Source organism: Dermacentor variabilis, chromosome 5 (genome assembly GCF_050947875.1).
Source record: "Dermacentor variabilis isolate Ectoservices chromosome 5, ASM5094787v1, whole genome shotgun sequence".
In the NCBI taxonomy this organism is placed as follows: Eukaryota; Metazoa; Arthropoda; class Arachnida; order Ixodida; family Ixodidae; genus Dermacentor; species Dermacentor variabilis.
The window spans coordinates 144,398,003-144,878,322 of NC_134572.1; the positions used below are offsets into that span (position 1 = coordinate 144,398,003).

Here is a 480,320-nt window from a genome sequence, read left to right on the forward strand (position 1 = left end):
ATACTTCCCAATCACCACTTTCGCACGTTTCGCCTCTACACCAGCTTTTATTTTTTCCTATAAGTACTGTTATTTTTTTTGACACCGAAATGACACATGTTTGTAGTTTACTGTTTTCAGCTGACGCCGTCCGGTGCAGCTTCGTACAGGAGCTACTGTTGCTTACCTGGTGCCACGTTGGAAAAAATGCACAAAAAGCGCGGAATGAGCAATTATATAGAGCAAAATAAACATTTTCTCATTTGACACGGCGTCTTGCGTCTACGTTATGAAATTGCACGTCGTACAGGTTCGACGGAGGATTGTAAAGATCGTTCGCAGTCATCTTTGCTTAATAAAACGGTTCCGCACCAAGACCACGCCCGGTTAAACACCAGAAGCAAAAAAAGAAAATGAAGGGGAAATGCCGCGCCAATCAGAGCAGCCGTCGTAACGCGTTCTAATGCGTTCAAAACACGCGCGCCAAAAACCGAAACCGGAAGTGTGGTTCGGGTATTAATGGCGGCGGCTTGAAGCGCTCCAGTTGATTCGGCCACTGGATCTGCTCACTATGGGATTGTCCGCGTAGGTACAGTGTACTAGATAGCGTAGGGTATCCGCTCTTGTTGAATTTCTTTCCCTATGTTGTGTTTCTGTACTCTAGACCTGTGCTAAAAAGAGCGAGTTTCTTCATTCTATGGAGCTCCTTCAGAACATAAACGCCACGCGGACAAGCATAGACGTTGCAGCATGATTGCAACCGCAGTATGCAATTGCAAATAACGCGTCGCATCCTTGTAGAAGCGAGCCTTCACGTTTACGAATATCCGCCGCGCATCTAGTTTGGCTGTTCACCTGGAGTTGAGCTGTGGAACGTCGTTCGTACCGTTTCACATCATGGACAGTACCATTGACAGTACGAAGCACGTCACGATCAACGTATTTATCTTAGAACCACTTCGTCGCGATCAGCTCCCAACTCTACGGAAAACCATCAAAGTGGTCAATAAGGCCGTCGAAGAGGACGAGAAGCGCAACTACCCGGCAGCCCTCCGCCTCTACGAGCAAGCCATCCAAGACTTTAATCGTGCCGTCAAAAAAGGCGAAGCACGGACTGATCGATCGAAACAGGTAATCCGAGACATGTGCGCCACGTACTTGGACAGGGTAGGATTGATCAGAGTGTCCCTGTATGGAAACAGCGACAAGGAAGGACTCATCGACAGCGATGATGAGCGCCGGAAGAAGAGAAGATTTTGGCTCTGTTGTTAAACTTTGTGTTGGTTTATGGAAAATGTTCCCCGCGCATTTAGTGTGGGGTGTGCTGCACGGAATTTTCGCATGTCGCGAATAGCCGGTGCGACGTTTCCATTCCTATGAAAGCTGTAACTCTTTCATGTTATACAGGTGTGACACGTAAACTTCTGATCGCGATCGGGACCGATCCGGATCGAAATTCTCGACTGCGATTGGCTCTCTCGCGCATTTTGTGCAAAGGAGCCAATCACGATCGAGAAATTCGATCCGGATCGGGCTTGATCGCGATCAAAAGTGCGCCGTGTGACATCCGTACTAGCCAGTGGCATAGCCAAGGGGTGGCACACCGGGCACGCAACTCCCCCGAAATTTATGCGGCTTTTCCAATCCCCTCTCCCCCTGAAAAAGTTTCCGGCCACGCCACTGTTACCAGCCGCTTGTCTTTTGTGAGTGCTCTTTTATATTATGAAACAAAAAAAGTCCGCAAAATATAAACTTCTTTATTAACTTATAATGCTCTGCGCATTCACTGTAAGGGTAGATGCTTAGCCATTTCGGTATTTCATAGCTACAGTAAATGCTGCAGAAGACAAGGACATCGTTGTTGTCATTCATATGTGCACTGTGATCGCTTTTACCATGACCATTTACACGCAGTGAATTGTACAAAATGAATATTTAGTCTCGCCAATGAAACACTAGGACTGTTTCACAGCTGTATGCAAGCACGTAAGGGTATCTTGCTCCCTGAAATTGCCATACGTCTCTAGAGCAGGCATCCAGATTTCCTGAACAGTTTTTCATTAGAACCACAGCTAGGCCATGTAGCTGCTTACATTTTTATAGGTGCACTTCTTTTTCAGAGAAAGCTTAGCGGAATGAATTCTGGGGTGTTGCATGCTAAAACCATGATTTGATTGTGAGGCACGCCGTAGTCGCAGACTACTGACTGATTTTGACCGCCAGGAGATCTTTAGCATGTCCCCAATGCAAAGGACACGAGAATTGTTGCACTTCACCCCCATCGAAATGCAGCCACCACGGCCGAAGTTTGATATCGCGACCTTGTGTTTAGCAGCGCAACACCATAGCAACTAAGCCGCCGCAGCAGGCAGAAAATCTAGTTCTTTCAGCTGGTAGGCAAGTCGCATTAAGTCATAGTGGCAGCCATTAGAATGAAAATGCTCAACACTTCCTTCTATTGATCTCTCATGCTACCTCTCAAAGTGTCTGTAAAAGAAAATATTACTTCTTTTTAATAATGTCACACCATCAGATTCAATGAACTACTTTTGTTGATATGGACTGCTTTTAACTATAAGTACTGCTGTAACACTCAAAGCAAACAGCACAAGATTTTTAAATAACTGGGGATGCAGGTTCACCGAGGGGCCCGATTTTTATTAGTCATATCACAAGAAGCCAGCAAATATTGACACCAACAAATACTGATTGGGATGCAGGTGATGCTTATGGTTACAAGCAATAGGAGTGGACTGCTGGCTCCACCATCCAAGTTTTGTTGATTCTATGACAATCTAGAAAGTGCATACACTAGGGAACAAAATGTATATTCCCAGTTCCCACATTAATTTTCTGTATGGAAACAAACCTTAAGCAGGCAGAAATATATTGTAACAAAACACCCATTATTCTAAACAAAGTACTTCTGGTTTAGTGCCTAATTTACAAGAGAGAAGAAACTTTTTGTTGATTTTTGAGATTGGCCAAATTATTTGTTTGAGAAAGCAGAAATGTAATATTGCGCATTAATGCAGACTGGGAAATTGTTTACTATACAGGCTGCAGATGATTTAGTAGACACAAATGTTCACCACATAACTTTGTGTGAAAGTCCTAGCTCGTGTAATGTCAAATGGAACTTTAGCTTGCAATGACTAGCAAAGTTATTCTTGTCTCTGAGAACACTTTAGACTTAGATTATAATAATTAAATTTGGTGCTACTGTAACAAACAAGTGCCGGTCGGCCAGGCGCATCACATTGTTTTCTACAGAGCCAGTTTGTGCTCTAGCAGGGTTAGACTACCGCAATGCATTTGACCCTTCCTGCCTTCCCTTACGCTCGAAGTAAACGCCTTAACGCTAGTCATCCAACGGTGCATTTGGAATTGTGGTTAGTACGTAGACCTTCAGACGCAAACAGCAGTCCCGAGAAAGGAGATGGACCAATCACGTTCATTAGTTCATCGCGCTTTGTCTATGGTACGGTACACTGCAACATTTTCGAGCAGCTATATCTGATATTTCCAACGAGAACACCATCACCATAATACCATCTGGACTTGGCAACCTGTGCGGCCCCCTCTCCGAAGCAGCGCAGACGCATGCAGCACATGCTCGTTGTACCCCAGTACAGCAGTCTAGGTACAAGGTGTCCTCGCCCTTGCTGGTAAGGTCCATACCTGGGATCACGCCAACAATCTTGTAGGTTGAAGCGCACTATTGTAACCACTACTCCACGGCTGCTTTGAGCTCGCAAGCGTGTTTACTACTTGCACTGGGTGCTGAAAAACATAGACGGTTTGCAATCAGGCTCATCTGTTGTACCATATTGCATTGTTGACCATTATGCAATTTCTGCAGCTACTGGTCTAATTGTGCTGAAACGTAATCTTCCTTTAATGCACCAATGTTTGCCTGTGCTGCACATATACTGTTTGTTGTTCACAGTGCAGCAAATGCACAAGAAATGTACGAGTTGTAGATGCAAGCATGGTCGAAGGAGAGTACCGACGTGCAGTTTGTAACGTCATTTCTTTTTTGCATTAAATGAAGGTTCAAGCCCTCTAAACACTACAAAATATCCTGGCAAGCATAAGAGCGCCCTACGTAATTTACCATACTCGTTCCTACAAGCCAGTTTCGGTTCTGGTACCCGGTTGTTGGACATGTCATGACATTGTGACAAACTGGGTTGCTCTGTTTGCGTTTGCTGTGGCTGCTACAGATGAATGCAGCCAGAAGAAATGCACACACCACTCTTGGAATGCAATCTACAGTTCGGAAAGCAGACCGTTTGCTTGGCCTGGCATGACTGGAGAAAATTGTGCTTTCGTTATTGAAAGCACTATTTCGACCAATCACGTGAGGCCAAGTGAACAGCTTACTTTCCAAACCGGTGTAAGGTGACACTGCGGTTTGATTTTTCGTTAGCAATATCACCATATGTGGCCTTAATGCTATGGGGCATCAGTAAATCTTGTTCTGGGTCATGACGACGTTGTCTGTGTGCAACATTTATACAGTCCCCTGGAAATTGGTACAAGGACTACAGTAACTACATCTTTGACACCTTGAACTTTACAGGTGACACTTTTTGTTCTGAGGAAATGACAACATATTCTTCCATAAATATGTACTCACATAGACCAGAGATGAACAGAGACATCAAAATTTCAACATGCAGAAGTGCATCTTACATTTTTTACGAACATGTACTTTTCCGGATAAATGAAATGGGAACAAGTCAAAGGTAAGTAGAATGCATTATTTTCTTTGTGTTTTTTCTAATTGACTCGTTCAGATTCAGATTCAGATTTATTCGTTCCAAAAAAAAGGAGTAATTACATGAGAAATATACAGACGAGGGTCCCAAAGTGAAAGAACTGTAGTGGGACCCTCGGTTAATAATAACAACATTGATGGTGATATCAATAGTCAGCAAATTAGCGTATTATAAACAACATCTACAGATCAAATACATCATCATACATGTCATTTACAATCAAACACTAAAAAGCATGTTATAACAGAAATTCGGAAAAAAGCATGGATGAAATACAACAAATGACATGTGAGATAAATGTCAGAGGTACACCGCTAGATCGTAGTTAAGTTATCGCAGTAAATGATGCTTAAGGTGATTTTTAGAAATTGCAAGAGAAGTACAGGATTTTATGGTTGATGGTAATTCATTCCAAAGAGAAATTGCAGCGAAGGAAGATGTTTTTTTGCCGTAATTGGTATGAACCATGGGTAACAAGAAATTGTTGTTAGCCGCAAATCTGGTCATATTTTTATTCTGCAAAAGGTCAGTTGCAATGAACTGATACATAAAGTTATTATGAAGCAACTTGTGGAGTAAGACGAGTATGTTAAACTGGAACAAATTATTAATAGACAAGATATTATACGCGCGAAGTAACAAAGAGGCATTGGATTGCATGGAGCTAGAAGTGATAATGCGTATTGACTGATTTTGGATATGCTGAATTGATGATAAGTCACAAGCGTACGTGTTGCCCCATGAAACAATGCCGTAATTAATTTGACTATGAATGAACGCATAATACAACGCTAGCAGAGCCTCACGAGATATCAGTTATGAGCACCATTTCAACCTACTATACGCTTAATTTAAGATTTCATTATTTTGGCAACAGCATATCTACAATTACAAATCACTCATGGTATGTGACACATGTCCTACTTTATAATTTCATGACCGTGTTTCACTTGTCTACTATTGTACACAGTTGTGCGCATACAGCATAACAATGGTCAAAACCTCTTGAATAAATCAATGAAGCAGTTAATTGAATATCTGTGTTCTGCATGTCGCATTGTAAATCTGAACACATCTTATTATGCCAGTTCTACCAGCAGGGCCACCTCAAGATATCCTGAAAAACAACTAATTTGTCCAAGCATTCCGGGGCTTGCTTTAACTATATGATATTCATTAAACCAAAAAGGATGGCTGCTTGGGCTGGTTAGTGACACATTACTTCAGACAATGAAAAACCCTTCTTAGTGCGCAAAGCATTGAAGGAAAGGTTCCTTCAGCTTTTCGCTCAATAAAAACGTTTCTTTCTGAAGTAATGGTTCATTAAACCGCAAAAGATGGCACTAAACTGGCAGAAGTCGCACAAAGGTAGTGAAATGAACCAAGTGCTATGAACAATAGAGGCATGCTTCCTATTAGTGTAAAATGGGCAAATGTACAATGCTAATATAATTCTCTACGATGTGCTTTGGTCTTTTTAAGGTTTTTGTCCGCAGCCATGTACCCTGACCATTTTTCTTTTTTAAAACGATAAGAACAACACTTCTGATAGTTGATGGCATTCAAACTTTGTGTTCCCACACAAAGTTCTTTCGCCAGTGCAACGATGAGTGCTGTCAATTATTTACATTTTAATGGCAACAACATCGTTAGAACAAGCCACAGTAGCACAAGGAACATAGCTTGGACCAGTGAGCTTTCTTTTTACTGTTGCTGGAATTTTTATAGAGGCTTGTATTGCACAGTGCAAGCATAATATAAATGATGTTTTCTCGTTTCTGTTGTATTGAGTACATAAAAAACAGCTTTGAAGCTACTCCCCACAGGCCAGTTAAACCTATTGCAGTGCCATGTTTGCATCTGCAGATGCATACCGATAGAATGAAGCTTTACTGTTTGGCATTTGATAATAATGTTTCATATTTCATACGTATGTTTAGTTTAGCCCTAGGTGAGCGCATTTTCACAGAAGGATATAGTTTTCTTTTTATCTCCTCTCTCTCTAAAGCAAGGAGCGGTATTGCAAGGCACGAAGGGTGCCTCTTGGGAGTCGCATGAGAAAGGGGTGGTCGAACGTGCTCGACAATGCACTTCCAAGTCAATAGTCACCATGACCTCAGATAGCCATAGATGAAAGCTGGATCAAGTGCATATCTGAACTTGTTAGTTCGGGAGGCTGAAATGAGGTTGGAAGCGCTTGCCTCACGACTTGCCAAAGTGATCCTGGTCTGTGCAGCGAGGCCACCGCCTCTGGTCATTTAGACCCACCCGAGCGTGTAGACACACCTGAATAGGTGTCTAGCTCTCAACTGTAATTGGTAAAGGACAGTGGGCTTTAGATTAGGGGCATCTGTCCAGAGGCATAATTTAACCTATAACGACTAGGAATATGTATTTTATTATTTTATGGGCAGGAGCCTTTATTTGCTGTTAACTGTTATGTGATGAAAGTTACAAGCTGACATGAGCTGGTCAAAATATAGTTCAACACGGTTAAAAAAAAAGGACACTGCAGTTCTTCTTGGAATGTAAGCGTGGTTATAAACAATGGTTATGCCAGCAACCACAATGTAACAGTGTTTAAGTGCATAATGTGCTACTGCCCACATACTTTTATGTCACTCGCTCAATGGAAAAATGAGTGATCTTGAGCACTCTGGTATATACTGCAATGTCTGCAACTTGTAATTAAACGAAGCATACAACCCATAATTATGTTGTACTAATTGACAGACAAAAAGGAGCATAGGTCGGCACCCTCACTCATGAGTGCACGCACTCGCACTGACTTCAAAGCCATGAGTGGGAGTGAGTGCCTGTGAGTGTGAGTGTAGGTGAGCGCGTGGGAGTGAGTGGAGGTGAGTGTGAACATGAGTGAGTGCTTGTGAATGCGAGTGCAGCTGAATGTGAATGCGAGCGAGCGCTTGTGAGTGTGAATGGAAATGAATGTGAACATGGTGTTCGTGAGGGAGTGGAGGTGAGTGTGAACATGGTGTTCGTGAGGGAGTGGAGGTGAGTGTGAACGTGAGTTTGAGCACAGGTGAGTGTGAACGTGGGTGGGTGGAAGTGAGCGTGAACGTGAGTTATTGAGTGCAGATGAGCGTGAATGTGAGTGGGTGCTTGTGAGTTGAGGTGACTCGGAATATGAGTGTGAACGACGGTATGAATGTAAGGGCTCGTGAGTGTTAGTAGACATGAGCACGAAGGTCAGTGAGCGAGCGTGAGTAGATGAGAGTGGTGCAAGCGCACCATCGAACACGAAGAAGACGTCCAGAGCGCCACAACTAACTGGTTTGGAAACAGAGTACGCATCTCATTTCCCGCGTTTCACACCGATAAACGAAGTTATTGAGCCAACGCAAACGGTCACAGCGGCTGAGAAACCTGTTCGAAAAGAGTCCGAAAAGCGCACCTATGCGGCCGCAGTAAACCGACCTCAAGTACCACTTGGCAACAGTCAGCAGGAAAACTTTCAGCATGTGATACGCGCTTTGTTCACGGCACTACGTTCCCACGTCGCGAAGATGCCTGCTAGTTCAACGAAGGATATGCTGGAAGCAGTGCTGGCTCTTGAGTCAGTAATACTCTGCTCTACTTCCACATACACTCAGTAGCATAATGGCAATGTCTCGCCCACTTGGTCCATTCCGTCGTCCAAAAGTGCCCTTAATAATGCAATGGAACTGCGCCGGTATTCTACAGCGTCTTTCTGAACTCAGCCTTTTCCTTCGAGACATACCTATACCAATTCTAGCCCTCTCGGAGGCCGGTCTCCCAAATGGAAGGACGATCCCAGGGTACATCAGACATGGAAATCCGAGTATACCATCATTTGCAAATGGAAGTGCGATGATATACATCAGGCGAGAAATACCTCACGTCACCTTACCAGTGCAAGACCTTTGTTCTACCTTCTTGGAAGTCGCCGCTGTGCAAGTGTGCCTAGGAAAACGAAAACTCAGTGTGGTGTCGGTGTATATAAGTCCGCGCAGGAAGGTCTCCATGGCGGCGTTCATAAAGGACCTTTGCATTCGTTGCCCCTCTCCTATAATAATCTGTGGGGACTTTAATGCACATCATTCGCTTTGGGGAGATAAGACTGCAGATTCCCGAGGCAAGGAACTAGTCACAGCCGCGGAAGCTGCTGACTTGTGTATCGCGAACGATGGCAAACCGACTTTCTTCAGACCACCAGATTCATGGAGTGCCATATAGACCTCGTGATCCATTCTATAGACCTTGTCGTATCGTCAACAACGGCCCCAGACAGGATGGGCAGTGACCACTTTCCCATCTTCACCAACATCACCGGATTTCACACTGCTGGGCGACAATTCTGTGCTGTGACCCGCTGGGACACATACAGAGAAGCGTTGGACGAATCCCCTGGTGAGCTGTTCGCAGATATGCTGCGGAGCAAAAGAGTGGCTACCTCAATGTTGAAACTGCCAGATCATTTCCCTACTCCTGATTTGAAACTAAAGAACCTCTGCGCAGCGCGTAGGAGAGCGGAGCGAAAACTAATGAGAAAAACGGGAAACCCATCTGCGAAAACTGAATACAACAGGATAAACGCTGTCATCCGTCGTCACACAAAAAGATTAAGACGAGTTCAATGGGCTGCTTTCTGTGAGAGTTTATCGGCGTTTACTCCCATGACAAGGATATGGGGAGTAATGAATAGCCTATCCGGAAAGATTCGCCTACACAGGCCATTCGAAGCACTTGCTTTAAAGCAAGGAAAAGATTTGCAAACCCTTGCAGAAGATTTTGCAGACGTATACACATCTGGCAGATCAGCAGGAGTATCGAACCCTCTGTTGTCTGAAGCATTCCATACTATGGATACGCCGTTCACCTTTCGTGAGTTGGATTTGGCGCTTAGCAAATTAAGAAGACGCTGTGCTGTGGGTCCCGATTCGATAAGCAATCAGATGCTGACAAATCTGCCATATGAACGAAAACGAGCACTTCTGGACATATTTAATCACGTCTGGAGCACAGGAGAGATCCCAGAAGCGTGGAAGACAGCATGGGTGGTGCCAGTGCTCAAGTCCGGAAAGGATCCTGCAAACCTCACCTCATATATCGGCCAGTATCGCTAACATCATGCGTATCAAAGTTGATGGAAAGACTAATATGTACGAGGTTAACATGGTATCTTGAGCAAGGAAATAGACTGCCATCATGTATGACCGGATTTCGTCCACGGTTGAGTGCCCAGGACAGTGTCTTGGATCTACTGAGCCATATCGAGCACCATCGCGTAGACGACCTTTCCACACTCGCCATCTTTATGGACGTTGCCAAGGCATACGACTGTGTGCTTCATACAGGCATCATCAACGGACTCCGAGCCATGGGCGTCTCGGGAAATGCTCTTCGATTCGTCCATGAATTTCTCAGTGATCGATGTGTACAAGTTAAGCTGGGAAGTATAATGAGTGTCAAGCGACGCATTTCCCTCGGCGTCCCACAAGGAAGTGTCCTATCCCCCTTGCTTTTTAACGTTGCCATGGCCAGCCTTCCAGATGCCCTGAAAGTAGGTCGGACGGCAGTTAAAATGTCCATCTCCGCAGATGACATCTGCATTTGGATGTCGGGGTACCAACACAAACGTTTGGCCCGGATAGCCCAGGCCGCAATCTCCACTATCGATCGCCACTTATCGACGCTTGGCCTATCCTTATCAGCAGAAAAATCAGCCTTCATGCTTTTCCCGGGAGTGAGACGCAAGTCAACACGTCTGACGCTGAATATCAGAGGGCATTCAATTCTTCGTGCAACTCATGTTCGATTCCTGGGCGTCACCATCGACAACAAGCTACTATGGCGTGGTGCGGTCGAAAGTGTTGTGGCTGCATCGGTGCAAAGAATCAACGCACTTCGTCGATTAGCAGGTGTACGTTGGGGAAACAATCCTATATCCATGCTTAAACTGAACGCTGCACTGATAACAAGCCGCATTCTCTGTCAGCTCCCTCTGATATCACCATCATCGAGTCAATTCGAGCGCTTGCAGGCAGTGCACAGAAAGGGACTTCGCTTGGCGATGGGAGTTCCAACGGCGGCTTCAAACAAGAAAGTCACTAATGAGGCAGAGTCTCTTCCACTCCGCCTCTTGGCATCTCAGGCCTTGCTGACGCAGCTATTAAGGCTGGGCGAGTCACGCGCAGGCACGGCGCTTCTCCGGCGGCTAAGATCAAGAACTCGCTCACATTTCCATGCGGCGCTGAACACCTTCCGATTTTTAGGATTGGAATGGCCTAAATGAAGTCGCCTTGGCCCGCCATGGTCTTTTCCGGACGTTACCTGCAGCCTCAATGTACCCCACCTACCGACGAAACGCACCATTTCAACTGCCGAAGCCAAGTTTATTGTGTTGGACCACTTGAGCACTTTGTTTCAAAGCCATCTACAAGTGTACACAGACGGTTCGGTGTGTGCACAAACAGATAGCTGTGCAGCGGCATTCTGCATACCATCCCTTGATGTGTCATGGTCTGGCCGACTGGATCGCGTAGTTTCCTCTACAACAGTAGAAAGCGCCGCAATCACCGCGGCTTTGCGGAAACTACGTGCCTTTTCTGCACGAGATGTCGTGGTGCTGACGGATTCCAAGTCAGCATTACAAAGATTACATCGGGGCCTACCTCTAGAGAAATTTACAAGGCAGTCTCTGGCACTGATTGACGACCTCACGAGCAAAGGATTTAACATAACGTTTCAGTGGATTCCATCACACGTAGGAATTGATGGAAACGAGGAAGCTGACGCCCTTGCACGCCTAGCGCTGACATGTGTCCCAAAAGTGAAAGCTCCAAAAGCTTTTCAAAACCCTAAGGATGCAATCCGCCTTCACTTTAGACAGATGCACAAGAATCCACACGAATCCTGTGTGACTCATGGATTTACACGCGAACAAGCGACGCTTTTATACCGCATCAGGACCGACTCCGCATACACCCCAGCTTGGTTATTCAAGACTGGGCTTCGCGCTTCCCCACTCTGTGTTTTCTGTGGTGACATTGGTGACATCGAACATTTCATTTGGCTATGCCCACAGTTTGACACAGAAAGAAAAGCGTTGGTCGACAACCTGCAAAAAAGCGGTCTCACGCACAGGACCTTTGAAGACGTTGTTTTGCCCGGAGGGCCCGCGGCATTCAGGAAGAGAGCGCAACGCCTGCTGATAGCCTTCCTGCGAGACACGGGGCTCATCGACACCTGGTGACACATCCCTGATCTCAACTTGAAGGAGGATCAGGCGGAACAATTGCCGGCTATGTATGCCAGGCTACCCCGCCTGCTTCAACATCACCACCACCACCACCACCACCTATAGATGAGAGTATTAATGTGGACGAGTATATCACAGCTAGCACAACAATTGAAGACGTTTCAAGTTGCTGTTAAAAGTGGAGCGCAATAGCGTAAACGTGCTACGTTCGCATCGGAAACTATGGGAGCCTGTTGATGGCGGGACCCTATCGAAGAGGAAGTGGACGCAGCATCGAAGGCACGCATGTGTGCCGCGTCCGAACTTCTTCTTCATATAGTACCCCGTTTAAGAGCCTGCACACCATCGACCGACAGTGGCTGAATGAGTTAACGTGCTGGTCTCGTAATCCACAGTTCCTCGGGCCGAATTCCCGGCCCGCAATTTTGTTTTCAGGTTATCATCTGTTTATTTATTGCCTTTATCAGAAATTTTCGTTCATGGCCAACAGACGCCGACAACGCCGGCACCAGATTTTCTGTGGCCCAGCGAGAAACAAAAATAAGTAGCCATCTTCACGACTCAGGCTGACTAGCACGCCACTAAAACTCGACCAAGTATTTTTCCGGAGATCGTTGGCATAGCAAGAAAGTGGGCTAGCTGTGTGTGTGGGTGGGAGTGGGGGGGGGGGGGGGGGTGGCGTATTTTAAAGTTTTGCTTTTATGGTGCATGCATTACGCGTGATTCAGCGAATTTCTCAGGTAATAATTTCCAGGCTTTTACTTTCCAAAACTACGATATGATTAACAGGTATGCCGCAGTGGCAGACTCCAGATTAATGTTAAACACCTGAGGTTCTGGCGTTCTGCCCCCATCGAAATGAGAGCGTCTGCGAACGTGTGTTGTGGGCACCTCTTTGTATGTAGCGTACCAGCGCGTCCGCTGAGGCCAATTTGTTTTGGAAACGCGCAGTCACCCGTGTATTTGTGCTCTTAAAGTGCAGGAAATAAGGCCCAGGAATGGGGGAATGCTTGGAAATCGTATGGTTTCGTCATATTTTTTGTGTGGTATTGTTTGTGACGAATCTGCTATTTTCTACGCCATGTATGCAAATTCGGCATACAGGTTCTCTTTTCGGCACCTTGTAAGCTGTCCAGTCTGTGCAATTTAGCTAAGATCTGATAGGAAAAAGAAAATCGAGTGCAGCACTAACAACAGGAACAAGTTTGTGCCTTGTAGAGCGAATGTCATCTATGAGATTCCGCTGAGTTGTGGCAACGTGTACGTTGGACGAACAGGCCGCTGCATTAATATTAGATTATTAGAACATGCCAATTCACTAGATGATTCTAGAGGACAGCATCTTCCTAAGCATTGCAAGACCTGCAGGCATGACGGCAATGTTTGTACCCCACTTTTCGGTAGGACTAAGATTGTCGGACGCGCAAGTGAAAAGAAAGAGCGTGAAGTAATTGAAGCTTTAGAAATCGCGAGATTAGGGCCGGATAAATGTGTTAGTGAGGCTTCCGTACATTTGTACCGCAAGGAGTTGGTGTTTCTAGGCTTGACTACATGATAGCGGCATTGGTCTTTGCGGGTGGTGCGCATGCGTTCTGTTGTTGGTAGGAAAGTGGCGTTGGAGCACTAAACCAGTTGTTAGTCTGGGCCTGTGTCCTGTGGTTCTTTCTCTGTGTTGTTCTTTATTGCGCAGTTTTTCTTTGTTCTGATTATGTATGTAAATAGCGAATTGCTTTTGTTTGTGATACCTCCCACTCACCACTTTCCCACGTTTCGCATCTAAACCTTTCTTTTTTTTTTTTCCTATACGCCTCGTTCACCGCCTTTAAGGTGTTAACACCAAAATGACACATGTTTGTAATTTACTGTTTTCAGCTGACGCAATCCGGTGGAGCTTCGTTCAGGAACTACTGTTGCTTACCTGGTGCCACGTTGGATAAAATGCACAAAAAGCGCGGAATGAGCACTTCTATAGAGCAAAATCAACATTTTCTCATTTGAGAAGGCGTCTTGCGTCTAATTTATGAAATTGCACGTCGTACAGATTCGACCGAGGATTGTAAAGATCGTTCGCAGTCATCTTTGCTTAATAAAACGGTTCCGCACCAAGACCACGCCCGGTTAAACACCAGAAGCAAAAAAAGAAAATAAAGGGGAAATGCCGCGCCAAAGCAGCCGTTGTAACGCATTTAAATGCGTTCAAAACACGCGCGCCAAAAACCGAAACCGGTAGTGTGGTTCGGGTATTAATGGCGGCTGCTTGGAGCGCTCCAGTTGATTCGGCCGCTAGACCTGCTCTCTATGGGATCGTGCGCGTAGGTCTCCGCTCTTGTTGAATTTCTTTCCCTTTGTTGTGTCTCTGTACTCTAGACCTGTGCTAAAAAGAGGAGCTTCTTTATTCTATGCAGCTGCTTCATAACATAGTGAAACGTTGCAGCATGATTGCAACCGTAGTGTGCAATTGCAAATAACCCGTCGCTTTCTTGTAGAAGCGAGCCTTCCCGTTTCCGAATATCCGCCGCGCATCTAGTTTGGCTGTTCACCTGGAGTTGAGCTGTGGAACGTCGTACGTACCGCTTCACATCATGGACGGCATGGAGCACCTCACGATCAACGTACTTATCATAGAACCACTGCGTGGGTCACCAACTGTACGGAAAGCCATCAAAGTGGTCACAAAGGCCGTCGAAGAGGACGAGAAGCGCAACTACCCCGCAGCCCTCCGCCTCTACGAGCAAGGCATCCAAGACTTTAATCGTGCCGTCAAAAAAGGCGAACTACGGACTGATCGATCGAAACAGTTAGTCCGAGACAAGTGCGTCGCGTACTCGGACAGGGCCGGATTGATCCGAGAGTACTTGTATGGAAACAGCGACAAGGAAGGACTCATCGACAGCGATGATGAGCGCCGGAAGAAGAGAAGATTTTGGCTGTGTTGTTAAAATTTGTGTTGGTTTATGGAAAATGTTCCGCGCGCATTTAGTGTGGGGTATGGTGCACGGAATTTTCGCCATGTCGCGGATAGCCGGTGCGATGTTTCCATTCCTATGAAAGCTGCAACTCTTTCATGTTATACAGGTGTGACACGTCCACTTCTGATCGCGATCGGGACCGATCCGGATCGAAATTCTCGACTGCGATTGGCTCTCTCGCGCATTTTGTGCAAAGGAGCCAATCACGACCGAGAAATTCGATCCGGATCGGGCTTGATCGCGATAAAAAAAGGTGCACCGTGTGACATCCGTACTAGCCAGTGGCATAGCCAAGGGGTGGCACACTGGGCACGCAACTCCTCCGAAATTTATGCGGCTTTTGCAACCCCCTCTCCCCCTGAAAAAGTTTCTGGCCATGCCACTGTTGCCAGCCGCTCATCTTTTGTGAGTGCTCTTTTATATTTATGAAACAAAAAAGGTCCGCAAAATAAAAAGTTTTTTATTAACTTATAATTCTCTGCACATTCACTGTAAGGGTAGATGCTTAGCCGTTTCGGTAATTCATAGCTACAGTAAATGCTGCAGAAGACAAGGACATCGTTGTCATTCATATGTGCACTGTGATCACTTTTACCATGACCATTTGCACGCAGTGAATTGTACAAAATGAATATTTAGTCTTGCCAATGAAACACTAGGACTGTTTCACAGCTGTATGCAAGCACATAAGGGTGTCTTGCTCCCTCAAATTTCCGTACAGCTCTAGAGCAGGCATCCAGATTTCCTGAACAGCTTTTCATTAGAACCACAGCTAGGCCATGTAGCTGCTTACATTTTCATAGGTGCACTTCTTTTTCAGAGAAAGCTTAGCGGGATGAATTCTGGGGTGTCGCATGCTAAAACCATGATTTGATAGTGAGGCACGCCGTAGTGGCAGACTACGGACTGATTTTGACTGCCAGGCAATCTTTAGCGTGTCCCCAATGCAAAGGACACGAGAATTGTTGCATTTCGCCCCCATCGAAATGCAGCTACCACGGCCGAAGTTTGATACCGCGACCTTGTGTTCAGCAGCGCAACACGATAGCCACTAAGCTGCCGCAGCAGGCAGAAAATCTAGTTCTTTCAGCTGGTAGGCAAGTCACATTAAGTCATAGTGGCAGCCATTAGAATGAAAAGGCTCAACACTTCCTTCTATTGATCTCTCATGCTACCTCTCAAAGTGTCTGTAAAAGAAAATATTACTGCTTTTTAATAATGTCACACCATCAGATTCGATGAACTACTTTTGTTGATATGCTTTTAACTATAAGTACTGCTGTAACACTCAAAGCAAACCGCACAAAATTTTTAAATAACTTGGGATGCAGGTTGACCGAGGGGCCCGATTTTTATTAGTCATATCACAAGAAGCCAGCAAATACTGACACCAACAAATACTGATTGGGATGCAGGTGATGCTTATGCTTACAAGCAATAGGAGTGGAGTGCTGGCTCCACCATCCGAGTTTTGTTGATTCTATGACAATCTAGAAAGTGCATCCACTAGGGAACAAAATGTATATTCCCAGTTCCCACATTAATTTTCTGTATGGAAACAAATTTTAAGCAGGCAGAAATATATTGTAACAAAACACCCATTACTGTAAACAAAGTGCTTTTGGTTTAGTGCCTAATTTATAAGAGAAGAAAATTTTTGTTTATTTTTGAGATTGGCCAAATTATTTGTTTGAGAAAGCAGAAATATAATATTGCGCATTAATGCAGACTGGGAAATTGTTTACTATACAGGCTGCAGATGATTTAGTAGACACAAATGTTCACCACATAACTTTGTGTGAAAGTCCTAGCTCGTGTAATGTCAAATGGAACTTTAGCTTGCAATGACTAGCAAAGTTATTCTTGTCTCTGAGAACACTTTAGACTTAGATTATAATAATTAAATTTGGTGCTACTGTAACAAACAAGTGCCGGTCGGCCAGGCGCATCACATTGTTTTCTACAGAGCCAGTTTGTGCTCTAGCAGGGTTAGACTACCGCAATGCATTTGACCCTTCCTGCCTTCCCTTAAGCTCTAAGTAAACACCTTTACGCTAGTCATCCAACCGTGCATTTGGAATTGTGGTTAGTATGTAGAACTTCAGATGCAAACAGCAGTCCCGAAAAAGTAAGCGGACCAATCACGTTCATTAGTTCATTGCGCTTTGTTTATGGCACGCTACACTGCAACATATTCAAGCAGCTATATCTGATATTTCCAACGAGAACACCATCACCATAATACCATCTGGACTTGGCAACCTGTGCGGCCCCCTCTCCAAAGCAGCGCAGACGCATGCAGCACATGCTCTTTGTACCCCAGTACAGCAGTCTAGGTACAAGGTGTCCTCGCCCTTGCTGGTAAGGTCCATACCTGGGATCACGCCAACAATCTTGTGGGTTGAAGCGCACTATTGCAACCACTACTCCACGGCTGCTTTGAGCTTGCATGCGTGTTTGCTACTTGCACTGGGTGCTGAGAAACATAGACGGTTTGCAATCAGGCTCATCTGTTGTACCATATTGCATTGTTGACCATTGTTTATTTTATTTTGATCTATACAAGTACCTGCAGCCCCGCAAGGGCATTATTGCAGGGGGGGACAAATTGAAGGAAAATGAACATGTGACAAAAACTTAACACAGCTAAGCACAGATGCCTGCAGCTGCTGGTGTAATTGTGCTGAAACATAATTTTCCGTTGATGCACCAATGTTCGCCTGTGCTGCACATATACTGTTTGTTGTTCACAGTGCAGCAAATGAACAAGAAATGTACCAGTTGTAGAGGCAAACATGGTCAAAGGGGAGTACTGACGTGCAGTTTGTAACATCATTTCTTTTTTGCATTAAATGAAGGTTCAAGCCCTCTAAACACTACAAAATATCCTGGCAAGCATAAGAGCGCCCTACGTAATTTACCATACTCGTTCCTACAAGCCAGTTTCGGTTCTGGTACCCGGTTGTGGGACATGTCATGACATTGTGACAGACTGGCTTGCTCCATTTGTTTTTGCTGTGCTGCTGCAGATGAATGCAGCCAGAAGAAATGCACACACCACTCTTGGAATGCAATCTACAACAGTTCGGAAAGCAGACAGTTTGCTCGGCCTGGCATGACTGGAGAAAATTGTGCTTTCGTTATTGAAAGCACTATTTCGACCAATCACGTGAGGCCAAGTGAACAGCTTACTCTCCGAACCGGTATAAGGTGACACCGCGGTTTGATTTTTCGTTAGAGGTATCACCATATGTGGCCTTAATGCTATGGGGCATCAGTAAATCTTGTTCTGGGTCATGACGATGTTGTCTGTGTGCAACATTTATACAGTCACCTGGAAATTGGTACAAGGACTACAGTAACTACATTTTTGACACCTTTAACTTTACAGGTGACACTTTTTGTTCTGAGGAAATGACAACATATTCTTCCATAAATATGTACTCACATAGACCAGAGATGAACAGAAACATCAAAATTTCAACATGCAGAAGTGCATCTTACATTTTTTACGAACATGTAATTTTACGGATAAATGAAATGGGAACAAGTCAAAGGTAAGTAGAATGCATTATTTTCTTTGTGTTTTTTCTAATTGACTCGTTATCAGCACCATTTCAACCTACTATACGCTTAATTTAAGATTTCATTATTTTGGCAACAGCATATTTACAATTACGAATCACTCATGGTATGTGACACATGTTCTACTTTATAATTTCATGTCCGTGTTTCACTCGTCTTCTATTGTACACAGTTGTGCGCATACAGCATAACAATGGTCAAAACCTCTTGAATAAATCAATGAAGCAGTTAATTGAATATCTTTGTGTTCTGCATGTCGCATTGTAAATCTGAACACATTTTATTATGCCAGTTCTAGCAGCAGGGCCACCTAAAAATATCCTGAAAAACAACTAATTTGTCCAAGCATTCCGGGGCTTGCTTTAACTATATGATATTCATTAAACCAAAAAGGATGGCTGCTTGGGCTGGTTAGTGACACATTACTTCAGACAATGAAAAACCCTTCTTAGTGTGCGAAGCATTGAAGGAAAGGTCCCTTCAGCGTTTCGCTCACTAAAAAGGTTTCTTTCTGAAGTAATGGTTCATTAAACCGCAAAAGATGGCACTAAACTGGCAGAAGTCGCACAAAGGTAGTAAAATGAACCAACTGCTATGAACAATAGAGCCGTGCTTCCTATTAGTGTAAAATGGGCAAATGTACAATGCTAATATAATTCTCTACGATGTACTTTGGTCTTTTTAATGTTTTTGTCCGCAGCCATGTACCCTGACCATTTTTCTTTTTCTTTTTTGATGGCGTTCAAACTTTGTGTTCCCACACAAAGTTTGAACGCCATCAGTTGTCAGTTCTTTCGCCAGTGCAACGATGAGTGCTGTCAATTATTTACATTTTAATGGCAACAACATCATTAGAACAAGCCACAGTAGCACAAGGAACATAGCTTGGACCAGTGAGCTTTCTTTTTACTGTTGCTGGAATTTTTATAGAGGCTTGTATCGCACAGTGCAAGCATAATATAAATGATGTTTTCTCGTTTCTGTTGTACTGAGTACATAAAAAACAGCTTTGAAGCTACTCCCCACAGGCCAAGTTAAACCTATTGCAGTGCCATGTTTGCATCTGCACATGCATAACGATAGAATGAAGCTTTACTGTTTGGCATTTGATAATAATGTTTCATATTTTATACGTATGTTTAGTTTAGCCCTAGGTGAGCGCATTTTCGCAGAAGGATATAGTTTTCTTTTTAACTCCTCTCTCTCTAAAGCAAGGAGCGGTACTGCAAGGCACGAAGGGTGCCTCTTGGGAGTCCCATGAGAAAGGGGTGGTCGAACGTGCTCGACAATACACTTCCAAGTCAATAGTCACCATGACCTCAGATAGCCATAGATGAAAGCTGGATCAAGTGCATATCTGAACTTGTTAGTTCGGGAGGCTGAAATGAGGTTGGAAGCGCTTTCCTCACGATTTGCCAAAGTGATCCTGGTCTGTGTAGCGAAGCCACCGCCTCTGGTCATTTAGACCCACCCGAGCGTGTAGACACACCTGAATAGGTGTCTAGCTCTCAACTGTAATTGGTAAAGGACAGTGGGCTTTAGATTAGCGGCATCTGTCCAGAGGCATAATTTAACCTATAACGACTAGGATTATGTATTTTATTATTTTATGGGCAGGAGACTTTATTTGCTGTTAACTGTTATGTGATGAAAGTTACAAGCTGACATGAGCTGGTCAAAATATAGTTCAACACGGTTAAAAAAAAAGGACACTGCAGTTCTTCTTGGAATGTAAGCGAGGTTATAAACAATGGTTATGCCAGCAACCACAATGTAACAGTGTTTAAGTGCATAATGTGCTACTGCCCACATACTCTTATGTCACTCGCTCAATGGAAAAATGAGTGATCTTGAGCATTCTGGTATATGCTGCAATGTCTGCAACTTGTAATTAAACAAAGCATACGACCCATAATTATGTTGTACTAATTGATAGACAAAAAGGAGCATAGGTCGGCGCCCTCACTCATGAGTGCACGCACTCGCACTGACTTCAAAGGCATGAGTGGGAGTGAGTGCCAGTGGGTGTGAGTGTAGGTGAGCGCGTGGGAGTGAGTGGAGGTGACTGTGAACATGAGTGAGTGCTTGTGAAGGCGAGTGCAGGTGAATGTGAATGCGAGCGAGCGCTTGTGAGTGTGAATGGAAATGAATGTGAACATGGTGTTCGTGAGTGAGTGGAGGTGAGTGTGAACGTGAGTTTGAGCACAGGTGACTGTGAACGTGGGTGGGTGGAAGTGAGCGTGAACGTGAGTAATTGAGTGCGGATGAGCGTGAATGTGAGTGGGTGCTTGTGAGTTGAGGTGACTCAGAATATGAGTGTGAATGACGGTATGAATGTAAGTGCTCGTGAGTGTTAGTAGACATGAGCACGAAGGTCAGTGAGCGAGCGTGAGTAGATGAGAGTATTAATGTGGACGAGTATATCACAGCTGGCACAACAATTGAAGATGCTTAATGTTGCTGTTAAAAGTGGAGCGTAATAGCGTAAACGTGCTACGTTCGCATCGGAAACCATGGGAGCCTGTTGATGGCGGGACCCTATCGAAGAGGAAGTGGACGCAGCATCGAAGGCACGCATGTGTGCCGCGTCCGAACTTCTTCTTCATATAGTACCCCATTTAAGAGCCTGCACACCATCGACCGACAGTGGCTGAATGAGTTAACGTGTTGGTCTCGCAACCCACAGTTCCTGGGGCCGAATTCCCGGCCCCCAATTTGGTTTTCAGGTTATCATCTGTTTATTTATTGCCTTTATCATAAATTTTCGTTCATGGCCAACAGACGCCGACAACGCCGGCACCAGATTTTCTGTGGCCCAGCGAGAAACAAAAATAAGTAGCCATCTTCACAACTCAGGCTGACTAGCACGCCACTAAAACTCGACCAAGTATTTTTCCGGAGATCGTTGGCATAGGAAGAGAGTGGGCTAGCTTTGGGGGGGGGGGGAGGGTCGTATTTTAAAATTTTGCTTTTATGGTGCATGCATTACGCGTGATTCAGCGAACTTCTCAGGTAATAATTTCCAGGCTTTTACTTTGCAAAACTACGATATGATTAAGAGGTATGCCGCAGCGGTGGACTCCAGATTAACGTTAAACACCTGAGGTTCTGGCGTTCTGCCCCCATCGAAATGAGAGCGTCTGCGAACGTGTGTTGTGGGCACCTCTTTGCATGTAGCGAACCAGCGCGTCCGCTGAGGCCAATTTGTTTTGGAAACGCGCAGTCGCCCGTGTATTTGTGCTCTTAAAGTGCAGGAAATAAGGCCCAGGAATGGGGGAATGCTTGGAAATCGTATGGTTTCGTCATATTTTGTGTGTGGTATTGTTTGTGACGAATCTGCTATTTTCTACGCCATGTATGTAAATTCGGCATACAGGTTCTCTTTTCGGCACCTTGTAAGCTGTCCAGTCTGTGCAATTTAGCTATGATCTGATAGGAAAAAGAAAATCGAGTGCAGCACTAACCACAGGAACAAGTTTGTGCCTTGTAGAGCGAATGTCATCTATGAGATTCCGCTGAGTTGTGGCAACGTGTACGTTGGACAAACAGGCCGCTGCATTAATATTAGATTATTAGAACATACCAATTCACTAGATGATTCTAGAGGACAGCATCTTCCTAAGCATTGCAAGACCTGCAGGCATGACGGCAATGTTTGTACCCCACTTTTCGGCAGGACTAAGATTGTCGGACGCGCAAGTGATAAGAAAGAGCGTGAAGTAATTGAAGCTTTAGAAATCCCGAGATTAGGGCCGGATAAATGTGTTAGTGAGGCTTCCGTACATTTGTACCGCAAGGAGTTGGCGTTTCTAGGCTTGACTACATGAATGCGGCATTGGTGTTTGCGGGTGGTACGCATGCGTTCTGTTGTTGGTAGGAAAGTGACGTTGGAGCATTAAACCAGTTGTTAGTCTGCGCCTTTGTCCTGTGGTTCTTTCTCTGTCTTGTTCTTTTTTGCGCAATTTTTCTTTGTTCTCATTATGTATGTAAATAGCGAATTGGTTTTGTTTGTGATACCTCCCACTCACCACTTTCGCACGTTTCGCCTCTACACCAGTTTTTTTTTTTTTTTTTCCTATACGCCTCATTCACCGCCTATACTTAAGGTGTTAACACCAAATTGACACATGTTTGTAATTTACTGTTTTCAGCTGACGCCGTCCGGTGGAGCTTCGTACAGGAACTACTGCTGCTTACCTGGTGCCACGTTGGATAAAATGCACAAAAAGCGCGGAATGAGCACTTATATAGAGCAAAATAAACATTTTCTCATTTGAGAAGGCGTCTTGCGTCTAATTTATGAAATTGCACGTCGTACAGATTCGACGGAGGGTTGTAAAGATCGTTCGCAGTCATCTTTGCTTAATAAAACGGTTCCGCACCAAGACCACGCCCGGTAAAATACCAGAAGCAAAAAAAGAAAATAAAGGGGAAATGCCGCGCCAAACCAGCCGTTGTAACGCATTTAAATGCGTTCAAAACACGCGCGCCAAAAACCGAAACCGGTAGTGTGGTTCGGGTATTAATGGCGGCTGCTTGGAGCGCTCTAGTTGATTCGGCCGCTGGACCTGCTCTCTATGGGATCGTGCGCGTAGGTCTCCGCTCTTGTTGAATTTCTTTCCCTTTGTTGTGTCTCTGTACTCTAGACCTGCGCTAAAAAGAGGAGCTTCTTTATTCTATGCAGCTGCTTCATAACATAGTGAAACGTTGCAGCATGATTGCAACCGTAGTGTGCAATTGCAAATAACCCGTCGCTTCCTTGTAGAAGCGGGCCTTCCCGTTTGCGAATATCCGCCGCGCTTCTAGTTTGGCTGTTCACCTGGAGTTAAGCTGTGGAACGTCGTTCGTACCGTTCCACATCATCATGGACAGTACGAAGCAGGTCACGATCAACGTATTTATCATAGAACCACTTCGTCTGCTCCCAACTCTACGGAAAGCCATCAAAGTGGTCAATAAGGCCGTCAAAGAGGACGAGAAGCGCAACTACCCGGCAGCCCTCCGCCTCTACGAGCAAGCCATCCAATACTTTAATCGTGCCGTCAAAAAAGGCGAAGCACAGACTGATCGATCGAAACAGGTAATCCAAGACATGTGCACCACGTACTCGGACAGGGCCGGATTGATCAGAGTGTCCCTGTATGGAAACAGCGACAAGGAAGGACTGATCGACAGCGATGATGAGCGCCGGAAGAAGAGAAGATTTTGGCTGTGTTGTTAAACTTTGTGTTGGTTTATGGAAAATGTTCCCCGCGCATTTAGTGTGGGGTATGGTGCACGGAATTTTCGCATGTCGCGGATAGCCGGTGCGATGTTTCCATTCCTATGAAAGCTGTAACTCTTTCATGTTATACAGGTGTGACACGTCCACTTCTGATCGCGATCGGGACCGATCCGGATCGAAATCCTCGACTGCGATTGGCTCTCTCGCGCATTTTGTGCAAAGGAGCCAATCACGACCGATAAATTCGATTCGGATCGGGCTTGATCGCGATCAAAAAAAGTGCACCGTGTGACATCCGTACTAGCCAGTGGCATAGCCAAGGGGTGGCACACTGGGCACGCAACTCCTCCGAAATTTATGCGGCTTTTGCAACCCCCTCTCCCCCTGAAAAAGTTTCTGGCCACGCCACTGTTACCAGCCGCATGTCTTTTGTGAGTGCTCTTTTATATTTATGAAACAAAAAAGCTCCGCAAAATAAAAACTTTTTTATTAACTTGTAATTCTCTGCACATTCACTGTAAAGGTAGATGCTTAGCCGTTTGGGTAATTCATAGCTACAGTAAATGCTGCAGAAGACAAGGACATCGTTGTTGTCATTCATATGTGCAGTGTGATCACTTTTGCCATGACCATTTGCACGCAGTGAATTGTACAAAATGAATATTTAGTCTCGCCAATCAAACACTATGACTGTTTCACAGCTGTATGCAAGCACATAAGGGTGACTTGCTCCCTCAAATTTCCGTACACCTCTAGAGCAGGCATCCAGATTTCCTGAACAGCTTTTCATTAGAACCACAGCTAGGCCATGTAGCTGCTAACATTTTCATAGGTGCACTTCTTTTTCAGAGAAAGCTTAGCGGGATGAATTCTGGGCTGTTGCATGCTAAAACCATGATTTGATAGTGAGGCACGCCGTAGTTGCAGACTACGGACTGATTTTGAACGCCAGGAGATCTTTAGCGTGTCCCCAATGCAAAGGACACGAGAATTGTTGCATTTCGCCCCCATCGAAATGCAGCTACCACGGCCGAAGTTTGATACCGCAACCTTGTGTTCAGCAGCGCAACACCATAGCCACTAAGCTGCCGCAGCAGGCAGAAAATCTAGTTCTTTCAGCTGGTAGGCAAGTCACATTAGGTCATAGTGGCAGCCATTAGAATGAAAAGGCTGAACACTCCCTTCTATTGATCTCTCATGCTACCTCTCAAAGTGTCTGTAAAAGAAATTATTACTGCTGTTTAATAATGTCACACCATCAGACACTCAAAGCAACACTCAAAGCAAACAGCACAAAATTTTTAAATAACTTGGAATGCAGGCTGACCGAGGGGCCCGATTTTTATTAGTCATATCACAAGAAGCCAGGAAATACTGACACCAACAAATACTGATTGGGATGCAGGTGATGCTTATGCTTACAAGCAATAGGAGTGGAGTGCTGGTTCCACCATCAGAGCTTTGTTGATTCTATGACAATCTCGAAAGTGCATCCACTAGGGAACAAAATGTATATTCCCAGTTTCCACATTAATTTCCTGTATGGAAACAAATTTTAAGCAGGCAGAAATATATAATATATATGTCCTCGCCCTTGCTGGTAAGGTCCATACCTGGGATCACGCCAACAATCTTGTGGGTTGAAGCGCACTATTGTAACCACTACTCCACGGCTGCTTTGAGCTCGCAAGCGTGTTTGCTACTTGCACTGGGTGCTGAGGAACATAAACGGTTTACAATCAGGCTCATCTGTTGTACCATATTGCATTGTTGACCATTATGCAATTTCTGCAGCTGCTGGTCTAATTGTGCTGAAACGTAATCTTCCTTTAATGCACCAATGTTTGCCTGTGCTGCACATATACTGTTTGTTGTTCACAGTGCAGCAAATGCACAAGAAATGTACCAATTTAGAGGCAAGCATGGTCGAAGGAGAGTACTGACGTGCAGTTTGTAACGTCTTTTTATTTTTTTTCGTTAAATGAAGGTCCAAGCCCTCTAAACACTGCAAGATATCCTGGCAAGCATAAGAGCGCCCTACATAATTTACCATACTCGTTCCTACGAGCCAGTTTCAATTCTGGTTCCCAGTTGTTGGACATGTCATGACGTTGTGACAGACTGGCTTGCTCTGTTTGCGTTTGCTGTGGCTGCTGCAGACGAATGCAGCCAGAAGAAATGCACACACCACTCTTGGAATGCAATCTACAACAGTTCGGAAAGCAGACCGTTTGCTTGGCCTGGCATGACTGGCAGAAATTGTGCTTTCATTATTGAAAGCGCTCTTTTCAGCAATAACGTGAGACCAAGTGAACAGTGTACTTTCCAAGCCGGTATAAGGTGACACCGCGGTTTGATTTTTCGTTAGCAATATCATCATATGTGGCCTTAATGCTATGTGGCATCAGTAAATCTTACTCTGTGTCATGACGATGTTGACTGTATGCAACATTTAGACAGTCGCCTGGAAATTGGTACAAGGACTACAGTAACTACATTTTTGACACCTTGAACTTTACAGGTGACACTTTTTGTTCTGAGGAAATGACAACATATTCTTCCATAAATATGTACTCACATAGACCAGAGATGAACAGAGACATCAAAATTTCAACATGCAGAAGTGCATCTTACATTTTTTACGAACATGTACTTTTCCGGATAAATGAAATGGGAACAAGTCAAAGGTAAGTAGAATGCATTCTTTTCTTTGTGTTTTCGCTAATTGACTCGATAGCAGCACCATTTCAAACTACTATAAGCTTAATTTAAGATTTCATTATTTTGGCAACAGCATAATTACAATTCCAAATCACTCATGGTACGTGACACGTGTTCTGCTTTATAATTTCATGTCCGTGTTTCAGTTGTCTACTACTATTGTACACAGTTGTGCACATACAGTATAACAATGGTCAAAACCTCTTGAATAAATCAATGAAGCTGTTAATTGAATATCTTTGTGTTCTACGTGTCACATTGTAAATCTGAACACATTTTATTATGCCAGTTCTAGCAGCAGGGCCACCTAAAAATATCCTGAAAAACAACTCATTTGTCCAAGCATTCTGGGGCTTGCTTTAACTATATGATATTCATTAAACCAAAAAGGATGGCTGCTTGGGCTGGTTAGTGACACATTACTTCAGACAATGAAAAACCCTTCTTAGTGCGCAAAGCATAGAAGGAGAGGTTCCTTCAGCGTTTCGCTCACTAAAAAGGTTTCTTTCTGAAGTAATGGTTCATTAAACCGTAAAAGATGGCACTAAACTTGCAGAAGTCGCACAAAGGTAGTGAAATGAACTAAGTGCTATTAACAATAGAGGCGTGCTTCCTATTAGTGTAAAATGGGCAAATGTACAATGCTAACATAATTCTCTATGATGTGCTTTGGTCTTTTTATGGTCTTTGTCCGCAGCCATGTACCCTGACCATTTTTCTTTTTTTAAACGATAAGAACCACACTTCTGATAGTTGATGGCATTCAAACTTTGTGTTTGAACACAAAGTTTGAACGCCATCAGTTGTCAGTTCTTTCGCCAGTGCAACCATGAGTGCTGTCAATTATTTACATTTTAATGGCAACAACATCGTTAGAACAAGCCACAGTAGCACAAGGAACATAGCTTGGACCAGTGAGCTTTCTTTTTACTGTTGCTGGAATTTTTATAGAGGCTTGTATCGCACAGTGAAAGCATAATATAAATGATGTTTTCTCGTTTCTGTTGTACTGAGTGCATAATAAACGGCGTTGAAGCTACTCCCCACAGGTCAAGTTAAACCTATTGCAGTGCCATGTTCACATCTGCACATGCATACCGATAGAATGAAGCTTTACTGTTTGACATTTGATAATAATGTTTCATATTTCGTACCTATGTTCAGTTTAGCCCTTGGTGAGCGCATTTTCGCAGAAGAATATAGTTTTCTTTTTATCTCCTCTCTCTCTAAAGCAAGGAGCGGTACTGCAAGGCACGAAGGGTGCCTCTTGGGAGTCCCATGAGAAAGGGGTGGTCGAACGTGCTCGACAATACACTTCCAAGTCAATAGTCACCATGACCTCAGATAGCCATCGATGAAAGCTGGATCAAGTGCATATCTGAACTTGTTAGTTCGGGAGGCTGAAATGAGGTTGGAAGCGCTTGCCTCACGACTTGCCAAAGTGATCCTGGTCTGTGCAGCGAGGCCACCGCCTCTGGTCATTTAGACCCACCCGAGTGTGTAGACACACCTGAATAGGTGTCTAGCTCTCAACAGTAATTGGCAAAGGGCAGTGGGGTTTAGATTAGCGACATCTGTCCAGAGGCATAATTGAACCTAGAACCACTAGGATTATGTATTTTATTTTTTTCTAGCTAAGACTGCAGGAGCCTTTATTTATTGTTAACTGTTATGTGATGAAAGTTACAAGCTGACATGAGCTGGTCAAAATATGGACAATGCAATTCTTCTTGGAATGTAAGCGTGGTTATAAACAATGGTTACATCAGCAACCACAATGTAACAGGGTTCAAGTGCATAACGTGCTACTACCCGCATACTTCTATGTCACTCGCTCAATGGAAATATAAGTGATCTTGAGCATTCTGGTATATGCTGCAATGTCTGCAACTTGTAATTAAAGAAAGCATCCCACCCATAATTATGTTGTACTAATTGATAGACAAAAAGGAGCATAGGACGGCGCCCTCACTCATGAGTGCACTCACTCGCACTGACTTCAAAGGCATGAGTGGGAGTGAGTGCCAGTGAGTGTGAGTGGAGCTGAGTGCAAGTGTGAGCGAGTTTAAAACCTTGCCTTTATGGTGCATGCATTACGCATGATTCAGCGAACCTCTCAGGTAATAATTTCCAGGGTTTTACTTTCCAAAACTACCATATGATTAAAAGGCATGCCGCAGTGGCAGACTCCAGATTAACATTAAACACCTGAGGTTCTGGCGTTCTGCCCCCATCGGAATGTGGTTGCCACGGCCGGGGATCGAACCCGTGTCCTCGAGCTTAGCAGTGCTACTTTTCAAATATAATGGCGCTTGGCAGAACCACAAGAATGGTCTCAAATGGTAGCAAAAACACAAAAGCCAACGGATTCTGTTATGCTCAGTTCGATGTGCCTACTAGTGTAAATGCTAGAACTACATATTCTGGGCTGTCCACCATGTTTGTGATATTTCCATCCAAAACTGCTATGGTAACAAAGTGAAATAAAATCTGCAATATGTTCCAATCAATTAGTTTCTTCAGGACTGAAAAAAACGTAAGTGTAGAGACATATCTCCTCATCCCAAACGCCTTGCAGGCTCCCTGTCATCACTTGACACTCGCCCTCCCACTTTCGGCGCTTGCTCGTGAGGCGTAGAGCAGCTTCCATAGAGTTACGCGAGTTTAGACATTAAATAAGTTCTGCTGTTTGCACGTATGTTTTTGTCGTATTTCATATTGTGTAATACTTGAGAAACAACGAGAGAGTGCTGTTAACCTGCCCGAAGCAAGTGATTTTAGCATATTTTGGCAGAATATCTGCGTTTCTTCATTTCTTTTTTTTTCTTTTGTTGCGTTGTGTTGGCTGTCTGCTGCTAGTCGGAAGCGTTTTAAATCCAGGTCACTTTCTCTAGCCGTGCAAAACTTGCATATACCACATTGCTGTAGTTTGTACAGTTTTGCCGTGTTCTCGGCACTTATTGTGCGAATGGCTCTTCTGAATCCTCGTTGTGAGGCGGGCGAGGGGTGGAAAAAATATTTCCTTTTCTGAAGCGCAAAGAGTGCGGATTGAATGCACTCAAGCGGGCGAACAGAAGTCGTGTAGCGTTTATTTATATATTTAAGAATACTGCCCATCTCACAAGAGATCATTGCAGAGAGCACACATATAGATACAAAAGAAGCACAATAAAGTAATTTATACAATGGAAAACACTAAAATACTAGCAGAATTAATATATGAAATTATTAGTAGCAGTACGCTTGGTATGACTAAAAAATACAAATCACGAAGAATACAATGACAGGATGCGCAATGATGAGATCAGATTAATCAACCACAATCCCGATACAAGTTTTAAAAAAAAATTGTCCACAGAAACTGTTCAGCATGTACATTAATTTCCACCATAGCTTATTTTACGCTTCACTTGTGTGGCAATTGTTAGCGCGAGTGCAATGCGCAGAGACATTCAAAATCAGGCTTGGGAAGACCTTTGCAGACGGCGCCGAAGGGCCAAGGAGCGTAAGGATCCTTGGCTTTAGGCTCGGCTTCCAATGGCCACGTCGCCGAGACATGACCGTTGGAAGTCATGCAAGCCGTCTGTGTGCATGCGTGTGTGTACCAGCGGCGCCTACTCTTCCTTCCGTATGCTCACCCCTTCTCCCCGTCTGCCGACGAGTTGGCGTCGGGTGCTTGCAGATGCACACGAGACGGTTATGCCCGTTTGTGGTCCGATCTTGCACCTGCGTTCCCGATTGGACCAAACCGTGCTAGGATGACCTAGGATACTGGGAAGGTAAAGCTTGTCCGGAGAACTGCCCCGCCGCCGCGCTGCTTTGCCGCACCTGCGGGCTTTCTCTGCTGCAGAAGCTGTGCCAAGGCGGCGGGTGTCTGCTGTGCACTTGATATTTGGTCGCTGTTAGCCAACATTGCGATAATTAAGCTTCTATAATACATTATGTAATTGCAAGATAATACTGCAGTGACTCGCCACACAGAGAACGTGTTTACGTGCTGCAAATGCAGAGATTTTGTATATTTCCTTCTGTGCTTGCAGGTTTGTCACCGCAATGGTCTGCACTTATGGAACTGTTTGTGGGACACATTCAGTGCACACTTCATTGTGAGCGGAGGTGTTTAGTTAAGTGTGGCATGACGAACGTAAATGTGCCGCAAAATATAATAAGCATGAGATGACGCGCATAACCAGGAGAACGAAGCAGATATAAACGGCTTGCTCATGCTAATGCTTTGCACCTTTCATTTACTTTCTTTTATTTCATGCGTTGGATTTGCTTTACAAGACCGCCTCCCGTGCTCTGCTGTTTCCTTCTTAAGGTTAAATTTAGCAATTTATTCTGTATGCTTGCCGGTTAGTACATGGCAACTATACTTGCTGATCAATGAATACATAGTTGTATTTACATAATGAAAAAAGACAACTTATGTGGACCTAAACTTGTCACATTTTACTGCCATGGAAGGCAATATCAGTACCGATATTTAAAGGTAATAGAAATATTTGCAGTGCATCAAAGGTGGTAATTTAATGCAAACACACATAACATCGTCATGCACAATAAATGCTTGCTAGTTTACGGAACAATCCTATGTTACGCAATATATTATGCTTATCCCACTGGTGGGCCATTCGCATATGATAGCATGAGACAAGTTACATGTTGATTATTTATGAGAGGACTCCCGGATTATGAATATGGCTGTTGTAACAGTTGAACTTTCACATAATAAATGCGTGAACGGCTGGGCCAGTATAGCTATATATTCATTTCAATCTAGAAAAAAATAAATTTGTGTATAAATGCAAAATTTCCTAAAAGGAGGAGGGCTGGACAAGTGCAGATGCCGCAGATGTAAGATTCAATGCTTCTGACGGGCTGACCGGATTTCTCCACGTCATATCACCTCCAGACCTTGCTCCTTTCTCTCTTCTCATTGTGAGCTATCGTACGGCGCAATGTCGTCCCCACATTTCATCACCGCTCCCGATGTTTCTTTACTTTCTCTATTCTTTTCGCTCATTCCGTAGTTACGCGCCTCCACCGCATTGCTAGGAATTGCATCATTGCATCAATTCAGAGCCAATGATGACCGCCATGTGAATCTCCGCATGGCTCCCATTTGTCGAGTTAATGCAGCCACTCTTTTCGACGCTAGCGCCAAGGTGCCCATCAGTTATGGCCCTTTTGGGGGAGGGGGGGGGGCAATGCTTTAGAAAAGTGGCGGTGCACATTGTTGTTTACGTTGTCATGGCAACAGGAACAGCAGCTGTGTGGCGCCTCCTCTCCAAAGCAGCTTCTTTAAAATTATTATAGCGACTTGTTCGGCTCGCTACCCATCTCCTCTACCTTTCCCCGTGTCATGTGCACAGTTTTCTTTTTTCTTTTGGCTGTGCCCGCGGCGCATTCTTTATGCATGCGTGCTACACCGTGCCATAACTTCTTTTTAATTCGAATACACACCTAATGGACGGCACGCCACGCGGAGTGCACAAATAATGCCAATGCGTCCTTCAAAGCATAAAGACGCATTGCAACTGTTTGTTCCAGACTACAGTGCTGTGGAGATAAAACCCCATACGGGATATAAAGAAAGAGCGCACTGCTCTGTAGATAAGAGCTCTGCTTCTAACTTTTCTAGTTGCTGGCATACACTACGGTGCTCTGCTGCTCGCTCGCCTGTAGCGATGTATTAGACCAGTTTGTTTTACGTAATCTCGTCTAAGTGCCGTTCCCTCCTCGAGGATCAACGAGGGGTAAGCTCTGAGCAAACGTTGTTGAAGTTGGCAGCCGCTCGAGGTCATGAGGTTATTTAAGTATAATGCGTTAGTAATGGGAGGACTAAGTTTATTCCGTTCCCCGATTGTTTTAAGGAAATATGAATATTTAAAGGATTTTAGTTAAAGGTGCATTCATGAGGTGTTCTAGAGTGCTTGTGGCGTGTTGACCTAGAACGATTCAAAGAACTTCGTACGGATGTGTCCATGGTTTTGTCAACATGAATAAATTGAAACAAAAACTTTAGTCGTGCTAGTTTTGCCCTACTTTGCACTGTTAATGAACCAGCTCTTTTTAATAATTCAGTCGATGAATCCGTTAACTTGTATTTATTATAAATGAACCATATCGCCTTCCTCTGCACCCCCTCTTATGAGTTCTTTTGTGTGCATAAATCAAACAATACAGGCGTACTCCAGCACTGGTCGAACAAGCATTTTGTAGGCCAGCAGATTTGCATCCGCTGGTGCAAGATGAAGGCGTCTTCTCAGAAGGATGAGTCACTTTGCATGGTGCTCAGCATATTTACAGCAGCAAGTATTTACACTTGAGGTTATGTTGTTAACATGGGTTTCCCATTGGAGAGCATGTGTTAAAGTGACTCCTAAATATTTACCCTGAAATACACAGGTGAGAGGTGTGTCATTAACAAATGTAAGTAAAATAAGATATCTGTTTCTTTCTACTTACTGTTAGCATTACTTATCTTAGGGCATTTAGAGTCGTCTGCCACTCCTGACAGCAAGAAAAGGTAGAATTTTGTATAGGGTGATCATCATTGCAATTAATTTCGCGGTACGAAAAACAATTGTCAGCGAATAGACGGATGTCACCATGTAATTGGGAAGACAAATCGTTTATGTATATTAAAGACAAAACTAGGTCCAAAACACTGCCTTCTTGCACTCCAGATGTTATAGGTGCTAAATTGGAAGCTTCTGTGTGAATATATACGAATTGTGAGCGGCAGAGGGCAGCACACTCACTCATGAGTGCAGCCACTCGCACTCACCTCCGCTCACGCTCACTGGCACTCGCACACACATCCACTCACACTCACTGGCACTGAGTGTGAGCAGAGGTGAGTGCAAGTGCAAGTGAGGGCCAGTGAATGTGAGTGGAGGCGAGTGCGAGTTACAGCCAGTGAGTGTGAGCAGAGGTGAGTGCGAGTGCAAGTGAGTGCGAGTGGAGGTGAGTGCAAGTGAGTGTGAGCGGAGGTGAGTGCAAGTGCGGGCCAGTGAGTGTGAGCAGAGGTGAGTGAGTGAGTGCGAGTGGAGGTGAGTGCGAGTTCGAGTGAGTGCCAGTGAGTGGAGGTGAGTGAGAGTGCAAGTGAGTGTGAGCGGAGGTGAGTGCAAGTGCGGGCCAGTGAGTGTGAGCAGAGGTGAGTGAGTGAGTGCGAGTGGAGGTGAGTGCGAGTGCGAGTGAGTGCCAGTGAGTGGAGGTGAGTGAGAGTGCAAGTGAGTGTGAGCGGAGGTGAGTGCAAGTGCGGGCCAGTGAGTGTGAGCAGAGATGAGTGAGTGAGTCCGAGTGCGAGTGAGTGCCAGTGAGTGGAGGTGAGTGAGAGTGCAAGTGAGTGTGAGCGGAGGTGAGTGCAAGTGCGTGCCAATGAGTGTGAGCAGAGGTGAGTGTGAGTGGAGCCAAGTGAGAATGCGACCGAGTGCCAGTGATTGTGAGTGGATGTGAGTGCAAGGGTGAGTAAGTGCCAGTGAGTGTGAATGGACGTGAGTGTGAGTGGACGTGAATGGGTGCTTGTGAGTGAGTGTGGGGCCTGGAACAATTATGGTGAGTGAGTGTGAGTGAGTACTCTCCCACACTGCCGACCTACGAAAAAGAGCAACCTTTTACATATAAAAGGTTATGCATGACAAGTTGAAACAAGTCAGTTATTCGCTAAGAGTTCTAAAATGTTGGGAGTACAAAATGCACCTGTCCTCACCTAGGTTGATTCAATAAGCCGCAAACACCTATGTAACACACATACTTCTTGTAAAAAATCTCTCTCTCTCTCTTTTTGATGATGTGGTGACGATGCCACTGGATAGCTGCGAGAGTGCATTTAATTGTTAAAACGCAGTTGTCATGTTCTAACTTTAAAAACTGCAAATTTATTTGCATTCAGATGTCACGATATAGATATACAGAAACTGTTCAGATCTACCCATTGCCTATGGCTATGTTCTGGCCAAGACAAATGTACAATTGAGACTGCATACAAGTAGCACTCAGTCGGGAACAAAACAGCCGAATAGAATGCAATAACTATCACTGATTCATTAACAGTACCATCAAAAATTAAATGCATACTACAGGACAAGCACTCAATAAAGTTATAATAAGCGTACTAAATTAATACTGAACTTCCAGATGAAACAAAAAAAGTTATGGTGTCCAGCTGGTCATATATAGTGGACGTACTGGAATGCATGACTGAATCCGCAAGGACAAGAGCCATGCTTCCATCACAATGAGACAGCAAAATCGCAACAGCTCAATTGGTAAGATCTCGACGAGGGCTAGTTGGTTCATACTTAGAAGTGAGGTGAAACAGCGCGAAAAAGACGAGGACACAAGGAAACAAATACCACAGACAAGCGCTGACTGCCAACTGGAAGTTTATTTGAAATTCACCGGACATTTATACCTTTTTCAGCATAGGCATGCACACATCAGTCGTAAAAACGTCTGCAAATCAACAACATTTTAATCTTTCTTCCAAAAATGTGATTTCTTTTATACGACAAGGCAAGAGAGGGAGTGCTTATACATTTATCTCCTTCCTTTCTTATATAAAAGGCCTCTACTATTTCTCTTTCCTTCTTAACCTTTCCTTTCCCTATGAATTTTGTCTTTTCAAATATGGGGGTGCATTGACACTCGTTACAGTGTCCAGCTAAATGACTCCCATAGCCATTCTTTAGGTTAGTGCTGTGCTGACGAGCTCTTTCATTGAAGCACTGTCCCGTTTGACCTATATAAGATTTTCCACAGCTGAGCGGTATTTGATAGATGACGTTGCGCCTGCACTCAGTGAAACGAGTTTTATGATTTGTGGCAGTCAGCGCTTGTCTGTGGTATTTGTTTCCTTGTGTCCTCGTCTTTTTCGCGCTGTTTCACCTCAGTTCTAAGCTCAATTGGCTGATTCCTTAAATGTGACGGTCAAATCTGTGGCTGTTTTGGAAATATGTGCTTTGACAATAAACATATCAGGGGCCTTTTAGAAAACAAGATTCTACACAAATGTTAAAACAAAATGTAATTGGTAATTGTTCAACAGTTCTTTCACATGTGACAACCAGCTTGATTGTTATCTATAACTACCAGACTGCACACGAGCACTAAAGTTCCCCAAGTTTCAAGTGAAACCCCAAATTATATATGGCTTTAAATGGCTATCTTTTGCACCACACATTCCTGTACCTTCCTTCCAGATTCCTGTTCATGTCATTCTACGCCTGTGGAGCTGAAAACGCTAGACCTTGCAAATACTTTACTTGAGAGTTATGGTAAAAATTGATAACAATCAAATTTTTTACGTGGAAATGGCTGGTCATCACAGCTAATGAAAAGAAACCACTAAGCGTGCTTATAATAGTGCAAGATGACATGAAAATCCAGGGAGCAGCGCAAACATGGAACCTCAGCACAATGTTGCATTGTCATCTCTCTTGTTTATGCAAACAAAAGCAATCTTTACCATATTAAACATGAGGATATGTTCACATTTGCCCACAAACACAGAGTTCCTGCTTCTGGTGTTTAACCGGGATATTTAAACAAAAAATTGTTTTTTCATGTTTGCAACATTCTCTATTCAGTAATAAGAACTGATTATGCCCTTGACTATGGATGACGTACTCAAGCGGACATTCCCAAGATTCCATTTGTCATCCCAGTTGTTGAAGCTGGCAACATGATTAAAATGGTCCCGCTAATCTTCAATATCCTCAAAAACATCACCATGGAATGACCTAAGTGTGTGTGGTGCATGGGTTCACGAGCAGATGGAGTAGGTGGTGCCACGAGCCAGGCTTGCTTGGCTTGTAATCTGGTCAACGCCCTTTCTGCAGTTTGTGTGACATGAGGAATAGAATTCTGGCAGTAGTCGTTGGCCAACGCTGTCTTTTTCTGGCTGTGGCCCGGCGGGCTGTCTTGAAGGTGCCTGGAGTGACGGTGGTCACTTCTGAGCCAAAGTACGAACATGTAGCCCACACCTCCACTAGTGAGTCACAGCTGGAGTACACTGCAGAGAGAGAGAGAGAGAGAGAGAGAGAGAGAGAAACAACTTTATTGAGCCGAGCTCGACATCTTCTTAGACGCCGTCGATGAAAGTGGTTCCCTCTTCACAGAACCCATATGCTTCCCTAGCCGCCTGGCCCCTGGAGATCAGGATGAGCTGGTCTTCCAGGGCGGTGCTGGTCAGCAAGGTCTCCCATCGCTCGGTAAGGGTGGATGAGGGATGGGGTAGGGTAGTGGGGCAGGTAAGAGGTGGGGGGATTGCCTTGACGAAATCGCATACTCCAATGACGTGTTGGAGCGTGCCTAACTGAATCTTTCAGAAATTACATTCCTTCTCGTACCTTTCCAGGTACATCTTGTTTTGAAGGTAAGGGTGTGGGAAGGATCCTGCTTGTATCTGCCTGTAGATCGTTTGCTGTTCTCTGCTAAGCGATTTGTGAAGATCAGGGTAACGGCGCCTCTCCGTCTTGTAATGGTTCGTAATGTCCCTATAACTAATTATGAACTGTGGCTCACCTTCCTCTACCCGGTGCTCCATCTCTCGGGCGAACTGGTGGGCAAGTTCGTTGCCCTCCAGTCCAGAGTGAGCCGGTGTCCATATCAACTCAACTTTCCTTTCAGGTATGTCACGTTTACTCCTCAGAATATGTGGTGCCGCAAGAGACACCCAGCCCTTTCTGTAGCTGTTATACACCTTTTGCGAGTCAGTGGCGAGTACACTGCAGAGACAGCCCAGATATATCTTTACCAACACAAGCTCAAAAGTGTTTTCATCACCTTCCGTGCCATGTGCTTACCTTCTCAGCACAGAAGGTTTATACATCGCACGTGACAATATAGGACGGATCGGGCATAATTTCAACAAGAGCACCATCACAATCTACTGATAAGAAACAACTATAGGGTCAACATTTGTTGATAATTGCAAAAGATACAGGAGTTACTTGGAATTTTCGTTCACGGCATTTTTGAAATGATCCAGTCAAGAAACTGAGAAATATTTGATGCTTTCAATATTTTAAGAATTAGGTGACAACTTCAATTTTATTATTCGTCGCCTTTCCTGTAAGGTTATGGGTAGTGTACCAGTCTTGTGTTTTTCCATGTGGTGTCCTGTTTTAGGTCTTATCTGTTCTCTGGATTTTTCACACATTTGGCTGTAATCTTGACTGTCTCCACTTTATGCCAGCGTTGCAAATTTCAGACTTGATATGCAGTTAGAGTTTAAATATGTAGTTGATGCGGTTTGACCTGGTTCGATCTGCCACACTCGTTCTACACCATGAGTCTGATATCCAATTCCTGGTAATCTACTTGCACTGAAGTGCAGATTTTCTTCAACAGACAATTTCTTGGAAGTGTAATGCTTGTCCTGCACTCTGTGATCTTGTAATCTTTTTTTCACGAAGATGTTCATTCTTCTGAGAAAATAAACATGTTTTCTTGTGAAAGAGTCTCTACCCTCAACTTTGCTCTGGTGGCCGTTGTGATGGCCAACATTGATGCATTCGCTGGCGATGAGGACAGAATCACTACCTTGGGATGCGCAGGTCACACAGCTGATGAAGAAAAAGGTGATCAGTACTGGCACTGCCATACTGAGAACTGTGCCTAGGTGGGCAGTATCAACCTTTGAATTGCAGACAAACTTTTGAATTGCACTTGGAGAGGTTAAGGTCGCACTACGTGGTGGTGAACAAAGTGGCAGAACACAGGAAGTTAGCCACGTTTTGGAGGCTGTTGGACCTAGAGAGTATAAAGTGCTGAGTAATTTGTTGCTACCCAAATTACCATCTGCAAAAATGAAAGGATTGAAAGCATTGCTAAAGAGACTACCGCAGTTCCTGGAAAACGGTTGCCGCAGAAAAGCACACGTTCAACTCACAAGAGCAAGTGATCGGAGCACGTGGGTGTGACAGAGTTTGGTGCACACCTAAATTAGCTCTCCAGGAAAGCTGCAATTGTAACACCAACTCCTACAAATATTTAGGTGTTCATACATATAACTTCTAACTTAATTTGGTTACTAAATATTGATTACACAGTTGACAACATCAAATGCATGCTAGGTTACTTAAACTAACTTTTGCAGTGTGCTTCCCTCATTTAAACTTCTTTATAAAACACTAGTAGGATCAAAACTTAAGAGTATGCTGCTTCAATACGGAACCCTAGTCAGGATAGCCTAATTGAATCTCTGGAACTTGTTCAGAATAACTCTGTGCATGTCATTATCTTAAATTATTCGTATGCAGCAAGTGTAACCCTAATAAAAGAAAGCCTCAACATACCTATCATTTCGTCAGAAAATGTCATGTTTTTCACTGTCAGCTCTATGCAGTTATCTCATTCCTACATAGCACTGCATTTTGCCATGCATTGGTGATATCATTTAGGCATTGGTGCATTTATTATGGAGTCTACTTTTCGGTCATTTCTGCCCCACATGTCATAAGAGCTGCCAGTATTGCCACCATCAAACGTTGCAATGCAGTAGTATTAGTATGCAGCAGTATTAGCAGGAACGTTACAAATGTACTCTCAATCAAACTATAGTACATGCGCCACCTTTTTTTTTGTATTTATCTATATCCTGTGTTATGTATTTTTTTACTCGCACAAACTGTACCCACTCCCTCTTTAATGCCCATGGACCCTGAGGGTAAATAAGTAAATAAATAAATAAATAAATAAATAAATAAATAAATAAATAAATAAATAAATAATATGCATCTTTTCGGTTGGCAAAAAATAAACAGAAGTAAAATTGGTATACAGCTCACCAGATTAGTCAGAGGACCTAGAAAGCCTGCCTGCTATGTCACCACGGAAGCTGAAAACCAGAATGTAGGCATGTGAATCACACACTGAGCGCCAGTGATGTAATTCCTCAGTCACTTTGCCAGTGGAAGTTTCAGTTACCCACTTGTAAACCAACCACGGTGTTCCCATTAAGGACATGCACAGGCAGGCTCGAAATCTAGGCAAAATGACTAATGATAAGTAGACGAGGTGTGGGAAGAGAAGCAAAGGAAATATATAGCCCAGCTTTTTTGTTCAGCTAAGCTGGAGGGAGCTTGTCATGAGTTTAGTGGATGTTCAATAACTCAATTTTGGTTTAGTTTTCCAGAAGCATACTAAGATAATGGAGGGGATAACCAAGCAAAAATTATGCAGATCAAACACACATTGGAATTGGTGTGAATTGAAGCAATTGATTAAATGCTATAAAACAATGATGTGTGCAGTGTGTAATCACAATACACTGCTGGCTCTTACAACCAAGGCATTCGCAATGCTTTATAGGGGGCGTTTCATAAAACGCGTGCAAAACCTTATAGAAAAAGGGAAGATACGTTAATTAGTATAAACCATTTCCACAGAATTGCCTTTATGACAGAGGCACACATGCTAAAATAACTAGAGCTTGTAATAAACAAGTTATAATACAAATTACACTATTTTTTTAACGATGGAACCAAACGGTTGATCCCAGTGTAAGACTTGAACCCCGTCATCTCAGGAGCTTGTAAATGTTTCTGGTGCTACTACCTTGGATCCAGGGCTGGAAACAAAGCCTTACAGCGGACTTTTCAGGCCATGGAGCTTGAAACCATCAAGCTGATCCATCGGCAAGCATTCAACTGGCACTCAACCCGACTCTGGAGGAGTTTGCAAAGTAAGAGGCTGTGAGTTTCTTTCTAAAACACCAGCAGCTTCCAGGTGTTGCTCCTTCGATGGATGGTGTAAAAACACATCAGGTCTCAACACGCCATTTACACAAGCTGAGCTCATTGCAGCCACTGACAGGATGAGGAGGCATTCATCCCCTGGTTACGACAATCTACTGTATGAGCTCTTCAGGAATATGGAAGGAGACAGAGTTGGTTCACTGCTGCAGGTTATGAACGAGGTAAAGCCAAGCAAAAATTATGCAGATCTATGGTAGCTTGGCCCAGTGGTACCTTTAGCCCATATGGTATGGGCCAAAAGTGTACCATTCCATATGAGCGGGGACACGTGCGTGGTTGTGCCAATTCCAAAAGCTTGGAAGCCACCCACAAGTTTCCAGGCCCTCCGGCCAATTTCTTTAATGCGAACAGTCTGCAAAATCTTTGAGCAGGTGCTGGCCACTCACCTTCGATGGTGACTAGAACCTCATCATAAGTGTCAGCCGGCTCAAAGTGGGTTTAGGCAAAACTTAGGAGCCGAGGAGGGCCAAGCAATTCCTGGCAGATGAGGCGCTACATGCATCGTCCCACAGCCACCTCATGCAAACCATGGTTGCTACAAACGTAATTAAGGCACATGTCAATGTTGAGCACGAGACAATTCTTCGTAACATACGGCGTCTTGGCCTGCCACCTAAACTGACCGAATTGGCACATTCATTCCTCTGCTGTCAAACGTTTGCGATATGTGTAAAAAGACAAATCTGGTCATTTACGTCTAAGCGTGGGGCACTGCAGGAATCTGTACTGCAGTACAGTACCGCTTTACTGCCTCTGGCATGGAGGCTGTGGGACATCCCTTATGTGTTTTCTTATCTATGCACACAAAGTCACATTGTGGTCCACTCACATATACCTGCATACACAATGCCGATATTTACAAGAAGCCATACATTAATCTACTTATTTTATTTATTTATTCAAATAACCTCAAGGTGGGTGGGTGCAAAACATTAGCCAATATAAGCATAACATGAAGTAAACGGGAAAGAAAACAACGAAAACAATTTCAGCTACTTCAGAAACTGGTCAGGGGTTGCAGTCTTGAAAGATATCATGTATTCCAAGTGGAGGGAAGAAGGCAATTCTACGCTCTACTTGTCTTAAGGAAAAAAGAATGTAAATATAGATTAGTTCAGCAGAAAGGAATGGCAACTTTATCTGGGTGGTCAAGCCGAGATGAAGAGTTTTGTTACCCGCAAGAAGACGCCTTCAGCCTTCCCATACTCACTAAATTCTAACCCTTGTGCGCATGCGACTTCATACAAGTACCTTGGCGTATATCTCACTGTCAATCTTTGCTGGAAGACTCACATTAATAACGTGACCGCCAAAGCATCGCATACTCTTGGCTATCTGAAACGTAATCTTCGAGATGCCCCATTAACCACTCGAAAACTAGCCTATCAGACTTTTGTTCATCCTCAAATTGAATTCGCCTCGCCCATATGGTCACCGCATGAGGCTTATCTAATACAATCACTAGAATGAATTCAAAACCGTGCGGTACATTGTATAACCAGGAAATATGACCGACAGACTAGCGTTACTAACCTGAAGTTCTAGCTATCAGTCCCGACACTAGAGCTGCGAAGGAAGGTCGCTTTGCTCTGCCTTTTCCACAAAATAATTCATAGTCAGCATCCTACAACCCTTCCCCTTACCGAACCACATAGTACGTCCCGTCATCTTTGTAATAGCCACAGCTTTAGGCTCGTATTTGGCCGAACCACGGCTTTTAATTCATCAGCGCTTCCGTGTGCCATAAACTACTGGAATGATCTTCCTGATCACATCGTTACCATTCATGACTCTGCAGTCTTCAAAGACCAAGTACTGCTCTGGTTTTCTTAGCTGTTTTACTCACTGCCTTGTACTTTGTTAGTCACCCTTTTAGCTGCCATTTCAATGTTCCTTCAGAGATTGCACATACTGTGCAATATTTTTCTGGCCTTATATTTGTAGCTTTACACTTGTCATTACTTCTCTGTGTCCTGTGAAACTGTTACTTATTGTATAATGATGCGTGAGCTGCTTTTTTTGTGTGTGTGTGTACTTCATTTTCTGCACGTCCCCCTCACACAATACTCCTATTTGGAGCCTGTGAGTATTTTGAATAAAAAAATTAAAAAGTAGGTTGCGTGATAAACTCCTGATGCAGTAGTTTATTACGAGAGAAACTCTTACGAAAAAGTGACGCGTGTTGTGCCACACTGCGTGCCTAGATAGAGGCAACAGGTGCTTCCCCCTCCCCACCTCTTTATTCTGAAGTGGTTGCACTTGGTGACAGCCGGCAAAGTTCCAGGAAGCTGCCGAACCCTTTCCGAGGGCCGAACTGAATTGTCCGGTGCCACAGAACGCAATGACGATTCTCCCTTGCCGTGGAGACCGGTTTTATGCAGCTTGGGCTTCTCCTTCGACAAAAGCGACACGTTGATGTCAGCACCGGTCCTGCCTTGACCTGCCAATGAGGGAACACCTAAAGGGATTTAAGGCAGAGTCGGCCCATTGTTAGAGAGAGTCGCCACCAGCTGCCCCATCGGTCTGGTGCGCTCTCCGGCTCCGCTACTTGTATGCTATTACCTGCTATTACCTGCTACATGTACATATTGTATACAGCTTTTATTCTCCTCCTCGTCCACTTCAAGAGTCCGTCTCTCGACCACGACCTCGGGTCACAATAGTCGATGGCAGCTATGGGAGTTGCGAAGCAGTATCTCAACAGCGTATGGCAAGCTGCGAGATACAAGGCCAGGAGACGCCTGCTACACCGCTCGAAGGCCAATCGGCGTCAACCGCTTTGGGTGGGCGAGTGCCTGATGCTTGCTTTTCATGTCGCCAGACCTTTTTTTTTTTTTTTGGTAGACTATGATTTAGTGAGCAAGCAACACAAGGAACAAGATTGTGATGGAGGAATTCCAAGCTCAGGACCTCATTCAAATTTGTGAGGAGTTGGGCATTTCCGCCGGCTCTGCTAAAACAAGGAAAGCGATTCTCAACGTAATGCAGGCAGAGGGCGTGACGGTAGCGGAAGCTAGCGAGGCTTGGGAGATGATTGTTTAGCAAAAGCTGAAGGCAAAGGAACGCAGGGAAGCAGAGAGGCACAAGCAAGATGCAAAAGAGGCAACACGATTGCATAGTCCTAGGATGAAAGAGCTTGATCGGGAAATTCAAGCGCGGCGAGCCCGAAGCTATCTTCACACCTGCAGGACAGGCAAAGATATCGTTAAATTTTTCTCTGATTTTGAACAAGTGTGTGAAGAAGTGTCAGCCGGGACTTCTGGCCCAAGAAGTTGGTCACGTTGCTCCCGTCTAAAGCTGAGAGTGTTTTAGAACACCTGCTTTACGAGAATTGGAACTACGATGAAACTAAAAAGGCTCTGTTGAGGCATTTTGAAGCTATATATCAGGCCAACTGCGAAGGCCAAGATGATAGCGACAATGCCAAGCTTGTCAAGGCCAAACCACCTATTGAGATGGCTGCTAACTCAGGATGTGTAGAAAATGCTGTGGTGTCATTGGTGCACACACTGTGTGACGAGTGCGAACACAATGTTGTTTCGACGTCTAGAGAGGCCACTTTGGAAACAGTGGCCAACAGGGGCTCATTTGCTTTCGATAGCAGCAATAAAATTTGGCAAGTTAAGGAGAAACCTTAGGATGAGCTCGCTAGCGCAGATGGCATCCGATGCAGTCATGTTCTGTCAGAGGCACCGACATCTAGCGACGACCACGAGCCTAGCTTGGTTTTGTCGTCAGGAGTGATATCATTGTGACGAGAGGGCAGCGAACCTGGGAGTACGCGTGCCGAGACCGCAAGTATTGTGAGTCGCGCTGAGTGCAAACGACAAAGGCGCAAGCCGAGAAAGTCAGACTCGGGCGGCAGCATGAGCCGGCTCAAGCACGCCAAACGCCAAGGTGGCAGGAAAAACCCGAGTGGGCCAAATCTGAAGGTTAGGCAGTTGTCCAAGTCTAGAATAAGCGTGACGGGTGTCAGGAAAGAAAGAATTGCACAGAAATTCAGACGCCGCAAGTGCCGCCTGTTCTCAGTGGTGTCAAGACATTGTAGGCAGAGGAACGTAGTGACACGTCGGGCATGCTTGAAAGTCTGCTTTAATGGCCGCTCCCGTCCTGTGGGAAAGAAAGGCGAGTGCCTAGCGAACAAATGGACAGCATGCACGCAGGTCTGTGAATGCGCCGCTCTCCCAGAATTTGGAGGCCGCGTGTCGAAGGTCGCAGGTGTTTCAGGCAACTCAGTTTTGTTCTTGTCTCGCAAGTGGACAGTGTACAGACTCACAAATGGTCGACCCGCTCGAGCGTGCCTGAAAGGGTGTCTTTGCACACACCGAGCTATACATGGTACTTTGAAAGCCCTTATGTTACCTGTAATTTTAGCATTTCTTTTTTTTGTCTTCTGTGCAGTAAAGTTGAATCGTGCATTGAGCTTATAAAAGCATACGAGATGTCAAGAGCGCATTGTTTAATGGTCTGGTCCTTTCTGTTCGGAAGACACATGTATTGTTTAGTTTGTTGATCGTTTATTTATTGAGACCTGATTGCTGAACGCTTGAGTAAAGAAAGCGTCAGCGTTTCTGTTTGTTTGTTGTATTTACTCATACGTAGGCTATGAAGAGGCTAAATGCTTAATTTTAATTGTGACTTGATTTATGTATTGCATACTTTCGTTGTAATAAGTGTTACTGTAGAATTTAGATTCACCTTTGTTTGTGTGTCATTCATGTGAGTTTGGGTATTTGTTTATTAGTTTGGTAGGACTGCTCCTGGGCTTTAACATTTGGTACTCATTTTGCCGAGTGCATTTAGACGGCACTAAGCGGAGGGTTATTTCGGTTGGCGGTTACAGTTGTCGGATGCCATTCCGTACTTTTGCGAAATGGTGCCCAGGTTCCCAGGCACCTTTCCATCCAGGCTTTCGGGAGGGGGGGGGAGGGGGGGTAAAATTAAGTCACCTTCGGCAACCTTGGTCTTCACCGACCTGCCTGCATTACACTCAAGAATTGCTTATGAAACCATTCTGATTAGATTAGTTCTGTCACGTGCTGACAATAAAGGAAAGGTCAGTATCTCAACTTTTTTCTCTCGGATATGTGTCTCAAGTTGTTCGGAAACTTTCTTTTTTTTTTTTCGCATAGCGTAGCCAGATTTCATAGAGGGCTTTGTTTACTTACATTGGTCTAGCAGTTTGAAACGCATTCGGAGGGTGCTTGCTTTGACTGGAGTAGTTTGGTGTTTTGATCCTTGGTCATTCCAGTGGACCTTCTCTGGGCCGAGCAGCAGGAAAGACTACCGGCGCAAAAAGCAGCAAAGCCTCTCCCTCTAAATTATCAATGACATCGCTCAACTAGAGCATCCAACCGTCCGAGCTGTATCAGAAAGCTCAACTTCTGGATGCATTGTCTGGCGGCAAGGATGCTGTTGTGCCACACTGCGTGCCTACATGCAGGCAGCGTGCGCTTCCCCCTCCCCACCTCGTTCTTCTGAAGTGGTTACCCTTGGTGACAACCGGCAAAGTTCCAGGAAACTGCTGAACCCTTTCCGTGGGTCGAACCGGGTTGTCCGGTGGCACAAAGCACCACGACAAATCCACTGGCAGCCTTCAGAATTTCACCAAACTGCTGTTCCTTGCCGTGGAGATCGGTTTTATGCAGCTTGGGCTTCGCCTTCGATGAAAGAGGAAAGCAACACGTTGACATCAGCACCGGTCCTGCCTCTTCCTGCCGACGACGGGACTTTAAGCAGGAATTTAAGGCAGAGCCGGCCCATTGTTAGAGAGAGAGTCGCCACTAACTGCTCCATCAGTCTGGTGCGCTCTTCGGCTCTGCTACTTGTATGCTATTACCTGCTATATGTAAATATAGTATAAAGCTTTTCATCTCCTCTTCGTCTACTCCAAGAGTCCGTCTCTCGTCTTCGACCCCGAGTCGCGATACGCGGGAATTTTTTCTTCCCATTACCAAGTGTGGGAGGCCAAGAGTCGACTTCATCAATGTGATGCTAGCAGTGCAATCATCGGTATTAAGAATAAAATGAATTGATCAGTTCTAAACAGATCCTAAAATATTAATTAGTGTAGTTTGATTTGGGTCCCATACGGCTGAAGCATATTCAACCTTTGGACGGAGTAATGTTTGATAAAGCATTATTGGAAGGCATGCGGGTGCTTCATGAAAGTTTCAGCATAGGTAAACCAAAGTACGACTAGCATTGCTAGTGAGGTAAGTTATTGAGAGTTCCAGGACAGATGGTTAATTATATGAATACCAACGTATTTATAACTACTGAGGTCTTGAAGTTCGGTTCCATTTACATTGTTGTCAAAAGGTTCACAACAGTTCAAAGAACGCAAGATTTTCATGCTTTTACACTTCGTTTGGTTAAGGTTCTATTTCTACTGTACCAGTTAGATATAGTCAGCATCGGTTTGAAGAAGGTAGTTATCATTTTTATCGGTTATCCCATGGTATAGGACACAGTCGTCAGCAAATAACTTTACAGAAGAGTTAAGTTTATTTGGAAGGTCATTAATATAGATTAATAAGCGCAATGGACCCAGCACTGACTCTTGAGGAATGCCAGATTTAACTACTCAGGGGTGTGAGGAACAATTATTAGCTATTACATGCTGAGTGTGGTGAGTCATGAAGCATTCTATGCACTTCAGGATCAATATGTTGAATGTACTAGGTTTAGGAAGCAACAGCTGGTGGGACATCTCATCAAAGGCTTTTGCAAAGTTCAAGAACACACAATCAACTCGTATTCCATAATCCAAAGCTGGAATAACATTACGAGTAAATGATGGAAGCTGAGTTTCGCAAGTGTACTGCTTACAGAATCATGCACCCAGACTGCCAGCCTCACAGATATATATGCACAGACTGCCAGCTTCAAAGTATCGGCTGAAAAGTACTGATATATGCGGGTCTCTAATAAGTCCGGCATAACAGTGGAGTCTAGCATCTAAAGTCTGAAGTGGTGTCTAAACTTTCACCCAAATAATTACACTGGAAACTGAAGAAGCGTGGCTGCTTCGAGTAGAAACATGCAAGTCTAGAAATCCACCAATCCAACGTCAGCAACAACTCTCCACTCCGTGCGCATGACTGCACCAAGCAAGGAGCGGCAGAGCACGTACCAAGGTGGCTCTCCATCTGATTTGCTCCGTCCTCCAACCGTGTATTGTTTACCAGTGCAATTACACTGACTTATTGCTTGGTGGGCAAGCCTGGAAGTGACAGAAAGAGATGCCATGAGAACTATCACTGCACTCCCTCGTCTTACAACCATTTCAATTTTGCAAGAGCTTGCTCAGCTACACACTATCTCGGAGCTCGTGACTCAGCGAGAGAAGGCCAGAATCCTTAAAGGACAGTTCATTGCTGCAGTCGCTGCTCTTAAGAATCGTTACACTAGAGAGCCCCCTCTGACCATGACACACAATGACCCTCCTCCGTGATACTACACATCTCTTACTACAAACGAGTGGACCTTTGCTGACGTAATCAGCCAGCTAGTACAACTCCGACTACCATCACTCAGGTGTACATGGATGCAGCAGTCATACCATGAGGAGAACAAGTGTCATTTGTAAGCCACACTCATCCCAAAATGGAGTACATACACAACTCTGCCACCGAAATGTTGGATTCCTTGTTATTAGTACTACAAGCCATACATGATGCCATCAAGTGCATCAGCATGTTATCAAATGTTACGAAATTTAATATCTACGGACTCACTTGGTGCATTGCAGGAACTGAAGAAAGTTACCAAACAATTTAAAATTTGCCCAAAAGCAGATAAGCTAAATGAGCTGTCCCACTTCACCATTACCATGCATTGGATTCAGGGAAACAGTGGGAGCCTGTACAACAATCTGGCCGACCGAATGACTCAATTACCATCTTTACCTGACAACCCACTGGCCTCACTTCTTCCCGACCACTGGGCTCTCCTCCAAGTCCAGAAGTCCATTCTCTGAGACACAGGTGCTCATATAACGGACAGCAAATTCACTAATTCATTGCTGCAGTACCTGCGTCAAACAGGGCTGCATGTATTTATTTGATGCCATTTTGCTAATATTGTTTGGTACAGATGCCTTGCAGCAAATCCCTCGAATAAAAATCAAAAGAATGTTTCCAGAAAGGCAGCATCTCGATGCTGCTAATTTCTACAGCTTAACGAATTCCAGCCAATTTCAACCATAAAAAGAAACTGAAATGCCAAAGAACGCAACTGTCAAACCCTTAGTAGGTGCCCAGAGTGACCTCCGTGCTTGCACCTCACCATCAGTCGAGCATGAAACGAGCGCCTTATCAAACCATGACCTCTAGCTGGGTTCTCGATATGAAGCATGTTGGCAAGTTTTTACATTCTGTTGGGACACTTTTGGCTACCAGTTTGGTGTGCACTTGCTTGACCTTGAATCTGATCATCTTCAGCTGCTGGTCAGTGTTAACATCGTGCTCTTGTACTCAGACGAGCTGGCTGTCGGGAAAATGCCACAAACATAATTCTTCCAGCACGTGTTGATATGTACAGAGCTTCCACCGTGGTACAGAGCAACAAACATAACGTTGACAAATACATATTTAATGTGGTCTGCACAACAGTGGCTGTCATGAAATCATCTAAGTTTAGCATGCATGCTGTTTTGCCACACAGTGTACGGGAATGACTCGGATGTGAAAACAATTACAGTTTGCAAGGTAATGAGTTATGCAAGTCTTAATTGCACTCCAATTTTAAGGTCCCATATCAAGCACATACAGCATCAACTCATGCTTGCTAGTTGGCAACGGATGCCCGCCATGTACTTTAAACACGCCCTGGGACAAAGACATTTCGCAAAAGCATTCTTAATGGTGTGAAATTTAATAGTGATCAGGTTGAAGACTATGAAATATGGACAACACATTTTATAATTGTTGCAACATATCTATGAAACGGGCTTGCATGCTTACATTTAGCACCATTATGATGTTATGCCGTGTGGCAACCCAAGCGCAAAAAATAAACTCGTACTTGCCAAATAATTTTCACAGACCAGACTTCTAAGGCATAGTTCGTATAATTATGTGTCATTGTGATTTCTCCAATATAAGGTTATTCCAAGGAGGTTATCCTCCTTGGGTTATTCCTGTGGCTTTGCAATGTAAAGCTAGACCAAGTAGACTTACGTTTTGGGCTAGTTGGTGTCAACTGAGTGACCTTCTTTCTGGTATTGGTGCTGTGCAAGCCTCTCTATTTATAATGGTTTAGTGTAATACGGTGCTCCACCATTAACATTGAATTGCTTTCTAGATGCACCGATGGCATTTTGCCCTGAAACTTGGTGGCTTCAGATAGAAATTTTGTGTACATACAGTTCGCAACTGGGGTTATCAAGAAACCAGCTGGCTTGCTGTAGTTGAAAGCTGTGCGGAGCCAGTTTGCAACTCTATCCCCATTTGTGGACAGATTCCACATTAACCAGTACAGACACAATAGGTCCCTTCCAGCTGCCATTAATTATAAGTGGCACCCGATACCCGATACTGTACCCGATACCTGCAGTTGCAAACGCGTTTAGTTCATTTAAACTGGCACCAATAAGGCCCACGTTCAAATTTTGGTTGGCAACAACTTTATTTACAGTGTGGCAGACCTTGAATATATTTGTCAGGTATGTACCGAGGTAGTTCAATATCTTTGTTTGGGCACACAAGTTGAGGGTACATAAACGCACATGTGAGAATAGCCACCAAATGTCGAAAGACAACGTAGGAAACGGTCGCAACCATCGCACGGGAGCTGTAGAGCGTGCCTGAATCAATGTAGAACCAGCCAATGATCCAGTTACAAAAGCTATTAGAAACTCAAATGACAAAAGAATGCGTGACGTCGAACCCACTATGAGCATTTGGGCCTCGTGCTTCGATCACGCTGTGGAAGGTGAATGCAGAGCGTCTGCAATGAGGATCGACGTGGCCCGTTTGATTAAACGGATTAAACGACGCTAGGGACGACGGCTCGCTCGGAACTTGCATCTGTGCGCAAACGGCCTAGAAGCGGCGCCGACGCGGGCACCGGCGTCACTGTCTTTGAAACATAAGCGCACATCAGCGTCAAGCCGGCATGCGCGCGATTTCACGCTCTTCATCAAGGCAGCGACGTGCTTGCGGCATGATCATGGCCCACATAACGTTTACGCTCAGGCACCATAACGGCTGAAGAAAGAGCGACAAAATCAACACGAAACTGAACAAAAGAAGGAACGAAACAGCAATCAATGATGATGATGATGATGTGTAGCAATCGGGGCTTTGCTAGCGTCCCCTACGATTTCATTTTGCCATAGCGTGTTGCCATACAACGCTGATACCAGAGTCTGATACTGCGTCCACGTACGCACTTGCCTGGTATTTATCATTGTTGTTTATGCCTACACTGCGTTAATTGATCTACTAATAAGCACGGTGAAAAACGCACAGCGTGCCCGCGAGAAAAGTTCGCGATCGGAAGTTGGGTGGTGTCCAAACTTCCGGGCGGAGTTTTTTCTTGCTTGCGTTGTTTGGGGTTGGGTTGGTTGTTGAGGCAGCCATCGAAATGGTGGTGTAACAGCATTCTCGGCATCGTTTGATTTTAGGCTTATGTTGACGTAAGACAGGATGAGTAATAACACGGCTCTTCAAAAAGCGATTGACCTGGTGACGAGGGCCACCGAGGAGGACAAGAACAAGAACTACGCCGAAGCTCTGCGGCTCTACGAGCATGCCGTGGAGTACTTTCTTCATGCTATCAGGTACGAAGCACAGACTGATCGGGCGAAGGAAAGTATCAGATCCAAGTGTGTCCAGTACTTGGACAGGGCTGAAAAGCTTAAAGAGTACCTCCGCACCAAGACCAAGGAGAAGAAACCCGTGAAGCAGGGCGAAAACAGCGACAAAAAGGAAGACAACAGCTCGGACAGCGACGATGAGAACCCGGAGAAGAAAAAACTTATGAATCAATTAGAAGGTGCCATCGTCATGGAAAAGCCGAACGTCAAATGGTCTGACGTCGCCGGACTGCACGCGGCCAAGGAAGCCCTGAAGGAGGCTGTCATACTGCCCATCAAGTTCCCCCACCTGTTCACGGGCAAGCGCAAACCGTGGAAGGGCATCCTGCTTTTCGGACCCCCAGGTACGGGAAAGTCTTATCTAGCCAAGGCGGTGGCCACCGAAGCGAACAACTCGACCTTTTTCTCGGTGTCGTCGTCCCACCTCGTCTCGAAGTGGCTCGGCGAAAGCGAAAAGCTGGTGCGCAATCTCTTTGAAATGGCACGCAACCAGAAGCCGAGCATCATCTTCATCGACGAGATAGACTCCCTCTGTAGCACCCGGTCTGACAACGAGAATGACGCCACACGGCGTATCAAGACTGAATTCCTGGTGCAGATGCAAGGTGTGGGCACCGACACCGACGGCATCCTGGTGCTGGGAGCCACCAACATCCCCTGGGTCCTGGATTCGGCCATTCGGAGGCGCTTTGAAAAGCGTATCTACATTCCGCTGCCGGAGGAGCCTGCCAGAATGCACATGTTTAAGGTGAGTGCACGCGATTGCTGCGTGCGCGTAAATCGAGGTGGAACTACGACCCTCGCAAGTGCTACGAGAACGCAGTGGTAGCTTTATTATTGTCCGCATCGCTGTGATAATGAACGGAGCGAAAGCCTTTGGCGGCGATAAATCATAAGCGCAGAATGTTCTTACTGGAGTAGCGCCGGTTCTGTCGTCTCAGCAAACGCTAGTAGCAACCACTTCTCACCAACGGAGAGGCCCTGGTAACAGTAAAAAAATGTTGCTGATGTGCGTGGAAAAATTGCTCACATTCACCTTTTTCTTCATTTAGTCAACAAGCAGACTGAGCTTCAGTACAAGGTTCATCTGCGTTTTTAGTTGCAAAATAGTGTTCAGATTTTATTGCTAGCAGCTGGGCTGGAGAAGTAATGCCATCAAACAAGAGAACTGGGCTAGATGGTTGCCAGCATTGAGAAATGTGGTTTACCAGCACCATACCAGCAGCAAAGAAAGTTGTTCGAATCTTATTTGTGTCCGAAATTGCACTTCATTAGCATTTACAGTCGCATTAGTATGCCTCACTGACTGTTTTCTCTTGTCAAGGAAAGAATAGTTTTACCTAAACAAAATTGTGCCCCACTCTACGTGTGAATGATGTCAGCCTATAGGATGACAGGGGCGAGCAGTGCTAATTTTGCTTGTTCCCTTGCGGTGGTTGCTTTTTGTTCACATTACGAACACTGTTGCATAGTAAAGACTACTTGAAATCCAGTCTTTATACTGTCCCGTCAAAATTTGACTTGCAGTGTCATGTTTCACAACATGCAACGCACGTAGCATAGACTGTCATTTCTGTTATTACTGTTTATGGAACTTTATTTTCGTTGTTTTTCATCCATACAGCTTCACATTGGGAACACGCCTCATACCTTGACAGAAGACGACTTCAAGCAGCTGGCGAAACGCAGTGACGGTTTCAGCGGAGCTGACATCTCGGTGCTTGTGCGCGATGCCCTGATGCAGCCCGTGCGGAAAGTACAGACAGCAACGCACTTCAGAAGGGTGCGAGGGCCATCACGCAGTGACCCCAACGTCATTGTAGACGACCTCTTGACGCCCTGCTCTCCCGGTAGTCCCGGTGCCATCGAAATGTCATGGATGGATGTGCCGGGTGAGAAGCTCCTCGAGCCGACAGTCACCATGAGCGACATGCTCCTGTCTCTGTCAACTGCCAAGCCGACTGTCAACGATGCTGACCTCGACAAGTTGAGAAAGTTTATGAATGACTTTGGCCAGGAAGGCTAAGCAAAAAAATTGTAGCGTTGGGAGGCAGTGCAAAATGATGCGCGCCGCACTACTGACCGAAGCTTTTCTGGTCATGGCTCGGCCTCCTCCAGCATTGGCATCTCACTACTTGTACGCACGCATGACGATGAAAGCTTTGGATGTGAACAGCACAGAACTGATGACTCTGAAACTGGCCAGTGCTTGACCGTCACTGTCTGGAGGACTTGGACATTGCGAGGGCTGTGTCTCAGGGTAGGCATCCGTCGCCATGGCCGCAAAAGCTTTCATCTGCCATTGGTTTTTCAGCAGATAGCTCGGCGTCAAAAATGTACCAGCGTTTCCAAGTGCACCAACCTTTCCATACCCTCCCTTTTCCCCTAAATTTAATGGCTGTGCTCATAAAACACACTTGTCGCTTTTGACTGGGAAACAAAAAGGTGCCCCATTTTAATCAGGCTGTGGTGCAGCATCAATGCACCTTTAAGAGTTTTGGAAGCAGCAGGATGTGCACAGTGACTTACCAGAGCTGTTTTGCTAGGCAGAAAGCGTCAAGTCTGGTTTTTGTACGCGCCATCTTCCAATTTCACAGGCCGTTTGTGCTAGTTGTGTTCTTGCACATGATGCTCATGGCACTCTGCAAGCTTTACAAGCCTGTTGCTAAAGTGCAGTGTGAAGTACGACAACTTGTATTAGAGAAAGTGAGTCTCTTTTGGATGCCACTATTATATAAGAATGACAGCAAAATTAAGTCCGGTATTTATGCAAGCTTCCTTATAGCATGCTTCTCAAAGAGAGAGAGAATGCTCAGTGCCTAGATGGGTGGCACACAGAATAGCTAGAAGTAGATTGCCACAGCTGTGGCCGCTTTCTAAGAGGCGGTGTCTAGCAACTGCTTCACTAGTGTGCCCTATGAACATAGCGAGGCAGTGACATGCTGTGGTTGCGCGACATGTTGCTAACTGCTGGTGATGTTTATTGTTCCAAGCAGTCCTAAAGCACTCTGCAGAGTCTATAGATTGCTTGTTGTTGTTACTGCCTCAGTCATCATTCCTGCACTGGCAGCAGTTTAGATCCGTCATATTTTTCTGAAAGCTTTAAGCATGCCCCTTCACAGGCGTCAGGCACCATATGAAAATGTAGCTCCCTCGGAGACTGTGCTCTTTGTGATGCTGCTGAAGATCCGCTGAGGATTGTTTTCTTGTTCTGTTTTTGTGCTTTGTGATTTTCAAAAAGAAAGGAAAACGCTTAGGGAATACTGCATGATTGCCCGTTCTGAATGTAAAATATGTCACATTTCATTTCGTTGTTCAAATTGGTTGGAAGTGGTTGGATAAGCTTCTTGAGACAAGAAATATACAATAAACTGTAAAGACGGCAGAGTTGTTTCTGAGCCGCATCAAAGCACCGGTAGACACAATGCGTACACAATACCCGAATGCCAAGGACAAGCACCAACGTGCTGAACCATACAAGTAAAAACTTGCACTCAATTATCAACGCGAAGCCACAGACGCAGGACCACACATCATTAGTCAATGTTTTATTTCAGCCAACATAACAGTTAAAGAAGACAGTTATTTTTTTTTTCATTCTCAATACAAGGGGACTATCGACTTTGTACAAAAAAATAGTATTAGCAGCAGATAAATTAACACTTGTGTATGACGAGTAGCCCAATGAATGTTTTGCAATGGAAAATGAGAACTCTCGCTGGAGCAAGTACAGGTGATTAGTTTCACAGAGCTATCTTGAGGAAAGAAAGCTTACGAGAAGCCGAGTACTATTACTGTATGGTACACTTTGTGAAGGATTATAGTACAGTGGCAACAATTCATCAGATATGTACAAAACTTGGCACAACAGAGTATTTTTCGGAAATAGCCGCATTAGCATGCGAAAGTGCCATGACAATCGGTAAAAAAAAAAAAAAAAAATTCTATACTGTATCTTCTCGTTTCATGCAGTAATACCCGTCTTTCAAAAATGCAAAGGGTCAGCTTATTAAAAATGTGGTCAGTTTAGGAATTTTGTGGTTAACGCTGGTCCTTCAAAAACGTTTTTGGTGAAAGAAATACAAGAGGTAAGAATGGAATTGGAGCGCATATCACATAGTCTGGCACTCAGTCTCGCATTTAAGAGCTCAAACACGCAAAAACAGGCACAGGAAACCAGCATGCATGCATACGAGGCTCCGACTTTTTAAATATATGCACGGCGTGGCCACACACCTTCTAGTGTAAAAAACTTTACAAAGGCCATCACACCTAATACACAACTCAACAAACAACGACATGTATAAAAAAAATATTTGTTAAAAAACAGCCCTGAGTTTTGAAACACGTCCGCCTTGGCAAAATGCCTCGAATTTGAGACCAACATCCCCGCCTTGGCAAAAACGAACTTTCCGGAATGACAGTCAGTCAAAGATACAAACACACCGCCAAGAGGGTCCCGCTCTCAAGGTAAAGGCTTGAGAGTTGGGATGAGTGTTTATTTTCTTTTATGTTTTCCTTTCTAAGGAAGAGATAGCAGACAAAGCTTATCTCTAAATGCATCCGCTGTGGTAAAGGAACCTTATGAGATGCCATGATATATTGTGCGATATGTTAGACAAAATGATATGCCCAGGCAGCAGAGAGGCATCAAAGAAGACCAATGGGTAGACAGGGTGGTACCAGACATGGTACCAACAGTACGCCTGACTTTTGGTTCAGAGCAGGTGGGGAAGGGTCTTCCATCGTGACAGAAACAGAACCCCTATTGATGTCAAGACTGCTTAGACAGCAGTTTTCAAAGTTCTTCACCTACTCCCCCCCCCCCCCCCCCTAGTGTGAACTAGTTAAGCAATCAGTTGATTGCTTCTAGAAAACTTGAAATTTAATATGCAAGTTCCTTCTTCAGTATTCAAGTGCTGTGGCCACACTTCAATGCCACTAACGTTGCCTCGCTTGCTACCTGGGCAAACATGACCCACAATGTTCTGACCTCAAGCCGGGCGCACGCAACATTAAAATGCAATACAGACGGCCTCAACTTGCCACAGAAAACCGTGGCAGCGAAATCACCTTCAAAGTAGGGCATGAAAATGTTCCCAAGACAACAAAAGTCCAAGGCGCTCCAACGTAGTTCACCGCGAAGGGCGTCTAGTGGCACTCGGGAATGCGTCTGCTCGGCTGCCCTGCCATTTCAGCCTGCCCGCGTACCTCACTGATTGCAGAGCACATCATCATTCTCGCAAGCCTTCATGATGTTCCCTGCTCAGCAAAGTCTTTTTTTTTTTTCAGCATACCAACTGCGTTCAGTACATTATTAGGATGATGTGTGTAAGAAAGGAACTTGGGTGCGCAACAGCACAATCTATCACGCTACTATCGCCAGGTCAGCTTCGTCTTCTGAGCTGCTGCGAGGCCTGACCGTCTGGTACTTGTCGGGCAAAAGCATGTCTTCTTCATCGGACACTTCGTACCTGCGAGAGAAACAAGAGCAAGGGTTGGTGTCGGCAGCCATTGCACCCGTTAAACTGTCGTGCCGTTAAACACCTGCCAAGATGCATTTTCAGATTTATGGAAACTACCTCATGTTTTGCCAAATTGAAAGGATCACACTAGACAAATAATGAAGGCTGGAAAACATGAAATATCCTAATTTACTACTAAAGTTGGTCACCATATGCCAAGCCAGGGGTCACTGGCATTATTGTGATGTCATGACACGCAGCAAAATTTACTGATGTCATGTAATAGTAAGGTTAGGTGTGATGATGCTGATCATGAGAAAATAAACGAGAGCTGTGCACATTTTTCCTGACTGTGGCAGCTGTAGCAATCATTGGAATGGAGTGAGCCAGTGTATCATGACGCACTTGCCTCCCGGGTATCAGAATGAGATTTCATTCATAGAATGGAATTTATCACGGTAAATTATTTAGAGTGCTCTCATGCGCACGTTAAATAATGTGCACCCTCTGAAACCACTCACAACCCCAGCGTGTTGGGGTTTAGAGGGTTTGGACATTCATCTAATGCAAAAATAAAGATCGACAGTGTTACGTCAGTATGCTTTTATGCAGAAAGATGTGTTTAGTTAGCTGGACAGGGAGTGGACAAACAAGAAGAGAAACACGGGACAATCCTGACACTGAATAATAACAATTGGAGAGGTAAGTGCAACTCTCAGAATCTTGCACATCATAACCAGTAATGGAGCTGGAGTCATTCTTGACTTCATTACCGTGCCTCATTCGCCTCATACACCGTGGTATGGCCAGGGGCTAGGGCTGTACTGCACTCAGATAAGGTACGGAGATTTTCTGAGTTGTGGGGGTGAGTCCCTCGTAATGCTCTTGTCCAGCACCTCTTTGGCCCTTAGGCCACAGGTGCTTCTAGGACAAGTCTTGTGGCAAGCCTCCATCTACAAAGGACATACTCCCAGCTTCATATATTTTCTAAAAGTAAATGCCAACTCTGAACATCGATCATATTTGACCACAAATGACATGACCAGTGCCACACTCTTTCATAATCCACCAGCAGTGAAAGGGCCTTACTCTTTGCGTGTGCGGAGCCTCTGCAAAGTGGGTGTACCACTCCTTGAACAACTCATGCCTCCAGCAAAGTTACTACCGTCATGGCAGTGGCAGCTCATAGAATGTGACACATTGTTTATTGAGATCACTAAGCATGCCCCAGAAGCACATATTAAGATGCACTTTCTAGGGCTTCATGTGAAATATTCATGCCCGGCGTACTACACTGAGGCATCAAGATCACATGCTGGTATGTAATCAGCACTCGGACCATCTTTCTCCAAATCAGATGTTCTGCACATTTGAAGGAGCGTACGGCTCAGGCATATGCAGTACGGTCAATCATTAAACACATTAAGTAAACGGATACAAAAAGCCATTATATACAATGACTCTTTACATGTAAGATGCTTAAGTTCATTCTATAGAAGTAAAAATCTGGTACTGACATTTACTCTCTCCTGTGAGCAACATACTTGTGTAATGAATGTAATAATATGCTGAGTCACCGGACACAGAGGCATCAAGGGACATATGCCTGCTGATGAAACTGCCGCACCCACAGCAGCAAAACACGGTAACTGCTCTATAGCTGTCCCTGCCATAGACTTAAAACCTTTCCTACGAAAAAACCTAAGGAACTATTGGCAATGCTCATGGGACAATGAAACACCTAAAAAGCTGCATGTCATAAACCAGTTAGGAAAGTGTCCACCCATATGAAAAATTCAGCAAACCAAGGTCATCGTCTGCCGACTTAGAATAGGCCACACGTGTGGCACACACTTGTACCTGCTCACTGATGATGAGCCACCTACTTGTCGTAAATGTGGCGTGACGTTAACTGTCCTTCGTGTATTGCTGGAATGTCGTACATTACACAGGAAAAAAAACATTTTCATTTACCATGCGATCTGAAAGTCCCACAACATCCCCAGCAATGTTCTTATGTAATGACCCACTCTTTGACAGTAAATCGGTCTTAGCTGTTATAAACGATGTTGGTGTACACATTGTGCGCCCAAGAGATTTGTAGCACATCTTCTCACTGCAGGCTGTTGCTACAGTAATACACTTTTGTAGAGCACATGCTTCTAGGCCCTTTCGTTCAAGGGTCCTGCTGAGGCATTAGTGCTACTAACGCCCACCTATTTTGTACATGATCCCCTCATTGTATATCTTTTATGACGATTGCATGTCTCACACCTCACATGTTATTCTCATCATTTTAATGGATATATATTCTACACTCTTATATTTTTAGGCCTCTGTACAGCTATGCGACATCTACCTTTCAAAATTCACAGTTCATGCTTCATTAACAACTAATTAGCATTGTCTTGGCACTCATTGGACACACACGGCCCTTGGACCAATAACATCCAATCATCATCATCATCCTTGGCCCTTATACCTCATTGTGTTCTTGTGCATCACTGCAATAAGTGGTCCTTAAGGCACAGACAGAACGCCAACAGGATCAGTGCAAATTGCAGCGCATTGCTTGCCATGCGCATGTTTGCGCATGGCAAGCAATCATGTGTGCGATGCAAGCATGTATTTGACAACAGCAAGGCAAATGCACAATGAATGATTTATAGCACTCCAGCAACGAAATGTCACGACGTGTTCTGTTGCGGCCTGGTCCAATCCCCGAAGGTTGTGCGCTGAGTAAACTGGGCTGGTCCTGAATGCAATGTCACATAGCACCTCAAAGGGCTAGCTGCCACTACGGAAGGGCGTGGGCAACTGGTACACCCTTGCACGAGGGAAGCAAATCGTTGTTAAGCGATAAGACGCACATATGCCAACTGTCCCAAAGCGCACATGGGACAGTTTCACACGTGGGAAGGAGTGTGGCAAGGTTGTTATTCTCTCACGTCATAAATGCATCTGTTACCTAATGGACAGAGCATCGGGCTGTTGTGCAGAGGGACCCTGTTTCAAGTCCCACCAATGGAGATGCATTTAAAGAAAATGGACCTCAAACGAAGTGATACAGGAAGATACCTACATACCGCAAGGTGCTTCACATTTAAATATTTTTTAGTCGAATTCATGAGGAAAAAAAAAAAAGTCAGTGGCGATTTGGAGGTAAATGCGAGAGAAATGAATTAGCATTACGTCGCACTTCCTTGAGGTCCTGGAGCGATGATTTAAACCACATCCACCACATTGCAAGGTGTTGTTCAGGAGCTCACTCGACACAGGTTATGTCTGTTAGAGGAGCGAAGTTCAACTGACGGTGATCTGGAGCAGACTGAGGCGACGGCGCTTCAGCACTGCCGCCCTTTCCCTTTCTTGAGTGCCCATTCTCCAGCTGCTCTGCTCTCTCTCCCTCCTTCCCAGCTCCGAATGGCTTCTAGACTACCCAGGCTCTTCTAAGCTCTCCCATTGGCAAGCTCTTTTAACACTGCCTATCCGGGGTTGCCATTTTAGTGATTTTGTTACTAAGCTTAGCTATAAATTTTTCTATTAAATGACTGGTGACTTCTTTTAGTGATGTGACAGAACAATTTGTGACATTGTAGCAACTTCGAAGTTAGGGCAGTTGTTTAAAAAATGGCCTTCTAGAATGCACTTTAGTATTCAAAAGATACATGTAGGCAGCAGAAATTGGCTGTACGACGTATGGGGTCTGCCACCATGATCAAATAACAGTTGTTTTCACACTACTTCACAGCACAGTGGTTTTCACAGTACTGAAAGTGCACTTGCAAAATTCATTTATTATTATTATTATTATTATTATTATTATTATTATTATTATTATTATTATTATTATTATTATTTACGAAAACCAAATACATTCGAGTGGTAGACGTTTGGAAGAGTTACAATAAATAAATTTACCAAAACCTATTGCTCTAAATTTCATGGTAATATTTAGAACACAGCAGGCAAATAATAAAACAGGTTGACTGTAGAAGGGCGTAGATATTGGAGCGGCTGGGCTTGTTCATGCGAATCTCACGGCTTCTGGACAAATTAATACTCTGTGGCGCTTTCAAGTAGATCAAGGGGCAGAAAAGTGCCATTTCACCAGCATGAAGGTCACTTAATTGTATTGCCATGTTAACATGCTACCAAATGCGTGTAGCAGAATTTATCTCTTCATTCAAGAGTGCAGAGACATTGAATATATGCAGGGATAATGTGGACAGTGTGCCATTGCGTGTTAGGAAGATCAGATTACTCGTGTTCATTTGAATCATGCTGAATTTGTAACCTCACAATATCAAGGTAAACACCAAATTTCAGCGGCCATCGTTCGGTCTTATGCAAGTATATTAGCAAAGTGAGAGCCCGCTACAGGTTGGAGTGGAGCGCCAAGTTGGGCTAGTTGGTGGATGTTCGTCTTGTAAAAAGGGGTCATTGAGCTAAAAACACACGGGCAACAGAAGTAGAAGTGGACAGGATGCGCACAGTGTTTATGTCGGTCAGGCTGTATTGATATCTGTTTAAAGGAACATGTTAAGGATCATTCATCTGACGAGTATTCCCAGTTGGCAAAACAGTGCAGGGCTTGTGAAAAAGAGATAAAGAGGGTGTGCCTTCCACTTAAAGAAAAAACTTAAGATTTTATACCGCCACAGGGACCGTTGTAGACGGGAGCTGTTTGAGGCGTATGTTATAAAAAGAAAAAACTTGTGTATGTGTTAGCGATCCTTCCGTTGTAGTTGCCGATTGTGAGGTGCAATTCCTAGATGCAAGATTGTGACGGCGGCGCTTTTGAATGGCCTCTGAGCATAATGACGTAAATTTTTTCGTTGTATATATGTAATCTTTCATTCAATAAAATTCTGTTGTAAGACTGTGCATGTCCTGTCCACTTCTACTTCTGCGGTCCGTGTGTTTTTAGTGCAATAACCCCTTTTTACAAGAGCCCCTACAGGTTGTTGGTAGATCCACTGTCCATTCCTAACTGACACAGACCTTAGAGAAATGCGAGACATTTTGGTAAATTATTTACGCCACATTAGCTTACATTATAGTGTTCCAAAGCGCCTATATTACCTACAATTAACTCAAAGGTCTTAGTGACACTTTTAGCAACTTTGCAGAAAGATTTAGCAGGAATCTAGCGACTTCTCTGTTTAACTTTAGGGACATGCTTTAATAAATTAAGACAACACTGCTCCCATCCTCTCTCCACCTCTACCGCGTGACCGGCTTCACAAGCTTTTTCACACTTCAACACTCTCGATGCCAGCACACTAAAGAACACAGACTTGCTTTGCATGGAATGATGCAGTAATTACAGCAACATCTGCACCTTGTCGTCCCGTACGACATAGCCATAAGCTTTGCACAAATATACTTCCTCTACAAAATGCCACAACCAGTGCTGATTGCAACAACAGTCTGACAGGCCAGCTACTGCTACGTCAATTGTGCATGAAATGATTAAATGGAGTACGGACCCTGCTTCAGCCAAATTATGAACTTATGATGGGTCTTGTCTGACAGCAGTGGCACATGCTTGGTCAATCTCTTCTGGGTATACCACTTTCAGTGTGCTGGCAGGATGCCCGTTTATTCACTGAAGTGTCACGTTGGATGGTGCATCGTGCAAAAGTGCATAAGTACCCCTGAAAGTGATCAGCCGAAGATATAGCCCAGGGAGTCTCCTGTCAACAGGCAATTAAATTCAGTCTACACCGCTTGTACTTTTTTGTCATCTTCCCATTTATTTCTGCCACAGGATGAAAGCTTCCTCCCAGCAGTCTCCCCCTGCCTCGCATCAGCCAACTCTCCCTGTGTCTGCAAACTTCCTAATCTTGTCGGTCCATCTAATCCTCTGCTTTCTTTAATTGTGCTTCCCTTTTTTTTTGGGGCTGTCATTCTGCTACTCCAATAGACACTGGTGCTCACTAGACACATTACATAACCCAGTCATTTCCACGTCTTCCTCGTAATATTAATTAGAACGTTTTGTGCCGAGGTTTACTTTCTAATTCGTATTACCATCTTCCGTCTCGTAAAGTTATGCTGCCTGTTCAAGCTAGGGCTCTCTGTTTCAGGGTAGCCTTTCACACGGCCTAAGCTCATTAGGGCCTTGACATGTTCAGAGCAACCTACTACTGCGTGTGAAGCACACAGATGCATGTCAAAGAGGAAATAAGTATTCCAATTTTTTTTAATAATGAAGGTTTTTACTAACGAAGAAATTAAGGGCTTCATTACAGCAGTAGTGAGAAAACAGCAACAATTATCAGCTGAACAAGTGCAAGCAACGGGCATAATATGAAAGTAGCATGTGGTAGACAGTAATAAAAATGAGGGAGCCCAAATTGTGGATGTTTGCTTAATGCCACCCCATCGTGGTGGTCGAGCGGCTATGGCATTCTACCACGGAGCGTGAGGTCGTGGGTTTCACAGCAAGCTATAGGAGCTGCACTTCAATGGGGGTTAAATGCAGAACACTTGGCCGTCCACTACCACATCTGTCATAGCCCCTGTGTTTTATTGGGAAGTTAAACCCAACAAATCAATCAATCGATTATTTACTTGATGCCAGCTATTAGCGTTTCAGTCCAGTAACACTTGAGAAAGTAAACAGTCATAAAAAATGGTGCCACAAGAAAATACACCTCTCCACCAGTTCCCGCGACTGAATAATTCGCAGCATTTAATGAATATATGTTGCATAAGGATGCTTCCTGATGAGTCTTGGAAGCCACAGTATACCAGTTGAAGGTTGTAGGGTGAGCTGCAGTGGTTGCTAAAGGTGGGAACGTAATCCCTGGCCACTATGACTGTCTCTCACTCAAGTCCAATGTCTGATCATTCTTTGCTGTCTTAACAGAGATGCTACAGCACGATCATTGACTGATGTTACTAAGATGCAGCACGGTTGCATGTGATGCGCTGAGCATTGAAAGTATGGCAGGCACAGCACTGAACCTGCCCCTATGCCAGTATAGCAGTTACGAGGTTTAACGGAAGGCCTTTGAAGCAGAGAATGCCATTGAGATTCATAGCAATGTGTTTCTGTTTAACCTTGACTAGCCAGTTGTCGTGTTGACTAGGTAGATGTTGACGACCAACTAATTTTCAGCTTCTAAATGGCAAGAAGAATAAGACAGAGAAAGCTGTATTCCGAGGCAGCGTGTCAGTATTCAACAATAACACATTGGTGTGTCATCGCCTCTTACCTTTAGACAAAAAGTTAAGTGCAGAAAGTTTACAGAGGCAGCACACTTGAAGGAATACTCACAGCTGCACCCATTCAAGTACATAACTTTCAGCCGTCATCTCTGCATTACCTACGCTCTGCAGGACACCTCAAGATGAGAGACGGTTCTCATTCCAAGTCAAGGGTTGTACAGCAAGAAAATGTGCAAATGTTAAAGGCCTCCTTTTGAAATAGATTGATTGGTCAGAAGCTTACTGCTTTCTCAAAATAGATGTGTGTTTCAATTTTCTTGTAAGAAGCAAAGCACACAGACTTCACCCTAGGGTAAACAAATGGTGTGAAAATCACCTGAGATGTTCTGGTCTCAAACATCCTTTAATTCAACTCTGGTTAATTCAATGGCGACCAAAGATCCTGGCCCACGCCTGTGTATCTGTATGGGTTCAAACTTTAATTATTTCGATCCTATAATTTGCCTTAGCCAGATATTTCGAATTTTAATGGTAACCATGCATGTGCATGACCCCTATAGCGACCCCTTTAGTGGCCATATATCTCGACAGAGCTTCGGCGACAGGGAATGCCTTAAACACACATCATCTCCCACCAGAAACGCCTATTTTCTGCCTCTCGAAGAAGGTTTTCCAGCAATAACTGTAGCTCACAATGTCTTATCATGGCATTTACCAGATTCTAACGCGGGACCCTTTCTTTTCGTTCAAGAAAATTAAATTAAGAACCGTATTTGCGGCCTTTGTATGCTTTACCGCATAACACTGCTGCATTGCGGAAAAGCTAACATCGAAAATCTTGCAGTGAAGCTGACTTTAGAAAATTGGGCGCCGTTGTGCTTTGCCCAGTTTTCTTGCTGACAAATTGGGTGCGCGTTAGATTACTTTGTTTAGGAGCCTTAATGTAATTTCCATGTCAGTTTTTTTCTTTGGACACACACAAAGAGGACGCGTGTTTGATTCGGGGGCTTGTTAGAATCGCGCAAATACTGAATAAGGCGTGAATAACCATGAATAAGCAGTGACCATGAATAAGCAGTGTGTTTTATCGTTTTTTACTGCATCTTTTTTTTTAATTCGACTAATCCGTCACGATCGAAATAACGGAAGTCGACTGTATGTGCTTTTATGTGCAATTCAGATGTTTTTGCTTGGGAAAGTCAGGCGACAGGATGTTAAGAGCTTTGTACAGGCACACCAGCAGAGGTACTCACCATGGCTTGGAGCTCTTCTTGTTCTTTCTTGCAGCAAGGGTCATTTTCTTGCTCTAGAACACAAGAGAAAAACAGCACTGTGAATAACATTACACTTTACGTGCAAAGCAGAGTGAGCATTGCTGCAGAAGAGGAGGAGTAGGAGGGTGAAAGGAAATGCAACATTAATGGGGCCTTAAACGACCCGTCGGGCTTGGTGAAATAACATAGTCCACGGGTAGCACACGCCATGGTGAGCATCTTGGCCAAGTTTTGCTGTCTAACACGGTGCGTGGAGCGCACAAGCAGATTGCGAAGTCACCTTTCTCTCGAACATTCTTTTTTCAACAGAAGGCCCTGTCCTGACTCGCCTCCAGATGCACTATTTCGTCATCAGACGCACTACTTCGTCATTCCCTCGGACGGCTGCTATTGGCTGATAGCTGGCATCAAGCTGCAGTCGGCTACATGGCGTGGATACCACGGCCGCCATGGGGTGCCGCCACGAGTCCACTGGCTCAGCACACTGCTGCTCGCTGAGGAGAACTGCATCTGGTTTATGTTTAGTGCGTCGTAGGCATCAAAGGCGGAAGTTGTGACGTCCACGTTAACATCCAAAGTGAAATTTTAACTGCACACCATGGTGACATTTAGAAGGCGGAGCGTTGTGGGCATGCCCCGCTGCACCATAGCCTTCATAGTGCAAGGCATTGAAGAAGGAAAGGGAGCACAGCAGAGGCCGTGTTTGACTGCCAATAACTCAGCCTCTGCTGAGCGCATTGAAGTACTTGGTGCGGCAAAGTATTTCTGAAGTAGCCTATTTTCACTACAAATGCCTTTCTCCACTTTGACAGAAAGTGGTTCAGGGCCCCTTGAATAAGAATCTGCACTAGCAGTGAACTATCCTAGAGGCCTATTAGGAAATACAGCAACAATTTTGCCCAAAGATAACTATGCCATGGGTCCACACGAACGGCAAGGATACTTTGTTGCAAGGAACTTCTCTGTACCAGCATGCAACAGATCAGAAACTGCTCTCCTTCTTGGTGCTCCAAGTCAACTTCAGAAAGTAGGTGCGTGGGATCCATGGCTTCAAACTACAGCATGCTAGACCCTTGCACTAACAGCATTACCCATCCACTAGCAAAGAGTGTCACACGTAGTAAGTTGATGCCACGAAGTAAGACAGACAGAAGTGATATGCTTATGACTGCAAACTTTCCTTTCCAGATAGCCAGGATGAAGAAGGGGATGAAGGTAGTAATTGCAATTTCCCACCAGCAACACTGCATTTCGCATCCTTACTAATGATTATCAAAATTGTCAAGGTTCAAACAAGAGTGCACCTTGACTTTAAGTTTTGCGTAATGTGTTCCATGCTTATTTAAATCTGTCGTCTCCTGTCAGGCTTCTCGTGTATACTGTTTCTTCTCAAATAATGGCTACACAAACAGGAACAGTCGCTGCAACGTTGAGAATTCTTTCATATCTCCAAGCTGCATGTTGCTCAAGTATGCTTCTGGTTAAACTGCAATTTCGAGGGGAGGCTTACTAGCTCTTTGCCTCACTAGGCCTGAACAGAACGTGGGACAAATGTTCGTCCTGACAAGGTCAACCTGAGACTTGGGAATCTTTCATGAATTTCAGAATGATCGGCAGCCCTAGCCGTGTTCATAGTTCTGCATGAACAGTACAAAGGTGACACAAGGACGAGAATGAGACAAAAACAGTGCTTGTCTTGTTCTTGTCCTTGTGTCGCCTTTGTGCTCGTCACGCACAACTATGAACTGCCAACTAGCCCAGACAGTGTGTTTGCTTGGGACACCATTGTGGAACATAACTCTAGTCTACCTCCTTGATCTCTCCCTTCGCTTATTCTCTCTGGCAATAATGCCTTCTCCTCTCCTTCCATGTCTCTACTTTTCACTTGTAGAGTGCTGTCTGCTTGCAAGTGAGCAAATTCAACAGCTTGCTTCATTGCATGCATGCATAAGAATGGTGGAGGTTGGCACTGGTGCGCCACATGTGTGGTGGCAACCCTAAGGACACGGTGGAGAGAACCGAGCTTGGCCCAGTTGCATGTCTGCGCTCGAGGTTCATTCGGTCACAGTCGTAGCCACTGGTTTATTTGATCTACAGATTGCATAAACTGCCCAACTCCACTCCTTCCTCTTAATCTCAGAGTTGGTTACACGCTTTGTCAATGACTGCCATGCTCTTGCCAACCAATGAATGTGGTCACTTTAGAGCAAAGACAACTAAACATAGACAAAGACTCACTTTTGCACTGTTGCTGCTGCTGCTGCTACTGCTGCTAGGGACAAGTGACGGCTGGGATTCCTGAGCAGCTGCCGTCTCTTGGGGCCCCTTGGTCGCATCTAGTAGTGGACCAGCGGCACGCTTCAGTGCTTCCTGAGCTGCTTCCTCAATCTTGCATAGTGGCGGCTGCCGGGCGCTCTCTGCCTTGGATGCTTCGCTCGGGGGCGACAGGGCACTCTCAGTCTTGGAGACTTCGCTGGGAGCAGGCGACTGCCGACCGCCCACCGAGGAGTCTGGTGTGTGCAGCAACAGCTCGGTAGGCGACAGTGGCTTGGCCAGGGAGAAAGCGCTTGTCCTGCTGAGCGTCACGGAGCCCCGTCGGCCATCTTCGGTCTGCGATGCTGACGATGCAGGTCGTGAAAGTGTTCCTGAAATGGCATGCTGGTTTGTAATTTTTGGCACAATTGACTGTCAAGCTAATGAGGGTAACCAAAATCGAGGCAAAGGGGGAACTCATTCGGCAAAGAACTAAAGCACTTTTAAGTGTAACTAAGACGGTAAAATGAATGTGCCTGTAGCATTAATGAATGGCCACCCGTTCTATACCCCTGAAAGCATGAAAGATTAACAGCATGAAAGCTTAACATATTTCTAGTGGGAGCACGCTCAAAAGGGACATAAATGGAAACTTCATCTTGAATGTATGTTGTAGAACCTGTTGTGTAGGTTACTACTGTGCCATTCTGTCTGGATTATGAGCTCTAAATTATTTATAAATTGTGAAACAAGGTGAGACGGCTGGTCACTCTATTGGGGCTGGTAAGAAAGGCACAAGCCATAAGTCAATAAAACGTGTGGTTTGTTGATACCTTAATAGTTTTGTTGACTGAGCTGAAATTCAATGCAGTCTTGTTTCATTCTATCTTTACTTCATATTGTACATTAAAAAAACAGAAGCAAGAACAAACAAGTTGAAACACTGGTATTCTCAAGTAGCATGCTGATTAATGGTTTCACGGGAAACTTGGCCTGCACTATTTTCAACATGGTCTTCTGCGATGTGCAGTCTAGAGCCATGACTCCACCAGGCAGTGGATTAGGAACCATGTGATTACGACTGTGAGATGATGCGTAGGGTTTAGTGGCAAAAGGGCAAGGTCTGGCCAAAGAGTACTATGCATTTGACTGCGTGATGTGTTGGACTATGACAATTCAATCAGATTTAGATGAATATCATGAATTCGTCGTTAATGAGCACAACCTGTCGGGTGTTTAAACAGTTAGTTGCCATCCATTACCTCTGCCGAAATTTGCATCACTTATGTACTCCTACATGTTAGAGCACGTTGCTGTATGTATTATTTTTATGTGTGTTTATGTATTCTGCACTTTTTACATATTCCTTTTTGTAACTCCCATATTACTTTCCGCGAGATATTATGGTAGTAACATGCACTTTCTACGTATGCAATGCCCTCACGTAGTACCCTGGAAAGGGGCTTTTAAGGATTAAATAAATTATGATGGCTATTATGATGCCACACATTATGAATAGGTGAAAATAGGTGATCTGTTTAGTCTGCACAGTAATTCACAGACATTTCCTGGCTCTAATTGGCTGCATCGTTGATATCACTACCAAATGCGTGCGCCCTAATTTCGCTATCCTATCACTTTCACCAGCTAAGGCGCTCACCACGCTTGAGACTTGCAGCCACTGCCTTTGAGTAGACACTCAAGAGTGATATTTTCGATTAATCTCATTGTTTTAAGTGTCACTAGAAAAGAGTAATGTGCCGCAGTGAAAAAAACACCCACTGACCTCCAGTCGTCTTGGATAGGACAGAGTCGGGCTGCAGTATGCTGGGTTCGGGTGAACCGTTGCGGAGGTAGAGCAGCCCATCTTCTGAAGGCGAGCACTTTTCTTCCTGCTCCTCGGTGAGAGGCATGGCGGGCCGCGGAGGCACCTCTTCACATGGAGGAGGCACCGGTGGCGGGTCCCTCCGCGGTAATGAAGGAATCGGCGGTGGCGGTAGTGGCGCACTCGAAAACAGTTCATTCCCCTTGACGGGGCTCGGCACCGCGCTGTCTCTGCTCGGGACCGCTGGAGGCTCCGAACCTGCGCTACGCGTGTACGTCTCACGAAACTCTTCGGGGCTTATCTCTTCGCACTTGCGCGGCTGCTGCTGCTGCTGCTGTTTCTGCTTGGATTGAAAGCGGCCTTTCAGGGAAAACTTGAGCAAGAAGCCACTGCGCTTCTTGGCACTGGATGCACCGGGCGAGGAGGCTTCAGCCAGGGAAGGTGTGCTATCAGCTGTAACACCTTCAGCACCATCGTGCTGTTCTTTCAGCTCTTCGGCATCCTGGACGGAGACCTCTCGAGCAGGAACTTCCAAGGACGAGACTGCACTCCCCTGTGATGTGTCGAGCGGACACCTTTCTGCCATGCTGGTTCCCCGAATCAGGTCAGGCTCGGCGAGAGTCATCTGCTTTTCAGCACTTTTTGATTTGCCATCGTTTGCGCCAGCTTCTGCAACTTCTTCCTTGGGCGCAACCTCAGGCAAGTTCGTATGCGAACACTCCTGGGACTGCTGGAACTTCACGCTGAGCTTGTAGCTGCTCGAGCAATCGGGCAGCTCTGCAATGTTTGTCAGAAAGATGGCTCTGGCCCTGCCACCTTCCTTCGAGGCACCCGAGCTAGAGCTGCGCAAGTGGCGGTCACCGTTCACTTGCCTCGGCTGCCGCCGCTGCGCCACGTGCAGCACAGCGTTCTCGTTGGACCGAAACGACCCCGAAGAGCTGCCACAGCTGTCGTGGTGCAAATCATCTTCCGCGTCGCTGCTCGATGGCTCCAGCACCTCGAGAACAGAGCACGTCTGGCCTTCCTGCCTCAGCTCGGGGTTGTTCTCAAACAGCACTTTCAAGCTGACATTCTCGGGTGCAGATTCGAGCTGCTCGCGATAGTTCTTAGCCCGCAGCCTGGATGCTCCCTGGCGTATGACGAGCGTGTTTGAACTCCTGTTTTTCTTTGGAGGGGCCTGCTTTTCACAGAGGCCGTCCAAGAAGACCTGGACCTTGTCCCAGGAGCAGACCTCTTGCTCCCAGGGCATGAGGCTTGGCACGTGCTTCGTTGTGGCCAGGGAGCTAGCAACGTTCGGCTCATCCTCGGTGCTCTCCTCTTCGCTGTCGTTGGACACTGACGTTCCGGAGGAGGAAGCTGGCCTCATCGGCTGCACCGGTGGAGTGCTGCACTTGGCTAGCACTTGTGCAAACTGTGACCTGCAGCACAGCAACATTCAAAACGTTAAGCACACCCCGTAGCTGTCCCAAAAGAGGCAAGTGAGCTCTGCTGATCTCATCAAGTCTCCTAGACTTCTCATAGAATCTATGTGGCAGTTCTGAGCAGCTTTTTACAATGCAAGGAACACTTATCCTTCGGGAGTGAGGTTAAACATATCAAAACAACAGCGAAGACACGCTTAGAGTGTGACAACTGCATGGCATGCTTTTATGAATTTTATGAGAAGTCGCACGGCATCACAGGCACAGTATCACGAGCACAGTACAGTAGGCACCATTATAATCTTATTTATTTCATAAAGCACTGACATGCAGCAAGTTTTCAGGCACTGTGTGTAAAATTAGTTACCTCTGAAGCAGCCACACTTAGCTCATTACTCACTCACTACTGGCACAGTTAATGATAGTGGTGAAAACATTGCTGCTGCATTCACTCTCGATCTGATACAAACGCTGCATAAAACTAATTTAAACTAATCTCATAACGAATATCATGCAAATTATTATTATTTTGTATTATTATTTAACAATACTGTTAACCTTCTTGTGAGGGTCCTTACAGAGAGGGTTATGAAGAAATAAAAGAAGAAAATGAAAACGTGTAATAATCACAAACACAGAATACATCGGAATCAAGCGGTGTATTCGCACAGATAGTCATCCAGAGTTTGTTTGAATTGAGACGGATCAGTATGTTTGAATTAAGCTTCACCTCAGGCAAATATTTATACTGCCTACAGCATCACTTGCATCAATACTTGAAGAACTTAACAAGGAATGACTACAGTACAATTTCGTTAATTCCACTCCGGTTAATTCTATCTTTCGGTTAATTTGATCCCTGCCAAAAAGGCCCCACTGATGCCCATGTATTTCTGTGGGCCTAAACGTTCGTTATTTCGATCCTAAAATTGGCTTCAAATCGAACTTGAAAAGTCAGCAGGGACGCACTAGCCCCTGTGGTAACCTCATTAGCGACCCCTTTAATGCCAGCGTCTATCTCGCCGGAGCTTAGGGGACAGAAATGGGTCAAATCACACGTCATCTCCCGTCGAAAACGCCTAGTTTCGGTCCGCCCTAGGAAGATTTTAAAGCAATAACCGTAGCTCACAATGTCTGATTACGGTATTTATTCGAGTCTAACACGCGCGTTCTTTTTTTTTTTTTCCAAATTAATTAGGCCGAAAGACCCGATACGAAAACCCCCTTCGCAACGTTTGTATGCTTTACCGCATAATGCGTATGTATTGCGGCGAAGCTGACTTTAGAAACCCGGCCGCCGATGTGAAACGCTTGTTAGACCATTGCCTGTTCTTATTGAAAAATCAGGTGCGCGTTAGATTTCTACTGTGTTTAAGTGCTTCAATGTCATTTCTACATTAGTTATCTACTTTGTGCACACAGAAAGCGGGAGCGCGGTTGATTCGAGGCGTGTGAGAACTGGGAAAATATGGCCAAATAAATCGGCAGTGTGCTTCGGTGTTTTCTAAATCTTAACTTTGCTAATCATCTCATCGTAGCAGTTCGAGCGCCAATACAGGCATGCAGTCGTTTCCTTTGCTGCAGCATGATCAGCCTGCCAAAGAGAGCCCATTTGCTCTCTTTGATCCCTAGCGTACAAAGGCTTGTCTGTTACTGACATAAAATTTCAAATCTGAAATGCCAGTGCCGTTCACTTCGTCTGCACGCACTGATACCTCCTACTAATAATTAATAGTGAGCAAAGGCTAGAACACATCTTCATTTGGTTTTTGAAAGACTGCGTGGGCAGCTGGCTTCAAACCACAGCCGTTCGCAATGCAGTACAAACAGTGCACAAATGCAGCTCGAGTGCCACGCGAAAGCATCATATCGCTGAGCATGCATACTTTTGCTTGTTGGACAGCCTTGTGGCTTGTTTGATGCTAAACAGGTCAAAAGCTCACTAGATCTTGCAGAAAAACCATTAGGATGGCTGTGGATGCACCCATTTTTTGCGTACCATGGAAATGATCTTGCCTAATTGAGCTACTTGCCTAATTAGCTCCACAGGGGAGCGTGTTTCGACAGCGCCCTTGTTCACCCGCAGGCGCCGCCACTTTTCCTCCAGCTGCAGCAGACGGCTTTCTTCTTCTGGAAGCAGTTTGAGTTGGCTGTTTTCCAGGAGTGCCTGGAGCTTGGCCTGTGCCTGCTTGCTGTCCGAATTCCTGCAACCCGAAAGCAGAGCACCAAGACTTGTGGAATACTGAACCAAAAGAAAATGAAGAATGCTGAAGGCATCCTGGTCTTGTAAGTTACAGCATTTCATTCTACTCGTTCATTCTAGACTTAATTATAGTTCAGCATTGGGTCAGTGTAAGTGGACACCTTGTGAACTCATTCCCTATTCTATCAGTCAGTTTAGTGATATTCTCTTGGCCCGTGGCCTCTACTGTCTTCACTCCTGTGTTACCGTACGTAGTGGAAGCATTTTCAATTCCAATTGTTTTTCTGGCATAAAAGGAAGGTGTAAGTTGCCACGGTTAGAATAAAACAGTCATCATGCCAGACAGCTTGTCCACAACACAATAGAAAGAGCATCAATCAATCGATTTACGTACTTCTATTTCAAGGACGTCGTGATAAGTTCTAATCTAAGGTACTATGTTCAAGCTAATCACAGCTTAACAGCAAACAGCATCCACAGCTCTCTTGCAGGCAAACAATGTGCTCATACAAACAATGACTTTCACAAAAGCCAATAGTGTCAATCATGTGAACCACTCGTAAATGAACAATCGCAGAAAATTAAATTGAAGTGATGGGTTGCTCTGAACAAGCAACTACAATAATTCCTTTTATTCTACGTTCAGCTGAAGTTCAAGCATGTTTCAAAAAATATCAGTTCAGGTTTCAGTTCAGTACTGACCGAAAGACTGGGTTGAGTGCGGCTTTCTGTTTGGCTCAACATGCATACTTCACCTGCGACACAGCTTACGGTATAGCCTGGGCGTTAACAAGACTTTATATACTGTAATTTCACCTTCTGTAGCTGTTTTGAGCAAGTATCTTCTTAACAAATTACACATTTCCATTAATATATATTATTTACTGGTGTACTTATTACACTGGTTTGTTGATCCCTAGAGCTATCTTGTTTTATTGCAGCCCTCTCAATATTTCTGTTTCCAACAATGTATCTTAAATTACTGTTCTTGCCTCCTCTCTTCCCCTCTACAATGTATGTTGTGTACCTCCTAGGTACTTCAACTAAACAAATAAGTATGTTACAATTATCATGACAAAGAGGTGCAGTTCAGTTTTTTTTTTTTTTCAGTTCAGTTTCAGTTTATTTGTCATTCAAAAAACAATGAGTAAGCAACAAATAGTATGCAGACGAGGGTCCCAAAGTCAATGACTGCAACGGGACCCTCGGTGCCATTTCTGGTGCTAACATGCCATTTCTGGACTCACCCTGAGAGAGAGTTCCATGGTAATGATGAAGCACTGTCAGATTCGGCCCTGTCTGAACTCAAGTTGCCTGTGCACACAGCCTGGACGTACTGCAATGCCTCTTCTTGCCTCCTTAGCAATCTTCTTGTCAGCACGAGCAACTGCGTACGACGAAACCGAACGGGCATCTCGTCAACAAACCGGCGAAAGCCATAACTGCATTCAACGTGTACGTAAAAGACAATGGAGAAAGGAAAGCTGGGCCAATTTCTGGCTTGAAAGACAGTAATGCAAGCAGCCAAGGCCAGTTCCTTTCCGTTCAAGGTTGTTTATGTAGTCAGCTTCAAGTACTCTCTCTGTCTTAGACGTCTCTTCACTTGTAAATGCGCGCAATCAGTGTTCTATTGGTTGAACTGGATGCACGCTGTGCGGTCGTAGCAGAAGGCATCAGTGGAGCCAAACTGCAAACTCAAACAGGTAGGTCTGTTCCGCAAGTGTACGGTATTCATAATCCCAGACATGCCTTGTTAAATATATTCTGCTTAAGACAGACCCCTGGTAAGCCCAATTTGATAATAAGTTGAGCTGTTTGGGGACGTTTGCTGAGCCTCCCTCAATTCTCTGCACTTCCTTACATTCAACTTTTGATGGGAAGAACATACTTTTTGTGTTTATGTTAAAGGGAGTCTACAGTAATTGCAAAGTGCAATAGTTAATGCTGTTATTCTTACTATTAGCTTTTGCACCATAACACCCTGCATAACTAGCTAATTAACCAAGCACCTCACTAACTCTTACTATTAATAGTCCTATATTGTCTCTAAGCCATATGTTAAAAGAAAATTGGTAGATATACCACTGCATTGGATCAGTAGCCAGCACACGCAAGGGCAATGCCCTTGTGCATGGAATGCTTTTACAAAAAGCTTGTAATTGGCTGGAGCAGAAAACTGCATCTATAAATGCTGCTGCATGTAAAGAATAAAGAACTTCACGAGACAGCTACAAAACATGGGGAGAAGCGCACTCACCTCTTTGAATCCATTCTTCACCTCTGTGTTCTCCGCTTGCAAACTGCAGTTCAGAAGGAGATCCATTAGAGCTTCAAATATCACTTCATGCACGTGTCAGCTGCATCACTACAGCAGTGATCATGATGAGTGCATGGCAACACAGTTTGGTTGGCAACCACACATCATCACTTTTGGAGCTGATATGGAAGCAGACATGAAGTCATAGAAAAAGATAATGCTTCTTTTCGGGATAAGAGGATGTCTTCTGTCAACGTTCTGTCAAATTTCGCACAACTACTGAGAGAGTAATCGTGAACAAATCGCTTACCTGTTCCTAATACTTTGTTTATACAAATTCTGCAAAGGAAACCAGCTGTTGCCCTGATGAAGGCAAGCCCCCCCCTCAAAGCATTGGCTCCAGGCTGATTTAGCATTGAATTAAATTCCAAGATTTTATGTGCCAAAGCCACAAATATTATTACGAGGTAAGCCATAGTGGGGGACTGTGGATTAATTTCAACCACTTGGGGTTCTTTGGTGTGCACCTAAATCTGAGTACACAGGTATTTTTGCATTTTGCCCCCATCTGAATGTGGCCGCCGTGGCCGGGATTGAACCCTTGGCCTCAAGCTCACCAGCGTAATGACTCCAGGCCTGATGCACCCCCTTCTTCTTTTGTTACCCTTGATCACTCGAAGCCTCCGCTTTCCCGTGATGCCTTCAAGTTGTTTGCAATGTCCTATCTGTGCTCTTAATAAACCACACTTCATAATGTGCAGTGTCATGACAGAAGCTTTCCTAATTTATTTATTTATTTTATTTAGAACATACTGCCAATCCCGTAAACGATTATTGCAGGAAGGGCACAAGGTCAAAAATAAACATAATAAAGTGAAAGTAAAGATGTGAAAAAAAATTGAAGATACAAATACATAATCTGAATAACAAACATAATAAGTAGCAACATCAAAGTGCGAAATATAAAGAAGGTTTAAATACATATGTCTATACATTCTGGAAGCATTTACAAAAACATTGAAAAGAAGGTTAGCAAGAGTGCAGTAACATCAAGTGAAGGAGGCATGCAACAGTTAAATTTCATAATTGAGAACCCAGTAAGTAGTTTTCAAGAAGTTAAAAAAATGTGTAAGTGACAAACTATTGATGATAGTGGGAGTTAAACCACTACAGTGACTTATGGCTAGTGAAAAAAAGAAAGAATACTTAGAACAGTCAGTTTGAAAACAATATTCTTGCAGGGTGTACGAATGCTTAAGTCATATTAATCTGGTGTTTGCGATGGTAATGTACTTGGAACTATTAATGTTTAACTTGTTATGAATTAACTGGTGCAGTAATTTCAACCATGCGAGTGTGGCTCGTTTTGGATTTTGTGTATTCCGGAAGTTTTTATCAGAGCACTTGGAGAATCTGTAAGTCTATATTTATTGAAGATGAATCCGATTGCTTTTCTTCATACTCCTTCCAGCATGTTAATTAATTTGTTAGCCGATGGAAACCAAGCTGGGAAAGCATATTCTAGGGTTGATCTCACAAGTGCATTATAAGCTAGTAATTTAGTTTCGCAAGGAGCTTGGCGTAGGCGCCGCTTAAGAAAGAAAAGTCGACTTAGGGCCCTTTAAGTAATATGATTAACATAGGAGTTCCATGTAAGGTCAGACGTTAGTGTTGGACCGAGATACTTCTGTACTGTGACTGATGTTATGGGGCCATCGTTTATGGTGTGAGGGAACTCCTGTACATGGTGTTTTCTTGCTATTCTCAAAAGAACAGATTCTTTAACATTGAGAGTCATTTGTCACTTCATACACCACGCAGAGACTAGTTTCAGTGCATTGTTTAGAATTACATGGTCATCTGGCGAAGTAATTTCTTTACACAGTATACAATTGTCAGCGAAGAGTCTTATGTTGACGTGAATGTCAGTGGGCAAGTTTCTAACATAAACTAAATATAGTGCAGGTGTGAGAATGTTGCCCTGAGGCACACCAGAGGTAACCTGAGTTAGTTTAGAACTCGAATGGTTAATCTGCACAAATTGTGTCCGGTTAGTTAAGTAGTCTTTTATCCATTTACTAATGGGCCCCTTCCCGAAAGTGTGAAGAGTAGAACTTGAGATAAACTTGGAGACCCATCCCTGCTACTCCAAAGTACTATAGTTATTTTGCATTTTAAGCACACTTCCTGAATCTCCTGACACAACAACTAGTGCAAAAGATAATATTGCAGATAAGTTGTGCCACCCGTGGAAAGATCAGCTAAATGCATGGAACTTGTAGATTAAATTTTGGAGATTAGGCAGCACACATTTATTGATGCTTTGTCATTTCATCTCGGCAGAGCAACCATGGTGAGACAGCGTGGCAATTCCTTCCATGCTTTGACAGATAAAGAAACTTATGAACTGTTGATGAATTCTGGCTCATACGAAAGCTATGATGAGGGACCAGCTTTTGTGTTCTAGTATGAAATGCCCACTGAACCAACACTTAAAAAAACTCAGCAGAGGTTGACACGCGGTTGGAAAAAAAAAATTTACAAGAACAGCTGTCAAAGGAAAGAGGCATGTCCTTTATTTGTAAAGTATTAGAAACAGACTCAATCTGTATTCGATTTGGTCTCAAGAAAATCTGTGCAGATGTATGCCAATCTGAGCAGCCGATACATCAAAGCCATAAAAGCTGCATAAGCAACTTCTCACACCCTTTGTTGGAAACATTGGCGGTAATTATAGTGGCCTGCTTGTTGGCTGTTTTTAGTAATCAGTCATCAATAACGCCCTGGTCATACAGCCAGTTCGGGACTCCCATGCAGACTGCGTTACTGAACCACGTCGTAAACTTTCAGCCACAGCCATACAAACTCTTAGCTGACCTCGAATGCGGAGTCAGTAAAACAGGACGAGAGAAAGAAAAACCACAGATTAGTGGCTAAAAAAAAACACACACAGGGAAGTTGCTGTCTACTCGAGTGATGTATATGCAAAGTGACTGTTATTTTATAATTACTGATAAATATGTTTCAAAGCAAAAGTTCGGGACTCCAACGCTGCTCTTTCATTAGCATTTCATGCCAAGCATGCTGCAGGAAAATGGTTGTGGAGATACCCCTAATATCTTCGTTGTAAAATTAATGTTCACACATTCTATGACAAGGACATGGCAAGGCTGCCCACCTTTGGAAATGTCCCTCCAGCAGCACCTGGTCAGCCGAGAGCCCCAGGCAGACTTCTACGGTGAGGAGGTAGTCAGCGCAGGCTTCCTGGCTGTTCTGCAGAGCGACACCGTACGGTCGCAGGCCCTGCTCGTTCTGGACTGTGACGTCAGCACGGTGCAGCACCAACGCCTGTACGAAGAATAGCAAACGTGAAACTAGAAAGTCACACAAGTGTTGGCAAACCTGAAGCGCACAGAAAAGCAGGGTTCGTGAGACAGGCATGGACCAGATGCTAGCTTCCTTCTGAACCTTATTTTTAAACAACACACAACTATACGCGCATGGAAAGAAAACAATACGCAAGAAAATTGGGGCAACGGAGGACCAAAACAGCATGCCCACCACTGCGCAACGGTACGGCAAGTGCTGGGTTAAGATTCCGGAACGCTAGTTCCTTTTGAAGAATGTGGGTGGACGCCACGCTAACATACAGATCCTGCACCCCCTGAAGTGACACAAGTGGCAAGCCTTGCACGAGTGACAGGAAGATCAAAACTAAGTGCAGAACACCTTAGCTGAGATTAAGAGGAAGGAGTGGATCTGGGCAGGTCACGTAGTGCATGCAATGCCTCATCAACAACACCACCTACTTCATGCTATTTTTATATTACCTGCAGGGTCACTCCCAGCGATGTCCAATTCATCCATTTTACACTAACCAATGCCATCCTACGCCTAAATATTTTCTTATCTCAACATGTCCACCAATCCTATAATGCCCTCAACTGGTTATCTTTTTCCTTGGCACCTATTCTGTTAACTGGAATAGACCACCAGTTACCTACTCTGAACATTATATCTTTGTTCTCTGATCTAAACCATCTTCCTGTCTCTTAACCCCTCAATTAAATGTTATTTTCCTTCCATAACTGCCATACCATATGGGCTTTTTTTTTATAAGCTTCAAGAACACAACTAAGACATAGAAGTGTGACATGAATTAGTGCAGAAAATCTAATTCAATAAAAAGGAGCGGATGATATATGCCTTCGCACCATCTCTGTCACAAAAGAAAAAGAAAACACTGTTTGATGTTTTCTGGACACAAGAAACTGTTTGGAAAGTGGCAAAATACCTATGACTAAGTGGGCTCATCATAGGCCAAAAAGTGGCAATTGCTCATAACGAATTGAAGTCGCCAAGATCCTTTAAGGGGTTAATGTTATAGTACCTATCATTTCACATTCATCACTCATTTCAAGGTTATTAGCTTCCTATCAAGCTTCTATGTGGTCCTCCAAGTTTCATCCCCATAGGTAATGTACAGAGGCAGAGCAGATAACCAGTGGTCTATTAGAGTTACAGTACAGGTGCCTTGGGCAGGGAAGTCAAGAATGGCAGAAGATTAGGTGTTACAATGAGATCAGAAAACTTGAAAGCGTAGACGAAGTCAGCAGACATAATAACTGGAGATTGTTGAGAGAGGGCTCTGTCCTGCAGCAGAGTTCATATAGAAATACAATAATGTGCTAAGCAGCAGGACGTAACATATGAAAGGGAAGGAGAGCGGAGTAACAACTGTCTACTCATACTGAGCATTCTTCAAGGCTGACAAAAAAAGAAGAATTAGGAAGAATGCTAATGAAACAGCAAATGTGAGGAGGATAACACCAAGAGAGCCAAAGTAACTAAAAATAAAAGTAAGCACAAGGAAGATCTTTCTGCATGCTTCCTCTCCAAATGCCACTGTTCAAATAGCTTTGTATTTCACTGCGCTTTTGTGCCATTATTATGGTACTGCAATAAATAGCGTCTTTGGCTTTGGTCTAACTAGATACATTAGCGTCACTGGCGTCACCGTTCTGATTACTATTACACCTGTTACCAACCCACTGTGATGGCCCAATGGCTATCAACACGAGGTCATGGGTTCAATTCTCAGTCATACAGCCATGCTCCACTCAGAGCAAAATATATATATTAAAAATAAAAAAGGCTTGCATATTGATCAGTCGGTGGACTTTAAAAAACCCAAGTGGATACAAATTAAGTTGACCGAGTTGTAGCCCTCCAGTGCGGCATCTCTTTTAGTATATGTGTTTGAAAGTTTGAAAATTTTAACATGAGTCAGTTGCACACTTACAGAGTAGTAAATGCTTTTTAGGCCCACCAAATTTGTTATAAGGTCTCCGCTGACTGTATTTAAGGAAAAATACATTTACGGCTTTGGGGCGTTAAAATGCGTAAATGAATAGTTGTTGTTTCAAATGAAAACTTAAAGGGACACTAAAACGATAAACACTTTGAGCTGCATTTAGGAAGTTATCGTTCTACAACGCCGAAGAAGCCACCATCATGAGGAGAGGAGTCTGGATAAGCCAGAAGAGACAACAACGTATATGGGTGGCGATACCGTGAGCCATCACATCGTGAATTATGAAGGCGTCTGATCGAGCCTAGTTAATTTCATATCGGTAAAGATGGACTATACCGTGTTCTGAAACATCGAAAGACCGAACCTAGCAAGCTTTGAGAATGTTTACAGGGCCATAAGATGGCTAGCGTACGTGATGAAACGTTCATGGCCGTGTTGAACTTGAGCCAACACAGCACCAATTCTGTGGCCACTGGATCGGTGCGCACCTCTGTAGGGGCTGAAGTAGCGAAGTGTCCTAGAATCGGTGGGATGGTGAGTATGGTGGTAAGGCTAGAAAAGGCGGTGGCCTGAGAGGATCCCCATGAAAACGGCACACTTTTCTTCAGAAGATCTGTGAGAGGGCATGCTATGGTGGCAAAATTTTTAACAAAGCGGCGGAAGTAAGAGCAAAGACCCACGAAACTTCCGATATCTTTTGTGGACCGTAGAACAGGGAACTCTTTCACGGTGCGAATTTTCTCTGGGTCTGATCGGATGCCAGTCGCATTGACGACGTGTCCAAGAACAGTAATCTAACGATGGCCAAAGTTATATTTCCTAGAGTTGAGCTGTAGACCGGCCTTGCGAAAAACAGCAAGTACAGCTGAAAGGTGCTCAATGTGTGCGCTGAATGAGGGCAAGAACACAATAACATCATCTAGGTAGCAGAGACAAGTCGACCACTTGAATCCTTGGAGTAATGAGTCCATCATACGCTCAAAGGTAGCCGGAGTGTCGCATAGCCCAAAAGGCATAACTTTGAATGGTAAACACCATCAGGCATTATAAAGGCAGTCTTTTCACGATCTAAATCATCGACAGTGATCTGCCAATATCCGGACCGTAGGTCGATGGACGAAAAATACTGTGCCCCGTACAGGCAATTGAGGGCGTTATCGATACGAAGTAGTGGGTAGACGTCCTTCTTCGTGATGCAGTTGAGGTGGCAGTAATCAACGCAGAATCTCCATGAGCTGTCCTTCTTTTTGACCAGCACAACAGAGGACGCCCAGGGACTTGACGATGGCTCAATAACGTCTTTCGCTAGCATCTTGTCTACTTCCGTTTTGATGACGTGGTGCTCCGAAGCTGAAATTCGGTAGGGTTGCTGATGGATGGGTGGATTATCACCTGTATGTATATGATGTTTGACAAGTGATGTCTGGCCTAAGGGTCGGTTGTTCAGTTCGAATATATCCTTGTAGGAAAGGAATAGACTGCAGAGCTGTTCAGTCTCTGCAGGAGTGAGATTCGGGGCAATCGTTTTCCTAATGGCGTTGTCAGTACATTTGGCAGACCGGAAACGCTCACAGAAGCGTCGACGGCAAAAGTCTCAACGCAACTAACTTCTAAAGCAGTGATTGTAGCCAGGGTGATATCTTTTGGCAGAAATTGCTTAGCGAGACCGAAATTCACCACAGGGAGGTACGTGCGATTGTCTGTGACCCTCAGTATTGTATGCGGGACAGTAACGCTGTGAGCGAGAGTGATGGCAGTTATGGGAGTGGAGATGTAATCACCACCGGAAATTGATGTAGAAGGTGACATTTCAATGTATGTCAAGACCTGTGGTGGAACGTGAACAAAATCAGTCAGTCTTAGGCGAATTTCATGTGGTGGACTGCGATAGGACCAAGGTGTAGGAGCAGGGTGGGTGTCAGGGCGACTCAAGGAGCAGGTGCTGGGAAGACACATATTAGCGATTTCCTGGCGAACCACAGACTGGATCAGTGATATCGTCTCAGCAGTGTTGTTCCAAGATGTCTGTTGAGGCGAGGCAGGAAACGCTGCTTCGAGTTTGTGGCGTACAATTCGGGTCACGTTTTCGCTTGGTGGTGGCGAGCTAGATTGATCGGTGAGGTCAGTACAAGAAGAGGTCGCTGCAGTATTTGGAAGCCGTGTAAACTGATTGTATATACGGCGACTCTTCGCCTGCTCGAAACGGCGGCATTCCTTCATGATGGCGTCCACAGTGGATAAGTTTCTGAAGACCAGAAGGTTGAATGCATCGTTCGCGATGCCTTTGATAATGTGTCCAACCTTGTCCACCTCTGGCATGGACGTGTCGATTTTATGACAGAGGGCTAAGACGTCCTGAATGTAGGAGACATAGGACTCAGTAGCCGTTTGGGCACACGTGGCAAGTTGTTGCTTGGCGGCTAGTTGTCGACCGGTCGGATAGCCAAAAACGTCGAAGAGCTTTTCTTTGAACAAGTCCCAGTTGGTTAGTGCCTCTTCATGTGCGTAAAACCACGTTTGCGGTGTTCCGTTGAGGTAGAACACGACATTGGCCAGCATTATGGTCGAATCCCACCTGCTCACCTTGCTGACGTGCTAATGCGTCTTCAACCATTCTGCCACATCAACACCATCGAGGCCTGTGAACTTGCTGGGGTCTTGCGGCTGAGGTCGAGTAATGTACTGGGTATGCCTAGCATAGTCAGCATTGCAGCTGCAGATGCTGTGCCTTCCCTTGGAAGCATGGTCCCAGGCTGGGTGACATGTCAGCTGCAGAGCTCCGTGGCGAATACGCGCACTCAGCACCTCCACCAAAATGTTACGAGTATAAAACTATTTACACTGTATTTACAAGGCGTATATAAACAGCATCTGAGGATCCCGAGAGGCTGTTGCCACTTCGTCGTCTTCACCGTTGACAACCTTGTTCTCTTTTCCCCCCATAACAATATTGTGCCCAATACAAGAAGGTACAGCTGAACCTCGACATAACGAACACGGATATAATTAAGTAAAAAGCTGCCTCACTGTCTGTTACGGTGTAGCAGATATATGTTTATAATAAATACCGGATATAACGAAGCTGTTCTTGTATCAGATGTGACTTCACTATACCGAGGTTCGACTGTACTTTGAATTGTGACGTCATACTGATGTACCAGTGCTGGGGTTTCAGTGTGACATTCAACAACTGGAACTTGAACATTCATTTTCTCTGCTAATAACCTAATTACTGCCACAAAATTTATGAAAACAGAGTTAGGGTTCTCAAAGAATGCTGAAAGGCCGACTGCAACGAAATTTCACTTGGGCTAAATCGGCTATAAATGCACAGCATATACTATTGATACAATCTTGGCAAAGATGCAGGGCTGGCAATTGTCTAACTTTCTTACTGGCAGCCTTTACATAGCGACGTGTACCTGGCGGACCTGCTACATTTCGCGAGCACATTCACATAACCGCACAAGACCTGCTCGCCAAACGCTTTCACGGGATGAGTATAACTACTATAAGCTGTGATGGTGCACAAAAAGCAAAGGTAAGTTGTATTCAGGGGCAATGCACTCGAACAGACATTTCTGGTGTTGCTTCATCTTTGAGACGTTTCGCGCATCTCTACATTGGACATGCCGAAGTAGATGAACGAAAGCCTTTGTGATGCAATGCTAGGAACGCTGTCAGCACGAGCTGCGTGCGGCACTTGTCAGAAAGGAGAATGGGATGTGGCGTCCATGGTGTAGATGCGATGGCAAACTATGCCGGAATGCGATTCCGCTAGAGCGAAATCGGCGAAACTGTACCGCAACCAGAGTAGAAATGTTTTTTTTTTTTTTAGTTTAGTTTAGTTTTGGTATGAAAAACGTTGACGTCTGTGAGAGTTTTGTGATGCATTCACTTGCATTTCAAGCGTAAAATGTTCCACACAGACTACTTCATGTCTAAATTATCTGAAACTGGGCTTTTTACGTGCTTGCAGTTGGCCTTTATTGAGTCTGAACAGATTTTGTATTCCTCTACATTGTCTGCTTTATAGCTATGCATGTACTTCCCCCCACCCCTTTGCAAAGAGAAAACTGACTTGTCGTACTGGTTCTGTTTCACAACGTAACCAAACACATCACGTATCGTTGCTGTGCATTTTTGCGTTTGCAGTTCAGCTACGCTGCAGTCAAGTAACAGCAAGGTACGCACCTTAATGACTGGAATGTGTCCGTATCTTGCAGCCAAATGCATTGCTGTGTTTCCATCGCAGTCCTTCCGGTTTATGTTCAGCTGGTTGTTATGCATGTACTCAGCCAGCCAACTGACTGTTCTCTCCTGCAACAGCGGCAAAACGGCACGCATTGCATGAACTGTGAAAAGACAAAGAGTTTGGCGAGTTGATTTTGATGCACCCCACTTTAAAATAACCAGTGCAGAAGGACAGGACAGTGAGTGAAACAGACGTACTGCCAACTCGCTACTCTCAATTTGAGTCATGAAAGCACAGAATACATATTATATGGCATCTAACGGCACTGAATACATGTGTACAGATGATACTGAACAGCAGAAAACCTAACACTTCTTTTTTTCTATGTGTTCTTATCACGCTTTGTGATGTCTTGCCCATTATTGCCCTGTGTCACATGTGCATGCAGTGAAGCAAGAAGCCAAATATTCGCCACTGTTCCGAAATAAAATGTGTTGCCAGTCAGTGCTACATTTCATTTCTTGCAATGTCCTGTCCTTTAAGTACAAAACATACATGTTAGGTTCTTAAGTGTGGGACAAAAGCAATGTTTTGTATGGCTTGAAAGGTCAACATGAAGAAACATACCTGCCCATACTTGGCAGCCAAGTGCAGAAGAGTTCTATTTCCTTCACTGGGGTCTACCTGGTCCAGTGCCATAGACTTGCTTACAAGCCACTGGAGTATTTCGAGGTTGCCATGCTAGTTAATGAAGAAAAAGAGAAAGAGGAAAGCATTAAGAGCGAAATTGAGGAATGTTACATACAAGGTTAGGCAAGCTAACTTGCCAAACTTATGGCGCTATCTCAAGGAGGCCTAGCAGCACTAAATTGCACACACCGCAGCCAAAGACAACAAGAAGTACATGTCTCCACATTCTCACACATATTCTAAAGATCATAGTGGGGACCCATCCAGCAATACCATCAATGTTCCAAGGTTCCCACATAATCGGAATGCATGACGGATGTCTTTCCAGGCATCAGCCAGCCACCAAAACCTTCGCAGCACATTCTGTTCCTCGCATACAGAAGCGCAACACAACATGGCTTATGGCTGCCACATCATATCCCACTTAGGTCATTGCTCCACATGCTCTCACAGATGGCTCCCAGTAAAAGCTACAATTATTCAGCATGACGACGTTTGCAGCAAAAGAAAAAAAAGTGAAAGTATGAAAAAGAGCTCAGTGTTCAGTATCATACGCTGAGATATTGTGATGTCATATGCAAGCAATTGAAAATTTTGTCTTACTTTTTTAGTACACGTGCATCAAAGATCACATTGATATGCTTTCCCCGTGGTCATTCTCAGTAACTGAAACCCATTTTTCATAGTCACTCCTTCGTCATTCTAAAAATTACCAGCAAGAGAATTTTCAGGGTTAGTGTACAAACACTCAAGTCACATACAATGACGCACCAGTTAAGAAGTAAAGGCACTGTACTGTGCCTTATGAATAGTTTACACAGTAAAGTTCTCAGTGCAAGACAGTAAAAACTTGTTGCTGCAAATCGAAGCAGAACCACAGTGCCACTGTCAATTTACTAGCTGTTTTTCCACATAGCTTGTGCAAGCACTTGCTTTCATGGCTCATTAGACAGTTTTAGTTTAGCCTACGCAACTTATAGCATACGCTATACGCTATAGTGTAGCGTACGCTAAGCAGCGCACGTTTTCTACAATTTTAGGTGGCTGGCGATATCTTCAAATCTCAGAGGCCATATGCCGTCATTGCGGCTATTTCCCGACTGTAGTGATAGGTGGCACTGACATCTAGAATGTTTCTTTTGTTAGGCTTCATTCTTTCGTTAGGCACGAGGTTATCCATAATGCTCTGTTATCGAAATGGCCTGAGACTAAGCGAAAGCCGTTTACACAATAATTCACTACAAACGACTTGAATTTTACAAAAGCAATGCCAAAATCAATTCGAAGCGGGCAGCCGGGACCTCCGCCATGTTTCACGCAAACTCCGCAAACAATGCAAAAACGCTAACACTAACTCGTTTGCGTTGCATACGCTCGCTATACCCACTATTTCATTTAGCGTTCAGCATATGCGCAATGACAACCTGCTATTTTTTAGCATAGGCAATAGTATAGCATACGCTATACTAAAGCTGTCTATTGCTATGACATGTTACTACATTAACCGTGTTGCTATGGTAACCTTATCGATAGCTCGGAGTCAAGCAGGGAAACGGCTTTCAAGAGGACCGATATGTGGGCGAGTTGATGGTATTGGTTTTGCCAGTGTCTGTTGCACTTAAAAAGGTGTTTGGTCTTCATTAAAAAATTCATTCGTGGGAACAGCACATGCCCTGTCAGCTCCTTCCTTTCCTGTGTTCATCTTGTCACACTACCTAAAGCAGCTATGAAAACGGCTTCTTGTTGACAGTGGCACTAGCATTCTGCTTCTGCGGCCCTTTATATTTCTTTTACAATTTGGCATTAATAATGTATGCAATGTTGTTAATGTACTTTTCCAGTTCGTTGTAGTACAGTTGCTTTGTTTCGCGAGATGGACAGGTGCTTAGGCTTACGTTAAAATCACTCCCGAGTCCCATCCCCCTGGAGACGCTTGCTAGCTCCTTTTCAGGATCACGCTTCAAAGTTATAGCACAATATTTTAGAGTCTTCTTTTCTTTTTTTCTGTTAAATGAAGGTCCTACACCCCTATACACTAGAAAAAATAGTAATGAGCCTCAGAGCGTTGTATACAATTTAATATAATAGCTTCTCTACAGCCAGTTTCGGTCACATACTGTGTCTTGACGTCACGGTACAGTATCCTCCTGGGAAACGAAACTGAAATTGGCTATAGAAAGGCTATTAGGTATGTTAAATTATCTGTGGCACTCTGAGGCTTGTTAGTATATTTTCTGGAGTTCAGAGGTCTAAAGAATGTCTAAAATACTTCTTTAACGGATAAGCGAAACGTCTAAAGAAAATCTCAGTTTAAATGTTATTTGGATGTACACTTCTAGGAAACCTCCTGTAGCTGTGCTAATGCTACATTATTAGATGTCTAGAAAACTTATTAAAGGAAGCTTTCAGAATACTTTTAAACATTCATTTCCAGTTGTCAATAAACTCAACCTCAGTAATCACAATTAGTTTATATGAGAATAAACAATAGCCACTTATGTGATCATGAAAGAAAACTGGGATGAAAAAAAGAAAGCTCACTCGAACTCAAGATATCGCATTCCCAAGTCAGACACCTTGACCACTAGACCACCTTAGCTGTTCTGAATTAGTGGAATAGTGGGAGCATCTGGGCAAATACCGCGTATGTTATGCGCAGGGAGTCTGACGTTTCATGTAGTTGAAGACATATGAGACTGCAAGAGAAAAGCTGCCCGATTTCTCATAGAAAGTCTGAATCTTACGCATAGAAACGTAATGCCTAGCAAAAATGGGGCGCGTACGACGAAAGAGAAGACATAGATTAAGCTGTTGCTTTGACTCCTGCGTGTCCATTTTGTGCTACACAATGTGTAATGCAATATCAGCCATTTTCCATCAGTTTGTTTTGCTTAGGTACATATATGTTACAAGGATTGTCAGGAAATGAGGAGCCTCTACACATATCTACAAAGAGAAGGGCCCAGAAGCTCTGTTCTGTGCAGACACATCCTATCATAGGAAATGTAGAATTTGCTTGCCTGTCGTAATTACATGTAATTTCTTTTTTAAAATTTTTTTCACCTCCTACAGGTGGCCATATTCACGCAATTCGTGAATTCTACTTTGCTAAGCACATTTAAATGCATGCACTTTAGTCTGTGTGGGGAGCCGAGGCAATACATCCTTTTAGAAAGAAATTAATCTTCCTGAACCTCTTTACAAGTTATAGAAACTTAAAAATAGAAAGTACAAGAAAGTATTCACTGTTGAAAACAACATGTCCAAATATGCTCTTCAAAGTGGACGTTTTGAGAACATTTTCAAAAACTTCTTGCCAAAAATGTTCATTCAACATTTCATAATACAACAAGATGTGCACACGCCCTTCAAGTCGTGTCAACAAGCTTTCTAGAAGTTTTGTGTGTCACAGGTAGGACTTTCACTTAATGCAGAAAAATTAATAGTCGAAAATATCATGTCAGTACTCCTTTAATGGTTGCATATGGCTTACAATATGTACATATCAAACAGAACACGGAGTAACTACAGAGGTTTTCATAAGGTTGATAGGCTTGAGGTGCAGCCTGCAGGCACATCAAAAGTTGAAAGCACTCATACCAACTTGTGAACGTCCTTGCGTAAAAGAACGCAATGCGGAAACCTATTAACTACTCCTCTATAACGTAACCACTGAGATAGGCAATCTTCCTTGTCAGTCGAAGTACATCACAGGTACATCTGGCTTGTAGCTTTTCTGCTTGGTGCCATGCACCTATTACGTTCATTCTCTTTCTTATTTCCCTCAGACATGCACATTACAGATTCTGCAATAAACATTATCTTTTCATAATCTGTGCCCTTCGCTGCCCCCTCGAACCCCCCCCCCCCTTTTCTTACATACCATTTTATACACTGCTTACAAACACAAAGCCTAAAACACAGCGAGCTCAGTCTCACAGAGCAGTCTGGAAAGTTACCTACTTTGACTGCTGTGGCAACGGGGGTGAGGTTGCTGTGGTTTTCATCGGCCAGAACGTGTTGAGGATGACCTTGGCAGAGCCACTGGAAGCACCGCAGGTGATTGCGCGCAGCACAGACGTGCCACAACGTGTTGCCCTGGCCGTCAGACAGGTTCCAGATAAGTTGCTTCTCCATGTCGCGCAGGCTGTGACTCTGAAAGTTGCCACAACACATTTGCTGGCCTTAGAAATCGGCAGCCGTGGAATGATCAGATGAGGAGAAATGAGAAATTTGAATGGATACATGAATGTTCATCAATGCCTGCCCATTCTATTGCTGCATACAATTATCTGTGGGGACCACACAAATAAAAATGGGTTAGAGCAGGCTTTGCAGGCACTCCCAAGTCATGAATACCAGTTTGCCTATATTTCAGAAACAAAAAGAATGCAATCGGTGTTTATACCAGTACTAACAAGTGCGGTCAAAACTTGAAGGATTACAACAAAACTACAGAAGTAGTTAAGGATTGTTTTACGAGCAAAGCCAAAGAATAAAACTATTACATGCATAATATTAAAAGGCCCTTGAAGCAGTTTGGGCAAATTTTGTGGATGTGTAGGGTACAGCTCCAGTTAAACATTCACGCCACAATTGAAGTGAAGCGTCTCATATTAAGAGAGCTATCGATGATTACGTTATCCTCCTCCTCAGGCCTCTCCTCAATTCTCCTCAACTTATGTGGCAAGCGATCGAGGTTGTGCTCCACCTTCGCAAGTTCCGTGTCATGCTGTGACATCATGTCATCTACTTCCAGTGTCTTGGAGTCAGCGTGCGAAGCCTCTCCGCTAGCTGACTGGCTGTCGATCTAGAGTGAGAGCTATTCAAACAGTGTGAATTGAGAGCGTTCTGCTGCAGCACCGAGCGTGTCCGGTATTCCGGTAACCGCAGGTGAGCTGGGCATTTCGACGGATGGGCAGAGGCATAAGCTAAAGCCCCTCCATACAACTACCACTGTAACGAAGAGGGCTTTGGCAAAAGCACCGTGCAGCCGAGCGGCCTGCACGGTGCAGCCACCTGGTGGTGCAGAGCTTAGCCAGCCAAACACAGAGCTAACATTGCCTGTAACAAAGTGTAAAACATTTTAAACATTTAAAAAGACAATGTATTCACAATTGCGCTACTGCCGAAAATTTACACCAGCAGCAAAGTAGAATACAGTTGGTTACTGCTACATTAGCCCTGTGTTTGTCTTGTTGAGCTCCATGCCACCAAGTGGCTGCATCAATCTGGCAAAACAAGATGCTACACCTGCGTTTACCGGAATACCGGACATGCTAAAGCTCTTTATTGCAGCAGTAATCCTCTAACGTGAAGTGACGCGTGCAAATGAATAGATCCTGGTGCCAACTGGATATCAACAGCCTGATTCACTGCAGCCACTCCGCTCGTCAGAGGGACACGACTTTGCAACTTGACATGTCACCAACTGCTAGGTTTGCAGCCCACAACGAAACAAGGGCAATTCACAGTCCTCGTGAAAAAATATTTCGAGACTAAAGCTGACCGTAAAGCTTGTGTCAACGTGAAGCACGTTGTAACCCAAGCAGACAACACCTGCATTGTGCCAAAAGTGCTCGAGTGTAGTGATAAATTGTTGTTGTGTGTTCTCTTTGTTACTTATATTTTTTATAGAAACAAATTAACCAACATTCCAACAGGTACGAGCAACATCTGTTCATCATAAAGTTGGAAAAGTTATTGATGCCGCAACCTGGGTAGCCAATTGGATGGCTCGGCCAAGTGACATCATGTGTACGAGCTGCGTAGACTAACAGGGTGGCTGAAAACTCGGGGGATCGATGCTGCTGCGATCGTTAGCGATGCGCATTTCTAAAACCTTATAATAAATTACAGGCTTCACATGGAGTGCTTAAATGTGTCACTTAATGATCAGAAGGACCTACCCGAACGACTCAGTATGTTTGCAGAAAATGGTTAAAATCGTTTCAGGGTCCCTATAAGAGATAAGGGAATGGCAGTGTAATTTAGAAAGCAAGTATAATAGGTAGGTGATATTCTGGATTTATAATAAGTGAAAGAAGGGAGACTGGGAACATCATTAGGGTGATAGGCAAACATTGTTGCTGCCTGTGCCTTGCCTCACTCTCTCATCCAAGCAGTTCTTTCAACCACTGCTCTGACACGAGTCAAACTGGCACTTGTCTGGCTGCTGTGGTGCAGCTTCCCAACACGAAAGTGAGCCTACTGTCAACAGTGATTTATCGATCGCTTTTTGGCAATAACACACGCACTTTGGCAAAAAAGTGGCCAGCCGGCCGACACTAGTTTCACCCACCAGGGCGTCCAGGTCGCCCTTCTTGGCGACCCTGAAGATGGCGCGTATCCAGTGCGGCACCCTGGACAGCGGGGGTCGCTGCGCCGCGCGCCGAGGCGGCTGGCTTCGCAGGGAGAGCACCGAGCAGGCGTCGCCGCCGCTCTTGAGCTCGCTGTCGGACGCGTACTGGCGCGACCAGTCGCGCGGCGGCGGCGGCGCAGCCTGGCCCCCCGGGCGCCGGGCCGGCCGCCGGGACGCCGCCGAGGCGGGCAGCCACGGTTCGGCCTTGGCCGCAACGTCCCGGTGGTCCTGGGCGCCGCGGGCCAGCGCGCTCAGCGTGTCGATGATCGACACGGTGCGCAGGTGCGACGGCCGGCGACCCGCCGAGGCGCCTCCGACCCCGGCCTGCGCGGCGGCGGACCGGCGCGGCCGATGCTGCTGCTGCTGCTGCAGGGCGGAGGGCAGCTCGCACAGCCGCAGCAGGTCGCGGTCGTCGAGCACGAACTCCTCGAGCGCGCTGGCGTCCGGCGGCCGCATGGCTTGCGGGCCCGAGCTCAGCGCGCGCTCCCAGCCGGGCGCCGGCGGGGGTGCGCCGCGGGGCGTGCTGGTGCTGGGGCACAGCCGGGCCTTGGACGCCACGGCTCGCGGCTGGGCCAGTGGCTGCGAGGGTTTTACATCGGGCGGGACATGTCAGTGCTCATTCTCTAGATGATTGGACCGGCAGCGGCCGGAATGTGCGTCTCCGCATGCTAACGAGGCGTGAGATATGCATGGTAAACCGGTGCGCAAGAGCGTGGTCGTTTTCCGACGGCCCGGTTTCGCACCATGCCAGTGGAGGGAGATATCAATTTGAATCGCCCTGCCGGAAAGCAGCGCGGTAGCATTACACAGCCTTACTGGACTCCCTGTACGATGCGCAGTTACTATCGTCCCAATAAGTTCTTTCTTTGTTTCTGTGCTTTAAGGCAACCCGCACTTAAATAAACTATGCTTTTCACCGTAAGACACTGCGTTCACTTTCTCGCAGCCATGTAGACATGCGCCCAAAATCGGCGTGCACTATTGGTTATTACCGGAGAAAATCGATAACGCTTTCCTTGTTGAATTTCGTCCGGCCACAGCGGCCGCATTTCGATGGGGGCGAAATGCGAAAACACCCGTGTGCTTAGATTTAGGTGCACGCTAAAGAACCCCAGGTGGTCAACATTTCCGGCATCCTCCACTACGGCGTGCCTCATAATCAGAAAGTAGTTTTGGCACGTAAAACCCCATAATTTATTTTAATTTTGAATTTCGCGCCCTAGCCACTTCCCGACACGCTGTATTACGTCACGGTATTTCCGTACGGGCAATGTTAATGCGAATAGCATTATTTGCCTACTTCTTTATCTCCCTACATCTATCTATCTATCTATCTATCTATCTATCTATCTATCTATCTATCTATCTATCTATCTATCTATCTATCTATCTATCTATCTATCTATCTATCTATCCTCTTACCCAACCCAGTGGTCCAAATTCTTTGCCCATTAGGTATGTGCTCCTGGTTATGATGCCGTCGTGGTCGTTCCAGCGTCGTAGTTACAGCTTGGTGATCTTACCCTCGTCACGCCGTCGTTGTCACGCCTTCTACTCCGCATCCAGTGACCCAAGTTGTCTAATAGTATGAATCGCTAGGTACGGGCTCGTGGTCGTGATGCCATCGTGGTCGTTGCATCGTCGTCATTCAGCTTTGTCATCCGACTCTCGTCATACTGTAATCGTCACACCATCGCCGCCATACAGTCGTCATGCATGCCTTGTCACACCGCCACCGTGATGCCGTCGGGATCATTCAATCATCGTCAATTCAGCTTCGTGATCCGACTCTCGTCATTCTCTCGTCGTCATGCCTTCAACTCCAACCCAGTAGTACAAGTCGTCCACTTACTTGGGCCACTAGGTATATGCTCTTGGTCGTGACGCCTTTATGGTCGTTCCATCGTCGTCATTCCATCTTCGTGATCTTGCTCTCTCGTCATGCCGTCGTTGTCACACCTTCTACCCCGCACCCAGTGACCCAAGTTGTGTAATATTTCGGGCTCGCCGTCGTGATGCCATCATGGTTGTTGCATCGTCGTTATTCTAGCTTTGTCACAACTCTCGTCATGCCGTCGTCGTTGTCACGCCATCGCCGTCATAGAGTCGTCATGCATTCCTAATCACACAGCCATCGTGATGCTTTCGTGGTTGCTCAATCGTCGTTATTCCAGCCTCGTGATCTGACTCATAATGCGGTCGTCGTCATCCCTTCTACTCCGACCCAGTAGTCCAAGTTGTCTAATTCCTTGGGCCATAAAATATATGTGTTCGAAGTTGTAATGCCATCGTAGTCGTTGCATCGTCGTGATTCCAGCTTTGTCATCCGACACTGGTCATGCTGTCGTCACCGCGCCATCGTCGACACACAGTCGTCGTCATGCCGTCATCATCATACCACCTTCGTCGTTCCATCGACGTCAATCTTCGTCATTCTCACGTAATCATACTGTCGCCATTCGATCGTGATTATGTTGTCCTTGTCATGCCGTCATCGTCAGACAGTCGCTATTATGCATCCGTCGTCAGACCGTCGTCGTCATGCCGTCACTGTCACGGCAACGTCGCCGTACAGGTTTCATGATGAAGTTATTATTGCGCCATTGTCATCATACACTCGTCATCATCAAATTGCCCTGATATCGCCGTCACGCTATCGTCGTCATACAGTCGTCGTGATGCATTCGTTATTGTGCCTTCGTCGATCGTGATGCCGTCTCGGTCATTACATCGTCGTCAACGCAACTTTGACATCGGACTCTCGTCATGCCATCGTCGTCGTCATACCATTGCCATCAAGCCATCGTTATCACCTCAACCTCATCTCGTAGCCTTGATCCCGTCGTCATCATACCACCTTCGCCGATCCATCGACATCATTCCTTGTTCACCATTCTATCGTAATCCTGCTGTCGTCGCTAAATCGTGACCATGCTGCCGTTGTCATGTCATCGTCGTCATACAGACGCCATCAAGTATCCGTTGTCAGATCGTCGTCGTCATGCCATTGTCGTGACTCCAGCTTCTTCATCCGGTTGTGGTCATAATGTCGTCGCCGCGCCATCGTCATTGTCCTCACGTCGTTGTCACGCTGTATTCGTAACAATGTCCTCATAATTTAAGAATCGGCATCGCATTGTCGTCATACCCTCGTCGTTATACCGCCTATGTCGTCCCATCGATATCATTCCTTCTTCGTCATTTCATCGTCACTGCGTCGGCGTCATACAGTCTTCACGCCGCCATGCTCATGGGTGATCTCGGCAATACGGTCTGTCGCTACGGTGCTATTCGCATTACCGTCGACAGTAATTTTTTTCATTCAGAAGAAGTTCACAAAGCTCACTACAGGCTTAGTCCTTCGTTACTATAGAATGCAATGTAAATATTGTTTATAGCATTTAGCGAGCCATTATCCCAGCCGATGCCGTCAGACTCATTTACGTCTCTAGGAGAAAGCGCGGGAGTTCCAAGCACATCTCGAGTGCACATAATTCCGCAGCTGTTCGTATTCACTATACGCTTAGGTTTCCCTCCTATACTGGCAGCGTTACGTTTTCGGTTGGACACATAGTCAACATGTCAAAGTGGCCACTTCATCAGAACGAACCAGGACACGACTGGATAGTTCGCAGGACAAAGTACAGCATCTTCATGCACGCGAATGTGCAACCAGCCGGAGGGCGCACGACCCATTCCTAAGCGTGCACCTTATAGGCTGTTTCGTACCTGTTTGGTAATGCTCGATGTTGTCTTCGGGCGGCCACTGGTGCCGGCAGCTGGGCAGATCCTGCGGCAAGCCTCATGGTCAGGAACGGCGCGACGGTTTCGCCTCGTGGACAGCACACCGTGCAGGTTCGATGCTGCGGAGAGGGAAAAGAAAGGCTGTTACCTCTCCTGTCGACGGGTCACGCGCAAACGGTACGCTATAAGCGATCAACACTGCAGCGCTCGATCGTGGGCGCACAGTGTACAGTACACGCACAGTCCACGCGCATCGGCTAAGACTGGTAAAGCCGAACGCATAATCAACTGCGCAAGACAGATCGAGGGGCGAGCAATATGTCACGTGCATTATCCGTTTCGACATTCGTGAAAGGCTCGCCACGCATCACTTCACGAGGGCTCAAAGCCTGCGACGCTGAGTACGAGGCCGTGTGCGACGGAGCGCCAGCGCAGGAGTTCTTTACGCTGTTCATCTGGATGATCGCCCGTGTCAGAGACGCTCAATCCATGTCGCACAGGCTACGACAGCGATTTTCGGGAACATCAACCGACTTGCGTTGCCTTTATTTTGTATAGCGCAAACGCGCGGTTCTGTCGCGTCCCAACTGCGACGACTGAAACGGAAGTTCGTTACAAGCGATAAAGTCGTTACACGAGCTTCGTGTGTAGCTTGGGGATATGTAGTTGGTAGCAATTCATAATTGGTGCCTATCGCGAACAAAAGATAAGGAGGCGTGTTTGTCACCAATTCTAAAACGCCGGAACAGGGCTAAAACGACGGTTGTGTCTCTCGTCCAAGTTGCACCGATTTATAATTATAGCGACAGTTTCAATCAACTATAGTCAAAACATGAATTCTCAACGAGTGTCTGCGTTTGTTCCTTCTTACGCTCGTCCTTGATTTACCCTGAGCGAGGTTCGCAGAGAAGCTGGTCCTGCGTCATGTGACCCTGCAGCGCTAAGGATTCTGGTGAGGTTCCTATAGCCGCCGGATCGAAGCTTCCACACACTCTGGTTATACTCTGCACTGCGCCTCCGCTCGCCAGACGTAACCGATTACACCGTGGACAGCACTATAGAAATTTCTAGCTTCTCCGTAAATTCTTACCGTCTCTGGATTTCCTGGTTACCGGAGCCGTGGACGGCAGCGGCAAACCTGGTAGCGACATCTTGTGACGCTACAATGCGTTCGAAAAAAATTTCGAGTCGCGTGAGCGTTCTCATCGAAGGAAACAGCAAAAGGTTAACGATTGTGTCGCTGCCAACGCTTACACCAGTAATTAAGCTGAATACGGTAGGTCAGCGCGGTAGCTTCAGTATGATTTTTTTTCGTGGTCTCTGGTTAAGCTATGCGTCACTGACGCTACCAGCGCTGTTGTACACCTCTCGGTATACCGGTAACTAACAGCAGCTAACACTCTCTAATGTCCCCTGGTATATAGCGCAGTGCTCGTTTTTTCCTGTTGGAAGAAAAAGTGGTGCCCGCACGCAACGACGAGGACAGTTGTTTGCAGGTGCGACGCAGCACCGAGTCGACGCGTTACAGGAAGTACAGCGCCATTCAAACCAAGGCCTTCAGGCCCGCGCAAGTCACGATTCCCGGCGACGCCCATGCGGCTCACGTGAGTGAGTGAGTAAACTTTATTGCAGGTCCGGCGAGGACGCGAACTCTTCGCGCACCCGGCTAGTCCCCCGTCGGGACCGGCAGGTCTAGCCCACCGGCCCGGTCGCGGACACGCCGGACGGCCAGGATTTGCAAAAAGCGTTCCTTCACTTGTGGCAAGGCGACTGAATCTTCGCCATCCAGCTTCTGGTCAGGCAACTAACTGTAGGTCAAATAAAGACTGCGTCTGCTCAATGCGCTCAACGTCGTGAGAAAACACTAGAACGATAAAGGGCTCTATATCTTCGACTGGACTCCTCTCCGGTGTTACGAACTCAACAAGCGGGACTATACGAACGCTACGCGCGCAACGGCGTCGCAGTATATCAGTCACGTAACCTCGAAATATGTTTAGTGTGCACTGACTGGAAGGGTTCTGCGTCGTCACGCTATAGGCTCTATAAGACACGGACTAGTGCATGGGGGCCGCGGGCTCTGTAGCCTAATTTTCATTGCCTCGCGTTGTGCGCCGTGCATTATCCCTGCAGGTATACGCGAGTAATGTCGTATTTGCATTCCGTCTCCATCAGGATCCCCGTAATACCCGCAGATAGAGGTGTTATAGGGCAGAGCTAATGCATTTTTCGGCGACAATAATGCTGCTGTCGACGACAGTCGGAAGCGCGGAGCTCTCGAAAGCTTTCGCAAAGACCATGGCCACGTGATGCTTGCCTGAGTGACCGCGGCCCTGACTGCGCTTGCGAGTCCAGGCGCGTGTCGCTCGTTTTGCAACGAACGCGGCGCGCGGCCGTCGCACCCTGCAGGGCAGACCTGTCGTGCGCATCAGCGGGCGGACCGAGGGTCCCCCGCACTGGTGCGGGGCGGCGGCGGCAACGGGGGGGTCAAAAGTGACAGCACACCGGCCTCGGCACGCATGCTGTCGCCGCGGTCGTGAAGAAGATGCGTCACAAGTGGGGGGGGAGGGGGGAGGCTGCGGCAAGAAAAGCGGAAGAGAGCGCGCTTTTTTTGAAAAGCGAGCGCGAGCCAGATGAACGGCTGCCGCGATGCAATGGCTGAGGGCATGATCGGCACGGTCCGCCCGCGGGGCCGCTCGCCTCCCCCCCTCTCCCCCATCTCGCGGGCCCATCTCGGAGGAGAGTCCACGCGATACCGGCGAGATGCGCGCGCCGTCATTACCGCAGCGGCGGCGGCGGCGGCAGCAGCACGAGGCGGCTGCGAGAAGAGAGCATCGGCGGTCGGTCGGAGGCCCCTAGCGAGGCACGACCGCCCTCTCGGCGCCCTGGGGAGAGCGATGCGCTGCCCCAGGAATCTGCAATTACCATAATAGTGCCTCCAACGATGCCCAGGCCTGCGGCTCGGCATCCACTCCCAGTGATTAGAATTCCTTCGGTAAATATGGCCACCTCGGGGCAGGAGGAGGGAGAGCGGGACCGCGCGCCTCCTCGCCGACCTGCGCCGGCGAGGCCTCTGCGCACGTGGCACACATTGACTTGTAAACGCCAGCGCCCGCTGCTGCTGCCGCTGCGCGCTCGCACGCATTCGGCATGAACGCGTGCGCCGCCACGCTGTCGCGGACGATGCGATGGTGGCCCTCGGCGAGGCGCCGGTGTACGCAGGGGCACTTCCGTCGTCTGCACACTCGTTCGTGCCTCTTCCGAGCTGTTTTCGAGATTGTAATCCAGCTGACTAGCCGCCCAAATCAACGCCTTACTGAACTCGTCCGCGTGCGCGGTGACCAACTGCGTACGCGTACAGCCTCTGTTACATATGATTGACCAGAACACGCACGTTCCTTGCTTCTGCTGCAGAGATACATTGGCTATTTCTGGTTGGCGTACCTTGAATGTGCTAGCTAATTAATGCACCTTCTTTCCAAGGCATTCGATGTTTGCTCGTTACAGCCCGCGTTTGTTAATAAAGCCGCTAGAGATGTGTCTTCATTGTTCCGGTTAAGTCTGGCGGCGGCTGTAAGCCAGCGTGACTCGGCGTTGACGGGAGACGCAAGCGGAACACACCCTCGATGTGCAATCCGATTCGCCCGGACCGGTGTCAGTTCCGTGATGGTGCAGAACCGGTCCGGCACTTGATGCACGAACCCTGCACTGTATACCCCCATCCCGCAAATGCGGGGGAGTGCTACGAACGTGTTATGCGCGAAGCCTGCTCTGGGTAGAACGAATGGCGACGTTTAGAAGACGTCATGTTGCAGTGGTGTAAGCAACAGCAAGCAGAGGCACATTCTGCACTATAGTTTAGGAATCGCAAAAGAATGGGCGATGTATAAAAACATGGCGGCCATGACGTGTTTCCGGCTCCCGCAGTTAGTAAAAGCAAATACTTCGAGATTCACTTTTGTTATTCGGGCGGGGGGGGGGGGGTGGGGGGAAGGGGGTGGCTCCTGTAGGCAAACGGGAGCCATGAGGGTCCATCCCCCAATTATCCTTTTTCTGTACGGTATGCGAGTACCTACATTAGCGGACTGTTGAAAGTCATTCACCCGATTCTCGACCAAAAAAGTATTCGCGCGAGTCACTGTAGTCCAAACGAGTTGCAGTATGCAGTTAAAGGAACGCTCGTGCTACTTACTATACGTTTACTGTACGTTTGAGGTGCAAACAGCACGCGCAGAGAGAGGGAGAGTCACGCGACACGTGGTATTCGATGGTACCCCCCTCCCTCCACCTAAATGGGACAGCATAACCGTCGTCATTAAAGTTTAAGCAATTTACTAAGCATTTGTTACGCAGCTTACAGACTGTCGTTGTAGGTACTAGGCAGTTTGCATTCCTCACAATCCAAGTACCGAGACCGAGTGCGACCACACTGAGTTAAGTTAACAATGAACTGAAGAAACAGTCTGTCTTGTTCCAAAACTCTGTTTCGCATGCATGTTTACGAAGCGAGTGTGCACGCAAGAGCACACAATGAGACAGACAGACAGACGGAAAGACGGACGGACAGAGACAGACAGACAGAGACGGACGGACAGACAAGACAGACGGACGGAAGGACAGAGACAGACAGACGGACGGAAAGACGGACGGACAGAGACAGACGGACAGAGACAGACGGACGGACAGACAGACAGAGACAGACGGACGGAAAGACAGACGGACAGACGGACGGACAGACACAGACGGACGGACGGACGGACGGATTCAAGAATAGGGTAGGGAGGAAACAGAGCTCCTCCAAACATGTCAGTGTGATCTTGTGTTTCATTATTATTATTTTTTTCGCTATAAGCATTCGAAGATGTCATGCCGACAAAGCAGAACGTCAACTCCCCTTGTCAAGTTTATTTCTATATATGGGCTACTGGACTGTGCGAGAAACGGTAGTATATAACAATATCCAGCCCTCGAAGAGGCACTCGCTTCGGCCTCGCAGTTTCGTGGTGCAGGGATTGCGCTTTTACTAGCGGCGCAAACCGCGCAGGGCACCTTCGACACGTCCTTCTGCGCAGAGGGGACGACACACAAGAGGCCACAGACCCTCGGCATTCCTGCACACGCACCGGCCGCGGCCAACGGCCGACAGAAAATGAGCGACCTATACAGGGAGCGAGCGAGATGAACGGCGCGTGGCGTCATAGAACTATGCGAAATTAACCTGGACAACGGGCGCGTGGCGCTGCCGCGTTCGGGCGGAGAGAGGCGCACGCTCCCGAGTCGACGGCCCACGGGCGCGCACGCGAGTCGCTATTCGAGCGAACCCCACCACCCCGGGAACACGCCAAAAATCCATCCACGCGCAAGCACGCGCTTTTCTGCCTCCGGCACGCATCGGTCTCGAGACGATATCTGAGATAACAACAGCGCAGAGTCGACGGAACGACACCCTTCCTTCCCGAACAGCTGCGTAGATGGCCCGATCAGTTCGATCGTGATACGTAATTAGCGCCGAAGGAGTCGCGATTCGTGGCATGCGTGACCGTGAACTCTGCGGTGGCTGTCCTTCGTGCCTAGGTTTCTCGAAAATGACGGGTTTGAGGACTGCCGCTTTCGGAAATGGCGAGGCCCGCGCGCCGACTGCGAGGTGAACTTTTTTGTCTTTTCAGTGCGAAGCATTCTTTTTCCTCATCCCAGACACCTTTGCGGTATAGCTGTGTAGGCAGGTATAGGTATACGTTCCTGTCTCGCCTCGTTTCGAACCTCCTTAATACAAAGAAATGCGCTGCCGAAGGTGGTATCGATTCTCTGTCTCCCAGCACAGCAGCTTGGTGCTCTATAAATACTATGGGCCACGATCGCTCGTCTCCCGGCAGTCCAAAAACAACCGGCTCCCTGAGACGAAATTTGGCGCGTGCGCTGCACGCCAACGGGCTGTTTTAGAATAGGGGCCCCCAAAGATAAGGGGCCCCTAACGATTAGCGTCCCTCCAAAGCGCATGCACCGAACCCGAACGGTATCTTTGAGTTTGAGCTTTCGCGTGCCCCGAAAGCTAAATAATAATAATAGAAAAGTTGGTGCTCCAAACCTGCTTTGCATCGTCTCAACGTCGCCACGAACACACGCACACACACAAAATTTTTTAAAAATAAAACCGTGTCAACGCCTCCTCATCGAAAATAATAAATTCTCAGGTGTACTTTTCATCCTTTAAACTATTACGCATTGCATTAACTTTTCATTGTCTTTCCGTGCGCAGGAAGAGCGCTGCAATCGCGTGAAGATAACGCAAGCCGGCGACGCTATCGTAAAGCATCTTCCCGTATGGGACAGACCGCGAACACAAAGCGCTCTCTTGCAGGCGCGCCCCAAGCTCTAGACCCGTATTCTAAATCCTCAGGGGCAGCTAGCGCTTTGGTACACGCCGTGTTAGACATGCACAGCCTTCGGGATCGGCCCATATTCCACAGTTCTCATCTCGCAGCAGCTAACGCCGCGTAGAAGCTGTGCGACATTGTACAGTCTTCGTGATCGGCCCAGGTCAAAATGGTTTTAACGTTTCTTTGCCGGTATACGAATGGCCTTGAAGTCTGTCTTCTTCTTCTTTTTTTTTTTTTGAGAACTTTCATTCTGGAAAACTCCGTATGGGTTTGCTTTTGTAGCTTCGTGCTATACACAGTCGGGTGGATGATAATTTTTTTTCCCTTTCGCATAGTTGAGACTTTGCCCCAGGTGACGTCACAATTCATGTTTCACTTACGCCCGTCCTGTACTCAAATGTAGAACCCAACAATCGGCATGTCGCAAGCTCGCGTCGAACGGACATATATAGTTTAAACACCATTGCCGTCGTACGATCGCAGTCACCGCCGTCGTCTTGCTTCTGTCGCAACACAATCACACACACAAACACACACACACACACACACACACACACACACACACACACACACACACACACACACACACACACACACACACACACACACACACACACACACACACACACACACACACACACACACACACACACACACACACACCTGCTCGACCTGCTCAAACGCGTTTGCCCAGAAGGTGCCGCTTTGCGGAACTCCAAACTAGAGTTACTGTATATGCTACCAAAGGTAGCATATAAAGTAACTCTACCCCGAACGGTGCTGGATATCCAGCTATCCTGTAAACTGCTTCGCATGTAACATCTATTCCCACAGTGTGTGCGATGCGCAGTAAATATTTATTGAATCGTTCTGTTGCATTCAAGCCTGAACGAGGCTGCCGCTCCTGTTAACAACCAGCCAGCGTGTTTACGGGCATTTACTTTTCACATGCGTTCATAAATGTGATTGTCAGTGTAGTATACACTTATCAGACTTAAATATAAACAAACACTGTTCGCTTGTACTTCTGCGCTACAAGTTTCAGTACGTTTCACATATATTACAACACGTAAACGAATATATGTAAAATTTGTAATGCAGTCATTTCTTTACTTTTTGCAATATAACGATTAGATTTTACAAAACAACGATTGCCCAAATGAGCATATAGCGTACAACATATATGCATCTAATAAACGTAATCTTATTGTGTAATATGAGTAAAGGACTGAACAAATACAGATTCTTGCCCTATGCTATATACAATGTTTAAACGAGAAGAAAGGGGAGGGGGTTAACCGAAGGGCCCGATCTTTATTAGTCATATCATAAGAAGCCAACAAACACTGACAGCAAGGACAACATAGGGGAAATTACTTGTGCTTAATAAATGAAATAAAGAAACGATGAAATAATGGAAATAAAAGTGGATGAAAAAACAACTTGCTGCAGGTGGGAACCGAACCCACAACCTTCGCTTCGCTTCGCTTCGGGTTCGGTTCCCACCTGCAGCAAGTTGTTTTTTCATCCACTTTAATTTCCATTATTTCATCGTTTCTTTATTTCATTTATTAAGCACAAGTAATTTCTCCTATGTTGTCCTTGGTGTCAGTGTTTTTTGGCTTCTTATATATACAATGTTTAACAAATGCGTCTTCTCATAGTCCGTATCCTGTCGTCCACAGCTTGTTCTCGCGATACCCACTGCCCCGTATTCTTTGCATTAATTGTAGCGTGGTTTGCGGCGAGACTGATCATCGCCTCATTCGAGAAGCACGACTTGCGCGTTGCTCCTAAAATCGGTACAACTTTTCTTTTTTTTTTTGCGCTTGCGGCTGATCCGTTTTGAAATTTTTCAGAAAGATCACATTTTATAGTACGGATCGTTCGATGTTACACTTGGTACAGTTACCTGCCTTTCTTTCAGGGGGGATGCGAAGTTGCTTTCGTATATATATATATATATATATATATATACGTGGACGCTATAGCTGCTGCGAAGGCAACGCTATAGCATAAACTTGTGTCGCCACCTGTCGGCAGCCGCGGAAAGTAGCCGTTCCAGGTCGGTGTCACGTGTTCCAGAGGATCGGGCAACACGCAACGCAGTTCCTACGCGATATGCTTTCGCTGTCTCGCAACCAAGCTTCCTATTTGTTTACCAGCCGCAATGTATCCAGTGGTTATACCGCGCTCCATCCACTGCTGGACACGAGGTAGCGGGTCCGATTCCCAGCTGCCGCGTTTCGGTGGGAGCGGGGAGCAAAGATAGCGCACGGAGCATTACGAGGTGCACTTTAAGGAACACTGAAGGTCAAGGCTAATGCGCACAGCGCGTACACTGCATGCATACGGTGTCGCCAGCTTTATTTTTTCTTTCTTTGTAAAACCCCACCAATTATTGTTGTTATTAATTATTATTATTATTTGCTATTAGTGGCGGCATACATGCACCCTCTCAGTTATCACTAAACACTGTTGATGTTCAAGTGCACTCTGGGAACGCTATTTCAAGTACACAATTTGCGCTGTATGTATATATATGCGCACGAGTACATAATCTGTGTACTTGTTGCAGTGTGCTTGTGACTTTAGAAGCAGACGTAGATCTTTAGATTTAGTGGCACACACCCACTCTGGAGGACTGGCGAAGGAGCGGGTAGTTCACAATGAAATAATAAATGAGGAGAACAACATTTTAGAATACGTAGGTTGGAATCAAAATAGATAGATTGGAGAGATAATGATATTATAGAAACGTATAATTAAATGAAAAAAGAAATCAAAGTAAAACAATTTAAGGTCAATTTGGTGGAAAGAAAAATGTAACTGAATTTAGACATTATGTCTCACTGACCCAACAAGAAAATCTTGAACGGCAGCGCAAACCCTCCCGTCGCTGCGCCCAAAGTCGAGGAACCCAAGGATGGTAAATTTGGAACAGTTAAATCTACGTTAATCGGTGTAGCGCTTGTTGTTGTTCCTCCATAGCAGCCACATACCGGTCAAGAATCGGGCAACTGTGCGTTCAGTTAAGCCTTTTTTCTTATTGAAAAAAAACAAAAACGAGACACTCTAAAAAGGCGTAACTGCGAATAAAAGAGTTTTGTGTAATTGTGTGTTTGTTGATGTTTTCTTCTCTATATTTTTTTCTCTCCCCTCTTCACTCATGCCTGGGTAATGTATTCGGGAAAGACGGCTCTGAAGATGCCCCACCTTGTATTTTCTTTTTCTTCTACATATCTAAGACGAGTAAATAAAGCGACAAAATACATTCAAGACCGACTCGTGCCAGTGGCCCGCCACTTCTATAGCCGTTGTTGCGTTTCGCCTGCGACACGTGGTTTTGCCGGCGCGACTGCGGCGGGGCGGCAGACATTTTGGCCCGATCGTCGTCGCCGCAACGCTCATCGGCAGGTGTTTCCAGGCGCGACTGCGGCGATGCGACCGCAAAGGATCACCCTCTCATTCCAGTCATTGTGCCCGAACCAGGCGAAGCGAAAGCAGGGATCATCCTCTCATTACAGTCATTGTGCCCGACCGGCAGCGCTACGACAGGGTGCTACGAGATCGTGCTCGACATGGTGCTACGGCAGCGCTACGACAGTGTGCGTCACCATTAGCCCATTGTACATTCACGTGCTCGTCTTTTGAGGGGTTCCTTCTTGCCCTCAACTGCGAGAGTATAAAAACAGCTGCCCCCGGACGCCAAAAGGAGGGCTCCGATTTCTTCTGTTGAGTGAAGTGCTCTCCCGTCTCTCTACTTCGGTCAAACCTGACCGCCAACTCTTTGCGATGTTAAAATAAACAAGTTGTTTCGTTGTTACCAGTCGACTCATGCTTTGCCGGGACCTTCGGATGCTTCCAGTTGTACCCCAGGCCGCCAGGCCAACGCTACCCTTGGGGCTTGCGACCCAGGTACAACCACGGGCGTCAGCGCCGAGTTCCCAACAGATCGTACCAGCGGTGCGATCCAAACATCTGGTTGGCAGCGGTGAGATCGCCTCCGACTTCAAACAACTGTCTGCCAGCGGTGAGATCGCGACAACGGAGGCCAGCAGCGAAGAGATGCAGTTGACTGTATGCTGAGCAGCTCATCGACGATCCGGGAGCAGTGCAACGAGCCCTGTGTGATGACTGGTTGCCTGCAGCGGAACGACTGCGCGGAATTCCTGCCTGCGAGGTTTGGTGAGTGCGGGACTTTCTTCTTCTGAGCTTTGCCAGGCTTTTGTTAGTGTCAGAAACGGAGCTGGTAATTGTGGTTGTCGTTGCTGCCGGGTTAGTTTGCGGCAAGACAATAGTAAGCAGTAGAGAAAGCAGCATTCAGAGCAGCCATGGATTTGAAGTCGCTGCGCAAACCGAAATTGTTGGAGCTTGCAAGAGAGTTGGGTCTGGATGTCTCAGACAAACTAAGAAAACCTGAACTGCTAAGGACTATTCTTGAGTTAGAGGCTGAGGATGACGAGCTGTCGGAATGCCTTGAGACTATTGAGGAGAGGTCAAAAAGACAGGAGCGCGAACTTAAAGAGCAAAAAGAGAAACAGGAGCGCGAACTTAAAGAGCAAAAAGAGAAACAGGAGCGCGAACTTAAAGAGCAGAAAGAAAAAGAAGAGCGTGACCGTCAACACGCTTTGGAAATGAAGCGTCTTGAGGTAGAGATGGAACGCGCTCGTAATGGAAGTCAGGCACACGGTGCAGGAGAACGAGTATTGTTCAAAATGACTGACCTGATGCGGCCGTTTAAGCTTGGAGAGGACATTGGTTTGTTCCTGGTTAACTTTGAGCGAACGTGCGAGAAGCAGGGGTTCTCTCGGGAAACGTGGCCACAGCGCTTGCTCACTTTGTTACCCGGCGAGGCGGCCGACGTAGTCGCTCGCTTGGATAGAGAGGAAGCAGAGGATTTCGACAAAGTAAAATCGAGTCTGCTAAAAAAGTACCGGCTGTCTGCGGAGGCGTTCCGTCGGAAGTTTCGGGAAAATGAGAAAGGCAGAAGTGAGTCATATACAGAGTTTGCGTATAGGCTTATGTCGAACATGCAGGAGTGGCTCAAAGAAGAGAAAGCGTTTGGTGACCACGATAAAGTTCTGCAGTGTTTCGGGCTAGAACAGTTTTATAGTCGGTTACCGGAGAACGTGCGATACTGGGTCTTGGATAGGCCAGACGTTTGTACGGTGGCTAAAGCCGCTGAGCTAGCCGAGGAGTTTGTGACGCGTCGGGCTCGCGGAGCTAAGGACGGTCAAAAGGGTGAATTTGGCTCCCAGTTTGAGAGGCCAAGGTTCACGCCCATGAGATTTAAGGGGGACACGCGTAGTGAGGATGCGAGTGAAAGCAGTCCGACCAAACGTAAAGAGACGGCGGCAGCCAAACGCAGAAAGCGGTTCGAGATGAGGCGAGCGCGCTTGTGTTATACGTGCCAGAAGTCGGGTCACTTTTCGGCGCAGTGTCCGGAAACAACACCAAAAGTTGTGTTTTTTTCAATAGGCAGCACTGACGAGAACATGAAGCTTCTCGAGCCTTACATGCGAGACCTCCTCGTGAACGGGAAAGAGTGCCGAGTGCTTCGCGATTCCGCAGCTACGATGGATGTAGTTCACCCGTCTTACGTAGAACCCCATATGTTCACGGGCGAGTGCGCATGGATCAAGCAAGCCGTGGAAGCTCATAGCGTGTGTCTGCCGGTAGCAAAAGTGCTTATTGAAGGACCTTTCGGAGCGCTTGAGACGGAGGCGGCAGTGTCATCTATGCTGCCACCCCAGTACCCGTACCTATTTTCAAACAGGTCCGATCACCTCCTGCGCGAGAAGGGGCTTTTGTTTGGTGAAGCTAGTGTTCAGGCCTTAACCAGATCGAAGGTTCGGGAGCTCGCTGCAAAGGCGGTAGTTGCGGGGCCGACGTTATCAAACAACGAAAAAGGGTCAGAGGCGCAGCAAGCTGATATTCAGAGCACGCCCGAACAGAATAAAATTGAGTCTGTAGCGTTGAAGGCGCCAGATACTGGAGAGGAAACGCCCGACACGGGAAAGTTAGAAGAGCTATCTACTGATTTGCTCATCGCGCCTACGTCAGACGGACTTGATAGGTTGCTAAAAGTCAGCCGGTCGGCTTTGTTAGCCGAGCAAAAAAAGGATGGCAGCCTGGAAAACATACGCTGCAATGTTAAGGAAGGTATCGCCAGGAAAAATGCGCGTTTTGTGGAAAGAGGTGGAGTCCTGTACCGGAAGTATCTAGACCGCAGAGGAGTGGAGTTCGATCAGCTGGTCGTGCCTCAATGCTATCGTCAGGATCTGTTGCGCTTGTCACACGGGGGTTCGTGGTCCGGACACCTAGGAGTTAAGAAAACTAAGGACCGTCTCTTGCAAGAGTACTATTGGCCAGGGTGTTTTCGGGACGCAGACCATTTCGTGAGGACATGTGACACTTGTCAGCGGGTGGGCAAACCAGGGGACAAATCGAGGGCGCCGTTGAAATTGGTACCTATCATTACGGAGCCTTTTAGACGGCTCGTTATTGATACTGTGGGACCTCTGCCGGTAACAGCCACGGGGTACAGACACATTTTGACTGTGATCTGCCCAGCGACCAAGTTCCCTGAAGCAGTGCCGCTTAAAGAACTCAGCTCAGTTGAGATAGTTAATGCACTACTGTCCATATTTGCGCGAGTTGGTTTCCCTGCGGAAATCCAATCAGATCAGGGCACAGTGTTTACTAGCGCTTTGACGACAACTTTTCTCGAAAGGTGTGGGGTAAAGCTGTTACACAGCTCAGTGTACCACCCACAGTCGAATTCCGTTGAGAAGCTCCACTCCGTCATGAAGCGCGTGTTGAGAGCGTTGTGTTTTGAACATCGAACTGACTGGGAGCTGTGTCTGCCTGGGGTGATGTTTGCTTTAAGGACCGCGCCGCATGCGGCTACGGGGTTTTCGCCAGCTGAACTGGTGTACGGTCGCTCGCTTCGATCTCCGCTTCGCATGCTTCGAGAATCGTGGGAAGGTAGGGGCGACGACCCAGTCGTGGTGGAGTACGTACTTAAGCTCCTCGAACGCTTAAGAAGGGCACAGGAGTTGTCAGGTGAAGCAATGACAAAGGCCCAGCAGAGGGCCAAGGTTTATTATGATCGGACAGCCAGGGCCCGTTGTTTTGAGGTGGGCGATGAGGTCATGATATTGCGCGCATCGCTAAACAACAAACTAGACGTGCAGTGGGAGGGCCCAGCACGAATTGTTCAGAAACTGTCGGACGTTAACTACGTGGTAAGTCTGCCAGGAAAGCGGAAAGCACAGCAAGTTTACCACTGTAATCTGCTCAAACCTTATAGACAAAGGGAAGCAGTGGTGTGCATGATGGTAAACGTTCCTGAAGAGCTTCCGGTCGAGCTTCCGGGACTAGGCTCAGTGACGAACAGGGAAGACACCGGTCAAGTCATTAGTGACCTTATCAGTAAAGCACCGCTGTCGCCCGAGCAGAAAACCGAACTACACCAGCTATTACAAGAGTTTCAAGGTCTGTTCTCTGAGAGGCCTGGTAGGACTTCTGTACTTACTCATGATATAGAACTTACCTCCACAGAGCCAGTACGATCCAAGGCGTATCGGGTGTCACCCCGCCAGAGCGAGATTATGGAGGCTGAGGTAAAGAAAATGCTACAGCTCGGTGTTATTGAGGCAGGTGAGAGTGATTATACCTCCCCTTTGATTTTAGTTGAGGTACCGGGCAAGGAACCTCGTCCTTGCGTCGACTACCGCAGGCTTAATTCCATCACTAAGGATCAAATTTATCCGATCCCTAACATCGAGGAGCGCCTTGAGAAAGTTAGTAGCGCTCAGTTTATTTCCACCCTAGATCTTGTCAGGGGTTATTGGCAGGTTCCACTTACAGAAGAGGCTAGTAGGTATGCGGCGTTCATTTCACCAATGGGAACATTCCGTCCTAAAGTGTTGAGTTTTGGTTTGAAGAACGCGCCATACTGTTTTTCAAGTCTCATGGATAAAGTGTTGCGGGGACAGCAAGAATTCGCTTTACCGTATCTAGACGACGTAGCGATGTTCTCCGCATCCTGGTCTGAGCATATGACACACTTGCGGGCAGTGCTAACCCGCCTGCGCGAAGCGGGCTTGACAGTCAAGGCTCCTAAGTGCCAGTTAGCACAGGCCGAGGTTGTCTACCTCGGTCACGTGGTTGGTCAGGGTCGTCGCCGCCCCTCTGAAATAAAAGTGGCCGCTGTGCGAGACTTTCCGCAACCGCTCACCAAGACCGATATTCGGTCGTTCTTGGGTGTCGCCGGCTACTATCAGAGGTACATCCCTAGGTACTCTGATATCGCGGCTCCCCTGACGGATGCTCTAAGAAAGTCAGAGCCTCAAACAGTCGTCTGGGACGAGACAAAGGAAAGAGCTTTTAGCGCCCTAAAGAGTGCCCTAACAAGCCAGCCTGTGCTACGATCGCCAGACTATACAAAAGGGTTCATTGTTCAGTGCGATGCTAGTGAGCGAGGCATGGGCGTTGTACTGTGCCAACGGGAAAAGGGAGAAGTAGAACACCCCGTCCTGTATGCTAGTCGTAAGCTGACCAGTCGTGAGCAGGCGTATAGCGCCACCGAGAAAGAGTGTGCATGTCTCGTGTGGGCCGTTCAGAAATTGTCATGCTATCTAGCCGGCTCGAGGTTTATCATTGAGACGGATCACTGCCCTCTCCAATGGCTGCAGACCATCTCTCCCAAAAATGGCCGCCTCCTGCGCTGGAGCCTCGCTTTACAACAATATTCCTTTGAGGTGCGTTACAAAAAGGGGAGTCTCAACGGTAACGCCGATGGCTTAAGTCGAAGCCCCTAACGTAGGAATCAGCCTCAAAATTGTTTGTTACTGATGTTTTTCTTCCTGAGGCAGGATTTTTTTTAACATATTGCTTTTGTTTAGTGTTTCAAAGTGATGATATGCTTTCTAGTGCAATTTTTCAATTTGTGGACGCGTTCTGAGTGATGCTAGACTACTGTAAGGAACTAGGCAGTGGTATAAAAAGGGGAAAGAGCCTGGCAGGGCTTAGTGAGGGTTGTGCCGTGCTTGCTGACTGAGCGGTTGAGTTTCAGCGTAGTTCTAACGCTTGCCGGGAACGAGAACAAAAATGTGAACTCTCCCGAAGTCACTTTGCAGTGTCCCGTGCGAACCTGAACGAGAGAACGAGGCCTTCTCTGTGCGCTGCGCTCAAGAAACGTCGAGGGACGCCCGACTTCGGTTATGAGCATCATCGAGCGACATCCCTCCGGACAGCGGATGCAGTCCCCTGTCCATCGGGATCTCCTTCCCCCGGCGGGGCGGTCTGTTGCGTTTCGCCTGCGACACGTGGTTTTGCCGGCGCGACTGCGGCGGGGCGGCAGACATTTTGGCCCGATCGTCGTCGCCGCAACGCTCATCGGCAGGTGTTTCCAGGCGCGACTGCGGCGATGCGACCGCAAAGGATCACCCTCTCATTCCAGTCATTGTGCCCGAACCAGGCGATGCGAAAGCAGGGATCATCCTCTCATTACAGTCATTGTGCCCGACCGGCAGCGCTACGACAGGGTGCTACGAGATCGTGCTCGACATGGTGCTACGGCATCGCTACGACAGGGTGCTACGAGATCGTGCTCGACATGGTGCTACGGCAGCGCTACGACAGTGTGCGTCACCATTAGCCCATTGTACATTCACGTGCTCGTCTTTTGAGGGGTTCCTTCTTGCCCTCAACTGCGAGAGTATAAAAACAGCTGCCCCCGGACGCCAAAAGGAGGGCTCCGATTTCTTCTGTTGAGTGAAGTGCTCTCCCGTCTCTCTACTTCGGTCAAACCTGACCGCCAACTCTTTGCGATGTTAAAATAAACAAGTTGTTTCGTTGTTACCAGTCGACTCATGCTTTGCCGGGACCTTCGGATGCTTCCAGTTGTACCCCAGGCCGCCAGGCCAACGCTACCCTTGGGGCTTGCGACCCAGGTACAACCACGGGCGTCAGCGCCGAGTTCCCAACAGATCGTACCAGCGGTGCGATCCAAACACCGTGTACAGTGGATTACACGCCCTTAAGGCGGCTCGACGACGAATTAGCTCGCATCCGATGTCGCGTATCTATATAAACAGGAAGCCGCATCGAAAGGTCCACCGACGAAGACGACACCGTTCAGTCGGCACGGCGACCGCACGTGTGAAACCGGTTTCGGAAGAAGTGAAACTTTGTCTAAAACAGCACCGGCGGGTCTCGCGAGATACGCTCACAGATAGTTTGCGAACAGGGCAGCTGCGCTGGTTCGGCATTCCGAAAAAAAAAAAAGAAAAAAAAAGGCGCGTGTCGAAGGCAACAAGTTTAAGGGGACACCGAGCACAGACACTCTAAATTAGTTTCCACTGATAAGGTGTTCTTTCGGAAACTCGTTAACCCGTGGAAACTCGTTAAATGACGTCGAGAAAAACTAGAAAAAAAAAAAAAAGAACTTGTTCACCTGTACTTCTGGGCGCGGAGTTTACGTCTGCTACGAACAAAGAAATATTGCTTCAGTTAAAACTTAATTAGTGGTGCAGTGAGCGCAAAGTGTGGACTTCACTGTTCTCGCACGTACACAAGCATGTAATCCACTCTTCGTCTTCACGTTCGGTCGTTCACGCCTTTAAGAAAAAAAAAAAAAAAAGCGCTCGGTCGTCCTCAGTTTCTCATAGTAAGCGACGAATTGACAATTGGTTTGCCGAACTATCCACAACTGCAAAACTCGCTCTACCACAAATGCTTACTATAGGCTGAACATTAAGTCTCCCTGTGCTTTCTAGGCTTACATGAGCACTCCGTGACAGTTTCAACTTCTCATTTGTTTGAATTAATTAATACACGGCGCCATATGTGGCGCAGCGCTGCTGAGCTCGTGGTCGCGGGTTCGATCCGGGACGCATTTCGAAGAGGGCGAAATGCAAAAAAGAAAAAAAAAAAAGCTCGTATACTCAAGATTTAGTGCACGTTAAAGCACCTCAGGCGGTAAAAATTAATCCCGAGTCCCCCACTACAGCGTGCTTCATAACCAGATCGTGGTTTGGCACAGAAACCCCACAATTAAATTAACACTTTCTAAATCTCAGAAGAAAAAACTACTTGCAAGCGTCAGAACGCTCTAAATAATTTACCATAACACTTCTTTCTATGCGCACGTAGCGGTAGTGGTTAGTCATGACGTCACGACGTCACCGGCTCGCCCCAATTCCGCGTACGCGGCGGTTGCCTGTGCGAGGGCGACCAAAAGAAACGCTCGCAGTACTTTTGTTTATTACTTTGCGAGCAATGGTCACCGCACCTATAGCCTTATTGCCACACGAGGTCAGCAAGCTTTTGCCTGTGTAACGACGTCACACCAATGTCGACGACGCAGGTTTGGCATATCGAGACCAACTATTTAGCGTCGAATTAAAGCACCTTATAAGTCTTTCACAACCTTCGTGCTCGATAAGCACGGTCATTTTATGTGCGGCAAACGCGTGGCACAGGGTTTCCAAGGCTTGGAACGCATATTAAGCGTCAAAAGTAATTAAACAATGCTAGATTCGCATCGCCACTCGTCAGAGTGACCCTCCGCCGTCGCCGCGGTCTCCTTCACAGCTTGTGCGTATCGCGACATTCCTGACCTAATAGGCGAGAAGAAAGGGGATTAACCGAGGGGCGCGAAATGCGAAGGTTGTGGGATCGTTCCCCACCTGGGGTGAGTTGTTTTTTCATCCACTTTCGTTTCCATTATTTTATCGTTTCTTTATTTCATTTATTAAGCCCAAGTAATTTCTCCTACGTTTTCCTCGGCGTCAATGTTTGTTGCCTTCTGATGATACGATCTAGTAGGGTCACATTCGGTGCTGCCGACGACGATAGGGGGCACCAGCAGTCAGGGCGACCCTAGCAGTCAGGGCGACCCTAGCGATATTGTTACAACGTAACAATATCGCGAAGAGAAATACGACGGCGAGAGGAACGCCTACGACAAGCAGAAGGCAACTAGATTTCCTGAATGTAATTCGTCACACAGTTGACCACACTGTGCACCTCGTGAAAGGGGCTGCGCGGGTGCAGCGTGCGCGCGCGTCCGAGTAAAACGCGGAGGAAATAAAGAACGACTCTCGTGCATACGCGTCGGACCGGTTTCGTGCACGATCGTGAAGCCCTCGGCCAAGTGTTGCCGGACTGCGCCATTCTGCGCCGCTCGCGAATTCATCACACAGATTCTACAGCTCTTTTCCACAGTACATATACATCCCGCAGTCAAGAGCTCCCGGTACCATACATTGCGTGCGCGCATTATGAGAACAAGCCACTTGGCGCTGCCAACGGCTGAGGAGGACCACAGCGAGAGGGGAAAGGGTCTACGTAGACCTTTCCGTCAGAGCAAGGCAACACCTCCCGGCTGGTGTGCTGCGAAGAGTACGCGGTACCGCTGTCCCTGGTATATATACTTTTCAGCAGATCTGCTCACGTGGGCTCCCAACAGTAGATAGCGTTAAGTTCATATACAGACCGCGTCAGGAGGGGGAGGAGAAAACCCTGCACATGCGCAGTTTCGTGGACAATAAGTGGTCGGCATAACTACGAGGATATGCGGCTTCGAAAAGGCATCGGAAGTGGACACGCGAAGCGTCCTGTCTGTACAGCGTGGGCCCAGTGGTTACGCGGCGTTCTGCTTCTGACCACGAGGTCGTCTGTTTGGTCGCTAGAATTATTTCGCCAGCGAATTTCGCTTTATCGTTTTCAAGGAAACTCGCTCATTTTAAATCGAGCGTTTCGAGGCTCTGTTACTCTCAAGGCAGCTTTTTTCGCAGAAGTTCATGCTTCACCACAGCGGGGTTGGGGGGGGGGGGGAAGAGGAATGCAGCCGATCTCACGAGAACGCTCACTTTCTATACGGTGACGCACGGTGCACATTACAACGAGGCGAGCTCGGCTGCCTCCGTTCGCTATATATATATAGGACGGCATAGACTTGAAAGAGCAATCACGCGGTTGATGGTCTCGCAGCGACGGATATGCATAATGCATGCAACACATACATAATCAACGTAGACAACTTTCCATCTTCCCGGCAGGCACCGAGGTAGAAGCGGGCGAAGCGCATAATGGCGTCACAAGAACAATCGGGCCTCTTGCATGCCAAAGGCAAGTTTGTAAAGGTCGCGGGTCCCCGGGACGTCGTTTGGCTCGGCGCAGGGCACGGTCTCTACACCACTGCAGCCAGCCTAGGTCGACACGGCTCTCGGCAAATTGAATGTGGCGTCCGAAGCAAGCTTGAACGACGCGCTGCAGCACAGCACGAGTACGACACACACACACACACACACACACACACACACACACACACACACACACACACACACACACACACACACACACACACACACACACACACGCGCGCGCGCGCGCGCGCGCGCGCGCGCGTATCATCAGCAGAAGCTGAAACGCGAACAACGGAGCGCAACGCCTGTGACGCGTAATTGCATGGAAGTGCGACGCGTAATCACTCGGTAGCCAGTTTTTAGACATGGAATGGTCTCTAGTGTACGTTTTGAAGTCTGAATTAAGCCACTGCTTCACCTGCAAGTAAACTTCGAAACTGAGTCGGAAGCATAGTTAGGAATTGTTAACATTGGAATTTGTGCTGATAGTATACATACCTGCGTACATACATACATACATACATACATCATTCCGATGCGCACTGTCGCACGCACGCGCGCACACACACACACACACACACACACACACACACACACACACACACACACACACACACACACACACACACACACACACACACACATATATATACATATATATATATACACACACCACAACGAAGTGGGCGCGTGTGATATCATTACCGCAGATGTTTCACGAAGCGCAAGAAGAGAGAGTGAGACAATACAGAGCCACGAACATTACGTTACCGCCAGTACTTTCACGTCAACAGCTCGGCAGAACATAATCGGTCATTGCAATATAGTTCAGCGAGCTCCGATCGAACTCATCGTCGAATGATGTCGCCACCAGCGGTGATGCTCGCGTCTACGTCACCGATATTCTGCGAACAGGTAATACGCATATGTCTGTATGGAACGACGCTCTATCTCAGACGCGGTGAAATATGGCGGCAGCGTTTTCAACCGTTTTAAGGAAAACAGAGCCTGCGCGCGCGATCTCGTAGATAAGTCACGAACAAAGCGGCAAGAACGCTTACCTCAATGAGCAACTATGCGTTACTTATTTCGACATGTGTATACGTAGGCACGGTCCGATTTCTGTCTCCGCCGTGACGAGCAACACCTGACCGTCTCCGCTGCGTTATGGTTCAACACAGCGTCGCCGGATGTCGCCACCGGAGTACATGTCCCGAGTCGCCGGGGGCGCTGTACTGGACACAGGCTCCGTCATGCTTGCGTTTTCAGCCAATCAGAAAATTCCGCCTTGTGAGCCAATCATAGGTGACAGTATGGTGAGCTTGACAATATGGCGGAATCTGATTGTCACCAGGCAGGGCTTAGTTTATTATTTTAATTACTTTATTTTAGTTTAATTCTATATTGCCCTAGCGAAGCCCGTTATACTTAGTGGAAAGGGCATGGGCACATTACTTTCTTTGAAATTAGGTTTTATTTTATTTGTACTTATCCACACAATAATATCCGGCCAGAATAGCACCCCGGCATCTCGATGACACGGTAACGAGCTAGGTGCTGCAGCTTTTCTATTTAAACGACCAAACGAGCTGTCTATAAGGGCTTTGAACAGTTACAGCAACACGCGCGCGCTATAGTTGGACTTCTGGCTTTTATTTTTTTTTATCGGCATACACAAGCATGGGTATAACGATATGGTGCCAAAAAAGAAAAGGCATTCCGTGAACTGCCGAAGACGGAACTTTTTTAGAAGAGTATGTAAAGGTATTGCATGACCCACGTACACAACAAAGCAACTAGTCGGTTGGACAGAAAGGCAGCGTTGGGGCTCTGATCATCACCATCATCATTTTTATTTACGTTCCGCGCAGAACGAATGTCCCTCCTGACCCTGTTATGCGTGGGCTCACTCCCATATATCACATGCCTGCACATATTCTGATATTATCGCACCACGTTATCATTTGCCGTCCGCATGGCTGCGTCTCCCTTATCCAGGCGTCGATTCCGTTACCTTATCAACGGTATTAGACGTATGCAACACGCATAACTTATGCAATACATACAGGAAGGTGCACTATAACATGAAATTGAAAAATCACCGCTCAAGCACTCCGTACAGACGGATAACCAGCGAAGCTGAAATGTGCGGCCCCTGTGTTTATCACTGGGTTAATCCCGACGGTTCATTAAACGACGCCTTGGTAGGCTGCCGGACCCTCGGTACGCAGTTGCTGCTTGGGCTCAACTGCACGAGCCTGTTCTTGTGCCCAGGCTGAAGCGTTGGAGTGGGTAGACGAGCTCGTTCCCGGTTTTGCTCGCGGCATTGCTGATCGAATGCTGCCTGCTCCTAAGGAGTACGTATGAAGCGTAGCCTAGCCATTTCGGAGCCGAAGAGAAACTGATGCGTGCGCGCTCGGCTGCGACGGAGACCAACTACGTCACCACTGGCGCAGCTAATCCAGATAGCACAGGTCGTTTCCACTCTCATCCATAACGTCATATTACCGGGCCCAACTATCACAAAATCTAATGGGGGAATGCTCCCGAATAGACAACAGTGATTTTGACGTCACCGTTTTCATCATGCCAGCCTTCTCAATGGAAATTTCGGGCCAAGTAGCGTGACGTCATGGATCGGAGTAAACAGGCCTTGTGCGATGTAGGCGGTGTTGGCTAATCGCGCGCCTATCTCTCTCTCTCTCTTTTTTTTCTCGCGCATGTGGTTGCGTCGGAGGAGTTTTCGGCGTACAGGCGACCGACCGACGGACGAATCGGCTAGCCCCCCCCCCCCCCCCCATACACAGCTTCGCTGTAAAAAAAAAAAGAAAGAAAGAAGAGAAAGAAATGTCATCTGCCTGAGAATATAACAAAGCGTATAAAGGAAGCCCATACGGGTTCCCCAGAAAGAAAGTTTCGACGATTATAGGGTAATTTGTAATTGCCCGGGTATCCAACCCGGCAACAGCACCTTCCCGCGACGCTTTCCTTTGTGACTGCGTTCTACCTTCAAGTGTACTGGACTAGTGAGATAAAACAGATTCGTGCACAACTTCTGCACACACGCCGTGACAGCGCGTCTGAGAATGAATTATACACCGCTGTCGTATATACGATGGTAAACCGTGGAAAGCCACACATTAATTCTGATTTGCCTTAACTCATAATCGTTGTAATTACGCCGAAATCTCTACATAGATAGATAGATAGATAGATAGATAGATAGATAGATAGATAGATAGATAGATAGATAGATAGATAGATAGATAGATAGATAGATAGATAGATAGATAGATAGAGAACATCAGCCTATTTCATGGTCGACGCTTTAACACGACGATGACACGATGCCCAAGCGGAGCAACCGGTCGGTTCGGCCTTCCCCAACGTCAAGACCTCGACGCGGGTCGTGTTCACTACGGCACCTCAATACCACGTCCTGGCACCGAGGCAGCCTAAACTGCCCACGGTACCGCCCGTATACGCACGCGGCCAAAGTCTCTGGGCGCCCGAATGTGAGCCCATGCAAGCCGGCCTTCGCGGACACGTGAACAATGGGCGCGCGCAGCAAGTCGACACGCGGTAGACAGAACTGCTCGGAGAGGGCTGCCAGTCCTCCGCGGTCGACCTTTCGAGCCGCCAGCTTTGCCCAACGCTCCAGAACGATGAACTCGGGCCAGTGGGGGTTGGCGCACGCAAACGCCGTTGCGAGGAGAAGACGAGGAGGTTGATAAGAGGGCGACAAACGGTATTTTTTTCGCTAGACCGCAGCTCCAGTGGCGAACTTGAGAGAGCGTACTCGGGCGTACGAGGTCGAACAGCGTCGGCGCACACGCGCGTTTCGCGTGAGGCCGATTGCAAAACAACGGCGCCGGACAAAGGCGGGTCGGGAGTCAATCGGGGCGCGGTGGCGCAGAGGTTGACCGGTCGGCCGGCCTGCCTCGCGCTCGCCGCCTGAAGAACTCGCCGGCCGACGCCGCACATCGCAGGGTTCGGCGCGCCCAAGGAAAGCCATAGCGAACGACTGCCGGCACAAAAGATGGGCGCGTGGCAGCTCGCGTCCTGCGCGCGCAGCTGCACTCCGGCCAACACAGGCGAGAGCGTTGCAACGCGCCAACCAACAACGCACACACGCAGGGCGCGCGCGCGGCCGCAACCGGACGTCGTGGGCCGCCTGCATTCCTGACGTGAGGGGGCGAAATGGCAGGCAGCACGCGCTCGCCGTCACCTCCGACCCGGGCGCACGCGACCTTTGAACTCGGCGCGCGGGAGGGGGAGGACGGCACCACGCCGCGGTCGGCCACCGATCAAGCGCCCCCACCGCCTCCCTGAGCGCTGCGGCTCGCGGGCGCGCGCGCGCGCGTTGCCCGCACGTTATCGCGGCGCCGGGCCGCGCTTGCATTCCGAGCGCGCGCGCCTAGTTGCGTGCATCACGCGCCGAGGGCCGACCGCGCTGCGGCGGCACGTCGGGGCGTCGCGAGTGACCGTCGCACACGTAGCATTTTCTTTTTTTTCCTCGTTGTCTCTCTCTCTCCATAGCCGATCGAAATCGTTCTTCGCAAAGGGCGCTTCGAGCGTTGTTGTGGCGGCCTTCGAGCACCTATGACGAACTACTTCGCGGCACGTTTTTCGGGAGTACGCGAGCGTTCACATTCCGGGAAGTCACGTGCACCCACAGGCCGCACAGCCTCTGCGGCCCTTCCTGCGCGCAAGTACGAAATCATAGCGCGCGTTCCCACACGAGAAGGCACGAGGGGGGGGGGGGGGCTGAAAAAATAAAAAGAAAGAAGCTGCGTGTGTGCAAGGGGGATGCCATAATCACCTCGGCTGGCGAACCGTACGACACGGCGGCCGCGGCAGTGCTGCACGCCGCCCGCTCCTTCTTTATCATCTTTGCCGGCCCCCGAGAAGCCGGACGTCGAGCCGCGATAAGCAGCTCGCGTGCTGGAACGCGCTTGTTTGTACACACCGCGCGAACCGACAACGAACCTCCCCACCCGGGTGGGGGGGCAGCGGGGCGGATGTGGCGCCCACGTGTGGCGCCGCCGCGAATCGTGCTCCGTTGCTCACGCAACGAGCCGGCCAACAAAAGGGTCCAAGAACAAACGGTGCCTGCATAACAGAACAGAACCACCCCCCCTCCGCTAACTCTACGGCTCGCGCGTGAGCGCCCGTCTGTACGGCGTCGGCTAATGCACCGCCGAGGGCGACCCCACGGCTTGCACCGCGCGGCGAGAAATGTTCCTCACGCTCCGTGACCGGTGCCTGCGCGCAGGCCCGCCGTGCAGGCGCCGCAACAATGAGACAGACGACGCCGCGGAGCGCATACCGCCATTTCGTGGCCTCCGAAATTGCGCGCTCGAAACCTGCCGGCGCGCGCCATCTCGGAGGCCGCGGCCGTTTCGTCTAGAGCCATGGCGTGTTGTCCACGGCGGCGCCACGAACGCTGTAGTCCAAATAGTAAATGAATACTGGAAAGTCGCAGTTTCGAGACGGGACAAGCTAGTCCGGACACACAGGCGCTGCCGCACTGCTTCGAACGGGGGCCCCGGTTGTCGAATTTCTTAAGGCTTAACTGCACGCCTTTGCGTATACGCGCATGAGCTTCCATGGTATTCCACGGGGCCAATGAGAAAGTAATAAAAAGAAAAGGCGCAACAGAAACGGAATGGGGAATTGGATGAGTTGGCGCACTACATTCACGACGACGAAAAGCGTCGCGAAAACGCCGGACACGGCTGGACACCAGCGCTCGGACGTCCCCGTGTTCTCTCCCCGTGATCCTCGGGTCTTTTCGCCGCTTTTCGTACTTAGGAACCGAAAGTACACACAGAAGTGCTCGAGCGACGTAGAAAAAGAAACGAAAGCAAACTGAACGAGCGAAGACGCGCTTCGTTCGTCCGTGCAGCTTAAGATTGAACGTCGTTGCCGAAAAGTCGCAACCCAGCCGCTCTCGGTGCAACGAAGTATAATAATAGGAGGTGGGCGCATCGAGTCCACCACCCCCATTTCAATGAGGGCCGGCCCCACCATTCGCGGTCGTTTAGATCAACCCCGGACAACCAGCCGACCGACCGAGCAAAACCAGCGTCCGCCCACACACCAGCCCGCGCCCGGTCACGGGGTCAAGCGGCCCGCGAGGAGAAAGGCCCGATCGTATCTGCGGCGCGCTATTACGGCGGCGCCGCAGGTCCGGTATGGCGCGCGGACCTTTCGCTCGCATGCCTCCAAGCCGCCCTCGACGCGGAGTTGATGCTCCGGCTACGCCGCGCAACAAAGGAGTGGGGGTGGAAGGAGGGGGGGGAGGGTCGACCTCATCGCGGACTGCAGTCATTAGGTGCGCGCGCGCATCGCGGCTCGTCCAAGTGGAACAACCACGGCGGAATGTGGCGGCGGAGCTGCTCGGACGCTGCTGCTCCGAGAAGTTAAATCTCAGGGACTGTATTTGTAACAGGGCGACGGATTGTGCTCGTTGGTGTAGGCTAGGAGACAGGAGAGGTGGAGTGAGCTCGCCTTCAATCGTGCTCGCTTACACTCAGAAATTACATATAAGCTATGTGGCGCACGCATACGCGGAAATCATTAACGAAACTCTATGTAGGGGGAGCAAAAACAAATGTGAGGACGCGATCTGAAAGGCTCTACTTATTAGATACCCCACTTTCCTTATTTTTTTTTTCTCGCAGAGCCGCAATGCATCGTTGCGTTCCCAGTCTAATATGTGGTTTGATCTGGTAATAAACCACTCAATTGGTAGATTTGCGCGACCTTGATTTGCGCATGTTCGTGTCAGCTTGTGTTTGCCTTTTTTTCTTGGTCGGTGTTCCTTACGTCCCCGTTACTGCTCGTTTTACATAGCGGAAGAACAGTGAACTTCTTGGGGAGACTTGGCCGCTAGCGATACAAGATGCGCAACAGCTGAAACACCGGACAGCGAGTTCAATACGGCACGGGTGCGCATCGAGTGTTATTCAGCATCGAGCATAAGTCCGCCCGCGTCGTTGGCAAGGGTAAAGTCAACGAGTTCTCTTTCTTTTTCTTTTAAAAATCAAATAGAACTGGATAAGTAGCATTTTGTTTCCTCTTATAATGCAATACAATTATCTTTTTTATTGCGAGTGGTTGAGTACTAGTGACAGAATTGTAATGAGTGCCTTCGTCACTCGCCGATAGTATACTTGAATGCCCCGGGGGAGGCTGTAATCTTATCCTCCATTTACCTCAATTTCACGATTACTAAAGCTCTGTTCGCGATAACGTTGACGCCTTAGACGTTCTCGAGCACTAATCTATCACTTTTTAGCTTGACTTAATATTTGCCTTTAGCGTCCGTTTAAGGAACCCCAGACGGTAAGAACGAATCCGGAGTGCTCACCACCCCTCGCCTTTCCCGCTACAGCCTACCTCATAATCATATCGCGGTCTAATTTTGCACGTAAGACCCCAGAATTTAACTGTTTTAACAATTAAGAGTTGTTTATTTACATACTGCGCATACCGAGCAAGGAGTTGCAGGAAGGTGGAGACTTCGACTGTTCAGCAGTGCGCCAACATATAGGAAGTCCCAGTCGAAACACTGGCCCCCAGCAGCAGCGTCCCAGGCTCGATCAACCTACCGCACGACTGATCAAGCTTCCAGGCAGGCACTCGGAGCAACGGGCACGACGCGGATTTCAGCTCGAACGCATAACTCTGATTCGATCGATGCTCTCTCGCGATACCCACGTCATTCTGCAGGCTCACGGGTATGCACGCTCCGTCTCTATAAGCACGCATGGCTACGGCCCCGGAGTCACGCCTGGATTCAGATGCGGCGCACCGTTTTATACCGTGCGCTGCCTCCCCCCCCCCCCCCTGCTCACGGTATATCCGTTCTCGACCAAAGCGCGGCAAACATCTTCACTGGCCAGATAGCTCGTCCGATACCGGCCAGTTATATCTTCACGCAATGTGCAAGACGGGAACGACGGCGACCCGGGGCCATATGGCGCACTGCGCCGGCCGGCTCGTATCTCGGCAGGGAATCAGCGGCTCGCGGCGGCCGCGCTGTTCTCTCTCGGCACTCGAGGAGGAGGCACACGCTATTTCGCAGCGAGGGTCGATCCCCCACCTCCGCCGCCAAGCACGCTTCTCCAACGCCGAGGCCTCCCTGTTATTACGTGTTTCTCTGCGTTCCTCCGGGGGGGCATTAATAACAGCAACGCGTAACGCACTCGCATATGACCACGCATCATCGCCGCGAGAGAGGCTGGGAGGGGGGCGGCGGCGCGCCCAGCACGCGCCGTCGATGCCTTCGCATCGGACGCACCACTTCTCCCCCCCCCCCTCGAGAGTACATCTGCTGCACCCCTGTTTCGCTACCCCCCACCCCTACACACCTCGCCCAGCACTACACCGCCTCCCCCCCCCCCTCCGCATTCCACGGCAGGCACACGCCAGCAGAGTGCGCTTTCGTGCGCTGGAAAGCGCAGTTGCGAGCTGCGCAGTGGAGGCATTTTTCTTGCGTTCTTCTTGGCACGTGGTATACGACGATCACGCAGACGGAGGAATTTCGAATTTGTTGTTATTATTATTATTTCTTCCTCCGCTGAGTACAGACAAGGACGCTGCGATTATTTAATTCTCTCTCTCTCTCAATGCGAGGTCGGGGGCGGACGGGTCGGGCTTCGGTACTTTATTACGAAACGTCACCTGACTGGTTTTAAACGACGAACTTCCTTCTGCTTATTATTTCTCTTCTGAACATAATTTCTCGTGCTTCTTTCTATTGGGCTGTACCTGTGCAAGACCCTCGGTGCATGATTTTCGTCCTATTCCGGGGCAGTTACCGAAAGGCGAAGCATAATAAAAGGCATGCGTTAGCTGTCCCTCACCGCTCGGTACCAGACACCGTCATGGCTAGAGCATTAAGGGTGTGTGTGTGTGTGTTTGTGTGTGTGTGTGTGTGTGTGTGTGTGTGTGTGTGTGTGTGTGTGTGTGTGTGTGTGTGTGTGTGTGTGTGTGTGTGTGTGTGTGTGTGTGTGTGTGTGTGTGCGCGTGCGAGAGAGAGAGAGAGAGAGAGAGATGGTGGTGGTGGTGGTGAAAAGGGCAGGTAGATTAAGGCACTTCCATAGGATGTGTTTTGAACCGGCGGTGCGCGCTACGGATACAGGAGGGAGGACTCTCTGCCCTGATGGCTGATCAAGGCTTGTCAGTTTCAACAACCAGCAGTGCCAGCACTATTACGTCTGAAGCACCGCTTCGACGATGCGCAGGCCGTGGACTGTACGCAGTATACTCCCAAAAGAGGGGTAAGGAGAGCTCTGTGCTTAAGATGAACATTTGCTTTCCTCCAGGACCGAAGCTTACATGGCTGAGTCATCCAAACGAACAGTCTTTCTAATGTGCTGGGCTAAGGGGGCCCGCCATGTTTGTTTCGGGAGTTCAAAGCGAGTGATGCATTCGCTCCATGACTGGGGTCGGTTTGGGAAGGCAGAGGACATGTCGTGTAGTGTAGGCCCGATGCGTGAGCAAGCCCGTGCACAGCCGACGCACTCCGTAGGATAAACCCCGGCAGTGAACTCTCCGAGCTCCACCGACACCTTTCGGTGCAGAAAAATAAAGTCTCTCTCTCTCTCTCTCTCTCTTGAGCAAGAGGAACAGCAATGACCCGCAAGAAACCGCCCATTCACGCGAATTTCGCCTAGCGCAAGTCTTGTATGCAAGCATGCGCGCACCGAAGAATTAGGTTGGTTCACAGCTTCTTTGACGTCTAGCCTAATGCTTCCGAAACTCTGGAACCCTGCCACCGTGCCTACGACTCATGAGAGAGAGAGAGAAAGAGAGAGAGAGAGAGAACGTGCACATCCCACGCACTGTGGGAATCGATGTAAGCGGAGCTATCTGTGCTGTTTGTGTTCATTGACGATATTAGATTTGGCGTTGATTTCGACGGCACGCGACAGCGATGGCGTGGTGCTGACGGTATACATCGCGTGCACCCCTTGCGTTTGTCTAAGCAGTGGACAGAGCGCGCAGCGAGAACGCGTTTGTGCTCGAGGCGCTGTTGTGCGCCGCTTTCCGTAGCCATGCGAGAACGTATAAGCACTGACATTCCCTCACATGGCGCATCGCATCGTTGCTGACAGAGAGAGAGAGAGATCAGCCATCTTATTGAAGCCTTAGTAGAAATAGCAGGCAAATCCCATGCCCGACGAACCAGCGCCCGCTGGCCACCCTGGCTTCCGTCACGCCGCACGGCAACCCTGTGTTGCAGAGTTGGGACAACGAGGCTGAAGTGTTCATTTACTAGACCACGCGTTGCCGTTGTGACGTTGCAGTGTTCAAATGCGGCTTTGCGTTTGCACGCCCTGCGTCAGTTGTCGACATCGACAAACTTGCACTGTGTTGATTGTTCAGAAACGTGCCATACCATACCTTCAATTATTATTATTATTATTGTTATTATTATTATTACCTTAAGTTTGTCCGCAACTGTCGCCACGTGTATGTATAGCAGCATTTCGTATTCTCTGTCTGCCATACTATCGCGATCTCTTCTCTGGGCTGTTGCGCGTGAGTATACATAGGTAAGCGCTGCAGCTTCTGCAATACATTTGCGGGGGGCTCACGCGTTATTACAGCCTTTCAGAGGGTACTGTGGCGACGCCCCCGAAGTTCATTGGAACGGCATCCCACGCTTCTGCCACGTACAAACACGTTCTCAACCGCCCCCTGACGCGGGGTGCAAGACAGCAGCATTGGAAAAGTCGAAGGAAGAGGCAAAGGAAAGCTTCGCCTCAAAGAAAGCGTCCCGCGGCAAAGCCCCTTCGCGCGCGCCAGGATACGGACGGGGCACGCGCGATGGAAGCTCCGCACCGCGCAAACGAAAGACGACGACCGGCGCAACGTTACGAAACAGGAAGCGAACGGTGTGAATATTACGCGCCAAATGGAGGTAGCGGATATTCTAGTCGATACCAGGACCAAGAAATAGAGTCCGGCAGGCCACGCAATGCGTCGGGCAGATAACCAGTGGTCTGTTAGGGCCGAACGTACTACCCGTACGCTTGCCGGCGCGCGAAAGCTACCGACCGCGCGCCCTGCTTTTGCCGCGACTCGCGAGGAATGGCGTTTCGTACCTACAAGACGCGCGCCGGCGGGCGCGTCTTGTAGCGACTGTTTTTGCCTCGGTAGACGTCATTTGGTATTTTCGTGAGGCAGCCAGAGCACCGATATCTGTCCGGGGAGGACATTTGGACTCGCGCCGCGCTTCGACGCGCGCGATCTGTCCTGCACCATCTGCGCATGCGCGACAGTGACGCGCGTGGTCACGAACTTGCGCGCGCAGGCACACGTACGTGTTGTTTCGCCTCGAGAGTTACCCAATGGGTGCCAAGTGAAAGGAAGTTCAGTCGAGGACGGCAGAGCTAGGACTCGGCGGCGTGGTGAAACCGTGAAGAAACCAGCTAAAGTTGAATGCTAATTTATCAATGAATGGAAAATGAGCGTTCGGTTCCCATCTGCGACAAGTTGTCTTTTCGTGCACTTTCGTTTCCCCAGTGCCTCCTTATTATTTCTACATTTGAATTAAACGTAACACACTTCCCCTACGCTTTTCTCTCGCACCACTGTCTGTTACTTCGAATGGTACACGCCGGTTAGGACACGCGGACAAATTCTACGGCGACCCGCCATTGCGCGCAGTCTGCTGACCCGCGCACCGTAGACGCTCGAGCGCGAAAGTCAAGCCCTTTCTCTAACCTGTGACAAGAGCGAGAGAGAGGAGTCCGTCCCTCTCCTCCTCGAACTCATCGCGGGCGGCACACACACACACACGTGGTGGCGGCGGCTCGGTTGACACCCCCCCCCCCTACCCCCCGCCCTCGAGCAGCGTATAACCATTAACCAGCGGGCCAGAATGGCTTTTTAACGCGCCCCTGGGACACGCGCCAAAATTGATTCTTCTTCTGCTACTGCTGCTGCCTACCCTCCTTTCACTTCCAACTTTTCAGCGCCGGCCCCTCCTCTCGCCTTGTTTTTTTTTTTATCCCTTTTCATTATTTCTTTCATTATTTTCTTCACAGAGTGGATGTGGGGACGCAGTGCGGCCTCTTTTGCTTTGCGGTCTATATACCCATTTGCCGGGCTCACTCACTATCTCCTGTTCGACTCCGGTTGAATGTCGTGTTTGGGCCATTACTGAATAGTAGAATAGTAGAACAGCAGAATAAAATTCAGTAATGGCCCAAACACGACATTCAGCCGGGGTCGAACGAGAGATGGCGCCAATGTTTGGGCAAGGGGGACTCGTCGCGGTCACTTGTCTCCCGACGAAGACAACTTTCCTTCGCCGAAGCTTTGGCTCCGTCTCATGTTCGATCGCTGTCTATTACCTCGTGATGCAACTTCCGAGTCAAATTTTTTCACGTTGTACTACAGCCACGAACAGTCTTTGGGATCAGCAGTTGTGTGTGCGGAGGTGCAAGGGAGTAGTGGGCGGGTTTCGGATTCTCTCCACCTGAGGTTCTTTCAAGCGTACCCAAAACGCCGTGCGCCAGCGCTTCTTTTTCGTCTTCTTCACGTCCGCCCGCAATGGAAGGCGACCTGGCCGATCGAACCCGCGACCTCGTGCGCAGCGACAGAAAGCCGGCCGTGGCTGGCATGCCGTCGTGGTATAGTCTTGCCACTCGTGAGTTCGTAACAGAGGTGATCATACTCGACTCAGTTCTTCCTACGGTAGGCTCGCACTAAGTGGCCGTGCGAGCAAGCTGTGGTGTGACTCGGTGGCTACACGCGGTGCTCCGCTGCCGAGAGCCAGGTCGGCGGGTTCGATCCATGGCGCAAGCACGCAGTGGCAAGCCCACAACGAGTGCCGCCTCTGATATGGCAGTGTCTCTCGAGGGATGTTAAATCCCGCGATCCAACTAGCGACGGTGGCGCCAGTACACGGAAGATGGCTTCATAGCTCATGCGCCCAATCTATAGAGAGCTCATCGGAGCTGCAGCAACGTTTAGCTCCTGCAGGAGCGCCTCTCACCGGCTGCTGTGAGAATTATACAGCGCGCGGGGCGGGACGGCCCGAGCTCTGGTACACGCGCGCGATCGGAAAGCCCAGCTTGTCGGAGCTGCTGGCTTGGCTTCGCCGGATTTAACCTTTGCTGTTTTGTCGTGTCGGTGTCTTTCTTGGGGGGACACGGCCGAGCCCGGGAACATGCGTCATCACAACTGGCGTGCAAATGACGTGGAAAAAGACACGAAAATATGTCGAAGAAACTACCGGACAGCCAAGAGCGTCGACACATTTGCCTGTGCGCACCGTGGTTCCTGCACGTGAGAGCCCAGCTTTGCTAGTATGCGCACACTGGGGAAGGGCAGATGCCTTGGAATGTTCAGCAAGGAGGAGTGGGACTCGCTTCTGCGTAGCCTCGCCCTATATAGACAAGCAAATCCTGGCTGTCCGGCGTGCCCGCGACTGGAACAGTGTGCTAGACCTGCCGGTCCCGACGTAGGAGCTAGCCGGGTGGGAGACGAGTTCGCTTCCTCGCCGGACCCCCAATAAATTTATTATTTCACTCACTTGGCATGTGAGTTAATGGAGGCATATTACACCAGAAAGAAACGATACATTTTTTTCTCGGCGATCACCCGCCTGTGAACCTGCGCAGCAATGAACATTAATTATTCGCGTGTACGACAGAATAAAGTATATATTCTGTCAATTCCATCTTCATCAACGCTTTCATTGCGATAGCAATTATATGGACGCTCCACGCGCATTTCTGTTGTCGGCGTCGCCGTGAGGTTCCGTATTCTTTTCGATTCGGTCGTTTTTTCGGTTTCGCGTGTTTCCCGCCACAGGAGGTAGGGACCAACTAGCCCAAGTAAAGTTCTGGGGTTTTACGTGCCGAAATCACGATCCGATTGTGAGGCGCGCCGTAGTGGAGGGACTCGGGAATAATTTTGACCCCCTGGGGCTCTTTAACGTGCGACCAATGCACGATACACGGGCGTTTTAGAGTTTCGCCCCATCCGGCCGCTGTGGCCCGGATTCGATCCCGCGGTGCGCCTCGTGCTTAACAAAGTAACTCCAAAGCCACTGAGAAACTACGGCGGGTGCCAACTAGCCCAGCAACAAGTGGGGACAGTAATGTTAACCTTCAAGTAGCAACCACTTTCTGCAAAACAAACGAGCGATAGTAGAAAAGAAGCGACTGATACGAGGCGATCGAGCAGAGAGCGGCTGCGTGGCAGGCCCTGAGGCCGAGCCTAAAAGTATGCACGTACACGACACATGTCACCCACGGGCGTTAATCGAGCGCTGACTCGCAGCCCGCGGTCTTCGCTGTGCATGAATATCGGCGACGCCCCCCCCCCCCCCCCCCACTTCAACCACCACTTCCACACAAGCGGCACCGGCTCCATTTCGGCGCACCGGAAAGTCGCGACAGCAACCACGCCCACACAGTAAACATGCAACTTTCACGGGAGCGCTGCATACGTCGTGAGAAATGTGGATACTGTCGAAAGACGCGTCTCGGAAATATTTTTTCGTGCGCACAGGGTAGAGGATCGAGACGGCTAGTTGTCCGGTTTTGTAAAGTGCATAGCGATCGTATACAGTCGCTGTCCTACTTAACCCGATCACGCGTCAAGCACCTCTTTACTTCGTCTGCGGAGGTATGTGTTGGATATCTCTGGTTGCGGCGCGTGACACAAAGGACGTGGCCGGAACGCCACAAAAGACACCGCGACGACGCGCGACTTGGAGAGTTTTCGCAAATACGAGACGTGGTAAGCCAGCGGCATCAAAGAAAGCACCACGAAGCGGCGCCATTGGATCAAGCGCACAGAGACCTCGCGAACCGGCGCAATGCTGGACGCCAGTCAGCCCCGACTTCCGAGAGAGAAAGATATAATAAAAAGAGAACAGGTGTTTCACGGTGAAACAAGGCACTGCACTTTATAAAGGCAATCGATGAAGCGTAACGCGCGCGCAGACTGTCAGTGCTTTGACAAAAACGAAGCCCTCGCACTTGTCATTCCCGGAGAATCGCGGGGCGCCCTTGTACCGCAATGTAACGCCAAATATACGCCCTTCTCGCGAGCACCCTGGTTAAGGTCCCATGGCGCGCACACCGTCGGACGCTGGTGTTTCGGAGCTTTCGTCCACATAAGACGCACACGGACGGCACGCTGAGATAAAGAATTAATTCGTGAGAGAGAGTGAGGGGTTCCCAACGTCCCATCATCTTCTCATCAGGGTCCTCGACCTTTCAGGGCTGCTGGTGGGTGCACACTTACCACAGGGAAGATGCTGTTGCCACGGCTGGTAGAACAGTCCCTGTTCCACGGCTGTTGCTGGTGGGGCAGCGGCGGATACACGGAAAGGTGGAGCGCCCGCGCTCTGGAAGCGTTACATCCCCGATCTCGAACCACGCGTAACCCGTATCCGCAGCGGCGGCGAGGAAGACACAGCGCGCAACACCATACAGGAGCACTCCGGTGGACGACGGCAACTCAGCGGCACGTCAGGATGGGAGAGGACGAGAGGCCGCGATCGCCGGAACGCACGCACACGCGTCCGCACACGTTCGCTGCTGCGTCCGCGACTACAAGGACGGCGTGGCTACCACTACGCGCGCGCGCACACAACGCCGAGGTACTCTCACTCGGTCCGGCAGGCTGGTCGTGGGAGAGAGAGAGAGAAAGAGAGAGAAGGGGGACGGAGGGTAAGAAGTGGAGGGGGGGAGTCGTTGGATGCCCTCCTTTGGCAGCCGCCACAGTCGCCGTCGCCAAGGGGCGCCCCCGTCGGCTTCTATGACAAATACACATGGCCTCCGAAATTGCCGCAACGGAGTCCCCCTTTCCCTCGAAGGTTCAACGATCTCGGAGGCGATTAGGTATGTGCAGAGAGCGCGCATGGCCGGCCGCTGGCCTACAGACCTTTCTCCAAGGACGCCTCGGTAAAAGCGCGCCGCTTGTCTTGTTTACGAGCGAGCGCGCTGACGAGCTGAAGTGAACGGGGGCTGCGTTCCTGCTTAAATAAAAATAAAAAAGAAGAAAAAATCGGCCGTTCTTGAATAGGAATAAGTCTTCGGCACGTAGTTTATCGGCAGGAATTTTCGAAAGCCGCTGAGTCGGCTTTCCGGCAATGCATGGTTGCTTGAATTAAGGCGGTCGACACATCGATAACACGGCGATCAACGCGTCCGGTGCCTTATTCCACGGAAGTGCGCGAAGGGAAGAGCGATGGCTCGACGGTAACTCGAACAAGTTGGCGCGACACCGAGCACCGCTAAAGATTGTTGTTCAAGCCCTTACGCTTAAGTTTCCCGTCACTCACGTTGCCGTGGAACAGCCGCGAACTTCCTATTTAATGCGTCCTCATCAGGCGATGAGATTTATAAACCAAAACTAAAACAAGAAGGTGCACCACGACGCATCAATAAGCAAGTAGGTTACCAGGCGTATAAATAATAATAATAATAATAATAATAATAATAATAATAATAATAATAATAATAATAATAATAATAATAATAATAAAGCCGCAATACCGATACAGAGGGATTCAAAGCGATCTTCCAAACTGTAAAGCGAACTTTCCGGCAGCGCACTCTGCCAACCTAATGGCGACCCGTTAGAAAAACGCCAAGCCGGCTTTCCTGCAATTATAAAAAAAAAAAAAAAAACATCGAGGTCAGTACATCGGAAATACGGTCATTGCTGTGCAATTCGCAGGACTTTTATTGTTTATCTGCATTATATGTTATACGAACAAGCACACAAAAGCAGGCAAAAGGCTCTAGTCATAAATAAGCAGCACTTTAACGATGCGTCAACTGCCACATTTTGGGAAATGTGCACCGCCGGAAAGTCAGTTTGGGACTTTACTGCAATATCCACGAATTCGTGCGAATCCGAGGGGTTTCGTAAATCAGAAGATGTCGACGTGGCTGCGCGGGGACGTCCCTGAAGTGGAACTACGACGTACAGCCACCGTCATACTTAACGCGAACTCGACTAACAGCCTTTTCTTGCTTCTCCCGCGGAAGATACCGGCGATTTCTCGCTGCGGTACGTACCTTGAATGTGCTATATCTTAGAAGGACTTCCTTCGAAAGCATCCGACGTTTGCTCCGCAAAGCAAGTGTAAAATAACTTTAATCTGCTAGAAATGCATCCTCGCTGTACGCGTTAAGTACGGCGGCAGCTGGGCCTGCGCGCGTAGCTTTGCGCTGCGTCTCCATATCAGCGGTGGACAACTGCGTGGTTTTCAGTCTAGCACACACGCCACGTGGGGAAACTAGCTTTACAATTCAGAACAAAAAAAAAAAAGGAAAACCTCGGATTGGGGAGCAGAAAGCGATCACGTAAAGTCCTCAAAAAAAAAGGGGGGGGGGGGCTATGCGCTCGGTGCCAGCTTTATTTTTCAAGCACCCGACTCGTGCTTTAGGGCAGCGTAACTCCGTTAATAATGGATGGCCGGGCGAAGCCTCGCGACGAGCAGACGATTTGTCATACTCGACGAAGGGACGATATGAACGGGGATGGGACAACGGAAACGGATCGACGACAGATACCGGGGCAGTCGCGTCGTAGCAGCTCCTCTTTAGAAAAAAAAAAAAAAGAGACAGGTCGAATAGTCATGCCGGCGCTTCACTCCCCCCCTTGGCACTTAGCTCGCTATACCGTAGACCCACATTTTGCGGCGGACGCCAAAAAAAGCACGGCCCTACCAGGATAGCGCGGCGGCGGTGTACCGGACCGTACACCCATACGCGTCTTGTCCACCATACACTCGAGCCGCGCTTCTATACGCAGGCGTTTCGATACGCTTCGCCGTCGTTTCCCGAAGCTTGCCGAAGATGCGGCCCGCGAAATCAAGCAGTAGGCTCACGTAGCGGTCGACACGATTGCCGCGCGCGTTACAAGGACCGGCGTTTCGATTGAGAACCGCCGCCCGAAAAAAAAGAAAAAAAAAAGGAAATGTGCCACTGTAGGATAGGGGGACACGGATTCTTCCGCAAGTGTGCGGGGCGAAAAGGCGCCGCCACGGTGGTGCGACGTAAAGATAAAAGGGTGGGCGATCCTCCCGCCGCGCTATCTTCTCGCACCGCGGGATCGACGCGCGAAAACGAAACCGACCGACGACGGAGCGAGGGCGGGAAAACACCCGGCCTGCGGGGACTGGAATGCGCCTGGCCGGCCGTCGTCGAGAGGGCTTTCGTGAGCAGTTGTGAGCGGTCGGGGGGGGGGAGGGGGGAAGGGAAGGAGAGGAGGACCGGAGCGGCCCGGGGAAACGACGCGTCGGCATCGCGAGAGGGGGAGCGGAGCGCGCGCGCGCGCGACCCACTACTATCGGCATTCCACAAAGCGGCGACCGCGCCAGGGTTGCCCGAGACGCTGACCGCTGCGCAGCGCTGGACAGGGCTGGCAGCAGGAAGGTTTGCAGCACGACGGCCATTGCACGCGTCGCAAAACACCGCTGTCCACCTTCGACGACAACGCGTGTAATTGATGCGCCGTCCAATTGCTAAGCTCGCTCATTTTGCATCACGTGATGGCGCGGAGCCAACTTGTAGGCTGAATGTTTCGAAGCGCGGATGCGCAAAAGCGAACGCGAAATTCGATATTTTTTTTTTTAGGGGGGGGGGGGGGGGGCGAGATGGTGTGTACGGAATTAATTGAGAATGTTCAAATTCGTGCGCGGCGTCGTCTCGGGCTGTTGCGCGAACGGTTCCTGGGTTTCGTGCGCAGTGACACGTCAGACAACGTGACCATGCGTGAAACGCTGAACGCTTCCGTACAATCATTTTCGTCCGTAGGAATCGACTGTACAGGGTACCGTGCACTTAGCGGTTACAGACAGATAAACGGCGGCGTTAACAGCACAAGACGGTGGCACTCGAGCGCCTCTGTAAAATGCATGACACGCGCGACGGACACGTGCGCCGTGAACATGCTATACGCGCACTGCGACGTCCCGTGGCAACGCATCCCAACGAGTGATCCCGATCACCACGCGACCCGCCGTGGTTGCTCAGTGGCTATGGTGTTGGGCTGCTGAGCACGAGGTCGCGGGATCGAATCCCGGCCACGGCGGCCGCATTTCGATGGGGGCGAAATGCGAAAACACCCGTGTGCTTAGATTTAGGTGCACGTTAAAGAACCCCAGGTGGTCAAAATTTCCGGAGTCCTCCACTACGGCGTGCCTCATAATCAGAAAGTGGTTTTGGCAAGTAAAACCCCAAATATTATATTATCACCACGCGCTCGAGTGAAACGCGTGCGCGTGGGAGGTGGCACTCCAAGCGTGCTCGCGTGCGAATGCGTGGGAGTAAGGATATTCCGGGGCAAGCACCGGCCTTTATGGCGGTGTTGGTGTCCTTCTACGACTGGGTCCAGCCACGGGCTAAAAACCCAAAGATACACTTAGCAACACACTGGGGCTTCCCATGATACGTAAGCTCGATCGATTCCGTGATGAGCCCTGCCTATAAGCGCGCTTAATTAGCCCGATATGTCAGTCCGCGCCTTACCCATTTCTCTAAACATGCGTCGAGCCGTCGTTTAACATTTTTTTTTTAATGTGATTCGCAAACGGCGACGGAACGCGATCACTGCGCCATCGGGCGTGACGTCGATTAGCACGGTGCGTGCGTTAACTCTCAGCGCACGCGCTGACCGTACTACTGATTCACACAATGCGTGTCTGGTTTCGAACCTATATAGAGGACCGCATTGACAGTCGTTTCGCAAATAACTCTTTGCCGCATTAGACTGCACCTTCTTTCGCTGTGATTTCGTATATTGGTCGACGCCCTGTTCTATTAGTATTATTATTAGAGGCAGGTTAGCACAATGTAAAAAGTCAGTACGCAAGACGGTGTGCGTGCGTGCGTGCGTGCGTGCGTGTGTGTGTGTGTGTGTGTGTGTGTGTGTGTGTGTGTGTGTGTGTGTGTGTGTGTGTGTGTGTGTGTGTGTGTGTGTGTGTGTGTGTGTGTGTGTGTGTGTGTGTGTGTGTGTGTGTGTGTGTGTGTGTGTGCGTGCGTGCAAGCATTGTAGCCGCGGCAATGCCAGATCGATGCCAACTGGAGTCGCTGCTCAAGGCAGGTCCGCACGCAGTGTGCGAGCATCGAGGGCACGCTTTCAATCCGCGCGGCCTACCGCACGTGCGCGGACGCGCGAGAAACTGCACTTGTTGCGCACAGGTGCACAAAATAACTTTGGTTTAGACTGAGTCGGCACGAGCAGCGCGCACCGAAATTTGTCCGTCTGCGTGCGACACGTGCATATGTTTAAGCACGTCCGCACTCGTGCGGTAGACCGTGCTGAGTGAGTGCGAGTCGGCCCTAAGGGGCACTGGCCCAGGGACTTGTGTCGCCCACTGCTTCGGGGACAACAAATACGAAAACCGCTGCCGCCGGAGAGCGACGGCAGCGCCGAGGGAGCAAGTAACGGAAACCAGGAGACGTGCCCCAGACGACCAAGGCATGCCTGTAACTGCCGCGGGAACAAAAGGAAGCTAAACAGATACGACGGGGGAAGAAAACGAAAAGGAAACAAGCAAGGAACGCGGGAAAAGGCCTGGGACGAAGGAGGAGGAGGAGAAAAGAAAAACCATCGACGGACACGGCGCGCAAGTGCAAAAGAAAATGCGAAGGGACGCGGAAGCCCCCCCGAATAACTTTGCGAATGAGAAGAAAGGGAGACGAGCCGATGCCAGGTGGTGGGCCGCCGCCAAGCAGAGCGAAGGTTGCGAGGAGTCAACTTCCCTCCCCGTCCACCTCCTCGTCTTCGCTCTGACGGCTGTCACACAATGAGAAAAAGAGAACCGCCGAAAAGAGGAGAAGCGCGACGGCCGCAGTTCACGGTCCCCACGCGCGGCCAGAAAGGAGGAGGGGAATAGACGCGAGGAATGCGAGAGGCGACACCCGGGCGCTAATTCTAGGTTAGGCCCGGCTACCGCGAGAAGCGGCTGGCGGCGGCCAAATGGCCGGGTAGCCCTGACAGGGTGATGGGCTCTCTGTCTCGTCGTGGGATACTGTCGCGTGACGGGACGATGTTTGCGTTTGGCAACGTTGAGAAAAAGGCCGCTCCGCGTGTGTGTGTGTGCGTGCGTGCGCGCGCGCGCACAGGCGCGCGAGCGCCTGTAATCAAGCACGACCGCTGTTGCTGGCCGCGGAGCCGCAACAACTGGACTCTCCCGATGCTTCACCAGGCCCCGAAATCACAGTGCGCGACAACCAGGCGATCCGCAATATCGAAGATCGCTCGCTCGCGCGCGCGCGCGCGCGCCAGCGAGCGAGGGGCCGCATTCCGCGCGGCTGACGTCTCGCCCCCTCCCTCCCGACGGCGGCAGATGGCCCGGCTGTCAGAGGCGCTCATCAAGAGAGACCTCTCGGCGCTCGGGGCTAGCGAGCCCTGCCGACGAGGCGGCGTCCCGCCACCGTTTACGCCCGATTTACGCTCAAACCGCCCATGGCCGCACGCCGCACCGCAAGCCAGCGGTCCGCCAATAATGGCCGACGTGACGTCATGAGAGGCGGTCGTGAACTTTTGCCTCCGTGCGGTGTCCGCACAAACATGGCGCTGGTTCGAAGCGAAGCGGGGCGCAAGGCCTAGACCCCTAGGCAGCAGCGGCAGTTTGTTTTTTGTGTGGTTTATTGTGATGATTGCAAGAGCTATTCAGCACCTGCAAAGCTATTTGTCTAACGCAACAAGCAGCTGTACTCTTTCTGACAGTCTTCAGTACGTGCGATCGCCAAAGGAAACAGACGGATGTGTGTTGTGTTTACGCGAGGATCGGAAGGAATGAAGCCGCCGATTTCGTGTGTTTTAGGCCGTTTTTTTGCATGTGCATTACAAACGTGAAGGCCATCGCACAAACCTGCATTCTAAGCATGACACTAGTTCGGTACGCGCCAAAAAGAAAAGATTTGCGATCGCCCACATCAGCATATAGTGTTCGTGGGTGTTGTGTGTGCGCGCTTCATCGATACGAAGATTGCACGTTTGTGCAGTGCTGGTTTGTGTTTCAGAAGTGATGACACGATGTGTAGCGATGAGCTTCATTGTCGTTTCATTGCAGGCAATCGTGATGTGCTGTTTGTGTCTTGCTTCGTGTGAGCTGTTTTGCCGGCTGCGATGCGCACCGGTGACCGCGAACACGTACAGAATGTTCGAGCGCTAGCGTTCTTACTTTTACGAAGCGTAAGTGTACTGTGATATGTACGTGCAATGTGTCGCAGTGGTGCTAGGCGTATAAGTGTTCGTTTCATGCAATATGCACATATTCTGAAGTGAACAGTGCATAAGCGTTGCGGGCGAGTTTTGGTTCCGGCCCTTTCTGCCTCGTTCACGTATCTTGTGTGTTTTTCAGAAGTTATTTCTGTGCTATGAAGGTATTTATAGTCGCTGAGGGCAATATAAGGAACAGCTTTAAAGTTACATGAGTACATGCGCGCTGTCGTGAAATGTGGACGCACGGATGCACTGTTCTCATGAACGCAAATTTCGGGCACTCTTCATTTTTGTCATGGGGACATTGGTGTAAACAGCAGAAATCCTGAGGCGTATTTCTAGATTAAGCAAAGTATACATTCTTATACTGAGAGATGTGAGCGCCTTGCATGTGCAAGAAATTCAGCTGCTTGTTTCTTGTTAGTGTCTGAGTACACACTGTTAGTGCCAACACCAGTGGCTCAGCATGATAAGCATATAATGTGTGAAAACTAGATACTTCATTTTGATTCTTGACAATTTGCATTTTTTGATAAAAAGCCATATGCATATTTTAACAAAGCATGAAGATGGCAACACAACTGGTATGGTCAATATATGATTCGAGGATTGTAGCAGAACTTAAAGAATGCAGGCACAGAAGGAACGACTATAGTCGGATACAACTTTAGAAAAAAGGGGAGGCCCCGCCCAGATGACCAAAGCGCGATGTCCGATTGCCTTCGTGACTAAAATAATTCCACTAAAAAAATCATGCTTCTGAAACGCGCAATTCTAGGTATAAATAAAGACTTTTGTATTTTGATAACTGGTTTAGTAGAGCTCTCGTGCTACAGCACATGCCGGATCGCGACCGAAAAATAACCCCTTGCCTTCCACAACGCTGCCCGTCGTCTGCTCTTTAGCTTCATGCAAGTGACAAAAGTATAAAGAGAAGCTCTAGCTTTGCGCTTGTTTGCATGTACACGGCACATTTACTACTCCTGTTCCGAGCTTCAAATGAATCAGTTGCCATTGAACAAGTACTTATATAAAACAATGCATTTATCGCAACCATTACAAACTCAAGATGCTCGGTGTCAGCGAAAGCACAGTGTTCAAGGTTAGGAGGGAGGTCAAAGCTTCGCATATTTCGGGTGGCAAACTGTCGACGCCCTCGCGAAAGTGCCCACGAAATGCGGAGAAAAGAAGATGCAGCACGAAGTATGACACGTTGTGCACACCGAGGTCGTGTGCACGATTTCTTTCGCCACAACGAGATACGGACGGTTGAGAAGATCACTAACGAGTTCTCGAAGCGTATATGGTGTTATGTTTGTGCCCTGGGATTTGTCTGACGGAAGGCCAGTGCTATGGTGTGTCGACTGTGGAGGCAGCATTCGTCCCCGCATGGTCCCTGCTTCGGGCACACGACTACGTGCACGGCTCGGGTTTCCCCGTGGCTGCACTGCATCCACAACGGAAGCGGCCACCGGACCACGGACTGCTATGACTCTGCTATGCTCTGACTCTGCATGAAGTGGGGTCCAGACCTCCTGCCAGCCACACATACCTCGACACACGCAACAATGGATCTCCCATCACTGAAGCGGTGCACTGTGCATCGCCTGCTTGTTGAGATCTGATTCAAGCACGAGAAGAGGAGAGGCAATTCGCTGCTGACCGAACGGGATGACATCGCTGAATGGCAGAATCGCTACCTTCGTGACGTGGAGCGCTACGGGCAGAAGGCCAAAAGATCTTTTTCCTGGACGAGACATGGGTGACGGCGGTACACACTGGGTTGATCGTGTGGACAGACATCGTGGTGCAGAAGCGCGGACACCTATACGCTCGAGCAAATGTCCTGTCAATGGGTCTGGAACAACCTTCTGGAAAAGGCCAGCGCCTGATTGTGACGCACATTGGCAGCAAGGATGGCTTCGTCAACGGCTGCTTAGATATATTCTGAGGCCAAAAAACAAGCGGCTACCACGAAGAAATGGACGGCAATCACTTCGAGGGATGGCTTAACGACGTTCTGCAGAAGTTGCCTGCTGGTAGCATCATTGTTTTGGCTAATGCATCTTACCATTCCTGGCGAGAAGAGAAATTGCCGTCAACAGCTTGGAAGAAGGAAAAAATACAGGAATGACTCAAAAGCAAAAACATCACCTACAACGAAAGGGTGGTTAAAAAGCAGCTGCTTGAGTTGGTAGCATCTGTAAAGCCACACTTCTGAGCTACATCGTAGACAATGCAGCTGAAAGGGCCGATTGCATCGTACTCGGGCTCCCACCATACCACTGCAAATTTAATCCTATCGGGCTCGTGTGGGCAAAGGTAAAAAAGTGGCATAGCTGAGGACAACAGAGGCGTCAAGCTGTCCACGGTCAAAGACGGCTTGAGGGAAAAAATCAAGCACGTAACGGTGGAAGACTGGAGGAAAAAACTTCACCATGTGATGGACCTGAAGGCAAAGTTCAGGCTTGATACATCTGGAAGTGACCATGTGCAACCCATCATCATCCAACTGGGTGAAGGTGACAGTGAAGAAAGCGACTCCGACTGCGAGCTGTCCGGCATTGAGCCACTCGATGAAGCATAATGGCTTCTTTTTAATGAAAGAACAGCCCTTATTAGGGCTACCAAAATATTGCCGGTGGGTTCGCAGCAGCCAAGCATTCTGCCGTGACCTCTCAAATAAATAAGCAGTTCATTTGGTGACATATTCCTTTTAATGGAAGCCCAATTCTGAAAAAGCAACGTCCTGCACAGATCGTGCTCAATATAAGTATTGGCATGGAAACGTGCTGAAATGCTGGAAAATCTGAATGCAAATACAGTTGTTAACCCTGAATAACTATGCGGGGCCCAAAATGCTCATTCGGGTAGCCACTGTCCAGCTTCACACGAAAAAGCAGTAGTCAACGTGAAAGTGACAGCCACACCAATGTGCACGCCAAAGCACATTGTGCTTTGCGTGCAGTTGTGCTGCCCCTACTGTTATTTCCAGCCCACTGAGATGACTAATGGCAATGTCCGAAGGCCCAAAATACTCTATTGGGCAGCCACCTACGAGCATGACGGGCCCTGTGATGAGATAACAGTCGTCAGGGCATGCTTGAAAGGCACCTTTAGCATCTGCACTTCAAAGCGCAGCCATGTCGTAGACATTGTAGGTGAAACAGCAGCAGTCAACGCGAAATTGACCACCACTTTAGCAGTTTGCATGCAAAAGCACATTCATGTGGTCGCATTCTTTATTTTGGTTATATGGCTCAGGCAAGTAATATGGACAAGAGAACAATTATGAAACATCATTAGCTTAGTGAGGACCAAAATACTAATTTGGGTAACTATTAATAGCAGTAGTCGAGAGCACGCTTGAAAGGCACCATTAGCAGTCTGCACGTCGAAGCACAGTCAAGTTGTCGCCACTGTCGGTGAAACGGCAGCAATCAACGCAAAAAGGACAGCCACTGTTGGCAACTTGCATGCAAACACACATTAATGTGGTGGCATTGTTTATTTTGGCTACCTGGCCCAGGCAAGTAATGCGAATAAGAGAACAATTATCAAACATCAATAGCTTAGTTAGGCCCAAAATACTCAGTCGGGTAGGTATTAATAGCAGTAGTCAAGGGCGTGCTTGAAAGGCACCATTTGCAATCTGCACATCAAATCACAGTCATGCCGCAGCCATTGTTGTATTTGTTTATCTGACCGGGCAAGTAACACCAATGTAAGCACAATTATTCACCCTAAATAGCTCTGCTAACATTGTTTGTACTAAAAAATGCTGAGTGAAGTTGAATGTGTTTTATTGAGGCAATTATTTAATTCACAAGCCATCGGCATAGCGATCGATGGCCAGGTTCAGACAATGACATTTGTGAAGTAATAAATGGTGAAAGTTGCAAAAGCTCTCAGTGCACTGCTTTGCCGGGCTCCATTCACTGAAAAATGTCTTTGCAACGACGAAAGCATCAGACAGGAAATGATACCCCACTGCACAATGTTATTCATATTGAATATTTTTACCATCATATGTGATGGGCAGCGAAACCGTCTGTTTACTAAGACTGAATGCATGAAAAGTGCAACAGCATAGCAAGGTGTTGTTTTGCAATATGCAGCCTTTCATGTGCACTTTGGCAAGCTACCACATGCACTGATGCATAAACATGAACAGAGGTAAAAGGCAAAGTACTGTGCAACCCACATGACGCTTTTAAGAAAATGTATTTCTAAACCTTTCTGTTTTCATAGGCGACCAAAATTTGTTTTGAGCAAGTTGGTTAATCACATTGCAGCAACAACACAAGAAGCAAGGACAGAAACACAGCAAGTAGGCAGATTGAAAAGACGAGGTAGACCAGTGAGACAGGTTTTAATGAGATGGAAGAGGCCAGCCCTGCAGTGTACAGGAGTTAGTGCTTTGAATGAGACTGGTTAATGAAAATGTGTAAAGATTTGCTAAAAAAAAACTAGCAAAAACAAATGCTAATATAAAATAAAAGGACAGAAATAAGAGTAAGCACAAACACGCATGGTAGCAGGCATGTGTTCACACACATGCGAAAACTAAGAAAGCTTTGAATAGAAAGAAATGTGGGAAATTAAAAAAAATTGACAAACGCAAGAAAACACATTTACGAACAGACGCGGGTAGAGGTATTATAGGAGTGGGTTCACAAGCTGCTTTACCTACCTTCTTGTATGTTTTTTTTTTTTAACCGCTCTCTTAACACTGTCTTGGGAATTTTTAATTGCAACATATCACGAGAATCGAAAAGCAGCGTGAAGCTATGTTGTGGGAAACCATATCGAGCGCTGGCAGCACAACTTATGCGTGACTGTGCCACAGCACACATTCTACAGCTTGCGCGCATGGTGAGCACTGGTGGAAAGCAATCAATCAACGGTGCTACACAATGCTCGAACACCACCGTTAGACGCTCGGCTATCTCACTGCTGACAATGATCGTTCATGCTAAGTTGATGGCGAGAAATCTTTGCTTTGGAGGCTTCTTTTGCAAATAATGTCTGTTGAGACGCTCGTAAGTTTGTTTCATGCGCACACGCTTTTCTCATTTCTCCTGAGAATGGTCTTGCTCCATCGCTTCACCCCGTCCAACGAGAAACGCAGAGACACTACACGAACACACGCCGCTGACAGTAGGCACCAGACTTTGGCAAACTTTTCTTGTCGTAACTCGTAATTTCATGAAGTACAAGTCCTGAAAAGGAACGACGATAGGCTAACTCGGGAGATCCTTGAGGCATTCGAGATAAGTAAAACAGGAGCGTAATGTGTAAGTACACCGTCAGTGGCCTTGACAAGAAAGGAAGTCGCCTTTTTGAGACAGCCTCAGATGCATAAGAGAAGAGATATGGCGATGAAATAAATAATAGTGGGAATTTCAATAAAGAAATCAGTTGACAGTGCAGCTGCGTATTCGTCTAGTCGTTCCTTCTGTGTCCATGTTCCTTAAGTTTTGCTGCTACAATCCTCAAAGAATAACCAAGTAGCCCAGTTAAACACCCTTTTGTCAATATATGATATTCTGTTGGCTGCTGGAGCATGTAGTGTGTATGTAAGTGTCGAAACCATTATTTTAAGCTGTTGTATTGCATAAGGATGTGTCAATATTTGCAACTTTGTAATTATGCATCGAATAGTGCCCTATTCGATTCGGTGGTCACCTTTTGTAAATGTGAATATTTTTTTCATACGTTTCGGGTATTTCAAAATGCCAACTGCACCCACATAAACACTAAATTGCAGAAAAGTACGGTAAATTTTCACCATGACAGGCGTGCTATAGCCATAAAACATGAGAACTTGCGTAGAGGAGCAGGCTAGGTTACTCAGGCAGCCACACTTTACAGGCTCTACAGTGATCATGCATGCGAATAAAGTACTTGTTTGCTCGTATGCTCAGTTTGGGGTGTTTTTCAAATACAATACTTAGTGAGGTACTATACTATTACAGAAATTTGCTAACTTCAAAAATACAGTGATATAAACATCAGTTTATGTTAATTATGATAATGGCTATTCATTTTTAGAAAAGTGTTCGATTCAATTTGCTTCTGGCACTATACTATTCGGTCCCAAAAACCCTTATTTGCTCACCTGTAATATTGCATCTTTTTTGTGCTGTCTTTCACATGTGCATTGCAAACAAGACTCAAGTAAATGTGCACTCAGAGCATATTACATATAACTAAAAAAAAATTCCCAGTGGGCTAGTTGGTTTGACATAACACTGTTGCACAAAGTGACCAAGGGACAGGACTTAAGAGAGAAAAACAATGCACGACACCCAAGTGCAAACTAACAAGTGTTTTATTTTTGGAAAATGAGACCTTCATATAGCCTACTCGCATGTTCAAGGATGTTCTTCCCAGTCTAACCATGTCATCTATTGTCAGTCATTAAGCTAATCTCTTTGCTGACTGATATAGATGGCACATGGGGTCATCTTGATGTTGTAGGCTTCCATGACTTCTTTTTCTTTGGTTACTACATTTCAGCAAGATCCCCATCCTGTGGAAGATATGGCATGAAGCGCAGTGTATGGCAAGGCTTCTGGGTGCTTGTATCAGACTGTAGTTGTATAGGTGGTCGCACAGTCAATCATTTGCGCACCTGCCTGTTTGGCCCATGTAATCAGCCCCACGTGTCAAAGGTATCTTGTAGACCATGTCTATCGTGCATTCAGTCAATCCTTTAACGTGGTTTATAGTGCACGCATTCAGGGTATTCCTTTTGCTGGTCATTCCATTTACTTTTGAGCACATTTCCTTTAGCTTTTGTCGTGCTGAGAGGACCACTCGTTCGCTCGGTTAAACGGAGTGAACGAGTTCAGCAAAAGATGAGAGCGAAGGCAGCATGGGGCAGTGGGAGATTAAAAAATCGGCAAGTGAGAAGAGGCATGAGGAGGAAAGTGGATAGGAAGGTGCAGCATAACCATGAGGCAGAAAGGAGAGGAGTGTATGGCAAAAGTGTGCAAATAAAAGCGAAGTGCAGTGACGGTAGCTATGAGATGGTGCCAGAGTAGCACGCAATGTCTGGGAGGTTTGTTGGCGGTGGCTTCTGTGAACCACGCCCACGCGTCACGCATGTGCTGGCTCATGCGATCTCCAGATTGGCAAGGCAGTGGTGCCACACTTCGCTCCATTTGCAACATGCCACACGAGACCGATTGTCCATGCCAACAAAATGACAACACATGTAGAGCTGCACTCAAATTTCGTATTAGGGAGTATCGTAATCGTCTCTGATTTTTTTCTGTCAATTGCATGTGCTCTGCAGTAATAAACATTGCAGAAGCATCGCTGATCGTTTATGCTCTTATGCCTCTCAATATAGGTATTGTATCAAAGCAGATTCCTTGCTTTGTACATGTTTGTTTCCAGAGCTGTCTCTGCACATTTTACACTTTATGAAGAGGGGAGGCTAGGGAACAACTTAGAAGTTATATCACTGCTCCACGTATTACAATCATTCATATTGTGCTAGGTGTCATGTGCTGTAATGTAAGCTATGCAAATGCTCCTTATGCAATTTTTTGCACATGTGGCGACACAGCAAAACACCTTCTCTGCCACTGCCCAACTGTCGCATATCTGTACACGTGTACATGTGTGATAGTTTCCCTTTCTGTCACGCGGGTCATATTGCGATCACATCAACCTCGCTCACTATGTGTATGTAATCATTGGCCGCCAAGCTGTGGTGTACTTTTTGTCCTTATATTCCTTGGCCGTCATTCTGCCACGTTAAGTTGCTGCCATTCAATAAAACATGTTTCAAGTTCAGTCTGCCTCTTTGTTCACGGAAGCCCTGGAACACGACACCAACCTTTCACGCTAACAATGTGTTCTGTGAGCTGTACTCCATCTCAGTAGTTCCTTGCCGCACTGGGGAAGCTGCAGGGATCCCTAGTTAATAGGAAGGCTGAATGCCCCTCAAGGTGTCTTCATTGCACCGCACCGTCTGCTCGGTGTCTGCTTTCCGTCCTGTCAGTACATGCTCCATTGTTGGAGGATTGATGAAAAAAATGTTTTGATGCCATAACCAGAAGCTTTGTTTACGTGCATGCGACAGCAGAGCTTCGCTTCACCTGTACACTTTCCCTCCATTTACCTTGCAGCCACCTTAATAAACAGCAAGTATGAATGCCCCCATAAATGTTCACTTGCGGCGCAGCGTCTGCTCGGCGTCTACTTGCTGGAATGAAAGCAGTTTAGGAAATAATCTAAAGCTATATTTTACTGACTACAGCATTTATCATGGATGTGAAGAGGGTGTTGCGACAGAAAGCCTGTGGTGCAAATTCAAGGAAATTTACTAGGATGCTGATCAAAAATTTTATAGTTGTATAGTGCAAAACCACATTTACATACAGGAATGACATGACACTGGCCATAACTTAAAGCAACGGTTCATGGGGCCCACATGTATGGGCACATAAACATGATTCTCTATGCAAGTTTGCCAGTTGCAAGTTTGACTTGAAATGTTAGTCACTTTTTAGATGGAAGTGACATGATGACATACTGGTAATCAATGCCTGTTATTTCTTTATTCCCACAACGATCAGTTGTATAATACTTGTGCTCAGATACAATAACGCATCTCTGAATCACAGATATCACATCTTATCTGCCCTATGCAACTTTGCCACATGAAATGGGAAACTCGTTGATATAATCAGTTACGGATTATGCCAAAGTGTTGTGCTGTTTCTTGCAGTTTTGTCTTTCATGAGTATTTGCGTACTGTGAAAAATAGTACCCTGATGTTCTAAATGTTATGTATACTATATGACAATACTATTCTTTTTCCGTGATCAGAGGAGGCTTTTGTGTCAATATATAAATTGGAAGTTTTTTAACAAAGAATATGTGACAAGTACTTGCATGTGAACAAGCGTATGCAGCCTTCCAAAGGCAAGCACGGTTACGAATGTATCTTTTAGCCATATTGGCACAAAACTTTTCCATGGGCTTTTTTTTTGCCTAAAGCCAACCACCCATCTCAATCTAGCAGATTTATCTTTTATGTGACAAGTCTCTGCTGTTTTCCTTGCAGCAAGTCCTTTTACATGTGTCCGCAAAACATTGGCCCTTCATTATGTTTGTTTTTTCTACAACTTTCATGTTTTTTTGGAAACAATTTATTTTGCATTTTTGGAAGCTCTTCATACAGCAGCCATTATTTCTTGGAAAGCTTCTTTGCAACGAGGCTCTAAAGTTGTTGATACACATTTAAAGTATTTTTTTTATATAACATTAGTAGCCTTGCATTTAAAACTTATCCTTTGTCCCCAATAGTTAGCTCCATTTCGCACTAGTTGATTAAGATGTAGTACCTAAATATACGGAAATAAATATTGCTACTACAAGTACTCACGTCGTTGTGTCACTATTCAATATTTAACACTTACTATTTTTGTTCAATTTCTGTTTGAAAAAAATTAACATTCGCCCACCTCACAATGCATGAAGAGGCCCTCAAGCCATATTTGTTATGCAAAAAAGAGATGAGGCATGCAGGCAGGACACAAGAGTAGAAGTGGACTTCTCTACTCTTGTTTCCTGTCTGCACACCTCACCTCTTTTTTGCATAAAGTATCCTTACCAACTAGCTCAGCTTTCTGTCGTTCTAAGCCACATTTGTGCTTTCTGAAGTCTTACTTTGCTGCATATAATAGTGGCAAAAAGCAGCTTTTCAGAGAGAATTTGATTTTGTTGTTCTGCGTATTCTGTTCTTCTGCCATAAGTATAGTGAACTGATAACTATATCGCATACACACAGCCTCTCAATGGAACAGACATTTATTTGATACACATGAATTCGCACCCTGTTCATCTAGATTTCAAAATATGCTGATTGTGGCTAGCCTCTAGTATGTACAGAGGCATGTCTACGATGTGGTCTGAGGGTACATGTGCAGTGCTACTGTGAAGCTAGTTATAGTTCTCACAGCAATGCACCAAGTAAGGTTGTTGCTTCATTGTTACAAAGTAAGACAGCATCAGCTAGGCTGTAAGGGCGACGAAAATGATTTGTGCAATTCACCAAACATACAAACAGAATATAATATGACTATAATGCCATGTGCTAGTTAGTATACCAAGTGATCAAGAGAATGATGTAAGGGCTGTTTGGTTAATCTGGTTTAATTGTCGTGTTAAAACACAGGCTGTGAAGGTAACTTCAACATGTCGAGGTTGTCAACATGTCTAATTATTTACGAAATTGGGGAGGTGGCAGTGAGACTTCCTGGGAAAGCAATACCTCAGTTGTACTGATGGTATGGTTTGAATATATAATTTCATCATTGCTTGTTTAGAAATATGACGGTGGGTTAAAACCTATGAAATGCCACAACAGCAAGGCTGAACATCCATCCTTACTTCTCAGAGGCTTAAAGAATGATAAACAGTTATGCTTTAGAGCATATTTTGGTAACAAATATATGCCATCTTCATTTCAGTGGAATGGAAATAGGTGATTGAGCACAGCCATGCTATTGTAGCATGCGTGAAGGAATACAGGAGAGCCTGGGGGCTAATATATGTTAATAGAGTGAACGAGTAGCTGTGACTGGCAAGATTATTTTACTCCACAGAGGATGCTGCAGTAAGGTTTGTGCAACTGTAAGCAATACGAGAATTAGTGAAAGATTACTTGTACTATATGGATTTGTATGGCAGATGAGAATGTGCACCCGATTTGCCACTACGCATTTTTTCTATTTTATGTTCAGCACAGAGTGTGAGTCACTATGGCTTCTTAACTGGAAATTTCTGCGTTCCGTTTCACAGTGTTTATGGGGCTACCTGCATTCATTTGGCTACTTATGAAGTGATTGGATAATAGAACATGCCCACATTACAGATTTACACAGAACATAATATGAATTCATCATAAAGCTCCACCCAAGAAGCTGTCTGTTGGTTATGAAAACAAAAAAAGGCAACAAACATTCCCTTACTTTCTTGTGCTGCCCCGCACATGCTGCTAATTAACTAATGTCTACGATGCAGACATTCTGTTCTTTCATTAGGGGAAGGTGCAAGTTGCCCCAAAACAATGAACCTGCATTCATTGCCTACAAGCTACGGCATGTTGGAATTGGTGTTACAGCAGGCATAGCAAATGTTCTCCCCTACTTGTGTCTTGTGCACCATACGAGCCAGCATTTCATTTCATTGTCGTGTACCTGTTTAAGCTGTTACTGATTCAGAAAGGCAAATATAAAACGACTTACTACATCAACCATTTCGCATGCAAGATCACTGCACTCATTGCAAAGCTTATTAGAGAGTTTTAGATCAGGGGGATGCAATCGTTGAGGCTCGAAGTACTAGGGGGCCTCAATGCTTGCGTCCCCTTAATGGAGATCTCTATAGTCGCTTGATAATCTTGCTTTGCTTTGAGATGAAGTATACGTACTGTGCACCTGTTTGTTAGCCTATGCACTTCTCTTTCTTTTTAATGTGGTTGTGCATTAGCTAGCTAGGTTGTCACTACATGAATGAGATTAGGGCCATGCCCAACGCTATCAAATAACATTACTTTGCTATAGCTCACTGACTGTGCAAGCTTCTTTTTTATCTAGGGAAAAGAATAAAAAGAGAATGCATGCATAAATGATGTTGACAGCAGCAAACGGTCTCAAGGCAATCATCCTTGATTGTCACCATTGCTGAGAGAGCAAGCATGCCTGTATTCACTTTGACCACAGGCTGTACACTGTTTAAATGCTGATAGAGGTATGGATAAATAGTGAAGGGGCAGCAGATTGGCCACCCAGGCCTTTATGCATGGGCATTGCTGCCTTGTGTACCCTGTAAACCTCTGTCATCTCGTAAGGCATGAATGACATAACACTACTTCTATTGGCAGGGACATTTTTAGCACCAACAAGAAATGTAAACATTAGGTGAATTCATGCCTATATGTGGTGTCTTTTCAGCAATATGAATTAATATTTGTTTTCATGCAAACATTCTTCTCTTGAAAACATATCTGACAAGCATCTCTGCCTGAAGAAGTAACTGTGATATGTACATATCACTTTTATGTCTGTCATAATTGTAATCAATTGCTCAAGACGTACTGATGGCTAGTTGTTTAGTCATGACTTAACATGGCAGTGCACTTTGAAATAATGACGTAACATAGAATGAACAAATGCTAGCTCTGTGCGCTCCTGTACTTTCATTCGGTGTAACATCATTGTTCAGAAGTGCAATGCCATATTACATCATCTAAGTAATTGTAGGCTCACTATTAACTTGACAGCTACTAAAGAGACCTCAGCAGCAAAGTGCAACTAAATCAACAAGCCACTGTTGATGATTCACATGCGTGCTCGGTGACGAAGTGACTTGTCAATCAACACAGCTGTATTCCGTGATAATAGAACCATCTATATAGGAGTATGTTAATAGATAATGCTGCGGCGCTTCAGCGTGCTACGCTGTTGCTGTGACAGATCCCTTGCTCATTGGCTTAGATATAACTGTGTGTTCCTGTATGCGCGTTCTTCTAAGCTGTTACGTACAGGGTCTGGCCCTATCCGTGAAAGGGATGTGCATTGGTTGGTGGCAGAAAACAGACCGAGTTTATTTTCTACAACAGATGCAGATCAGAGCCGCATGTGTTTGAGGGGGCAAACTCTCGGTCCCTGTCTAGTGGCCGAGACACTGGGGGTGATGGAGAATTCTTGGAACTCGACTCGGGGCGGGATGGCTTCCTGTTTCGTCTGCACTGGTGCCTTATCCAGCCGAGGAGTGGTGGTGCATCGCTTGTACACTACACTTGCCTCCCTTCTCAGATGGAGTCGCCGTAGTGATCCGGAGGGTGTCGTTCCCGCTGCGGGCATGACTCTGCAGTTGTGTTTGGCACGGTCTCAGGGGCAGTGCCGATCTCTGGTTTGGTCACCGATGATTGCGAAGGCTCCAGGATTCCTGAGAGAGTGGCGTCTGACGACGTGGAGTTATCTGCTTTTATCCCAAGCATAAATGGGAGCGGGACACTGCTCGCGGTTAGCGTACAGCCCTTATTCTGTGTCGCCGAATCTTCTGTGGAGTATCTCAAAATACCAGGCTTGATGTGGTCACATTGTCATCGCACTAACCTGTGGGGGCCTTTAATGAGCCACGATCTGTGGCCTAGCTTTTCCAAAACCGTTCCCTCTGTCCAGATCGGATTCCCTCCAAAGTTTCAAAAGAAAACTGCTTGTCCGACTGCGAGTACTCTCGACTTTGTGTCCCTGTTGCAGTTGGTATGGATTTTGTTCGCTTTTGCTTGGGGCTGAGTGTACGTGAGGGCTGTATCCAGCTCACGCCCGAACACAAGTGCTTCTGGCATTTCACCCGTTGATGTGCAGATGGTGGTGTGTTGCTTTAGAAAAAGTGGGCCAGCCTACACACGAATGTTTCGTCCTTGTTTTTGGCTAATGCTCGTTTTGTTTCAAAAGCCATCCTTTCTGCTTGGCCATTTGTTGTAGGATGGTACGGTGTGCTTGTTACATGGATCACCCCATTCTTCTTTAGGAAGCTCTCAACTTCTACTGAAATGAAGGATGGCCTGTTATGCCTGCCTGCCCAACAAAAGTACCTTCGTGCACATGCCTTCATGACCACAATTATATGGTGGTTTGCAGGTGCGAGTTTAAGAAGGTAGTTTCTCGCCTCCGGAAGCCTCTAACAAGGCACCCTTCCTGTGCTGAAAGCTCAGTCTCCAGTTTCCGGCACGATGAAAACTGGTCTTTTGGCAGTTTATGAACTTCAGCATTTGAAACAGCCTCCATCACTTGGGACATAACTGAGTCCTCTCGAGTCATTCGTGCTATTTGACGCGGTGAAAGCTCGAAGCTGGGCATGGTAGCCAACATGAGCACGTCTCTTGGGGGATAAGGTTCATCTTGTGCCGGTAGTGGAAGTCAGCTTAGAGTGTCCGCATTTTGGTGCAGTAGGCCAGGCCTGTACAGCAACTTGTAATCGTACGTTGCTAGTTTAAGGCACCATCGCATAATCCTTGATGAAAAGACCCGGGATACTTGCTTTGTTTCACTCACGATTACAATCAATGCCTGGCAATCTGTTATGGTCACATGCCGGCCAGCTGTGTACTTATGAAAATGACTGATGCTGTAGATTACTGCTGCACTTTCTTTGTTGAGCTGGAAGTAGCTCTTTTCGGCACTTCCCAGTGTTCATGAACTGCATGCAATGGGTGCCTCTCGGCAAATAGCATCTTCCCGAGCGAGGACGGCATCAACGCCGCACGGCGATGCGTGCACAGACAAAAGAAGGGGCTTCGTCCCGTCGTAGTGAGTGAGCACTGTAGATGCACGAATCATCTCCTTAAGTGCCTCGAAATTGGCTTGATGCTTGCTCTTCCACTTCCAGGGTGTGTTTTTCTCTAGGAACCTATACAATTCCACCACGACCATTGCTCTGTTCTCCAAAACGCAGTCGTCAAATGAAATAAGGCCCAGAAAACCCCTTAGGGATGTCTTGTCAGATGGTTTGGGTGCTTGAAGTATAGCCTCAACCTTTTTCTCGGTGTTGCAAACACCATTGCCATCAATTCGATGTCTCAGAAACTAAACTGACGTAATTCCAAACCTGCACTTTTCTTTCTTGAGGCGTAAGCCTTTCTCAGTTGGTCTCGACAGAACCTGATTCAGATGCTCTGCGTGCTCATTGCACTATTCCCGTTGACAATGATATCGTCAAGAGGAACACTCACCCCTGCAATTCCAGGTATCTTTGTCTCCCTCAGGCACTGGAAGATAGCTGGTGCAGTGGAAATTCAGAACGGGAGGCATTCCACCCTGATTAGTCGTTTTGTGGTGTTCACTGTGAGCAGTGCTGCTGTTTTCTCATCAACTTTCAGTTGTTGATATGCTTGATAAAGATCCAACATTGAAAAGAGGGTTCCACCATGCAGGTTTGCAAACACTTCATCTAAAGTTGGTAGCGGGTAAGATGCCTTCTTTGCTGCTGCATTAACAGTAACAGTTTTAACAGTATTCCTGTAGTCACCACAGACATTGAGTGTACTGTCGGTCTTCTGAACAAGTACCAATGGGGTTGCCCATTTGGTATGCTGCGTTGGTTTTAGGATACCTTGGCGCCGTAGATGGTCAAGCTTATGTTCCATAAGTGCCTGCAGCGCCACTGAAATTGGACGAGCCTTGCAAAACATTGCTGTGGCACCGTCTTCGAGTTCCAGGTGAACTAAAGGACCTGTATAGCTTCCAATGCCTTCCTTGAAGACACCTGGGTGTCATCCCACGACCTCTGTAATTTCTAGTGCTGGCTCTCCAATGTGGTTGATTCCCTTCACCTGAATTTGAAGTGCCAAAAACCAATCTCTTCCTAGGAGGTTGCACCAGGTGCCCGTCATAACCAACAACGGCAGCAGATAGTCCTTTGATCTCAAAATCACATGAACTTGTGCGGAGCACAGGACGTGTAATTGTTTACCTGACCATGTGCACAAATCGAGCGGCTCGCATGAAAGCCACGGAGTGTTTTTCTTCCACCTTCTGTAGTTCGTGTCCTCGCTTATCAGGGAGCATGCTGTACCTGTGTCCACCTCAAACTGGACTGGCTTTCCCTCCACTATCAAAGTCCACGAGCAACTTGGGGCAGTGTGTACGTACACTATCTGTGTGCAGCTTGCAGCAGGATTTGCTGACAGGTGGTGGCTTGACACTGAGTGCCCATTGCTGCTAGTTGTCGGAGCGTGGTTCCGTGTTTTTCTTTTTCTTTGAGATGCAGGCATGCAAGACGTGACCTTCCTTGGAGCAGAAACGGCACTCGGCTGTCTTGAATTTGCATGTTTCAGGGTCGTGCAAGCCGTCGCATCGATAGCAATGACGCGCTGACGTATCCTTGCCTCCTGGCTTGATTTGCGACGTCCTGTTAATTTCCTCCGAGTTTGCCACTCCCTTGATATCTCGCTGATGCCTTGACGCACTTTCCGCTGACAAGGCTAAGTCCACAGCGCATTGAAATGTAAGGCTTTTTCTGCGAACAGTGTCTGCGGAAGATGTTCGTCCCAGACGCCGCGGACGAACCTGTCCCGCAGCATCACATCTTGGGGCGGCATAGTTGGGTTCGCCGCTGAAGCGGTCGTTTGGGTGTCAGGTGACGTCGTCGATATTGTAGCCGAAGGCAGCGCTCCGAAGTTGCAGTCGGCTGTCAAGGTTCCGAGGGCCGCAGCGTAGCTGATCGACTCGTCTGGCCGTTGGTCGGGTCTTTGAAACACGTACCGGCTCTAAAGCTCGGATGTCCTGGTGTCGAAGTGCCGCCTAAGAAGTGTCACTGAATCATTTAAGTTGACTTCTGCCGGGATCTTCGGCGCTATCAGCGCGCGCACACGGTGTTCGAAAGTGTCGGCTGCACAAAGCGTGAGGAGAAGTGCCCGCTTCTTCGCTGACGTCGCTCGCCACGAAGTAAAAGTCGAGGCGCTGGATCCACGATTCCCATGATTTGGCCGAGAAAGGCTCGACAGCGCCGTGCATTCGTCCTGTAGCCATGGCCTTAACTGCGAAAACTTATAGATATCTGCTTCGCAACTCCTGCCTCATCGCCAGTGTTACGTACGGGGTCTGGCCCCATCCGTGAAAGGAGTGCGCATCGGTTGGTGGCAGAAAACAGACTGCGTTTATTTTCTACAAAAGACGCAGGCGAGAGCTGCATGTGTTCGAGGGGGCAAACTCTCGGTCCCTGTCCGGTGGCCGAGGCGCTGAGGGCGACGGAGGATTCTCAGAACTCGACTCAGGATAATGTCGCTTCCCGTTTCTCCGCGCTGGTGCTTCGTCCAGCCGAGGAGTGATGGTGCGTCGCTTCTCCACAACACAAGCTTTCGCTAGCACAGCTACAAAAAGTGCGCCATCGCGCCGTACACAACCGAGCACATAGTGACGTATGTTGTCGCAACATTATGCGGTAGCAAGTAAATAAATAATACAAAAAGCGGCACAGGTGAGTCGACGGCACAGTGTTCTAAAGGTGGGTCACCACGTCAATGCCACACATGCAGCACAGAACATGACAGTGCAAGAGTCGCGTTTTCACCATGACGCGGAAGCTTCAACCTACATCGACAAAAATATGACAGTGTCGTCTGCTGTTGGCGATAGTTGCCGACTTCGAACAGTGTTGCTCTGCGCACTGCCGAATGTTTACCAGCTTTCAACAGACGTCGCGTCCCCAAACCGAAGTGTGGATGCAGGCGCATTCGAACCGCTAGAGCTAACTAATAAAAAATAACTAATAATACAGCAAACGTAATAATAATATCCAGGCACGATGCGAAATATTGCTGGTCGCCAGCACACGAGGCTGCCAACTCGCTGATGCATGTTGCCAGTTGCTGGTTACCTATTTGGACAACCAGAGGGCGCATGCGAACCGCACCGCATCATGCGGACTCAGCGTAAATGCAATTTTGTGACCGATCGCGACGACCGCCCGTTTTTCACGAACCGCATGCATGCGGTGCGGCGTGCGGCGATGGGCGGTTTGAGCGTAAATCGGCCCTTAGGGGGCCTCCGCGACGCCGCCAGGCGGCGCGCTGATGCACCGAGGCGACCCATGGCGGCCCACCCGGACTGCTGCGAGGCTGTGCACGTGGTGCCCGGAGATCGAGCCGACGAGAAGAAGGCCGTGGCAGAGGACTGCGATGCGGTCCTCGAGCGAGACGCCCGCGGGGCTAATCGACGAGAGGGAGGGGGGGGGGGGCCGCTAGCGGCTTCTTCTGCAACAAAACCCGGCCGTTGGTTTGTATAACAATGATTGAGGGACAGGGAAGAGAGACCGGCGTGACGAAAAATGCGCGAGGAGACGCGCGGCAAGCGCCCGCCGTTGTAGCAAAATGCCCTACTTCCATCGGCGTTTGCGCCCAACAGCTCGGGAACGTGACGCCCCCTTTCAGGTATTGATGCGCGTAGCCAAGAGGCCGCGTCGGCTGTCTCGAAGGTAGCCACACGCCCGCGGCTGGAATTCACTCAGCGTGAGCCCGGCGCACGGTTCAGCTATACGCCCGAATGGAAAGAGCGCGATACAAAGTTTCAATATCTCGTCGGCTCGGCTAGGTGAGAGATTTGAGATATATATGTATGCACGCGCACTGAAGAACACTATAGTGATGGTTACCAGCGCGAAAACGGTTCAATCAAATAGGCAAGAAAACACGGGGTGCATGCCTAGACGGTTGTCCCGTTCTTGGGGTGGAAGATGGCGATATACAGTAAACCAACAAGCACAACAACAGATTCATGAAAAAATAAATATATAAATAATAAACATAAAAATAAACATAATCGATTCCTTGTTCTAAAAGTCTGCTCAACTGAGTAAGCATAGGCCAGCAGCAACCGAGAAGTTTTCCACAAATATCCTCCTCCGAAAACAACAACAACAACAAAAAACAGCGTCAGGTTTTGCTTCCTTCCTTCGTTCCTTCCTTCCTTCCTCCCGCAACGCGTCTTCGTTGCTGTCCCATCGACTTTAGAAACAGAACCGCTCTTCCTCGAATGGACATCAATATTCTATCAATTTATTAGGTCACAACAAGCCGACAATAAAACCGCGTGTATTTCTTGTTTTCCTTTCAGTATGACCCGCAATCTTGAAAAGATAAAATGTTGGAGCACTTACTGCTCAGTGTGCCCTTAATCCTGGTCCGTGCGTTTGTTGCGCCCTAGTTTGAGCAGTACGTGCCAGTAACTACTCGTGACTCATTTGTTCTGGCGTTAATTGCGCACCGCAGCACAGGTGACCCTAATGCGCGCGTGCGCAGTCCGTGCATTTTGTATCACTTACCGCTGACTGCGCCAGTCAGACCTACACGAACCGCCTGGGGCGGTCGCGGACGTTTCTCATAATTACCATAGAGGAAAAGGACGGAGCTGGCGGTTCTGTCGTATACGCAAGGAAATGCTGAGAAGTGGCTTCGGATTGGCATCTTTCCCAGACGTGTCGGGACGCCTTGAAGACCTGACTGGCGACCAGTGTTCCGTCCGTCCCAACTTACTATCTGCTACAACGGTGTCTCGACCGCTAGCCTGAACAGTTAACTCAAACGTGAACAGTACTGGCGGCTAGCTGAAGGCAAACGAGAAGGTCAGATAGCGTGAAGGTTCGCGCCACACTGATGGTCGGCTTCAATCGTATTTCTCCCTTTACTCATTCTAACCTACGTGAGCAAACGTTAATGTAACATGCATTACGGGTGAACGAAGACACGTTATGAAGCTTTCATTTAGAGAAAGCTTAACCTGGGCAGCCATGACCGTGCACGACTTAACCTACATGGGCACGTTCAAGACTACCTGAAACTTCCATATCCCGGCATTACCGTGACATCGCGGCGTCCTGAACGACAAATTCGCGCGTACGGTGGCGTCAGAATCCCCTCTAGCCAGAGCTACATAATAAGCTCCACGGCAACAGCAGCCTCAAACTCACGTGAAGCATCAAGCCAAGGAATAAGGACGCATTTCACAGCGGGCCGCGGACTTTAGGTTGCTCAAAGAGCGAGCCTCGGCGACGCGTGAGCCTCAGCGGCACAAAATTTAGGCGACACATGAAAAGGTCCTTGGGGGCCACGCGCTTGAGACATCGTGAGCTTATAGACGCGAGCAGCTCGGAAGTATAGACAGAAAGGACAGCTATGACGGACGCGACGGCAAGCGAAGCACGGTTACATACAAGGCGAAAGTGCACAATCGCAAATTATACAATACAGGCCTGCACCGCTGCGCGGATGAGGCTATCAAGCGAGGTCAAGGTTCGTGGATAAAAGTCGCGGCGTCATTCACTGTTACTAATTGATTACACTGCACGTCAAAGTCGTATTTGGATAGTTGGGCTTCGTGTGGCCGCCCAACTTCCCATTTCTACGCAGCTACTACGCAACATCAAGTCGCAGTTGGCACGGGCACGCTGAACTTATCCGCACAAGTAGAATTGATAGCGACTCCGCTGAACACAGTCGACGCTCAACGGCAATTCAACGATCAAAAGAAACAGACGTTTCGGCGACGTACGCATAGCGCGGTGGGGAGGCATTAATCGGTGCAGAACTGGAGACACGAGATGCGACGCTACTTGTGGAGCGAGGGCGTTAAGGCAACAAGAACACTTGCGACGACACTACAAGAAAGTAAGGCAGGACTTTCACTTTCCCCGTGAAATGGGGTGTATAAGCAAAACCAGGCAAGCTGCTATATATATATATATATATATATATATATATATATATATATATATATATATATATATATAAAAAGAAAACTTCAAGCTGGCTTCACCGCGAAGGAAAGCTTTGTGCGGAAAAGCCAACTGCTTGCGCGGTTCGTTTTAATTTGTGGACACGCCGTTGCGGCTCAGCCAGCGGCCGCGGCGTTTATTCGGATGAACACTTCGGGTTAGATTCCCCGACTGCACCAGTCGAATTCCGATGTGGGCGGAACGCAGCAGCAACGATCGTGCAGCGAACTCCACGTGCACTTTGAAGTATACTCCAAGCAGAACTCCAAGAACTCCAGTTTTACTTCACGCCGCAATGACCGCATTTCATTATTTTTTTTTCGCCGACGGATTTACAGGCGCGGGAAGCGGTTCGCACTCGCAAGACAGGCGCGACAGAGAGCGAGAAGGAGAAAATAAGAGGCGTGTGGCTACTCACCGAGGGAGGTGGCCGACAGGATGTCCTCAACCGCCTCGAGGTCGTTCTGGGACACTCCCCAGGGAACCTGCCAGGCGGCCAAGAGAAAACACGTCGTCACGGGTCTGCCGGCGCCGCTGCGCGCGTCGCTGTTGACGCAGCGCATGCCGACAGAGGAGCACGCCGCGGCGGGACATCCCTCGAGCGAGCGCGCGCTTTCAGACGCGCTTGGCGGGCTCTACAGAGGGGGCACTCGAGTGCACCCCTCCCTTGCCCCACCTCCAATCATGCGCACAGGCGAGAGAGAGAGAGAGAGAGCGGGAGAAGAAAATTCGCCACCTGACTCTCCCCCTCCGATCAACTACGCGCCCTCCTGCTCGCCAATCGCAGCGGTACGCGAACAAAAAAATCGAGATGAGCGCCAATTCTCCCAACCGCGTTTCTCTCCGGCAATGGTCGCGCGATAGTGGCCTGCGAGCTTACCGAGCCGTTTTACTAGCCGTCACTCCCGTCGCCTCCTCTTTCAATGCTCTATATACAACTCTCGATTTCCTTTTCTTCTTCTTTTTTTCTTCGCTCGTTCTTGTACCTGTTGGGTCGCCAAACCAAACGCAGCAGCTACTGCGCGCGCTCCGGTCACGGGGCACGCAGTGTGTGTGTGTGTGTGAGCAGCATAACGCGAGACCAAATATAACGATGACAAATGGTCTTTTACCGCGCAAACGGGTATGACAGAAGCGGGTTAGTTTGCGTGGCGGAAAGAGAGTTACGGAGGCAGTGAGCTGCGACCTCTGCTGGCTGCAGGGGGAAGCTGTCCGCGTACGGTGACTCGACACCACTTATAGGGGGCGCCTGCGCAGCGCGACTCGACGCGGCTGAAATGATACCGAGCCATACTGAGGGCCGCGGTTCGTCTGATGTATATTGTAAACGTGATTAAAGTGCACATATACACTTAGTTTCCGGGACCCAATATATTTGTTAAAGGGTCCCAAATGGTACTCGCTGCAGTTGTCATCGAACACGTGTTCATCGCCAACCGTTTTTAACCTAGCGTATCGTCCATGTCCTGCAGTCCGCGCCAGTCGCCTCTGTTATTAATGCTCTTCCGAGCCTTTTCTATAGTTTCGGTTTCGTAAAATAGCATGTTCTTTCCTTTACTTCTAAGAATTCTCTTGAACTTATTCAATGTTTATTTACATCCACCTGAAAGTATTAAAGGGACGCTACGCAACGTACTGTATTAAACAAGTATTACAGTGACCTACAGACATACTGAAGTGATCAGTTATCGGATCCAGTTCTCGGGACACGTCCGCTAGGAACGGATATCCAAAGCAGCATTAGATTTGAGATGAGCAGCGACAAACTTGTGCCAAAGTCCGCTGTTGACCATCTTGAAATGACCACCTTGAAAAGACCACCTTTGAAATGAAGCACCTTTATTTGGCAGTGCTGGGCGAAATTAATTCGAACGCCAACTGCATCCCGTCGCAGAATAATGGAACGCGTATGTCCCGACTTCTCACACGCTGTGGTTTCGCCAGGAGACGCGGTATGTCAGGTACAAGTTGCTGAGGCATGCGCCGGAACTACCTGTGCACCCACCCACCTGAACAACGGGCAACACGTTCGCGAACTCATTGTTGAAAATGTCTGCTCCACAAAAGGGTGCATGCTTCAATCTGCCGTCCCCTCCCTCCTTGCATTCTTGCTACGTAAGCGTTGCGTCAAATCCCCAGGAAAAGAAAGGAAAAAAAAAGGAAGAAGAACCTCTAAACTGTAGTACCAGCCTTAGAAATCCATTTAAAAGAATGCACGAGCCTCGTCCACTGACCGGTTTCAATTCGTGAATTATAACATGCGTGCCAAAGTGATTAATATAAAAAAAAACAATTCGGTGAATTTGTTAGTGAGTTGCAGATTTTGGTTTCCCGGCCAAGTAACTTCCGTCTCTTTCAGTAATGCAACTCGAGCAGTACACTTTTGCCTGTCTATCTGCCATACGCAATTATCAAAAATAACTCTGTTAAGATTTAGACAAAAAAATATTCTCTATCCCGACGCAATTTTCGAGGAACAGGATTTCATCGTTCGCTTCAGCCACGCAGCACGACGTCATTCGTTTTCGGACGACTGTACGCATCGGGCACTTATGTAATAATACCCGGTGCACCTGGGAACACATGATGACGGATTTTCTGTAAGTCGTCAACGATACCTTGAGACAAGAATTTGAACAATCTGCGCCAAATCTCGTAGGCTGTTTGTGTTTCACGGCTGCTTTCACCAAAAACGGAAAGAAAAAGAACTGTCCAGCCGCGAAACCGCCGAGAGAGAGAGAGAGAGAGAGAGAGAGAGAGAGAGGAGGGAGAGGGGGGCAAGAGAAGCAAGCATCCCTCACCGGCACGCCCTGTATGGTGGTGGGCGGTGGTCGGGCCCGCATGGCGCTGCTGGGGCAGCGACGCGGAGGAGCCCTCGTTCAGCTCCGGTTCGCAGCAGCAGCAGCAGTCCGGCACATGGCGGACCAGCAGCCCCGCGACGGGCACCGCCAGGGCACGCCACCTGCGTCGGGAACACAAGGGGACCGGCGTCAGCGACACGTATACAGACAAAAGACCAAACGGGCTACATAGCCACTGCGACGACGAACGAGGGCACAAGAATAGTTGCGTCTGAACATTGCGTGTGTTCTTCTTTCGTCTGTACAATGCCTTTAGCGCTGCCCCCTCCCCCCCCTTATCGTGCCCCTAAAGCTTGCGTTATAGGCATGCGTGCCTTTCGACCATTTGTCCAACAACAGTACGTCCGCCATAGGCCACCACGTCCTGTATAGGAGGTCAGGTTCGACACTGCGCGTGATTAGTAAACTTTTTGGTCTGATTGATTGATTGATTGATCTTATTTGACGTCCAAAGAAACAGGCAAGGCTGCGAGAGGCGTCGTGGTTGAGGGGATAAGTTTTCGGAACTCGCTGTACGCGAACGCCTTCCTAATCCGACCCCATCGCCGTACACAGAGCAACATCGTACGCTTAAACGTCGACGACCCGCGCAGGCGTTTACACAAATACAACGTATAACGTTATCACCACAGTTAAACGGTTCCCACGGAATCAACATACACATTTTCTATATCGCGAATTTCAGGCTCTGGTCTGTAGTGTGAATTATGGTAATACTAATATTTTTGCGAATTGTACATAGTTCTACGTTTTGTATGACGCGCACGTTAATTGTGTTTCGTATTTGGAATTAACCCATCCGTATTACTTTCAATGCCGCTTGCTCGCGAACAAAAGTATACCATAAATATTTTCATTTTCTTCGTTGTTTTATTTTTCTCGATGCGCGTACACGCCTTACCGAAATGCAAGAAGATGCGCTCGTTGTACTATTTTTCTTCAAATTAAATATTACTATAACGCTTGCTCAACCTTGTGTACGCCTACACCTAATTTTGACTCACCTGCCTTATAATGTAATTAACTCACACATTTACCGATAGGAGGTCACCCTGGCAGTTTCATTTCGAGACCAGCTCTTATAGCACTTGGACAGCAACTTAATTCTGTACTTGTGTGCTGTGTTCATAAACTTCAATGTTCACAAGAGATACGAACAAAAAAACAACCAAAAACAAAACAAAGGTTCCCAATGCAACGCGGCCAATCAGGGCCTGTTATAGCAATGTAACGTTACAATTCAGTTGCTGCTTTTCCTTTATAATAGTCCGTTCGTAAGAACATGTGTCCCATCTCGGCTCCCTCCACGGTGGCCTTCGAGCCACGTGCTGGCCAATGACGAAGGGCAAAGGAAATGAGCAAACAGAGAGAGAGAGAGAGAGAGAGAGAGAGAACCGAAATGGAATGACCGAAAATACGGCCCCGTCAAGTCGCACGGACACATTCATATACGAGTCCTTTCGTTCGCTTATCAGCCGTAGCATAGGTTGGAAGAACACCGCGGAGGCTATTCTTGCCTCTCCGAGATGCGCGCCCTCTCTCCCTCTTGTGGTTTCAAGGCGGAGCCATCAAATAATTATTACGGCCAGCGCGTGACAGCAGGCGAAAATACACAAGGAGACGAGGACGGACTCAACTCGCCCTAAGCGACATCAAAGAAAGCTCGCGAGATGGATTCGAAACAAACAAAAGCGTCGACATATTGCGACAGTTTGCGCCTTGAAAACTCGTCAGTAAACATCCTCCCTCGACGAGTACAGATAAGAGAGAAAGCCAGCGGCAGAGGCAAGCGCGAGAGAGAACGAAAGCGCGCGCGCGCGAGAGAGAGAGAGGCCAAGGTGACAACGGAAATAAGAAGGGCGCGCTTATTAAAGCGCCGCCGCATCCACTACGCTCGCTCGCCGGGTATAGTGTAACCTGCGAGTTTGCCTTTCCCTTTCGACACAGCGCTCGTAGACTCTCTCGTGCGGCGAAGGAGTCGCGCAGGAAAAGGGTTAGGAGAAGGATAATGGTTGGCAGGAACGGAACGACGAAGGAAAGGGTTGAGGGAGGGGAGATAATCGGGGGATCCCAAACTGGTTATGCATTAACTATAGCAAGAAGGGGAGGGGGGGGGACTAAGTGGAGAACCGGGGAACGTGGTGCGCCCAGTCTACCATAATATACCATGGCGGGCGCGCTGCACCACGTACTCAATCAGAACGACGAGGAGGAAAAGGGGCCTGATGAGGCCGCAGCAGCAGCAACAAGAAAAAATGTAAAGAAAGAAACGAGAGTAATAAAAATGGTTTGTCCCCCGTCTACAGACGGCCCAGCGTGTTTTATTATGCGGGCCGATGTCGCCGCAGTTTGGGTCGCGATGAGCGAGTGACTCCCGCTAACCCCCCGCCCCCCTCCCCGTTCCCCCTTATTTCACGGTTTTCTGCGACCAGAGGAGGCAGCGTAACAGCAAGAAAGGGAAAGAATCACGAACAAGGCCACAAGCATAAAATTAACGAGCGTGGCTGATTCCTTTCTCTCATTATCTTTCGGTAGCCTTCATTTTCAAATGTTTAGCCTATTTTCGGCGGATTTCCTTGCTTCTCCCCTCACCCATCCCCTCGCCCCTCCTCGAAGCTTTCTTTCCTGTTGACGTTTCGTAGTACAAGTCCCAAGCACGAAAAAAATAAAAGGAAATAAAGCAACCAAGAAAACAGAATGGAGGCTGCGAGAACGTCGGCGGCGAGAGACGGCGGGCCAGGAAATGGGACAGTTTGGGCGGCGCACGAGCGTGCCACGCCACCGAAGCCGATCGGGCGCTTATCTCTCCTCCTCCTCCTCGGGAGCCGCGACGCTTTAATTTGGCCCGCTCGATCACTGTTCTGTCGAAACCGTTGCGCACGCCGGGGCAGCGCCGCCACCGCTTTGGAAAAAGAATGCGGCGGCTGTCCGCGCGGTGGCACGACAAGGCCGGAGCGCGCGAAAAAAAGCGCGTTTCGCGCAAGAGCGGCCCCCAGTGTGATTTTTTTTCTTTCTCTTCGCTTTCTTTTCTTTGGGGGAGGAGGTTGTTCGGTTTCGTTCCTGGCTCGTTTATTTCTTCGGTTTACTCCCGCGACACAGCGTGCGTACCACCTTGGTGGGCGTGCGCGGGATCTACGCTTCAAACGAGCAAAGGTTACATACAACATCCAATGCGCGCATGCACTGAGAAATCCTCGCCTTTTTTTTTTTTCTTTTCAGGAATGTATACACGCTCGGCCACGTTTAGAAAAAGCACTCCAATATGCTGTACTGATGCAAAAATAAGCATCATTGGCATTAGTATACAAGAACTCATGGCGGCTGAGGTAGGATGCGGGTTGAGCCTGGCGTGCACTGGGCCGGCAATTGTCATACGCCCGAGCATCGCTTATATGTTGGTGACGGAGACGCTTCGCCCGACGTTCCCCAATTCGGGCCCTCGAAGGAAGGCGATCGACGGACGAATCATTTCCCGATCATTAGGGAAACACCACGCCTTCCCGCAAGAGCTTCTTACGTCCACGAAAAAAAAACAAGAAAAAGAAAGCTGTTCACGATTTTATAGCCAGTTGCCCCGTTACCGTGTACACACTTGCGCTGCATGTAAACTCAACGTAGCGCTTCGTGCATAGAACAGTGTATACACGTCGCGCACCTTGTGTAAGTCGAAGCGCCCGATGAAAGGGACGAGCGGAGCGCTACCTAGATTTTCAGCACGCCGTTCTAATATAAATAGAGTATGCACGAGATTACAATGCCATTACTAAATTTTCACTATTCATTTATCACTCCTTGTTTATATCGCGAAAGGGTGCAAAGATACCTTTGCAAGGGAAAAGCTGAATGACGTCCTTCCATTCCAGAGGCCGACTGACAATGTGCCACTCCAGGATGGGGTCACCCACGGCCTGCACCTAACACCTCAGTACGACGCCGAACCCCCAGACGTCAAATCAAGGACACAGAGCGGCGGACCAAGCAGTCGAAAAGCTCGAGCTTTGTACAAGGATAGGGTCACAATGTCACACACACTCCCTGAAACGGGTGCAGAAGTATTCACGTAAACATGATGGGGAAGAAACTACCACCAACCAGCCAACCAGCGAATCAAACAAACAATGCTGGGGCCTAAGATGCGCGCATCCGATAGGGCACACCGTACACGCTCGCACGCGATTCCTCGAGGTGGGCTGGAAGTTGAGAGAGAGAGAGAATCGTGTACGAAGAGAAGATGCAGCCTCCGTTGCGCCTTCCCTTTTCTTCCGTGTCATCATCATTACTGCTGCGCGTCCAACCAACAATCGCGCCCAAGAACGCGACGACGCTTCGCGGCGCAGATACGTCCGAATCGGCGGGCGCTCTCTCGAGTGGAATGCAGCGCGCGGCGCTCCCACATGCGTGCCAGCCTGTATCCACACTCCCGAGTGTTGCAGCCAAGTCAGCCATCGGTGCACGCTGCGGCCACAAGACGAATGCCAGCGCCGAGGGAGTATCAGCGGCCGTCGCAGGCAAGCAGGAACACGGGGAGAGGGGTGGGGTAGGATTCGAAGACGGGAGGAGGTCGGCGGGCAGCGAGTACGGCACCGACGCGAGGAGGAGAGAGCGCGTCGGGTGCCCCGCACCCCCTCCCCCCATCGCGCACCGGGGGCCCAGCCGGGCCCACGTAACGCAGCCACGCAAACACCATCGACGCGAGCGAGCGGTTCCCGCTGCCACTGAAGAAGAGGAGACGATACCTGGTCCGTGGCGATCGGTGGGTGTTAAGGAAGGCGGCGGGAATGCAACGATGGCGCGCAAGGAGCGAAGGAGAAGCAGAGATAAAAAGAAAGCACGATAGCGTGACCGCGAAAGAAGACAAAGCGCCACCACGGTGCGTACCGGATGGCGCGGCGACGTTCTGCTGGCGTGTGGCTCTATTGTACGCACACGCGGTCCACACGCGAGCACGTGGTGTGAAGTAATAAAACGGCGAGCGAGACCCAAGAGGGCGCTCAGACACAAAATGCTATCGCGCATAAAAAAAAAAGAGAGAATCAGGGGGAACAAGAAGAAGGAAGAAAGTAGAAACACAGGACGGCCGAGCAGTGAGAATAGCAAGGAAGAGATGCAACGAGGGGAAGCCAACGAAAGGGACGAGAAGAGGGAGTTCACCGCAAGTGGCGCCTGCGATGAAGAACGAAGCTCGAGAGAGAGGACTGCCGAGGAATCTGAGAAGAAAAAAGAAATAGGAGAAACGAGAAATGCGCCCGACTAAGATCGACCACGCGCACGCGCGGGCAAACACATAGGCCGAACGACGCCGCAAGAGCTGCGAGGACGCAGGCAAAGTCAAGAGGAGGACCGCGAGAGAAGGGAAAGGGCGGCCGGGGAAAAAAGAAAAAGGTGAGGGCGCAACGTGGGGCCTCGAGAGAGTGAATAGGTGAACGGACAAAAAAATAGAATATAGGAAGAAACTGAGGGAGAGCTTTAATGCTACTTCCCCTCCTCTCACACGGCCTTCCTCGTCGAAAACAGAGAAGGCGAGGGGGGGGGGGGGGGCAAGGGGACAGCCAAAGGAATTTGCAAGCATCTGCCAGTCGCAGAAATATGAAAGGGACGAGCAGCCAACAGCCAGTGGGACGAAGACGGGGTGGAGAGGCATCACCGAAAGGCACTGTGTGTGAGTGTGTATGTGCGTGCACGGGGGAGAGGCTAAAGGGGGGGGGGAATGGGGCATCACCGAATTCCAGCCCTCTTCGTCTCTCACCGAGCAAGGTGGGAGAGCCCCCCGTTGGGGCACGCCAGTGGTGGAGGATGTGCCGTTTCTCCACCGCCGAAGGAAATGCCCGCTTCTCTCTCCCGCCCCGTTCGCCCCCCGACCGGCTGCAGCTCGAAGGGTCTTTCTTGGGCCCCGAGACTGCCGCGCACCTGGGGGCCGCTAGCCGCGTCGCTCATGCTACCCCCACCGTGCGTTCCAGCCCGAGCGAGTCCAGGAAGGGGCGCCGCTTCCAGACCGACCTGTCCCTTTTGGGGCAGCCGGCCGGGCAGATGCGATGGAAGTCGGTGGCAAAGGGGGGGGGGGGGGATGTGGGAAGGGGCAGCGTTAATAGCTGCGAAGGATAAGAAGAGAAAAAAAAAAAGGAGGTGCGTGAAAGCCATGCACGAGTATCGATGAGCTGGCACTCTCTCTCTCGCCCCCCTCTGTATTCCGCACCTCGCATTCCTTGCTTCATTTGGCACGTGACACCAGCTACGCACACGGTGGCCAACTTTTCCTCACACCGCGCGAGCTGGTTTTATCCCCGACCAGGTTGTTCGCAAGGTGTTCGCCGACGACCAGAAAGCGCAGCGGGGGAGGAAGGACGCGGACAAAACCCGTACTGCCGCCTCCTTCCGTGTCGACGCCCGTTCTCCGTCGCGTACGTACACGGTGCGTGGCTTCTTACGAAGCCAATGGGATTGCTAGCGAACACAGCGCCCGACTGGCCACGGTTGCGCTGACTAGGCGGTTTTGTTTAAAGCGCTGTACCCTTTGGCCCTTCCTCGACCCCGGTCTGCGTGGACGGCTGTCTGGCCGAGGAAAGTGGGCCGATCACGGCGACAGTGAAATTTAAAGCCGGGCCGATCGAAGGTGGTGACTCGGTCGGCCGACCCTGATGCCTGCGCACGATGCGTGTCCTCGCGACGGTTTTATAACGTCCTTTGCAACGCGGGCCAATCCCGAAGGCAGTGCGACGTCACGGCACCCGCACGCCTCGTATCATTTAAGTAATACAGCTAATCAACAAGTGTCCCCAGCCGCACGTCTCAGCAGTTCTGCCAAGAAGTTGTCGCCTGACGTTGACAATAACCTCAACTCACCTCAATTTTATTTTTATTTTATTATTGTTTTAATTTTTTTATGCTGCCTAACAAGTGAGGATGGGCGCATATATAGTGGTCACGTGTCCATCGAAGAAACGCTAGTCGGAAGTAGCGTTCCCGGTCGTCGCCATGTGTTCTGCGTCTTAATTTGCAGTTTTTTTTTGCCTGGCCACGCCAGTACTGCGTGTGATGTGGTTTGTCAACGCGCCTGCCTGCGCTGTTCTGCAGGACGCATAATCTAGCATTTCGAGGCCCGCACCGTGATCTTGCTGCTGCATAACAGATCGCCGGCAGTCGAACGAGTTGACTCTGTCTGCCTTCCCCAAACCATTCAGAAAAGCTATAGTGCTTATTACTTGTGTAATGTGTATGAGTAGGTCATATAATGCATCACCAACCCCACCCAAAGTAGCATGGCAGGCGCATGGCAAGACAATATCTCCCAGCACTCATCAAAAAATCTATCTCTCTCTCTCTCAACTCGGGAAGGATATCGGATAAATGAATATATTGAGCATCCGTTTTGAAACGAGGTGGTGGCTCATGCCGCTACGCTCCTATTTCAACCTTTCTTCTGCGCTTATGGGCCCTTAGGACCCATGATAGTTAGGACCCATAACATCATGGGTACTAACCATGGTTAGGACCCATGGCATGGGCCCTTAGGACCCACGGTTCGCGTTAAAAATGAAACTGAGTCACTACCCTGAAGACCAACGTATTTCCACTCTACCGGTTCAATGCTTTTGGGTTATCAATACTCCAGCTGTCTCTTGCTGCTACTCTGCCGCAGATGCGTCAAAGTTTCCTCCATTATCCTTGAGGCCCAAGGACTCGCGCCGTAAACTTGATCGCAGCGCAGCAACTCGACTAAAGTGGTCACTGCGCTTTCTTCAATGACAACGCTCCACGACAATTCCTGAGCGAAAATTTTGTAAAGAGGCTGTCTATAGATGCAGTGTTGGTAACGTTATTGAAGAATGCCACCAGGTCGCAGCGCAAAAAGCACTTTCTTTGGAGAGAAAAGTCAATAAGTGATGATGATGGTGGTAACCATGATGGGAATTTCGTTACTTTCTTTTTTTTTTTCCTTTAATTGTTCCCAAACCTGTCCCAAACCAAAGTGTCATATCTCAAGATTGTGCTTCGCCAATCAAAAAACAGCTTTCATGCACCAAGACGGCTCACCGCAATAAGTTATTCGGAATGTTTTTACAAGTAGCGATAAATGGGGACGACGTACAGAACCAATAGTCAAAGTCCTTTGAGGAATTTCACAGGGGTAATCTACCGGCTATTAGCGTCTATAAAGAACAGCCAAGAAAAAAAAAAGATTCCGTTAAGATGGCTACAAAAGCTCGATAAATTTAGCGGCTTTCTCGCTAAGTTACCAACACTGTCTCAAAGTGAGAGTGATTTAAGGTTCTCTTTTAACGAGCAATTAACTTCTCGTCGTTTATCAGCGACAAGAGTTATCCAAGTCGTCTTCAGCGGAGTGTTTTAACTTTTATTTCTTTTTTGTCCCGTTAGCGTACGCTGTTTTTGTTGGAAAAGATAAGTCCCCCTGCCGAAACACTGGTTCCAATTTCGAGGTCGGCTGACGCTTGCCTCGTTCGCCCACTACAAATTTACTGGCGCCAGCTATACACGGTGGCGATCATCTACGTTTTGAATACGGCCTAAGTGCCTTTTTATTTTTATTTTTTTCAAGCGCGCAAACGTCACCGAGGAGTGAGGCGAGAGATAAAAGCAAAGCAAGCACAGGGAGGTTAACCACGGATATCTCCGGCTGGCTACCCAGCATCGAGGAAAAGAGGTACCAACGATGGCATAAAAAGAAGGGAAGAAGGCTGCTTGAGAAACATGGAGGGGGGGGGGGGGGGGGGGGGTTAACACGGGCTAAATCTTTAACGTCCTCAGTTCCGAGAAACAGTTCAACGACATAATCCGTTTCTAAGTCGGTTCTTATTACTGAATGGTAGGTGACGGTCGCGAACAATCTATCTTTATGCGAAGCATACTAGCCGCACAACCACGCTCTTCCTTGCCGCGCCGAGCGCGGCCGCGTAGCTACCATATGACGTCATAACAGCTGCAAAAGCGGAGGCTCAACGCGTGCGCTCGCTTGCGGCCGCGTAGCTACATAGCCGGGTCTCAGCTCGTGCGCTCGCCTGCATGAGTTGTTTCTTCGTCTAGCCGAACCAAATATAGCCAAGCAACAGCAGTTCACCAGGCTAAACAGTGGTTCAACAACTAAAATAAAGGCTAGTATGCTTCGCATCCTGGGCTTAACCTTAGCTAAGCCACAGCCATTTTTTTGTTTATATACCACGGTTAAACGCTCAAGGCAGCATCTTCACGTATATATGTACACGTAGATAAAGTGACTGTTCTCCTCATCTTTGTTTCATTCATTCAGATTTATTTAAAAAAGATTGTATGAAATATTGAAAAGCTTACATACACAGTAGGAGGTCTCATAGTTCACGGACCGTAGTCGGACCACAGGCGAAGTCGTCGTAACGACCGCGCTTTTCACAGAATAAACAAAGCGATGAGGGCGCAAGATCACGTGGCAGGTTGGCATGTTGATGCAACGTCGCGAATTTCTGCCAAACTCGCGCTTTCCGAAACGCCATTCGCGTACGCTTTTCGTCACTTGCGGACAAAGCGGCGGCCCGAAGAGGGTTAAAAAAAAAAGGCAATGCGCCTCATCAATACATGCGCAAGGGGTCACGTTAGCCGGCTCATACATGAAAAGACAGATTCTCGAACGAAGGAAAGGCCGAAACAAGAAGAAAGGACGCGATCGCACAGTACAATTCGCTAAAATTCGAGAGATCGCGCGCTCCCAGGTTCAAGCCGCGAGTCCCGCGTCGCAACCGACGGGCCCTCGACGACGTGAGTGAGTGAGTGAGCGAGCGAGCGTCCGCTTGCCGCGCACCAGAATTGGCGCGCGCGATCGCCCTGGGGCGGGCGGGCCAAAACAACGCGAAATGCGGGGCTCGCGCGGAATTCGCCATTACACGTCCGTTTGGTGGGCTACGCACGTGCCTTCAAAGTGTGTCTCTCTCTCGGCCTCGCGAGTAATCACACGCACGCCGGCGCAACGCGACGCATACACAAACAGACCACAGGAGAAATAAAAAATAAGAACGTAAAATGGAACGCCGAGCTGAGAAAAAAAAAAAAAAAGAAGGCAAGAATGCTATAGAGGAATCGGGCTTCGCCTTTCCACCCTCGGGAAAAGAAAAAAAAGAAAACGCTTCTTCTCGGACTCGTCGCCACTCGAGCGGTGTTTTCTTATCATTTTTTTTTTTTTTCATTGCTCTCAAACTAAACAGCGGCAATCGGAAGGAGCAGCAACAGCGCGACTCCGAAGAAAGAGCGTGCGGGACAATTTTTCGTCTCCCTCCCCCCCTCGGGGTCATCGGCGCGCACAAACACACACCCAACAACAACACGCGCGCAGCAGCCGCAGCTGCATCGCGCGTTCCTGCAATCCGAGGACCCCGAAAAGCGGCGCGGCACAAAATCGATGGCAGCAGCAGCCGCTCGAGTAATCGGTGCCGCTGCAGCGGCCGTGCGCAATTAGCTCCCTTGCCGTCCCAGCAGAGGAGCGAGCGAAGAAGACTACGGTCCGACGCCAGATTCATTTCCACTGCCAGCGAGACGCGGTGGAGCACCCCTCCCGCCTGTTAAAAATGACATCCACGCCCCGAGCCTAACGAAACGGGCGACCATGTCAATTAAATGTGAGACGAGTAGCCCCCCTCCCCCACCCACCCGTCCGCTCTCTCGCAGAAACGGGGGAAGCAGAGCCGTGAGAAGAAGCACTAAAGATGAAAAACAACGAGTCGGGGCGAGAGGGGGGCCCAGTTATTCGCAGGTGACCAACGTCCTATAGGCCCTCTCTCCCGGCCGATGCAACCAACGCAGTCATCCGATGGGCCCAGCCACTTTCGCCTTGGGACATCGCTGCCAGCACTGCGGTCCACGGGCGAAGCGAATTCTCGGCCAAAGCATGGGTTCACGCGTGGTCTCACTCGCACCACACGTGGTCCCACTCGAGCGTGCTGCGTTAAAATTTCGTTTGGCGAAACTTATTTATGCCAAATGTCGACATGTCGTCGCAGCTAAATGACAGCTCTGTGTATTAGGATGGTGTTGCCGCAGTTTTATTTGACATTAACATTACTACGACTAGTTTGGTTGTTGCTGGCTGCTATACTGTATTGCATTGCTCTTGCATCGTTACGCATGCTTGAATAGGCGTTACTTCGCGAATGTAACATTCGAAGTAATGATGCGTAAGCTTCTGATCATTTATATACTCGCATACGAAATATACGGCAGGAATTACCGAATCCTGAATTGGGAGCTTAGCACTGTCGTTGAAATGAAAAGTGTGCAATCATTGCATTCTATTGGAGCTGACATACAGGGCAGGAACTTGGAGGTTAACAAGGAAGCTCGAGAACAATTTACGGATCGTGCAAAGACCGATGGAACGGGAAATGTCAGGCGCAACGTCCAGAGACAGGAACAGAGCGTTGCGGATCAGAGAGCAAACGGGAATAGCCGATATTATGGTTGACATTAAGAGAAATAGCGGAGTTGTGCAGGCCATGTAATGCGTAGGGCAGATAACCGGTGGAGCATTAGAGAGAGAGGGAGAGAGAGTTATTATGGTAGAAAAACTGAGAGGTCGGCCTGAATCAAAGCTCTGAGCTGGACCATTAGAGTTACGGAACGGCCGGGCGCCAAGGGAGGGAAGCGCAGTTGAGGACGGCATAAAATTAGGTGGCATTATGAAATTAGGAAATTCGCAGGGGCAAGTTGGAATCAGCAAGCGCAAGACAGGGGCAGTTGGAGATCGCTTGGGAGAGGCTTTCGTCTTGCCCCCAGTGGACATAAACATAGCTTGATGATGATAATGATGATGAGTGCCCATACCACAGAAACGTTCACCTCAGATCCCGCGGTCTGTTAAGTTTTTCGGGAGAATGCACATTACAGGGCAGCCCTCGGTGTTCGTGCCGATTCTACAGCACGTACTGAACATATTCTGCTCGCGTCGCCCGTCCAACTGATTAGCCAAAGACTCGCCGCCAGTCTTGAACCGAGGCCTGTGTTGCGAGAGCCCGTCAGAAGGCGAACAAGGGCGGGTACATGCGAAGGGTGTTGCGGTACTGTAAACACCTATGCATATGAATTATGTGTACAGTCTGTCACAATTCTGACTAGAGCACTGAATCAACTACAGCGCGCTTCGATGCGAAAGAAATTTATATGTGTGCGTTGTCGGCCGGTTTGAAAATGCTTGTGGCCAGAAGGAGGCTCCGGTGAGATGGTATTCAGTCCCGTGCCTTTAAATAATGAGCAGATGCTGCGCTATTATTCTATCTGTGCTTTGCAGCTAGCCACACGGTCGAGCGTTCTATATAGAAGTGTAAGCGTTTGTGCCTGACCGAAGTCATTGAGAACGGATTTCAAGTTCAAGCGCGCTCGCTAAAGAGTCCCTGCCTGGACTGCATGAGGGGATATCTAAATAAGCACAACGCGTCATTTTCTTGTACATAGCTTGTCTTCTTTGCCACGTAAAACAAAACACAAACAAAGGAAAGGTAAGGAAACAATCGTTTTTCTTTTGTTTAAGTATGGGGGGGGGGGGGGTGCGTATACCCGCATCAACACGCCCAACAACCCCGAACGCCTTCCAGGAATGGCCTTCTTCTCCAAGACTGCGGCCGGCTTCGTGCCGTCAGTTCTGATCAACAGAGGAAGGCCCGCCAGTTCGTTCCAGGAATGCATACGCGTGCGGAAACCACACAATCACAGCCCACGCTTCAACGCGGAACCAGTTGGGTCGACGAGCTAGCACCCCGAACAGAGGCGTGTGCTTCTCCGCCCCTGTATTAACCGGTAACCCAATATTCTTGGCTTTCTTTCTTTCGCTGTCCTTTCCGTTCTTGCGGTAAACAATGAGGACGAGAGCCTGCGTAGGCTTCTCGACCTAAACCACACATGCGTCACCTGAACTTGTTTTTCACTGAGCCCACTTTCATCGCGAGAAACGTGAAAATCCTACACGAACATACGATCACAGCAAATATATATATATAATGATGTATAGAAATAATAATAACAATGTAGAGAGAGAAGAAACGGCATTTATGAAACGGCGTGCAGTTTCTTTCTCTCTGCCACATCTCCTTTGCAAAGACAACAGAGCGCATCGGGACACCTAGCCGTGACATTAGAATGCGCCAACCGAGCAACGGTGGCGTCAGATTTCCCTTCCGGATAAAGTTGTGCGTGTCAAACGTGCTTGTTCACTTGTTATAGTGCTCCGAAAGATAGTGTAATGGTTGCCGTAGGCCTAGAAAAGAGCATTTTCAAACACACACACACACACACACACACACACACACACACACACACACACACACACACACACACACACACACACACACACACACACACACACACACACACACACACACACACACACACACAAACGCTATACACGCCACGCAACACATGACTACTGTTCGTGAGCAACTCGAAAGAAATATGTTCGGGTCTGTAACGCGGGCTCGGAAACGCGACACTGACCCAAGAAGTCCCTATGGACGCCGGTTTTCTCCGTACAATTTCCGAATATCAAAAATATTGAAACAGAAAAAAGAAAGAGAAAAAAATTGCAACAAAACAACGTAGAAACAAAGTAGAAATAGGAGAAGAAAAAAAAAAAAACACTGACATGTCGTGGAAGCAATAAAGGGAAAAGTAACTTTTCCTAATTGTCTTTCTAGACCAAAACTAAAGAAAGAAAAAGTGGAAAACACCGCCCCATTTCGGTTTCTCCTCCCCCTTTTATGGTTTCCCGGGAAAGGCATGCGTGCACGCCCCCAGCGGTTCACAGAACAGATGCTACTGTTGCCGCCCAAACCTAACGCCTCCGTGTAAGAACACTCCAACGCGTAGAACAGAGCCGCGCCTCAAGATAACATAGAAAGGCGCAAGCATGAAATGAGCAAGAAAACTATAGCTGCGAGCACCAGGGGGGGGGGGGGGGAGCAGGGCAGTAGCCAGATCAGGAATAAAAGCGCACTACAGAGGGCGCGAGAAGATGGAACACGACGACAGGAGGAGGAGGAGGAATGTTTACGAGGCTTGCAAAGAGAGGGCACCGGCCCACCTAATACCGTGCAGTGTCGTAGAAGCCTCGTGGAGCTGGCGTTGGCCAATCAGCGATCCGACCTCGCGAATTCTGTTTCATAATTCGCTTACCCGTATGAGCGCGCCCCTGCTTGCTTATCAGACGAAAGAGAATATGTTGGAACTGGTCGCTCTAATCAATCAATCAATCAATCAATCAATCAATCAATCAATCAATCAATCAATCAATCAATCAATCAATCAATCAATCAGTCAGTCAATCAATCAATCAATCAATCAATCAGGTTACTACGCTATAGCGAGGTTTAGCGTTGAGCTTGAACTGCTCTGACGGTGTTCTAGCTTTATGCGGGTCCGACTATAACACGGACGCGACATACGCAAGTGCGACAAAATTGCTGGCGCCCAAGGGCCTGTAATGGCATCGCACAGACGCCACTACGCTGTCCGCCAGGAGCCGTGCCAGTAAATTTGCATCACTTTAATGTTTGAAGCACTGGTATTGTTTTGCGCTTATAATATTTCATAGTCTGAGGAGATTTTATATTAAAGTCATGTGCTGTGAATGTTGTGTTTAATAAATTTGTGCGTGCGCACGCGCGCGCGCGCGCGCGTGTGTGTGTGTGTGTGTGTGTGTGTTGACGTTCTCAAAATTCTGAGGAATAATTTAGTGAAGAATGTGAGAATTTGTATGAGCAACCTTAGTGATTGAATAGTGCAGCAATATGACCCCCACATACGGCATGGATAAGCACCGCTCGTTCGTAAGTTCTCGTTGTCATTGGCCGGGCCCCTTCACTAATAGTATGTCCAGCAGCAGGATATGCAAGAATTTGCTCTCACGAACAATTCCACCATGTGTGTTTTTATGAGTACGGGGCCCAAAGCACTTCTGCAGTCTATGAAAAAACCAATCCACGTGACATCTGAAGCCGAATTCACAAAGCTTTTCGTTCCTAACTGGTGCATGTTTGCCACTGGCCGGCGTCTGTTCTGACGAACAACTTTAGCGTTAGGAACGAGAACCTAACCTAACCCTCTCTTTCAGAGGGTTCAGAGTTCTCCCTTTCAATGTTCAGAGTTCTCCCTTTGAGAACTCTGAACATTGGCCATATAAGAAAGGCCGCTTCCATCAAGTTTTCAACACGCCCCCTCTCCTACAAACTTCAGTACAGCAAAAATACAACGCACTGTGATGAAAAAAAATGTAATAGAATTCGTGAATGCAAACAAAGGAGAGAGAGAGAGAGAGAGAGAGAGAGAGAGAGAGAGAGAGAGAGAGAGAGACATTTCATGGCATCACGTAAAACGACGAGTTTGCAATGAGCAGTTCATGATTGTGCCAGAAGATCCGGCGATTTGTAACACACTCTATACTACGATATGCTACGATATGCTACGATATGCTAAGACACGGCAGACAGCGCGTCGTCCAATCAGAGATTACACGTTTCTGTTGTTGTTTTTTGCGTTTACGAAAGAGCCCTCGCGAAGCGCTTTCCCGCGCGCCGAGCGGTTTTCAAGTCCAGTGAAGTCGGCTCGCGCCAGCTCTCGTCCTCACCGCGCTGCGCCGTTTTAGTGGGGGAGGGGGAGATGCTTTCTCTTGGGAAGAAGCCCAAGAGAACAGAGGAGCCGGCGAGACCTTAGCGCGAACGGTAGCCGCGTAAAAAGGGGCGGGGCAGTACCCCGCGACGAACAGCTCGAGGGAGAAGTGAGAGAGAGAGAGAGTGCGGCGCTGGTGCTGGAAAGCCTGGTGCTGCGGTCGCGAGCGCCATCTGCCGCGTATTTGAACTGGAGCGCGCGCGCACACACACACGCACACAAGCTCGCGCTCCCAAACGCAACCACGCACTCCACCGAGAGGGGGGGGGGGGGGGAAGCGCAAACAGAAGTGCCGCATTCTTTCGCGGAAAAAAAGCGACAGCAGTAGCAGCACGCAAGGCCGGCAAGCCCAGCGGACGACTGTTTCTCGCAGTTTTATTTACGGCAAGTTCCAATCGCGGGCAGCAGCAACCAAACAGAGCACCGCCGAGGCGAGTCGCGCGTTGTTGTCAATCTTGCGCGCCGCTAGACAAACGACGCTATACGTCAGTAACACCCCCCCCCCCCTCACATTCCCGTGCCCCGAGCCGGCCCTGGAACAATCGCTCGCGTTCCTTTTCTGTGTGCGCGCAAACTGGTTTCTTTTCGCCCCCTCTCGGCCCTAAAGTTCGTAATTTGTATACACTCTCTCAAAAAGAAAAAAATACAGAGACAAGAAAGAATTAAAAAAAGAAAACGGACCGAGTGGGGCAAGGGCTGCTAGAGGTCCCTGGCCAACTCGAACGGTTCCCGGAGGCCACGCACGTTCGGCACGCCGTTAGCGGCGAACAACTACTCGTCGACTTTCTGCAGCAAAACGGAAGAGAAGGAAAGCTGCGCTCCGCGTGCGAAGGCGCGGTGGGGGAGGGGGCTGCACTGAACGACGCGTGTCCCTCTTGAGCCCTTCAGCGCGCGGTGGCCTCGAAATGCCCAGAAAGTTTCACGGAATCAATGAGCGCGCGTGGCAGCGCCTTCGTAATTTCATTGGCGTCCTTCTATATGCAGGATGTTTCAGCGAACAGTTTCGAAAATTCTTACATGTTTGCCTGTGGCACATCGCACAATTCTAGATCATGAGTGGTTTACTCGAAGCGGCACACACACGAAGAAATGAATAGGTGACTAATTAATAAAAGTTCACTAATTAAGTTTCCCACTATTTACGTTGTGGCTCGTATTGCAATTTACAAATTCTAGCCGCGGAGTTCACAAGGCGGATCCACTTCGAACGAATTCTCAGGGTGACACCAGTTTCGAGATATCAATTCCCGAACTTTGCGGAGAAATGCATAGCGTTCACTTACTTTTGTGCTTCACTGCATAAAACGACGCTTTGTTAAGAGTAGGCCAGCTCATATATACCAACAGGCGAATTGACGAGCATACAGCATAAAATAAACGCGCAAGCAGAAAGAGACACCCCTTCCATTAGTGCTAAAATAATACAATAGTACCGAGCGTGCAAATATTGCCATGGCAAAAGCGTTACCTGGGAAATGATTTGAAGAGCGGTCTTCTGCAGAATTTAATTTTCCTTACTCGGAAACAATATTCTTTTATAAAATAATACCTATATAAAAAAATAGAACTCGACCTGTTTTTTTTTTTATTTTCTTTGCTAAGGTATACTAACAGCCAGCCCTTTGCATACGTCACTTCAGTATGGGCACAGAATGCCTCGGACCATGCAATGCGTAACGTTGGCGTGTGCTCGAAGGCCCCAATTTGGTGCTTTAATGAGCGGGCCCGAGTCCAGTCTGGCGCCGTGGCTACAAGCCTGGGCTCGGCCCGGGCCTGCGACCGCATGCCGGGCCGGGTCCCCCTAAAAACGCTTAGGACGGCCCGGATAGGGCCCGTGCAGTGCTCTAGTGTAGCGTCCCCGTGTCCGAACGCCCCCATTTTTTTCTTTTTCGCCTGCTGCAGCCTGTCCACCCACCCTATTGGTAACAAAATGGCTTGTGGAAGGGTACTTGCACACGTTCAAAAAAATAAAAAAGAGAAGAGAAGGAAAAGACCTGGCTACAGCCCTGCTTCGAGGTCAGACAGCTATATAACCGAATTGGGGAGTGCGGCGTGGACGGGCCACGCAAAACAAATGCTATCGCATCCAAGCCCTGCCCGATACCGAATGGCGATTCGCCTTTGAGGAATCGGGCCGCTCCGATTGGCCATCGCGCTATCGCCCTAGCCGGCTGTGCGCGCGGGCCTCGACTACACATAGAACTACTGCAGTTAATACATCGACTGGGACAGCTCGGGAAAGGAATGCCGCGGGGCAGCCGCGGGGATGTCGGAAAAAGGCGCTGGCATTATGGTGCCCCAGGAAGAAGAGCAGCTGCCGGGGCTTCTATACGGCAGCCGATCCTCTGCGCATCGCATGCCGTGCGGTTGACAAACACAAACACACACACCAACGTCAGCGCCTCTCGAAAGAAAGCATCGCGGCCGCGCTCTTTCGAAGAGCAGCTCGGCGGCGCAATCAACCTAGCGCACAGGGTCGCCGATCGCCTCGAACTCATTAGTGTTTTTCATCGCCGGGCCGCCAAAAAGGGATTGATTTTGTTCTCTGGCTTTGCTTTTTTTTTCTTCTATCGTTTTTCCAGCTCCTGCCTGCCCTTAGCGTCTACGGAGATTTTTCTTCCGCCTGGGGACAAGCAAACAGTCGCTGCGAGAACTAGAAAGGAAGCAACGAGGTGCCATTTGTTCCAGGCTCGTTTTCTTCGCGTTTGCTTGTTTCTTCATCGTCGTCCCCCCGTGCCGCGCCAAAGCGAGATGAGAGGAACCCGAGCGCTCGCGCCGCCACCGAAAAAAAAGAAAAAGGGCTCTATCTCTCAAACCGCATTCTTTTGCCGCGCCGATGCGCGTAACATGCGCTCTCCTCGTCGCTACACACACACAAGAGCCAGAGTGGCAGCGGACAAGTTGCCGCGGCGGTGGCCCACTTGGAGCGACTAGAGTGCGCGCCTAAAGAAAGAAAACCAAACAAATCGCCAACGGAATAAAAACAAGGAGCAAAGGAAAGGAGGAAGGTGGCAGAGAGAGAAAGAAAGCGCGTGTGTATCGGGTCCGTTGTTGGGTGAAACAAATGCGTCCCCCGCGAAGCCGCCTCGGAGGAGAGTGAAAAATAGTCCCGGTTGTCTCTCCGGGAAACTCCATAAATCGTGAAGGTGCGCGTGCGCGCCCACACACACACACACACACACAAACACACACACACACACACACACACACACACACACACACACACGCATTCATGCGCCCTCCCTCCATTTCTCACTCGCGTTCTCCACCTCCTCTCCCGTGCACTGCAGCAGCAGCTGCCGCCAGAAAAAGACGGGTTCGCCCCAACGCGAGCTTTGAGTGAGCGACGCGAGACCGCTACCGATGCACCACCGTTCGAGCGCTTTCCCTTGCGAGATTGCTGCAGCGACTAAGAAAGAAAGAAACAAAGAAGGAAATAAATAAAGAACGAACGAAAGCAAACTTGTGATCTAAAATCGGCATGGGGAAACGTGTGCCAACACAAGATGCAACTTCCCTCCCGTCGCCGTTAAAGGGCCCGTCACCAGGCCTGGCCGTATTGAGCTGACAAGCGCATAGCATGACATGTGCGCTAACGATCCTGTCTGCTAAGTAGCACGTCCCTACGTGCCGCAGAAAGAGCTTAAATTTCAAACCGAACGCCGTTCGCCCTTTTCCTCGCGGGCGCTGTCCTCCCAGCCGGAGCGTCGACGTCAATCGAAGAAGCGGAAGTTCGGTTCGACACAGTCGCACTGCGGCTCTCTAGCACTTTTTTTTCTTTTTCGATGTTTTGTCAACCAGAATTGTCGAAGACGTCGGACCACTCGCCAAGATACCTTCCCTACCGGATGTCGGGGGGACCTTCGCCTCCCGCCGCTTCGACAGGAGCCTGCAGAAGAGCCCGATCTGGTTGCAGAGAGAGCTCCGTCATTACACTACGGCTGACCTGACACTGGACCAGAGGCAACCGACTGACTCTGAGAGCAACGGTGAATGTAAACGATATCTGGCTAAAGAAACAGACGACGCGTCTGCGTTTATTGAGGATTGTGATATAGTTGGCATCACAGATCTGGACGATGAAGACTTGAGGCTTGTGCGTCACCACAAAGAGAGGACCGTCGGAATTCCAGTGATAACTGCACCTGTCACACAAGTATCTGACCCGAAAAAAGTAAAATCCCCCTTGCTCTGTCTACGGACATTGAAGATATTTTTGGCGCGCATCGCAGTTAGGAGCCGATTTACTGCTCAAGTGGCGCTGCTTCTAGACGTCCAGACAGAAGAGCACGTCTCAGTTGCAAGTAAGTCTCAAGGATTGCAATCTCAGCATGAGTGCCCAATTCTTATCCGTAAAACACTTGTTTTATTAGAGGATCGATTGCCAAAGAAGTGGTACACTGACGAGGAACTGTTGGACTACCTAAAACCACCAAGGGTTTATCGTGCAAGGAGAGTCACGCGACGCGCACGAAGTTATGAACCCGAATGCGAGTCCATACGAACCAACACCATGGTTCTGACGTTCATTCTAAACACAGACCTAACAGAGAAGATAAACTTTGGGTTCACAAGACATGAGACCATTGACTACGTTGAGGCACCACCTCGGTGCTTCAAGTGTCAGTGCTATGGACACGTGGCCAAGTACTGCCGTGAGGAGCAGCGGTGAAAGAGATGCGGAGGAGGAGGAGGAAACGACTTTATTTAAGAGAATTTTCAGGGCTTTGTAGGTGGCCGCTTGTTTTCGGCGACCTCGTCTGCCCAGGCAATGATTGCTTTTTGCATTTTTAACGTGAAAGCGTTAAGAGCCCCGTGCCGCAGAAAATCAGCGTCGGACGTCGCTACGACAAAAAGAATTTCGAACCAAATGTTAAACCACGCATACTCAACCACTCTTCTACCACCAAAGTTGCTCACGCCTTGTCTTTCATTATTTACAAAGCTACTTCTAGTAATCTTGAGAACGGCAGCCCACAAACAAATGTAATGAAAAAAAAAAACGACAGCGCATACCTTTTATGTTAGTTATTCTGAGACTGAAATATTAAATATGCGAAACAATAACATGAGATCGGCCCACGCAAGAGGCCGCGTTTCTACCAGAAAGCTTACCTTCATGCATAGCATTCGCCGCAAGCGTTTCCCGGTAAACGTTACGGTTACATAAGCTGCAGTTGCCGGGAAGCATGAAAAGCAGTCAGGGGTCTTTGAATGCTATCGCGTTCCACTCTTAAATTTTTTCTTCGGGGGACCGTATGAGGGCCTCCCATGTCGTTTCTGAGGGAGCTGGCAGCTAGAAGCTCCCTGGGTGGGGGCAAGGCCCTCACATTCTCAGAGGATGTGGCCGGACCGCATGATTTCAAAACGAGGGAACTTTCGTTGTGGGAACTTTCGTTGCAGCGGGAACTTTCGTTGTGCAAATTGTAGTGGTGACCCCCCCCCTCCCTCTAGCTAGTTATAGCAAGTGCCCTACGCAGGCAGGGGCGATAAAGCGATAGAAAGCGTAGGATCAAAGGCAAAGGATTAGAAGAATAAGACGAAGAAAAATACAGGGAGTCGCAGACAGTCAGACATCACAGCAAGCTTAAAGAATATGAAAGCTCAGAAAGCTTAAAGCACAGAAAGCTTAAAGAGCACACCATGGTGCCATCGCACAGCGGACCGGCTAAATCGGTCAAATCACTGAATAGAGGACACTGCTGCGCAACCGGAACAGTGAAGTTACGTGTCTGCACTGCAGCCGTGTCTGCACTGCACGTTGCGGTGAACCAACACTACCACAGGAGGACTGTCAACAGGTGCTACGCGGCCTCTTCAATGCCCTGCGATCACACATAGAGAAGGTGCCGGCGAGCTCGATGAAGGCCACGCTAGAAGCAGTCCTGGCTCTTGAGTCGGTCATTCTCTTAGGTCTGCCTCCTCTTAAAGCACCTAGCAGCATGGACGCGGTCAGGACACAATGTTCCCCGTCTCGCCCAAAGGCGAGGCGGTGCAATGGGACTGCGGGTCTTGCGTGTCATTTACCTGTAACTTTCGCTCTTCTTACACGACATGCCTGCGCCAATATTGGCCCTGTCCGAGGCTGGCCTTCCAAGTTCCAGATCAACTGCTGGTTACGTCGCACATGGAAACCAAAGTATTCCGACGTGTCCGAATGGAAGCGTCATGCTTATGCTTACGTCGGAGGTGAAATACCACATCTCGTCCTACCAGTTCAAGACCTCTGTAGGCGTGCTTTGGGGGTCACTGCTTTAAGAGTGCGGTTCGGAAACCGAAGCCTCAACGTGGCGTCAGTATATGTGAGCTCTCGTCAGAAGGTCTCGATGGGAGAAATCGTAAGAGACCTTCGCGGCCGTTGCCCTTTTCCCCGAGGATTGTATGAGGGGACTTTGAAGCGCACCATACTGTCTGGCGTGACAAGATGATTGATGCTAGTGGAAAGCAAATTGTCAGTGCTTTAGATACTGAGGGACTCTGTGTGGCGAATGACAGACAGTCAACGTTTTTCCGACCACCGGCCTCTTACAGGCCAGTAGTTGGAAAAGCAAACTTGACATCGCACTCTGCGGACATCCTCGCACCATCAACGACGTACAGAGATAGAAGGCGCAGCGACTATATTTTTCTGTCTTCGCTAGAGTTGCTGGATTTCCAACCACCGGCCGAAGATCCTGTCCTGTGACGCATTGGAAAACGTAAAGGGACGGACTAAGCGAATCTTCTGGAGACCTGTTCGCGGATATGCTACGTGGAAAGAGGTTAGCTGCCACTGAGCTGAAGCAACCCGACCATTTCCCCGCTCCGGACTCCGAAGTTCAAAAATCTACGCGCTGCCCGTAGAAGAGGGGAACGACGGCTCATGAGGACGAAGGGCGACCCACCAATGAAGATTATATATAGCAGAATTAATGCAGTGATTCGCCGTCACATAAGGAAACCACGAAGAGATCAATGGGCAGGATTTTGTGCAAGCCTATCGCTCTTTACGCCAGTGCCAAGGATATGGTGGGTCGTTAATAACCTTGCCGGAAACTTTCGACCAAACCAGCCATTTGAAGCCCTAGCATTGATAGGCATGTCGCTTGCTCGTCTTGCGAGTGCCTTTGCTAAAGTATACTCTTTCGGCAGGTCGGCCGGAACAACCAAACCGCCTCAGCCACTATCGTCGTCTCTGATGGATGCTCCTTTCACACTGAAAGAGTTGGAACTAGCTATGAGCAGCCTCCAACGTACCTGTGCGGTGGGACCTGACCTTATCAGTAATCAGATGCTGACTAATCTACCGGTTGAGAGATGACGTGATTTGCTGAAATTTTTTAGCCAAGTGTTGGCCAGAGGGGATATCCCACTCTTATGGAAGGTAGCGGTTTATGATACCGGTTCTGAAGCCTGGAAAGAATCCTGTACCTATGGGCTTGTACAGACGGTATCGCTGGCCTCCTGTGCAGCGACGCTAATGGAGAAGATGGCGTGCACAAGACTCACTTGGTACGTCGAGCAGGGTCGGAAACTACCGTCGTGCATGACTGGGTTTCGGCAACGTCTAAGTGCTCAGGACAATGTGCTGGAGCTGCTAAGACACAGAACATTACAGTACGGATGGCCTGTCGACACTTGCTGTTTTTATGGATGTTTCCAAAGACGCGTACCAAACAGCCATCATCAGCCAGTTAAGTTCTAGGCGTCAGGGGTCATTTCTTGCACTTCATACATACGTTTCTCAATGATCGCCGCATCAGAGTTCGTCTTGGCGATATGAAATAGGTATATTTCGCGGTATAAAATAGGGGAATGTTTTATCTCCCTTGTTATGTAGCATCGCAATGGATAGTCTCCCAAGAACACTAAACCATTGAACACCAGTGAAGATGCCTATATATGCCGTGATATCTGCATATGGGTCTCCGGCTACGTACCAGCATCGTCGCCTAGCACGAATAGCCCAGGGAGCAGTAAATGTCTTCCAGGGCTAGTTGGCAACGCTTGGCTTATCGCTATCGGCAGGGAAATCCTCATTCATACTATTTGCTAAAATTAAAAGAACATTTTGATGCTTGAAGCATCAAAATTTGGACGGATGCAAGATTCGACAAGTCACCTCGGCATTACCATGGACCACAGGCTACTCTGGCACCGCGCTGTTGGCCACATTGTGGCGTCATCATCACAGAGGCTACATGTGCTCAAGCGAGTCGCTGGCTTAATTACGCTGGGGCAACCACTCGACGTCGATGCAACGGCTACGAACAGCGTTGGTTAACAGTCGGATCCTATACCAGCTACCTCCTATGTCGCTCTCAGACAGTCAAGACGAGCGCTTAGAAGTCACACACATAAATGGTATTTCTGTGCTTGGGAGTCCCTGAGGCGGCCTCGAACAAGAAAGTGCTCTACGAAGCTAAGTCACGCCCTCTGCGATTTCGGGCATCCCAGACTCTCATGACCCAACTACTACTGCGTTTGACTGAGTCTTCACCCGGCAAAGCCCTCTGAAGATATATAGGTAACAGGACGTGCTCACATTTTTATGCAGCACTCAACACGCTTCGCATCTTTGGATTGCGATGCTCGAGACAGAGGGAAACGGTAGACCCGCCCTGGACACGCGAAGGTATCACATGCAACTTAGGTGTACCAAGATTGCAATCAAAGAGCTGCATTTCATCTGCAGAAGCCAAGTCTCTATAGTCCTGAAACATTCGAACACGACTTACCCGAATCAACAACAATGTACACAGATGGATCTGTCAAAGTAGACGAAGATCACTGTGGAGCTGCATTCTATATTCCCTCTCTGAGGTATGGGTGGTCCGGCCGTGTGGACTGTATAGCCTATAGTCGACAGTTGTCAAAGGCGTGGTAATAGCTGTTGCTCTGCACAAACTAAAAGACTTTGTCTCCATAGAACGCGGCTGTCCTAACGGACTCAAAGGCCGCGTTGCAACAACTCTACTGTGGTCCTTCCATCATGCGCCCTACCGTCTATCAACTACCCGGACAAGTACGTAGCCCTCGTGAAAGAACTCGGCAACAAAGGCTTCGCAGTAAAGTTTCAGTGGATTCCCTCCCACATTGGTATCGCTGGCAACGAAAAAGCTGATGCACTTGCATACGCAGCGCTCCATCATACTCCCTAAGTCAATTTTCCAAAGAGTAACCAAATTAAAGAATCTGACATTCGAAATCACTTTGGGTCACTTTGGATTCCACTGCACATGCCATGCGTAACCAAGAGATTTCGTCGAGAGGAAGCCTCACTTCTATATGGAATAAGGGCAGGATCTGCTAGTACACCAGCATAGTTATTTAAGACGGAAGGTGGGGGGGGGGGGGTCAATTCTCCGAACTGCACGGCATGCGACGAGACAGGAGACTGAACACTTTCTGTGGTCGTGCCCGAAATTTCAAGATGAAAGGGACGCTCTCCTGTCGAATATGCAATAGAAAAGAACCTTCTGCATGCGTGCCTGCAACATCTTGTGTTCCCCGAAGAATCAGTTATAGCCCACGAAGAAGCTTCCTCTCCATATGGCATTCTTAAGAGAGACTGGTTTGTTCGACATGTAGTGAAACGCCGCAGTCATGTTGTAAGGGACGCTCGGTTGGAGCAATTGCCGGCCTTGATCGCCGGGCTAAACCCGCCTGTTGCTACAGCCCAACACCATGCACCATGCACCGTCACCACCATCGACGTCAATCGCGCCTACGTTACATGGTAGCGCTGTGACGTCAAACGTATACTGACAGGTGACTTCGAGAATTATCCAATGTAATGTCAGTTATTTGTTTGATCTGTTGCTTCAATAGACGAATTAAAGTTTAGAGAAAGAATAAAACATCTAAACCGAATGTCTGCGTGCTTTTCTTCTACTTCGTAGCGAGCAAGAGAGATTTACTTTCGTTTCGGCTGCTCGTTCCCAGGTAGTGCAGGAGCGAGAGCCGTGAACGAAACTACAGATATGCATTTTCTACCGTGTTCATGCGCGACGATCATGCGGTTTCATCCCCTCACGCCTGCCTGCCTTAGTGCTCGTGATTGTGGCACTGACTTATACCGATAACCAGGTGTTCTCGTGCAGAGCGTGTCAGGATTGGGGGCTCAATCCCATCGCTCGTGATCCGTTGATCAAGATTGGAGTCGGGCATGAATTAGAAGGTAGCTGGCCCGTGCCGTCGTCCAACTTATCCACGCTGAGGACGTTGATGAAGAGAAGTACTGCTTCTCATCGATAACGAGGAATATGGGTTTATTTACTGTATTTACATGCAGTTCATCAGTCTAGCATGACTGCGTAAGAAAGTGTCTCAGTCTAACACGACTGCTTGAGAGAGTGTCTCAGTTCAACATAACTGCTTAAGAAAAATGTGTCGATCGTCCGCACAGCAGCCGTTTATAAACACTCGGTCCTCCCCCGATTCCAGGGTGGCGGAAACGTTCGTCCAGTCATCGTAAACACGCCGCCTCTCCGCGGGACGGTTTACACACACACACGCACGCACACACGCACACGCACGCACACAGGTGCACGGTCCGGAGCCGACGTCAGAGGGACTTCGTAGAACTCGAAGCTGACCCGGGTAGCGCGCCCGCGTGGCCATTGTCTTGCGTCTTGGTCGGCGCATGGGAAGGGGTCTCCGACGAGGTTCCCGCGGCAACCCCCCCCCCCACCCCCACTCATAGCAGATCAGGTCCGCGTTGGTGGGTTCGGTAACAATAGATGGCCCGCCGAACTCATTCAGTCACAATGGCGACGAGGCTAGAGCGTAACGGTGGCGTTTCTTGAAAGTTGACGCCGCCATCGTCGCAACTAGCTGGCAACACTTGCACCTCAGCTCGGCCGTTCTTAACAAGCGCGCAATATCGTCCGCTGCGCGGAGACCAGACAAACGCAACAGCTCGCGCGCGAGATCGTCACCGGAAGTGCGCCCATCGGCAAGAACGCGAGAGAGAGAGAGAGAAAAAAAAAGGAAGTTGGCGCCCGTGACGTATTCGTCACGCGATACTCCGGCTCCGGTACGGGAGAACGCAGGAAAGGAATTTCCCTTGCGGAGGCTAGGCGGAGCAAGTGGTGAGAGTGTCTGTGTTGGCGGTGACGCTCGCCTCCTGAAATCAAGAGTTCGGGGCATTTCAAATATTTCAATCTCTGCTATTAATCAGCTAATTTGAAAAAGAAGAATTCGTGCGGCAGAACACTCCTAAGAGGGCACAAAACAACTTCGAGCGTAAATCAAAATTTGCTATGTGTCCAGGAGAGGGGCCCTTTGCCATATACGCACTGTGGCGTACAATACAGTATGACGACGAACACGCAAATTTCCATCGGCAGCATCGGGGAGCTTCAGCATGTCGCTACCACTCTACCGTCGAAGTCTCCGCAACCTGCCAGCTATGGGCGCGTTATGGCTAATAATGCGCGGCGTGTGGCTTAGCCACAGCACCTGAAACATGTCACAGCGGTGGCCGGTATGCTATCCCCATTCACCTCAAGTTTCGCACGAAGATAACAGTGAGTTGAATTGAATTCTGGGGTTTTACGTGCCAAAACCGCAATTTGATTACGAGGTGCGCCGTAGTGGGGGACTCCGGATTAATTTTGACCACCAGGGGACCCCCATGCAGGATAACAAGTGTTCAACGGGAAGGCTGTCTGGTAAACATTTACGGGCTAGGTGCTAACTCATACGTAGGAAAAGATTTTAAAAAATCGCGCCGAAACTCCTCTAGTAGTTGTCTAAGTACGCGTAAGCATTGTGCCACTTGCTCATCTCCACAAAGCCCGGTGTCATTATCAACGTTATGGAACTTGATCCGACCAGCATAAACCCTTAAACGGACCCTGAGACGATTTTGACGATTTTCCACAAACGTACTGAGTCGTTAGAGTAGGTCCTTCTGATCATTAATTGGCGCATCTAAGTGCTCTGCGTAAAGCGTGTAATTTATTATGAGGTTTTAAAAATGCACATCGCTGCCGATCGCAGCACACTGCGCGGCGGAATTTTAAGCCGCCCCTACCCATATGACGCAAATCACCCATGTGACGTCAGTGGGGCGAGCTACCCGATTGGCTGACCAGGGCGCGTGATCGAGAATTTTTCCAACTTTATGGTAAACAAATGATGTTCGTAATAGTTGAAATGTTAGTTAATTTGTTTTTATAAAAAGAAAGTAACAGGAAGGGAACGCACAAGAACAATTTTTCTGTACACTTAAGCACTTCCGGCACACGGCAAGTGTCGTCTGCTTGTGTTACAACGTGCTCCGTCTTTGACGAGAGCTCCGCCGTCAGTATCGGTCTGTCTTTTCGCGAGCAGTATGATTCGACCTTGTTGCGTTGTGGACTGCAAACCTAGCGACTGGCACTATGTCAAGCTGCGACATCGTGTCCCTCTGCAAGCCAGTAGACGAGCGGACTGGCTGCAGCGCATCGGACTGCCGCTATCCGATCGGCGCCAGGATTTGCGCGATTGCGGCCGTCACTTTACACTGGAAGATTACTGACGCAATAGCGCTTCGCGAGTCCAGTATTAGAGAGTTTTCGCCCAGCGGGTTTACGGCCAGCGGAGCGGAGCGGGCGAGCGGAGACACGACTGCGCATGCGCACAACGCTGAGGCGGCCAGCGGTTTTACGGAGCAGCGTTTACGCCCGCTGGAAAGCACTCCCCAGCGGAGGGTATAGGCCTCGTGACCGTTTTTTCGTAGGCGCCGCCATATTGTGAGCTCAGTGGCGCCGCCTATGAGCAGCGCCATACTGGATTGGGTGAAAGCGGTCTTTTGCATGGCAGGTATACGCTCGGCGGTCGGTTCTGTCGTTTGTTTTCGCGGTCGTGCGCTCTGTTTAGTATGACTTGCGTATCCTACGTGGTAAACGGTTCTGTGAGACGTGCTGAAATGGTTTAAGGCGTTATGGCCGGAATTTCTGCTTGCGTTGAGGTGGACGGAACACGCAGCGCGATGTGTGCGCGCATATTTGAGCCTACAATCAGCCTCGGAGATCAATTGTGTATTTCTGAATGTTCTAGTCATTAATGTGACCTTATTGCAGTATTATCCTCTAATTCTAAGCTGCGGTTTAGGAGCCATGAAACACGCGACGATCGTAACAGCGTGGGTACCGTTCTGCTACGATAGGAGCTGTGATGTTATTGGCCTCGAGCTCCACCACTGGAAAAGCTGGCGCCACCGTCGGCGTGACGTGCTAGGAGGGATCACGTGGACATAGCGGCCGCGTCGGCTGCTTCGGGCGCGCCGAAGCGAGCTGAAAACGCTGCGCTGCGGTCCTCATTTATTGGCGAGATTTTCCCGCTTCGAGGGTCTCCTTTACAACGCTTGAAAGCACTACAATAGGTAGTGGCTGCCTTTGAAGGCGCACAACATGGTAGGCTACTGCTCGGTGCCGCAATGCCGGACGCACGCAACGGAGCACGGTGTCAGCATGGTGTCAGCCTTATTCACACGTAGCCGCAGGACAAGAAGCTGTGTGAAGCTTGGCTCGCGAAACATAAAACCGGCAAACAGTCATCGGCTACAACTCGGGTATGCAGCAAGCACAGACGCGAGGAAGATTTCTGCTACGGCGCCCGGTCTGCGATGTTCTGAAAACGCGCACTGAGACGCTCGCCCCAGTCCGCTGCCCGACTAATGTCATGACGGTTTGGTCTATGAACTTGTCGATGCTATAGAAACTGGCAAGTTCAGTGGAGTGGAAGGGCAGCGGTAAGAAGCACATTTAAAAAAAAGCATGGCATATGGTCATATTTGTGTTATGAATTAATGCACTGGATTACAAAAAAGGAGCAGCGGGGAATTGCACGCTGAGAACACCGATAAACATACAGTGTGACGCAACTCGAGAAATAGTATTGAAAGGCCAAAGAATTTAGAAGAAAAAAAATAGATTGACTCGTCACGACGGCACATCACAGTCCCCGTAGGCGTCGAAGTCTCTACGATGAAATTATTTTTGAACAGCTCTGATAGTGCCCACGCAACAATGGTTGCTTGTATACTGGCAAATGCTCATATTCTGCGGCCTAAAGTTCATGGCATGGTGCGAAAACGCGCGCGCGGAGAAAGCGAAACAGTGCTCGGACAAGCATGCAGACGCGCAGTCGGTCGCTGCGAATCTGCGCGATCGCTGCATTGAGGCTTCATTCTATTACGCTCCATTTAGTTATAAAAACACTATAAGAACATATTTCAGATAGTTTTCTCTGAGCGTTTACCTACCTTTCACGCAAGAAGCCGGTTCGGGAGACTCCATCGCGGCGACCGCGCACAGTGGCGTTCACTGTACGTATTCGATAAAGAGATAGCGTCTGTAAAAGATTGTGTGCTTTCAGTTTGCCCAAGATTATTATTTAGACAGTAAGAAACTTCTCTCGTTTCGAAAGTACTTACAGATATGTCCGGGAGAGCTCGCGCGTGGTGTTTTCAGTGAGCGCTGACAGCAAAACCTATGAGGAGCGCGCCACGTGATCCCTCATACTACGCCAGCGAGGCGCTTCCGATAGATGGCGACTCCGTAACTCCTCGCCGCCAATACTTTGACAAGCGTTCAAACTGTTCGCTGCAGGTTACATTGCGTGACTACTTGGTTCGATGGATGAGGTTTTTGCCCCTGAATAAAATAGTTTTGGCAAGTAATAGCAGCATACCTTACAGTCTGAATAAGGCTTGTCCAGCAAAGGGACTGTTTACGAACTGCGCGAGCGTCCTAAGCAGTGGTAGGTGCTGGATTACATATATCTGTGTTCTATATGCCGCATGGTCCAAGCATATGGCATCAGCGGTTATATATTTATAAACGTTGTGCGGCGTGACTATGCGAGGTCCTATTGCGGCGTTAGCCTGTTTTCTCTTGCTCTTTAAAGATGATAACCGATTTTTTTTTTTCGGTTGTGTTCGTTCCCTTCTCTACGACGCACTCACACGTATTACGGAAATTTTGTCCTCAAAAATAGGCATCGCATTCTTTTTATGCGATCCCTCTCATATATTATGGCTGTATGCAGGCCAAAAAGGCAATGCCGAAGCGCAAAGCTTACATATGTATCGTGCTGGTTCACCAACCGCAGTGATCGCTGTGCTGAGCAGCGCCATCGGCCTCATGCAGGAAGTCTAGCGTAGACATATGGTAATTTGAAGCCTACTAGACTTGAAATGCGCGAAAACAATGCCGGCGCACCACAAATATTTGATAGCGCCTGCCGCTTAGATGTTTCGTGGTTGCCTTGGCCGTGCACGAGCATGCGCTCTTATGCTTTATGTTTTACTCCCTACGCCAAGCGATCAGATATTGAGCAGATTTACCATTTCATGCTGCTAATAAAGAGACACCGGTTTTCTTTGCTGAGTTAAAACCGATATGAGCAAAATAGTTCACAACACATACACACACCGCGACTGATAATGTGCGTACACCGCGGCTGATAAAACGCGTCACATTTTCGCGCCCCCAAAAGATATTTCCGCCTATTGTAGTTACCGATGCCCCGAAAGGCTTCCCTGACGACCTTATATGAATGGACACGGCGTAAATTTCACAGAGTACGATCTAAAACATCAAGAAATCGTTCCGCAGCACGCGACAGCAATACTTTCCAAGTTGCGCCGCGCCGGATCGCCCAAGCCAGAGAGGAGGAAAGGCTCTCCGCGCGCCCTATCCTCCTCGCCCGATGAAACGGTCTATAGAGGCGCCACTGATAGCCACCTAGCGGGCGCTTCCAACAATACGCGCGGGAGCAGTAGCAGACGACAACGCTTTGCAGCAAGGGTGACTGAAGTTCGCGGCTGCGATTTGTCCTTTGTTCGGGCGCCAGACTGCTTCTTCTGCGGCGACAGCTGTAGGGAAGACGCAGACCTCTGTGGGAGCGGGTATGAACAAGCTGTTACCGGTGTTTGGGGAAACATGGTCCACATACGCGCCAGGTGCGTCCCGCAGACAAACGCCATGAAGACCATTTACATGAAGCGGAGCTCATGTAAACTAGCCGACAAATTTTGTTGACTAATGCGATCTCTCGACCGTGTTTCTTTTTTACTTCTACCCTTGCCGTAATGCTGCTTCTGTACCTCAATAATAAGCACCCGTCGTTAGTGCCGACTTAGATAACAAATCCGCACAGTGCGATGTCTGCATATGCCGTTGTGATTTTTCTGCCCATGAATACATGTGACGCCGCCGAATAAGTGTAGTGAAAGTCGCCTGAAGAAGAATAATTGCGAATTTATTGATAGAAACGCGTACACTATAGTCAACGAAGCCACCAAACGCACGGGTTAATAAAAGCGCGTGTTAGCGCTGTACCGCCGATGAACTGCCGTTCGCGCTGCAGTTTTTGCAATTTTAAATTCCCTAAGGGAGCTGCTTGGAAACGTACAAAGTTATAGTCTAACGTTGCAGCACTTTTTTTAAATGTTACTAGAGAGAGGTGCCACATGATATATTTAAAGGCAGAGCAGCGCCAGTCAAATTAGATACAGCGCTGGCGGCAAGGCCGGGTTTAGTCCTTTGCGGCGTAAGCATAATAAGAAATAATTCAGTTGAGTACAAAATTCACTTGCATGAAGCGACTACGTTGTGAAACAAACAAATCACTCGGCGTGTTAAGTCTGCTCAGACAGCATCAAGGTGTGATGACTTACCAAACGTGACGCGAACTATTCAGCGAAAAATGGATCAGCGAAAAATGGAACAAAATACCATATGCAGCAACTATTAGCAATTCTCGCCCTGAACTACCTATTTTCTAAGCACATTTCCCAAAAAACCACGATATCTAAGATGCCCTCGGGCGAAATGAATAAAGCTGTTAAGGAAGCACTTGCTTGGTGTCATTCCGATAAGACACAGCGTGATTTATACCCTTTACAAACGAGGCAGGGTGAAAACCTCGCAGCTCAAAAGAATCAAGAGTTATGCATGAAGCAACTAGCAACAGTTAAACATGTGCGAAGCCACGCATAAAATAGATGTAAAAACATGAAGTGCGCGACAGCTGGTGCGAGGATTTACCGGGCCACATAAAACTAACAATTTCAGTTCTTGCAAACTTCTGTAGCTTTAACATACAACACAATGCGCTCATACAGTCGTGCTGCCTAGCTAGCCCAACGCGGTAAAGAGAGAGAGAGAGAGAGAGGAAAGGGGAAAGGCAGGGAGGTTAACCAGAGAAAAAGATCCGGTTGGCTACCCTACACTGGGGAGAGAGGGGAGGGGGAGGTAAAGTGGTAACAAAGTAGAGATAAGGAAAGGAAGGAGCCTAGACGCACAGTCACCATCGGTCACTGGCACCGAATACTGTCATCGCACAGCACAGTGACACTTGCCACACTATCAACATTTGTTCAGGCTACAGCCGCCTGTCCAATCCTGTCGCCCTCAAAAGTCTTTCGATTACCGAATTGGATGGGCCGACGACGCCACGTGTGAGGACTGTGGTAACGAGGAGACTTTTCAACACCTTCTTTGTGACTGTCCTCGATATAATTTACAGAGACAATCACTCGCAACCGCGATAGCGCGCTTTGAACGCGGTAAAGAAGCGGAAAACAATATAAGCGGCAAACGGCATTCCGAACTTTAGCGAAATGCCTTTAAACCACATGCTGCACTGCAGAAGGACTTCGTCGCTTACGCGTCTAACTACAATCGAGTAAAAAAATAATAATAAAAAAGCAAAAAAACCGAAGCGACGAAGGAAAGGATGAGAACAAGAAATTTCGCGCCGAAGCGACGATCCATTGCCACCGTTGCTCCTGCTGATGAGGCTTTGCGGGGAATAATTAGAACCCTATCGCCGGCACGTTTTCGCCGGTATTTGAGCCCCCCACCCTGCAACAATTCTTCTTCGACATTCTTCGGAAGCTTTGGCCATCCCACACATGCGAAGGGTGTTGCCTATTTTGCTCTCAAAACACAAATAAGACGGAGAAGCACTATCAGCGACGCAACAAACTACGGCGTGCTACGGCACGCGGCTCGCTCCTCTCCCGTGCGTTCCGCGCAAGGCCGCCACCAGTAGCGCGGCCATCGGCGTGCACGCAACCTATACGCAGCGCGCGAGCGTGCGTAAGCGCGCGCGGGCGTGTATGGGAAATGCAAGATGGCAGCCGCGAACATGAACCCCGCAGCATAGTTTCCTACAAGGAAACTCTATGCCCCGCAGTTCTGCATCGACGACGGCGACTGCGGCGCTGACCCGTACATTAGTACTCAGTATATTAATAACAAATAATGTACTGAGAACATGTAATATATCCTTATTCAACATTTCTTGCATTATAAAAGCAAGCGTAATTCAAATTCATTTCTCAGTAACTCCTATTCGGACCACTAGGTGGGGAAGCAGAGCGCCCCGCTCGAGCGGGTGAGTGATCCGCCGGGCTAAAATTCTTTTTTCGCGAGCCGCTCCGCTGGCGCAACGGTGGAGACCGCGAGCGGAGCGAAACGTAAACCCGCTGAGCTAAAACTCTCTATTATGGTAAACGCACGCACAAAGGGACAGGCCGCGCCTGGCCGTGTCCCCTTGCGTGTGGTTTCGTGGGATGAACAGAAGCGCAAATGTGAATTGTCTGCACGGTGCAGCCACCTGGTGGCACAGAGCTCAACCAGACACAGTAGCAGTAACAAAATGTACTCTTCTTTGCTGCTGGTGTAAATGTTTTGCAGGCATGTAATCGTTAACACGTCGTTTTTGTAACTGTTTAAAATGTTTTACACTTCGTTAGGGCAATATTAGCTCTTTCTTTGTCTGGTTAAGCTCTGCGCCAACGGGTGGCTGGACCGTGGAGACCGATCAGTCAGCTCACGTACGTCTACGCTAATGTTCCTTCATCAGCTTGAGTTTATGCTTCCACCGTTCAGTCGAAACGTTCCGCCAGTGTGTGGTTAACGGAATACCAGACACGTTCGGCGCTGCGACAGAATGCTCGCAACGCGCGCTGCTTCGATAGCTCTCGCTTGCGGTCGACGGCCAAGCGGCTAGCGGAGAGGTTTCGCGCGGGCGGGGGCGGGCTCCAAAACAAACGGAAGTGGAAGATGTGACGTCGCATCGTGACGCAGAACCAGTGAAGGCGGAGCTTAGCTCCGATGGCTCGGCGAACGAGTTGAGGAGGAAAAGCATGGCTAGGGAGGAGGGTAACCTGTAATCGCTTGTAGCTACATTAATACTTTACACTTCACTTAAATTCTGGTGCGAATTTTCTACTTAAATTGTACCCTACGCGTCTACAAAATTTGTCCGAACCGTTTCAGGGGCCTTTTAACCATCGGTCGTTCGCTTATTATGTTCGATAGCGAACGTGATAATGCACGTTTAATTAAGATAGACTTCATTACGGCACTCGAACCCACTACCATTGGAGTTGGGGTGAATTACCCGCAGTTAATTAAAACATAGTTAATTAAGGCACTCGAACTAACGACCTTTGGTGCGAGTCGAACCTTTGATGATAATTAAGGTGAACTAAGGTTAATTTAGCGAAGCTGTTGCAAAACCACCACTGTCCTTGCCGAGGAGGGTATGCAGTGCTTTAGTGATGGTTCGGATGCTTGTTTTGAGATTGTTCTTTATTGAAACGTATGCTGTTATGCGTTATGCGACTGATTTCAATTAACGTATGCACTGTTCGCTTCACTTTGCTGAGCAATGTAGCCTCTGCCTTACGTGGGTATGAGCCATAGCAATTTTGCTTACGGGGGTACGAGCCGTTCAGTGCCTTACGTGACGGACACAGTTCTCACTGGCTATAGGCCTAGAAATGCTTACGCATTTTAAAGAATTGGCTGTTCGGCTTCGGTTATACACAGACATCTCCTTGTAAGTTGTGTATTGCCTCTTCTCTATTGAAACAGGCGTCATGGTGCCACCATTCGATTTAATAAAATGAATGGATGAATGAATGAATGAATGAATGAATGAATGAATGAATGAATGAATGAATTAATTAATGCTAACGGTTGTGTAGCTTATCCCGCGTGTCCTTCGTAATAACATCCCGAGCGCCTGCAACCCACGTACGGTTGTGGTTATAAGCAATAAACAGTGGGCGAACGGCCCTTGCATGCGTTTCGCAGGAAGGCGTGTCACCCCGATCAGACTTGACGACTTCACTCAACCCCCTTTTGTGAGGTTGAAGTGCCTCCGGAGACTTCCGCCCGACTTTCAGCAGCCGCCGCTAGCCACCTCGTCTTGGCCTCATCGTAATCGTTTAGTTGAGCTTGACGGTCAGGTACACAATTTCAACGTCATTTCGTGAGTTGGAAACGTCCGGAGTTCGCAAATCCCGGGTAACGGAGTGTCGAACCGTTGTCGTCGCTACTGCTGCTTTGTAGGAAATACCGTGCACCGAAACCATAGCGCCCGATCGAAGAATCTCGCAGTTTGGTCTTACAAAGAAAGAAACATAGCGGTGCGCCTGTACACGCGATAATCAAGGCCGTGAAGCCACAGTTCGATACGCTCGCTCTCGCCAAGCGTTACAGTAATCCGAGCGCAAGATCCAAATGTAGAACGCCTATGTGACGAAACACTTGTTAGCGACACTTGCTGCCTTGATGTCATGGCAGACCACGGACGTAAGTTATGCACGCTATGCACATGCAGCAAACACAGACACGAAGCTCGTGCGGGAACGAAAGTACCATGGTTGCATAGTGCCAGCCGTGGCATATACTATATGCCATGGCTGGAAGAAGGGATTCAACCGCAATGGCACTTTCCAGTACTAAGCGAAGAACAGTGCTCTCGGCGGCCTCGTAGAACAGCGAAATACAGAACAGTGCGACATGCATGTCATGGGTCCCCGCGGATCGGTGTCCGAAGCACAACGAATGAAAGGAGAGAGAGAGAGAGAAAGCGCGACGCTTCGCCCGCGGTTGTGCCACGCTCAGCTACGGTAACCGCCCTGGAGCGACTCGTCGAACGTCGTGCTTTTTCTTTTCTTTCTTTTTTTTTCCTCTCTCGCTGAACTGCGCGCGATGCCGAGATCCCACCCAGGGGGGCGGCGTGCCAAGCCCGCGCCGCCGTTCGGTGGTGTCATCAACGCGTGCAGCAGCAGCAGCAGCAGCAGCGAGACACTCCCAAATACGATGGCGCCCTCCTCCTCCTCCTCCTCCTCGCAGCGGCAAGTGGCATCGGCGCGAGCACCACCTCGGGTGTTCTCTGCCAGTTTCCTCGCGGGGACAGCGCGGAGAGATTGAGCAGCGGCGGGGGCCAGCACCAGGCGTCGTCGTCGTCCTGCGGGCGGTAAACAAAGTGGCGCTCTTCTGCTGATCGATTTCGACAAGGGCCGCGGCGGCCAGCGAGCCTCGAAGCGGCGGCGTGCCTTGGGAGTGGCCGCATCACCGCGGGCAGGCGCAGGGCGACAGCGCGGCTCGCGGGAGTGGCATTCCTCCTGGGGGGACTCGTTCCGCCCCCCCCCCCCTCGATCCTCCGCTGCTGCTGCTGCTGCTGCCCGGCGTGCGTCGAGCCGCTCGGGCTGCCGCTCGCTATGGGGACGCGCGCGGCGGGGCTCAAAAGCGCGCGCGCGCGCGAAGCTCGCTCGACGCAGAAGCAGTTCCCTTTGCGGCACCCTGGAATTACGGACGGAGGCCCTGTCCGCGCGACGTGCGCGCGGAATATTACGTGTATGTGCCGGGCGCACGTGCGCGTTTGTGCGTGCGTTACGGTGTGCGCACCGACCGGAGTGTTGTATGTATGTATGTATGTATGTATGTATGTATGTATGTATGTATGTATGTATGTATGTATGTATGTATGTATGTATGTATGTATGTATGTATTTGCGCGTGCGTGCAGTTTGTACGTGCGTGTGCCAACGCCAAACAACATTACTGCCCCAAAAGGTAATGTCCCCCTACGCTCTGTTGTGAAAAACACCCCAGTGGTCCTCTACTGTTCTTCACCGCCAGATTTATTCACCTTTCCTCTACATTCTTTAGCAGGGTAGCTACCAGGGTGGGTTGATCCAGAAATAAGGTTCTCATCAATTTTAGAAATAGACAACATTGGTTATTCTCGTGGAAATTTACATCATTGGAAAGATGAAGCTTGGCTCTATTTTTCTACATAATCGCCATCTTTTTCTACGCATTTTTTGTAGACCGTGCTCCAATTTCTGTATCCCAATGTCGCAAAACTCCGCCGCCAATCCGCTGAGGAAGCGTTTCACTTGTTCTTTGACTTCATTGTCACTCCGGAAGCGTTGGCCATTCAAATGTTCATTTAACTTGGGGAACAAGTGAATATCACTAGGCGCGAGTTATGTCTGTCAAGAAGGGTGGGTGGGGCATGATAGTCCACCCAAAGTTTGTCAAAAGTTTCTGGGTTTGACGGGAGACGTGAGGTCGGGCGTTGTCGTGAAGCAGCGTTACACCGGCTGACAGTCATCCTCGCCAGCGGTTCTGGATAGCTCGCCTGAGTTTTCTTAGTGTTGCACAATAACTGTCTGAGTTTATTGTTGTCCCACGTTCCATGAAATCGATCAGCAGTATCCCCTTACGATCCCAAAAAAACACTGGCCATGACTTCGCCAGCAGAAGGAGTTTGTTTGAACTTCTTTGCGACTGGTGACTCTGGGTGACGCCACTGTTTAGATTTTTGTTTCGTTTCGGGAGTGAAATGAAACACCCACGTTTCATCTCCCGTAACAATGGAGTCCAACAATCCTTCCTTAACTTCTTGACACTTTTGAAGAAACTGGCAAGCACAGTCAAGGCGTTTCTCCTTGTGGTCTGACGTCAATAGCCGCGGTACTCATCGAGCACAACCTTTGTGATGCCCCAATTTTTGAATCAAAGCTCTTTCCACTGTACCGTACGAAAGCCCAGGAATCTAAGCAACAAGTTCAAGGGCGGTGATCCTCCTGTTTTGAAACACTTCGCGTTGGACCATCTCGATAACCGCCTCCGAAACTGACGGTCTTCCACTCCATTCTTCATTGTGGACTTCCTTCCGACCGCCACTAACCTCTCTGCACCACTTTCGGACGTGTTGAACGGGCATACAGTTGTCGCCATACACCCCTGTCAACTGACGATGAATATCCACGGGTGGAGTCCCTTGGCGTGCAGAAACCGAATTACGGAACGAATCTCGCACTTGGCGGGATCAACAATCGGAACCTCCATATCGGACGGCTGCTGCGCGCAGCAGTGCTGCCGGATTTCACCTCGCACCTTCCCGTGTAGCTGGAGCTCCTTGGGAACTTTATTTCTGGATTAACCCTCGTACATACACCCTCACTCAACTCTGGATAAGCGAGGACGAAAGCGCGTGCGTTTGCTCCAAAGTCCAGCATCGCCGAGCAGCTTCAGGAGGAGTCGATCGACACCTTACCCGCCCCTTGCCTCTCCAAGTGGACCCAGGGGCCCTGCAGAAGCACACCGAGTCGGCCACAGCAATCGCGCGCAGCGATGCTTTCGGCTTCAGCCTCCTCTCGTACGTGCGCTACCCGATCCGCAAAAGCGGCGCCTTAACGAAAGCCACACAAACAGTCTTTCCCGTTCGTTTTTCACTCAAACAGACCGCAAATACTTTTACTGCGACAAAACACGCACGAAACCTGGCCCTGCAGGGAGTAGAAACACTGCGCACGACCCAGCCAGATGGAGCGACTGATGCCAAAACGTCGCGATGTTCTGCTCCCACGTGACCACTTTCTGCGGCATGATGACGTCACACGCACGCACCTAGTGTGAAAAAAAAAAAGCCGAAACTAAACCCGCATTCACAAAAAGCTCTTACGCCAGAACTGTTCGCGCGAGGAAAAAAGATTCCTGCCGATCTCGAGGACATTGCCACATATTTAGCGAAGGCGACCGGCCAATGGCAAATAGTACTCACGAATAAAATGTTTCGTGAATTCGGTCCTGAATAGTCCGCACGACAGTTATTATAATAAATACCGCTTTCCGTCAGGTGAGTGTTGTCGACCCTACCAAGCGAGGTGGAGAAACGCTGTTCTCCACGCACTCGAAGCGAGAACGCGCGAAGGTCCCATCATAAGATAGTAGACTGCTAATCGCATCATCGCATTCGTCTCCGATATTTATCATCTCCATCTCTTAATTTTTGTCAAGGGACACTAAAGGAAAATATTAAGCTGAGTTCGATCGATAGCTTATCTGTCGAGAAGTCTACTTAATCGTTTCCTGCGCGCCAATATCGTAGCGTAGAAAATTTGCCACCAAAAGTCCACGCAATCGCCTTTTTGCTGCCAACACAAATGATCGCGCCGATGAGAAATAAGTAGACAATGGTGAATGCCACTACGACTCACAGATCGTGCATTATTGCAGATGCAACAAGACGAAATGAAAATCGCACCGCCTTTCCGGCTGCCCCGGAAAGGCGGTGGTCCCGGGTTCGAGTCCCGGACCAGGACGAATTTTTCTTCAACTCTGAGGCTTTTCTTTCGAGGAACCCGTATGGGTTTCCTTTGTAGCAATTGCTACGAACGGGTGGATGTCTGATTTTCCCTTTATTCATTACTTCTCTCCACCTTGCGGGTTTCCGCAGAACTACTACGTCAAATGCGGAGCTGCATAGGTGGGTACCTGGAGGACAATAGGGGTCACTGCACGTTCTTTGGACACCTAATCGCTCTTCAGTGAACCTGCAGGATGGCTGTAACTGTGATTATACCTTTCATAGTCATTGCGCGTCCGCTAATCTTTCACTGCCTCGTCTAGCCCCGAATTCAACTGCAGCCATAAGACTCTAATGCATTCTTTCTAGCTATCTCTACTTTTTCCCCGTTCTGATTCTTTTTTTTTAAGAAGAATTTTACTTTCGTCAATTAGGTTGATGGTTGGGAAAGGGAGCACACCTCGATCGCGGTTTTCAAGTAAGGTTGAAATCTGCCCGCTTGCGTCGCCTCTGTCACGGATCCACTAATAGCAGTGTCGCACGCGTACACTTCTGGTCGCGATTGCGGCCGATCCGGATCAAGCTCCTCATGTTTCTTGATCTAGCGCAGTATTATGAAAATGCTAAAAACAGAAAGCAAATGCAGCTCAATAATATTTAAAAAATTCACCGACGATTACGATACTTCCTATTGCAAAATTTGAGCGCATCCGTATACGTGCTTTTTTTTCCGTTACATTGGCTGGCGCGAACAATCTATCTCGTTCAACACGTTGCCAACGGAGCGAAGTGTGGATCGACTGCCTCGCTAATCATGACGCGCGGGAACGATTCACAGCAGCCACCGCAGACAGACCTCCGCTTATGTAGCGCTTTGTTTCCATAGAGACGACGCGCGCTACTCTGGCGCCATCTCGTAGCCATCGTCGCCGCAAAGCCCGTCGTGCGCGGCACTGCGCTTTCTTATCACGCTTTCGCCATACCCTTCTCTTTTGCTTTCCTCCTCCCGCTCTCTTCGCTATCGCCGTCTTTCATCCGCGCGCTTTGCGCTCGCTCTTCTTTTTCTGTTGTCGTTCGCTCGGCTACGAGGTCGCCGAGGGAAGACGCCAACGCTCGGCGCCGGGGAGGGCGCATAAGAGTTGCGCTCTAAAACGTTTAAAAACCTTTTCATCAGCAATAGTAAGCTGTAAAACTTAAATATTGTCGAAACGTAAATATATCTTGCAAATCTGCATTTGTAGCCAAAGCAATATGCAGTTCTTAGAGTTGACGATATTAACTCGATCCTGATCGCTGGACCGTGTGGCCGCGACCATTCTCGATCGCGATCATGAAATCCTATCCGGATCGGCCCCGATCGCGATCAGAAGAGCACGTGTGACAGAGCGGTATAACATGCTAAACAGCAGGGGCCGAATTCGTAAGTGCTCTTTGCCAGTGGCTAGCCGCCTTCGCACTAGTAACACGTCCAGAATCAAGGCGGGCTGGAATTTTCTCTTACGCAGAGTTCTAGGCTACGAAGATTTCTGTGAATGCGCGGACCCAGTTTCCGATTGCCTTTTGCAAATGCGCACGGAATACCCAAGTCACACCGTGTACTTGCGATCGCGATCGAAATGCTCGACCACGATTGCCTCACTTCCGCAGCTTACGCAAAACAAGCAATACTGATCGACGAATTCGACCCCACTCGGTTTCGATCGAAATCGAAAGTGCGACCGTGTGACACCCGTATAACATAATTTCGTTTTGTACAATTTCTAAATCCGCCATCTTTGTAACGCCGAATCGGCTTCGAGAGCAACAAAATGAAAGGAAATTTGGCGCTCATCCATGCGCTCCCGTTATGCGCACTTCTTTCTTACGCTGCATCAGGGTGACCCTACAGAAGCGCGTCGAGTCGGCTTGGTGTCGGGCTGAACTTGCGCCAGCCGGGATCTTATATGTAAGCGGTATCCAGTATAGGGTGGAGACAGCATCGATCGGGTCGATTTGAATCAGACCGACCTGCTGTAAGTGGCCGGTCGACTCGCCTTGAAGCGTTAGACAAGGCGCATTCAAGCGCTGTCACGTCGGCTCGGCTGTTCCCCAGCCAACGGGGAAACCGAAGCTCGGTTCCCAAACCCTGTTACGTCGCGTCGACGCAGACGCTCAGATCGCAGCACGCCCACATTGGCTCCCGGGAAAATAGCCTTACAGGACCCCTCACCAGGTATGGTCATTGTAAACAGACAAGCGCAGTGCGTAGATTACGCGCCGACAATAGTGTACGCGATGTATCAAAACGCTGCGAGACGCGAAAGCAGCTGAAATTTCAAATGAAAGCCCGCGCACTCCCCCTCCCGATGGAATCCGGCTCCCTGCCGGAGAATCAGCATCGCACGCATAAACGCCTCTACGTCAGACGCACTGCTCGCAACGCAATCGATTATGTCACGTGGCGTCCAATGCTAAAACGCGCAAAACTACCACTGCAAGTGCCGTCGCACATCACAACAGGAAGAGAAGGAATGAAAAAAAAAAAAAAGAAGTGAGGTGGGGCCCGTGACGTAAGCGTTACGCGCCCCTTCGTTCCGGTATGGGAGAAAGCAGGGATCGATTTAGCGCGACCGGTATTCCAGTATACGCAATGGCGTTTGCGTAATAGCAGGTTTACCGGAAGCCGGTAGCGACATCTTGTGGCGCTTCGTCAAACTACTGTGCATTATGGACACGCTTTCGTGTTTCACGAGTCTTCTTATAAAAAAGATCATTTCAAAAGGCAACGTATTCACGATTACGTAACTGCCGAAAATTTGCAACAGCAGCGAAGTAGAATACACTCGGTCACTGCAATGGCTCTATGTTTGTCTGGTCGAGGTTTGTGCCACCAGGTGGCGCCACCAACACGGCCACTCACGTTTACGCCTCCGGTAGCCCGGTACTTCGCAAAACAACGCTGCGTGCTCCGGAATAGCGGGCACGCCGAAACTCTCTAATGTCGCTTGCGGACGCTGTAAGGGGTATAGTCATTTTTTTTTAAGTTTTCTGGAATTTTTAAGGATAGCCTATTGTAAATAACATAACGCTAGACCTTGACCTTGATTATTCAAAGAGGCAGACATTACTTGCACGAGAAATAAAAGATACATATTCATTTTTTATATAAGAAATGCTAAGTAACTTCTTAATTAATTACTCTGCAGCACATATTGCCATTTACGAATTGTAGCCCGCGAGATTCAAGGCGTATTGACTTGGAATGAATTTCCAGAATGACACCAGTTTGGAAATATGCGCCATCAAACTCGCTGTAAATAAAAATGTGCTGTTGTGCATTTACACGTTTTTAAATGCTGTCGTTTAACAAGAGGCTCTTGTAACGACTGAAGGACAAAAGTAACTGAAACGCCTAAGAATATCGTCCCGCACTTTGGGAAATAGTATCTCGAAACTGACGTCATCCTGCAGATTAACGTCAAGTGGATACCTCTTGCAAACTCACCGGCTACAATTTGTAAATTGCAATATGTGCCGTAACTAATTATTCAGGAAGTTAATCAGCGATTTTGTAATTAGCTGAATATGTGTTTCGATTTCTCGCGCGAGCAATGTACGCCTCTTCGAATAATCCAGCTCAAGGAGAAGAATTATGCTATCTGCCATATAGGCAATTTTTTTACACCGAAGCTGTTTATGGCTAGGGTTCCGTGGATTTTTCGTGTCTGTCAACGAATCTGCGTGTGCAAAAACTCAGCTCCCGAATATGATGCAAAATCGCTTTTTTATATGCAAAAGCCGGATATGCCTCACTCGGATATGCATTTTCAGTATCAATAGACACCATTTTCAAGATCAGTAGACTCTCAGGTAGATAACAGTTTTTTTTTTTTCTTGCTCGCTTACCGGGGTATGAGCCATTGCTTACAGGGGTATGTATCATTGCTTAAGGGGGTATGAGCCATTCATTCTCTCACACGACGGACAAATTTCTCGTTGGGTAGGCATAAAAAATGATTACGCATTTAATGACAGAGGTGATGTGAGAATGTGCGTTATCATCAGGATGACCACCGATCAGGAGAACGAATATGTTCGTACATTTGTTCATAATTCTGTGTCACCTCTGTGTCGTGTGCTAAACAGCTTCGCTGGTCGTCCATCTTGTATCTTCACATAGTGTAATGGCTCATGTTTTTTGTTTTTTTTTAATTCCGGAAAGCTTGAAAACGATCAACGCGTAGAGTCGAGGCAAAGGGAAAGTATCTATGGATGCATGGGCAGATAGATGAAAGCTATGAGCGTCCCGTTTAGAACGGCGGTGGGTTGCACCACCAAGCTCTTGTTATATTATTGCCTGTCTTACCTGCGATAAAAAAAAAGAAAGAAAGATGTTCATATTGAAGCGTGCCTCCTGGCAGCACGACGAAGCAACACATTTCAATTTCTCATATGTTCGTTAATTAATAACGAACCAACTTGAGAAATTCCCTGCGGCTAAATGCTCCACAGATGGCGCTTCACAACATCCAGTGCATAACCAAATTTCCTGTGTGGTGAGGGGCCCTTTAAAGGCCAACTGAAACGAAATGTCACTTCGGCAAAATCGCTTACGAGTAGTGCACACCATTTAAGCCATCTCGACAAAGTTGCAGGGTTGGTAATTGTCTAATTAGCGCCCGCAACCAATTAACACCCGTTAACCGCCTTTAAGTAGCATCTCAGGAAGGCGACGCATCCGCCTGGTGCTTAGCGGATGTGACGCAAGTCCTCCACCATGGAATCCGAGATTTTCAGCGCACCGCATCTCCCAATTTCTGAGTTCATGCCGAGGAGCTGCGCTGGTTCTGAAAGTTGGTGTCGTCGTGCATCATTTCAAGCCAGTAGTGATGGCGGCTTCTCCCACCCCCTCTCGGCGGCAAAAAAAAAAAAAGAAAAAGAAAAAAGGAACGCGCTTTTCGTGACGCATGCATTCCCATTTCTAAACGCAAGATTTTGTACGAAGGCCTGCTTCATATGTACACTATCAGAAACAGGGTCTATACGCGGTGCGAAATTTTGTTGCCGTTGGCCTTTAAGGATAAACACACAGCAGTCACGGCTTCACGTGCTAAACGACGGGCGTGCTAATGGTGAATATAAGGACCTAATCTAGACGACGCAGTGCGCTCATCCCGTACGTGCACGCATGCGCGAACAAACGTCTGTCATGGATTCCCTCGAGGCTAAAGGCGCTGTCCCGGCCTCTGCCGGATCGAAGCGAGCGACTCGTTATAATAGTCGTCCTCAGGAACGTGCACTGTAAAATCGCACCTGCGGTGAGAGAAATGAAGACGGAGAAAGAGAGATGACGCAAGTCTCTCCTGGGCTACGCTTCGCAGAGAGAGACTGAAGACACAGGCCAGTCTGGTCGTGGCATATATATGCATGTTTCCGGTCTTAACCAACGGTGAACGAGCGAGAAAAAAAAAGGAGATAAAAAAGTAAGAAAGAAAGAAACCGCGCGAGAAAGAAAACGAGCGCAGCGTCACTGCTCGGGGTCGGGCGCTGTCACTCCAAGCAGGGAAGGCCTTTTCGGCGCCCGCTCTATAAATCAGGAACCATTTGCAAACATGTTAGGTTAGGTTAGCGCTGAAGGTATACGCGCCACGGTGGGCAGGCAGCCGCAGCGGCGCGCGGCGGCAGCGGGGAGAACTTCACCTACTCCAAGTCGAGAGACGTACCGTTGCTGTGGCAGAAAGAGAGAAAGAGAGAGAGAGAGAGGGTGAGCGTGCCGCTGAACGCAAAGGAGCTCACGGGTGAGGCCCCCATCGCGGCGCCGTCTGCGGCGGCGCGCGAGCGAGTATTGCGACTCTGACTCCGCCGCGATCCGGAATCGTGCGGCGAGGGTGGAGAGCGTGGCGCTGGTAATGATGGACCCGGCGTGACTCTCGGTCGAGGCGCCGGGAACCCCGACTGCCCTCTCACACCCCCTTCTTCCTCCTCGTCCTTCCATTGTGGCGCGCGGGAAGCAGGCGGCCAAAGCCAAGCCATGAAATACGATGCCCGTTCCGCCTCGGCCCGTCAAAGTCCCCCTCCATTCGCGTTCGTTCGTGAGGGGACCGATCGTAATGAGCGCGTCGTGAGGCGGCCCCCGCGATATCCTCCTCGCCAGCCATCCCCCATGCAGCACAGCGCGTTCCTCCAAGATCACCCCCCCCCCCCCACCCAGTCTCTCTCAACCCCAGCCGCCTCCTCTGTCGCATGTCTTGGCGCGAGATCGCAAACGGCGCCGTGATCGCGACTGATCACCTCGGCTATACCAGCGAAGAACGCCGCGCAGCCCGTAACAATTTCCGCCCGGAGGGACTGTTTCGCCGCTGCGCACGTCAGGGTCAGACACGTCAGGGTGGCGGGGGCGCTGTCCGTTCGTCCACGCTGAAAAATGTACTCCATGCACTGGTGCGCATCGACGATCTTTCGGCACCTGCCCCCCCCCCCCTCACCCCCCAAACACACACCATTCTTTCTTCCTGTTCCTCACAGTGGGATTTTATGCCCACAAAACACTTGTCCTCGAGCTAGCATATAATCAAAAACGAACAAGGCGCTCTTAAAAGATTATAAACATATTGGAGTGACCATAAGCACAAGAAACTCGAAGAAGAGGCAACTGGTCAGAACGCCTGTTACACGTTCGTAACATTCAGCGCTCGAACAGCAGCGCTGGAACGCTGCAGTTGCGAGCGTTTGAGTGCACGCGACCGTGCCGAATGGCAGTTGCCATTCCTCCGCAGCCGGTTTCTAAGGGCGTTGTGGTCCCGAATATAGTACGCGAAATACAAGAACAAGCGGACGTTACAGAACTCCAGGTGGCCAAAATCAATCAGGAGTGCCCCCCCCCCCCCCTACCCGCCCCTCCTACGGCGTGCCGCATAATATCGTGGTTTTGTCACGTAAAGCCCCGTAATCTAATTAACTAATTTTAACGAATTCATGCTGAAAGTGTTTCTTTCGCGGGATTTCTTTAATGCCCGTTATGTTCCCGCCGGGAAAGCGATATGCGAGATTCAGTGTCTGTCCATGGCGCTTCTGAGAGGCAAGCGCAGGGACTTGCGGCCCCGATATGCTCACTTACAAGGTTTTCTGTAGAAATTTTAGTCAATCTGCAGACACTTCGTTGTCACCGACGCGCATGTTCACTGCCGTCTCACGTATTTATGACTGCTGGCGACGAGGGAAAAATGTTTGGGCTTGTCTCAACTGCAGTAAAACGGAAAAGTGGCGCAATCGAGATCCGATAACCGATCAAAGTTCTGGTAACGTTCAAGCAAAATCGTGAATTTGCCGCGTAGCATTGACGCAAAGAACAAGCCACTCCGACATGAGGCAATCGCAAACACTGCGACATATAGATAGCTTATGCTGGTGTTTGCAAAGACAAACGCTAAACCAGTTTGGACATATCAAGTATTCTTTCAGAATTCTATGACTGTTAGTTTTTATGGTAATATGTTGATCATCGGAAGAGAAAAATATTAAAGGTCAAAGTTGGCCAGTTTTCGAATTTCGCGCGTTAACCCTAGCGCTGGCGCGTCAGTGTGACGTCACGGATTTCAAGGTATTTACTGTCGCATTCGGGCCGTTGTGACTGCGTAAACGTTCTTAAAACCCGCTATTTTCAGCATTTGACTCTTTTGGAATACAATGTAGTCTATCTTTACCAATAAATAATTAGCTAGGCTCGAGCAAATACCGTCAAAATCTATGACGTCACGGCGAACATGCTGCGGGAACTTCAAGGTGGCGTCGTCACGACTTTCATTTTAGCGTCTTTTTTGGCTTACCAAAGCTTTTCTCACGACAAGAATGGCGTTTTCTTTAATGCGAACCAGCGTTTTTAGATCTCTTTCAGTTTGAAAGCTCCGGCGCGCGGAGTGTCGCCTTTCTCTTTCTTGCCGCGCGGTGGCGCTCGCCACAGTGTTTGCCCGACCGGCCCGGTCCATCCCTATCGTCGCCGCCGCTGCAGCCGCCTCGTCCAAGTAGCAAGCAGTGGTTTTTTTCACGTGTGCGTGTTTACGCTGTGTGGTACAGTCGTGAATTTCACACAAATATTCCGACTGCTTAGTCTGTACACACCTATAAAGACCGGTCTTCGTGGAAGTGTGGAGGGTGCACCGAGTGCTGTGCTTGTAGGTGTTCAAGACACACTGAAGAAATCGAGAGAAGCACACCGCTGTAAGCAAGCACACCTGCATGACCTGATTGAATCCAGAATTCTTGAGTTAGCCTCTGAACCTAATGACTTGCCCCAGCACAGTGGCAGTGACCACATTTACTCCAAGGGAGAAGTAGATGAAAGCACCTCCTACTACTTTTCGGGCTATGTGGTGCATAAGCTCAGCAAGAGTACAACATGCCCTTCCTGCATAGAGGATATCAGCTCTCCAGTGCCAGTTGTTGGCAGTCACTCATACCTCACGGTGTACAGGAGCTTCAAGCAAGGCTGCCTAAAGCACCTTACCAAAAAGATGTTAGAGTTTACAAATATTGTAAACAGAGCAGTTTCAATTTCATTGAAAGAAGGCCCACTTTCCGCGGATATGTTTTGGGAGGTGTTGGACGAGTTGGAATTGAGAAACCTTGCGCGGCTTGGATGTGCAGAGCATATGGCCTCTTTTACATGCCAGGTGTTGAATTTTGTCATAGTTACACACGCAAGCACTTTTACACGAGAGATGTGAATCGCCGGCTGGAAAGCAGAGAAAAAGTCACTACTGCAAATAAAAAAGCTCGTCTTCTGTAGGCATTCCTTCCGTGTTTCACATCAGGTGTGTCTGCATTCAGTGTTTGTTTGTGTGCACTTGAATAAATGCTCAAAGTGAACGTGAAAAACCCTGCTCTCTGTGCTGTGCTCCGTACGTCGGTAACAGAGCGCAGAATTTCGTGACTGTTCTAGAAACAGAACGGAACATGGCTATTTTAAATCGTCTTTTATGGTTCGTGAACTATTCACAAGAACTATTGATAGCGTTACGCCAACAGGCACTAAACTATCCAGGATAAACATCGCAAATACGATGCGATAGATAAAGCGCGAAGCAAGTAAACGATCGCAGTTTTTCGCGATCTTGCTTCAGCCTGCTCTTTATCTCACCCTTACTGCTCAGGCCAAACAGTTATTTAACCATGAGACTGAATTCAGTTTCTACGTGACAACTAAAAAAAGGCCAACAAATTTGAATTGTGCGCATCCGGCGGAGATGGCTGCCGCAGCCGCTGCCGAGCGCGAGCTCTCCGGGCCGACAGTGACCGCAGCGCCGCATGGTGAGCGGAAACGGAAGGGGGCCGCTTTCTCGTGCGCGGCTCGTTGGGAGCTTGCAAACTGAAAGAGATCTAAAAACGTTGATGCGAACAGCATTCTTTGCTTACTTCAACCGTTTTGAGCCTATCTATCTATCTAACTATCTATCTATCTATCTATCTATCTATCTATCTATCTATCTATCTATCTATCTATCTATCTATCTATCTATCTATCTATCTATCTTCCAACGCCGAACCAGTGGCACAAGTTGTCTACCTGCTTGGGCCACTATGTATGTGCTCCTCGTTGTGATACTATCGTGACCGTTCCATTGTCGTCATACCAGCTTCGTGATCTCGTCATGCGGTCGCCGTCGAGCCTTCTACATTGACCCAGTGAGCCAAGTTGTCAAACAGCTTGGGCCCCTAGTTCTACGCATGGAGTCGTGGTCGTGATCCGTCGTGCTCTTGACGCTCGTCATGGCGGCGGCGTCACGCCACCGTCGTCACACAGTCCACATCCATTCGTTGTCACACCCCTTAGTGACGCCATCACGGTCGTTCAATTGTCGTCCTTCCAGTTTTGTGATCTGACGTCTCGGCATGCTGTCGTCGTCGCGCCTACTACTCCGACCCAGCGGTCCAAGTCTTAATAGCTTGCTCCACTAGGTATGTGTTTGGAGTCGCAATGCCGTGGTGGAATTTGCTTCGCCGTCATTCCGGCTTTGTCATCATTCACTCGCCATTCGTTGTCACACCGCCTTAGTGAAGCTGAGGTGGTCGTTCAATCGTCCTCCTTCCAGCTTCATGATCCGACGCTGTAGTTGTCGCGCCTACACCGACACAGTAGTCCAAGTTGTCTAATAGTTTGCGCTACTAGATATGTTGTCGTGGTTGTTGCACCGTCGTCATTACAGCTTATGCCAAAGCTGCAATGCCTTCGTCGTTCCACCGACATCAACGTTCGTCATCTTATTGTAATCATACTGTCGTCATTCAATCGTCATTACGCTGAGCTTGTCATGGCGTCATCGTCATACAGCCATTATCATTCTTCCATTGTCAGACCGCCGTCCCAATGCCGTCGCGGTCGTGTTATGATCGTCAGTCCCGCTTCAGGATCCAATTCTCGCGATGCTAAGCCGTCGTCACGCCATCGTCGCTATACAGGTTTCCTGATACAGCCATTGTCACGCCATTGCCATCAAACATTCGTCAGCCCACTGTCGTCACTGTATCGTCGCCGTGCTTTCGTTGTCATGCCATCGTCTTCATCATGACTTCGGTATCGTCATCCCGTGGTGGTCACGCCATCGTCGTCATACCGCATTCGTCAATACATCGGCGTCATTCGTAGTTCTTCATTCTATCGCAGTTGTGCTGTCGTCCTTCAACCGCGGTTTTTTGCCGCCGTTGTCACGCCATCGTCATCATTGCGTTGTCGTCACACAGACGCTATCATACATCCATTGTCATGCCTTCGCTGTGCCATCGTCGTGATTTCCGCTTTGTCATCCGTTTGCTGTCACGCCGTCCTCAGCGTCTTCTTACAGTCTCGTTGTCCTCGTGCCGTCGTTGTCACGTTCTAGTCGTTATACCATCGTCGTAATTTAGGAATCGACATCTCATTATCACCACGCCTTTGTCGTTATACGACTTTGCAGTTCCATCGATATCATTCGTTCTTCGTCATTCCATCGTCACTGAGTCGGCGTCATGCCTCCTTGCTCATGGGCGACGTTGGCAAGATAGTGAAATATATCAAAGTGGGACGATATAGGTGAATGTGGAATATAGCCGAAGCAACGAAAGTCTCAGCATTAACACTACAGATATTACATAAACGTGACTTCCGAAATATTGCCTGTCGCTACATTGCTCGATGGCTATTCGCATTGCCATCGACAGTCCTCGCGAGATGTGTTCTGCCATAATTTTCTTTCCTTTATATTTTTGGTTTCGTAAAAGAGTAATTTGCTACTACAGTTCAAATAATTGTCCCGTTTAGTGCTTCTTTAAGAAAATCAATGCCATTATCACAGCCGTGTGTATTTGTGCCGCTCTAACCTACTGAGGCGAGGCCATACGACAGTGCCACAACGATGGCCACGGATACGAAATGCGACGACAATCATTGCTGCCACGATAATCAATATCAGCATATCCCATGTCCCGTGCAGAAGGGTCGCATCTGCCGGCGATTTCAAATCGCTCTTGTCTTGCGTGGGCCGACTCTTTTCTATGCATGCAAATACATCTAACCGTCTTCGATTGCGTTTTGCCCTGCTTTCGCGTTACTCTATAGCACACCATGCATTGCCTGCACTATACCCCCGCCCAACTCCAGCTCAACTTGGAACATCAGTTCCTCGTCAGTTGTTGGGGGCGAGGACTTACGGAGTCGCCATCTGTCGGAAGCGCTTCCCTTGCGTAGTATGAGGGATCACGCGGCGCGCTCCTCACAGGTTTTGCTTACGGTGCTCAATAAAAACACTACGCGGCAGCCCTCCTGGACATTTCTGTAAGTGCTCGCAAAAGAGGGAAGTTTTTTGCTGTCGAAAGAATAATCATGGGCAAACTAAAAGCGGAGAATCGTTTACAGACGCCATCTCTTTGCCGAATACGTAAAGTGAATGCCACTGCGCGTGGTCGCCGCGATGGAGCCTTCCGAACCGGCTTCTTGCGTGAAAGGTAGGTAAACGCTGAGAGATAGCCATGTTAAATATGTTCTTTTAATGGGCTGTCTGTATACCTAAATCGAGTATAACAGAATGAGGCCTCAGTGCAGCGATCCCACGGGGTCGCGGTGACCGACTGCGCGCCTGCATCCATGTACGCGCACAATGTTTCCTTTTCGCTGCAAACGCGTTTTCGCATCGTGCTGCGAGCTTTACGCAGCAGCATATGAGCATATGACAGCACGCGAGCAACAAGTTTCGCGTGGAAACTATTAGAGCTGTTCAAAAATAATTTCGTCATAACTACGGACTCGACAACTACCGTCTTGGTATGTCCCGTTACGATGATAGAATCTTTTTTTTTTCTTCTAAGGTCTTGGACGTTTAAATACCATTATTTCTCAAATTGCCTCGCACTGTATGTTTATCGGTCTTCTCAGCGAGCAATTACCCACTGCTTCGTTTATTTAATGCAATACATCTCATTGTTTGGTGGTACACAAGCGTGAGCATGTCATGCCTCCCTTTATGTGCTTTTTATGGTTCTCTTTCCATTACTGTGAACTTGCCAGTATCTAGCATCAACAAGTTCATAGACCAAAACTTCATAACGTTAGCCGGGAAGCGCGCGGGCGAGCGTCTCAGTGCGCGATTTGTGCTACTCACGGAACATCGCAGCCCTGACGCCGTAGCAGAAATCTTCCTCGCGTGTGTGCTTGCTGCACACTCGAGTTGTAGCCGATGGGTGTCCGTCGGTTCTAAGTTTCGCGAGCCAAGCTACACGCAGCTTCTTGTCCTGCGGCTACGTCTGAATAAGGCTGACACCGGGCTCCGTTGCGTACGTCCGGCACTGCGGCATCGAGCAGTAGTCTACCATGCTGCATGCCTCCAAAGGCATGTGCTTTTGCCTATTATAGTGCTTTCAAATGTCGTCAACCAGGCACCCAAGGCCGGAAAGCTTCACCGTTTAATCAGAGCCGCAGCCAAGGTGCGACATTAAACTTATGTTTTCAGTTCGCTTCGGCGCTTCCGAAGCAGCCGACGCGGCTGCTGTGTCCACGTGATCACTCATGCCACGTCACGCCGACGGTGGCGCCAGCTTTTCCAGTGGTGGAGCTCGCCCCCAATAGCGCTGTCATCAAAATACGAACCAGTACCAACTCGCCCAATTTACCCATCTTTTTTTTTTGAACGTCGGCTACGATCACTAGCTCTGTAATTGATTCTGCCCCGTTCCTGACCCCTTAGCATTTCGGACGGTAAGGGTTCCAGTATCACTACCTGGCGTCAGCCTTTTCAAACTACCATTTCTCCACTGCCCAAGGAGTACTACAACTCGCTCGTTTGTGACCGCTGTTAGTTCATGTTGACAGCCTCATCGCAGAGTAGATTCGGCTCATGGGCGCAGTCACCCTGGGCATAGAGTTTCATGCAATTACTAGAGGGAACTGTGGCGCTAGTGTCTACGGGAGCTGCAAGCTCCAGCCAGCTCCGGTCCAGCCAGCACGGGAATGATGGGTAGTACAATGGATTTGCCTAAACTTCGTTCTTCTGGCTTTAGATGGCTTCGTGACTTTGCAAAGGGATCATTTTTGAGAAAGTGCTGCGTTATAAATAATGAGGTAAGCATTATTAAAATTCTCCGACGGCAGGATTCGAACACAGGACCTCTAGAGCACAGAAGCGCGGTATTGAAACCATTATTCCACGGACGCATGGACAAGCGGAACCACTGGAATTAAAAGCGATTATTCGTGCTTGCAGAATCTTGTTACCGTCTGCATTTAAAATAAATATAAGCTACGTTGCAATACAGGCAAATTTAGGCCCAGATAAAGCGCAATAAGAGAAGCCTATCAGAAGAACGTCTGTATAGCCCCAGGAACGAAGATCAAATCCATGCATTACCGATCATTCCATGGTGGCTGAACAATCGCAGCGCCCACGTTCCTTCTAGTAATTGTAGGAAATTTTATGACCTTGGGTAGTTATATGAACAGTTTCTCAACTATGTGCGCAATGACATGGAGTTAACTTGGCCACGAAACATCAAACGCGGCCACACAATTAGCCATGTTTCACTTTAATTCATGCATGCAAATGAATCGCAGTAGCTTTTATTTGTTGTCAGAAAACGCCGGTGATAACGATCCACGACGGCATTCCAACACTTGCGTAAAATATGGCTTGGACAAAGTGTTCCAGCAAAATGCAGTGATATTACAGCGCAACTCCACCTCGTTCTCCAGGGAAGCCACCATTAAAACATCACACTATGTAAGCCGTGTGTGAAATACTTCATGTGCAAAAACATGACATTTCATACTGTCTTACCCTTAAGTAGGAAGTTTCCGAAAGACAAAGGGTGAGCAACGCTTCTGGCCTTCCGTGATTAACCTGGGAAGTCGTACTCAAGGTACGCGCACCTTCAAAGCGCACCCACAATTATGTTTCTTTTCGAGCAGACAAGGTCGCGACCAACGTATGCATGACACGTGCAGTGCATTTAAGTATTGAGTAAGTTCATCCGCAAGAACTAAACGACAAATGTACTTGTGGTACAACACTGGTTCCGACGGCGGAACATCACGGCAGCTACCAGCAATGGCAGCTGCTCACGTTGCCTATGCCTCTGCGACAAGTGCCTACTTTTGGTCCAGGATACGCTCGAGAACTGCCGCAACGACGACACACGGTGAACGGGTCGACTACACTCCAAGGCACGTCCAAGACCTATGCAACAAGTGTCAAAAGGCGAACCGCCAAACTCCCCCGAGAGAAAAAGAAGAAAAAGAAAAAGCCACGCGCTTCATCGCGCCTGGTGGCAAAAATGAGCACTACGGCGAACCTCGAAGCGATGACTGCTCCCTTTGCCAGCCTTGCCGCAGCGTTCTAAGAAATGCTTCGTGCCACCGAAGAGGCCCTGGTTAAAGTCGTGCTCCTACATTGCTTGCTAAACCTCCGACTGACTGCACGGACTAGGCGGGCATGTGACACTGAGACACAATCACTGTGCCTTCAGCAATCGTAAAACCATCGCGCGCGTTTCAATGGTAAACACCGACACATACGTAGGGGATGCGAGATGAATCCATACTGACACAAGCTCCTCCATGCGTGGGAAAACAAAAAAATAGAAACGGCACTCTATGGACAGTAGTTGGCTATTCGAACCGGCATTATCATTCAAAGCGCCAGCGAGCCGAGGATTCCCGCATGACATACATACCTGTTATCATGGAATGCCGTCCAATCAAGAGTTGCTTTCGGGACGCTCGCGGAGTGAAACGGACTTCCGCCTCCCGGAATGCACGGAACGCACACTACACACAGGGTGACGCGCGATCACTCCAACACCACAAGTTCAAGCCAGCGTTCCTGATGGAAGGCAGAAAAAGACACAGACGGGACGGGGAGCGATCCACGCGTTGGGAGCGGGGCGCTCTTTTCCTCGATGCACGAAGCAGGGCCAAGCGGGCGGCCCCTGCCTGCAGTTCACTGCTGCCGCCACGCAAGTTGCTCTCCGCCGCACTGAACGAGTTGGCTTCTTCGCCCGGTCAACCTGACCAGTGTCGACGTTCGCTTGCTTCCCGAACGTCCGAGAACGCGTTCATGCTGGTAATCCAGGGCTGGGAGGACTCGTCATTTATCGCGCTAGACGTTCCGCCGGTACTTGCGCAACCATGATCGAACACTTCGGCCGAATTGTTCAAAATTCCTACGCGGGACCATAGTAACCCACATGTCCGCCAGGGGGTGAGGAATTTGGAAGCTCAAAAGTTTGAAAAGACAACGCTAAGTGCCGTGGCGCCATCTACCGCAAGACAACGTATCTATGTTTTTCAAAACCTGTTCAGGTATTCTTGGTTTGAAGCAGGTTTAAAGATTGCAAGTTAAATGTGTTATTTAAAGGATTTGCATATTTATATGTAGTTTTGTTGGTATTAGAAAAAAGATAAATTTAATACATGAAGACGTTTAGTTCAGGTTTCGGTCTCGCATTTGTATTATCAGAAAAGAGATCAGTAACTAATTTATGTTCTTTAATTAGTGCAATATTTTTATATACAATATGAATTAATTAGGTATTTTAGTCGTTATATTGTACATGAGGCTGTGGTACTCTTTATTTCAACGTTTCTCAAAACAAGAGCTTTCTTTTCCCGCCGCCAGGCGGCCACAGCTCCAAAGCAGACACCACACCCGCTAGCAGAAGTTGTTTGAGCCGTTTGAGTGCACTTTGTGTCGTTTGTGTAACTCGGTGTGAGGAAAGCTCGGAGAGCGCATGCTGCTCTCGCAGGCTTTTCGAAGGAGTTAAGAAGTTCATCCTAGCCGCATTTTCTTTGTGCATTCGTCCAGCGATCGTTCATAGGAGCCTCCGCCACACACGAACAAGTTGGATTTCTCCACAGCATTATGATTGACATCACATCACTTGGAAAGCCCATCGCAAAGGCAAGTTTCCCTTGTTGTTTGCCGGGCCGAAGTTATACAAACTTCTGCGGAGAGAGATGGAAGTTGTTCCATTCCGTTTTTTTCCTAATGCTAGTAATAACGGTGCGATCGAGGTTACTTCTTCAAGGGGTTGGCGAGACTATGGACATGACCGCGCACTGCAAGCTTCCCGATCGCAAGAATCGAAAACGTACCTGATTTCTCGCTTGTGAACGGATTACCATGCGTAATTACAAGTGTGCTATTATTTGCTGTGAAACTTTGCGTTTGCAAAGAAAAAAAAGGCCGGCTGATTGTTGTCATTAAGAGTGGTGCAATTTCCCAAGACTACGAAAATTTGCTCGACCACGGCTCTTTGAGCCCTGATCGAAAGGGAACCGAAGTGTCAGAAGTCACTTGGAACTCGCGTAAAAGCTTCGCTTTGCAATCTTCTCGGCGTTAACCTGTACGCCCGGCGCATATAAAGAGTGCAAAGGACTATTTGCAACGACGCTACATCGAGGCTGTAAATGTAGTACGTGGTGCTAACCGAAGCCATGAAAAAGAAAAAAAAAAAGGCAAAAAAAAAAATCTCAGTTTCTTCCTGTCCTTGGCGAGGTGTCGTCTGCCGCTTCACCGATTCCGTACCCTTGCATACGCTCTGTCTCGGCGAGCGTCTTTTTTTGCGACTTCCTGCGCCGTCTTGTCGGCTGCGCCTGGAGCTGATGGCAATGAACCCCGCGACCGCCTCCTAACAAAAGGAGGTGGAGGGGAACCCTTGCACGATTCCTCGCGCTCTCCGCGCGTCAAGCAATCTGCTTTACTGAGAGCGTGATGCAGGAGTTCTGAATGCAGCGGCAGCAGGGCAGGGCTTTCGCAAAGCGCAACGGCAGGTGCAAATGAGCTTTCAAAGTAGATCGGCGCTGCCGACTAGCGCTGACGTTTGTGGGCTCGCTCGCTCGGTGGCTACGTCTGCGAGGAGGCGCCGCACGTCGCCTGTGTAGTATGTGCATACGTGTTGTGTGCGTGTTTGTGTGTTCGCGGAGTCGGAACACATGTTGAGTTTGAGGTGCATGTTTTTTTTTTGTTTTTTTTTTTAAGTGCGTGTATAAACGTCGGTCGCTCGATTTTTCGTGCGGCAACCCACGCACGCTCCCGCATGCGCGCAGAACACGCAACATGCCGTAAATGGTACCATAAATTTAGCGAATTCCTTACGAACGCCAGTGTCCTTTCTTGCGCCAGGACCGGCGGTCGCCGTTCGCAGTTTATAATACTTTTTTTTCCCGTGTAGTTGGAAGAAGATACACGTGTTTCTATAACGACCGCTTCGAGGAGCATTGTGACCTAGCGTTGGTAACATGCGCAGCCAGTTCGTTAGCATTCTATGCTGCTTATACTGAATCTGCACGGCAGTTATGCGGGAGAGAAACAGGAAGGAGTTGCAGCTTCACTGAAATCGGCGGTTCCGTGCGCCGATGGGTCGCGCGTCTGTTCACGAGCATATGGTGAGAGGATACGGGACAGCGCGAGCGTTGTTGTTGTTGTTGTTGTTGTTGTTGTTGTTGTTGTGACAGTTGCTAGGGGTGTGGCAGGCGCACGTTGCGCTGCGTCGCCCAGGACGTCAACATGCGGTGTGAAGTGAGCATGCCCGTTTCTTGATCCCGGCTGATCGTTTGGTTGGTCCTCAGTGAAATGGCGCAACCCGCTATGAATGATCGGCCATCCATCGGGCTGCGTACGAAGGTTCGAGAAAATTAAAAAAAAGGAAAGAAAGTTGGGAGAGGTAATTTGAAAGAAAAATTGGTAACTGAATATTGTGAGATGAAAAGTTAACTGATACAGGTATCAGGCGAATAATAACCAACCATTACAGTAACATAACTATGGAAATGCCGCAAAAAAAAAAAATGAAGAAGAAGAAGAAAGGCAAAATTTAGCGTGCACTTATTGTATCGCGCAGAAGACCGCGGAGAGTGCGTCGCAAAAACATTCCTGTGGCTGAAACCCAGTTCGGTCTCTTGCGATTCCGGCTGTCGGCCCGCGCGATTATCGCACCCTTTCTTCTCGTCTTCGTTCGCCCGCGAACTGCGAGTGCTAGCGCCGCGGGCCACGCCCAGAGTCGTCGAGAAGGAGAAGTCCTCGCGCGGTCTGCAGCAAGCAGACTGCGCGGAGGGCGCTTCTCTTTCTCCTCGGACGTTAGCCGGCCACAAACAAACCGCTCGACGAGCGACGCGGGCGAGGTGACTGCTCGTCACGGTCGTACTTCCTCAATAATGCGGCAATTTATCCTCGCGGGGAGTCCCGGAGACGTGTGTTGTTGACATCCACAATGGCTGTCCCAGTCAGTCCAGCAGTGGATCAATCAATCAATCCAGGGCGCCACTGCTGTCTGCAGAGTCCTTGAGTGACGCTTGCCGGGAGCGAGGAAAGCGATGTCCGGGCACAACTATCTACCCAGACATCGCGAACGTCAGAACTCTACCCAGAGAGGATCATTCCGCGCCACAGAGAATGTCGGCAGGTTTTGGAGCTTGTGCAGTGTTTCTACTGTGCCTGCATTTACAGTGCGCGCTTCGTTTCTTTTTCATATTTAAAAAAATAAAGAAAAGGAAAAGAAACAGTTGTAGGGAAGCACTTGTGCTCGCTTTCCTTCGCTAATTCCGTCTTACGCGCTATCGTTCCCTAGGAAAAAGTCTCATATGATATATATGCCACATACCCGATGGGAAAACATAGGTGTTCACACGACATTACTGGACACGCGGCATATGTGTCATGTAAAATTTTTATGGCGTTACAATGGATCCATACTATATATTCTGGGTCCTTCAATGCTTGAGGGAGCCTGCTATCATCATTACTGACCCCCTACCACACAAGGTATATGTTACGACTCATCTTAGCGTTCATCAATCAATTGCTCAGCTCCGTAGTTTTTAGTCGCATGCAAAGAACCTCACCGATCTCCCCCGTGTGCCGTTGTAGCTGACGGTTTGGTAACGACAAGGCAGTCGCGCTCGTTGTGTTGCGCTCGTTGGAAAGCTTCGCTGGTTGATAACGCGCGCTGTTTAAATACAAAGTAGGTCACTTTAAGGAGAGCGCTAGGTGACGTCATGACGACCATATCTTGGGGGAAAAGTACAAATAAACGACAAGTGACGGAGCCCATCTTGGAAATTCAGCATCTGAAAGCATCATATAGTGGCACAACACCTCATTGAGGCCGATTCGCAACTTCCACAACAACAACTACTACTACTACTTCTACTACTACTACTACTACTACTACTACTACTACTACTACTACTACTACTACTACTACTACTGTGCTAACACTAAACTACTAGTAGTAGTAGCACTACTGCTGCTACTGAACACCATAATAAAGCCTAATTTGCGCTCGTAAATAAATGAGAACTCGACCGGTGACTTTTTAGAAAATTTTATAGCTCAATAAAAAAATAAGATCAGCACATTGACTTCCTTGGTTCGGCAGAAGAGAGCGGTTCATTTCCTCAGCTCGCTGGGGGAAAAAAAAAAGCGAGAGCGTATTGAAAAGTAAGCAACCAGTTCAGCTCGCTATAGTGCTTAACGCTTGATGCCTGGTGAGAGCATTAGCCCAGGTTTTACATGCTAAATATGCTAAATCGTCATATAACGACTATCATAGGGTCGAGGCCGGCTCCGTATTCATCCTGACCACCGGGGGTGTTCTTTATCGTGGACCTCGATAATTGGTCATAATTCTGTCGCCTAAGCCGCGCGCGACAGTCGAACCTGCAGCATCGTGAACCTCGGCAGCACCTACGTCATAGTCAAGTGAGACATCGCAGCGGGGACGGATGCCTCTACTAATGTGTGTGCGTACGCTTTATCTCGCTGCAGCTGCCGCGTTATCGAGAGCCTTTATTGTGCATGTTCAATCGGGGGGAAAAAAAGGAAGTGTAACTACCGAAGGCGCCTCAGAAGTGTTTGCTTGCGAAGAGATAGATCATAAAGGATTGGTTGTGTTGTGATTAGTGCACGTTTGAACACATGCTGTGGCTGTGCCCGGCCTCTCCACCCATCAAGAAAGAGCAATGGGAGGAATCCGCCAAGAGCAGCAATCTCCACATTCAACTCCAGGCTGTCCAGAGGGCCCACGACATTGCGGCGGGAGTTCGTCTCCCGGTCCCATCGTGGGCGGAGCCACCGACTTGATCTTGGGGAGCCTTCGGCTCCCCTATGTCTTTTTCTTAGGACTCAAATAAAGTTCTTGTAATGTCATGGTTGTGTTGTAAACACGGCCTCTTCCGCAGTATCGATGGCCTGAGGTGAAAACAAAATATAAACGAATAATTGAATAAGCGTAAACATTTACTGTCCAGTGCAATACACATTCCACCTTCCTACTTCATTGGACGAGCGTGCACGAAAATCAACCCTTTCGGGTTAATTCTATTAAAGAGTGGTGGTTAATCGTGTCAAAATATTCAAACGACGCCAACGCAGACAACATACAGGAAATTCACACGAGTGCGCCCAATCCGGGCATTTCTCGTCTGACTTAACAAAATATTTCAGCGCTCAGTCGACATGGAATAGTAAAGTTAGCGGGTCATCGTGTCTAGAATCGCAAAAAAAAAAAGGGGGGGGGGGCGTTCCATCATTTCTGCCGCCCTCCGTTCCTCGCACCATATAAGTTTTTGGAACGCATTTCTCGTCTTCAGTCGACGCGTTATGGCTTTACTGCATACCGTTCCGCTTAGGTTCCAAACAGTAAGTGCAAGTCTTTATAGAATTTTTTTCGACGTACCTAAGTGGTATTGGCATTCGACGTCGCATCATCAAATGTACGGCAAGGTGTTTCATGTATTTGAATCCCGCACTTCTTAAAGTACCATATGTGGAATATTGTTCCGCAGAACTAATAATCATCTAGAAATACCTTCCAGTAAGCTGACCACTGTTATGTGGAACCGTGTGGCACGAAACGTAACAACTATCTAGCACTATGTTACAGTAAATTAGCCACTGTTATCCAACTCGCGTACCTCCACGGCCATATTGGAACAGTGTTCCACAAGTACGCGCCTGGAAACCAATGTTAAAGTGCGCGTGCTAGCGGGAGCTTTGCCCCCGCGGTTATATGGCAGGCGATGTGCCTGCGGAACGGCTGTTGCGCAATTTCGAAAGCCGTATGCCTTATTGCGAATCCAAGCAGCACGCGAAACGAGGATCATTGCGTCATCGAACGCACGCTGCCAGTTAATGTGGAACGCAAATAAAAAGCGCGACGAATGGTGAACGCAGCGCCCCCTGCTTGCCCATGCACTGACGGTATATGTACGTGATCTGAAGTTTCAATATTGTAGTCCATGCAGGGATCGACCAAGTATACCGTGGGGCCGGCTGAAAGCGCGGCGAAAATTAAAATTTGTCACGTACCATCAAAGCGACGATGAATCCTAAACGTGTCGCCTGACCGGACGAGCAGTGACAACGTCTTTACTTTCAACCGGTTTCACTTCGGCATATGCACACATGTGCAAGGTCATCCACCCGCAGAGGAAACAGCTCGTTATTACTCATGCACCGACAGATTAACCGTTAATTAATGGACATGTGATAGGCGTCGTATCATCCGCTACTTTCTTCTTTTTCCTTTAAAGTATATAGAATGGATATGTACAGCTGTATCTGATTGAATATTAATGAGGGGTTTTCCCTAAGTGCGGGCGATCCAGTGCCTGCACGGACGCGCACAGGCGTATACTAAATTCTCGCTCGCTTAGCCCGACGCACTCAGTTGGGTCACGTCGAAGGTGAACTGAACCGGAGATGCTTGCGCTTGATGCAGACCGAGATCCTTTCCATTCGCTGTTGGTGCCGTTGTTAACTTGTATTTGATAAAATGAGAGAGGAATGGAAACGGTGTCGAAAGAAAGCGGTGGTTCAGTCATTCGGATGGGACCTCGTCTCCAGTGGTACCGGTCACCCTGTAGACCTCGGTGATAATCAGCCCCGTCTTGTAGACGGGTGATAATATACGAGCTCTCTCTCTCTCTCTCTCTCTCTCTCTCTCTCTCTCTCTCTCTACACGCACGCACGCATGCACACACAGAACCGAGCCACCGTATTGTTAAGAGTCATACCGCTTGTCTCTGCACAGCGCCCGGTACACATTCCATTTCACGAGGTACAGGAGTTGTATATCCAGTCGTGGTACACGCTAGACCCTTGCACGACCAAGGGTCAGAAATATTACTGCTCCTCGTCGGTGCTCATTTTTGTAAATCTTTATGTGTCGCCGCATGTGCTGCGTCTGATGTCGCAGAGCTGACCTTTTCAAAAACAAACAAAGCAACTACGACATCTTCAGACACGCGTATATCGAAGCATCACAGGTGGACACTCTGGCTGACCCAGAGCGCCTTGTTACTCTAGCCCCTTTCGCAGTCTAGCCAGCGTCCAGTGACATTAAGCCAGTGGCCTGGCGCGCGCCATCTAGGGAGTGCTTATACTTACCGCGCACAGCGCTCCCTTCCCCATTCAGTGACCTATGGTTTTCTGTTTACGGATAAAATACTTTAGTCATTCACCGGGCTTATATGACCGGATGTGCCCCCGCGACAATGTGTGCGGGACGCTCAGCCGCGAGGCCTTTGTGATGGCGCTTGCTCTTATCCTTTGTTTTGCTTGCGCAACGCGGTGTCTCCAGTTTCCCGGTTCGTTGTGGCCGGCCGGAACCGCGGCTTCGCCCAAGGTCGCGCGTCCCCGTGCTTCCGTGCAGACACGCGCCGCCTCGCTGCGCGGCCGTCGACTTTCCTTGATTGTCGTCACCGCGTGATCACGAGCTCGCGGTACGTGGCACCTCTCCAGAGTGTTTTTGGGCGTGCGGTGCGGTGCGCACGTGTCCTTTACTCTCTCTTTCTCTCTCTCTCTCTCTCTAATAGTTACTTGGGGAGCGTGTTCCGCCTTCGCACTGGGCCAAGGCTCCCTTCACCGTGCTACCTTTAGAACAACGAATGACCTCGCGGGCATCATATTATGCAGTTAAGTGCTCTAGCCGCAAACGATCGTGGCTGCGGTGGGGATTGCTTCCGTCGCGTATAGCGCACACTGGCGTATACATATACGAATTGCCGAACAATGTGCACGCGACGGAGTGGACACAACAACGAGATCTGAGCGTGTTAATTTGTTACGTGCACATCTCCGACCTGGAGAAAAAGAAAAGGCCCGGCTTCTTCTGCTGTCGCTCAAGGACAGTCGCAGCGAGCATTTAATCGTAACAAGAAGGATGACGATGCACTTTTGTATTTGCGTGGTCGTATACCTCTGAGACTATGCGTTGAGACCTCGGTTGCTTTTAGTCCTCTTCGTACTCATTTTCAAAACTTGTATTTCTTCTTACAATATTCCCATTTCCCACGTGCACGTAATTAAAGCTTTCTGTTATGGGAAAAGAAGGAAGATAGCAAGGAGTGTCGCTATTTTGTGCGGGTAGACTTATAGCCTACCGAGAACTGCAGGCAGCTAGTTGCTGCGCCCGAGAACCGCTCATCAAATGCGGCAGGCATCCGAGGCCCATCGCATTCCATCTGGCAACACAACGGCACCTAGTAAGACAATGGAAACCTAATTGCGAGACATAGAATTAAAAGGAAGTCAGATGTGTTAACCATTCAAGAGTCTGGTTGGCTACCGGCTAGGCTGGTGGAAGGGAGGAGGGTAATACAAAGAAGGGAGAAGCGTCTTATGTGCACGCGCAGTGTTTCAAAGGTAATGCGCGTTCTGATATCGTAGTTTAAGAGAGCTCAATGCTGGGCTACTCGGTATTTTGACATGAGAACCATATTGAAATACAGCGCGACGGGACGGCCCAACAGAGAGGAAGACGCACACAGGCACAAGCTAACAACTGATTTTACTGAAGCCAGACCCACAGTTATAGATATCCGCAAGCTGCGCAGACGAACCGTTACAAGGAAAAATGGGATTCGTGGAACAGGAAGTGATTAAACCAGGCGCGACAGGAATTGCGTTTCTGCATTGTACAGTGCAATCGATGTTCTGCTTACACAAAGCTGACCTGCTTTTATGATTAAAAAAAAAAAAAGCCTATAACGTCTCACGAGCGTTCTTTTTTTTTGTTTTGTTTTTTTTGCTTGCTCTTGCCTAGGATTTTCACGCTACGGAAACGTGGTTCACAAGTGGGGCAGCTACTACAATGGTCAGCAAGATGTGTATTCTCTTTATATATATATATATATATATATATATATATATATATATATATATATATATATATATATATATATATATATACAACGCGAAATGATGCCACAAAGAAAGAGAAAACGACGCATAAGTGCGGATTCCCGCAGGGCGCTTTATCCTCGTTACTGTTAACTCCACCCTCCACATTTGCAATACACAGTGAAGAGACAACTGCACGAACATTTTACTCGGCGAGAACGGTGTCGTCCTCCATGCCACCAAGTTCATCGGACAGGCAGCATTTCAGAAGTGCCCGCGACACAGTTGAACACGGCTCCGTTTACGCAGTAGCAAACGCGGTGGCGTCTAGTTGGTTTAGTAGTATGCTGCATGCAGTTTGGAGCGCCAGAAAAAAAAGAGAAACGAAAAACGCGGTATGTTCGTGACAATTGAACCCGAATATAACGCGAGGGGTGTTCTAAGGCCAGAAACGTTAAAAAAATAAACGTGTTATACGTGTGCAAATACAGTGTATACGTATTTGCTAACGTTCATGCCAGGCTTCAAGAGCCACCAAAGGACAATAGAATGTCACCATAGACTATACGATAGGCAAGCGTTCTTTTGGGACTCTATTTGTCACTTATTTCACGGAATGACGCCGTCTGCTATGACTTCGGCTACTACAGAAGGCTATATCCTTAGTCTATATTTTCGAACTTCGCGCCCAAACCGCATCGCCAGTATGACAGTGTGACGTCACGGACCTCGTTTGCTCGCGTTTCGTACGCTTTTGTGCTGGAAGAAAGTTCGCGAAACTCGCTCTATTCATTCGTTGTTTCCTGCAGAATGCAAAGTAAAGGTTTACCAATAAACATCTCTTCCGCAGCAGGACATGTCGAAACCTGTGACGTGACGGGGACACTTATAGTACTTGAACTTCAAGTTGGTCTTGCCACCCGCATTTTGTGTGTCTTATCCTTTCTTGCCAAGCCAATGTGCGGAGAAGGAGCGTTTTATGTCGGCATTTCAAGAGCGTTGTCATATGCATGCAAACGTTGAATGTCATCCATATTTCACAACCTTTAACTGCATACATCTTATCCTGATGATTATGTTCACGTGGCGGAGAGGGGCCACTTACTTCTGACTCAGTGCTCGGTTGGTTGCGAACTAGTTGGTTCGTTTAGGGGAGAAAAAAAAAAGAATTGCAACGTACTAGGCTAAATGCAATACCTGCGGTATCGGCATTGCGTTATCTGTTTATCGCAAATTCAACGGTTTGCGCATTTCTTTACATTGGTAGTTGAATGATTACCTGTTTTTTTTTATTCTATTCTTTCTTTTCGCGCCTCTTTTAGGTGGCACCTATTATAGTCATGCTTTACATTGACTCCCTCAAGTTTGGCGCAGTAAAATTTGGTAGCCATGCGCTCTATCCTCACTCCTTCCTTTCTTAATAAAGGGAAAACGCGTTATACCCCCAAAACATCCACCCAATCGTAGCAAATCTACGATTGGGTGGATGTCTCATTTCCCGTTTATTTATTACTTCTCTCCACCTTGCGGGTTTCCGCAGAACTATTAGGTCAAATTCTTCTTTTATTACTGCGTTTTGCGCTGTAGGTTACGCGCATCGTTCGCCGTTTCTGACGTCACCGCGCAGTGGATGTTTTCGAAAAGCGAGCGGCGTGCGCAACAAAAAGGGCGAATCCTTCAGACCCGACCCAATTTTTTTGCTCGTGTCGCGTAATAATTCTGACCTTACGTTTTCAGCTGGAATGGAGTCTGTCTTCGTGACTGGCCCATCACTAACCTTGTTCCTTAATTCGAGAGCCGCGTGTGTGGCCTATTACATGCGCGTGTACTCGTACATGTTTCTTTCGTTTTACTCGCGTTCATCGCATCCTTACTTCTCATATGAGCAACACCGCTCGTATACTTGTGGGGGCAGCGCTATACTTTGAGCCTTGGTCGGTGTTAAGCGGTCAAAATAGGCGTGCGTTAGTGGCAACCGTAACCCCGACGTGGGTGGTTGTTACCATTGACACAATTTCAATTTTTTGTACACCTCAGAGTTTTGTACAAATCAGAGTTAGACTTTGGTCATCTCTCTCTCCTCTCTTCCCCCCCCCCTCAATATCTGTGCAACTCAGCCTCATTCCCCTCTCTCCGTGAAATTAACGACAAATTGAAGACTAGAAACACATATGCACACGCATGTGCGTACAAACACACACGCACTACCGCAAGGTATAAAATAAACCAGTGTGGTTTTGAATGCGGCAACAAAAATTAGTATGGAAAACCGCTCACATGATAGATAGATAGATAGATAGATAGATAGATAGATAGATAGATAGATAGATAGATAGATAGATAGATAGATAGATAGATAGATAGATAGATAGATAGATAGATAGATAGAAAGAAAAGGTGGCACTGCTGTTCTGCTGATCGACTGTTCGTGCATACAGCACGCTTTGCACCGGAATCAGCAACTGCCACAGCGACACGTCAGTCCGCGCATCTCCTCCTCTCCCTCCTTCCTCCGCCGTTCCTCCTCGCAGTAGCAGAGGTCAGGACTGAAACTGTTCGTTCCGGTTAGACAAGAGTAGGTCAGCTTGGTAATGTTGTATGGTTTTGAATGTTTTATCTCTTCTTGTTGAATTCCAGAGGAACGTTTTGTAGGGCTCCCGGCCGTGCTCTTCTCGTTTTTAATGCGTGAGAATACTTTGGGCACTTCACGCAGTTTTCGTGGGCATCTGTATATGTTTATATCTAACCGTTTTCCCGACTGCTTGGGTCACTAGGTAGTCCGTGGTCGAAAGGTCAGTGCATCGGGCTGCTGTGCTGAGGTAGCAGAGTTCGAAACCAACCATCGGACCAACTTGGATCACTGAAATAGGTGGCAGTGTGTACATGCGTGCCGCTCTTCAACGAACCTCTATCACGCCGACATGGATCGCTTGTAGATGCGGGACTGGGTGCGTACCGCTGATCGAAGAAGCTCTCTGGCGCCGACTTCGAAAAATTGACCGTCCGGCGTTATGGCACCACTATTCAGTGGCAGCAATATAGCGGCTCGAACCCTCGACCTTTGGTGTTAATTAATACGAACTTAATTAAGGCACAGTTAACTAAGAGATAATTAAGGCACTTTAACCTACGACCTTTGCTGGGAGTTGGTGGGAGCGCGCAGGCTATCGCCTTCATCCTCTTTAGCGTATGCTAAAGCGGCCTTAAATTTTTTTCGCAATATTCAGAGAGCAGTGCATAGCGATTGGTGTGAGCGGAGAATTTCGGGGGAAGAAGTCTTGGAAGAAGTGTCCAAAGTAGTAAACTGGAAAGCTTAGGTGTGAGGATCAACGGCGCGAGTATCTCAGCAACCTTCGGTTTGCACATGATACTGTCCTGTTCACCAACACTGGGGACGAATTACAACAAATGATCGAGGACCTTAACAGAGAGTGTAACAGTAGGGTTGAAGATTAATATGCACTAAACAAAGATAATGTTGAATAGCCTGGCAAGGGAACAAAAGTTCAGGATCGCCAGTCAGCCCCTAGACTCAGTGCAGGAGTACGTTTATCTAGGTCAGTTACTCACAGGGGATTCTGATCATGAGTAGGAAATTTATAGAAGAATAAAGATAGGTCGGAGTGCATACGGCAGGCATTAACAAATCGTAACTGGAAGCTTGCCGCTGTCGTTGAAAAGAAAAGTGTACAATCATTGCATTCAACTGGTGCTGACGTATGGGGCAAAAACTTGGAAGTTAACAAAGAAGCTTGTAAACAAGTTAAGGGCCGCGGAAAGAGCGATAGAACGAAGGATCTTAGGCGTAATGTTAAGAGACAGGGAGATAGCTGTGTGGATCAGAGAGCAAACGGGGATAGCCGATATTCTAATTGACATTAAGAAAAAAAAAATGGAACTCGACAGGCCGTGTAATGCGTAGGATGGATAACCGTAGACCATTAGAGGTAGAGAATGAGTACCAAGAGACAGCAAGCTCAGTTGAGGACGGCAGAAGGCCAGGTGGGTTGATGAAGTTAGGAAATTTGCAGGCGCAAGTTGGAATCAGTTGGCGCAGGAGAGGGGTAATTTGAGATCGCAAAGAGAGGCCTTCGTCCTGGGAAGTGGACTTAAAGGATGATGATGATGATGATGATGATGATGATGATGATGATGATGATGATGATGATGATGAAGAAGTTGATAGCCGTCTATAAACGGCACAGACTTGTTCAAAAATACCTCGAATCAAGCGAAAACATTTTTGCCTAGGAAATGTATTGAATATTTTGTCTAATTTCGACAACCATTATTGCGGTGCCTAGGTTCTTTACGCACTCTAGGGGAAGATCTCTCGTTCTCTTTTAATCCCCCTACTCCTTCCCCCGTGCAGGGTAGCCAACCGTACTAGCTCTGGTTAACTTCCCTGCCTTTTTATGCATCGTTTTCCCTCTCTCTTGGGGGAAGATGGCTGAAATAGATTAATACATTGACTGCAAACGGTCTAATACCAGTGGGTCACCAAAGATTACAACATGTTACCTCTCGCTAACCAATTTTGTGGTTATGCATGACACTTTGGGTTAGAGTTGTCGATTTCCGACGATGGTTACACATCCAGATGAGTTCTCCGGTCGTGAACCGCGCGGAAACTTGGACTTGATTGCCAAATTATACCGCCTCGTGGATCAAAATAGCTTGAATGCGGAGGAGCACCCAAAACCAGCGACAAGCGGCTCAAGAATCTCACGAGCGACTCGGGCGGGAACGAACAGCCCAAATCCGCCTCTCTTTACAGTAAGTGGAGCTGCAATCACCGTGAGAGCAGTCCAACCGGAAACCCGCGGCGTCCTGTATGCTTTCCCAAGATCGATTCAGTTTCCGTACAAGCCCGTTACACATACGCTGCGACTTCTCGACGCACTGCTAACTTCGCGCCTTTTGTGATCTGACCCAATTACCACATCGGCAGTCGCGGTCCTGCAGCCGTGTGCGACAAGGAGAGATTATATTGTTCGCGCCTTTTCCACCCCGTTCCCGTTCTCCACAGCCGCGCTGGCGATCGATTTGTGTGGAGCGCCAAACGACGCCCGTGGGCGAAGCCGGTGTCACACTCGTTGCCAGCCGCGCAACACCCGTTTAGCGTGTCGACGCACGTATATGTCACAGGCACGCGTGCGCGCTCGCCGCACCTTGGAGCAGCCAAGGCGGCCCGAAGTCGAGCGCAGCGGCGACGCTTGTTTGCGTGCCGAGGGGTGATCGAGTTCGGTACACGCACCCGCGTGCAGCTGCTGCACGTGCGTTGTTCCGTATCAACGGGCGGGATCGGGAATGTGCAGTGCACGTGTGATCCTGCCGCGGCCCTCGTGATTTCCTCCTCTATAGATGACCAAATTCGATGTGGGAGACAAAGGAGGCAACCTATGCGGCGCCGTCACACCTTGCGTGTCTCTGTCCTTCGCTCTATCTCGACGGGGACGTGGTATACGAGCGTTCGACAACTTTCGAATAGCGTTTCCGCCTTCGAATTGAAGTGCTCGCTATTCGAAAGTGCGAATATTTCCCGAACAGTGGTTCGACGTTCTCAGTTGTCGACCGCTTGCGCGATAAAAAAACATAATATTGGAGCAAATGTGCGATAAGTTTCATCCCATGCATGTTGGCGTTGGAGAGTCGCGACGGAGACCGCGGACGCGCGCAACAGCTTTCGCCTCTGTGTGACACCGTTTTGTGTAAACTCTACATTGCAGCACCCGCGCGCAGCTCCGCGGTTGTTCGACGCGAACGTCGCATCGCGTTTGATCGTGTCGCTGATATATGTCGCTCGCGGAGACGGCTTTCTCGGTGTATGTACCATACGCTGCGTATACGCCATCGCGCGTGTCAAGGCATAGTGTGTATCGCATCCGCTTTTGCTTGCTGTTTCGATAGCACCGATGGTACGACCTGTTGGGAACTCGGCGCTGACGCCCGTGGTTGTACCTGGGTCGCAAGCCCCAAGGGTAGCGTTGGCCTGGCGGCCTGGGGTACAACTGGAAGCATCCGAAGGTCCCGGCAAAGCATGAGTCGACTGGTAACAACAAAACAACTTGTTTATTTTAACATCGCAAAGAGTTGGCGGTCAGGTTGACCGAAGTAGAGAGACGGGAGAGCACTTTACTCAACAGAAGAAATCGGAGCCCTCCTTTTGGCGTCCGGGGGCAGCTGTTTTTATACTCTCGCAGTTGAGGGCAAGAAGGAACCCCTTAATAGACGAGCACGTGAATGTACAATGGGCTAATGGTGACGCACACTGTCGTAGCGCTGCCGGTCGGGCACAATGACTGTAATGAGAGGGTGATCCTTTGCGGTCGCATCGCCGCAGTCGCGCCTGGAAACACCTGGCGGGGAGCGTTGCGGCGACGACGATCGGGCCAAAAGGTCTGCCGCCCCGCCGCAGTCGCGCCGGCAAAACCACGTGTCGCAGGCGAAACGCAACAGACCGCCCCGCCGGGGAAAGGAGATCCCGATGGACAGGGGACTGCATCCGCTGTCCGGAGGGATGTCGCTCGATGATGCTCATAACCGAAGTCGGGCGTCCCTCGATGTTTCTTGAGCGCAGCGCACAGAGAAGGCCTCGTTCTCTCGTTCAGGTTCGCACGGGACACTGCAAAGTGACTTCGGGAGAGTTCACATTTTTGTTCTCGTTCCCGGCAAGCGTTAGAACTACGCTGAAACTCAACCGCTCAGTCAGCAAGCACGGCACAACCCTCACTAAGCCCTGCCAGGCTCTTTCCCCTTTTTATACCACTGCCTAGTTCCTTACAGTAGTCTAGCATCACTCAGAACGCGTCCACAAATTGAAAAATTGCACTAGAAAGCATATCATCACTTTGAAACACTAAACAAAAGCAATATGTTAAAAAAAATCCTGCCTCAGGAAGAAAAACATCAGTAACAAACAATTTTGAGGCTGATTCCTACGTTAGGGGCTTCGACTTAAGCCATCGGCGTTACCGTTGAGACTCCCCTTTTTGTAACGCACCTCAAAGGAATATTGTTGTAAAGCGAGGCTCCAGCGCAGGAGGCGGCCATTTTTGGGAGAGATGGTCTGCAGCCATTGGAGAGGGCAGTGATCCGTCTCAATGATAAACCTCGAGCCGGCTAGATAGCATGACAATTTCTGAACGGCCCACACGAGACATGCACACTCTTTCTCGGTGGCGCTATACGCCTGCTCACGACTGGTCAGCTTACGACTAGCATACAGGACGGGGTGTTCTACTTCTCCATTTTCCCGTTGGCACAGTACAACGCCCATGCCTCGCTCACTAGCATCGCACTGAACAATGAACCCTGTTGTATAGTCTGGCGATCGTAGCACAGGCTGGCTTGTTAGGGCACTCTTTAGGGCGCTAAAAGCTCTTTCCTTTGTCTCGTCCCAGACGACTGTTTGAGGCTCTGTCTTTCTTAGAGCATCCGTCAGGGGAGCCGCGATATCAGAGTACCTAGGGATGTACCTCTGATAGTAGCCGGCGACACCCAAGAACGACCGAATATCGGTCTTGGTGCGCGGTTGCGGAAAGTCTCGCACAGCGGCCACTTTTATTTTAGAGGGGCGGCGACGACCCTGACCAATCACGTGACCGAGGTAGACAACCTCGGCCTGTGCTAACTGGCACTTAGGAGCCTTGACTGTCAAGCCCGCTTCGCGCAGGCGGGTTAGCACTGCCCGCAAGTGTGCCATATGCTCAGACCAGGATGCGGAGAATATCGCTACGTCGTCTAGATACGGTAAAGCGAATTCTTGCTGTCCCCGCAACACTTTATCCATGAGGCTTGAAAAACAGTATGGCGCGTTCTTCAAACCAAAACTCAACACTTTAGGACGGAATGTTCCCATTGGTGAAATGAACGCCGCATACCTACTAGCCTCTTCTGTAAGTGGAACCTGCCAATAACCCCTGACAAGATCTAGGGTGGAAATAAACTGAGCGCTACTAACTTTCTCAAGGCGCTCCTCGATGTTAGGGATCGGATAAATTTGATCCTTAGTGATGGAATTAAGCCTGCGGTAGTCGACGCAAGGACGAGGTTCCTTGCCCGGTACCTCAACTAAAATCAAAGGGGAGGTATAATCACTCTCACCTGCCTCAATAACACCGAGCTGTAGCATTTTCTTTACCTCAGCCTCCATAATATCGTTCTGGCGGGGTGACACCCGATACGCCTTGGATCGTACTGGCTCTGGGGAGGTAAGTTCTATATCATGAGTAAGTACAGAAGTCCTACCAGGCCTCTCAGAGAACAGACCTTGAAACTCTTGTAATAGCTGGTGTAGTTCGGTTTTCTGCTCGGGCGACAGCGGTGCTTTACTGATAAGGTCACTAATGACTTGACCGGTGTCTTCCCTGTTCGTCACTGAGCCTAGTCCCGGAAGCTCGACCGGAAGCTCTTCAGGAACGTTTACCATCATGCACACCACTGCTTCCCTTTGTCTATAAGGTTTGAGCAGATTACAGTGGTAAACTTGCTGTGCTTTCCGCTTTCCTGGCAGACTTACCACGTAGTTAACGTCCGACAGTTTCTGAACAATTCGTGCTGGGCCCTCCCACTGCACGTCTAGTTTGTTGTTTAGCGATGTGCGCAATATCATGACCTCATCGCCCACCTCAAAACGACGGGCCCTGGCGGTCCGATCATAATAAACCTTGGCCCTCTGCTGGGCCTTTGTCATTGCTTCACCTGACAACTCCTGTGCCCTTCTTAAGCGTTCGAGGAGCTTAAGTACGTACTCCACCACGACTGGGTCGTCGCCCCTGCCTTCCCATGATTCTCGAAGCATGCGAAGCGGAGACCGAAGCGAGCGACCGTACACCAGTTCAGCTGGCGAAAACCCCGTAGCTGCATGCGACGCGGTCCTTAAAGCAAACATCACCCCAGGCAGACACAGCTCCCAGTCAGTTCGATGTTCAAAACACAACGCTCTCAACACGCGCTTCATGACGGAGTGGAGCTTCTCAACGGAATTCGACTGTGGGTGGTACACTGAGCTGTGTAACAGCTTTACCCCACACCTTTCGAGAAAAGTTGTCGTCAAAGCGCTAGTAAACACTGTGCCCTGATCTGATTGGATTTCCGCAGGAAAACCAACTCGCGCAAATATGGACAGTAGTGCATTGACTATCTCAACTGAGCTGAGTTCTTTAAGCGGCACTGCTTCAGGGAACTTTGTCGCTGGGCAGATCACAGTCAAAATGTGTCTGTACCCCGTGGCTGTTACCGGCAGAGGTCCCACTGTATCAATAACGAGCCGTCTAAAAGGCTCCGTAATGATAGGTACCAATTTCAACGGCGCCCTCGATTTGTCCCCTGGTTTGCCCACCCGCTGACAGGTGTCACATGACCTCACGAAATGGTCTGCGTCCCGAAAACACCCTGGCCAATAGTACTCTTGCAAGAGACGGTCCTTAGTTTTCTTAACTCCTAGGTGTCCGGACCACGAACCCCCGTGCGTCAAGCGCAACAGATCCTGACGATAGCATTGAGGCACGATCAGCTGATCGAACTCCACTCCTCTGCGGTCTAGATACTTCCGGTACAGGACTCCACCTCTTTCCACAAAACGCGCATTTTTCCTGGCGATACCTTCCTTGACATTGCAGCGCACGTTTTCCAGGCTGCCATCCTTTTTTTGCTCGGCTATCAAAGCCGACCGGCTGACTTTTAGCAACCTATCAAGTCCGTCTGACGTAGGCGCGATGAGCAAATCTGTAGATAGCTCTTCTAACTTTCCCTTATCGGGCATTTCCTCTCCAGTATCTGGCGCCTTCAACGCTACAGACTCAATTTTATTCAGTTCGGGCGTGCTCTGAATATCAGCTTGCTGCGCCTCTGACCCTTTTTCGTTGTTTGATAACGTCGGCCCCGCAACTACCGCCTTTGCAGCGAGCTCCCGAACCTTCGACCTGGTTAAGGCCTGAACACTAGCTTCACCAAACAAAAGCCCCTTCTCGCGCAGGAGGTGATCGGACCTGTTTGAAAATAGGTACGGGTACTGGGGTGGCAGCATAGATGACACTGCCGCCTCCGTCTCAAGCGCTCCGAAAGGTCCTTCAATAAGCACCTTTGCTACTGGCAGACACACGCTATGAGCTTCCACGGCTTGCTTGATCCACGCGCACTCGCCCGTGAACATATGGGGTTCTACGTAAGACGGGTGAACTACATCCATCGTAGCTGCGGAATCGCGAAGCACTCGGCACTCTTTCCCGTTCACGAGGAGGTCTCGCATGTAAGGCTCGAGAAGCTTCATGTTCTCGTCAGTGCTGCCTATTGAAAAAAACACAACTTTTGGTGTTGTTTCCGGACACTGCGCCGAAAAGTGACCCGGCTTCTGGCACGTATAACAAACGCGCGCTCGCCTCATCTCGAACCGCTTTCTGCGTTTGGCTGCCGCCGTCTCTTTACGTTTGGTCGGACTGCTTTCACTCGCATCCTCACTACGCGTGTCCCCCTTTAATCTCATGGGCGTGAATTTCGGCCTCTCAAACTTCGAGCCAAATTCACCCTTTTGACCGTCCTTAGCTCCGCGAGCCCGACGCGTCACAAACTCTTCGGCTAGCTCAGCGGCTTTAGCCACCGTACAAACGTCTGGCCTATCCAAGACCCAGTATCGCACGTTCTCCGGTAACCGACTATAAAACTGTTCTAGCCCGAAACACTGCAGAACTTTATCGTGGTCACCGAACGCTTTCTCTTCTTTGAGCCACTCCTGCATGTTTGACATAAGCCTATACGCAAACTCTGTATATGACTCACTTTTGCCTTTCTCATTTTCCCGAAACTTCCGACGGAACGCCTCCGCAGACAGCCGGTACTTTTTTAGAAGACTCGATTTCACTGTGTCGAAATCCTCTGCCTCCTCTCTATCCAAGCGAGCGACTACGTCGGCCGCCTCGCCGGGTAACAAAGTGAGCAAGCGCTGTGGCCACGTTTCCCGAGAGAACCCCTGCTTCTCGCACGTTCGCTCAAAGTTAACCAGGAACAAACCAATGTCCTCTCCAAGCTTAAACGGCCGCATCAGGTCAGTCATTTTGAACAATACGCGTTCTCCTGCACCGTGTGCCTGACTTCCATTACGAGCGCGTTCCATCTCTACCTCAAGACGCTTCATTTCCAAAGCGTGTTGACGGTCACGCTCTTGTTTTTCTTTTTGTTCTTTAAGTTCGCGCTCTTCTTTTTCTTTTTGCTCTTTAAGTTCGCGCTCCTGTCTTTTTGCAGTCTCCCTCTCTTCAATGGTCTCAAGGCATTCCGACAGCTCGTCATCCTCAGCCTCTAACTCAAGAATAGCCTTTATCAGTTCTGGTTTTCTGAGTTTGTCCGAGACATCCAGACCCAACTCTCTTGCAAGCTCCAACAATTTCGGTTTGCGCAACGACTTCAAATCCATGGCTGCTCTGAATGCTGCTTTCTCTACTGCTTACTATTGTCTTGCCGCAAACTAACCCGGCAGCAACGACAACCACAATTACCAGCTCTGTTTCTGACACTAACAAAAGCCTGGCAAAGCTCAGAAGAAGAAAGTCCCGCACTCACCAAACCTCGCAGGCAGGAATTCCGCGCAGTCGTTCCGCTGCAGGCAACCAGTCGTCACACAGGGCTCGTTGCACTGCTCCCGGATCGTCGTTGAGCTGCTCAGCATACAGTCAACTGCATATCTTCGCTGCTGGCCTCCGTTGTCGCGATCTCACCGCTGGCAGACAGTTGTTTGAAGTCGGAGGCGATCTCACCGCTGCCAACCAGATGTTTGAAGTCGGAGGCGATCCCACCGCTGCCAACCAGATGTTTCGATCGCACCGCTGGTGCGATCGGTTGGGAACTCGGCGCTGACGCCCGTGGTTGTACCTGGGTCGCAAGCCCCAAGGGTAGCGTTGGCCTGGCGGCCTGGGGTACAACTGGAAGCATCCGAAGGTCCCGGCAAAGCATGAGTCGACTGGTAACAACAAAACAACTTGTTTATTTTAACATCGCAAAGAGTTGGCGGTCAGGTTGACCGAAGTAGAGAGACGGGAGAGCACTTTACTCAACAGAAGAAATCGGAGCCCTCCTTTTGGCGTCCGGGGGCAGCTGTTTTTATACTCTCGCAGTTGAGGGCAAGAAGGAACCCCTTAATAGACGAGCACGTGAATGTACAATGGGCTAATGGTGACGCACACTGTCGTAGCGCTGCCGGTCGGGCACAATGACTGTAATGAGAGGGTGATCCTTTGCGGTCGCATCGCCGCAGTCGCGCCTGGAAACACCTGGCGGGGAGCGTTGCGGCGACGACGATCGGGCCAAAAGGTCTGCCGCCCCGCCGCAGTCGCGCCGGCAAAACCACGTGTCGCAGGCGAAACGCAACATTGCGCAGCTTTTCTATCCACCACCTATCCTCCGGTGGCGACGCCGGAATACTACGAGGCCTATGCGAGCGAGTTGTGAGCTTAGCGACACTGTTGGTGCATGGCGAGATCGTGTGAACCAAAGCGCAACGAACATTTGTTGAAATAGTCCGACGTCTCCCTCTCTATATGTATTCTTTTCCTTATTATTGCGAATGCGTTTTGTGACTTCGTTTTCTTTTGACAGGGCATCTGCCCTAAAGTAGCAACGAAGCTATACAAAGACACCCTCGCTGTGCGGTTCGCTATAGCCTTCCGATTACAGCTGAGGTGGCGCAACGACTGCCCGGAAATGGCGTTGTCCCCAAGTTCCATTCCCGGACCAGAACGCCAAAGAGATAGCCAAAATTAACCTGCGTTTGCTATGGCCTTTGCCGTCGTCCTAGCCCGGATTCCCTACTACTCGAACCACAGGGGCTGATTTGCTGGTCACAACTTTCTAAAGAAGGAAAATGGAATACATAAAAAGTGGCTAGGGTTCAACGTGGCTTGAATTTAGTTATACGAGCGAAAGCTTTGTTAAGCATGATTAGACACGATTTTCGCTTCTTTGAAAGTTTTATTGCGCGTCAAAGGCTTCGTCACTGTCTTGCTGTGGCTTGACTAAGGTAAAAACTTGTTTACTGTCTGTAAAATAGTTACTTGTAGTTAGAACTTGTGTTACCGTAATGTTCAGACTCAGTCTGTCGCCTGCGGCGAAGAGTTGACGTGCTCGCTCCGGCGCGTGCTTCGTCCTGAGCGACCAAGCGCCGGCGAAGCAGCTGTTAAGCCCTCGCCTAGTCACGTGGTACACAGCGGCGAGGCTCGAGCGAGTGCAGCTGCGATGCCTCTGCTCAGCGGATCACGTGACGTGACGTCACTCCTTCACTTGCGCGCCGGCGGCTGAAGGTCAAACGCGCGCCGAGATTGACCTTGGGAGTTGTACTTCGAGGAGTAGAGCTTTCGTTCCAAAAGAAAAAAAAAAGAGCTTTGACAATAGTGCGACGTCAATCATTATCCCGTTACTTTAGCAGAGCAACGGGTCATTCGCGTTCTGTCTTGGTATCGTTCACCACTGACTATCTCAGTGAACGGCCGCCGAAGGAATAACGCCCTGCAGCCTTCTAAGTGGGTTCGTGCACCGACATCCGCTCTCGATCTGGACTATTGGAATGCGAGGTACCCTATCTGCTACTCTGGAACAACGAACTGATCTCTTCTTTTTTTTTTTTCGCTCCGGAAGTGCTCCTAATATTCCGTTGAGAGAAAAGAATTGCCGTCGAGGGGAGCGAGCCCTGTCTGGAGAATGTGGAGGTCGTCGTCGTGTACCCGTTATCCAGGCGCTCCGCAGCAACTCGTATGTACACACACACACACGCACACGCAACGGGGAGGACACAGCTCTTCTTCCCCGTGTCTAATGCCCTTGGCTCGAGCTGTAAACACGTGCTGCTGTAAAAGCGCCCGCCGCGCTCTCGCGAGGAGAGTGGATCGAGGTGGGGGGGGGGGGGGTGCAGGAGTATGGGAGCATATACGCATACACACTACATGCACCGCCCTCCGTTCCCGGCTGCGCAACAGCAGCAGGCAAAGCGCCGAGTGTCCTCTCATCGGGCCACGATGAGCGAGGGGGTGGGCCCTCTCGAGGACCCCTTGCTCGAGAGCCCCCCCGCATCAGCCGCAGCCGTGCCGACGCAGTCGGCAGCATGTTTGCCGCGTCTGACTGACTGCACGGGGGTCGAGACGGGACGTAATCGGCCGCTCGCCTCTCAGCCGCCAGACCGCGACGAGAGACGACGACGATGCGCGCCGATGGGGGGCGACCGACGGCGGAGGGGAACACTGGAGGGGACGGGGGTGTTCCGGCACCGCCGCGGTTACGCCGCATCCAGCGGTGAGCCCTGGCGTCGGGAGGGGGGGGGGGGGGGGGGGGGGCAAGCTCTGTCTCAATCGCGTTCGTCCCGTGTCGTGGAACGAGGAACTTTCCTCCGTCTGTGCGATATGTGCCCCTCTCACAACAGCCCGCGCTAGCGAGGCGAGGAGACGCACAAAGCGCCAGAAAGGAATCGTCGCGATGTAGTATAGCGCGTGTTATGCTTGCATTCAAGGCCATATACGTATAAAAGCAAATGAAAGACAGGGAGGTTAACCGGAGAATATTTTCGGTTGGCTACACTGTACTGGGGAAAAGGAGTGCGAGAACAATATAAGGAAAGAACGAACAATACCGGAACGCGTGCTTGTTCTAAGGCGGGTGTCTGTGTAGTAGCTATGTGCCGCCAAGATGGGAGAAAGTTGTGAAGCGTCGGCTCCCGAAGTTTATTTAGCGTCGCGAACGTGCATTCCATTGTCTGGTGGACACCTCGAACTAATGGAAAAACTATTTTAGTCGTGTTTGTTTATATGGTGCACCTTTCTGCGTATCTTTCTTACGTCTTGCGTCGATCTCTCGTGTCTCTGCTGGCCGTCGTTCGGCTGTTCAACCTCAAGGTTACGACAGTTACGATGCAGCCAGTAGCCTTTCCTTCTTTCTTTTCCTTTCTTTTCCGTAAACAGTCTCTCTCTCTCTCTCTCTCTCTCTCTCTCTCTCTCTCTCTCTCTCTCTCTCTCTCTCATTATTTCTCTCTGGGTGCCTCATTCTTTCTGTGTGTGTTTGGCGGATTGTTTGGGTCGCATTGTTCTCGGAGAACGAGGTAACTGGCGTGGGGCACAACGGCCGTCTGCCTGGGTCGAGCAAAAACAACACCGTCTGTTAAAACGAAGCTCCGGAGCCTGACGGGTGGTCGGGCTTGCTGAAATTGTAACGGAAAGAGAGGGAGCTCATGTTGTGATCACCTCACAGTAAATGCAGTGCGTGTCATCCTTGACAATACAGCGTCGCTTCCGAGCCTCGTCGAGTTCTGTAGCGGTAATTTTGAGGCAAGTTCAATCATAACGAGATTTATGATATCGCGAAAAAAATTGGCGCATTAAAGATCTTCGTTGTACCGGGCATCGACTGTATACGTATGTGAGAGCATTTCTTTCTCCCTTATCCCGACGGTGTCCTGTTCTCCGGCGCATAGACTGGCGCGTAAACAAAGCTGCTGTCGAGCACGATTAAGGGGCAACTTATAAGAAAGGAAATAATCAACCTTGAAGTGCCCCCTTTTTAGTGGCGGGCGCGGTCACCCTTCGTGTGCGTCGAAGGTAATTTTCTCTTGTCATATCTCATTTCGTGTGGAGGTGCTATTTATTGACGGACGCCCTTCGAACGAGGGCCTCGTCGAACCGGCTTGCCACGGCGTCGGTGAAGAGAAGTGATCGTATATTACACGCTATACATATATCCTCGTGAGGCCCCTATAGTACATTAGTTATATTGCACGTTGCCTTCAGCCTCCTTCAAATTAAGCTGGGGAGCGACAATGTAAAATATTTAATTCCAGATATCAAGTCGGATGCGTGCAGAACTGTATGGAAGTATAGTTTAACCATACTCTCGCCGATCAGTTTTCGAGGAAATTGGTACTTCGTTTACCTAGAACGTTGTGTCGTCACAGGCGCACGATGTAAACGCACCTTTTTTTCTTCTTCTTCTCGTGTACCGTCTCTTTCTTCGCATTCGTGCGGCGGTTCCTCACCGTAAACACGAGGAAGCGCGGTTACTTTCATGACGCGCACGGATCGGTTATTTAGACTTAAACAAAAATTTCTCCTTCGTTACATGACAGTCAGTAGTATAGGAACCGACATGAAAAGCGATTAAGTCCGGGTCTTCGGGGTTTTTTTTTTCATAGGCCGTTCGCGTAGCAACATTCCGCGAAGCCTATCGGGTACATGATTCATAAGCCACACAGTCTACGATAAGGACGGCGCGCATCGTTCTCCTGTCCGAATACAACGCCTTCGCGTTGGCTCGAGTTCGCCGACGACAGCTTTATACGCTGTCCTTGATTTGCGACGCACGCTTCCTACGCGGTAAACAAGCGCAAGATCCAACGCCGTGATGCTTTCCCGCCTCTACTTGCTAGAGAGTTTTAGATTATAGGGGGCACAAGCGGCTTGCGTACGCAACTAGGGGCCACGCTACTGCGCATGCACAGACCCTTATGTCCAAGTCTGCGCATGCGCAGTGGCGTGGCCTCTAGTTCTTGCGTACGCAAGCCGCTTGCGTCCCCTAATCTAAGACTCTCTATTCTAGAGAGTTTTAGATTAGGGTACGCAAGCGGCTTGCGTATGCAAGAACTACGGGGGACGGTACTGCGCATGCGCAGGCCCCTACGTCTAAGTCTGCGCATGCGCAGTAGCGTGGCCCTCTCCTAAAACACTACATTACCGCGGCACGCGCGGCGGCCGACGGCCCACTGCATTGTGTGCATGTGCGCTGCGGGCACGTATATGTGGCGCCACATGGACAAAACGGTAAACGACCCGCACGTGTTAACGCACGCGCACATTCGGGGGTCTGTTTGTGGGGTTTGCATTCGCATCTCCGACGGAAACGCTCGTTGCGGGAGGCGGAGGGGGTGCGCCGTCGTGAAAGGAAAGATGGCGAGAACAAGACGGCGTCCCAGACCCGTAAATTTCCAAGTGCGTCGCAAAACTGCGGTGAAGTGCTGGATGCAGTACCATTCGCCCACGTCGGTCGCGTCGCTGACGTATGTGGAGACCCGCATGTCCCCCTTCACTGCCGCGCCATGTATATGTATGCCTCCTACGCATCGTAAAACTAGCTTGTGCGGTTGTTCTTTCTTTCTTTCTTTTATTCTTTCTTTTTCTCTTTCTTTCTTTCGATTTATTTTCCGCATTACGACATTTGAGCTGTATATAAAACGGCTGACGCTTAGGACATACCTCTGGCTACCATATAATAAAAATTTGATGTCTTATTGGATCTTAATTTTGAAAGTATACCATACCGTCAGAATTTTAAAAAAATTTAAGGACTGCGATTTCTGAAAAAAAAAAGCAATATTTTCGTACACAGCGCACGCCAGCCTGGTGTTAGTAGTTCCATCCTGTACATCAGCATATGCGAACAACATAAGTGTTGCGCGGTTCTGCTAGCTACAGTCATAAACTACTCGGCAGTTCAGCGCTTTCTCAGATCCCGTGGCCAGGAAAACTTATGATATCGACTGCGCATGTCCTTGCACCGGCTCCTCCACGAACCACAAATTGTTAAACCACTAAAGGAAAGATAACGTGAGATGATCGGAGACCACTACGACAAGGAAGCAGTTTTCGCAAACATGTGTGGACAGCCAAGCGAACGTAGAAAAAAAAAAAGAAGAAAAGAAATCGCAACTACAAGATGGCGCGTTCTGCAGTCTATATATCCGACGGGACTTAAACCAACGAGGCGCCACCAAAATAACTTCGAGTAACAACGAGAGAGAATAAAGAAAGACAAGTCCAAGGTTATTATACTTGGATCCTGTAGCGCTAGAACAACAAGGACAGACATTAAACGACAACACGCAGCACTAATTTCCAAATGTTTATTTCGAGAGACGTACACATATTTATGTATGGGCCTCTCTTGCGCGTGTCAACTGGAGCATGACATCACGTCAATGGTGGCGCCCGTACAGTTCAGTAAAGACAGTTCCTTTACAGGTAGTGATAGAGAAGCAGTGCTCAAGCACTTGTCTGCTGAAATTTAAATATTAGCTGCTCCGATTGACTCACGTGTTAGGTCCTCCCTGGCTTTCAGCCAAGTCGTTTCCCGATTGACATGTGCAAGAGGTCCGTGTAAATAAATACGTGTACGTCCCTCGAAACAAGCAGTTGAAAGTTAGCGTCGCGCGTTTTCGTTCTTATTTATGTCCTTGTCTTCTCAACGCTACTTAGGATTGCGGTAGAACACGTTGTGGGGCTAGTTGGTTCACAGCTTTCAAAAGATGAAGCGCCAACCATGACAGCACACTCAGAAGGAACCAGTCCTGTCTTTGTTCCTTCTTAGTGTGCTGTCACTGTTGCCGCTTCATCTTTTGAAAGCTGCTTAGGATGCCTGTATGAGAGACCAACTGTCCCGAGTCACTGCCTTGGCCAAGGATATCAACTGCACATAAGGCCCACGGCGCGCGCGCACACACACGCACAAAAGGTCAGGGCGTTCTGCAAAATCACCAGAAGCAGTGCCAAGCGAAGTTAAGCCGGCTCTTAACACAAGAACAATGCCAACAGTGAAGCTGCGAAACTATCAAAGCTAAAGAAAAAACGGTAACATAATTAACACATAAAACACATAGCGGAAACCGAGCGAAAAAATAAAGGAAGCCCGACAAGGAACGCTAACTGTGAAAACAAACAGATCAAACAACCATCGCTGCCAGAGGTCACACTGCGAGGCTATCCCGCTTGCGATAACAACTCGTAACTCAACCGTCGGTCTGAGTGGCCGTGAGAATATTGCCCAACAGCCTGTCGCGCTGTCTAATGGGTAAACATACGCATAGTCACATGGAAAAGCCGGCGCCAGGTTTTGGGTGAACTGGCGGTATAAAGGGCAGTTACGCTCTCGTTCTTCGAGGCACATGGCGTGGCAGTCCAATATCATGCAGTGAGCGCGCGATACAATGGCTAAAGTGTTGTAGCCAAGACGAAACGACCGGCTAATCTCCTCTATGCAGAACTTATAGCTCGTATACTGTAGAGTATCACACGCGCGTCTGGCAGGGCCGAAAAACGAATTCCTGTCGGCAGTAATGCTTTCAGCCACTGTTGTGTTGGTTTAGTGGCGCGTAAGCAACTAAGGCTGTCATGCGCCAAACACAGTTTTGAGGCACTGTGAAGTCAAAACGCAAGGGCATGTTTTTTTTTTTTTTTTTTTTGCATTGAAGGAACGACCACCAAGGGCAAGTAAAAGAAAAAAATAGCCATTTGGCTTATGTTTTTATTCCTAATCAACCACCCCACCGTGAAAATAACGAGAAGAATAGGCGTGTCGACTGTACCACTTCATACTATATTTCGCATTCTGCTTTTCCCGCATCATTTCTGTAGCCATGTTTTCAAAATGCGTCGACTTTGTCGCCGTCTAACGTGGACTCTCTAGAGCGGCCGTGCAGTGGCGTGGTGGCTCAAAGCGCTCGCGCTCCTTCGGTTACTCCGCCTGGCATGCTTCGGTAAGCAGGCACGCGGTTAGGAGCGTTCACACCGCGTGATCCTGCCGTATGCGTCCTTGCGAAACGACGAGATGCCCGTACCGCGGCCTCGGAGATTGGGCGGCGCGCGGTTGAAGAGACCGCGCGTGCCGCAAGATCACGGAGGCCATGCTTCTCGGAATAGGCGCACACGAGGCACCGTTTAGCTCCGACGATGCCGGCACCCACGTGCGCGATAAGTACAGACGCGCGGCATGGGCCGCGCCGAACCGACGTACGCAGCCCGTGCGTGACTGCGTCGGGGATCCGCGCGAGGCGCACGGCCATCGCGGTGGTTCGAAGCAGGCGCGAGTCGACAGGCGCAGCATCGCTCCAGGGTCAACTGAAATGTGTGCAGTGCAGCGAGTCCCGGTGTAGCCAACCGCGGTGCGAGAGCCACGGGAGAGGCCTCACCGCCGTCCCTCGCCAATCCCTTCGAGCGCATTGCGAGCTTGACGGACGCGTAACACGCTAGGATTGACAGCAGCAGCCGGCACCGCCTTTCTTCTTTCGCTTAGATTGCCGCTGGTTCTCGCTGGCTAACGCGAATCCGTGGGTTTCACTTCGCTGCGCGGATTTAGCGGGTGGAGGAGGAGGAGGAGGGCTGGGTGACACAGTCCTGCCACAAATCTCCGTGACCGATTACTCCGGCGACCAGGTCGTCCGTGCATCGGGGGAATCTGGTGGTGGTAATGCCCCATTGTGCTCTCGGCACGCTGCTGCTGCTTCTGATGCGCTTGTCCACGCGATAAAAATGCAGTGCGGTGCACCTGGGCGCGCACCTGCCTCGCGAACGGGGCTACACACGAGCGTTGCATTTCGCTTCGCGTATGCACAGTGTATATATATGATGCACGAACTGCGTGCGCCACCGGGAACTGTTCCTTCTCCTCTCTTTCTATCCTCTCCCACCCCTCCCTGGCGGCCCCCTTGAATAATAGCGAGTCGTTGCGAAGAAGCAACGCGGATTGGGGCGCATTGAATGGGACAGGAGTCAGCTCGGACACAATGCGCTTGCGGGATAGTAGGCTGTACTCGCGAACAGTGAGGTGCAGCCCCGTGAAAATGGCACGCCAGCGCAGGTGTGGCTTGGAAAAAACAAGCGTCGGCAGCTTGCACGACGTGGCACCATGTCGGCTCTGTGATGCTGGGGGCACACGGCGTGATACGGCGTCCGATCCACCTATACATACAGCCTACGACTGGTCGTAGCAACACGCATAGAGAAAGGCCTTTAATGAAATGTGGAGAATTCTGCCGCCGTGTATGTGTAACCGCTCACAAACTAATGCGCATTGTGAAAGAGAGCGGGGACAGACAGGCCGTAGGAGTAGGAGGGCGGGAAGAGAGAAAAAAAAAAGAAAACGAGAAAATATGCAATCATTGTGCAGGTGAGAATGACGGTGTGGATTGCAAACGTGGTGCAGTTTTTCAATGAAGCCAATGTCTCGAACGAACAGGCTTCATCAGCTTACGAAATCCGATGGCCGCCGCAGTCGATATGAGACGAATCGAACCGGACGTCGCGTCGTACACCGTGTGTGTCCTGTATAGGAAATGGCGGGATAGTAGCTTGAAGCTCGCGAGAACAGCAGAAATAGTAACCGGGCATGTTATATAATCTTAGAGCTTTGGGTAACTTTATTAGAGATTCGACAATCTTTAGCAAGAGACACGCGGCACGATTTGGTGTGCGATCTGCCGTATACGACCGGTCATTGACTGCAATTTTCGCAACGATTTGGGCACCACCTGTCAAATAACGCCGTAAGAGAACGTCCGAAAGCACAAGAACGATGGATTATTGTTGCACAAATCCATTTACCGTAGCCATCATTTACGCGGTAGCTTAGCGATGTTCCCTCGATAGTCAATTTATCAGAGAATTCTATGGTTTCCGGCAGCCTCTCGCCACCACCCTGATGCCCAGTAGCCCCGGACAGGGGGCCGGAACGAAATAAATGTTGCTCTCTCTCTCTCTCTGGAAGCGGCTGGTCGTACCATGCCATCCGTGCAGATAAAAAACAAAAATGAAGAATACTGCTCGCATCTCTGCTCAGTCGGCCCTGCCGCGGGGGAGCCGACCCGCATCTTCGAACGCACCGCGCTTGTTGTGAGCGCGAAGCACGAGATCAACATGTGGCCGGCGCGCGGCGGGGCCTCCCAAGTCGTCGCGGTCTCGTTTTCGTCGGGCGCGTCCTAATGGGGTGGAGGCAGCGGCGAAACTTCGCGGGCCGCGCTGCGCGGCGAGGACGGTGCTGTAATCGCTGCCGCGCAACTTACGTTATCGCCACGCGTATAGGGCCCCCCCGTGGCACAGCGTGTGTCGCTCGCCGGGAGCTCCGCCGATTGGGGCGAAGATAGCGGCGGCGCCTGGGACGGTGGAAAGGGGGCGCCCGGGGAACCGCGAGATGCACGCATGGGCCGAGTCCACCTGTGGTGCCGTTTCTGTCGCGTTGTTAAAAAAAAAAAAAAAAAAAAAAAGAATAAGAGAACCATATATATATATATGTGTGTGTGTGTGCGTGTGTGTGTTGCGTACAGTGCTCATGGATTAAAATGCGATACTTATTGCACCAGCTGTGGACGTTGGGGGCTCTGAGCTGAGGTATTTCGGCATAAAATGAAACGTAACGCTTTTCTGAAGCAGTGCAAGGATCGTATTTAGTCGCCCCGCGAAACTAAAGAGCTCTACTGTGGCCCCCGCCGCGTTTGCTCAGTGGCTATGGTGTTGGGCTGCTGAGCACGGAGGTCGCGGGATCGAATCCCGGCCACGGCGGCCACATTTCGATAGGGGCGAAATGCGAAAACACGTGTGTACTTAGATTTAGGTGCACGTTAAAGATCCCCAGGTGGTCGAAATTTCCGGAGCCCTCCACTACGGCGTGCCTCGTAATCAGAAAGCGGTTTTGGCACGTTAAATCACGTAATTTATTATTATTATTATCTACTGTGGCGAAAAAAAAAAAAGAAAAGCGCGATAAACGAACCGTGCGGTTCGTTTATCGCGTTTCAGTTGCGCGGCGCAGCTACATGACTAGAATTCTTTGTAATCTTAGTGCTTGTGATTTCAGACGCTCTTGTGACGTATTTAATATCACGCTTTATCTCTGCAAGTTGCCCGGAAATATTGTTCTTCTACGAGCGATAAGGCAAACAAGTTTGCGGCGCGCACGTGTAATCACCGCGAAATGTCGCATCGGTTAATGCGGTACATTTTTTCGTTGTGATTGCGTGTTATGTGTCAACGCTGTGCAATCGCGTTTGCGGCGTGCGTCGCGCGTAAATAGGTTCACTGCGACGGGGATCTTGGTGCGCGCAGTGTCCCAGCTTCGAAGATGGGGATGCTCGATTTCGCAACACAGATTGGTGTCTCTCTCTCGCAGCGGTCGCGGTCGCGGAATTTTTTCCGGACTCGCAGCAGCTGTGCCGCAATCTGCGAAGGGTGACACCCCACCCCCGTGTATACTCATTCCCGAAACAGTTCGAGGAACGAGGTCGTCAAACGTATCCGCACACCTTGCGCTGAAGAATTTCCAAGGTTGTTGGCAGCGTTGGAGCAGGCAGGCCATATCGAGCGATGGAAGCTAAATTAAATGTACGCGATAAAGAGTCTCCGTGACAACCCCGGAGCAAGGCTGTGTCCGAGTGAGCATGCTCTGTGTAGACATGTTCGTGATCTGTATATCAAAAGCGCGAGCACTTGTAAGTATGAGCTCGGCAAACCTTGGTGCTTGTAGCAACTCCGACGAGCGAAGAAACCCGGGAGTGTGAGTCTTTGAGGGTCATTTGGAATGGCGTCCCATTTTCTTCGCATACCTTGTGACCGGGCTTGCCGACATTGTGGGCGAGGGGGGAGGGGGGGATAAATGAAAGCATCGTAGCGCCCTGTGGCAGATGATGCAAGCTACCTGTGAGGTCAGAAATCAGTTGTAAAGCACCCTGTTTCATCGAATTATGCCATATAGAGAACAATTTGTGAAAGTTGTGGAGCTGCAGCCTGACGTACGTAGCAAAATTTACGTCTACATCTAACGAACATCATGTTCTCATCCACGCCCGATAGATCCAACTTCGCGCCGCGCCAAATGGCTCCCTACAAGCAAGCTTTCCCGCGCGCCACACAGACCAAGGCCGTTATCGTCGTGAAAGCAGGAAAAAAAAAAAACACACTTTTCCTTCTTATCAATGCTTGCTCAATGCGTGAACTTCTGAACCCGCAACGTGCATTTCGACTCCAAAACAAAAACAGAAAATGCAAACAAATTAATAAACTAAAATGTATTCTAATTGTCGATTATCGTAAATCATCTATATCGGTAGTTATACTCTGTGTCGATCACGCTAGCACTTTCTCGCGACTTCCAAATTTGGCTGCGCGGGTTGTGACGCCTGAAGGGACGCGCCACGTTTGGCCGCCGAGAAATGCAGAGACGACACCAAGCGAGCCGGAAGCGCCCGTAATCGTATACATGCGCGCCGTTAAGGAACAGCACGTGCATGCAGGCAAAAAAAGAACGCTGAGCTTATCTCACGTCCTGCCCACGTGACGCAGTGCCTCGTCTCCCACGCGGTGACACATCACGCGGCCGCTCTGTGATGAGGCCGTACACTTGAATCACGGGTTGCCTCACCTCGCTTGCATATGTATACAAGTGGCGCTCAGCGCGGGCTTGCTCCGCAGATAGATGTCATAGGGCGCCGTTACACTGAGGCAAAGAGTTCCCGAGTCAGGGGGGGGACACTCCGTATACATCCCATTGGCCGTTTTCGAGCAGACGCTCTTTCGACGCTAGCGCCAAGGTCCCCTTCAGTTACGGCCCTAACCAATGGGCGACGCATTAAGCAAAATGGCGGCCCACATGATTGTTTACGTTGTCATGGCAACAGCAACAGCAGCCGCACGGCACCTCCTCTCCCAAACGTTTTTCTTTCCTTTTTGTTTTTATTATGCCGACCCGCTCCACTCTCTTTCCCCCTGTCCCCCATGCCGCGCGCGCCGCTCACTTTTTTTTTGTTTTTACCCGTAAGCGGCGCGTTTTTTCTTCTTTTTTATAGCCCGCTTCTTACCGCGTGCCACGCGCCAGCTCGCAAGCAATGCGCGCGCTACGCCGCGCATTGGCATTGCTTGCGAGCTGGCGCGTGGTGCGCCGTGGGCAATGCGTTGGCACGCACGCAGTCTTGCCCATACTTATATTATACCAGCATGTGCCGGGACATAAAAAAAATTCCACTTCCAACACAACAGATGTTTAGTCTCTCTTTATTGACTTCGTTTCCGAAAAGAGATTTTTCTTACAACGTGGTGTGATACACGCTCAAAAAATGAGCAAAAGTGAGAGGTGCATGACATATACAAGAGTACTAAAGACAAGAGTTCACAGATGGTGAAATAACAAAAGAAAGTGCTAGAAAACGCGAAGGCCATTTCATGTACACACATATAAAACAAGATTTTTATATAATGTCCTCAAGACCTAAATGTAGACGAGCTCCTGATATGTGCACTAAGATATTGCACAAAATTGGACGACGTGTATGACATAGTCATGACAACTATAAAAAGGGAAAACTCACTAGTAATGGCAAAAACAATGACACGCAAAATACCTGAAAGATAGAATAAAATGCTAACATTGTTTGATTGAGAGCCATACCAAAAGAAAGCTTACTTATAAATCTGCACGAAAGTATATGAAATGCTTGACATGATCATTACTGCTGAACAAATTGAAAAATACATGGCAGAAAAAAATAACATTGTACTAAGAACTGAAACACACATTATCACATTATTTTGCACTTGGCCACAACTTGAGTAACGGTGGCAAGGGGAACAGAAGATAGTCGGCTTTTGCAGCAGCACATAGAAAACATTCGCAGAAAGGCTTATTCCTCAATCAAAGACCAGGTAAAACAGGCCAACACGACTTTTCTTTCTACCCCAATGCAATGCTTAGCAATATAATTACGTCACTTAAGGCACTAAGTCGTACCTACTGGGCTCTCCCTTGTATAATAAACACGCACTGCAAAAATCTGCATGTAGGACACTTGCAATGCTCATGCTTTCCAGAGGAAAAAAAAGCGTATCATGCCTACACATGAAGGTTGTTCCCGCGGTTTTCCCATCGGGGGTTACTGAGATAGTACACAAACACTAACAGTAATTTTTCAGCTGTTAGTTGGTTTGTAGAACGTGATACACAGAAAAAGCACTGAGGGCGGTATGGAAAGCTGGACAAGTTACTGAAGTTGCAGAATGAGACTTGGCACAGAAAAACACAAGTCACAGACCAGGTGACATTGAGGAGGAACATCTATTTGTCAGCTTTCTCTACCGGGAAGAGGCAAGTGTAGCACAATCAAGGCGCAACGACGTCCGGAGCCTCATGGAGTACACAAATGGACAGGGCTGTATTCGTGTACATGCGCCTTCTGATATCCTTGGGTCTGAGCGCTCACCTATTGTATTTAGGCACCCGGAACAACCTTGCAGGACTTGTTTTTGAGGTATTTGTGCACCACTGCACGATGCACGAGCGGTACGAGTCGTGAAACGGGTGAAACATCGCGGAGCACAAGCACACAGCTACCGAGGACCACAGAACTGACGAAACTAGCCACGTCGGTCAACGCACAGCAGCGCACGCATCTCGATGACAGTAGATGACAAAAATAATGCGTTACGTAGCGGACTAAGGAGCAGCCGGGCCGGCGGGGATGGCACGGCGGCGCGGGCGTGCCATCCCCGCCGTCGAAGGAGAGAGAGTTGAGAGGGTATTCCGAGAGAGAGCGTAGGGAGAGGAGTTGAGCGGGGGGGAAGGGCTTGGCCACCTGGATCGGCGCGCGTGCGCGCGACAATCTACGAGGCCGTGCAAGGGAAACGGATTTTTGCGTCGCCCATTACAGAGATGGCGCCAATTTCCTGTGCCACCGGAACCGGGGAGTGTCCCCCCCCTGCCCGAGTCTCGTGGTCCGAACTGGCGACTGAAGACAATTCCGTTTCCGCGTCATAAACCAACGCTTGGGCTGTTTAACAAACAGACGCCGCAGAGGGCGCGTTCTGGATTAATCTCGACCACCGGGGGGTTTGTTTAACGTTCACATAAATGTTACGCGGCGTCGCGATGGAACGAAAAGATAAGAGACATTGCGTTAAATGAATGCGCAGCGTAATGACCTGCGTAACGTAAAAAAGAAAGATGAAAAAAAGAAAAGAAATGATAGGTCTGATGTATAGCGAAAAGCGGCGATAGAGAACAGACGGATGTAGCTAGTTGAGATTAAGATAAAGGAAGTGGAGCTAGACAGGTCACCCAGTGACAGATCAGATAGCTGTTGTATACAGTAGCCGAACGGGTGTCTGCAGAGTAGGGCACCGCAGCCGAGGACGGGAGAGGATTAAGCGGTGTGAAAGGATTAAGGAAATTTGCAGGCACGAAACGGAGTTGGCTGGCGCAAAGACAAGGTTGATTGTTGATCGCTGCATGCGAGAGGCGCCTTTCGATGAGCGGTGTACAGTCGGGCGTAAAAGTTTACGGGTTACGAGATTCTCGAAAAATGTTGAACTGCTGCGAAGCCTGGGTACACCGCCTCGAAATGAATATCTTTTAACGTGTTGCATAGTGTAGCCCCTTGCAATCTATACACAGGGAATATGCGAGTGAATAAACTTCATTTCAGAGTGCAAGCTGTCGGTGCCCACCCTATATCTGGTAACACACAGGGATCTATTAAATTATAAGCGCCATTCCTTAGTAGAGTGCGCTGCGGTAACTTAGTGGCTATGACGTTGCACTGCTGAGCTCGAGGTAGGGGGTCGGCCCCGACCGCGGCGGCCGCATTTCCATGCAGCCGTGGAATGCGAAAAAAAAAAAAAAAAAAAAGAAGCGCTCGCGTAATTAGGTCCGCGGTAGATAACCCCAAATGGACAAAAAATTAATCTGGAATCAGCCACTACGGGAGAGTCGCCTCATAATCAGATCTTGGTTCTGCACATATAGATAACAAAATTTCATTCCTTGACCGAGAAGAAATTCACGTTTGTCACTGAGCCCGTGTTCTTTAAACCGTTGTGGCCGACTGTGCATTAAATATGAACGAAGACGAGTGCATACGCGGCAGTTTCTGGCGTCTTTCCTTTTGCATTTTCCCTCCTTAGATAGATAGATAGATAGATAGATAGATAGATAGATAGATAGATAGATAGATAGATAGATAGATAGATAGATAGATAGATCAACGCGATTCTGGGTCCAAGGCCCCTTTGTGGGCACGTGCCTCAGCAAATGAACATCATCATCATCATCACTCCGACGCCATCGCAAGTTCGGAACAGGGCCGCCATGTGTGGGTATCGAAGGCACGACCTCGCAACCTCGTCGCTCACAAGCCCCGAAGGCGATTAAAGACGACCGCTCTCCTATTTTCCCGAGATGAAGATGGCTACTCGAACGTATACGCAGACAATTATTCGTACGTGGCTCCATCTGTCGGGTCGCCGAGGGCATCTGGAATGCAGAGCACTCCCCCCCTTCCCCCCCCCCCCCCGCTCGTACGTTGTGCATCGGAATGCGAGGAAAGGCGCGGGAAGATATAGGCGGCGGAAGTGAGTTATTGAAATCGCATTGGGAATGCATGTATGCAGCAACAGCAGCGGCGGCGGCAGCGAAGGCGCCGACGCCGCCCTCTCTCACGGATGTAATCCAGATGGCGCGGCGGGCCTCAAAGCCTCTTGACCGGGTTACGGCCGTTCGGCCTGTCCCCAGGGCGCCGTTCCTATTCAATTAAATGCAGCCCGCGTAGGGGACGCAAACAAATGAGCCTCCGGACATTTCGATTTTCATCGGCGCAGTTGGGCCAACACCGTGGTTGGGCCTGCACGTGGCGCTTCTCGTTCGATTTCTTCGAAGAAAGTAAGAGAGAGAGGGATAAAGGAGGAGGAAGGTGTGATCTAGACCGGGCGGGCTTGCGGCTGGTTGGCACGCTTTAACGAAGGACAGCCGTACAGCTTTGATAGAGTAGGACCCTCTTTTCGAGCGTGTATCTCGTTATCTCGCAGTTAGGGGCCTTGTCTTTCAATCTGCCAAGTTTTACGAGCTTTCTATTATATCCCATTTCGTCCTGCGTGGAAACGGTCGACAGACAACTCTTCGTGTCTCCCCCCCCTCTCTCTCCCCGTCACTGATGTAATTGGCTCATTCTTTGCGCGCACTCGATTGTTCCCCCGAAGGGCTGTTTTATGTTTCTGTCTTATCTCACGGATTTTATGATTACTTGCTGCGTTCCAGATCGATACCATTTACAAAAAAGAAAAAAAAAAGAAAGTAAGAAACAAACCATGCGTGGTGTGTGAGAGATCCCGATGCGCTATGTAAGGCGACGCTGCAAACAGTAACCGTAATAGTTTTTTGCTCATTGCCCTGCGTGCGAGGCCATGCAACAGAGTCGATCGTGAGAAACATGAGAGCGAACGTTGAATTTACCTTTTAAGCAACGATTACTCCTAATGTGTGCGTTCTACTCTGACGTGTTCATATGTAACGAACAGCGTTCCCGATCAACATTTACTTTCTTACTTTCGTGGAACACTTTTACGCGAGGCATTAGTGTCCAGCCGGTGCGGTCTCTTGATAAAGCACTTTGGGTGTTCCCTTCATATATTGCTCGCGACTATGCTGATCTATAAAATTTTGCCTGTAAACAACGAAGAAGGCCTACGCGGCTGCTCGTTTGCCCGAATATACTTTATCGCCGCGTACAGCACAGCTGAGGCCCCGAAACGTGCTCGGTTTTTGCCCTGCGGCATGCGTTCCCGCCCGGTGGTGCCGGTGAATTACCCCGCGAAATTAACACGTCAGCAAAGCCGACAGAGAGGCGCAGTACACTTTATACACTGCGCCAGTACAGAAGGCCGTACATTTCAAACGCACTGCTTCCACAGGTAATCACAGTTTCGCCTATTAAATCCTGTCGTAAATTATAGAAAGTATCTCCGTACACGTACCTGAGCTACGACGCGCGTTTCTTTTATTCGAACGCGTAAAAAAAGAAGAAGAAGAAGAAGAAGAAGAGAGAGCGAGAGAGAGAGAGGAGGGGGAGGAGGGGGGGAGGAGACGGAAGAGCGCTTCTTCCTCGGCAAAGTGTATCGGCTGCACAGACACGCGGGACCGGAACTTTCACGGTGCTACAAGCTGCACAAAGCTGCACCTCGGTGGTGTAAGGTGCGTGCGTGCGAAACCACAGCGACGCGTTGACCGTTGTGTGTCCGCGACATCCGGCGTCGGGAACATCCGCCGGTGGTGGTATGTACACGCAGGCAGGGGCCGCGCATAACGGGAAGTGTTGTGCGCTTGCAGTTTTTTGGGGCCACCATTGAGCTTGGCTCCGCGAAAAGAAGGCGAAACACAAATAACGCGCAGGGTTGCATCCAATACAGCTGCTCCCGCGGGGATGACCGTGAAAAGGGGGCGAACAGGCCGCTATAGCCGGAAACCAAGCGCATGGGTGCTGCGGAACCGTCACCCCGCGCTGACAGTGACGCTCTGTGTTCCTCTGCGCTGCGATCGGCGGTTAGATGGAGCATCTAGTTTCCGAAACGGAGGGAAATGGGGCGACGGCGTTCAACTGAGCTGGTTGATTCGTAGCTCGGACGAGTTCGGACCGCTCAACTTTTGTGGAGACGGGACGAAGGAAGACAGACGTCGTTGTGACGTGGTGATCATTCATAGATATACCGTGAGAAAAAAGTGTAGTATACGTGGATTTGTATAACCTTGGGGGACTGCTTGGAGCTTTAGACGGCCTTGTTTAGCATAATTAAATACGCCCTATGCTGTTAAAATTTCCTACAGTCGTTTTTTTTTTCCTAAACGCATGAAAGCGGTATATAAGCCTCTGCGCAAGCGCATAATCATTGCGATTTGCTACATTTGTAGCTCAGTACTTGAATTTAGGAAATTCGCGGGCGCTAGTTGGAATCTGTTGGCGCAGGACAGCGGTAATTGGAGATCGCAGCGAGAGGCCTTCGTCCTGCAGTGGACATAAAATAGGTTGTTGTTAATGATGATGATGATTATTATTATTATGATGATTTCTGTGCGACAACGTCCGTGTCCCGTGCATTGGGGGTATACGTTAATGGTCCCCTGGCAGTCAAACTTAAACCGGAGTCCCCTACTACGGCGTGTCTCATAATCAAATCGTGGTTTCGGCATCTAAAGCCTCAGAACTCAATTCAATGTAATTATTTGTTACGCTACATAAATTCAGTGCATAAAGGGGAATGGGTCATACTTCGTGACTCGCAGGCAGCTTTGTCTTCACTTCATGGCGACGTCAGAGATACGCAAAACATGTCGTAAGTTTGCGAGACACTATAGGAACTCACAAAAGCAAGCAAAGAGAATCGCACTGTAAGGTTCGAATGGATAACTGGCCACTGCAATGTGTCGTGTCGTGTGATTAATTTGTCCCGACTTTGACCCATTCACTGCCTGGATTCATGTACCTTCGCGTGAAGACTAAGGCGTGTTTTCTTATATGCCCTGATATTAGCGTAGTTAAGTGACCGGACTTTGTGTTGACTTTAGTGCACCCATGTTACTGTACTTTGGGCTGCTGTGCTTTTGAGCTAATTTTCAGTTTTAGGGTGGCATTAGTGTACTTATGCCACTGGACTTTGTGTTGTTGTTTGGAGTTCGCTTTGGGGTTTGATGCTTTGAAGTTAATCCTTTTTCTTTTTATATATATATCTATGTAAAAAGGAGTAGCCGCGCCAATTAAAAGGGACATTAGATAAGCACCATATAATATTAATATATATAAAGAAAGAAACAACGATGTACACGCGACATTCCCTCCTCACTGCGTTGCACATTTTAAACTAAATGCGTCTACATCTTGAGCGCTTAAATATAAACGTGCACTGACCTGCCTGGATTGCTTATACGTGTCACTATAAAGATAACAGAAAAAAAAATATTCAGTAACAATATGCACTACGCTTGTGTACACCGGCACCAAAAAGAGACCGAGCGAAGCACTTTCCTTCTCCCCCGCGCCTTCGCGGTGGACGAAAGAGGCGGCGCGCTCGTTGCCTGAGGAGGTGCTGCGGTAACTGCCGTATTCACGCCAGCTGTACATGCCACCCTCTGTCTGGATGGATGCAACGCACGCGTGCGCGCGGCGAACTTGCGTGTGTCTCGCATTGACGGCGCGGCCTTCTTGGCGGCCGCTTTCTCCTCGCAACGCGAATGACAGCGATTCGGTCGCCCGCTCTTCACCCCCGCCGGACCGTTGACAGAAGTGGGACGGCTCGTCTACATACGCGCAGACACACGTACTCACAAAGCGAGTGCGCTCGCAACCGCGTTCTCCCGAGCGTCTCGCCGCTTTCTCGTCTCGCCTGTGAACACACAGACCCTGTTTCTGCGGTCGCGTGTATACACTTATAAGCACCTTTCACGGTGCTTTTTGGAGCTCTCTCTCTCGGGTTGAACGTTCGTGGCAATGTGGAACGTGTGTACTATTTCTTTTTTCTTTTTTTTGAAAGCCTAGTTTAAGCGCCGTGTACGGCTGCCTACCAGATGCGGCCTTCGAGGCGTGGTCACCTGTGCAGTGAAGGTGTTTGAGACTAGTCTGAAGTAAAAAAAAAAAAAAGGTCTCTTTCTTTGTAGAGCGAACACTCTGCTTTCTTTGCATACTGAACAGCAAGCACACTTCTGTAGGTAGGGCGCCGAATGCGAAATTCAGAATTCTGCATTGTGATGTGGACAGGCAATAGCGGTCGTCGGTCTGGAAGGCGGGCATGCGGCGTATGCTTTCACAGTACGCGCGTCACGGTTGCGTATTTTTTGGTACAGTGAGTGCAAGCGTAGTACTTTGTCTACACCCTATACGGTACCCTACGCGCCCCGCCTTGCAATACGCGTACGCATGCAGGGCTTATTTCTTGCTTATTTAATTTTGTTAAATTTTTTATAACCTGTTCTCTTCTTCGAAAGCGTGACCGTGTGTCGGGATGCTTCCAATAAACAAGGGCGTCGAGCGGAGGACGGCTACTCCCACCGCCAGACAGCGACGGCTGCGGAGGACAGCAGGCTTCTCGAACGACGCGCGATATCTCTCTCTCTCTCTCTCTCTTTGGAGGCGCGCAATTTGGCTGAGCGGCGCGCGCTCGCGCAGGTTACATAACTCCGTTGGGAGACGTGTAGTCGCGGTCGGTGTACGTGCTTGCCTCGAGGTACAGGTGCGATGCCTTGCCGCTTGCACGCTCTCGGAAGGGGGTGACGCGGATGGAGCGCCACTTTCTCTCGCGTTTCATGCTCCCTCACCCTCCATTTGGCCGAGGAATCCTTGACGCAGCAGCAGCATCGCGAGGCCGTGCCGCTCGCGCTCTATCGAACGAGAAGCGACGACGACGACGGCTTGGGAAATCTCGCACGACCCCTACCGCGTTCGTCTCCGGGGCGTCTCTCCTCCTTTCTCTCTCTCTCTCTCTCTCTCTCTCTCTCTCTCTCTCTCTCTGATTTGACGCTAGCGTGTTTGTTTACGCCGTCGTCCCAGCGCAGCGCGCTACTTCGAGGTGTGGCTCGGCGTGCGCTCGGCGCTGCTTGCTACGCCGGCGCGGGCGTTGCTTGACGTCGTCCGGCGGTTCGTGCGCGGGCGCCGCCGTTGCCGGGGCGGGATGCGGAGTCGTGAGTCACGCAGAAGAGCAGCGCGCGTGCACGCGCGCGACGACGTCGGCGACGACCACTGTGTGCCGCTTCCCGCGTCTCGCTGCTACACTACACGTCTCCGGTTTTGCCGATGGCGATTAGCGGCGCGCTCTGCTCCGCGAAGAAACGTGCTTCGCCAGGTGCGTCGCGCCGTAAGCACCCCCCCCCCCCCCCATTCCGCGCGTTCGTTGTCCCAGGTGACAAGGCTTCTCTCCTCCGTTCCTAAAAGACTTGTCCCGAGGGAACGGGAGAGGAACCGAGGCGGCGTCGCCCGGCGTTCCCAAGATGTATATCCGCGGTCGCTTTCGGAGACGTGCCTCTGGCGCGAAATGGGGCGCCGCCCCGCCCAGTTTCCCACCGTTTCCACCCACGCGCGAAGCATGTAACGAAGTCGGCTTCGAGAGGAAGATATTTTCGGCCAGCGCGCTAACAATAGGCGGCCCGAGCGGCCGCGTTAGAGGCTCGGAAGTGCGCGCGCTCCTTGTCAGTGCGTATGCCTCTCGACTGCGTGACGCGTATACTGCATGCAGTTATGCTGATGACTCTGTCGTCGCCGTGCGCGCCTGCAGCGCCGCCCCCCCTCCACCATCCTATACCCCACCCCTTGCAGAAGCATCCGTGGAACATCGCGCTAACGTTTACGATGTAGCGAGCCGAGCGGGTCCTTTCCTGCATAGAGCTGTCTGGCGGCAAGTCTGTACTGTTCGGTCTTCTGGGTCATTGTTTCAAGTAAAGATCGAGATGTACGTCGAATCAACAGGTCGCGAGCCGCACTGGCGTCGGTAGTACACGCGTTGTATTGGTTCGGTTATACGGATGCGAATGTTTTTGTTTCACTGCTGTCGTGGGCAGGTCAGGGGCTGAAGCTCTCGGGTTACACGATGAAACTTGAAAGGAAGCCAAGGGCAGCGCGACGAGTGATGGAGAGGAAAGCGATGTGTGTATAAGGTTAATATGCACACATAGACACGCAGTGCATAGATCAAGTAAACGATGGTCTGTCGGGGTAACATAATTGAAGACACGGAAAGGACAACATCCTCGGCTACGACAGGGATGGAGTGATCTGGTGTGAAAGCAGTCGCAGGCGATTTAGTCTGACGCACGACCAGGGTCGATCGTTAAAGATCTTTGGGAGAGAGGCTTTTAATTGTCCTTGCAGTGGAGTTAGTTTTAAGACGGTGATGATTAACATATTTGCGACGACCCTCATATTTAAAGAGGCACTAAAAGAAAATATTAACTCGAGCTTCATCGAAAGATTAGGCTTCTGTACTAACGAAATCCCCTTACGCGTATATAAAACAGCTTCTGTAAGCGAGAAAATGACGAAAACGGAAAATCTGGACTGGCATGCATTCTATTCACCTATTCATAGGTAAATAGGTGCACGCATGCACCTATTCTGGACTTTGGTACCTCTCATGTGACGCAAGTATTCCCGGCCGTTTCACAGTGAGCTGCGGAGAGGGACGTCACGTGATTATTGTGCCGAGTCTTTCGTTCTGGTTCGGGCGGTCAAAATTGCAAAGCAGGAGCGGGACTGGGCCTTTAGCGGCCAATTCACTACCCAACAAAGCTGTACCTTGGCACCCAGAAAAGAATGATAGGCTTCCGCATGAATAATCAATCGATCTAACTCGGCGTATAAGGCATTTCTCAAACTTCGTTTCCTTTTCTTTCCTTTTTTTTTTCACAAATCCTTTTTTTTTATCACCGTGTAACGTTAGTAAACGCAGTATCGTTATTCTTGTCTTTGTTCCGTCGTTGCTCGCGAGTATCGGATGCACGCGCACGTGCATCACAGGCGAGCCACGGGATGCGCGCAGTTTGTCTCTGCCACTGGTCTCTGCACACGACAGTACATATGCGTACTCGAGCAACAGCGACGCAGGACTTTTATTTTTTTTTTCTTGCCTGTCTCATTGGTATATTTGCGCTCGGTCGCGGCTTGCGCGTCGCGCAGCTTGCGCGATAACAAGCTGCGGCGGGGTCGACGAACTCACCATTACTGGCATGCTGGAAAAGTATAGACGCTCGAACGCGAATGCGCGGGCGGGCGGGCGGGCGAAACAACGCAGGCGCGCTCGCGCTGTTCGGCTCTACATAGCGCACGCGGTTGAGTCACATTCGACCGTCTCTCGAAGAAAACAGCAGGGTACCACCGAGCACTGCACGGCGAAAGGGCGTGCGCGCGTGGACCCGCCCGACTAAATGGGTGACTAACAGCACGCGTTTCTCCAGAACTGCTCGCGAGGCGCCTTGGCGAAGTATAATTACGCGCGCACTGTGTCTCGCGTCTCGGGTGTGTACACACACGTCGGCCGCAGTGAGTGTGTGTGTACGTGTGGCACACAGCGCGTGGTGCGGCAACTCTTTTTTCCGGCGTGCGCGCACCTCCCTGTGATGATCTCCTTCCGACCACCTTGCTCGCTTTCTCTTTGATCTTATGCAGGCGCCGTTCACCCGTGGTGAAACAGCGTGGGTCACTTCTGAGTTACTTTCTGACTCATCCGCCGAGGTTGTTGTTCTTTTTTCGGTGACGCGCCGAAATTTGGGAACTGGGAAGGAGAAGGTGCATGCGTGCGCTGCGGTTCGTTGCAGGCGTTTTCGTTAGCCGTCGGGTGGTCTTGCATGCTGACTGCACGGCGTTGGTTGTTTCAGAGCGCTTTGGCAATGCTATATGGCGATGTCGTGAAAGACAAGCCTTATAAGTCAGTGTTACAACAATAAGCGGGTCAAGCGTACGTCGCTGTAAGTGTCTAATTATCGCCATTTGAGGGTTACTTATGACGCTCTCTGACGAAAAGTGGCCCTTGCGCCATTAAAATCCATTAAACGCGTAGGCTCGCAGTAAAGTTTATGCTTTCTGTTGTGCACGAGCTTTAGAAGTGCGGTCGCAGTGCGCGCTCTGAAACTGCCACTCGAATATAACGCCAGCCTTCGATTTCTCGAGCAACTATTTTAGGAAGGCAGGGCCTCAGTGCCGGTTTGGTGTTTGGCGTTCCCCGTGGTTTGAAAATCTAATTCAGTCTTGGAACACTATAGGCATTTCCGATTTTTCTTCTTTATTATTATTTTTTTTAAATACAGAGATGTAGGTTCCCAGCCCACACTCAAGGGATGCGGGGTGCAGGGTCGCTTTGGTTGGGGGAAACGCATCGGCGTTATAACGTATAGAAGCCCCGTATAACTTGAGAATTTCTCACTGTCAAGAAAAAGCGGCTGTGATTATACTTAAGACCGATATCTGTTTATCAAACAACACTCAGTCGTCATTGATGTCACAGCTGTACTGTGCACTGCAATCATTGCTGGTTTTCCTACCGCAGATGTTTCCGGTAACAAACTTTTTTTTTCTTCTTTTTTTTTCAGAAACGAAAGTAGTATTTGGATGGTCGCTTCAGACCGCTGTGATCACGTTTAATGGTCTCGCAAAACAACAATAATTCTGCGTAACCCGATACAAAAATCTCTTTTGTAATGTTATTCCGGCTTTCCTAACACTATAAGAGTGTTATAATTGTTACGCTTATCTTATACTATTTTACTATAGTTGTTACGTTAATTTTTTATTGTTAAACTACCATTGCAGGCTCGCAAGTGTGCTCGGAAGCGACCTTTGAAGTGTACCATTAAATCACCGCAGGTAGTTAGGTGACGGCTATGCTGTTTTTCGTATTGGAATACAGAGAAACCGTAGATTTAAAAAATAAATAGAAGAAGCGTACGGAACGAGGCAATAAACCTGGAATTTTGGTTCTTAACAACCTGAGAAATTGCTTAGTGCGTTATGAATGGCGACGTAGGGGAAGTCTCCGGAATAATTTTGATCTACCTAGGATTGTTTAACGCACACTTAAGTACCATCGGTTTATTATTTTTTTTAGACACACAGAAACGAATGTAAATTTGCACACGCACACGATTAAGTATTGTTAGGATTGGGGGCTCACTCCCATCGCTCGTAATCAGTTGTCAAGATTGGAGTCAGGCATGAATTAGAAGGTAGCTGGCCCATGCCGTCGTCAAACTTATCCACGCTGAGGACGTTGTTGAAGGGAAGGACTGCTTCTCATCGAGAACGAGGAATATGGGTCTATTTACAGTATCTACATAAGGACGTTGCAGCTCTTCAGTCTAGCATGACTGCGAGAGAAAGTGCCCTGAGCAGCCGCACAACAGCGGTTTATAAACACTCGGTCCTCCCTCGATCCCAAGGTGAGGGAAACGTTCGACCAGTCATCGTAAACAAGTCGCCTCTCTGCGCGAGGGATTACACACACACACTTCCGCACCGGTTCACGGTCCTCAACCGACGTCAGACGGACTTCGTAGAACTCGGGGCTTACGTCAGGAAAGGCGCATTTTATTCCCCGAGCTGGCCCCTGCAGCGCGGCCGCCGGTTGCCCATTGTCTTGCGTCTTGAACGGCGCGTGGGAAGGGGCCTCGAACCACGTTCCCTCGGGGACTCCCTTGTTAACAGCAGACCAGATCGGCGGTGGCGGATTCAGGCACAAAGCCTGCTTCGTCGAACTCATCTCGGCTCCAGCGACGGAGAGTCGAGGGCGCGCGTATTGTTCACACACAGTCGACTTAGTGACGCCGTGGCTAGAGGTTTGCGGTGGCGTTCCAGGAAAAGTTGACGCCGCTGTCGCAATGGCTGGCAAAACTTGCACCTCAGCGGGCCGTTCTTAACAGTATGCACAGTCTCCGTGTGCGTTCCATACGAGAAATGCTGCAGTAAACATTGCCCGCTTGTCTCTTTTGTTAATCTTGTTAATCTTGTTCGGTATATACAATGTGCGGCAGTAGATGGCATGGCAATATGTCTCGCGAAATAATCCGGCCGTCCTTGGCAGAACAAAACCGCACGGCTCGCGGCAATTCGAAACAAGCGACTGCATGCATGCATGTGGCGCAAGAACAAGCAAATCAACCCGCTAAGCTCCGTGTCTGAAAGGCGTGATCGAGCGCAGTTCGTTTCCTGCCAAATCGATCGAATGCTCGAGTCTGACCGAATTTTTTTTTTCTAGTTAATCCTCCTTCCCGCCACCGTCAGGAGAGTTCTGCCGGAGAAAGCAAGCTTGCAGCGCACGCCCTATATTTAGTCGCCCATCGCGACTTGGCTGCATCTCCGCGAGGCCTTTTAGCGTCGAACAAATCGGGGCCAATTGACGGGCGCGCTGCAACCTTGGGATCGAAGCAGTGAAAAAAAAAAAGAAGGCCTGCTCCGCCGGCGGGAAGAGGAAACCGCGCCCCGCGCGATTCCGCCAGTCTTGCGGAAGGATAAAAAAATAATTCTGGCGTGTTGCATCGACGCGTCCTTGCGACCCTCTGTTTATGCGCTATGCATGCCGTAGCGCGACGAATTTCGTGCATCGCAGCGCCAGGGGGATAGCGCGCCCTCTTGTCCTGTGCAACCCTTTCGCATACGCAGCTCATGGTCATAATTTGCGTCTTCTTCGTATTTCGTGTCCACTGCAGGGAGAGAGATTTTACCAGGGATCTCCAATTGCTCCAGTTTGCGGGTAATACACGGAAGACTGAGAATGGGTTCGACGCTCGAAATATGATCGACAGTCGTCGTCGAACAAGGATTGTCGCTGGATCGAGCCAGCGGTTCGGCGAGGGGACTCGTCGAACAAGGGGACTTACATCCTTGTCGACCCAAACGTTGTCTCCAGCGGCATTCCTTGTTCGTTCACTGCCAATTACTCCGTGGTTTCTGCAATAATTTTATCCACGCTGCGCAGTCGTCAAGGGCAACTTTCCCCCCCAATATGGCATCTTGATCACACTTCTAACGGCAGTGAACTGTCCTTTCGTAATTATGGTGAAAAACTTTTCTCTCTTGATTTCATGATTTTCTGTTCTATGCATGACTGCGTAACTGGCTTCTTCGTCTTGCGAGTGCACGGCTACAAAATTTGCACTTATGCACAGTCGTGTATATAGTGTCAATGATAGCGCAGTGATAACATCAGTCGCAGGGGGCCGCTTTCATCGGCTTTCGTGAGTAATACGGCTGGTATAGCCATTTCAAGTGAAGCAGGTGTCGTTGGCACCCTATACTTCGAACCGTTCACTTTTGTGACTCCGTTCTCGAGAGAGAGAGAGAGAGAGAGAGAGAGAGACGATGGCTGACGGAAGATGACGGGGAAGGCGGAGAGGCACATCCTGACCACAACGACGAGACTTCGCGGAAGGCATAAACGTGCGCATCTATCTATCTATCTATCTATCTATCTATCTATCTATCTATCTATCTATCTATCTATCTATCTATCTATCTATCTATCTATCTATCTATCTATCTATCTATCTATCTATCTATCTATCTATCTATCTATCTATCTATCTATCTATCTATCTATCTATCTATCTATCTCTGTCCGTTATCTCTCCTCCCCCGTCAAGTCGAGCCGAAGGCCACGACATCGTAGGAAAGTAATCTCTTCTCTGCTCGAGCTAATCTCGCAAGGATAGATCTACTGGTATCTATGGCTATACCGGATGCCACCGTGCTGCACTGAACTCGCCGCCGGGATGGCCTATTTTGGGCGGGTGGCCATGCTATCGGGTCGCTCAGCCACGCCTGTGGAAGCCGGCCGCGGCTTCGGCGGCTTGGGGGGTTCCGCGTCGCCCACGTATCGCGTCACGACAGGGTCTCCCGCAGAAAGTGGGCCGGGGCCAATCGGGGTAACAGTATTACGGCCGCACGTCCGTCCGGTGCCACCGCGGGTTATAACGGATGCTGCCCCGGCTAGCTGCGCGCGTAGTATATACTGTCGTACGTAGTACGTGCGCTGCCTGGCGCGGAGACGTGATGTTTGGCGTTGGCGCGACCCGCGAGGCCCTTTCGATGATCGAGGCAAGGAATATCGTGGATGGCGTGGCTTTCATAATCGAGTTGCTGTCGTTCAACACATACGTGCCGCCCATACCTGCACTACGGGGGATTGGCCGAAAATCGGATGGATTATTCCGGGTGAATATCGCGAACAATTTTCCGGGTTCGATAGAAAGTAAGTGCTCCCAAAGTGTCCGCGTACAAACGGCAGTGACGAAGGCGTTGGCTGTGCGATTTACGCGAGCGATGTGCTTCCTTCGCGGCGGTTCGTGATAGCGATAAACAGACGCATCGGCACAACACCCGGCTCAATGCTATGTTCGTTTATGCGCGGAACGCTTGGGAGCAGTGCAATCACGACGCACAAGCGGGCATGTCACGTGGTGTCGTTTCTTATTCTTTTTTTTTTTATTTCGCGGGCACCCGCAGTAAGCTGAAAAAAACCAATACTTAATAGATAAAAACACAGAAACTGCCTTATCGGACGTTTTGCAAGCCGCTCGGCAACTTTCTTATTGGAATTCTTTTCCAAGTTTTGTTGCTTCAGAAGTTGGTTAATTAATCTTGACTAATTATCTAATTAAGCAAAATACAAAACATAGCGTGACACACTACATACAAAAGTAAGCACCGTGCATTTGGTCGCGCGCGTCGTCTTAGAGTTCATAGGCATATTTCTAAACTCTGGCTTAAGTTAGCTGAAACACCCCGTATATTCTCACGCGGGTGTCGCGCTGTCGTCTTCATTGCAGACTCACGTTGCTTTGAAAGCGCGCGTAAGCTTCGATTTTCTTAGGCGGTCTGTAGGAAGTCTTTAGACTGGGGATATGCGAAATATAGACACGTTATCGACTTTTGTTTATGGTATAGAGTCAATGGAATGGTAGTAAACAAAAAGAAAGAAAAACGTTTCTCTACAGACGGTCTGTACATACTGTGTAGACAAAGAGAACAAAATATACGGACCGAGAAGTCTACGGGAAGTTGATTGGCAGTATATAGACAGTCTAAGTCCATTTTTTAAAGGATATACGTGTCAGTGTTGCACTAATGAGGGCACGGCTATAACTAAATTTCGCGCGTTTAGTCGGAAGCCTGCTTATTCTCGGCGGGCCCTGAACCAGCATTCTTCGTTTCGCGACGACGCAACAACGTATTTGTGCGAAGCGCTGGAACGTTGACGTCACTACGGAAGACGTATATACGCGAAGGCGTTGGGGAGGCTTCTCGGCGGTCACGGTGCGATGGACATTGATCGAGATTCGCTTCGTCGAAAAGTGCCTGTAGGGCACTCGTGTGACATGTGCTCCCTGCGTTTGCACAAGTGTGCCGAGTGTGACGCGTTCCGGCTTTAGCAGCGCTTTGTGAGTGACCATGGTCACGTGCGATACAAACAAGTCGGGGTATCGCAGGAAGAGGGAGGCTTGAAGTGAGTAACGGTCGTCGAACGAGGGATGCATCTCTGGAGCCAAAGTCGATTCGGGGGGGTTCAGTTGTCCTCGTCCAGGCCCTGTCGAGGACAGATACCGTTGTTTAAATTTTGTCTCCAGAGACATGCCTTGTTCGAACGCTGTTCTGTGACATGCGGGTCAGTTAGTTGCTGTGCAATTACACGTGACACGAGTAAACAAAAAGACTTAGAAAGACTGTCTTCTAATTGCCTTTGGAAGAATCCGGCGTCATAGAGGAGGCATTTCTCATTTCTATTTCATTCTGCGAAGACTTCATTCGTGTGTTTCTGTAAAAGAAAAAAAAATTGGCCAGTATGCTGTCTCTTGATGCTATGGTATGGTAAAACTTCATTCTGGTCTTTCGGAACGGGCCGCTCCCACCTCGGTGCTTCGAGAAAACATATGTAGATCACATTTCCTACCGCCTCTGTATACGGAGAAACGAGGCTGTCACGCATAACCGAAAAAAAAAACAACTTTATTTATTTTTATTTATGAATACTGCGATCTTACACAAGATCATAGCAGGTGGGAAACATTGCGTTAGGATACAGAATTACAGACACAAAGAAAACAAAATTGCACATAGAAATTCAACAAGAGAATACAGTGACAAGGTCACTTAACAACAATCAATTCAGATGCTCTTGAAATGAATGTAACGATGTCTCTCTGACAACATCATCCGTGAGGTTATTCCAATCAGTGATGGTCCTTGGAAAAAAGGAATATTTAAAACAATTAACTCGCGGATTTAATGGTGTTATAGAAAGAGAATGGCGATTTCTAGTTTGGCATCCCGAGGAATAGATAAGGATATTGGAGGTGTCAACTTTGAAATTATTATTAATTAACTGATAGAAAAACTTTAAGCGACATATGCGATTTCTGTTAGGAATAGAGGGTAAACCACTTTTTTTGAGGAGGTCACTGACTGATGCTCGCCCGTAAGTGTTATATATAAACCTTACTGCTTTCTTTTGGATTCTTTCAAGTTTATTTATGTTTACCTTTGTAAAAGGGTCCCAGATAATTACTGCATATTCTAAGATTGGTCTAATAATAGTGTTGTAGGCAAGGAGGCGTGTACCAGGGGTTGCTAGCTTAAGCGAGCGTCGTAAGAAAAAAAAGCTTTCGGAGAGCGTTTGCTGAAACATAGTCGACATGCCTGGTCCAAGAAAGATCATCAGAGATCCATAGACCTAGATACTTATATTCTGTGACTTCATGAAGACAATTATTATTAGCAGTGTAGTAATATAGAAGAGGGATCTTTTTAAGTGTTATTCTCATAAATACGGTTTTTTCAAAGTTAATTGACATTTGCCACTTCTCACACCAAGAAACTATTTTTGCAAAATCATTATTCAGCCTAATTTGATCATCAGTCGAACTTATTTTCTCATACAGCACGCAGTCGTCCGCGTATAGCTTAACACGTACAGACAGGTTTTTAACAATATCATTAATAAACATTAAAAACAGTAGGGGGCCGAGGACGGATCCCTGGGGAACACCAGAATCGACAGGAACGTAATTGGAGCAAGTTTTATGCAGTTCGACAAACTGACGGCGATCAGATAGGTACGATTGTATCCATGTTAATATCTGTTTATTATTTATAATAAAACTGAGTTTATGAAGTAGTTTCTTGTGCGAAACCTTATCGAAAGCTTTTCGAAAGTCCATAAAGATAACATCAGTTTGTTTTCCTTCGTTGATTGCTGTCGCAAAATCATGGATTGTTTCGACCAGCTGAGTGCATGTGGAATACCCTCGTCTGAAACCGTGTTGAACAGCTGCCAGTACATTATGCTCGTCGAGGAAATTAGTTAGATGCTTATGAATGATGTGCTCCAATAATTTGCACGCTGTTGAAGTTAATGAAATAGGGCGATAATTTTCAATACACGTCTTCTCTCCACTTTTGTGCAAAGGCTTAATTCTAGCAGTTTTCCAATCACACGGTAGAACACCTTCTTTCAATGATCGAGTGAATAGGACGCGCAAATACTTTGAACACCACTCTGCATACTGTTTAAGGAAGGCATTTGGAATATCATCTGGACCAGGTGATTTCTTAATATCCAGTTTTAACAACAGATTAAAAACACCCTCTTCAGAAATTATAACATCAGGCATGGAAGGAAGTGACATGCTAAAGGGTGGGAGACGCCCGTCATCTTTCGTGAAAACTTTCTTAAAGGTGTTATTAAATGCTGCCGAAACCTGGACATCGTCACTTACATGTTGTCCATGTATAATAAATGCATCGGTAGAACGAGAAACTGGTGCAATTGACCGCCAAAACTTTTCAGGTGCAGTTTTTATAAAAGCTGGAAGTTGCTTATTGTAGTATTTTTCTTTATCTTTCATAATGCACTGTTTTAATTTCTCTGAAACTTCATGAACTTTTGCCTCTAAAAAGACTGAGCTTGATTTTTTTATTCTTTTCTTTAATCGCTTTAGCTTGCGCTGCAATTGCAATGTTTCTCGCGTAATCCAGGGATTGTTATTGTCTGACTTCTTGCATATCACTGGTACAAAACGCTGAATGCAGTCACGAACAATGTTTTTGAAAACAAGCCACAGGTCATCCACGCTACAAGTGCTGTGCAGAAAACTGTAATAATGAAGATCTAAAATATCAATAATTGATTCATTGTCAGCACGGGCAAAATTCGGAAAGTGTCGAGTATCACCCTTTCGATCCAATAATATGTCTTCTATTACCAAGATTACGGCTTGATGATCAGAAATACCGGCCACTACATTACATGAAAGTTTTTCTTTGATATTGCCTCGTACCAAGAATAAATCCAGTATTGATGAAGAATCTTCTTGGATTCTAGTAGGGTTCTTCACAATTTGTAAGAGATCGAAATGAAACATGATATCAAGCAGAGCATCTCCTACAGTGTGCGGAGATTCAACAGAAAAAGTAGCCCAGTTTATGTTTGGTAAGTTAAAATCTCCAGCTAAAATTAACTTATCGTCTGGTTTCGTGTAGCAATAAAGATATTTCTTAACTTCATCTAGGACAGCGACAGAAGAACCGGGAGGCCTATAGATAGCACCAACGATATATCGGAAATTGTTAGCATATACTTTACAAAAGACAGCTTCAACTGTAGCAACATCAGGCAGTTTTAAAATCTGAAATGTGCTTTTGAACAGTATAGCCACTCCGCCACCTCTTCTGTCGCGGTCTTTCCGAAAGACTTTATAGTTTCTTGGCACAAATTCGGAATCAAATATTTCTTCATTTAACCATGTCTCTGTTAACACAGCTATGTCGGGATTATGCGTTAACAGCATACCTTCCAGATGGGAGACTTTGTTTACAACGCTACGACAATTAATATTAATTATTGTTAATGTCCTCCTATCTTCCTTTTGTGGTCATTTCTTTCTTTCAGAAATTTTGTAGCGAGCATTGTTCGCTGAGTCCCAAGCAAACATCACACCATCTACACACAGCTTGTTAAAAAATAGCTTGACCCTAGCTCCGTTCGATCTCTCTTCCGCAGAGCTTTCCCATAACTTCTTTCTAATATTTCGAACGGCGAAAGAAAAGTCTTCCGTGATCGAAAATTCCGTTCCCTTGAGCTTATAGCAAGCTTTTAGGATGGAATGTTTTTCGCGGTAGTCTAAAAACTTAATGATTACTGGGCGACCACTCTTGCTCTTTCTTCCAAGCCTGTGGCATCGCTCTATGCCTTTAACAGTAACATCTAGTGTTTCTTGGAACACCGTCTCGTTCACCTTCGCGATAAGAGATTCAGCAGTTTCATCGCTCTCTTCTTTTATTCCGAAAATAATCAAGTTATTCCTCCGGCTCCTGTTTTCTAGTTCATCAACCTTGTCTTGCAGGTATGTCACTTTATCCTCCAGCTCAGTCGTCGTTGATTTTAAATCGTAAATTCGCTCTTTTAGTTCATCTAAGGACGCCAACTGAACCTCTAACAACTTCATCTTTTCGTTCAGTCCTGCGATATCTGCTTCAATCTTTCCTTGATTTGTCAAAATGTTGTTGATGGAGGCTGTCATATTACTCTGGCCCGAAAGAATCATCTCCAACATTTCCTTATCAGTAGGACCTGGATTTGACTCAATGTCGCCACAGCTCAAAAGGCTCTTCCTAAATGAACACACATCCAAAAGTAAATTTCTTATACTAAGTGGGCAAGGCAGCAGCAGTAGGAAACGGTCATCACTGCGATAACATTTGGCATGTAAGTATGCACTAACCTGCACGACAAAGCAGAATGGGTTGACCATTGTGTCCGATGTGCTGCTGCCGAGCCCACTGATTCCGAACGCCAGGCTGCGGCTTCTTATACCCGCTGGTGGAAGCCTATGATGCGACGTCACTGATGCCAGCGCAGGCGTAGTAGCCACAATGAGTGGCTGGAAGATGCTGTCTACGGGGCAGTCAATGTCTCGTGCAGATGCGTCGATGACCAGGCGCTGCATGGCAATTCCTTCTTCTGCGCAGATACGCGGTGCTTGCATTTGTAGCAAGGAAGCTAGAACCTGCACGACAAAGCAGAATGGGTTGACCATTGTGTCCGATGTGCTGCTGCCGAGCCCACTGATTCCGAACGCCAGGCTGCGGCTTCTTATACCCGCTGGTGGAAGCCTATGATGCGACGTCACTGATGCCGGCGCAGGCGTAGTAGCCACAATGAGTGGCTGGAAGATGCTGTCTACGGGGCAGTCAATGTCTCGTGCAGATGCGTCGATGACCAGGCGCTGCATGGCAATTCCTTCTTCTGCGCAGATACGCGGTGCTTGCATTTGTAGCAAGGAAGCTAGAACCTGCACGACAAAGCAGAATGGGTTGACCATTGTGTCCGATGTGCTGCTGCCGAGCCCACTCAGCCAACTTTCGCGTGCTGCTGCCGAGCCAACTTTCGCGTGAATATATCTTTTCTTTTTTTTTTGCCGAGTCACAAGGGTATCATGCGCACTTTGTGTACGCGGTGAGCCCCACGTGTGCCGTCACGTAGGCACTGGCACAGAGAGACGGACGCGTTCGGGGCGGACACCGACACCGGCTGATTCGGCACGTCCGGTGTCGGGATACGCGACGCGGCCGGCCCCGTCCATGCAATGGGACCCCGCGGCCACCTGGCGCGCGACGTCGCAGCAGCGTGCGCCGCCGTCCGCTCGGTCGATCACGACGGCGCCGTGCCTCTGGTGCCATCGGGAATTCCCAGTTGCTGGTTTCTGCAATGCACGACGGATGAGGGATAGGCCGGTCTGCGAAAGTGGTCATGCAACACAGGTGCCGTGCGTGGTATACGATGTAGGCTATATAGTATATAGCTGAGCTGTAGGCAACGCGAGTCAAGGATTGGCTCAAGTTAGATTAGGTTAGATGTGCTTGAGGGGTACTTCTGGAGCGGTCTGCGCGGGCTTGTTCAGCCCGAACACTATGAGGACCTTGTGCGCAACGGCGACGAGCGACTGCGTCGAGCGACGAAACGGGCCGTCGCGGGAACAGGTCGTTCGTACGCCCGGAAGTGCTACGAGCGACTAGTCAATAGCGCGAAGCCGGAACTGGATCTACATCAGCCAAGTACTACCGATTGTCGCAAGGAACGAGCAAACGACTAAATTTTGATATGTGATACCGGGGAGGCGTTGCTCAGCGGGGTTCGACTTGTAGGCGACGAGCGAACGCGACAGCCGTCTCCGTCGCGTCGCTTGTCGCCGTCGCGCAAGATCGCCTACATGGAGTTTGTACTTTAGTCCTCTTGCACGACAACTTGTTTAGGCGTCAGCTACACCTTGCTTCCTTCGTAACATGTTTTATCAAGGACACAAACCATCTTATTTTCGTTCGCTCTTCCCTGTACTTTTCGTTTGTTTGCGCGCGACATGCGTAACTGCGCGTGCTGTAGTTGTCCGGCATACATTACGATTTCCACGCGCCAAGCCGCGTAATAGCCGCTTAACACGCTAGGGGTCATCAGATAGCGCCCCAGCGCGGGCACAAGGACGGGGAGAGAGTGTACTTTTTTCGGCCCCTTGCAGGTCGTCCGCACTCCGGGGTCACACCTCGGCGAGAGGAGAGAATCTCCTGCTACAGACACGCCGCGAGGAAAGCCGCGTCGTCGCCGACTTCTTCGTGCAGGCCGGGGCGACGACGGGCCTCGGCCGCGGCGGACGCGGTCGGGCATGACGCGCGGCCTGGGCTCGCTCGCACGCATCGCGGCCGACGCTGGGACTCGCCCTCGGGCACAATTACCGCACCGCGCGCGAGCCGTTTTCCCGCGGGCCGGCATATGTACACAGTCCCACGAAACGAGCCCGTGGGACAGCGAAGCACCTCGGGCGCGGGTATGGAAGGCCCGGATCCCGGCACCGTGTCCATCCGCTGTTTCAATTTAACAAAAAAGAAAAACGCGTCGATTTGCTGCCCTGATTTCGTTGTTTATACATCGGCTTCGCTTGTTACTGACCAAAAAAAAATCGAGCCCCTCGGTTTCCTCGTTATTCCTCTCGCTTATTGCAGTGCGAGCGTCTCGACTTGGAACGTAGCGTGCGAGGTTTCACTGGCCAGTTGACTCCATCTGCAGCTAAAGTTTGCTGTACATTAGGCCTGCGAGCGAAAGGATGTTCCACGAACGCTATCATGGTTGTTAGTGGCGCTTGCGAGTGGTAGAGCTCCCCACTACCTGTAGGGCGAAGTCTAACACGCATACACAAAGGCCTCTCTCTCTCTCTCTCTCTCTCTCTCTCTCTCTCTCTCTCTCTCTCTCTCTCTCTCTCTCGACAGTATAGGTGAGGAAGGAAAACCATCGCCGTAACTCAACTGGCAGACTATCACACGTGTCATGCGGTGGTTGTGGTTTCGGCGAATCACCGGCGGCTGCTGTCTTTTCATACGCTTACATTTGCCCCTTTCTTAATATTTCTACAGTTCAATATAGAAAAACGCCAGTTAATTTCCTTTGTGATTTCCTGGTTTTCTCTGTCTGTCGGCTTCATGTGGTTTTTGCTGACAAGGCGTCCACACCATCGGCTCCCTCGATTCCTCCATGCGAGTGAAAGCCTGTGTGTCGTAAGGTCTCTCTCTTACTCGTGGTGCTGTGGGCTGCCCTGCGTACAGCCCCACCAAAACACCATTATGTATTCGATTTTCCCGAGCTGCTGTATGCCGAGCATTCTGAGGGCAGCTGTACTGTATTGCTTCTACGTTGGCGCACAGGTCCGAGGACAGTTCCAGAAGACTTGCAAGCCCTCTCTGGATCGTTACTACGGGACAGAAAGCGGGCTAGCGGCTAATACGTGTATCATTTATTGAAAAATCCCGCATCCCCCATGTTCCTTGTATCCACAATCCTATGTTATCATACAGGATTATGGTACGGGACGTAAGGGTATCGTCCAATAGGTACATGACAGCAGCGCGCGACTGAACGAAGACACAGAAAAAAGACGTCACAAGCGCTGTCTGGCAACTGAAACTCCTGTATAAATGTAATCTGTAATCTGCTGTATAACCCTAATCTTTTGTATAACTGACCCCCTCTGATGGGTCACTGTTTTTTTTTTTTATCCTATGAAATCGAACGGCTGTACAGCGAAGTGACCTGCATAACGAATGATTGATTTTGCAACGGCCGAATTCCTACATTTCACACGCGTACTGTGGACGCCTCTACAACGAAGATCACTACTACGAATCTGCCCATACAACGAAGGAATTTAGGCGTCCCCGACAGCTGATTTGTTGCTTTACAACCAACACCGCGCACTGGTGGCCTCCAGTTCCCGCCGCGCGGATACCACCGAGGTACGCTCTGCTCTAGGCTAGCGGCAGCGCTATAGCTACGAAATTGTCCGTACAGAGCATGTCCTGTCTTTTTTCTCTTCATTTGTCTTCGTTTCGTCGTGCGCATGCTATCATGGAAACGTTTCAACTCGCCCTATATTCGCCATCATTGTGTCTTTCAATGGGGTTGCAACCATCTTGATCAAGACTCCCGCGCTCTTCGTACATAACCTTCTGGCCTCACAATTGTCGTACCGATGTCTCTCTATCTTCCTTCCCTTCAGTCCTTCCCTTCATCAACGTCTTCAGCGTGGATAAGTTGGACGACGGCATGGGCCAGCTACCTTCTAATTCATGCCCGACTCCAAACTTGACAACGGATCACGAGCGATGGCATTGAACCCCCAATCATAAAAGCTGGGTGGATATCGGAACGAGCAGACGATACGGGCGGGCTTCTTGTTAGATTAGCGAGCGTCGGCCATGATAATCCGGCATTGGTCAGAGCAGCGTGCTCACATAACGCATGACGAGATCTGCTCGTCGTCTATTTTCGAGGACTATCCGAACCCTACAAATTGAAGAGGCCATCATTTGTTGCGACTAAAGCAATTTACAGGTGGCGTGAGCGCGCGGGTACGATTGATTGGTGACGAATCTCGCTCCTGTCACCACTTACTCGTTGTGATCGCACCGAAGAACGCAACGCGACAAACGCGTGAACGAACACTTAGCAGCCGACTGTTTAAAACGCTGCCTTTATGTCTGCGACCCCCCCGTGTTCGGGTTTGTTTGTTTGATTCATGGAGTTTAAAAGAACAATTTCTCCTCTTAGTTTTTTTCGTGCAGCTCGTCTTGCTATAACGAAGACGTGCTGTATAACTGCGGTTTTAACTTCCACACGAGCTTCGTTTGCATTAACTCGACGCCAGCGGGTCAGGTCACAAGTCGAGCCGAACCGATTGGGGTGACGGTACTGCGCATGCGCAGACCGGTAGGCGGACGCAAGCGTTGGGGCCCGCTAGCGCTAGGGGTCACGGTACTGCGCATGCGCAGACCGTCCGAATGCGCGGACCATCCGGTCAGCGCGTTCGCAGTACCGTGACCCCAAGCGCTAGCGGGCCCCAACGCTTGCGCACCCCTAATCTAAAAGTCTCTAATGTAAAAGCCGCGTATACAGGAGCTGGCACGCCTCGAACAAACGCACCGGCGTTACCGAGCAACTTTACCATCTTCAAGGGTCCATTGTAACGCCTGAGGACCAAGTCACAGAGAGGAGAAAAAAACAACAAGAAACTTGATGAAAAGCCAGACGCGCGCACACGTCGCTCTCCGTTCGCACCCTTTGTGGACGCATCCCGTCAGCGCCGGCGAGTGTTCGCGCCGTGCTACCTGGGAAGAAGAGTCCGCGCTGCTGCGGCCTTTTGTTCGCGCCGAATTCGCCCGCGCGAGGGTCACGCTTTGGTATTAAAAGAAAGGAACGACGACGCCGGCACTGCCGCCGCCGTGGAGCGCGTCCCTCTTAATTTATGCCCAAGCGGCGCGCGTCATTGAGGCGGCCTTCGGGGAGGATTGAGGCCGCGCGGAGACGGGCGCATTGTGCTTTTCCTCACAAGGGCAAGGGCCCCCCCCCTCCCGTCCGGTTCTCCGTAGGAGGGCGACCAGATATGGGAGCCGACCTCGTCAGATCTGGCGACCCCGAGAAGAAAAGAGACGCCGCCGCGTCTGGCCGAGGTATATATCTGCCGTCGTGTCAACCGTGGGGCGGTGCGCTATAGATTGGACAGCCTCCTGCGGGCCGGGTATTGTCAGCCAGGTCAGCAGCTGTGCCGCCGTTAATTGCGGTGCTGCGCCAACCGCCGCGTCCTCAGTATCCCCCCCCCCCTCATTTCCTTGTGTTTCCATCGTCGCCTGGTTGAACGGGAACCAAAGTAAGCGGACGCTGTCGGTCACGTGAACAAAGCGTAGAGTTTCACACAAAAAACAACTACAGAGAGCAGCGATCGTCAGCGCCTCTTGCGGCACCTTCCGTCAAAACTGACACTGACTGACCACGCTACTCAGGCTGCCCACGCGGATCTGCCACCGTGATCGCATGTTCATGCTTGTTTTGAAACGAACAAATGGCACAAGTTTTGCTGCGTGGTTTCAAACCAATCTCGGAATTAGACGTTCGGATACGCCCTGCCATTCGTCGTAAAGGGGAAAAGCCCTACGCTGCCGGGCACGTTCACAGCGTGAAAGAAGTCGCCGGTGCGACTGTGCTGGCGAAGTGTCACTCTGAGCAAGGCATACACAACTACAGCGTATCTCTGGACGCGAGAAAACTCAAATATCATATTATGCTTCGATCAAGTAGTTCAATTGAGTGTGCAGGCACGGTTAGGCGTAGGTGTTCTTGGCCAACCATTTGAGTTACCATAGCCAAAACGTGTTCTTCCGTGGTGTTGTTTTGTCACGCTTGCGAAGTCTCATTGGCCACGGATGATAGGCACCATTTAAGTTATGGGGTTTAACGTGCCAAAACCACTTTCTGATTGTGAGGCACGCCGTAGTGGTGGACTCCGGAAATTTCGATCACCTGGGGTTCTTTAACGTGCACCTAAATCTAAGTACACGGGTGTGTTCGCATTTCGCCCCCATCGAAATGCGGCCGCTGCGGCCGACAGGCGCCATATCTTCTCGAATTACTAAAATGCTCTTTTAAACTTCTCGCACAAAAATTGTATTAGACTGCTATGTAATGCCAAGCAACCGCAGTACTTTGTTTGCAACTGCCGAGGCACCGGCACGACCTTGGGCCGCTCCGGCATCCAAGACTCGGGTGGCCGTATCCGGCAACCTGAACCCAAGCAGAGCCGCACAGCCTGAAGCGCTCAGCGACTCATGCAAGCCAGAACACCTGCAGCCACCACGCAATACGCTTCGTACAGCAAAATAAATGGCTCGAAATGATATAGAGAACTTAAAACAAAAATTAAGTCGGCTTCCCAGCAAGATTCTTTCTCGACCAAAAACTCCCAGTCTACTGACTACACACTTTCTAGTGCGATCCTCCAGGAAGGAAACGCGAGCGCAAAACCACGGCCGGCCAGAAAATCTGTATATAGAGTCGGAGAGCAGGCAGTCCTGCGCGGCTGCTACAGTCTTTGACGCAGCAGAACCGCCGTCCGCACGCTTTTCTTCCTGGGCAGTTTTCGATGTCTCGCAAATTTGCCATCGTAAAACAGCGGTATGAGAACGTTTACCTGCAGGACGGTGGCGCACGTGGTTCAGAAGTTTCGAATTACACGCGGTCATAACAACAACACGTGCACCAGCTGGACTCTACGCCGTCGGCTGAAGTTGGATCAGTGCCAAAGTTGCGCTTTCGACGCTACAGGTGGCGCGGCCGTCGCCGGGAAACTCCACTGTCAGGAGCGAGAGATGCAAGCATATATGGCAGTGCAGCCTGCATGGCAATGATGCGAATTACGTGGATTTGCCTAAACTCCACCTTCCTGGCTTCAGACGGCTTTGTGACCTTGCACACTGATCGTGTTTTCAACAAAATTATTGCGTTATGAGTGCAACAATTCGAAATGATTACGCGTGTGCGCAAATACTTATTGCCTCGCAGTGTTTGCGAAACTATGATCGATTGCAAAATAAAAAAGAAAACGTAATAAATAACGTCGCAATAACGCCTGAAGAAACAAGCGAGAATAATAGACAGATTCATGTTTCAATCCCTGAAAAGATCGCAGCGCCAGAGCTCCCCCTAGCAATTGTAGGAAACTCCATGAGTGATGACAGCGTCCGACATTATGCGCATGTGCAGTGCAGTTCATGTTATTTGTGCAAACGATGAGGGATCTGCGAAGTTCCGTCCGTAAGTAGGCTTTTCCACACACCTGGGTTTCACCTATCCACGATGGCGGACTTCGGGTTAGAATCGTAACTGAAGCGTCAGCATGCGGGCTGCTGACGCCATTCCTGCTGGGTTCCACACCTTACACCATCTAAGCTTTGAAAACGCGTGTCTCCGGTTTATTAACAATGCTATACTAACCGGAACGTGACCATCTTGGTTAGGGCAAGCTAGATGTGTGGAAAAGCCTGCTTACGGAATGTCGCATGCCCCCTATCGTATATCGCGAAACCCTTGTCCCGTCATTTTCGTTCATTTTGTCCCGAGTGTCCGGGTACGCCGGAACAGTGTGAAAAACAACTGATCTGGCCAGACTCGAGTGAAGTCATCACGGAAAGGGTTGGGATGTGTAGACGGCTTTTACGCACAAGTGCCAAAGAGCGCTTCGATGGGAAGGCTACGTCTCGCCACCGTCCCGAAGATCTCTTGGGAATACGACGTGGGAATATGACGTGGCTGCATTATCACACAGACCGTAAAGGATGACACTACTTTCGTGTACAGTATTTCCTTTTGGGTCAGCAGTTCGTACGAAACGCTAGAGCGGTTCGTGAGAATAGGCGTGGACAATCGCAGTAGCGAGGATATATCAGTCAAGGGCTGTCGACCAATGGCAAACGGGTCTTATGAAAGGAAAGCTTTGCGAATTTGGACCCTTTAATCGGCAATGGCAACTCAGGCTCTGACTATACAGCGCTGTGTAGGTGATAGCAATACATCGCTCAGAAAAGAGGGACCTCTTTTGAACGCAGTAATCCTGTATGGTGTCATTGTGTGCCCTCGCTTAGCTGCTAATGTTGATACGGCAACTCCGCATGTTTTAGAGCGCAGCTCTTTGGCGTCCGTTCCTGGGTTTCGCGTCGTCGTCGTCGGCCTCGTAACCAGCTCCGCCCCCCTTTCATCCCCCCAGCGCTAGCAGCGACAGACTGATACCGCTGGATGCCGCTGACGCCGCTAGAGAGTCAAGATAACGTGACTGCATAGAACACCGTCGCCGCCATGCAGAAAGAGTATCAGTCAAAGGCATCAGTCAGTCGCTGCTATCTCTTCCCTCCTCCCTTTATCGTGTTGTCCGCTTGCTGCGCGCGCTTCTGCCCCCATCGTTTGCCGCTGGGTGTACACGCCGCCCCCCTCCGCTTCCGCTTACTGCTGGTTGCTCTCGACGGCGGCGATGAGCCTCCGCTTCGGCGGCGCGAACTGCAGGGTCTTCTCGGCGGCGGCGATGAGCTTCTGCTTCAGCCTCGCTTACTGCTGGTTGCTCTCGACGGCGGCAATGAGCCTCCGCTTCGGCGGCGCGAACGGCAGGGTCTTCTCGGCGGCGGCGCTTAGCCTCTGCTTCCCCCACGGCTGTGACAACCTCGCGAGGCACTTGTATAGATCTCGTCTTTGAGAATCAAGCATTGGTGTACCAAGTCGAACATATATCAGTCTATTTCTCCGACCACAAAGCTTCCTTCATGACTGTCAAGAACTGTTAGTGGAGTCTTTGTTAAAGGAATACGTGTGAAAAATAAAAAAAAATTCTGTGATAGCGCATACATGTGTTGCTCGATTTCTTTGCCTCAATCTATCCAAAAGGTGAAACAGCTTATTTGCTGCGCTCAAATTTCGCATTAGGAAGTAACGTAATCGTCGGTATTTTTTTTTTTTTTACTACAACGGAGTGTCCTCGTTAATGTCCTGTATATTGAATCCTACAGTTTCCCTGAAATCCACTGTAATCTATGCTGGCTTGGAATGCGAGGGAGCGAATGAAGAAGTTATCTTTTGAGTATACCTGTACTTTTTCCCTTGTCACCGCAGTCGCTGACACGTGCTCGGAATTCCTCCCCCTCGCCGGTTATTATTATTATTATTATTATTATTATTATTATTATTATTATTATTATTATTATTATTATTATTAAATGTGCACCTCTGTGGTACGCAAACTGCGACAACGCAGTTGCTATAGCTTGGTCGTTATCCAACGGGTGTATTCGCCTGGAGCATTAGGCTCGGGTTTGCCTTGCCTGAGCATCGTGGGCCTGATATTCTGGAGTCGCTCACACTAGCCCTTAATTGCAGGTTTCGACAAACAAACAAACAAACAAACAAAGCAAGACAGCGCTGCGTTAGCGTTAATTCTCCCGCACTCTTTCCGCCAGCACACTAACGGCCCGCGTCCTATATGCTTGCCGATTAGGAGAACAACAGCGAATGAAACTCGTGTTAAGTGACAGGCCCTGCAACATGGCCGCTCCACCCTCTCTGGCCTTTCATTTATTGGTTAACATTCGTCGGCCGCACTGCGGCACCGAAGTTGCGAGCTTCAAGGCCAACTAGCGTGCTCTCTTTCCCCTCATCACCCCCCTCCCCAAAGAAAGAAAAAAAAGTAAGAAAGAAAGAAAGAAAGAAGGCGCAAAAGTAATGAAGGAATATAGCGGGCCACCGATCACTCCAAACTCTTGCGAGTGACTTGGCCCTCGGAAGCAGCAAACCGTAATTCGCTTTTAATAAAAGGGGGCTATCCATCCTGGTCCCAGTGAGCGAGCCGGAACGTATATTCCACCAACCTGGCAGAATGCACGAACCCGGCCGGGCAACGCCGCCGTCAGCGCCGTTCGTCGCCGCGCAAAGAAACGAGAAAAAGAAAAGAAAGGGAGCCTCGATCCGCTGGCGGAAAGGTTGACGGGATGCCTTCACGTATTTCCTCACCTGATCTCCTCTCGCGCAGGCACGCTTTTGTGAGCGCCTTGTATTATTGCGCGGTCGTTCCGACAACAGGTTCTCTCGTCCCCCTCGCAGGCTGGCAGCCGGCCAGGCTGGCTTGCGCTGGGGGGACGACGGCCGCGAACTGTGCACGAATCCTCGGATTTCTCCAGCATCTCTCTTTTTCTTTTTTTGTTCGTTGAACTGCGACTGCTTTGTGCATTGCGGGCTGAAATCCGTTTGATGCAGTTTTGCCCCAGGCGTTGCCCATTTCGTCCTTGCGAAATTTTTTTCTTTTTTTTGTGCCTCGTTCGTGGTGTGCGTGCAAAGACTCCTTGTAGCCTTGGAGGCCGCTGGAAATGTGCGTGCAAGTGGCAACCAACCGGGAGTGCGGTGAAACACTTCGACTGCGTTATATACTGCGACAGGTGGCCGTACACCGTTAAGTGACGGCTTGGCGGGGTCCCCCGTCCCCCCTTTATAAACAATGACAGCAGCTGAAACACAGAACACAGTCACAGTGGTTGACATTTTTTTTATTCTTTTCTTTTTTGCTGCACACTGTTTTGAGTTGCATATTGTTGAGTAGAAAAGCCTAGTTTTCACTACTAAAAAAAAAACAGCCTCTAAATCTGTTACTCTTAATGAGACGCATCTATTGATCTGCTGCTATTGCAATCGCTTACCACTCGTGAGATAATCGTCCGAAATGGGAAGAAAAGTTTAATTAAAATGCAGTTAATAAAAATGCTCTTAAGCATCTGAAGGCCCTTAATTAGTACTAAAGTGAGATATATTCCAAATTCTGTTCATGTTATTTCATGTTTCAGGCGCTTGGTGCGTGACTCCCCGACGTTTGAACCGCAAACGCGTTTGCGCGCGCGCACGCACGCACGCACGCACACACACACGCACACACACACACACACACACACACACACACACACACACACACACACACACACACACACACACACACACACACACACACACACTCCCAGGAACAGTGGGATAGCTTATATGGGCGGAAAGATTTCTTCACAGGAGAGTAGAACGCATCCTTAATCACGCCTATGCTGTTCTTGAAAACTGAGTTTGTGTAGCCTTACAGGGACAGAGAATCAAGAAACTCAAAACGAAGCAGACGAGCGCCGACTTCCGACTATTTTATATTGGAATCGCCAAACCAACACTTATGCACGCAGGCACGTTATCGAACAACAAATACACATATCAGAGATGACCATACAGAAGCAGGAGTTCTTTATCGTTAATATTTACGCGTTTGTGTTTTTTTTTTCGTGTCCTATCGATTTGCGGCTGCGCCAACTCAGTTTTGAAGAAGAATGTATCGTGGTTTTGGCACGTAAAACCAGTGAATTATGTTTAATTCAGTTCAAGAACAATGCATACCAAATAGCCCGTGAATGGCATCTTTTGGACGCCTGTATATACTCTCTACGACGCGTGTTTTGGCGCGCGTAAATATGCTGCATTTGCGCACTGTCTCGTGCGTTTGTCTGCGCGAAAAGAAATAATTAAAAAGAGAGAAACGAGGGAAAGGAGTTCGGAGGAGCACATGTACTGGCTGAACGGTGCGTCTGGTTTTCTCCGATCTCGAATCAAAAAAAGGACGAACGAAATCGGGCGTCTAAGGCGGCCTACTTACATTTTTTCTTTCGGAGGAGGGAGGCCCCACATTTTACGAACTGTACTACCGCGAAGGGAGCAAGGCGTTGCCAGTGCAAGTGGGAGCGAGAGAGGTACTTGTTGCTTCTGCTGCAGCATATATCTCTCTCTCGCACCACACGGCAGGGAAGAAGGAAACGCAGATGTAGCCGTGGGAGGCCAGGGAAGGATAGCGGGAGTTAGCTTACTCACGCGAGCGCTCACTTTTTCTTTTTTTTTTTCTGGGAAATTTCCTCGCTTCCAATTTCCATTTCAGCTGCTCCGCGTCCTCTCTACGCAGTTATCCTCATGTTCTTTCTTTACATTTTTCTTTCTTTGCTGTCGTTATCCTGGCTTATTAGTGATTTTCTTTCACTTCCTAACTGAATGCTCGCATCGTGTGCACTACGACATGCAATGCTCATACTTGTTCCCCCCCCCTCCTTTTTTTTTGTTGCGTGCACGAAGTAAGACGATGTGTGTAAATATGTATAAAGAAAAGAAGAGATTGAGGGAACAGGGAAGGGGGAAGAATAGTAGAGCGTATTTGAAGCGAGTTTGCGAGATTTATTGTTCGTGCGCGACAACTTAGCGCGGGCGTATGTGGCTGGCTGGCTAGCTGGCTTTTCCTTTTCTTCTTTCTTTCTTTTCGAATGGTGTGCTTGCGCGCTCGGATTCATTAGTGGCCTCCCGAGGTGGACTGGTCTACGGACAGCGCGGGGAGGACGCGCCGACGAACTCACTCGGTCACTTCGCCTGGAAACGCCTATAATGGGAGACTGGGACGCGTCTGCTGCGATCACTGCGTGCCTGGACTGGCGTTTTGAAAGAAGCTGGCGGTCATCGTGGCGGTTGAGATCCTGCTCTGTACCTGTTACTCCTTTCCTCTTTCTTTCTTTCTTTCTCTCTTTTTTCTTTCTTTCTTTCTTTCTTTCTTTCTTTGTTTTGCAGATTCTCGTCAGCTCCTTTAGTCACAGGCAACGCCTGTCATATACGCATCCTTTCACACGCGCGCCCATATGCCCTCCCCACTCTCCGTTTTCTCTTCGACTTTCTTACTGCTTTCTCGAAAAAGAAAATAAACGACGCTGGACGGGAGAAACTAAAAGGAAGGTGAAGGGGAGGACGGGGCAGGCGAGCCGACGGTGCTACACTGCGCAAGAACTGGAGCGACGTATACGCGATTCCGAATAGAGACACCACTCGCTGACAGCTGGAAAAAATGGGGAGTGCGGCTGCAGCGCCTCGCTTGCGGCGGTGCCGTACGCGCGAGACGAGCCGCAATAAGAGACTAAGAATAAGAATAAGAAATGTGCGCGCGCCGCGACCGACTCGACGTCGTTAGCGCTTCCCGCCAGATGGAGCGGCAGCTTATGCTTTTCCTCTTCCCGGCTGAGCGTCACTGCCGTCTTCTTCCTCTACTGCGACGGTCTGCGAGAGAAAGAAAAAAGGAATAAATGATATCCGCGATGACAGAACTGAGTTCTCGCCCAGCCTATAAAGAAGGAAGGTGCGGGGGGGGGGGGGGGGGGGGGGGAGTGGTGTATAACGGTGAAAGTGTTTTCAGGAAATCGGAACGCGGACGAAAGACTGAACTGGCGGACCTAATCGCAGCTGGGAGGGATATATATGTGACAGTGAATCGCTGGTCGGTTGCGGCTCGTTACGATGTGGAAAAAAACATTAGTCGGTATTGGCACGGGCCATCTTCGCTGTAGATGGCGACGGTGTGTACAGTGCATGTACGGTGAAAAGAAAGAAAAAAAATGTGGTGTTAGTTTGGAGAGAAATGACAGGAAAGCCCGCGCGACCCGTTGTTAACCACGTGGTTACCACGTATCGTTACAACATTGTGTAAGTATCGCAAGGATTGCTGATACGCACGTGATGCGTGATGCGATGTATGCGAGCTTGCTGAGCATTTTTTATTTATTTTACTTTATTTACGACATATAGCGGGCGATGAGGCCCAAGCAGGAGTGGAATACAAAAACATAACAATGTTAAATTGTAACATCCAAATTCAAGCAGAACGAGCAGTAGGAAGTAACTAGTAACAATACAAATACGAGCTAAACAACATGGTCACATTTGAGCGAATAAGCGATATCACTCGCAATTCCCGGCGTTTGTGTTCCCGGCTTCTGGTTCAGAGGTCCTTGTCGTTTAAAATTTCATGTCATTATTACAGAGGTTCTAAACACACTGCTCCATATTCAGCTAAAGGCCATGAAAGATGCCGTATGTGGAGAAGAAGCTCCCGCCTGATTTGACTATTTTATTGATGCACATTGACGTGTGAAAGCTCTTATCCCGAATATATAGAGGGTCGCGGGAGTGAAGGGCTCTAGTGCATTCTAATGAGCTGAGAATCTATTTTAAACACGCACCACTGTATAACTACACGTTTGGCTTAATTACCACGGAAGAACGATGCGCAGACGCGTCTGCGCATTGTTCATCGAGGGTCAAGCAGCGAGCGCGCGAAATCTATTCTCGAGCGAGACGTTGATGATGCACCCAAAACAGACGCCTATCTTCTTAATTGCAGTTTATTTATTTATTTATTTATTTATTTATTTATTTATTTATTTATTTATTTATTATAACAGTGGTGACGACGATAATTATTACCTCGTAATAATAAGCGGAACGTTGCAGGCGGCGATTTGTTTGGCTGGTTGCTCCTCAATGAAAGGGCGCACCACATCTTACAAGACATCGGCGAAGAAATCAGCTTATGGAGGGGTTAAAAATATTATATATATACACATTTTGGGAAATATAACTCGGAAACGAAATTGCGAAGTTGTAATTGTGCGAATGTAGCTTCACACACTGCCGTGAGCTGTGTGTGAGACCACAAATTTTCACCGGTGCATTGAAAAAAATTACTTCCACAGCCCTCTGTTGAGCAAATTTCAGTTGTAGTGAAGCGTTGACGGTGTCTCTTTGTACTCCTCGGCCACCTGACCAATGCGCTTATCAGAATTCTTTTCAGACTTGATGCAGTTTCTCACTTGGTACGCTATATAGCGGTAATTGCAATGCTTTCCTTCCTGGCTTGCAACGATGTTATGGTGGGTAATTAGCTCTCTATGGTGGCAGGTGCTACCACGCTTACTATAAGGACTTGGGAGACGTTATTTCAGACGCAGAATGCGCTGGTGTTACTAACAATGCATTCTCTTCCGTTTTCGCTAAAGAACTGGACACTGCTTCAGCTATGTTTTCATATCATATCACAGCCACCATGCCTGCAGTTATTTTGTTATTATTATTATTGGCGGCATCTCACATATCATTGAGAAATTTAAGTTGTCACCAGCCTCCGGACTTGACGACACCAATGCGAAATGAGTATGAGACATATTTCTTCTGCTGATGTCGCCTTGCCGTTTTCGCAATCTCTGTCGTCAGGTATCGTTCCAGATGACCGGAAAGTAAGAAAGGTCGTCCCTCTCTTCAAATCCGGCAGCGAAAGCTCATCCCTGAACTACCGACCGACCTCCCTGTCCAACGCACCTTGCAAGCTCACGGAACACGTCAATTACAATTTCCTAGACTCTCACAATTTGGTTCGCAAATTTCCCAGCATATGGGTTTCGTAGGAGTCTCTCTTGTGAGACCCAGCATCTTCGTTCATGACCTTCATGCTAACCTTGACGTTAGCGCACAGACCGATTCCATATTTCCTGACTTCGCTAAAGCTTTTTGTGAATTACCCCACAAACGCCTAACGCTAAAATTATAATTAAACTTGCACCCGGACGTACTAAATTGGTATAAGGAATATTTGGGCTAACCGTTCACAATTACTATTCACAAACAACCACTTGTCTAGTCCACTTCCAGTGTATTCAGGTGTACTTCAAGGCTCTGTCCTAAGGCCTCTTCAATTCCTGATACACATTAAGGACCTACCCCTGCACGTATCTTCGATTAGTCCATTGTTTGATAATGACTGTGTAGTTTACCAAACATTACTGGCCCATCTGACCAAACAATACTACACCAAGCCCACGACCACATCCTACAATGGTACGATGACTAACTGATGTCCCTTAACCCTAATACATGCCAACCTATCTTTTTCACTCGCCATCATAATCCACTTTATTTCCAATACAACATCGCTAACGTACCTGTTGAATCGATAACTACTGATCGATCCCTTGGAGTTGTCTTACCTAACGATCTCTCTTGGAACGCGCACGTTGCCAACGTGACCTCAGTTAACAAAAGATTAGATTTCCTAAACGTAGTTTACGCAACGCTCCGAAACATGTAAAACTACTTGCTTACAAATCATTTGTCAGATCTAAACTAGAGTACGCATCATGCCGCCGTCTGGAACTCAGCCGACGTAGCGTCTCACACACGCTCTTAAATTCGTTCAATATCGGGCCGCCAGATTCAATCGTGGCTCGCATTCATATAACATCGGCGTTTCATCTCTGCAAGACAAGTGTCAAGTATCACCCTTGTCTTTTCCTAGACGCGTTGCAACCCTACCTCCCATTAGCAAGTTCGTGCACTCTCAACTTAATCGCGCGTCTTACATTATCCCTGCAGCTCACATATCTCGTCACACGAGCTATGCGCGACAAGTTACGTGCCCCACATGCTCGCAGCAAAAAATGTTTTGCCTTTTTTTTTTTTCCAGAGCAACCAAAGTAGAACGGCCTTTCCCATAACGTCGCTAGTATCACCCGCCCATCAAGCTTCGTGCAAAGTGTAACAAGCGTGCTTTCACACTGAACCATTGTAACAATTATACCTTCTTCCGTGCAAACCTGCCCCTCACGTAACACCCCCTTGGACGTCATTAAAGAAGTATATATATATATATATTTAATGAATGAATGTTTAAAGCGAACGCCAACGCTTCAGCGGCAGCGGTGTCACGAGAGAGAGGCGGTATTATTAATTCCGAGAGGACAGGCAGGGGTTGGCGTCACAAATGTAGGTGCCAGCAATGCTCCAAATCTATTGAACAGCAAGGGCGAAAAACAGAAGCCGATTTTGGCATAACCTCATAGGAGTGTCAGCACAAGCAGCGCTAGCCAACACTGGCAAGGTTGTATAGTTAGCTGCGCATGCATGTATGTATACATGAGTGACCGGGAAAAGTGGAGGGCGGTAAAGAGGCGCCGCCTTACAATCTGGTCGAAGGAGAAGGTTGCGAGTCTCTGAACGTCACGAGGCTGCGTAACGCTTCCACCGGCAGTTCGCCGACGTATGCGCTAACGCATTAAGCTTCGGGCAAACATAACCGCGCAACGCGCACGTCAAAAACGATCGGTTTCGACTCGACGCGGCGGTCTCCTAATCCTCGTCTTTGTTGTACAAGCCTATGTATGCATCAAGCTGAGTCGGCAGCCAACCAAGCCTTCCGCCTGATCCCGTTCGCCAGATCAAGGTCACCGACTCTCTCTCTCTCTCTCTCTCTCTCTCTCTCTCTCTCTCTCTCTCTCTCGCATGCTGCTCGCCCAACGCCGGGCGCGGGAGATGCCGAGATCGGCGCTTTGTTTGGGCGTCTCCGCGGAGCAGTAGCAACCGGCGGCAGTAAACGATAACGAGCGAGGCCGGCGTTGGCCAACTCTTATTATGCGCAATTGATGCTGATGGTGACGAACAGCGTTGATACGACGTTGCCAGTCGCGCTCCTGCAGATCTCGGGTGCTCGGCAGTAGCTTGCTCCCAACACCTTGTCGTGGTGGGAGAACGGTGCTTGAGTGCGTGCGTGCGTGCCGGCGCTGAGAAACGGCCAAACAGGAGCGAGCGGCGGCGTACGGCGTTTCGACGCTGCAAGCGGCGCGAGGGGCGCGCGTAATGGGGCTGTGAACTCGGCGCGCGAGCGTTTTATACGCAGCGATGTGCGACCCCACGGAGGCGGCGGCCACGTTCCCTTCTTCGCTTTGGCTTGTGCGCTCGGCTCAGCCCCGAATCTAATCGCGCTGCCTGTATACATATACGAAAGCGGAGTGTCTCGTTATCCCGCGCAGGCGACCCTGAAAGTGTGCTTCTTTCACTTTATCGCGTTCTTTCTCTCTCTCTCTCTCTCTTTTTCTTCTTTCGTTTTCCTGACGGTGTGAAACAGGGTTGCGTCACGAAGGATTTTAAAGAAAGGCGCGTAAAACTTCGAGAAAATGGGCGCCAGTGTTCGTTCTGCGCGAGTGAGAATTTAGCAAAGTGAAAATTGGCGCATCGCTTGCTGCTCCTCTCGCACTTCCTGGTACGCGCAGATACCGCGTTTTTCTTTTTCTTTAGAAAACAACTGCGCAATTACACTTGGCGTTCCTCTTTTATTTTTATTTTTTCCTTCTGACAGGCGAAAATAATAGTGTTTCGAGATAGCCGTAAACGGCTACACTTATGCCTGCTTTTTCCAGCCAGGCCGACGAAAACGGAAACGATCGCAAGGGCACCGCTGCGCGGAGTGCGCGCGCGGGTATTGTAGTCACGGTGAACGCGTTTGCTCGTTCAGGCTCATTTGCATAGATACGAGCGCGTATATGCTTTTCCGGGGTGTTCGCGCGTTAGTCGTCCCCGGGCCCGCGCGTCTTCCGTGTGAGAACAGTGCCCTTCGAGAAAGCGTGCGTGCTCGGTGATAAAAGAAAGCGAGGAAGAAACAGGTGCCGTGGCCATCGGCAGCGCACGCAGTGGAAGCCTTGACCACTCGGTCGTTCTCCATCAGAGAGAAGAAGAAGGTGATGAAAAAGCGTGCACAATGCGGCCACGCCAATCACCCCGCGAGGCCGAAATGGAGCCATGCGTGCAGTGCGCTCTTCCTATATAAGAACGGACAATGCGAGTTTCGGGAGCTTCGATATAGCTCCGTGGCACGAGTCAAATGCGAAGCAGCTCGCCTGTTCTTTCCTTCCTTACTTTCTTTTTGGATCTGTAGAGCATCGGCAGTCCCCCGTAACACTCCGCTCTCCAGATCATGCTTTGAAGCTATATACATGGTCCCGTTCGTCTCTTCGGTGCGTAATCTCTTCTCCCGGTGCAGCTGCAGGCTTGCAACAGAGCCCGTGGCAAATCACTTGCGAGCTCGCGTTCGCTGTGCAAGAACGCTGGACAGGAAGAACGCCTGTGACCGCCTGAAAAAAAACGAAAAGAGAAGGAAAAGGGGATGCTGGAGCGCGCAGCAAAAAAAGAAAACCATAGGGAGGTAGCAATTGCTCGCCTGTTTCCACGTCATCGTCGCCTGCGTTGTCGGCGTCACAGTTCTTGCAACCAGGGATCACAACGTTACTGAACTTCCGTGTCAGCCACGTCGGCATGGCATATACGTCGCGACGGGCGGTGTAATTAAGATAATTGAAGCATTGCGTCCAGTCGGACGTATCTATGTGCAAAAACATCGATAGCAAGTGGGAAAAACAAAATCCGATTCTTTATTTATTTTTTTGTTTTTCTTTAAGTATAGTGATATTCATAATGTAGCGAGTGAGGAACAAAGCTGTAAAGGAGCTTAGCCCTCATTCCCCACAGGTTGCACAGCAGTGGCAGGCATGGTAGAATCGTTATTCATCCTACAATACCCATCCAGGGGTTGGCGACAGCTCACGTACCAGACTCTTCTCAGCTGTATCCCACAAGAGAGACAGGTACGTGATCTTGGTTCTGCGTGCTTCCCCTAGCCTTACTGGAGTGGATGAATTTTCCCTTGACGCCAATTGCCTCAGCTGTTTACGACCGTGGCCTGAGAAGCCGAAGTATATACCGCCTGTACAGCGGGCTTGCCCACACATGTGGGCATATACGTGGGAGGTCAGGAGGTCTGACCTCCGCAGTACCGGCCATAGTGCACACGTGTCTCATTGTTAATTATTAACAGACGCAGCTAACTAGTAAGTGTCTCAGCCGCATACCTCAGCAAATGTATCAGTAGGCTATTACTTGACTTTGGCACTCGTGTTTCGTTCGTTTCTGACAAATTTCTTGCTTCTATATTGAACGAGAGAAGAAGAGAAACCAAGGGGCTCGATTTTGTTAACCATGATCACATAAAGCCAAAAGTCAATGAAGCCAAGGAAAGCGTCGGTGAAATTAGCCGTGGTTGAAGTTGTATCGACCGGGTCCCGGTCGAAGAAACCAACAGCACGCGTGTCAAGACAACAGCGAAGCCTTATGTTTATTGAGCTGGGCATTCTATACCAGAGAGAGGGAAAAGGGGTAATGGAAATAGAGGGCAAGGAAAGGCACGTGTAGTTCCAGCACGCAAATATAGCTTATGCTCGTTGAGCTGATACGATACAGAAATTGAAATGTGGAAAATAATGAAAAAAAATGGAAATGAAAGTGAACGAAATTGTGCTACGGTGACGGATACCAATCCATGGTCACTAACTTGGGCATTCATGTTTACTAGATGTAGCCCTGGGAGTACGTGTTAGCCAGCGCCACCCAGAGACATGAAATAGCAACACTGCTATTCACGATCATTAATCATGATTGAGAAAGTCGAGTCCCTCGGTTCCCCTTCTTCTTCTCGTTCATTCATAGCGAGGGTCTCGAATCTGACAGCCTTGATGTCATTAGGTAGCATGCGAGGGTTTATTAGTCACGTGCCTGCTCTCCTAAGTTCACGTGCTACGTGGCGCCATCGGTCAGAAAAGGATGTTCCACATCCACCCAGCATTGGTTTTTAGTGACCCTGGCTGACACTTCCAGGGCTACATCCAGTAAACACAAATACCCAAGTTAGTGGACGAATGGATAGCCATCGTCGTATAGCACAAGTGATAATGCAACGTGCACATAATGCGGATGTTGTGGGTTCGGTCTCCACCGGCGACGAGTTATCTTTTCGTCAACTTTCATTTTCATTTTCTTCATTGTTTTCTACGTTTCAATTTCAACCACAGCTAATCTCCCCGATGCTCTCCTTGTATTCATTGACTGTTGCCGCTGTAGCGTAATATATGCAGCAACTCGCGGCTTCCCTCTTCTCCGCCTGTGCAGCCGAGGATATTTCCGGTCTTCTAGAGGCCTTTCTCTTTCGTTTTGATAACATTTCCGCCGGATTCAGTCACGTACGTTCCGGCATGCGTTTCCGGCACGCGCGCTGGCCCCGGCAGCTATACTCGCTCCCTTTCCCAGAAGATGGGGAAATAACGATGAGATGAAATCTCGAGGGAGTTGCGACCGTTTCCTTTCTGGACATGCTCGCTCGCGGTCGCTGCTGCTTCGAGTGGAAACGAGAAGCAAAATAACTGCAGTACAAAATAAAAAGGAGAAGGAAGCAGTTTGTAAGGAGATGAGAGGCAAATGATGATGGATGCGGCAGCCGCCGCTTCACCGCTTCTAAGCCGTATGGATCGAGTGTGATCTATATACGCGCATATAGTATATGTGTGCGACCTGGGCGCCTGTTGAAGTGGTACGGCTGTTTCCTGAATTACAAGTACCGCGGGGTGTTTCCAGGTCCAACGCGTAGTACTTTCTGAACCAGAGTGTTGGCACGCGGCCTGCGAACGCTGCGTATGGGTAAGCGTGTGTTTGCAGTTTAAACAGAGGCGTTGGCTAATGAAGATATCGACAAAGCGAAACTGCAGCTAATAGCCGCAACGGGACTTCTTTAACGAGTACGGAAGCGTTCGGCCATACAGTGTTTCCATTTGTAGCAACCAAGGTGCTTTTCTTGTCACTGTCAGATTCCGGCCGATATGGTCAAATCGGCGTTTTAAACCATTCATGGAGGAGGGGGGGGGGCGTAGTTGCCCCTCGAGCCAATCAGAGCTGACGGGATGGAAGTTGAACAACGTGGCGGAATTTAACAGCGTGCAGAATGAACGATCGGCGCATGAACTTCACGTTCCAACAGGGCCGTAAGGCACACAAGGGAGCCTTCACAAGCACACACGACCAAGCGCCGTTCTCGGCTCCCTTCAAAACAGGGCTCCCGCGCAGCTACAGCGGCTAGCGCAGCCTAGCGGGCGGGGGAAGCATCTTTTGGTAGCGCATGGCCAGGTGCCGACAGCGCCGGCGTGCAAGACTGTACGTGAGCGCATGTGCTGCTCGCTACGCACTGGCCATGAACAGAACTTGGCTGGACGCATCGGGACAAAGAACGGCGATACAGGCACGCGTGACTGTTGTTCGAAATGTCTCGCCATTTTTTGTGGTCTCCCTACGGGATGGTGTTGGCATATTTTAGCCGCTCTCTCACGCGCAGCGCCCCCTTGGCTGGCGCCGGTTCCTCGCAGCACCCTGGGTCTCCTTCGGTCCCTTTCGCCTGTCGCGTGACATTCTCGCCTCTCGGCGGCGATGATGACCGTGAGCCGAAACATTCGAGCCGCTCAGACCCTAAGTGGTGACGCATCCTCAGCTGGTGCGGGCGCGCCGAGGGCCAGGGCCGGCCGGGGACGGATGGACGGCGCTGCTGCTGGTGAGAGAGCAAGGACCTCGGGGGCGTGATCTGCGATCGGGCCTCCTCGTGCGCGTCGCCGGACGCGTGACGTCACGACAGGCGTCCTCCTCCGCCTCGTAGAAGGAAGCGCGCCTGCCCCTCTCTTTCGAGGAAGCGACGCGGGCCTTCCCCTTGGCCCTCTTGAACACTCGCAGGAGCGCAAGCGCCACAGACAGGGTCGAACGCAGACACATGCTCGCAAACACAGACGCCCGCGTACACACGTGAACGTACACAAATACACACACGTAGGCAAGTGCATACACAGCTTCACATGGTTCTGTGATTCGCCCTCTGCTTCCGTATCTTCTTCTGGCTTTAAGATCACCCTCATCAACCGCCGTGGTGTCTATGGCGTTGAACACGAGGACGTGGGATCAGATCCCCGCCGCGGTGACCGCATTTCGATGGGGAGCGAAACAATTCAAAAGCGCGCGTGCGCCGTGCATTATTCAGTGCGCGTTAAAGAACCCCAGGCTGTGGTCGAAGTCAATCTGTACTCTTCCACTACGGCGTGCCTCATAACCTTATCGAGGGTTCGGTACGTTAGACGTGAAGGCACCGTTCTCAGCCGCTTGCGCGGTGCGACAACGTGCGCGTGCTCCTTGGACGTACTCCTTGCAGTTGCAATTACTAATCGAAACAGCTAGTCATTTGCCTTTTAACATCCAAAATCGGAGAGATCGGATGTGAGATCTTGTAAGGGAACGTTTACTGCGGAGTAGTTTTTACCTCTCTGTGATTGATTGGATATTTGATTCTAAATGTTGGGACCTTGTGTCATCGACCTTTCTGAAATAGCTGGTTATCATATAAGCTCAAGAGGGGAGGGGAAAGAAAAAGAAGATAACATCGTGACCATACTTATTTATTTATTTATTTATTTATTGAACATACCTTACAGGCCCATTGACAGGGCATTGAGTAAGGGGGGTAATAAAAAGTGCAAAGTAACTTGTCAGTGTACAAACATGCAGCTCAAATTTGCAATTTAACAAAAAGAAATGAAGAGGAATCGATGATAATGTGGTATGACGGCAAATATAAGGTTGGGCGGGAAAAAGGATAACACAAAAAAAAATTTCTTTTCTTCAACGTGTGCACTAGAACGACTGGCGCTTCGCCATATATGGCGTGGTCATAAGTCGTCTGCTACACCAAGCATTCCAAGAGAATAATTTGACTGTTACGCCCGCTTTCGTGGTGGGACACTCACCGCCGATATCAAAGGCGCCGACGCATATAGGGCGCGTTAGTCGCCAAACACTTACTATTGTACAATTTACTATTAGCATTTACAATTCCTTTTTAGTATGATATTTATTTGGGACGCGCACGTGCTGTTACGCGAGAGCTCTAGAACGTTATACGCCTGGTTGTGCTAAGGCCCTGCAGGTCGGCATCTGAAGATAGGCATATGCTGCGATGGTGGGGCGCTGGGGAAGGGCAGCGTTCTTCTCCCGCCTTCCTCTCCTCGTGTGATGACAGCGGGAGAGGAGGGTGGCAGTGGCCATCCACGCCGGCGCTCGCGCAGCTGGAGACAGCGCAATCATGGCAAATCGGCTTATACCAGCTTATTATTATTTTTTTTCAGCTGCACTAAATGTTTAAAAGTTGCCCGTACCAGATAGCACAATTACGACCCTTGAGCCAAATTACTCGTTGGGGCGGCCATTACTTCTACGAGAAATCAAAATGCCTAATTGACTAAGAAACAATAGTGCACTGTTTGGATCCGACCTGCTGGTACGATCTGTTGGGAACTCGGCGCTGACGCCCGTGGTTGTACCTGGGTCGCAAGCCCCAAGGGTAGCGTTGGCCTGGCGGCCTGGGGTACAACTGGAAGCATCCGAAGGTCCCGGCAAAGCATGAGTCGACTGGTAACAACAAAACAACTTGTTTATTTTAACATCGCAAAGAGTTGGCGGTCAGGTTTGACCGAAGTAGAGAGACGGGAGAGCACTTCACTCAACAGAAGAAATCGGAGCCCGCCTTTTGGCGTCCGGGGGCAGCTGTTTTTATACTCTCGCAGTTGAGGGCAAGAAGGAACCCCTCAAAAGACGAGCACGTGAATGTACAATGGGCTAATGGTGACGCACACTGTCGAAGCGCTGCCGTAGCACCATGTCGAACACGATCTCGTAGCACCCTGTCGAGCACGATCTCGTAGCACCCTGTTGTAGCGCTGCCGGTCGGGCACAATGACTGTAATGAGAGGATGATCCCTGCTTTGGCATCGCCTGTTTCGGGCACAATGACTGGAATGAGAGGATGATCCCTGCTTTGGCATCGCCTGTTTCGGGCACAATGACTGGAATGAGAGGATGATCCCTGCTTTGGCATCGCCTGTTTCGGGCACAATGACTGGAATGCGAGGATGATCCCTGCTTTGGCATCGCCTGTTTCGGGCACAATGACTGGAATGCGAGGGTGATCCTTTGCGGTCGCATCGCCGCAGTCGCGCCTGGAAACACCTGCCGATGAGTGTTGCGGCGACGACGATCGGGCCAAAATGTCTGCCGCCCCGCCGCAGTCGCGCCGGCAAAACCACGTGTCGCAGGCGAAACGCAACAGACCGCCCCGCCGGGGGAAGGAGATCCCGAAGGACAGGGGACTGCATCCGCTGGCCGGAGGGATGTCGCTCGATGATGCTCATAACCGAAGTCGGGCGTCCCTCGACGTTTCTTGAGCGCAGCGCACAGAGAAGGCCTCGTTCTCTCGTTCAGGTTCGCACGGGACACTGCAAAGTGACTTCGGGAGAGTTCACATTTTTGTTCTCGTTCCCGGCAAGCGTTAGAACTACGCTGAAACTCAACCGCTCAGTCAGCAAGCACGGCACAACCCTCACTAAGCCCTGCCAGGCTCTTTCCCCTTTTTATACCACTGCCTAGTTCCTTACAGTAGTCTAGCATCACTCAGAACGCGTCCACAAATTGAAAAATTGCACTAGAAAGCATATCATCACTTTGAAACACTAAACAAAAGCAATATGTAAAAAAAAAATCCTGCCTCAGGAAGAAAAACATCAGTAACAAACAATTTTGAGGCTGATTCCTACGTTAGGGGCTTCGACTTAAGCCATCGGCGTTACCGTTGAGACTCCCCTTTTTGTAACGCACCTCAAAGGAATATTGTTGTAAAGCGAGGCTCCAGCGCAGGAGGCGGCCATTTTTGGGAGAGATGGTCTGCAGCCATTGGAGAGGGCAGTGATCCGTCTCAATGATAAACCTCGAGCCGGCTAGATAGCATGACAATTTCTGAACGGCCCACACGAGACACGCACACTCTTTCTCGGTGGCGCTATACGCCTGCTCACGACTGGACAGCTTACGACTAGCATACAGGACGGGGTGTTCTACTTCTCCATTTTCCCGTTGGCACAGTACAACGCCCATGCCTCGCTCACTAGCATCGCACTGAACAATGAACCCTTTTGTATAGTCTGGCGATCGTAGCACAGGCTGGCTTGTTAGGGCACTCTTTAGGGCGCTAAAAGCTCTTTCCTTTGTCTCGTCCCAGACGACTGTTTGAGGCTCTGTCTTTCTTAGAGCATCCGTCAGGGGAGCCGCGATATCAGAGTACCTAGGGATGTACCTCTGATAGTAGCCGGCGACACCCAAGAACGACCGAATATCGGTCTTTGTGCGCGGTTGCGGAAAGTCTCGCACAGCGGCCACTTTTATTTCAGAGGGGCGGCGACGACCCTGACCAATCACGTGACCGAGGTAGACAACCTCGGCCTGTGCTAACTGGCACTTAGGAGCCTTGACTGTCAAGCCCGCTTCGCGCAGGCGGGTTAGCACTGCCCGCAAGTGTGCCATATGCTCAGACCAGGATGCGGAGAATATCGCTACGTCGTCTAGATACGGTAAAGCGAATTCTTGCTGTCCCCGCAACACTTTATCCATGAGACTTGAAAAACAGTATGGCGCGTTCTTCAAACCAAAACTCAACACTTTAGGACGGAATGTTCCCATTGGTGAAATGAACGCCGCATACCTACTAGCCTCTTCTGTAAGTGGAACCTGCCAATAACCCCTGACAAGATCTAGGGTGGAAATAAACTGAGCGCTACTAACTTTCTCAAGGCGCTCCTCGATGTTAGGGATCGGATAAATTTGATCCTTAGTGATGGAATTAAGCCTGCGGTAGTCGACGCAAGGACGAGGTTCCTTGCCCGGTACCTCAACTAAAATCAAAGGGGAGGTATAATCACTCTCACCTGCCTCAATAACACCGAGCTGTAGCATTTTCTTTACCTCAGCCTCCATAATATCGCTCTGGCGGGGTGACACCCGATACGCCTTGGATCGTACTGGCTCTGTGGAGGTAAGTTCTATATCATGAGTAAGTACAGAAGTCCTACCAGGCCTCTCAGAGAACAGACCTTGAAACTCTTGTAATAGCTGGTGTAGTTCGGTTTTCTGCTCAGGCGACAGCGGCGCTTTACTGATAAGGTCACTAATGACTTGACCGGTGTCTTCCCTGTTCGTCACTGAGCCTAGTCCCGGAAGCTCGACCGGAAGCTCTTCAGGAACGTTTACCATCATGCACACCACTGCTTCCCTTTGTCTATAAGGTTTGAGCAGATTACAGTGGTAAACTTGCTGTGCTTTCCGCTTTCCTGGCAGACTTACCACGTAGTTAACGTCCGACAGTTTCTGAACAATTCGTGCTGGGCCCTCCCACTGCACGTCTAGTTTGTTGTTTAGCGATGTGCGCAATATCATGACCTCATCGCCAACCTCAAAACGACGGGCCCTGGCTGTCCGATCATAATAAACCTTGGCCCTCTGCTGGGCCTTTGCCATTGCTTCACCTGACAACTCCTGTGCCCTTCTTAAGCGTTCGAGGAGCTTAAGCACGTACTCCACCACGACTGGGTCGTCGCCCCTACCTTCCCACGATTCTCGAAGCATGCGAAGCGGAGATCGAAGCGAGCGACCGTACACCAGTTCAGCTGGCGAAAACCCCGTAGCTGCATGCGGCGCGGTCCGTAAAGCAAACATCACCCCAGGCAGACACAGCTCCCAGTCAGTTCGATGTTCAAAACACAATGCTCTCAACACGCGCTTCATGACGGAGTGGAGCTTCTCAACGGAATTCGACTGTGGGTGGTACACTGAGCTGTGTAGCAGCTTTACCCCACACCTTTCGAGAAAAGTTGTCGTCAAAGCGCTAGTAAACACTGTGCCCTGATCTGATTGAATTTCTGCAGGAAAACCAACTCGCGCAAATATGGACAGTAGTGCATTAACTATCTCAACTGAGCTGAGTTCTTTAAGCGGCACTGCTTCAGGGAACTTTGTCGCTGGGCAGATCACAGTCAAAATGTGTCTGTACCCCGTGGCTGTTACCGGCAGAGGTCCCACTGTATCAATAACGAGCCGTCTAAAAGGCTCCGTAATGATAGGTACCAATTTCAACGGCGCCCTTGATTTGTCCCCTGGTTTGCCCACCCGCTGACAAGTGTCACATGTCCTCACGATATGGTCTGCGTCCCGAAAACACCCTGGCCAACAGTACTCTTGCAAGAGACGGTCCTTAGTTTTCTTAACTCCAAGGTGTCCGGACCACGAACCCCCGTGTGACAAGCGCAACAGATCCTGACGATAGCATTGAGGCACGATCAGCTGATCGAACTCCACTCCTCTGCGGTCTAGATACTTCCGGTACAGGACTCCACCTCTTTCCACAAAACGCGCAGTTTTCCTGGCGATACCTTCTTTGACATTGCAGCGCACGTTTTCCAGGCTGCCATCCTTTTTTTGCTCGGCTATCAAAGCCGACCGGCTGACTTTTAGCAACCTATCAAGTCCGTCTGACGTAGGCGCGATGAGCAAATCAGTAGATAGCTCTTCTAACTTTCCCGCATCGGGATTTTCCTCTCCGGTATCTGGTGCCTTTAACGTTACGGACTCAAGTTTATTCAGTTCGGGCGTGCTCTGAATATCAGCTTGCTGCGCCTCTGACCCTTTTTCGTTGTTTGATAACGTCGGCCCCGCAACTACCGCCTTTGCAGCGAGCTCCCGAACCTTCGACCTGGTTAAGGCCTGAACACTAGCTTCACCAAACAAAAGCCCCTTCTCGCGCAGGAGGTGATCGGACCTGTTTGAAAATAGGTACGGGTACTGGGGTGGCAGCATAGATGACACTGCCGCCTCCGTCTCAAGCGCTCCGAAAGGTCCTTCAATAAGCACCTTTGCTACTGGCAGACACACGCTATGAGCTTCCACGGCTTGCTTGATCCACGCGCACTCGCCCGTGAACATATGGGGTTCTACGTAAGACGGGTGAACTACATCCATCGTAGCTGCGGAATCGCGAAGCACTCGGCACTCTTTCCCGTTCACGAGGAGGTCTCGCATGTAAAGCTCGAGAAGCTTCATGTTCTCGTCAGTGCTGCCTATTGAAAAAAACACAACTTTTGGTGTTGTTTCTGGACACTGCGCCGAAAAGTGACCCGGCTTCTGGCACGTATAACACAAGCGCGCTCGCCTCATCTCGAACCGCTTTCTGCGTTTGGCTGCCGCCGTCTCTTTACGTTTGGTCGGACTGCTTTCGCTCGCATCCGCACTACGCGTGTCCCCCTTTGCTCTTATGGGTGTGAACTTCGGCCTCTCAAACTTCGAGCCAAATTCACCCTTTTGACCGTCCTTAGCTCCGCGAGCCCGACGCGTCACAAACTCCTCGGCTAGCTCAGCGGCTTTAGCCACCGTACAAACGTCTGGCCTATCCAAGACCCAGTATCGCACGTTCTCAGGTAACCGACTATAAAACTGTTCTAGCCCGAAACACTGCAGAACTTTATCGTGGTCACCAAACGCTTTCTCTTCTTTGAGCCACTCCTGCATGTTCGACATAAGCCTATACGCAAACTCTGTATATGACTCACTTCTGCCTTTCTCATTTTCCCGAAACTTCCGACGGAACGCCTCCGCAGACAGCCGGTACTTTTTTAGCAGACTCGATTTTACTTTGTCGAAATCCTCTGCTTCCTCTCTATCCAAGCGAGCGACTACGTCGGCCGCCTCGCCGGGTAACAAAGTGAGCAAGCGCTGTGGCCACGTTTCCCGAGAGAACCCCTGCTTCTCGCACGTTCGCTCAAAGTTAACCAGGAACAAACCAATGTCCTCTCCAAGCTTAAACGGCCGCATCAGGTCAGTCATTTTGAACAATACTCGTTCTCCTGCACCGTGTGCCTGACTTCCATTACGAGCGCGTTCCATCTCTACCTCAAGACGCTTCATTTCCAAAGCGTGTTGACGGTCACGCTCTTGTTGCTCTCGCTCTTTCTGTTCTTTACGTTCACGCTCTTCTTTTTCTTTCTGTTCTTTACGTTCACGCTCTTCTCTTTTTGCAGTCTCCCTCTCTTCAATGGTCTCAAGGCATTCCGACAGCTCGTCATCCTCAGCCTCTAACTCCAGAATAGCCTTTAGCAGTTCAGGTTTTCTTAGTTTGTCTGAGACATCCAGACCCAACTCTCTTGCAAGCTCCAACAATTTCGGTTTGCGCAACGACTTCAAATCCATGGCTGCTCTGAATGCTGCTTTCTCTACTGCTTACTATTGTCTTGCCGCAAACTAACCCGGCAGCAACGACAACCACAATTACCAGCTCTGTTTCTAACACTAACAAAAGCCTGGCAAAGCTCAGAAGAAGAAAGTCCCGCACTCACCAAACCTCGCAGGCAGGAATTCCGCGCAGTCGTTCCGCTGCAGGCAACCAGTCGTCACACAGGGCTCGTTGCACTGCTCCCGGATCGTCGTTGAGCTGCTCAGCATACAGTCAACTGCATCTCTTCGCTGCTGGCCTCCGTTGTCGCGATCTCACCGCTGGCAGACAGTTGTTTGAAGTCGTAGGCGATCTCACCGCTGCCAACCAGATGTTTGGATCCGACCTGCTGGTACGATCTGTTGGGAACTCGGCGCTGACGCCCGTGGTTGTACCTGGGTCGCAAGCCCCAAGGGTAGCGTTGGCCTGGCGGCCTGGGGTACAACTGGAAGCATCCGAAGGTCCCGGCAAAGCATGAGTCGACTGGTAACAACAAAACAACTTGTTTATTTTAACATCGCAAAGAGTTGGCGGTCAGGTTTGACCGAAGTAGAGAGACGGGAGAGCACTTCACTCAACAGAAGAAATCGGAGCCCGCCTTTTGGCGTCCGGGGGCAGCTGTTTTTATACTCTCGCAGTTGAGGGCAAGAAGGAACCCCTCAAAAGACGAGCACGTGAATGTACAATGGGCTAATGGTGACGCACACTGTCGAAGCGCTGCCGTAGCACCATGTCGAACACGATCTCGTAGCACCCTGTCGAGCACGATCTCGTAGCACCCTGTTGTAGCGCTGCCGGTCGGGCACAATGACTGTAATGAGAGGATGATCCCTGCTTTGGCATCGCCTGTTTCGGGCACAATGACTGGAATGAGAGGATGATCCCTGCTTTGGCATCGCCTGTTTCGGGCACAATGACTGGAATGAGAGGATGATCCCTGCTTTGGCATCGCCTGTTTCGGGCACAATGACTGGAATGAGAGGATGATCCCTGCTTTGGCATCGCCTGTTTCGGGCACAATGACTGGAATGCGAGGATGATCCCTGCTTTGGCATCGCCTGTTTCGGGCACAATGACTGGAATGAGAGGATGATCCCTGCTTTGGCATCGCCTGTTTCGGGCACAATGACTGTAATGAGAGGATGATCCCTGCTTTGGCATCGCCTGTTTCGGGCACAATGACTGGAATGAGAGGATGATCCCTGCTTTGGCATCGCCTGTTTCGGGCACAATGACTGGAATGCGAGGATGATCCCTGCTTTGGCATCGCCTGTTTCGGGCACAATGACTGGAATGCGAGGGTGATCCTTTGCGGTCGCATCGCCGCAGTCGCGCCTGGAAACACCTGCCGATGAGTGTTGCGGCGACGACGATCGGGCCAAAATGTCTGCCGCCCCGCCGCAGTCGCGCCGGCAAAACCACGTGTCGCAGGCGAAACGCAACAGCACTAATTAACTTTTTTCATTAATTACATTACGGCACATACTTGTAGCTGCGAAATGTAGCTAGCGAGTTTGCGAGGCACATCGACTTGGAACAAATTTATCTGCATACTAGCCTTTGTTAGCGCTACATATGTGCGCTGATAAGCAGCTCTATTCTCTGCGACATTGCGCAATGAAACAGAATTGCTTCCCGCGTGCTTCGGTGGCTGTAACTGCCTTCATTGTCTGTATCTCGTATAACCGTGTCGCTCACGACATACAGTTGCAATTAAACGGGAAATCTATATTAAGCGCGACAGAAACTCAACAGAAACGCAACGGGATTTTATAGCAACGACCTTCGTAAGGACCCCCTTAACGGTTACCCGAAACAGGAGACTTGTTTCGTCGTCCGAAGGCACGGCAAATTATCACGGCAAAGGCGTGAAAGCCGAAGCGCGGAGGACTCTTCCTGTATAGATATATAGGCGGTCGGCCAACGCCTCTTCCTGTCCAGTTTCGTATAGGATAACCGCTCGGTGTGTGTGTGTGTGTGTGTGTGTGTGTGTGTGTGTGTGTGTGTGTGTTTGCGCTTGTCGAGCTTTCTCCGATGGCGGAAGTTATATGCGCAGTCTCTTCTCAGCCCCGAGGCAGCCTTGTACGACGAGGTGCGATAATCATAGCGTGGGAAGCGGCGCGAGTGGGCATACGCGACCGGCCACGGCTATGTATACATGGATGACATGATTCGATGCTATACAAACGCCTCTCACCCACCCGTCCCCTATGTGCCCTCTATAACACATTTCTCTATGAGAGTCGGCGGTCTTCTAGGATCGCACAGTGATTTGACGCGTATCCGTATCCTTCCTTTAATGACGAGCTTCGTGAGAACGGGGAAAGAAAAAAAAATAAATGAAATTGGTTCCAATTTTAGCCGCGGATTACTGAGAGCAGAGCCGTTCCCATTGATAAAACGCGACGCAAAGAGCAGCGCAACGTAGAATAAAAAAGAAAAAAAGAAAAGGCGGAAGGAAAGGGGGGGGGGGGGAAGAAAAGGGGCTTCCAGCGCATGTGGTCTCACGGAAGAAGCCTAATGTTTAGTTGCTCATGAAAAAACAAAAAACAAGAAAACTTGACTTTCTCATTGCGCTCACGAGTTAATTGCGAGCTATTTTCTCACGCCGATATAAAGCAAGTGATTAGAAGCATCATTCCATGACAAATTTCGGAATTATTGCCTAGAAAATAACAAATTGGCTTTGAGTGTGAATAGACTGTGTGGGAGTCCATGTGCTTAGTGAGGGAGGGGGGGGGGGTGTAGCTACCTCCGAATTAATGTTTGACCCCCTGGTGTTGTCTAACCTGCACCCAATGTAATTGTTTTTCCTTCTTGCATTGTGCCCGATAATAATGTGGTGACCGCCGCAGTGCGGCTATCGAACCCGCGACTTCGCGCTCAATAAACAGAACGACACAAATATAGCCTGCATTATATATATAGATATATATAAAGTGATGCACTCGGCTCGATTCGAACGTACAGCGTTGTTCCGTTGCAAAAAAGCTTCAGACTGAAACTGGGCAGCTTTCTACTCAGTGAGAAATGTAATTGAGTGCAATAGAAACACAACGAGAATGTTTTTTTTTTTTTTGAAATTGTCAACCGATAGCTTTTGTCGGGAACTGTTCCTCGACGCCAGGGCGCGGAGGAACTCTAGAACACTTTGTCTCGACTCGGCTTGTGTCGGTGGCAAGGGATACGGTATAGATGGCAGAGGCTAAGCACAAGAGATGCGTGAAGGGGAATCGTTAATCTCGTACTCTGCATTTGTCTTTAAGCACGTTGCCATGTGCAATACAAAGGCGTTGTATATGTATTTCTTTTTCTTTAAGCACTGCAAGGAGAGAATTTGAAGGCTTCGCAGACGAAGGAGCGTTGGCGCATTGTTCGTGTTGCCTCAAAAACCACGAAAAAAAAAAAGGAGAAACTAGCAAGCATTCCAACTAACCCGCAATCGATACCTGTTGAATGGCAATGATACCTGTCGGGTGTACAGCTCTGTACGTGCATGTGACGGATCAACATGAGGTTTGCACGACTGCCCATACATTTTAGCGAGCGCCGTGTTGCACGCTTTGGTGCTTTAACGTCGCTTTTTCTTTTTCTTTCCAGGTAAGACTACCAGATGGCGCGCTGGACAAGTGTACAGGAACGGATAGACGTACACGGAACCCCCCTGAAACAAGTGAGATTGCGGATAGGTCATCCGGGGAAATTCGTGCGCGGGGATTTATTCAAAGCAGGCTGTGGCAAATAATCCATGTACTCAGACTGTGCACGGACACGCTTTCCTTGCGAAGGTTCTCTTACCCTGTATTATTATTATTATTATTATTATTATTATTATTATTATTATTATTATTATTATTAATTTATTTATTTATTTGTTGCGACGTTTTTTTAAAGCAAGGCACTGCTTCTGCTCGATTATCTCGACTAAGCCGAGGGGTTTCAATAATAGGTGTTCTTATAACGAAACCTAGACCCTCGGCATCGGTCCTGGTTGAATTCCTGTTTTATACTATTACTAAAAAAAGAAAGAGAAAGCAGAACGACGCACAAAGTAATTAGCAAACGTGGCAAACTCGCTGTAAACAGTAGTGATCATTTGTAGTTCTCGTATACTAGAATCAACACGCGTTCCGGAGGTAACAATGCACCTGCAGTTGATGCCTAAGCTCGTGTCGTTAATTACTCGCCACGGCGTTTGGTGGTGCTCTAGTTCGGCTTCCAAAACCGTAATCAGAGTGTAAATATTGGCGTGGTAACCATAAGCAACAGACGCTTGGAAGAGTGGTGACATGCAGGTAGAGATGCGTTGATGTAAAAAAAAAAAAAAATCTTTATAAAACAAACGTTCACGCCGTTTGTTTGTCAATGTCGGCTTCAGAGTCCGCACTGACTCCCGAAAAAGGATATATTTAGCTCCGATATCACCACAGTTTTACTACGACGACGTTACTGTATGACAGTTGTGAACATACACGCTGGAGACGCGAACTGCTAACCATCGTTGTTATCCCCACCGTGACAATATAGTCACACTTGGCTATACCAGATGGATTTTGATTTATTTGAAGACTAGAAAAGTCGAAATAACCAGAGGAGATTCTGAGTCTTTTATATGGGAAGGGGGCGGCACCATTCTTAACCGTATAATCTGCCGTGCAAGGAGGAAAACCAATGATGAGAACGTGGTCCAACATTTTATCTTTAATTAATTAATCGATGCGAAGGATATCTGTCATTCGTGGTTGAACGTCGACATCTGGAGTGAGAGGAACCGAATGGTGAAGTCAGCTGTAGTGTACGGATCATAAGCAGACGTCGTCGCCATAGTCTTGGGCTTGTCTGAGATATACCAGTGATTCAATATCGAACGGTACTTTAACAGAGTTTTGTTCGGCTGGCTTCTTGCAGTTTCGGCTTTGTAGGACTCTCTCTCAGGCAATCACAGCGCCCACTCTTGAAAAAGGGGCTCCGAGTACATTTGCCAACCTCAGGGAAATAACTCTCTGCCACATACTTTGCTAGATAGTGACCTGTAGCCTGTAATAGTAAATTTCAAGTAAGTTGATCGACAAGCTATACTCGCACAAACAAGCGTCGCAAAAGCTAGTAGGAGTAGGGGTATGTGAAACTTTCGAATAAGCAGTCGAATATATATATATATATATATATATATATATATATATATATATATATATATATATATATATATATATATATATATATATATATATATATATATATATATTCGTGTATTCGAATCAAATAGTAACTATACGTGAATACGAATGCTTTTCGAATAGTTTCCGAATATTTCAGGGTCGTGAATTGCTCTCAATAAAACTTCGAATTGGAGCAAAAGTACGATCGTTATCATCGCCGCGGTCATAGTAGGCATAAAACATTAGAATTTGCCTAGTCCGCAGTATAGGCTACGTGGTTCAGGGAGCCAGACTTTACCGGTTTGAAAGCGATCTTTGATTGATTGATTATTTGTACTCTACGAAGAGTTCTGGGTATGCTGGGTATACGCTGGAAGGGTTAGCAAATAAAGCGTTCCTATCTTTTTTACTTGCTGTTTAAGAGAACTGCTTGAATGGGCGCCCTCCCAGCACCATCGTCGTCGCGTGCAGAAGCGATGACCTCCGAGATCTTCAAAACGCTATTGGTGCGCGCTGGTAATTTCGGAGGCTACGGATTAGCGCCGCATGTAACACGCGCGCGCTGACGCTCGCGGCTCTCGCGTGAACGGGGCGTCACGCAGGCTACGTAAAGCTGCAGCCTTTAATGATTGCGTAAGACGCTTCATCCTGCTGCTGCTTATAGTGCGGGCGAGTTATTACTCTAAGCACACAGCCTGCAGTCTCACCAACCTCCCGGAGCTGTGCTTTGACTTGCTAATTGGACCAAGAGGCGTGATTAATTTCTGCCTGGCGTTGCATAAAAGCGCGAGCGCGCCGGAGACCGGCGATGAACGTCGCGGCGCGCGCGAGTGACGTGATAAACGAGCTCCGGAATATATGCGTGCACGCGCGAACCTCACAGCGCCCGACCCTTGATGAGACGGACGTACTGCGCGTGCGCAGACCGCGGCGAGCGTCTGCGGCGAGACACCCCCCCTAGGTTTGCGTGCGTCTCTGTTTGCGAATGAAACGCATGCACGCGACAGTCATTGCAGCTTGGGCCCTCGGCTGTCACGCGACGTGTAGTCTATACGCATGCCTCGAGTGTTCGCGGGAGAGACACGCGATTAGCGCGCTGAATTGCACGTCCTTATTATTATCATCGTCGCCGTCATCGTTATCCGTACTCTTGTCTGAGGTGCACTGCAGGAAGAACGTCTCTCCCAGCGCTCCCAAATTATCGCAGTCGTGCGCGTCAGCCGAATGCAGCATAAACGCTCCTCGGCCCCAGGGCTGAAATTTCTCCATCTCTTCGTGCCACCAAATCACCGGCCGAAATGAATACCGAAGTTTCTAGGGTGCCGAAATGCGCAATATGCCCGTGTATCGCGCATTTGAGATGACTTTAAAAAAAAGAAAGAAAATAAAGTAATAATCCGGAGCCATGCACTACAGCCTGTCGCGTGGCCCCAGTGTTGCTTGGAGACGTTAAACTCAATAAATCAATCAATCGGCATTAGTGTAACTTGCGGCGATGCACTGTAACAAAAAGGCTTAATTGGACCGACTACCTAAGGCTCTGCGCTGCGCCCATAGATTGTCGCGTATCAGCAGCATTCTTACGCCGGCGTAAGTTATACAGTATAGCGGTAAAAGTGCGCTGTTCCTTAAAGTATACTCCCTCAGCATACAGCGTCTGGTCTACGAAACCTTGCGTGGCAATGTATACTCTGGCGTTCATGAGGAAAAGCCGCTTGTAATGATTTCTCAGAAAACTGCGTCGCTCTTTTTCTTTTGGAGGGGGGGGAGGGGGATGCGTGGTATAATTGGTTGTCCTCGAGGCTCATTATATAAACAGGGCGCAGTAATTAGTGCACAAGTGCGAGCATTTTCTTTTCTATCTGGAGCAAATACGTGTCGGTATTTCCTTGGATCCCCTGAGCTGCATGGTTGCAATAATCTGAGCAGCGTATACGATCGGCCACAAAAGTGTACCGAACAAAGGTGAACTTCTGCTCTATTAAGGCGTGTGCCAAATTACAAGCGCCATGGCGCTTGTAATTTGAATGCGCCAATCTGTGGGTGGCAGAAAACTACCACAGATTGAAACTTTGAACAGGCTATATGTGCCGTAGCTTTCCGGTTTTTAAGTAAATTCCGTGTTCCATAAACTTTTGTAGCCGACTGTACGTATACAGTTCTGCGAGCAGAGCCGGCCGGTGGTGACCGTGAGATCCCTGTCTGTTGTGCAATGTTGGAGCTGTATACAAGATATATTTTTCACTCTGAACGGTGTTCGTCATGCGGTCTAGCAAGCAACGAAGACGCAATTGCCGCTGGCACGACTCCTTCGTCGTGACACGCAGCTGTCACGTGAAGCGAGCTGTACGAGAGAGGAGGTTCCTGTCAGTGCACGCAAGCTTAGCCTGGCAGGCATCGGCGTTGGAATGGTTTCACGTGCTTCGAAGATATGCATTTAAGTACTTCGTTAGCGAGAGTCGCACTCCGTGCGAAAAATCCGTCACTAGATCGGGCACCGCACCGAAAGTGAGTTTGCTGTGCGGTCTTCGAAATGTGCATTTGAACCTAGCACGTGTGTAACGACGCTACCGGTCGCTAGACAAATCACGCTCCTTGCGAATGCTGCTCATAGGAGTTAAGAAGCCCGTTGCCAAGGCTGCGGTGCAAATTATCGACGCACTAGAACCAGTGCTTCCTGCTGTATAAAAGCTAGCAAAGGCCATGGCATCATCAACTCCAAGGTTGTCGCTACAGGAAAGGATAAGCGCTTCCGTAATATTCCAGTGGAACGCACGAGGTCTACGGGGTCGCGTGGGAGATTTTAAACAGAGAGTGCTCAAGCATCGGTTTCCAGTTATCGTAATATGCGAGCCGAATATGACATCGCCATTTAGACTCTCTGGATACGAACAATTCGCGTCTGGGACAAGTGGGAATAGTAGCAAAGTTTTACTATGTGTGCGATGGGACCTCACGTATTCGCTAAACCAGGTTCCGGTGCATAACAGCAACGAGTACGTCTCTATAACACTGAAGCTAAAGCGCCGGATAATCTCGATCATCGGTGGCTATATTTCTCCCAGGGGAAGATTTGACTCTGGACACCTGAAACTTGTTCTTGACTCTTGCCAAGGGCCTCATATTATTGTAGGCGATTTCAACGCGCACCACCATCTTTGGGGTAGTAGGATCACAAATCTTCGAGGAAGACAACTTCTTAACTTCACAAGCTGCAATGGTCTTGACATCCTGAACGACGGCTCACCAACATTTCTTCGTGTCACAACGTACAGCAGCTGTCTCGATTTAGCTATCGCTTCACGATGCCTTTCGTCTTCTGCTGCCTGGTGCACAGATGCTGAAACGTATGGCAGTGATCACCTACCTACTTATGTACAACTGAGATGGTTTACAAGACTTCCAAGTTCTCATACGCGACACACTGACTGGGGTGCTTTTCAGAACAAGCTAGAAGAATCCTTCAACAGTATAATTCCACCGAAAGAGATTGAAGAGCGCATTACAGCAGCAATACACGCAACAATACGCATCATCCAAACATCAAATTCAAGAACATCCGTTGACGTTATATATGAACAGCTGCGGGCAGTCCGACGTCGCGCCGAGAGGAAATACAGGCGAACTAAATTGATATCAGACTTGAGGACGTCACGCCGTGTGCAAAAGAAAATTCAACGATACTTAGACAAGCTCGACAGACAACGTTGGAGGTCCTTTTGCACCAGCCTGGACCCAAGAAAACCGTTGTTCACGATATGGCATGTTGTACGAGCACTACCATCTTCTCCACAACAGCTACGTCCCTTCCGAGCTTTGGCTATCATCCAGACGCGCAGTCAGAAGGAAATCGCGGAAGATTTCTGCATACACCTCTCTGGATCTACAACATCGGTAGCTTCAGTGCTCAGGTGTGCCCCTCCAACAATGGACGATCGTCTCGACCTCCCATTCACGCTGCAAGAGCTACGTGCAGCGATTTCCTCTTCAAGACACTCAAGTGCGCCTGGTCCTGATGGCATTACCTATTCTACCTTGCGCCATCTAGGCCCTCGAGCGACTGAAGAGCTCCTGGCTTTATACAATCTCTCTTGGTCCTCGGGAACTGTGCCTGCACACTGGAAGACAAGCAAAATCGTGGCATTATTGAAACCAGGTAAGACACGCCATGCTATGCTTCCCTACAGACCTGTGGCGCTTGCCAGTTGCTTAGGTAAAACCATGGAACGCATGGTTTTGACGCGCCTGGATTGGTTTCTGGAGAAGCGTAATATATATCCAGACGCAATGACAGGTTTCCGAAAGGGTACGTCGTCAATCGACAGCGTCATTGACCTAGTAACAACTGTTGAACATCAGAAACGACGCCGTCGATTAACGGCTGCTGTCTTTCTAGATAGCAAGGGTGCTTTTGACAACGTTCTGCATGATGCAATTTTAAATGCTCTAGAAGAATGTCGCGTCGGGGGACGTATGCATCAGTGGATAGCCAGCTATCTTCAAGAGAGAACGATATTCTGTGAAAAGATTATACCTTCAGTAACCCACTACAAGTTTCTCGGAGTCATCATCGACCGTGACTTAACTTGGTCGAAGCACCTCTCTGGATTAAGAAGAAAGCTGGACAGCTTTACTAAGATCATTCGACATATGTCTGGAAAATCATGGGGGCCATCCAAGTCATTTCTTCTGCAGCTCTACCAGGCACATTTTGTTGGCTACTTCCGCTACAGTGCGCCTGTACTTTCTCGGCTTAGTACAACTGCTGTACGCACGCTTGGAAGTGCTCAGGCTCGCGCACTGAGAATTTGCCTAGGTCTACCACGATGTGCGTCTACTTGGGGCACTATTGGAGAGGCACGTGCGTGCCCAGCTCGAGTTTATCTGCAATATGAGCCATTGCGAGTGCATCTAAGGCTACTGACTAGACACAGGAATCATCCACTCACGAACGTCACAAGCATACGGCCTGTGTCCGCCTACTCAGAAGCCGTGTTGTCGCAGCAAGACTTATTGCAGTCGGACTTCGAACCATATGACATACCCGAAGTTCCACTCTGGACGATGCCAAAGCCAACGGTGAGACTCTCAATCCCTGGAATAACGAAGAAGTCGAAAATGCCGCTTGCTGGCCTCAAGCATTTCGCGCTATCATACATTGCTTACATGCATGGATATTACGAACATGTTTTTACGGATGGTTCTGTGACACAGACCTCTTCTGCGGCGGCCTACACGGTGCCAGGAATGGGGATCGCACAACGGTTCAAGATAGGACACAGGACGTCGTCTACAGCAGCTGAGTTGACCGGAGTTCGAGAAGCAGTTCGCTGCATACTGCAACAGAGTCTCGAGAAGTGGACAGTGTTCTGTGACTCAAAACCAGCACTGCAACTCATCAGTAATTATATGAATGACAGAACCGCATACAGTCCTCTGGTTTATGACATCATGTCTCTGCTTGCTGAGGCGTCTCATTCCGGGCATACCATCGTGCTGCAGTGGATTCTTGGCCATTACGGAATACCTGGAAACAAACAGGCAGACGCGGAAGCAAAAAAGGCGCACACTGACGGAACCATTATAAACATTCATTTTTCCCGGTATGACATTAACGCCTTGCTCCACACTCCATTAAAACTTCTACGGAGCGACATTGGGACTACCCCGAACATCGACAAGAGCGCCTCCATAGACTTGACGCTGGATTACAATTCCGGCTTCCACTTCGGTTGCGGAGAAGCCAGGAAACACTCATTCATCGATTACGGCTGGGTGTGGCATACACCCATCGATACCTTCACAAGATTGGACAAGCACGGGACCCTGAATGTAGCGTCTGTCACACTCTCGAGACAATAGCTCACGTACATTGCGTGTGCCCTCAATATGCGGCCGAACGAAGAACACTCAAATCTACTGTTCACTGTTTGGACTCCCGCCCCTTTTCAGAAGAAAAGCTTGTGGGTGCGTGGAGGAGTGTTGACTGTGCCCAACGTGCTATAAGATCACTTTTGAACTTTTTAAGTGAGACTGGTTTAGACGATCGCCTCTAGAAGCTGTGAGACGTGCAGTCAGTGCGAAATGTGTTTGCGCAATAACTTTTTTTGTGACAAGATTACTTTTTGTATGGACAATATTACTCTTACGTGTATGCGTCTTCAGTGCGCACCCGCATATTGGACAACGTGTATGTAGTATCTCGTTGTACCATAACATAATCACCCGCCACCTACCTTTCCCTGTATTTCCCACTTCCCCTTTCCCCAGTGAGGAGTAGCAGGCTAGAGACACGCTCTCCAGGCCGATCTCTCCTCCTTTCTCCTCATTAAAATCTACTCCTCCTCCCTTCCGTTGCGCTACGCTATACTTTCTAAGGTCCCTTAGACTTCCAAGTCCGTTGGAGACTTCCCGCTATGATCGTGCTAGCACGCCCGCGTTCTCCCGCGCTTTCGCTCGCGCGCAAAGGAAGACGCGCGCGAGCCGTCAAGTCCAGCAACGACGAGGCGTCAACAGATCGGCCCGCAACACACGCGCCATCACGACGACGTTCGCCGCCGGAGTGTCCGGCCGGGGCTCGCACACAATGCTTGCATCGGCGGTGGCAAGGGGGGGGGGGGAGGGGTCTAGCGACAACGTCCGGCGTCGGCCACGCGCGAGCGGCAACGGCGGCAGCGTGACCGCGCGCGCGCTCTCTCTCTCGAACGGGCTTCGCCCCGGCCGGTGCCGCGATAGCGCGCGCTTGGGGGTCAGCGGCCAGTCCCGCGCGGCCACCACGGCTGCCGCCGCCGCTCTTGACGCCGTCCAGCTGCGCCTTCCGCATCCTGCAGTAGCGCAGCGCGTGCTGCTCGCGCATTTTTCGAGGGGGGGCGGTGGCCGATTGTTTGCACAGTTGCGTGATCGCGGCGGCAGCGGGCGGGTGCGTGCCGCGCGAGCAACCCCTTCTTATACGTATACACCGCGACCGTGTTGCGACCTGCTGTTGGATGCGTGGCCGCGCCGCACGGCGGGAACAAATGGCCGCGTTTTGTTTTTGTGTTGTTTTTATCTCTCGCTAGTACCGTGCAGCTTTGTGCGAGGCGGTGATTGCAGCTTCGCTATAATAGTAGTAGGTCTCGTGTTTTCGTAAAAGAAAGCGCATGTCGTGTTTGAGGAGGAGTCGCATGGAAGCAAGCGTATATATAGGTGGTATACGATCATGCGACTCGATCTCTCGTTCGAACTGTCGAACTCGACAATCGCAACAACGTTTCCAACGCGTTCCGTCGAGTTCCAACCGCCACTGTCAGACGTACGCGTCGCGCATCGTATCGGACCAGTGCAACCCATATATATATATATATATATATATATATATATATATATATATATATATATATATATATATATATATATATATATATATATATAATATAAGCGGCGCTGATCGGGCGCCGCGTCGTAATACCAAGTGGCCGCATATCGTTGATCACCTGGCGCGTCCTAGCGTCGTTTGCTGACGATTCCGCTATATCTTACCCGCGATTGTCTTGCGAATTCGGCCCTGGGAATTCAGCTCAGCTCGAAGTTCCACAATGCTGCACGGTTCTGGTGAGACGGGGGAGCTCGCACGCGAGTGTGCTGATCGCGCCGCCCCTGCGGGCTCCAGCTGCGGTGCGGTTGTCACGCCATTCGGAAGGGGGGTCCCTTGGTCACGCTTCCCTGAATTAGGGCTGCTGTTTGGGCGTGCGCTGGTCTATAGACGCTCGGTTTGTTGCGTTCGTTCGCTTTACGCGTTCGCGATGCGCCTTCACGGCATAGCGCAACATCTGCGACGAGTGATTAGAGAGATTTAGGTTAGCGAACGCAACCTGCGCCCAAGCGTTGAGGAACGCAAACACCATCGGGGGGGGGGGGGGGGAGGCACTTGAGAGTTTTGAGCTCGCTTTGGTTTCATTTGTACGCCCGGCGGATCGTGTCCCGTAACCTGAAACTCTCTATTTACTGCTCGTCAGAGCGGTGGGATTGTGTGAACGCCTCTTTCGTCGGAGTGCGGTTTCGTGCTCTGTGCTTATGGTGCGGGACTAATGTGTTCTCGTCGTCACCATTATGAACAACGCTATTTCATCTCCACTGCAGGACAGACGTCTCTCCCAGCGATCTCCAATTACCCTTGTTCTGGGCCAGATAACATGCCAACTTAGGCCTGCAACTTTCCTAATTTGATCACACCGCCTCTAGTTCCCTGACGTCCCCGACTACGCTACTCTCCACTCTAATGGACCGACCACATGGACAGTATTAGGTGGTTATCTGTCCTGCGCATTACATGGCCTGCTCAGCTTCATTTCTCCTTGTTAATGCCAACTGTAGAACATTAGCTGCGCCCCGTTTGCTCTCTATATAATCCTCACCACTGTCTTCCTGTCTTGTAACGTTACGCCTGTCATTTCTTTCCTTCCATCGCTCGTTGCGCTGTCGTTAACCCTCTCAAGCCTCTTTGTTAACCTCCCCCAAGTTTCTGCCCATGTTTCAGTACCGGTTGAAGGCAATTGACGATTGACCGGTATGTTAGCTACCGGTACAATGCAATGTGTCGTCATGCGAGCTCGCTGACCTTTTCTCTTTCTTGGACCACAAAAACGAGGGCGTCAGACTACAAACGAGAAGGGTCGGCAAACAGCTCACCGGCCGTCTGGCTTGCGATTTACGAATACTGGTGGTATTACTGGTAGGTGCGCATTGCTGTTATGGCTCGTGAGAAAGAGAGACAGAAAGAGAAACAATATTTTCTTTTTTTTTTAAGCAACTGCTAGACTGAATCGTCGTTGTTGGAGTCCAGTTGGCTTCGTGGAATCGGCTCTCCAATGCTGTCTTTCAGCCGTATGTTTTTTTTTTCTTTGCAATTCGCAAAGAAAGGTAAGTCCGCTCTCTTCCCGGCGTCGCCACGGTAACGTGAAGAAATGCGAACTTTGGATAACCTTTTTCAGTCGCTTCAGAGGCCATCGTACACACAACAGCCAAGCTTGGGTGTGCGCACACTTTTCCACCTTTGCGAAACGTGGGCTGCGATGACGTAACGATTCCGTTCCGATGCTACTCCTCTATTCCTTTTTCGCTCTTCGTCAATGACCCTGGCGGCGCTCCGCCCTCAACATCAGTGCGCGATAAGGATGCTTACATCGTTCCTGCGTAACACGAGCCCGCTCCGCGCGCAAGACGCGCGCGAAGCCCGAGGGCAAAATGGAGTGGGATCGTTCCCATCGGGGTACAGCGTTTTTTTTTTTTTCGGGGCTCGACAAGACGCGCAGTTTTGCGCGTCCTGGCGCTGTTCAGATATCGGAGGTCTCGAGCGTAACGCCGCGGAGATGAGGAGGAGGAGGAGAAACACGGCGTGTGGTATACAACGCGTGTACTCTGCCCACACTCGCGTAATGCACTACACAAGGGGGAGAGGGTAGAACAAGCAGGGGCAGGGGGTTGTAAAACGACGAACGCGCGACCCCGCATTGACGGTTGCCGTAAATTTTGTTCCTTATCGGGCAGCGCGTTGCGGGTTAAAAGGCGGCCGCGTTCGGCCGGCATCGTTGACGGGAGAGACGTGAGTAATCGACCGCGTATATTGCGCACGCCTCATGCATTGCCGACGCGAGGCCAAGTACACACGGACGGCGAGAAAAGTTTACGGACCGCAGAGCCTACGTGAGAAAGGCGAATGTTTCCTCAACCCGGGCAGGTAGCCTATAGTGTTCAGATTTGCTGCCTGTGCACTATGGCGAGAGAGAGATTTAGTGGATCTTGGAGAGGCTTGCCTGGCGACGTGCCTGTGCTGCTCCATGTGGATAGGATTAAAAAAATGAAATGATGTGCCTCACAGCAAAGATACAGAACATGCGGAAAACACAGCACTTAAATCTCGACTGGTCATTGCGGGTCCCTAATGCGATCACCCGGACGCTCCTAGTTTCTACTCGAGTGAAGAGGCCCATGTGCTGGGCCTGGCTGGACGCATCGGGCTCAATACGGGCGCGCGTTTGTTGCCGTTTAAAACGTAGTTTTCGCTACCTATACCGGGATGGCGTTAGCACGCTCTAGAAACACGCTAAAACAGCCGCGTAACGTTACCTGTCCAGCGGTGGGCTCCCTCTTGCCTTGACGGCTGTAAAGAGGCAAATATATAAAGAACCGAACAGATAAAAGTGAAATTATGCACCCTGCACTGAACATTTGGAAGTTCATAAAGCGATTTATCTCCCTCCCACCCCTCCTCTTCTTTATGATGGCAAGTGGCTGCTGTTGTGGTATGGTGGGGTTGGTCAGCGCCGTGTAATTGAGATACAGCTTTTGCTCCGAACTGTTCCTGAGCGCGCCACAAGGTTCCATTGAGTCGTGGGGTTTAGCGTCCTAAAAACGAACGTTCCATGGTCATACGGGATCCGGCGCATAGTACATGGATCCAGTTCTCTCCTGATCACTTTTGACCGTCTAGGTGTTCTTGAAGGCGTACGCAAATGTAAGCCCACGTTAGATGTTCTTTTTAATTTTTTTTTCACCCCCCGCGTTTCGTCCTGCCTCGAAATGCGAGCGGGAACCGTACCCTCGACCTCGCCCTAAACAGCAGTATGCGCCCGTAACCATCTGACAACCAGCCACCGCGCGGCGGGTTCTCGGGCGTTTCTAAAGAAACCTTCTCGGGGGGGGGGAGCGGACAGGGGAGCATCGCCGACTCGCCGTCTTGCGAAGGCGCTCAAGACGCGCGCTCAGGCGCGTCCGCCGGACGCGCCGGCGCACGCAGGCGTGTCCGCGGTTTCGGACAGTAGCCCCCCCCTCCCTCCTCCCCTCTCCTCCCTCCCATCTCCCCTGCTCGCCGTCCTCACTCGCCCGTTCGCTCGGCACACTCAAACGCGTCCATTATCGGGACGACCTTCCGGCTTCTTCCCCGTATAACACGCATGCACAGGTTCGGGTCGCTTTGTGCGCGCGCTCGAAGCCGGGACTTGTCGCGCTGCTCCTGCTGGACGCTTTCTATCCGCGCGCTCTGCTGCTTTCGCGAGATCGCGCGTTGATAGCGCGAGCTCTTGTGTCCCTGCGCTGTTAAAAGGGCCCTCCGCTTTTTATGCGGGCACTGCCCTCCCGTGCACCCGGGGTTACGGTGGACGCCGCGCGCTATCTTACCAGAACGGCAGTGGCGCGCTCTTCGGGGCCAGGTTACGTTTTGGTCGCGTTTTTGCAGTCCTAGTAGCTTTGATGCTCGATCTATCGTGTACGGGAGCACGCGGAGTGGGTGCCGTTCTCTCGTTTTCGCTATAGCGGCCCTTGAAATACCGCTTTATGATACGGAATTTCGGCCGTCGACGCGAGTGAGGTTCGGAGCTTGTTTCAACATTGCGCGCGACTGCTTCTGAGAAATCTGCCTCTCGCACGACAGTGTCGATAACAGGATGCGCAGACCGAGGATAGACGCTGTTGGTGCGTTGCAAGATGGGCTACTTCGATCGGCGCTTTCCAAATTCGGCCTCTCCGGGCGCTCCCTTGAGTTCCCGTTGAAATTTCTCCTTCCACTGCGGGGGCTCTTCTTAGTGCGGGGGATATTCAGCATTCGCCCATGGCTGTCCCGCTTCAGGTACAACGCAAACACAGTTTCACCCGTCGTGACGTCATCATCGTCCCATGCGGCGCCGAGCCACCGAACTCGGCGGAGTCGCATCTATACTCCGTCTCAGCAGTTCCGTGCATCACTGTGGGAGCTACGAGTGCATTGACCAATCAGGAGGTCGAATACATATAACTGTAAATTTTACAGGAAAGCAGGCATGAATACACGAAGAACATGTGGTGTTTGCGTTGTCCGTTTCATTCCTTCTTGTACCCGTGTTTGCGCGCCTTGAATCCCGCACCGGCTTGCTCAACTTTCAGTCACTCTAAGTTTCATATCTAAAGGTATTCGTCCCGTACTGTTGTCGTCCCGTGCTTTGTTGTCTGCTCAAGCATCTGCGTTTGCAGAACTCGCAGCCTTGTCCCCTGCTGCATGGAACTAATGCGACAATGTATGGTCCGTGTATCTCTGGTGAACATGGAGCGTCTTTTCGTACTCTGTGAAAGCCATATATCCAGAGGAAGGTTGAACTGTGAAGATTTCTCAGTTACTCGATCGATGATGTATACGTGATGTAGTAATGAATACCCCTTCCTGAAGCCACTCTATTCTCTGCACATATAATGTATGCAGATAACGGCATATCCTTTTAAATGGGGTGATGAAATATAGTCGCCTACTGTTTGAGCAGATAGAAATCACAGAGCCGTGTAGCATCCCTTCAAGCGTAATCTGGTGTATAGTCAAGTAGACCAGCTGACTGTTAAACGCAATAGAAAACGCAGGAGATGCGAAACGATTTAAACTTCAATTCCCTAAGAAGTGGGCGCTCGAACAGATATCTCCTATATTTTAGTGCGTTGTAATGATAAAAAAAATGCTAATCGAGAGCTTCAGCTCGGGACGCTTCGGTGCCGTCTGCTTCTCTTTATTATTATTATTATTATTATTATTATTATTATTATTATTATTATTATTATTATTATTATTATTATTATTATTATTTATTTATTTATTTATTTATTTATTTATTTCTCACCGCGTGCGATCCCACACCACGTTGCATTGGTAACGCGGAAAGGCCACCAAAGCCCGAAGTGTGTCTCTCGTAAGGACGCAGCGGTGTACAGCCGCTCCAGTATTGCGGGTATAGCACTCGCGTCCTCGCCCAGAGCAAAGGCGCAGCGAGCCATATACCACTTGTTTCTAGGCGGTGAGGGCTTCATCAGTGAGAGCAGCGAAATAACACAGTATCTGTCTGGCGCGTCGTCTTATATAGTGAGTGTATATAGTGTGCACTCTCTGTGCACGGGCGGCCGGGCTATCAGTTGCCTCGGCGGAGACGTCCGCGCGATCTCCGCTTTCTCCTTTCGAGCCAGATTCGCGGATCAGATATAGAGCTCTGCCGGGCCCTCTCGGTCGGGGTAAATACACTGTTAATCGCGCTGGCAAGGGCGGCAAGGCCGCGGTAGCCGTCGGCGTTTATAAACGGGTAAAAAACGGGTCGAGGACAGACACGAAGAGCTTCGAGTGACGAGACACGCCGCTTATGTAGCCGCTTCAATCGGTCGTTATTATCGCCGGGAAAAACCGATGCCCAACGGGTGAGTTTCGTTTTTCGCATTTGGCTTCGTGTTTTCTTTTTTTTTCTCAAGTGGTGCGCGCCCTTATGCTTATGTCCTCGTGAGACCCCTTGCGCATAATGAGGCGTATTGCCTTCAATAATTTGCAAAATTAATTCGGAAACGATTGGGAAAAGGAGAGATATATATATAGAGAGAGAGAGGCGGGGAGGTTAACAAGAAAAAGAAAGAAAATAGGCCCGTAAATTCAGAAAAAGAGAAAACTCTTGCGCTATAAATTATTCGTAAGAGAGAATTTCAGCCAATCCTGATGCTGGACATATTATTAGCCAAGGCGACCGGCCAATGGCAAAGAGTACTTACGAAGAAAAACCTTCTGTCAATTCCGTCTCTGGCATGGTATATCCTACCCTTCCGGGGGAAAGGGAAAACGCAGGAAGATAAGGAAGGAGAGAGAGAGAGAGGAACACACACACACGGAGAACGTGCAAACAATTATACCATTTACAATATCATTCAGCTTCCTTGTTGGGAGCGGTGACAACACGTGCTGCCTATGAACACGTTTTGTGCCACTGTCCTCGATATTGTGTACAAAAGACGATCGCTACCGACTGCGCTAGGTCGGCTTGATAACAAACGATTATCGACAGGCCTCTCCAACTCTCTCTCTCTCTCTCTCTCTCTCTCTCTCTCTCTCTCTCTCTCTCTCTCTCTCTCTCTCTCTCTCTATCTATCTATCTATCTATCTATCTATCTATCTATCTATCTATCTATCTATCTATCTATCTATCTATCTATCTATCTATCTATCTATCTATCTATCTCATTTCCCATTTTACCCTAACTAAATCATTTTGGAATAGCGACCTCATAAGCCGTCGCAGCAGAGCGCTACAGCAAGCGCAGTGAACTTGCTCTAGCGACTTTAGCGCTGACTATGGTGTCAACTGTTCTCTTGCGCTGTTATCGCGTGCGATCGTGCAATTTATTCGTCCCGGATATCAAGTCGAATGCATGCTGCTTTAAGCGTCATCCCTCCTGAAAATCGACAACAATTTCATCTATGGTGTCGTGTCGTCACAGACAACCAAAGATTCACTTGTGGTGAGTGCATTTCGAATTCTGCTCGGAGTCGACACGAAATCACCCAGAATTCAGCATCCACCACGCGATGTTTCACCTTCATCATCCGTGTTTAGGCCAAGAAAAAGCGGTGTTTAGGACAAGAAACGCGAGAAGGCCGTCGCTTTCTCCACTTACGCCGAGGCAACTACGAGGGGAGGGAGGGGGGGAGGGTTGCAACGCTTGTAACGTATGCCAGTCGGTCATGATAACCGACTTGAAAAACGGTTATGTCCCTGAGCTGTCTTCGGGTCTGAGGAGAATATAGCAGAGCAGCGCGTTCTCGGTGCCGGCTGCGAGTGAAAGTCGAGACAGCGAAGAGTTAAGGCTCTCGTTAGAGGGGCGCTGAAAAAAAAAAAAGCAACTCTCAGATAATCACCCGCCGCGACGTATAACTCAGTGGCCGTGGACTTGCGCTGCTGAGTACGAGGTCGTGGGTGCGATCCCGGCACCGCGGCGGCCGCATTCCGACGGGGCGGAATGCGGGTACAACAACAACAACAACAACAACAACAACAACAACAACAACAACGACGACGACGACGACGACGATGACGACGACAACAACAAGAACGCTCGTGCATTGTTCGCACGTTTAATAACCGCGCCGGGTGGTCAAAATTAATATGGAGTCCCCCCACTACAGCGCATCTCATAATTAGATAACGGTTTCGGGTCCTATAATTCGAGACTGATTAAATTTAGTTAGCTAAGCCTGTTAGAGTATTTCTTTCTCAAGAATCGATTTGGATTTATTTGGCGGAAGAGTGTCGGTTGTTATGCGGTGAAAGTTGGAGGGCAAAGTTTGCCTTTTGTTCGTTTCGCGTTCGAAGCGCAGCGTGTGTTATTTATATGTCCTCGCGTATTCGAATGTATTCTTCACGCGTATACACGGCTAGTTTTTCTTCAGCAAAACTTCTAAAAAATTAGTGCATGTCACGTTGCATGCTAATTCCTTTAGATTGCAATGTGGTCCTTGTTTATTCGTAAACCGTTCAACGAGTCCCGAGCCCGCGTGCTGTCCGGTCCTTCGTCTTTTCTGACCTTTATCAGTAGTCCGCTCATGGTATACTGCGGAAATCTAATTTACCGTTCCATATTTCAAGCATAAATGTACGCTAAACAGTGTCCATTAGATGGACACCGTTTAGACACAGCGTCAGGAACGTAAATGAGGAGCACTAAATCAGTTTAGAGTGATAGAATATTCTCTCAGGACTCTGTTTTAGTTCATTTCGTATTAAGACATTCGTTACTAGAATTTTTCTTAAGAAATAGAGGCCAAACTTCAGTTCTGTTAATTTTGCGTTGGAACCCCACGTTCGTATATACGTCATTGTGACATCATGAATTTCAAAGTATTTACTCGTGTTTGGACCATTGTTTCGGCAGCACCTGTTCCCAAAACTCGCCGAGTTCATTCTTTGGCGCTTTTGTGATATAATGTATAGTTCATCCTTACCTGCAGAAAGGTTGACCAGGTTTCGAAACAGGCGTACGCCGTCAAAATCCATGACGTCACGGAGAGCTGGTGTGGGGACTTCACGGCGGCGTCGCCGTCTGACTTTGGTTATTGCGTATTTTCTGGCTCCTCACATGGTTAGAGAAGCTCTCTGCCTCTCTCTCCCATATATATACATACACACACACACACACACACATATATATATATATATATATATATATATATATATATATATATATATATATATATATATATATATATATATATATATATAGTTTACATATTAGTTTATATATAGTTATATAGTTTACGCCTTAGTGACAGGTCCCTGTGAGTAAGGGAAACCAATCTCGAAGTCCATGCGTTTGTTGGCTGCCCGCATGCGCCGGAAGTGATCGCAGGAGCCGGAAGCACGTCATAGACGGCATGATATTTTTTTTACGTCATGTATTGTAGAACCGTAATTTAGTGATGCAGCTCCAACTTATTTTTCTCTTATGCGTCCCTTTATCTAGAGGAGAGAGAGAATAAAGCGAGGGAAGGGGAGGGGAAAGGAAGCAGGGGCGTTTGGGTACACACTGATTTCGCCTAGACGGCGTGGCAACGCTTTGTTCGCGCTGTTTTTTTTTTCTTTCTTCAAATGGTAACTTAACGTATGCGAATATAATCCGGTGTAGAGAGATATCCCGAAATCCTTACAAAAGTTCAGATTGAAGTTCAATTACTTTTCAAATGAGTATTTGTTGAATGATGTATAAACGGCAATGTGCATTCTACAGAACGTCAACACGCATTTTGTAAGGAATATACCGAAATCTCAAGCTTCGAGCCATGGCCGATGGCTTGGAATCGAGCTTGCGCTCGTCGCTAATAGCGAGATGGCGCTGTTGTTTCTTTCACTTCGGTATACGAGCGTTAACACTTTTTGCGTCACGCTATAAACGGACGCACGACGCGCGATATGTTCATTTCAATGTGATATACGGGCTTGCAAGAAACGCCTCATATGGATAACCACTTCGCATCGATACGTGAATCAGCGTGCGTCCACTTACACGAGGTTGCTGCTTTATCGACGTGCTCGTTTTGCCGGCAGGCAGCTTCGATTCGCAGGCGCCGGCCGCCGTCGCAAATCGATTTCGTGGCTGTTTTACAAGCGCTGCCGCACATCCATTACTGCTCTGCGACATATCGGTATAAAAAAAAAACGAAAAAAAAGAAGGAAGAAGTGCAGGGCCTCACGAAAATGTGACGACTACGGTCTCAGCTTTGTGTCCGATTGCCGCGCCGAGGCAGTGTTCACCTCACCACCTCTGGAATAGCATCCAACCGTGAATTGTTTGACCCACCGGCCGGCGCCTCGGTAACGTCGGCGCGTATAGTGGTACATGTACAACGCTCCGACCAAGCTATAAAATGAGGGCCGTTTGGTATACGTCGGGAGTTCCTTCTTTTTCCCGAGCTTTATGTCGACGGCCAGGCGAAACCGGATGCAATCTGTTACCGCCTAACGGTTTGCTCGTGTGTAGTAGCCTCGCGCTGGCCTTAATTCTCTCGGCTTGTGCTTTATATCGATGCACGACTTTGATCCCCTGCCAGCTTGGGGGCGCAATTTCGTTGCCCTTCTTTTTTTTTCTTTTTTCGTTCTTCGAGATGCCGGCTCCTCGGCATAAAAAGGGCCAAGTGCACCTATTATTCTGGGAATGAGTCTGCGTTGTTGCTGGAACTAGGATAACACCGATGACCATCGGGGCAGATAAGCGCCATCGGCTGCCCTTTAATGGTGGCTATAACAGGCGCCACTCCACGTACGAGGGACATTTCTTGCCCGTTTTTTTTCTGCTTCTCGCTTCGTTATTATTGCTAGTAATTTATTTTTCCTCTGCCAGGACTGTATAGTCTCTTGGCTGGACTGCGAATATGCTTCTTCGCCATAGTCGCAAACTACACGCCGGAAACTAAACTGACCGTTTCATATCTGAAAGCCTTATTTCACAGCGAACTTACGACACCGGAACCAAAGTCCTCAGCTGAGGAGTGAATGAGAACGTACGGAAAACGCGGCCTGTTCTTTCTCCTGTGGCACATTCACGCATTGATGCCGGGGCAGGATATCCTCAACACCGTCAGATTTCTAACACGACATTTGGCTCGGTTTATCGGTGCATACCTACTCGTTCGGCCAGCATGAGGTCACAAAGGGACGACAGAACAACACCAGCTGCGTTCCTGCTTCCTTCCTGTCATCCTCTGTGTAACGCTGCGCTGGCCGGACCGGTCGACCGTTCAAATTCCTCCATGTTTGCGTTTTGGGCCAATTACAGAGGGCGCAGCCGCAATACGAGCCAATCAGTGCAGACAAGATGGCGGATTTGAAAACGGGGCCAGTTTGACAATATGGCGGTATTCAACGGATGTCCGCAATACATGTAGGAAGGAAAAGAACAGTGAGGGCGGAGCGCTGCGCGGCCCAATCGAAGTCAGGATAGTCGGCCCAGCACGTGATCATGTTGCGATAAGTTTAACTGTCTCTTACGCCGCACTCGGAACACGTTCTTCCGAAACGAAAACGTACGGGTGCTACAGCACGTGCGGCTGAACGCGTTCGCGCGTTGCAACGAAGACCATATTCGTTGAAATGAACGACGGAAGTTGCACCAGCATAGTGAGGAAAAAGAATGTATACACCGAGCGGATGGCAAGCGCCCGGAACAAAGCGTGTGTCAATTAAAACCTGCCGAACATCGAGCAAATTTGCTTACTACAATGTTTGTTCTCTATTGCATTGAGATAGAGGGGGGATTGCAGTGCAGATAAACAAAACTATTAAATAAATGAATAAAATAACCCTAGTGGGCCGAGGCCGCGGAGCGCTGCAGGTTTCACGTGTTGAGCCGACTTCGTGGAGAAGTTGGCTTTGGAAAGGCTGGCTGCGTGACATAGTTAATGCTCCCTCCTCGTTTGTTTCCAATTGCTCCGCGTCAGAATAGCAAGCCCGGTTGGTGTTGGTGTAGCCTCCGGCAACTTCCTCTCTATAGTGGAACTGCTTCTCAATCTGTGATCAGTGGACGCGAGGGAGTTCGTCGGGTGGTCGCTCAAAAGACGCACCGTTGAGCATCTGCTGTCGAATGAGCGAGCGACACACTCATGGCGTGCGTTTGCGACCATACCCATTGCCCGAAGCCGCGGTCTCAACGTTGTTGTTTTGGTGTAAAAAAAAAAAAAAAGGCATGAAACGGTATTGTAATTTAACATGGCTTCAGACTTAATATCCTTCTTATCTCAACATCCATGTTTCCGACGTGTTGCTTTCACATTCATTATGGACTGCGAGTACGACATACATAATCCCCTGAAGTGTATACACTCTGTGCTACGTGTAAAATTGTTGTAGTTCTTGTGTGAACACAACTTGGCGTTATGTTTTATGAGAATGTTTTCTCTTAAAATATGAACAACTCTTGGTATATCACCGAAGTACTGCAGCGATGTTGTTATATATTATGTCTGTGCAATACGTTTTCTGGATTTGAACGCGCGAATATTTACAAGTTGCGCTTCACTGATTCTACAGCATCCGTCATCGTAGCCGTTACGCGCTCCTTTCTTTTTGACTTTTTTTTTGAAAAACTTCTTTTTTTGGGCCGTGCCCTCGCGTATGTAGTTATGCAGAATAAGGATTGGACTGAAATGGATTGAAAGTGCGCTCAAAAGCGCCCATGCATGGCCGGTGACCGTGTCAAATGGTCCGTGACGGCTCAAGCTTGAATCACCGATGCATATTCGTTCAGTCCAATTTCGTTCCCTTGCTGAAATGAATTCACCGATGGAAATCTATTCATAAAAAAAAAATTAACTAGACGTAGACAGGAGCTCTGTAGGTGGCTGATTTTCGCGCAGTGAATTTGCATCTTCTATCACAGATTGGCGCTGTCCATTACCTTGAATCATTGGTCGAAGAGACGGCGAGTGTATAGTACTGTACTGGACTACATTTACGCCGTCTGTTATTGGCATTCCACCTCTTCAACGCTGTTGGAGTAGTTTTTTTTTTAGCTTTTACGAAATGTTTGTGTAAATATAATAGTACATCTAAAGCGGACAGAATTGCTACACATGAATCTAAAAAAAAATAGAGTAATATGGAAATACAGCTTTTGCAGAACCCTTGTACACAACGTAACTAATTCACGTAAGATATAAAATGGCATACCGAATTTGGCCGCTTTCAATGATTTAATGGATGCCGTTTACAGAACCGCGATATCTGTTCTTGATGCAGAGCTATGAATTTGTAAACTTCGTGCTTCTATTTTTTTGAAGCTTTGGAATTTTTGAAAATATTTTAAACAAAATTGAGGCCTTAAATCGAAATTCCGCTTCCAACAGTCGCTACAATTTAACTTTCTGTCTCAACTACAACCAATTTCATTAAACTCGGTCCAGAGGTTATCTCAGAAAAACATTCTTACGTTTTACATATATTTGAATAGGCCGCGTCGGAGTTGGGCTCGAGCTAAAGCTTCCTCTTAAGGGCTCCGATTGCAGAAATCTTGTTGCAGAAGGCCCATTGCAGAAGTTGCACGTTGTTGCAGAAGAAAGCAGGAGACAGCTTGCCTTCTACCAGACGCCTGCGCAACAGTATGCAGGGGGATTGTGGCGGAGCACATAGGCAAGTGGTCGTTGGAAAGACCTACTACACAGACGGGGCAGTCGGCCGCCATTCTAGCTGCGCAGCGACGGCGGCCGCTGGTGCGGACGATAACAGAGCAGCGCACGTACCCTAAAGCGATAGTGCACGCGGCGCGATAAGGGACCGGCCCGGTTTTGCCGTCACGCAACTCCACGTCTCTCTTGGCACAGAGCGGAGTCGTTGCCGATAGGACACAAGTGCGCAGCGAAGAGCGCGCGACTAGCGGTATATACGGCTTGTTTGTATCACAGCGTATGTGTACAGCTTAAAAAACAAGCCGTACTACAGCCAAGGAGCTCAGGTAGCGAGTGCGGACACAGTCAAGAGCACGCAGCTCACGAACTCTGCGCAAGTTCGTTGAAGGCTATATATACAGAGAGGCCGCGATCACTGCACCGTGCGGCCTTTTGAGTCAACACTCGCCGAAAACCTCGTCGCCATCGAGTCTGCGGCTTGAAACCGATCTCTCCTCGCCGATGTTTAGCTGTAACGCGTCCACTTCTCCTCAAAACGCGCGCTGTTCGTTACAAGTACCGCGAAGGATGTAAATTAAGTCGCGTTGCAAGCGCTTTGGAGGTTATACCCCTGTGGCCGTGCTTAATGTATGTAAGCAAGGATTAGAAACGCCCGATCTGCTTTTGGATCACGTCGACTGCCAAAGAGCCGATCTTTCTCGTTCTACGGGCTGCGTGCGCGCGCGTGATCGGAAAGGAAAGCTATAAAGCGTGCCCCCTTCCTACGCGCCACAGCGCCGCCGCCGCGCCTTCGGGCCGACCGGCCTTTCCCGTCTCGAGAAGAGAGTCGGTTTCGTTTCGAACGACGTGCGCCTACACAACAAACGTGAGAGGCACGCGCCGGCGCGCTTCGAGTTTGTATAATTTCTTCCTCCGCTCGCGTGGTCCTTGGGAACGCATCGAGACGGAAAATCCCATCGCGGTTCGTCTCGGCGTCGGCGATCCACGCGCCCTCAAGCTTTATCAATTCGCATTCCGCTCGAATCCCGAGCAATCTTCTTCACTGGTAATTTACAGCATTCGCTTTCGTTCGCTCCTGGATGCGTCCGTAAGAGTAGAGGAAAACGAAAGAAAAAAAAAAAAGAAAACCTGGCTTGCAATGCACTGTCCTAACACGGAGCCACTAGTTTAGTACGACGGGAACGCTTCGATTCGCCACCGATTCGTCGATCGATCGAGGACCGCGATGCTTCTCGCTTAGCTGAAAATAAACACGCAGGCTCGGATCCTGGAACAGGGATCTGCCGGAGAGATCAATATCGTGGATGTCGGGCCAGTCCGATTCCCACGACGAGGAGCTAGCCGCGCGAGCTCTTCTGTCTGCTATACACGAAGACGACGAACTTGCGTGTATGACTGCAGAAACGTCGGGCATCATCCGGGTGACATTGTCGAACGCTCACTTTCGGAGACCGTTTCACTTTCGAGAGGCTTCTCGCAGATCGGCGCAGGACGCATGCGCATAAGGGTCGGGAAAACGCGAGAAAGAAGCTCATTGGCTCTCCTGGGCTGAATCTCGCGAAATCTCGCTAAAGTGAAACTGTTGCCGAAAGTGATCGCCCGAGAGTATACTGCCCAGTGCAGGTGTATAATTTGAATACTTATCTCTCTATCTCCCTCACTCTCTCTTCCATCACGTGTAGGGTAGCAAAGTGGACAAAGTTTAGCTAATTTCCCTGCTGTTTACACTCTCTTTTGTCCTATATTGCGAGTACAGAGACTGTTCGAAGGCTTGCTCGCTGCAAGCGGTCTGCATCGATTGAACGTTCCCAAAATCACGTCTGCTATGACCAGACAGATGCCTCCATGGTTAATATTTACCATTCGGGGATCCTTGCCGCGCACCTGTACCTCTCAATACGCGGACACTTTTGTATTCTACCCCCGTCGGAAATCGGTAGCTGTCGCAGTTGAATATCGAAGCTTCGATCTCTTTTCTCGGCAGCAGAAGTTCATCACCTGCAGACTTACAGTGGACGGCTTCTCCTGGTCTCTTCAGCGTATATGACACCTTATCCAGGGTCTTCGTACGGTGCGTCTAAATGGCGCCTCTCCACAGTAATGCGAGCGCGTGAGCTTTGCTCGCCCAATTCGTCGAAGTTGACTTCTCCACCACACGATTGTTTGTGTGGAGAAGCCCACTTTCCCCACTGGACCGACAACGTTGGCCGTGGCGCGATTGCTGATGGCAGCAAAAATGCGAGTGAGTTCCAGCTGTGAAATTTAACGTATCGGCATTTTGTTTGTCGCTTTGATTGGGTATTTATTTATTTATTTAAATTGCCTTTATTGTGCACCTAAGTTAATCTTGAGGCGTCAGCTGAACGAAGTTACAAAAATGTTCGCCGACGATTACGGTGCTCCCTAATGCGAATTTTGAGCGCAGCTGTTTAGGCGCTTTGAATTCGCGTTATATTGTGTCAAATAATTTTATTCTGAACGACAGGGTTCTCTCGGCGGCGGCGCTGAGCTCGGGCAACTCGTTTGGCATCAGCGGCAGACGCAGTGTTCGCACCGGTTTTGTTGCTCATGGCTCAGAAGGAAAGCGTGACCACGGCAACGCGTGGTTCGCGCGAAGCGCATGCGCAGTTGGTCGGAAGCCCACGCCAGCGCTTTGTTTTCGTATGATATCGGTGAAGCACACCTCGTGCGGCACTCCGCTTTCCTCCTCACCCTTTCGCCACACTCTCCTTCTCCGCTTTCCTCGCGCTTTCCGCTATCGCCATCTTTCATCCCCCGCTGCTCTCCGCGTTCGCTCTTTCCTCCTTCGCTGTGCTGCCCGTTCGTTCGGTTACGCCGACGCTCAACAGAGCAACGGGCGCCTAAGAACTGCGCTCTAAAAAAAAAAAAAAACCGCGACCATACGTTTACTTAAGTAGTTACGACGGTTAGTTAAATGAATAGCTGCGCTTAACATCTCCGCGTAAATGGAAGCGTAACCGCAGTAGGCCGTAACTCAAGGCCAACTCAACCGTCGTTAACGTTGCCTCCCCGTTCAACTCGACCTCGTCGCGTTCAAAAAGCGAGAAAAAAAAAAAACGCTCGCATTAACGGCCCGAGATGGCGGCGCCCTTGAACCGACTCGGACCCGAGACCGAAATCGTGCGCACTCAGGCGTGACGACAACGCCGCAATAAGTGGCGCGAACGCGCCTGCGACGTCGAATAGGCGGGAAAGGTATATTCGCGCGCTTTTTTTTTTCTCTTTCCTCTCGCGTGCTCGCCGCGCCGCCCGCAGAGTGGCGCATTAGTACGTAACGGCAGCACGAGCAATCTTTTTTTTTTTTTTCTCGACGAAACAGCCCCGAGTATACATAGAAACCATTGGTACGGCGGCGACCGAAGCGGCGGCAACAGTGGCAGCGTTAATTGAGGAGAGAACGCGTATAACGGGACGACGTCCTTGTCGGCCGTTGGCGTATACTCTGTATAAAAGAGGGGCGCAGAAAAAAAGAAAACGAGAGCAGAAAAAAAAAAGAAAGATGAAAGTGGGCCACTGAACGTTTCGCGCCACGTTCGCCCACCTTTATCGCGATCTCTCGGCGGAGAGCTCGTTCGTTGTAAGCGAGCGTGTGTTTTTATACGTGCGTATATATGTTTTCCCCTCTCCCTTTCGTGGAGATTTCTCCTCTCCTAAGAGTGAAATTTCGCTACGGCGCTGCGCTGCTGAGCTCGACGTCGTGGGTTCGATCTTGTGGCCGCGTTCCGATGCGAGTGCGAATTCATTCATTTATTTATTTATTTATTTATTTATTTATTTATTTATTTATTTATTTATTTATTTATTTTGAAGTTCTGTCACTGGTTGAATCTCGCTGGTGTACGGTTTGGTGAAGCGGTGTTATACAAAAAAAAAAAGAAAACAAAAGAGAACTCCGTGAATAAAGCAATCTAATTGCCAGCTTCGTTGAATTATCTGATTAGTATGATTGAAGTGACGTCAATTGATTTGTGGTTATCGATCGGCTGTTGGTTAATGTGTCAGTTATCGATTCACGGGATTTTAACGTCCCAAGGCAACGCCGGGGGCTACGAGAGACGCTGCAGTCGGGAGCTCGAGATTAGTTTTGATCGATCGTCTCGCGTTCGTTGATAGGCACTTAAATCCTAGTATACGCGAGCGCTCTTGCTTGTTTCTGTCGCCGTCGAAGTGCGGCCGCAGCGGTCGGGGTTAGTATCCGCGACCTGGTGACTGCAGCAGCAGTATTAGTGCTGTAGCCACTTATTCGCCGCAGAGGATAAAATTGAGAAGACCACCCGACCAGCAGAAGCGAGTCTAATGCGCTGTTTTTTATGTCTCTACCTGTTTCTTACCTCTCTACGCAACCATGACACACGCCAAGTTTATTATTATTATTTTATTTTACAATACTGCCGCTCTCAGCCGAGAGCCTAGCAGACGGGCATGAACACTTTCTTTTCCGTACATAAATACACGTGCGAGCTACACAAGGAATGAAAAAGCAACGATATTCAACAAAATACAAAAGATAAGATATATAAGGTATATAAAAGAACACTAAATAACGCATAATAAAATGAACAACAACCGGGGCACATCATAGACAAAGCAAAAACGTGAAATATTTGGGAACAAGCAAGTGCATACAACTTTTTTTCTAAGTACTGTCAGTTTAACATGAAGAGAATAGGGAACAAACATGAGAAATCGTTAATAATCTCTTGTGATGAGCTTCAGCTGTGAAACGAACATTGATAAAGAGTTTGTCGCTGTTAATGACGAGATAAGTTCATTCCATTCTCTGATTACCCGAGGAAAGAATGAGTACCTAAATGCGTCATTAGAAAAGGAATGCTCGGTTAGCGTATGCTCGTGTTGATGCCGTGTTATTCTAGATTGAGAATATGAAATGTACTGGGTGATATGAATTTTATACTGACGGTGCGCAATTTGAAACAGGAATTTTAGTCGACCTTGTTTTGCTCTCGTCAATAATGTGTTGAGGCCTGAGGAAGCTAAGAGACGTGAAGGTGAGTCAGTAGAACGATATTTGTTATGAATGAACCTTGCGGCTTTTCTTTGTACGGCTTCAAGTTTAGCTATGTTAGTTGCTGTGCAAGGAAACCAAATTGTGTTAGCGTATTCTAAAATAGGTCTCACAAATGTTTTGTATGCGAGAAGCTTAATGTTCGTTGGAGCGATCTTTAGGCGTCTTTTTGGATAAAATAGCTTTCGCAGTGCAGTAGTTGTAATATTAGTTATGTGTGTTTCCCAATTGAGGTTTGATACCAGCGTTACCCCTAAATATTTCTGTTGCTCAACCATCGAAAGAAGCGTGCCATTAACGATATAGGTGAAATGAGAGGGTTGCTTTTTTTCTTGTTACTGTCATTGCCACTGATTTATTGATGTTAATAGACATTTGCCACTGGGAGCACCACTCGGCTAGCGTGTTAAGGGAATCAGAAAGATCGAGATGGTCGTTATGGCTGTTAGTTTCTTTATATATCACGCAATCATCCTAGAAGAGTTTGATTTTGCACGCTATATTATTGGTCATATCGTTAATAAAGATCAGAAATAACAGCGGCTCGAGTACCGAGCCTTGTGGTACTCCAGATGTGACAGGAACGACATCAGATGGCATGTGGTCAAACATAACAAATTGTGAGCGGTGCGTTAGAAAAGCTGTTATCCAAGCAGAAACTTCTCCGTTCCCGATGGCTTGCTCCACTTTTGAAATTAGCTTAGTTGTTTTAGGTTCCGTTAACCTTTCCGTTGTCGTTGCGTGTTAGTCGCAGGCACGCGGCCGTTGGCAACGTGTTTTTGAATATGCTATATTTCTGTCCCAACATCGACTTCTCGTGGTACTTCCTCTCTTCCGTCCAATCGCTTCAGTGCGAGGAAGCAGGCAGTAAACCCCGTCAAGGTGACCCGTGCGTTTTGCTATATGGATAAAAAAGAAAAACAAAACTATTCATTGTCTTTTTTTAAGTAAGGCGAATTGCAGGGCGGGTGCTTGAAGGCGGCGGTGACCTGCATACCGGCCATTAACACCGCATTGTTGTCCCCCTTTGTTGCCGCTATAACGAAGCGCATAGTGGTGTGCGTACAGCGTGTTTTCATAAACGCCGTTCCATAGCTTTCCTTCTTTAATACTGGCCCACGCGCACGCCTAGTAGGAGGTCTTTAGCTGCCAGCGACGCTCGCTTAAATTTGCTCCTTTCGTGCTCGCGAACGTTACCAGTGAGGCGGATCGTTTCGCAGTGATGCTAGCTTTCTTTTGTGCTGGTGGTGGATGTTTTTTGCCCCCAGTCTTCTTTCCTTTTTCAGCGTATGAGTGAGTGAGTGAGTGAGTGAGTGAGTGAGTGAGTGAGTGAGTGAGTGAGTGAGTGAGTGAGTGAGTGAGTGAGTGAGTGAGTGAGTGAGTGAGTGAGTGAGTGAGTGAGTGAGTGAGTGAGCGAGCGAGCGCAGTGCAGCGAAATTTGCATCTTTTGTCAGCCGATCTGTAACAAAAAAAGTAGGCCTTATCCTTTCTGCGGCGTTTTCTTTTTCTTTCTTTTTTTATCATTTCATGCAGTTGCACAAGCGTTAGGTCCTTTAGGATATGTCAGCTTTTGTCCCTCGTTATCATGCGCGAGCAATCACTACAACTGCAGCTACAGTGTTCACCGATAATGCCTCCTCCCGCGCGGTTAAGCAAAGGTGCGTCCCGTCCCATCTTTGACGGAAGCATCACTGATAACAATAGCTCCTAATGCAGTGCACGAACGCATATATTCGTTATACCCGTCGCTGTGACTGCAGTGGCTGTATAGCGTATCTGCTTCCGAGAGCGAGGCTGCGTGTTCGACTCCCATAACTGGCGGCCGCGCATTCCGACGGCGGAGGAATGCAAAGGCGATTCGCGTGCCCTGTAGCTTTGGTGTGCACGTCTATCAAGCGTCTCTACATAGTGGTCGAAATCGGCATACATACGGATACCTCCACTCCGTACGCGCGCAGACTCGGACAGCCGATGGGACGACATTGTGTATAGATTGCGCCATCTAGTCACTCCTGGTTATTGGTCCATGCAGCGCGCATGCTGCGGGCTTCTCTGATTGGCTCATCATCATCATCATCAGCCTGGTTACGCCCACTGCAGGGCAAAGGCCTCTCCCATACTTCTCCAACAACCCCGGTCATGTACTAATTGTGGCCATGCCGTCCCTGCAAACTTCTTAATCTCATCCGCCCACCTAACTTTCTGCCGCCCCCTGCTACGCTTCCCTTCCCTTGGGATCCAGTCCGTAACCCTTAATGACCATCGGTTATCTTCCCTCCTCATTACATGTCCTGCCCATGCCCATTTCTTTTTCTTGATTTCAACTAAGATGTCATTAACTCGCGTTTGTTCCCTCACCCAATCTGATCTTTTCTTATCCCTTAACGTTACACCTATCATTCTTCTTTCCATAGCTCGTTGTGTCGTTCTCAATTTGAGTAGAACCCTTTTCGTAAGCCTCCAGGTTTCTGCCCCGTAGGTGAGTACTGGTAAGACACAGCTATTATATACTTTTCTCTTGAGGGATAACGGCAACCTGCTGTTCATGATTTGGGAATGCCTGCCAAACGCACTCCAGCCCATTCTTATTCTTCTGATTATTTCCGTCTCATGATCCGGATCCGCCGTCACTACCTGCCCTAAGTAGATGTATTCCCTTACGACTTCCAGTACCTCGCTGCCTATTGTAAATTGCTGTTCTCTCCCGAGACTGTTAAGCATTACTTTAGTTTTCTGCATATTAATTTTTAGACCCACTCTTCTGCTTTGCCTCTCCAGGTCAGTGAGCATGCATTGCAATTGGTCCCCTGAGTTACTAAGCAAGGCAATATCATCAGCGAATCGCAAGTTACTAAGGTATTCTCCATTAACTTTTATCCCCAATTCTTCCCAATCCAGGTCCCTGAATACCTCCTGTAAACACGCTGTGAATAGCATTGGAGATATCGTATCTCCCTGCCTGACGCCTTTCTTTATTGGGATTTTGTTGCTTGCTTTATGGAGGACTACGGTGGCTGTGGAGCCGTTATAGATATCTTCCAGTATTTTTACATATGGCTCATCTACACCCTGATTCCTTAATGCCTTCATGACTGCTGAGGTTTCAACTGAATCAAACGCTTTCTCGTAATCAATGAAAGCTATATATAACGGTTGCTTATATTCTGCACATTTCTCTATCACTTGATTGATAGTGTGAATATGGTCTATTGTTGAGTAGCCTTTACGGAATCCTGCCTGGTCCTTTGGTTGACAGAAGTCTAAGGTGTTCCTGATTCTATTTGCAATTACCTTAGTAAATACTTTGTAGGCAACAGACAGTAAGCTGATCGGTCTATAATTTTTCAAGTCTTTGGCGTCCCCTTTCTTATGGATTAGGATTATGTTAGCGTTCTTCCAAGATTCCGGTACGCTCGAGGTCATGAGGCATTGCGTATACAGGGTGGCCAGTTTCTCTAGAACAATCTGTCCACCATCCTTCAACAAATCTGCTGTTACCTGATCCTCCCCAGCTGCCTTCCCCCTTTGCATATCTCCTAAGGATTTCTTTACTTCTTCCGGCGTTACCTTCGGGATTTCGAATTCCTCTAGACTATTTTCTCTTCCATTATCGTCGTGGGTGCCACTGGTACTGTATAAATCTCTATAAAACTCCTCAGCCACTTCAACTATCTCATCCATATTAGTAATGATATTGCCGGCTTTGTCTCTTAACGCACACATCTGATTATTGCCAATTCCTAGTTTCTTCTTCACTGTTTTTAGGCTTCCTCCGTTCCTGAGAGCATTTTCAATTCTATCCATATTATACTTCCTTATGTCAGCTGTCTTACGCTTGTTGATTAACTTCGAAAGTTCTGCCAGTTCTATTCTAGCTATAGGGTTAGATGCTTTCATACATTGGCGTTTCTTGATCAGATCTTTCGTCTCCTGGGATAGTTTGCTGGTATCCTGCCTAACGGAGTTACCACCGACTTCCATTGCACACTCCTTAATGATGCCCACAAGATTGTCGTTCATTGCTTCAACACTAAGGTCCTCTTCCTGAGTTAAAGCTGAATACCTGTTCTGTAGCTTGATCTGGAATTGCTCTATTTTCCCTCTTACCGCTAACTCATTCATCGGCTTCTTATGTACCAGTTTCTTCCGTTCCCTCCTCAGGTCTAGGCTAATTCGAATTCTTACCATCCTGTGGTCACTGCAGCGCACCTTGCCGAGCACGTCCACATCTTGTATGATGCCAGGGTTAGCGCAGAGTATGAAGTCTATTTCATTTCTAGTCTCGCCGTTCGGGCTCCTCCACGTCCACTTTCGGCTATCCCGCTTGCGGAAGAAGGTATTCATTATCCTCATATTATTCTGTTCCGCAAACTCTAGTAATAACTCTCCCCTGCTATTCCTAGTGCCTATGCCATATTCCCCCACTGCCTTGTCTCCAGCCTGCTTCTTGCCTACCTTGGCATTAAAGTCGCCCATTAGTATAGTGTATTTAGTTTTCACTCTACCCACCGCCGATTCCACGTCTTCATAGAAGCTTTCGACTTCCTGGTCATCATGACTGGGTGTAGGGGCGTAGACCTGTACAATCTTCATTTTGTACCTCTTATTAAGTTTCACAACAAGACCTGCCACCCTCTCGGTAATGCTATAGAATTCCTGTATGTTACCAGCTATATTCTTATTAACCAGGAATCCGACTCCTAGTTCTCTTCTATGCGCTAAGCCCCGGTAGCACAGGACGTGCCCGCTATTTAGCACTGTATATGCTTCTTTTGGCCTCCTAACTTGGCTCCTAAGCCTCCTAAGATTGGCTCAAAACGGTCGCAATTACAGAATTTGACAATACGGCCGAATTTGACGATGTGTACCGAACGGTACCGCGCAGGTTGACTCGGGTGGTACTCATTACCGAGGTGTGGTAACTCATTACCACACCTCGGTAGTGAGTTAACCTCGGCTTCGATCCCGTGACCGGGAAGAATTGTCGTACCAACATGGAAGCTTTGCTCTTGCGCTAAAAAAAAAAATAAAATAAATAGATAAAAAATGTCATCCGCCCGACAGCTTATTGTCGCTGTCGGGCGGATGACAATTTTCCGGTAATGGAATAGAGCACACACACTGGTGGTGCATTTTGTTCCGCGCGTTCAGTCGTTCTCCTGCGGCCGTCGCAGAAATTTGAAGCCGGCCCGTCTCAGGCTCGCTCCAGACCCGCGTCGTCGTTTCGTCGTCCCATTGTTCTTCGCAGCCGAAGAGAGGCGACAGCCGCTGCTTCCGGCTCGGCTCCGACCGCGGCGCTGCGCCTTTTGTCTCGGAATATGGCTCCCAGCCAGGGGGGAAACTGCATAGGTGTTACCTGCGTGCGCAGGCATGCGCGCCCGTCGCCCTTATCTCGTCGACACGAAAGTGCTTCGGTTCGCACGATTGCTGTTCGCAGAGGTGTATTGGATCACCGCGTTTTAAGCCGCCCCCCTTGTGCGATGTTTCTGGGAAAAAAAGTATGCTTTAGCCTCATGAAAGGGGGTGGGGGAGCGTTTTATCGATGCGAAAGTGTCACTGAAATGGCAACAATACCTTGGTTTGCACGAGTTGGTTCATATTGGCATAGTACTCTAGCCCAGCCAATCAGCACCTCAGCAACAGTCAAAATGGTCGTGTCCACTGACCCCCGCCCCCCTCTACAGCATTGTTGTCCCCACATCTTGACGCTGTCCTTGAAGAGACCCTAAATTGCAACCCAACATTAAGGTAATTTAGCCTTGTAGAGTATTTTCTAGGCGCTCGGATTTGCATTTCTTTGGCAGCAAAGTTCGATCATTAGTGGGTAAAAGTTATCTTTTGTTCATTTTACTTTGCGTTTGAATGGCGGCGCTCATACGGTATCATAGGTCACGGATTTCAGAGAAATTTCACATGTATGGGGTTGCCTTCTTATACGTTTTTTCTTTTTCTTCTAGGAAGTGTACTCAGAACTCAATAGCTTGAGTCCTTAGTTTCTTTATATTGCAGCGTGATCCTTGTTTATCGATATAAACTATTAACTGTAGTCCCCGATTAGGAGCTCCCTGAATCCCTGGTCGTCAGGAGGCGTTAGCGCGGTTGAACTTCAAAGCCGTCTTTCGCTTTTGTCTTATTTTTCCTCCTTCTCCTCTTTCTGCGTCAACTTTGTTGGCTTAGCGAGGCCGTATTATGGAGGTTTGTTCAATTCACAGATCCCAGCTCGACTCAACTTTCCTCTCTAGTACCTCCAAATCGGCGTTCAACAGGTCGTCTGTCTAAGGCTTTGGGAAGGGTTGAGTATCAGGAGCACTCCTTGGGGGAGGGGGGTTGCTTTTTGTCTTACCCCCCTCCTTCTCTCTATCTCTCTGCTTCTTCTTATTCGAGCATTCCGCCGCACCGTAACGGAGCGGTTGTTTCCACCCCGGTCATTGGCGCGCGATTCCGAGAAGGAAGTGCCGGACGCGGTTCTGTCGCCTCTCGCAGAACGTCGTTTCAGAAGCGGAGGAGGAGGAGGAGCGGAGAGGGTTATTAGGGCACGGCCTCTGGCGGCTTCGAGAAGCTTCCCACAGCCAGAAAAGATGAGGAGGAGGAGGAGGGAAGTGCATAGCGGAGATCCGCTTTCTGGGGTCGCGTCATCCGGCCGCGGGGTCTCTAGCGTGGACAGCTTCGCCGCCACCGCCGATGCCGCCTCGCCTTGTATCCGCCGCACTTTCTTTATCTCGCGAAAGCTGCGCGGTGACGCCCGAACCTGGGGTTTAGAATAAGGAACGCGTTTACACGGTTGACGACTGGTGTTATTTTGCGCGCGTTGTGGAACGACACGACCGGCCAGAAGTTCGGATTGCCTCGGAGACAGCAACAGTTAAGTCGGTGTGCAGTGGTCAAGTTTTCTTTAAAGGGCCCCTCGACAAGTCTGACAAGCGCAGAGCACACATTGTGCGATAACGATCGTGTCTGCAAAGTATTACGTCGCTACACGCCGCGGAAAGATCTGAAATTTCAAACCGAACGCCGTTTTTCCTTCTCCTCGCGGCCGCCGCGCTCCAAGCCGGAACGTGACGTACTCGTGTGCCTGCGCCTACGTACTGGTGTCCGCAGTGTGACGTCGCTCGTGGTGACACGTGACTTCGAGAATTATTCAAGACAACATCTGTTATCTGTGTGATCTCTTGCTTGAATTTAATAATTGGAGTTTAGAGAAATAATGAAACACATAACGGAATGTCTGCGAGTTTTTTTTGTTTTACTTCGCACCGAGGCAAGGTACTTCCGCTTCGTCTGCTTGTTCCCACGGTCGTGCGGTCACGTGCGAAGGTACCGAAGCTATGCTATCTTCTAGCGTGTTCCAGCGCCCGTGATCAAGCTCTGCGATCCGCTTGCTCTGCCTCAATATTCGTAGACCAGTGAATTGTACCGCTAGTCATGTTTCCTTGTGCACAGCGCGCAAAATCGTGCGCTGCGCGAATGAGACAACAGCTCGCGCGCGACGCCATCAGCAAAAGTACGTAGCGCCAAAAAAAAAAAATGAAGGCGGGGCCTGTGACGTCTGGTGTGGGAGAACGGTATGGAAGTGGTCCGGTATGGGAGAACGCAGGGAAGCAATTGCGCTTGCGGAGACTAGACGGGGCGAGTGGAGAGAGTGTCTTGCTGGGCAGTGGAGCCCGCCTGTCGAAATGATGGGTTAGCGGCAGTGAAATATTTCGATCTCGGCTATTAATGAGCCGATTTGGAGAAAAGTTTTGCAGCAGAACGCTCCCTAGAGGACACGTAACAACTTCCAGCGTATAACCGAAATTTGCTAGGGGGCCTGGTGCTAGCTTTTTTTTTTTTAAATAAGACGAAGCTTTAACTCGGGTCCAACTCCTATGCGGCCTATTTAAATACATTTAAAACGCAGAAACGGTTTTCTGGGATAACGCCTGGACTGATCGTAATGAAATTTGTTGCATTTGAGAGAGAAAGTTAAATTCTAGTGACTGTTTGAAGCGGAAATTCGATTTAGGGCCTCAATTTGTTAAAAGATGTTTAATGAATATGAAAGTTTGACAAAAAATAGACGCACCAAGTTTACAAATTAATGGATCTGCATCAAGAACAGATATCGCGATTCTGTAAATGCCTTCTATTAGAACATTCAAAGCGGACAAATTTGATGTGGGAATTTCTATCTTAAATGAATTTGTTACGTTGTGTGCAAGGGCTCTGCGAAAGCTGTATTTCCATATTACTGATCTTTTTTTTATATATTCATGTGTTACATATCAATTTTATCCGCTTTAAATGTACTATTAGATGCAAGTCACAGAATTTTGATATCATTTTTCTTGCCGAGTTACAGAGTTGTAAACCTGGTAGTTTCGTTTTCTGAAATTATTGATTTTTGCCAATTTGTAATGAAGAATTGACGACCCAAATAAAAAATTTGAGGCCAAGAGACACTAGATTTTTTTTCCTTTAAATGCAACGAGCCTCGTCAAATTTGCTGCAGTGGTTGCCGAGAAAAACGAATTCTCCTTTTACATGTATTTAGATAGGAGCACCCGATCTAAAGCTTCCTTTTAAGGGTACACTAAAGGATAATATGAAGTCGAGCTAGACTGAAGGATTTAAGGCTTCTATTACGACTTAGTCATTCGTAGTGAGAACAGAGCTTCTGTAAGCGAGAAAATGGCCGAATTGGAACATTAGGGTGTCATCACCTGTGGTGGACTGTGGTACCCAACGTTAGTGGTACCTCTCATGTGACGTGAGCACTGGCTGATGCTAAGGGGGGGGGGGGGGGGCGGAGCTCACGTGGAGATTATGTAACCTATAGTACATTTTGCTGCGGGCAAATAAAATTGAGGATCAGCTGTGTGGCAATTTAGGCGGCAATTATCGGCCCAACAAAGCGATATATCGGCACAAGTAAAACGATGGTAGTCTTCTAGACGAATAATCTATTGGTCTAGCTTGACGTAATATTTTAATTTTAGTGCCCCTTAAAGATCTCAGTTCACGTTTTATTGCTATAACAATTACATTGATGCTCCAAACGCATTTCCGCCGTCGGCGTCGCCGTGAGCTTCCGTTTGTGGAGTCTAGGGGTCTCACAGGAGTACCGACCACCGCGGGTTCGAGCTTAGCGAGCCACAGGGCCGCGTCAGCCGTCAGCCTCTAGCGCCGCTGCGCGCGAGCTCAGGCCACAAGGGGCTACCGAGCAACGCACGCAAAAACACAGTATTGCCCTAAGATGAAGGAAACCGTTTATTGTCTCCAACGGCACCCAACACTGCACAAACGCCCGGTCCCGGGACGGCGGGGAACCAAAGGGGTCCCGCACCAAGGGCGAAAAATACAGCTAGGGGCGCCTGTAGCACGTCGCCGCGAGAGCACAGGCTCAAGCTGGGACGCGCCGCTAGGAAAAGTCCCGGCGGCTATGCTACTTGCTCTCGCGATAACCAATGGGCCAACTCGCGAGAGCTCGGGCAATCTCCTTCGGCTTGGGCCTCCGATGAGTGCGGCTCGGCGTGGTACGACCTCGCGCGAGCACTAGGCACCCGTTCGTCGGCTTAGCGTCGGGATAGGAAACAACACGAGGTACGCGCTCCCCGCACGGGCAAAGGCGCCGTGCGTGAGCTCAGTCCCAGTCACAAAGGTGTCGGCGGACGAGAGGAAGCATGTACGTACCGGTTGCCGTCCCAAGGAGAAGAGCGCCGGTTCCGTCACGGCAGTAGCCACCAGGGGCCACTGCGTGACGTCACTAGCTCCGCCCTCACTGCGAACAATGGCGAGTGGAACGCCACCGCTAAAACTGGTTCGGAGCAAGGGCGAGGTGGCTTGGATTGCAGACATGGGTGAAATGCGCCCGCGCAATGGCGCGTCGAATTCCCCAAATCCCCACACGTTTAAAGCCGAAGGGGCGATAAAATCGTCGCCGCGTGCCGTATGCTGAACGTGCGAGCGAAAGCGTGTGAGGGTGAGCCGGCGATCACGGCTCAGTCTCGCGCACGAAAGGATGGAAAGCGGGGAGGAAGCGCGCTGCGCACAAGGCTTCGGGGAAGAGTGGGAACGGGGGGCGCGTTCTACTCCGGGGCCGCTGCATCTTGAAAGCCATCTGCGACGAGGACAAGGCCCGCCGTGGGTAGGGAGAGGGGGGATCGGCGTTCTACTCCGGGCCGCTGTATCTTGAAAGCCATCTGCGACGGGGACAGCGTCCGCCTCGCGCTGTGCTTTCGCGGCTTATCGCGTTGATCCGAGGCGCATCACGAAGGTCAATTCGCTCGCTGCTGCTGCCACGCTTCCTCACTGCACCGTTTTGACAGCGAGTTTCCGCGGTCATCGAGTGAGATGCGTTCATGTTTGCTTGTGTGCTCGTCACACCACGCTTGTTAATTTAGTCAGTATGCCCATGTTTAACGGTTTATACGTCCGATAAAACTACCATCCTTACTTCGTATAGCTGTCCACTAATTTGCTATCGTAATCGATGCTTCGCATTTCGGGCGAAAGTACGACTGCTTTTTCGTTATTTTAGTTCTTTTTTGTGTAAAAAGGTTTATTACTAGCGAAGAAAGTTAACGTCAAGCTTCCATTTGTTGAACTTCGCGTATATTATGTCAGTGTGAGGCAGGGGCGTAGCCAGGGCCAGGGGTGACACACCGGGGACGTCACAGATTTAGCGTTTGTGCGCGTGCGTGCGTGCATTTGTGCAGATGCGCGCTCGCGTGCGTTTGCGTGTGCGTACGTCTCTGTGTGTATTCTGCTATTACGTCACTTCTCTGTGTCCACATAGCGATCAGATGTGGCAGAACCGGCGACGAAGGTTGCCAAGCTTTTCACATCAATCAATTAACAACTCCGCAAACCTTTAGAGAACATGCGTGGCGCGCCAATAGGGGCCTCACGGGCAAGCCACAGTCTTTCTGTGAAAATCTACGTACGTAGTGACTAAAGCACAAACTAGAATTTATATTTTTTACGCAACCCTCATCGTGCGGCGAGGCCGATAGACAGGACAAAAGTCGATCCAACGCTTGCGAAAACGCTGCGTGTACTTACGGCTTCAACCTGGCACCAACGCGCATGCACTGAACAAATGCTCGAGCACCGTTCCCATTATGCCAACGACCGCGGGATCGGAATAAACGCGCGAATAAATTGCTGCTCCCAAGCATTCGCCCGAAGTCACGCTCAACCGGAGTCGTTTAAATTGCAAAACCGACTGGACCGTCGAAGCTGCCTTCGTTTCGATATTTTTCCTTCTACAGAAGAGGGAGAGAGAAAGAGAAGGAAATGCATGAAGATTTAGCCAGTGAATAGACCGACCGGGTACGCTGTACCGGGATAAGAGAAAAACACACGAGAAAAGAAAAAAAAAAGAACTCTGTCTGAAGGCGCTGCCGAAACCACGGTGGCCGTAACAGCCGAACGCGTAACCGAAAAACAAACCCACGCCCTTGATAGTTTGGCAAGTCAAGCACTATACGCTCACTAAAAGACAATTCGCGCGCGCGCGCACGCACGCACACGCATGTCACGCGTTCTGTCAAAATCAGGTCACGAGACACTCGGCATCGAGAGACTATAGATCACACGGGAGTGGGCTTGAAAAGAGTTACCCGCGCCGCGCCGTGCACTGTTTCCCGGCAGCAACAATAGACTGACCGCGGCAGGCAAAAACCGCTTGCGTGTGTCTAACACAGCTCGTATCTATACACGCGTGACATGTTCACGGACGCAATGGGGCGGGCACTGCTCGCAACGCTGCACCGGCGGTCGGACGCGCCTCCGCCAGGGGGAATGTGCAATGTACACAGCTCGACCTCTGTGGCTCGGTCGGCAGCTGATTCAACTGACGCCGAGATCCAGTTCTTCGGCCGTACGCGTCTTTTCCGCTGTAACTGGTTTCTATCTACACGGCGCATATGCGTTTCTCCGCTTGTTTTGCATCGCCCGCGTTCGCGGCCGTCTTTCTTTCTTCTTTTTTCTCGTTTTTATTCCGCGCCCTCCCGCGCGGTTGACCTTTCCCGCCTGCTGAGCGCTGGACATCAGCGGCCTGACGAGGGAAGCCCCGACCATGCGTTTGTAATGCTTGTCTCTCTCTCTCTCTCTCTCTGCTGTAACGGCGCGGGCGCGCTCCTTCGTCGTAGGCTATATATAAGCAAAATGCAAATCAGATGTGCTCCCAATCCGGTCAACTCGTACATCAAAGATAGGCTGCCACCCTTCGGAAATCCTGGGCACACAACAAACAAAAAAAGAAAGAAAGAAAGAAAGAAGGAAGGAAAGAAAGAAATATCCCATCGGGGTCTGTCTGACCACTGGAAAAATCTACCAATGTCTTCGCAAACACTTCACTGCATCCGATGCCATTCCTTCGCTACACTTACTCTGCCCGAGTCTTTTCATAAGCTTCACTGTAGTTTATATCCGAGCTTAGGGCCGCGACAGCTCAAGTCCGCTCACAGCTCGGTTGATTTTCGACAGTTAATGTAAATGCTAGGCCAATTGAAAAATAAAAGCGCATGGTTTCTGGTTTAAATATTGCCTTTGGCTGCGTGCTGATTTAAATATACGTCATAAAATTTGACGAGTCATTTAGGCTACTTTCTCAAACCAGTGACAGAAAGAGGAATGTCGAATACCATCTGTGCGGCAAAACGGGCAATCGTTTCGTTTATTCTCTCTATTCGCTTCGAGTTCTTCCCAGGCAGAGAAGTTCTAGAATTGGGGCTCCGAGGCTCTGGGGCCCCAAGCCGCGTTGCGTTGATTGCTCTTGGGTTCGGAGGATCATCAGAGTTTTAGCATAGGGGGCAAGAGCATAGAGAAAGAAAAAAGACTGAGAGCGGACACTCCGAGAAATCTGGCCTCAGGAACTACGTCACGGCTACGTAACGAACTAGTGCTCTCACCAAACGCCAGAGGACGCAGGCGCAAAAAAAAAAAAAAAAAATAAAATGTTGTAATGAATTCTGCTCAATCGTTTTACAAAATAATAATTATGCGCCCAAATTTGGCGTGTTTCTTATGCATAAAAACAGAATTTATCCACGACACCTACCGTGCTTTTTGTTCTTCATCCGTACTGCCATCAACACCAATCACCATTCGTCCATAGGCAAGAGCAGCTAGCGTTGGGTTGAGCGCTCGGGACGCCTCAGTGGTGAAAAATAGAAGACGCTTGAAAGCGAACGAACAACAAGGCTTTCTTTACAAGCGAAACCTAAAAGAATTCATTTTTTTTAACAAAAAAGAAACGGACCCGCCGTGGTTCCTCAGTGGCTATGGTGTTGGGCTGCTGAGCACGAGGTCGCAGGATCGAATCCCGGCCACGGCGGCCGCATTTCGATGGGAGCGAAAACGCTCGTGTACTTAAATTTAGGTGCACGTTAAAGAACCCCAGTTGGTCGAAATTTCCGGAGTCGTCCACTACGGCGTGCCTCATAATCTGAAAGTGGTTTTGGCACGCAAAACCCCATAATTTAATTTTTAAGGAAAAGGCATGGGATAACGTTTGTTGTAAGCGTAATGAGTATTATATTATTTGTGCAAATTGTTTCTTCCCTTTCTAAGCCGGGGGGCGAGGGGGTCGAGTGTCGAAGGACGCCGACCCGACTTCAGCTAGCGTCTTCTCTCGTTGCGCTGCGTCTCTTGCCCTTTGCCAAATATCACCCTGAGCACGGCAAGTTTGCTCTGCAACCAACTGTTGTGTACCGGTTTACGTTGGACTGAAATGCGACTGCGCATACGAAGCTCTGTGGCCGGTTATGCTTGGCGCCATAACTTGACTGAGCGATCCGAGCTCTGGATGGCTGCGGCTCGTATGTCTCTCTTGGCTATCACGCGAGTGCTCGTCTCCCGCGCGAGCCACCCAAGGTGGCTTGGGAACCCGTGCGAGCTATTTTTCGAGTTTAGGGTCTTTGGGGTTGACCCTAACTCAAAGACCCAAGGCTACTCTTGCATTCTGCGCATGCTCAATTGTGGCCTGCTACCTTCTTGGAGCTTATAATTCTAAGATCCTCTTATCTCTGCTTCACATGTGTGTGTAGTGTGGTCAGCCGGCCGCGTGGTATATATATATATATATATCCGGGACCACCGTCAGTTGCACTTCACTCCTCGAAAAGGCAGGACGTGTGTCGAATGAGCTCCTAAACAGGACTTTGCAACGGGGTCGGTGAACATGGGTTAAATTATGGACCCGGGGACCTGAAAGAGGTGCGACGTAATGCCAACGCATTTCGCCGGTTACAATTAGTGAATTGCCAGATGTGCCGTAAATAAATAATTAATATGCTAATTGGTGAGATTGACTTAATTAGTTTGTGTTTCGATCTCTCGTGATATTAATGTACGCCTCTTCGAATAGTCCAGCTCAAGGACAAGAATGATGCTATCTGCCACAGCCGACTTAGAAAAATTCCGTAAAAGTTACAAATGATAAGCCCGTATAATGCTTCGCACCATAACAATAACCCCTTAAGAGAGCTTCGGCCGCATTTCTTTTTCAGAACAATGTTTACCTAGGTGAGTCTCCGCCGCTTTTTTGTATCAGTTGTGTCTGTCTTTGACCTTCGTTTCTAGCCTCTTTCTTGGGCTCATCTCGAAGACAGTGCAATCTAAACATGTAAAACAAAAAAACAACTAATGATGTGATGACTGATGATGATGATGATGATTATGAAGCATATAATTTATTCTGAGAGCCACGATGATGATGACTGTGATCGTGACTAAAACAGTGATGATTGTGGTTATGTTAGTGACGATATGACGATTATGATGATGCTGATGATTACGTTAACTGTTCGCCCCCAATTCCTCCAGGAAAGCATTGTGTTGTCTCAGCTTCAACTAGAGGTTGGATAGCCACCCAACATTTCTTTCTTTTAACCTTATGGCTGCGTATGAGGCGACGGCCCGACGATGACTTGACGACGGTGTCGTCGTCGGAGTAGCGGAAGAGACGGACGGACAGACACGTGCAGCAAGCACACCCTCGGGAAGCCTTTATAAACGTTCAACTCCCAAATTCTTTCGGCAGAATGTGCGAAATTTACAGCTTTCTTTATTTTTTTGTGGGGGGGGGGGGAGGGCGAACCATTGGATATTATATCCGTATACGAAATGTTTTCTTTTTTTACATGTGCCGTTTCGCTGTTATATTGACCCAATAAGATATCAACGAGAGACGCCTGATCTGGTAGAGAGACTTTCCCTCGATCGGCACACGTTTAAGGTTCCAACTTAAGGTTATCTGAGCAGTGTCAGGATTGGGGGCTCAATCCCATCGCTCGTACTCAGTTGTCCAGATTGGAGTCGGCCATGAATTAGAAGGTAGCTGACCGATGCCGTTGTCCAACTTATCCGCGCTGAGGACCTTGTTGAAGGGAAGGACTGCTTCTCATCGAGAACGAGGAATATGGGTTTATTTACAGTATCTACATAAGGACGTTGCAGTTCACAAGTCTAGCATGACTGCCTGAGAAAGTACATCAGTCTAACATGACTGCGAGAGAAAGTACATCAGTCTAACTAACATGACTGCTTGAGAAAGTAGACTGAGCAGCCGCACAACAGCGGTTTATAAACACACGGTCCTCCCCCGATACCCAGGTGAGGGAAACGGCCGACCAGTCATCGTACACAAGCCGCCTCTCTGCGGGACGGCTTACACACACACACTTCCGCACATGTTCATGGTCCGGAGCCGACGTGAGACGGTCTTCGTAGAACTCGGAGCTGACCCCCGCAGCGCGGCCGGTAGCCCATTGTCTTGCGTCTCGAACGGCGCGTGGGAAGAGGCCTCAGTAGACGTTCCCGCGGGCACTCCCCCGCTCGCGGCAGACCAGGTTGGCGGTGGCGGGCTCAGTAACAATAGTTGGTCCGCCGAGCGCGTTTAGTCACAATGGCGACGAGGCTAGAGCGTAACGGTGGCGTTCCAAGAAAAGGTTGGCGCCGCTGTCGCAACTGGCTGGCAAATCTTGCATCTCAGCGGGCCGTTCTTGACAGCAGGCGATAACGAAAGGGATCGAGGAATGCCTTCGAGTGCCGAAACTCAAATACACGAAGCGAATCAAACTGACGAACGGGTCTCGTCTGTGGGTAGCAAAGTAGAATAAAGACCTGTGACCCGGAGGAATGTACGGTTCGTCTTTGGCGATCTCGGTAGAAACAGCCGACTAGTGCAGCTGGGGCTTGGTGCTTAAAGGGTTAACTGGTGTCTATAGACCAAGGGCCGAATCACGAAGCTTTTTTTGTTTGTAAGTGCTATTTAGGTACCACAGACGCTAACAATAATCATCATCATCAGCCTGGTTACGCCCACTGCAGGGCAAAGGCCTCTCCCATACTGCTCCAACTACCCCGGTCATGTACTAATTGTTGCCATGTTCATTAGCGAAGACGCTAATATTGCACATTATTATTAGCGAAAACGCATTATTAGCGTCTTCGCTAATAATATGTCGAGCATCAGGATTGAGTGGAACTTTATCTTACGAACGATTCTGTAGCGGAAGAGCTTTGTTTCTTTTATGAATACAGGCTTTGGTCCAGAGAATATTCGCGTGACGTAACGTGTGGCATATTGTTGTCCGATTCACAGCTTCCTCGGTTCTGCATAGAGATATAAGTAGATCGAGATAACGCGCAGCTTTTCGCTGTGCTGGCTGCATGTACTACGCTATGACGACCTAATACGCATGGATGAAGACGGCACGTGAATCCATAGTCGCCGGTTTTATTTGCAACTCAGGTGAGATGCGTGTCGCGAGGCCCTCCGTTTCGGAGCACAGTTACGTTTACGAGTAAAGCATCCCCTCGCGCTTGCGTTGGATGCATTACGGTGCGTCGCCATCGATAGGCGGAAATACATCGTGAGCGAAAAATGTCGCAACCGTCATTTCTTTCCTTCCTACTGCCAAAGGCTGCTGCATTTCTTCCTTTCTCTCCCTTTTTCTTTCTTTCTTCGCGTTCTGTCGGCGCGAAAGGAGAGCTCTCCGCCCATTCCGCCCTGCTTCCCGCTCCGCTAGGCGTCGTTTCCTCCACCTCGCCTTCCCTTTCCCAGCAGTGTATACCTTCTTTCCCTCTTTTCCTTTTATCTCTCGGTGTCGCTGGGAAAAAAAAGAAAAAAAAATAACGCGACGACAGCGCTCTCCTCGAGGCCCGCAGCCGATAAGGCGCAGCTCGCTGAACGGTGGAGAGCGAGTGAACCGAAGTGTTCCGGTTGCGATGGTTCCGAATGCCGTGGTGGCCGCCTCGTCGGCTCCTCCGGCCGCCTCGGGGGTGGTGCTTGCTCCTCTTTTGGAATCGCTTCTGGCGGGAAGTCCGCGGCCTGCTTGGTCCGCACCTTTCGGCGATCGGTGCGAGGAAGCCACGCGGCGGCATCCGTCCGCAGCCTCGTCGTAATGCCCGCAACCGCCCCCTCGACGCCTTTCTCTTTCCTCCGGAGCGTTTTTTTTTTTTTTACGGCGATTCTTTCTCGCAGCGTCGTTACGCACCACCGCAGGGCACATCTGAAGAGAGGTTGCGCTTCGCACGAAATCCTGCTGTATCCATGGTGTTGCGTTTCGCCTGCGACACGTGGTTTTGCCGGCGCGACTGCGGCGGGGCGGCAGACATTTTGGCCCGATCGTCGTCGCTCATCGGCAGGTGTTTCCAGGCGCGACTGCGGCGATGCGACCGCAAAGGATCACCCTCTCATTCCAGTCATTGTGCCCGAACCAGGCGATGCGAAAGCAGGGATCATCCTCTCATTACAGTCATTGTGCCCGACCGGCAGCGCTACGACAGGGTGCTACGAGATTGTGCTCGACATGGTGCTACGGCATCGCTACGACAGTGTGCGTCACCATTAGCCCATTGTACATTCACGTGCTCGTCTTTTGAGGGGTTCCTTCTTGCCCTCAACTGCGAGAGTATAAAAACAGCTGCCCCCGGACGCCAAAAGGAGGGCTCCGATTTCTTCTGTTGAGTAAAGTGCTCTCCCGTCTCTCTACTTCGGTCAAACCTGACCGCCAACTCTTTGCGATGTTAAAATAAACAAGTTGTTTCGTTGTTACCAGTCGACTCATGCTTTGCCGGGACCTTCGGATGCTTCCAGTTGTACCCCAGGCCGCCAGGCCAACGCTACCCTTGGGGCTTGCGACCCAGGTACAACCACGGGCGTCAGCGCCTAGTTCCCAACAGATCGTACCAGCGGTGCGATCCAAACATCTGGTTGGCAGCGGTGAGATCGCCTCCGACTTCAAACAACTGTCTGCCAGCGGTGAGATCGCGACAACGGAGGCCAGCAGCGAAGAGATGCAGTTGACTGTATGCTGAGCAGCTCATCGACGATCCGGGAGCAGTGCAACGAGCCCTGTGTGATGACTGGTTGCCTGCAGCGGAACGACTGCGCTGGACTCTTGGCTGCGAGGTTTGGTGAGTGCGGGACTTTCTTCTTCTGAGCTTTGCCAGGCTTTTTGTTAGTGTCAGAAACAGAGCTGGTAATTGTGGTTGTCGTTGCTGCCGGGTTAGTTTGCGGCAAGACAATAGTAAGCAGTAGAGAAAGCAGCATTCAGAGCAGCCATGGATTTGAAGTCGTTGCGCAAACCGAAATTGTTGGAGCTTGCAAGAGAGTTGGGTCTGGATGTCTCAGACAAACTAAGAAAACCTGAACTGCTAAAGGCTATTCTTGAGTTAGAGGCTGAGGATGACGAGCTGTCGGAATGCCTTGAGACTATTGAGGAGAGGTCAAAAAGACAGGAGCGCGAACTTAAAGAGCAAAAAGAGAAACAGGAGCGCGAACTTAAAGAGCAAAAAGAGAGACAGGAGCGCGAACTTAAAGAACAGAAAGAAAAAGAAGAGCGTGAACTTAAAGAACAGAAAGAAAAAGAAGAGCGTGAACGTAAAGAACAGAAAGAGCGAGAGCAACAAGAGAAAAAAGAAGAGCGCGAACACGCTTTGGAAATGAAGCGTCTCGAGGTAGAGATGGAACGCGCTCGTAATGGAAGTCAGGCACACGGTGCAGGAGAACGAGTATTGTTCAAAATGACTGACCTGATGCGGCCGTTTAAGCTTGGAGAGGACATTGGTTTGTTCCTGGTTAACTTTGAGCGAACGTGCGAGAAGCAGGGGTTCTCTCGGGAAACGTGGCCACAGCGCTTGCTCACTTTGTTACCCGGCGAGGCGGCCGACGTAGTCGCTCGCTTGGATAGAGAGGAAGCAGAGGATTTCGACAAAGTAAAATCGAGTCTGCTAAAAAAGTACCGGCTGTCTGCGGAGGCGTTCCGTCGGAAGTTTCGGGAAAATGAGAAAGGCAGAAGTGAGTCATATACAGAGTTTGCGTATAGGCTTATGTCGAACATGCAGGAGTGGCTCAAAGAAGAGAAAGCGTTTGGTGACCACGATAAAGTTCTGCAGTGTTTCGGGCTAGAACAGTTTTATAGTCGGTTACCGGAGAACGTGCGATACTGGGTCTTGGATAGGCCAGACGTTTGTACGGTGGCTAAAGCCGCTGAGCTAGCCGAGGAGTTTGTGACGCGTCGGGCTCGCGGAGCTAAGGACGGTCAAAAGGGTGAATTTGGCTCGAAGTTTGAGAGGCCGAGGTTCACGCCCATGAGATTAAAGGGGGACACGCGTAGTGAGGATGCGAGTGAAAGCAGTCCGACCAAACGTAAAGAGACGGCGGCAGCCAAACGCAGAAAGCGGTTCGAGATGAGGCGAGCGCGCTTGTGTTATACGTGCCAGAAGCCGGGTCACTTTTCGGCGCAGTGTCCGGAAACAACACCAAAAGTTGTGTTTTTTTCAATAGGCAGCACTGACGAGAACATGAAGCTTCTCGAGCCTTACATGCGAGACCTCCTCGTGAACGGGAAAGAGTGCCGAGTGCTTCGCGATTCCGCAGCTACGATGGATGTAGTTCACCCGTCTTACGTAGAACCCCATATGTTCACGGGCGAGTGCGCATGGATCAAGCAAGCCGTGGAAGCTCATAGCGTGTGTCTGCCGGTAGCAAAAGTGCTTATTGAAGGACCTTTCGGAGCGCTTGAGACGGAGGCGGCAGTGTCATCTATGCTGCCCCCCCAGTACCCGTACCTATTTTCAAACAGGTCCGATCACCTCCTGCGCGAGAAGGGGCTTTTGTTTGGTGAAGCTAGTGTTCAGGCCTTAACCAGATCGAAGGTTCGGGAGCTCGCTGCAAAGGCGGTAGTTGCGGGGCCGACGTTATCAAACAACGAAAAAGGGTCAGAGGCGCAGCAAGCTGATATTCCGAGCACGCCCGAACTGAATAAACTTGAGTCTGTAACGTTAAAGGCGCCAGATACTGAAGAGGAAACGCCCGACGCGGGAAAGTTAGAAGAGCTATCTACTGATTTGCTCATCGCGCCTACGTCAGACGGACTTGATAGGTTGCTAAAAGTCAGCCGGACGGCTTTGATAGCCGAGCAAAAAAAGGATGGCAGCCTGGAAAACGTGCGCTGCAATGTCAAAGAAGGTATCGCCAGGAAAACTGCGCGTTTTGTGGAAAGAGGTGGAGTCCTGTACCGGAAGTATCTAGACCGCAGAGGAGTGGAGTTCGATCAGCTGATCGTGCCTCAATGCTATCGTCAGGATCTGTTGCGCTTGTCACACGGGGGTTCGTGGTCCGGACACCTTGGAGTTAAGAAAACTAAGGACCGTCTCTTGCAAGAGTACTATTGGCCAGGGTGTTTTCGGGACGCAGACCATTTCGTGAGGACATGTGACACTTGTCAGCGGGTGGGCAAACCAGGGGACAAATCGAGGGCGCCGTTGAAATTGGTACCTATCATTACGGAGCCTTTTAGACGGCTCGTTATTGATACTGTGGGACCTCTGCCGGTAACAGCCACGGGGTACAGACACATTTTGACTGTGATCTGCCCAGCGACAAAGTTCCCTGAAGCAGTGCCGCTTAAAGAACTCAGCTCAGTTGAGATAGTTAATGCACTACTGTCCATATTTGCGCGAGTTGGTTTCCCTGCGGAAATCCAATCAGATCAGGGCACAGTGTTTACTAGCGCTTTGACGACAAATTTTCTCGAAAGGTGTGGGGTAAAGCTGTTACACAGCTCAGTGTACCACCCACAGTCGAATTCCGTTGAGAAGCTCCACTCCGTCATGAAGCGCGTGTTGAGAGCGTTGTGTTTTGAACATCGAACTGACTGGGAGCTGTGTCTGCCTGGGGTGATGTTTGCTTTAAGGACCGCGCCGCATGCGGCTACGGGGTTTTCGCCAGCTGAACTGGTGTACGGTCGCTCGCTTCGATCTCCGCTTCGCATGCTTCGAGAATCGTGGGAAGGTAGGGGCGACGACCCAGTCGTGGTGGAGTACGTGCTTAAGCTCCTCGAACGCTTAAGAAGGGCACAGGAGTTGTCAGGTGAAGCAATGACAAAGGCCCAGCAGAGGGCCAAGGTTTATTATGATCGGACAGCCAGGGCCCGTCGTTTTGAGGTTGGCGATGAGGTCATGATATTGCGCACATCGCTAAACAACAAACTAGACGTGCAGTGGGAGGGCCCAGCACGAATTGTTCAGAAACTGTCGGACGTTAACTACGTGGTAAGTCTGCCAGGAAAGCGGAAAGCACAGCAAGTTTACCACTGTAATCTGCTCAAACCTTATAGACAAAGGGAAGCGGTGGTGTGCATGATGGTAAACGTTCCTGAAGAGCTTCCGGTCGAGCTTCCGGGACTAGGCTCAGTGACGAACAGGGAAGACACCGGTCAAGTCATTAGTGACCTTATCAGTAAAGCACCGCTGTCGCCCGAGCAGAAAACCGAACTACACCAGCTATTACAAGAGTTTCAAGGTCTGTTCTCTGAGAGGCCTGGTAGGACTTCTGTACTTACTCATGATATAGAACTTACCTCCACAGAGCCAGTACGATCCAAGGCGTATCGGGTGTCACCCCGCCAGAGCGATATTATGGAGGCTGAGGTAAAGAAAATGCTACAGCTCGGTGTTATTGAGGCAGGTGAGAGTGATTATACCTCCCCTTTGATTTTAGTTGAGGTACCGGGCAAGGAACCTCGTCCTTGCGTCGACTACCGCAGGCTTAATTCCATCACTAAGGATCAAATTTATCCGATCCCTAACATCGAGGAGCGCCTTGAGAAAGTTAGTAGCGCTCAGTTTATTTCCACCCTAGATCTTGTCAGGGGTTATTGGCAGGTTCCACTTACAGAAGAGGCTAGTAGGTATGCGGCGTTCATTTCACCAATGGGAACATTCCGTCCTAAAGTGTTGAGTTTTGGTTTGAAGAACGCGCCATACTGTTTTTCAAGTCTCATGGATAAAGTGTTGCGGGGACAGCAAGAATTCGCTTTACCGTATCTAGACGACGTAGCGATATTCTCCGCATCCTGGTCTGAGCATATGGCACACTTGCGGGCAGTGCTAACCCGCCTGCGCGAAGCGGGCTTGACAGTCAAGGCTCCTAAGTGCCAGTTAGCACAGGCCGAGGTTGTCTACCTCGGTCACGTGATTGGTCAGGGTCGTCGCCGCCCCTCTGAAATAAAAGTGGCCGCTGTGCGAGACTTTCCGCAACCGCGCACCAAGACCGATATTCGGTCGTTCTTGGGTGTCGCCGGCTACTATCAGAGGTACATCCCTAGGTACTCTGATATCGCGGCTCCCCTGACGGATGCTCTAAGAAAAACAGAGCCTCAAACAGTCGTCTGGGACGAGACAAAGGAAAGAGCTTTTAGCGCCCTAAAGAGTGCCCTAACAAACCAGCCTGTGCTACGATCACCAGACTATACAAAAGGGTTCGTTGTTCAGTGCGATGCTAGTGAGCGAGGCATGGGCGTTGTACTGTGCCAACGGGAAAATGGAGAAGTAGAACACCCCGTCCTGTATGCTAGTCGTAAGCTGTCCAGTCGTGAGCAGGCGTATAGCGCCACCGAGAAAGAGTGTGCGTGTCTCGTGTGGGCCGTTCAGAAATTGTCATGCTATCTAGCCGGCTCGAGGTTTATCATTGAGACGGATCACTGCCCTCTCCAATGGCTGCAGACCATCTCTCCCAAAAATGGCCGCCTCCTGCGCTGGAGCCTCGCTTTACAACAATATTCCTTTGAGGTGCGTTACAAAAAGGGGAGTCTCAACGGTAACGCCGATGGCTTAAGTCGAAGCCCCTAACGTAGGAATCAGCCTCAAAATTGTTTGTTACTGATGTTTTTCTTCCTGAGGCAGGATTTTTTTTAACATATTGCTTTTGTTTAGTGTTTCAAAGTGATGATATGCTTTCTAGTGCAATTTTTCAATTTGTGGACGCGTTCTGAGTGATGCTAGACTACTGTAAGGAACTAGGCAGTGGTATAAAAAGGGGAAAGAGCCTGGCAGGGCTTAGTGAGGGTTGTGCCGTGCTTGCTGACTGAGCGGTTGAGTTTCAGCGTAGTTCTAACGCTTGCCGGGAACGAGAACAAAAATGTGAACTCTCCCGAAGTCACTTTGCAGTGTCCCGTGCGAACCTGAACGAGAGAACGAGGCCTTCTCTGTGCGCTGCGCTCAAGAAACGTCGAGGGACGCCCGACTTCGGTTATGAGCATCATCGAGCGACATCCCTCCGCACAGCGGATGCAGTCCCCTGTCCATCGGGATCTCCTTCCCCCGGCGGGGCGGTCTGTTGCGTTTCGCCTGCGACACGTGGTTTTGCCGCGCGACTGCGGCGGGGCGGCAGACATTTTGGCCCGATCGTCGTCGCCGCAACGCTCATCGGCAGGTGTTTCCAGGCGCGACTGCGGCGATGCGACCGCAAAGGATCACCCTCTCATTCCAGTCATTGTGCCCGAACCAGGCGATGCGAAAGCAGGGATCATCCTCTCATTACAGTCATTGTGCCCGACCGGCAGCGCTACGACAGGGTGCTACGAGATTGTGCTCGACATGGTGCTACGGCATCGCTACGACAGTGTGCGTCACCATTAGCCCATTGTACATTCACGTGCTCGTCTTTTGAGGGGTTCCTTCTTGCCCTCAACTGCGAGAGTATAAAAACAGCTGCCCCCGGACGCCAAAAGGAGGGCTCCGATTTCTTCTGTTGAGTAAAGTGCTCTCCCGTCTCTCTACTTCGGTCAAACCTGACCGCCAACTCTTTGCGATGTTAAAATAAACAAGTTGTTTCGTTGTTACCAGTCGACTCATGCTTTGCCGGGACCTTCGGATGCTTCCAGTTGTACCCCAGGCCGCCAGGCCAACGCTACCCTTGGGGCTTGCGACCCAGGTACAACCACGGGCGTCAGCGCCTAGTTCCCAACAGATCGTACCAGCGGTGCGATCCAAACAATGGACGCTCAATACGTTGTGCGGCGCGGAAAAACAGAGCGCGCGCGTATAAGTTTCAATCAGTTCCTCTCGTCGGATGCAGTTCGCTTTAGGAACGGCAGGTGCGCTGCGAGCGACATTGTCGTAAGCCTACGTTGCCGTGCCTGTAGGCAAGCTGCGTACGTTTTAAACAAAAGGGTGCTTTGTGCGGTGATTAAACGAAGAAGTGTGGATGACTTGCTTGCTCCTCATTTCAGTGGCGCGCTTACTAAGGGCGACTGACGTTCACTTGTATTTATTATTATTCTCCTAAATTTAGCTCTTCGAACAATGATATCTTTAAACTACTGGAAGCTTAGTCACGTCTATTCGTTTTGTCGTCTAGGGAGGCTTATGACATTAGTTTCTCCAAGAAAAAAGAAAAATATTATTATTAACCCGCCTTGGTTGCACAGTGGCTATGGTGTTGGGCTGCTGAGCACGAGGTCGCGGGATCGAATCCCGGCCACGGCGGCCGCATCTCGATGGGGGCGAAATGCGGAAACACCCGTGTACTTAGATTTAGGTGCACGTTAAAGAAGCCCAGGTGGCCTAAATTTCCGGAGTCCTCCAGTACGGCGTGCCTCATAATCAGAAAGCGATTTTGGCACGTCAAACCCCATAATTAAAAAAAATATTAATGCAATTTGCATTCTTTGGATTCTGCAAGCACTTCTTGGTCCGCCGCGGCGTCTAACCAAAATATTTGGCCGATCCCTCATGTAGGTGGTGCATATATGAAGAAAAAGTTGCCCGATCCCGAAGATAGAGCAGTCTAAAAATGTGGGCATAAAGTTCTTGCCGGTGCCCCTCAATTAAAAAAAAGAAAAGTCCTTTAATATCGGAATTGAACACGCGTTAGACGCGTTCCTGAAACGCAACACCCACACGTGCTCTCGTGCTCTGCGCCGCGATCTTTTGAAGTGTTTTCTTTTTGTTCATACGTACTATTTACTGTCCGCGGGAACGGAGGGATTAATTCTCAGTGCTCCTACACACCGGCGCACGTGGACGTACCGCTAGGTGTCGCAGGCTGTGCACGAGGAAAGCGCGAGAGAGGAGCGTGGCTGCAGCATACGCCATGACGCGTTTCAGTTTAGGCGGTGGCAGTACAGTGTGTCGCTACACTGGTCCATTGACAATCGCATTAACGTCCAGATTCATCGTCCAGCGGATTCTGCCGGACTTTGTATTTATTTATACTTTTTTTTCCTGTACAGAAGGCGACGGAAACGCCGCCGCATCTTAAAGACGTCACGCCCTGCCGTATCTGGAACGAGTCTTTCTTGCGCGAAGGTGGCTGAGAAAATTATCCACACGGGTCTTTCGCGTCCCTCGAAGACAAACGGAATAATAATAATAACTACGACGTCGCCACCTGGAGTCTCGGGGACATCGTAGTGTAGACCTTCCCTATAAGTTTGGACCGCCTCATTCGGTCAATTATACGTCACGTGAACCCAACTGATCGGAGCTAGGTTTGCGATCGCGCCCTGAAATGTGTCCCCAAAAAATGCTGAGAGACATCCGGAAGGCGGGTCACACACACACACACACACACACGCACGCACACGCACACACACACACACACACACACACACACACACACACACACACACACACACACACACACACACACACACACACACACACACACACACACACACACACTGTGTGCCGCGATTCCGCGAGTCGCCCCAGTGGCGGCGGCGTCTGTTCGACGACATGTCGATTTACATTGGCCTCGAATCGCGCCGTGATCGTGCAGTGCCGTGACCTCGAGCGACCTGTCGCAAGCGCCGAAATATATACTCGCCTAAAGCTGTTTGGAGGGAAGAGGGCCGGGAGAGGGCGGATGTGTCCTGAAGCCTACACGCGCGCCTCTACCCTTCCAAACACAGCTGTGCGGTCGCGGTTCTCTTTATTTGCCTCCCCCCATCTTTTCTTCCATCATCATGTACTTGTCCCGCCTCCACATTCTTCTTGTTCACTATCATCTCCATTCTGAAGATCACCTCCATCATCGTCTTCATCATCATTTTCTTTATTACTCATGATCGCCATCCTGTTACTTATCAGTTTCTTCTTATCATTACCACGTCTTTCCCCCTCACTCTTCGTGTTCTACATCGTCCTGTGCTTATCTCCGTCATTCTCTGCTTCATTCCTCTTCCACCCGGTGCGGCAGCCCATGTTACATGTCGCTGCGCAGCTTGGCTAGGTCGCCGGTTCGATCCCGGCCGCAGTGGCCGCAATTCTATATGGTGGCTAAACGTACTTAGATTCGTGCGCTTGAGATTTAGATGCATGTTAAAGAGCCCCAGGTGGTCAAAATTGATCCGGTGCGCCCCACTGCGGCCTGCCTCGTAATCGGATTGTGGTTTCTACCCGTAAAAAACGCCAGAATTAATTAAACTTACCCTGAAACACTTTTTGGCGAAGTCGAGAAATGCAGTTAAAGTTAAAATAGGCTGTTTCAGAAATGCTTTACCGCAAGAAGTGCTGCAAGGGGTTCAACATGAAACGGAGTTATTGGCACTCAAACATCGATCCTGACGCGGTGCTTCCGCGCTCCTACTTCAATGCCCATTGCACTGCGAAGGCTACGGCGGAGCGGGGTGTGTCCGCAATGCTCCGCCTATTGAACCTCGCCGTGGCGCGCATTTCAAATTTGATTTTGGATGTTTACGTAGACGCCACTGCTTCCGACTTTGGCGTTAGCTACGACGCGCCACACGCGATTGTCCTCATCGAGAAGCAAGCAGTGCGCTCAGCCAGCGGAGCCGTCGCGGCGCCTCCGCGGTGGCCGCGGTATCTACGCTGCGCAGCAGACCGCAGCTGCATGCAAATGCAGTGCGCATGCGCAGCGTTTGCTTTCTGCAACACAGAAGTGTATGAAACTCTACGCACTACAGAGGACTGAGAGCTCACTCGCGCTCACGTGCTCTTGTCTGACCGCGCTACGTGGTGCAGACTGGCTTTGTCTTGCACCAACTTGACCGACGGATAGTAGCCAAATCCAATTTGTGCATTCTGAAGCGCTGTTAATAACTCTAGGAATGGCTCAGTACGAAGCGAAGTCTGCCAAGGCGTCTACCAGAAGCTGTCAGGAGTGAGCGCGCTGGCAACCATACGTGTGTGTGATCTGACCTTAAACTTCGCGTGGTTCGGGGCTATATAGTTGACTGTTCAAAACTAGCCGAAATTAGCGAGGCCCGGCGGCTGCAGCACCAATAAGCAACGTGGCCAAAGTTTAATTCCTACGCGGGCGGCCGCGGCCCAGCGTGAGCAGACGATAGTCGGTTTCTTCCGGATGTACGTAATTCTTATCGAAATTCGAAAGCAGATTTCCGCTTACTGCAGCCTGTCTGTTAAACTGCGTCACTAAATACACACAGTAACAGTAGGAAGAAGGGCACTGATCCAAACATCCTTCTTGATTGACGTCAGCTATTGGCCAATAGCAGCGTCGCATGGGAATCTGCTATGACGGCACAGCGCTCGTATAGAAAACTCCTATAGACGGTGGCGCCAGATTTTCCTTAGGCCAATATAGTGAGAAACTCTATGGCGACAGCCAACGCCGGCCTGCTCGTGTTGACAAGAAAAGAAAAGAAAGGAAGAAAAGCCATTTTTCCGACGATATCTATAGGCGCGTAGCCATACAATGGCGCGGACTTCCTACTCTTAGCGCAGGGCTCTCGAGATAGTAGACGTGAGCCCCACTTCGTCGCTCGTTTCCGCTTGCATAGCATCGTCTTATCTTTCTTTGTGTGTGTGTGTGTGTGTGTGTGTGTGTGTGTACGGTAGCGAATAGGGCGGGTCTTTCGAGAGGCCCGCGTGTCCCCTGCCGAACTGGCTGTGTCTGATACTGTGAATATCCCCGATCGCTTATATGCAAGAAATGCGGACGGAATTATTGTGCCTCACTCCTAGAGTCGTGACTGAAATATGTCGCATGTAGGGTCACATAGCATGCATATAGTGTCGCATGTCTGTACATGGTAACAAACTATAATGACCCATTTCCTCTTCTACAGTGCTAAAAGTGAACGCTGTATTGATTTGTTTTCATTTTATCTGCTCCATTTTGCTGTATTGTCATTGCATTGCATTTTTTTTCCTGCGTTGTCAGTCACTGCCTAGTAGGGGATATAGGTCTCGCCAAGCGGTTTATTTCGCTTTTCATCCGTGGTTTCTTCCAGGGTGTTTTCTGGAAAAAGAATTCTCGCAGAAGCTCCTCTGGTAGTTGCCTAATTATGCGTAAGCATTGTTCCACTTGCTCATCACCATGCAGCCCGGTGTCATTATCAATGTTGTGGAATTTGATCCGACCAGCATCAACCCTTATCAATCCTCATCGGTCGTTCGCTTATCATGTTCCATAGTGAACATGATATCAGGCATGATAAGGCAGGTTTAATTACAATATAGTTCATTACGGCCCTCGAGCCGACGACCATTGGTGTTAATTAAGGTAAAGTTAAGGAGTCACATTTAATTAAGACGGGGTTAATTAATGCATATGAACCCTCGACCTTTGGTGGGAGTCTAACCCACGACCTTTGATGTTAATTGAGGTGATTTAAGGTTAATGTAGCGAAGCTGTCGCAAAACCACCACTACATTTGCTGAGAGGGGCATGCAAATGTTCTTCTCCGTGGTGTCGGGCATCGGCGCGCGCTGTTCCCGGCGACGCTGGGTATTGTGTGCTTGTATTTCCCGCGCTTGTTCTGCGTTGCGGCCCTCCTTGGGACGTCTTCATCGGGCGGGAGCGACATGAAGTCTTTCCTCTTGTTGGTCGTGCCCGTGAGCCTCTTTCTGTAGTTTTCCGCTCTGCGCAGAGTCACTGAGTTGTTTCTAGCGTAATCTGTAGTGACCCTGATACTCTGCATTCCTGCGTTTCCGTTCTTCTTCAGTAAGCGGCTGCGGTTGTCTTCACGCCATTACGGCGAATGCGACAGCGCCGCTGTGACACGAACTGCTGCGGCGCGACACTTGCTCGTGTCCGCGCAGCCCGGTGTCATTATCAACCTTATCGAACATGATCCGACCCTTATACATTATGCAATGCTTCAGGGATGGTTCGGATGCTTGTTTAGAGCTTGTTCTTTATTCACACTAACGCTGTTCTATGTGTTGTATGGTTGATTTGAATGAATTTGCCTGCTTGCGGGGGTATGAGCCATTGCATTCGTCTTACGTGACGGACAGGTTTCTCGTTTGGTAGGCATAGAAATGCCTACGCATCTAATAAACTGAATTGAATCGAATATAGCAGAGCGTGGCTGTCGCCCTATCTAAGCGCGACACTTTCTTTGCCTACTACCCTGGGGTTTGTGCTGCGAGTGTGCTTTTCGCTGACGGAGCGACCAGGCAACTTATACGGCGTGTTTCAGATAACTTGTGCTAAGCCTTTAAAAATATACGTGTGCGTTAAGCTAATGCAGCCAACTCAGTATAGTTGACTGTCGTCTTGAGCAAATCTAAGTGTATTTTTTTTTATAATTAGCATAGAGCAAGAAACGACACAAACTAATTTATCAACTCCTAAGATGTTGATTTAAGCGCAAGACATTAATGAGAAAAGTTGCAGAGTGTATCGAGAAATATCCGGTTGATTTCTTTCCATGAAGGTAGCTGTTATGGTTTTTATGCGAGAGCATTAGTTAGCTCTGTGTGTGACCCCGCCGCTATCAGAACCCCGTGGCAGAAAAAAACTGCACACAATAAATTACGTCATTCTCATTTACCTAAAAAGAAAAAAAATGGTCACGGTGAGGATTCGCTCCGCTGCCTCACCGCCACCGCTCCTTAGCCGAGCGCTCTAACCAATGTGCCACCGTTTCTTTATTTTAATTATTTTTATTACCTTCTTCACACCACTACGTACACACGTACAAATCAGGTCACTTGGTGCTAAACAATATTATTACATCACTTGGCTAGACTTGACTAACTTAGAAGGCCTTCAAAGAGGTCATCACACACACCAAACCGTCAATTAAGCTTCTGAAACGACTCGGGTGGTTCAGTCATGCGCTTTATGACATCATGCGTGTATGTAAGACTCTTAATTGGGTGTTGCCTCATCGATCTTGCATCTGCGCGGGTATTCTTTGCATGCATGCGCCTCTTCCACACGCTGCTCATACGCAAAAGCGCTATCATGTGTTACGGTTGGCGTGTAAAGGCTCAACCAGACGTACGCGTTCCAATGCGTCCGCACACGCCGCGCTGACTCGACGTCGCGTGGCGCCCGACGGAGGAAGAGGGCGCGCACCCAAACGATGCACGAGTTGCCGCGCGTAGCCTCGCGTCTCGTCGCGGCGGCGCAGTGTTGCTAGCTTGCCATGTTCAAGGCAGTCTAGCCTTAGCTTAACGGCCTCGTTAAGCAATGTGTTACATATTAGACAGTTTTAGTTTAGCGTCAGCAACTACAGCGTACGCTATACGCTATAATATAGCGTACGCTAAGCAGCGCACGTTTTCTACAATTTTAGTTGACCGGCGATATCTTCTAATCTCAGAGGCCATATGCCGTTGTTGCGGCTATTTCGCGCCATTAGCGACAGGTGGCGTTGACATCTCGAATGTTTGTTTCGTTAGGCTTCGACTCGTTCGAAACGAGAAGCGATCTCGAAAACACCATGAGGTTATCCATAATACTCTGTCGTCGAAGCGGCCTGAGACTAAGCGAAAGCCGTTTACACAGTCATTTGCTACGAACGAAGTGCATTTTACAAAAGCAACGCCAAATTCAATTCGAAGCGGGCAGCCGGGACCGCCGCCATGTTTCCCGCAAGCTTGCCTGAACGTCGCGCGAAGAGTCGTTCCGGAAGTGACGTTGGCTTGCCGTGGTCATGTGAGGTGTGTCATGCTACTGACGCGAGCGGCAGCTTCCGGCGCGGGCGCAAAAATTCTAGCGGTTGTAGGTCTCCACGCCGCCGCGCGCCGACACGCGAAACAGCCTCCGCGCCTGACGCCGTACGCGCCCAGGCGTGGTGCGGCGCGTGCGGGCGCATTGGAACGCGTACGTCTGGTTGAGCCTTAACACCCCGGGCAAGAAGGATGCTCAACCACCATGCCTCATCGAAACGGAGGGTGGATTCCTAATCTGCTGTGGTTGTTTCGAGTAGTTACCGGTCTGGCAGGTGCACCGCAGGCCCCTTCGTGTGTGTGCATGCCTAAGCGAAACGAAGAATGGATTCCTAATTCGCTATGGTTGTCTCCAGTGGATGCCGGTCTGGTGGACGCCCCGCAGTGCTCACAGGCCCCTTTGTGTGTGTGCGTGAAAACCCTGTCCGCGAACCAGACAGGACCCCCGGGCTGCCGCCAGCGGAGGCACGCTTGTGAAGATGTCAACTGGGAGAATGGATCAGCCGCCCACCCACAACCAGGCGCCCTTTCCGCCAACCAACGACGCGCGAAAGAGAAGAGATCAGCTGCCTACGATCCCCAGGACCCGCGGGTTGCCACCAGCGGAGGCAAGCTCGTGAACACATCGTCCTGGGAAAGTGGGTGCCGCCGCCAAGCACCGCGGGACTCAGTGCATGTCACGTGACGCTGACGTGCGCAAGATCCCGCCTACGATTTTCAGTGGGCCTATTTAAAGGGCCCCGCAATGTACTTTTTCACTCCATTCTCTTCTTCTCATCTTTCGCCAACCATTGAATACACCGTGCAAGTTTCGCACTATAAGTCGTCTCGTCCCTGCCAGATCGCCATGGTTTACCGGACGCCTGCAGCTTGCCGACAACGCCACGCTACCCAATAGTATCGCCGGTCAAGGTTGAAAAACCAGGCGTCGTAACACGTGTCAGCCGGCACTCCCCCTGCGTCTGTGCATGGCAAGAACCGAACACCGAAAGGGCTTATCGGCAGTTATTTACTTCAGAGTTCGTTTGAGAACTTTCCACAAGAACACGGAGCCATATGGCATTCCAAAAAGATGTGCTCAGGGGTTTCAGGTTTGTTACTTATGATGCAGTTAACAGACCACAGAAGAAAGAAGCCCTTGCTTTGTAGCCATGGATTCACAGGGAGAGTGCCAGAATATAACTGAAAAACGAAGGTTTTCGCTGAAGATCTAAGAGGCATTTGTTTCCACGCGTTTCAGCGCATTGCGTTCAGGTCCTCAGTTAGACATCGCGCGATATACAGGAAGCGGCAAGAAAACATCGACAAGATCGCGATAGAGTTTCTTTCGCGTCACAGGAGACAAAGAAATCATTCGAAAAATGTCCTATCGGCAAAGAAAAGGACATAACAACTTCCCTTAGAAAACCGATTTGTGTTAGTGTTCGTCCATTTCTTGATGAGACAACCCACTCAGGCAAGGAAGAACTTAATATCATTTGAATAACAGTACGAAGAAAGAAAACCTACTAACAATCTGTTTGAAAAACAAATGCGTTAGTGCTCCCGTCCTTCACTGAATGAAAAAAACTGCACCGGCTAGTCATTTCCCAAGTGACTCCCCATATATATATACCGCAAACACTGTGTGAAATTTCTGAACTGAAATTATTCCCATGCATAACACTTGTGGTACATAATACGCTTTTGTAACTAAAAAAAAAAAAATATTGCGAACGCTAGCTCTTGAAAACATCGAAAAATTAGGCCCACCCTACTGTTCTGTCTGATCTTTAACTCATTTTATTTCTTCGATCCAATACTCTGCGCTGTCACGGCAACGTTGCAATAGCACCCCGAGGTATTTCCCAGGAGTAACGCTCCAGTTCATGTTACACATTCGAGTGTCTGTGACCAGCTTCTATGCCCTAAGCCTTACTAGGCACTTAGTCCAGCTAACAACACTTCCACTTGCGGCGCAAAAAGAAACAACCCCTTTCATAGTTTTATCCACGCTCTCTATATATCTCTGCGAAAAATTTCCACATCATCCGCATATGCCGGAACTCTAGCATCGATTTCTGAACAGATAAACCCACGAATAAACTAGCTTTTAATTATTTTCAAACAAAGCGGCTGTAAATAGAAGCCAAACAAGAGCGGCCAGAAGCAGCGTCCTTGTTTTACTGATCACTACACTTCTATACTGGCACTTAATTTCTCATTAATTACTAATTTTGCAGTGCAATCTTTGTACGCGTCATTCTTACTCCATCTGTTATCATTGCACCAGCGTCAAGGTGTTCTGAAAGCGAGAACATGACGTCATGGACGATGTGTCGTGGCGACTCGGCCCTTCTTTTAGTCACAACGTTCCAGTTTTGCCATTGCAGTGTGTATATTCGAAAAGATTTACCTCAGCCTTTGAAACCGCAGATCGGATGGAGGCCCACAATTTCTTTTATCACAGTTTTACAATCGTCGGGTCACCGCTGCATTGTGCTACTTTTTGCAACAGGTGGCAGTGGTGAATATCTTCGAACCTGTGCACGTGGTTGGGCTCTTCCTGGCGGGCGATCCACTATTGGCCTCGAGCTCCACCACTGGAAAAGCTGACGCCACCGTCGGCGTGACGTCCTATTAGGGATCACGTGGACATAGCGGCCGTGTCGGCTGCTTCGGGAGCGCCGAAGCGAGCTGAAAACGAGTTTAAATTCCCTCGTACGCTGCGGTCCTCATTCAGTGGCGAGATTTTCCTGCTTCGAGTGTCTCCTTTACAACGCTTGAAAGCACTACAATAAGTAGTAGCTGCCTTTGAAGGCGCGCAACACGGTAGACTACTGCTCGGTGCCGCAGTGCCGGACGTACGCAACGGAGCCCGGTGTCAGCCTTTCACACGTAGCCGCAGGACAAGCTGCGTGAAGCTTGGCTCGTGAAACATAAAACCGACAAACAGTCGTCGGCTACAACTCGGGTATATGCAGCAAGCACAGACGCGAGGAAGATTTCTGCTACGGCGTCGGGTCTGCGATGTTCAGAAAACGCGCATTGAGACGCTCGCTCGAATCCACTGCCCGACTAATGTCATGACGGTTTGGTCTATGAAATTGTCGATGCTATAGGTACTGGCAAGTTCACTGGAGTGGAAAGGGAGCGGTAAGAAGCACATTAAAAAATAAAGCATGGCATATGGTCATGTTTGTGTTACGAACTAATGCACTGGATTACAAAAAAAGCAGCAGCGCGAAATCGCACGCTGAGAACGCCGATAAACATAGAGTGCGACGCAACTCGAGAAATAATGTTGAAACGACCAAGAATTTAGAAAAAAAAAGATTGACTCGTCGCGACGGCACATCACAGTCCCCGTAGGCGTCGAAATCTCTACAATGAAATTATTTTTAAACAGCTCTGATAGCGCCCACGCAACAATGGTTGCTTGTATACTGTCAAATGCTCATATTCTGCGGCCTAAAGCTCATGACACGGTGCGAAAACGCGCACGCGGCCAAAGCGAAACAGTGAGCGGACAAGCATGCAGACGCGCAGTCGGTCGCTGCGAATCTGTGCGACCGCTGCATTGAGGCTTCATTATATTACGCTCCGTTTAGTTATACAAACACTATAAGAACGTATTTCACATAGTTTGCTCAGCGTTTACCTACCTTTCACGCAAGGAGGAGGTTCGGGGGACTATCGCGGCGACCGCGCGCAGTGGCGTTCACTGTACGTATTCGGAAACGGGCCCGTGCGTCTGTAAACGATTCTGTGCTTTCAGTTTGCCCAAGATTATTATATAGACAGTAAAAAAACTTCTCTCGTTTCGAAAGTACGTACAGAAATGTCCGGAAGAGCTCGCGCGTGGTGTTTTCAGTGAGCGCTGACAGCAAAACCTATAAGGAGCGCGCCCCGTGATCCCTCATACTACGGCAGCGAGGCGCTTACGATAGATGGCGACTCCGTAACTCCTCGCCGCCAATATGGCAGAGCGAGCGGCTGCGGAGTAAAACCCCTTAAACTTCGTAAAGTAGCGACACTCTTCTACTCCGCCTTCACTCTTCCTCGTTTCTCCTCTCTTTCACGCTCCCTCCTCGACCACGGCGCCGCCTACACTGCTCGAGCGTAACAACGGCGCCGACATGCGCTCCTCGCCACTCCGTAGACGCTGCTCGAGCAAAAATGGCGCTGACGCACGGCGCGAGGGCCCACGTGATGCTATTAGGCCAATATCGACGCGGCGTCGGCCTCGGCCAGAGCGCGCGAGGAGGCGGCGGCATTCTTCAAAGCGTGCCGCTACTTTACGAAGTTTAGGGGTTTTACTGCGGAGGCACGGCGAGCTGCAGCCGCTCGCTCTACCTTTCGCGTCGTCGGGGGCCCGCAGACGCCGGAACCGTAGCCCACAGGGGACGACGTGGAATGAGATGCAACGCGCTTCCGGTACCCGTTGGACGACGAAATAGACATCTGCCCCTCACCCCCCCCCCCCCCCCAAAAAAAAAGTATGAGGTGGGAGTTCCCCTACCAGACCGTTGAGGAAACGGTAGTGTCAACACGATGGTGCCGCTAGGAAAAAGTACTGTCATCGATAGGCACAATGGTGTCATCGAGAAGGAACACTCAACGCAATGTGCTCTAGGAAGAACTCAGCAAATTAAACTCACCCGAGAGGTCGCAATGTGGCCGGTTTGTCGTCTTTCGTTGTTGCGACCTCGTCATAAGCAGCAACGTTACGCTCGGAAACGTAACGCAGCAGCCCTAAACTCGGAAACAAGTAATTCTCTCACATTTACACATAATAAGAATTGCTTAATTGCCCCGATCGATGTATTTTTACATCGCTCTAAAGGAAGCTCGTAAGTTCTGAAAACTTACCGACTATTGTGTGTAGCGGCTTTAATGCCCTCAAAATGCTTCGAAAAAATGCTCAATGCTGCACTCACACCGAACATAATAAATGGTACTCCAAAGAACCAACACACACACACACACGTCCTCCCCCCCCCCCCCTTGTCGCTCCTACTGAGACAGAGCTCAAACGGCAGCTGAAAAAAAGAGTTTGCGTACATTCAAATTGCAGTCCAACGCTATCATGCCTGTATAGGTCGTGTGCAAGTCGTTCTTTACAAAATTTCTGACGCATCTTACTTCGCAAAATCCTATTAGTTCGGGGTATTAGCGCGGAGGGCCTGCGTGGTTCGGGATGATTTTTCTCTACTGGACAACGCCGCCGACGCCGGATTTTCTGCGAAACGGGACCCTTTACACACTATTAAACAGACGCTATGCAGGTATGAATATCAAGAACTAGACATGAAGACTCTTGGCTTATTCCTTTCTTTTGTGTGTGTGTGCGTGTGTGTGTGTTTGTGTGTGTGTGTGTGTGTGTGTGTGTGTGTGTGTGTGTGTGTGTGTGTGTGTGTGTGTGTGTGTGTGTGTGTGTTTGTGTGTGTGTGTGTGTGTCGCATCGGGGCAGAAACAGTACCGTTTCTGATTGAGCCACCAATAGTAATACACGACGATAAGCTGTAAAATACCTTTATTTTGACTAAGAAATGCTTATAAAGGAAGCGTTATCGGGATTTTAAGCCTCCGGTTTTTGGGGATAACGAGCAGGTTGCTGTTATTTGTAGCTTTGTACAGATATTTAGTCATTGTGACGCCTAACGAAGCGCGAACTCTCTCTCTGTCTCTCTCTCACACACACGCATGCGCGCACACACACAACTCCCACTATCCCTAGGGGGTCCAATCTGCGACTTCGTCGCCACGGCTATCCATCATGCGGCCGCGCTTGACTTTGATACCTCCTCAAAATTCAAAGGGTATGGAGCTTTCGCGGTAGTTTTTCTATACTAGTAACTAATCTACTAGCGCGAAATAAACGAAAATAAAGCTTTAGAAGCAAAATGCTTTAGCAGCCTCGAAACTGATGTAGTGTTTCTCTTCTATATTCGCGCGTCACTTTCGCTGTCCGATTTGCCCACAGCGCTGGAGGCGCTGCCCTCGACGTCTGTATATTATACCTGTGGACGCGAGAGAAGCTGTGTCGACTAACGTCTCATTCGTGACTATATTACCTCGCTTTAGCGATCGCCTGCTCGCCACAGTCGCGAAGGTCGCACGGGACGATCGGATTCCGTCGGGGAGGGGGCAAAAGGTCGCGGGTGGGCGCCCTGACCTCAATAATCAGCGGCGCGCGAGGAAGCCAAGACGCTGATCCGGTTCCTGGACGAGTCCGCTAAGGCCCGTGCGCGTGGATCTATGCGTGTCATAAATCCGTGGCGTTTTCGCGAGCTCTCTCTCTCTCTCTCTCTCTCTCTCTCTCTCTCTCTCTCTCTCTCTCTCTCTCTCTCTCTCTCTCCTTCACCTCTTCCCTGCTTTCCTTTTTTTTTTCTACACCAATACCGCACCCCATACGTCTGTTGCTTGAGTCGATCGAACGCTGACCATTTTTCGCTCTTATGAGCTTTGAACGCCAGCGCTTGTGGAAGGTGGACATTCCTTGCGTTCCTGGCAGGGTGAACGTCTTGGCATTCCGTTACAATGGGCTGAGACGTCTTCAGACTTTTTTTTTTCTTTTTGTTTACGGCAGGCACGTGCCTCACCCTGTTGATCATGTTTGCTCATGCGTGTTTTTGTCGTCAGGCAGCGAGCTCGAGCCTCAAAAAGCAAGATTCTCAACTTTGTGTTATCGTAGAAAATCTAATTCCCGATTTCTTGTTTGCCGCAGGCGGGTTTAACCGATTGACTCGCCACTTTGAAGCGACGAAATAACATTTCCATTGCAGTTTCTGGCACATTGAATCTATGGTGGCGTTGCTACGGGCGGGGTTATTAGCCTGGCAGATTTGGCTGGCCTGAGCGTCTCTTTCCGTGTCATGCACGAATCACTCGATGTTGTTGCCACCATGTCCACTCCAGAATGGTAGTGGAATGTGCGACACTTATTTCATTGCGGAGTTAGCGACTGGTACGACTGAAGAGCGCTTGTAAAAGCCCGTGTACGCAGCAGCCTCTATCAAAATCTCACTGGCACAAGCACTCCAGTCGGTCCTCTCAAAGGGCGGCTCTAACGAGAGGCGTATCCGAAGCGCCCAATCAGTGCACCCGGGGAGACTTCGCGGGCCTTCATTCCCAGCGAAGTGGCAGGGGCTGTGTTTCAATACATGCCACAGACGGTTAAATAGGCGGCTAAGCGGACAGCGACCAACCTTAGGCGTCGTTCCAATTCCCACGAAGCCGGCAAAAGCAACAGCATCGAAGTCAAAAACTATAGCGAACTATTTGCTCTCCAAACAAGACGGCAGCCGAGAACAACACTTGGAAACTGGACGGGGACGTTATAGCTACGCTCAAAAGAAACCCAGTCGCGCTTTTTTTATGCGCTCAATGTATAAGCCGCGTTTTCCATAGGTTCGCACATTTCGAAGTGTTGAAACACAGCGACGATGTAGTTTTCTTCTCGACGCGGGGCGGCGTGAAGTCGCCACAGACGTCTTCCTATAATTCATTCCATTACAGATGCTCCCGAAGCAATGCTCTTCGCAGTCGAACTTGCCTCGATGTTGTAGGCATAACTGGAGCGCAGCCAGAGCGTGCCACACTGCTGCGAGGCTTTGGTGGCTCGTCGCCAGGCCGTCGTTTCGTTACATATCGCGCCTGTCGCGAGGGCCCGATCCTCCTGGCCGCGGCTCAAGACGAGAAGAGCCCGCGCACATACACCCTGTCGCGCCGCAGTTCGCGCTCAATTGGTTTTTAACGAGCCATTGGGCCGGCCTGTCGCCTAAACGTCGCGCAATCGCTTGCGCCAGCGCGACGCGTCTCGCTCAGCTCGCTGGTTTTCGGATGACTCGGCGAGCGCTCGCGCGCTCAAGGGCAACTCTCGCGGAGCGGTGTGTCAGCTGAGGAGAACGCAGCGCCATTGGATAAAGGATGTTTTATCTATTTATTCACTGACCCGTCGCGGTGTAGACCAGCGGACATGGCGCTGCGATGCTGAGCTCAAAAAATAAAAATAAAACGAGAACGAAAAAAATGGGAAAATGAGAGAGAGAGAGAGAGAGAGAGAGAGAGAGAGAGAGAGAGAGAGAGAGAGAGAGAGAGAGAGAGAGACCTCGTGTATTATTTAGACTTAGGTGCACGCTAGCCAAGTTCAGGTGGCCACAATAAATCTGGAGTGCCCTACGGCGTGCCTCGTAATCAGACCGTGGTTGTCGCGCGTAAAACCCGAGATTTCTTTTCTCTCTCTCTCTCTCTCTCTCTCGTCGTATACACCTCTCCTCACCTAATTCCTCCCTCGACAAACACGATCTTCGTCCTTGTGAGATCATACAGCGTCGACATCTCAGAGTGCGCGTTTGCGTGAGATTCGCTATTCGTCTGAGACTGTGAATGGCGTAGTGTGTAATAAACAGTGCACCACGTTAAATTTGTGAACCAGTGCCGTGCGCAAACGTCAAGCACAGCATGAGTTTACATAGTGCGCGGATGACAATAAAGACAGATGTACACACCGCATTGAGCTTTATAGCATTCAAATAAACGCTTCTCTTACGACTCACAAGCGGCTTGTCGTTTATACCTGAATGGAACACTCCCTATACAAGCCATTCGAATCCTTAGTCGCACACTACAATGGACCCATGGTATCGTCTGGTGCCCCGGGCACGAAGGCCTGCGGGGCAACGAAGAGGCGGACTGCGCAGCTCGAGGTCTCACTAGCCGAGCGGCAGACCACACCGTTCTTCAGCCCCCGACAGACCGACGAGCGACCCACGAGTTATTAACGACAGGTCAACAAATACTACAGGACCAACGGCTCGGAAGAACGCAATACGCTCCCCCACACAAAGCTCTCAATAAACTCCAGGCAAGGGACTGGCGCCGCCTGCAAACTAACACATACCCACACTTGTCTCGTCTACACGCAATCTACCCAGACAGTTATACGTCCCGAACATGTCCCTGGTGTAGCAACCACACAGCGACACTCGCGCACATAACACACGAATGCACCGACCGTCCGGGCGACGCAATTTCGCCACGAGTCACAACACACACACTCACTACGTGGTCTTGGGAGGCGAGACTCTCCTAACTGGACCTGGGAAGCCAACTGGCGACCCTCGACCAGGCCCGGCGAGCCGCGATCGCCAGTGGAGCCCTGTCAGAGGGAACGACCCAGGAATAAACCGCGCAACGGTTTCTGCAATAATAAAGTTTCTCCTCCTCCTCCTCCTCCGAAAGCTTGACTTCAGACAGATTTATTTATTTATTTATTTACTTATACTGTCAGTCCTTTACGCGATAACAGGAAGAAGGGCAAGTGCAGTGTTGTTTATATTGTAGTATTGGAAACATAGAGAACATTTGTCGCCGGCTTTTTTCGAAACATTTTCGAAACGATCGTGATATTAGGATACGGAAATTACGTGTGCGAATGACCAAATGAAAACGCGCGCGCACACATACACGCAATGGAGAGAGCGTCGACACGTTTACATCGGCGAGTAATGTACTACAGGTGGTCGCGGCAATGCCCGGTACAATGCCCGGTACACCCGGTACAATGTGTACATAAGTGTTCAGGCAAATGAAATAAAAGCTAATGAAGAATACGAATGAAATATACAAAATAAGTATCAGTCACAAAATAGGGCGGCGTTGACGCACTTTCACAGTGAATACAGAAATGGTGGACTAAAGGGTGTCACGTTCGACCGGCAGGGGCTGGCGATCTTCGGGTAAGCGACCGTCGGGCATGTCTGCGGCGGCGACTCGCTTTGTAAGGACGGCAATGCGCCGCGTCCCAAACGGAATGGCTCCGGGATGTCTAGACGCAATCGGCGCACCAAGTATTGTTAATGGATTGGCCGTCACCGTCACGGTTTGTTTGAAGCGGGGGAACTCCGGCAAGAATAGGTTTTGCGGCGCCGTCTCACGAGCCTTAGAAGTCGTCAGTCAATGGACAGACGCGGCGGCCACTGTCTGCGGGGTCAACGCTGGGATCAAGAGGCGCCTGCTCAGGACAAGACCCGTGTCTGCGAAAGCCCCCTCACCTTGCAACCTGTGCGGAAGTGAGTGCGTAAACCCTACCCCTCAAAAGCGGGTCGGCTACGATGACTTTGGACGCTCCGGATTGGTCGAAGTTCCAACGGCCGTTTTCCCTCACCTAGGGATTTAGGGAGGACAGAGTGTTTATAAGCAGCTGCTGCGCGGCTGCTGGGTGTGCATTCTCTTCCAGTCATGTTAGACTGATGAACTGTAACGTTCTCATGTAGATACTGTAAATAAATCCCACATTCCTCGTTCTCGATTAGAACAAGTCTCTCCCTTCAACAACGTCCTCAGCGTGGATAAGTTGGACGACGGAATGGGCCAGCTACCATCTACTTCATGGCCGACCCCAACCATCACAAGGGCAAGTCAGACATAAAGGAAAATGTGCATAAATGAATACACCAAGAAGCGAATGAACAAGTGCATGAAAACATAAATACAAATGAACACATGAACGGAATAACAGAGATATCTTACTTTTGACGCACTGTTCGTGGTCGCCGTTTTCATCGGAGCAAATCAGTTCAGTAAACCCGGGAATTTGCTGAAGTCCGTTTGTCTTTGCTTTAATCACAAAACAGAGTTTTGAAATTATTTCCCAAGCTTTCTATAGCCTTCCAAGAGAACTGCAGTATTAACTAATCTCTAAAAAGACTCCAGCGCTGGATAAAAAATTCGCTTACGGTCTAATGACGTTCTTAATTACAATAACTTAAGATATGGTCGAGTTTGTATACGAGTATGAATGCATGATTGGCCTAACTGTGGAAGGAAGACGAAGACGACAGATGTCTTCTTCTTCTTTGTCTTTGTGTTCCTTACGGCGTCGGGCCAAGCGTGAACAAAGCCGCCGTGGTTGCTCAGTGGCTATGGTGTTGGGCTGCTGAGCACGAGGTCGCGGGATCGAATCCCGGCCACGGCGGCCGCATTTCGATGGGGTGAAATTCGAAAACGCCTGTGGTGCTTAGATTTAGGTGCATGTTAAAGAACCCCAAGTGGTCAAAATTTCCGGAGTCCTCCACTATACGGTGTGCCTCATAATCAGAAAGTGGTTTTGTGGTTTTGGCACGTAAAACCCCATAATTTAATTTAAGTTTTTAATCGTGAACTGTGCATGTGGCGCCTGTGCGCGCTCGTGCGGCCGTATATTGATTGGGAGCGATCTGCGTTGGGACAGAGTCTTACAGATACGTGGGCGGCTCGTACCTTTGTGCACGCTGCGTGTCCTCGGCGCGCTCGCTTTGCGTTGAAGCGATAGACAGCACGAATGTCACTTCGCTCGCTGCTGCTGCCATGTTTCCTCACGCCAGCGTTTCGACGTATGCAGTCATCAAGCGCGATGTTCTGATGTTTGCTGTGCGCGCTGACACCATACTTATTAATTTGTCGTGTTGTCACCTGGCAAGCGAATATTAAACATTCGCTTGCCAGTGACCCTAGCTAGCGAATGCTTACACAAGTTGATAAGGGCGATAAAAGTACTATCCTTACGTCGTATGGCTGTCTGCTAATTTGCTATCGCAATCGGTGCTTCGCCTTTCGGGCGAAACTGCGCTTTTCTTATTTGCGATTCTGTGCACCATTTGCGGCAATGGGGTCCCCGCGGAAATAAAGTCACTCGCGGTTTTTTAGCGCTTTTATATTCATACATGCTGCATGCTTCGCGGTGATCTGACAATCCAGTTGTCCGTCCGGCTGTGAATCATTAAGTAGGCACCAGGTGTGTGCATGAACGATTTGAGCGCCATGCAGGTCAAGGTAGAGAGAGAGAGAGAGATACTTCCGCTGAATCGAGCCCATTCGGCAGAAGCCCGTTCCGTGTGGGATGGCTCCTAGCTAACGCGCTTCCATTTAAAGTCACATCGTTGTTCCACGTCTAACAGGCCCATTTGAGTCAGACAAACTCGCGCGTGCACTTCGCAAAGGCGCAAAACTCGGTACGCAGACCAAGCGGAACGAAGCAATACAGGCTGCAGGAGTTACGTAGGCACTGCAATGTTTGTACCATTCAAAGCTAGTACACTTAGAAAGAAAGAACATACATTCAGTCATGTTTCTGTTAACTCGCGCCAGACAGAAATCTGCGTGGCACATCGTCGTCTTTCCCGTGCCGGTCGGTATCTTCAGCGTGGACGGTATCGGAGGAGTATTAACCTGCTCAGCGCGCTCTATCCTTGCCGTCGGTGGCAGGAGGGTTTAAATAGCGCCGAGCGTCGTACACGAAGGTTGATCACCACTGTCCATCAGAGACGCTGCATACACAGCCATCGATCGTTAACGTTGAAACTCATACACGCTAGCTTTCTTTTTTTTTTTTTTTCATGCTCGGCCTGACCTCCACGAAAGCCGATTCGGCGACCATGCAATTCGCGACTGCACCATCCTGGCAGAGCCCAGGATGCTATCCAAGCCGTGGACTATCACAGGGTGTATACCGCCCTCCGCCAATGGTCAATAAAGGAGCGAGGTTGACAAAAATGAACAGAGAGAATTCACTCATTGTCGAGGCGACGGCGGCTTTTCTCGTTGGTTCGTTCTCGGAACAGCGCGGAAAGGCGGAAAGGAGAAGTGAGGAACAGACAGGACTGCGCTTTCCTTCTTTCAAGCACGTCCCCCGTCTTTTCGCGCTGCTCCGAGAACGAACCAACTCGCCCCACTTTCAATAAAGACTATTGTTGTCGTTAATAACTGTTGGGGAACCGGAAGGTGGGGCCACCATCAGGGCAAGCTGTATAACACGCGCTGCACGAGTTTGTATGGGAAGTTGTATGTACATCCGCCATGCCCCAGCGTTAGTTGTTCACCTATAGTTAATTTAAGAGCTGTATTATCGTGTGTGTTTAAAAGGTTGCTTACGCGTAACATTCGTACGCTTTGCAGGGTGAAGTGTATACGCGTGCATCTAATACTTATAGGTTACATGTGCGAGGCATTGTCGTCACGCTACGCGCTGTGTCTACCTAGAATTGAAACTGGCAGATGTAAATGCGCGGGAAAAAGTTTCCGTCAAGTCACATACTGGCTGTTTGATTATGTCCGTACGTAATCGGAAGTACGGATGTCGAAACGAATAACAACTGATGATGATGATGATGAAGATGAAGAAGAAGAAGAAGAAGAAGAAGAAGAAGAAGCACGTCACACTATACCGATGCCTCGTATGCGATGCCCCAAAGAGCGAGAATGAGCTTCTTTTTGTCCCCTTTTTGGACGAACCCAGCCTTCGTATGCCATATTTTCGAAGGACATTCTTCGTTCAGGGGCGGCTTGCACGAACATTTAATAACGATAATAATAAAGAATTTAAGAACGCGTTCCTAAATGTTCCATAGACAACGGCTAGTCCGAATAATAACGCGTTCTTAAATTCGTTATTATTTTCTTTACTAAATGTTTGTGCAAGCGGCCTCTGGCCTGCACAGTCCGTATGCACTATAGTGGAGGGCTTGATGAGGCGGAGCGCGTGTTTCAGCGCGTGTTTGGTGTCAGGATGGGCGACCCTTCCATTTTCTATAAGTTTTACTGCATTAGCAGTATATATATATATATATATACGTACATAGAGAGAGAGCGATAGAAAGAGAGAGAGAGAGAGAGATTTTCTATGCTCTTCAGTACTACCGCATGCTCGAGTACAAGTTATTCTTCGTGTTATTATGCGTTTCTTCCTGTGCTGCTTTCGATTTCACGTAGTTTTTTAGAGCGCAGCTCTTTGGCGTCCGTTCCTGGGTTTCGCGTCGTCGTCGTCGTCGGCCTCGTAACCAGCTCCGCCCCCCTTTCATCCCCCCAGCGCTAGCAGCGACCGACTGATACCGCTGGATGCCGCTGACGCCGCTAGAGAGTCAAGATAACGTGACTGCATAGAACACCGTCGCCGCCATGCAGAAAGAGGAGGAAAGGGTCCCCCCCCCCCCTGTTCTTGTGTGGCGGATAGGGTGCTCTTCAGTTGCCGACGCGCCGGTTATTCGTTGTCCCTGAAACCAACTCCGCAGCTGGGGTTGACTCACTATCGGCGTCAGCGGCATCAGTCAGTCGCTGCTATCTCTTCCCTCCTCCCTTTATCGTGATGTCCGCTTGCTGCGCGCGCTTCTGCCCCCATCGTTTGCTGCTGGGTGTACACGCCGCCCCCCTCCCCCCTCTTCCTGCGAGTCTCCGGTTGTCAAAGCGCCGGCTCGAACTTCATTCCTTTCTTCGCTCCTCCTCCAATGCAACCCCTGTGCGGTGGCAATCAGAGAGCCAGATCGGTGGCGGCGGATCTGTATATGTGCACCGCCCGAGCCGAAATTGCCGCTGCCGTTTGCCCTGTGCGGTGGCAATCAGAGAGCCAGATCGGTGGCGGCTTGACATAAAGACAAACAGCAATTTCCTAACACTTATGCGGGAGAACATCCCGTTCCTCTCGCTCGTAACACGTCCCACGGCTGTGACAACCTCGCGAGGCACTTGTATACATCTCGTCTTTGAGAATCAAGCATTGGTGTACCAAGTCGAACATATATCAGTCTATTTCTCCGACCACAAAGCTTCCTTCATGACTGTCAAGAACTGTTAGTGGAGTCTTTGTTAAAGGAATACGTGTGAAAAATAAAAAAAAAATTCTGTGATAGCGCATACATGTGTTGCTCGATTTCTTTGCCTCAATCTATCGAAAAGGTGAAACAGCTTATTTGCTGCGCTCAAATTTCGCATTAGGAAGTAACGTAATCGTCGGGAATTTTTTTTCTTCGCTCACTCTCACTCTCTGCTTTTTTATTTGACATTTACTTTGCTTATTTGTTTATTGAACTATTGAATTTCTTTACTGTAACCTTAAAAAAGAAGCTAGATGGAATGAACTTGCTACTGTACAGTTTTCCGTTGATTGAATTCAATTGCAGTGCTGCATGATCCGCAATCGCTCCTGCAGTATTGTTTATATACCGGTTAGGAGAGGTCCCAAATCAGGCTTGAGCTAAGAGACCTCTCTTCCGTATGCGTTCATCCAATGTACTAATTTTCAATATCGTCAAATAAATCCGTTCGAATCAAATCGATGATGCGTGTACGTACACTGCAGAGTTAAAAAAAAGAATTTAAATTTTACTATCATTTTGTACTCTAGCAATCACCTGCATACCTGGAAATTAAGTTTTGAAAGAATGCCCCAACAGCTTAGGTTAGGTTGGGTTCACTGATTTAGTCTTTCACTTAAATAGCGTCCCTTCCATAATGAGGACTTCGACCCCCTCGACACGAAGAAAGCAAAATAATCGGCAGGAGAGGGAAAATGCAAGAAGACGGGGGGCGGGGGAGTAGAGGGAGGGTGGGAGTGGGTAGCCGTCCCAGGCGGCCCCCGGTGGACGACGAACCGGGTTTCGTGGCGTTCTTCGTCGGCTGGCAGCCGCGGGATCGGGGGCACCGGGCACCCCCCTGCCTGGTTTGCCGTCGACGAAGTCCCTCCACGAGCGCGCCCGCTGGTGCGTGCCTTGCGAGAAGGGGATCAATGACAGGCCCCGAGCGCCGGGTGTCGCGCCCCATTCGTCTTGCGTGTCCCTGTTAAGTGACGCTATATAACACACCTGTTGGTCGCCCCCCTCCCCCCCCTCTGCAGGCGCGGAGGGCTTCTAGCGCTGCGGGGGCTGCTTGCATGCGGCGATCGCTGCGAAGTGGGGCCTGCAGCCACGCGCCGAGCGAAAGCCTACTTTCTTTCTTTCTTTTTCTTTATCGCGCATCCAGGGCGCCCGAGTGTGGCCCGATGTCGTTGCCTCTTGTTTAACTAATGGCGACGCTGCCAGGTTCCTATGGCTGGCCGGCGCGCTTGTGTGCACCAGTAGTGAGAGAGAGAGAGAGCAGTTTGTGTGTGTGTGTGTGTGTGTGTGTGTGTGTGTGTGTGTGTGTGTGTGTGTGTGTGTGTGTGTGTGTGTGTGTGTGTGTGTGTGTGTGTGTGTGTGTGTGTGTGTGTGTGTGTGTGTGTGCGTGCGTGTGTGTGTGCGCACCTGAACGTGGAAATAGTGCTGACGAGAAAGAGGAGGTAGAGAGTGACCGCCGGTTCTACTGACCACGGTAATCTCGTAAGTGGGCTTCGCAGGCTCGGACTCTAGTGCTAAGCTAAGCGTGTATCCTGGCTATGTGACCCGGTTATATATCGAAGCCTTACACATTCGGTGTCACTGTAGTGCGCTGTAGCCAACTCGGCGTTGCTTTGCGATTGCCGACAGCTTGGCTAAAAAGGACGCTGTATCTCGGCTGCACAAACGATTCGAAAGCTCTCGGGGGAAGCACAAATAAAAACCAATGTCAGCATTAACTCTTACACTCATTAGCACGCTCTGTTCATTATGAAAATCCTCGCAATGTAAATGTGGATGTCTTGTGGGATCACACATGTGCTTCTTCCGACAGCGACCCGCCGGGGTGGCTTAACGGCTCTGGCGTTGCGCTGCTAAGTCCGAGGGCGCGGGATCAAATTGCGGCCGCGGCGGCCTCATTTCGATGGAGGCGAAAAAAAAAAACAGAATACGTCCGTGTACAGGGGCCCTACAACGTAGAACTATTCCAACATGTCTTTGTTCCAATCTCCTGACGTCAAATTTGCGTAACCGCCGACGCAAGCATCGGGCGGTGAATTCCAGGGTTGTCTGAACAGACCAATCAAACGCTCTCCTGGATCATAGGAGATCACTTTTGTTTGCGTGAAAAACGAATAGCATTGCCTATACTGAGCGGCTTGTCCTAATTGGCTGACAGGAGGCGAGGAGCACACTCAAGTGGAGAGGGATTAGATAGGGCCGAGCCAGTGCACTGAAAATCGATAAACGGATGAAGAGGGTGGTGCCGGCGCCTGCGATTGGTCCGCTTTCCCTTACTTAGCCTGCAGTGGCTGATCGAAAATTGCGGCGGCATGCAACGGAAGCTTAAGAACGACACGAAAACCGATCCTCAGCAAAGAGGAGTTGGTAGCACGAGGTCGTAAACGTGCCGAAAGTGCTCGTAAACGTTACACGGCCACGAAAAAAGCTTTATACGCAAATAAACTAATGCTCTCCGGCATGTGCGAGTAGACAGTGCCTGAGTGACCGGCGGCAGCCATCTTTTATTCCTTTTGGAACGGGGCAGCCTACGGCTATTCAGAAGAAAATTGAGTTTTGTTCGGCGTATTAATGCATCTTTACCGCGCACACGTCACTTTGACGCGGTGAGCTTTCGCGGTTTTGTGACGTCGCGTGACAGGCAGGTGAGGTGGGTGCAGCCCGAAAACTCTTGACCAATAGCCGAGGGCTAAGGGCGAAAATGTGTCGAATCGGAAATAACAATTTTTCTTTAGTTCACTCAAATCATGCATATACAGTGTGTACATGTCATATCAGATGGGGAGATATATATTGCGGTTTTCGCCACGTCGCGTGACGGACAGGCGAAGTGGGAGTGGTCCAAAAAAGTGTTTGACCAATCGTGTAGGGCTGATTGCAGAATTGGAATGGAAAAAGTTTGGAATAGCTTTACTTTATAGCGCCCCTGGTGCATTCAAAGCACATTAAAGAACCCCAGGTGGTCAGACTTAATCCGGAATCTCCCGCGACGGCGTGCCCCATAATGACATCGTGGTTCTGCCACGTAAAACCCAAGAATGTGTTCCCCCCCCTTTTTTTTTTGCTTCCGACAGCTGGCCATGCCTTGCCTATAAGGAAACGATGAACGCTGGACGAGGAGACATCGCTGACATCGCAAGGTTTAGCCGCAGCTTGTTGGCACGTTTGGTCGCTACATAGCAGTGAAAATAATCTCTCCTTCGCGGCCGCTTTGATGTTACAGAAGGCGCGTGCGCGACGAACGCGAGCGAATGGCGTTACGTAAGTAAATAAACCGGGAGAACGCGGAATGCGTTGCCGATTACGGCTTCCGTGTCGCTTTCGGCGCTTTTTTCGGTTCGAGCATCGGCGCAGATTTTGAAGGATGGACGGGTGGTCTCCGTCCATTTGTCGCTCAGCTAAACGTGGCTGCTGGCAGGAACCCCCCTTTGCTCCCTCAAACACGACGCACGCCGAGTGTGCCAAATGGCATGTTCCAAACCGCTGCGTATAGTACATACATTTCCTCCTTTCCTAATGGCGTCGCGCGATAGTCGTCACGTTTCCCTACGTGAGTCTAGGGAAGGAGAGGAGGAAAGCGCCGCCAATCCACTCGGTATACACATTCTATAATCCCGGCACGCAGGGCCGGCGCACGCCATTCCGCGTCGCTGTCGCGGCTTCGGGTTTACGATTAGTGCTGGTGCGAGAAGCGTCCCCGGCGTCGTTATGGCCTCGCGCGCCATCTTCCGGCTCGCTTAGTTCCGTGCTACGCTGCCGACATGGATGCGTCCAACCAGGAAAGAGAGATTTATGTATAAAGAGCTCGGTCGACTGGCCATATTGCTTACACGCCGAGGCGCGCGCGCGCGCGATCTGTGGCATTTCCTCTTTTCCGCCCCCCCCCTTTTTTTTTCTTCTTCTTTTCTATCTTTCTGAAGTCTCCAACTCTCAAAAGTAAACTTGGCGAACGCGCCTTCTTGGAGAATTGCTGCGCGCCCTGCTAACGTTAACCCGCACCGAGAAGGAAAAAAAAATATATTAAACGCCGTTCCAACTTTTGTCGTCGCGCATGCGGGTTGGATTGAAGTCGCCGCGAGAGCGCCTCCCCCCCGCACGCTCGCTTTCCGCTTTGCTGCACGCAATATTAGACGCACGGTTGTTGTGGTGGCGCAGCCTGCGGGAAGCGGGAAACAAAGCGGCGGAAGAGATGAGACCGTTGCGAAGGGAGAAAGGATTTTGGTGCTGCTGTTTGCTTGCCTTTACTTTTTTTTTCTTCTCCTGCTCTCTCTCTGTTAGTTTCACCTTCGTCTTGCGGCGCAATGTAATGCCGTAAGCTGCGTGCTCTGCAGTGTCTAGGTGAGACTTCGCGTGAATTTCGTTTAGTGCCACATTTTGTGTGTTGTTCATAACCCCTTGTTTTTGTCTTCCTCTTCTCGTGTTCATAATATTTTTGTCTTTCTCTTCTTGTCTTTCCAGGTAAGACACCACGATGGCTCACTGCACGGGGAATATCGAACGGTCGAACGTACGACTCACGCTGAAACAAGTGAGATTGTGGAATGATCATTCGGGAACAGTGCACGCAGCGCGAAGCGCAAACTTATGGGCGAACTATTCCCACGCCGGGACCCTGTCCTTCTGAAGGTTTTACTTTTTGCTTTCAAAGTTTTCGTTTGCAGTTTCGACAAGTTCTCGCCTCTTCTCCTTTTTTTTCTTGTTTTTTTGGTCTTTGGTTTGCAAACTGCGGATTGCCTATGCTTAAAAAATATCCCGTGTGCAGAAGAAGCAGGCTATAGTAACTCCGCATATAAGGAAATTCCGCTTATAATAATGTGAATGTATGCCCCGATTAAATTCGTGGTGAGTTCAAAGGTGACGCGCCACGACACCCAGTGACGTTTTGCTGAAACGTGTGTATTCAGTTCGGCAGCAATAACTATATATGCATATATTCGATACGCGAGTGCCTTGGCTATATATTCCTGTCTGACACCTTTGAATCCGCTCCGGCAGGTTGATTACATTGCGTCTCGGGCATTTATGCCATTTGTTCACATGTTTAATGAAAGTTTCGTTCAATATATGAAAAAAAAGGAATATTGTTGGGTGCAGCAAAGTTTTACCATTAAAGCTCTCAATGTAAAGAACATTTCTTTCGGTTGCTTATACTGTGGCGTGGTTCTGCTGCACAGGGCGCATGCATTTCTCTCTCTCTCTCTCTCTCTCTCTCTCTCTCTCTCTCCTCTCTCTCTCTCTCTCTCTCTCTCTCTCTCTCTCTCTCTCTCTCTCTCTCTCTCTCTCTCTCTCTCTCTCTCTCGTTTGCGTCTTTCTACCTTCGAAACTGATTTTCGCCACAGCATTCGCTTGAGCTCCTCATGTGGATTGTAACGATGCTCGAAGAACGTCTCGAAAGCGAGTCTCTGTTCAAACGCGAACTTCAAACAACTTGCGCACAGCTTCTCCGTGTTAGTTAGTTAGTTAGTTAGTTAGTTAGTTAGTTAGTTAGTTAGTTAGTTAGTTAGTTAGTTAGTTAGTTAGTGAGGTCAATTGGGTTTAGGGGTGCAAAAGCGACTAATTAAAGTCTATGTATGGCGTGCGAAGTTGGCCTATAGTCACGGGAAGTCGACATCCTGAAACATTTCAGACAGCTGGAGAGCAGAGCAGCAGCTGTGTCGTCCGTATCTGTAACATGCTGACATAGCAAGCCTATATGAGACGTTTTCGGCAAAAAATAGGGCGTCGCGACAACGAAACACGAATAAAAATGCAAAGTGTACATATGGGAGCGCATGGCACAAGTGGGTATATTGACACATGTGGGTCACAAATGGCGTGTGTCCTCTCTTCGTGTTCTGTCGCCGCAGCGCTCTGTTTTTTCAGCGAATAATAATAATAATTTAGCGACTAGCGCAATTATTCATCCTACACTGTTGCGTATATATGATGCTTCGCGAGTGTCTCATGTTTCGTCTCGCGTCTTCCCCTCGCGTTCCCTCGTCTGCGATATTTCAGGTTGTCCGGGGCGCTCTCAGCCATGTGCCGAACGCACCGGTTCTGGCGAATTCTCCAACGATCACACTGGCGAGATTTCGCGTGACAACAGCACCGTATACGCGTCGGCACGTTTACGGGCGACAGCGCTCCTGGCACCGTGGCACATTCCCGCGTGACACTAGCGTCGCCACCGTCCCCGTAGCAGCCGAAAGATTGCAGCGTCAGCGTTCTCCCGTGGTGAATTTTTGTTCGGAAACTCTTACGTTCTTAGCCGTCAAAGTAGACCGGCGTTTACGGATTGGCTTGCTGCCAAGTAATGGAACACACTCTCTTGGAGGTGGGACGTCGGGGGAGGAACGCCTCGTGCTGACAGCTATGCCTTGTGCCACGAATTAGCAGTTGTCCGCCTGAGGGAGACAGTTACGTTGTTCGCGGCGGGGAATGCCCCCCCCCCCCTCGTTTCCCTTCCACTTCTGGCAGCTGCCACTTACCTTCTCTCTGCGCACTGGTGGCCGAAGCTCCGAGCAGTGGGTGGGAACTCGATATGCAATTTCGCAAACACTGCACGTTCAGTACGGCACATGCGCTGTCCGCTCGATGAAATACGAACCTGCATGGTAGAGATGCAGATGGTAGAGTGAGAACAAAAGAAAGAAAGAAAGAAAGAAAGAAAGAAAGAAAGAAATGGAGGCAGAAAGGGGTTAGGGGCCAAAAGAAAAGGCTCGAGCTAACGCAGTGATCCACGCAAGCATTCCTTTCACTGACGTAGCAAGAAAGCATTTCTGAGGTTGACATCTCGCCTTCACTTCCAGTAAAGCCTCTCTCTCTCTCTCCCGCTATCTATCTATCTATCTATCTATCTATCTATCTATCTATCTATCTATCTATCTATCTATCTATCTATCTATCTATCTATCTATCTATCTATCTATCTATCTATCTATCTATCTATCTATCTATCTATCTATCTATCTATCTATCTATCTATCTATCTATCTATCTATTTAGATGTCTATAATTATATTTTACTGATGGCCATAGAGAAGAACAAGTAATCCCATATATAGTATTTTTGTCGCCTTCTCTACTAGGGTGCCTAAGTGTAAATACCGGAAGAAGAAACTTTATTAAAAAGAATGGTCCGGCAGTTTTTGTTGTGGTGGCCTCAGTTGGCGGAAAGTAAATATATATTAACAATAAAACTCGAACCATATGCCGGGCATAGTTACACCCAGAAATGACCCATAACTGAGGCGCAATTAAAAAAATGTGTGAATGTTTCAGCAGTGGCGATAAGTAAAAGTGGTGCGGAATGATTTTCCCATAACCTTAACTGTGTTGGCTTTGGTTTGTATGGTCGCACATACTTCGCTTACCGTAGGCTCGCTTCATATTGTTGCTGGGAAAGTATACATCCGAGTCCCAACTCGATTCCCCTTATTCTTGATACTCTTAAAACGATTCACCGTTACATTCACAGAAGGTATGTACCGGGCTACAATTTAAACGCCGGTAGGACGATGCGCGAAATTGCAGACATCTAATTTGACCTAACCGAAATAGCCGCGTTCCCGCTACAGTAGCGCTGTTCAAGCTGAAACCTACACGTATTTTTAAAGCTTGGACGGCGCGGGAACAGAAGGCTAGCAGGGATAACGTCACCAGCCCGCAGGTCCACACCTTAATCGCGATGAGAGCTCAAAGTCCGCCATCTTAGCCATATCAATCGGGGTGCGTGAAGAACTAAGCGCCACTTGCAGGTTTTGCATGCGGTCTGTTCAGCCGCATGCCGGACTCTGAAGGCTGCAGCGACGCAGCGCCGTCTGTACGCAGCGTCAACCACATGTCACGCGTCTCCAGGCGTATTCTCGGCGCGTCCTGCGTGTAATCTGCGCCAGCGCACCGCTCATCATCATCAGCAGCAGCAGCCTGGTTACGCCCACTGCAGGGCAAAGGCCTCTCCCATACTTCTCCAACAAACCCGGTCATGTACTAATTGTGGCCATGCCGTCCCTGCAAACTTCTTAATCTCGTCCGCCCACCTAACTTTCTGCCGCCCCCTGCTACGCTTCCCTTCCCTTGGGATCCAGTCCGTAACCCTTAATGACCATCGGTTATCTTCCCTCCTCATTACATGTCCTGCCCATGCCCATTTCTTTTTCTTGATTTCAACTAAGATGTCATTAACTTGCGTTTGTTCCCTCACCCAATCTGCTCTTTTCTTATCCCTTAACGTTACACCTATCATTCTTCTTTCCATAGCTCGTTGCGTCGTCCTCAATTTGAGTAGAACCCTTTTCGTAAGCCTCCAGGTTTCTGCCCCGTAGGTGAGTACTGGTAAGACACAGGTATTATACACTTTTCTCTTGAGGGATAATGACAACCTGCTGTTCAGGATCTCAGAATGCCTGCCTAACGCGCCCCAGCCCATTCTAATTCTTCTGATTATTTCAGTCTCACGATCCGGATCCGCAGTCACTACCTGTCCGAAGTAGATGTATTCCCTTACGACTTCCAGTGCCTCGCTGCCTATTGTAAATTGCTGTTCTCTTCCGAGACTGTTAAACATTACTTTAGTTTTCTGCAGATTAATTTTTAGACCCACTCTTCTGCTTTGCCTCTCCAGGTCAGTGAGCATGCATTGCAATTGGTCCCCTGAGTTACTAAGCAAGGCAATATCATCAGCGAATCGCAAGTTACTAAGGTATTATCCATTAACTTTTATCCCCAATTCTTCCCAATCCAGGTCTCTAAATACCTCCTGTAAACACGTTGTGAATGGCATTGGAGAGATCGTATCTCCCTGCCTGACCCCTTTCTTTATTGGGATTTTGTTGCTTTCTTTATGGAGGACTACGGTGGCTGTGCAGCCGCTATAGATATCTTTCAGTATTTTTACATACGGCTCGTCTACACCCTGATTCCATAACGCCACCATGACTGCTGAGGTTTCGACAGAATCAGACGCTTTCTCGTAATCAATGAAAGCTATATATAAGGGTTGGTTATATTCCGCACATTTCTCTATCTTGTGTTCATATAGGAGGTTATGGCCAAGTACTGCACCAGGGTGGCCAATCCTGCTCTGGTGAGAGAGTGCGTTACCGGTTCTGGTCGCCGGGATCAGGCCGCACTCCAGGACTGTTTGTGCAATTTTTATCAACACGCGGATTTTCTTTTAATCCGGTGGAAAATTGCCGGCACCGGGATTCGAACCACGGACCTCTTGCACGCGAGGCGGGTGTTCTACCTCTACGCCAACGCTGGACCTTATTCTAGGCCTAACCGTGACGGCCCTGTGATTCCGACCGAAGAGACAGAGGGGCACAAAAGTCGCCGTGGTCATTGCGCAGGGAAAGAAGGGCTCGCTGAAGCAGAACGAAGCCGCGCCGAGGATACGCCGCAGATACGCGCCGCGTAGTCGTTGCGTAGCAGAAAGTCCTGCGCGCTTCGAGTTGTGGTGTCGCGCCGGAAGGCGAAAGTTAAATACGCGGCTGACACTTTTACTGGGAGTCATCGTCATTTTCTTTCTTTGTTCGTCTTTTTTTAAGTCTGTCGCACTGTTTTCACACGGCTTCCTGTCTTCGCACCTGACGTCACGACTTAAGTGTGCAAGGACCTTCTCGAGAGACCTTAGGTGACGATCACCTACTATACGTCACGGGATGCAGTGGCCTCCCCTCGCTCGCCTAAACTCCGCATCTATCGGTTGTTTCCAAAGCGCACATTTCCCTCGCATATAAACGGCTCGCGCGCAATCGCGGCGAAGCCGCGTACTACGCGCGCTCGTCGAATGTAACCGCCCGCTATAGCGACCAAGCTTGCGTGACGAACAGCAGAAGGGAGAGCGGAAACCGGGCTCCCCTGATTTGCGACAAGTGAAGCGTGTCGCCAGTGCCCCTTCTTGTCCGCTGCCGCCCGCTCTGTAAATTGCAAACCTCGCGAGCACTTTGCCCAAGATGTAGCAGCAACGAACCGTTTCGCGCCCAAAACCGGGCAGGAGCAACGTTCGGTGGCGCGCGCCGCCGGCTATACGCGGTAATCCGCGGTCGCTTCCTGGACCGGCCGACTTATCGAGCTCGTATCGCTCACGTATACGCGGCAGTGACCGATAAGCGGAGAGCGGCGTGCCTTACGAAACCACGGAGGAAGGCCTTCGGGGAGACAGGGCGCACCGATTTTAGCGCGGAAGGAACCGTCTCCTTCGTCATTCCATCGCGTGCACACGCTGGCATGTGCTACGCAAAATCCCCGGTAGTCGGATATGCCGCGACGGCGGCCCCCGCTAGCCCCAGGTCGAGGTGCCGTGGTCGGGCGCAGAGTAGCTATCACGGCTCACCCATGTGACCATAGAGTTTTTCACTATAACACCAAGAGGGAAAGCTGGCGCCACCGTCTGTCTATGGGAGTTTCTTAAGGGGCCCCGTGCCGTCATGGGAATGACGGTATATGTGTCTGCGAGGCTTGTGTAGGCTGGTGTTGTAAGAGGCTTCGTCTAAAACGTGGATATGGCTACACAAATAACGCGTTCTTAAAGTAAAATCTTCATGAAATGTTTCCATTCACGCAAATTGCAACTTTACTCACCTACAATGCATGACGAAGGCAAGAAAAGCAAGAACAGACGACAAACTGTTTCACAGTGAGCACGAATCTTGTCGTATGTCCTCCAACTTTAGCGGCCCGCAGATACTTTTTGCGTATCATATAATTAATTGTACATGCAGCAACAAGTTCTTATAGTTAAACGAAACATGTTCTTTTTTTTTTTGTGCAATAAAAGCTAAAACAGCCTTTTACGTGCAGTTTTAGTAGAATATGAATCATTGTTACACACGGAACGGTGCTTGCCTGGCTCTCCGAGAACGATGCCAATGCGAAGTCACGGTACACCGGCATTTCCATGCATACCACAGCGCAGAAGCGCCAGATTTCCCTCTAGGTAATATAGTGAGAAAGTCTATGCATGTGACGAACGTTCGTGTCACACGGCCAGGAACGACGCCAAGTAGTTCGTGCTATCGCTCGGACTACAAAGACGTTCGGACGGTTAGAAACGCTGGCGTGCAAGCGTGAACTGTATGAACCGGCGTGACCTCGCGCGCGTGTGTGTCTGTCCGTTTGTGCCCCGGTGCGAAGCCTTCCCCCTCTTCTCTCCGATTCACGCTTTGTGTGCTTCAGTACGATGGATCTCTGTGCAATCATCTCGCCACGTTTCGGTCGACGATTCCTTCCCTCTAGTGGGCGAGAACGTTCCCGTGAATGATGATTATGACGATGAGCTTTAGTGACAGCCCCTTCGAAACGGGGCGGCAAGAAATAGTCACGTTGCCCGCGTGAGCTAACCAGTTTTGTACTAGATCTATTGCAGCCTAGCATTTCGCCTATCTCTCCTTGATCTTTTCTCTATTCGTTAAACTCTCTATCTCTATATTGTAAAGTTATTTATGCATGCGACGACCCCTACACTATCCCTGCTTTCCTTTCCACGTCTGCTGAACGTCTGCTTATCTCGACCGCTGACCAGTTAATGCTGCCATCCGCTTCGAATCCCAGCGCTTCTGAAAGGTGGGCGCTCCCTGCGGTTCTTGCTCGGTAAAGCTATAAAACGACAGCACCCCATTGCTGTTCGTTACGATCGAACGACTTGTCGAGCTGACCGCTCATCACTTAGCAATGTAATTAAACGTTTTGTTTTGCGTCGCTTAGTCTATGTCTGGGCCCTCTCCACCGATTGACCTTGTCGAACTCCAGGCCGCTGGGCCAGCGCTACCCCTGGCCTTCGAGAGCTCCTTTGCGACACGAGACAGATAGCCTGATCTCGAAGCTTCAGCAGTGGCTAGCACACTAGGCTTTTGGCTGGTCGCTTTCGGACGCTCGGAACAGATTAGTCAGGTTCATTCGGAGCGCCGCGCTCTAAACTCGGAGCACTCATGTAGGTGATATCGCCTTCGATCTCGGAGCGCGACAGTTATTCGACAGGATCTATATCATGTGGCCCCGTCGATTGCTCTGGGAGCAATTGGACGTTTGACTTGAGCATACTTTCTCTGGCTTTCAATGTCGCGAGATCCCCGCATCGTGAGAAGCCCTGTCGTGGTGTGCGGTAGGACTTAGTCGAATGCATATTGTTATCCCGTGTCGAATGCGAGGAAGCACATAGTGAGAGAGCAAAGAAGGGCCTGTTTAGTGCGCGTACAACTTTCGGCGACATGACCACTGTTACTGCATCCACCGTGCAGGTTCATCCACATCGTCAGTGCGTCAGTGGTTTGTGACAACAGGTGACCACAATAGCCGGTCTTCTCGACGTGTAGAGGAGCCCTTGTGAATAAATCCTACGCCAAAGAAGCCGCGATTCATTTGGTGCGCGCGTTTTAGACTGAGCATTAAACGAGGATATGTTTAATAATACTTTGCGGCTTCGGAAAATTATGGCGCCACACTGTACTTACGGCGTCGGAAGCTGTCAAAAAAAGCAGTAACAAACGAGGTAAAACACGTTTGTCCCAGTGCTCCTTTTAAAGAGACAACCGGCGTAATCTGCTTCAGGTGGGGTCGCGCCTTGAATTTTTGTATATTCCGTTGTTCCTAACATTTGTAATTGTGACGCCACGTAATGGATGTCGCAGTAGCAGTCTAATGGGGCTGCAGACACGTACGAACATAGAGGGGGGGGGGGGGGCGTGAACTGTTATTTCCCCCGTAAGAAAAAAGAGAGAGAGAGAAGAAAAGAGCAACGTGGACCACTCTTTCTGTCCCGAGCTACTCTCACCCACCAGCCTGGCCTGGAAGAAAGGTGAGCTCCGGTTGAGCGAATAGTGCTCCAATAGCCATCTTCTACGTGACCTCACGGACGCAATCTGAAACTGCACTAAAAGCTTCCGCATTTCTGCTGAAGATGAGCTAGATGAATCGGATCAATTCAAAGGCGCATTTTCCCACCACGCTGGCGGCTCTCCCAAGACGGCGGCTGCGTGAATCGGTTATGCCGCTTCAAACACTGCCACATATTCTTCTCGCGCTGTCTTCTTTGTTGCTGCTGCCAGCGCTGTACGCCATAGAGTTGCGCATAAGGGATTAGCGAGAGTAACGGCGAGTTGCCTTATTTCTTTCTCCCGTGTGAGGCTTACGGCGCATATTTGTATCTTTCTCTCCTCATATGCGGTGAAAGCACGGGGAAGGGAGAGATGGAAGTTCAGGACGATGAGCAAAACGAGAACATTCATACGCGGCGTGACTCATCCCCTTGAACACGAAGGCTCCTTGCTGACGCTGCATGCGGTCGTTGTTCCGTCGGTATATAGACCGAATTAACCCCGTGCCGAGCCGCACTCCCCTGCGTGGGTCAAGACCTCTTCCATCAAGCTCGTTGTCCTCGGGATACGACCGAATCTCCGCGAATCGCTTCAACGAGGTCTATATCCTCCGGTTTAGAAACTCGCGCGGCACGAGACCCCGTTGGCGTTGCAAAAACTCGGGCGTCACATACCCGACCGCGCTAGACACAGAAGCCTGCAGAAACTGCTGCCCCATACCTCTAGCTGTATGACTGTACTCCGAGGTGCCCCATTTCGGCAGGGGCGCCAGCGACGCCCCCCCTCCTGGAGGACGCAGTGAGCTCACAGGACCACAGGGGGAGACAGTAAAAGTCAACCAGAGAAGCATGTATGTGCATACTGCTCCTGCACAGCCGTGTATACTAATAGCGAGGCGTCATTGAACCCTGGCCTCCCGGCACGCGACGACTCTATTTGTCCCGGGCCGTTGGACTGCTGCCCCACTGAGGGTCGCCCCCCCCCCCCCCACTTCTCCGAACCAATGCTGCCCACATGCAAGTAGCGCGCGTCAGTCGGCGCCGCGTGCCCCGAGGTTGTGGGTTACAGGGCGAGCTCGCGAGGCCACCCCCCTCCACCCCCCTTCCCGCTCAACGCTCAGGCCGACGGCAGATGAGCTTTTAATGTGCGGGTTCCGCGCGACTTTTTTTTACCCGCGTCGCGCTGCCGTCGCCCGCCCCTCGCTCGGGAGTGTGTGCGTACCGTAGACAAACAAGCGTGCCGGCATGGAACGGTCGTGCCGGCCCCGGTCACGAGACGCCGCCGATCTTCCTCGTTCCCCGGGCCGGCGGTCCCCCTGCACTATTGCTTCTCCATCGACTCGCCTCCTCGGTGGCGCTCGCGGTTTTCTTCTGGGAACGCTCGCAGCTTCGCGGCACCGTCGGCGGCTCCTTCGGTCCCGTAAGCGCTCGCGGGTGTCACGACGGCGACGTCCGCGGGTGGCGTTTTCATGCGCAGCCGTTCCCTTTACCGCGGGCGCGCGAACACAAAGGCATCCTCTTCCTCCTTTCTTTCTCTCCCTCGTGGTTCCCTCTCGACGAGTCGGCGTGAGAAAACAGTGGAAGATGGATTTCTCTGCCTGCGCGAGAAAGCAAACGCGGGTTAACGAGCACCCCGCGAGGCTTTCTGGGTTGTGAGCAGATCGAGAAACTGGACGAGCTCGGCGTCGCCTCGGGCGTCCTCTTGCGAGTCGGCCTCTCGGCAAACGCGAGACGCGCGTGCGCCCTAGACGCGTCGGCGCGCGCCAGTGCGAAGGTGCTCGCAGCCAGTTTCGAGGATCCCATGCGCAAACTCTCCTCGTTTCGCCAGTTTGTTTAACGTCGCTGGCTAACTATTAAGTACGCGAGGTTCTCCTTTGCGCGGTCGCAAAATAATAAAAAAAGAAAGAAAATAGACAAAACTATAAAGTTTGGCTTTCGCGCGTACGCTAAGAGGCGTGTACCCACACTACGGGGACGCTCGAAATAGGGGAACGCAAATGCAGACGTATTTGCACGCGCAGCTCGAAAAGGGTGACTTGGCCAGCATCCAGAAGGACGCGTACGTGTATTTAGCTAACGTTAAATAGTTTGCTCCTAGAACCTACGACACACACATTACTCCGAAATCTAGGATGAACTGTATCATCATCATCGTCACCACCACCACCACCACCATCGTCGTCGCCGTCTTTTATGTCCACTGCAGGGTGAAGGCAAGTCTAGAGATATCTCGTTACTCCTGTTTGGCTTCAATTGACACCCGTTCCTGCCGACTATATGACTTTTATGTGGAGTAAAATCATCAACACCCTGCAATCCGCCAACGTCGAAGTTGCCACAAATGTGAAAAAGAGCGCATTAACATCGGTGGAGCCATTCGTGCGGGATTAGAGAGAGCGCGAAGTGGTACGTTTAGCTTTAGGATCGATCGAACCCGGTGGGTTGAAGCAACACGCTGCATTTTGGTTGTTGACAATGAACAAACCAACGCAGCTATCGTTGTTAGGGCAGGTCTGCACGGAGTAAAGTATAATATCCAAGTTCATTTTTCTAGACCTCGCGTAGCGAATAAATCGGCATCAAAAAATAGACAACTATAGAACAGTGCATATGGGTAAAGTATTCTTTTACGACTCCATTTGAACATACTTGGCGGCAGAAGTAAGGTCAATTAATAACTGAGAAAATAAAGGCCATATTCAGATCTCGCGCCAGAACCTCAGCGCCGTTGCGTCTTTGTGACATCAGAAACTTCAAAGTGTATTTTGCGTGTTTGGCTGTATTTTACACACACACACACACACACACACACACACACACACACACACACACACACACACACACACACACACACACACACACACACACACACACACACACACACACACACACACGCACACACGCACACACGCACACGCACTTGTCTTGACTCGCCGTTACGTTGGCTATCTTGATCCTTTAGGATGCAGTGTAATCATCGCTTCTTGACACACAATTCATCAGTCCTCAGGAGATGCAGTTAAGCACGTGTGACGTCATGAGCAGCTAGCAGCCTTAAGGTAGCTCCGCTGTCACGCGTCTTTTGGACCCACGATTTTCTTCTGGCTTGCCACAACCCCCTGCTCGTGGTATGAGAGTGGCGATTTTGGTATTTCGGACATGTATTCTTTTATTCTCCGGTCCAGTTCAACCTTTTACCGCTTTCAGAGTCTCTTGGAAGATATATTAACAACGAAATAAAAAGATCAAAGCCCCTTTCTTAAAGAAAGATGGTTGAACGCGAAGCTTTCCTCCAATGCAAACAGAATCAAAGTCCAAAGACAACGACCATGCAACGAACCCAAGAAATGCAGAGCGACCCGATGCTATGCATATGTGATTTGACTGCTTGTTTAGGATTGTATTTCTTGAACGTTGAAGTTGAGGCACATTTCGTTAACGTTGCATTGCCTTTATTTTCGATCATGTAGCCGTTGATTACGCGCACACACTCACACTTTCACGGACGACTCTACACTTGCGTTCGCGTACGGCAGCCTCTTCTGCCGTGCGCTGCACTCGTGGCTTACCCATGGTGACGGCCCGGAATGCATTGTGTGACGCGCGTAATGCAATGCAGATATATACAGTTCGTCTGGGTAGCGTGGCGTTCAACCACCTTCCTTTAAGAAATCGGCTTCGATTTTTTTCCCCAGATCCTAAGACGAGCCCGTGTTCACGCGCACTTGCTGTCTCCGATAAGCAGGGAAGCTCAGTTAATCGCGACACGGGTTGTGTCATGCCTAGCAGACGCAACTTGCGCTTCCAATTGAACTTCGTGCGCATGCGCTACTCTTGCTGAGCCCGTACAGCTTCGCGCCGTTATCAGGCACTGACCGGCCGGCTATAGTCGACGCTGGCGCGGTACTGCGAATGTAAACTGCAGTGTTCTACACGCAGATGTGCAAGTTGGCTTTCCTATACAGTGCGTTTTCGGCGCTCACGGACGAATCAGACAGCTTCGCTTTAGAAGTAAATAAAAGTGCAAGGTCGCCTATTTTTAGTGCCTGGCCGCCGCCATTCGGCGCGCGTAATCTAACCGCGTTGCGTCACGCCTCGCTTTCGCCGCGACCGCGCGTCATACGCGTTACAGGCGATCGAAATCCGCGCTGGCCTTGAGTTCTTGCTTCTCTCGCGGCGCCGCCGCACAGTCGGCCGCTACAGAGTTCAGTGAAACTCGGGAACAGCAACTCAACGTCGACAACGCAATGCTGCACGGAAACGGCTATAGACCCAGGCGGAGAGCGTTTAGACATTTTATGGCCGCCGCGCGTCGCGGCGCTTCGCGTATAACGTATACAGAGTATATCGTTCCGCTTTGTGCAATGCGTATACACACAAGTGCGTTCCGAGTGGTTATCTCTGTACGTTATCTCCTCTGCTGTAACGCTTATTGCGTTCCTTAGGTTTACCCGAGCTCGTTTCGCGAACGAGGCGGGGCGTGGGGAGGGGCAACGTATACAAGGTGTTGTAATTCAGTAATGTCGTATGCACGTCTCCCGTTTATCTTTAGATATTTTTTTTGTTATTACTTCGATCGCGTTGTTCTATAGCAGCTGCCAGACGAAGGTCGCCTCGATAGTGTGCCAAACTAATGTGACGCAGCCGCAGCGGTCGGCGTGGGAAATGCGACCTGACGTTGCACGACCGAGGTCGCGTTGTGCACGGTATTATATGCAGTGCTGGAAATTATACTGTATGCGCCATATTGCATTGCAACTTCGGCAGAAGGGCACAGTGCACACGTATCTTGCTGTTTTTAACATGCCGAAACAGAGACGGATCACACGAAAGCGCTCTTTGTTGGTTGACTTAAACATGCGCGCTGGCTAACACCTGCTAGTGTGGATCGACTAGCCCAGAAACAAGATCTACAGTATCGCTGAGTCAAAGGGGATGTCACACGTGAAATGGCGTCCGACGCGAATTGAACGGTGCGGTGTTCCTTCCGAGCTCTGTAAGATTTGCAGAAACACCCGAGCCCTCTGTCCCGCTTTCCTCTTTAACGTGACGGTTTTATTTTTATTATTTTTTCCTTCTCTTTTTTAGCTCATACCATCTCGCTCCTAAGGCCACACACACACACACACACTGTTCTAAACTTCGATCCCTGGTCGGCAGGCTTTCTTTTCGCTACTCCCGTACGAACGCGTTCGAAATACACCCAACGGACTGAGCCCTAGCTACTTGAACGCCATACTGGATGCGCTCTCGTGCGAATATTCGAACGGGGGACCGGGGTGGGGAGGGGGTTCCACGCTTGCCTATACACGGATGGGCGGCGTTAGATGATTTGACTGGGCGGCACATCCACTCGTCGTCCTCAACGATGTTTCGCTTTAGAAGAGACAGGTCCTTCCCTTGACCCCCCTCCTCATCCTCACTGCGCCACTCGGCCACAGCACTGATCCGCGGTTATACTATACGCGTGCCAACTCCAGCGGAACACAAACCGTATAGCCGCGGTTGGTTACGTTCCGAAGCGGACACCGCCTTTCCGGACGGAGCAGGTATAGCTGTTATTCTTAACCTCTGGGATCGGTCAGCCGTAACAGATTAGCTTACGTAGGTTCACCCGAGTTCGTCTGCGCGCTCTAATCGCCTCTTCGACCCTGGAGACACCGCACTGAACTGGAACCCGCATAGGCGCACGCGGTGTCCGGCAAGTGCGTGCGTGCGGCTCATGCGCATGGCGGTCTCACATGCGACGGGCGACCCCCTTCCTCCTCGCACCGCTTGACGCAATGCCAGGCAGGCGACCCCCGACGCGCTCCGATGCAGTGACACACATATACTGGGAGTGGACGCGAAGGTGGGGGGGGGGGGGGGGTAGTGTCGAACGACCGTCTAGACGGCGGCGCGCCGTCGGTGACGCCACCTCGCGTCCCGCCGGCGGTCATCGATCGCCGCAGCAGCGCACATGTTGCCGCTAGAGACGACGCGAGGGGGAAGGGGGGGTCAGCGTCCAACTGCGAAGCGCTTGCCGCCTGCAGTAGCACCGCCGGCGGCGGTGTCGGCGCGTGCCGGATCCCGACACCCTCCTCCCTGCGTGGAACTTTTTTTCATTCGGGATAACCTTGGCTCGGTTTCTCTCGCAGCGGGGTCAGGCCGTGCACGCATGCCGGTCTATCGAGCGCCCGTGCCTCTTCTTCAGGACCACGCGAAGTTCTGAATGAATGAATTATGGGGGTCTTGCGTGCCAAATCCACCATCCGATTATGAGGCGCGCCGTATATAGTGAGGGATCCGCGGAATTTGGACCACCTGGGGTTCTTTAACGTGCACGTTAAACTAAGTAAACGGGTGTTTTCGCATTTCGCTCCCATCGAAATGCGGCCGCCGTGGCGGCGGGATTCGATCCCGCGACCTCGTGCTTTAGCAGCCCGACGCCACAGCCACTAAGCAACCACGGCGGGTCATCCACGTGAAGTTCTGCACTGGGCAGACGGACTACGGCTAGCGACAGTCTAGGCTAGATAGACTATGCGTCCGATTGTGGATCGCTGTCAAATCCCTCCATATAGGGCGTTTTGAGTCAATCGTAAGAGACCGTGTAGTAGTAGCCCCGTGAGCCAATCAGGGTTTACAACATGCGGAGTTTGACGATGTCCGGAGTTGAGCATGTCATGTAATGCGTATAGCACACAGCCGGTGGTCGATTACACCAACAGAATGGCGTCCAAGGAATAAGATGGGAGAGATTCATTGGCAAAGTTTGCGTTTCCAATAAGTTGTCACGCGTTGTGCCATGTTTCTTTTTTTCTTTTCGTTTTTTTAACATTACGCAATGTATAACGTCCCAAAGCAAAGTAACTTGCTGCCTTTATGCTTCTTGCTGTTATTGCTGTTTTTATACAATGATTATCTGTTCATTTCTTTATATATATATATATATATATATATATATATATATATATATATATATATATATATATATATATATATATATATATATATATATATATATAGTTTCTATAATATGCAAATTTCTTCGTTTTGAGCCAATACTGGAATTCTTGTATGGTTCGATATCTTTTTACCGATTTTACGTTGCGATATATTGTACCATACGCCCCCCTCACCCTATGCCTCTTCGTAGGTCTGTGGGGTCTTTATAATTAAGTACATATATAAGGGTCGGGAACCCGCAGGCTCGGAATGCTGTGATAAGGAAACATGCCGGTACAGGATGGAGTCGACCGAGACGAGATGGGAGTGATTGTAAATCGCTAGGGGAGGCCTTTGTCGTGCAGTGTACGTGAGTATGTTGATGATGATGCTGATGATCATGAAAAATAAGAAATTAAACTGAAATGAAATAAAGGAACGACGTTCTAATTCGCGTTGGAAAAAAGAACTGAGCTGCGATACACCGACCGAGCAAAACGATTGCCTAATTTTTGTTTAATTATGCATGCATCAATTGACCAGCAACTTTTCACTTATCATCTCGGCTGCAGGGCACTTCCGTACGCAGAGCAAATATTTCATGCAGCATCTACCTCGGATATAATGAACGTCCGATATAACGAAAGTACTTTCGTGTCAAGCGGAACTTCGTTGAAACGACGTTCCGCTGCGTATCTATATTTAAAATAAAGATGCCTCGTATTTATTCATCATTATTCTCACTGATCAAAATTAGCCAGAAGATCACGGATTTTCTCAACATGCAAAATTTAACGGAAGTTAGAAGAAAATACGTTTCTGCATCAGAGGATCTCACCCGAAGCGGTCCGGCCTTTGTGAAAAGTTAGCTCCGGCGCACTTTCCTGGCACGGTTGTATCCTACACGGGAGCCCGACACGCATACGTCACTTGGCTCTGACCTCCCCGCGCGCGGCAACACAGTGTGACAACGACGACCCGAAGTCGGCGCCATCAATAATGCATCGCGTGCAGCGCTCGCGACTTGATGTACGATTCGCGTCACCCCATCCAGGACGCGTCATTCGGGTGATGGAGGAGGGCCGGTTACGCTTCCGCGTCTGTATAATGTATATATATACATAGCGGCGCGAATTGATCGCCCATTGACGACGGCCGTTGCCAGCGAAGGAGCTATAGGCGACCGACCGCCGCGTTACAGCCCCGCACTGGCCGTCAACTTGCGCGCGTACGCACACCCGCTCTGGGCCTCGTACATGCGTAATGCGTCGGGCGCGTTCCGACGCAAGGGGTTGCGTGTATGCCGCGCCCTATACCGCGTCTATACGTTTAGAATCCGCGTCGCATTCTTGGGTGGTGTTGCTGTGTTCGACAGAATCGCGCCAACGATCGGCAGCTGCGCATGCGTCAATTCGCGTGTGGCACAGGTGTCCTGCACGCCACCAAAGTACGCCGCCGTCATCGTCGTGTCGTGAACGTCATCACCATCTTTCGTGTCCACTTGCAGGACGAAGGCCTTTCCCAGCGGTCTCTCCAATCAGCCCTCGCTTGCCTCTGCTATATACTTCTGTGCTACGCTCTCAAGTTTTCTAATCATGACGTCACCTAATTGCCTGACGTCCCCGATTACCCTTTGCTTCTCTTGGCACCCATCATAGAGCTCTGTTAGACCGCTTCTTCCGCTTCTTCTTCCGCTCAAACTCAACTACCACTATAAGTTACACTCAGCAGTTATTTCGAGGTAAACTATACAGGATTTAGATTTACATGCTGCAGGCAGCCATCATTCGTACAGACAGAAAGAAAGCGCATTGAGGCTAATCGGTTCGGACAAAAGTCGCTATCGGAAAGTGTGGGATCGCGGTTTGAAACTCGCTATTTCGACATCCCTCGCTTTTGCGTGCGGCCGCAAAGCAAAGAATTGCTAAGTTTAGGCGAAACGTTGCCCTCTTTACCCCCTTTACTGCGCCAGCCAATGTGAAGCTGTACAGCTGCGCGCGATAGCTAATCCGCACCGGTTTAGCTGGCCGGCGCTGCATAATGTTAACGTTAGAGCCGCGGTAACGCCTCAAAACATTGTGCTCAGCCTTCTCTCGTACACACGTTATCGCTTAAACGTTTCTCCCTGCCATTAACCTATACCGCACGCATACTTTCTCGTATAGCGCAGACAAAAGCGGCTGAACGCGAGAACCGGTACGCCACCATCAGGCGCTGTCAGTTCGTCCTCCAACAACGGCATTCGCGTCGACTAAACATAGCCTGACGCGTTGCGTACTGCAAAGTGCCCGCTTAGTTTGTATACCGGAAGCTAATCCCCTCGAGGAGCGCGGCCTTTTGTTTTCACCGGCTCCTTATCGTTCATCTAAATCACCTCTCCGTCGAGCCGGCTCCAGGCGCGGCGCTTGCACTCCCACTCACTTTCTCTGAAACGGAGCTACGCACAGCCGCTGCCGATCGACTCGGAGACAAAGATCTCTCCCCTGCAGGGGCGTCGTTAGCGTGACACAGAAAGGCGCATGCCTCCGGTGTCGCGCGAGACCGAGCTTTCGAGAGAGTCCGACGCCGATGACAATGCGCGTTCGCGCTTAGCGCTGCGTGCCCGCCTGCGTGCGTGCGCTCCCGCGGCACTGCGTCCGGGCACGCCCACTTGGGAATAGGAGGGGTGGGGTGCCAGACCGTCCGTCCCGCCGATGGACGTTACTCAATCAGGGACAATGAGCGGCGGCGGCGGCGCCTTCATGGAAGAGGAGGAGGAGATGCTCGCCTCGCGTGCTTCGACCGCGCTCGAGCAGCGAGTCGGGCTAATTGAGCAGTCATGCAAATCGGCACCGACGTCGCGCCGCGCTGAGCGAGAGGATAAGCCATCGAAAGCCCCTCGTCTTAGCCTTTTCGCACACGCTTCACTCCATTAGCAACATGTGCGCGCGCCGAGCGGCGCACACGGTCGGCGTCACACACGGAAGGGAGCGGCCGCGCGCGTCGCGGTCTCGGGACGGCGCAAATTGGAGGCGGTAGGAAATGACCCGTCTCGTGGGCTCGGTGGCTACGGCGTCGTTCTGCTGCTGCACACAGCACGAGGTCTCGGGTTCGATTCTTGGCCGCGGCGGCCGCATTCCTGTTGCACGTGGAATTCGAAAAAAAAAAAATACACACTCGTGTACCGCGCTTTCGGTGCACGTTTACTTATAAGCTCTATACTCGCGGACAACACTTTCTGCGGCTATGAAGGAAAAGCTACGGAGGCAAAGCACGCACAAGTGAGTGCCGCGTTTTCGTCCACGTTAGTTTTTAACCTGGGGAAGAGAAAACATACGCACCTTATTAGCCACAGCCAAATAAGACAAAACACACCACTGAGTGTAAAAGTTTACTCATTTCGCGGCTTTTCCCTTCCGCGCCGGGGCAAACGCGAAACCCTCGCAAGTGGAAGCTACGTCGATTGAGCGTCTGTTCCGAGCAACCAAAAGCACTGTCAAACGCTGGCGGACTACTTGGCGCCGTAACACACGTGCAGAAGCGCCGCGCTCCCGCAGCTTTCCCTTCATATAGCCACAGAAAGTTTTACGCGAGTATAGTGCACTTGCGGGGATATATAGTTTAACCACCAGCCGAATGCAACGATGTCCCCGGCTTGCCAGTGTGAAAGCACCGTTTCTGTATACAGTCACTGCAAAAGACAGATTATATATATAACATCAACCGGTGATTCGTAGAGTCGCGATTGCACGCTCAAAGAACCGAGAAAAGATGTACAATACCAGAGAGACATTCCAGATTTAGGGCGCTGGTTAGATACAGTGGTGACTTAGCGGTGAACGCGAGAGAAATGCGACAGCATTACACGTCGCGCTTCTTTGAGGTCGACGATTTGAGCCGCGTTCACGTGCCGAAGTGTTGTTCAGGAGCTCACTCGACACATGTCCAGCTGCCTCTTCGGGGACTTAAGTGCCACTGTCGGTGGTCCGGAGCATCTTAACGCATTAAAAGACAGAATTATCTATCTCGTGCGCTGACGGACTATATATGACAGTTGACCCGCCGTGGCAGCTCGGTGTATGTATAGTGCGTTCTGCTGGTGAGCGCGAGGTCGCAGGTTCGATTCGACGCCTCGGCTACCGCACTTCGAAGGGGACGGAATGCAAAAAAAAAAAAAACGATCGTATACATAAAGTACATAGACATAAAAGTGCACGGTAGGAAGTAAAACTTAAACTGCGGAACCCTCCACTACGACGTTCCTCGTGATCCACTTTGCAGTTTTGCCACGTTAAGCTCCGCGATGTAATAACATATGACGAGTGATCGCTATATACTTACTGTCTGAGGAGGAGTGTTGCTATAGCAACAGGCGGGCCTTTAGGTTTGCAAGGGGGCAGGGCAATTGCTCCGCCCGAGCGGCACCCATTGAGTGCGGTAGGGTCCGAAGCCCGTCACAGTATACTTCTGTTATACGACGAGGGTAACTGGCAACACAGTTGAAGACAAATGGGTAGGACGGGCGTGAACCGGGGCAAAACAGACGGCGCGCCATCCGCCCCGCCTTGATATCACGTGGTTATAGGCATTCGCGCTCCTGCAGCTCGGTGTATACGTTACAGCGGGAGCCCTGCAACTCGGTGTACGTTGCAGCGGGAGCCGAAACCTAACCCACTCCTGTCTGAAAACGCTCGTGCCTGGTGAAAGTATAAAGTGAGCAGCCGAAGCGTTCGGTTCTTCGTATCACTTTCTCGTTGCCTGGGATTATCGGGGCACGCCGCAGATTGCCGGGAAATAGTTTTGTAGGACGTAAAAAAAACAAAAAAAATCTATACAGCTTTCATTTTCGCAGTGGTAGGCGATTGAAGGGGAACAGAGGTCTTTTCAGACATCGCGGTCGCGACCTAGCCCGAACTAAATACGGTTGAGGGGCGAAAATATGTGCCAGCGCCTGTGGTCTAGCGTGTCGCCGAATTCGAGCGAAAACAAAAAAAGAAGAAACCTCGTTAGACTTCCACATGATTGGCTCGGCTAAAGATCCGGGTCCTCCACGTCCTGCCTCGAGGAGATTGAGGGGGGTGACTCTTCGCCCGTATACGCGTAATAACGGTCACGCATACACGTAATGCGCCCCGAGGCTCTCCTTCTAACCAAAATGGGCTTCGCGCGTCGCCCCTCTGGTGTATATACGTATCGACGAGTGGGTAAATAGCGGAGGCACCATCGGAGGGATCTCGAAGCCGTGGGCGGTGGTGGTGAATGCGCGAGGGCTACAGCGGAGGGAGTGGGGTTGCCCCTCCCCCGCCGCCCCGTGCGGCTGGGGGCCTCGGGGCATGACCGCGCTGGAGGCACCGTGACGGGCAGGCGACAGGTCTGGCGACCTGGTTGCTGCTGCTTGCTCGCTCCGAGCAGCGTTTTGTCCACACTAGACCGCCCCGCAGCATGAGGCGGAACACGTGGTGTGCGCCGCTCGCGTCTCGCCTGGGGAAAGAACGCGCCGCCGACGGGTCACACCGGCGCCGTCGACGACGACTTTAGGGAGCCCGCCGTCGCTGCTGTGCCGCGGTGTCGTGCGCCCAATTACCGCGGCGACCGGCCGGCCGACCGCTCGCGCCGACGTATCGTGTGCTGTGGCCTCGCCCCGCGCAGACAAAGACTCCCTGCAACCATCCGGCCAGCTGCCGCCATGTTCTACTTGCACCAGGTGTCCGGACGCTCGCTCAAGCCCGTGCTCAGGAACCTCTGGGAGGCGCACCGCCCGGCGCACTTCTTGTACGTATCCGCGTGCACTCGACCGAGCGCGTTCGCGTTGCTCGCGCACCGACGCTGCCTGTCGCGAGGGAGGATAGGACACCGGTCGAAGGCGCGTTAGCGCCGCTGCCAACCGCATGGAGCGTATAACGGAGAGTTTTAGATTAGGGGGACGCAAGGCGATGGGACCCCCTAGCGCTTGAGGGCCCCAACGCCTTGCGTCCCCCTAATCTAAAACTCCCTATTATTTATGACCTATCACCTGCGCGCGCGTGGTCGCCGCACATATATATATCCGTGTGTGTGCGTGTGTATGCGTGTGTGTGTGTGTGTGTGTGTGTGTGTGTGTGTGTGTGTGTGTGTGTGTGTGTGTGTGTGTGTGTGTGTGTGTGTGTGTGTGTGTGTGTGTGTGTGTGTGTGTGTGTGTGTGTGTGTGTGTGTGTGTGTGTGTGCAAAGCGATCGACTTCGCCGAACATGACGAGGTCGTCCGTGGAAGAGCCGCAGGCCGAATTCGCGCACGAGCAGGAGTGCCGTAGTGTGGGAAACGCGCAGGTTGTCCGCTGCAGTCACGGTGTTACAGCTATAGCGGATACCGCTCGCGTGCTGCTGAGAACGGCATGGCCGCGGTTCGATTTATACCTGCCGCAGCGCGACCGCATCCTGAAAGCTTGGGATGCTGCAACGCTCCCGTGTATATAGCGAGCTTCGGACGCACGCTAAAGGCCGCATGCATGTTTCAAATAAACTCGGAGCTCTTCTACTCTAGCCCCAACGCTGCTTTTTTGGGGAAGCTAAACGCACCGGAGAAGAGCGAAATAATCTGCATGAGCTGCATCAGTAAATTACCTTCGTACGCACACAATCAAAAAGGAAGAAAGAAGGCATTCTTACCGTGGAGGGTGACAGCCAGAAAAAGAGCAAAGGCGAAAAAAAAAAAAAAGAACGATGCGTCCCGACACCGTCTTGTTCGCGCGCAGCAGTTCGCCTTGACGACACGGATTTTCACGGCTCCGAGCAAGGATTTCTATCGGTAAAGGTGGGCTACATTGAATTCTAAAAGAGCCAAAAATACTGAACTCGAAGAATTTTGGGAACTTTTACCCAGCCACAATGGCCTATTACACACACACACACACACACACACACACACACACACACACACACACACACACACCTAAATCCGTGACGTCACACAAACGCACCGGCGCTAGGCTTCAATCAGGATACGTTATGAGTGATTTAGCGTGTCTCTTTATATAGTGGTTCCTTAAATTTCGCCACTCAATCGCCGTCGGTGTGCTACACGCCTCCCATATTATGTTTTCCTCTGTCTGGTGCTTGCTCCCGAGTGCGCACTAAACGGTGCGCCTGCACTCGGAGGCAACGCTGTGGAGAGAGCGTGTGGCGGAGGAGTCGGTCTTTGTCAGCGGTTCGTGAGCGGAAAGGGAAATTTAAAAGAAAAGGGAGAGCTGCGGGGTGGGGGGGCCTTTATGCTGCGGGGACAGTTTCGTCAGGCGTCTCTCTCTCTCTCTCTCTCTCGGTGCCGCAATTTCTCGCGCCGATCTCGAAAGCGGTGTAGCTATCACTTTGTGCGACCCGCCGTACCCGAAGCGAGGACGTGGACCGCTCGTGATGTCGCAGGTCCGGAACTCGTGCGGTCCGCGAGGAAGAACGCGCTGTGTAATCGAGAAATAAATAAAAAAAAAAGCGCGTTCGCGCATCGCGTGCTGGCTGAGAGCTTTAAAGGGACACTTGAGATGATAAGTCCGAAGGGCTCGTTCACAGCCACTAATCTATAATCCCGTGTTGGCGAAAAGTTGTTGGAAAATTCCGTCTCGGATCAAATCTTGGGGGGGGGGGGGGGGAATAAGTACTTCACCAAACTGAGCTGGTGCTGCTTAGCGCGACCGTTTAAAAGGCACTGGCTGCTGACGTTCCACGGCTGCTCAGGATGTCGCGTGTTCGATTCCCCGGCCGAGGCATGCATTCCTCCTATGAGGACGAAAAGTCACACACGTTGTGTGTGGTTCAGGTTGTTGCGATTTGACTTACCTCGTGGTACCCCGGGTTTTAAACTGACGCGCAAAGCCTCCGCATTAAATTCGACCACGTAAGCTTATAACAAAATGCACCCAAATCCAAACACGCTTTCGAATTCCGCCCCCCCCCCTATCCAAGTGCGGCCAACGGCAAGCGAACCTGCGACCTCGTGCACAGCAGCTATAAACGCCATGGCTCCGTACACCACTGCTGTACGTGACGACAGGAAGTCGATTATTCAAATTATCACCAGTTCCCAAGGTTTGGGCTACTTGGCGGTTTTGACTCATATCTCGTTTTAACGCCAAACACGGATATCATTTGTCTTGTCGAGCGAACAAAACGTCTCGATCGATAAATGGCTGATAAAATAAGTTTTGATGTTAGCGCGCGTGCTTGTGCTTTCTGCCCACGTATTGTCCCGTGTCTGGCGCTAAAGTACGATACGATACAGCTGTGAAGCCCACTACTTTACCACGCAACACCTGTTTGAGAGCAGGTGCGGCAATTTCACGTCCACTTCGTGAAAAAAAAAAAAAAGAGCGAGTCACATACACACGCACAACGCCACATGACGTCCGTGCATTGCTTTTTCTCCAAGCGGTATATATATCTATTTAGCACCAATTTTTGCCTCATGTTTACTTCATTATTTTGTCAAAGTATGGCCCGCACTTACCCATATCTCTATAGGAGGCTCACTCCATTTCAATCAGTTCGCTCATATGGATTTGCCATCAACAATGCTCCAACAAAAGGTGAAAGTCAATGTGTTGTTTGCCTTTGCACACACGTCTGTGTGTTCCCCACCCGCCGCGGTTGCTTAGTGGCTATGGTGTCGGGCTGCTAAGCACGAGGTCACGGGATCAAATCCCGGCCACGGTGGCCGCATGTTTGTGGGGGCGAAATGCGAAAACACGCGCGTACTTAGATTTAGGTGCATGTTAAACAACCCCCAGTTGGTGCAAATTTCCCGAGTCTCCCACTGCGGCGTGCCTCATAATCAGATGGTGGTTTTGGCACGTAAAACCCCGTATATAATTGAACTGTGTGTTCCCCGTTAGGACACATTCAAAATGGAAGCGTGTCTTGTTTTCCCGCAGTTATTAAGTGACGTGGACTTCGATTGCGAGCAGTGCATAGAGAAGTGTGGGAGTGGGCAGGGAGAAAGGGGGACATCGTGCACTTGGACGACTCGTAATTAACCGGCCGGCTCGCGTATACTGTTCCGCCTCGCGATGCGCTTCCAGATGATGATGCACTGAACGCGAGGTGCCTCTTGGTTTAATACAGGTTTCTTGTCAAACTCTGCTGACAGGCGACGCTCGGGCGCAGCGGTTGCCGGCGATTCTCGCAAGGGCTCTATAGATTCGCCCGAAACCAAACAACGATTCCACTCGTACGGGAAATAGGTGAGGGGACACTTAGTTATCTCTACGTGGATGAACGCGAAAGCATTGCGACCACGTCGCGATGCCTATGCTCTTTCAGTCGTCTTAATTTAACTTCGCCCTAATTAACGCCAAAGGTCGAGGGTTCATAGCCCTTTTGCACCATCTTGTGCTCGCGCCAAAGCCGGATTTGCCGCATAATGAGCCATTTTTGTCTTAAATACTTTCGCATTTAGAAAGTTAACAAGTCGTTGCCGGTCTCCGAGATCATTTTCGGTCGAGGGAGCCCTGCGCCGCGACTCTCTCTGCAGACGTCTCCGATCGAGTGCGATCGTGCGCGTGGGCGAAGCCACTTTACGCCGAGCGGAAGTGTGGGCGACTTGACCTCAACCTTGACATTCACGCCTGGGAACGCCCGGGTCCCTCGCATCCGCCCACCGTCCGCCAACAGCGTATGTTGTAGGCATGCGTAATGCCCGGTCGTGGCGGCGCCTTCCGTCGGGCTATACGGACGACTGGGCAAACAGTGCGCATCCGTTTGATTCTGCCTTATCTCTCTCATGTGCGGACTCTTTTTTTACTTACTTGTGACTACGAGGGATTGGCTATAGCTAGTCCATACTAAATAAATCATGCACTGTAGCCACTTGAACCGTTGTCTTCCATTGAAATGAAGGGAGTGACTGTGACTCGTAGCATTGAGGGCAGTCGGCCATTTCGCGGCCATAGTTTAAATTGTAGCGCCAGTATTACAGGAATTAGAGTCGAGCAACGTGCACGAGACATACATGTCAGGAGAAAGGAGAGAGATATGTCGTCGTTGTCATATATATATATATATATATATATATATATATATATATATATATATATATATATATATATATATATATATATATATATATACACACTTGGCCTCGGCGAGTATGCGTCAGCTACTGTCGCGTTAGAGCTCGCTCTAGAGTGCCCTTCAGTACGCTTCAGCGGGGGGCCCCGCCGGATATTTTTTATCTGTTTAACGATCCGGTACGAGCGGAGATACATGCAAATGTTAGTTGTCAGGCGATGGTGCGAGTAAGCGAACTAACCTCCATGCAGCAAAATCACTCTCCCATTGCATCGACCAGCGTACTCCTCCTCTACCTTCGAGGTCGAGACCCAGTGACGTATAGTGCATGCCATGAGGCCCGCCCATCCCTCACTCTCTTCCTTGCGGCACGGCGAACATCGCGTGGCGGTTTTGTGCGCTCTGATTTCTTTCTCGGCAGCGCCCGTGTTGTCTGCGTTGCTACTGGATATTTGTTCGCTGCAGACGTTGATGGTGATTCCTTTTCAAAGTGGCACATACCTGTACACCAATACCGCGATGATGATAATGATTTCTCACGACATGCCACGTACCCACAGCGGGGTGTGGGCCAGTAACCTGGCGGGGGGGCGGGGGGGGGAGGGGATTTGAACCTACTAATATTTATAGCAGCGAATGGATAATTAGTAAATTTGGTGCGCTCCTGTCCTCGTGTTCGGACAGGGGGAATAGGTGCAAATCCCATTTTACAGGAAGTATAGAGGGCAGTGCCACTAGGCGAGATCTGTGGCGTCGTCTTTGACAACGAGAACGCTCAACGCTTTGGGAATGAGGGCGCTCGGAATGCTCGTAATTTCGTTTCAATTTTCAGCTGTTTCAGCGGAAGTTTAACTTTTTTTTTTTTTGCCGACGCGATCGATCCCGTGTGATTAACGCACCGGGCTAGTCATTGTTTGCAACGCCCAAATGTGGCGAGATTACCTTTGAAGAGACAGAGCGCGGCCGCGGTTGCATAGCTCATTCTGTGTCCGGGTGCTCGTATTAGGACGAGTACGTCAACCTTTCCTGAAAGGCATGAGAGACTCGTGTCCCACAGACCCTTTACGATCGGCGCTTATATCGGCGATGAAAGTGCCTCCAACTGGGCTGTTCCAAAGAAGAGACTTTTCCGGTGCGTTTAGACGGCGACGATGTGCGCTTGCAACCCGCTTCGCGCCGCCGACGACAATGTTTACGCTGGAGCTCCCAGAGAATGCACCTGATTTAACCACCCGATTCATGGCCAATCCCCCCCCTGTGGCTATGTGCCACGGCCACTCAGGACAACAGCAACAACAACAACAACAACAACAACAACGTGCATGACGGTCGCAGATGATCGCCTGCCGCCGGCGCTTTCCTCGTGCGCAGCCGCGGACTTGCTCGGCCGGCGGATTTGCCGCAGGGCATTGCGGTCGTGGAAGCGGATGTCGCATAACGCGTCCAAGTCCGGGAAGAATTCTGCCGCAAGCGTCATTGTACACAGGGGAACCTGAAGCAAGGGGGGGAGGGGGGCTCTACGCGGATGAGAAAATGCGGACGCCTCGATCCTCCCACCTCCCCCCATTCCTCCCGCACACATATCTGGCTTCAAAATATTCTAGCTTATTGTGAAAAGGGAACGTCTCGATAATGGGCATGGAACAGCCGTTCTTTTCCGCGGATGTATGTATACTGTTCCGGGGAGTGTCGGATTCCGCCGTATTGTCGAATTCGTCATCTCGTCAGAGCCCTGTGACGGGCCCATAGTGCGACTATATACGGCCTCTCCGATTGGCTGAAAACGTCGCCATTGTAGAATTTACCAATGTGGCTGAATATGACAGCGCCCAGAACAGGGAGTTTCAAAAAATGAAACCTCCTTGGTCCCGAGCGACCAGCCATATTCGTGTCGAAGGAGCGTTCGTCGCTTCTGCGTCACCCATCCGTGCAAGACCCACTGTCGCTGTCGGATCGCGAGCAGTGGCCTGAACCCACGGGGGATACACGTCGAGAGTCGGACAGTGGGCTGAAGGGGCCACTCGATGAGTACGACGACGACGACGACAACGTCAGGGAACGACACAAATCCGCCATCGGTTCCCCAACATTTACGCCTCATCCACCTGGTATGGGTGCCAGGGCACGTGGGGCTCACTTTAAACGAGTCAGCAGACGCACTAGCAGCGGCATCTCTTAAAGGCCCGGTACTGATGATCCTAAAACCTTTGGCATACGTCACTTCTGCAAGATTTAACAAATTTTCCATTCAAGAAGAACATGCCAAATCACGTGTATTAGATAACGCCGATTTTCAGCACCTTAGATTTCCTTGGCACAGCGGATGGTGTGCAACGAGAAAATTTGAAGTTTCACTTACGCGTCTGCGTTGCCGAATACCACGGCTTAATTTCCATTCCCATAGGTCTGGTTTGGCACCTTCTCCTAAATGTTTTTACTGCAATGAACCCGAAACTATGGACCATTTTTTTATTGAGTGTCGTAGGTTCAACGTGCATAGAAAACGACTTCTAGAAGGTCCCTTCCGCCAACTTGGATTAGCCATTACGCTACCTATCATTCTGTCTCTGGGGGCGTCGGCACTAGGACACTGTAATAGGAACGTATGTGATGCCATACATAATTTTATAATGGAAACAAGGAGACTTCCATGCTAATTTTACTGTTTTACTTTCCAAAACAAGAAACCAACAATATTAACTTCTAATTTTAAGAAACTATAGCATGAAAATTATTATTAACGATTAGAATTAATTTAATATCACATTTTCAGTAAAAAAAAAATCCTATTTAGGTATTTATTCATTTTCAACCCACTGCCGCCCGATTCATGGCCAATCCCCCGTAGTGGGTTGTGCTATAACTACAGGCACCAAACCAAACCAAACCAAATCCGCCGCGGAGGATAGGTCAAACGCGTATTCAGTGAATTGCGTTCTGCGTCTCATATCTTACCCCTTTCGAGAAGTGCGGCGGACGAGGCGTCCTCTGCGAACACGGGCAGGATATGTGGCGACGACTGATGCGAAGAACAGGCGAACCGAGCCATCCCATGCATAGCGGGTACGAGCCACGAGACGGGAGCAAGAAACAAGCGAACGGGCCGGGCGAGCCGCCATTTCTCCGGCAGCGCCGCATGGGTTCGCTCTTGTGCACGTGCTGGGGCTCGAGCCGGAGCTCGGCCGGCCCGCCGCATGGCAGCCCGGACAGGCGTCGCTCGGCGCCGTCCCGCCGCGCTGCTGGGCTCCTGAGCAGCGGCAGCCACGGGGAGTCGGCGACCGCATGGACCCTTGGGGACCGGGGCGACGGGCCCTGCAGCGCCTCCGTCGCGGTCGCCATGGCCGACGAACCGGGACGCGCCCGCGCCGTCGCGTCGGCTCCGGGGGGACGCCGGCGACGGTCGCGGCGCGACGTCCACCAGGCGTACGTCGCGATGCGCTGTGCTCTTCGCGCCGGGCTGCTTCTCGTGTCCCTGTAGTGGCGAGCCCGCTGCTTCGCAGGTGTATGTGGGCGAAGCGGTACATTCACGTGCGCCGTGTGTGTAGCCCCGTCGTGCTGGTCGCGGGTCGCGACGTTGTGTGGGGGCCATGTGTGTGGTATGCGTATGCGTATCAATGTTAAGCGCACGCTGCAGAGGAAAAAAGGCGCGCGGTCTTGGTATAGATACACGCATTGCCCATCGTGCATGCCCATCTACACACAAAAGTACCTACATACCTACCTAACCGATAGGTATGTATAGTCGCTTTCGGTGGCCCCTGTGACAAAGCGAAGGAACGGCGCTGTGGTGCTATGCGTGAGGATAGGGAGGAAAGACAGTCGTACAGGTGGGTCTGGCAACTATCGCATCGCGCGCTGTCGACAGTCGGCTTCGTGTATACAGCATATGCCCTGCGTGCGTGAGTGAGTGCGTGCGTGCGTGCGCGTTTTATTTTTTAGTTCATACAGAATTTTTGAAAACCGCCTGTGACGCAGATAGCACAATTCTACTTCTTGAGCTCGAATACTCTATGAGGCGGACACTACTTGCACGAGAAATGGAAATGCATAATCGACGAATTAGCGAAACTTCACCAACATTTTCATTAATTACTTTGCAATTGATTTGTACATCTTTGTTAATGAGTCGATTATGCATATGGATTTATGGTGCGAATAATGACCGCCGTTTCGAGAAATCCACCTCAAGGAACACAATTACGCTGTATGCCACAGGCGATTTATAAATATTCTGCATGGTCTGGAAAAAGAAAAAAAAAAAAAACGCCCCGCATATTCTAGTTCACTGTACCTATAGTGAAAACTGACGGGTCCGTAGCCTTCCGTGTGGCCTTGCCGCTTTCTTTCTGGTCTCAGTTTGAACGCAGTGAGCAAGGGACATTTCTATATTTCCATAGCCAATACTCCGTGTGACTTCTGACCGGAGCTCGTCCATACAGTTATGTCTGCGAGGCCACCTGAGTCGATGCTACACATTCTCAGTAGGTGGGTTAACATTAGTTCTATTGGCACTGCTGTACGAACTATGCTCGACGGCTCATATTGGTGTTAGCCAGCGGGGGTATATTTTGCTGTGAAAGCCCCCCCCCCCCATCCCAGGATATTACATTAATCTCTGTGAGAACGGCAGAAAACCTAGTTAAGAGTTCGAGGTACGTAAACACCCTCCGACATTTAAAGGGATACCACAGAGAAGCACCAAACCTGTTTAGACTGATAAAGTGCGATTTCGGATGTTTGTGTTCGCAAATTTCACGGTAAATAAGTTTACTACTATAAGAAAATATGAAGTCACCATTTTATTATTTTTTGGGGTGGGGTTGAGGGCAAAAACACGGCGCCGGTGTACGTCCGTGTGACGTCATGGTTTTCAAACGTGGTGCAGTGTAAGTTCTTACAACGTGCAAAGTTCGATATTTCGCTCTTTTATAATACATCGTAGTCCATCATTACCGACAAGAAGTTAACTGCGAACCCGGTTATAGGCGCTGTGAAAATCCGTGACGTCACTGCAAATTGGTGCGAGAGCTTAGAGGCGGCGTCGCCACACGCGTATTTCTTGTGTTTCTGCGTTTCTCTTTTTTCTTTTTCTTCCTCTCGCTTAGCGAACCTTGTCTCAGAGCATAAGAGTTGCTTCTAAAGACAGTGTCTTTCTTAGCGAGTTACCACCAGTTTTACGTATCGGATATATGTGTTTATACAGGCACAGTTCAAAGCCCAGCGTCCTTCCGTGACTAACACCTTTTTTTTTTTTCGTGTTTACGCGGCCTTGTGTATTCCCTGGTGTACCCCCCTTCTTCAGTTTCGTCATGCGCCAATTCGCCCGTGTTTTGAGCCCATTTTCGAATCCGATCCCGAGTCTAGAGCAGCCTAAATATGTGAGCCGATTTCGAAGGAAGTGCTGTGTAAAAAAATGTGGGCCTTTGATTGACGTCAACTAGAGGCCCAACCGCCTCCCAACCTTAACAGCGAAGCCGTTTATGTCTAGGGTTTCGTGTATTTTCGCTCTGCGCGTTCAAAAACCGTGGGCCGATCTCGGAGATAGTGCAATACCGGGCCGACCCGCGCCGGAGGTGAATCAGGCTTCAAGTAGACCGCCGGCTTGCAAAAGTAATATCGTATATTTTTAAGCTGATAAGAACAGACACTACACTTTAACCCGCGTCACCCGCCGTGGTTGCTCAGTGGCTATGGTGTTGGGCTGCTGAGCACGAGGTCGCGGGATCGCATCCCGGCCACGGCGGCCGCATTTCGATGGGGGCGAAATGCGAAAACACCCGTGTGCTTAGATTAAGGTGCACGTTAAAGAACCCCAGGTGGTCAAAATTTCCGGAGTCCTCCACTACGGCGTGCCTCATAATAAGAAAGTGGTCTTGGCACGTAAAACCCCAAATATTATTATTATTATTATTAACCCGCGTCGGCCACGTCTACGTTCGCACCGCCCTCTCTTTGTCGGCGTTCCAAGCACATTGTGTATCTCCTGTCCTTCCGCTCTCCCGCGGTGGCGGTCCCGCCGAAACGTCACGCCTGTCTCGTTTCCTCCGGGTTCCTCCTCGGGGCAGCGGTCCCATGCTCCAATCGAACGTATACAAAAATCACGATAAACGAGTTCGTACATTTGTCGAAAATTCTGTGTCGCCTATGTGTCGCGTGCTACACAGCTCCGCTGGTCATCCATCCACCATCACAGAGTAGAATGGATCATGATGTTTTTTTATCTTTCCTTTTATTTGCATTTTACGAGACCAACTTACAAATTCAGCTCAGCCTATCTTTTTTTAAAATTTTAGCGTCCCAGTTAAATGCACGCGCGCATCCCGTCACCGCGCAGCTCTCTTCCGTCCCGCGGTAGCTGCCAAACAAACCTCTTTACGCGAGCTGACATCCGCCCGCGGCAAACACCGCCCTATCGGAGCACTCAACGGACCGGGCGACTGTATACGCGGTCCGGAAAGATATATCGCGCTCGTGTGTATACAGCTCCGTGTTTCGAGTCTACCGACAAGTCTATAGCAAACGCGCTTGGCGGGTCAGCGATAGCATTATCCCCGAGGTATAGTAATACGCGTAAACATATCGATAGCTGCCGAACGCCTATCTGACGCGCGCGCTTGGAACGGTAGTCGCTGAAATCGCGGTGTCGTCGGAAGTTCGTCGACCTTGATGCGCAAAGCACGACGCTCACGTGGTACGGCGTGCACCGCCGGTAACGTGAGCGCACACGATCACTTCAAAATGCCTAACGGCGATCTCGGTACGAATCGCCGTGCGTTTTATTAGGGCTGGTTGACACGCGCCTATAGAGACTGCCGCGGAAAATGTTTAAGTATAGGCATACCAGCTACTTCGACGAGCTGCCGGCTAAGCTATGAGCCGGTTTGTTGCGCGTAGCATATCTGACGCTCGTGGACTTTTGGGAAAAGCTTCCGAGTACGTTGCGGTAGACGCGCAGTCTTTAGCGATAGCCTCGAGGAAAGTTGCAGAGCGCTATGAATGAGGGGCGCGGGTGTCTGCAGGGCTCTGACAATACGAAGCGTCTTTTCGTCGGCGATTGAAATTTGGCGTGCTGGCGGAAAACGTACACTTCTACACCTTGCCGCTGAAGCCGTTGACGATTTTTCTTCCCTTGCGTTCATTTGCTTCCCTGCCGGCTCACTCACGGACGACTCCGTGGCGCAGTAAACGCACGTAGAGAGAGAGAGAGAGAGAGAGAGAGAGAGAGAGGTAATAAGTATTTAGCGAATAACCTGTTTGGAAAGCGTGCGTTGCCTATCGCAGTGATCGCGAGATGTGACCAAGTGATGGCAAGCCGTAAGAGCTAACTTTAGCGTATTGGTGCAGGGGTTATGTACCGACGTCATCGCAGACAGCACGGCGAAAAGCAGCACGTTATTTAGATCCGCTTATATCCAGCAGCACAGCGGAAGCTGTGATTGGGACTACAATATGACCTAGGTGACGTCATGTGAATACTGCATATATATATATATATATATATATATATATATATATATATATATATATATATATATATATATATATATATATATATATATATATATATATATATAGCGTTTTTTTTCTTTGTGGCGTGTCCAGCGTTTTGAAATAGCTCGTGCGATCTGTAATGTTCATATAAAAGCGGTGGGAATAGTGCGAATAGGTTGAAAAAAGAAAAGGTAAGGAGGGGAGAGACAATCTAGACGAAGAGTTGAAATCAGAAACTTGCCACTCATTGAACCAAAACACATCCATTTCTCGGCCTTTGTGTCACGTGACATGTGTGGGGGTCTCGCATCTCACAGGAGTACGTAGCGTGCCTCAGTCCCCTCACATGAAGTCACGTAGAAAAGCCAACTAGCCGTCATATGTACACTGGAACTAAAACGCCGGGGACGCTTGACGCGTTCACCTTTCTTTCCAGTGGAAGTACGCGTAGTTGGGCCGGCGAAGTCTTACGGAACCGGCATTTTTTTTTTTTTTTTGACGGGAGCACTGTGAGCGCTGTCATCAGGGGCTGCTAACGCTGCGTTTTTAAACACTCACCAACAACCAATACACTGTGCTGATATCGATTCGTATGCATGAAAATGATTATGCCGACGCGATCGCGGTGTTTCCCGACCATCTTAATCCGTGTCAGTGCACTCTAAATTCAGCAGTTGTTCCTGCGACAGCCCAAGATGACGGCACCCATGAAATCGGGGGAAAAAGAAATAAAGAAACAGCACTGTACAGTCGGCATCAAAAGTTCACGAACCGCGAGACCCGAGAGGAAGCTGAATGTCTCCGCTGCCCGGGCACGCAGCCTCCGATATTCTGCACTTCCAGCATTTACTAGCGAACAACGCGGTGTTGCGTGGTTTCATCGACTATGCAGTTACAAAAATGCTCGAAAATTATTCGTTTTCTCAGATCCCGCGGTCCGCAAACTTCTAAGGCCGACTGTACTTTGTCCGTGTTGAAGAGTAGTAGTTCCTGCTTTCTAGCTGCGAGCGAAGACGTCTACGTTTAGTTCGTCTAGAAAAGCATTGGAGCTTTAATACAATGAAAAGACAGGGTTTTTTTTTTTAAAGAGAAGTGAGAGATTGAAGGTGAACGATTGAGAGAGAGCTAACTTATTATTAGAGAGCTAATTATTAGAGAGTCTTAGCTCGTCCCGTATACGTATTACCCTTCACGGATTACCGGGAGACGCGGACGGCAGATGATGGTGATGGTGCTATAAAGCGCCACTGCCGACGCCTTGTAGCAGTATTTAAGCATTGGTCACCGCAATAAAGCTCCGTTTATTCCCTGGTTATGTACTGTCCGCCACAATATGGCGCCTACGAATCGGCGGTTCACGCTTGGGTATCTGGTAACCCGGTATTCCGTAAACTGCAGTACGTTTTACGGACAAGCTAAAACTCTCAATGTTTCGATCTGCTTTGCGCGCTGCTGTTACGCTTTCCTTTTTTTTCTTTTTTTTTTACGCCGCTATCGAGCGTTTTCGAGCACGCCCACGTTGCTTTACGTTCACGCCTGCCTTTTGTTCTGCTTCTTTTTTTCCCCCTTTCCCTCGGCAGTGATTTGTTGGAAGATTCCTCGAGCATGGGTGAGAAAGGAAACACACAGGTATATACGCCGAAACCTTCCTCATTCTCGAAGGGCGCTTACAGTGCCTCAGAGATGCTCTTTAAAGGGGACACCAGTGAGGGATGTGTTAAGCTCTATTAGTTAACGGCGCTCCTGTTGTAACAGCTACACGGCCTCTCTCGTAGCGTAAGAGGCGGCGGCTCGGTATACGCCGGAAAAGAGGCTAACACGTAAGGCAGGTGGCGACTACCTCTTAACGTTCCCGCGACAGCTCAATCTGGCGTCACGAATTCTGACAGCGTCTACTTGAGGCCCTAGTTAATGGTTAACTAGTAACAGCCTAGATTGCTTTCCAAAGCAACTGCAGACTCAAAGTAGCAAGTTCGGCAAACAGTCCTGCGCCGAAGCGACCCAAATAGTACAAACTGCTTTGAAGTACGTGACATCACACTGACGTACCGGAGCTCAAATTTCGGCTAAAAAAGAAAAAAAAAAGAAAGGTTGGGCGGGGGGGGGGGGGCGACGCGGAGAGAGTTTGGTGTAGCCTTCTTCAGCAATAGAACTTTTGCGGCCTAATTATTAAAAGAATAATTTCGAATAATGCTTGATAAGCTTGAGATGCGCTATATCTCGAGGCCAACTCTGATGCTGCCTATTCAAATACACGCAAAACGTAGAAATAAAATGCCTTTATGAGGCAACATCTGGACCGATTTGAATTAACTTTGTTGTATTTAGTGGACAAAGCTAAATTATAGTGGCTGCAGAAGAAAAGTGTTAATTTAGACCCTGGATTTTTTACAAAAATTTCCAAAAATTTGTAAAGTTTATAAAAAAAACCAGGAGAACGAAGTTTACAAATCCGTAAATCTCCACCAAAAACAAATCCGTTAGAGAACGCATCCGTTAGAGAATCTAAAGCGGACAAGTTTGATATATCACTTTATATCACAGGTGAACTTGCTACAATTTTTACGATGCTTTTGCATAATACATCAATTTGCCAGCTTCCGGTGTGCTATCACATACAGGTTACAATATTGTGATATCCTTTTTCGTTGCTGAATTATAGAATTCTTAACTCGCTAGTTTTGTTTTCTCTAAATTTGCAATTTTCAACAACTTTCATTTAAAAAATTTACCGACTTAAATAAAACGTTACCTTCCAGTAATCACTAGAATATAACGTCTTACTTTAAATGCAACAAACCTCACCAAATTTGGTGCAAATTGGTTGCCAAGAAAAACGAGTTCTCTGTTCCCATGTATTTAGACAGCAGCCCTAGCGCTAAAGTTTCCTCTGAATGTTTCTTTTTTAGTATATTACATAAGGGGACACTAGAGGCACTCATTCGATAATTCATCCACAAGCCCAATTCACGAAGCTTGTAATAGCTGCTAATTCTTGGTGGACCAGGCTAGCATGTTTGTCATAACAATTAGCCTGCGCCTGTTTCTACAACGAAAAAAAGTATGAATTGTTTGCGGAGGAAATGAAGGCAGAACTCTTTTTGTTTTTGTCAATTCTGCTGGTAAACCGCAGCACATATTTCGCAGCGTTTACGACTAGCAGTTAGCAAGCCTCGACCAGGCGTCGTCACAAGCTCTGACGTCACTATGCTGTTTGCATCGGGATACCTTGAGATGGCGTCGCCATTAGAAGCTAACATAATTGATTAGCTTGTTTTCCGGACCAAGAATTCCACTTTTGCCATCATTAAAAGGCAGCTAACTGTATAGAATCGCAGTGTTAAAATCTGGCTGAACTAAACATGTCTCTCTTCGGTGTCCTTCTAACGTGTCTGTAATACGCAGTATCAGTCCCTGAACTAAAGTTCTCTGAACTCTGAATGTATTCTAATGATGGAATGTGTACCGGCTGAGCATGGGGGTCAGCGTTGTTACACGGTTGTGGTGGGTCGATGCTGTAAGCCTTGCATTGTAGCGTTATGTGCGCTATTATAACGCTTACGAACAGCAGGATGTTGCTGAATGCTAAGCGGAGACGTGTTGTCAGAGGCAAAAGTTTACGGGCCTCGTGAGGCAGTTATAAGAAAAAAGAAAAGAAAAACAAAAATGGTAATATTCTCGCAGCAATTAATAATAATAATAATAATAATAATAATAATAATAATAATAATAATAATAATAATAATAATAATAATAATAATAATAATGTTTACTCCGTGCCCAGGAACAACATATGTACGTCTCGGATTTAGAAAACTTCGTAGATTTCGTTATAGAACACGACCATACTACGACACTATGTGCAAAATACATCGCGAGGTCATGCTTTTATGCAAAACATACAAATATGTGCAGTTCGTGCAATTCTCTGACGTCACCCTTGCTCGATGTTCGAATGCTACTGAACCAAAACCGGCTTAAAATGCAAACTGCCTCGGTAAACCGGGTTAATAAGCAGCTCTTTGGCTTCAGAATCCGCTCTACTCTTTTGCCTATAAACTTAAAATTCAGAAGGCTTGTCAGAAAAAAAAAAGTACAGTACACTTCTGCACCGTGGCACTGGGAGCGTTGTCGCGGGCTTGTTTCTTCATGGCACCATCTCAGTTTGCGCGCGGCTTATTATTATGTTTGCTTTTGCACCCCGCACGCTATACATACGAGGCTTCTTAAAACCTTCTTGAGCGTGTAAGCATAGTTTCATGCTTTCGCCAGGTTTTCCGGGCGTAAGACCCGTTTTTTTTTTCGCCAAGAATTTCCGCAAAATGCTGCGGAAAAGAGAATCGCTGTAAAAGAGACCACGAACGGAGAACATTCGTAGAGAAGATAGTCAAAATAGAATTTTCGTAAGAATGCATGCCGCTCTGTATGGAATACCGGAGACGTGGATGTTAGCAGCAGGGATCGTGGTGTCACCTGGTGACGTTGGACCTAACCTAAGCACACAGATGTACTACTGCAGTGATCGACTATATTCTACCGCTTCACTAGCAACATAATTATTATGCAGCGCGTATTTTTTATTTTGTTTACTTTGAAGAAGACACTTGATCGTAAAGCAACGCAAATGCCTTTCTAACACGTTGTGGTTGAACAAACTGTCACATGATGTCGCCACCAGCCATCTCGCTACCTTCTACGTCACCGGTGTTCCGGTATTCTCTGAAGGAAATTACGTTACGGTGCAAGCTAAAACGCTAAATAGCCGGTGCGCCCGTGTGGACGAAAGTAAACCCGCGTATTCACAAGGCTTCTCTTAGGTAAGGGCGTTTCATCATTGGTCGTAGTTTGAGCGTGCCACTCTTCGTGACATCCTGACATCCTGATAGCTACACGACCGCGGAGGTGGACAATTGCAGAAGGCTCTTACCAAAGATAACCTTTGTGAATGCCGGCCCCGTAGTAGGGGCGGTCAGCTCGGTGACAGTTTATATGAATCCAGTAGAAGTTCCGCTTGCAAAACCACGCTGCGCACTTGTGCCTTCTGTGCTTCCGCGCTTCAAAACGATAGTTTACCGAGAGGCGTTCGCCTCCGCCGTGACGACACGGTGACGAGCGAACCCAATTGACTCTGAGCCGGACGTCGTCGTGGGCGGACCGCGACTGCGCAGACGAGCTTCCGGGGCGTGCGGAGCAGCAAGTTCCGCCACGTGTTCGGCAGCCCGGCACGCAAGGGCCAGTGCTACGAGTGCGTCAAGATCACCAAGGACGCGCACGACAGCCACTTCTGCGCCGTCAACCCCAAGTTCATCGCCATCGTCACCGAGACAGCCGGCGGAGGGTCCTTCCTCGTGCTGCCCGTCGAACACGTGAGTGATCTTACCGACGTGGCCTCCGAGACTGCGCAGCACCGGTGTGCGATCTCGGAGGACCGACACGGCTGCCGCGCTCGCCTTCGCAGCCGTGCGCACCGATATATGAACCAACCGATCTGTCGTTCCACGTCCTACCAACAAGACTGCCCTTACATGTGACCCAACTGCCATGAGCGGCCATATAACTTACTGATGTGCAATGTCGTCATCCAGATTGTATGCTTTGACCACACGTGCCTGTTTATCGCTCAAGTTGCCTTATATGGCGAGCGATCTGGCTGGAGACGGGAACGCAGTATAAGTTAACCTTACGGTACAAACACGCTATATATAGCCACAGCGAGGATGCCAAATCAAGCAGGTTAAAGAAAAACTGCTGAAGTGGAGGGAGCGCCCGTCAAGTGAAGGCGCCGCGTCGCCATCTTGGTGGGGGCAAAAGCACACCAGTCGCCGCAGCTTGTGTGCTTGTTCGAGTCCTCGTACCTTGCCGTGCGCGATGCCGTGCGGATCCCAAAATGTGCTACCGCTGTCGGGTGTTTTTAGGAAATTTGACGTACAAGCAGTTGACATATGTTAGCGTTATCCTTCTCATTTAAACAAGGTTGCAGGTTAGCATTGCCTTGCTCTGGAATAAAGGAAAATTTTGTATTTCAGGCTAATAGGGAACGGCCGCCACCAAAGTTCCGAGATCTCCAATGCAATGAGGATGTTAAAGCACCGGCGACACCAGATGACAATGAATTTAAAAATGAACACCTATGTTTGTTGCTTAGTGTCGCTATATTTCATACTACATTTTCAGTTTTTAATTGCTTTTTGTTCTGACAGTTTTCATGATTGATCAATTTCTGCACTGCATTAAATAAGTTGAATAAACGCTAATTATTGCGCGAGACTTTTTCTATACTTTGTGGCAGCTGCATATTGATGCCGAAAAAATAATAGAAAAATGCCCCAGCACTGGGATATCTGCGATTCGGAGACCTCCAATATGGCTCGCCTCATAGCCCACAGCGTTGCATTAGAACTTGAAAAAATCCGCTAAGCAATTAAACACCGCTGGAACAGCGATGCGAAGCCCCCGGCAAGCCGCTTCTTGCCCCCCGCAAGATGACCGCCGCCGGCTTCACCCGAGCCCATAGGCCGGTATAGGCGACTGCCACTCCAGCAGTTTTTCTTTAACCTCCTTGTGCGAAACCCAGGCGTTATCTCATCGTCCCTCCAGTGACATGGCCGTAAGGAGGCATTTCGAGAAGCCCCTGTTTTTGTACTCCAATAACATGTTTTTCCCGACAGAAGCTCGAGTCTCTATCTTCGCTGGCTAAGCGGCTTTTTCCTATTGATCTACGGAAACAAACGGGCACGCGATCATTGTCCTTTCAGTCTACCGAAAACTAAGCCAAACAAACAAAAGTAAAGAAACGCACATCGTGAAGGTTCCCGATTGTGTAAGGTGTCAAACACTGGCGATGTAAAACGATAAACGTCCGCGTAGAGATTTGCAAAGGCGAACTATTTTTCTAGAGGAGCAAACGTCTTGGCGGTGTGTAGAAACGACTAACGCTAATTTGGCAAGTACTTTCGACGAGTGAAACGGCTGTTCTCGCTTCTTATTCTGCTTCCTCTTCTTCCTGGAACGAGCAGACTGGCAGGGTAGAGGTATCCGCTGGCAAGGTAACGGGCCACAAAGGACCGGTGCTGGACCTCAAATGGAACCCCTTCAACGACAACGTCATCGCCTCCTGCTCAGACGACTGCACAGTAAGCAGCAGGATTTATTATTATTATTATTATTATTATTATTATTATTATTATTATTATTATTATTATTATTATTATTATTATTGTTGTTGTTGTTGTTGTTGTTGTTGTTGTTGTTGTTGTCGCACGCCTTCGCTGGCCTCTTTCTGCGCGAAATTAGACAACCAGATGTGCATAATTAATTAGTCATGTAATCTTACAGATTTGCGCAGGGGCGTCTGGCTAAACAGGTTATGCGCCGGTTACTTGTGAAACGTACTGCGGCTTGTGCTATACGGTTGAAATGCCAGCCTACAACGATCGTGCCAGAACATGTAGATCGCACTCAGACCGCGACGTCGCAAGGATGCGTCGGCGCTGACGTCGGTGGTACGCGGTGCCTACATCGACACCCGCAGCTCTTTCTTGCCTACGGCGTGCCTACTACGGCGTGCCTCATAATCAGAAAGTGGGTTTGGCACGTGAAATCCCATAATTAAAAAAAGGGGTATTGTCCAATGCAGCTAAGCAGGGAAGAATAAAAAAAAATAAAGCTACATACATTTTATTTATCGCAAAACACGGCTGAAACTTGTTCGCGACTGTCCTTCATGTTGAAGGAAACTGCGACGAAATTTTTGACCTCGTAAGAAGCCTAGTTTTGACGAATAAAGACGTACACCGACCAAATAAAGCTTTTTTTTTTTTTTTTTAAGACGTTGCACAAGCAAGAACGCAGACCTATATCTACAGGCAAAGAAATTCGGAAACTGGCCCCAGGGAGAGCACCGTGAACTCAAAAAAAAAAATAAAAGGAGGTTGAGCTCTACGGCACCGTCAATAAACAAAACCAAACGGAACAAAAAATGTTACCGATCTTGTCCTTTTGGCTCCACTAAATGGATATCATTTCATTTCATTGACGGTGCCACAGAGCCCAACTTGTTCAGTTCACGGTGCTCACTGCTTCCAGTTTCCGAATTTTTCCGTATTTCCTTGCCAGTAGATATAGGTGTGCGCTCTTCCTTTTTCTCTCGTCTTTTGATCTGTTATTATACATGAAACATGTAGAGTAGCATGCCAAAGCTTTTGCTTGGCTAACCTACCCACCCACCATTAAAATTTATCTCATTAGCGCGCTCGTAGTTTCACTACTGGTTGATATTACGGTTTCCTTGTGACATACACATTCTTGAAATACGTAAGGTATGTACACGGCGCGCGGGCTATGCTGTGTACAAACACGCCGTAAAGTACAATGGCAGTGCGCATGTTTAAAAGACATTAGGTTAGTGGTCTGGCATAACGCAGCACCATCCTTCCGAGTAGTTTAGCTCGCGGGGCCGGAATTCGAAACATCACATCTTTTTGTTCACTACTGCAGATACGAGAGCAGCCCCCGTGCAAAATTTTACGCCACGAAAAGCTCGCAAAAATAGTTTTTGATAGCGAAACTGAAATTTTAAAAAAAGAAGACGCCTTTGCCGCTCACCGGAAGTGACGCATGACCCAGACCGTCGAGAACCAGCGCCGCTCCTCGGCATGACCTCCGAGATTAAGTGGCTGCCCGCAACGCGCTTAAAAAAAAAAAAAGAAAAGAAAGAAAGAAAGAAAAGAACGGAGACGGCGACGGTCATATCCGCTAACCACCAAGGTGCACGCGTCGTCTGCTTCGGTGCTGCAGAAAGGCTGCTGATAAGAAAATTACACACTTACCAGCCCTGCAGCTTTGCCACGATTTATTCAATAGTATACGCACTTACCCATTTATAACCCATTTGCCCCAAAGTAAATTTTCTTTGCTGTTGTCCTTTGAGCGTCGTCGCGCGAGTCAGGAGCCCGATTTTCTTGGTCGTCACGCGTGTCGGCAAGTCGCGAGTGACACGAGGCAGGCGGCGACTCTGCTGAATGCTCTGCTGCGCCCTTCTCGCGTTTGCCCGCTACACAAGCGCGATTGGACCGGCCAACGCAGGTCAAGATCTGGTACATTCCCGAGGAAGGCCTGCCTCGCAATACGAACCTGGTGGAGCCGCTGGTGGACCTGCGGGGACACCGGAGGCGCGTCGGCTACGTCGAGTGGCACCCGACCGCCGAGAACATCCTGCTCAGCGCCGGATTCGACCACATGGTCAGCCTCGCCCCCCCTCTCCCTCGTTGGCCGCTCGCGACTAGAGAAGCGCTGCGAGATTTCCTGTTTTGACAGTCGCGTTGTATTTTATGGCAGTGACGCGTTAACTGTGCTTGCTTGTTTGTTTTTTTTTACACCGCCTATGTTCCGAGTGAGCCCATTATTGGCGTACGTAGTCCTCGATAGTAGCTGTGTGTGTTGTTAAATACTTCGCACAATGTCGTCGCTGCTGCCGTGTAAAGGAGTAACCACCTAGTCAAGCTGCTGATCTAAGTATTCTGTGACTGCTGCCTTGTTTCATGAACAAGGGTTGTATTTTCCATTTCCTTTTTTTCATTTTTACAGACTTAAAAAGCAGTTATTCTCCGTTATTGTTATTTTTAATCTTTCACCCTAATCACCCGGAGCAACACGCCAAGCACGTCGCTGGGTTCATTTTCATCTCTTATTTCTAGCACTTTATTATTATTATTACTGTTGTTGTCGTTTTTAAATTAAGGACAACAAACTCAATTTCAGTTTCAATTGTCCCTCTGTGCGCCGTAACTCGTTAAAGGCGCTATTTAAAGCTTGCTTCTCCACAGCAAGGAGCTTTGCGGGGGGAAGCCCGCTTCGCTGGCACTTTGCCCTGAATGGACGTCGTGTTCAACAATCGCGCGCCCTCCGATTCGCTCCGCTTGCGCGTCGCAGTTTCACGCAAATATGAATGCCGAAACGGTGCTTTAACTCCACTGTGCGTATGCAAAAAACGATACTGAGTTTCACTTCTCGCAGTGTCACGCAAGTCCACAGCTCTTCAACATTGCCCGTTTCGACGGACGGGAAAGAGCCTCTAACGCAATCGGCATTGGCTTACTCGAATGAACATGATACAACAGCTAATAGATTAGTAGTACAGTCAAACGCCTTTATAACGACATGCGCGGGAACTACAAAAAAATTCGGCATACAGGTCATCTCCTTGTAAAAATCGCGGAAGAAGTTACTGCGGGAAACGTAGCGAGCTGAAGCTTTTAGACATTATGTTTTCAAATGCGACGCACAATTCACGTTCAGTCTTATCAAATTGTGCAAGTATTTATTAAGGTAATCAGTTCTGGCTAATTAGCTAGTCAAGGATAACAGAAGAAAATTTGCTAAGCACGTTCAACAAACGAAAACCTTTTTTAACATGAATTCAAGAGAGACTAAGGAAAATAGGTAGCCCATCTTTTTTTTTTTTTTTGTACATGCTTCGTCTGAAGAATATGTCAGGTGAAATAAAGGCCAATCTTTATTGCGTGGAGGTTCCCAGCATGCTGCGCGGTGAAACGCTGAAGCTACGCAAAGTAAAGCTGCGGATCGTGGAATGGGCGCCATCGCCTCCCTTGCACCAACATTCTTGGTTCGTTAGCAAGATCTTCGTCACTGTTCCCTTCCTTGACATTCTCGTACTTTGCGCATCCGATAGCGCTGAAGGCGTCGTCAGTAGTCGGTTCCGATTGCATCAGCACATCGTCATCAGCTGCGAAGTACTGCGTCGCACCCGCTGATGCGCTCAAAAAAAAAAAAAAAAATGAAGAGTACGAGTTCAGCGACACCCGGAGCAGTGTAGAAAGACTACTTCTGACATCGACACGCTCGTCAAGTGCTTAGCTAGCACTGCTGTTAGCGCTAGAGCAGGGTGGATCTCAGTGACGCCTGTTCAGAGGGCAGCGACGGAACCACTACGTAGCGTTAATTGTGAAGCAACAAATCAACCGTCGGGAATGCCCGACTCCTTCGTCGTGCAGGCAAATTCGTTATAGCGGTCTTCGGTGTGGACGGGTTAGCAATACATATGGAAGATAGAAATTCCGCCGGTACTTAATCATTCGTTATAAAAGTCATTTTGCTATAGAAGCGTCCGTTACAGAGGCGTTCGACTGTGTTTGCTGATGATCGCCAAAAATACATTCCGTTGGAAGTCTGTGCGAAAGATCATTGGCTGCAATTAGTGGTTGGCGCAAAAGTTAAAAACCGCGAACTTCCCCGGCAGAGTTTGTAAAGCTTGCTTCGCCTCACAATTGGTCATTGTGCAGAGAAGCCAACTTATCGGTTTAGTTGCCCGTGCTGCGCTAACTGCTTTTCACACTTGCGGCACGTGAAAATGCAGCCGTGAGAATAGTGCGAATGTGGACAATGTGCCGCTGAACGGCCAGTATTCCGAACATTTGAAACGTACGAACTCGAAACTTGACGAGCGCGATGATCCGCTATATACTTTCTGTGTCAGCATACAAAACTCGAAGCACCACGTGTCAAGTAGCACCACCCCCATTTACGACTCGGACGAGCCGCTTGAAAAAGAAAAAAAAAAGTTTTCCCTTTATTTCCTAAGTTGAAACTCGGCTACCGCACCACATACTTATGACACAGAGCGCCTCCTAGGGTTGTTCAGTCGCTAAGGAAAGAGGCGAGCTTGTAAATGATGGGAGGGTGAAACATCAGGGAAGCCATGACGAATGAGAGCTCTTTTCTATGACGGACGTTTGGCATATTGGAAGATGTGAGTGTTAACTGCAACACCGTGCACGCTTTGATAAATGGCAAGTGTCGGTTTTACTCGCATACAACACAGTGCCCTTACCGTATTTTTTACCCATATAAAGCACATGTAAGACGTAGCCTCTTGTTAGAGCCGCGCTTCCATGCCAACGGCTTCATGAATGCTCGACAAAGATGACTGAATTTATCCCTACTGTCAGTAACTTTGATGTCACTAACCATCACTACCACAATGCAGATCCTCGTCTGGGATGTGAGCCACGGCGAAGTGGTGCGCACCATTGACTGCCACCCAGACTCGATCCACTCCATGTCGTTCAACCGCGACGGCAGCCTGCTGGCGACGACGTGCAAAGACAAGAAGCTCCGAATCATCGACCCCAGGGCAGGCAGCGTTATTCGGGTAAGCCTCTACAGGAGGCATTAGATCTCGTGTCTCCCCCCCCCCCCCCTTTTTTTCTTCTTCTTGCGTTCTCTGTCTCAATCGCCCACCTTCCGCCTGCACATTCCGTCTGGTGCGTTTTGCCACGCCTCACCGGTATAGGAGGCACAGCAGGTCTGTGGAGCGAACAGATGTGCTAATGTCCCAAGACTCCACAGTGAAAGTGGATTATGAGAGACGCTGTATAGTGGAGGCATCCCGATTAATTTTCATCCCCTGCGGTTCTCTTTAATGTGCACCAGAAGTACACGAACGGTTATGCATTTTGGTGCAGTGTAAATGCGGCAGAAGCACAGCACCATAGCCATTGAGCCACCACAGATGGGCAGTGGGCGGCACCGGGCGTCGCAATTAATGCTCTTCGAAACGCTGCACTGTATGGTGCTGGTCATCATCACACAGGGTTGGGCGTTGTAACCTGTTATGCAGGGTGTTCCAGGCAACACAGGCCAAGCAGGGTGCAAGATACGAGGTACGAGGGGGGTACGAGACACGAGGATGGCATCAGCGATGTGTCATTATCAGTCGCCACGTGTAAACTAAATACCTTTTATGTTATCATTGACTATGATTAGTCACAACTGATTACCTTAACTAAATACTCACAGAATTGATAAACTTGAATGTGTATTGCACGTCGCACTTAAAATCATAATTTTTCGAAAGTTTCAGCTCACTATGTTTTCCCGTAGTAATATTTTCGCACATTTCAAAGATGTGCCCCAAAACACAAACAAGAAGTGAGCTCGGGCCGCATGCTCTGCATGCGTGGCAACGGCGCTCTCAAAAATTGTCTCAGAGAACTAACACTGCTAAATGGCAGACTTGACGGTCGAGTAAAAGTGATGTAAAAGCAATGTAACAGCAACAATATATTTTTTTTTTCGTCGCTTCGATCCTACATCTCCTTATCAATGCACTAAGCTATTGCACACTGATTTAGCATACAGTGTTGCACAGCTGCTTGCGTACAACAACAGCCAACAGCTACCCCGCTGCCTTGCCACTTTTTCACGGTTGCCATGTCGGCCACATTGCATATCCCTCTAACTGGCACTGCTGTAGCACACGTGATACACCCAGGCATGCACTCGTTTCACATCCTTGCACACATTTTGTGGCACAACTTCGAAACAGGGAAAAAACATAATAGGAAGAACGTAGCAAGCTGGAAACTACTGAATAGGATGTTTTCAAATGTGATGCACAGTTTGCCATTTGAGCTTGTACACTTATACAGGTGTTTATTAATTTAGGTAATTAGTTTTCATTAATTAGCCAACCATCGAAAACTGAAAATCTTCCAGTTTGTACAAAATGTCCTAATAAAAACACTGTTGGTCTTATCATCACATTGCGTAGCCCATTTGTTTAAGTAGCTGTAATGAATGTGATAGGTATGTATTTACTTTCCTAAATCTGGCCATCTGGCCATGGGCTGTGGCCAGTACCAAAGACTCTCAGGAACACAGGGCAGTAGGTGGTGGGATTCACTCGCGATTCTGCCGCCAGTGAGGGACGTGACACACCATGTCCTAACTTCTAATGCTTTGCATATCATTGATTATGGCAGTGCGTGTGATCGGCATAATTTTTTTTTCCTGCAGCAAAAGCTCTGAAAGCTAGGCTCGAAGCCTGTGGCTCCCTCATGGCAACTGAACAGCAGATATAGTAGCTGTGCATTTCCCCAGCAAAAATTCCAATAGAGAAGTTTTATTGGTTTCATCTCATTGCATTATGAGACAATAGACCTGACACACAGGTAAAACTGATGGCATGCATCAGTCCATTGGACTACAAAAAAAACTTGACACACTGACAAAAACACATGGCCGCTATTGGTCTGTGAATGAATAGACTTGATTCACTGATAGCCTGCATTGGCCTATTAGCTTACAAGTGTATTGCTGTAGATGGGAGCACTGTGTACAAAAGCAGTTTGTTCTACAAAGATGCATTAATTGATCATATTAAAGTGAGGCTTTCTAGGTGAACCCTCCCGGACTTTGCTGATCATGGTTGCTGCTGCTGTCTTACCAAAGACAGCAACGGTGGCCTATATATATATAGCCACATCTGTATAAACCCTACATATGCTAGCAGCCAGCTCTATTCTCTATGAAATTACGCAATGAAACAACAAACGGTACCTAAATACACTCGGTGCAACAAATATACAACTTAAAAAGCACAATTCCTTTATTAAAGTGAAGCCTTCTGTGTCTCCAATCTCGATGTTTGGCGCACCTGTCCGGTCGGCTTTTTGCCGAGCAATACTGCTAATACAAGTTTATTGCATCTATTGGGACCTATAAAGCATTTTATTTGTCCAATACAAGCTTAACTACTTATACTGCTTCAGTTGTGACCCGTAAAGCATTTTATTTGTCTTACAGCACATCGTACTGCCCTGTAGAAGAAGCTATAAGACTTGCATAAATCTATATGGTACCTGTACGTGTTGCTATTGGACCTATAGTTCTTGTATAGTCCCAATGGAAATTTCTATTAGAATTTTCCTTAGGGTCTATAGCTGCTGAATGGAGCTGTGCATTCCAGTATAACATTCACTTACTTTCTCAGTAAAGAAAATCTAAGCGCCAACACAAAGGAGCTGTGAATTGCCACATTGGTGTGCGCACAATGCCTTGCACCTGCTGCAATATGCCAGATGGAAGGATTTGCCCTACTTTGAGTGTATGGTAACACTTAGTGTAGCTTAATCGGCCACGATTTTCAGCGAACTATTAAAAGCAGAAATGAGACGAGGATGGGGTAACATAATCAAAACGAAGGGCCATATGGTGTGAATAATATTTGGCACTCTATTGGTTAATTACTTCCATTCATTGCACTGTCTAGTCGCAACTGCATGAAGACAAGAGACAAAGAAGCCCCATGTTTTGCTTTGCTTCATTGTCTTTTGGCTTCATATGGCTGCGACTTGCAAAAATTAGGCCCCTCGGTTACTCTTCTTCTCGTACTTATTGTCGGCGTTCATGTACTGCTAGCTAATATGGAATAACCAGGAATTCTCTCTTATTACTACACCTGCGACCTGTACCACTTCCCTCTCTCATGGTTCTGGGCATTGAGCGTGCTAATAAATACATAAGTAAATCTCATGTCGACTAACGAACTTTCCAGACACTGTATAATTCAGATGTTAGCATTTCCTTTTTTTTTTTCTTCACAGATTAAAAGAATGTTGCCAGGTCACTAAGTGTGCTGGCTGATGATGCACTTTTCAGGAAGGCGTCTGCCACCAGGGTTCCAAGGCATCCAAGGTGGTCTTCCTTGGTGATACGGGCCGCCTCTTTACGACCGGCTTCTCTCGATTCAGTGACCGGCAATGGGCAGTCTGGTCTCAGGTGAGTCATTGCCCGGTGGAAATATTAACATGCTGTCAAAAACTGTACCAAACCAAGTTGCATATGTCAGTTGTCTGCCAATGTTCTTGAACAGGCTAACAACTTGTACTGAAATAAAACTGCATCTCGTAACCCCACACTTTGTGCTGTACCCCCTAATACAGCAGCCCTTAAGAAGATAAACTGAAACTTTATTGTCAACTTCATATATGGCTAACAAAAGTAATAAAAATGGAGCACACATTATTCACTGATGATTTGTGGTAAATTGAATGGCATGTCCAGTTCAAAGCGATTAAAAAATATGGTGAAGTAATGACAAGTGCGAGGCCACGTCGGTGCGTGGATGAATTTTTTTTAATGATCAAGACTACAAAAGCAGAATAAAACTGCAAGCTGGACAAATCTAGTGTTATGCACTTAGCAAGTCGAGCCTTGGGGACTTGTGGGTCATTGTTGTAACACTTCTGGCATTGTTATTCTGTTTTAAGTTGTTATCCTACTTATATTCATTCTAATAATGCACCACTATTAATGCCCCCTCTACCCCCTTCCCCCTACTCTATCGCTTTAAAAGTTCAGTGAGACTGTGTAAACTGTCGATGACTGCAATTCTACCACTTTTTCCCCTGAATGACCATGCTGTTCATTGCTTTTGTACTTTCAGCATGATCTGTCCAAGCCTCTTCGCACAGAGAACATTGATTCCTCATCAGGCGTCCTGTTTCCGTATTATGACCATGACACAAAGATGGTCTACATTGCTGGCAAGGTTAGTAGACAAAGCCCTTACATAAAGGGGCTATGCTGTGATTGACCCTGGCTTATTCAAGTTTTACATAGCAACGAAAATTTTTAAAAAAAGTTTATTAACCTAATTCAAAGGTTTCAGAACTCTTTCGTCTCTGAAACATTAAGAATGGGTCAAAATCTAAAAAAACTTGTCTACGGTACCAAATTTATTTATTTGTGCAGATGACATGGATGCGTTTCTAAGAGAAAGCCAAGAATTAAATTTGCATGAAAAAAATGTTTAGTTTCAAAAATTAATGTGGCGGTATTACAGAAGGTGGGCTTGCTGTTTTTTTTTTTTTTTTTTCGGGAAAGGTGCTGTGTACATGTAATTATGCTTTTCATAAAAAGGCTTTTGTGAAACAAGCAGCTTTGTTTCAGCTTTTTTTGTCATTTGAAGGTTTTTCTTGTTTGGAACGCAAGGAAATGTGGCTTTGTGCACAAGACTATGCTGCGATTAGGGTGATTAGGGTGAGAGTGTTAAGGGCCCCGTGTCGCAGAAAATCCGCCATCCCGCGTCAACTGCCATTTTGGGATCAATCATTGCAAACCACACATACCCAACCACACAGGCCCTCCGTGTAGCACAAATAAGTTACTGAACTAATTGAATTTCTCAAAGTAAAATGCTCCAGAAAAATCGCAAAGTATGACTTACACACAATCTGCAGACATGATAGTGCTGGACTGTAATTTGAATATACGAGAAAACATTATTCTGTTAAGCAGAAACACAAACATAAAACCCTTTTAAAACAATCGATTTCCAGCTGCCATTTGAGGTCTGCCTTAGTAGAAGTGGCATGGCCCCCTCGGTTCCTTGTACATCATCAAAAAAAAAATAACCAGAAAGCTCGCCTTCATGCATAGCGTTTGCCACCAGCGTTTCCCAGTAAACATTAAGGTTTCATAAGCTGCAGTTGCCGGGACGCGTGAGAAGCATCCAGGCATCTTTGAATGCTGTCGCATTCCACTCTTAAGGGCGATGCTTAAGCGTTTTTCAAAATTTTTTTTAAGACAACATCAAATCTATTCACAGACTTTTCCTTTGACAACTAGGCTCCTTGCACCATGTGGTGTTAGAGAGAAACATGCAGCAACAAGAGAAGGTTGAGCCATTTTCAAGACTGTATTCGGCAATTGCAGGTTTTTTTAACGATCTAGGCTCATACTCAATATTTTCATCAAGTAGATGCATGACGAGCTCAGCTCCTCATTCGCATGGAGAGATCTAACAAACCAATATTAATTAATCTAATTGTGAGCTGCAGCATCTTCCTGCTGGCAGATATTGTCCACCCAAGTATACGTAGTTATCACCAATCACCACTGATTTATCACTTGTGTAGTCAAAAACTACATCCCCCTGGTGCATCGTCTGCAATATACACTGGCTACCATGCTACGACATGCTGCCAGCATAATAATAAACAGTGATCATAATTCACAGTGGTTGTCAAGTCTGTTCGGCAGCTGTTGCAATCGCTGACAGCATGGTCATGCTAAGTGTACACAACACTAAAATTGACGTGAATGATGCTAGTACTGACAACTGGCTGAAATGTCGAGAGATCTGTAGCATTGCTGAAGTACCGGTCACATTACGACAACAATGACGCTGACATGACCGCCAAGAACAGTTAGATGTAGTTGCGACTACCCACACAGTTTCAATTTTGACCGATTTTGACCGATTTTAGCTGATAACACCAACGAAACCAGTCTTTCAGTCATCGTCAGCAAAGTCTTCTGCACTTGCACTTGCACTTTCTGAGGAAATCCACAAGGCATAGAAAGTTTAATGAAATGCCAGCCACAAAAAGTCACATGAAGCTAAAATAACAAAGTACAGCAGACAAGTATGATTGTGTGTTTGCTGCTGTGTTGTGTCTGCTTGCACAAATTTAATATGTCTACCTTAGCATGAACTCACTAGCCCAGCAATTTGTGTTGCTAGGCAAATTTAATGAGAACTAGTTCCCTTGGAGTTCAGTGTTGGTCATGATAATTTGAAGTAAACTGTAGGAAGTACACATGAAAGACATATGTGCCGATACTATTCACTGTCAATAGAAAGACAGTTGTCATTGCTGAACTCAGCCAGTCGCACTTGCCAGCGCTACTCTGAAAGCCACACTTCATTGAAAGTCCTTTGAGGCTTTGTAATATATGCAGATACTGTCAACTTGGCATGTTGTTTCATTTCACTGAATCATTGTTTACGTTGCATGCCAAATTAACTAATGGAGACACCTTTGGGGAAGCTATTGGCAAACAAACAGCCAGCGGAGTAGGTAGTAGGTTACAATGTCTAAGGCTATAATCGTCAAGGGTTGCTAGACTAGCACCAGGTACTACCAAGTGACTGAAAAAAATAACTCCCCCCCTACCAGGAATAGGGGTGCACACAAAGCTCAGGATTCGTGGCTCTTTGTTTGTTGTCATAACGCCTCAGCTTTGCGCTCCCTCACGGCGAGGTCAGCACGTCGATGACAAGCCCGTTCTCGAGTGAGTTCCCGGTGGTGTTCATGAAATGCCGTCTGTTCTTCAGCCGAATGCACAATGCACGGCCAGCTCCCGCTGCCGTTCCTTCAATGCAGCTGGCTTCTCAGCAGAATGAACTCAACGCGGCCTCCCCATCTGATTGGTGGGTCTGAACTGGCGGGAAATTGGGGGCGCAAGGACAGCAAACACGCGTCACACCCTTTCCCTACTCCATTGTATCAGTTAGCGTGGTGGTCTCGCAACCCAGAATTTGGTGGTTCGAATCCACAGCCCGACAAGCAATTTTGATTTTCTCGCAGCTTGGTTTTTTTTCGTACGGCCAACACCAACATCAAAACAAGTGAGGCAATACAAACTTTGCTTGAAAACATCTTTTAAAATGTTTGGCTCATCGAGGTGATTCGAATTTCAAAGCGCGGTCGATTCGTTATGGGAAGATATGCTGAGACAAAGAGCTTTCCAAGTGAAAATATAGCGTCAAGGCCCCACTGATGAGAGTTAAAGCCATGTATGCGGATGCAGTTTATTGGTCCAGCTCGATGGTAGGCTTCTGCATGGTTTGCACTTTCAATATATATCTAGCTTGGTCAAGAGTGAATTTTTGCTGGCCGATCCAGAGCAGTTTTTTTTTTTTCTGCAACAAAGTATTTATGTTCCACTGGGCAATCGGGAGCATGGCCATGAGTTTTACCGGCTGTTTCAGATTAGTTTACCCCGTAGAGCAATACTAGAGCAAGAATTCAGCCATAACTTCAAGGGGGTGCATTGCTTAATGTTCACCTGCTGAGAGGATGACTTTGCCTCATCTTAGCAATTTGTGCATAGTGTGTGGCATTCTGCTTTTTTTTTTTACATATTCAGTGCATTTTATGACTATGTAGGTTATTACCTAACGATGTTATGCCTTGATAAAATATGAACTTTGGCAATTTCGTGGAAGTTGGGCTACCATTATTATCAGAACCGATTGCGCATGGCAACTTTATTGGCAATCATGTGCAGAACATTACCCTTGACAGGAATCAGCTGTTGTGCAGAATCAGGTGGAACACTAAGGCTTGGCTGTCATCCAAGCTCTCGTATAAGCCATCTCAAACATGACTTGCACGTCTCATTTAAGCACAGAAATATGAGTACGAACTCAATTGACAAGCATTTTGTGATGCAGACCAGTTAAGCTTTTTGCTGACGAAACTTTGCATAGGAGTCTGTTGCTGCTCCTTGTCTACCAGTGGCATTCACCACGAGTGTTTGCACCTAGTGTTCTTTCGAGCTTCCAAACAGTTATTCTGTCAAAACAACAAAAAGCCGAGTGTGTTGGTGTAGGATACGTGGATTAAAAAAAAAGGCAGGTTGAACGGCAAGCTTGGCGCCTTGTCACGACTGCAAGCATGCTCCCAGATTTGAGCACAGTGAAGTTATAGTCAGAGAGAGGAATGTCTAGCGACCGGCACATCACATATTTGGCACTAGCACGTGAGGGGCTGGCAAAAAGGCAATAAACTGGAGCACTGGGACACTTTGCTGGACATTCAACAGGCTGGCATCATCTGGATCACAACAGTCCCAAGAGAATTAAGTGTATATCATGATCAACATTTGGCGTATCAGTAAATGGGTAGCCAGCCTTCAATTATTTAGCTTACGCACTTCAGAGTCAAAGAGATCTCAGGAAGGTAACTACTTTTCAAGTCAGTTATTACACCAACTGGCTTGTTATGAATGTGAAAAACACATTCTTTATTTAAGTGCCACATTTACATATACTGATGGAAGCATCTCCATGTTCGTGGAAAATGTAATTGTCTTGTCAAGTTTCTTGTCTTAAAAGCTTATTATTACTATTATTTTTTTGTCTAAGCACAGAGATGAAGATTTGACATAGCGTGGTGGGCTAGCATGTTGATGCTTCATCCTGAATTGTCGCGTCAACTCGTGCTATTTGAAATTCACTTCATGGGTGCTTTTTGTTGCCTGCGACAACATGATGGTCTAGGTCAAATGAGTGCCATTTCGCACAAAAGCTGCCGGTTAGGCTATGAATAAATGACTTACATACAGTTTCAGGTGCATTAACTTTAAATTCAGGATCAATATTTTCCTTGATTGCTCCCACGTTAATTTTGAAAGTCATATCTCGACATACTCACAAGTACACTGACTCATGCTCGCTTCACGTTGATTTAAAAGGTGTGAGATAGAGCTTTAGTCAGTGACCAAGGGTGTGAGTCGATGCGAGCATGAACAGGAGTGAGTGCCAATGAATTTGAGTTGACACGAGTATCAACGTGAGTGACTTCAGTTGGCGAGTGTGAGCGGTTGCAAGTATGTACAAGAGCGAGTGCCGGCGAGTCGGACTTGATGCGAGTACGAACGCAAGGGAGTGTTGCTGAGCACGAGTAGGAACGTGAATGAGTGCCGGAGAGTGTGAGTGCACATGTGTGAGTGAGCACATAGGTGACAAAAATATTGGTGAGTGATTATGAATGAGTGGCCACTTATTCTGCCAACCGATGTGAAAAAGATTGAAGGAAAGGTGCGGTGTAATTTAATACAAGGAATTCTTTAAGGATATGGAGAAACTGTCATGCCTGCATTGATATCTTTTGTGAGTGTTGTGTGTTCCTGCTCGACTGGTTTGCCCTGCCTTCCCCAGACCATGCACAGGTGGCTTTTTGCTTTTTGTTTTTTATTTTTCATTCTCTTCTGCAACTGTATGACCCTTAGCCTAAGACAGTCAGCATTTACGTCGCCCTTTTCATTTCTCGTGTGCCCGTGTGTTTTTCACACCTGCGTTTTCAAACTGTGGATTCTGACAGCCCTGTTGTCCTACCAGCCCCCTGAGTGTAGTTACGTGTTGCATGCGCGCAGGGTGACGGTAACATCCGCTACTATGAGCTGGTGAACGAGGCCCCCTGGTGCCACTACTTGAACCAGTTCCTGACTGGCTGTCCTCAGCGAGGGCTGGGCTGCATGCCCAAGCGAGGCCTCGACGTACGCAGCTGCGAGGTCTTCCGCTTCTACAAGTTGCACGCCACCCGTGGGCTGTGCGAGCCCATCTCCATGATCGTGCCCCGAAAGGTACCACTCGGTGGTCGTGCTTGGCTTTGGCGATGTCTCAAGAAGACCAAATTGCACATTTGGTTGAAGGGACAATGAAAAAGGATGCTACGTTGAGCCAGGCTGATTAAAATCACAGTTCCATAATTTCGGAAATGTCATTGTCACGTGAGCGGAGTGTTGGCAAACCGGAAAAGACAAACAATACACGTGCTTGAAGTTCCTGTTACTCAGCTGCTACATCTGCAAAGGCATGCTATGTGTTGGTCAAAACAAGCACAAAAATGAAAAAAAAAAGAGAAATACCCATGTCAAGTCTTTAAATTTGATGGAGTAATAACACAAAAACATGGACAGAGGCGGTGAGACAAACAAGCACTAACTGTGAGCAAATGTGTGTATTTGAGACAGGACAGGAATTGTATAAGCATAACTTCACAGGAAGTGCGTGTCACATAGCCATGTCTATAAAAGCTATCTAAAATCGGCCTTGAGAGGTGCAAGTTCCTTTCCCAATAACTAGACAGATGGCGATATGCCTGCATCATCTGCCCAACCTGTCGTTCATCCTACTCTGAATACCTGTCTTTATTTTTGCATATTACATCAGCTTCTCGATGCTGTGGCTCACATCTGAAAGTGCCGCAATGAGTAGCAAGAAGACTGCCCTTTACTATGTGCACGTTACTGCCGTGTTCCCATAAGCAATCGTTTAAGCATAACAATGTAGGCCATAACTTTACACCAACTCTACAAGTGTGCGACAGCATACTTAGATTGTGATGTCTCAACAGCTGCACACATGTGTATCATCACGGTTGACCTTGCACACTCCCATTTATCAAAGTTAGGTTTCTATGCCTCTTGCAAACTTGTGATTTTGTACACGCAGCCATGCTTGCATGCACTCAAAACTCTTGACATTTTCTGTTAGATACCTCTACAGTGGATAAAGTCTGCCCACAATGCTCTAAAAAAACTTGTGCCTGATGCTGGCATCGAACCTTCCAGCACAGCAGCCCATTGCTCCAACCATTAGACCAAGAAATCAGGCATGCTCCTCTTTTGCTGAAGTCAATCTGTGAAACATCTGGTGTGTGTCACATGCCAGTTTCTCATAGTCTTTCCTGCCGACAGCTAGTGCTTTGAAACACCATGTTTGACTGCGTTGATTTCGGACCAGTCCATGTTTTTGATCAAGTGGATATCTATAAATTAGGTGCAGTGTGTCTCGCCTCTTTCGCGTCTCGTTCTTGTGCATTACTCTGTCATTATGTACCAGCAGTCACAAACTACTTTCATGAACTTTAAAATTGTCATTACTGCTGGTGTTGCAGCTGTCAGCCATGTCTTGCATAATGTGCCGAAGCTGAATGCAGGTAGCCAAACCTGAACAACATTGAGGAGAATTCTGTATCTTTTTTTTTTTTCTTCATTCTGGGATTTTACATGCCAAAACCACGATATAATTATGAGACGTGCCGTAGTGGGAGACTCCAGGTCAATTTGGACTGCCTGTGGTTCTTTAATGTGCACCCAATGCACAATACACGGGCATTTTTGCATTCTGGCCTCATCGAAATGCGGCCACCGCAGCCAAGATTTGATCCAGCGACCTTGTGCTTAGCAGCATAATGCCAAAGCCACTAAGCAACCACGACGGGTCAACATTGAGGGAGAACACTCACGAATTCCGAGTGCCAATAGCTTCCTTGTTGCAGTCAGTCCAGGTGTTTGTCTTGAGCGAGAGAGAGTTAGGGTATCCTCGGCATGGGACATCTCCTCCAGTAAACGTAACATGCTGTGGACAAGAATGAACAAAAAGTGATAAGACACACTTGTCACTGCTCATCTGTGTCTGTTCTCACTGCGCCATCTTCCTTTCTCTATCGTTACAGAATATCAACTAATCCTCTCACAAACCTTGCAGAAATATCCAAGAAAAAGCAAGTTGAGGTTGTTACAATGCCCTAGCTGCCCTCCACCCCTGATTAGCTCTGACCTCCTACCGAAATTTGCAGCCCAGCAGATCAAAGCCAATATGATAATGCTGGTCTTCTAGTCGGGCCAATAAGAGTTGCACTAGTCTGTCAATCTGCAAGCTGTAAATTACAAGGCACCAACTTGTGATTGCAACACTCTTTCACTTGCCAGTCCCCACCTCTCAAAAACACAAATGTGGAAGTGCCCGCTGTGGTGGCTGTATGGTACTCTGATACTGAGCAAGAAAGAAGTCATGGGTCTGATTCCCGGTCACATTCTGATGAGGCAAAATGCAAAAGGGCTCATGTACTGAGCTTTGCTTTCGTTCTTGAGAACGCCAGGTGGTTAACAAAAATCCAGATCTCTACACTGTGATATCTCTCGCAGCCCATGAGTCACTCTGGGACATCAAAATCAAACAATCATTCAAGTGCACATATTTTTGCCTCAAACATCTGCCAGTTATTTTTGAAAGTAATGCTTCAAAAGGCAAAGTTTATTAGGCAAAGTAGGCAAAGGCAAAAGGCAAAGCTTATTTCCATAATTTAGTCATCAGCAGCAGCCATGTACACTGCAAGGTGAAAGGCCCACCCATTGATCTCCAATCACCCCTGTACTACATCAGTGGGCTCCACCCGATGCCTGCAAATTTCATAGTTCATCACATCACCTAACCTAACCTGCTGTCCTTGACAACATTTTTCTTCTCTTGGCACCCACCTGTTCTGTTACGAAACGTAAAGTGTTCAAGGAGGGGGGGGGGGGAGGAGCGGAACTTATATCATTATATCCATTACTATGTTTTGACGATTGTCTGTTCTCATGGCAAATATAGTTTGGTGCGCAGGAGAGGGAGTGAGTACCACTCTGTAAGCCAAAACCAATGCAAAAGCCCACAGCTTACCGCTAGCGAACTGCTATCTGCAATGCCTTCTTCGGCGAGATGACTTGTTTTCTCTAATGCAGCTATGAACACTAATCCACCCTTGCTGTCATCATAGTGCAACAGGTCTTGCCAGTGCTTCATGAGCATGCCTCTCCTATACTTCTCCAACTGCCCCGGTCATGTACTAATTGTGGCCAAGTTGTCCCTGCAAACTTCTTAATTGCATCCGCCCACTTAAATTTCTGCCGCCCCCTGCTACGCTTCCCTTCCGTTGGAATCCAGTCCGTAACCCTTAATGACCATCAGTTATCTTCCCTCCTCTTACATGTCCTGCGCATGTCCCATTTCTTTTTCTTGATTTCAACTAAGATGTCATTGACTCGCGTTAGTTCCCTCACCCAATCTGCTCTTTTCTTATCCCTTAACGTTACACCCATAATTCTTCCAAGCACAACAGACAATACCAAACACTGTGCAAAAGGCCATGGCTTGTGTTCGTAGAATGTATTCAGCATGTCCCCATGATGTTTCTCGCAATGCAAGAGGTGTCTGCAGGACACGGAGAGTGCGGCCAAATGATGATGTGAGGGATGTCCGCAGGACGTACTCGACACATTTGTAGAATATCCATATTCTTGCAGTGGATGTCAACAGGATATCCATAGGACATCATTGCTGTCACAGGGTGGCAACTTAGAGGTTAACAACGAAGCTTGAGAATAAGTTAAGGACTGCACAACGAGTGACGGAACGAAAAATGCTGGTTGTACATTAGGAGATGCGAACGCAGCAGTGTGGATTAGGGAGCAAACGGTGGTAGCTATGTTCTTGTTGACATCAAGAGCAAAAAGTCGAGTTGGGCACGATATGCAATGTGTAGGGCGGATGACCGGTAGTCTATTGGAGTTGCAGATTGGCTACCAAGAGAAGGGAAGCATGGTTGAGGATGGCAGATAAATTCCGTGACATTTGTTGTTGTTTTTTTAATTCATACTGCAGGCCAATATACTGGCCCATGCAAAAGGTGCAATACAGTTGACAAGGTAGTAATAATGCAACAAAGATAATAAAAAAAAAAATGTATGTATAAACAGTGCATGAAAATGATGCACCACTTGCCATGTTACAAAAATCACAATGCTTGCCTTAGCACTGTAACTACAACAACAAGAATCGCACATTTGAATTTATATGTGGATAAAAAATGCTGTGTCAAGCAACAATCGAGCACTAAACATAATAAAATACAGGTAATTTCACCTAAAAAAACGAAAAAAAAAACTGTGAAAAATACTGCTTATGGTTGTGTTATTTTATGTGACAAATAGTTTCCCAACGAATTTGTGAAGTTCCCTGATTGAAGTACATCAACAGGGAGAGAATTCCATTCGTTCATAGTACGCGAATAAAAACTATTCATGTGAGATTTTCTTTTAGCAAATAATGGCGTAAGGGAAAAGTCTGTCTTGTTTTTCGTGCGTTAAGAGGCGTTACATAATGAGGCATTTGAAGCCTGATTCTTCCATTTATGATGTTACATAAAAACTGGAGACGACTATCTTTACGCCTTGTTCTAGTGAACCGATTTTATTTCTAAGCATTAGTAAGCACATGATGAAATTAGAAAATTTGGAAGCATAAAATAGTGTCACATGGCACAAAACAGTGGTAATTCAAGCTCACTGGGAGGCCTTCGTCCTGCAGTGGACATAAATAGGCTGCTGCTGATGATGATAGTGACAACATGAGAAATCAGTGGCATATGCTCCACTGTTCAACTCAAAGAGAACTTGTCACAGAGACAAAGAGGGCTGGTGCTGTGCAGTCTTTGTGGGTGGAGCTTCTATCAAATTCTTGGCTTACAAACTTTGCCAGAGAACACGACGGACAAGCAAGGAGACATCAAGACGATCACAAGGTGCCTTAATTGTGATCATCTTGATGTCTCCTTGCTTGTCCTTCACATTCTGTGGTGCCGCTTGCAAGCCATGAATGTTCAATAATACGTTTTGATTACTGCTTACGTTGTCACTGAGTATCCTGTCTAAACACACTACCACTACGTTAATTCTACATGGGACTGATAAGAAGTGCATAGATTTGTGAGAACTTCGCCTTTTCGGCTTCAAATAACACTACGATTTCATATAACATCCACATAACCTGTCATCACAGATTTGTTGTGCGGCAATGATTAGCCTGATAGTTGACGGCAAGAACACGACTGGAATTCTGCTGGTGCTTCAGGCTCATTGCTGTGCCACGGTGTGCGCGAAACTGTCCACATAAGCAAGGCAGTTGCTCTATAGTCGGTGACAACCTTATAATGCAGCAGTACACACATCTCTGTCAGACTCAAGGAGAACTTCCACAGAGGCACCAGCCAACATTAATTTTCATGGCATCATGGAGATGATGAACATCTTTCAGTGTCAGCATTTCTCGGGGACAATGTTTCGAAGCATGGATGCACCGAGGACAGCTGTGTTGCGTTTTTGTGCGCAGAGCTTGTATCTCAGTTTGTCGCCAAGTATAGCGCCATGTTCGAAATATCCGGCTTGTTCAAGAGGTTGCTGTTGAATAAGACGTGGTCGTTTCATTTCATTTCTCGACTTGACAGATGGGATGCTCACAGCTTCTCTTTCCTTTTTCCAGTCGGAACAGTTCCAAGATGACCTCTTCCCAGACACAGCAGCACCGACACCAGCCCTAACCGCAGCAGAGTGGCTGAGTGGAAAGAACAGGAACCCGATATTGATTTCAATGAAGGTACGTGTATTGATGCCTTCTTTGGACACTGTCCCCATGTCATGGCTACACCCAAATATCACAGTAACTAGAGCTAATATCCACATTTAAAATGCAGGACATGTGTTTTAGGGCATTCCTTACGTTATCTGTGCGACAAGATCAGCTATTATGATCAAGGTGCGATAGAAAAAAATAGAGAAGATTAGTATCTGAATAGCTGCTAAGCAGAAAAAGTAGGTCATACAGTGGGTTCTGCTCTTGCTTTTGCTATAATAATTATATTGTTACGCAGAGATCTACAGAAAATGGGATTTATTTACACTATGTACAAGGAGACTAAAAGTGGGGCAGCAACAACAAAGATGGTGGACGATAGACCTCATCTTGTCCTCCTCTTGTCCGCTCTACACTTCAGCATGTTCTTTTATAGCCACAGGACAACTGGCTCATAGCACTACCCGGCGGCGGCACAGGCATCGACTCAGTGCAGGTTAACAAAGCTACATGAAAGCACTAGCACAGAACGTAGTAAGGGGTGTCTGGGGCACAATAGGGCTTGAGACGGACAATGGGTAAAATGTCCGTGTGGGGATGAGCAGATGATGACGAAGGCAGCAGTGGAGAGATTTCAGAAGTGACATCAGTCACTTGGCGGCACATGCGATATAGACCAGTGTACTGGAAAAGCAGTTTTTCGGCCAGTCCGACATGTAATGCTGGGGACCACAGGAGCACGAGCAATCCAGGGACGAAGTGGGCGGCCACGTTGTGGCTGTTGTGGCGAGACCACTGGTGGACTTGGGATCGAGTACGAGCAACTTGGCGTGCGTGGTCAGCACGGGCTATAGTCTCTTGAGCATACTCAGTGCAAAGGCGCCCAGAAGAAGATGTCAGGGTGTCCATGAGTAGGGTTGCGACCATATAAGAGAAAAAAAAACGGCAAATAACCAGCGGTCTCATGCTTGGAAGTGTTATACGCGAATGGTAATGCAGTCTCCCAATCCTGGTGGTCATCAGACACATACATGGCCAACATGCCGATAAGTGTTCGGTTCAGGCGTTCTGTCAAGCTATTCGTCCATGGATGGTAGGCCATAGTCAACTTATGTTGCTTCGTGTAGGATTTTAGAATGTCATCGATCACCCTCGACAGGGTCTGTCTGCCCTGGTCAGTTAGCAGTTGCCGAGGAGTTCTGTACTGGAGTATGACGTTATGCAGCAACGTCAGTGGTACAGCTAGTAGGAAGTGCATGCGTAATGGCAAACCACGTCACACAGTCTGTGGCAACAGCGACCCACTTGTTTCCAGAGGCGGACGAGGGAAACGGACCAAGTAAATTGAGGACAATGCTGTGAAATGGCTAGTATGGAATGTCCAGAGGCCGAAGATGGCCTGCGGCTGGCAGTGTCGACCTTTTCTGGCGCTGGCAAAGGTCACATGAGCCCACATAATGGTGCACTGAGCGGGACATCCCAGGCCAACAGAAAAGGCAGCGTGCGCAGTCGTATGTACGTGACACGCCGAGGTGACCGACCATTGGTGCATCGTGCAGCTGGCCCAGGACAGTGGAACAGGTGTGAGCCGGGATGACAAGTAACAGGTCAAGACCGTCAGGGAGTAAACTTGTCATTTTGGAGTACAAAAAGGCAAAGAGAAGGATCAGGAGCGTGGGAGTACAAATTTTTTACTATATTGCGTAGAGACGTTCAAGGCATTGTTCGGCAGCGACGTTGAAGAGTTGAGACATAGAAAGAACACAAAGGCTGGAGTCATTCAGAGCAGTGTCTGGTGGGTCTACAGGGCATCTGGAGAGGCACTCGGCATCCTAATGCAAGCGGATAGATTTGTAAACGACTGTATATGAGTGTCCTTGAAGTCACAGTGCCCAATGACCAAAGCAACCAGTGGAATCTTTGAGACAACAGCCAATAGAGAACATGGTGATCAGTAATGACAGTGAAGGGCGACCATGGAGGTAAGGGCAAAATTTGGCGATGGCTCAAACAAGAGCGAGACACTCTCTCTCTCTCTGATTGAATAGCATCGCTCAGCAGATTAAAGAAGGTGGCTGGCATAAGCAATAATGCAGTCCTGACCATCGCAGCTGCGCCAATGCCGTGGCCACTTCTGTCGCTACGGATTTCCGTAGCCACAGATTCGTTGAAGTGAGCCAACACTGGTGGTGATGTTAGTCGTTCAATAGCTAGGAGCAGGTGCATGCTTGTTCAGGACCCCAGGAAAACGTCACATCTCTCTTAAGAAAGCAGGTTAGAGGCTGTGCTATTTCTGCAAGATCTTTCACGAACCGCCAAAAATAAGAGCAAAGGCCAGAAAAGGAACGGACATCCTGATAGAACAAGGTGTCAGAAAGTTAGCAGTGACCATAACTGTGGCAAGGTCAGGCCGTATACCTGTAGCATAGACAAGATGGCTAAGTACAGTGATCTGTTGGTGGCTGAAGCGGCATTTGTCAAAGTTAAATTGAAGACATGCATTGTGAGGGACATGCAGAATAGGCTGAGAGTCTGTCTAGATAACTGGAGAATGTAGGCGAGAAAATGACGATGTCATAGAGATAGCACAGACAAGTAGACCACTTGAAACCATGAAATAGGGCGTGCATCATTCATTTGAACATTGCTGTTGCATTGCACAAGCCAGATGGCATTACTTTGAACTGGTAGTGCCTATTGTGTGTTATAAAGACAGTCTTCTCCTTGTCTTTTTCATCAACAGCAAGTTGCCAGTAGCCGGACCCAAGGTCTGTAGAAGAAAAGTACTGTGCGCCATACAGATAGTTGAGGGTGTCGTCAATTCACAGCGAAGGGTACACGTCCTTCTTAGTAATCTTTTTTTAGACGTCGATAGTCGACGCAGAGCCACGAAGTGTTGCCTCATTTTTCTGACCAGCACCACAGGGGATGCCCAAGGACTCGTAGATGGTTTGATGTTTTTTGTAAGCATTTTCTCGAGTTCTGTTTGGATTACACAGCATTCAGTCACAGACACTCGGTAAGGACACCTATGGATGGGACTGGCATTCCCAGTCTCAATGCAATGATTCACAACTTTTGTCTGGCTCAGATGGGGCGAAAAGATCGCTTTAAGCAGCTAGCAAGCAACGAAAGTCATCAGACTGAACAGCCGAAAGGTCTGGGGCAATCACTGCGTCAAAACAGGCAACAAATGAAGTGCTGGTGTCAGGGCTTCCAGAAGATTGTGGTGCATCGATAGTAAGCGCCCGAGAGTCTTGCGCATCTAAAGGCGCTGTGCTGCCCAGTGTGATACTTTCGGGAAGCAACTGTGGTGTGCATCCAAAGTTCAGACTAGGGATACATGCGCGGTTTACAGAAACAGTCGCAATGTAGTGAGGGAGAGCTGCACACCTTGTTAAAAGAGCGTCAAGGGGATTTGAGGTCAGTGTGACATACATCGCGGTAACTGGCCAAAGGCGAACGAACTCGGCGACGCAGAAACGCAGTGGTGACTCAGTGGTGAGATTGGGCACAGAAGGGAGTTCCAACGGTAGAAGGCCGGAGAAGCAGTAGATGAGGACGGAATGGGCACTCGGGAAGTCAGGGCCGAGGATGACTTCATGTGGACGCTGGTGAAGAACGGTGAATAGAACTTAGGTCTGGTGGCTAGCAAAGCTCACATTCACCATGAAACACCTGGCGCAGTTATATGCGAAGTTACACCATTGGATAGAACGGACCTTTGTTGTTGGATTGCTGGACGCCATTGTAACGAGTCCAGACTGTTATTGTTGTAGCTGTTGTTGCACATAAATTATGTACCTGTTATTATGGTAATTTGCAGTACATAAATATTGTAATTCGCAGTACATATGCCATTGACGCAAGACGCACCACCGTTAGCAACAGGGACAACAGGCAATGCCACAGGCATCAGAACCTTGTGGAGATGACGAGAAAGGCGTGCACTCGTAACCAATAATTGTGCCTCTGTGTCTATGAGCACCGAAGCAGGCACGCCGTCCACTTCTGTGTCCAAAAGACTTTGTAAAGTGGCCAGGGCCAATAGAGAATTTCTGGGTCGGTTGACTAATGCAGTATCATCTCCAGGAGCTGCGTTGGTCAGTTTTCCGAAGAGGGATGGTGAGGGTCTGCGGAGAGCGACGGGCAATCGGTTAGTGAGAACGCCGGCTTGTGATACACCCTGCAACTCCACCCAAATGTTACGTGGAGATCTACAGAAATGGGAGTTTACTTACATTATGTACATACAAGGAGAACAAAAGTGGGGCAGCAACAACAAATATGGCAGACGATAGACCTCACTTCATCCTCCTCTTGTCCGCTCTACACTTCAGCATGTTCTTCTATACCCACAGGACTAATGGCTCGTAACAATGTATAGGAGGCAGATTTCTGAAATATTTCAGCGCCCTCCATTTAACTGCATTTGAAACGGACAATTTTGTCCCTGCACATGAAAGATTTTTAAGCTTAAGATGTTGAGTCTGCCATTATAGCCCCATGAAACTCATTGAGCATTGACATTTTTAACATGTCTTGCTGTTGTGTGTTTTTGGTGATTGTAGTAATGCAAAAAACGTTGAAAACACATTTTCATTCATGTTTCTTGTAGTAAAAAGAAAAGGTAAGGTTTAAAGACTATGTATATTACTATATTAACAGGTACATAATATATGCGCAACAACAGCTACAATAATAACAGTCTGGACTCGTTACAATGGTGTCCAGCAATCCAACAACAAAGGTTGGTTCTATCCAAAATTGGGGCTGTGACATGTTGTGAAATGGTGTAACTTCACATATAACTGTGCCAGGTCTTTCATTGTGCATGTTATCACAGAAATTCTGCAATATTGGAAGTAAATAAGATATTCACAGATAAGCGAAAGTGTTCTACCATATTTTCGGCAAGTGGCCAAAGAAAGTTGCGAGCCATGCAGTACTGCACACACTTCTGCTTGCGCAGTACCAGGTCAACACGATCTTTTTGGTTGATACCACACTGCTGTATAAGATAAACAAAATTCCAGCCAGTGCATACTGTAGGATTCGGGAGTTGTGGCCTCGGAGTACGGCGTCACAATGAAGGTCACTCTTTAGCCTATGCCGCCGATCCATCTCGTATCGGGTAGGTGGCCTATGCTACCGGGACGTCCCACTGAGGCTAAGCAGGCCCACGCCATCGTCCAAGCTCTCTTGATGAGGGGGGTTTCCTTCATGAAAAGTATGAGGTCGAGAGGTTGGAGAAATGGAACGGGGCAGGGGGGGGGAGGAGATATTTACATAGGAGACGCAAACTTATTTGCAGAACAAGGGATCACTGTACAGGCTGGAGCATGGAGTGCAGTACATCGTTCTCATAGCATGAGCTGCATGTAAGAGAAGACTACACCTTTCTGGGAGGGCACACACCAGAGCACACAAGCATACACTAGCTACATCAAAAATGTCTGCTTTTAACCCCTCTGTTGTTCCTAGATCCCTAGGCCAGGGAAATTCATGGTCACACCATATTCCAATCGGAGCGCTCGTTAGTCGCCTTGAGGGCGGAAGGTCACACAATCACTCCGGCACCTATGTTCATTGGACGCCATTAGAGAAATACCCTCATGCACACATGGCTCACTGTCCCAGAGAAAGAAGGGAATGCTCATAGACGGGGGTGTCATGCTTGACTCGATTTGCGCCTCTTGGCTCTTGGTATGGCCCAGCGGTGACTGTAATGAAGCGGTGCATAATGTACTTTCACTGGAGTTTTTCGGTCCCAGCATTGGGGTCGGCGACCAAGTGCCATCCATCAGCCCCGTAGCCGTCAAATGTGTTTCGCCTTGGTGTCGCCACTGGTCTGCCCAAAGTGACATATTGTGAGCCTCCCGAAGCGATTCATCGTGGTAGGTGGTTTTGACAATAAAGGCTGGAAGGTCACTTATCCCGCTAGTCGATCATAACAATGTACAAAATCTGGTTTCCATGGTCACCCAGTAAGTGGCTTGTTATACGAGTCGGCATTCAATAGGGAAAGCACTTAACGATCACATCGCTCAGCTCGGGGCAGGACAGGCCAGCTGTGCTGATGCCGGTTTCAATTTTGCAGCATTGCAGATACTACTTCAGGCCCCTGAGTACATCATTAAACCCACAGTAATGTAAATAAAGACATATTACCTTTCTGACTTGAGGCAATACTGATGGGATGAACAATGTTTCAACTAGGCAAACATTCAAAAGGTTTTTTATGCCTAGCCCTTTCAGAAAGCAGTTTTTTGTTAGATCTCTCAAGCTGTTGCCAAATGCCTGGCAGCACTCCAACTGGAAATCTGAAATCGATTTTGACTACCGATTGCTCCGCATGACAAAGAGCAGGCATTCCACTAGGCACATTCTGTTGCAGCCTTCACGTAATGCACCACACCTTGGTGAATTAGCTGCAGTGCTGATGTTGTGTGTGGCGGAAGGCACGCTAGCTCAACTGCATTCAGATCTGGTGGTTTCATGTGACCAGCACAATTTCCGAAGAGAAGAGCACATTCCTTTTTGTTTTTTTCTCTTGTAGTTTGCCGGTCGAACTGGAGCAGCCAGGCATTGAATAAATCTTTCATCATCCATGCCATTTGCTTAGCTGTCCACTCAACCAGCACATTCGTATTCCTCAAGGGGCGGAGCTACTTCAATTTTCTAACAAGCAGCAGTTTCATTTTCTCTGATCCATTCATGTTACAGCAAAACAAAACACTTATACTTGTCTTGTAGTGCTTTCCACCATGGCATTGCTGATCGGAACAGTGCACGTTCTGTTTGGCTTTCTCTTATAAAACAGACCACTTTCATCTGTATTAAAAATGTCTTTTTCGGTGCACCTGGCAAGAAGTGCTGGCAACTACTTCGTCTTCTACTCGGATAGACTGCATTCACCACAGACCTGCATAAGTACCACGCAGTGCCTTGCCTTGCTCGGCCACCCAGTGCTGAAAGTGGCAATGACTTGTTTGAGGGCCACAGCCAGCTGTTTGGCTCGCTTTCTTAATAGCAGTCCATTCACAGGAATGTCATCAGCTCACACGCCACGCAACCATGTTTTTAAGAGTGTAGACAATGTTTGGGTAGGTTGCCTTGCGGAGCCTGAAACCCTTTTCACTGATCTCGCCAGATGCCTGCTTGTCTGCAATGTCCTTGTTTTTCACAGTTGCGGTCACAGTTTGTTTGGATAGTCCCATCATTCTTGCGATGTCTGCCGCCTTCTCACCTTGCCCAACTGAACTGATAATCTTGCTTCTGTCGCAGAGAAATCCGCTTTCTCTTTCTCGAGGTTGTCTTCCTCAACACTTGCGGGCTGGCACTGCCTGCTGACGTGAACAGATAAAATGGCAGCGGCATCAGACGTCACTCGTCTTACAATGGCTTGGCTGGAGGATGGGCTTTGATGATGATGATGCCTGTAGCAATTTTCTTCGAAGCGGGAGATTAAAAGTCGTTGAATGGATGACGCTAAAAACCTTTAAAAAATAACTGAAAAGAAAATTGAAAAAAGAAAAACACATACTGCACGGGTAACTGTGCATCTGTCCTTGTTGCTGCTCACTGCATTAAGAGCACCACCAATGCCTATGGCTTTAGATAGAAACTGGCCACCGTTGCCAGCTAGAATTATTTTTTTTTTCAGACTTTGTGGTGCTCAAGCAAACATAGGCTCAGTTGTCTTCTATAACAGCATACTGGCAGAGGAAATTCCATAGTATATGCCTCATCCAGACAAGTATAACTGAAATTTTTTGTCTGTTGTAGACTATAATCGTTTGTAGCTAGGCCCATTCAAAGCAGAATCTGTTGCATGTATAATATAGGCAGTCCAAACTTAGTGAGAAGTACGGTCCGTTACATCTGGAAGTGTACTGTATGCAGATCCGTTGTAATGAACGTCGACTGCATAATACATCATTTTTGTAGATGTTATTCTTTGTTGACCCTTATATCATTCAGAGTACAAGAAACAAAAGCTTATCTTTAGACATCAGTGCACCTTTGACAATTATGTCACACCCAGGCGTATTTTGCATGTGATGTTGCTGCCTTTCCAGACTGGTGCAGGTGCCCGCACCCACAAGCCGGTGATGTACAACTCTGAACGAAACCTCGTCACGGCCGACCGAAACAACGAGCGAAAGTTCATGTTCATCTCTCAAACGAACAATGTGGACTACCGAGAGAAAGCGAACCATGCCAACAATAACAACAACAACAATAACAACCACGAAAAGAACAACCACGACTCTCCACAACACAACAACGCAGTCAAGTAAGTTGCGAACTGATGATGCTGTATTGAGCAGAGTGAGAGAAAAAAATGTCACATTTGGGTTTCTTGACTTATAAATTGGGATCGTTGGACAAGAGTCGGCACAGCCATACATTAAATTGCGGGGTTTAACGTGCAGAAGCCGCACTAACAGCTGGTTATGAGAGAGGCCAAATAGAGGCCTTCGGATTAATCTTGACTACCTCCGTTTTTTTTTAAGCGTCAGATATAACAGGTCCTTGCTCCAACTTTTCTCAAATTGATTAGGTTTTCAGAGGTAGGGTAACAAAGAATTCCCCGCACCTTATTTTGTGCCTTGTGAGCTCGTCTATGCTCCTGCATCGGAACTTGAGGGTGCACGAGATGAAGCTGATGGGAAACCACCGACGTTCGTCAGCACCCAGTGGAATATTAGATAATGTTAACTTTCCTCTCTGACCAGTGCACACAGATGGCAACTCAGCAGAAATGCTAGTGTTCTTTTAGTTTAAAGTGCACCCAAAGCACTGAATGTGGCCACCGTGGCCGGGAATCGAACCCGCGACCCTGTGTGCAGCATTACATAGCACCATAACCACTGTTTCACCATGGCAGGTCTGATAATGTCTTGTCCTGGAATCTTAAAATGGGCACTAGAGAGGAATGTTAAGTTAAGCGGTATTAGTAAATTACGCTTCTGAAACAGCACATCCACCCTTACCGTGGGAACTTGATAAGACATAAAAGTAGGGGTGTGTGAATATCAAATACATACTATTCAATTTCTCAAATATTCTATATCCTTGAAGCCCACGCAGTGTCGCATTTGTCATGGAGCCCTTTGTGCACGATGCCACCCAACCAAGCGTTTCACTTCGTTTTCGCCGCAAAAGAACCACAGAGCATGGAGGAGGAGGCATCACATGAACTTGCCGTGACCGTGCAGATTGTAGAATCTTTGACAGGTGGCATATCATGGCACGCCTTGACAACGAAACTGAGCGGACAGTACCTGCTTTTTACTGTCGGCACTGGCAATGCAAGTCACATGATACGCAGTCCTTTCTCCTCGCGCAGAGGTAGGCCTTGGGATATCCCAACTGCTATAAAGTTGGGACAGCCCTTCTGCATTTTGGAGAAAAACTGGAAGGCAGAATTTTCTATGCAATAAATTAAAGATTGCAGCAAAGTAGAGGTTCACTATTAAACGGAGAACCTCAATGGTATTCAGTACAACAGAGTCACTAAGCATTAGTTTCGGAGGAACAAAAGCACTTGATTCTATTCAACAGATTCTATTGATAAATTATTTTCCAGACCTTCACTAGAATTGAGCTGTAATCGGTGCTGACATACTAATTTGTTTTTCCCCTTAATGAGAGTAGGCCGTACTGTATGTCTTGATTTCCAAGTACCTATGTTGCTGATAGCTTGCTAGATTCTTGTTATGCAATGCTAGGAGACTTCCGAGCATGTGAAGCACCATATTTTCTTGCCCAAAATTTGCAAGCATTAAATTTTGTGAATTCTGATATTTGATTTCATATTCAGCTTTTTTTCTTGATTCGATTCGAAATCTACTTATTCAGTATTCGCACACCCCTACATAAAAGACAGGCATGAACGACAGGTTGTACTGCCACCACAAGCTTTCCACTCAAGCTTGCTGCGACGTCCTGGACTTTTGATGGTAACCTACTCTAGTCTACAGAATTCTTTATTGGTAAAGAACTGTTACAGTACAATCTAAAAGAACTGAAGACTCAACACGGCAAGTTTTGAGAGCTCCTGCTGCACCCGGTTCTTCTTCAGTCAGTACCTATCCCCTTCAGGCACCAATTAAATCTGTTCAGAGGAAAAAAACTATCTTTTTTTTCATTATCCATGATTAGTAGGCCAGAGAAAATTCAAGTGTAAAATATGATGCAAAAATTTTCATATTTGAGTATATTTTATTCACGTCCACATATGTGGACATGGCGCCTCAAAGCGGTTACACGAGTGTAAGCATCACCGTAAAAAAAATGCGTATAATACGAGGTTTTTTTCCTATTATTAGCATCCCAAATTTTCGCCTCGTACTATATGCTGATCTGAACGAAAATTTCAGTCAGAAATTTGGGCTAGAAGTTTTGGCTTCATTATTGCTGCGTGGCTATGGCTTGGTTTCGTTATTGCTGCGTGACTACAGCATCATTTCGTTATTGTTGAGTGTGCATCTGGGCAGCACACGTGCAAAGCACGCTTCGCGAAGTGCATCTTTTTTATTCTGCATTGAAGGACCAAGATGTCCAGATCACGAAAATAGCACTTGGCTGCTTTCAAGAGAAGGGTTATTTTAGCTGCACAGGACATCAGCAACAGTGCGGCTGGGAGGCAGTTTGGCGTCAACAAGGGAAGCATTCAGGGATGGCGTTGACAGAAGGAAACCCTTTTCGCATGCAGTGGAATGCGAAGAAGCTTTCGCGGCCCGAAGAGTGAGACATTCCCGGAAATCGAACTCGCCCTGACAGAGTTCGTATGCCAACAGCGAGCCGCGCATCTAGCTGTGAGCGTGGAGCTTATGCTGGCAAAAGCTAAGGGGCGTTGAGAAAAAAAAGGGCTACCGAGCTCCTCCTTCAAAGTGAGCAAGCACTGGATTTATGGCCACATGTGCTGTGCTGAATTTTCCTTACGCCGCCGAACTTCAATTTCGCAAAAGCTGCCCGAATCGTTCGAAGAGCTGCTTGTGGCTTTCCAGTGCCACGTTATTTCACTGCGCAAGTCCAAGAACTTCCAGCTAGGCCAAATCAACAATGCTGGCCAAATGCTGGTTTATCTGGACATGCCATCGCCCCTCGCCATGCACGAAAAGGGCTCTAAACAAGTTTATGTCCGGTCCACTGGCAACAAGCAAATGCGAGTTACTGTCATGTTGTCGTGCATGTTAGACGGACGCAAGCTTTTGCCCTATGTCGTCTTCAAGTGCAAGACAGTGCCTAAAGGTGAGGAGCTGCCAAAAAACGTGATCGTGAAATGCCATGAGAAAAGAAAGGCTGGATGAACGGGAATCTTGTGCTCGACTAGATAAAGTCCGTCTGGTGTAGGCGGCCCGGTGCACTGTTTTCATTCCCGTGCATCCTCTGCTGGACGCATTTTGTTGCCATTTGGCCGACTCAGTGAAGAGGCTGTTGCGCGAACCCGGCACTGAACTCGTTGTTATCCCGGGTGGAATGACGTCTCAGCTGCAGCCTTTAGATGCTTGCATGAACAAGCCGTTCAAGGACACAGTGAAGCGGTGTTACGCAGATTAGATGCACTCAGGTGAGCCTGCAGTGACGCCGACCGGGCGGCTGAAGCGGGCTTCGCCAGCCACACTTTGCAAGTGGATTGTGGACGCATGGGTCAGCATGCCAAAGGAGCTTGTGCGTTGTGCATTCAAGAACTAAAGCATCTCGAACGCGCTCGATGGCACAGAGGATGAGTACCTCTGGGAAGATATGCCTGACAAGGAACTATCCGAAGAGAGCGCAGCTGAGGAAGACAGTGATTGAAGTATGGAGTGCAATTTAAATAAATTTTTTCCTCGAGCTTTCCTAACTCGTATTGTATGCGGATAAAACTTTTTTTTTTTCCATTTCACGTCCCAAAAGTTTCACCTCGTACTATACGCGGGTTCGTAATATACACGGGTTTTTATGGTAAGTACTTTTTTTAATGTTCTAACTACTTGTTAGGCATGAATAAATGTTTCCATGTGAGAATACAAATGGTTAACAAGAAAATTCACTTGTTCAAGACTTATGAAACAGGTAAAAACAGTCCTTCTGTGAGGACAAGCAGAGAAAAATTCCGCATTTGGGACATCGAACGTGGGTCTTGGATGCGCAGCCCTCACATCTGCATCGTTGTGTGTTTGGTGTATGCATAACTTGAGGCCAATGGTTGCTACCATCGTAGCGCGTTGTGTTCGTTGGCAGCAGCTCTGCATTGTGAGGCATCTTAGCGACCACCGCTGGGCCTTCATTGCTCCGTCGGCCCCGCTTCATTGGAACTGTTTTGTTGCTTGCGGCTAAGCTATTGGCAACGTAATTCTGAAATGCGAGCAAATCTAATGTGTTCTTTTTCGGCAGTTGCTCGTTGTCCGCATCTCTAATGTACTCCAACCAGCTGTTGCAGAGTGCAAACAAAACAAAATGCGATCCCGCCCGCACCGGCCATTTCCTAGTTCTATTCCGCAGTGGGTGAAGGGACATAAAAAAATCTATCTTGTCGACACCCCCCCCCCATTTATTGTTGTACTGAACAATGACCGAGCTAAGGGCATTCTATGTCAATGTGCGATTTTGATGCTTCGCTGCACCTTCGCACTGTGCCTGCTTAGCCTATGCGCACAGCGGTTGACGCCAGTTTACAATACCGTTGTCATGCCAATGGACAAGAACAATGTCCCCATTTTCGGAAATCTCCTGGTCAGAGCTTCCCCTTCCTTCCTCCTTTAGTTCCGTCTCAGTTTTCATTGAGCAGCCTTGCAACCGATTTGCCCTTATTGTTCCACTTGCCAAAATTCCCATCTCCTTCAGCTCAAGAAAGAGCTTCACGGAAGTGAAGTAATTGTCCATGAAGAGTTCTAGATTCCTTTCTTTAGGCAAGTTCTCAACCAGCCACATCACTATAGTGCCACCAAGTCCAAGATGCGAATGTTCAGTGCTGACACCTGTGCCCTTCCCCTGATAAAATTCAACGTTGTGGGCTAGGCTGTCATAGCTACATCGCACAAACACCTTCACGCCTTCTCAATTCAGTTTCCCTTTAACGAATTGTTTTGCAGGAATCCATGCAGCGAATACAATTATTTGCTCATCAACGCTGCAGTGCTCCAAAGGCTCCAACTCCAGACATCACTGCCTGAATGTTCCGAGAAGGGGTCGTACCTTCCAGAACTTGTCACGGTCGTAGACATCCATTGGTGCATTCGAGTCAGTAGTGTGGAGCGTGGCCCTGGGTTTGAAAAATCGCTTTGCGCTCATAGAGTCAGCTTTGTAGGGATGCGTGTTGCTTTTTCCCAGTATATCCGGCCTCGTGGAAATTTCAACACTCCCATAACCATCAAAATTCCTAGAAACACCTTGATTTCTTCAGCTGATGTTCCCAACTCCACTCCATTGCTTGGGAGACAATAACATATTTGCAAATCTCGCAAAATCTTCAATGAGAGTCAGTGTGATATGCCGAGAAAAGTACACCATCGGCTCTTGTGACGCTGACCTTCCTGCTTGAAGGTTATAGTTGCAGTTTGTGTTGGTTGGAGCAGACATCCTCTTCACCCACTTTACTGAGAACTTGGTGCTTGAGGTCTTGTATTTGCGATCTTTGCTGGCAGCCAACGAAGTGCTGCTACCATCGCCGAAGGTGTGGAGCTGCCAGCATTTGGGTCCTGGAAAAAAACATTAGAGAGTTAGTCAATCAATACACAACCTGACTCACTTCATCTTACCGTGTTTTCATCTCATAAGAAGCAAACAAACACTGACACCAAGGGCAACATAGGCGAAATTACTTGTGCTTAATAAGTGAAATAAAGTAACGATAAATTAATGGAAATGGAAGTGGATGAAAAGACAACTTGCCACAGGTGGGGAACAATCCACTTTCATCCACTTTAATATCCATTAATTCATCATTTCTTTATTTCATTTATTAAGCACACGTAATTTCCCCTATGTTGTCCTTGGTGTCAGTGTTTTTTTGCTTCTTATGATATGACTAATGAAAATTGGGCCCCTCGGTAACCCCCTTTCTTCTCATGTTTTCATCTTGCCATTCTTCTGTTTCATAATCGGAGAAGTCTGCGTCGGAGACATCACCATTGGCAATTTTCGTGAACAGCACTTCAGCGCTCGAATCATCCAATATTCTCCTTGTGGATGCATGGTTCTAAATACCTGGACGTAACCAGCCAGTTTCATACTGCTCTTGTCCAAAAAAACGCAGCCTTGAGGATAAAATGCGCCACTTTATATTTTCGGCATTAGGGCGCCACATCTTCAATCGTGGACACGAAGCTCTGAATGTCCACTGAAGCACTTCTTCTTTGTCTAAGGTAGTGAAATCTTGTTTAACACTTCTGCATTACCTTATGCACACATTCCAAATAATAAAATGCCTTATTCACTGCCATTTGAAAAGAGAGCACGCAAAGGTAAGAGCTACTTACTCGTCCCGCCGTGAAATGTTGCGACATCCATCTTTGCTTGCTGCTTACGAACAGATTTCAGTGTATTTACAAAGGTTGGCACTACAAGCTTGACAGGGAGGGTCCAAATGTTAAGGGCGCGAAATTCAAATGTGGATGATATTCGCTTTGTTTGCCTGGATACGATAATATTTAGTTCACATCCACATACGTGGACGCAGTGCCCGAAGGGGTTATTTAACCTCGGTGCTTCTTTCTGTACTTTAATGTCAGTATTTATTTAACGAAAGTCATTGCTAATGCAAAATTTTGTGTCCAAAGACGTCAGTATCTGCATGCAACCATTTGAACGCAGCCCCATTCCCTAAAAAGAAAGGTTTAACAGCAAAGGTCGAGCATAATTTCCATGTCGCAGTGTCACTGCCAAAATGTCTATCAAGTTTGCTAAGGTGAAAGCATGGAGATGTTAAAACATTTCTGAACAGTACACAAGACTTCAGCAAAAGCTGATGCACAAATCCTCTAAGAATTTTTATGCAATGCATTTTCTGGCTCATCCCAGGCACCTTGTGGTGAATAGGTAGGCATGTTTCTGTCTCACTTCATTTTGAGCCTCTTAAATAAAAAAAGTGTTCAAGTGACAATTGATGGGATTGGACCTTGGCTCCTCAGCACAACAGCCCGATGTTCTAAGCATTAGGCCACGATGGCATGCATAGTTGTCTCGTGCCAATGTGAGCTAGCTCTTCAGCCATATGCATATGCCAGTTTCCATTCAGTTGACTGAGGAATGAAATGTGTGAGTGATGGTCAATCTTACCACTGTCTTCCGCATGCGTCGTGTTGCATTTTGTCACTAACTTTCATTCATTCATTCATTCATTCATTCAGAATTTATTTAAGACAACGAAAAGGTTGTCCAGGGTGACGTGGCAAAAGGCATACTTTGCCTGACGAGGCCACGCCACCCGGATGACAGGCGGCACCACAGGCTACAAAAATCAAGAAAGAGCATTACATAATAGAACACACATTCAATATTTTTTACACAATACATAAGACATCCTTACAAAACACAGGCTTTCGGCGGAAAAACAAAACAGCATACTTCAAAACAAAATTCAACCATAGCAGTATTTACAAAACACACTAGTGATAGGTATACGTTCAGTTTTCACCTTTAAGGTTCATTTATGAGCATTGCTTTAATTAACATTTTGTATTTACGTATAGAGGGAGTGTTGCGTACAGTATCCAGAATAATAGGGTATTGATTAATTAAGTCAGGAATTTGCCATCCTAACCTCTGAAAACCGTAATTAGTGCGTACACGAGGTGTTTCCATACATTGTTTCCTAAGTTCGTATGTGCTAAGTTTAGTGTGATAGGTGGTTTCGAAGGTTATTTTGTCTAGTTTGTACTGGCGTAATATTTCCAGACATAATTTGTATGTGTGCAGTTTACTTATTTCTAGTATTCCATAAGACCTAAACAAGGGCCAGCAGCTGCGCAATAACTGTATTTTCCCAATAGCTCGTAACGCCCGCTTTTGAATTGCAAAGACGGAATCTCGATTTGTTTGTGTCGTCGTTAACCATACAAGGGAACAGTAGCTTAAACGGGAATGTATTAATGAATAGTATATTTGCCGCTTTATGGACGCCGGGAGATATCTCAATTTGTTTAAAATGCCAACCGCCCGACAAAGATCACTTCGAAGCTGATCAACATGCGAATTCCAAGAGAGATTTTCTTGAAACAGAACACCTAGAAAACGAATTTGCGAGCACTGTTTCAACTGAGTGTTTTCAAAGTTTAAGTTTAGGTTGTCAGGAGCTTTTACACCTTTTGCTCTGAAGAGAATGTATTTGGTCTTACTAGCATTTAATTGCATCTTGTTTAGTTTTAACCATGTACTCAAGCCGGTCAACCAATAGTTAGCCTTTCTTTCGAGCGCGTAGGGGTCAATACCTGAGAAAAAGACATTAGTGTCATCAGCGTACAACACTAGGTTTTCGCTGCCTGGTATATTCACAATATCATTCAGGTATAAAATAAAGAGTACAGGTCCGAGAATAGATCCCTGAGGCACACCATATTTTATTGTTTTTACGTGTGAGGCTGCAGCATTTATGACAGTAAATTGCTCTCTTGACGTTAAATAGCTCTCAATTAAGGTCAACGACACGCCACGGAATCCGTAAAGTGGAAGCTTTCTTATTAGAACATCGTGCTGAACACAGTCGAATGCCTTTCTGAAGTCGAGGAAAATTCCCAGGGTGTGTGCCTTTTCTTCAATATTGTTTAGAATTTTTTCCTTTATCCCAAGGAGTGCGGTTTCGGCTGATCTATCTTTCCTAAAGCCAAATTGCTCATCGGCTATAATATTTTGCGCGGTGAGAAAACGGACGAATCTTTTGTTTATAACCTGTTCGGCTACCTTTGCAAATACTGGTAGTACTGATATAGGCCTATAATTTGTTAGTTCGTTCGCTGGGCCACCCTTGTGCACAACAGTCACTTTGGCCAGTTTCATTTTCTGCGGAAAAACGCCTGTAGATAAAATAATGTTGCAAATGTGAGAGAGCGGACAACTGATTATTTCACCTACAGCCTTTAGAGGTTTCGGTTTAATTTCATCTGCTCCTGGAGCACAGCCATTTTTTAGTGTCAGAATAATATCTAGCACTTCACGTTCGTCAGTGGGTGCTAAAAACAATGTGTTTGCGGCGTTTGATGCAATGAACTGCTCGCACGGTGAATCAACTGAATTCCCATCGCATGATCCGACTGCAATGAAATGGTCATTAAATAAATTTGCGACTTCGTTGTCAGTCATAGCATCGTTTTGATATGGGACCTTTTTGTGCTGGAAATTTTTCGAGAGTACCTCCCTCACGGTTTGCCACATTAGCCGTGAGTTACCCGTAATGTCTGCAAACTTTGTTATGTAGTATTCAAATCTTGATTTTCTAATATCTGCATTTAATTTGTTTCGAACTTTTTTAAACATTGTAAAGTCATTTTCATGCTTGGTATTCAGGAATTTTTCAAACAGCCTGTTTTTTTGTTTGATTCTCATATGCAGTTCATGAGTGATCCAAGGCTTCCTTATCTTTTTTCGTTTTACCCATGGCTCGAGGGGAAAACACTTCTCGTATGCAGCCATAAAGCAGGAAAGAAAAGCCTCGTACGCTTTATTTGCATCTGTTTCCATTAAAATGGAGTCCCACCTTTGATTTGAGAGAAGATATTTGAATTTGCTGATATTTTTTTCAGAGTAATGGCGGATAAAAACTGGTTGCTTATTTGAATTAGGCCTTTTGTGAGGTAAAATGCAGTAGATTGGCAAATGGTCACTTAAATCGCACTTCAATACACCCGATTTGACAACGTCAGGCGGAAAGCTTGTAATGCAAAGGTCTAAAATACTTTGAGAGGTAGGAGTAATCCTAGTTGGCATATCTATTAAGTTACAGCACGCGTATGACACAAACAGCTCTTGTAGGCGCGAATAGCCGGAGGTATCTGATAAAACATTGAGATTAAAATCGCCAACAAAAGCACACTGTAGTTTTAACTCAAGACTTAGTTCAAACAGTTCTTCCATACAGTTCAAGAAATGGTTCAAGGATCCAGATGGCGGGCGATAAAACACTCCTAGCAGGATGTCATAAAGTTGTACAACGACACATTCAATGTTTTCATTTATAATATTATATTCTGTGAGTGCATTGTACTTGAAGTGTGAGCGAATATACATCGCACTACCACCACCACGTTTGAAAGCGCGACATACAGATATGCAGTCGTAACCATCAAGAAAAGCACACTCATCATCAGAGGAAAACCACGTTTCAGTGAAACAAAGAATGTCAAAAGAATAGTTAAGGTCATTTAGGAATAGGTCTACCTCATCAAGTTTAGTTTTTAAGCTCCTAGCGTTAAGATGAAACAAAGAAAGTGTGTCTTTTTTTAAGAAAGCAGGTTCACAAGGAAGGTCAAAACATGAGTGCATCATCTTGCACTAAAGAACACAAAGAACGCCCACATCGTGGGTGCTACAAGAGCACGTTACTGCAAGTTGATAAAATCTTGCTCACTGCGAATGACGAAAGCGGGGTCGCCGGTCTGCTTCCGCAGCAGAATTTTTCCGTTAGCATGCCAAACGTATGCGTAGCCATTCTTTTTTGCCCATTCTTTTGTCGAGGTTAGCAATGTGCGGGAGAGCCGCGTGATATTTTCGCAGATAAACAAGCTTTTCTCTTTTTGCAGCAAATGTCTGTTTGCCAGCCAAGTGTCACGGTCCTCTTGCCTCAAAAAGCGAGTGATAATAGCTGGCGTTTTGTCGGCCTTCGCTGGCAGCCTATGCACGGCAGCTATATCCTTCCTTGTTACATGCGGTACATTCAGTTTGGTAGCCACTTCGTTTATCTTTTCTAGTAGGTCCTCATCGACGGACTCAGAGACGCCATGTATTTCAAGATTTAAGCGGCGACTTCGCCACTCTAAGCTTTCGACTTCACGCTTTAGGTGAGCAATTTCATTTGCCGAGTCCGCCTTCTCAAGTTTGTCCACACGCTGGCAAAGTTCTTTGGTGTTTTTTTCTTGATCAGTCAGCCGGTTTTGAAATTCGTCAAACTTATCTGAGATAAGCTGCACTGAGGCTTCTAATTCATTAATTCTTTTGGGCAAGGTTTGGAGAGCGTCAAGTTTAGCCTCAATTTTGAGCAAACGTGTTAACACTTCCTTTTCTGCACTAAGCTTCTCACTTCCATCTTCCACAGTGTGGCCATGTTTGCATGTATTGCACTTCCAGTTTTTTTTCACACGTTTTGTTTGCCACACCTCTTCGGTTATACCAGAACAGTCGCCAAAATGAAAACTAAACTTAAATTCACAGCAGCTGGCAGAGGGCACATTTTCAGGCACAAGCGAGCGGCATGTACAACATCTCGACATGTCGTGCGGTGCAAAGGCAAATACACTTCAGGAAAACAATGTACTCGTGGCAGCAGCGGCAGGGTCGGCAACAAAAAAGAGTCTAATCCTTATTAGTAAAGACGACCAACCTGTAAATATACAGAGGAGATTTCACTTGTCGTGCGTGCCGGTGGCTGCCGCTGCTGCCAAATGCGGGGAGACGCCCCTTCGGTCCTTGCTTGTTCGTCAGTTGTCGCTGGCGTCGGTGATGCAGGTGGCGATTTGCCTTCCCCAGAACTGTCTCGCTTCCACAGCGAGACAGTTCTGGGGAAGGCAAAAAAAGTGAGAGAACGCCTGTTTTTGTTGTTGTTCTATCATTCTTCGTGGCAGCTAGCGCTTTCAGATACTGGATTAGACTGCACTGCCTTAGGGATCAGCCTAAGTTATAAGGATGCATGTTGTAAGGCTCTTTTTTTCCAGAGTACAAAAATTCAGTCGTCATCCCTTTGCTGTCAACATGATCTTGCTGCTGTCATGACGCACATGCTTGCCTCATACGCACAAATTGCTTGACATATGCAAAGATGTTCGTCTATCCAGCAATGCCTTGCATGACCCCAAATCATGCTGGATTGCTAGTGGCTTGCAAAATGCTTCACATAGCATTGCTTCCCACAGTGAGTGGGACCTGTGTAAACTTTTTTCTCATTATAGCTGTTCTTCTTAAGCGAGTCACTCCAGCAATTTGCGTGTTGTATATTACTAGCAGCATGACTGGGATTTGTAGCAATGATACTGTAGGAATGATACCATGTGCTGGTACCGGCCACTGTACCAGCACATGTTGCGAGGCAGACTTGGCAATCGGTAGCAATTGCTGCTGAGGTGTCAGGGTCATGGCTTGGTTGCGACGTTGGTCTGCTTTGAGTGAGCTTAGCTCATTGGCCAGCTGTAGTGCACTAGCATCGAGAACACAGAGCGATGGGTCACTGTGATGCCGAATAGAGAAGACGCACGTGGTCTCTCGATGGCAGAGATTGCGGGCGCACCGATGTCCATGATCTTGTCGGCCACTTGTGCAAATGAGTCGAGTGATTTGGAGGAGGACACACTCAATATCACGCGCACCTGCTGCAGCAGTCATTGCAGCAAGAGCTCGTGAAGTATCGATGTGTCCAATGAAACGCTGCAGCCTCCGATTTGACGCATCATGCGACGCAGGAGATCCACGAGTTTGCAGTCACAGAGTTCCTCCACGGTGAGCAGCTGCTGCAACCAAAACTGTTCCGACTCGATTGTGCCATGTACGAGTTCCATCTAAGATGGTAGTACGGGTTTTCAGTAGGCGGAGAGTGCAGAATATCCCTGACGATGGAAATAGCAGTATATGGTAGTGCTCCGATGACGTGATCCTATTTTGATGTTTGTGACGTCAGCTGAAAAGCAGCTCGACACTGGGAAACCATAGTTCCCTGTCCGACTGCCTGAACTCTTGTAGCTTAAGAGCAGCAACAACAGGGTTGGGTACCGTGAGGTTCAGCGTCGCGGCATTGTTGGGGTTGGTCCTGCTGGAGTGGGTAGGACTCAAGGCTTGATCAAGTTGCCACTGTCAAGAAAGTCTGTTAACGTATGATGCGAGCATAGCGAAGAACGAGGATGTGGGGCATTGCCGTCCAGTGTCTGGGTGTCGCCACTTGTGGGTTGCTTGCCTTGGAACGGTGTGTGCTGTGAAGCGTCGAAGGTCACCAATTGTGGAAAGGTGTAAGATTATCTATTTCCCAAATCTTTACTTTACTTGCTGTTCAAATTTGGGCAACCATGAGACCCAGTGCACTGATGTCAAAATGCCCCTGGATGTTCTCCTTGCATGCTACCTGGCTCGAGTGCAGGGCTCAAGCAGATACACAACTTCATATTACTCAGTCTGCCGGTGCCGGGTCACCACAATGCCTTGATTTAGTCGAGTTGGTTTGTCTTCCTTACAGCATTCTAAGAGCACTAGAAAAGCAATAAAGCTGACAGCACCGGCATTAAACCTTTAATTAGCATTTATTGTGGACTGGCTATATTTATACACTCTGCCCATCAAGCACACAAAACATTGCAAAATTTAGGTGCATGTTTCTACTAATACCTCATAAGGTATGCAACATTTTGTGTGCTTCATATATATCCACGAGTTCTCACTTAGTTTTAACACTCATGGATAGACCTTAGCACATAGATTATGTAAACTTAAACTGCGGCCATGATAATTATTTCTTTATCTGAAAATTTCCAACTGGAGTCATTTGTTTGTACAGTTGAATTCCCGTAATGGATCTTATAATACCATTGTAACGCATACAGACAAGGACAAGAGAAGGCACATCAAAGACAGATATAGCACTAGCACAGAACAATGTTTTATTTTTGGGTACCCATGTGTTACAATACCCTCTACTTCGCACTCTGCCTACAGTTATTAAACGAAAAGAAAAAAAGAACAACAGTAGATTTAACAGCCACCACTTGCAGGATGAAGGGAATGCTGACACTTCAATAATTTCTGCTAATGCGCAAGTATTGTAATTATTTGACAATGCAATAGATAGTTCGCTAACTCGTGCGCCACCATCCCCGATGATCCAGTCTGCTTCCATAATCAGACGAGTTAACCTGCACCCGTTTCTGCCTAGAATGACCATATTTTCAAAATGGGGACTGCAGCTACATTTTAAACAATGAAGAGAAAGAAACTGCCTGGAGTTGTTTTTTATTTATTTGCATTTTTCCCCACTTTGTTATGGTGTTCATGCATTCTGTCTTTCAGACATCTGCCTGTCTGAACTATGTAGATTTTTACGCTAATGCATGTCTTTGCTAATGTACCAGGCAGTGGGTGTAGGTAATTCATGGCACCCAGAAACACAATATTTAGTTGGAAGTTAGCACTGTGTCTGCGTATTTCATTATTTTATTTATCTAAACAATACTGCAGACCCAAATGGGCGCCCAAGCAGGAGGGGCAGAATACATATACACGTACATACACACATACACCCATGAAAAAGAAATAGAAAAGCAATGCAACATATGTAATGATCAGAAGAAAATGAAAGCGACGACTAAATAAGATTAACAGAAGGTACACTGAAGGAATACAACTTGACAAACATTAGAACAGTGTCACACACATATATGAGCGCTTGTAACCATTATCGCAAGAGGGAAAAAAAGAAAACTAGTACCAGAAGTTGGAACAAGCGACCATTGCAAAATACTGAAAATAATAGAATAAGGAAGATGTGGAATGTATCAAACAAAATTCATGTGTAAAAAAAAGAAAAAGGAAACAGAAACAAGCTTTGCCGACATAGCAATACTGTTAACATTAAAGACACATGAGTTCAATAGAGTCTGTGTTTATCAATTGTGATAATGGCAGGCTGTTCCAATCTGTTACAGTGCGCAGGAAGAAGGAAGACTTAAAGAACTTAGTTCAGGTTTTATAAGGTGTTAAGGAATCAGCATGACGACGCCGTGTTCGACGCGCTGTAAGTGGTTTAACATAAGTCTGTGGCTGGAGGGACAAACAGTTGTTTTTAAGCAAGAAAAAAAATTTCAGTCGTTGTATTTTCCTACGTAGCTGTAGCGCTTGAATATTATGTTGATTCATTAGGCTAGCAGGAGAGTCACTCAATCCATATTTAGAAAAAATGAACCTGACAGCTTTATATTGGACCATCCCTAAAGTGTTAATGTTAATTTTGTTATAGGGATCCCACACAATGCACGCATATTCTAGTTTCGGTCGGATGAGTGAAGTGTAAGCCAGTTATCTAGTACCAGAGGGAGCGCGCTTTAGTTTGTGCCTGAGGAGACAAAGCTTCCTGAAAGACGAGTTACATAAGCTAGAAATGTGGCCATTCCAGCTGAGGTCACTGGTTATTGTGATTTCAAGATATTTATACTGGTTGACCTTGGTCAGCGGTTCAGAGCCGAGGTTATAGACAAACAACATTTTCTTTTTGTTATGGACATGCAAACAGTATTTCCTCTGTTCAATTCCATGCCCCACCGACTGCACCAGGAAAGAATGTTTTGAAGGCCAGAGTTAAGCAGTAATTGATCTTCGTGGCAAGTAACCTCGTTAAACGACACACAATCGTCAGCAAATAGTCTAACTTGAACAGGATGAGAAATTTCATTAGTGATGTCGTTTATGTATATTAGAAATAGTAAAGGTCTTAGCACGCTACCTTGAGGTACTCCAGAGGTTACTGAAAGTTCGTTAGAAGAGTAATATCAATTGAAACAAGCTGCTTGCAATTAGACAGATAAGCTGCCACCCAGTTAATAATATAGGCTGGAAGGTCTATCGACTAACTTTTCTATAAGCTTATTGTGAGGAACAAGGTCAAACGCTTTCTTAAAGTCCAAAAATATTGCATAAATTTGGCTTGACTTGTCAAGAGCACTTGCAAAGTTGTGAATAATTGTGGTTAAATGTGTTACAGTAAAGAAACCCTTCCGGAAACCATGCTGATGAGGAGACAGTATGTTGTCACTTAGGAATTTGGTTATTTCATTAGCTATAATATGTTCGATCAACTTGCAACATGGTGAAGTTAATTATATCGGATGATAACTAGTTACTAGGGTTTTCTCGCCTTTTTTCGGTATGAGAATGACACGTGCAGTTAGCCAGTCTGTAGGAAGATTAGCCGAAGATAACAAGGAATGAAAGATAACAACAAGAAAAGGGGATAACGCTTCAGCATACCTGCACAGAAAAGTGCTCGGTATGTTGTCTGGTCCTGAAGATGATTTAGCTTTGAGGTTCAGCAACATTGACACTACACCTGGTTGCGAAACAATATCAGAGGTTGAGTTACATGGCATGCGGTTAAGGTTTATACCATCATCGAAACTTGAAAGACACTCTGAAAATAATTATTGAAGTGCTCCGCTATACGTTGTTTTTCAACAGCGACATGCCCCTCGTGAACAATTTGGTCAATTGACTTGGTTTTTGCGCTTAGAAAAGCCCAAAATTTTTGTGGTGCCGTTTGAATGAAATTTGGCAATGTATGATGAAAATACCAGTGCTTAACTTGGCATACTTGTTGGTTTAGTTTATTTTGGATTTCGTGAATTTAAACACGTGATGCACATTGTCGTCATAAGCGCTTAACTTTTCTGTTAAGGTGCAAGATCTCTCTCGTCATCCAGGGAGTCTTGGAAGTTTTTTTTAGTTTTATTGGGAATAAAGTTGCTAAGGCAGTGAGTGATAATTTCTTTAAATTTATCCCAAAGCACAGTAGCATTGTTACCGTGAAAGTTATCATGGCATTGTTCAAGATAACCCAAGACACTTTTGTCTCTGGCATGAGCAAAATCTTTAACAGTGGTTGTTTTAAATTTTTTGGTGTTAAGCACTTCCAAAGAACAAGAAAAACGTACCAGACTATGATCGGAAATTCCAGGTTCAACCAAAACAAAAATGTTTTCTAATGAATGACTTACAAAAACAAGGTCAAGTATGGTTGCTGACGTACCATAGGTGCGCGTTGGCTGTTTTACAACCTCTCGTAGATTGTGAGACAGAATGATGCCATGCAAGTAGCCTAAGTGTGAATTAATCCTGGTGCAGAGAAACCAGTTCTCCCAATCAGCACCTGGTAAGTTAAAGTCGCCTACAAGTAGTACAAGTAGTAGTAACCACGTGTTCAAAAAGATCACGAAAGAATTCTGGGGGCGAGTCAGGTGTTCGATAAACTGTAAATAGCAAAAATGATTTATCCCAGCAAGTAAGCTTTATTGTAATAGATTCCCAGTTATCGGCCTGACATAACAGAGTAGCGGTTATAGTTTCTTTTACCAAAACTGCTACCCCGCCCTCTCTAGTACACCTGTCATGGCGATGCGTTCAATAAAATGGAGGAAATACAACAGCATCTTCAATATTGTCATGCAACCATGTTTCTGTTATCAAAACTACATGGGGATTGCAACACATGATAGTTGCCTCAAGGCTTTCCGATTTATTAACAACACTGCGGGCATTTATCTTTGAAATTCCCAGTTCTTTAGCACCAGGGGAAGTGTCAGTAGAGGCAAGTCATTTTTCAGAGTACTTTCATAGCCGTCAGTTTTTATCCTCAAGTTCTTACTGTCATCCCATGTGAATAGCTCACTGTTAACATGCATCTTATCATTAATTAAGCAAACTTTCTTGCCTTGTTCTTTTTTTCTTTTAGCACTATATCCCACAAGAGTTTTCGTTACCTTAGTATGCTGCGCGAGTAATCGTTTTGAATCGATATTTGACTAGCCTTTAATTTGTACGCACCTTTTAAGACAAGCTGTTTTTCGGTAAAATCCTTGAAGTAAATGATGACTGGTCTCTTGTTACCTTTGTTACCAAGACGCTGAATTCTGTCGACAGATTTGCAGAAAACACCTCGTCAAGAACTTTATTTTTAAGAGTAGGTTCAGTTTCACAGGCATCCTCCGGAATGCCAAAGATTCCAGATCAGTCAGCTTCACCTCCAGTGACCTTACTGTATGCTCAAGGTCACCTACACGCGAGGCTTGTTTTTCTAATTCAACGAATCTGGCTCCCCAATCAGCTATAATGTTTTCCACCTTATTCTGTTGCTGCCTGAGCGCAGTCACGTCCGCTGCCAACTTGTTCTGACCCGACAGCAACTCTTTCAGCATGGATTCGATAGAGGCTTCACTACCGTCAGTGGGGCCGGGATTTAGCTCGATGTCACCGCACATCAGCCGCAAGCATACACAGTACACGTCATGGACAATAGAAGCACACCATAGGGGGCACGGCAAGACCAAAAGACCGTGACAGTCACTTCTAATCATGCTATAGCAATTACTAACCTGCAGGAGGTAGCAGAACGGTTTAAGCCACATGCTCGTCGATGATCCCCCATGCCCACTGAAAGTGCAGGTCTGGAGCTGTTCCCTTATAAACCGATGCGTCGATGTCATGTGAAGAATAGGTGGTGCCTCGAGTGAAACGTAACAAAACAGTGAAGGATTGGCGTCATGAAAGCAGTGACGAGGCATTGGTGTTGTAGTTGTGGTCCAAGTGCACGTGGCAAAGTTTGGTAGATAAGGATGGTCGATCGCATTCCTTGAAGACTGTTCAGGCTGTGGCAGTTACGGTATCGTTGATCCAGCCAGGCCATGAGCAAGCACCTGCACGTGGTAGCAGAACGGTTTAAGCCACATGCTCGCCGATGGTCCGCAGTGTTTTTCATTTCATTAGTCATCTTCTCTCATAAGCCCACGCTTGTACGTATCTTAAGTACTTTCCGAGTATTTTTTGGAGATACCATAAGAGAGGAGTACTTTCCATGCAATTTAAATACATTTCAGACCATCTTGTACTCATTATTTCTTATACTTAGAAGGCTAATCCAATGCCTTTAACAAGAGAGCACAAGGCCAACCCATCTGGCCACTACAGGCACAACTCCTTTGTTCAACACCAGCAGGCTGTAAGGCTGCGTACACACAAACTTGCTCCACAAGTTACGGGGTTAAGCTACCCCATAGTATCATGCTCCCCATTTCTCTGAACTGCCACCTAGTTTTTCCAAATGCTGTCCCCTTCGTAGTGCATGTGTAAAAATCTGCTGCTACAGAAGTCCTTGCCTGGTGGTGGGCATGAACTCCTCTTACCTAGCATGGTTTCCAGGCAACTCTTCACAACAAGGGAGCGCTTGTTCCCTCAAGGGGAGCAGATTGTTGTTGAAGTTTTGCCAATAGATCTAAACAGCGACACGGCAGCATTAGCCGAGCATAGCTCACAGGCAGTCCTGAGCAGATTGCTGCAATTTTGCCACCAAAGATGGAACATGGGGCAAGGACGTTTACCGACTGTGTGTTGCAGAGGGCATTCCCAGTTCTAAATGAAACGTCACATTGGCAGCAATATAGTGCAGTGCCTAGCTGTGGCTGCAGAATGTGGGACACTGAGAGAGTGTCGCGGTAAGAAGGGAAGAAAACAATTAGTTTTATTTTGAATTTGTGCAAGGATGGTGGTGAGCGTATAGGCACGACGTGGTGGGATTGTCACCTAGCGATGTTAAAACTGGCTGAAGCTATCATGGGATGATTGTTAAGCTGTAACTGCCAAAAGTTTTTTGTGCAACAGCTTCCCTTTTTTAATCTTCAAACCTGGCTGTACGGGGCAGTAGTCATCTCAGATTGTACAACTGTGAGGTGTCATACTTCACAGTAGTCTGGGTTTCACCAACAGTTATGGGTGTCGCAGGAATATGTACCCACAAGCACAGGGTGACTAAAGTTCGAACCTCTGACTACCAGATTTCGCTGGGTTTAGTGCAAAGACGAGACAGAGTTCAGAATCAGCAAACAAACTTTAATACAAGGCATGAGGCACCTGTGGGAGACAATGATGGAGTTTCAGCTGCTCATGTGTTGTCTGCATACCAGTGTAAAAATTAGTTTTAAAAAGTCACAGTTCTATAGAAGTATCCTGTGCTTCATGAACTCTTCCTGCGACATAATTTCACTGTCCTGTCAAGCACATCTGTGAAGGACCTTTTCTGCATAAGGAGTCATGTAGCTTTTATTTTAAAAGAAGAAGCAATCCAGCTTTTTTGCTCACGCGCATTCTTTAGGGCTTGTTAGTGAACAGAAAAACAGTCATAGATGTTACACGAGTGCATTAAATTGTCCCTCTTGTTTACAATGAGTGGTGGTGAACAAAACATTGTGTTAAACATGGTATGGTGGGAACCACGAAAATAAAGTAGGTTGTTCCTGTAAAATAATCATTAATTAATGGATGCTTGTCAAATGCTTCAAATCGGCCACATTTTTTCTGCAAAGGTTGACAAAGTTAACCTATGTTCTATGCAGTTGTGTTTAGCTGTTCCTTCTAGCAGTGGACAGTAGTGTACAACCATTCTCTCACCCACGCAGTGGGAACTCTGGCCAGCACCCGCATGGGACAGTGATAAGCGGTGGTGGGCCATCCCCACTGAAGCGGCCCCAGGGTCAGCACTTCGGCTGGCGTCACGTGAGCGCGCCACGGCCGCAGCCGGAGCCACATCAGCCCGTCTGCGACGTGGTCTCGAGCCACACCCTGCCGGTGGCCACATTCGTCACCATCCAGGACCACGACAGCAGCTCCAGCGAGCCCGAGTTCGACGGCGAAGTGCCCCAGTCGGAGGAGGAGGTCAGTAGACGGTGAAACGACTGCTGGTGCTCATTGGTGGCAATCAATCATGCCAGACCAATAGCATTGGAGTTTGGAACCTACATGCTCAATCGATCACTTCCATAGATTGCATTTTTATTGTGCTTGTTGATCCTGCAAGCTTTCTTGTACACAATATGTAACCACTTAAGAAACATTGATGCAACACTTCCAGAGAGTAACTTGCGGTTTGAAAGGTTAGGCACTGAAAACACTGGCACAGGAGGCTTAGCATTGCTGGAAAAGTTTGGTGTAAAAAGCATTGTGTCTCTGTTAGGCGTGAAAAATTCTTTTCACGCCTAACCTTTTAATTAAGCAATGAATCCCTACCAACTTGCTCAGCTTTCTGCATTTCTAACTCAAAGTCAAAACAGTGGAAACATCATTCCTCACCCATAAAGTAAGTCACAGTACTAAGTCACACTGAAGGTGTAGTCATGAATAAACGGTGTCACACAGCTGTACAGGGTGCTCAGGGTAAACCTGACATGCGCAGGCGAAAGACAAAACAGAGGCAATAAATTTAGCAAAACAAAATTTGTAGGACACATGAAAAGGGACATAAAGCTGAAAAGATGGCAAAGTGACATCACTCAAAGAAGCCACCCTCAATATCAGTAACTACAACTGCCTTGAGGCGGCTCCGGAACCTGGCACATGCGACCTTTACGGTGTCCCGTGGGAGGACTGCGAAAACTGCCCAAATCTTGTCTATCAGCAGTGTCTTGGTGTTACTGGCATTACGGATAAACCTAGCCCCACACACAATCATTCATAGGATTGCAATCAGGGTAGTTAGTGGGCCAGACATTAGGATTGGTGAAATCTCAAAAATTCTCGGACAACCACTTCAGAGTTTTCCCAGCAGTACGGCAGAGAGCTGAGTCGAATTATAATATGGGTGGGAACCTATTCGAATTTAACTTTGAGTCTTTGTGGAGATAACGTTACCCTAACTGGAGGGATCCAAACACCATCACACTTTCGGAAAATTTGGTCTTCACAATACGCAGAACACGAAACAGTGCCTCCAGCCATGGCTTCATAGTCCCCGTTGCATCTTATGTTGTGTCGCTTTCATGGTGTACAAGGTACACAAAGCAGCTGCTTTGATTGCACAATTTCGCTGCCTGGCGCAAATCATGATGCAGGCAACACCTTCATAATATTTTGGTGGCTTCCTTGTGTACATTGCAGTTTCGTTTGATTTGATCGGTTTCTAATAAGCAAAAGGCAAAAATTATATGTGAACTAAAAAAACAAGGTATGACAATGATATTTACAGCTAACTACACTAACTGTCAAATTTACCCCAAATGCCCTATATATCCTTGCCCTCTTCAAGGGCTGGCCCGTAATCCTCTGCTTAACGCAGAAAACTTGCCCATTCAAACACCAAACTTAATTTTATGTTGGAGAAAAATAAAATTTTGAAATTATATTCTAGGGTCTTGCATGCAAAAACAATGATCCGATTATGAGGCACGCTGTAGTGAGGGAGTTCAGTTTAATTCTGACCACTTGGGGTTCTTTAATGTGCATCTAAATAAAAAGTGTGCAAGTGTTCTTGCATTTCGCCTAGAGATGGGGCCGCCACAGCTGGGATTGAACCCGCAACCTCGAGCTCTGCTGTACAACGCCATAGCCACTGGGCTACCGTAGCGAATTCGAAGAAAAAGATATGTGGATCCCATGTACTGTGGGAATCAGCATAAGCGAAGTTTTCTATGCTGTTTGCTTTGATTGATGGTAATTAGCGGCAATGCTGACGGCGAATTTCTTCAGCGTTTAGTGCAATGCGAGAGTGCTGCGTTGATGTCAAACTTTCCCTTGTGTGCACGACTCCAGTTTGTTTGCACAGTACACAGAACACGCCGGGAGAGGTGCTTGCTTGAGGCGCTGTTCTGCGCCATTCCTCATAAGCTCCGAAAAGGCTAGTATTGTCATTGCCTCACACAGCACATCGCATTGTGGCAGAAGTGTTAAACATTAATTGAATTATGGGACTGTACATGCTGAAACCACAATCAGATTATGGGGCATGCTGTAGTGGCAGAGTATGGATTAATTTTGACCCCTGGGGTTCTCCAACGAGCACCTAAACTTAAGTACACGAGTGTTTTTGTATTACGCCACTGTCGAAATGTGGCTGCTGCGGTCGGATCGAACCCGCAACCTCGGGCAATGTTACAGCTGCAAGTTACCAGGGCGGGCACAGAAGCGTTGAAGTGTGAGTTCTAGACTCTACGGTGCTACGATGTCGCCTAGACGCTTTAATGCGATTTTGAGCCTGCACGCTGCGTTTCATTTGTCCACTTGACAAATTTGCACGGTGTTTATTTTTTCAGAAATAGCAGAAACGTAACCGAACCTTCAACTTAAATGTATCCAGCTAGTGCACAACCACTGTCGTGTCTTGTGGTAACTAGGGTGCCTCAGAGACCCGCACATCAAGGCACCCTAGTAGTAGCATTTCCTCACCTTCTCGCGTCACCTTTTTCCTCTCCCCCCATGTATGCGAGCTGCGAGCGAAAAGCACCAAGGCTATTATTCTTTTCGTGGCTGTGTCGGTATTCCCCATTTTCTGTCTCCTATCCCCCCTCCTCCCTACCGTGCTATATACTTCCTCTCTGGGCGGTTGCATGTTAGTAGAAAGGTAAGCGCTGCAGTTTCTCCAATGCTTTTGCAGAGGTCACGGATAATCACAGCCGTCAAAGGGCTATTGTGGCAATGCCTAGGGAGCTCCACAGGGCATTGTGCACATTCCACACGGTGCAAAGTTCTAAACAGGTTTCTTGCGTCACCCTTCCTCACAGCCAAGCTCCTTCCATACTATATATATATATATATATATATATATATATATATATATATATATATATATATATATATATATATATATATATATATATATGCTCCGAACTACCCCTGATATGGCAGGCAAGACAGCCTCAGCAGCAGCAGTGGGAAAGTCGAAGGAAGAGGCAAAGAAAGCTTCACTTTAAAAGAGAGAAAACGGTTCTTGGTTGGAAACGTGGGTAGGACAGGTGGATAAGTAGGTGGGCGGGTGCCATTCTAAGGTCGCAGAGCAAAATATTCAAGCAGACATCAGACAGGCACAAGATTCTCTGTTGGCAAATCATTCACTCAACATACATGCAATCTCAGAAGCAGTTGGAATATTAAACACCACACGACAGTGCATCCTGACCAAAGAACATCAATGTGCAAGGTCTCTTCCACAGGTGGGTCGTGAGATCACTTATCCTAACTTGCAGCTGCTCAAGGCAGATCCTGCAAACTTCCTAGCATGACATGAGACTGTTGACGAAATGAAGTTCAGCATTTCCAGCATGTAAACCTGAAGTTAAAATGATTGGAATATTTTTTCCTCTCCTCTAGCAATGAGGTCGGCTCCGTTTTGTCAGCAGGCATAGCGACGCCTATGCTTTTATTGTATTCCTAGGGCATGCTTCCTCTGAACATCTTGCTAAAGATAAAGACCACCATTAGGAAGTACTATGCTCTCGTGATTCACTGCCTGTGGGATCCCCCCAGATCTAGACTGAATATTATGCTTAGAAAATGGTTCTTTGATCTCCATCCTTAAAGTTTCCTACCAGACTTGTATACTTGAAACTTGTATACATTACAGAAAAATGACCCGCCGTGGTTGCTCAGTGGCTATGGTGTTGGGTGCTGAGCACAAGGTCGCGGGATCGAATCCCGGCCACGGCGGCCGCATTTCGATGGGGGCGAAATGCGAAAACTGGAGTCCTCCACTACGGTGTGCCTCATAATCAGAAAGTGGTTTTGGCACATAAAACCCCATAATTCTTTTATTACAGAAAAATGCAACTTCACTAAAAATTGGAATTGATCACAGTGACGAACCATTGCCACACAAAAGCACCTGTGCAATTACTCAAAAGTAATTGAATTTCGCCTTGCTTTCCTCTCGATGTTAATAAACATTTGGAAAATACAGTTAATAAAACGAGCTGGCCTGGCAGTTTCAACGCGTCCACTGCAGCCTTTCACGCAGTTTAGCTTCATTAACTATTGCTTTTGAAAATCTTTGTCGGCCATCTTTCTTCTTTCTTTTTTTTCTTGAGCACAGCCAGGGGCGCGCCCTGGTAGCTGGACAAGTATACTCGGGACACGGCAGTTCGATGGTTAGGCTGCTCCACTTAGAATGTTGGAGTCGACACCACTGCATGCTCTGCTTTCACGCAACGTGTAGCTCTACACACGTTTACTAACCAGGAAACTTTGATTTGTGCAGCTGCGCAAGGCCTTCAGGAACCAAAGTGCAGAGCTGCGGCGACTTCGAGGCCAGCTGGCCAACAAGGAAAAGAAGATCCAAGAACTGGAGAGCCAGCTCCAATTACAGGCACACAATGGCGGCTGCTAGGAGGCGCCCTCCTGCCAGGCCACAAAGCAACGTCACACGCGTGCAGAGGACTGTACAAAGCCTGCTATCGCAGAAAACGTTTCTCACACAAAGCTAAAGCGCTGCCCACTATGCCCCTTTGCAGGATGCATCCCTTGCAAACGCAGCCCTTAGCTGCAACAAGCTGTGCAAGGTTCTTGTGCAGGCAACTACTGCTTGCGCTTCGAGATGTGCGCGCAGCCAGGGCAAGGTATCACCGCTTAGACTGCAGTGCTTGTTCTTGCCCAATGCTGGATGGTAAATACACCCGTACAAGCCTAGCTGCGATGTTTGGCCCGCATATGTGCAATCTGCTCACGCTGTACACGGCTAATGTTGAAGCTTAAGTGAGCTGGTACAGCGCCTTCGTAAGAGATAGTGCAAAAACCACTTAGCACAAACGAGGCACACATAGGTTCACATACAAATTTTGTGTGTGCACGTGTGTGAACATGTTTAACCTTCCGTGTCCTATAGTTTCTGTAAGTTTCTGTTGGTGTAAAGTCTCTGATGGGCGTTGCGCAAGTGCAAACTGTTGTCATGAAAAGTAGGCACGCAAATCAATTAGAAATGGTGTCTGCCTCTTTTGAGACACTAGTGAACACTCGAAATGACACCATGAACATAACTGAAACTACACACTATGGAGGAGGAAAAGTTCAAGTGGTTAAAACTTAACTGCAACATTGTTACTGCTGCTCTACATATATACCAAGCTACATTTTGTCAATATTCCACTTTTGTCGTGGTGTACAGTTGTGTGCCAGTATTGTTTTGTATAAATATGTTAATGCTAAGTCAGCAGTGCTGTTAAGAGCTGCACGAAATGTGCTCGAGCGATGGTTGATCTTTTTATTTTTTTTCAGCAGACCAATGTCTATTATGGAATTTCTATGCAATTTCCTTTGGCTTGGCAAATAAAAGCTTCTCCAAATGGGTTGTGTGTACTATTCTTTGTTACTTACAACTGCCAGCTGAAACAGAGGCACTGTCAACTGCATGCCATTTCTCCAGATGCTCTTTAAAGGGTACCGATATGCTTTCAATGTTCTAAAACAAGCATCTCCCACATAAAAGGATAGCAGTTGGCAAGCACAAGGAGGGACCCAAAAATAATGAACTCTTTCTTTCAAATGTTCCTCCAAACATTCTCAAACTTTAATAACCTTCAATGTACTTTCCTGGAGAGGCAATGGACTTTTACCACAACTTCATCCATTGTTCAAAATTATTCAGAAGGTATTTACTATCTGGCGTTTTCAAATTCCATGATTTCTCCAGGTTTTTCCAGTCTCCTCTTGCGAAAATAATCTGGCAGTCTACGACACCGGCGGTTTAGGCACAATAAAAAAATTGTGGTTTACAGCTTGCAAAGTTACTACCAGCCCACAATTTTTTACTGCCAGTAAGACTTCAGTCAGTTGACACTATCAGATCCGACTGAATCATGTTTCTCGGGCAGGTTTCAACCACACAGCCAGTGTGGTCCACACCCACAAAACCAGCCATAATTTGCAGACTGTGTAGGCTTGGTTAAAGCCATCAGTCTTCTGCCCCCATACCACTGTGTTTACCATGAATACTGCAGGCACCAATTTCCCCAATTCAAAGCAACCAAGGTGAAGATTCCAAATTTCTTCCCCGAGTATTCTAGAACTTAAAATGCCCCCAAAATTCCGTCTTCCTTGATGGGTGACACCCTGCAATGCTGCAGCAGCTTGCTTGCTTTTCATTCCATGGATCTTGCCCACTACAGTGGATGGGCCAAGAAGCCAGCTGTTATAGAGAGACAGGGAGAGTAAGGTAGGGCAAGGTAGAAATTCTGCAAATAATGTGAAAACAGATGAACTTCACATATACTTTTTTTTCCAGATAGAACAAGTGCGATTTACATAGGGACAGCAACTGTTGTGAACTAATGATAGTGGTTTCGAGGAGGAAAAGGCATATATTCCTGCTACACTTCAGCAAGCTCAGCTCAGTGCTTGTAGGGGAAGTGGAGTGTAAGGATAAGGAGTCAGGTGAGAAGCAGCACGTAGCCTAGTCCGTGCGTGGCAGTAGAACCAGATAAACCAACCAGAGAACCACACAGTGGTGGTGGAGATTCTGGATGGATCCTTGGCCTGCTGTGGACACATGCAAAAGATCGCAGCGTCACGATGTGGCTGCCCACAAAGGTGACAGCAGGTGCAATGTGACCCTTCAGAGAGGTTGCCGTGGAAATGGAGCCGTTCTTCAGGTGGCCACGGCTTGTCGCATCCCTAAGAGCACAGTGCGCGCACTTCCACAGCTGCCGGCACGAGAAGCAAAACCGACGTGAAGCGTGGAAACCAAGGAAGAGAAGCAATGAACTGCACGATTGCTCATCACGAGAGCAGAGACTGACCTCAATCCTCTTCACTGCTTCTGTAGCTTTCTCCTTTACTTTCTCCAAGTCTGTAACAAACACCTTCCTCTAAAAGGTCTCGTTTCACTTTTGGAGACAAGTCTCAAGGGGCCAAATACTTGAAGTAGGGAGGGTGAAGTTCTGTACCCTCGTCTCATTTTTATTGGAAAGTTTTGCATGCTCGCTGCTGTGTGGACAGGCGCATTGTCATGGCTCGCAAGCCCCTTGCAAGAGTTTCACAGACTGGTCCACTTGGTTCAAACTGCATTGGCCAACTGCTTGGGCACTTCAAGGTAAAAGTGCTGTTCCCTCAACCGTCTGGCCTCCTTATTTAAACAAACAGTCTCATTGATTACCGAAGAAACTACCAAAAGATTACCAAAAAATTACCAGACAGGAAACTGAGCTTGATGTACACACTTTCTTGGGTCCCCCCTCAATATGGCAGTTAGGGAAACAAGGTATTTTAGATAGGTACTGATGGTCTCAATAATGCTGGTCCTGGCATCATAATGTCATCAGAAAGCCTACTTTGCTTACTAACGTATGATAATGGTGCTACGTGTATACTTTACGACTGTGTTTGTATGTGGCAGCCAAGATGATCACAGGAACAGAGAAAACCAGTGTACTGCAATGCATCTATCTCAGGGTAATGAAACCACGCGGTTTCTAGAATAGCTAATTATTTAGGGCTCTCACATGCTTGACTGCTTTTTCTAGGGTTTGGAGTGCGTGGACATTCACTTCACAAGCAAAAAAAAAAAAAAATCTTTCGCCACTTTCCTGTAGAGAATGCAATGTCATCCTGATAACATGCGTGTCATTCATGGCCTGTAATTACTGGCTCACACAGCGTTAAAGAAAGGCATGCAAGACAAATGACAATTATTGTTGCGGGACAAGGCAAGCTCCACAGGGTGCAAATTTTTTAAGTGTGTACACGGCATGGCGATGATAGGCACTGCTGCCTAATGAAGTCGGTCTATTCAACTGTAGGTCCATTCGATTTGCCTGCACTTCACCGTTTGTTTCAGCGGCACAAGCATGACACCCTCTGCAAGGCACTGTTTGTTAAAAAAAAAGCAAAGTTCAAGCCCAGCACCGTTGGAATTGTCCATGCCAATGTCATGCACAGCAGGGCAGCAGACGACCCCTTCGAAGCCATGGCAGCAGATGCTAAAAGAATTGTGGCCGTACTGACAGAAATGGCATGGCTAATCAGCAACACCACCACCCACGTTAATGAGAGAAGTCTGTACTCGTACGTGGCCCTCTAACACATCTCAACATGGGTGGAAAAAGCTCTTAACTCTTACTAGTTTCTTGCTACCTCTTCAAAGTATCGAGGTATCCAATTTCTGTCTATTGCAACAACTTGCATATCAACATTGCAACTAGACCATTATACTGATCACTTTTGCTGTCTTAATGCTGGCCATTTTCCTTGCAGCATGGCAACTGCGAATGACATAAATGGACATTCAAAAATACAATAGCAGCACACACTAAACACCAGCAATGGAAGGCGCGAGATGCAAATGCACAAGCTTGGAACTGTGCAGCAACGCGTGTCGTGAAAAAAAAGTGTAAGCAAATCAAACTGGCCTTATAGGTTGCTCGAAAGAACATTTCCCCAAAACATGGAGCTGCAAATTAAACACCTAGAGGCACAAAATTTATCATGCCAGTAAGTACTACCAATTAAAGTGGTGCCTACCTAAATCATCACCAGGACTCTATTATAGTTAGCACAACAGGTGTTAATATCCCCTTGAGGTACAGCATGCAAGTCCACGTTAAGTTTATCGACCAGTAAAATGGTGCAACACTAGGCCATTCGCATGTGCTATAGCAAAGACTGCAAATTCAAATACAAGGCTTTGTGTACAGAGGCTTTTGACGCAAACTATATAAGCTACGATAACAGTTCAAGCACATCATTGAAGAATATGTTTAAAATTAGTTCCATAGATCTGCACATACTTCCCGATTAAACTTGACCTGAACAAATTAACACTGTGTACACTAACAGTCGTCTAAGTGCGAATGTGCTTTTTTTTATAGTATAGATGTACAGCAGGCAAATTTCTATATTAGCCAAGTGTAATTCACTGCAAACAATTCAAACAACTATGCAAACAATTCGCATTACATATCTGCTCACTGCTGGAAACAATGGTAAGGACTTCGTAATAGTGTCAAAACCAAATCGTAAGGATAAAATTAAATACCACTTGAAGGGGACACTTATGTTGCAGAGGACTATGAATTAAATGTGGCAACACCTGCTGCACAAATTGAACATTTACATTAGGTAAAGAAAAAAAAACAGAAAAATCTGATGGGCAGGAATTACAACTGCAGTCGCACAGCAATTGTACGAACAGGTGTGGTAGTTCACACGTATTGCGAAATCAACCAGTGCCAATATGAGTCACACAAAAGAACATACAGGACATAGCGCCAGCTACCAACAGAAAGGTTTATGCAAATCCTTAATGATGCACTACAAGAAACTTGCTCATGAAAGCTTCACATGGGGCTTTTATCAGCAGATTGTGCAACAAACTCCATACCTTTTTGCAAGGATCATATACACCATGTGCAATCAGAATCTTGGGAACGATTTGTTTTCACCCATTTAATTTTGTGCAGTTCATAAAGCACCCACTGTGCAAAATTTGCAGTTGGTAGTCAGTGCAGTATCATTTCAGAACTATTTGCAGTTTGTTTTGCGACAGGTTTTTATTTAGTAGCAGACCACTTGCTAACCGTAATTCACGTACTGTACACAAACCTGTCATGCTAGCAACTACTGAACTGCTTAGCCCATGTGCATAACTTTCCTTACATCCTCTTGCACCAAGAAATATCGGCAGCACTACACTCCAAAGTCTTCACCCCCCCCCCCCCCAAACTAAGATCTCTCAAACCTGAAAAGGGCTTCACTTGCTTCAATGACATGGTTAGATGCACTATGCAGCGCCTCAGTAATACAAAATTTGCTCAGGCAAAAATTTAGCTTTACTGTACACAATTAAGCAACAGCACAGTAGTGTTGTAAATATTAAACCCTGTAAGCAACACCTTGCAGCAATTAAAAATGAGTTACAGGTACCTCCACTCATCAATGAAACAGCTGCACATAAATGCAAATTTTTCCACAAGCTAATGATGAAACCAATTTTAGCATTGACAAGTCCCCAAAATTGGAGAATATTTTAATTTAGTTACAGCTTTGCATTTAAAAAATATAAACACCAAACCACACGACTTCTGCAACCAGAGATGCACTGCGATGCAATAGTGGGGGTACTCTGGATTAATTTTG

At 48.4% G+C, this 480,320-nt stretch overlaps 3 protein-coding genes, 1 long non-coding RNA gene and 1 pseudogene across 7 annotated transcripts; 2 read left to right on the plus strand and 3 right to left on the minus strand.

The window, feature by feature from the left end:
• Window positions 1-29,573: 29,573 nt before the first annotated feature.
• Window positions 29,574-50,541, minus strand: LOC142583204 (uncharacterized). Of its 2 annotated transcripts, XR_012828572.1 has the most exons (4): window positions 48,173-50,541; window positions 47,407-47,496; window positions 34,220-36,523; window positions 29,574-32,900 (listed from the first exon to the last, which is right to left on the minus strand). It is a non-coding gene; the product is annotated as an uncharacterized LOC142583204 (long non-coding RNA). The 2 variants fall into 2 exon arrangements; XR_012828571.1 differs by having other exon boundaries at window positions 29,574-36,523.
• Window positions 50,542-50,664: 123 nt separating this feature from the next.
• Vps4 (vacuolar protein sorting 4) lies at window positions 50,665-54,478 on the plus strand. Its single transcript, XM_075693558.1, has 2 exons — window positions 50,665-51,841; window positions 52,718-54,478. The coding sequence occupies exons 1-2, from the start codon at window positions 50,924-50,926 to the stop codon at window positions 53,117-53,119; spliced, it is 1,320 nt and encodes a 439-aa protein (XP_075549673.1). The 5' UTR covers window positions 50,665-50,923; the 3' UTR covers window positions 53,120-54,478.
• LOC142583201 (uncharacterized) lies at window positions 53,674-215,916 on the minus strand. 2 transcript variants are annotated; one of them, XM_075693556.1, is made up of 16 exons: window positions 215,380-215,916; window positions 160,141-160,301; window positions 157,758-157,824; window positions 95,260-95,393; window positions 91,471-92,109; window positions 89,133-89,324; window positions 85,107-85,220; window positions 84,479-84,604; window positions 78,149-78,318; window positions 74,971-75,013; window positions 73,961-74,100; window positions 72,544-72,714; window positions 69,051-70,507; window positions 67,250-67,656; window positions 64,991-65,043; window positions 53,674-56,567 (listed from the first exon to the last, which is right to left on the minus strand). In XM_075693556.1, the coding sequence occupies exons 2-16, from the start codon at window positions 160,180-160,182 to the stop codon at window positions 56,462-56,464; spliced, it is 3,861 nt and encodes a 1,286-aa protein (XP_075549671.1). In that variant the 5' UTR covers window positions 160,183-160,301; window positions 215,380-215,916; the 3' UTR covers window positions 53,674-56,461. The 2 variants fall into 2 exon arrangements, with proteins under 2 accessions (XP_075549671.1, XP_075549672.1); XM_075693557.1 differs by lacking the exons at window positions 157,758-157,824; window positions 160,141-160,301; window positions 215,380-215,916 and adding an exon at window positions 130,094-130,196.
• A 435-nt stretch (window positions 215,917-216,351) lies between these two features.
• LOC142583205 (coronin-2B-like) lies at window positions 216,352-475,537 on the plus strand. 2 transcript variants are annotated; one of them, XM_075693560.1, is made up of 13 exons: window positions 216,353-216,605; window positions 415,588-415,636; window positions 419,176-419,373; window positions 421,024-421,140; window positions 423,092-423,247; window positions 426,012-426,176; window positions 429,467-429,586; window positions 430,254-430,358; window positions 435,755-435,964; window positions 441,468-441,581; window positions 449,639-449,856; window positions 469,892-470,147; window positions 474,454-475,537. In XM_075693560.1, exons 2-13 carry the CDS (start codon window positions 415,613-415,615, stop codon window positions 474,580-474,582), a joined length of 1,812 nt encoding a protein of 603 aa, XP_075549675.1. In that variant the 5' UTR covers window positions 216,353-216,605; window positions 415,588-415,612; the 3' UTR covers window positions 474,583-475,537. The 2 variants fall into 2 exon arrangements, with proteins under 2 accessions (XP_075549674.1, XP_075549675.1); XM_075693559.1 differs by lacking the exon at window positions 415,588-415,636 and having other exon boundaries at window positions 216,352-216,605.
• On the minus strand, window positions 412,036-412,208 carry LOC142583791 (U2 spliceosomal RNA; annotated as a pseudogene).
• Window positions 475,538-480,320: the final 4,783 nt, after the last annotated feature.

Excerpts from the sequence above, each read along its gene's own strand:
- Vps4 (XM_075693558.1), top strand. The coding sequence starts at position 50,924 with ATGAGTAATAACACGGCTCTTCAAAAAGCGATTGACCTGGTGACGAGG. Across the intron at positions 51,842-52,717 it reads CCAGAATGCACATGTTTAAG|CTTCACATTGGGAACACGCC; the intron begins GTGAGTGCACGC and ends TCATCCATACAG.
- LOC142583201 (XM_075693556.1), bottom strand. The coding sequence starts at position 160,182 with ATGCGGGCCCGACCACCGCCCACCACCATACAGGGCGTGCCG. Across the intron at positions 70,508-72,543 it reads TCCCCTGTGGAGCTAATTAG|GTCACAGTTTGCACAAGTGC; the intron begins GCAAGTAGCTCA and ends GCTGTGCTGCAG. Across the intron at positions 56,568-64,990 it reads AAGAAGAGCTCCAAGCCATG|GTACGAAGTGTCCGATGAAG; the intron begins GTGAGTACCTCT and ends TTTCTCTCGCAG.
- LOC142583205 (XM_075693559.1), top strand. The coding sequence starts at position 216,567 with ATGATTGACATCACATCACTTGGAAAGCCCATCGCAAAG. Across the intron at positions 419,374-421,023 it reads TCGTGCTGCCCGTCGAACAC|ACTGGCAGGGTAGAGGTATC; the intron begins GTGAGTGATCTT and ends TGGAACGAGCAG. Across the intron at positions 430,359-435,754 it reads TGGTCTACATTGCTGGCAAG|GGTGACGGTAACATCCGCTA; the intron begins GTTAGTAGACAA and ends GCATGCGCGCAG.